Genomic DNA, 576,716 nt, shown 5'->3' with positions numbered 1-576,716 from the left:
AGGCCATGAGCTGTATTCCCTCTTAGATGGATTCAACAGATATAACCAAGTCCAAATCGCAGAAGAGGACCAATCCAAAACAACCTTCACCACAAAATGGGGGACCTATGCCTATAGAGTGATGCCATTTGGGCTCTGTAATGCTCCTGCCGCCTTCCAACGAGTAATGATGGCTGCGTTCTAGAATCATCTTCATGATTTCATTGAGGTATATCTTGATGACTTTTGTGTTTATAGTTTGATCAGTGAGCATTGGGGACACCTAGAGCAATGTTTTAACAAATGCCGAGAGTATGGGATTTCTCTCAACCCTGACAAATGTGTCTTTGGCATCTCATCAGGAATTCTTCTGGGCCATATTGTCTCTGCACAAGGGATTGCAACAAACCCAGCAAAGATTGAGAAGATTGCCGCCTTGATAATACCAACAAACCTCAAGCAATTGAGAGGATTTCTTGGCCATCTGGGCTACTACAGAAGATTTATTGCACATTTTGCAACCAAGGCAGCCCCTCTGCACAAGCTCCTAAGGAAAGATGCTGATTTTCTTTGGACTGATGACTATTAAGGAGCCTTTAATACCCTAAAATAGTGCCTTATCAAAGCACCTATCTTACAACCTCCTGATTGGATGAAGGAGTTTCATGTGCACACAGATGCATCAGTTGAAGGGCTAGGTGCTATCCTATGTCAAAAGGGCCCCTCTAAATTAGATCAACCAATATATTATGCAAGCTGGAAGGTCATTGATAGGGAACGGAACTATAGAGTGAGAGAGCTTGAGTGCTTGGCAATGGTGTTTGCACTAGAGAAGTTTCGACACTATTCATTGTCAACACATTTTGAGTTCTACGTGGATCATGAAGCCCTGTCCTTCCTGATGAACAAAGCAGATGTTAAAGGACGATTGATGAGATGGTTGCTCCTATTCCACGAGTTCGATTTTGAAGTGGTCACTAAGCCTAGCCATTCCCATCTCTTAGCCGGTGATCATCTGTCCAGATCCCTCAAACTGCAGAAGAGGAACAGAATGATCGAGACCTTCCTGATGCTTCCTTGTTTCTAGTTGAAACAATTACTCCCTGGTATGCAGACATAGCCAACTTCTTGGCAACTCAACAGTATCCTCCTAGCATCTCAAGCCGTGAGAAGAAGAAGCTTCTGTTAGAATCAGCCTCCTACACTTTGCTAGGCGGTGCACTGTACAAGAGAGGCAAGGATAAAGTGCTACAAAGATGTGTTGCAGGGGATGAAATCGGCATAGTATTGAAAGCATGCCATGACCAACCATGTGGTGGACACTTTGCAAGAGAAGCGACAGCCATGAAGGCTTTGTTGGCAGGATACTAGTGGCCGACCCTCCACAAGGATGCATATGACTACTGGAAGAGATGTGATGCTTATCAGTGAATGGGGAAACCCACCAAAACAAGTGCCATGCTACTACAACCCATTCTTCCCCTAAAGCCGTTCGAGAAGTGGGGAATTGATTTTGTGGGTCCCATTGATCCACCCACCAGACGGAAGCAGAACAGATACATCTTAGTATGTACGGACTGTGTTACAAAGTGGTGTGAAGCTAAAGCCCTGAAGCGGGATGATAGTAACAGTGTAGCCCTATTCATGTACGAGCATATTATCACATGTTTTGGTAGTCCCCTCGAGCTAGTAAGTGACAGAGGTACTCATTTCCTTAACAAAATCATGGAGGAGCTGATGCAACTATATAAGATTCGCCATTGCAAGTCTACTCCTTATTACCCCAGAGCCAATGGCCAAGTTGAAGTCACCAATCGCATCCTCTGCTCGATCCTGACAAGAATGATTGCCGCACATCATCGCGACTGGGATGATCGACTTACAGAGACCCTCTGGTCATACAGAACCTCCCATAAGGCAGTACAGGATAGACCCCTTTCCAACTAGTGTATGGTACAGAAGTCATCTTCCCTGTTGAACTGGAATTGCCCTCTTTGCAAGTGACAGTTAAAGAACGCTTGGGAGATAATGAGTCACTGCAATGCCGCCTCCTACACTTGGCATGCTTGGATGAGATACGGTGGATGGCCCTACAGTGTATGGAAACCACTCAAGTGCGACGCAAGGCCTATCATGACAGTTTCATCAAGCACAAGGAGTTCAAAGAAGGTGTTCTTGTCCTAGCCTATGATTCGAGATTTGGCAAGTTTCCTAGCAAGCTTCAACAACGATGGATGTGCCCATACAAGGTACTTGCTGTCAATCCTAATGGCTCTGTTCAGGTGTAGACCATTGATGCCTCTGATGATCCCTTCCTAATCAATAGCTATTGTTTGAAGAAGTACTTCCCTCCTTGGGGATTTTGACAATCACAGTCGACCTACCCTCCCCCTTTTGGGCGTCGCACTGTCCTTCTCGTCGTGCTTCTGATAGCCCTTATGATTCTCCTCATGAGGCGGTCTCGTTTTGCTAAGCCCTCACAGATACATCTCAACCCGACCTTGTTTTCTTCTCGTTTGATCCAACAACGGTGGCAAGGTTGGTCCTGACACATGGTATTTCTACCATTCTCTTTCTTAACAAAAAATGAAAAAAGAAAAAATAATAATAAAAGAAGAGAAAAAAGAAAAAGAAAAAAAAATAGACAAAACTGTTATGGGAGAAAATGAAGAAATTCCCTGTCATAACAGGCCTCGTTCCAAGAAAAGATGGAAACACCCTTGGGTGCTGACTGTGGAAAAGGTGGTAACGCCCAGTAGTTCAGGATAGCTGACTCACCAACAAAACCTTTTCAGCAAGTAATTTGAAGCCACCTCCCTTGTTGTGTTGTCTCTGCAATATCAATCCGTGTGTCCTTCTTAACAGATGACCTTTCTTACAAATCATTGAAATACGAGACTTGTTGACTACCTCCTTGGATATGCCTCGTCTTCAAGATCCTGATGACAACAACAACCGACACGATCTTCATCACCAACCCCTTGAGTGATGTGAGCTTTCATCCTAACATGATGGGGACGTGAGTATGAGCTGCCCTGTGTATCTTTCAACAGAGCGTCAGACAGAGGGTGGGGTGAGTGACCAATCTTTCCCTTCAAATCAAATGAGAGGTGAGATGTGAGAACAGAGTGTTGCACGCACGGGATGGGCCTCTCAATGCACAATGCACGATCGGTTCCCGTGCACTGCACCATAAGGCTCCCTGGCCTTCCTTCTTGCAATGTATGCTAGCACAGGGTGGGATGCACTATTGCACCATCCAATGCACACAAGGCATACAACCTCTGCACAAGTGACAGTGAGGATTACATCAATGGGTTTCAGGAATGGGCTGCCCTTTGTATCTTTCAATAGAGCATGAGACAGAGGGTGGGCTGAGTGAGACTGGTGTTTCTTCAAATCAATTATCGAGAAGTGAGGATTGAGGACGTTACGACCATTGGAGTCAGGTACATTTCTATTTTCCCATACACCCACAGGATGGGTCTCTGCCATCAGCACAAAGGGCATGTCACTCTGTTCTGTACATTGCACTGCAAGGCTCCCTGGCCTTTCTCCTTGCACCTATGCCAGACGGGTTGGACGCACTAATGCACCATCAATTGTGCACCCTGGCGTACTCTTTTGTACTATCCCCTTGTTGATTCCTAGACCGGGTGTGAGATCTGGGTTCCCATTAATATTAACTCGAGTGATGTTAGTAATGGGGCGAGTGACTATTCTTTCATTCCATTTGAGTGATCGTGAGTTGAGTGCAATATCCCTCGTCATCGACGAATTCCTGCGATTTCTTCAACCAGCTACCTCCCTGGGTGCTATCGCGTAGTTCCTGCCACGAAGGACGTGTGCTATGCACACACCTTGGTACCTCCTACAATTGACAACGATACAAGGCGCAACCTCGATAGTCGACATTACTCCTCGGCAATATGGGCCAAGTTTTTCTAACCCTACACCTTCTGTTTCTCAGTGGTGGTAGACGGTCATGTCTTAAGTGTGGAGATGTTCGTGGTTGGTCTGATGTGTGGTACTAGGTCCTTGTTGTTCAATTTACTCTTCCTGTTAAGGTTTTAAGTGTGGGGATGCGTCCCTGCGTGTCTATGTTGTATACCCCTATGCATATACCCTGCTATGATCATACATCTCCCAATGCAAATTTTTTTACTCCCCCCCACTCCCCCGCGGGACGGGGGTGCTCTCATTTTTCACACCCATACCAATTTTTTTATTTTTTAAAAAAGGAAAATAAGAAAAAGAAAAACAAACAAACCAACCCCCCTAATCATTAAAACCAAGACCAAAACTGAAAATTAAAATGACAAACAAAAAAAAGAGAAACAAAAAAACGAAAGAAAAAAGAAAAAAAAACAAACACTGGTTTTTTTTTTAAAACACAAACCAACGTACTTGTCCGTTCCTCCCGCGCACCTTCGCCACGACGTCGCCTTCTCCCTCCTCTCCCGCCTGGCACGCGATGCTGCTCCCCTTCTCCCTCCTCCTCCCCCTCCACGGCTGCTCCTGTCCTCCACGCGGCCCTCCTCCATGCGGCCTCCTTCCCCTCGCCCTCCTCCATATCGCCTACCTCCCGCTGCCTCCCTCTCCTCCACGCTGCCTCCCTCCCGCCGCCTCCCTCTTCTCCACGTCTCCTCCCTCCCGCCGCCTCCCTCCTCCACGAGCTCTCCCTCCCCTCGCTACCGCTCGCCACAACCCGCCTTCTGCCTCCTGCGCCTTCGACCCTCCGCCCCCTCTGCCGTGCCGGCGTCGCCCCGCCAGGTGCCCCTGCCCCACGCCTACTCCTCCCCTTGTTGCTGCCTCTACCCCACGCCTCTTCCTCCCCTCGTTGCCGCAATGCCACCGATGCCCTCCTCCTCCCTATCTCCTCGGGCGCCACCCTCCTCCCCCGCCTCTTCCGCCACCCGCCCCCTCCTTCCTTTCCTCCCTTCTTCCGCCGCCGAATGCCCACCCCCCTCCTCCTCCTGGTTAGTCCTAATTACATTCATTTACTTAATTTACTTTATTAATTTCCTTAATTTCTTTAATTTACTTAATCACCTTAACTAACCTAAGCACCTTAACTAAGCTAATAAACTTAATTACCCTAATCTGTCTAATTTACTTAATCACCTTAATTAACTTACCTAACCTAACTTAGATCCCTTCATTCACTAACCTCCACTAACCCTCGTTTCTCCCCGTGTTCACCCCCTTTCCTACCCCTTCTCCCCTCTCCCTCCACTCTTCGCACGCAGCGCGGGCACGCGTACGAGTGTGGCCAGCGGGCGTTCATGCACGAGGACGCGCATCCGACTTGTCCTTGCGGTGGTGTCTTGCAGTCAGTCGTTCACACGAAGTCATTCTCAGCTACTCACATGCAGCTCAGGTACCGACTTTTCATTTCAAAACCCGAAAAACCCCAAAAACACATAAAATCAAACATAAAACACCAAAAAACTTCAAAAATTCATTAAAATTCATTTAAAATCTAAATAAATTGCAAAAAAATCCTTAAAAATTTTTCAATATTTTTGAAATCATTTGCACTATTTTTTAAAGTGGGAATTCAAGAAAATAAATTGCAAAATATTCAAAACTTCAAAATTCTTTCAAAAATACATGCAAAATACGCAAAATTAATTAAAAATTTGTAAAAATTCATAACTACTTCCAAAAAAAATTGAAAAATTTTCACAAACCCCCTTGCCCATTTTTCCAATAATTTCTCAATTGAAAATACTTTCACAAATGGCCAAAGTATTATTTGAAACCAAAACTCTTATTTTACTACCTCACCTCATGAAAATTCATTTTAAATTCCAAAAATAAGCTGAAAAATCATGGATAAATTCAAACACATTGTTGACACTTGTTGGATTGCTGAAATTCCACCATTACACTTCATAACATATTCATATGTCCTATATCCCGTTTTAATCATTTTTATAAAAAAAAGAGAACAAGAACGAAGAAAAAAAACAAATAAAATACAAAATACAAACACACCTAAATTATAATTAAAAAACAAAAATAAAATAATAATTTCACCCAAACACTAATGAATATTGCCTAAACCACATGTAATCCCCTTAATATTGCTTTGGTATTTATTTAGTTGAAAAAAATAAAAAATAATAATAATAATAATAAAACAAAAATACTAAGGTGCTTTATTTTTTCCAGTCAGTGGTTTTTGCTTTTTTGACTGGATTCCTTGCATTTGGGACTACTTAGTGCGCCTTCAGTCTCTTGCATGCACACCCCTGCCAGGTATCTATTTTTTGTGCTTTATTTATTTTGGTCATCCCTTAACCACCATTAATTGTTAAAATGAACTTTATTCACCCACTTTTTCACGCGCGCTCGTGCTAAACACACATTTTTCTAATAACTTAAAATCAACCCGCCGTTTACTTTGCACGTGCTACGTGCGCTTCACAGGCACTTTAATTTTTAATAAAAAAACGAACCAGTCGTTTAAAAAAAAGCACGCGCTGGTAAAAAAAACACTCCACATCACCATTAAATTTTAATTAATGAATATGCATTTAGAGACCCCATCCTGGGTATCGCAGTTCGGGTTTCGTTTAAGCACCGTTTCACCTTAATAAATTGTAATTAAATTTTTAAGAAGGAACCATCGTTTTCTTATTAAGGTTTATAATCTAATAAAATTTCAAACATTGTTAATAATTTATTAAAATGAACCCTTCATTAAAATCATTCCCCTCACTGCACTTTTTTCCCCTTTTTAATAAACACGCTTTGTGGGGATGGGCATGTATAGTCCTCTAAGTTGAAATTGTTTATCAAAGTTATGGCTAGGTCCTGATTAGGTTTTTAAGGTATAATGGTTTGCTTGTATGATACGGTTGCGAGTGCGGTTTGTAGTTTCTCTTTTCTTTTTTTGCCTGATACGCGGTCTTGGGTGCCTGCTTGTTGTATTGCATGTTTAATTTTATGAGATACATATGTAATCCTTTTCTTAACCCTTTTATTATGCAAGATGATTTGGCTAGTTGAAAATTGGGTTTTCTTGCCTCACCTTTGGTCATCACTTTTTTCCCCTTTAGGTTTTGAAAATTCACCTAGCCTTTTCTGCACTAAATATGTGTATCATTGGGGATTAGGCAGTCCATACCCAATAGACATTCGTAGGTCCATAAATTAATGATCCTAAATCCCATTTTAGAGAGATTGCTTCCCAAGCTAAAAGTGAATTTGCAAGTTTGATGAGTAGACATGATTTCTTTTCCATTTGCAAGCTCCACAAGCAACCTAGATGTAGGTATTGTGCCTATACCTAGTTTCTTGGCACATTGTTGGTGACATGAATGAGTGTGTGCTTCCACAATCAATCATAATTTTAAAGGACATACCCTGATATTCTGTTGGTGTTTGAATCACCGAAAACTTGCGATTTGGGCCTTTCTTATGGAGGGTGGTGTGAACTGATACCCTCTCCATATCGGCTTCGATAGTTGGGTTTCCCTCTTCTTCAAGCTCTTTAAGAATTACAGCAAATGCTTTTCCTTTTGTAATTGAAGCTTGGTTATGACCTCTAAACTATCCTTGGCGAGGAATTCAGCTAAGCTTTGGGCACTATATTTTAAGGTAGTCTGGCTCATTACAGTGGAAACTCCTAGGTACTCCTAAATTACTTTCCGTAGAGCTATGAAGTTTCCAACTGCATTTTTTTTGTCCCTCTTTCCTTGACCAAGCGGATGTTGACCTTTGACTCGCTTAACATAGCACTGTGAAGTCCCTTTGTTTTGATTCTAGAACCTATTATTCCTTGGCTTTGATTGAATCTCCTGAACAAGAGGTGATGCGTGAATCAAAGCATCTTGTAGATCAGTTGGGCGCCTAGATTCAAGACGTGTGTTAAGAGGAGCATTCAATCCTTGACAAAACTTAGAGACCTATTCAGCAATAGTCATAGAATGCGCATATTTATGCAGTGAGATAAACTTTGAGTAATATGCATCGAGGCTTATTCCCAGCTGTCTGAAGTTAAAGATTTCATTCATTTTTAGTGTGCGATAAGCTAGTGGTAAATATCTACCATGCTTCTTTCAGCTTTTCCCAAGTAATAGCTGTCTCAGCAAGTTCCTGGTCTTTAAACCACTATTTTCACCACAAGTGTGCCTCACCAATCAATTTCAATTTGGCGATCATAGCATGATTAGCAAGGCTAGTTTCCTCGGCAATAAAGTATTCCTCCAAGGTCTCAATCCAAATATCTGCCTCAGCTTCAACTTCTTTGCCCTTGCCATCAAATTTCGGTGGCTTAACATGCTTAAGGAGATACTTGTTCTCCTAAATTTCAATCGGGGAGGACTAGTGATATCTGTATTACCCTAGGTTATCATAAGTTTCATGATTTTGTTTAGTGCGCTTAAACTTTCTAACTTTATTTTCACATTAACATATCTTACTAGTTTTGTAAAACAATGATGGGCCAAAGGGGCATAATATTTTTACAGAATCTAGCCGTTGTTATCTTTTATTATCAGTAGCCGTACGCTACAATTTTTACAAGTAAGGGATATTTACAAATGGTAGATGTTTACAAATAGAGATACATCAGCATCGATAGGATAGGCTGGATGCTATGTACAATTTCTAGAACATTATATCATTATATCTTTCTTTTTCAGTGATCATGGATATTAGTTACATTCATGTAGAAAAAAGTAGGCCAATTGCTATCCATGTCTAGAAACCTATACTGTGGAAATGGCAGATCTGGAAAATCATGAATACAGTCATCTCGATACTTGCGACGTCCTTGGATTATAATCCTACCGGTTGGGATTCCCTTCAGTACCTTGTCATAGACATAACCATCTAGACATATTTTTCAACCCCTAGTAATCATAAGTGGATTCCTTCTGGATGGACAAAAGATAAAGGCCTCAACTACTTTTAACTTTTCCATCCATTCAAGGCGTTTCAAATTAGTCTACATGTTGAAAAAATCGATCGTAACACTAATGCTCATCCTAGAACCATCTTCTTTCGTAATTCACAAGGGATGGATTGTATAGGCGATCAAGTATCCTCATCATTTCTCTTCTCCACTCGTCATCCATGGAGTTCATCGCAGATGTGTACATTTCTCAAAAAACAAGGAAGTAGTTCTAGGCTTCATTATTCTACCAAAGTTTATCCCTTAATATTTTGCAAGGTCATTATTCATTAGAATAGTTAGTCTTAAAAGCCATAGATATTTTTAATTTCAATTATGCTCTGATACCATATGTCACGTTCCTATCAACAATTGGCAGCACATTTTAGTGGTCCATCAGGGAAATATCCTAGACGGCTTCGCTCGTCACACACTCGCGAGAATGCACAGGGTCTATCGTCTAGGTTTTCTAGATTCCACCCTGTAACGGAAGGTACCAGCCGTCCCCACAAGGATGAACCTGCAAGCTCGTGGTCCTAATTTGACAACTGAGGTCTCGATGCATCAGCTAGCTCCATCGGAGGTGTTCCACAAGGGCTTCTCGTCCGATTGGAGTGATCGTAGTTACTCTTGGTTCATGGAGTACAACACTTTTTTCCATCAACTGGTTAGGATTCAACCTTAACACAGTTCTGGCACAGTCGTCGCACCTTTCCCCTAAGATAATTACTGATCAAGGTTTTTAGACATGACCCTAGGTAAGTCAATGCTCGGCTCTACCTAATTTTTCCTAATTAACATTTTGTTCAATCTCTTGAAAGAATCTCCCATCTTACCGGGACCACTCATTCCTAGGACGGATTTGTCAAGGATCTCGCCCACCCGCTTCCCACAAATGGTTTTCTTTAGTTTTCTAATTACCTATCACATTACCTTATGACATATGAAAGCAGCTTCGTTAATTAACCCATTATCACAGGTTCCTTCGCATAATTTTATGGCACAACACAAAGAGAAAACAATCTTTTAGAAAAACATATTTTGCAAAGTTATTTACAATGCTTTTCCCCTTCTACCTACGCAGAAGATAAACCACTGTTCACCGGAAAATCCCTTCTGTCTCTGTGTAGAAGAAAACAAACCCTCCAAGATTTCCGTCCCTTCACTAATACCGAGACTCCATGATCCCATCATGATTCGCGTGAAGGTCAGGCAATTCCTAAGAGCGATCGAGAGATTTGAGGCCAACATAGTCCCCGTGGTATTCCCACTCCTCGTGCTTAATAGATTCCTCACCGAGTGACCTCTTGTCATCGGGGCTGGTCCAAAGCTCCTCATGGCGGTACAAAACAATCCCCCTTGGAGCAGGGTTCTGAGTTTAGCCATGGGGGAGGCATAGCATGATCTTTCCTCTTATTATCCTAATTATATATTTGCAATCAGATCTAACTATTGCAAGCACAATCATTCTTTCATGTGCAACCATCAATGCATGGGTGAGTTGTTTTTCAAGTGGATTTTTTGCATTAATTCATCAGCCCCCTATCTTGGGCCTTCTTATGAAACTACTAATCACTTGGAAAGACGTAACGTATGGAAAGTGCCTAAGAATCGCATGTTATAGCTGAGAGAGAGAGAGAGAGAGAGAGAGAGAGAGAGAGAGAGAGAGAGAGAGAGAGAGAGAGAGAGAGAGAGAGAACCAAGTCTCACATAGTATTGACTTCCCACCCCCCACCTTTCCCCCCATTCATCCCCATCCCACACCCCTCCATAGCCCCCTCTCCCTCCCCAAAGTGCGGTTTTTAAACAATATTTGAATTAAAAAACCCCTAATGTAAATTTTAGATGAGGTATATTTATAAACCCTTTCTATTTTTGAAAAACTATAAATCAACATAATAAAAATACCCTTTCTTTTTAACTCACTTAGTATATTACATGTTCTGTAAGGTGACCCCTCCTCCCGAGAGTTATTCATGGTGACCATTGAGAAAATGTGTTCCTAGGAGCAAGAAATATCTATCACTAACTCATGGATATTGGTGTTAATCCCGATGCAAAGAAAGTGCAAAGAAAATTAAAAGGACGTTGGACAAAGCGGAAAAAGATGGCCCAACAGAAAAACTAGAGAAAAAGAGCCAAAAGTGCAAGAAGCAAACTCAAAAGTCCAAGGCAAGTACAAAAAGGGAAAGGCACAATTTAAATATAAAAGCACATCCTAAATCCTTGTAAAAGAGCGCCAAGCTCCCTCTTGTGCAATTTGTAAATGTAGGTGCACATGGGTGAAGAAACAATGTAAATAGGAAGGGAATAAGGAAAGAGAACCTAGGCTAAAATGATCGGTCATGTAAAAAAGGATGCACGCCCAAGGAAGGGATAATGACATGTATAAAAAGGCAAAAAGTGAATGAAGAAGATTATTCTTGTGTATGGCCAAAACTAGCTCTCTTCTTCTTCTTCTTCTTGCTCTTGCTTGTACTTGTGCTTGTCCTTGAGAGAGGGAGAATGAGGAAGTTAGGGAGTGAGTATGTGAGGGTGAGGGACCGTGGTGGAGAAGCTTGCCATCTTCTCCTCTCTTCTACTTCTCTTCTTTTCTCTTCTCTTGTCTTGCACGTGGCAATGGAGCTTGGAGCTTGGAGCTTGAGGATCGAGCTTGCACCTTGGATTATGGAAATGGAGCTTGGAGCTTGGAGCTTGAGGATCAAGCTTGCTTGAGTTTGCACCTTAGATCATGGAGCTACCGAGGAGAGATTGAGGGAGAAGGCAACGTGATCAGGCATGAAGGTAAGGTCACTATATGCATAGGTGTGAGAGCGCGTATGGCTATGTGAGAGGTAGCCATTGCAATTGGCTTGAAACACTTGAAATGATAAGCTGTCCGTGGGTCTTGGCGGTCGAGCGAGAAGCTCCCACATTTTGGCTCCATTTTTCCAAGACCAATTGATTCAAGCTTTGAGTGCTTGCGCACTCTGAATTGAGCATTGAAGTAGGGTTTGTCCCGAATTGTTGCTTGAGATAGGTAGGAAGAGAGTTGGAAGACAATTGATATATTTTGCAAGTAAGATTTTTGGTTTTTAAGGTTTAGGTGAGTAGGTTGGATTAGCTTAAGTGTTTGTTCGTGGTTTGGATGTATTTAGGTAAGGGAAAAATGAGGAAAAACAAAGAAACAAAAATAGGGTTACTACTGTAAACAAGGAAGAATAGGGAGAAAAAGGGGGTTCAATGTATTAAGAGAGAAAATAGAGAGAGAAGGGGAGTGGGACTAAAGGAGAAGGGTTTAAGAGATGACTGAGAGAGAAAAGGGGAGTTCATTTCTACCTTCAGAGTTTGAGAGAGAGAGAGCTGGACAGGTTGTTGTAGGGCAGGAAGGAGGTAAGGAGATATTTGATTCATGTGATCAGAAACATTCACGGGCTATAGGTGAGTTGATTTGATTACTAACGTCTTGTTGTTTGATTTTGGAGCTTACTTAGAGGCTAGGACGAGGCATCGTGGGCATAGATATGGATTTTCATCAACTCCGCATTCATGTTTTCCGCTACGATCAGACTGTCTCATTCCCAAAATCGGACCGTCCAAGTGTCCCAAAGTCATCCAATTTTGAAAATCAGACACAATTGGATCATCTGATCAGAAGGACATCTTGACTGTCCGATTTGGAGAATCAAACTTGAACAGTCTAGAATCGGATTGGACGTCCGATTCAAGGAATCAGACCAAAACCTACAAATCGGACAGGAAAACCAAACATCAAATTTTGACAAAATATGACCTTCCTAGACCTTGTAGGGGCCAAGCCCTAGCTATAAGACATCCCACTAGATCCCTAGGTGAGTGAAGCGAGCAATAGAGCCGATTGACTGGAGAGTTGAGACCTGATAGTCTAGGAGCAAATGTGGTCACTGACCATACCCCAACCGAACAGACAACCTAAACCCAGTACCCTTTAGACCACGCTTCAAACATATAGCAGGGACCTAAAGTGGATCACCATGAGTGGCTGCCACTTGCACAGAAGAGCTAACACTAGTAGTCAAAACTGATTAAAGGGAGTGTGATTTGTATTGATTGTGATTGTATTTACACACTTCATCACATAACCATTTGAAGTGCACAAGAAAAAAGATAGAAAGCCTGATTGGGCACAAGTCCACACAACCACTCATGCGTTCAATTCATATAATATTGCAAGCTAATTTGTATAACAAGGAACACACTAATGAGGTCTGAGTAAGGAATGAACCCACTAATAGGAGCAAACCTCTAAAAGCCGGATACACTCTGAGAATTAGGACGACATGAAGCAAGCAACTGCAAATTGTCAAGCGACAAAGAAGGGAGACAGAACCGACACAATTAGGGATGTAGTATTGCCCAATTTTATTGACACACTAGCTACTTAGAAAACCGCCAACATATCGGGAACTAGCACCAATCCTATAGATAACGAGCTCTACTTGGGAGAATTTCTAGTTGACATTCAACAAATGGTGAACCGATACAACTTCCAAACCAAAATGGTGCATCATGATAGACCACAGTCGAGGATATCATAGTTAATCTCAAGGAAGAGATAAGACTGGCAAGGAAAGCGCTGCAAATCATAGCCGCCTACAACTGATAGTAGTAAGCCCAGAAGTCGAGACAAGACATAGAAATGCAGCGCGTCTTAGCTCTCACCAATAGAACCAAGGTAGAACCAAATGCCATTGAGAGGGAAAGTGTATTAGAGGTTGATCTTACACCAAGTGAGCTTCTCATAAAGTGACTCTTACACAATACAGCTGCCTACGGAGTAGCCTTAGCAACCACGTTGCTAGCACAACTAGGAATCACACCAAACTCTAAGAGCTTGACCAAAATACATGCGGTCGATTGCTAAGTAACTCGAAAAGTATCAGTCTGGCAATGACTCGTATAGCTTTGTGGAGCAATTTGAGCAAGTATGTGAGGCGAATGACCTCATGGACCTTACTCAACGAGCACAAGATTTTGGACTTTGCCTAGGGGGACAAAGGACAGGACTCGATTTACTAGCCTAAACAATGCTAAACGAAATGATTTTAATAACCTTAAGAGTCTCTTCATCAAGAGGTTCTCTGAAGTAGGATACTTCAACAACCTCATCTTCAGGTTGATGAATGTCAACCAAAAGGACAAGGAGGACATCCAAGACTACATCATCCATATGTGGAGTCTCTTTAAGAGAATCCTAGTAGTGGAACAACCTTACAAATGGGCAGTCTCCACCATATTCATAAACAAAATCCAAAGTGAAAGCTCTACAAGGCCTTGGTGAGAAATTTGAACTTGTAAAGGGACCTACTAACTGGGGTCTTTGAAGAAGCCATACGCATGGATGACTTGCTCAAGGAGAGAAGCTCTAGAACCACAACTCGAGAAGGCACTACCTCTAGATCCTTAGAGAGATCTATGACCATTAGCAAGAGGTCTAGCCAAAACACACAAGACAAGGGAAAGGGTGTCACAGACCAAAGTAGACCAAAGTCAAGAGTTGGTGTATATGAAGTTGGAGTTGGCTAAGCTTCAAGAGATAATGAGAAGGCCCGCATTATCTCATATGCAATGCATGCATTGCGGAGGAAATCACCTCCCAATTGAGTGCTTGGATCCTAAGTCAAGACCATGCACTAATTGTGGTAGGTTTGGATATGAGGCGATGCATCGCAGATTGCCAAGACGATTTTTGTACCTACAACTATACAATCAACTCTATTACCTAGGGAATAGGCCACCTAACTTCGAAAGGGGAGATCCATTAGCTCTCCTAGTATCCAATGACTCAAAGCCAATCCTCCTTAGGATGGACATCAATCCTACAAGGATACCTAGACCACCTAGACCCATCCACTTAGCGACACTCTGATACATTACGTAGAGGAGCTGAATGAGGACAAAGCATACACAAACCCTTATGTCTCGTACAATGAAGACAGTAACTGTAATATTCCCGCCATAACACTTCATATCAAGAAACAAATTCAAGATTGTAATGTTTTTAAAAAATAAGTGATCGCAAGTAATTTTTTTAATATCGAGGCTTGCATTAAATCATTTCCGTGATCCGACATGAGAAGACGCCTCAATGATCTCAGCCAACAAGAAGCAAAGACGCCTGGTAAATAATATTACAACGGATTGATCATAATTTTTCCTGCATTACATTTGATTTAGTATTCCCGATTTCATTTAATGAGTTGAAGATGGCATTGATTTTGTAACCGCAAGACAAATCGCAAAAGCCTTAATTGGTAGACAAAGAAAGTGCAAGAATGAGCATGATATTGAGTAAGTTAAGTATCAAAGAGTATGGCATGACTTTATAAACTAGATAAGTCATAAGGTAACTTGGTCAAAAACCACTAGATGAAGTCATTTTGAAGAAAAAAATAAATTTTTCAAAAAATAGATAAAAATCATGACTTTTTTATGCCTGGAGGGAGAGAAAACATTTTAAAATCATTCCCATGCCACTATCCAACAAGTAGGCAATCAAAATACATTTTTTTAAAAGCTTACTTAGCTCTTGACAAGTAACCAAAAGAATGAGTCGACTACATGCTCTCCCTCATGGCTATAAATACACCCCCTCTTCTTCACAAAGAAAACAAGAAGGAAGTCCTCCTGGTGATGGAAAATTTTCCCTACTTCTCTTTTCCATTCTAGCTTGAGCCTTGAAGGAGGAAAATACCCCTCTTCTACCTCATTTCCTTTTTCTCTACCCCTTGTTACGCCTTCCTCCCATACATCCATATATGCTAAGCAAAATGCTGGCGAAATTTTTTTGGATAACCACCAACTCTCCTTGAACTAGCACGTCAATTTTGCCTATATCCATGCCTCCACGAGGTCGTTAAAATTCAAGAAGGCCATTTGAAGCAAGAGAAGTAAAGAACATGGCCAATGGAGAAAATGATGCAATAGGAATTGGCAAAACTCCCATTACAGCAAACTTGAGAGAGATAACATCTCGTGGGTTTGGAAAAAATTAATTTTTTATAAGCTTATTGCTATATTTGGATTTAAACAACTATAAACGCATTCTAAAGAAAATGCATATGAACTATCGCTTAGGAAAATAGTCCAAGTAATATAATTTTAATTAACTATTCACTGAAAAGACTCTTTCACTTAGAAAAGGATTATATATTTATCATTAAAAATATTGTAATTATGATTTATTTCATAATATTTATTGTTATTTCATTAATGATACATGTGCTTATAATAACAGAAAAAAGGTAGATAGTATTCAAAAAGGGAATATTTTATAATTTTTTCCTAAAAGTGACTATCTTTATTTCATTTTGCTAATGATAAATAGATGCATATGAGTTTTATAATTATTTATAGAAAATCATTTAGATAATATCATGAAATAATCAATGCATTAAATCAACATAAAATTGTATAAGAAAATATATACTAGACGCACATAAATTAGGTGTGTAGTAATATATTTCGATGTCTGAAAGATGGAAGAAAAATTATACTTATGATTTTTGCATTGCCTAGAATAAAGTTTTTGGAAAAATAATGAGCAATGCACTTAGGACATAACTAAATGAAAATTGATCTTTCTAGATAATATTGAAAGTTTGTGAAATGGTCGGACATCAACGATTAAACTATAGAGTATGAGTAGAATAAAATAAAAATTATTTTTCTTATTGAAAATACATGCAATGTTAATATTAATGACTATATTAGTGCGAGCGTCAATATCATGAGTTGATCCACGTATGAGTCAGCGAGAAAACCTTACCTAAAATATCAAGAATGTTGAAGCAAAAATAACTATGAAATACTTGCCAACCCTGAAACTATTAGTATCATGAAATTAAATAAATATTGGAAGTATGTAGGACTTGTTGGACATTGATAAGAATTTGTGAATACAAATTCTAAAGTCTAAATAGACTTGGAAAAGCATTTGAAATCCTGCAAGTGCAAGATAGGGTAGGACAATGCATGAATTGCATGCCATATATATATATATATATATATATATATAAAATCTTTAGGGAAAATTTACCAAATTTTCATAAGGATAAAATAGACTTCTGATTCGTGAAATAACTTGTGGATCCCAAATAATATTTGCAAGTAGGAAGCAAAACCCTAAGAATAAGATGGGACCTTAAAAGAGAAACCCTAGATTTGGGTGGGACTGCTTCATATGCTAAAAACACTTACTGTTGTTTTTTTTTTAATTTGTACATGCGTTGATGGTTTCAAAGGAAAGATTGATTGTGCTTGCAAGAGCTAGATCTGATTGTAAATATATAACTAGGATAATAAGAGGAAATATCATGTTATGCCTACCCCCACGGCTAGACATGGAACTCTGCTCCAAGAGGGATTGTTTTGTACTGCCGCAAGGAGCTCTAGACTAGCCCAAACGGCAAGAGGTTGCCCAGTGAGAAATCCGTTAGGTAGAAGGAGGAGGGAGTGCTAGGGGGGACTCTGGTCATAAATATCTCGATCACTCTTAGGAATTGCTTGATCCTCACACGAATTAGGATGGGATCCTAGAGTCCCCGGTATTAGTAAAGGGACAGAAATCTTGGAGGGTTTGTTTTCTTCTACACATGCAAAAGGGATTTTCCGGTGAACTAAGGTTTATCTTTTGCGTAGGAAAAAGAATACAATATTAGTGAGTTTGGGAATCTCCTAATTCCCATTTTTTGAATACTAAAAAGGTGGCACCCGGATAACATGCCCATAAGGTTCTCAAAACCATATAAATGTGACATATCATTGGAAAACACTTGAAAAATGGGATCTGTTGAGCTATAGAGTGCTCAATTTGGAGTTATAGTGTTCAAGTTATGACAAATCCAAAGATTTGACTATGTGTCCCAAACTTATGGAAAATTCCCATATTTCTCAATATGGTGTTAAAGGGGAAAAGCATTGTAAATTACTTTGTGAAATATGTTTTGCGAAAAGACTATTATATCTTTGTGTTGTGCTGTAAAATTGCGCAAAGGAACATGTGATAATGGGTTAATTAACGAAGCTGCTTTCATATGTCATAACTTAATGCGATAGATAATTAGAAAACTCAAGAAAACCATTTGTGGGAAGCGGGTGGGCAAGATCCGTGATGGATCCGTCCTACGAATGGGTGGTCCCAATAAGATGGGAGCTTCTCTCAAGAGATTGAATGAAACATTAATGAGGAAAAAATAGGTAGAGCTGAGTGTTGACTTACCTAGGGTCATGTCTTAAAACCTTGATCAGTAATTATCTTAGGGAAAAGGTGCGGCGGATGTGTCAAAACTCTGTTAAGGTTTCCTGAATCCTAACCAATTGCTAGAAAAAAGTGTTGCACTCCATGAACCAAGAGTAACTACAATCACTCCAGTCGGACAAGAAGCCCTTGTGGGACACCTTCGATGTAGCTAGATGATGCATCTAGACCTTAGTTGTCAAATTAGGACCCTGAGCTTGCAGGTTGATCCTTGTGGACCCTGAGATTGTAGGTTGATCCTCCTGGGGAGAGTCAGTACCTTACATTACGGGGTGGACTCTGGGAAACCTAGACGATAGACCCTCTGCATTCTCACAAGTGCTAGGTGAAGATGTCTAGGATAGTTCCCCAATGTACTAGTAAAACGTGCTGCCACTTGGTATCGGAGCATAATTAAAATTAAGAATATCTATGGTTTTTAAGACCAACTGTTCTAAGGAATAATGAGTTTGCTAATTGTTAAGGGATAAACTTTGGCAACATAATGAAGCCTGGAACAAGTTCCTTGTTTTTTTTAGCAATGTACACATCTGCGATGACGATTTAAGAAGAGAAATTATGAGGATACTCGATTTCCTATACGATCCATCCCTTGTGAATCGCGAAAGAAGATGGTTCTAGGATGAGTGTTATCATTACATCGAGGCCGATCAATTCTTCAACATGCAAACTAATCTAAAACGCCTTGAATGGATGGAAAATTTAAAAGTACTTGAGGCCTTTATCTTTTATCCAGAAGGAATCCACTTATGGTTACCAATGGTCAGCAGATAAGTCTAGACCATTATGTCTATGACAAGGTATTGAAGGTAATCCCAACGAACAGGATTATAATCCAAGGACATCACAAGTATCGAGATTATGGTATCCATGGTTTTCCAAATCTGCCATTTCCATAGTATAGGTTTTTGGACATCGACAACAATTGGCCTACTTTCTTCTACATGAATATAACTGATATCCATCCCTGAAAAAGAAAGATAGAATGATATTTTGTTTTGGAAATTGTACATAGCATCCAGCCTATCCTACTTGTAAACATCTACCATTTGTAAATATCCCTTACTTGTAAAAATTGTAGCATATGGCTATTGATAATAAAAGATAACAATGGCTAGATTTTGTAAAAAAATTGTGCTCTTTGGCCCATCATTGTTTTACAAAACTAGTAAGATATGTTAATGTAAAAATGAAGCTGAAAATTTTAAGTTCTAAACTAATTCATGAAACTTATGTGATAACCCAAGATAATATAAGAAAGGCTCAAATAACCAATTTTTGGTGATTCAAACACCAGCATAATATTAGGGTAAGTACTTTAAAATTTTGATTGACTATGGAAGCACACACTTATTCATGTCACCAAAGTGTGCCAAGAAATCAGGTATAGACACAATACCTACATCTAGGTTGCTTGTGGAACTTGCTAATGGAAAAAAAATCATGTCTACTCAGCAAACTTGCAAAGTGACATTTAGCCTAGGAAGTAATCTCTCTAAAATGAGATTTAGGATCATGAATTTAGGGGCCTACGAATGTCTATTGGGTATAGACTGGCTAATTCCCAATTATGCACATATTCAGTGCAGAAAAAACTAGGCAACTTTTCAAAACCTAAAGGGGAAAAAAGTGATGACCCAAGGTGAGCCAAGAAAATCCAAGGTTCAACTAGCCAAATCATCTCGCATAATAGAAGGGTTTAAAAAAGGATCACTTGTGTATCTCGTAAAATTAAATAAGGTTGAGCATTATAAACAAGACGCGGGAGAGCCATATGGGTTGAAGGAATATGATGACATCTTCCCACAAGAGTTGACTGAATTATCACCTCGAAGATAAGTGGATCCTGATATTAGGCTTGAACTAAAAGCCGCTCCAATCGCTAAGAGTCCATATAAAATGTCTATCCCTAAAGCAATTGAGTTGAAAGATTACTAGATCAAGGATACATCAGACCCACTAATTCACCATGGGGAGCTCCAACATTGTTTCAAAAGAAAAAGGACAAACTCTCCGCCTTTGCATTGATTACCGAGGTCTAAACCAAGTAACAATCAAGAATAAGTAACCAATCCCAAGAATAGATGATCTACTTGATAGGCTCCAAGGGGTGAAAATATTATTCAATATTGATATATGTTCTTGTTATTACCAAATAAGGATCAAGGAAGACGATATTCCCAAAACTGCCTTCAATACCAGGTTTGGTCATTTTGAATCTCTTGTAATGTATTTTGCTCTAACTAATGCCCCTGCTACATTTAATAGATTAATACATGACATTTTTCAACCTTATCTTGATGAGTTTGTCCTAGTCTTCTTTGATGACATCCTAACATACTACAAGAGAGACGAAGATCATAAGTTGCAATTGTGCATTGTGTTGGACACAATGAGGACGCACAAGCTCTATGCAAAAAGAAAGAAGTGTGCCTTTTTCAAAAGATAGATGGAATATCTCAAATTCATAGTATCTATTAAAGGAATCTCTGTAGATCCGAGATGTTCAAGAGTGGCAACCTCCAACGACAATTAAGGAAGTGAGAAGTTTCTTGGGGCTAACTGGATGGTATAGAATTTTCATAAAAATTACGCCCTAGTAGCTTCATCTCTCACTGATTTGCTGAAAAAGAAACTACCACTGTAGGGACACCCATTGAGCAAGCCAGTTTTGAGTAGCTCAAGAAAAGTTTGATAATAGCACCCATTTTAAAGTTACCTAACCTAAGTCAAGAGTTTGAGGTTGTAATAGATGCAAGTTCTCTTGCACTAGGTTGGCAGCAAGGTCATTTGATAGTCTATTCCTCAAGGAAACTGAAAATCCATGAGAGGAATTACGCTACCCATGATCTCGAGCTATTAGCTATGATCCATGCTCTCAAATTGAGGCGACACTATCTGCTTGGAAGCAAGTTTACTTTGTTCACTGACCAAAAAAGTCTCAAATGGATCTTTACTCAACCAAACCTCAACATGAGGTATCGTCGGTGGATTGAAGTCTTGTAAGAATTTGATTTGGAAATCAAGTTCATACCTATAAAAGAGAATGTGATTGCAGATGCATTAAGTCGTAAAGCAATTTTGAATGCACTTTTCATGGAAGAGCCATCTAAAGCAGAGACTTTAGCTACCATGATATCAATGCCTAGCAATCGAGTCATTGAGCTAGCCAAAGAAGAGGTAGACAAGGATCCTAAGTATCAACTAGTGCTTAGAGAAATCCTAGTTAAGGAGACTAATCCTAAGCTCAGAGTCAAATACTAAAATTTCATTGTGGATGATGGACTTGTCTATTTCAGGACAAGGCTCTACATTTCCCTTAGTCAAGTGCTGAAAAAGAAGATATCATGGGAAGCCCATGACTCCTCGTTCTCAGGACACCTTTGCTATGCAAAAACTCTTAATGCAGTCAGGAAAAATTACTACTGGGAAAGATTGAAGCATGATGTACTCAAATATGTTACCAAATGCCTAAGTTGCCAATGGTTGAAAGCTGACCGTGGCAAAATGCCATGCAAGCTCCAGCTAGTTGACATTGCACAAATGAAATGGGAGTTCATCAATATGGATTTCATAGTTGGCTTACCTTCTGTTCAAGAAGGATATAATTCAATCATGGTGATTGTGGATATGCTAACAAAGGTCACTCATCTTATCCCACTCAAGACCAACTACAAAGCTTTAGATATTGCACGACTGTTTGTGAAAGAAATCTTTAGGTTTCATGGATTGCCTAAACAGATTGTTAGTGACCGCGACTCTCTGTTTATGTCACATTTTTGGAGAAGCCTATTTGAAGCAATTGGAACCTAGCTTTGCTTTAGCACAGCTTACCATCCCCAAACCGATGCCAGTCAAAACAGAGTGGGTTAATCAAGTCATTGAAAATATACTGAGAGATTATTGTTCTAGAGAACCGACAAGGTGGATACAATATTTTCCTTCAATAGAATTTTTCACCAGAGTATTCAAATGACTCCATTTCAAACATTGTATGGGCAAGATTGTTTGACGCCACTAAATTTCTCTAACCCAACCACCCTAAAGGTTTACGCTTCTAAAAAAATGCTAGAAGATATGGATGATCAAGTCAAAACTATCGGACAAGACATCCAAGCTACCAAAGATTACCATAAAGCTTATGCTGATCTAGGACAACAAAAGTGTATCTTCCAAGAGGGAGACATGGTTTTTATCGATGTACGCCCAAAGAAGAGTTCACTGTCATTGGGAAAGTTCAAAAAATTGAGTCCAAGGTTCTTAAATGCCTAGGAGCTAATGCCTACAAACTGCAACTTCCTGATCATGTTAGTCTTCTAAAAGCTTATGTGGCCAATCAAGATCATATTCTTGATGACCTGCAAATTGTAATGCCTAGTCAAGGAGCCCTTGAACTCCAACCTAATAAGATCTTAGATGTAAAAGAGAAACCTCTGAGAAATAGAACCATTAGAGATTATCTTATCCAGTGGAAAGACTATCCTAAGGAGGATGCTACTTGGATAGAAGAGACAGCTCTAGAAAAATAGTTTTCCCAGTCCTTTTCGAGATGAGGACATCTCGATTCCTCTAAGGAGGAGAGGATGCAATATTCCCGCCATAACACTTCATATCAAGAAACAAATTTAAGCTTAATTTTTTTAAAAAAAATAAGTGACTATGTGTAAATTTTTTTAATATCTAGTCTTGCATTAAATCAATTCCCCAATCCGACACAAGAAGACACCTCAATGATCTTAGTCAACAAGAAGCAAAGACGCCTCGTAAATAATATTACGACAGCTTGATTATATTTTTTTCCGCATTATATTTGATTTAGTATTCTCGATTCCATTTAATGCATTAAATATTGCATTGATTTCGTAACTGTAAGACAAATCACAAAAGCCTTAATCAGTAGACAAAGAACGTGCAAGAATTTGCATGATATTGAGTAAGTTAAGTATCAATGAGTATGGCATGACTTTATAAACTAGATAAGTCATAAGGTAACTTGGCCAAAAACCACCAACAAATGAAGTCGTTTTAAAGAAAAAAAAAATATTTTTAAAAAAATAGGTAAAAAATCATGATATTTTTTACACCTGGAGGAGGGAGAGAAAGCATTTTAAACGACTATAAACACATTCTAAAGAAAACACATATGAACTACGTCTAAGTAATATAATAATTAACTATTCATTGAAAAGAATCGTTCACTTGGAAAATGATTATATACCTGTCATTAAGAAACTATCATAATTATGGTTTATTTCGTGATATTTATTGTTATTTAATCAATGGCACATGTGATTATACTAACAAAAAAAGGGTAGATGGTGTTAGAGAAGGAAATATTTTATAATTTTCTCCTTAAATTGAGTACCTCTATTTCATTTTGCTAATGATAAACAAATGCATATGAGTTTTATAATAATTTATAGAAAATTATTTAGATAATATCATGAAATAATCAATGCATTAAATCAACATAAAATTGTATAAGAAAATATATACTAGACGCACATAAATTAGGTGCGTAGTAATATATTTCGATGTCTAAAAGATGGAAGAAAATTTATACTTATGATTTTTGCATTGCCTAGAATAAAGTTTTTAGAAAAACAATGAGCATTGCACTTAGGACACAACTAAATGAAAATTGATCTTTCTAGATAACGTTGAAAGTTCATGAAATGGTCGGACATCATCGATTAAACCATAGAGTACAAGTAGAATTGGTGCACAGAATCGGATGTTGTATGTGTACGTAGCGAGCGCCGGAAGGTCCCCAAGAACAAAAGAACTCTACTTTTGCACAAAAAACAAGAGAGAAGACTTGCCCAACATGAAGTAAAAGACTAATTGGGTACAATCTTCCCCCATGCCTTGTGTGAGCACTGCACAAAGCATGTATTTAATATATTATTCATCTCCAAGCTCAAAAATAGCCCAAATTTATAATTACTACACTTTAGCTTTTGTATTTGCTTTTGTCCAACTAAAGAATAAAGCGGTTGGGCACCCAAAGAGTCGGGTTGTTCCAAAATACAATGTCCAATAACAAATATTTAAAACGTGCGCCCATGCGCATATAAAATAATAAATAAATATCAAGTGCTTCAATAAATAAGCACGTCAAAATAAATATTGGTGCCATGCCTAAGATGCGAGCCCATCAAAATTTATAATTTCTTCTAAATAACTTGAATACACGCTATCGCCTAATGCTTCCCAACACCACCGCTACCTACTCTACACATCAACTGAAGCATTCACAATTGTTAGAAAATAATAAAATTAAATCGATATAAGTGAATACCTAGCAATCTTCAGCTACAAAATAAATAAATTGGTTAGAACTCAATCCTAACCTTAATTTATTACGAGTGCGCACTCTAAACTCATAAACATCCATTAATTTAAATATGTATTTCGCGGAATCACCCGCTATGGAATCACCCACTTGCACATTAAATTAACGAGACGCCTGAAAAGGACAAGCGTCCCCATCGACTTTTCGCACAAGGAATCCACCTTGTGTATGAGCCCAGGAAATCAATATAATTTTACGAAATCCACCGCAAAACCTCACGGAATCCACCGTGGAATATGCCTTTTGGCATCATATCCCCGGGGTGGGATAGCAATTAACCTCAATTGCTATTAGCTCAATGTGGAGCCAACAGTGAGGGGTAAGCACTTAGGTCTCGAGCGTGCATCCATTGGACCTCTTCAACAGGATGATTTTTAAACTTAATCAAATATCTAGAATATTTACGGCCAGTTCTAGTGGTCATAAAGTCAGTATCTAGAATAGCTTCAAGTTCAAGGATTTCAGTTTCTTCTTCTAACAAATGAGGATTTTCATAGACAAGTTGTACATGTAATTGGCCTCTAAAAGGTTGTAATAAACTGATATGAAAAGTGTTGTGGATTTTCTAGTGTTGTGGTAATTCTAGTTTAAATGCATTGTCATTGATTTTGTGAATGATCTTGAAAGGTCCATAAAATCTAGGAGCTAACTTTACAACAGGGTGTTTGTCAACACTTTGAAATCTTCTCTTTTCAATGCGTAACCAAACATAATCATCAATTTTGAAACTCATAGCTTTTCTTTTCTTGTTAGCTTGTTTTGTATATGATTGCTGGGCTGATGTAACTGGTGTAGGCAATCTATATCCATAAATGATTTCAAATGGTGCTTTGTGTGTAGTTGTATGTAGTGTGTTATTGTATGCGAACTGAAGTAAATGTAAATGTGTATCCCATGTTTTTGGTTTTGAAATTGTGTATGCACACAAAAGATCTAAAATTGTACTGTTAGTAGCTTCTGTTTGCCCATTTGTTTCAAGATGAAATGCATATGAAAAATCAATCTTTGTTCCTAAATTAGCAAACAAAGTAATCCAAAAATTATTGCAATCTAGAATCACGGTAAAAAATAATAACTTTTGGCAAACCATGATTAGTGAAAATAGTTTTCAAAAACAATTGAGCAGCTTGAGATGCAGTTAACGTTTTCTTGCATGGAATGAAATATGCTTGTTTGCTAAACCTATCAACAATAGTCCAAATCATATCATGATTAGCTTTAGTGTTAGGCAAACCAATGATAAAATCCATTAAAATCTGTTCCCATGGTCATTCTGGAATCGGTAAATGCATTAATAAACCATATTGTTTATTATGGTGTTGTTTAACTCTTTGACAAATTAAACATTCAGATACAAAGTTAGATACATCAGATTCCATCTATGGCCAATAAAAATCTTCAATCAATGTACGCAAAGTAGAAATAATTCCTCTATGGCCTTGACATAGGGAACAATGAATTTCGTACAAGACAAATGATCAAAATGGAATAGTTACACATAATCTTTTTTCATAAAACATAAATCCATCAACGTAAGACAATGAATCAATTGGAATCCAGTTATTTGCAACTAATTTATTCCAATCAGTTTGAAAACTAGGGTCTTGGTCATAGATATCTTTCATAGGGAGAAGAGAATCAAAAGATATCACAGAGATATTATGAATAGTTGGTCTTCTACTTAAAGCATTGGCAACAACATTTTCTTTTCCGGGTTGATATTGTATGAGTGGATGAAAACTTTGAATAAAAGCGTCCCATTTAATGTATCGGTCAGATATTTGTGGTTGACTAAGGAGATGTTTAATAGTTTGTTGGTCAATTTTGATCATGAATTCAGATCCCATTAAATAGTGTTTCCATTGACGTAGCTTGTACTACAGCTAGCAATTCTTTATCATAGGTAGAATACTTAAGTTCAGAAGGTTTAAGTTTGAAGCTAGAGTAGGCTATGGGATGGGAATCTTGCATAAGGATTGCTCCTATTCCAGATCCACTAGCGTCAGTGACTACCAGGAAAAATGGTCTATTGAAGTCAGGTAATTGCAATACAGAAGTATGAGTTAAAGCATGTTTCAGTAAATCAAAGGACTTTTGTTGATTGTCGAACCAATGATACACAATGCCTTTCTTTAATAATTTTGTCAAAGGTAATGCAAGCAATGAAAAATTTCTCACAAATTTTCTGTAAAAGCTAGCAAGACCTAAGAAAGAACGTAATTCGTGCACATTTTTAGGTATCGCCCAATTCAAAATTGCTTCTATCTTTTTAGGGTCACTTTAATACTTTCAGATGAAACAATATGTCCTAAGCATTCAATTTGTGTTTGGAAAAATTTACTCTTTTTAGGATTAGCATATAATTGATTCTCTTTCAATAATTTGAAAACCAAAGATAAATGTTCATAATGCTCGTTCTCATTCTTACTGAAAACCAATATATCATCAAAGAAAACAATGACACAATGCTGATGCTTCAAAAATATGCGATTCATCATACGACTAAATGTGGCTAGTGCATTAGTTAAACCAAAAGGCATAACAAGGAATTCATAGTGTCCAAATTGTGTTCTACATGCAATTTTGAAAATATCAGATGTTTCCAATCGTACTTGATGGTGTCCATATTTAAGATCTATCTTATTAAATATTGTAGACCCTTGTAGTTTGTCCATAAGATCATTTATCCTAGGGATCGGATATCTATTCTTAATAGTGATCTTATTTAAGGCACGATAATCAATGCACATCCTATAGGTATTATTTTTCTTCTTCACTAATAGGATAGGTGCACCAAATGGAGAACTACTGGGCCTAATGAGTCCTCGGGTTAACAATTCTTCAACTTGGACTTGAATTTCTTTCTGTTCAATTTGGTTATGTCTTTATGGTGCTTTACATAGTGGTTGTGATCCAGGAATTAGGTCTATTTTGTGATCTTCGGGATGTATATATGGTAAGCCAGGTGGTAAGTCAACAACAAAACAATCTTGAAATTGTGAAAGAAATTGTGCGTGGCTAGGATGCATCTGATTTTCTTTAGCTTCAATCTCATTCACCCATACTAAGTAGGATTTGGTACCTTTTTACAATGCACGTTTAGCCTTTGTATGACTAAGCAATGGAAAATGATCAAAAGTGTGTATACCATGCAATGTAATTTGTTTCCCATTAGAATGAATCTTCATTGAATGCGTGGAATAATCTATATCGGGATTATACTTATGACGCCAAGGCATTCCTAAGATAATGTCACTAGATTGCAAAGGCACAACTAAGAAATTTCTACGTTCAACATAATCACCAATTTTAATTTCTATGTCATGCACTTCTTGTGTTCCATTGTATCTAGTGCCTAAAAATGTAGCCTTGATGCGATAATGAGTAGATATAGTACGTAATTTCAATTCTTTAACCAATTTTCCAGAAATAAAGTCATGTGTGCTCCCATCATCATGTAAAGCAGTCTTTTCTTTACCGTGCACAAGACATTTCATCGTTAATAAAGAATGGGGATGTGGCATACCTAGTAAAGTATCTAAAGTAGTACCATTATCGTCATTGTCTTGCATGAAATCTGGCATTTCTTCATGGTCTTCATCTTATGTCACTTCCAAATAGTTGATGTGGACAGTCGGCTCTTTGGATTGACAATTCACCGCTAGATGTCCAGGTTGATGACATTTGTAACAGACTATGGATTTGGCCTTAGACACATTATTAGTAATAGCGAGAAGTTTAGGAATGTTGGAATTTGGCTGGAAAGATGGCTTAGGATTTGGATTTGTATTTGATGGTAAAGCAGGGGGTCGTGTCCAAGATTTACGGAATGAAGATGGAAGGAAACGATTTTGATTGAATCTTTGAATATTTGAATTGAATTGTTTTGAACCAAAGTTACCATTAGTTGGGAATTGCTGTGGTCGCTTCTCTCATCCTCGAATTTTGTCTTCAGCATCATGGGCCAAGGAAATTGCATCTTCGAGAGTTGTTGGCTTGAACATGTTCACCTCCGCACAAAAATGTCCAAGTAAGCTAGACATAAACTTACATTTATGGGTTGCCTCAGGTACATCTTCGAGCATTCAAAGTTGCAATAAAGCATTCCAAAAACGCTCGGTATATTGTGAAATAGGCTCACAATCCCTCTGTTGCAAAAGATCCCACTGTTTGATTGCTTTTCTGTGGAATTGGGGTGGAAGGAATTCTGTAAAAATTTCTTTTGGAAAGTCTCCCAAGTAGTAGGACAATCAATGCGTTTGCGGACAATAGTCCACCATAGGGATGCTTTGTCCACTAAATAATTAGTGACACACTTAATTTTGTCTTTCTCAGCATACTGCTCTTCATGGAAATAATCGTCAAATTGACTGATAATAGCAAGTACAGTCTTTCCATCGCGTGACCCATTGAAAGTACAAAATTTGAAATTTCTTTTACTTATCTTTGTTTCTTTCCGAATAGATTGCGCTTCAAGTGTCGCATCGATCGTACGTCGTATAAGATCTTCAAATTGTGGTCCATCTTGGACGGTGATAGATCATTGTAGACTGGCCAATTGAGCTTGCAAAGTTTGACGTGCTCTTCGTTTCTCTTGAAGCTGCATCATAATTAGGTCCAATTTTTACTCCATCGTTGGTTCCAGTAAATCACCTTCGGCCATAAAATCTTCCATGGTTTAATCAGACATCCTGCAAAATTTCAAACAACCTCACACACTCGAAATCTTGTTAGCGGGATGAGTGTAGCTCAAAGTCAGGTTTACAAGGCTTATTTCTCTCTTTTTTTTAAATGGCTTTTGTAGTATTTCTTCTTTGCAGATGCTGAAGTTGATATCACGGTCTTCTTCCAAGCGTATACTTTGTCCGTGTAGATTGCGTATAGCAATCTACTTGCTAGAACTGAACTCTGTCAGACCGCAAGTGCGTATGGGGCTTAGATGGAAGTCAAAAACCCGTTCATCAGGACTAACTGTGTATGAACAGCCACTATGGGAGAGGTTGAATCTTGATAGTTGATAACCTTAGTAACTTTAGGAAATAGTAGCTTTAATAAAAAGCTTTAACTAACTTAATCGTTGACAACCAAGATAAGAGGATGTACTCGATGGATTCGGCGGTGATTAGAGGTGCTGCCGCCGCAGTTGGTGACTTTTAGAATTACAAGGCTTTCTTTAATCTTTTTCAACCTTAATGAAGTTTTTAACTTATAAAACTTCTTCTTTCTGTCTGAAATCTCAGAAAAAAAAACGTGTTGATAAGAGAGCTTCCCAGGTTGTCCTCCGCCTATAGAGGTTGGTTTTTCGCGATCTAAGTACGTAGCAAGGGGTTCTTCACCGCCAAGAACAACGTGCTGGTATTGACGGATTGCCGCGAGATTAACTATAGAGCTCGATTGTTCCAGGAGCTTTGCCTTTGCGCGAGATGGTAAGTGATTGGAAGTCCTCGATCTCAGCTTTGCTCTAATACCACATGTGCACAGATTGGATGTTGTATGCGTACCTGTACGTAGCGAGCGCTGGAAGGTCCCCAAGAACAAAAGAACTCTACTTTTGCACAAAAAACAAGAGAGAAGACTTGCACGACATGAAGCAAAAGACTAATTGGGTATAATCTCCCCCCATGCCTTGTGTGAGCGCTCCACAAAGCATGTATTTAATATATTATTCATCTCCAAGCTAAAAAATAGCCCAATTTTACAATCAGCATGCTTTAGCTTTTGTGTTTGCTTTTGTCCAACTAAAGAATAAAGCGGTTCGCCCAAAGAGTCGGGCTGTGCCCAAATACAATGTCCAATAACAAATATTTAAATCGGACGTCCATGTGTATACAAAATAATAAATAAATGTCAAGTGCTTCAATAAATAAGTGCATCAAAATAAATATTGGCTCCATGCCTAAAATGCGCACCCATCAAAAATGATAATTTCTTCTAAATAACTTGAATACACGATATTGCCCAGTGCTTTCCAACGCCACCGCTGCCTGCTCTATACATCAACTGAAGCATTCATAATTGTTAGAAAATAATAAAATTAAATCGACAAAAGTGAATACTTAGCAGTCTTCGGCTATAAAATAAATAAATTGGTTAGAACTCAATCCTAACCTTAATTTATTACGAGTACGCAATCTAAACTCATAAACGTCCATTAATTTAAATATGTATTTCGCGGAATCACCCACTTGCACATTAAATTAATAAGATGCCTAAAAAGGATAGGCGTCCCCATCGACTTTTTGCACAAGAAATCCACCTTGTGTATGAGCCCCGGCAATAAATATAATTTTACAAAATCCACCGCAAAACCTCACGGAATCCACCATGGAATATGCCTCCTCGCATCATTAGAATAAAATAAATTTTATTTTTCTTACAAAAAATACACGCAATGTTAACTGATTATATTAGCGAGAGCGTTAATATCATGAGTTGACCCACGTATGAGTAAGTGAGAAAACCTTACCTAAAATATCGAGAATGTTGAAGTAAAAACAATTATGAGATACTTGACAACCCTGAAACTATCAGTATCACGAAATTAAATAAATATTGGAAGTGTGTAGGACTTGTTAGACATTGATAAGAATTTGCTAATACAAATTCTAAAGTCTAAACGGACTTGGAAAAGCATTTGAAATCCTACTAGGTGCGAATTAGGATAGGAGAGTGCATGAATTGCCTGCCATAGGTATATACACCCATATTATCTTTAGGGTGAAAATACCAAATTTTCATAAGGATAAAATAGACTTTAGATTTGTGAAATAACTTGCGGATCCCGAAAATGAGTTGCAAGTAGGAAGTGAAATCCTAAGAATAAGGTGGTACCTTAAAAGAGAAACCCTAGATTTGGGTGGAGCTGCTTCATATGCTAAAAACACTTGCTGATGTTTCTTGTTTTATTTATACATGCATTGATGGTTGCACAGGAAAGATTGATTGTGCTTGCAACAAATAGATCTGATTGTAAATATATAATCAGGATAATAAGAGAAAAGATTGCGCTATGCCTCCCCCACTGCTAGACGTGGAACCTTGCTCCAAGGGGGATCGTTTTGTACTGCCGCAAGGAGCTCTAGACAAGCCCCGACGACAAGAGATCACTCGATGAGGAATCATTAGGTAGGAGGAGGTGGGAGTGCCAGGGGGCTCTGGTTGTAAATCTCTCGATCGCTCCTAGGAACTGCTTGATCCTCATGCGAATCAGGATGGGATCCTGGAGTACGCGGTATGAGTGAAGGGATGGAAATCTTGGAGGGTTTGTTTTCTTCTCTGCACAAACTGAAGGGATTTTCCAATGAACAGAGGTTTATCTTCTACGTAGGAAGAAGGGAAAAAGCATTGTAAATAACTTTGCAAAATATGTTTTGCCAAAAGATTGTTTTCTCTGTCTTTGTGTTGTGTCGTAAAATTAGGCAAAGGAACCTGTGATAACAGGTTAATTAACGAAGTTTCTTTCATATGTCAAAACTTAATGTGATAAGTAATTAGAAAACTAAAGAAAGCCATTGTGGGGAGATTTATAATGGATCCATCCTATGGATGGGTGGTCTCAGGAAGCTCGGGGCTTCTCTCAAGAGATTGAACGAAACGTTAATTAGGAAAAATTAGGTAGAGCTAAGTGTTGACTTACTTGGGATTAGGTCTTAAAACCTTGATCAGTAATTATCTTAGGGGAAAGGTGTGGAGGTTGTACCAAAACTCCGTTAAGGTTTCTTGAATCCTAATTAGTTGTTGGAAAAAAGCGTTGCACTTCATGAACCAAGGGTAACTACGATACAAAGGAAGAACCATACAAAGGATATGTGCTCTCTGAAGGAGATGCATGAAAGAAGGAAAAGAGATGAGAAAGCAAAATTCAACTTGTTGTAATCCAAGATGAAAACCCAAGATATCAGACCCAAGCCTAGAGATTTCAGTCATAATTTCAGCCCAAGGAAATTTCCCTCTCAAATTTACAAAGGCCGATAGTTTGGCGACAGCCAACAATCAGAAGTGGAGTGTTATAGATTATGTGAAGAAAAGTGACATATCTCACCAAATTTTCCAAACCCTAGAAGGTCCATGGATTACAAGTCCTTATGCAGTCGATGCAAAGGAGAAGGCCACACTACAAAAAGATTGTCCCAATCCAACTATTGTGAAAGCCAACACCACTGATAATCAACAGAAGACCCAAGAACTCGCCTCTAACTTGGTGGAATTAGAAGTTGTCGCAATAACGTAGGTTAAGAAAAGAAAACCTACAATTCCAAAAGAGAACGTTCCCTACCAAAACTGTGAAGTTCAATCTGCCAAAGGAGAAACATAATAGAACAGTGTAGTGCAGAGTAATTCAGTGTCTCAAAAAGATATAGAGACAATTACAAAAGCAAGATCAGAGGTCCAAGAGATAGAGGATACAGAAGTACCCCCACTAATAGAACAAGTGCAGATGTTTTTGTTTCTAAAAGAAAGAGGAAAGATAAAAGTGGGTATTTCCCCATTCCCTAGCCGACTAGAGAAGCTCATGGATCCCATAAAAAAGTATGACTTGGTCAAAGACCTAGACACCTTCAAACCAAACCTAGCATTCTGAAAATTGATGTTGATGTTGTTCTCCAACTGCCAAAATAAATTTAAAAGCATATTGATAAGAATTCATGGCCTAAGGATTGCCCCCACAACTGCCAATAAGTCCCATAAAGCCCCATAGCTTGTAAAAGAAGTGGATGTGGCTAATGCCTTCGTGGATCCTGGTACCACAGATATTGGCGTTTAGATTGAACGATGTTTTATAACAGATGCATTGATTGATAGAGACTCATTAGTGAACATAATAATAAATGTGACAATAAAGGATCTAGGCCTACAAGGCATGTAGCCTACATAATGGATTATTAGACTAGCATACCAAAGTAAAATTAAGCCTTTGGGAATTCTCCCATATGTGAAGACAACTCTCCCACAGGACAAGACTATTGATTGACCTATCTAGTAGTGAAACCAAATTCCTATGGAATCTCCTATCCTTTGCTATTGGGAAGACCATGGATTTTTGAAGCAAAAGCATGGATGGATTGATTCAAGGGAATCTTGACCCTCGGCAAAGGACCCAACAAGGTAGTAGTAAAGTTGTATGGCTCGCAAAAAGGTAATGGAGTTCACCTCTATCAAAGTCTTAACAAACTCCTCCAACAAAGCTATAAATGGTACATCAATAGATGAAGAAGCTGTCAAACAGATCTTCCCCAAGAAAACAAAGGCACAGTCCCTGACAATGGGCACTGTAAGCCAACTCCCAAAAGAAGTAAAGTCCTTATCGATGGGTGATGAACCAAGAATGACTTCCAAAATTACCTCTGATAGTGAGATATAGGCATGCATGTATTGTTCCCTATATTACATGGCCACAAAAGTAGATATAGAGATAGACATAGGGGCATATATAGAAGCAAAGCCAGAGCCAGAGCCAGAAGCAAAAGTAGAAGCAGAAGATATAACAAAAAGTCTATTTTTCTCCCAATGTTTGAAGAGGATGAAGATGAAAATAAAGATGAATACTATGAAAGCGACATGGAAGAAGCTATTCAGCTTCAAGAGGATACTAATGAGTAGGAACTCCCATAAGTATTTGAAGAACTAAAGCTCCCATGATGTGGGACAAAATGACTCTAGTACCGTTTGGATTAGTAAATGAATCACAGCATATACAAAACCTCCGTAAGGACCTAATGAAGCAGAATAATCCTTCTCTTAGTAGTGGCTCTTGTTGCTCTAATTTACCATCTCAAGAAAGGACAATGATAATGCATCTTACCAACAAACACCAGCCCTGCAGCCCAAGAAAAGCTCAGATGGTTCTTGTTATGTGACGTTCTTGGAGGCAGCCTCGAAAGACAAGTCCTCAAGTCAAGAGATAGTGAAATTTCCCATAAAATCCAAAATAGCCATGATACCATTTCAATATCCCAAAGAGCTAGCTGATTCCTAATGGAAAGAAGAAGTCACTTCCAATGGAGCATTAGACGAGGAGGCCACTCCCTTGAAGGAGTTGGGATCTATACCCAGAAGTAGTCCATGAGACCTTCATCTGAGAGGTGGAAGGTGAAAAGCAATTAACTTTTGTGGATACAAATGGCACTGAATGTCACCTAAAGGTGGGTATTAGTCTTCTAGAAGATGAGTTGTCAGTCCTACATGACCTACTGAAGGAGAACTTGGACATGTTTGCATGGTCGTATAAACATCTAAAGGAGATTGATCCCACGGTGTGTCATCATCACATCAATCTTGAGCCTGATGCTAAACCTGTGAGGCAAAGACAAAGGTGCATGAATCCAAATTACTCAACCTTGGTGAAATCAGAGTTGTTGAAGCTCCTTGAAGCTAAGTTTATCTATCCAGTGGCCAATAGTAAATTGCAATGGTACTAAAGAAGAATGGAAAGCTACAAATATGTGTCTATTGTACAAGAACATCATCACCCGTTTTGGCAGTCTTCTAGAGCTAGTAAGTGATAGAGGTACTCACTTCCTCAACAAGATTATGAAAGAATTGACAGAGTTGTACAAGATCCGCCATCATAAGTCCACACCTTACTACCCTAGAGCCAACGGCCAAGTCAAAGTTACCAATCGCATCCTCTGTTTGATCTTGGCACGGATGATTACTGCACATCGCCATGATTGGGATGATTGACTTATAGAGGCACTCTGGGCATACCCGACCTCCCATATAAGGTTGCTACAAGACAAACACATTTTCAGTTGGTGTATTTGTGTATTGTACAAAAGCCATTTTTCCTACTGAGTTAGGGCTACCCTCTTTGCGTGTGGCTATCAAAGAATGCCTCGGTGATAATGAGTCCATGCAACGATGTCTCTTACACTTGGAATGTTTGGACAAGACTCGCAGGATGGCCCTACAGTAGTGTATGGAAGCCACCCATGCTCAACAGAAGGTTTATCACAATAGACAGTTTCATCAAAGGCATAAGGAATTTAAGGTGACTTAGTCATCCTGGCACTTTTTTGAGTGATATCCATACACAAATGATTGCAGCTACAGTTTTGATGGATTCATAGAAAGCCACAATTAAGGAGCTAGAAGCTAAAGTTGCTACTTTAAAAAAAGAGAACATGTCCTTAACCATGAGAAAAATGCAACTCTTGAGGAAATGATAGAATTAGCTCGTAAGCTTGGTATATGTGAGGGCCAGTTGCAGCAATCCGAAGAAACTATAGAGTCGCAAAAGAAGCTTATTGAATATTAACCAGAAAGTTGCTACTCTTTATATTCTTCCTCCAGCCGTGGTGATGTCTTCCATGTTTTCTTCTAAGGAAGAGCTAGATCAGTTTTGCAATAGAAAGATGAATTGTGTGATGGGTTCCCTGCCAAGGTAGAGCGCCTTCAGCAGCATATGAATTGTGTTTAGGAAGATTTTGTCCACTATGCTAAATTGTTATCACCTCCATCATCTCTTTAACATATCCATCTAACTATATTAACCTTCCTCCACAACTAGTGATGGATACTCATGTTTTGTTTTGATTTCCTTCCATATGAGAGGATGGAGTGATGATTGATGGAGTTTACGATTTTTTGGAAGCTTACTGAATGATTTTTTATGGTCTTGATTGATTTTAGTTGAGCTGAATACTTTCTATTAAGCTTTTGTTGAAGCTTTTGTTGAGCTTCTGTGGAGCCTTCATCTTTGTTCTGTTTTTGTTATGTATGCCTCTTTAAGTGTTCTATTGGATGAATATATAGCTTGGGAAAGTTTTCTAATCTTGGGAAGAGATGAATAGAAGTTTAAAATAGCTCAAAGAAATAAAAGAAATAGATATTGAAGATGCAAGTAAAGACTAAAGTGACAATGACAATGTTGAGCTACGAAAGGACATTGTAGTAGCTCTAGTGACCCTTCATATCAGACATACCTCTTGGGAGGGGTATCCACGACCAAAGAGGGATTATGGATGATTATGCTTCATTATTTCAATTTACTATCGAGAGAGAGCATGTATGAGAGAGAGTGTGTGTGAGTGAGTGAGAGATAGCTAATTTTTCATGTAAAAGTATCTATGAGTGAGAGATCATGAGAGAGATTGTGAAGACTATGAAGCTATTGAAGATAAATACTATGTGATGATTTCCATTCAAAGTGGATTATTTATTTGCATTCTCTTGTTCTTTTGATGAAGAATATTTTGAAGTTTTGTTGCTTTGTTGATGTGATAAATCCGTGGGAGAATTATTATATGATGCTTCGTGAAGATTTGAGAAGATTGGTGTTGTTTTTTTTCTTGTGGTTGATTGAATTATGAAGAACATGCTTGTTGATGATATAAGATAGATTTTCTTGCAATAATTTCCCATTTTTCTTGGTGTTCCTCTTGGGGCTCCACCTCATTAAAAAATGAATATAACTGTTGAATATAGGCAGTAACTGATATCTTTATGGAGCTTTGAATATCCTTACATAAGAAAGGAATGGCGTCTCCTACTAGTAGGGGTGTAGAGAAGGAACCAATATCTCTATATTACCATGTTTGTGTGCCCAAACCAAATTTATAGATGTAAGGCATGCATGAAGAGCACTACATGATATAGTAAGGACTGACACTGGAGGAACTCGAACTAGAATAGTTTCAGCCACATGCTTTAAGCGCTTTCTTTGAATCACCAATGGAGGAGAAGACTCATTATCTTCAAGGATGGGTTTAGGATCTTCTATAGGAGGAGGAGAAACCATTGGAGGGTTTTTAGAAGATGGTCAAATTTCCTTGGCAAGGGTAGAGTATGTTAGAAAAGCATGCAAATATGACCTATAGGTGACTGATCCATTTTTGTACAAAGGTATGAACTCTAGTTAATGACTATGCCTTTGAGCACCATTCTGAAAGTAGTGAAAAAATCCTTGGACATATAATTGGATGGAGTCTTGGTAGGCATAAACTTTTCCTAAACAAATTGAAACAACAGCTTTCAAAATGGATCAGAGATTACAACTACCGAGATACCTATGGTAATAATAAATTTCTTAGGATCAAGGATGGTACAAGTTTCTTTTACACAATAGCTAAGAGTTGACGCACTACCGAGATACCTATGGTAATAATAAATTTCTTAGGATCAAGGATGGTACAGGTTTCTTTTACACAATAGCTAAGAGTTGACGTGCTACTGGAAAAACCTCTCAAAAATAACAAAGATACAAAGCTTTCCCAAGCCTTTGGGTATCATCATAACAATGGTATCTTGGACAAAACTAGCCCACTTTCTATAAAAGGATAAAAACTCATCACACAAAGTAGGATCATCTAGAATTAGTGGCAATGAAAGAGCACAAAATTGGAAAGGCCAACCTTAATAATAAGGTCTGCTTTCAATAGTGGAACATAGTCTCTATAGGCCAGAGGAACATATTGGATGGGTTGAGGTGCCATTTAGATGATAACAAAACATACACACCACACCCATAAAAAATTTTCTTGCAAAATAGCAAACAAAAAAAGTGATCGCTAAAATATCAACTTGTACATAGGATTACTGACCGCCCCAAACAAACGATATCCTTCAAAAATTTTGACATGGACTATCTACTCATGCAACCGAAAGCTTTGTAATATGCAATATATAGGCACCCTAAAAACATTGTATCAAGTAGTAGAAAAAACACAAAACATACATACCGTACCCCTGACTACAACATTGTGACCATCAGAATACAAAAAACCAAACAAACCATAACACATGGACACTACTAAACCATGAAGTGATTGTGTCGATAGTGATTGACTAGTAGACTGTGTCACCTACACTCCCATGTAGCCCGTTCATTGAATTAGTGAACAATGATAAGTAATTAGATTTAGCTTTACTTTTTGGTGGATTTTTTAAAAAATTATTATGAATGGGTGATTTTTTTTAATGAGGTGATAAACCTTATAAAAGAAACCAATGGTTCTTTTTCCTCTTTAAAATTAATTAAGCTTACAAGGTACATTAAACGTAGCCTGGACTTCAATCCTAACTCGCAGGGTCTCTAAATGAAAATTTATCCTTGAAAATTATTGTGTGGAGCACTTTTCGGCCAACTTGTGCATGAATGATGATTGGTTCCTTTAATTACAAATTTAAAATATGTATATATAGTGCACAAAGCACGTGCAATGTGACAGTGAGTTTATGTTATTTTATTTTAATGGTGTGTGTTGGACGCATATACGCATGAAAAATATAACCATTAACACAATATTAGTGAGTTTGGGAATCTTCCAATTCCCATTTTTTGAATACTAAAAAGGTGGCACCCGGATAACATGCCCATAAGTTTCTAAAAACCATATGATGTGACCTATCATTGAAAAGCGCTTGAAAAATGGAATCTATTGAGCTATAGAGCACTCGATTTGGAGTTATAGTATTCAAGTTATGACAAATTCAAAGATTTGACCATGTGTCCCAAACTTATGGAAAATTCCCATATTCCCCAATATGGTGTTCATTTTATTAATTAAATGTGATCTGTTGTGCATTTAAAAAATAGAAAATTCAATACCTATAGGGTGTGTGTATTCCATTCTAATTTGAATGCACACCATAAAAATCAATACCCTCACCTAAAGATTCAAAGCCTGCCACTTCTCTAAGGGTAGACATCAATCCAACACGAATCCCTAGACTTTCAGGACCTATGGTGACCCATCCACCAAGTGATGTTCTAGTGCACTTTGTGGAGGAACCACTGGAGGAAGATTCATACGTGTATCCTTATGTCTCTTATGATGGAGTGTAATCCCATATTGATGGACTATAGACTTATGTCAGTCGGGCAAAGGGAGAAGTAAAGGCCTAGGAGGAGCTCAAAACCATGAGCCCATAGCATGTTGGATGTGTGGCCATCCAGGGCATATCTCATCTTGCTGCCCTAAAAAGGAGCAAGAAAATAGAGAGAAAGCTGACTTGAGGTGTCCCGAATGAAGAGTCACACACCTATTTGCTGATTTCCCTAGGAAAAAACCCTCCACTAGCTTGCAATTGTACCATATGTGCTACTTGGGCTCTTTTATATCGAGTCACTTGACAATGAGACCATATCTATCCCCATAAATTTCATGACACGAGCTCAAACAAAGTAGGCCGGTATCTCATTACCTGGACTTAGCAACCTGGATGCATCCTCTATTGGGAAGAAGAACTGACCGAAGGAGGAAAAACAGGACCGAGGAAATAATAATGCTCAAGATAGAGAGTGAGACCATGCTAACAAAAGGGAAATAGGTCACTAATGCTGAAGCAGAAACATCTACTCCTAAGACAAGAGAGAAAGAAAGCACTAGGGTTGGAGTGTATTCTAACCCCAACCAACAGAGGGCTGTGGATAAGGTCAAGGAATGGATAGAGGAAGGACAAGCTCACTTGCGAGAAGCTAAACCTATCATTGAGGATGTGATCAATGAACTATCAACCACGATGCCACCAGTCTCTCCCACATATCTAAGAGCAAGAGAGGTAACACCATCACATAAAGAGCTGGATAGGTAGATTGAGGATGCCATGAATATGCAAATGGATCAAGAGCATTAGCAAGGAGACCATGAGACGAATTGTAAATTTCTAACCACACTAATAACAACTCTTGTGACATTGTCGTTGGGAGATTTGCTTAGGCAAAACTCCGCACTATGGCAAGAATTGAAGTGATGGGTAGAACAAAAAGCAATAAACATAAACCACAAGACTTCTCGGATCATGACACCATGGCACACATACCAAGCCTAATGATGAATCCAATTTCTAAGTTCCCACAAGTGAATGCCTTTTGGGAAGGCCTTGAGATGTATGTGATCTTACATGTTGTTGCCCTAGGAGATACTGCTACGCGAAAGGTGATAGTAGGCATAGGAGCAGGGGCTTAGTGTACTTAGTCACAGAGTCTTGCAAGCTTGGTGAAACCCACCGGTGGAAACCGCACGGTTCAATGTCACTCTAGCAAATAGGATGAAGGTTAGACCTTTTGAAGTCTTGCAGGATTGGCCTTGTACATAGTAGACAAACTAACCAAGTAGGAGGGGAATGATCTCATAAATCTATTAAGGAAATTTTTTTATGTGTTTGCATGGTCCTTAAACGTCCTTAGACGACCGAGCTGAAGGGAATATATCTGAGTATAGTGACTCACAATATTCCCATGACCCCCCAAGCAGTACTAGTCAAGCAACAACCATATGTGATGAATCCTAAGCATGTACACGTAGTAAAGGAAGAGATTGATTAGCTACTATTGAAGGCAAGATTCATTTATGAGATAGAGCACACATGTTGGATATCACCCATAGTCATTGTCATGAAAAATAATGGGAAGATTTGAGTGTTTGTAAACTATAAGAAGGTCAAAAAAGCTACAAAGAGAGACAACTACCTCTTACCATACACTTAGCACATACTAGAGAGAGTGATAGGAAAGGAAGCCTATAGTCTTCTTGAAGGCTTCTCACGCTAGAATTAAGTGCAAGTCCATTCAAATGATAGGCACAAGATGACAATTGCCACTAAATAGGGGGTGTTTGCCTACATAGTCATGCCATTTGGATTGACCAATGCTCCTGCTACCTTCCAACGCCTCATGTGTACCATCTTCAAGGATATGCTCAAAAAATGGTTGGAGTCTTTGTCGATGATCTGTACGTCCACACCAACTGGGAAGAGCACTTGGAAAAGCTGTCAATAGTCTTTGAACAGTGTTAGTAATACGGTCTCTCACTAAACCCCTTAAAGTGCAAGTCTCTACGGGCTATCTTGCGACGACGAACTGACAATACATGTGTGTTCTTGGCAGTGAAGAACCCCTATTGTACCCTCTGATCGTGAAGGACCTCTCCCAGGAAAAGCAGAGGACCACTCTGGAAGCTCCTTTGTCAATACATTTTTTCTCAGAGAAAAAGCAAGTGGTATTATGAAAATTGTTAAACTTAATACTTAAGCTTAGAGAGCTTAAGCTCTAATCTCTCAATCAGGTAACGCGGCATGTACTCACTAAAGTCATCACCGTCAAGAAGATAACATCATCATATCGTTGATCATACGAATTGGTTAAACTTTTTCTTTAAAAGCTTAAATTTCTAAAGCTTAAAATTCAATTACCAATCTCCTATCTAGTGGGTGTTTGCACTGTGGTACTCCCAAACCAGTTTCAAAGTTCCAGCAAGCCCCTATTCCCACCTACAACTTGGCAAAGTTGATTCACAGCAAGCAGGCTGTCACCCACAGTCTATGCGGGAGATTTTTTCACTTGGAAGAAGACCGTTATCAATTGTCATACTTGATTAAAAAAAGTAAGATTGTAAAAGCAAAAACCATATTTTTTTTAAAAAAACAAGCCTCATAAACCCAAATTTGAGCTGCGCTCATCTTTCTAACAAGATTTTGAGTGTGTGAGGTTGTTTGACATTTTTGTAGAATGTTTGATCATCACATGGATGATTTAATGGGCAAAGGTGATTTGCCAAAGCCAAGTATGGAGCAAAAATTGGATCTAATCATGATACAACTTCAAGAAGAGCAAAGAGCACGTCAAAATTTGGAAGTACAACTAGCTACACTTCAATAATCTACTATCGATCAAGACGGAGTGCAACCTAAAGATGTTATTCGATATACGATTGATGGGACACTCGATGCATATGCTCTTAGAAAAGAGGTCAAGATAAGTAAAAGAAATTTCAAATTCTGTACTTATGGTGGGAAATGTGATAGAAAAATTATTCTTGCTTTCATCAGTCAATTTGATGACTATTTTCATGAAGAGCAATATGCTGAAAAAAATAAACTTAAATGTATTACTAACCATCTAGCAGATAGAGCATCATTATGGTGGACTGTTGTCCGCAAGAGTGTTGATTGTTCCTCTACTTGGGAAGCATTTTAAAAGAAATTTTTGCAGAATTTCCTTCCACCTCAATTACATGAAAAATCTATCAATCAGTGAGATCTTCTGCAGTGCCTTACTTCAACTTCGAATGCTTGAAGATGTTCCTGAGGCGACCCACAAGCACAAGTATATGACCGGTTTGCTTGGTGGTCACTTCTATGTGGAAGTGGCCAAAGACTTTGGAGGATGCGATTTCTTTAGCGCATGATGTGAAGGATAAAATTCATGGATGAGAAAAGTGACCACAATAATTTTCGATTAACGGTAACTTTGGTACAAGGCATTTCAATTCTAACTTCTGAATATTCAATCAAAATCGCTTTGCTCCTTCTTCTTTCCATAAACCTTGGACTCTACCTCCTGCTTTACCATCAACTACTAGTTCAAACCCTAAGCCTTCTCTCCAACCAAATCCCAATATACCCAAACTTCCAGCCCTTACCAATACTGTCTCCAAAGCAAAACCTATGGTTTGCTACAAGTTTCATAAACCTAAACACTTAGCAATGAACTGTCGATTCAAGAAGTAAGCTGTTCAAATCAATCACTTGGGAGCAACTAATGACGAGGACCATGAAGATATGCCAAACTTCACTGAAGATGATGATGAGATTGGTGATGCTTCAGATACTTTACCAGGTATGCCAAATCCTCATTCATTATTAACAATGAAGTGTTTTGTGCATGGTCAAGAAAAGATTGTTTTGCATGATGATGAAAGCACGCATGATTTTATTTCTGTAAAATTGGTAAAAGAATTGAATTTACCTACTGTTCCAACTCATTATCACATAAAGGCTGCATTCTTAGACACTAGATACAATGGTACACAAGAAGTTCATGATTTAGAGATTAAAATTGGTGATTATGTTAAGCGAAGAAATTTCTTGGTTGTGCCTTTGCAAGCTAGTGATATTATTTTAGATGTCTTGGCATCACAAATATAATCCTGACATAAATTATTCCATATAATCCATGAAAATTCATTTTAAAGGGAACCAAATCACATTACATGGATTGTACACCTTTGATAATTTTCCACTGCTTAGTCACACACAGGCTAAACGTGCATTGAGAAAAGGTAGTAAATCATATTTAGTATGGGTGAATGAAATTAAAGCTAAGGAAAATCAGATGCATCCTAGGCATGCATAATTTCTTTCATAATTTAAAGATTGTTTTGTTGCTGATTTACCACCTGGTTTACCACCTACACGTCCTGAAGACCATAAAATAGATTTTATCCTAGGTTCTCAACCACCATGTAAAGCACCTTATAGACACAATCAGATTGAGCAAAAAGAAATCCAAGTACAAGTTGAAGAACTATTGAATTGAGGACTCATTAGGCCCAGTAGTTCTCCTTTTGGATCACCTGTCATGTTAGTTAAGAAGAAAAATAATACTTATCGGATGTGCATTAACTATCGCGCCCTAAACAAAATCATTGTTAAGAATAGATATATGATTCCTAGGGTAGATGACCTCATAGATAAACTACAAGGGGCCACTATTTTTAGCAAGGTAGATCTCAAATCTGGATATCATCAAGTACAATTGGATACACCTGACATTTTCAGGACTACATTTAGTACAATTGGTACATTCAGTCATATGATGAATCATATATTTTTTAAGTATCAAAATTGTATGATTGTTTTCTTTGATGATATATTGGTTTTCAATAAGAATGAGAATGAGCATTGTGAAAATCTATCTTTGGTTTTCAAATTGTTGAAAGAGAATCAATTGTATGCTAACCCTGATAAGAGTGAATTTTTCCAAACCTAGATTGAATATTTATGTCACATTGTTTCTTCTGACAGTATTCGTGTTGATCCTAAAAAGATAGAGGCAATTTTGAATTGGCCAATCCCTAAAAATGTGCACGAGTTACATTCTTTCTTAGTCCTTGCTAGCTTTTATAGAAAATTTATGAGAAATTTTTCATTGTTTGCATTGCCTTGACGAAATTGCTAAAGAAAGGTGTTGTGTATCATTGGCTTGACAACCAATAAAATTCTTTTGATTTGTTGAAACATGTTTTAACACATGCACCTGTCTTGCAATTACCTAATTTTAATCGACCATTCTTCCTAGTAGTCACTGATGCTAGCAAATCAGGAATAGAAGCTGTCTTCATGCAAGATTCACATCCCATAGCATATTCTAGTTGCAAACTTAAACATTATGAGTTGAATTATTCCACCTATGATAAAGAATTGTTAGATGTAGTTCAAGCCTTACGTCAATGGAAACACTATCTAATGGGATCCAAATTTATGATTAAAACTAACCCAGCAAAGTATCAAACATCTCCTTAGCTAGCCACAAATTTCTAAGCGTTATATTAAATGGGTTTCTTTCATTCAAAGTTTTCATCCACTTATCCAATATCAACCAGGAAGAGAGAATGTTGTTGATGATGCCTTGAGTAGAAGACCAGGTATCCATAATATTTCCATTCTATCCTTTGATTCCCTTACTCCTATTAAAGATACCTATGACCATGACACCAATTTTCAAGCTGATTGGAATAAATTAGTTGCTGATAACTGGATTCCAATTGATTCTTTGTCTTATTCTAATGGATTTATGTTTTATGAGAAAAGATTATGTGTCATTGTTCAATTTAAATAATTTGTGTTGAACGAAATTCATTATCCCCCATATCAAGGACATCGAGATATTATTTCCACTTTAAAAACATCGGTTGAGGATTTTTACTGGCCACAAATGGAATATAATGTTTCTAACTTTGTTTCTGAGTGTTTAATTTGCCAGGGAGTCAAGCAACACCATGGTAAGCAATATATATGGTTTGTTAATGCCTTTACCAATTCCTAATCGTCCATAGGAACATATTTTAATGGATTTTATAACTGGTTTTCCTAATACACAAGCTAATCATGATATGATTTGGACTATAATAGATCGATTTAGCAAACAAGCATATTTTCTACCATGCAAGAAAACATTAACTACATCTCAAGCTGCACAATTATTTTTGAAGACTGTTTTTACTAATCATGGTTTGCCAAAATTTATTATTTTTTATCGTGATTCTAGATTTTGCAATAATTTTTGGACTACTTTGTTTGCTAATTTGGATACTAATATTAATTTCTCATATACATTCCATCTTGAAACCAATGGGCAAACAGAAGCTACTAATAGTACAATTCTAGATCTTTTGTGTGCATACACAATTTCAAAACCACAAACATGGGATACACATTTACACTTACTTCAATTTACATACCATAATACACTACATACAGCTAGTTTTAAAAAAAACCTTTTGAAATCATTTATGGACATAGATTGCCTACACCTGTCACATCATTGCTTCTATTTTTTCTCAAGTTAAAGATATGATTGTGAAAGCCCAGCAATCATACACTAAACAAGTAATAAGAAAAGAAAAGCCCATGAGTTTCAATGTTAGTAATCATGTTTGGTTACGCATTGAAAAGAGAAGATTGCAAAGTGTTGAGAAACACCCTATTGTTAAATTAGTACCTAGGTTTTATGGACCTTTCAAAATAATTCACAAGATCAATGACAATGCATTTAAATTAGAACCACCCCAACATTGGAAGATACATAATACTTTTCATATCAGTTTGCTACGACCTTTTAGAGGCCAATTACCTATCCACCCTGTCTATGAAAATCCTCCTTTATTAGAAGAAGAAATTGAAATCCTTGAACCTGAAACTATTCTAGACACTGACTTTATGACCATTAGAACTAGCCGTAGATATTCTAGATATTTGGCTAAGTTTAAAAATCATCCTCCTGAAGAAGCCCAATGGATGCATGCACACAACCTAGGTGCTTACCCCTCACTGCTTGCTCCACATTAAGCTAATAGCAATTGAGGACAATTGCTATTCCATCCTGGGGATATGATGCTAAGAGGCATATTCCCCAGTGGACTTCATGAGGTTTTTCGATGGATTTCGTAAAACTAGAGGCATATTCCACAATGGATTCCATAAGATTTTTCGATGGATTTCATGAAACTATATTTATTTGCTGAGGCTCGTACACAAGGTGGATTCCTTGTGCGAGAAGTTGACGAGGACGCCTATCCTTTTCGGGCATCAAATAAATTCAATGTATATGTGGGTGATTCCACAACAGGTGATTCCGCAAAATACATATCAAATTCATGGACATTTATGAGTTTAGAGTGCGTACTCGAATTAAATTAAGGGTAGACAGAGTTCCAATCTATTTACTTATTTGTAGCTGAGGACTACTAGGTATTCACTTTTTTTGGGTTTTATCTTATTATTTTCTAATAATTGTGAATGCTTCAATTGATGTATAGAGCATGCGGCGATGGCATTGGGTAGTATTGGGCGGTGGCATGAATTCAAAATGCCTAGAAGATTTACTATTTTTGATGGACATGCATCTTATCACTTAAGGCATGGCACCAATATTTATTTAGGCGTGCTTATTTATTAAAGCATTTGATAAAATATTTATTATCTTATATGCGCATAGACGCTTGGTTAAATATTTCATTACATGATATTTGTATTTGGGCACAACCCGCCGACTGTTGGACGCCCAAACGCCTTACTCTTTATTTGGGCAAAAGCAAACACAAAAGCCAAATGCATGCTATTTGTAAAGTGGTCTATTATTGAGCTTGGAGATAAATAAATCTATAAATACATGCCTTATAAAGCACTCACACAAGGCATGGGGGGAGATTGCACCCAATTTGTCTTTTTGTCTCATGTCTTGCAAACTCTCTTTTTTTTGCTTTTATGAAGGTTTTGTAGAGTTCTTTGTTCTTGGGGACCTTCCAACGTTCACTACATGTGCATACAGCATCCGATCTGTGCACCATGGACCAAGGCCGCAGATCAAAAAGCGTTGGTCGTGCAAGGAGGGGATAAGGGCATGTATAAAAGTCAAAAAATGAATTAAAAAGCTCATAATTCTTGTGTGTGGCCAAACTTGTTCTCTTCTTGCTTCTTGCTCTTCTTCCTTTTTGTGCATGAGAGAGGGAGAGAGGGAGTCTGAGAGAGGGAGAGTGTGCATGTGTGTGAGAGTGAGGGACCATGGAAAAGATTTTCTTCTCCTCTCCTCATTTTCATCTTCTTTTTTTTCCCTTCTTGTGCACTAGACAGCTATGGAGGTTGAAGCTCGGAGCTTGGAGATGGAGCTTGCTTGAGGGCGCATCTAGAATCGTGGAGCTATCGGTAGATTCGTTGGAGAAGGTATTTAATTGGATTCGAAGGTAAGCTCACTACATTGGTGTGTGGAAGAGTGCACGCGACTATATGAGAGACTCAGAGGGGGGGTCACCTTATAGAAGCCCTCTATATAACATGCATTCAAAGGATACTTTAAAAACCCCTTTTTAAAAAAGTTCACCATTTTATATACCCCTTTTGTGAATTTTGAAGGCAATAGTTATATCCCCTTTGTAAATCTAAAATTTGAATCGAATGTGCATTTTCATGGCCCCTTTTGTACAATTCAAATTAAAACGTGATACTATAGTATTTTAGCCATGAATTTCTCACAATATCCAAACATGATGTTAATATTATGAAACTTTTACAATAGCACTGTAACATAGAGCTATATGCAAAAGACTCAAAGATCCACATGTCCAAAGCATGTCGTATACATTTGGATTGTGTAGTATGATAAAGGTTGTATTGTATAAAAAAGAATAATACATAAGTATGTTGACTTCATTGCTTCCATGACTAGCCATCTCCATGCATTATGCTGCTTGAGAATCCCAAAAGATCAAAATGCTACAAAATTGGTTTGAAATCAAAACAAAAACAAGTTCCCTTACGTCAAGCACTCACACATCAACACTGTGTGCAAAGTATGTAGCATAACTAAAATCAAAAGAAAAAGATTAGATATTACTTACAATATATGCACCATATTTCAACCATGATGCAACAGTGATACATCACCTTAATACTTTAGCTATAAGAATATACTTCTATCAATGTAGCACATTGCCATATGACATCTCAAAAGAACTCTTTGATTGCAATACTTCAGTTGCAAAAAGTATACCCCAGCCTTGCCAAGTTCTAGCTTGAATGCCCATTACCTAGAAGAAACAAGACACTACAATAAAGGTAATGACCTTATTTAGAAAGACAAACAAAGCTTATCATAGATTAAAATCACTTACTTTGAGCATGAAAATGATTACTCATCGCACTTGAGAAAGTCATTAAATATCTTATAATCATTCTCATCTAGTTGGTATTTGTCATTTGATACATTGTATATTAAATTTTCCAATGGGATGACTGAATCTATAGCAATCATATTCAAGTCAATTAATTCATATGTGAACATACATTTTCCTTTCACCCTTTTGGTACAAACCAAGCTAAACTTCTATCCCTTGAGGTCGATTTGTCAAATCAAAGCCCCCTTTATAATCCACATATCTACATCCTACTTTCTTCCTCATCTTTTGGGCTTGACCAAGATACCATGTGCCACGAGACTTATCCATTTTATTTAAGTTTGTGTCTTTTCCATCTCTCTTTGGATGCTTGCTACTACCTTGATCTTGCGTGTCACAGACACAATATACCACACAATCACAACCTATCCCAAAGCAATTCACATTGCTTGATGATTGTGATTTTGATTCGTGAATGAAATAGATACCTTGCCTCACTCTTGTCAATCAATATTTTGACAATGTCGAATTCCCATTAAATTGGCTAACCAATGTGGACTTGAAGATATACTTTCCATCAACTTCTATTGTTGGGTTGATCTTCTGTCTCTTTGCAATAGTGCCTGAGTCATGAACTTCATCCAAGAGCCCATCAATTTCATGTCAAATCTCACTATGAGCAATGACCTCATCATCCCCATCTGAAACCTCTTGTAATTGCTAGTCATCACCGCTTGGTTGTGCAAAGTCATCATACTCATCAGCCTCCCCCATCTCAGCATCTAGTTTTGACCATGTCAAATATGTATTCTCCCTAGGGTGTAACCACCAATTCAAGTTATCTACTTTGCTAGGTTTCAATCCCAATGACTGACACAACATTTGTGCTTGATGCAAGCCTTATTTCAAGGCATCCACTATTACATCATCTGAAGACACATTCATAGTTGCCTAAATCTACTTCTACAATTCCATCTTTTTTATTCAAGCATTTCCATATATGCTCCTATTTTTTATGAGCCCTTGAGAAAATCATCTCATCTAAACTACATTCATGCATGGCAATCTTATTCAAATTACCAACACTAAGCAACAAATCTCCAAAGTCAAAGGCTCTATCTTGTCCCACCACACCTCCAATTTTACTGAAATAAATTTTAGTTGCATCCGATCCAATGAGATGTTATAGACACTTGAGAGTGGGATAAAAGTCACCAAAAACCTTTACGGGAAGCACAACAAAATGGCATGAAATTTGAATATCTGTGTAGGCCTCTCTACTATGAAATTTATCTTCAAGTTGTACATTGCATGTTGATGTAACCACAACCTCCAAAGCTTGAAGAAGAAACTAACCTTAGCTGCCATCACCACACAATCCTTCAATTTTAGATACGGTGATAAGAAAACATCAATCTAATCAGCCACAATATGCAAATATGCCACGGTTCCTTGCACACTTCTCTCTTTCTTCTGTAATTATCCCATACAACATTGCACTTGTCTACTTGCAATCCTTTGGGAAATTGCCCAATTTTGACAGTCATTTCTTTGTACATCTCCATCCTGTAGCTTGTGTTCATCAATGGAAAAGTTATAGACCATTGCAACATGATTGAGTGTAATCCAAACTTTACCAATCGCAATTTGTCAAGTAGGGCTATCAAGTGGACTAACAAGATTTTTCCACAATGTACAAAATCTTGATCATGTAAACCTTACGCATGCCCTTCCACTATTCTCCCTTTTAATTTCCATCTACACCAATTTAAATTCATGCAAGCGTGGCCTGCCCCAAAGCTTAATGAGCTCAAAAATGGCCTTTGTGGACTCAATGAATCGTTGTTCTTGTTTTGTTTGTACTATATTATTTGCTACAACTTGAAAAAAGTCCCACAAAGCTTGTATGCCTCCAAATTTACCTTGTCAAGGGGCCTCAACTATGTTATTACAAAGGTGCCGCACATCCTTCCTATTAAAGCATTCAAAGTTTGCTTCTTTCAAGGACCTAATCCTCATAGAAAGCACGACAATTCTTGCTTCTAACCACCATAGATTTCTCTTGGCTTCTTTCAAGTCTAACTGTCACATTTTTCCACTCTTCACTGCTAAGATAATCTAATCACCTCCTCTTGTATTCCTAACCCCTCTCTTCTCAATAGCAGTACTCTCTGTGTATACTCTCATGCGAACATCATCATAAGTGGGTTTTTTTTACAATACTTACAAGTAAAACTTTCAAAGATATTATTTCCACCGCATGAAATATGAAGGAAATTTATGTACGTGTAGCATCCATCTACCTTAATTTCAAAAGATCCGTCATATAAGATAGCTTTTGTATATGGCTCTAGATACCATTCCTTTCCTATTTTAAGGTCATGTAGAATAGATTTTATGTTGATGTCACATGCTCTATAAGCCACGGTCTTTTGCCATAATCCCCAACATAGCAAATTTAAATCACAAAGAAGAAGGCATATATGGGTCACCTATACAAGTAGAAGGTCCTTCTGAATCTGTTGGTATGATACTTTCTTTGGTTGGCTAAAGAAAAGAGCTCAGAGACTTTTGTTGTGGATCCACATGAAAGAGCTTCTTTGGTCGCCCTCTAGCATTTGTCAAAACTACATGGTAGGTAGATGTTTTTTTGGATACAACCATGATGTGAGACTTTGACTTGATATGCTCTGTGAGAATCGTATGCAAGTCTGATCTTGAAGGGCACAAATGCAACCATTTCTGATCATACTTTCATACAACTCTTACTCTCCCTTTATCTTTGTAGTCATTCAATGTTGCCTCAATAAGCTCAAAATCAGATCTTGTATGATTTCAAGTCAAGACTCTCACAAATTAATCTCCAAAATGATTAGAAATTAGCCATAAGATACATATACAAAAGTGATTTTAAAACAAATCCAAACCTTACTAAAGCTCAACTCTTTCATAAACCAATAATTTTCGTATATCAAAATAACATTTTACTGGAGGTTTCAATGGTTAAAAATATGTAACTTGCCTTCATGAGTGCTATTAAAAATATCCATCTCCTCTACTGCAGCTAAAACCACAACCATATTATCTTCATTGCTTTCTTCTATGTCTTTTGAGCTAGATGTCTCTCCCACCTTCAACCCTTGATTTGTCAAATATCTTATTTGATGCTCTTGATCTTCCAATATATGGGTTCTCATTAAATTATAAAGACACGATGTAATATTTCCACACAATAAAAGTTAGCATTAAAATTTTGGGAGCACTAACAAAACGGCAAGAATGGACAAACTCGAGTCAGCTCCAAGAAGTCATCAGTTGGGGAGCTGTCAACAAAAGCATGCATGCACGATCAATTCAAAATACACAAGATTTCATACCTACTCTTACCAACAAGGTAGCACAATAGGCATGATGGATAGAGATTAAGAATGAGGTGGTGATTATCAATGTCAAGCACATCCAAGGGCTAAACTTGGGAGCACGAAAACGGTGGGTTTGATAATGGTTGCACTCAAGCATTAAAATTTTGGGAGCACTGATAAAACGGCAAGAATCGACAGACTCGGGAAGTCATCAGTTGGGGAGTTGTCGATGAAAGCATGCATGCACAATCAATTCAAAATACACAAGAGTTCATACCTACTCTTACCAAGCAACTATCACAAGTAGCATGATGGATAGAAATTAAGGATGAGGCGGGATGATCAACGTCAAGCATGCAAGGGCTAAACTTGGGAGCATGAAAATGGTGGGTTTGATAATGGTTGCATGCAAGCATTAAAATTTTGGGAGCGCTGACAAAACGGCAAGAATGGACCAACTCAGTCAACTCCAAGAAGTCATCAGTTGGGGAGCTGTCAATGAAAGCATGCATGAATGATCAATTCAAAATACACAATAGTTAATACCTACTCTTACCAAGCAATTAGCACAATTAGCATGATGGATAGAGATTAAGGATGAGGCGAGATGATCAATGTCGAGTGCATGCAAGGGCTAAACTTGGGAGTATGAAAATGGTGGGTTTGATAATGGTTGCACACAAGCATTAAAATTTTGGGAGCACTGATAAAACGGCAAGAATGGACCAACTCGGTCAACTCCCAGAAGTCATCAATTGGGGAGCTCTCAATAGAGCGGGAAGGAAGGCGAGAGAGAGAGAGAGAGAGAGAGAGAGAGAGAGAGAGAGAGAGAGAGAGAGAGAGAGAGAGAGAGAGAGAGAGAGAGAGACTGACGGGGGGAGAGATTCAAGGAGGCCATTAAATCACTATCATTATAGAGAGCAGCCATTAAATCACTATCATTATAGAGAGTGGGCAATTATGAGACAAAGAGAAGGTGGGCAATTATGACAAAAAACATGTTTCAAACAAAATTAAAGGAATGAAGCACCTAATATGCAAAGATGCTTACTTGGTGTAGCAACCATGAGCAAAGTTATTGGCAACATTCTCCTTGTCATTGATTAGTTGCTCAATGTGAAGTATGTTCATGTGCGCACTTCATCGATCATAGTGGCCTCTAGATCAACAAACACAACCCACGGTACATGCTTTATTTCCCAAAATATCGTTTAAAGAATCATTAAATAAGGTTAAGAAAGTATTAAACTTACAAGGTGCTTACAAGTCACTTGCTAGACTTGAAAGAAGTTTAGCGAGCCCCTCATTGTACGACCTTTACTCCAATCCTACACCTTTTCACTCTTCTTCTTTTCCACTTTTCATGAATTCCTCATAGACTCCTCATGCTACATGATAGTTGTTGTTTTACAAAACTTTTATATTCAACAACCAAGTCAACAACCCTACGGATCACATAGACTATATCCCACACTACATCCTGCACAAGATATTCATCAAACACTGAATCCCATGCTTTTGTAGATGTGCCACACTTTGCATACATATCCAGTACAACATTTCTAAGTACAAAATTTCCCTCCAACAACCCCAACCTAACAATCTCTTCATGAATTTCTCTGTCCTTGTCAATGCCTCTTATGTCAACACAGATGCTTTCAAGGCGCTCAAGAAGGTGACTACATTAGGAATGTGACCCTCCCATCATGGTGGCTTGTCAAAACATTTTAGAGCTTCCTTACATTGCCATGTTGTGCATTACCTACGATAAGTGAACTCCAAGAAACATCCCTAATAGGGAGCTACTCAGTCTGCTTTTGCAAATGCACTACACTTAGCATACATATATTCACCACAGAATCGCTATGCACACACTCTCTCTCCAACCACCCTAGTCTATTTATCTCATCATGAATTTCTTCGCCCTTTACTCACCCTTCAAATTTGTTTTTACATCTCCACATGCTTTCAAGGCACAAGTAAAGGAAACTGGAGTGGGGTAGTGCCCCTCATATCGCATCTTATTGAAACATTTCAATGCCTCCTTACCTTGCCCATGTTGTGCATACCCTACAATCACCCTACAATTCATGCACTCCAAGACACTACATAGTACACAAGAAGCTTGTCCAAGAGCTTGTGCACTTCTACAAGTGCACCACATTTGGCATACATGTCCACCAAAGATTTTCCAAGCACAACATTTTACCCCAACCACCCCCATGGGAGATTCACTAGTAGTAATAAGGAGACGTCACTTGCGTGCAAGAAATATATGAAAATACCCCTTATCTACCCCCTATTTATGGGACCTTACCTTATAAAATGTACCTTCCTTCCTTTAAATAACCCCCCTCCCTTACACTCACGTGGTACCATACAATAAACCCTAGTGGACCCCCCAAGACCACCCTAATCTAATGATCAAATCACAAAATTTATTCGCCCTTGTCAAGTGCTCCTACATTGACACATGCTTTTAAGGCACAAATAAAGGTGAATAGGGGAGTGTCCCTCATGTTGCATATTATTGAAACATTTCAATGCTTCCTTGCCTTGCCCATGTTGTGCATACCCTACAACTACTACATTCCAAGTGACTACATCTTGGACAAGAAGTTCATCCAACACTCCTTGTGTTTTGCCCAATGCACCACAAGTGGCACACATGTTCACCAAAGCATTACCAACAAGTACAACATATTTCTCTAACAACTTTGATCTAACAATCTCATCACAAATTCATTCACCCTTATCGAGTGCTTCTACACAAGTATAGGCTTTGAATGCATATGTAAAGGTGACTGAATATGGAAAGTGACCTTCATGCCCTCTCTCTCTTTGATTTCTTTCATGATATCAGAGCCCATATCAAGCATTCGATCAGCTTCATCCACCAAGGCCAAATAGCAAACTTAAGAGGGGGATACCCTGGCCCTCTCCAAAAGATCTGACAAATGTCGTGGAGTAGCCAGGAGGATGTCAACCCCTCTCTCCATCTGAGTGATTGGAGCACCCCCATACGCAATGACTGGACCCGAGATGACATACGCGACAAGCCCTGGAAAGAACGGTTTGCCTGCTAAATCCTCATAGTGCTTCTTAGCAAAGGACTTCTCAATTTGCAACATCTTTAGAGATTTCAAGGTTGCAACTGAGACCCAGCTACCCGGCCACCTTCTGCTACAGCTAATCTCACTGCGCCCCCAGCTCAAATATGACCGCAGTAGCACTCTGAGCTGAGCCGGAATCTTCAAACTCAATGAAGGCAAAGCATATGCCTTGCCGTTGATTTCGGAGATGTAGGAGCAAGACGCAGAACTTGAGAAGAGGATAAATCCTCGATCAGCCTGCACTGGGGAGACCTTCGGTGCTGCTGCAGTAGAAATGGGGACAGATGAGCCTAACAAAACAAAATTAGCTCCTATTCTCAATGCAAAATCCCAGGATCAGATTAAGAATGGCATCCTAGACCTTCCTCCCAAAAATAAAATTGTATTCTCTTGAATACATGACTTTAGATAGAAAACATTTTATCCTTATGGCTAAGAGCTATGCAAGAATTTTACATGCAAACTATAACATAGTGAGTGGATGTTTTGGTAGGAATGAATGAATCATAGCCATTTACCTTACAAGAAACCATTGAACCATAGAAATCAGTTGCTCATAAGTTGTGAAAAAAGTCAAAAGTCCTAAACCTATATTGCGCAAAATTGAGGCAGCATTCTTAAGGTTTGGACGATAACCATTCTCAGCCACCTGATTCACAATAATAGTGGCCATGTGACCAAAATCTCTTCTCAAAAGGGACCGCTTGACAGAATCCTTGGGCTTGTTAGCCTTCCTCGTCTTTGTTGTAGCAAGCTCTATAGAAAGGTCCCCAGCTCCTCTAATGGACACAGTCTTCTTGTTTCCAAGCCTTGAATACTTGAAGCTATTCAGATTGTAAGGGTTGTTTGGTTCACTAGTGAACTGCACAGAAGCATTGGAGTTTCCGTTCAGGAGGCACTTCCTCTGGCTTTGCAACCTCTTCTTCCTCTTCATTGTGCCCATACTTGTCTTCATAGATTGTAGCCTCCTCGACTCAAAAGTTTGGAAACTCCCTTTCTTCCTACTTGATAAATGCCTATCTGAGGTTCTACATTGCCTAGATCTAGCTCATCAGATACCACATTGGGGTCTGGATTTCCATTGGCCCAAGGAGTGATAGGCTATGGAGGTTGTGCCTCCCCATCTAGGTACCTGAACATGTCATTTAGAACAAAATACCCTTTCTCTTTTGGTGCAAGGAAGATTGCAAGCTATCTAAGTAGAAATTTACTGGTTTTTGTTGGAGCTATCTGAGCTCTTAATTGGACAAGTACAAGTGGTCAAATAAATGTATGTCTCATACACATACTTGGAAGCAAAGCACATGCATTGGCTAAGAATGCAATAGTGTTTATTGCTACAAATTTTTAGTAAAAATTAGTTGCAGTACAGGTCATTGAAGTGCATTGCCTCTGTTGGCATTTTGGGGTAATTGAATCTACACATCAAATCTTGTTTTGCAAAGCTAAAGACTTTAGAATCATGGTAAAAATAGGAGAGAATGATACTATCACCCAAATAGTAGGTGAGAAGCTGGACTACAACAACTTTGTTTTATGGAAGTTCAGGATGTCAAACTTCTTGATTGAAAGAGGCTATTGGGATCTAGTCACAGGTCTTGAAGATGAGCCTAAGCTATCGGAGGATAGATCTCTAACACAGGATCAATTGAAGACACATAAGACATGGTTGGAAAAGGCTAGCAAGGTCTTGCATTGGTTGTCCTTATGTGTGTCAAACACAAAAGCTATGCAAATTCCAAATTATACATCACCAAAATCCGTTTGGGACTTGTTGATGAAGAATTATGGCCATGTCACTCATGTAAGAAAGACACAATTGAAGCAAAAATTCAGCCACATATCCAGGAATGGAAGGTCTACTGAAGACTATGTGAGTGAGATTAAAACCATTGCAGACCAACTAGGCTCAAGTGGAGCTGAAGTTGAGGATGATTCGATGGCCACTACCCTCCATGGTCTTGGAGAGGAGTACAAGTAGTTTGACACTTCCATATCAGTGTGTCAGGGGAGCAGTCTGACTTTGATGAACTTGTGGCACTTCTTTTGCATGAAGAAGTGAAGCTTGGACTCAATACAGTTCCAATGGGTCTAAGAACAATAGGGACAATGTATTTTACTCAAATCAAAGGGGTAGAGGTGGAAGGGGAAGGTCAAACTTTAGAGGAAGAGGGGATGGAAATGCATATGTAGTCCATGGGTGGATAGCAAGGTAGTGGATAGCAAAATAGGCAATCTCAAGCAAATAGAGGTGCCTCTAATGCTCATGGAAGAGGGAATTACTCATCTAGAGGAAGAGATACTTGGCAGCACCCCCAAATGAGCCATGGATAGCAATCAAATGTAAATAAGGATTGTCATTATTGTGGCAAATATGGGTATGTAGCTAAAGGTTGCTACATGAAGCAGAATGATCAGAGAGCAAGAGGAAGGCAACATGGTAATTATGCTTCTTCTAGTGGTATGCAAGAGGGTGACAAGTTGTTTTCTATGCAACATGTGAAGAAGGGGTTGCCTACACAAGGCAAAGCAAATGATGTATGGTATATAGACTCAAGGGCATCTAACCACATGACTACTCATGGAGAATGGTTTGACACATTGGTAGAAGGTGCTCATGGATATGTTTGCACAGGGGATGATACACAGCATGACATTAAACATACAGGTACCTTTCCCTTAATGATGCACGGTGACAAAAAAAAGAGTCTATATGATGTGTTACATGTACCCTCCATTACCAAAAACTTGCTTTTTATGGGACGAATGGCTGAACAGAATCTACAAGTTAGATTCAATAGAGATGGATGCTACATTCAAGTCTATAGTCAAGGATGCAAACTCATTGCCAAAGGCAAAAGAAATGGCAGGATGTTTATATAGGATACAAAAATTCCAACCTTGAATGTTGATATGTATTCACATGACAATGTTGCAAAATAAGGGACATTGAGATATGGCATAAAAGGATTGGTCATGTAAATGTTCAAAAATTGAAAATTATACAGCATAAGCAAGTTGTACTTTGACTTCCTAAGTTCAAGCATGTAGAATTGGGACATGTATGTCAATCATGTCAATTTGGGAAGCAATCAAGGCTTCCATTTATGAGACATGTAAGCACCACTACTAAACCATCACAAATTGTACATTTTGATGTATGGGGACCCTTAAGAATGCATCTCTTGGGGGATCACACTACTATGTGTCATTCATAGATGACTATAGTACGTACACATGGTTGTATGTGTTAAAGCATAAGAGTGGTGTCATGGATACTTTTCAGGACTTCAAGAGACATGTGGAGAAAGAATTGGCTTGTTACATCTCATGCTTGAGATGTGATACTGGTGGAGAATATGTCTCTAAAGACTTTAATCACTTCTTGGCAGCCCATAGGATAAAGAGGCAATTGACATGCAGGTACACACCACAACAAAATGGTGTGGTAGAAAGGAAAAACAAGGTGATCATGAATCAGCTAGAGCCATGTTGAATGAGAAGAGCCTACCAAAATGCATATTGGGCAGAGGCTATAATGACTGTTGTGTGTGTCATGAATCATACACCAACAATAGGGATAAATGAGGTGACTCCTCATGAGAGGCTTTATGGGATAAAGCTTAACATTAGCCATCTTAAGGTCTTTGGATGTTTGGCATATGTACATGTTCTAGATGAGAAGAGGAATAAGCTTGATCCAAGGCAGAAAAGGCCATCTTTATTGGGTATGCACAAGATAGGAAGGCTTACAAATGCTACAATCCTTCTCCCCATGAGATATTGGTCTCAAGAGATGTAGTATTTGATAAGTTGAATTCATGGCATGACCATCTTGATGGATGATGATGTTTTTTGACAAGAGACTTATGTACATGCATGTACAAATGAGAGTGTAGAAATTTATGGGCCTTCATAAGATGCTACTACATCAATTAGTCCTTGGACATGTAGATTCAGGACTTCAACATCTTTATCCATTGACACAGATATGTCAATGAGGGAGAGAAATGTGGATAAAGGCAAAGGCAAACTTGATGATGTTACAAGGCCACTCACTTCTGGTTATGATTCACCTAGCATTGACTGCCTGGATAGTGAGTTTGGTATTCCATCAGTTGTGACTCCTGGTGTGAGACATAGATATGTACCACCTCATGAGAGAGGAGAGTCTCGTACTACACCTCAGTTGAGGAGATCAAAAAGAGTTAGAAAGCCTGTGGATAGGCTTACATACAGTGGCTACACAGTGAGGTACTATACATATATGGAAAAAGTCACTAGCTTCAAGGAACCTACAAAGTTTCCCGAAGCTATTTTGGATGATCATTGGTGTAAGGCAATGGATGAGGAATATTCAGCATTGGTTGAAAATGACAATTGGGATTTGTTTGATTTGCATGAAGCAAAAATGCCTATTGGTTGCAAATGGGTATACAAGGTGAAGTGCAAATCATATGGCGCATTGGAAAGATACAATGCAAGACTTGTGGCAAAAGGGTATGCACAACAATATGATCTTGATTATGAGGAGACATTCAACCCCGTTGCTAAAATGGTAGCCGTGAGAATAGTGATTATATTGGCAGCATCTAGAGGATGGAGTATGTATCAAAGATAGATGTGAAGAATGCTTTCCTCGATGGTGATTTGGTTGAGGAAGTATACATGGATCAGCTTGAGGGCTATGTACATCCTGATTTTCCTACACATGTGTGTATATTGAAGAAAGCATTGTATGGGTTTTGAAGCAAGCACCTAGAGCTTGGAATCCTAAGATAAGGACATGCTTACAGAAGCTTGGTTTTACTATGGGAAAGGCTGATCATAGCCTATTGACAAAGAAGACAAGGGATGGTTATGTGATATTAGTCATCTATGTGGATGAATTTATCATTACAAGTAATGATGCCATGGGAATGTTACATGCTGAATTTCGGATCAAAGATTTGGGTGAGCTAAAGTATTTCCTTGGGATGGAGGTTATTTCTACACCTCATGGTACTTGGTTGTTGCAAAAGCAATATGCACAAGACATGTTAACCAAGTATAGTATGTTGGATTGCAAGCCTTTGAGCACTCCATTGGAGCAAAATGTTAAGCTACTTGCAGATGTTGGGCATGAGATTGGGAATGTCACTATATATAGACAGATGGTGGGTAGCCTATTTTACCTTATCATTACTAGACTGGACCTTAGCTATTCGATTGAAATAATTAACTAATTTATGCAAAAGCCTAGGAAGCCTCACTTGGATGCAGTGAGGAGGATCTTGAGATATGTGAAGGCTACATCAGATTATGGTCTATTCTATGAGCATTATAAGCCTTTGGAGCTTACAAGATATACAGATGTTGATTGGGCAGAAAGTGACTATGATAGGAGATTTACCAGTCGGTATGCATTTTCCCTTGGTAGTAGTATGGTCAGCTAGAGCAGTAAGAAGCAACCAACAGTTGCACTCTCTAGTATTGAGGTAGAGTATAGGGGTGCTACACACACTTACTGCATGTGAGGCAGCATGGCTCATGAAGCTTCTTGATGATTTGGGCATGCAAGAAGTTAGGCTTGTCACACTCTATTTGTGACAACATGAGTAGTGTGCTCCTAGCTAGTAATCATGTCTATCATGCCAGGACTAAGCACATTGAGGTACATTATCACTTTATCATAGAAAAAGTGATTGCATGTGACATTGATTTGGTCCGTGTGAGGACAGAAGACGAAGTTGCAGATATCTTTACTAATTCATTGGGTAAATATAAGTTTGTGCATTTTAGAGAGCTACTTGGAGTGAAGTACCATACTTGAGCTTGAGGGAGAGTGTTGAGATTCAAGCTCATGTATCTTTGGTGTGGTTTGTTTACCTTAGCTAAATAGTTTTGGGTCACACACTGACTCAACCACAATTACATTTATGTTACCTTACATGTTTGGTTGAATGTACACACTATGTGAAAGTGTTGAAGATAATGGATGTTGGATAGAGAGCATGGCTGCTCTCCTTCTTGCCTGACCTTTGTCCCTCTCTCTCTCTCTTATTTCTTTCATTGTACTATTATTAATGGTGTCAAAAAAGAATCTCTAGGTTACAAAATTGGAAGCCATTTGACTAGCTAACTTAGCTCATTATTGCTAAAGTGATTCTCTTTACAAAGTCCCCTAAGATACCACCAAACTTTTGGCCATATTGTAGCCTAGACAACTTGCTCATCTCCTTCTCCTAAGAGGAGTTTAACGCATGCCTACCATATCTCATGTAGTGTAAATCACCTAGTTATGTTAATAGCAAAAGTTTGCGGGCTATGATATAAAATTTTGGGTTGTGAACAGTTAATCCCCATTGATTCAAGTTGGAAAGAACCTCCCTCCAAATCTAGGGGGCATGGAAACCATTCCAGAACAAGTGTGAGGGTCTTTCCACTCCTCCACAGGCACATAGGCCATCTAAAATACCTATGTTCTTTAATTTTTAACATTTAGAAAGAGACCACTATCCATGATAGTTTACAAGGTTGAGTGAGTTGAGTAACCTCTTGATTGCCCTCCTCTAACACTTCTAATCTACCTTGATATAGCCATGCCTAGTTTTAAGGACTCCTTTTTTTCCAAGATCCACAACTCTTAACTCATAAATTGGGCCACTTTACTCAAGATAGTGAACTACTTAACTTGAGTAAAGTGTGGGTAATTTTTTGGAGCCATGCACCACCCTCGCACCGCCTAGCCACACACCATTTTGTTAGCATATGCCAAAAGGGCAATGCTAATAAAATTGTAAGGAGAGGGAACAACTATGGATGCTTTGCCTCACCCAACAAAAGCACTTTTGTTGCCTATAATCCTCAAAATTGGAAGTTGTCTAGATTTTAATGTGAACACAAGGTAAATTCATATTGCTAAAAAGCTATGATAGAATCCACCCCCTCCCCCATGCTGGTTGTAAATATTTGCCTCATGAGAATATATATACCTTTAAGTATTGATTCCCCTCCCCACGTCTTCCCCCCACCCCACACACCCCCCCCCCCCTTCTGCCTCCCTAAAAAGTGTGATTCTGAAGTTTTTTGAATAAAGAGACCCCTAATGTGAATTTTACATGAGGTGCATTTATAAAGCCCTTCTGTTTTTTGAAAACTGTAATTCCCCTCCCCACATCTTCCCCCCACCCCACACACACACAACCCCTCCCCCCCCACCTCCCTAAAAAAGTGTGATTCTGAAGATTTTTTAATAAAAAGACCCCTAATGTGAATTTTACATGAGGTGCATTTATAAACCACTTTTGTTTTTGGAAAACTATAAGTCAACATTAAAAAAATACCCTTTCTTTTGAGCTCACGTGGTATATTACATGTTCTATAAGGTGAACCCCCCCCCCCCCTCCCGAGATTGTGTGCCTTAGTTACAAGCTATTTTGACAGTGTTTTGATCTTAATTGAGCATACAACCAATGCATCACAGGCTTGGAGCGTACTAAGAAGTCAATACAAAATGTGATATCAAACAAGGATTCAAAACTTGGAGAATCAACTAGCAATAGAGAAGTTTACTGAAGGAGAGACAATTGAAGTATTCATCATTTGGATCCATAATTTTCACAAGACCATATGGCCAGTATTGGGATACAAAAGACTAGTGTGAGAGGAGCTAGTTTGAAGGTGTCTTCAAATTCAACCACCAAAGTTTGATGGACTAGTAACCGCCCTAAATACTCATGTGAGATCCAAGCTTTAAGGTTTGAGAAACTTTGTGAACTCCTAATGGAGGAGGAATTGTGGCTTACAGCCGGAGAAGGTAGCAACAATGGAGATGCTACACTCTCTACCAATGCAAAAAAGCAAAGATGGTTCCTCTACCAACATTGAAAAAAAGAAAAAGGGTAGTAAGGAAAAGTTCAAGGATAGTGCTTTTACTACAAGAAGAAATGACATGCAATTGTAGATTGGCGTGTCAAGAAGGTAGATAAAAAGAATTGTACCATGAAGACTAAAGGAAAGGAGAAAACCAAGACAGCAGAAGTAGAGTTAGAGTAGCAACCATTGAGGAAGTGTATTCCTTTGTGCAAGAAGTATCTACCACTGACTCATGGGTATTCAATAGTGACACCTCCCATCACATGACCAACAAGAAATGTCTATATGGTTCTATGAAGCCTCTACAAGAATCCATCACTATGACAGTTGTGGAAATCATGCAAAATTTCATGCTAAGGGAACATGTACTATTTTCTTTGTTTTTAAAAATGGTGAACTAAAAATTCTTTCAAATGTGTCATATGTTCTAGAGATTAAGAGAAATTTGCTATCAATTACTTCTATAACTAATCTTGGCCATGAGGTGAGGTTCACTAAGATAGGCAAAGAAATCATTGATAGTGATGGAAAAGTTGTTAGCAAAGGAGACATAAGGAATAACCTATATGAGGTAAGTGCTCTTACAGCCACCATTGGTGTGGGAATAAGTAAATTGGCATGAAAGATCTAGTCACGTTGATTTTTCAATGTTGAAGGAGATACATAAGCAAGCTATCGTTGCTCGCCTATCTACAAAAATTCAAATGAAGGAACCATGTGAAGCTTGTATGATGGGCAAGCAACAGAGAAAGGCATTTCCACAAGAAAGTAAGAATAGGGCGGCAAAGGCTCCTCTAGAATTGGTACATGTTAACTTGTGCGGTGAAATTCCTACACAAGCCATGGAATACCATATTAGAGAATTTGGGAGTCTCCCAAGTTCCACTTTCAAATAAGGAGTAAATATTTGACCAAGTGGATAAATTTTAATCCCATATTTGAGAGTGGAACTAGGGAGATTGCTTGTATAGTATTTAGGAAAATTTTCACCTTCAAGTAAGGGGACAAGATTCGACCATGTGTCCAAATATTAATCACATGAGGAATTCTCAAACTTTATAAAATTTCACCTTCAAGTAAGGGGACAAGATTCAACCATGTGTCCAAATATTAATCACATGAGGAATTCTCAAACTTTATAAAAAATCCCAAACTCTTGAATATGTGGTTTTGGGAGGATCTTCTTATTTTATGTTGATTGTCTCGCAATGACTATAGTAGGAAGATGTGGGTGTACTGCCTTCATGATAAGGCTTAAGCGTTTGGTAAGTTTAAAGAATGGCTAAAGCTTATTGAGAATGAAACAATAGGGAAAAGTGTGAAGAAGTTTAGAAAATAGATGATGATGGTGAGTTAAACTCAAAGGATTTTGAAGACTTTTGCAAGAGTCGAGGGATTAAGTATCAATTGATAATGCCATATACACCTCAGCAAAATGTCATTGTTAAACACTGAAATTTTACCATTGTGGAAATGGAAAGATGTATGCTTTAAGGGCAAGGGATTGCCTAACTAGTTTTGGGTAAAATCTCTTAATACTGTGGTCTACATTCTCAATCAAAGTTACACAAAGGCTCTTAAGGGCAAAACTCCTCATGAGGCCTATTCTAATAAGAAACTATCTATCTCATATTTTAGAACTTTTGGATGTGAATTTTATGTACATGTGAAACAAGTTAAAACCAAAAAGAATAAAATATATCTTCTTAGGTTATAGTGATGAGAAAAAGGATTATAAATTATATGAGTAAGAGACAAAGAAGATCATAGAGAGCAGTGATGTGGTGTTCAAGGAGCATTCACATACAATGGAGGAGGAGAATATAAAGTCTTCCACTTTATCAACCAGCAAACAAAGTAGTCTGCTATGAGCCTATCCCAAGAGCTATCTCTATATTTAAGGAGGAGAGAAGATAATCTTTGGATGATGATAAAAAAGTTTAACAATCTACAATCATGCCACCATAAAATCCATTGTTGTGATGGGTGAAGGATCTCTATGATTGTAGTAATCCTATGCCTATCACTATTGTGGAAAAAGTAGATGGACGAAGGATATCTTTGAGAATAGAGGAGCCAAAAAAGGCTTTTTCTTACATAGTCAATATAGCCTTGATGGTTGAGATTATGAGAGAGGTAAAGGATCCAGCAAACTTGGAAGAAGCACTTGCAGATCCAACATGGAGAGCAGTTATGCAAGCTGAGTATAGTAGCATAATGAAGAATGATACTTCTAGTGGATCGGCTAGAAAAGGGAAAGATTATTGGCACCAACTGGGTCTCGAAGGTAAAGCACAAGACTTATGAAATCTTGGAAAAGTATAAAGCCAGATTAGTTGCACTGAAGATCGAAGATTTAGATTTGTAAGAATCATTTGTTCCAACTACTAGAAGGACCACTATTTGCACAGTACTAATAGTGGCCACTCATAAGAAGTGGCCAGTTTGCCAAATGGATTTTAAATCAACGTTCTTGAATGGAGACCTCAAGGAAGAGGTGTATGTGGCTTAACCACTAGGGTTTGAGGTTCCCCCTTTTGAAAACAAAGTTTGTAAGCTAAAAAAGGCATTGTATGGGTTGAAACAAGCCCCTAGAGCATGGTACCGGTGAATAGATAAATTAATTTTAGGCTTGAATTTCAAAAGATATGCCTCAGATGCTAACTTGTATATGTGGTTCAACCACTTGGGTTTGAGGCCTCCCATTCTCAAAACAAAGTTTGTAAGCTAGCCCCTAGAGCATGCGATCAATGGATAGATAAATTCTTTGTAGGCTTGAATTTTAAAAGATGTGCCTCAGATGCTAACTTATATGTTACAGGGATGGTGAAAATTCTGTAGTGATTGTCCTATATGTGGACAACCTTCTTACTATATGTGATTATGAAGATATGATCCATAAAACTCAAAAGGCTTTGAGCTCTAAGTTTGAAATGGTAGATTTGGGCTTGTTGCACTAATGTTTGGGGATTGAAGTCTAGTAGGTGAGAAGTATGCTTAGGAGATCTTAAAAGCATTTGGTATGACCAAGTGTAAGGAGATATATATACCTATGGGAGTCAATGTTAAGTTAAGTTATCCATTGAGGATAGATCTGCACTAGAAAACATAGGGAGGTATAGGAGGTTGGTTGGAATCCTTATCTACTTATGTAACACTAGGCTAGATATAAGTTTTGATGTTGGTGTTTTGACGAGATTTTCAAATAAACCATGAGAAATTCATGGAAAGATGAGATGCAGGTGCTCAAATACTTGAAGGGAACTCTTGCCTATGGTATCACATATAGTTCTTAAAGTTCTCTGGAAACTATGACTTAGATTAGGCAGGTGACAATGATTCTAGGAAATCACTTTTTGGATATTTTTTCTCTTTAGGTTCAGGAATCTTCTCTTGGATGAGTAAGAAGCAACCATATGTGGCATTGTGTTCTACCAAAGCAAGGTACAAGGTAGCTTGTTTTGTTGCATGTGAAGTAGTATGGTTAAGCAGGATCCTATGGCATAGATGAAAATCCAACAATGCTAAGATGTGACAATCAGAGTTGCATTGCCATTGTAAAAAATACAATTTTTCATACACACATCCAATATCACTATATGCATGACTTGATCAAGTATGGGATAGTAGAGCTTGTCTATTCTCTAATGGAGGAGAATGGAGAAGATATATTCACCAAAGCTCTTACGAAATCTGCTTCAAGTTCATCTTGAGAGACTCGAAGTTGGACTAAGGATGACTGAGGATGTAGTTCATCGGACATTGAGGGTGGGTGTTAGATATCTTCACCAAAGCTCCTATGAAGGATTTGCTTCAAGTTCATCTTCAAAGACTCGATGTTGGACTGAGGATGTAGTTCATCGAACATTGAGGGTGGGTGTTAGATATGCTTAATGTCCCACCTTCATAAGATGCCATCAATGATCCATGGTGCTCTAAGTTATAAAGCCCCCATTATGAGGAGAAGCCATGTGTGAGCTTGGTGGATCCTAACTTGTATGTCAAATGAGGTCTATGTGATCAGATTGCAAAAAGGTGACATTTATGGATCTAATCTATGGGTTAGATAGAGTAGTTATGCTGGTAGCAATTTGAGGCACAATGCATCGAGTAACGAGGTGTGGGAGTTATGAGGGACCACTAATTTGGGGTCTAGGAGCTGCAGAATTGGCCCACAAAGGATAAGGGGTCTTAGGGGGGCCGATGGACCCACTAGCGAGGGTCTGGGAACAACCTCCCTGATCCAGCAAGGGAATATTCCTTAGAATATTTCCAACCCGACTATGAAAAGGTTCATAATATGGTCAAACAAGCCGACTAGACTACCTTCACGCACTATAAAAGAAAGTCCCCTCCAAATCCATAATCAAACTATCTTTCACCCAGTCAGAGCTCTTCCAGCTAGCCTTAAGCTCTCCACTTGTCACTTGTATGGGGATCTCCATCTAAGCTTTATAGTTAAAGCGCATGGGTGGATAGAGCCATCTTTGTATGAGTTTGTTTGAAATTAAAGAAGTTTATATTCTTCTCATATTTGCTATATATTCTCTACTCCTTGCTTAGATTCTATCCACTGCACCATGTAATTTCTATAAGAGATGCCAAATTTTTCCAAACTTCAGCAGCGCTGTGATTACATCTTACGCGCATGAGCACAGAATCAACACAACTCAAAAAGAGAGAAGAGATGACTCTGCAATCCTATAATGCTATATCAAGTATCGGGTTACACCATCATAGGGATCCATGGTAGGTCATGGTATAGGGACACTAATAAAATCCCAAAGGTTGTATGTAACAAAGAGGCACTCCATTCAGCGTGACTGTAGAGGGTAGTTCTATTAGCAGTCATGTGTGTCCTGTATGGTCATCTCCTACCTATGTGCCTCAATCTGAGTTTGATGAGGAATTAGGAGCTTGCCTGACATTGTCTTTATCTGTCATTTTATGTGCTTTAGGAACTTTAGATACAGGGAATATTAGTGCATTTCTTTTTGGGCACTTTTAGCTATCTTGGATGCCCATATTTTGGACTTGGTCACTTTATCACTAGTTGTGGCTCAAGTTTGCCTATATATAGTCAACTTGCCCTCCCACTCTTATGATTCATCATTGATCCTTTGTGATCATCTACCCTTCCTCATTTTCTCATCCCTTTGCTATTGTTTGGCACCCACATTGACACGTAGAGTTGTGTATTAGGGCTAACTATTGCAGCTTTGTACCTTTAACCATTATAGTCACATAATTTCTTCTCTCATGCATTCTTTCTTTGTCTCCTTCTTCTCTCCATGTTCACTTTTCTCTTTCCATTGTTTACTCTTAGATGGTATCCGAGCCATACATAAAAGTTGGAGATCTTGAAGAGGAGCATGAAACACCATATTTGGGAATATGGGAATTTCCCATAAGTTTAGGACACATGGTCAAATATTTGGATTTGTAATAACTTGAACACCATAACTCCAAATTGAGTGCTCTATAGCTCAATAGATTCCATTTTTCAAGTGCTTTCCAATGATAGGTCAGATCATATGGTTTTGAGAAATCGGCATGTTATCCAGGTGCCACCTTTTTAGTATTCAAAAAATGGGAATTGTGGAAAATTCCCAAACTCACTAATATTGTGTTATGATGTCCATAACAAATCCAACTAAACGCCATCCACATATGCATTAGACCTTACATTTAGTACCAAACAGTACAGGGTTGCTTATTTTTAGCCCATACCAAACTACACTCTCTGTAGGGATACCCTTTTATCAGGGTGCTTTGTGCAGTCCTGCAATCTAATTACTATGTTTCAAGTCTGTTTGTGTCCATCTACTATGGGTGGCACATTTCCTACACAAAAACAAGCCCCTTCATTGCTTGCATTTTCATGGATGTCCTTATCCTACTGTGTCTTGTGTAGGAGAAACTGGCATCAACCTTTCATGTTGTACCAAAGATCTAGGTAGCCATCTTCTAGAAAAGGAAACCCTTATTTTGATCTAGGTGTCCATTATTTGTACGATGGTGGCCTTTATTTGGACTATGCAACTATCTTATAGGCTAGGTAGCCCATTTTTTGGCAGACAATTCTCTTGTGCAGTCAGACATATATTGAGGGATGTGAAGTCCACCTTGCATTATGGACCTTTCTATGAGACAGGTAAGGATGTGCAGGTCTTTAGGTACACAAATGGAGATTGGGATGGCAATAATTCTAATAGAAGATCTACCAAGGGATTCATGTTTTCCTTTGGTAGTGCAGCAGCTACTTGGAGTAGCAAAAAGTAACTAACAATTGCTTTATTAAATACAAAGGCTAAGTATAGAGATGCTGCTATGGTAACATGTGAGGTGGTATGGCTACAAAAACTATTGGGTGATTTGGATGTGCAAGATGATGGCCCATTTGTCCTTTACTATGACAACATGAGCAACATAGGGTTGGCTAAAAACCTAGTGTTCCATGCTAGGACAAAACATTTTGAGGTGCATTATCATTTTGTGAAAGAGAAGGTACTTGTAAGCCCGAGAGGTCCACTAGGGTTTATCGTATGGTACCACGTGAGTGTAAGGGAGGGGGTTATTTAAGGGAAGGAAGGTACATTTTATAAGGTAAGGTCCCATAAATAGGGGGTAGATAAGTGGTATTTTCATATATTTCTTGCACGCAGGTGACGTCTCCTTATTACTACTAGTGAATCCCCCGTGCTTGTAAGAGAGATTGACATGGTATACATCAACACACAGGATCAGATAGCTAACATTTTTTCAAAGGCATTGGGTGTAGAGAAGCTTTGAAAATTGCGATGCTTAATTGGAGTTGTAGAGATGAAATTAAGCTTGAGGGGAAGTGTTGAGACAGCAAGCTCAATACATGCAAATATTAATAATAACCACCTAGTTAGATGGATCCGTACATCTCCACTTTGCATGTTAATGGTCATTATGATCCTCACATAGCCACTAACTTACCACTTATTATATTTGGTTAGTTATACCTACTTGCAATTGGCATAGTTATAGCACTAGTCAAAAACTATAGTCAATTATGCATTGTTTGACTTAGTAGATCGCTTTTATTTATATTGTCACTTATGTACAGTTTGTATACATTGCATTGTAAGATGAAGAAAGAAGAAAAACCATCAATAAAATTTTTTGGTCTCCATCTCTCTTCTTGTGCTCTTGAGTGAGATTTCTCTTGGCCTTAGTGTCTTATGGCTTAAAAATACCCTTTAAGTCCTCAAGATTTAGATTAAGAAGTTAGCAAATGATTTGAGAGTGACTTAGTAAGAAATAATCATTGTATCTAAGTAAGATATGTGACTAAATTCCTTGCAATGAGCTTAAATGTTTATGATATGGCTTCAGTCATTGAAGTTGAAGACTTAGGCAACTTAGAAATTCAGTAAGAGAGATTTGAGAAACTAGCAAAGGAGATACAATTAATATGAAAATGATGCACCAAAGAAATAAAGGTTATGTTACTTGATACTTTTGGAGGGATAGATCAATTAGTTTATTTATCTAAGGATAATTTCATTAGTTTCCCAAGTTAAAAACTTCTTTGAGATGCCTTTAGAACAAGATGAGAATCATGAAATATAAGAGAGATAACCTCTAAAGCTCTACCATGAATAAAGAACAATTGAAGTATAGAGAAATTGATGTATTATGACTTGAAGAGGAGAGACATTCACCAATAGAGCCTTTAGTTTGCACTCTTGTCAAGTAGAACTCAAGTCAAACAAACCTTAGACACTAAGTCACTAGATGCTACCAACACTCCTTAATATCCCTTGACCATGTATGCTTGTGTGGGTATTTCCTAGTAGTCGAGCGTGTGTCAGTGTGTGAACAAGTACTAATGGGAGCTTATCTCCCTAAATACCAAAGAAAGAATCTTAGGATACCAACACATGGAGATGCACATATGGATTGGAGAAATGTCAAAAGGAGAGAATGTGAAGAAAGGGTGATTTGAGAGCACATTAGAGAAGGAGGTCTCCTCTATCTATATTTAGTGAAAGATTTCTTAAAGGGACAAATGGAAGGAGCTTTTACAAGCTGATAAAATGCATTAACATTGGAGATTATCAGTTTTAACATGCAATGCTTAACCGTGTATTTCCCTCTCTTCCCCACACAATGCACAAGCTCTACTATAAGAGACTGAAAATAATAATGTGGAAAAATACTAGTTACATTGACTAGTATATAAGGTGTAAGAGACTTTTATTTTTCACCATTTAGTTAATACAAACATCTCTTCATCTTACATCTCCTTTCTCTCAGTTTCCATGGCTTCCTTCTCTCTCTTTCTGTCTTTTTATCTCTATTTATAGTCTTTCCCTTTCCTTGTCTAGACTATCTCTCTCCTCTGCACTCTTCCTTTCCCTCTCTTACTATTATCTCTCTCCTCTTTCTCTCTCCTAGATTACTCTATTACAAGTGTTATCATAGCTTAGGCTCTTGCTCCATTTTATTTTTTCAATTTCCACATGCATTTTTCATATTTCCCACCATAAAATCTAAGTCAATAAGTACATAACCACATGGGAGGTACTTGCAAGCTATCTACATGAAGCAAGGACTATCTTGGACCTTTGGCAAGAGCTTTGGAGCAAGTTTGGCAACACCGTGGCTAAAATGCTAGGTCATGAACCAATTTTCAGCTATTTTGAAGAGAATTTTGGAGAAATATAGCTAACGAGGTTGGAGAAGCAATAAGTCATGGCTACTTTTAGAAGTGAGGGTTTTCTTCCCCCTTTTCAAGCTCTCCTATAGGTTTCATGGAGTATTTAGCAAAGATCTATTCCTCCCTTGCAAACCCTAGCTTGTTGCAGGCATTTCTCTAGAATTACTTTCTAACCTTCATTCTCTTCAAATTGATTACCAACATCACACCAAGCTGATTAGGAAAAGGCAACAAACAACCTAAAAAATTAGTGTAATTTTTGGGCTAATTCAGTTCTACATCTTATCTCTAATGGTTGGCCTCTTGATTATGGTGATTGTATTGGTCATTAGCAAGCAAAGCTCAAAGAAATCATAAATATTGGTGGCATTCTTCTTCTTCCCCAAGTTTTGCAAAACCTAGCCATGGGAGCCATGAAAGCTTGGATAAAAGCTTCAATTTCACTCAAATTACTTGAATTTTCTTTATCATTCTATCCCAGGACTCATCCTTCAAAATATTCTTGGAAGAAACTAAAGAGATTGAGTAAGATTCAACCAATTGAGCTTCCACGGAGTCAAGATTTGGGTCAAACAGGTTCAAATCTTCAGTCTCAAGTGACTAATGCTTCAAGATTAGTCCATAGCCTTCAAGGAGCAAGGATTAAAGATCAATTGAGCAACATTGATCAATAGAGAGCACATTCAAGCATTTGGAGCATTCAAGTCTTCTTCAAGTAAATACAAGTGATGTTTCCCATCAATTCTTTATCTCTCTCATCCATCCACTTGCTAAGCTTAATCCAATTGATTGAGAGATTAAAGGATTGAAGATTTCTATCAAATTTTGGCCCCATTCATAGATTGAATTACTCTCTTCATTAAATCAGAGAATTACAATCCTTTGCTTGGTATTGTGGCATTGCATTAAATCCCTATTATTTTAGAATCAATTTTTTATTGCATTCATTACTCTAATCTAGTATCTTGCTCATGATTTGTTGATTCATGGTAAAAATAAGTGAAAATCCATTGTAAAGGGTAAGTCAAGTAGTGATTCATTGCATGATAAACTCCTCTTCCTATCCATTTTATTGATTCCAATTCTATTCTACTATATTACATAGAATGAGCTAAATGATTACTTCAAGTAATGCATATCATGCTAGTTGATTAGAGTAGAATGCCATTGCCATATTGAGATATCATCAAGAAAAAAGGTGGATGCCATGGAAGATAGTGGGACAAAAGAGAGGTGATCCTAAAGCGTTGTAGCCAACAAGCCTAGGGAAAACTTTGCCCACCATCGGATGATTCAGAGCTCGTATAGGGATCTCGTCCCATCATTTTATTGATCACAAAGGTATCGTGCATGGAGGATTTAATATTTAAGTGGTTAAGAAGACTCAAGTCTCTTAAAGGTCAAATTAGGGTAAAACAAGGTATTTACAGGATATCACATGGTTTATACATGTCATTATAGGTACACCCTCCATCATTGGAGGTAAGGTATACATACTACAAGTTGCCCATAGGTCATATCTGTTAAAGATGCGGGATCTAGGACATGGTAGTGAGTTATGGTGGATGGAAGGAGAAGTGTGGACTCATGATGTAGAAGACAAAGACACTGTTTGTTACACAAGTGAATTAGGTTCCAAGATTGAGACTTGGACTCATAAACACAATCTTGTGTATGTGGACAATGACATTGACACTTCACTGAAAAGAAAAGAGTACTATCATTGCATTAAGAAAAGGAAGCAAGTACAATGCTTTATAGGAAAGTAGGAAACTGCAGTAGGCACCACTGTGCATATGGGATAGGTTAGCATGCATGTCCTTGGCCCTGAAGCTCCATACAAAGAGGCTGTCAATGAGTGTGATTGCTGAATCTCAACACCCCTCCTCAATCACAACTAGAAAGGCACAAAGTGTGTAGAGGCTGTAATGAGAACCACCTGCAAAGTGTGGGCACACCACAAACATGGTAGACACCAGAGGCTGTCGTAGAAAAGGCTAAGTGTGGGTACCAAAACATGATGAACATCCAGAGGCTGTAACAGGGCCCTCACAAAGTGTACAGGGACTGTAATGCCAAGTTACATAAGGAGTTTACAAAGCTTATGGCAGGAAGCATTAGGGCAAGGAAATACAAGGCTTTTAAAACAGTCTATCAGAGTAATGAGAGTAGAAGGACTGATGAGACTTGTCCTTCCGATCCTGGTGATCTTCATCTTCATCTTTTGGTCCATGGTCTTCTTCTTCTTTCACAGCAAGATAGGCCTTTTGGGACCTCTTCCTAGCATGACAAAACTTCTCAGTGTGTCCGGTCCTTTTACAGAAGTCACAGAAGAGCGGTTCCTTTTTGCCTTTGTATCTGTTGTTTACATATAACATTTGTTCATCCTTTGAAGTGCTAGGCTCTTCTTTGCTTTTAAGTTTCTTTTCTTCCTCTAGCAGAGAGGCTTTAATGTCAACAAGTTGAGGATCAGGCATATTGGTTAGAGTGGTTGATACATTATCATAAGCAGGAGGCAAACTTTTTAACAAGACACCAATACAAACATCTTCATCCATTTTTAGCTTTATTCCTGCAAGTTGAGTAAGCAGGCTTTCCATGTAGTTCAGATGGGATGCTAGGGATGTATGAGGCTTCATATCAAGTCGGAAAAATTCAATTAATAGACCATACTTAGACGACTTTGACTGTGCACCAAATAAGGTATCCAATTTATCCCAAGTGTCATGGGACGTGTCACAAGCATCCACATGATGGATGTAGCTGTCGTCCAATTCCAGTTTGATGATGGCTTGTGCCTTGTCATCATTCTTCTGCCAAGTAACTGCAAGGTCCACATCTCGAGGTTTCTTCTCTTTGCCATTTGTGATGGCCCAAAGACCCTTCTTCATCAGGATGAGCTTGATGCGGGTTTGCCAAGTGTGAAACCCAACTCCTTTGAATCGAGCATTTGGAGAGTCTTTTCCCATGTTGAGGTTGCAAGATTAGCAGCAAATCAACTCCAGAAATCTGAGATTTTTATCAGTGGAAGAGCAGATTACAATGTGTCAAGAGACACAGGTAATGACAGTGTGAAAACGCACTATGTTTGTGTTGATGTTGAGCTTGATTCTTCTTGTTCGAGATCGTTCGGTCGTTCTTCAATCTTCTCAGGTCCTTCCCCTCCTTGATTTGGTGCTGGGACAGTGGATTAGAGTGAGCTTTAGCTTGGTAAAGTGTCAGGAGTGAGAAAATGAGAGAAAAAAAGAGCTTGAGAGATTTTGGCTATGGTGGAATTAGGGTTTTTGAGACAAGGGCCTGGTTTTTTTCAGATTGCAGGACTTGTAGTTGATCATTTTCAAAAAAATTTATATGTCTAGGAAGCTTATGTCAAGGGCTATCAAACCCCCATGGAAATCATCCAGATCGCGGACAGCACGGCGCACGCAGAGGGCTTGAACAGGGACGGCGCAGATCAGGACAGCGATGGCGAATTTCCACAATGCTGGAGCTGTAGGTCACTAATGTTGGTGTTTAAAGTGACAAGAGGCAGCACCCTGAGCCAAGGAACATTTCTCCAGAAGAAATCGTGTTGAAATTTTGCCTGTGGAGGGAGATCAAGAAGCTCCAAGTGAGCTGGGTCCTGTTGGCTATGGAGGACACCCAAAGCAGAAGTTGAGAAGATTGACAATGCTGAACTCCAGGGTGTACAATGCTTGGGTGTGAGGTGCCAGGGAGGAGGATCTTGTGTTGGGGAAGATTCCCCCAGAAGGAATCGTGAAGAGATATGGTCTCTATGAGGAGATATAAGTGTTCAAAGCAGGGTATGTGCTGTGTAGCTATGGCTGCCAAGCAGGGCAGTGAGAAGAAAGAGTAGGAGATGAGGTCCTAGACTTGGCCTAAGCTGGTTGGCCTAAGCTGGACTGAGCTCAAAATGAGCTAGATGAGAGTGAACTGGAGTTGGAGGAGCAGTGCCATGCCCGTCCATGCTCTGATACCATGTTAAAGATGCGGGATCTAGGACATGGCAGTGAGTTATGGTGGATGGAAGGAGAAGTGTGGACTCATGATGTAGAAGACAAAGACACTGTTTGTTACACAAGTGAATTAGGTTCCAAGATTGAGACTTGGACTCATAAACACAATCTTGTGTATGTGGACAATGACATTGACACTTCACTGAAAAGAAAAGAGTACTATCATTGCATTAAGAAAAGGAAGCAAGTGCAATGCTTTATAGGAAAGTAGAAAACTGCAGTAGGCACTATTGTGCATATGGGATAGGTTAGCCTGCATGTCCTTGGCCCTGAAGCTCCATACAAAGAGACTGTCAATGAGTGTGATTACTGAATCTCAACAATATCTAGCTCTACATAGGGTTTAGTAGCCTCAAAGAGAAGTGATTATGGTCAAACAGATGGAAACATGGCACTTATAGGTTAAAACAAGGTGCAAGACTAGACATTTCAAACTCAAATATTGATTCTTGGGATAATCATCTTCAAGAGGGATTATAGGCTTTGAATTGAACCAAAAATTTTGGCAATTAAAGTTCTCTAGCTCAAGTTATAACCAATTTACTAATAGGGAGTCTTGTAGGATTGCACTACAATGACAAGTCATAAGGGTAAAAATAAGTCCCAATAGGAATATGCTCAATAAATTAGAGATTCCATGCTAGAAAATACACCCCAATAAATCTGTAATAACCTTAATTGCAAGGAGAACTTAGTGCTCTCAATCTTCTTCTATGTGTGAGCATGAGACTAGGTATGTTCATAGATGTGCAAAGTTACTTTTAGGGAATGAACAAATGGTTATACGGAGCCATAAAATGAAGTATAATATTGACAAATTGGTGGATTCAACTATTGAGATATCGAGCCCCACTCGTGATATGCCAGGGTGACCGTTGTGCATTTATGTCACCGACTTGTCAATTACAGATGCGGTTGGTACACCGCCCATGAATAATAGCTAGATGACAGCTATCCTTATCTACTCTAGTTCGTGGCTCAGTTAGTATGCCACCTTAGTTAGTTGAGTTTGGTTTGAGACCCATATATAGGGTTCTTCTATTTCTATGTATGAGAGTTCTTTTTGGCTTACACAACTAAGAAGAGGAAAACTGTTTTCAGCCTCCACCTGTGTGTGTATTCCCCCATTGTGCAAGCAAGAAAGCTACAAGTGAGACTCCTTCCTTCTCTCCCATAATCTTGACATGGTATCAGAGCCTTGTTCGTGGTAAGGAGCTCAAGAAAGCAAGCCAAGTTCGCGGTGTTCTGGTAAGAGGACCAGTGTTGCTTTCATTTTTCTGTTTTGGGAGCAAGTCTCTGCAGGTAGCACAGCCGGAAAGTGCAAGAGTGCATTGTCTCAGATTGAGATGCCCTTCGCGGTGTAACAAGAGGGCAGTATATGCTGCGGGAAAGGGCTTTTGCCCTTGGTTGCTCTGTTTTTTTTATTTGAGGCCATTTCGGGGCTTGTTTCGGAGGCGGAAGTTTTCTGCACGCACTCAGGAAAAGGCCCTGTTTTATGCTGTGCGATCACTGCTCTACAGGTCGGTGAAAAGTTACTGTAGAAATTGCATCGTATGCTTGTGCGCAGAGACATTGGGAGTTATAGAATCATCCTTGTTGCCTGTTGATGCAAAATCGTCACTAGGAAGTGACTGTGTAGTCAAATACCACTTTCGCCAGTTTTGCAGATTTGCCCTTGTGAGGCTGAAGCTGTGTTCTTTGCAGTGACAGAATTTTTTGCAGCATTCTGCAATGGCGTCTGATTCTCTTTCACAGATTGTCACTGAAAAGCTTGACAAGAACAACTTCCAAGCATGGAAGTTCAGAATGACGAATTTCCTTATGGGAAAAGGATATTGGGAATTCGTTGCAGGAAATGAAGAAGAACCAGTTCTTCCTGATGTTCCCAATCAACAGCAAATGCAGGCATTTAAATCATGGCATGAGAGAGCCAGAAAAGTTATGTATTGGCTGTCTATTAGCATTTCAGACTCTATGATTGTGCATATTCAGGATGCAAGTACGCCAAAGGAGGCATGGGATACTTTGTCAAAAATATATAGCACAAATACGCAAGCCAGGAAAATGCAGCTCAAGCAAGAGTTGCACAATGTGCAAAGAGAAAGTATGAGCATCAATGACTACCAGATGAAGGTGAAGAAGATTGCAGATGCACTTGCTTCCATTGGGTCGCCAGTGGAAGATGATGATTTAGTTTCTGTGACCTTGAATGGTCTAGGAAAGGATTATGCACAGTTCCGAACATCCATTTCCGTCCGTGAAAGATTTCCTGATTTTGAGGAGAAGAGCAATTGTGCAGATTGAAAAAATTCCTTTGACTATGCAAGATGGGAAAAAGAAATACATGTCCGATGTATTTCATGTCCCGAATATCACCAAGAATCTGGTTTCTGTTGGTCAAATGGTTGAGCAGGGCTTGCAGGTCAGATTTAATCCTCATAGATGCTTTGTTGAGGATATGAAAAATAAAGGTCGCTTGATAGCAAAAGGAAAGAAGAAGGACAGAATGTTTACGTTGGATGCAGACATGTCTGAATTGAGTGCAGCAATGTTTGCACATGGGACCGGTGTAGTTGCAGATATTGATATCTGGCAAAAATGCATTGGTCATGTTAATGTACAGCGACTTAAATCAATGCAAGCCCAAAATATTATTGCAGGATTGTCTAAATTCAAGGTTGCAGAAATGCATAATGTATGTGAAGCGTGTCAGTTTGGAAAATAGGCAAGGAAACCATTTCCTAGACATGTTCAAGAGAGTAAGAAGCCATTGGAATTAATCCACTCTGATGTGTGGACTACTAAAGCTGCATCTCTTGGAGGCTGTCATTATTTTGTCACTTTTATTTATGACTATAGCAGAAAAGTTTGGGTGTATTTTATGAAAAAGAAAGTGAAGTTTTTGGGCATTTCAAAACTCTTAAAGCTATGGTTGAAAAAGAAACAGGCCTGCAAATAAAATGCCTAAGGTTAGATGGAGGGGGAGAGTGCCTCTCAAATGAGTTTGCAAGGTTCCTATAGGAGCATGGCATAAAGCAGCAATATTCATGCAGTCATACCCCACAACAAAATGGAATTGCAGAAAGGAAAAACAGGCATATTGGAGAGGTATCTCGTGCCATGCTCAACGAAAAAGACTTGCCAAATTTTTACTGGGCTGAAGCAGTTGCTACAGTAGTCTACATAATGAACAGGACTCCCACTGCAGCAATACATGGGATAACTCCAGAGGAGAGGTATACTGGTAGGAAACCAAATATTTCTTATTTGAAGATTTTTGGTTGCATTGCCTATGTTCATGTGCCAGATGAGTTGAGATCCAAGTTGGATCCAAAAGCTGAGAAGTGCATATTTATTGGTTACTCTCTGCAAGCATAAAGGGTATAGATGCTATAACCCTTTTACTCGTAAGTTTACAGTGAGCAGAGATGTTTTTTATGAGATGAGTAGCTGGTATAAACCAGTAAATGTGATTGATGATGTAGATGCACAAAATGGTAATGCTGCACAGAATTCACAGCAGCAGACACAAAATATTAGTGGACATGGAGCGTCCTCTAGCAGTGGTTCACATTCTTCGCCATGGACAGGCAGATTGAGATCAAGAGAATCTTCTCAAAATAATGCAGATAGTGGTATGCAGGTTTCACGAAAAGGAAAAGAGAAGGTAGATCAGCCCATGTTTGATGTGAATGCAGGTCACTCTTATGTGGATGGTGAATCCAGTGGCTCAGAACAGAGCATTGATGATGAGTTGGGTATTCCTTCTATTGTTACACCTGGAGTAAGGAAGACCAGAGATGTTTTGAGAGCACCTGGGAGTGAACCTACTTTGCGTAGGTCTACCAGAGCTAGGTATCCTGTGGATAGGCTGAAATATGATGGATATACAGCCATTCACTATGCATATATGGTCAAAGTGATACAGGAACCAGAACCCACTTCTTTTGAGCAAGCCATGGGAAAAGAAAAATGGGAGAAAGCCATGGATGAAGAAATGGATGCCTTGGAAGCAAATGCTACATGGGAATTGGTACCTTTGCCTAAAGGTAAGAATGCAATTGGCTGTAAGTGGGTTTATAAGGTGAAGCACAATGCAGATGGTTCTGTGAACAGATACAATGCAAGATTAGTAGTCAAGGGGTATGCACAAACATATGGCATTGATTATGAAGAAACATTCAATCTGGTTGCAAGGATGGCAACCATAAGAGCAGTCATTGCTATGGCTGCATCAAAGGAATGGTCTTTACATCAGATGGATGTAAAGAATGCCTTCTTGCATGGTGATTTGAAAGAAGAGGTATATATGGAGCAGCCACCAGATTATGTGCATGCTGTTCATCCTGAGTTTGTTTGCAAGTTGAAGAAAGCATTGTATGGCTTGAAGCAAGCACCTAGAGCATGGTCTGACAAGATAGGACAGTATCTTGTCACTATTGGCTTTCAGATTTCCAAGGCAAATTTCTCACTTTATGTGAGAAAAACAGAGAAAGGTATTATGTTACTTGTCATTTATGTTGATGATTTGATTATGACAGGTGACAGTGATGAAGATATCCTTCATGTGAAAATGCTATTGAAGCAGAAGTTTGAGATGAAGGATTTGGGAGAGCTGCATTATTTCTTGGACATTGAGGTGATTAGATCACCAAGTGGGATACGGCTCTTGCAGAGGCAATATGGATTGGACATGCTGTCCAAATATGGGATGACATGTGTAAGCCTATTTCAGTTCCTTTGGAGCAGAATGTGAAGCTGAGCGCAGATGCAGGTGAGCTTCTGGAAGACCCTACTATGTACAGACGCATAGTAGGAAGTTTGATTTATATGACTATTACTAGGCCAGATTTGAGCTATGCTATTGGATTGGTAAGTCAGTTTATGCAGGCTCCAAGGAAACCACATTTGGATGCAGCTAGACGCATACTCAGGTATGTGAAGTCCACATTGCAGTATGGACTATTTTATGAGACTGGGGTTCAGATACAGTTGCATGGATACACTGATGTTGATTGGGCTAGTAGTATTTCTGATAGATGATCTACCAGTGGATATGTGTTCTCTTTTGGGAGTGCTGCAATCACTTGGAGGAGCAAGAAACAGCCTACAGTTTCCTTGTCGAGCACAGAGGCTAAGTACAGGGGTGCAGCAATGGCTGCATGTGAGGTAGCTTGGTTGCATAAGCTACTTTATGATATGCATCAGTCTACAGATGGGCCAGTTGTCATTTATTGTGACAACATGAGTAGTATACACTTGGAAAATAACCCAGTCTATCATGCTAGAACAAAGCACATTGAGGTGCATTATCACTATGTGCGGGAGAGGGTTTTACTAGGTCTTATTGATCTAGTTTATGTCAGCACAGAGGATCAAGTAGCTGACATATTTACGAAGGCATTGGGCGCAGAGAAGCTGCACAAGTTCAGAGACCTGCTTAGTGTGCAGGAATTGGGATTGAGCTCGAGGGGGAGTGTTGAGATATCGAGCTCCACTCGTGATATGCCAGGGTGACCGTTGTGCATTTATGTCACCGACTTGTCAGTTTTACAGATGTGGTTGGTACACCGCCCATGAATAATAGCTAGATGGCAGCTATCCTTATCTACTCTAGTTCGTGGCTCAGTTAGTATGCCACCTTAGTTAGTTGAGTTTGGTTTGAGACCCATATATAGGGTTCTTCTATTTCTATGTATGAGAGTTCTTTTTTGCTTACACAACTAAGAAGAGGAAAACTGTTTTCAGCCTCCACCTGTGTATGTATTCTCCCATTGTGCAAGCAAGAAAGCTACAAGTGAGACTCCTTCCTTCTCTCCCACAATCTTGACATCAACAATTCAAAAGAAGACTTAAATTGACAAGTTAGTGGAGTTAAATATGCAAATTATGGCTAAATTCATCCAATGGATGCAAATGCAAATGGGAAACAAGGATGCAAAGGAAAAAGTTCAACTAAATAGTAAACCTTCAACTCCACTTTAGCCACCCAATCCTAATTCTCAAAGCCAAGGCATTATTGGATACCGAGGTATATTCAATAGCCATTATGAATTGGAAGAGACTTCACAAAGGAATGATGACTATTTTGGGCAGCATTAATGGTGGTCATCCATAAGTTCATAGGTTGAATCCTCAAGTACCAAGGGGTCCTTTGCCTTCAGGAAGGTTTCAAACTAATTTTTAGCGACCCTATAGAATATTTGCATCAAATTTTGAAAGCCTAATAGGTACAAACCATGATCAGCCTATTTTGGGACAACAATCTTTCAATGAACAGGAGTTAAGAGATAGAATAGTGTTGGCAAAGTACAATGGGCAATCACATTCACCTTTCCACCTGGAGGAATGGATTTCAAAGTTGGATTCATACTTTGACATATTCCCTAGGAGTGTAGAGGGAGCTCACGCTCAACCGCCAAGACCCACGGACCGCTTATTATTTCAAGCGTTTCAAGCGAGCTCTAATGGCTATCTCTCACCTAGCCAGCGCGCGTCGATCCTACGAGTGCAGTGACCTTACCTTGATGCCGATATGAGTTGCCTCCTCTCTCGCACACAACACCGGTAGCTCCACGGTCCTAGATGCTAGCTCAAGCATCCTCAAGCCTCCTCCATCTCCAAGCTCCATCCACCATAGCCGTACGGGCGAGAAAAGAGAAGAGAAGAAAAGAAGAGAAGAGGAGATGGTGAAGAGCTTCACCCTCTTGATCCCTCACTCCCACACACTCACTCTCTCACACTCTCACACTTCCTCTCTCAAGAGCACACACAAGCAAGGAGAAGAGAAAAAGAGAAGAAAAAGAGAACTCTTGTTAGCACACACCAAAGAATGAGTTTCCACAGTAGTGATGTACAATAGTCCAAGAATAATGGGATAGGAAGAGGAATTCTACATGAAAAAGTGCTACTCATCCTAGACATCTCTAATAGTAATCTTGACATTCAAGCAAGCTGCATACAAATCCCCTAGAGAATTATTGGTAGACTTCATCCTCCATCCATATGACATTCTCATACAAGCTTTAGACATTTGGGCAAGTTGTATACAAATCCCCAAGAGAATTGTTGACAGACCTCATCCTCCATCCATGATCAACATTGACTGGCCATATGCCATTCTCATGCAAGCTCCATACCATGACATTGATTTCTAAACCATGATCAACGAGAGCAATACAAGAAGTTTCAATATCCCTAACCTTGAGAATTGTCTCAATAGTTACATGAGCCCAATTGCGTATATGATGACTCCTAGGTATCATACCTAAAGCCTCCTCATTATTGAGCTCATTACTGTAGTGCATCTATCACACTACCCTTTATGTATTGCTCTACAAATCACACATTTTTTAGCCATAACAACTGGTTTTCCATCATCAAAAATGACATTTTTAGCATCAATAATTTCTATTATAGCACTTGCATCATCATCTAGAACTGCTTGAATACCTTATACTCTAGGCTTTTCTTCACCCTACATCAACTCTCCAAAAACCTACCTCTTTCTCTTGATAATATCAATGATTTGTTTGTGGAAATCTCTCTTGGAAATGCCAATAACTTCTCCCAGAGTGAATTTTAGTTTGCTATTCAAGATACATTCCTCAAGAACCTTGTTTAGATCAATGGCCATTTTGATGTCAGACTGCAATGTATACCCCAATTGTTTTCCCTTTGGATTTGCATGCTCTTACTTTTTTCTTTTACAACATCCTCCATTGTATGCTCAAGTGTAGGCCCTAGCAAGAGGTGTGGGAGATTGATGATCTAAATTAGATCTACCACTCCATGATATGCCTTCTTAGATGTCCTAGGATTTCCATCATCCCTCTTTCTCTTTTCTTCCACAATAACATCTATATTCTGTGACCTAGCAAGATATGCATAGATAGAAAAAGAGTCCATTGGAGCATCCCAACTAGTAATCTCATAGATACTCTTACCTATAGCATTCAATTCAACTCTAGGGGTCTTTCCCTTTTCTACAGCATGCATAGCATGAGAGCACAAGCATTCTATATAGCCATATCATCCACTAACTTTTTCATTTCACCCTTTCCAAATTTTGGAGTGAGTGACAAGCTAGTCTCTCACTGGTGGATCTTGTTATCTTTAAAGAAAATAAAAATATTTTCCAATGCACCCTTGTAATTCTCATAGTTTTTGTGCTCATGTTTAGTGTTATCACACCAAATACATCATCATACAAGGACTTCCTGAATCAAGGCTCTTCAGGTAGTAGACTGACTGTTTTCATTAATCCTTGCAAACTTTAGTTGCAGGTAGTTCATGCCCTTAACTAGTTTATACATTACATCCTCTTTTACAAGAGCAACTGTGTAGAAATAGGCTCCTTTCTTGCATGCTCTATGACCGTGCTAGTGGCCAAAGGTATAGGCTCAACATGCATCCTTGCTTATCTTTGTTGTCTCTTGGCAAGCATAGAGACAACATTCTTGGCATCCTACCACTCAGTTTTTAAACCCTACTCAATACATTCATCTTCAAGAAGCTCTTCCAAGCTCAATTGCAAAGCATAATCTGCAACCAGTAGAAACAATTCTATCCTCTCAAATTCTAGAGCATGATGCTCTATAGTATCCAACTAGTCAAATCTTCACTCAAACTCATGCAAAAGCTTTGCAGCAATAGCAAGACCCCTATTGGGTTTTGTAACCCATTCCATGAAAGTCCTTCTGGTAACCAGACCTATATCTTCAATGAAAATCTCTTCCTTCAAAGTTTCTTGAATTCATCCCATTCTAAATCTTTTGTATAAGTTTCATATATACATGACTTCAACTCATGAACTGTAAGCCACACAAAGTATTGGCTCATCTAGTGTAGAGGAATCCCATAGAAATCCATCTTCTTTGCATAGATCTTCAAGTAGTGTAAAATTGATGCCAAGAGGCATATTCCACAGTGGATTCGGTGAGAACACGATGGATTCCATGAGGTTTTGCGATGGATTCCGTAAAACTATATTTATTTTCTGGGGCTCGTACACAAGGTGGATTTCTTGTTAAAGAAGTTGACGAGGATGCCTATCCTTTTCAGGAGTCAAATTAATTTAATGTGCACGTGGGTGATTCCACAGCAGGTGATTCTGCAAAATACATATTTAAATTAATGGATGTTTATGAGTTTAGAGTGCACTCATATTAAATTAAGGTTAGGATAGAGTTTCAATCTATTTATTTATTTTGTAGCTGAAGACTACTAGGTATTCACTTTTGTCGGTTTAATTTTATTATTTTCTAACAATTGTGAATGCTTCAGTTGACGTGTAGAGCAAGCAGCAGCGTTGGGAAGCACCGAGTGATGGTGTGCATTCATATTACTTAGAAGAAATTATCATTTTTGATGGGTGTGCGCCTTATCATTAAAGGCATGGTGCTAATATTTATTTAGGTGCATTTATTTATTAAAGCACTTGACAAATATTTATTATTTTGTATACGCATAGGCGCTTGGTTTAAATATTTCATTATTCAACATTGTATTTGGGCACACATCCGAATTATTGGGATGCCCAACATCTTTATTCTTTATTTGGACAAAAGCAAACACAAAAGCCAAAGCATGCTAATTGTAAATTGGACTATTTTTGAGCTTGGAGATTAATAAATTTATAAATACATGCTTTGTGGAGTACTCACAAAAGGCATGGGGGGAGATTGTACCCAATTTTTCTTTTTGTCTCATGTCGTGCAAACTTTTCTTCTTGCATTATGAGTTTTAGTAGAGTTCTTTGTTCTTGGGGACCTTCCGGTGTTTACTGCGCATGCATATAGCATCCGATTTGCGCACCAAAAATATTATGGCCATCAAACAATTTAATCTAGCTTTCCACAACCTACAATGCCTTGGTTGCAACAGGTTCATGTTTTGCAAAAGATTGCAACAACTTTTGTTGTTGCTGCTACCACAAATATGTAGTAAAAGTCTACAATAACTGCCATATGTCCTCCAGAGGACTTATAGCATCTCCCATCCTACAAAACTCTTCTATCAACCTTTCATGTTGAGTTCACAAAAGGCATTGCAAGATAAGTTGTATCTGGCTAAACCATTAGGGTTCTTGCAAGAAGAGATTATAGAAGAGAGACAAGAAATTCTATAGAAGATAAAGGCTAGAAACAACATAAACACAAAAAATAGAAGAATCCCAATTGTAGAGTGTATTTATCATGATAGAGCTTTGGCTCAACTCTTGTACATCATATACATCTACTCGTAGACAATAGTTTTGAGGCTATGGCCCAAAGAAAACCCAAATTAAATCAGCCCAAAAGTTTTAGTGATTGCCATATAATAGTTCAAGCACAAAATAATGCATATATGTCCCAAGATTAGGCCCCAAACATGTACTTGATCCAAAATAGCCTGTATACATCAAAATACCCTATATTGAAGCTTCAAAAAGATTCTTATCTTAGTCCAAAATTCTTGTTTTGATTCATTTATAGTAGAGCAATATGGAAACCTCAAATTTGTCTACAATATGCCTCTAATTGGGACAACCAATAGTAATAGATTGCACCCAAATCAACATAGAACTCAAATCAACCAACAGTAATAGATTGCACCCGAATCAACATAGAACTCCTTCTACAAGCATTGAATAGCCTATATAGTAGTCCAAAAATACCCAAATTAGTCCCTTTTGATTCATTCATCCACATCTATTAGTCTTGTCTAGTATTCACCCTATAGTACCCTAGCTTTTTCTTTGTGTCTTCAACATACAAAAGCTTGATTTTCCTGCTATCCAAGTCTGATCTCAAGGCCCCTATAAAATAGACAGAATCACGACATAAATTGCGTCGAGGTTTCCTTTGGGCTCTTCACATTGCTCAAAGCAAATGTCCCTTGTCAAGGATCATTAATTAACCATTTACATATCTGAAAACAAGTCTAGACACTTTCCATTCACACTGGGCATAAAATCCACTTCCAACTTCATGATAGATATTGACAGGTAGTATGAATTCAACATCAACAATGATAAATACATTCCATAGGCACACATATAAAATCCTCTCACTACCAAGATCCCGTAAGTTTTCAACATGCAGACACAAAACCATGTGACACCATTGGGATAGAGTTTCAAAATGAATCTAACCACATAAACCACAAAGACTGTCAAGCTACAATTAAGTCTTTGTAATATGAGTTAAAGACTCATATGTACAAAAAGATAACATGAAACTTACATAATCAACTACACAAAAATATGCAATTTGATAAAACCAATAGATATGTACTCTACGAGTAAAAATATGCATGCATTTGCACATATGGCTGGTAATTATATGTTTAAATGTTGTGTGTCTTAGGAATTTAGAAATGTGAATAACTAATGTGGACATAATAAAATGATAATAAGCATCATGGGGTTTAACTTATTGGCATGTGCATGCATGAGTGCGTATGCATGTTTCATGTATGGATGTAAAGAAGAAAAACTAAATTGGCAATTATGTTCTTTGTGGCATATTGTCTATTTTTATGTGTCTATCTATTCAAATCTTTTCTTATTATTAATAGAAAGGTTTTGGGGGGGGGGGGGCGGGGGGGGGGGGGGGGGGGGGGGGGGGGGGCATGTGGTGTCACAAACCTCCCACAACCCATGTCTACCTTGCTTGTACACATAGTGACCTCGAAAGAGTCCTCACAAAAGAATTATAAAATGAAGAGTAGGGATAGGTAGTATTCGAGATCTATCACGACCCTTTGTTGATGAACATTGCCCGCCCAGTGTGCAAAGCGTAGGGCCAGTTAAATTTTTTTAAAAATTTCAAATACCCTCACCAGCCACCCATGCAGTGATTTTTTAATTCAAAAGAAAATTATATACCCCCCACCCCCACCCTCGGCGGGTCCCCAATTGGCCCGCTTGCACAGTGCACCAAGCACATAATTTTAACTTTAAAAATATAAAACCCCCCAAGATTATTTATTTCTTTAAAAAAATAGCCCCCCTCGTGACTACATGATTTATTTAAAAATAGGGGGTTTTATTTTTAAGAAAAACCTTGGCTTGCTTTATCCTTAGTCATAAAAAAACATTAGCAAGGTCCATACATATAGAGAAAGAAGAAAATAGCTCCAATAGTTACAAGCATGTATAATAGTTGTATGGGTGGATATTAGTCATAAAATGCAAGTGAAAGGTTGATAAAAGTAACGGAACTAGAAGGGTAATCATCGTGACCATAAAGCAAGGTTGGCAACATTCAATTTCACAATAGGCATGTTGGTAAGGAAGACTATTACTTCATTGATTGATTGTGACATGACTTGTTTTGGTTGAATGACAAGTCTATCTTTATTTGAGCAAAATAATTTCACCAAATTCATGCAATGCAATGGTGTCCATTTAATCAGTTCATCATGGTGTTCAGTGTAAACATTAAAGGCATTTGGATCATGTTTATAATCCATTAAAAAATCCGTTTAACAACATCTTTAGGTTTGACATGTCATGCTTGGATCTATGTTACTAGATAGATATTTGCTTTCCAGCACATCCATTGCTTTGTAGTTGCTTTATATATTTTTTGACAAAAATATATATACAATGTGCTTGATATAAGTGTGTGTATGCAAGTCAAAGGGTTATTTTTATTACTTCTATAGTACCAGAAGGCTTTGCACATTTAATCACCTACTTTCAGAGGTCACCCCTTGTCCCCTACCATCCATAGCTTCCTCTCAACCTCTACTAGGAATCTTGATGTGGCAACCTTAGTATGCACATCAATCCACACATGGATATAGCTATCAACTTCTCAATCTGATGACACCACAATCTTCTACCTTAAACTTCTTGGCATGAATGAGGTGCATGAGTTCTAATAAAAGACTCAATGACATTGAAGACCTCCAATAAGCATAGTGTAGAAGGGATCACGATTTATACAAAGTGTTGATGATCATCAAGCCACTCTATCATCCTATGTCATCAAAACCTTTAGCCACTACCTTTGGTATAATACAAGTATTCCACAATAATTTTGGGGTCTCTCATGGTTTGTTTTTTAGGGACTCAACTGGCCACGAATCATATTGCCATGTATCAAGACGTGAAATGTGTTAACCGATAGTAAGAGTGTTGCTTCAAAGTTTGGTGCGAAGTGTCGGGAGGAAACTAGGAGCAGAGTGCCTAGTATGCATGTATGCTTAAGAGAAATAAGCCTTTTTATATATGATATTCAAAATGTGTACTTATATGCCTTTACTACGATAGACATGCTAGTAATAAGATTAATGCAAGTTGGCCTACTTTCATGGATATATATTTTGTCAAATGGTCAATTTAAAGTCAATTTGTTTAATAATCAACTACTTTGATATTATTTTATTAAAAAAGCATGAGTGCTATTTCATTTTGAAAAGGCCCACAAATATTAATAATCGGCACATGGACATTGGTCTTACACATTATATTTGAATTTTATTATCAATATTTAGAAATTTTCCATGTGTATAATGCACCCAAGAAATAAGATTACTTTTATAAGCTTATGAATATGTATGTGAATACTATACATATGATTGAAGAAAGCTTGAGAGATTCTCCGAGAGAGAGAGAGAGAGAGAGAGAGAGAGAGAGAGAGAGAGAGAGAGAGAGAGAGAGAGAGAGAGAGAGAGAGAGAGAGAGAGAGAGAGAGAGTGTGTGTGTGTGTGTGTGTGTGTGCATGTGTGCACACATAGAAACATGTGCATGTGTTGTGTTTAATTAAAAAAAGAAAATTGGGAGCTTATTAGTTTAATGAAAAATAACAATGGTTCCACATTTTAAATACACAAATGTAATATACTAATGAATGTAAAAAAAAGATTCTTTTACCAAAATGTTTTGGGAAAAGTAGCTAAATGAAGCCAAAATTTTGGCATTGTCACCCCTTTTAAGTTTTCATAGTGAGCAAGACAAATTGAGAAGCCATTAAACTTTAGATGTTACACTATGGCACTTGACTTCCACATGTTTGCCTTCAAAAACTTTATTGGTTTTGGCATGCCATATGAATTGGAGAGCAAACATGCATGGTGACTAATAGCCCCGAACAAGATTGGTGTAGGCACCTACCGATGTGGCTCAAATATGCATAGCCTTAGACCTCTTGCGTTTTCCTTCTTTTAGAAAGGGTTTTCTTTTTTTGTGTTCTAAAGAAGAAATAAAAAACTCCAGAGTCTACACTAGTACTAACTTTTAAGGCCTTGTGGAGAGGCAAATATACAAATACTTAATGAAGATGTACTAATTTTTGGGGGGGAAGTGTAATTGCCAAATCAAACTTTAAATAAGAGACACTAGTTATGCCTATATTTATGAAGAAGAGGAGGGTTTATGGCAAAATATTCAATTAGAAAAGAGATGTATACATGAGCCTTGGGGAGTTGGATCCCCGGAAAGGTGCATGGGATAAAGGCAAAATACATTATCATCAAGATCACAAACCACTTTAGGCTTGCCTACATACATAGATGTGCATGTGTGTGTGCGTGTGCGTTTATGGTCTCAAATAGTTCTATACAACTTGGCTAACATATTTTTGAACTAACACCTATATACATGAATAGCAAGTGTGTCTCTGCATGCAACACACACGCGCACACTTGTATGTGATCGTTGAAGATTTTATGAAAATAAGGATATAAAAATAAGAAGTGTTTGACTTCGCACAAAATCTACATATGGTATCTATGAATTCACACCACACCTTAAAGTAGCATTATGCATGGAGCATGCCGATTATTATGCGCGAATGGTGTTGTTTCTTTGACTTTTCTATGAGCCTACGCACGGTTGTTTCCCTTTGCTCATAGAGATGTGAAGCGAAGTTAACAAGCTTGCCTGACAAGGAAGCCCCGAACCTCCAAAGGGCTTCTCGAACTTACCCCCTTTTCCAAACCTTCCTTTTTCAATCAAAACCCCCTCCCCTCCTCTCTTTCTCAAGTGCAATATCTCATTTTCTCTTCCCCTTCCCTTTTTTCATTAAAGCCTTCCCCCCTCCCCCATCTCCCTTTTTAAAATTAAAACCCCTTCCCCTCTCTCTCTTATAATCTCTCTCTTTCTTATAATCTCTCTCTTTCTTTTTCCCATCCCCTTTTTAATTAAATTCTTCCCCCCTCCCCCCTCTCTCTCATGTGTAGGGCCTAGGTTCTCTCTCTCTCTCTCTCTCTCTCTCTCTCTTTTAATTAAACAAAACGTTTACATTAAAAAGTTTAATCTAAGAGTAAGAGAGAGAGAGAGAGAGAGAGAGAGAGAGAGAGAGAGAGAGCAAAAAAAAAGAAGAGGAGAGGGAGGGAGGGAGAGAAACGGGGAACAGAGAGAATGAGAATTATAGAGAGAGGAAATATAAAATTTAAGAGAGAGAGAGAGAGAGAGAGGAAAGGAAAAAAGGAAAAGAGAGGAGAGAATGGAAGAGAGATAGAGAGAAGAAAATGAGAAAGAAAATAAGAAGAATAAGAAAAAGAATTTGAATACAGTGAGAGAATTATAGAGAGAGGAAAGATATTATTTAAAAGAAAGAAAGAGAATTATAGAGAGAGAAAATATAAAATTAGAGAGAGAGAGAGAGAAAGAGAGAGAGAGAGAGAGAGAGAGAGAAGAAAAGAAAAAAGGAAAAGAGAGGAGTGAGGGGGGAGAGAGACAGAGAGAAGAAAATGAGAGAGAGAAAATAAGAAGAAGAATTATAAAGAGAGAATTATAGAGAAAGAATTTGAACATAGAGAGCATTATAGAGAAAGGAAAGATAAAATTTAAAAGAAAGAAAAAAAAGAAAAGCAAAAAAGAAAAACTTTCTTTTTAATTAAAATAGAGAGAGAGAGAGAGAGTAAAAAAGAAAGAAGAGGAGAAGGAGGGAGAAAGGGGGAACAGAGAGAAAGAGAATTATAGAGAGAGAAAATATGAAATTTAAGAGAAAGAGAGAGAGAGAAAAAGAAAAAAGGAAAAGAGAGGAGAGAGAGGGGACAAAGACAGAGAGAAGAAAATGAGAGAGAACATAAAAAGAAGAGAGAATTTGAACACAGAGAGAATTATAGAGAGAGGAAAGATAAAATTTAAAAGAAAGAGAAAAGAAAAAAATTTAAAGAGAGAAGAAAAAAAGAAAAAAAGAGGAGAGAGAAGGAAAGAGGGGGGAGAGAGAGAGAGAGAGAAGAATAATAAGAAGAAGAAAGAGGAAGAGAGATGGGAAAAAAGATATATATTTTTTAAAATTTAAATATTTTTTGAGAGAGAGAGAGAGAGAGAGAGAGAGAGAGAGAGAGAGAGAGAGAGAGAAGATAAAATTTAAAAGAGAAAGAATGAGAGAATAAAAAGATAAAATTTAAAAGGGAGAGAGGGAGAGAAGAAAAAAAGAAAAATTAGGAGAAGGGGAGAAGAAGAAAAGGGGGCGGAGAGAGAGAGAGAGAGAGAGAGAGAGAGAGAGAGAGAGAAGATAGAATTTAAAAGAGAAAGAATGAGAGAATAAAAAGATAAAATTTAAAAGGGAGAGAGGGAGAGAAGAAAAAAAGAAAAATTAGGAGAAGGGGAGAAGAAGAAAAGGGGGCGGAGAGAGAGAGAGAGAGAGAGAGAGGAGAATAAGAGAGAGAATATAAACATAAAAAGAGAATTATATATAGGGAAAATATAAAATTTACATACTTTAAGAGAGACAGAGAGGGGGGGAAAGAAAGTGAAATAAGAAAAAGAGAGAGAGAAAATATGTAAAGAGAATTATAGAGAGAGAAAAGATAACATTTAAAAAGAGAGAGAATAAAAAATAGAGGAGAGAGAGAGAGAGAAAGAGAGAGAGAAAAAAAGAGAATGAAGAGAGAGAGAGAGAAGAAGAAAAAAAGGAAAAAAGAGGAGAGGGAGAGAGAAGGAAAAGAGAGGAGAGAGGGGAGAGAATAAAAGGAAAGAGAGAGAGAGAGAGAGAGAGAGAGAGAGAGAGAGAAGAAAAACGGGGAGAGAAAAAAGAGAAAGAGAGAGAGAGAACCAGGAGAAAAGAAAAAATAAACAAAAATAAAAGGCAGAGAGAGAGAGAGAGAGAAAATTAGACATAGGGAATTTGGGGGAGAGAGAGAGAGAGGAAAAAGAGGAGAGAGAAAGATGAGAAATGGATTGTTGAGCGAAGTTGCCGTGCTATCGCACGGCAAGTAACTTTGCTTGCCGCTTTAGCGTTCTGTGCATGCGAAGCGCGTGCGGAACGCTAGTTCTCATCAACAGATCGGCTCTAGTGTATTCTCATCAAAAGATCGGCTCTAATTTATTCTAATCAAAAGATCGGCTAATACCATATTTTTTTCCTGGAAAGCCAATCTCATTTCAATATACTATTCTTTTTTTGCATTGGATGGGAAAAAAGGTTTTCTCAAAAACTACTGCTGCATACAGGCAAAATTTGCCTAATGTGGTAGGGATTTGAGGAAGGTCTCTCTCTTAACTTTGAAGTATGTACCATTGACAATCAGGAGAAGAGAAGGGAGTTGGGACGGGGCCCACAGCTGGCGTCATGACTCATAAGAAAAAGCACGTGGGACTAGCACTTTTGTCAACCTAAAGACTTTTTTGTTGACTAGCTTTTTTGTTCACGAATCACAATTATAATCCCACTCCACCCCATTGGAATACGATTCTTTTAGAATCAGTCGAGCGAACCTCATGCGTTTGGACTCTCTCTCTCTCTCTCCCTCCCTCCCGCGCCTCAGGAGACGAGAGAGAGAGAGAGCGCCTCGAGAATCGTCCCTTAGTGGGAACTGGGGGGGTCTCTTCTGCAGAGTCCAGACCCATTCACAAGCATACGTGATTGCATAATCTTGAGAGAGAGAGAGAGAGAGAGAGAGTGTGTGTGTGTGTGTGAGCAGCCCACCATCATGCCCATCGGAGCTCCTAACCTGTTTGGGCTGCACCAGTACGACAACCAAACCAGCTTCTTTGGGGGCCAAACCTTGTTCTCTCCAGTAAGTCTTCCTTCTAATCTGCTTTTACTCTTTGTCTAACTACTGCTGCAAGATTATCATCCCACATTGTCCCTCTTTTTGTGCGCTACTGATTGCTTTGGGTTTTGCTTTCCTGCCTCAAGAGGCTGCACGACTTTCTGACGTTGATGTGCGCGCGCACTCGCACTCACACACAACCACAACAAAGTTTAGACAAATTCTCACTATAATTCCCACATCATGAATTAGGACAACATCATGAGCTTCAGTGAGGGAGGAACCATATACATGACTAGGTGTGGGTTGGGGACAGGGGGCTGCCAGTCCTAGGGTGGGGACCAGGATCCCTCTGCCCCCAATTGCACCTAGCTAGGTATGCGATGCCTCTGAAGCAGAAGCTCATGATGTCGGATGCAATAGAGAAAAACAAGAAGCTCATGATGTCGGATGCAATAGAGAAAAACAAGGGAAAAGAGCCCCTGTTCCCACACAACTTCTTGTGAACATTGCTTCTATCCAAAGTCCACATGTTTATGTGCAAATTGATGACTCCAATATTTTAACAATTCCCGGAATGTAGTGTTTTCAAAAGTATTTTTAATGTGCAGTCTGTATACTTGACTATTGAACATCATTGTGCTTACTTGTAGAGCATGTTCATGTACCCATTGATGGCTACAATATTTCAATAATTCTGGACATGTAATGTTCCTAAAAGTATTCTAAACATGTGGGTTGCATATTAAACTAGAATTATGAGATTGAATGGATAGACTATAAACTGTCATGCCATCATTGTTGTGTTATTAACCACTTGTATGTGTTACTTTGCAGGGAGTGGGCTATGCTATTATTCTTGGCTACGGTTCCTTTTTTGCCGTACTAACAATATTAATATCCATTTTGGATGAAAGATATGGTGGTACAAAATCTGATTCTGAAGAATTCAACACTGCTGGAAGATCCATCAAAACAGGCCTTGTTGCCGTAGATGTTGTCAGCCATTGGACATGGTAACTATAAATAGTTTTGCACAATATTCCCGGTATTTAGATCGAAGACATGAAGATCAGTCTTCTATGATTGGGGCAAAGTGCAATTCTCAGTGTTCCCTCGAACTTTCTAAATTATGTGGAAGCTTCTATAGTGACTCTGAAGCTTCCCCTAGCGACCTGGATAAGTCCCATATGCTGTGCCTTCTTGCTCTTGTTCAGCATGTTTACTACCCAATTATGATGAGCATCACATACAAAGGATACTTGTTGACAAGTTTTTTGACTTTCAAGATTAGTGAGAACTTTTTTTTTCTTTAAGATAGCAATAGTACAGAATGTGAAGCTGCATTTCAGGACAAACAAAAGTGAAACTTTTGTGGTAAGGAAACAGAAGGCTCTGTTGAACACCTTTCATCACAGTTTCAACAAAGATCAACGCCTACAATTGACAAGCATGGCTATCCCTTACTGTTGAGGCTCCTGGTGGATCTATTATATGGACACTGTACAAGTTGTGGAATAGGCTGGTTGATGGACTAGTTTGTTCAATAAATTCATCTTGTAGGTTGTTTGAGTTAAGGTCGTAGACTGGGATTCCACTTTCTGCCACATGTCTTGAGCTCCCTGTCAAGTTCCAGTATAATGACATCACAGCTAAAAGAAATCTGTTGAAGCTTTGTGCCGGTTGCATAGCTGGGTCACAAGCCATGACCATGAATAGAAATTTAACTCCTCTGTTAAATGCTAAATTGCTAATGCTCAGTGATCTGGTTGTAGACTGGTCACTGTTAGGCAGCTATCTAATACTGCAAGTGAATTTTCATGCTTCCTTTTCTTCTTCAATGAGATTTTAGCCTCACTGCACCATTTGGACAGCAAGAAATCAACATGTTTACGACTTCCTGTGCATTCTCAAGTATCATGAAGGCAGTCCCATACTAGAACAAGCTCTAAACTTGTTTGGGACCCAATCAAAACCATATGATCCATTTTTTTGACTAGTTCAATATGGCTTGCTACATGCATGCATGCATGTGTGTATTTCAAGATATAGAAGCACTACAACTGCATATGCCTGTTAGCAGTATGGGCATTGGCTTGGGCAGGCATTTTTGGGAGCAGCATGTACACCAAGGCCAGTTGGGTAGGCAGGCATGATGGGCAGCAGGCCATACAGGCAGTGGGCAGACTCATTGGGCAGCAGGCAGGGGCAGTGTGGGCAGTCCAGTTGAACTGCCGCATGGCAGGGCAGTCCGACTTGCCCAGTCAGCCACATTCAATGCAGGTCGACTGCATATTTTTAAATCTTTTTTGACAGCCTACTTAGAGGTCAATTCTTGATTTCAGTTCTTGCTCCTTTTACTAGCAGCCATGAGGTTCTTGCTCGACACAGGCTAAGCTTCCCTTTAGTTTTCTTGTGTACCCTTTCTGCTTCATCCCTGTTTCGTGCAGACATCAGGAAGAGCCATTAGTCATCTTCAGCCACGAATTCTCTTCAGCCACGAATTGTGCTCTGTTTTCCCCTTGCAGCTTCTCATCCCAGTTTCCTGACCACACGAGGGATATTCAAGACTTTCGCCATACAGTCACAAGAGCGCCAATCTCATAATTTGATGAAGCTGCAGCTCTGGCGCTATATGAGACTTGTGCTTTCCACACCTTCCCGATTAGACCAGAGGACTCGCTGGGCAGATGCAAGGCCAGAAAGAGGTTGATGAAGGAAACGGTAGATCAACGGCATGTGTTCACGGAAGCATATGCTGACTATCTACTGGCACTGTGGACCACGGGGGCAGCTTTGAGACAGTTTGCGGAAGAGGAAAGGGGGGATGCCTGCCTGTGCAGGGTTGGAGCTAGGGCCTTTTGCAGGTCCTATTCCAGAGCCCCCCCCACGGCCACCCCTCCACATCGAGCCCAGCTGCTCTGCTACTCATGATTCTGTGTGTCCATGCTATATCGCATATGAGTCCTTCTTGCGCAGTCCAGATCCATGTGTGGGCCCAGCTGATCGTTCTTTGCATCTCCAAGGAGAGTGCAGTTCTATGAAGGCTTCTTGTACAAGGATGGAGAAGGAGCACTTCCTAGCCAGGTGTACGTCTGGTGTCATAATGAATGAAGCAGATGCTTATCCTATCAATGCTGCCCACACCAAGGATTACAGATGGAAAGGCATCACGAGGATTACAGATGGGATGGAATCAGTAAAAGCAGTGGTGAAATTTTTAATGCATCTTGCTTTTCGAGAATGTTTTGTTCAACAACCATCAAGTAAAGTCTAAAATTATCAAACGGAGTTGCTGCAACGTTAATTTTGCAGAGATGCCTTTTGACAACGGAAGCATTTTACGAGCAACAAAGCTTGCCAGTTTTTCCTCTCAGTTTTTCACATACACTAGTTCATTTGTGTGAGACTTTTTCCTTAGCTTTCACTTTTCTAGCCTGTTTCTTGGTTTTCAATAAGCACCCTCAACCAAGCCCCTTTCGGAGATGGATGTTTGTCGCAAAAATAGTCAAGTTCTTGTCTTTCTTTCCTTATGACGCAGCTGCCCCTATGATGTTCCTGGCTATGCCTAGAGTGGACATGGATCTCGAAAATAGCTCTCCAAGTCTGCACTCCATTTTCTAGATGATGCCGTCTGCAGTCCCTATATGGTCGCACTCTTTTGTCCAAGCCGACCTCAGTCCAAAGTTGAGTCTTAAGCCGTTGTATGACCACTCTCCCCCGATGAAGCGTCGGAGTTGGTCCCAGTCTATCAGTCCATTCTCCACCCAAACTTGTAAAAAGATGTTCATCTTTTTCTCCCTAAGGGGGGAGGTGTGGTGTGTGGTTGGTCATGCCCAGGTGTGAACCTGTTGGATGTATGCCAAGATCCTTAGTAGTTGGTTGTACTCTCATGGTTAGTCAATATAAGGAGGTGCCTCTCCAAGGAGTGGACACACTCAGTTTAGTCCCATCTTGTCTCTCACTTGGGCACACCACAATATCAAATCACAAAAGGTGTACAAAAGTCAAATGGCATCAAAGATACAAACACGGCAAAGAAGCAGAAGATATTGCCATATGCCAAGGAGCTAAATCCTCCCTAGGGAGAAGATCAGCATGTTGCACAACTCTCTCTCTCTCTCTCTCTCTCTCTCTCTCTCTCTCTCTCTCTCTCTCTTCCCACTTCCTTTTCGGCCCCCTAGTGTTAGAGTTTGGTCATACGCTTCCGTATCTCAGCTCTTTGACATGGTATTAGAGTAGCATTAAGAGGCTGATCAATTGTGGACAGACCTGAAGGGGAGATTTTGATGCAACGCCAAGGTGCATTTTTAGTGTTCAAGTGTGTATGGGATGGTTGCACGTTGACACAAGGCTGGAATGAGCAGAGAAGCATGTGAAAGAAGACTTGTTTGCTGTTTTTGTGTGCAGGAACAGCTGTCAAAGAGGAGAAAGGTTGTTTTTTGGTTTTTTTGTACTACAATATTTGATTTTTAATTGCCTTAAGTGGTTATGGCTGTTAGGGGATAGAAGAGGGAAGTGCTAGCAGGCTGCCTTTTTGGAGGTAGAAGGGGTTACCCAGTGCATGCCGAGCTATTTAGGCAATGTCTTTTGAAGCAAATTTGGAGATTCAAGCCATCATCGACCACAAAGTTCTTGTCCTACCACCTCTTCCACCGGATCAGATGCTTGATGGAGAGACTTGCACATTTGGTGTGTAATGATGGAGTTGTATGGTCTTGTGGAGCTTGTGATTGAAGCAATTGACAGTCCAAAGGCCAAAGACTTCTATACTTTCTCAGGAGGAGAAGAAGCAGTTGAAGAAGGTTCCCTCATTGGGACAAGTTGGATGCCCACTTTCGCTTAGTCCTATTTCTCTCATGCACATTGACAGTGATTGCTCACATGAAGCATTTGCAAGTGCTCCTAGTCAATCAATTTGAAGCAAATATTTTCTTAAATTGTACCCATATTAATAATGCTCTACCTTGCATCAAGAGCGTGGACTACCACTGCAATGCATTCCCCTTTTAGGAAGTGGCTACCTTTTGGATCTTAGAGGTTTCGATGAAATTGCCTTCTGAATAGGCTGCATTAAATTGTTGAATAAAAGTCAAATCTTTCGGCCTATCTTGTGCTTCGTTGAAGGTCTTAGACTTCACTTCTTTTGCACCCTTATCATAGTCCTTTGTTGCCCCTTTGGGAGTCAAGTTATCATACATTGGCTACTGCAAAAAGGGTGCATTTCTGGTATTTACATCATGACTAGTACCATAAGAAGCATTTGCACGATCGACACTCATTCCTTGAGCCCCATGAGTGCTAGGGGATGCAGATGCATTACCATACATGCCACTTTGTGTCCCACGCATCACGCCAATGCTATTGTACATGGGATTATGCATATCATGCATTGGTTACTGCATACCATAAAGAGTTGTGCCATAAGTCACTGTATGTGATCATTGACCCACCATATCATGAAAAATGGTGCCACCACCAAAGTATCCTGATTGCCCCATACTTGCATGCATGCTTGACTATCCAAAACCCATTGGATTGGCGCTACCAAGATAGCCTTGCATTTGCATATCCAATCCCACTCGTATCAATTGCTTTTGCTCATCACTTGTCTTTGGTGCATCTTTAGGTTGCGGCGGCTGTTCTTTGGGAGCTTCTTGCTATCCCAATGCCTTTGAAGATGACATTGCCCTTACTATCCTTTTTAGGAGAGTCCAAAATCCTTTCAAACTATGGATCTTTGGCCAATTGAGTAAAGATCCCACTTGCAGCTTTCAACCGAGCCTTCAACTAGTCATTATATTCTTCACCTCTTTGTTGGTCACCCACATCATGTGATCTAGAAAGATCCACTTCTTGGTTAACAACCACATTTTCTTCTCGTTGTCCATGTTGTAAGCTTGTTCCAAGATTAGACATTGCATTTTTCCTTTCATTATGTGCATTTTCAAAGTGAAATGCATCATCACTAGTTGATCCCATTGCATTGTAAGAAGACATTCTTGTTCTAATGCTCAGTGGAACACAATTTTAGCACTAGAGCAAAGCTTTTGACCTTCAATTAGGTGCCTCAGGCGGCCCACCAAGTCAAGGGAATTGATGGTATCTTAGCAATGGAACCATGAAACCAGCCTTCCTTCTCGAAGAGGGTGGTAATAACTTGATTAATCAATAATTACAGCAAACAATTAAAGCACATAAATTGAAATGCAGAATTCACCACTTAATCTTGGACAATGGACACCTTGTTGGGCCCAAAAATTGGCGCCCCTCGCAATATTTCTTTATCTTTTATTACAAATGGATGGAGTACATTGAGATTCTTCAATCACCTCCATTGATCCAAGTGCCTCTTGCTATAATTAATGACGAGTGAGTCTTTAAACCAATTTTCTTCTTGGTTTGCTCGGGATTGGCCTTCAATTGTTTTCCTTGGGTGGCAAATTCAGCCCCAAATGCTTGCTAGTTGAATGGCTACTTGAATCTCTTGAAATTGCCCCAACTTTAGTGAGCTGAAATTCAAGTATCTTGGGCTTTAATTTGCGCTTCTCGAGGTGGATGTCAAACCCTAATTTTTTTTGTGAATTAGGGTTTACAATAGAGATTCATCAAAATTTCCATCTCCAATGGTTGAATCTGTTGGTATTGGCTGAGGAAATCTAGGATTGTGTTGGGGACGAGAGAAAATGTTGAGGAGAGAGAATTCTGAGTTTTATCACGAGAATTGAGTAGATATTAGTTGCTGCCCTGCTATACCAGCTCAAACAATTGCGAGGAACCCTCTAGATGCTTTTGCCCATAGTCCTATTGTTGCCTGGCTGCTGGAGCCCTCTGCTTGTAGTTGCCCAGTTTCTGAAAGGTCATGATGGTTGGTACCTTCTGCTGCTACAACATCCTTCCAACTTGCTCCAACTCAGAATGCCCCCCTCCCAAAGCTCCAAACAATCTTTCCTCACTATCCAATTGTATTAAATTAATTTTTAAAATTAATTTAATAATTACTTATGACTGAGATAAATAATTAGACTGGCCAATAATTAAATTGGCTAGGCTAGTTTATGACCCAAGTGATCCTAAGAACTCATTAGCTTGGGAAATGGCATTAATTAATTAATTAATGCCACTTCCCTACTGTCACCACTGATATTTATGGCTAATTAAATGCTCTAGGCCAAATTCTAACACTAGGTACCACCTATTACCTTGTAGATATTACTTGTTACAACTTTTGTCTTTGGCACCAATTGATATCTTGGGGTCCTAGGTCCCACATTGTGAAATAATTAACTTGCATCTCACATGTACAAGTTACATTTCCACATTTGATTAACTCTTTCATCAAGTGCTAAGCAAAGCATCAAAATTTCATATCCTTGTGCCATTGATTGTACTTGTTGCAAAAGGAGGAAAATATACACAATACCAACTTGTCCTATGTAGCGTAGTACAAAGTAGATTGTAAGAGCCTTTACTTGTAGAATTGACTGTTGTAAACATTCTGTACAAAAGGACAAAATAGTGTGCATAAAAGGACAAAATAGTGCAAACAGAAGCTGAAACGAACCTGTCTAAAAAATCTGACGATGCCAAGTCCTACGAAGCAAAATTTGTTTTACTAGCTTTTTGAAGACAACGCTTCGGCTATTTTAGGAGGTGCTTTATTTGATGGATGAACTTTGGACAATCAGTTTGCCAAGGCTGTCCTTTGAGTTCTTTACTGGTGGTGGCTACTCATCCTGTTTATATATTTGGATTCTTTGATTGCTGTTGGGCATTTGCATAGACTTGAATTCTCAAATGATTCTCACTTCGTAACACAAGCATATATTGAGGATTTCTTTTTCATGGCCAAAAGCGAAGAAAGGGATTTTGTCACCTTGATGAAAGCTTCATAAACTTTTGGTTTGGCTGTTGGTTTTAATCTTAATTTTTGCAATCTATGTCTAAGCACCGATGGCATTGTCTGGTGAGATTCCCCTTTGTGATCACATTTGGGATACTCTTTCAGACGGAATATCACTTAAAAGCAAATGAGTGGTTGGGTTATGCAAAAGCTTGTGTCAAATGTCATTATTGGAAGTGATCCACATGGCCTCTACATGCTCATTTTGGAACTGTGCAATCAATATAATGACCTACATATACAATTTTTCTTGCCACTTACAATATTGGAAAAGTTATATCTTTCAGGTTTTATATCTTTGGCGGTTGAGATCTTCTTCAAATGCAAGAAAAAAAGTACCTTGTTGTTAGTTGACAAGTTGGGCTCTTGCAAGCTTCATGGTGGTCTTAATATATTGAATCACCATTATCACATGCTGGCTAGGAAAGCTTCTTTATTGCTTGAATTTGTGTAGCAAATTCAGTCTTGGACTTAAATGGTCACAGCCTTGTTAAAACATGAACATTGCTGCCTTTGGAAGTTGCTTCGTCACTCATCGGCAAGGTGCTTTTGGTTTCTTTGAAGTGTTTGCTATTTGAAGTGGACACGTAGGCAAACACAACCTGCTAAATCCATGCATCTTGAAATTATTCATTGGAATAGGATGCTTGATTTGGCTCTTGCTTTGCAAGCACCAATAAGAGCTTATTTTCTATCAAAAAAATTCATACACGAGGTGGTGGATAGGCACATGTTCTTTTTTATTTTTGGCTGTCTCTACTATTATCATTCAAGCATGTACTACAAGCCTATTTGTCATTTGGAGAAAAATCAAAGACTTTTGGGAATGTCTAGTGGGTGTATTGCCTTCTGATGTTCGGACGTTCTTCTTGCAAAAAGAGGCATTACTACTTCAGCTTGTCGAAGATGTATCGTACCTTTGGAAACCATCCCTCACATACTATGGTTCTGCCCTACAGCTCTAGTTTTCTGGATGGATTATCTGCATAACTTGAGAGCGAGATTCCCTTCTACGTTTGCTAAACATTTTGGGTTGTTTGGGATTACACCTACAGCTCTTATAGATTTCTCTCACTTTATGGCTTGGGACAGATTTTGGGCGCTTTGAACCATCTGGAAGACAAAGAAAATTTATACTGTTTGGTGACATTTTAGCTGATCCATTTACTTTTTTCAGAAGATCTCATCAACAATGATTGTATGATTGCTTTTTAAGACTTTATGATATTGATCCTGATCAATACTTTCTTTTTGCACGTGCTTTTGATAGTATTTGTGTTCCTCCTAGACATATTCCCTTTGTACATTGTGTGTCATCCCAATGTTTCTGATAAATTCTTCTTGATGCTCGCCTTCTTGGTAGCATTGCATATTGTATGTCAACTTAATCGTGTGTGTGTGTGTGTGTGGAGTGTGCATGCATGGTAAGGGAACTATTCTGATATAGATAGAGCCACAATGCTAGCTCTTGTATGTGTGTGTGTGTTTATGGAGTGTGCATGCACATGGTTAGGAGGCGTCTCAGAGGCCGTCTCCTGGAGCCAAGTAGCATCCATCGCAAGATTATCTGAGGATCCATGCTATCATCTCTCAAAACAGTCAGACATAGTCGAGAAGATTCAGTTCATCAGATTCATCATAAGAGGCATTGATATCCCTCCAGCATAACCATGTGATGAATCTTGTAGATAACAGAGATCAAGGAGCTCGTGTACGCATTAATGGCATCATCATCTTTGTTTCTGTATCAGTTCTAATATTCCTTTTTTGGTCACGCAGTTCATTTAAATGATTGTCCGTGTGTGTAGCATTCTTGCACTATAAATGACAAATCTTTATGCAAGAAAAACATTAAATAGTTAAATGAATGTATAGCTCAAGAACTGAAGTTGATGAGTTGCTATAAAGTAGAGGACAAGTCTTTCCTTCTCAACAATTTTAGTAACAATTGGGTGCAGGGTTTCAACTATATTACAGTCAGCGAATGAGACTTTTACATATGGAATAAGTGGATCTTTTTGGTAAGGAATGAAGATTTTTTAATGGTAAGAAATTATAGAAAGCAAAGAATTTATGGTAGCTTACTTGTAGGTATGCCACTAGCTCAGCCGTACAAATACTTCTCTTTGGTATCATTGCAATGGAAATCAAGCGAAGGGCACCAAAGGCTCACACTGTTTTGGAACTTGTTCGACGTCGCTGGGGTCATGCTGCTAGCCTTGTAATCTTTCAAAAATCTCGATTCAGGTTTCTTTTACTCAGAATTGTGTTGCTCTGCAGATGTTTATGATTGTGATACACCTTGAAAATATGCAAACTTGTAAATGTTGTAGTTAGACTAGAACTATCATTTGATTTCAAGGATGCTCAGGGTCACTTTTCTGACAAACTGCAAGTTTTCTCAAGCTCCATCTATGTCAACTTGTACTTTATTTTGAAATCTAAACTGCCATACAAGAAAGTACCCCAAGATTAAGAATTTAATAAATGTTTATTATTTTAAGTCCAATGTCGAGTTTGGAAGTATCAGGGGAAACAAGATAAAGGATGGCTATGATCTCAGTCTTGACACTCTTTTTTTGAGCTCCTTATAAAATGCTGGAGTTGACTCTCCACTTCTGAGCTCCTTATAACACATGGATCTGGCTTCCTTTTTGTTAAAGGGAAGTTGGATCACCTTGCATGGTTTGCCATTGTAGGTCACTTGATTGGTTATTCTCTGAGCCCTTGTATTAGCTATTCTCCCATGGGAGCAGCCAGCCGGCAGATGCCTACTTCACTACTTGGCCTCTTTTTTTCCTCTTTTTTTGGGGGGGTGGGGGGTGATGTACTGCTAGATGTTTTAATGGAATTTACTGTCCTTGGCATAGAAACTACTTCACTACTTGGCTTCCTTTTTTTTTCCCCGGGGAGGGGGGGGATGTTTACTGCTAGGTGTTTTAATGGAATTTACTGTTCTTGACATAGAAATGATCGTCTCCAGCTGCCAATGCTGTGATCTTGACTTCCCTTTAAACACTCAAAATACGAACAGAATGAAATGCCAAAAAAGAGTTTAGGAGATGCCTAGGTGTTAAAGAGATGGGCATATAAGGAATGAACTACTGTAAGTACAACTTAACTCTGGGAATCAATATCGTATCATTAAATTAGTGAGGCCGATGCCAAATCTCAAGTTTAGGTATGCACATGATAAGATCATATTGAGATATTGAGGACTCCAAGATTACTTCAGCTGTTACTAGCATCTGAGTCAATCTCCTATCTGATGAGTATATCATCATCTTGTATTGAGAAGGGTGTCCACTTGAGTAGCCATAATTGCTAGAAACATGTCTCCTATTTGTGAACAAATGCTTCGAATTGAGTGTACCGATTGGGAGTTTCTTCAATCATCCTCAAACAATGATATGATGCCCAGTCTTACGGCTACTTAAAACAAATGCAAGCTGACCTCAGAGCTGCACAAGAAAACTTGAAGGGCATGATGTATCCTTTTGTTTTACTTGAAGTCTTTGGGTGAAAACTCCTTTTTCGTATAATTTTGTATATTTCAAATCCATACCTAGTAGCATTTTCTTTTAATGGCAACCCCCTAATGAAGACCATTTTCTCAGGTACTTGCATATGTTCCTCAAAAGGGTTTCTCACTTTGGTCAGTTTTTGCTTGGTTAAAATGGTGCTAAGAGAAAGTTTAGAAAGTTGTGTAGAGGATGACTGCATGGCGCTAGCTTGTGCATGCCCTCAACATACCATGCTACATATGTCTATGCACTTCTGAGAAGCCAAATGTTATTAATCTGATTTTTCCCGTTGCTATTTCAAGATATTGTTATTGACTTGCATTCAATTATGTGATACTGAATTGTGATCTTTGCTTTCTTTTTGCAGGTATTTTTGTACCTTTGCTATCTAAATAACCTTTTCGTGTGTGCTATTTTATTTATTGGATCTGGGAATGCATTAGTGGCTGCTACAGGTTTGCCTCTAACATGCTGATATTGCGTTCTCTAATGGAACCAAAAAGACTAGCATTGTTTTGTGATTCAAGGCTTTTATGCAGGCTTGAAAGCTAAGAAGCCTTTGTAGCATATGGGAGTGACTTAGCTGCCATTAAATTTATGTTTGCTTTCAAAAAAGGTGTGCACTGAGACTTGCAGTATATATTGCAGGCATGAACATATATGCAGCTTTAATGTTGGTCCCAATCAGCGTTGTGACATACACAGTTATGGGAGGACTGAAAGCGACCTTTGTATCATCTTATTTGCACACAGTCATAATTTTTGTTACCCTGATTCTTTTCATTTTTAAGGTATTTTCGATGTTGTTATAATACAAAGTAAACAGGATTGTTATTATTGGCAGTTTTTCTCTAAAATAGTGGCTTCTCTTTTCAGGTCTATTCATCAGATGTCTATCCATTGGGAAGCATTGGCAATGTCTGGAGAAACCTCAAAACATATGCCCATTCTGTACCAGTTTCAGGCAAGTGTACTGAATTTAAACAGTTTTTCCAGGGTCTCTGAATTGATACTGAGGGCTTCTACAAAGAGATGCTGACTCTAACTTTGACTATGATATGTGTAGGAAATAAAGATGGCAGTTATTTGACAATATTGAGCAAAGGGGGTCTAGAATTTGCAGTCCTGAATTTTATTGCATCATTTGGGAATGTATGGGCAGATCAAGCATATTGGCAGGTGACCCATTCTCTCTCTCTCTCTCTCTCTCTCTCTCTCTCTTTTCGTGAAGATGATTGAATTAAGTAGTAAATATTTACATCAGACCATCAGGACATTGAAAATGACAGACATAAAGGAAAGTCTACACAGACTCTAACACAGAAATGTCACACTGAAAGAATAGCTGGTGTGGAGCGAACAGTATCCAGCCAGGGAGCAGCAATACCAGGAAGAACCAGATCAGCATACATCTCTCTCTCTCTCTCGTACTAAGTAGTTATATTATATCAAGTCATAGGATGAGTGCAAAATCAGATGATGGAAGACATACAAAATCACGGCAATGGAGTAGAAGAGATTGCCATATGCCAAGGAACTAAATCCTCCCTAGGGAAAATATCAGCATGCTGGATAAGGTCTAACTACCAGTGTATAAGACCCTTGATTCTGGCAATATGTCCTTGGATACTCGTAGTAGAATTGAAGATGAAAGCATTCTGGGTGACCCAATTATGCCAACAACCATAAAATCTGAGAAAATGAAACATAATCTTCATATGTGGCTACATTGGGGTGGGATATTTTGGCTTGGCAAAAACCCAATCAAAGGGGTGCAGCAGCGGACCAGCCACAACTATGCAAATATCTGACAAAAGAGTCCAGATTTTCTTGGCTGAAGGGCAGGAAAACAATCTATGATGTGAGGACTCCAAATTGGTCATGCAAAAGAAGCAGTTACCATTTGATATTTGGCACTTCGAAAGTGCCAAAGCAAGGGGCAGTCCACTGATGATCACCCATCAAAGAAAGGCCTTGCATTTAAAAGGTGTCTTGTTCAGCTATTCCTCCATCACAATCATCTTCCGCTAGGCCTTAGATATATGCATACCCCAAATCGTATCGGGTTTGGTGGCCAACCAATGATGATCCTTAATCATGAGATGGTACACATGGTTGGTTGAAGCCTTTTGAAGGTTAAGATGGTCAGAGTCCTGCCAAGGACAGCTAGGAATAGGTGGAGGCATGGGTTGCACAGGCTGTAGTATATTGTCAAGCTGACCCCATAACTCTCGATATCCATGAGGAATTTGAAAAAGTCTCATGGTTGTGAAGAAGAACATGAGCACCTTGTGGCTTGCCAAAGTGGCATCAACAAATAGAAGACAGACCCAGGTGTGCTATATAGTTAAATTTGGGGCAATCCTTCTATTTTCCATCCTAGGAGAGCAGCCATGGCATAGCCAATAGATCCAATTGAAAAGAATTGGCCACCAAATGATCCTCTGTGGGATACCAATGCACCTTTTGAAGAGTGAGATGCCAAGAACAAACCAAATGATTCACTAAAGATGAGGACAATGCTGAAAAGTGGGCACTAGAGTTAAGAATGTGCCACCATGAAGCTCGTATGCTAGTATTACCATGAATGAGGCTCCAGTCTTCCAAGAAAAAGCGAACAATGAAGACCGGGGGTGATGGTCCATGTAGATGGCCCAAAAGAGCGACCAACGAAGGGCCACCATATGAATCTTTGCATTGAGAATAGCTCCACCACCCATGTTTTAGGGGTATAGGCATGACTCCAAGGGATCCAAGAAATTCCTGCATGCAAAGGGTCCTTCCACAACATGAAGCGGACATGTTTTGTAAGGGCATTAAAAGTGGCAGTAGTCCAAGGTAGAGGTGGTAAGAAGTAAGTGAGCATTGGTAGCATGATGGCTTGTGCAACTTTGAGACGTACATGGAAGGGCCAAGCTTGGGATTTCCAATAGACTAAATTTGCCAATCTACTCTAGCAAAAGTTTTGGCAGAACACATCAAAGAGCCTTGACATAATAATCCCTTTCATTCCCATCTCAAAAGAGTTTTTAATACAGCCCCAAACCGCATAAGAGTCTTCATTCAAATTGCCTACGTCACTCAATGACACCTATTTCCAAGTAACTTTATGATGTAAACCCGTATTTTCAAAGGCTTTACTAAGGCTTCTCTAGAAAGCTTTTAGCTCCAAACAATCAGAGCAGGTACCATGGTAAAGACGAAGGGATTGATAACTATCGCTAGAGACTGGGTGAAGCCTTTTGTCTCTTGTGGAGATGTCCGAAAGAGTTGAAAAGCGATTTCGTGAGATTGTTGTGCGGATGAAGTCTATGTGTTGGTCATGAAGATTAATGTGGCTTTATCTTTTGCCGAGGGTGAAGCTTTGGAAAGGTTGAAGATGGGGAAGAAAGTCGAAGATTGGCGTGGTTGACGTGACAACTTTATCTTTTGCCAAGGGTGAAGTTGTGGAACGACCAAATATGGGGAAGAAGGCTGAAGATGGGAAAGGTGGTGAGTGAAGGGCAACGTGCGTTTGCAAGAGATTTGTCACAGTGAAGGGCCTTCCAAGGAAAATTGCTGTGGTGAAGCAATAGCCATGCAATTTAGCCAAGTGGAGGAAACATGCCTTGGCGGTTGTGATTTGCCATAGCCAAGCCGCAAGAGAGAATGTGGGATGTGGAGGAGTGGAGAGTAAGTTTAGGGTGGAGATGAAAGGTTCTACATGTGGCGATCCATGGCAACACTGTGGCTATGCCATGGCTAAGGCTAGAAACATACATAGGCTGGTCTAACATCTAGGAGTGGCACCTATGGATATGGGAGAGTTGGCCTCTAGATGAGTTGGAGTGGGATTTAGGAGAGTGGCTTTGGCTAGCCTCAACAATTGCCTAGAAACTCCTGCGTTTCTTGGCTTGCACAATCTAGATTTGCAGATATGTTAATGCAGGCTGACATGGACTAGGCACCCTCACATAGTAGACATTGGGTAGAGCAGAGCATCATCATTGCTCTCCACCAGACCTTTTGGCAATGCCTTTGGGATAATTGGTGTTTGAGGAGAGTGTCCTACTTTTTATAGCTTTATATGGCTTTATAAAGTGGGAGTGTCCTACTTGATATGGCTTCTAGCACATGGGAGTGCAGTGGTTGGGAGTTGGTTGGCTTGGATGTAGCAGGATGGAGTTTGTAAGTGTTGCCCGTAGAAGTACTTGGAAATCCCAAAGCATTGCCTTTGGTCATGGGGAGAGGAGTTTGCCAACTACTCCATCAAGTTGTGTCAAGTCTGGGGTGCATCTTTGGGGGGGGCCTTCTGTTGGTAGTCAATTAGCTAGGGCCGTCATCTATTATATAAGGTAGAGGTGCATGATACGATCTTCATAATGGAGGCATGCTTTGGTTTGGATGCCTTGACTAGCCACTAGGTATTGGAGCCTATGGCATCATGACTAGAGATTTGGGAGATTATTGGAAGTTGCATAGGGTGGCACATTTGGAAGGCATATTGCCAAATGATTTTTAGTGGCAAGAGCTTCTCTATATACATGACCCTGGTAGAGCTTTGGACATCCATCATCCACTCACTCTGCAGCTCATGGGATCAGTTTTGCAGGGCGACCCTTGGTACCAACAAGGGCTTTGGCATTAGTTGATTCTCACTTGGGATGGCCATGGCTTATTTTTTATGATGTAGGCAGGTGCAGACAGCCTCAGCTAGACTGTTGAATATGTGTGCTTCTTTGTAAAATTATTTTGAGTAATATAATTACCCACACCTTTTCTCACCTAGAAAAAAAAACATGAGTTGGAGACATGGTTTGTTGTTGTACATTGATTTGTCCCATAGTTTGATTTTTGCCTCTACTAGATGCTCTCTCTCTCTCTCTCTCTCTCTCTCTCTCTCTATTTTTGTTAAGGTTGCTGATAGTAAGAACAATCAGATTTACAAGAGGCCATCCAGCATGTGAAAGCCATATTCACCATTGGAAAAGTTGAAATCTCTCTCTCTCATGCGAAAGGATGAAATTTTTCTACCAAAACAAAGTGCGATAAAAAGAAAAAATAGCCAAGGTGACAAGCCGAATAGGGATGTCAAGTCAAAACACAATGTGACATGAAAAGGGCATGCTCAGATAAAAAAATATAAAAAATGCATACACAAAAGGAATCGAAAAGTAATTTGATGGAGTCGGTGAGTTAGATTAGAGTGCAATGAAAAGAAAAAATGTTGGGGTAGAAGTGCTTGAGAGGGTTGTTAGGCCAAAATGCAGTATTGGTAGTCAAGGGGAATGATCACATGGAAAAACAATAAAAACATGTAAGAAAACACAATCAAAAAGTAATAACAAGAAATTTATGTGCCAAAGAATGGGAGGCAAGAAATAGAAAAAAGGTCTGGGTTGATGGGTTGCAAGAGGGGTTATCAAATAAGAACACAGTTACGAGGAGAAAAGAGGATATTCAGAAGAAAAAGAGCAAAACTACGTAAGAAAAATTCTCGTAAATAGGCAAAAAGTAATAACAATCAATCGGTGCATCAAATTGACGGGCTATCAAATCAAAAAATGTCCAAGGGGTAATGTCCCCATTACTTAGTTTATTTTAATAAACAATGTGCGTATACATTCCAAAGAAAATTGATTTATGTTGCACATTTTAAAAAAATTATAAAACTCTCTCTCGTGCGCGCGCGCACACACACACATCCTGTTTTATCAACAAACCACATGCAGGAAAATTACCTTGTATGATCTTGAATAAGAAGGGAGAATGCATTCTTGACATTTGAGATATATTCTATGTTATTTCTAGCATATCTAATTTCTAATGTTTTTTTGGACATTTGACTTTCCTATTGTTCAGAGTGCCATTGCAGCAAAGCCCAAGGCTGCATTTCAAGCATATATTCTAGGTGGTTTGATGTGGATACCCATACCATTTGCTTTGGCAACATCTCTAGGCCTTGCAGTATTAGCAGCAGATCTTCCTCTTACAACTGCTGAAGGCAATCAAGGCCTTGTCCCTGTTGCTGCAGCTCAGTTTGTATTAGGAAAAGGTACAATGCAAGTCATGCAGGATATCCTGCTCTTCTGTGGATTATAAATTTCACTGGTTTAGACAATTAAAACTGCCTTTAACTTTTGTTGGGGTGACAACTCTTCTTATACTCACTATAGGGAATAACATATTTTCTTTTCCTAATATTTCAACATGATGTTTGCCTTCTGTATTGGAGCACTCATATACACGTATGCACATGCTTGCATGCACACACATGGTGGCAAGCAACACACATTGCCTTTTTAGTTTGTGTGTGTGTGTGTGTGAGACTTTCTTTTTTTAAACATTTGCACATGATGGTCTTTCATATTGAATCGGTCACACACACACGCGTGCATGCAACAGACAGACTTATGGTGAGTAATGGACTGGTCTAGTTTTGTGTGTGCATGCGCTTGTGTTTTTCTTTTCCTAAAATTTCCATGTCATGATCTTCCATACACTCACATGCACGTGCACCAAGCACACACTTTTCTTGAGTCACGGGTTGGTCCTCTGCGTGGTCTTCCTGATGCTCACCTTCTTGAAAGCATCACATCTTGTACATTAACTCAATCAGAACATTGGTTTCACAAAAAAAGGGGGTTTGTGTGTGTGTATGTGTGTACATGCATGTATTCATGTTAATGTCTATTAGAGGCTGAATTGGACTATGAGAGAAATCACTAAAAAATAAATCCATGTCTTGCATATCATGTAAAGATTAAAAAGAAACTAAAACAAGCCAAATGCATCCCCTGTTGAGTCTCTTTGTAGCATGTCGTAAGAGGACGATCATGCTGGGCAATGAGTAATCTACGCCGCAAGTAATGAATATCTTCCTTGATCTTATAGTATACTGAACATCAATTAATGCTCCTCTGACTCTATCTCTCAGTGAAACAAAGCCTACATACCTTGTCCTCCTTGGCCACCCATGCTACTCTACTTGCCTCAATCTCAAGGTTGCGTGATGATACTCTGTCTCTTTAGTGTTGCACATTGGTGGTAATCAAGTGACTTCAGTATCCATGTCAACAGATCCTCTCTTAAGGCTCTGTTCCTCTCGTGTTGGGAGAGTCTAAAGCATGGAAGAAGATACAACTACCGATGCTCAAGGAGCAGACCTGTCCAACAATCTTTGACTCTTGTGATAGCAGTTCGAGGGAGACTATTGGAGAGTGTTGTCCTCTGTGCACAAATCCGGAGTGTAGAAAAACCACCAAGATTGATGTTGATGCAGTACACTGGAGGTAAGGGTGATGAAACGCAGTAGCCGAGGACCAGTTGATGAAGAAGAATGTTGAATAAAATGTTGTGGACGCAATAGCTGGAACGATGTAGCTATGTAGATGGTGTCCACTTCCAGCAGTTGGAAACAGCTCCACCTAATGAAAACGCATCAGGCTGAGTGCCACATCTCAGGCTAGAAGATTGGTTGTAGGGTGGAGAAGAAAAATGACCCACCTGTGTGATCACTGCAGCTGTCACAGACCAGCTCTCTTTTTGGTGGTGATTCCCTGTGTGCATAGCTCTTCAATGGACCAGATTTGCTCGAATTTTTGTGTCTTGAGTTGCTCACACCAACCTCGACCAACGAGCTTTGAATTTGTCTCAATTACACACTCAAACCAGTGTGTCTTCAAGCATATAGAGCTGCAATCACTCCAACGTTGACCAACATGACATTGAGAAATGCATCCATGATCTCTCGCTGCTGTGACACTGCAATCCATGAGGAATTCGCATGAATCTTTGTCCCAGATCAATCTGGTTCATCGAATGAGACCTCAGCCCTTGTCCAACATTGAGTCAAGACCAAGAATAATATTATAAAAGGCAGCAGGAGCATACTCGTGACACAAAACTAACTGAATCAAGAGTAGAAGAAGGAGAGAAACTCTACTTAGATACAAAAGGAGATTGTTAATCAAAAGCAGAATGAGAGAGGGAGATAGAGAGAGAGTGTGTGAATAATGCTCAATTATATAAGAAACTCGTACAAATTGTTACAATTGAGTTTACTACAGCAAAACCTTAGCAAACTGCAAGCTATACAATGATGCTCTATACTCCATGCCATAGGCATTCCTGCTAAGAGGGACTGGTTGGGTGGGCCAAGTCCTGCTGGAAGATAGCTGTCTAGGAGTAACCAGTTTTGTAGCCCTAGCAGCCACCTGAGAGTAACCTCTCTGGCTGCAAGCAATTTTGGTCATTGCTAGAGCTAACTGCTAAAGTACTGTGGGCCTCCTCTTGAAAGCAAAAGGCACGTCTGGAGTTTATATTTTCTCATAGCCTTTCCAACTATTCGTTTTCATGGCCTGATGTTTTTATGTGACATCATTGGAGCTACACTGAAATGAACCTCTGGCTGCCTATAGGTCACCCGCCACTAAATAACTATCCTGGTGAGTATTACCTAAATTAGTACCATTGCTGAAGAAGAAAATCACAACTATCACACTTTTTCTTTTTAGGGCTGGGAGATGGTATGGACATTGTAGCTATGCCTTAGATGCACTATCATGCATGAAAGCTAGGCCATAGACATAGATGTAGGGTGTCAAGGTGATTATTGCCATTAGAAACTACTGAAATATTGGTGGAAATGATTAGAGAGGGATGCAAAATGCCCTAGTCACAAGTGTTGCAAAATGGGATGGGGACGAGGAGGAATTGCCATCACTTGTGACTATGTAGTCACATGGAATGGGACGTGGGATGGAAAGAAGCTACTATCCTTGCAATCCTCAAGTCCAAAAATGATCATCACTTGTGACTATGCAAAATGCCCTCAACATGAGCTAGAGTGGGGTGAAATGCACCAATGCATGCTGATGGTGAGCCACAAGTGAGCCATAGTGGAGAGAATGCAAAATGCCCTTAGCTTGAGCTTGAGTTGTAACTGGTCTATGACTCACATAAAGCAGTAGTTCCTTCAATTAACACCTGGTCTTTTCACACACACACAAACAGAGACCTCACTCCCTCGCTCAACGCTAGATTGGCTCTGAAGACTGGCGCCCCTCTCGGTATTTCTTTATCAATTAAAAGATGGAAAGTTACAAAAGTGAAATGTTCCAAAATACATAACCTGTGAACAATTGGTTTTCATCTTTTCTGAGTAAATCCCAGCTGCATAAGGACAATATAGCATGACCAGAACAACATCCCTTTTAAGAAAGCATTTTCTGTGACCATAACTGAATAATTCATGTGCAGAATTGCAGTCTCTGCAGAACTTTGTATTCACTATTCTTACTGTTCAACATATCCAGAACAACATCCCCTTTAGGAAAGCATTTTCTGTGACCATAACTCAATGATTCATGTGCAGAATTGCAGTCTACAGAACTCTATATTTACTGTTTTTATTGTCCAGCATATCCAAAACAACATCCCTTTTACGAAAGCATTTTCTGTGACCATAACTCAATGATTCATGTGCAGAATTGCAGTCTGCAGAACTTTGTATTCAGTGTTCTTATTGCCTAGCATATCGAAAACAACATCCCTTTTACCTTGGCATCATTCCGGCAGTAAAACAGTCCCACAAACAGCACTAAATCAGAGCTGAAAAACCCTATTCATGTGTGGCATGGTCATCACTTTCTTTAGTTCCTGCATTGGAGAAGCCAACAACTGCTCCTGAACTTGGACAGTGAGGCTCTTGCCTCAGCAAAAGTGCAAAGAAAACACAGAACTGTACCTTTGATGGAATCAGGCCATCGTGTAGAGCATTTTCTCTGAGAATAGAGAGAGAGTTGACCAGAGGGAGCAAGCTCTATCTCCGTACATGAGTCAGAGATGAAGAAGTACTCTCCATAGCTGATGAACTTGCAGCAATCCACCCTCAGCTCAAAACTTTTTTCTCAGATCTGCCTCTCATGCCTATTATGTTTTTTTTAATGCTCTCTCTCTCTCTTTTGGGAATTTGTGCCACATGGCATACATGTAACAATTTTCCTGTTTAAACCTTCTAGTCTAAAATTCTCCATGATCGGTGTAAAATTCGACCTCGACACAAACCAGAGAATTAATCCTCGTTCAAAAACGAAGATAATGACCCGAATAGATTCTAGGGTCCAAAAATAGTAACTCCCTAAATTTTAGGGATGGTGACCCCTGCATTCCTCAAGTTATTCTGAGCAACTTTTATCATTGCAACCACATCAAAAAGTGTAATGTGGCTCAGTTACGGTGACTTTTATTCCATGAGCATTCTTACATGTGCATTTTCTATCTTGGCTAGGCTCATTGTCGTGGACTATCTCCAGTGGCTAAGCACACAGTCCTAAACCATTGGCATTCTATTCCTTAGTGCCCATTCAATATGGAACCGGTCCTAAGGCTCAGATAAACCATTAGTCCAATTTGTCCCAATGGTTGCCTCTTCTGGCCATGCAAAGATCCCGGCTTAATCCAAGAGAACTCTTGGGGTAAAAAGCAATAGCAACTAAAGAAAAGAAAAATAAAATATTTGTATAAGGAAGTAAGGAAAGCAACTACAGAAAGTATCACCACCTGGTGACACGAGAAGTAGAGTGAAGTGCACCAATACTCCTGTGTGGTTGTTTCCATGTTTTCTCGCAGTCTTTCCAAGTACTTGTTTCCATGGCTACCACTAGGGCTACACTACGGGGAACCTTTGGCTGTCTACACTCAAAACAAGCCTAAGTGGATTCCAAATTGAGAATGACCATTGTAGCGCAGTCACATAATCACTCTTATCATGAAAGGCATGTAAGTTACAACCATATGCACATGTGCTTGAGCCGAACCCCTCACCTCAATGGCAAGAATGGAGTGAGAAATCTTTGCCAAACATTCAACAACCACGATCAACCTGAGTTATGGGGTTCCATGGGACCTAGGGCTTGTGCATGCCGACAGTAGTATTGAATGCCCCAATTTGTGGCTACTCTTTACATATAGGTCTATTTGTAGTTTGAGCATGTATGTGAATAGATATAGAGTTCCATGAGATCCTTGCTTATGTGTGTAGGTTGCCTTCTAGGGGGGATTCTTGCATCAAGAACTAAGGTGAAGCCCTTTCGGTGTGACGGTAGCTATTCCCGTGGTAACTCATTCAAGAAGAGTGAGACAAACTCTAGCAGCAACTATATGCTTGCCTTGTTCAATTCTCCTTGCTAAGAGTGGGAAGAAGAGTCCTTATGCTTGTCAAAAAATGTGATGATGCCGAGAGATAGTAGGGTTTGCAAGGAGAAACACAAAGTGTGTACGGCAAACACTGAGAGAGAAGAGAAACTCAGAAACACAAGAAGAACATGATGATGATGCACTGAATCATGCTATGAGAAGAAAAGCTGATACAATAGAGCCAGATCTCAGAAGATGACTGCATTGTCCTTTTTGAAATAGATGCTAGCACATGTGGGGAATCTACACAGTGAAGGGAGCAAAACATAGTCCTTTGGGTAGTGGGATATCAAAGTAATGACTAGAAGGTGAAGGACAGCTATCGAGGTAGCGAACCCTAGTCCTCTGATGCTGTTTGAGATGAGAAAGATGATCACTAGTTGTTGAGGGAGCGAATCCTAGTCCTCGGATGCTAGGGAGATGGCTTGGATGGAAAATGCAAATGCTAGAGATATGTGAGTTGCCAAATGTAGATGTTGACTGCCCAAATGCTAATGTCAAGAGTGTGGATGCTGACGCTAGATGAAAGGAGTAATGGCAGCTTGCAAACGCAAACCTAGTAGTCTGTGTGATGACACTAGTGGCTGAGAATCCCCGAATTTGCCAAACGCAGTAGCCAAGATGATGCCAGGAGTGGTAGGGGTGACGCCTAATGGTGGAGATTCTCCAGGAGTGCAAATGCAAGACTTCATAGCTAAAGGCTGATGATGACGCTAGTAGGGTGGAGCCTCTAAACATAAGACTTCATGATGGAAACAGGGTGTGTGAAGGAGAAGAGAAAGAGTGATCATGAACTGTGATGTCCTCCAATAGGGGTATGGGCAACAGTTGGAGTGGAGAGAGAAGAGTATCGGATTGACGAAGGAAGAGGGGTGAAGAATGAGTGAAGTGGGATGAGAATGAATGAAATGATGGCCTATTTATAGGCTTAAGCTATCTAGAGTGCCACACCATTGAGTGGGCGCCCACTAAGAAAGTGACCAGAATGAGAACACCAACCCTTTTGGGATTGTTAGTGCGCTGGTATCCAACAATCATTGTCTCTTGAAGAAGCGGATTGCGGAACCGTGGGTTGTTGAGGTGGCATTCTTGAAATCCTAAAAGAAGTAGAAGCAACCTTCGTAGCGTGTTGCAACGGTCGCAAGGAGGCCGTGGTGCCTGACGATCAACCTGTAAAAGGGAGGGTGGGAGGGAGAGGAAGAGAAGGGTATCTCTGTCTCCTGGTGGATGCAGCGGAAGGGAAGAAACTAATCGATGATGCCGAGCCCGCAACCTGTCTTTACCTTCTATGATGAATAGGGTCTTTAGCTCTCTATGCTCCTACGCTCTGATACCATGTCAAAACATGCGACAATGCAGAGACACAACTGGGTTTGCAGGGAGAAATACAAAGTGTGTATAGTAAACACTAAGAGAGAAAAGAAACTTAGAAACACAACAAGAATACGATGATGATCCATGGAATCATACTATGAGAAGAAAAGCTGATATAGTGGAACCGAAGCTTAGAAGATGATTGCATTGTCATGTCTGAATCAGGTGACAGCACTTGTGGGGAATTTGCACAGTGAAGGGAGCGAAACACAATTCTTCGAGTATTGGGCTATCGAAGTAATCATTGGAAGGTGAAGGATAGGTGTCGTGGGAGGAAACCGTAATCCTTTGATGCCGTTCGAGATGAGGAAGATAATCACTAGCTATCAAGGGAGTGAACCGTAGTCCTCAGATGTCGAGGAGATGGCGTGGATGCAAAACGCAAATGCTAGAGATGTGTGAGCTGCCAAGCGCAGATGCTGATAGCCTAGATGTTGACACTAGGAGTGTGGATGTTGATGCTAGATGAAAGGAGTGATGGTAGGCTGCAAACGCAAATACCAGTAGTTTGTGTGATGACATCAGTGACTGGAGAACCCCCGAATCTCCCACATGCAGCAGCCAAGATGATACCATGAGTGGGAGGGATGATGCTTGATGGTGGAGATCCTCCAGGAGTGCAAATGCAAGCCTGTAGCCTGATGCCAGGGTGTGGATGCTGTTGCTAGGTAGAGAAGCAAAGTTGTCAGCAGTTTGATAATGATGTCGGTAGGGTGGAGCTTCCAAATGCAAGACCTGATGATGGAAATAGGGCGCTTGAAGGAGAAGAGGAAGGGTGATCACTAACTGCGATGTTTTCCGATAGGGGTATGGGCAGCAATGGAGTGGAGAGGGAAGGGTGTCATAGTTATGAAGGAAGAGGGGTGAAGAATGAGTGAAGTGGGATGAGAATGAATGAAGTGACGACCTATTTATAGGCCTAAGCTGTCTAGGGTGGTGCACTACTGAGTGGGTGAAGAATGAGTGAAGTGGGATGAGAATGAATGAAGTGACGGCCTATTTATAGGCCTAAGCTGTCTAGGGTGGTGCACCACTGAGTGGGTGCCCATTGAAAAAGTGTCCAAAATGAGGGGGTTGTTAGTGCGAAACCTAACTGAAGTGTGTAAACTGAAGAAGTGGTTTCTTAACAATGTTGTCACACTAGCTCTTTTAGATTACATCCTTCTTCTAGAGGTATTTCTAAGCTTCCAAAGGTGTAGCAATTGTACATAAAGTTCCCACCACCCGCCACACCTCATTGCAATGATGAGCATGGAGTGTGGATGATGATCCGCCAAGCCCATGTGGTCATAAAGACGACTCTACCCAAGGTTCACGCAAACATTAAAAAAGTGTTCCACCTTCAATAAATTTCTGACCTCAAAAACCTTGATTTGAACTTGTCTTAGTATGTTCAGCACCATCTATCTACTTTCATGTCTATTCCGATATGCAGTTTGAAAAGTCTACTTTTAAGATAATCTTTTGTTATCCACTTTGTAGTGTGTGAAGGTGCACAATACCTTTGGAGTGTTGAGCTAAAACACTCTTTACAGCTGACTAGCATTTTTAAATAGCCTCAAAACATGCTTGATTAATGAAAAACACAAATTTGGTGTGCATTTCGAGAGAGTTTTAGTGGTCCCCCAAAATCCTAATTTTTTGGGGCACCCTCCAATATCTATAAATAGATAGGTTGCCCAGCATTCAACCTCATTCTTTCAGTGTAGATTTCAGCCATTAGCCTTCACCCACGTAGTGGTCTACCCTTCGTGATTGCTACCACTCCTCCATTAGCCCTTGCACTACCTGGCGTCTTCTTCTATAATTGTCGCCCACAGTTTGGCCCCTTTCCTCCTACTATGTTCGGTCCCATTAGCCATCGTCAGCAATCACAATGCCTCCTCTAGCTTGCATTTAACCCTCAATAGCCAGGCGATAGTTGACAATTACATTCCACAGCATGAAACAAACTTTTGTACCCTGCATTTGGCGCTTCTACCTGTAGGCGACAGTTAGTTGTGCTCTTTCTCCTACAGGCGGCCCTTTTACTACCATGTTTGCAGCTTTTTGCCGCCCCCCTTATTAATAGGCATCATCCTCTGTAGTCACCTCTGTTTCTTGACACTCTGGTGATCAGCGTTCAGTGTTTCTTGCACTCCACACTTCGATTGGTGGTCACAGTACTTGGGATCCGTCTCCAGTGGACGTCACTCTCAGGCACTGCATTCCTCTACCCTTGGGCATTCCGTATACTCTTTCATTCATTTACAACATTCATTCACTTTAGAGTTTTTTCTCTATGTGTTTGAGTTTTGAGTTTCTTGCTTTCAGGGTTTGAGTTTTGCTTGTCTCTGTCTGAGTCTTTGTGTTTCAGTCTTGGTTGTACATGCTATATTTCCTCAGTGCAAGCCCTAGTGTATCTTCACATGGTATTAGAGCCGGTGCTTTTCTAAAGAGTATTCTGTGGTGATTGTGGAGGCTAGTCTTTGTGTATGCGAGATTCACATGCAACTCGATTCTGATTCATAATGTTCTCAGGCACCTTCTTCTAGGGATCATACGATGCCCTATCAGGGTTCTCCATCATTGGAGGCTCTTAGAAGGCATGTTAGTCTCAAGGAGGAGGTAGACACACCTTCACCTTTGCCATCTTCTTCTTCTTCTCATTTTGGTCATCTTATAGATGAAGAGTTTGAGGAGTATTTGCACATCACGTACAGTTCGGTTTACACTCCTCCAACGAGTGCTGCTACTTCGTTTGTACCGATTGGTGAGATTGGCCATCTCCTTGATCTTGGAGAGACGGCGATGTTTGGCGCGTTTGGTGATCCATCTCCTTTATCTTAGCTAGGCCTTGTGTCAGGTTTGTATAATGTCATGAGGACATGAAAATTTGATGCTTTGCTTATATTTAATTGACATTTGATTAAAGGATTAATCAAATGTGCAATTAAAAGATGCACATGTGTTGCACATGTGAGGTGCAAGCTACTTCTTTTACAGTTGAAGGCCCAAGGACCTTGTGAAAAAGATGGGTGTTAAAGGCAAAAGTTGTAACAAGTTACACTTGTTAGATTCTAGGTGAATTTTGGTGTCAGTTTGCCCCTAGGACCATTAATTGGCCATTAAGTGTCAGTGGTGACACTAGGGACTAGGCATTAATTAATGGATTAATGCTTGTTCAAGGGTCAATTAATGCATGGGACCACTTTGAGTTGCAAATGGCCTAGCCAATTAATTTTTGGATGGGCAAGGTCAATTTTCTGGACATGGATTAAGGGCTGAATTAATTTTCAGAATTAATTAATTTTGAAAATTAATTAAATGGCTGGAAATTGCTGAAAATGGATTAAGAAAGCTGCCACTTGGCAAAACTTTCCCATGCAAGTGGGGGAAAGGCTAAATAGGGCTAAAGGGAGAGGGAAATCTCGTTTTTTCATTTTGAAGCTGTTGGAAAGAGATGTTGGATTGTTGCTGCCAGCTTTTGGGGCCAATTCCCAACCATTGGAGACCATTTTGGTGATGGAGATTGCATATTCTTGACCTTGGGAAGTTGGCAATTGCTGCTGATGTACTTTCTCTTGAAGATCACAGTCTCTGATGCTCCTATTGTTGTTGGTGCATCCGTTTGGGGTTGATACAGCAGGGCAGCAGCTGATTTTGATCAGTTATTCACGACAAATCTCAAAATTTTCTCTCTTTACAGCATTCTCTTATCTCTTTCAACCTACGCTCAGCCATTCTCAGCAATTCTCAGCCATTTGGAGGAGATTTCAGCCATTTTTGGTGGGCTGATCTGTAATTTCTGCAGTAAGCCCTAATTTACAGCAGAAATTAGGGTTTAGCAGCCACCTTAGGATCCGTGCCAGATATTGACGGCTCAAGGGACTGAAATCAGCAGTGGATAATTGAAGATTGTCAAGGGATTTCAGGAGCCAGCCCATTCCAAATTGATTTGGGGCAGCATTTGGCCAGCCAAGGGTCAAATTGGAGAAGAAGTCCTGGGTGAATCAAGGGGCAAATGACCCAAAAGGCTTGCTGGTCATTTATGACAGCAAGAGCAATTGGTTAGCAGGAGGAGATTGAAGAATCTCAAGTTGTACTCCTTCCAATTGAATGAAAGCTAAAGAAATACCACAAGGGGCGCCAATTTTGGGGCCAACAGGGTGTCTACTGTCCAAGAATGTTATGGTAAAGTGTGTATTTCATTTTATGTGCATTTATTTATTGCTGTAATTAACTCTTAAATCAGGTTATCACCACCCATTCCAAGAAGGAAGGCTGGTTTCATATAACCCTTTTGAGTCTTATGAGCCAAAACCTTTCCTGTTTCTTCTTTTGTTGTACAGGATCTAGATGATTTTCAGTATGTTAACTTTAATAGAGGAGGCTCTCAAAGCAAGTACCCTTCATCAGATATATCTCTATCATCTGTTTCATTTGAGTAGGTAAACTACACTTCTCAACTCCCTCCTATCTCACTTGTGCAAGTCACATTAGCACATTTGATTAACTTTTAATCAAATGCTAAGCAAAGCAATAAAATTTCACGTCCTCGTGGCAGAAGTCACTATGTTTGATTAAGATGCCCTTCATAGTAGGAAAGAGAGTCATAACAGAGTGAAATAAGCAGCTTGCTCCCTTTCTAGCATTAATCTGGCCATTTGAGGTTATTTCCGGTCTTGTTTTGGCCCTACAAGGTTTTGACCGGTAATTTTTGAAGAGGAAGTCATTTGGCTTTATAAAGAGTGAGCTCTTGACGAAGGACCATGACAAAGAACCCCTTGTAATATGAGCTCTTTGCAAGGCTACCATGACAAAGAACCCCTTGTACTACTGCTTTGGGAAGAAGGTGAAAACTTTGGAGTCCATTGATATGCTAAGTGTAGATGTATAGATCCATCTAATTAAGCATCCATCATCGATATTTGCATATATTGAACTTGCCATCTCAACACTCCCCCTCAAGCTCAACTGCATCTCTATAACTCCAAGTAAGCTTTGAAATCCTTGAAGCTTCTTTGCACCCAAAGTATTTGTGAAAATGTCAATTGCTTGATCTTGTGTGCTAATATATACCAAGTTTATCTCACTTGCAAGTACCTTCTCTCTCATAAAATGATATTGCACCTCATGAAGTTTGGGTGGGTGTGGGTAATGATTGCATGCTTTAGTCATTAGTCCAAAATATGTTCCCTTACATGCAATTTTTGGATACTTGCTTTACCATTGCCTGTTCATCTTTGGCTCTTTGCTCTCTTGTCCAGTCCCTCCTTAGTCCAAAATGTGCGACCTTACACACAACTTTTCGATACTTCATTTATGATTTATCATCCCTATTGATCTTTCCATCTTCTTTACCCAGTGGACTGTTGGCTTTAGTACCGATAGTAAGACACTAGTCTCCAAAGATGGGCACAACTCAAAAGGAATAAGGGAATCCAATGGTGATCATCACCCTCCCAGATGTACACATTGGGAAAGGCTGTCCAATTGTGTTTCTATACTACACAATCAGTCCATCCTACACACCATTGTACTCCCTATACATGGTATACACCCGCTGTCCTCTCAAGGATACACCTCCATGCTGCCTCTAGCAGTCTTAAATTGAAGTCATGAACCATGATTTCAAGACCGTCCACCATCACTAGCATTGTGGATGCCCACTGAGGAAGACAAGGAGAGGAACTGATGGCACTGAAGAAGAGAAAGGGTTAATTTAAATACGTGGCTGGACCAGTTCGGTCAGTTCATCCTTCCAAGTAGTGTGGTCTCCTGCCATCTGAAGAACCTGACATGTTCAACTAGTTTGCCATCCAACTACTGCAACCCACCCATTAAGAGGTGTCTGCCTTGCCTTGGACTTGGACCTGCCCAAGAGGTAACCTGTTTGATATGGGCACACCTAGGTTTATTACAATTAGGGCCATATGATGAAACCTATGGTCTAAATCATTCAATCACCTGTAAGCATATAACATATGAAAAAGACTATGTAGAGCCATGTGAAAGTCTTGCATTCTGTTTTTCCCATCAGGGTTCACCACTACAAATCTATTGATTGTGTGGGATGTTTGGATATAAAACAGTTTGGCGCTTGTGGTTTATCAGCCCGTCTTGCTGTATTTCAGTAACCAATTCCTGCATGCATGAATAAACTTGGAGGCATAGAAAAAAAATCAAGCACCCTATTCGAGCACCCACTGGATACTTACAGAGTTTCATTATCTTGGCAGGGGGAGTGATTTTGATATTGTCTATTGTATTCATGGCAGTAACTTCTGCAGGATCTGCAGAATTTATTGCAATGAGTTCTCTTTTTACATACGATGTTTATAAAGTAAGTAACTTTCAAAAACAAGCTGTAAATTAATTCTCCAATTCTCGTGTCTGAAAGTTGAATATGATATTTTTATCCTAACATTCGACCTGTAATTCTGACAGGCACATATTAGGCCTAAAGCTGAAGGCAAAGAATTGCTTTATGTTTCTCGAACTGCAGTTCTCATAATTGGGACCGCCATGGGAGGATTTTCATGCCTCATTTACACGGTTAGCGTAAATAGAGAGAGCCTCTAAAAGCTGGAAGGACGTAAATAATGCTAAGGTCTTGAATGTGCAAGGGCATGTTGAAAGGGTTCTAATGTGATTTGCTTCATTATGTGGTTGTCATTGTTGTATGAAGAGACTATGCTTGCCAGGTTGTTCCCAATCGCTTGTTTCTCTCCCTGTCTGTTTCTCTTCCTGCCCTTTCCACTTCCATTCTTATTTGCTCTCCCCCCTTCCCATCACTCTTTCTTTCTTGTCAGCTTCTCTTCACTTCCTCCTCTCCTTTTGCCTTCCTACCCACATCCTTATTCCCACAACTTTACCCACACTTCCACACCCCTCGTGCCCATCTCATGCACCGTATTCTTTCTCATTCTTTCGTTGTCCTTTCTCATTCTTTTGTTGACACACAATGGAGTGCATCTTAATTACAACAGTTGCACATTTACAGCATCTGTATTATTCAATATACAACTGGAAAACCGAGCCAATATAGAGGGGGAAATTGGCATAGAGGGCTTGTGGCAACACTACACTAGTTGCCACTAACCAATATTTCTGTCCTTAGCAATATCTTAAAGGATGAGAATCTCCAAGTATTGAAATATTATGTCTTAGGAATGGCCAAAGAACTCTCCTTCATTTATAGCAGATTTTGGTAGATCCACAGGCACACTACAGTTTTCTAGGAGAGACAGGGCAGTAGTAACTAGGACTTTCTCCAGGATTGTCAGGTTCTATGTGGATGACTAGGTTTGTGACAAAGGAAATCTTGTTGGCATCATTCCTAGCACAACTCTTACAGACCATTCACTGCTTCAGCTAGTTCTCTTTGAGAGAGTTATAGGATGTGAGAGTGTACAATAGAAGAAGAACACGAACATGGAGAGAGAAGGGAAGAGAGACTAAAACAAAAGCAAAGAATGGAAGAAGAAATCTGCACTGAACTCAAAAGAATGCTGAATACAAAGCGGACTGATCAGTTCCTAGGGCACCAGATCAGGCCGATGATGGAGAAAGCATCGGATGACAGAGGAAAATCACTGGATGATGGAGAGTGCTGAAAACCTGCAAAATAGGATGACTATGACTGTGGGAAGGGGACTGCTATAAATAGGGGAGCAGCCCCCAAACTGGATGATAGCTACAAAAGGATGCCACAACGCTCTAGCTGACTCTATCAAGCGCTGTGAAGAGATGCTAGGGTTTGCACAGTAGAAACATAGAAAGTACGGCCACGACTAAAACACAAAGACTCAAATAGTGACGTGCAAAACTCAAACCCTAAACGCAAAAAGGAAAATGCAAAACTCAAAATGCAAAAACACAAACACAAATAAAGAAGAAAGAGAACTCTGAAGTGAATGAATCAATGCTGTAAATGAATGAGAGAATGTACAAGATGCTCAATGGTAGAGTTGTCTAACAGCCAGTGACCCTTGTGGGAGCAGGTTGAGGGAGGTGTCGATGTTTGACATGTCGTCCATTGGAGACGGATCTGGAGTGTAGTAAACATTGGTCGGAGTAGAGAATGATGAAGAAAAGTGCTGAAAACACAAAAACAACTTGATGTAGATGATGGAAGCCAATCATCGGTAGCAATGGGAGGCTAGACGACAACTGTAGACTACGTAGTATTTGCTGGGGGTTGGATAGCTAGTGGAAGAGGGTTGATGGCTAAAACTTGCAAGACAAGGATTGGGCTGAATGGTGGGTAGCGTGTCTATATATAGACGTGGAAGGATCCCCCCAAATTAGGGTTTTGCATGTGGGACATAGAAACTATGTAGAATTTCTTCCTGTTTAATAAAATTACTATTTTGGGACAGTTTTAAAGAGCTAATTAGTGGGTAATGAATTTTTTAGCTCAACATCCCGTCTTAGGCCCAAAACGGGAACCAAGAAGGAACTGGAAGAAAAGCTAAAGCCCATTTTTACCCCAAGGCGTCCCACCCCAAAGTAGTTAGGCCCTAGGGCATCGGATAAAGGGTCCACGTTGGCTGCCCAATGGCCTACCAAGACTATAGAGGCGATGGCTATCTTATGAAGCGGGTCTAAGTAGTCACTCTAGAGAGGATAGGGCATCAGACAAAGGATGCTCGTTGGTTGCCCAATGGCCTACCAAGTCCTGCAAAGACGAATGCCACCACATTGGACCCTTTTTCTCTTGTGGGTGAGAATAGATATGGTTTGCGGCCTTTCAAGTAATTGTGCTATGTGGAGAGAATGAAAAGGGATGGTTAGATCCAATATATCACAAAACAAACAAGTTAACCCAACCACTCGAGTGTGTTGATGACTAGGAAAAGGGTGATGAAGGACTAAGGTGGTGGTAAGGTGGTGAAGAACTGTTGGTGGAGAGAGCTCAGGATTCACCCAGGTGTGCTTTGCACAATGAGATATATAGTAGTATGTTGCATGATGAGAATGCATATGTAGTAGGTGCCACTTGGAGAGCGTCCCTTATGGGAAAATTGTTCACTTGTCCGAGTGCCCCTTTACAAAGATGATGAAACCATGCAATAAAAAGGAGAAGGTAGAACAGGGAAGGGAGGTCAATGTTTAAGACAAGTGCCGAATCCTATAGAATACCATGAAAGAACCCCCTCTTAACCCTGAATGTCAATGTTAAAGGAGGAAGAGGAGCCTAATGTCGGTCTTCCTATGGTGCTGAGAACCATGTTGATAGATGAAGATGAGGATGAAGCACCTTGACCAGAAGAGCAAGGTATAAGTCACTGCCATGATAGCATCAAGAGAGATACTGCACGATCCAGCTTGGGAGGGAAAGCCTCCATGTTGGTGGAAGATAAATCTTTTGGGAAGATAAATCCCTTGACCTCCCTCTCGTTGATTGTTGTCAGCATCCAGTGAGCCGCTGCCACCTGTGACAGACGTCCCCTCCTTTCTTCCATTTCGACGTTTGCTACCTCTTCTGCTCCGCCACCAGTGCCTATAAATAGTGCCAGCCAAAGTAATCGATCCCCCCCCGCCCCCCTTGCTGCTCCCTCTATCTGCAGCAACATTCCCCCTTGGTAGCATAGTAGCTAGCTTGGTAGGTCCTCAGTAGCAGGGACGTGCAATGGAAACCTCTTGTCAGACGCCGCTATTCTGCGAGTGCCCCCCCAGTCAAACACCTTGCGCGTCATCCTTTCTGAGGAACAACTCTTAGAGTTGGAACTGAAAGAAACAATAATCTTTGGTCAGGTCGTAGGACACTCTCCATCTAGGGCCCAGCTTCGAGATTGGCTTCACTCCACACTACACATTGGCATAGCGCAAATCGTGGAGCCAGCTCTCATGGGTCAAGGGATCTTCATGATTCGACTCACCTTCGCGAATGGAGCCGGTGAGCTAGTGGATAGCTCACCTTATGTCTCCACAAAAGGGGTCATCTACATGGTTCCTTGGTATAGTGGCTTCATAGTGGAGGAATTCGCACTCCACAATAGGTTTCTTAGACACCTGGTCACCCTTCTATTCCCCAGACTGGCGGTAGAGTATCGTTAGTTAGTGGAGAACTTTGGACGGCTCTTCGACATAGTTCTTCCTGCCTCCTTCATGGATGCAGTGACAGCCACAAGAGTCTTGAAGGTACGGATGGCTGTGAAAGATACAAAGAAAAGTTTCTGGAGATTGAGGCAAGGAGACACTTTTTAGGCAGCAGGTTATTATGACAGGGCAGCTTGGTCAGTGCCTGCGATGCCATGACTTTGGGCATTAGGCAGCGGATTGCACGCGGTTCGGAGCCAAGGCGGCTCAGTTGGTAGACCCACAGGTGGATGCTGACGGTTTTACACAGGTCTAGTGACCATAGAGAGGGAGATGGAAGGGGGGCCTCCAGTCAGCCCCTCAGACACAACCATGACAACAGAGAGCAAGAGGGCGGGCGATGCCCCCCAGGAAGAGAACCTCGCAACGCCCCCCCGCTCGTCCCACCCAGCAGGATCACAAGCCTCCACCCCCACCACCCACTGAGGCGTCACAGGCTACCCCACCCGAGATCCCTTAGCTCCCATACCCACCCCCTCCTCATGAATCGCCCCTCAACCCTATCCCATAGCCCTCCCCTTCTAGGCCCACCAGCCCCCCCTCACACCCACCTCATGCTTTCGATCACCCCACCATCCCCCAATCTTCCTTTTCCCCACCATCTCCCCCGTCGATCAGCCCCCCTGATCCTCACCCAATACATGTGACTCCCTCCCCACCCATCCCCCCCCTTCCCACAGGGGGTGACGAGCCTCACACGCCCATATCCTCTCCTCACCAACAGCTAGCCCCCCCACCCCCCCTACATATCCACTAGCTCATTTGGTCTAGCCGCCCGTCACACTTTCCCTCGACAGGCGTAATTGCTCCCACAGGAGTCTTTCTGCAGTGGTCCGTGGTCCTATTTGAGAGTCCAGGAGCGGAGAGAGTTTCCACTACCGCTGGAGGTAGGCATCTTTGTGGTCTGCAAGTCAAGGAGCAGCAAGGTCCATTTACTAGCACCATCGGATGGACCAAACTATGCTTTCTTCTTTCAAACCTCTCATTTGGGAGACTGGATGATGACACAGATAGAGGAGGAAGTGAGGAGTTAGGCCGACCACATCTCCCAGTGGATGGGTGGAGGGCTAGCACTATTCTCCCAGTAATGGCTAGGATGTATGATGGACATTCACTGGTGGGCTGGAGCTGAGGTCCCTCATCTGAGCATCATTTTTTGAGCCCCTACCCAATGGAGCTCACCAATGGATGTGATCGAGTGGCCCCTCGCATAGGCTGCCTGCTTCTACCAATGCATAGTCACGCCTCTTAGCTTGGTTGATAGACGCCCTGGTGGTACCACTTGGAGCATCTATTACTCCCATGGTCTGCCCGAGAGCCATCATGGGGGAATGAAGTTCACCCTCCAGGCCTGCGGCAAAGCGCATTTGCATGCCCCATAGCTCTTCTTCTTCATTAGCAGCCAAACAGATGTCTGTTTTGTCAGTCATAGGCTTCCCCATGAGTTTACACCTAGCATCTTGGAATGTGAACAGCCTCCACTACAATGGGGCACATGGTTTCAAGAAATTGATTATTCGGCAAGAGCTCTAGCCTGCCCTTGCCGCGGACACGGATCAACATATTACTTCTTCGAGAGCACACGCTCACCCCTGCCTAGGCCCATCGGGTAGGAAAGGTACTTCCAAGCAGCTCACATACCTATTGGGAGTACTCCAGTGGTGCCCATGGTAGGAGTGGAGGCGTATGCACCTCTATAGGCCTGAGCCTTACCGCCTGTGTGCGAGACCATGAGACTATTGTGGCAAGGAGGATCCTATGGATCAGACTAGACTTAGGGGACTTATGCCTTGGATTCCTCAATGTATATGCTCCTACGGAGGTTAGGGCACGCAATAAGTTTTGGATGGAGATTGTAGCAGGACTTCCAGAGGTGGACTCTTAGATTGTTGGAGGAGACTTCAACCTAGAAGCCTTACAGGACTAGCAGGGTAGAGGCAGAGATTATCAAGGTATGGCTGGGGAGGAGTACGAGGCATGGGAAGTGTTCCTCCTCACAGTAGGAGCACATGATACTTGGCGGGACCCAACTTTTCACAGGAGGGAGAGGTCGTTGGACTTCTCTTGGGGATACAGGCGGCTGGGCGGAGCTCTGTTGGGACGATTGGACCGGTTCTATGTGGGAGAGTGGGGGTGCTCTCGAGGAGGCCAGTTAGGTCAGTTGGTTGGTACCACCCTGTCTGATCTGCCTGGTTCTCCTCACACTTGATGCTCTCGTTTCAGCCCTTGGCATGCGATCCTGTCGGATCCCTGACTCGATCTATAGGAGGGAGGAGGTGAGGAGACAGATTAAGCAGCTCTGGACTAGGGAGTGGGACATGAGGGACTGGATCGTAGAGGAGGTTGCAGAAGTCTTAGCCGAGTCGAGTAGGATCTACTAGGAGGTAGCTCTATAGGAGGCCAGACAATAGAGCTGGGAGGAGGAGAGAGCACTCCGGTGAGACCTAGCAGCTACTCAGAGACTACTCTAGGAGGCACCAGGGGATCCTACTCTCCACATGCAGGAGTTGCGTACACGGGCAGCCCTCACTGGTGTTGAGGACACGCGCTCGGAGTTTTCCTTCCGTACCTCAACAGCCTTTTGGGCGCGGAAGGGGGACACGATGTGTAGGGAGTTTTTTTAGGTGCATCAGCCTTGCACCTCAGGAGATCAGATTCACAGCCTCTGTGATCAGTACGTGAGGATTTGCTCTAGCCCAGACAAGGTGATGGAGATTGCCTCAGATTACTATAGATAGCTTTTTCAATAGGTGGCAGTCTCAGCCAGAGTACAACGTGGTAGACAGCAGGTCTGGGATTGCATTCCGTCCTCGTCACAGAGGAGATGGGATGCTCCCTCCTAGACTCCTTCACAGAGAAGAATTAGTAGAGGCCTTCCATGCACAGAATGGGCAGAAATGCCTGGGTGAGGATGGTTTTTCTAAGGCCTTCTTCACTAACTACTAGGAGGTGGTGAAGGACCCCCTACTTCTAGCCGTTCAAGAGATTTTCAGGTCAGGACAGATGCCAGGGAGTCTATCAGCAGGTCTTGTCAGTCTCCTCCCCAAAGGGGCAGACCTGTTGGAGCTGTCCTAGTTGAGATCGATCGCCTTGTTGTCAGTGGCCTGTAAGGCACTAGCCAAGATGATCGGTAGTCGATTCCACTCCTTGCTTCCAGACATCATTCATGACACACAAACAGGTTTTGTCCAGGATAGGAGTGTTAAAAATCGTGGATCTAGAGCATGGCAGATGTTATGGCGGGTGGAAGATGAGGACCAAACTCATGATGACATAGACAAGTAGAGACAAACTGTTACACAAGTGAATTGGGTTCCAAGATAGCAGCTTGGACTCATTAACACAATCTTGTGTAGGACTGACAAAGTCAAGACACTTAACTAAAAGTACAAAGCATCATGACATTGTATTCATTCCATATGAAAGTCATAGTCAAGTACAATGCTTTATGAAAGTTGGGGTGTTCCACTCTCCTCACTGTGCATATGGAATTCAGTACAACTCTTCTTGGAGCATACATCATTTGTCTATTTCTCAACACCCCCCTTAAATGATGAGTCCCTACACTTGCTGGCTTTTGCCCCCCCTATATGATAACATGGCCCGGGAGACTAGCTCATAGGCTAGTAGCGGAAGTATCTTCTTCTTCTTTTTCATTCATGAATTGACCTTAGTGGTGGTCATTCTACATTTGCTGCGCTCTTTTCTTGTGAAAACATTCACTGGCAATATGGCCAGTCTTACCACAATAATGACATGTCATTTGACTTCTGTTGTTGGTGTTGAATCCTCGACCTCTTCCCTTGGGTCCAGTAGCTCCTTTGGTGTATAAGAGATTTTCCCTTCTTGAGCTGGTCTCTTTTACATCTTTGCTTTTAAATTTGCTTTCTCCATCAAGCAGTGAGTGCTCAATATATTTGAGCAAGAGACTGGAAACATTACTTAGTGTTGAAACAAGGTTCTCATATGGTTCATGATTAACATTGGCAAGTAGCATTGCTATTGCCTCATCCTCATCAATGTTCTTTTTAAGAGTTGCTACCTGAGTTTTAAGGCTCTTAAACTTATTGATGTGTATAGTCATAGATGAATTGTCTTTTACATCCAACTTATAAAACTGCATAAGTAATTTTACCTTTGAGTTCTTTGCTTGTGTACCAAAGATTTTGTCAAGTTCTTCCCATGCCTTCTTTGCATCCCTAATGTCGAAGATGTGATGTAATACACCATCTGATAGACCCCATGCAATAATACCTAGAGCTTTGTTGTTCATCTTCTTCCATGCCTTTGTTTTAGGCTGGTCTTCTGCTGTATCTTCTTTCTTGTCATCTGCATCTTCTTCCTCATCTTCAAACAAGTCCCACAAGTCTTTCCGTATAAGGTGGTACATGGTCTTCTCCTTCTAGGCACGAAAGCCTTCATCATTAAACTTTGCTATCTGTTCCACTTCAGTCATCTTAGTAGGAGGTCTTACTACGAGAACTCTCGAGCAGTGTCTATCCTTTTACAAGAAGATTGAGATTTACACGGGATTTTATCAATGTGGCTTTAAATCATCACATAGACTGAGAATAATCTTTGAAGCATGAATTAGAAGGTGAATTACTTCTTGAATGCACTAACAAGCACAAGTGATAGGGTAGTGTCAAATCCCACTATGTAGTATCAAAAGATACTATGGTTTTGAAGATGATGATTCTTGTTGCTTGATGGTTGATGTTACCCCTTCAACTTTGATTTCTCCAAATCTTCCAAAAGCTTGATGATTGGTTGATGAAGTATTTGCTAAACACCGAGTGATTACTCAGTTCAGAGTGATAGGAGCTTGAGTGTGCCAAGCGGAGCGAGAAAATGAAGAAAATTGAAGCTTTAAGTAATCTTGGCTATGGCTTCCTGGATTAGGGTTTTGACCCAGGCCTGGTTTTTCACTGATTCCAGGAGCTACAGTGGATCATTTTCAAAATTTTTACATGGAAATGAAGCTCTCTTTATGCTCTATAAAAGCCCTATGATCAATGCCTAGATCGCTGCAAAATCGTCACTCGTAGAGCACATAAACGCAGGCATGCGCAATTTCGGACAGAACTGACAATTTTTGGTAATGTTGCGTTGAATGATGAGCAATGTCAGGCTTTGAGTCTATGGGAGGGAGCGCCTTGATGTTAGAAGGATATTCTTAGAAGGAAACTTGTAAAGATATTGCCTCTAGTGAGAGATCCAAGTCCTCCATGAAGGGTATGTCCCGCAGGCCACAGATTGAGTTTATGGCAGCAACTGACAGAAGTGACAATGCTGAGCTCTAGATAGGGCAATGTCAAGCTCTTATGTGATGCAGAGAAGCCTTGGGAGTCAATGAATAAATCTTTAGAAGGGAGCTTGGAGAGATATGCCCTGTAGAGAAAGTTATAAAAGCTTGAAAGAAGATAGGTGCAGACCTGGCTATGGCTGCCAAGGTGGAGCAAGTGGAGATGAGTTGAGAAATAAGCTCGTTGAGCTGACTTGAGGTTTAAGAGGGACTGAGAGAGCAGAGAAGGGAGTCATGCCATGCTCGATTGGGCTCTGATACCATGTTAAAAATCGTGGATCTAGAGCATGGCAGATGCTATGGCGGGTGGAAGATAAGGACCAAACTCATGATGACATAGACAAGTAGAGACAAACTGTTACACAAGTGAATTAGGTTCCAAGATGGCAGCTTGGACTCATAAACACAATCTTGTGTAGAACTAACAAAGTCAAGACACTTAACTGAAAGTACAAAGCATCATGACATTGTATTCATTCCATATGAAAGTGATAGTCAAGTACAATGCTTTATAGAAGTTGGGTTGTTTCACTCTCCTCACTGTGCATATGGAATTCCGTACAGCTCTTCCTAGAGCATAAATCATTTGTCTATTTCTCAACAAGGAGCATCCTAGACAACGCCTTTACTTTCTTTGAGGTAACCAAGTGGGATCAACACTGTGGTTAGGGATTGGCTGTGCTCCTGGATTTCGAGAAGGCCTACTACAAGGTTGACTGGGACTTCTTAGAGGGCACTTTGGCGAGGTTGGGCTTTCCCTAGGCCTGGATGTGTGGGGTTTCTGCTCTTTACAGATTGACCATTAGCAGGGTTCTCATAGGTGGCAAGAGGGGGGAGGAGTTTCGGTTGGAGAGATTTGTCCGGTAGGGCTGTCCTCTTGCCCCGTATTTGTTCTTAATCTTTGCAGAGGTGATGTCCTACTTCCTCTGCTCATGTGTGAACGGTCTATGTGGCCTTCGACTTTCGGTGAGGGAGGAGACAGAGCTGCTAGACTCAGAGTATGCAGATGATACCGCTCTTTATGTAGAGAATGATGAGCTGATGCTGGAGAGAGTGAGACTAGCTCTGGAGGTATTTGCACTGTAGTTGGAGTGAAAATCAACTGGCAAAAGTCGGTTGGTTTTCTTATAGACTCAGACTCTAGCACGGAGTGGGGCATCCACTTGGGGTTCAAATGGGTGTGCAGGGGACAGACTGTCAAGTATCTAGGGTTCTAGGTGGGACTCGATATCATCCTGGCCCAGCAAATTCTTCTAGTTCTTGACTCGATTAGGTGGAAGCTGACCTACTGGAGCATTGTCCGCCTTTCCTTAGCGAGCCGAGCCCTTGTGGTCAACCAAGTCCTCCTATTGATGGCTTGGTACATAGTCTCTTGTTGGTGCTTCTTGTCCTATGTGGCTCAGCTTTGCCGCCTAGTCCGGAATTTTCTCTGGACGGTTCCAGGGATTCCCGAGCCAAGGTGGTGCGGGCAACCATCATCCGGCATTGGTCTAAGGGTGGGCTTGGGATCATTGACCCAAAGTTCCAAAGCTTGGCCCTTTTGGGCAAGTTAGTGGTCCATGGTCTCACACCAGGAGGGTAGACCTGAAAGGTCCTTTTGTAGGAGGGTCTCCAGGAGTGCAAACTGAGGCTTGGTGGTGGTTGGAGGCATTCGCCTGTGGCAGAGCCTTCGCAAGGCCCTAGTTCAGAGGCCCCTAGGATGCCAAGAGGAGATAAACGGCCAGCCGATGGGCTGGAACCCCCAGGTTAGAGATCGAGATGGGATACAAATTTGTGAGTGTCCCCATATCCAGTGGGCTGGATGGGAGGCTGGCCATGCTTATACTATTAGGATGTGGTGGGAGGTGTACAAGATGGCGGATTAGGAGGTTTTGTAGCGGGCATCAGGTTGTCAGCGAGGAGCTGAGGTGAGGAGGAGGGAGATTAACTTAGCGATCCCTCAAGAGTTGCTTGACCCCCAATCCAAGAGCCGATGGAGTCTGGTGAGGTGTGGGCTGCTAGATTCTCACCAACAGGTATCACCTTACAGGTGATAGGTAGAGTGGGCAATGCCCCCTACGGGATTTTCTTCACCATGCAGGATGGGGGGGCGTTTGGTTCTTGATAGAGGGCAGCAGGATGAGGAGATTGTTGTCCTCCCTTGGAGGAGGATTCGTGTGGTTGGTCTCCAGGGGAAGACCTGGCGTCTGGACCCTTATGTGCCCTGGGAGGAGTTCAGGGAGTGGCTCCTTTGGATATGGGAGAGCAGGCCACTTGATGAGCTAGAGTGGGACCTTGGAGAGTGGCTATGGCCGGCCATTGTGGTTGCCAAGAAGCCATTGAGGTTCTTGGAGTACACAGCAAGGATTGGTAGACATGTACTTGTGTAGGAGGACATGGATTGGTGCCTTTGCGTAGCAAATACTGGGCGGAGCACAGTATTACGGATGCCTTCCATCGGACGTTTTGGCGCCGCCTAGTGGGACAGCTGGCGGCGGAGGAGGGTGTCGTATTTCCTTGGCTTTTGGCACATGGGGGTCTAGCGGTTGGCTGGCCCAGATGCAACAGGATGGAGGTTGTAAGCGTTGCCCACAGCAGCACTCGGAAACCCTAAAGCACTACCTCTAGTCCTGCGAGGCGGCATAGCTCATGTGGAGAGTCACCTGCCGTATTCTCCGCCGTGTGGCACCTAGCCTTGGATGTATCTGGTGGGGGGATTTTTGCTGGCAGGCAGTCAGCTAAGGCCGTCACCTTTTGTATGAGGCCGGGATGCAGGGGACAATTTTTATCATTGAGGTTGGCCTCTCAGTACAGGCGACTTTGGCAGAGCTTTGGACTTCCATCATCCACTCCCTCCACAACCGGTGGGACCAGGTGCAAGAGTCTCGAGCTCGTTAGGAGCTCCGTCTTCACTTTCTGCGCACTTGGGGCGGCCATGACCTATTTTTCATAATGCAGGCAGGCAGCCCCAGATGGCGACACACCCCCCCTCCATGGCTTCTTTCCCCCATCCTCCCTAGACCACCTTGAGAGGCTTGTATACATGATGGATTTGTGATTTGCATCAGCTCCAGCTAGTCTGTTGAGCATGAGCACTCCGTTGTAATCAACCTTTTGAATAATATAATTAGGTACATTTTACTTGCAAAAAAAAAAAAAGAAAGGAACGGTGTGCATCCCATGTCTCCAGCCCAGTAAGGACTGATGCAAACTTGCCTGTAAGAGAGATCAAAATCTGCAAGATAGAGGTCATCAGTGAGATGCTCCAAAGGAAAATAAAAGAGAAAAGTAAAGCTAAATTAAGAAACAATGCAATGTGTGTATATGTATGAGTGAATGCAACTGAAGATTGAAGAAGTAAAAACTAAAGATAGAGCCACCATCATGTACATCCACAGGTTCCTTCGCAGATTTTATGTGTAAGATCCTTTTTTATAGAAGGGAGCATCGGTGGAATCACTGCATTGATCGGATCAATGATTGGTCAATTACTTCTATTTTCAGCCATACTTTACTCCCCTTTGTATCTAGTGATATTGAAGCCGGGATAACAACATAACAAGGAAACTTGATTTTTGGCCACCGTAACCTAAAAGTGATATTGATTAGCTTATGATCTTGTTAGCAGACAATGCTTGATGAATAGCAAAAATAACAAAATATTTTACAAGCACATTTTTTTTACAAACCATCATAAATATCACAAACATCGCTTGGAATAAAAGACCAAACAAGAATAAGGGAAAGCAAAATTGTCTTAAGACATTTTATCATGTAACAATTAAACTTTGGTCACAAGTTTGCAGATAGTTAGTGTATGGATTCGTTTTATATACCGTTTCATTAAGGTGGTACATAAGTCTAAACCATTACTATATCCATCAGTAGGTCTTTGCCTATGAAACACCTGACGAGGTGGAGAAGTGGTTCTACATGAAGGTGCAAAGGATGACCTAGTAATGGATTTAAAAAGTGCAATGGGTGGGGAGCTAGTAGATCAATCAGCTAATCCTTCGGGAGTATTGAAAGAGAGAGGCTGCTGAGGTTGTCCGCATGCCACATGTCTAGTAGCTGTTGGGGCAGATCGAGCAGATGGGGCAGCAATGAGAGGCATAGCTCAACTGAATTGTCTTGTAGGAGTGGAGGTAGTCGCAATGGTTTGTTGGGGTTTCTTAGGAGGAAGACCTTGGGCCTTAGTATGACACTCCTCGTCCACATGGCCCGATCCTTGGTAGTGTGTGCAAAACCTATTTTTCTTAGGGAGTTGTTGCTAGTTGGGTTTTGTTTCTTTGCTTCCGTCAGAGGAAGGGATTTCACCCTTGTTTTGGCTTGCCTTAACATCTAGTGAGTTCTTGCTATCGCCGGTTTTCCTATGTGAAGAAGAGACGTGTATCATTTTTTGCACCCGATGTTAAAGACGAGCACTCGGAGGGTCTTGATTGTATCATTTGGAGACTTGATTGGATGTTGAAGGGCTCCAGCGTGAAAAGCCCTGAATTTCATTGGGCAGATGGCAAGAAATTTCCATTAAAAATCGAAATTCCCAAAGTCATGTGAAGAGCCCCTAAACTATGAGAGAGTTTTAAAATTTTGATTAAATAAGGTTTGAAGTCTTAATTAGACCTTATCTCTGGGGTTGTAGATGTCGAAGGCTGATGTGACGTGGTAGTTTGGACAATTCCTGGCAGAAGCGATGGGAACAGGCGAAACACGTGTTTACAGGTGGCAAGCTGGGCGCTGTGCAGCTTGCCGGTCAATGTGGCAGACAGATACGTGTAGGTCCACTGGTGTGACGGGTCAAAGCGATAGGTTGGAGATGTGGTCGTAACGGGTGCTGGGTACCATGTCAGGTCAGGTCGGCAAGTCGATGGGCAGTATGGCGTGTAGCAAGGCAGCCGAGGGATCTTCCTCCTTTGGCATGAGGGCTGCACTCAGAATAGGCAAAACCACTACTTCTACCTCTTCTTCAGCTTATTCTTCTTCTTCTTTAGCTGAAGATGGTCCTGCTGGGAAGGATTCTGCACACAGGCTAGAGTACGTAGGTACGCAGTGACAATGTGGCAGAGGATTGGGCAAAGTTAGTGAGGCAGCATGGATGTCTGCTAGTGAAGGCAACAACCACAGTTATTTTCGTGCTCTGATACCACTCTTGGGTATGGAGCTTGCGTATGACCAGCAAGCTATGGCGGATGGAACTCCATGGGGGAAGTTTTCAGATCTTGTGCAGCTGCGTATAAAGATTGTGTTTCACTTCCTACGCTTGTGGGGTTGTTGGCGTGACTGGACTACCTGGAATGCCTTCATTTTTTATTCCCATTCTGGTGTGCAAAGTCGTATTGCTCATTTGAGAGGTCTCCTTCACTGGCAGTTTGATATGGTATAGCCTGCAGGCATTGTCCGTAGGGGCGATTTGGTCTCATGGCATACAGCTGTTTAGTCCATTTGTGGCTCTTGTACTCTTCCAGTAAATAGATACTATTACCCTTTACAAAAGAAGAGTGAGTGAGTGTACAACCTCATCAGTACTACATCGTAAAACATTCAACCAATAAAATTTTGAAACTGTTCTCATTTCAAAACACCATGCACTTTAAGAGAATTTGGGAATTCTTAAGAATGAATGCAGTGGCCTCACCTTTGGCATGCCGATACATGTAATTCAAGCCATGAGCCCCTACCTAAGCACATTAGGTTGATTTTCATGTTCTTGTCATCTTATGGTGTATTTCTGTCTTGCAAATCTAGCTGACTCTCCAAGGTATGCATCCTTTTTCTAGCCAAGCTTCACTCTACTCAGCACAAGGTATGACTACACATACATTCTGATGTGCAGGATCTACCTTCAAACACACTACATGATGGTTTCATGGCATGTTGGTCTACTAGTAGCCCAGCAAACAGAAACAAGGTCATTGCATTTGTCTAAGGATGCATACACGTTTTTGTTTCTCTTTTTAGTCGACTTCTGGGGCAGCCTGGCCATCAGAGTCACTGAACATTCAATAACTCTTACCACCACTGCATGCCTCCTTCTAGGTAATGAGGGAAAAACAAGACACCTTTGTCACCTTCAGGAGCCAGAATCAATTTAAAAAGTCGATGTACAAATGTCGATTGTACAGACACTGTTGCTTTGGTGTGGCCTTCCAAGGAAGTCATCTACCCCTGGAGCCTTTTCTGATGAATAGAAGAGTTCTTTTTGTTGGGAAGAGATTTTAGAAATGCAAAGATTTTCTACGTGCATTTCAAACTTTGTCCAAAAAGTTTGCTTATCCAGTGGTAATGTTGTCTTTCAGGTAAAAATCGACGTGAACTTCCTCTTTCTGGTTATGGGATTGATGGTTTCATCAACAGTTCCTCCGCTCTCATTTATGCTAATATGGCCTGCTGTTTCTAAAGGAGCTGCAATAAGTGGTGCCATTGGGGGGCAGATTTGTGCAATAATTGCTTGGCTTCTTTATGCAAAGGTGAAGTGCACTGGGTTTTCTTTCTTTTTTTCATGCATTCCTGATTGACAAAGAGAATGGAAACTGAGCTTGATGTGAAGTCAAATGTTGGATTGAGGCAGGTTGCATACAATGAGTTGAATGTTGGTGACACACTCCAGAGGCTGGAACCAACTGTGACAGGCAGTGTAGTGTCAATTGTGGCTTCGGCCATTATATGCACTGGTTGGACTCTGATATCCCCTGACAAGACACAGAGTTATGAAAGGTTTGGATGCACAATTCTCTTTGCATGATCAAAAAGCCCACTAACTGCATTAAACTGACTCAAAAGACCTCTTAAATCCAGGTTCCAAGATATTCAGGTGTTGGATGATGTTGTAGTTGAAATTTCAGCTTCTGACAAAGCAGACATGGATAAATCTTTCCGTATGTCAGCGCTTGTCGCTCTGATCTTGACAGTCTTTCTGGTGGTGATATGGCCGTTATTGACATTGCCTGCAGGTGTATTTTCAGAGGTAATCTTTTGTAGCCACAACTAAAAGTAGCTTTGCTTCTATATCTATGCAACCTATCACATTTTTGAACCTTTTTTTCATCCCTGACCTATTCTTTCAGAGGTAATCTTTTGTAACCACAACTAAAAGTAGCTCTGCTTCTATAACTATGCAACCTATCACATTTTTGAACTTATTTTTCATCCCTGACCTGTTCTTTTCCACTTGAAAAGAATGCTATTATCTAACAGATGCTATGTGGGTATGACTCATGAATTGCAGGGTTACTTTGGACTGTGGGTGGTGGTCTCTATCATCTGGGCACTAATTGCCACAGCTGTGTGCACTTTCCTACCCTTGATAGAGTCCAGGCAGATCATAGGTCACGTTTTGAAGCTTCTTCTCTGCCAAAGAAGAACCCGTCTGCAAAAGGGTTCAGAGGTTTCAAAGACACTGAATTAGTCATAGCCCTTGTTGGGGAAATGAAAAAAATCTTTACTGTCATGGAAGCCAACATCCTTCTAAAGAAAATTATTAACCCACAGCTCAGTGTCTTTGAAATGTAAAAATTTATGTATAAAGGAAATTAGTGGGCAGCACAGTGTGCATTGTCGTCACTAGCCCTATAAGGCAAGACAAGGCTATAGCTGTCTATTTCTTTGGCTTAGCAAGGGTGATTATTTCCTTTATTCCTCTTAAAGGAACATTTTTAAAGTAAAAGTGATGTTTGTAGCACCTTGCCCTGGCCCTATGATTACATCACCTTGTTTATTTGAAGGGTATCAAAGTCGAATTTAGGATTTATGCTGTCAATGCAAACCATTGCTTTAAATCCAACAAATGGAGGGTGTGATATTGACTTCTTTAGCAACATTGGCGTGCTGGAGGTACATCCAAATATGGTTAAAACCACTACAATATTGATACATGATAGTGAAGTAGTAGGGAACCTCCAAGATGAGCAGAGTGTTCACCCATGCATTTTGCTAAAACATATCAGGCACATTCATCATGGGCACGCTAAAACATATGCATATCTATGCATCGACAGACATGCTACCACATCTATATGGATTGGACATGTACATATTTATATGGATTGATGGACACAGTAGGAACACATTTATCATGGGCATGCCAATACATTGGTATGGATTGATGAACCCAAACACAACATGATGCAAGTCTAATGAAGCACATATAAGCTAAAACTAAACATCCTTACTAACTTGTTTGACAATTATAGCATGTATGCCTTTGCCTTTCCTTTGAACTTAACAAAGTTAATGTGAAGACCTTGGCATGTGGCCATAACTAGTGTATGATTGTTCAATCCAACGGGGTTCATATCTAATTCTTGTAGATGTGAAATGTTAAGATGAAACCGCTAGTCATGTAGGTCATATTTTAAAAATTCTCTCTCCCTTGTGTGATTGGATATCTCTACCAAAATGCAAGTGTTGGAACCAAGTAACTAGAAAGAAAATCAAGACATTTGCCATGTGGTGGTTGAGTTTCATTTTGGATCATAACAAGCTACATGAATCTTTAGAAAGGCAATATTCCAATTGAATGTGGTAGTTTGCCTTACTATCATTCCTTTACTTGAACATTCTAATTGAAAAGGATAGTTTGCTTCATCGACATTATTTCAATTGCTTCAACATTCTAATTGAATTGGATAGTTTGCTTGACTAGTGTTTTGTTATTGTTCATGAGCTCCTATAAACATTGTAATTAAAGAGATTTTGTCCAAGGGAAAGGGAATGTATAATATAGAATATTGAGGTAATGAAGCCATAATTAGAGGGAGCAGTATCCAAATTGCCATATCCAGTTTTAACATCACTTCATTTCAAAGGTTGATTCATGTGGAATCATGTAAGAAAACAATAATCTCACAAGCATCATTCTCTTTTCCTACACATATTAATATCAACTATGGATTGAAGACAATGGCTTAACACAATAGGTACTTGTAGAAATGGAAATATTGAAGATAGTGGTGAGTCATGATTCAAGAGTTTGTGGATTGAAGAAAAGAGGTAATGAAGCCATAATTAGAGGGAGCAGTATCCAAATTGCCATATCCAGTTTTAACATCACTTCATTTCAAAGGGCGATTCATGTGGAATCATGTAAGAAAACAATAATCTCACAAGCATCATTCTCTTTTTCTACACATATTAACATTAACTATGGACTGAAGACAATAGCTTAACACAATAGGTACTTATAGAAATGGAAATATTGAAGATAGTGGTGAGTCATGATTCAAGAGTTTGTGGATTGAAGAAAGTAGCTTAACACAATAGGTACTTGTAGAAATGGAAATATTGAAGATAGTGGAGTCATGATTCAAGAGTTTGTGGATATTAATGCCCAATGAGGATTATGCTACAAATTAGGAGATTGAAGGTAGGCTCAATGTGAAATGTTTGAATCAAAATATTATATGCAAGGTACACATGCACACGCGTGCACGCACGCATGCGTGTCTACGTACGTGTACATGTACATGTGTTTGTGCAAGATGTTTGGTAAAGAACAATAAGGGTTTTTCAATGTACTCTAGCAAAAGCTTCTACATGTAAGACTCAAATGACTCATGAATATGGTTAAAAATAATGGAGTCGCATGACTTCTTGATTATTGGTAAGTAGTTTGTTGATAAAGGGCTAAGAGTATTGAAAATATAGCATGAATTGTTGGTAGAAACACTTCATTTGAGGTGTTTTGGGGTGGGTTTTGAAATCAAAATCAATGTTGATTGTTGTTAGAAACCCTTGATTCCAAGTGTTTCAAGGGGGGTTTAAGTTGAAATCTCTAACTTTCGAATATCTTGGGTTTTAAAGACCAAATAACTAGCCAACTTGCTAGAAAAACCTCGCAAAACAATGATTAGCTATAAATTCACCCCAAATTTTTGGCTTGATTAGAAACTATTGCTTTTTCACAATCGATGCGACATTGAAGTATGTCTCTAGCAAATAGGAGTTTAGTAGTTGTTACATAGCTTGGCTATGGTAGAGACCTTATTTCTTGTGCTAGATGTGGGGAGCATGAGGAGACCTCTCTAGGATCTGGATAGAGATTGTGCGTACTCTTTGTGGGAGATGGTAGAGAATACAAGGTAGCTTGGAGACTATGAGGAAGAGGAAATATGCTTTCCTCAGGACTTGGGATTTTGGCATCTTTTTCCTCTTCTCCTGACCCACATGGTTTGGCATTATAGACCTCTCAATTAGCTATCCACTCAAGCTTCACAATACATTCCCTTGTTTATAAAACTTCAATTTCATCTTGCCTTGATGCTTAGCAACATTCTAACGAGTAAGATAGAGAAGTGGAGACCAACATTATGCAAATGTATACCAAATTTCTTCCAGAGGGGTCTTACTATTATATACTTCTAAAATGTGTGTTGGTTTTTCTTTTTCCTTGCAAAAAAATTCATAGATAGGAGGGACCCAACAAATTTTCCAATGTAATTTTTTGTCAATAATTTGACATTCTTCATAGAAGCGCTTATGAGAGGGGGTAGCCCTACACACCTTCCTAATTTTTTTCTTGCAACTAATAGTGGAACTTTGGCTTGAGAAACTTGAACCCTAGTGCCTCATAATTAAAATGATGTGCAACCAACTAGTCCAATCATAGGCCTTAGCAACATCCATGTTAATTTTTACATGACTTCTTACCAATATGTAATCAATGATTAGGTGGAGATTCATAACAAAAGTGTGAATGCTGGAATAATAATCTTAGATATGATTTTATTGGAGATAATTAACACTGTGAGGGGCTTCCATTTTCTTGAAACCTTGGAATTAATTTAGGACTTCATTGATCATAGGAGAGAGACAATGCAGTTGGTTGAATTATTTTACAAACATGCAATATCATCAACACGTCTCATTTTCTTGGAAATATCTAGGTTTGCATGATGATCCCATCTTTATACTCTTTAGATAGGCTCACCTAAGAGGAGTCCCACAACATTGGTGTCTTTTCCTACATCACTTGCAATAAGAACTTTGTTGTGCCTTGATAATAACAGAATTTAAATATGTGTTAGTGCATTTTACTACATTCATAATAGTAAAAGAACTACAACAATAACAATAATGATTATATAATCTTAGAATGATTTTGTAGAGGAAAACTATGGTTTTTTTGACATTAGCCTTGTAGAAGGTCAAGGGTCAATACATTTGACAAGGCTTGAGGAATGCTAAGATTAAAGAACTAACCATGGAATTATAATTCATATGTGGATAGACGGGAGATGCTTAATGGCACATGGTCAAGGGACTTTCTTGGTATTGGGATCAACCTTATGTGAAGAATCCTCCACCTTGACATGAGCTTATGCAATGTAGAAGAGAAGCCACTGAGAAATTAATTTTTTGAATACAGTCATCATTCCAACCTCTTGCATACTTTGTCTATTTGTAATGTGGTTGTAGAAATTTTTTGCCCTTCATTATCTTTCAATGCAAAATCCAAGACTTTTTAATATCTTGCAATAAAATGTGTAGGGCTCTGATTCAAAACTAAAAATATACGAAGCATTTTGTTGCATACTTGTGCCAAAGTCTTGATCTCATTGTATTTCGATCTATTTTCCTCAAATATACTTTATGAAATCCCACCAAATTACCCTCAAAATCACATTCGAAGATAATTGGCTTCCTTGATTTTGAAGCAAAGATTTGCTTTAAGACAACATACATCTTCCTCTAAGGTTTTAGGGTTGTTAACGAGCTATGAGTACTATTTTGGGCTATGCATCCAGTAACCAATGTGCTTGGAAACTTGTTCAAAGGTTGTGAAATGCATAAGACTGTGAAGACATGACCAACAATTTCCATGAAGAGGAGGATGGTGGTATTAGCGCACTAGTGATAATGATTAGAAAAAATGTGCTAGAGGTTTAGAGGAAGCATGAGCTTAGAACATACCTAAGGACATGTGTTTTGATATTGGATGATGGGTTGAAGGCTCATGGTAGGTCCCACCATGGAATGATGGAATCTAGAGGTACCTAAGATTAAGAATAACAAATCATTGATGAGTACACAATTGGTGCATTAGCTTTTTGTGAGATAAACAACAAAATATATTCTACGGAGGTTTATTATGAAGTTCAATGCCATGTAAAACATTAGGCCAAAAAATGCTTCAAAAACGGCACTTGTAAGAAAATGATTAAGTTGCTAATTAGTTGAGATTTTAGAAGAATGAAATACCAAATTTGGTTGCTTAGATGTGGTTAATGAGAGAATATTGAATTCATTGAAGAGCTCATCCATTAATTGTCCCTCATCATTAATTTATGTTAGGGTCACCTTTTCGGCTGTTTTTGTCTTGGAACTTGGGAGAATTTGTAATTTCAAGAAATGTCAACCTATATTGCATTTGTCTACTCCTGCGTCTTCTTTTCACACACTCTTTCTCCATTCTCTTTCGCCATTCTCTTCTTTGTGCTCACTTTCTTATCACTGTGAGATTCATTTGTCTCGTTGATTTGCTAAAATGTTTAGCAATACCTTTGCAAAAGTAATATAGATGCAAATATATGCAAGTGCAAACTTACCATCCAACTAGATCCAATTTATTCATATTGGAGAAGTATACATCGTCGAGTGCTAACAGATGAGATGGAGGCCAATAAATTGCGAATTCAAGGAAAGAAACATATAGATTTGTGGGTGGATGGAAACATTTATCCCAAGGATCCTTCAGCAAGTAAGCCTCCTAAATTTTTTAATATTCATGACTATGTGAGATATGTAGGGGAAGGTTATAATGGGATGCTTGGCCATTGTAAAAGGTTATACTCTACATCTTATACATACATGGGTCAAATGAATGAAATGAGAAAAGCACAAACAAGCATTTTTGAGCTTACAAATAAGATTGACGTTCTAGAAAATGCTAATAAGTCATTACAAGGCAAGCTAGTATACTTAAAGAAAACTCCAATAGGATTCAGAGAGAGAAAGAGACCATTAAAAAATATAACTAGCTTGTGTGAGAGAGTAAAGAAAAGAAGATTGAATCTTGCAAAGAAACATGACTCTAACATGTCAAGCATTAATATTCGAGAGAGTAAGGAGAGAATCGGTCATTTAAAAGAGACCATGAATAAGAATGATATTTTGAGGATTTTTTAAGTCACCTCAGAATATGGATTTGAGAGGCCCAACTCTCAAAGAATTGGTCAAGGACTTAAAGGACACAGTAAAACCAAACGGAATTATAGAGACATGTGATATTATGGGCATTAATTGAAAAGGTTATCGTGCTATCTTAAGATTATGGTTTAAAAATCTAAAATGCAATAGAATAACTGCATTTGGGTTGCCTCGAGCCCTTATAGTATCGATTGCAAGGACTGCCATAAATTGTAAGATTCCACAAGTTTTTGGGGAATACATTCATATTGAAGCGGCTATGCCATATGAAAAGACCAAAAGAAAATCTAGTTTTGAATCTAACAATATATGGGTTGATCTAAGAAGAGTGTAGATTGCAACGGTTCACATGTATAGACTCAGATTAGAGGAATGTCACGGTGTTTTGAAGTTTTCTTTGAAGTTAGATGAAGCACATATTCAAAAGGGACAAAAGATGGAAAGAGTCACCATTTGCATCATAAACAGGGTATTGGAATACATCAATGGTGGGGGTCAAGCACCAGTGCATAAGTTCCAGTCTCAGATGGAGATTTGGTGGCATGGTGTAGGCTTAGGTACCAATTGAGAATCATCAAACACTGAAATGGTTATTCACTCATACAGGTATTCCAAACATTATTAAGTCTCAAAGTGAAGGAGAAATGTTGGTTGTTGAATGGTTGTTGATGGGGTTGGTAATTTTAATGTGGAATGGCACATGAGCGCTGACTTGAAAAATATCAAATGTATGCTTGGAATATGTAATGGGGCAAATGTAAAATATCCGTGTATTTATTGCATGAAAAGTGTTGGGTCTAAATATTGGAGCAACTTGCACCCTGCAAGAAGAGCCCCAACTAGAGACTCTATAGATCTGAGTAAAAATAAAAACAAGGAAGATATAGGGGATCCATTTCTTTCAATTCCTCTTAAAAATGTTCATATATGTACTTTGCATGCAACGATTAGAATTATTGATAAACTTCTCAGGTTACATCTCGACTATGCATACTCAATTAAGCCTTTGTCTTTATTGGATGAGTGCATTGACAAATGTGAGGCATTACTCTCCAAAATGGGTTTTCATGGAGGTCAAGTTCACTTAAAAAAAGATCCAACACTTTAAGAAAAAACAAGAGGTGTCTTGGCTGATGTCTCAATGGGAGGCTCAAAAGCTAGACGTTTTTTAGGAAACCATATAGAAAAACAAGTGAGCATTACTTGGGAGCATTGGAGAGAGCTGTGTGGGATAATGACAAATGTTGCAAGCACACCACGACTTGCATTTCTAAGGATGGAGGTTTGGAGACACCTCAATGTCTTCTTAAAGCTCCTCAAGCAACAAACGAAAACCTACACGTATCTAGAAGAGTTTAAATATTCGATTACAAATCTTGTTCAAGAAATAAAGGAGGCATGGGGATAAAAGGATATCACATTTTATTTGGTAAGAGAGAATATTTAATCAAAGCTTTCTTCGATAAAATTTCCAATGGCATAGAATGATCGTTACCCTTTTGAATTTGGAGCATATCCTTCATATCCATGGGCCTTACTTTGTAGAGGAGCAAGGTCCCCTAGTAACTTATAGCGGCCAAGGCATGGAAAAATCTCACAATCAAGCACGTACAAGTTTTTTTCAAAGCACAAGACATGGAGGAGGAGTTGCAAAAAGCAATGCTCTTGAGGAGCTATTCAATTGGTTTTTTTATGACAGCTTCAAAGAATGAATACTAAAGATGACAATAAAACTTGCGATTCATAATATTTTTCAAGAGTACAAAGCTAGCTCTCAAGAGCCTTTACATCATCCTCCCCCTCCATGATATTTCCTCTATAATACATAAATTTTCTTCTCCTGTAGCCAACTATTGATTTTATATTAGTTTGGTTTGCTGCCCAAAGCATAAGATGAGAGGGCTAGAAAGCATCTTGCTCTAGAAGCAGAGAAACCACGACCATAACAAAAAATCCTAATTGCTGCAATCTTCTCTAAAAACATCACCTTGTGTGCATTGTATTGTAACCCCCCAATTCATACACATGGTGGATAAGAGAGAGATATATTGAGTTGATTTTGGATAGTGAAATCATGCCAGTCGACCCTTGACTCCCCTCCACTAAAATCCTCAACTAAGAGTAAAGGTAAGGTGAAGGGCAATCCATCTGGAAAGACAAGTAAGGTAAACTCTAAAAAGAAAGAAATGCCAATACTTTCTCATTCATCTCCTCATCATCTTGAAGAGAAGAGGCCCCTTGTGTCCAAGTCAAATTCTTTGAGCAACCAAAGATAAAAGACATTGTAAGGAGATTAGATATCTTTGCAGAAAGCAATGAAAAAGTTATAAAGCTAAAAGAAGACAAATAGATGCAAACGAAGCAAGATCCTTGTATATTTACACTTCAATTTTGTAACTCTTGATTCAATGAAAAGATTTTTGTCAAATGTAAATGTCATCAATGTTTTCATATTTATGGCTCAAAGCTTACAATTGTGGGATGCAAGCAATTCATACAAGAGAAAGAGCATTTAGCTTTTTTCCCAACTGTTTTACCATTTACTTTAAACTTATATTTAGGGGATGTACAGTCTAGCATCTCCAAGGTATCCCTTACGTATTTAAGACTCCAATTGGAAGCGATATTTACCTCATTTTCTATAACTTGTACCTTAAGTTTGAAAAGGGAATCTAGATTCCTAGTTTAAGTTTGTAACTCCTATAATCAAAGTCCAAAGCAAGAGTTTGTTGTGCTATATTATAACACAAAGACAAGGAGTTTGTTGTGCATACAATACACCTCATGGTGTCACCCTTATGGTCAACCTCTCTAGATTTCCAAAGCCTTCCTATAATGTTATCTAGTTTTGCTTCTGCAAAATTTCTACTTAGCCAAGATACTTTTGTTCTTTGTAAGTTTGCTATTTTGAAGCAGCCCACAAACATATGCAAGGGGATAAACTATGATAGGCATATTCTTCTTGAGATCCTTCCAACTGTCATGAAATTTTGAATATCTTGACATATTTTGAATTTAAAACTATGTATCGTTGCCTTATCAAGAACCTCCCAAATTAGAAATGAGAGACTTGGCAATGGCAAATCCTCGATATGTCCATATGTACCCTCTCTAGACGAAACCATATACTGTGCATAATATATTAAAATTCTTCTCTCACTAAAAGAACCGACAGTCTCATCAGCATAGATAATGTTTGCAAATGCCTTATGAATCGCATTGAAAGTTCCACTCAAACTCTCTAGAGGTTGCCATTCAATACTTGTTGACGGAAATATATTTATAACTAATAACTTGATACTAATACTTGCTTAAATTAAAAAAAATCACACATGTTATTAACTTAAGACTTATAATGTGTCTGTTGGCAAACACATTCGTTAGGAGACAAGTGCATATCATTGGCCCGCCATGTAAGCATGTTGCACATTGACCAACCACCCTTCATGTGTAATTTTGAAAGCAATGATGCGCCCCTTCTAGTGATGTTTTATATCATCTCTTTTTCTTCTTTTCACCTTGTGAGAGCCTTTGCAAGAGGGAAATATGGTAACCCAATCGTTTATGCAAAAGGTTTTGGGCTCCCAATTTTCATCTACTCCTTGGCTATAAACAGTGCACGAGTTTTTTAAACGAGAAGGGCACCTTTTGGATACCATACTTGGATTGAATTCGCAGAGAAAAACGCTCATTGAGAAAGGAAAATGAGCAAAGAAAGAAGCCTATTGAGAAAGGAAAATGAACTTAAAAGGAATATTAAGAAGACTAATGAAAATATATTGGGGGCACCAAAAGCTCTCGACTTTCAAAAAAGTCATTATTAACTTCACAACATCTTTATCATGTTCTTTGTCAAATTTTATAAGTAAATAAGGACTTTGGGACTACCAAAACATGTCAGACTTTGGAGATTTTTGCTAAAAGAGAGGAGAGAATCACGAAGTGGACTCTATTATCTCCGAAAAAGGAGGAGATAAGAATGCCATAGTCTTGCACACGTGGCAAACTCTCTTTGGCCCTTTCCTTAATCTCGTGATGAACAAAAGTGCATTTTTTGAAGTGTTTTTGGTCTTGATGATAAAATGGTGGGTATTCTACATGCTAGCCAAATGGAGGCTAAGTGATCAACTTCTTGCAAAATGACTTGTTTACAGTTGCATTATACCTAGTGTTAACCATTAGATGAACAAGGTGGAAAATCTGGAAAAGTTAAAGCAGAAGACAAAGGCCAAGGAAAAGTGAAACGGAAGACAAAGGCGCACCAAGAAAAATCTAGAAACACAAGAAGCACAGAAAAGTCCTAAATAAGGGAAAAAGGCACACAAGGAAAAGCGCAAGTCAATACTTTTGTAAAAGAGCGCAAGCGCATCATGATTTAATTTAAGGAGCCTCGGGCTCTCACCCGTGCAATTTGTAAATGAAGACAGGCGGTGGAAAGGAAGCTAGGAAGATAGAAGGACAATGGGAAAAAGGGCCTAGTAAAAAAGGGGATAAGGGGATGACCACCCAAAAGGGATTTAGGGTTTTGTATATAAAGTTGAAAAGTGAACGAGAAGCTCATTCTTGTGTGTGGCCAAAAGTGGCTCTCCTCCTCTTCTTCTTCTTCTTCTTCTTCTTCTTCTTGTTCTTGCTTGCTTGAGCTTGTGCTTGAGAGAGGGAGTGTGAGAGTGTAAGGGAGTGAGTGTGTGAGGGCGAGGGACCGGGGAGGAGAAGCTCTCTATCTTCTCCTCTCTTCTTCTCTTCTCTTCTCTTGTCTTGCTCGCGGCTATGGATCTTGGAGCGTGGAGCTTGAGGATGGAGCTTGCTTGAAGCTTGCACTTGGATCGTGGAGCTATCGGAGTTCGCGGGAGAGAGGTAACTCGATCGGCATGGAGGTAAGCTCACTACACGTAGATATGGATGGCACGTCGGCTATGTGAGAGGTAGCCATTAGTGCTCGCTTGGAACGCTTGAAACAATAAGCGGTTTGTGGGTCTTGGTGATTGAGCGAAAGCTCCCACATTTTGGTTCCATTGCCGGGACCAATGGATTCAAGCCTTGAGCGTTTGCGTGCTTCGAATTGAGCATCAAAGTAAGGGTTTTCCCCGAACCAGTGCTTGAGGTAGATAGGTAAGAAGAGAGGGAGTTTGAAGAGGTATTTGATCTCCTTAGCAAGTAGGTTTTTGGTTTTTTAGATTTGGAAAAGCATATTGGAGTAGGATAGTTATTTGCTTTGTGATTTGGGTGCATTAGGGTAGGAAAAAACAAAGAAAAAGAAGAAAAACAAGCATCAGGGTTTCTGTTGTCATAATAGGGCATGAGGGTTTGATTTGGTTGCCGATTTTCATATTGGAGTTTATTGACTATTCCAGGTATATATAACTCTTCCCCTCCATCCATAGCTTTGATCTAGAGGTGTGTGTGATAGGCCATGACCTGAGTCGTGTGATTCGAGTGATTTATCATTGCACCGGCAAAATTCGTGTCGTGCTCGGCCCATCCGAGTGACGATGGTTCTGGGCCGAGTCCCAGAATCGGCCCTCAAGCCCACTACCGCTCGGACCACCTGACTTGGACCACTCGACTCGGACGCATTTAGATTCGGCCCTCGGCCCACTCAACTCGGACACCCACTGCTCGGCCCGTCTGAATCGACCATTCGGACTAACTTTGAAATTCGGCCCTCGGCCCTATTGACTCAGCCCAACCCCACTCGGACAAGTTAACATTTGGCCTGATCGAATTCACCATTCGGTCCTTGGCCCACCTGACTCGGCCCTTAGCCCACTCGGCCACTCGACCCTTGGACAACCACACTCGGACTGGCCGAATTTGATATTCGGGCCAGTTACATTCGGTCCTTTCTCACTCGGCCCTCGGTCCTCGGACGGGCCAAATCGAGCACTTGGCCCCTGCAATTCGGACCTATTGGATCGAATTTAGATTTTTTTAAAATTTTAACCTGTAGACAGTGAAACTGACCGAGAGACCATACAGAGCCGAAATCATATCATAGATCGATCATTGGGCTGAAACTTAGAGCAAGTAGTTCAAAATTTGGCTATAAACGGTCATTCAAATTACATATGGCATTTACCGTAACAGCCCTGTGGGCCAAGGGGGGACCCCACCCCCGTAGAGGGGGCTCTGCCCCCTCCGCACCTCCCCCAAGTAGGTTGGAGAGAAAATGCACGTCGTGTGACAGGTCCTCCAAATTGGACCCTAGTGCAGTAATGGCTCTACACGAGCATGGATTCTCACTTGCAAAAGAGCAACCAAAAGCCCATACCTGAACAGAGACAAACAGAGACCCTAGAACCTCAATGGGCCAATCTAGCCAACAAGGGAAAAAAGGCCACATTGCAAAAACATGTACGTGTTGCGTTTGGACTGCATCTAGTCAAAACGGAAAGCAACAACATCAAGCTACAATGATGAGAATGACTAGATATGACAGTCCTAACGATAGATGCTCCTTGAATAGCATTGCACAGACGATCCAAGACATTAGTGGAGAATCCACATCTGGTCGTGCAGTTGGGGACTCAAGGGCATTTGTGAGAAGGCTTAAATTTACAAGCCAAGACCCGGAAGATGAAGACATAGTACCACCTGCTTATCTTAGGGTCGAACTCACCACGAAAAGAGAGCATACTATCGATGCTCCGATTGTTGATGAAGGAGCATATTTTAATATCTTGAATCATGGACCCTATTAGGCCAACCAAAGCTCACACCGACTAATCCAACTCTTAGCCCTTACGGGGGACACCCACAAGCACTCATAGGGAAGTGCAAAATCCTTGCGACAATTGAAACTGAAAGCTTGCCTATCCTATTTCATGTTCCTCCAAATAGTGCTAATTATAGGAAGGAAACCCTCCTAGAAAGACCCTTCAAAAGGGCGACCAAGTGTGAGGCCGACTATGTAGCACACATGATACACTTAACACTACCGTGTGTGAGGATAGTCACAACCTTTAGCAAGGGTGACCTCATCGAACCTCGAGGGAAAGGCAAGGAAGGTGCTGACATAACAGTCAAGCCTACTAATGAGAGCAAGGACTTGTTGGAAGAGTTGATACAAGCATAGGTCGAACAATGAGAACCAGTGAATGAGGCTATGCCTTAAACAAGAAGGTCAAGAAACAATGCCAAGGATGGGCTTTGGACTTACAAATATCGTAGAAGACCCCAAAAGAAGCCCAAGACTTATAGACGAAGGCATCGATGGAGGGTCAGTACAACGCCGCGATGGATATCCAAAGCGTTGCTACGTGCTCAAGGGTATTACGCAGGTAACCGATGGATTTGGGTGCCAAAACCCCCTGCTAAACCTCCTTTGTCGACTAAAGACCATATCGTATCAAGAGCAAAGAAGCGTAGGAGGAGATCTAAACAAAAAACCAAGTATCGAGTCAAAAACATTGGAGCGATCGAGCCCCTCGCGATCGAAATCAAGAAACCAAATGGGACTAATCGGAGGGTAGATCCTCAGCTTAGCACGCTTGACAAGAAGATATCAGATGTAATTGTTGAGGATACGCAAAAGCCACTAGTGTCCAAGGAGCCTTTGATTCCCCACCAAGATGATAACAGGCATCATAGGCACAACATATAGTAGCCAGTCCACTGAACTAGCTACTACTACTTCCAATCAGGGATCACAGCAGTCACAGCCCTTGGCCATGACAATGCCCCTTGCAGAACGTGTCCTTAGTAGTTCACATGTGGAGGAGGTGTCGCAACCAACTTCCTTGACAACTCTAGCACTTCCAAAGTGCCTAAAGCCTAGGATGGAGGAGTTAAATAGAAGGTTGGTTGAAGAGCTAGACTCTCCAAAAGGAGAGGCAGTTGTACCCTCACAAACTAGCAAGGCTATTTAGTAGGCCGCGGCTATGTCCCATGACGACACACTAGAGAAAGTGAATGCTGAGGCCTAATCAAGCACATCAACGGGCTGACCTAGTTCAGGGTCGTGAGTCATTAAGTTATGCACCTTCACTGACCAAGAAAAAGAGGAGAAAACAGCGAAAACAATAGTAGTTTTACAAGTGGTTGTGGACCCCAAGAACATTGAGACCAAGAGCGCTAGAGAGCTGAGGCATAAAGCATCGAGTCCATCTACCAATGAACCCATTGATGTCTCTCCCAATAGCGGTGAAACCTCAAACACATCTGTGTGCTCTGAAAAATCAAAGCAGCTGTTACCATCAACGGTTGCTTGCAACACTCAATCCACCGACAACAGAACTCGTATTGACCAATCAAGAGTGGATACAACACTGTCACAACAGGGTGACAAATTTATACCAGTCACATCCAAGGAGAACCATGACGAAATAACAAAGCCTCAAGAGAAACATGGAAACCCCGAGAGTATAAGCAATCCTAGCGTTGACCAATCTTGCTCATCTAGGCCTAAGCCCCCAGCTATGCTAAAGCCTAGGCAAACTCCTAGAACCTTGCATGAGATAGCAACCGAGCAAGCCCTCGTTGAACATAGAAGTGTTGCATAATGCTTAACTGAGTTGGATGCTAAACTTAAAGTATTCGCACGTGTCTACGTCCTTGTAGACATGGGTGCATTCCCCAAGAAGCAGCTTAGGGAATACTTGCCATTTCCCCTATCCTGGGAAGAGCAAGAACATCTTGACGAGCACTATGACAGGCTCTTGCATGAATGCATGAGACTCATCTCTGACGAGGAAGCCAACGAACTACGCTTAACTGTGTCATTCAATGATGTGCTCTGCCAACTAAATCTCTTGGAGAAAGAGCAACTAAAGCGACAATTAGAGAGTCCAAATCACTTTGAAAATGTTGGTTTGAAAATCGTGTTGCAATGGCCGAACTAGGAGCCCAAAGTATGACAGTCTCAGAGGAGCGATTGGCCAAATGGCGGTTTCAAAGAGACCCAACCTATGTGGCACCAACTTCCTTTCAAGTGCTAACTGCCATTCGGGATACGAACTTAGCTAAAACTAGCCAAGAGAATTCTCTGTCTGATAAGGTTCTCATTGAGGAGGAGTTACATGTTGCCAATAGACTCGGATAGGGTTCCATGCTACTCGATGTTGCAAAATATCTATTGTTATTGAGTAAGCTGCTAGGAGTACTAGATGTGTGTGCCACACTCCAGTACAATCAGGAGTTCTAAAATTGGCTTTTATCCTCGTGAAGTGACATGAATTCGTAAATATGTATATAAATAAACAATGAATTTTGTGACCCTGTATAGACAATATCAACACACACAAGCAATGATAGTTAAGCGCAGGGAGAAGAGTTGGGTTTGACATGCTAAGCTCCTCAGGTCCTCCTCTCACCACACATTTAGAAGTCGTGTGACCATTCCTGCCTTCCAGATGGAGGGCATGTAACCCTCATTACCGCCATAGGAAGCCCTGACCAACATCTTTGATGGTGTAGACAGGGTACCGTCCCTTTCTATACACCTTTCCCTCTTTTTGGTCTATTCTTCTGAGGATGAGCCCTGCCCCACTCCATGACAACCAATTTACGCAACTTAGCATAAGCCAAGATCAGCTAATGGCTGGAGGCAAAATGAACATCATCATGGGGGCCATCCCTCTACAACAAACACTGCATGCCTCACCTCTCCCCTCGTCGTCATATGCGCTTGATAACCCACTATATAATCCCTTCCATGCGAATAGTTTTATCCTGTCTCAGGGCCTAATCCTCGGTTCACATTTTGCAGGTCCCCTACGGTAGTAGTCATGGACCACATAGTGCAGCTGGCATGCAAGGAAGCTCTCCGCCGTTAGAAAGAGCATCAGGCACTAGCACCCCCACCAGAACGCTATGTGCCTACTCTAAAGAGGTACGCGCTAAAAAGAGGCCCCAAACGACACCGCCCAGGACGCAGGTCGAGAACCCCCCAAGCCAAGAGGACAAGGGCTCAAGGGAGCACACGGGGTGCGGCAACACCAGCCGTGTAGGGTTCCACCAGACGCATCATAGGATTTTGATAAAGTAATATCTTGACATGATTGCATCTGTTTGTTGTACTTGATGCATGCGACTTGCATATACTCTCATGAAGTGAGAAGTGGATGCAGGATGATGCACGTCTTTGTACAAACGTGTTCAATGCCCAAGTCACTGCATGACCACCAACCTCACAAAGAGCTGCGACAAAGCCACACTGCCGAAAGTGAAAATCACCCTTGCGAGTGCCCATGTCGTATGACCCAAAGCATGATCTTAACCACTTTCTCTTTCTGGGTTACATTCTATGCCGGGCACTCACGGCAGCTATTACCCCAATTGTACCAACATCGCACGTTCCAAAGAGGGTTGCAATATCTCAAGTGTATCTCCCCATCTCAACGACTACTTCTCTAACAACGAGGCTAGGGCACAATCATCACTGTAATATCCATTTCCTAAGCCTTCGAAGCTTGACATTTTCCAACCCATTGAAAGGCTGATAGCCTCAACATATTGCAATGATTGTACTCAGGCAAGTCCAAAAAAAAGAAAGAAAGAAACAAAGAAAAAAGAACAAGAAAAAGAAACGAAAAAAAAACGAAAAAGAAAAAAAGAAAAGAAAAGAATAGAAAAGAACGAAAAGATACGAAGCACCCACGATCATAGCACAACACCTAGGGGTCCTCAAATTAGGTACGTCAGTGACCTTGGTCAGCTGGCTCTGTCCCTAGCCCTGTAGCCCTTTAGCATCACCCACAATTGTTCAGGGCACATCAAGGGCAGGACATACCTAGGGAGCTTGTCTCGCCTATGGTTAGACCTGTCACCCAGACCCATTCGCACGATTCCCTCTTACACTCTGCCTTAATACCATTGCAATCAATTGTGGTAAGCACCGTACGAATGGCCATGAAAAGTACACCGTCCTCATCAAGCAAGTCCAATAGCTCCCAGCTACAGAAAGTGCGGTATCCCTGTGTTCAATTATGCTACGTCGTGCAGTCACAATGCAAAGGATGTCTCATACACCTTCACGTGTACTTCTTCTCAATATGGACAACTTTGCTTCATCCACACATTGTTATGAGAAGCCAACCCGTAGTCTTCTAACTACGTAATATCTAAGTATGCACGAGCACTCACATAATATCTGCACCGAAATATACACACAGTTTGGGTCCTCAAGTACAAGACAATACTCTCAGCTTGCTTAGAGTTCGACCTGTATCCCAAACTAATTGAACTATGTCTTGTGCATGATAGAGAAGACTAGCACTACCCCTAGGGAGAGACCACCTATGAGAGGTTTTCAATTGTAGGTATTGAAGACTCCAAATAACGAAAGTGTCATTCACTCTTCATCGACACCCAACTCTGAATTCTTATCCTTTATCGTTCTGCAAGCCTGCCAAGAATCGTCATGTGCAGAATCCCCAATAGATCAACACTTGTACTGGCTATTAGTGCAATCCCCAATAAAGAAAAGCCCTACCACCAACTCCAACAACCCTACCATCAGCCACCTAGGCCACCAACGTGCCCCCCAATGACCTTTCTCCAAACCACCACCAACACTCCCCCATGGCAACGACCAATGTCCCTTTCACCCACGTCTTGCATGCCAAAGCCTGCTACCTACGACGGTGAGTGCCATGGGACTGGCACTCGTCTAGGAGGGGGTAATGTTAACCGTCAGACGAACAAGGTGGAAAATCTGGAAAAGCTAAAGCAGAAGACAAAGGCCAAGGCAAAGTGAAACGGAAGACGAAGGCGCGCCAAGAAAAATCTAGAAACATAAGAAGCACAAAAAAGTCCTAAATAAGGAAAAAATGTGCACAAGGAAAAGCGTAAGTCAATACTTTTTTAAAAGAGTGCAAGCACATCATGATTTAATATAAGGAGCGCCGGGCTCTCACCCGTGCAATTTGTAAATGAAGACGGGCAGTGGAAAGGAAGCTAGAAAGATAGAAGGACAATGGGAAAAAGGGCCTACGCCATGGCCGACCATGTAAAAAAGGGGATAACGGGATTTAGGGTTTTGTATATAAAGTTGAAAAGTGAATGAGAAGCTCATTCTTGTGTGTGACTGAAAGTGGCTCTCTTCTTCTTCTTCTTCTTTTTCTTCTTCTTGTTTTTTCTTGCTTGAGCTTGTGCTTCAGAGAGGGAGTGTGAGAGTGTGAGGGAGTGAGTGCGAGGGACCGGGGAGGAGAAGCTCTCCATCTTCTCCTCTCTTCTTCTCTTCTCTTCTCTTGCTTGCGGATATGGAGCTTGGAGCATGGAGCTTGAGGATGGAGCTTGCTTGAAGCTTGCACTTGGATCGTGGAGCTACCGGAGTGCGCGGGAGAGGAAGCTTGAGAGCACATAACTCATGAGAGGTATCAATGTAGTAGATCTACATGACTAAGTTTTGAATGGACATGTATACAAAGCCGAGGGAAAAGGACTCCTATAGAAATCATTCTAAACTTTTCTTACTATGCAACCTAACATGATACATCCACTCTTACTTTTGTAGGCCCTTGTGATATACATCACCTTATTTTATATGGTCCTATGCCATGCTCTTCACATCTTATAGTGATCTCATATTGTTCTTGCATGGGCAACTATTTGTTAGCCTTACCCATTAGGGCATATGCAATTACAATGACACGATGGCATGATTTTTCTTTGAAAATTTACCACTAGTTACTTAAGTGGCCCAATTTTAGTAAATAGTAATGCTCTTGCACAAGGTCATATACCCTTGTTTCTTTATGAAATGGTTCAAGCTTTGTGCATGATGTGTATGGTAGTTTTCAAGATAAACTAATTTAGGGTTCTATTCAAGCTCGTTCTCTTTTTCTATTTCTATAGTATTTTGCAACTATTTTTATCATATTTGGTTACACTTATGGTCATTTAAAATATAATCATCTAAACATACCCTTTTGTAAGTGCTTATTGGATTTATGGTTGCAAGAATGCAAACTTATGCTTGGAGAAGAAGTTTGAGACTATACAAGACAAAGTCTATAGGGAAGTATCAACGTAGAAGATTTAGAAGACCAAGTTTACCCTAGAGTGAATTGGTATATACATAAATCCCAAGGAAAAAGTCAAAGTGAGAAAAATAAGTGCCTTAGCAATCCTAATTTATTTACACACTATAGAAGTAGCTCACGCTCAACCGCCAAGACCCACAGACCGCTTATTGTTTCAAGTGTTTCAAGCGATCTCTAATGGCTATCTCTCACCTAGCCGATGCGCCTTCGAACCTATGAGTGTAGTGAGCTTACCTCGATGCCGAAGTGAGTTACCTCCTCCCTCACATACACTGGTAGCTCCACGATCCTAGATGCTAGCTCAAGCATCCTTAAGTCTTTTTCATCGAGCTTCATCCACCATAGCCGCGCGTGCGAGAAAAGAAAAGAGAAGAGAAAAAGAGAAGAGGAGATGGTGAAGAGCTTCACCCTCTTGATTCCACTCCCACACACTCACTCCCTCAGGATGGGCTCTGGGAAAAAGTGGCTAGTGGGGTGATGATAAGGCCACATGTGGACTCTGTTTATTGGGAAGCTTTGGTGATGATTTGGATGGAGAACCCAAGGTGTGTCGAGTGGATGAGATGGGGGCCTCCAAAGTTGGTGGTTTGCAGCATCTTGTTGTACCTAAAAGGAGGAAGTGCTCTACCTAAGGGGAATGTCTACCTCACTGTGTAGTGCTCTGTGCTTGTGCTAGTGGAACAGGGAGCTGGGTCTAACCACAGGCAATCTTGGGTGATGTCCCACACTTGAGGACCCCATTCGTGTGAAGGGAGGTGCAGTGTGTGTAGCTTAGGGTAACAAGTCTAACCATAGGCAAGTGTTATCTCCCTACGTATGTCTTGCCCTTGAGGTGCCCTAAGCATGAAGTGGGGAGTCGAAAAGGGCTAGGGGGTTAGGAATGGAGCCAGTCGACCGAGGCCACCGGACGTGCCTAACTTAAGGACCCCTAGGTATAGTGACTATGAGCTATGTGCTGCGACTTGTGTTTAGATGTGTCGTGTGCTCCTTTCATTGCTATTTGTTTGCTGTCTTTGTGTTTGGCTTTCTCTTTTCTTTTCTCTTTTTTTTTTTTGCTTACTGAGTTACATGATTCGAGCAGCAGAGAATTGCTAGTTATCATCATCAAAATGTGGTGGGGAAGGGGATTTAATAAAAAATTTCCAGCTATGCTATAACCCTTAAGGTTGAAGCGGACATGGAGAGAGATGGTGGAGAGGAATGGGTTGTCACAGTGGGTGATTTGGCTATCACTCATATCCTCGAGAATAGCGAGGTAGAAGAAGGTAGAAGGCTAGCTCGCATCATTAGGTGGGTCATTGCACAGCTATCTATGGCGTTAGGATAAAAAAAGAGTGGGGGGAGACCACATTCTGCCGGGGTGGGATCCTGCTTAAGTAAGATTTTTAATAGCCTAAGGTAGTTGCATGTGGTAATGAAGGCGGGGTCGAGACAGGAGGAGAAGTCAACAATGAAGCAAGTTATGGTAGCATCTATGTTGTCCGAGGTGAAAGTGAGGGCTTGTGCTAAGGTAGTAGTACGAGGGTTATATATGATGGGGAAGTCATAGCGACCATGGATGTTTGTATCAAAATCTATGTGTACCCTAAGAGGATATGCCATGAAGGTGGGTTTGTTTCTCTTAGAGGGGAGGGTATTACAAAAAGCCATCCAAGAGAACACATTGTCGTCACAAAGGCATCTCCGCTGCCACAGTGGCTGGCACTCGTATCCGGGACAGACCGAGGCACTTCATAAACCTTATTTTGCAACTACTCCGCATCCTCAGTGCCCTAGAGAGTGGGATTCTTCTTTCTTTCTTCCAGCCATTGTTAGCCTAGGTAGCTTCCAACATTGATCACCTCTTCCACTACTTTAAGGGGAAGGACTCTTCGCACGCCATTGGGGAGGAGGAAGATGAAGTTAAAGGGCTACTTCTCTTTTTCTTGTCTCTCCTAGACTATGAGTTTTGCATAAAAGATGGTTGACAGGTCACCTGGGCATGGTGGAAGAGGTGCGGACGGCTATGCCATAGGCTTGGCTCTCAATCTCTTTCTGGATTCTTCCACCATTTTCTTTCTCTTTTCCCTTAGGGCAGTTTTTCTTTCCATGGATGTGTCTGTTAACTGCTACTGTTCTTCAGAGTTGGTGAAGGGGGTTGTGGGATCACTTCTTCTTCGAAATTGCCCATATCAAATTGTAGTTCAGCTTCACCCCTTTGGCGATCTTCTTCCTGTACCTCCTCTACAAACCTCAGTGCATCAATTTCTTGGGGGGTTAGGCTGGCCAACAACAAGTGCTTGTGTTGTTCATCAAGGCTCATCCCAACTACGATGGGTTGTGGTGGCATGTGTAGCACTGCTTGCAGAGGCTGCGTGCTATGCTCAGCTTCTTCTTTACCACCTCAAGGGACTCCTCTTCCTCCGTGGTGTGAGTGGCATCCATCAGAGTATTCAGGACAGCTTGTTGTTGAGTATTGAAGCCCACTTGGGCTGCCTCTACTTTGCTTTATGCTAGGACTTTCTCTTTTTCCACGAGAGCTAAGTGACGCACCAAGGTCTTCACTCTTCGTTCATTTTGACCTACCCACTCTTCGACTCTCTTTTGCATCTCCTCCATACTTTCTCCTTGTCTTTGTACCAAGGCCATGAGTCTCTGCTCTTGGTCTTCCAATTCCTTGCTCATTCTCTCCTGCACTTTTCTTTCAAGGCTCAACTTTTCAGCCATGGTTTCCATCTCTCTGCGGTGTTGCTCCTCTTCTTGCTTCCTTTCTTCTTCCCTTGCGACAAACTATTCCATGCCTCATATGATCTGATCTATTTTTGTTGCCAAATCCTCATATTGCATGATTAAAAGTTTATATTCTCTCTGCATTTTCACTAGCTCTTGATTTTCATCTTTGAGCCATTGCTGCTAGCTTTCCTCGTCATCTTTGGCCTTTAGTTCATGTTTTAGATTAAATATATTCTTTTATTGCATGGCTATTTTCCTCATCTTTTCAAGCTGAAGGTTTCCGCCGACTCCTTTTCCGCTTCCAACTCGGCCACCACTATCTTTCTTTCCTCCTTTGCCTTCTCTAGCTGAGAGAGCAGTTCACCAACACATTCATCATGGTTTGCCAATGGTATCATAGTAGTAGGGATTTGAGTGGTCAAAGCTTCCACCTTTTGGCGTTTTGGATCCTGCCTAGATTCGGCATCTGTGGCTGGTCTTTTCTGCCCAGCGACCGTAGTCTCCACACTCTTTCCTTAGGTCGGTTCCTTATTAATGAAGTACTGCATCCAGGCCACAAAATTGTTTACATCGGTGCTGGAAGGGATTCTTGGAGTGAGAGTGGTTGCCTCGCTGGTGGCCTCTAAGAGGGACGGGACGGGATAGATGGGAGCCTTGCCCTTGCGTCTGATGACCATAGGCAGTATGACTTCGGGTACATTAGTGCTTGAGCCATGTCTCATATCCCTAGGTGGAATTAAAGCCCCTAGGTCATCGAGTCGGCTTTTCTGTTCTATGGACTGACGAATTGCTTTGGCCATGTCTTCCTCCTCCTTTCTCCTCAACTCAGCCTCCTTTTTCGCAGCTCTTCTCTCTCTCTTCCTCTGTTTTCCTTGATTCTTTAGCTAGCTTTTCAGCTTCTTCCTTCTCTTTCTTGTTCCTCTCTTTAGCCTCTTTTTCTGACTCCTTCTTGGCTTTTCTAGCTTCGTCTTTCAACTCCTCTTTCAGCTTCTTCCTTCTCTTTCTTGTTCCTCTCTTTAGCCTCTTTTTCCGACTCCTTGGCTTTTCTGGCTTCCTCTTTCAATTCCTCTGTCTCTCCTTTTTCTTCTTCTCCGTCTCTTCAGCCTCTCTTAGGGATTTCCTTTTGGCTCTCTCTAGATCTTCTTTTTTCTTCTTCCTGCCCTCATCCTGTTTTTTCTTCTGAGCTATCTTTTTAGTTGGCTTCTTTACTTTTTTCCTTCTGGATAGAGCCTCCTAATCCTCCTTCTCTGTCATCTCAATTTCTGTCCTGTTGCTCGATAGCTCTTTCTCTTGGATCTATCTAGAGTCTCATCTGCTCCTTCTTCTCCTTGCTGAGCTTCTTTTATAGCCTCCTAGTGGATGATGGCTGTCAGCACACTTCCATATCCGATGAGAGAGGCTTTCGAGGAAGGTCTCTTCCTCTCGGTACTTTTAGAGGCTGGGGACTCTCCGCCTCTGCCTGTCTATTGCCCAGGGTTAGTGCTTTGGTTGCTTGGTCTATAGTCTTGTGCACATAGCCATTCCAGTATTCCTTATCCAAGGTGCATGCTGCCACATTCTCTAGCACAAGCACAGTGATTTGGTGCATGAGGGAGTTATAGTGCTGGTTGGAGAAGAGTGAGTGCACCAATTTTGCCTGCATGTGGGCCTTAGCATTGAGGATATCCTATATGTTGATGCCGTCGTTTGTCAAAACATCCTCCCTTTTCATCTTTAGCATAGCATACACCTCTCTCTTATGTTTCTTCTCTACCTTAGGTTCCAACCCCAGTGCCTTCTCCACCAAGGCTTGGTTCAATGGCACCTGTACCTGTTTAGCATTCTCCCCTCTTCCCACAGTCACTGTTCTGCATTCTTGATTGGGGTTGTACATTCTCAGAAATTCCACACACTTTGTGTGATTAGGCTCCTGCACAAACTTCTCTAGGTACTTCGAGAGGTTACACTGTTCCACCACTCTCCTTGTAGCCTCCTCCTTGGCTACCACCTTCTTGAGGTTGTGGATATTGCGGAATTTCAACTGATTATAAGCACGGTTTTCTAAGCTGATGCCGTATTGCATCCTCCCCTCTTCCATGAAAGGGAGTTAGTGAGCACGATCTTGCTGCAACATCTTTCATTCTTGTCATGAACCATCATTCCCATTAGTGCTTCCAAAATAGTTATTTGCTGAAAAGAAAGACTTCATGTTTGTTGAATGAAAACATTTAAGCTCCAATGTAAACTTTCCTTTCAAACTTTTTACCCTTTATTTCAAAAATTTTGTGACATTTTTCCTCAATCGCAAGTTAACATGTTTCTTTCCTTTCTGCATTTAAGTGTAGACTGAGGTTTTCACAGCGGTGTGTTTTTTCTTATGTGTTTGCTTGATTTTGATTGGTTTTGATTTGACTCACCTTACCCCCTCCCCTTCTGGATTTGAGAAGAATCTTTCCTAGGATTGAAGGCTAGCGGGCCACAGGCATTCAGCATACGGGTCGAGTGTTTACTTTCGCATAAGCCAAGCATAGAAGTCTAGATTGTAGTCCAACTGAGCTTCGCGGGCCAGATCGAAGGGTCGGTTGCCTACATGTGTGATGTAAGTAAGGACATCCGTTAGGAAGTCATCGGAATCGACATGGCTAGCAATATGTAGCTCTTCCTTGGTCAGGAGGTGATCAAGGTAAGGGTGTTCTTTGATGTGCTCTTCCATGGGTTGGCCACAAATAGTTGTTAACACCCGATACGAGGTTGGAGCGACATAAGTTGGGTTTGATGTCTTGATTGCACGTCACTGCTCAGCGTTGGTCATTATTCAACACCTTTCAAGTTCCCATTGCAATCGAAGAGCGTACCAATTCCGTAAGAATGGGGATTTGGTTTCAGCAAGTTGTTTCAACTCCTCGATTTCTTGGTTAGTGATAGTAGAAGTAGCTCGCTTATCGTATGACGTAATGAGACACTGTTTGATGGCTTGCACTCAAGATATCTCAGTGTTAAGCAACTTTTTATCTAAGTGGGGTGCTTTGATGAATGCAAATTCAAATGTGTCCCATGAACAAGACATCGTATGAACCTTGGTTGCTAAGGGCTCTTGCAATAGGTCCAAGTCCAAGCAGTCATAATTGAGAGCCAACGACATGAATGTGGCATCTAAGCATCTAAGGCAAGCAATCATGTCATTCCCTGTGTCTTTGGCTAGATTTGTGGCCAGTGTCAAGAATGATTTCCGCTCATAGGAGGGTCTAAGGCTTGCGGGTGGTTGGGGTTTGACAGAACTAGAGAGCTTGGCAGCAGATGGTTGGGGTTTCGATTGTTCTTGAGATTGTGGTTGGGTCCCTCGCACAACGGACTGGGACTGGACTACTAATCGGGCACTGCTACTAGTAGATGCGGTTTCTTGAGTCTTGGTAGAGTTACATGGTACTGGTTTGGGAGTAGCAGGCTGAGATTTGGGCCAATAGACTTGATCGGTCTTCATGGGCATAATCAGTTGTGAGTCTATGGGCTTGGTGTCTCGAGGCTTGTGCGGCTTTGGCCTTGACACGTTGTATGGTTAGGTATGGTTAAGCGTGAGGGTAGCATTTGGTTAGTGCCATTGGCTATTTTAGCCTTATGGATCCATATCTAGGCATTGCCCTCATAATAACCTTGTACTTGCAATAGGGTCTTAGGAACCCATCGTGGCTTCACCATACGTCGTTGTCTGTAGCTTTGTGTTGGCCTCTTAGGTTTTGAGGTTGCGTTCTTAGCCTTGTGAAGGTGTGGCCGATCGCTCCTCGGTGGCACGCTCTAATGTTTAGGTACCCATCTGAACTGGGGTTCATAGGCATTGGCTTTGGCTGTAGCGGGTTGCTGGCATAGAGGCTTGACTGTAGGTGTTTCTATCGGTGGCCTTGTGGATCTCGTAGGAGTTGTGCAACCCTTGCTAAAAGCTGCGACTATGCAGACATTGCTGATGGCTAGGTGGATACACTGCAACTCATAATTGACATTGCAGTGAGCTTGCTTTTTAAAGGTTGGACCTAGCAGCGACTTCGTGCCTACATCTTTAGTGTTCGGCAACACGTAAAAGATCAATGGTATGCTCTCAGGCTCGATAGAAACTACGGCCATGCACTTCCCTAGGAGTGCGTATGATCGGCCCCCATATGGGCTTAGTTTGGCGATAGTGGGCAGTAATTGTGGTTTGCCAATGTGGGTCCTGATTATGGGTTAAGGCATTGAAGTCTGCTCCCTCATCAATTAAGGAGTTGAAAGTGCATGTCTACTTGGCAATGACTGTGATGCAGAGGTAAGCAGGTTCTGCAGTTTCCTCATCTTCATTGTCAATCTCCATGATTGTGGCTACTTGTACCTTGACAGGGGGTTCTAACATTGGTGGTTCATGCAGAGGATGTATGGGAGGGTAGTACTTCTTGATGCGACTGCCGTTTTGAAGAAGCCTATACCCTCGCCTTCCAGAGTCTCGAGTTCAACATTACCAGTTCGGGTGATGGCACGAACCTTGAAAGGCCCTAGATCTTTAAACTTCATTTTTTGTTTATGCCCCTTAACGGAGTATAAGAGCACTAAGTCTCCCTATTCAAAGTCGCGCTGTGTGACATGCTTGTCAAACCAGCTTTTGCGTCGTGCTTTCTCACATATGAGCACATGGCTAGCTAGAAGTCGAGTTTCTAAGAGGCATTCAAGTTCATCTAGATGTTTCATCCATGCCTCCTTCCCTTCCTATCATTCGTGAAGTGCAATTCTCAGGCTAAGAATGAAGAACTCTACAGGTAGAATTGCTTTAGTTCCATAGGTCAACCTAAAAGGCGTATGGCCTACAACCGTTTTATAGGCTATGCGGTAAGCCCACAAGGCTGCCATCAACTTGTTATCATGGTCGCTATGCAAAGCAGAGACTACCTTGGTCAGGACGTTTACTAGAATTTTATTTGTGGATTCCACCTAGCCATTTTCCTAAGGGTAGTATGGCGAGGATTTTCGGTGGATAATTAGAAAGGTGGATAGAAGATGCACAATCACTTCATAAATGAAGTGTGTGTCCTGGTTGCTAACCAGTTCGATGGGGCAGCTGAATCGTGAGATTACCTGCTCCCATAGGAACTTGGCAATCATTCTAGCATCATTCTTTCTTGTAGCTCTTGCTTCTGCCCATTTTGTTAGATAGTCAGTGGCTACAATGATGTACTTGGCTCATGAGTATTGTGCCACAGGACTAATCGGCCCTATGAAGTCAATTTTCCATTTTTCGAAGGGTTGTCATGCATATATCAGGGTTAGCGTCATTTGATCCTTGCGAATCGGGACTTTTGTCCGTTGATACTCGTCATAGGGCTTAACGAATCATGCCACAAGGCAAAAAGCATGGGCCACCACAGTTAAGACTGCAGCACCTTGCAGGCTGTCATATCTCCGCTAAAGTGTCCTCCAGCAATTCCGATGTGCACCTCTGAGAGCGCATCGTGCATCTCATGCTCACATATGCATCTACGCAATAATCCGTCTTGCCCTAGCCTATATAGCTGGCCTGCTATCAACTAACAGGGTTGGATCTTGAGGATAAGTCGCCCAAGTTGGGATTTCTCTATCGATCATTTAGGTAGTCCATGCTCAAGTACTTGGACTATCTCGTCTACCCAATATGGTGTCAAGTCGGCTCGAAATAAATCTCTCTCACTGGATGGGCTAAACAGGTGCGTGTCTGGCAGTTGAAAGATGGCTGGAGCATTAGTCAACTCGAAGAGCATGACTATGTAGGCAAAGACCCCCCAGTTGGTGGCAAATGCAATCTTATGCCGATCGTCAAGATGCACCTGCACCTGATTGTATCCAGAGAAGCCACCTAGAAAACTATAGGCCTCTTTGCCCACCACTCTCTCGAGCATGTGCTCAGTGTACAACAATGGGTAGTTGTCCCTCTTAGTGGCAGCGTTCACCTTCTTGTAATTAACACACACTCTAATCTTTTCGTTTTTCTTGATTACAATGACTATGGGTGACATCCAATCTGTGTGCTCAATTTCGTAGATGAATCCCGCTCTCATAAGCTTGTCAATCTCTTCCTTGACCGCATGAGCGTGTTTTGGATTCATAGGGTATGGTCGCTGCTTGACCGGCATTGTGTCTGGCATCATGGGTACGTTATGAGTCACTTATTTCGGATCTACCCCCTTAAGCTCTTCTAAGGACCAAGCAAATACGTCTATATACTCTTGCAAGAGAGCGATAAGACTTGTCTCCTCTTCCTTCGTCAAGTCATCGGCAATAAAGACAGGTTAGGGTGTCTCCCCTTCTTGGGCTAGGTTCACATCCTTAACTTTGGTAGGTCACTCGATGGGTTCACTTGCTTGCCCTTGACGTTTGGCACCCAGCAGGATCACTACCCTATCACCATTCTTAAACTTCGTAAATCTCTTAGGGAGGTCTTGTGGTTTTCGTTGTTTGTCTGCTCATGCATCCTTAGGCTCTTTTGCCCTTTTTTCCTTTAACCGTCTATGCCTCAGGTTGACGAGTAGGCCCCCCTTGGTGCGTCTAGTCTTGGGAGGCCTAGGTATTTCTGGGTCGCTCTCCGAACTCACTTCCGACTCAGAATCAAACTCCTTGTCTTCACTAGAAGAGGTAGTCTCTCCTGGTGATCGCAACTCAGAGGGTGACTTTGTTGTAAGTACTGGTGTGGTACCTAGTTGGGTTAGGCCTGCTTATTCAAAGTCTATGGCTCCTATATGTTTCAACCAAGTGCAGTCACAATCCATGACAATGACCCCTCACTCTATCCTGAAGGTGTTCTTTCTTTGTGGTTTGGAGTCCGCTCGTATCTGTTCTATCTCTTGTCCTTCAATGTCGTATTCTATGGTATCTATCTCACCCTCACTCTTGTTACTGAAGGAGCGGCAATCTTCGTATTCGTCATCGGAAGCATTTTTGTCAGACCGCTCGTCGTCTCCTAGGTCTTATTATGTCTCGTGTCTTTGATTGGGGACTAGGGCCCAATTGTACATGAGGTTTAGGTCATGCATCCTAGTCCATTGCCACCTTGGTTCATCTAAGAGATCCTCGAGTGGCTTGAAATTTGCTGCCGGATTGCTAGCTAGCTTGCCGATCAAATACTCTAAAATCTCTTGGAGTTCCCTCTTGTTGTTTAGCAGTTTGAAAGTGATAGGGTTGAGTCTTTTGTGAAGATTTCCTGCCATCATGCAAATTGGCATCGAGGGTATATCCTTGGGCTTGCTGATCATTTTAATAGCATGTTCGTACTCCTCATTGTCCGAGAACAGCATGTCGATGGTAGCAAGGACATGCATCCAATCTTGCTCATCTTCAGGACATGGGATATACTTAGTCAGGGGCCCGTAGGATTTCGTGATCTGAGCATCACCCTTAAGCATTGTGAAAATGACATAGAGGTCGACTGGTGTGGTCTTCTAGGAGTCCATTTCTACCCTTACGGTTTCTGTTCTATTGCCTATGAAGATGAGACAATTCCCCTAATCTTTGATCACTTTGGCATTATGCATCTAGGGTTGGCCCAATAAGATATCGTAGTCCACTCCCTTCATAACTATAAAGTCAACTGAGAATTGGACTCCTGTGATTTTCACTGCCCAGTTTTTTAGCACCCCGAATGGATTCACTTTCATTTCGTTAGTTAATGTGACATTGAACCTAGCAGTCTCGACTGGTGGGTTGTCCCAAGTCTGGAGCACTGTGTGGCTCAGTACATTAACTCCCGCCCTTGTGTCTACAATCCCTTTCCTTGTTGTGTCGCCTAGGGCTAAGACTAGTAAGACCACATGTATCTCAGTGCCTTCCCAAAAAGTAGTAATGTGCAAGGACTTAGGCACGGAGTGCAATGTCAAACTCGGTATTTGCGTCTTTGCATCATATTTTTGTAGGTCTGCAACAACTTTCTCTCGTGATCCTTCAACCCACTGCTTCAAGTCTTGCTATAGGGTCGAATGCTGCCTAAGTAGATCTCCCAGGCTTAGCGTCATAGGGGTGGTCACTAGAGTGGTGAGGAGGTTGTTGACTACTCGTCTTTCTCCTATTCCGGATTGTCCTAGCCAATGGCCATGACTGATTTGCTGGCCCGTAGTGTTAAGGCTTTGCCTAAGTGGTATTGCTTGTGGCGCAGTCGCATCTCTCGATTTTGGTCGAGGGGGTGAGACTGACATGCTTATGATGGAGATATCCTCGATCTCATCCTCTAAGATGGGCTCAACATCTTTTAGGTGTTCTTGGGTCTCCTTTACCCACTCCTTCACCTTCTCGATGGCCTCTAGGCGCTTCGAGCTGGGGTACTCCCCAACCTTAGCACTTCCCTTTTCAGTAGTCTTTGGGGCTGATGTCTCTGCCTCACTGTCAATGGCTTTCTTTCCAATAGGTAGCGTTGTGGCACTCTCATGTTTGAGCGTGACTTTAGCTTCGGGCCTCTTCTTACTTCGCTTATGGCTCTTCTTTCCTATCGAGGCTTCGTCAAGATTGCTAGGATCTGGCAGTGATATGCCGGCTTGCTTCATTTGTGCATGGGTTACAACACAATGGGATAGGTGTAGCTTCCCCATTGTGATTCTCGACACTGAATAGCCCCAATGGGATGGATGGCATGTTAGCCGAACTCGAGGATGGTTTTCGCTTTGGACAGTTAATGAAGAGATGAGTGATTCTGTACTAAGGGCACGTTAGGTCAGTCTTGTCTCTATTTTGTTGCTTCCTTTTAGGACAACGTGATGAGACGTGTCCTAGGTGACCGCAAGTCCAACACATGATTGGTTCTTGGGTCTGCCCTCCTAGGCCTTTACCTCGTCTCCTAGCTAACACCATCACCGGTACTAGTCGATAGTTCATAAGGACTTTGTTTCCCTCATCGTCATGTGAGATGTAAGGGTATATTTAAGTCTCTTCCTCAGTTGGCTCTTCCACGTTGTGGATTGGAGCGTCACTCGGTGGATGGGTCACATAGGGACTAGGTGGTCTAGGTATTCCAGTAGAATTTCTGTCCATTCTAGGAACAGCCGGCTTAATGTGATTTGGCGTGGGAAGGGCCAATGGAGCTCCCCTTTTGAAGAATTGTTGCGGCCTATTCACTAGGTAAGGTTGACTGTATGGTTGTGAGTATGGAAGTCTTCTAGGTAATCTACAATGCGCAACATTGTGACCAAACCTATTGCAATTAGCACAAGGTCGTGACCTGGGGTCTTGACACTCGGTTGGTAAATGGTTTATGCCACAGTACACGCATTGAACGTGTGAGTACGTTGGTCATCTTAGCATCTCCTGCATCTTGGCTATTTCCATTTTCATGTCAGCCAATTCCTAGTTGGTGTCCGTGGCCTTTCCTTTATCTTGGGTACGCGTGCCTGATCGCTCTCGCTGGATGCTGAAGCTCTCTCTGAACTTCTAGAGTTGGTCTCTTCTTGGTTCGAGTTCCTGGAGCTCCTCTCCTTTAGCTGGTCATCTACTCGAATGGCTTTTTTGAACACCCTAGCCAGCGCATCTCGTTGCAAGCTCGAGTTGCCTACCAAGGCTTTATAAAGCTCCTCATTTCGTATTTCACTGATGAATACAGTTGACAATGCTCTTTTGGTTGGTCATTCGCCCATTGGGATTCTCTTGAAGAGACTCCTTACGTGGGTCACATAGTCGCGGATGCCCTCTTTTTCTTTCTGTTTGACATTCATGAGTCATAGTAGCAGGTTGTCAAAGTATCCGGGCTCGAAAAATCTCTTAATGAAGAGGTTTTTGAGGCCATTGAAGTTCACTTGCTCTGCGGCATCTAAATTCGTATACCAAGTTAACCCTTGTCGCCTAAGCAAAGCCTGAATGCTTGAGAGCATTGAGTTAAGTCGGTGAGACCATTGGACTCGCAGACCTGCTCAAACTGCTCTATGAAGCTGTATGGATCGTCATGGGGCTGGTACTTATCAAGCTACCTAGCGACAATTGGTATCTTAGGGTGGCTCTTAGAGCCTTGGTTTACCCCTAACCCTGCTAGTAGTGATGCTGCTAATGTTGTAGCGCTGTGCTCTGCTGTTGTGTTGTTTAGCAATCGCTTCATGAGAAGCTCACTCAACATCGTCTCCTTCTAACGCTCTCTCATGGTTAGTTCGATTCGTGCCTACTAGGTTCAGCACCTCGCTATATCTCTTGCATCTCTGTGTTCTGCCTCAGGCTCCTACTTTGTTGGTCTCGGTTGTATTCCACTATGCCTTTGCAGTGCTTTGTGGGCTAGCTTCCTTTCCTCCTCTAGGTCAGCTATGATGGCTTTTGCCGTTCTACCGCGGTGCTTGTACCGAGCATGAGAATCATAGCTGTTCACCAACTGTAGGATGGCTTCTAGGAAAACTCCTAAGTTGAGTTCCTCGTTTTGCCTGCGGTTTGAGCTCTCTTCTGACACGGTTGCATTCTCGTGCTCCACCAAGTTGTCGATAAGGTTAAGCAGGTCGGGTAGATCCACATCTCTGTTGTTGTTCACTTGGTCCTATGCTGGGCTTCTCCGATTGCCTGTCTATATCTTGGGATCTTCTCCTATTGGTGGGTTCCTTCAAGTTCTTTTATCTGAGTGAGTTTTTTAATTATTGCATATAATCCTCAATTTACCTCCACTCAGCATTTGTGCGTGTGTGTTCTTTTCCATGCACTTGTGCTCAATCAGGCTTTCGACTATTCTTGGGTGTACTTCAAGTGCTGGAAATCAAGATGAGTGCGAAGAACAAGTGTCTAAGCGGCTTACGCACTCTTGTTTCATCTTAGGTATGATAGACTTGTTCGATCAATTTCTTCAATATCTGGGCATCTTGATAGGTTTTAAGGTTCCTTGCTACGTCATCTTACTTGTTTTAGGTTTGTTTCGGGGTCTGTGACTCCACTGGCTACCGTTAAGGCGCTGACTCTCTCAATAACCTACTCAAGTTGCTAAGCGGCTGCGTCTTGCGAATTCGCCTGTTCCTTGCACCAGAATTGAGTTCTGGGCCGTCGAGATGGCTCACAAAGGTTTGTGTGGTTAAGATCTGGCTAGGTCTACTGCAACTTTTCAAAAAAATTGTAAAAATTTGACTCGGCCCAACTCGTCCGAATTGTAGGGGCTAAGTGGTAGATTCGGACGGGTTGAGGGCCGAATAGAAACGATGGCTGAATTTGCAGCTTGGACGGCCAAATGGACATGGTTGAGGGCCGAGTCAAGTTAGTGGGCCGAGTTGATCATTTTTGGATGGGCGGAGTCAAAAAGGGCCACGTGAAAATGGCTGAGTTGGTTTGGCCTGAATCAAGTTGGTCGAAGGCCGAATCCAAACATGGCCGAATTGGCCAAATGCAAGAGGGTCGAGGGCCGATTTTGGGACTTGGCTCAGAACCAAGCCACTCGAATGGGCCAAGTCACGCGCGATGACGGTAGTGTCGAGGATGATTTCGTTAAATCTAGTGATCCAAGCAATCACAAGCCACACAAACTTCCAGATCACAACAAGGATATAGGAGGAAGGGTTTGATATACCTGACGCATGCGAAGAACTCCCCGATGGCAAGATCGAATCGAATCAACAATGGAAGCTCTCTTTCTCTCTCTCAATGCTCGGGTGAAAAATGAGCTCTTCTACGGTCTCCTAGCCCTTAAACCCCTTCTCGAGCAAGGTCTTGCTATCCCCAATCACTCACTTGTTGATATTAATAATTTCAAAACTCTTTTTTCCCCGTTTACCATGATTTGTGCCATGTTTTGCCCTGTTTTACAGTAGTAAACCCTACGCCTTTCCAATCAGATTTCTTACTCCTATCCTACGCTAAATGCAACAAGAATCAAAAGCAAATAGCTAAAATGATTTCCCCTTCTTTTCTAATCATCAAATAACCAAAATAACCAAAATACTTGTATCAAAGATACAAGTGATATGAGGCGCACAAGTGCTCAAGCTTGAATCCATTGGTCTCGGCAATGGAACCAAAATGTAGAGGGAGTTTATGCTCAACCGCCAAGATCCACGGACTGCTTATTGTTTCAAGCGAGCTCTAATGGCTATCTCTCACCTAGCTGACGCGCCTTCAAACCTACAAGTGTAGTGATCTTATCTCGATACTGAAGTGAGTTGCCTCCTCCCTCGCACACACCGGGTAGCTCCACGATCCTAGACACTAGCTTAAGCATCCTCAAGTCTCCTTCTTCGAGGTCCATCCACTATAGCCGTACACACGTGAAAAGAAAAGAGAAGAGAAGAAGAGAAGAGGAGATGGTGAAGAGCTTCACCCTCTTGATCCCTCACTCCCTCTCTCAAGAGCACATGCACAAGCAAGGTGAAGAGAAGAAGAGAAGAAGAGAGGACTCTTGTCAGCCACACAAAAAAAAGAGAGCTTCCATTCACTTTTTGAACTTTATATATAAGCCCTAAAATCCCATGGACACCCATCCCTTTTTACATGACCGGCAATTGTGGCAAGGTCATTTCTTCTATTTCCCTCTTCTTGCCTCATGCCTTAAGCCTACACCAGTCTATTATTTTACAAATGGCACAGGATGGAGCTTGGCACTCTTTTACAAGAGTTTTTAGAGTCTTTTGAGCTGCCTTCCATTTAAAATTCTATTTTTGTCCTCAGCTTAGCTTTAGGGGCCACCTCTGTGCCTTTGCTATTTTTTTGTCATTTTTCTGCTCTTTGCTTCATATTTCCGCCATCTCGATTTGAGGTTAACATACACATTGTCCACTAAGAGAGTGATGCAATGAACAAGAACTGGCACACTGTCGTGCTGATACGCGGACATAGTATGAAAAACTTTAGAGTGCATCGTCATTCGGCTTTCTTATTGATCTAGAGAGTCAATGCCATATTAGTCATTAGTGTTAGTGTCCATAGTATGGATGGTTCAAAAATACTAGATTTTTAGACAAGTATAGCATTTTTTTGATATTTTGGATATTATTTCTTGTAAATATCCTAAAAAGCTATGGAAACGTCTAGAATAAGGTGACATGCAAAAAAGCAAGTGTCTTTTTCAACAAGTTTTGGAGATTTCATGTGAAAAGGACTGGCAAAATCGTGCGCCGTGCGATCGCAGTTTACAGGCATCAAACAACACTCTGAACTGGGATAAGAAGAATATGTGATCTAGAAGAATTCTGAGTAGGTGTCATGTGATTTTACCCCCCTTTCGGAGCTAAGAGAACCATCAGATTTTCGGTCTGAGCAACAAAGAAGAAGCTACTGTTTTGATGCACGTTTTTTGTCTACAAGGGAGCTCCACGAGATCTAATGCTTGGAGATTGCTTCTGAGTTGTTTCAGACAAGGAATTTTTGGTTCTATCAATACATAGTGCTTTGACTCATTGTGCTTTATCTTTATCGCGTGTACCTCTTGTCTATTCTTTTCTTCTATTCTATCTCTTATTCTCTACTTTCTTCTCTCTCTGATCCCAGGTGGATATGACCTTTCGACTAAAACCCCTTCGACATTGGTGAATCCGATGTGAAAGATCGTCAGAAGGAAAGAAAAGATGGGAGAACCTTCAAGCACAATTTCTAGTGATATTTTGCAGCAGTTAGTGTAGAATATGAATATGCTTATGCAGGTACAACGACAACAAAAGGTGATGCGGGCTTTTGCTCAAACATAAACTATTGTGATAAATGCTCTACTGGCAATAGAGCGTGAGATGAAGTTGTTTAATGGCAGGGATGTATTTGCATATTTGCATACATATGCTCAAAATATGGAGTTCTTTGGGGTGGCTCAACTTGCATGGAGCCAATATTTTGTACGGATCACTGTATATGAATTAAAAGCATGAGTTATTGAATTATACGTGCATGATGTTGATTGGGTAGCTTTCAAGAAGACACTCAGGGAAGAATTTTACATTAAAGTCACTAGTTTGATTATTCGTAAGGCTTTCCATGAGTGGGTTCTACAACCTAATAAGGGTCTTGTGGCTACATAGTTATTAAGAGAATTTGAAAGTCGGTTTGAGCAGTTAGATTGGTATGCCCAAATGTAGTACAAGCTAATCCCAATAATACTAGATATAAACACATCACCCCAATGCCAAGCGATAAACATGCTTGCAATGACCTTGCAAGAACATGTAAGTAAAGATTGAAACCCATAGAGGTAATTGCAAGCAGACTTTTGGTGAAACACTTACTAGTAGCAGAACAACAAGCTCTTGCATATAAAAAAATTGAATTGTTTCTACAAGCTGTAAATCCTGAGCTTCAAGATAAGCTTGATGATTTGTTAGAGGATCAGACTACAGAGACATGGCTTAAAACAAAGTGGAGGCATGTTAAGGAAGCTGTTATTGCACTAGTGAAAAAGCATAGAAGAAGAGAAAGATTGCATGTATCTAGCTTGCCCACAGTTACGGGCAAAATAGTTGATATATCTAGTAAGCCATCCGCTTATGTGGCTAATCCTATGGCTGCACCTACTGTTCCTAATGTTAGGGAGAAAGATGTATTAGATGAATTGGTCAAAGGCATGTGGGATCTTCAATTGAAGGTTGCAAAATTGGATGAGAAAGAAAAAGAGGAAAGGGGATGGGTAGCATCCCCTAAACCAAGGAAAATATGTATGTGGTGTGATCGTTTGCAGAATGAAAGGAAGGATTGTGCTGCTTATCAAGAGGCCTTGGTGGCACGATTTGGAAAGATGTTAAGATCCATGTACAAGAAACGAGATTTCCTCTTGCTTTGAATTTTGGAAAGGCAGATATGCAGAAGTTGTTGGAAGACTTGGTTGTTCGAAATGCTTATGCGGTTGTACATGCTTCTACTTTTGGTCTACAGTTGGATAGAATACATGACCAAGTGATGGTTGGTTCAAAGACTGCAATATGGACACATGCTTTGCATACAATTGAAAAGAGGAAAGTTACTGATAGTGAAATGTCTCATGCATGGCAAGACATTCATGACATAACTGGATGGGAATCACTGGTAGATGCATATTCAGTGGATGCATATTTAGCAAAAGTGCAAAACAAAAATGTACTTGTGGAAGAGAAACAGAAGAGAGATGTGTATGATGTGCACCCAATGCCTTTTGACCCTAGAGGGGGTACTAGGTATGTCTCAAGAGTTGTACAAATGTTGAATATTTTGATCTACGATCCAGGGGGATGCCTTCTTATATGCATGATAAGCGACAAATTGACGCTATGGGTGTTTGACCTAGGTGGTGCATTGGTGGCACGTATTGGAGTATGTGCAGATTAAGAGGGGGTGGATGTCGTGCTGCTACACGGATAGAGTGCATCATCATTCAGCTTTCTTATTGATCTAGAGAGTCAAAGCCATATCAGTCATTAGTGTCACTATCCATAGTATGGATGGTTCAAAAATACTAGATTTTTGGATAAATTTAGAATTTTTAAATATTTTACATATTATTTCTTGTAAATATCCTAAAAACCTATGGAAACTTCTAGAATAGGGTGACATTCAAAAAATAAAGTGACTTTTTTAACTAGTTTTGGAGATTTCATGTAAAAAGGACTGATAAAATCACGCGGTGTGTGATCGCTATTTACAGGTGTCAAACAACACTCCAAAGAACTGGGAGAAGAAGAAGAAGTGACCTGGAAGAATTTTGAGCAAGTGTCTTGCAGTTTTACTCCCCTTTCGGAGCCAATGAAACCATCAGATTTGTGATCTGAGCAACAGAGAAGAAGCTACTATTTTGATGCACGTTTTTGGTCTACAACAAGGGAGCTCCAAGAGATCTAATGCTTGGAGATTGCTTCTGAGTAGTGCCAGACAAGGAATTTCACATTCTATCAATACATTGTGCTTTGATTCATTATGCTTTATCTTTATTGTGTGTACCTCTTATCTATTCTTTTTCTTCTCTTCTATCTCCTATTCTCTACTTTTTTCTCTCTCTCTCATCCCCGGTGGATACGACCTTTCGATTAAAACCCCTTCGACAATGCTTATGTATAGGGAAGTGCCAAGACTAGTGGACTATGATCAATCCACAAGGGGAGCAAGCCCAAAGCTTTACAAGAAGCTCCAAACTTCTCACGAGGCAACACCTTTGTGAAAATATTTACAAGGTTGTCCTATGTTGGGATGCATACCATACGGATCTCTCCTATGTAGAGAGTCTCTCCCTAGCATGATGATAATTCATCTTAATTTGCTTAGTGTCAAAATGAAATAGTGGCTTTTATGCAACTGATAACGTGGTTTGATATTGTGAAGATGGTGGTGGTAGAGGTGGTTGTCAAACACCCAAATCAACTAAATAATGTAGGAGACAAACACATAAAGTTGTGAAAGTTACCCTTTGTTTTTAGCTTCAAAACTAGAAATAGTGATAGTAGGTCAACAATGATATGCATGAGTTGCTAAGCATGAAGCAAAAACCACTTGTGGATATGCAAGTATCATAAAAACTAGTCCAATCAAAATCTAAAAAGGCATGTAAATTTGGCTAGAATGACCTACCCTTGGGATAAAGTATCCCAAGGGTCCCATTTCCACTTAAATAGTAAAAAACTTGTTTCATTTCTTGCCAATACTTAGTAGCTTGGCTATGCATAAACTTGATCATAGATGAAAACTATAAACTGAATGTCAAGCCTAATAATATATACATTAATTGAGCATCCAATAGTCTAGTGATATAGAAATACATCAAATTAGTGTTCATTATCATGAAGGCTCAACTTTAAACTTGTCTCCATGGAACTAGCAATAGGCTTGCAATCCTTAAGACCAAATCTTTGCACCAATCTCTCAACATACTTTATTTGCCACAAACCAATGCATCCAAATTGAATTTCCAAATACGAATGCAATAAAGCCAATAATTGATATATCAAAAGCCAAATTCAAATTAGACTTAAAATCAATAATATTTGTCTCATCAAAAGCATATCATTAGCATAAATCATGATGATTAGAGGTACATTGTCCTCATATTCTACATAAAATGTGCTCCCAGTTGGGCTATCCTAAAAACCATGTGCTATCAAGTATGTTTCTATTTTCTCATCCCAAGCTTGAGGTTCTTGCTTCACACCATACAATGCTTTTTTCAATATACACACCTTGCTTTCTTGTCCATTTTGAACAAAACCATAAGACTAAAATACTACTTGCAAATTGCCATTCAAAATGTGATGTGATGTCTAATTGATGTACATAATAATCATTTATCAATTGCTAATACACAAATTCTACGAATTTTCATCATACGACAAGTGGAACCAAAGTTACCAATGGCCTTTTGTTAGGATATAAGTCACACAAGAAGGGCCATTCTTGATAACATCACAATCAAATTGCATAGCAATCATCCATTGCTTTGAATTTTGGACCTCTTTAAAAGAAACATGCTCATCATTAGCACACCTATTGGAAACATCTAGTACATTACAATCTAATGCATAAAATGCACTATTAAAGCAAAAAAAGAGTATGAATAGACAAAGGTGCATCCAATTCACTATCATGTAATGTATGTACTAGCCATTTTGACATAGTCCTAGACTCTTCGAAAGGCTAATCTATCATCTCTTTAGAAACTTGGAAAGATTCAAAATTTGACTTACTTGGTGGTATACTTGATTGTCCACTACTAAAAAGAGGCAATAAAGTGTCATATATAACCTTTGAGTGTACATTTATCTCCTTAGTCCAAGAGAGCAAAGGCTATATAACATCTTACATAAATACAATATCATGAATTACTAGAGATATGCTTAGTTTGTGCATGATAAAACTTCTAACCTTTGCTTTTACAATTGTAATCGACAAAGGTGTATCTTGACATCCAATTTCTTACGATGTTACATAGATACTAATATCTTAGCCAAGCAACCAGAAACATCTAATTGAGTGGATGCTTTTTCACCATGCCAGGCCTGATATGAGTGACAAATTGCAATGCTTCGTAACTAGTTTAGAATAGTTCTTAATGACATGATATCTATCCTTACCAAATGTCCAAAATCTTCTTTCCTCGATTTTTCCCCATCCTTATCAGTCTTCTTTGTTTGAATAGAGCTAACCAATTTTTGCTTACTAGTAGAAAATGTAGGTTTTCCTTAATTTTTTTGTCTACCCAGTAAAGCTTGATTTGTAATATCCATAATGGATATATTTTGTAAAATTACAAAGCATTGGGATTGTCTTTCATCATTAAATGAAGAGTATATGCAAAACTTTAATAAGAATTAAGACGACCATAGAGAATAGTGTGCATGAGTGAATTGTCTTTCAAAATCTCATCGAAAACAACAACTGATCCTTCAAATTTGTCTTTTGGCCAAAAAATTCAATATGCCCATCCATATGTTTGCTCAGTTGACTGCTTATGCAAGTAAGTAACATGGACCTCATTTCTTTGTTGATATAGATGTGCCCAAAGATCTTTAGCAATCTTACATGAGTGAATTTGTAAGATCATGGCAAGTTTAATGCTACACTACACAATCAAGGCATGAACCTTCTTGTGCGTGCCATCCTAGTGAATTTTCTAAGTAGTAGGTATTGCAAGTGTTAAGTATAGTAGAAATGGAGCCTAATCTTCAATAGCACATGTTTAAGTATAGTAGAATTGGAACCTAATCCTAAATAGCATATGTTTTTGTTGCACTTGTAGATTCCATAGCCACAATAAGACACATCGATTTCCTACACAATGTTTACAATCCTTTTTCAACCAATACATAACGCATCATGTAAGTCCATGGTGGATAATTTCTTTTATTCAACTTATCCACAACCACCAACATATAGAATACATCATTATTGCTAGGCATGATGATTGACCACACTTGATACAAAAGCTAGTTGTATTGAGAAAATTACACAAATCAACATGTGCTATATAGCACAACATAAAGTATTCTACAAAAGACATTCCTTTTTTGAACGAACTAAGACAAAGTAACCACCCTAGAACTAAGACAAAGAGTTGAGACAACATATAAGTTTGCATAGCCATTCAAAAGAACCTTTAGTTAACTAGAGCAAAAAAAAGAACATTGCAAATAGAGTAGATCTCAAATTTAGTATTGTTATCCCCATAGTAAAAGAAATAAAGTATATAATTTAGGAAAATCAATTGGTATGTAGCTAGGAACCACATAGATAATGAAAGTTATGTAGCTCAAAGTAAGAATGATTACAAAAAGCATAAGCCATCTCTAACTACTAATATTAAAATACAAGAAGGGGGGTTTAACATTAGCCATGTACATGTATCCCTAAAAAAGATTCGATTTGTTGCATCTATGCTTACCACTACTTTGTTGAATCATAAACAAACATTCATTGCATTTAAGTCTTAGAAGCAACTTATTTTAAGCTTCTCAACATTTATTACAAAAAATTGCCTACAAAATAGAGCAAGATACATGGCCTTAAAGAACATATTCTAAGTAAGCTCCTTTTCTGTTTTAGTTCTTAGAAATTTCTTTTTCAAAATCCTTCCTACTCAATTTTTACTACAAATGATGCAAAACCTTTATTTTGAACTCTTAATGACATTGGTTTTCACAACTTTCGAGGTTTCCCACCATTCATACAAAGTGTCACTAAAAACTTTGCATGCCTCTACATGAGAATGTTACAAGAGTGCATGTATGTGGGCACATGTTGCCTAAACAATGCTTTCATGTGTACGAGTTAAAGACAAAGTATATTGTGTAAGCTTAAAATTAAGCAAGAAATCATATTTAAAATTTTACGATAACCATTACCATTCATATAATTTTTTTTGTGGCATCAAGGAACTTCACAAAGATGATTGATACAAAATTAAAAAGTCCTCACCCTTTGATTCTCTATGAATCTTTACTATAAACATGGTGTATACGAGAAAAAGTCACGCTAGATTAGCTAGATTTTTAATTATGTAAAGGATGTTGCACAAAGTAGGTTCTAATAGCAAAAGTGTGAAGAAAATCAAGCTCCCATAATTCTATTTAGATACAAACTCAACATAACACTAGTTATTCAAAGCAAAAGTTTGCAAATACAAGTTTCAAGCCCATTATTTAAATTAAAAATGGCAAAGACTTCTTGTAAACACAAGCAACCAATATGAACAACATACAAAACTGGCAAAACTGTAACATATACTTTAGATCCCTAAATAAGTAGATAATAGCACGTTCTCTCTAATCTTTAAGCAAATGTGAAAATTGACCAATCACTAGAAACATATATGCACTTGATCTCCCTTTACATTCCAAGTGTTACCGTGGATTGAACATGAGTTTGTGAGAGCCTTTACAATTGACAAACTTATTAGAGGTCAAATCTAGCATTGCAATCAATGACAAGAGAAACAATACTTAGTCCTTTACATGTAGTCTATAATTATATTCTTCTCTTAAGGCAAGCCAAATGATGTGTTGGAATGGATAATAAGTGGGATTCTCCAATGTATGAGAACATTTTGGCAACTAAGAGATCAAATTTGTGCTTATGGGGTAAAAGAACAGCCATGAGAAACTTTTGCTCCAAATTGGATTGCAAGTTTGTTGTTTTCTAAGAAACCATAAGCTTTATAACCTCATATCTAGCACTGGACAGCATCATCTTTCACATGTGTTTAAAACAGTTTTCAGGAAGTTAGCCACTTAACATGATATGGTAGCGTCTAATACATATCATCTCCACCTTCCGAGTGCTCTTTTGAGTTCTCATTTTGCTTAGCTTAGTTCTGAATCTTCATTCCTGTGACCTACAATGAATATTCTATGCCTGCTCTTCATCCTTATGAGCCCATATACGTATTCTAAAACATCTAATTCACATCCTTACTTCAATCTTTATTGAGCTGTATGAACAACTGACAACGGCCTACTGGAAATTTGAGTGTACATCTGAATCACTTCATGAATATTACTCCTTTGATTTCTTGTTTGCTGTTGCTTAGGCAAGATGGGCTGCGGTCTGAAAGATAATCTAACGTGGGAGAACAGAATTAGAGAACAGGGAACAGGAGCAAAAAACTCATTTCACATGATGGCAATAACATTCTGTGAAATTTTCCTATGGCTATCAAACACATTTCTGTTTGAAACTATTCTTCTTGTGCTTCCATGAGTAAAGCACACTTTCACTAGTCTGCTGAGTATGACCAATAGTTTTACAACAATGTTGTTAGTAGGTAGCACAGTGCATACTATTTTTCACCTGTTGTGAACACTCGTTGATCGATTGGACAGGTGAACACTCATTGATCGGCTCTTACCAATTGAGACATTATTTTTCACCTGTCTCTGGACACTCACTATTTGGCTTCACCAATTTGAAATTCTGTATGAGAGCAGTTTGACCTTTCTCTATACGTACATATGTAAGCATGCTGCATGGGCTTGCAAGGAAGCTTAGAAAAAGCTTTTAGCATCAAAATATTTGCATATGGGTTCTGAAATTTGGTCTTGAACCAAGAGATGACATTTCAAGTTTGCCCAAAATTGGCACCTGCAAACACAAGCCTGAAATCAATGCATTCAGTACATACATACAGACATTACACCATGGGCAGATATGAAGAATGATGCCTGATTTTTAACCTCGCTACAATGCCAAAGTTCGAGGCATAATACAAGGAGACAAGTTCCACATCTAGTAGTTTCTAGGTTGTTCTGATAGGGCATCAAAACAATAATGTGATGTAGTAGCACAGCATTTGTCATTTATGACGATAGCTGTCTTTTGTATTCTTTACCAGAGTCATTGGTCCTCAAAAGTGACAATGAAATGAGAACCTCCCATTTTCAATTGATCAAGGAAGTCACTGCTTCATAAAATTCTTGCATTAACTTGCTAGTACTCCAGCTAGCACTTCACTATTTCCACGGAAATACACTGTATATGCAAGGCGGATGGCATCTAGCCAGCTATCAACTTCCTCCCAGTTGTCTGCTAGCTGTTTTGTTCAATTGAGAGAAAGGATCAATAGAGAAGTATTTTAGTGTTTTTGGTTTCTTATTCACAATACATGGCACTTTGATCTACATTCATCTGGTATGTGAAAAATGGGATATACATCTTGACAAAAATGTGAAATAAAATCTTGTTGACCAAGTTTTATATCCTTTCAAAAACAGATGAAGCATGTAATCTAGATTGACATGGCACAAGTTCGTTCCATCTTGTTTTACTTAAATGGAAAACAAAGTACATGGAAATCCTCCAACAAAACAAGAGGGTATCCGTGTAATGGTGGCTATGGCAAATAAAATCTGAATCTGAAATATAATAGCCCTACAACATACATGAGTACCTGACAACATTCAGGAGCTCTACAACATTGGACGCTCTAGAATATACAGGAGTACCTGACAAATGGTCATTTCAGCACTCTAGCATAGATGTTGCTTTGGGATGGGATGATATTTATGACTCTAGTAGAAGCATATGCAATGATGAAGACTACTTGCTTTGCTAAGACCCATACTTTGCCTTCCCACAGATGAAAGCTATTAACCAACCTAGATACTGGCATATTTGTACAGCCAGCTATGGAGGAATTAGAGACTATCAGCACTTGGACAAAAAGTAACATATCTAGGCAAAAGGGCAAGGAAAAACTCATTTCTTCTATTCAAACCTGTCATTTTAGCAAGGAAAATCTTATCCACACCTTTATGAACACTAGGGCACATTAGAGCATACAGCTCATTGTCATCAAGCCTTTCTAGGCCCATTTCTTACAAAACAATCAGCAGACAAGTGTACACTAGGGTTTGCAAAGAAAACATAGTGTATGAACATGACTAACACAATCAACCTGTCCAAGAGCCACTATCTCTCATGGGAGCAGGTCACGGGGGAGTGTCATCCTCCTTGAACAGATCCAAAGTGCAGCAAACTGCAAATCTTGATGCAGAAATCTTATGTAGACCACTGTGACAAGCCAAAGAGGACTGCCCCATGCAGTAGATCGAGATAGGATGAATGATGACAGAGGGTGACTGAGGGATGACGACAGCAGAGGCGCAGCAAATGCAGCCGAGTCTGGATATGCTCAGATGACAAAACACAACAGGCTGCAACTTGGCGGCAGCCTGTAGAAGAGAGAGAAGCAGCTGGTAATCAAAATGCAGCCTTGGGCAGGATCTCAGAGTGAAAATAGTCCAGAAAATGCAGGCTGAGAGGTAGGCAACAGCTCTTGGAGATGGATGGCAGCCGGGCAGCAGACTGATGATCACAATGATAAAGAGGGAACAATGCTGGCAACAGGTATTGAACTGACTGGCAGAGAGACAGATTGGAGAGCTGATGCGCAAAGTGGAGACAAGGATGAAAGTGGCAGTGCACAATGAGTCCCTTTGATAGATCTTTCTGAGCCAATTATCCAACTAGATATTCTGGGTTATTGTATCAATTGATTTCATTCTTTTTGGGACTGTTTTAAGAGCTAGAAGAAATATATATGATTAATTGAGTTACATTGTCCTGGTGGCTTAACAACCCTTCACAGACCCAAGAAGTAAGAGGGTAAAAGAGAAGGCTCTCAGTCCTGACCCAAAATGTCCCACCCCAAAGAGACCAAGGCATTGAGCCAAGGTGTGAAGAAATGGTATGGTAAACATAGAGAAACGGAAAATGTACTATAACACAATCTGTAGAATGCTCAATAAGAATGAGTGAATGAGAATATGAATGATACAATAAGGGTGCCTCAAACATTTATGTCTCAAGGACAGACAGAGGTAAATCATGTCAAAGTGTGTCATGCTTGCGATGGATCCCAAAATGAAGCAGCAATAGGCACCAATGATGATGATGTCATGGGCACCATTGGAGGGAGCAAAATGCAATCCTCTAAGCAACATGATGTTGTAGTAGACTTTGAGCAGCAAAAACATAGGTATGCTGGCTGAGATGACAAATGACAGCTGATGATAATGGGGTGATTATGAACAGCAGGTGTGCCTCTAGAATGATGAAACGCAGGCCAGGACTGCAAAACACAGCTGCTGCAACAATTGTGACAAGGGTACTTGATGTCATAAGGCTGGTTGGCATGCACAAGGGCTAGCAGAGCAGGCTGAGGCTGGGCAACAGTAGGGTAGTTGGGTGATGCATTAGGAGGGCTGGGTGACAGTAGAGAATGGCTGTCACAAGTGGAAACTTCAAAAATACAACGGGCACCTCTGAGATGATGGCATGTGCACTTCACAAGGGTCCGGGCAGTGAACTGAGAAGGCTAGCTGAACAATAATCAAGGATGTGGGATGATGATGGATGCCCACAACATCTTTCATAGAGGATTTTAGGGCATTTTCCCTGCTGTTTAAATTAAGCCTTCTATTTTTAAACATGCTTTCAATTACTTTTTGGGGCTGTTTTAAGGGGTCTAAATTAGACATTAATGCATGTATATTTGAGATTAACGCAAACCTTAACTTTAGTGGCTCAATACCCCCTCTCAGGACAAAAAGGGTCCTAAGATGGAGAGAGAATCATTACTCCACCCTCTGTTTACCCAAAAGGTCCCATCCCAAAGAAATTGAGGCATTGGACCCTTGTCAAACAATTATTCTTTATGGGGACAATCTTATTCAAATATTGCTGCAAGAAAAGAAGATAAATGTAAGGTCCATTAAATTGGGCTAGTGACAATAAGATATCCATCACCTCTCTTATCATGATAGGCCCTTAAGCAGTCCATGGAGGCACCCTTCAATTGTTGCATGTGCAGTGGATCCAAGTCAGCCACTCTTTGATGAGGAAGGAAGGACAGAGAGAAAATACAAGTGTCAGGAAACTTGTCACACAAGCTTCCAAGTTTCCCACCACTAGTCGCACCTCATGATGTGGCTAGATACTTGTCTTGTGCTACTTCACTTTCCCTCTTTACACTAAGTCTCCTTTTCCCCTATAAAAAGAGCTCATCTCCTCTCATTCTACATCAATTTTGTTTGCTGTAAATTCATATACAGTAGTTGAAGATAGCTCAAATTTGGTCCCAACCATCTTCATCATCCTCCTGCTCTTCTCCATCATCAAATTCATCAATTTTACCCCCTTCTACACTATTGTTTGACAGCATCTCCTTCTCGAGCTCTCTTCCATTCTAAGATCAAGAGACAAGTCACAACAATGAATAGTTGATCCACAAAGAAGAAAGGATGATTTCCTCTCTCTTTAAAGTTTCTACTCCTAGTTTGTAAAAGATTTACTTGCTTTGTTGCATAGTAATTTACTTACTTTTTTGCATAATAATTGATGCATGTATGCAAAACATCTTTTACATGATCTTGTGAGAAAGAGAAATACTTCTCTATTCTTAGGTTGACTATAATTAGCTCTTCCCTAAGGGACTTTCATTGAGCTGAAATATACTCCTTCAAGGGGATTGCTCATCTTCAACCCTCAATTGTCTCCATTCTTTTTATGTTTCCATGGCTGTAATCTTATGAATAATTGTAATATTCAGGTTTAAGTGTTTGTTTTTCTCCATTTTCTTCAAACATTAAGTCTCGAAAATAAGCTGACATTACAATGGTCAAGCATTCTAAGTTGTTTGGGCCACTTATTGTGGTATCAAGGAGAAACACTGAACTTGACCTTCTTTTCAAGTCAAGATAGTGACTTGGTCTTTTTCTTCTTATGCCTTCATCCATGCCCGGATCTTGAAGTTGAAGATGATGGTTGATGGGGATGAAGATGGAGATGAGAGTGAAGAAGAATGCCGACGCCTATGTTGACGACAAGGTCTTCCAAGAGAAAGGTATGACTCTTCCTCAATGAGGGATAAACTAGACTACTAGAAAAGGAGGGAATAGCACCTAGAGAAGAAGATGAAAGAGTAGGATCTAAACCTAAATTGCTAAAAGTATGACAAAGAAATCCTAAGCCCTAAAATGCAAATTTGATGAGGAAGGGATAGGTAGGATTTGAACATCAATAACACCAAAATGATGCTCATATGAAACAAAAGTAAAGTTGCAAGGTACATGTTTGTGTTCTTCTATGTTTGCAACCTCCTCATTTGGTATTTACATGCTGGAAGGGAATAGGCAGGATTTGAACATCAATAGCACCAAGGCGATGCTCTTATGAAACAAAAGCAAAGTTGCAAGGTACATGTTTTTCTTCTTCTATGTCGCAACAAAAAGGGGTTCTTGCTCACACAATTCAAACAAGTTATGCAAACCTATCATGAGGCCCAGTTGAGATGAAGGCATTGGATCCATCCCAAAAGCGGATTGTCTTCCCTAGCTGAGAGAGGTGGCCACCCTCAAGCTAGATGCCACGATTGATATGCACCCTCCAGTGTGCCTTAGTGTAGGTCCATGGTAGCTTGAGCTGAAGTAGATGGAGGAACATCATACATAGAGTTGGGGCACCTTCTTGTATATAGTCATCTAGCTTCTACAACATCATCTATGGTCTACCCAAACTTTAGATAACTTGGAGTATGGGAAGAGAAACCGAAGAGGAAGCATTGTCCTCCTTGTCCAGGGAATAGTGCCCCCAAAAGCCTTTGGAGGAGAGGCAATGTGGGTAGGAAGCTCCCAGATGATGGTAACTGAAACATCAAATGTTGGTATGCATTGCTCATGCAAAACTAGCTCTCACAATAGCCATGTAGAATACTGCATAGATAAGCATTGGCTCTGATCTATGAGAGGATACGGTAAGGTATGCATAGAAAACACAAAGAGTATACGAACATGACTAACACAATGAACACAAATGAAGAAGAGGATGAATGAAGAATGAATGCTAGACATAATGCTCATGGATGAGGTAGAGATACAACCATAAGATCGAGGACCATCTTTCCATAAATGGAGAGTGTGTTGGAGAGTGCCGCCCTCCATGAATGTATCCTGAGAGCACCAAACCACCAATCTGGATGCAGAAATCTGATGTAGACCACTCTGGAAGCAGCATAAATGAAGAGGATTATCCTATGCAGCAGGTCCAGAGAAGATAAATGATGACAGAGGGTGCTAGAGGGCAGTAAAAAAGCAGGCTGGGATGTCAAATGCAGATGAATATAGATGCTGAGAGGACCAAATGCAGCAACCTGGCGACAACCTGTAGAAGAGAGAAGCAGCTGGTGATCAACATGGAGGCTTGGGTAGGGGCTGAGAGTGAAAAAAGTGGAATAAATGAAGGCTAAACGGCAGGGTGACGGCTTTTAGGGATGGATGACAGCAGAATGGCAGCCTGTATAACAGCAAGACATGGCGATGATGAGGGATGAGAGAAAATGGTGAAATGTATTGAGGCAGTAGAGGGAGGTTGGAGAGATGGTGAAGCAAAGTTGAGACGGGCTGAAAGTGGCAGACTGCAGTGCACAATAAGTCCCTTTTATACAATTTTCTGAGCCAGTTGTCCTACCAAATGTCTTTCTGTATTAATTGATATAATTCTTTTTGGGACTATTTTAAGAGCCAGAAAAATCAATTAATTAAATGGAAATTTCTTGGGGGCTTAACATTGTCCTTCTTGTCGGTGGTCATTTTCCACCACCCACACTTCACTATCATGGGAGTATTATCAGTCAACCTGCAATATGGCCAGCCAGGGTGGTGCCTAATTGTGTTACTTTACTTCCTTTTGTAACGGTAATCAGTTTTGTATTCAAAGTCAAAAAACAGAAAAAAGAGAGAGGGGGGAAAAGAAGAGAGAAGCACAATACATTTTCCACAAATAAATCACTCCTCACAACAAGAAACTACCACCATCTCATAAACTCATAATCATTGGGTATCTGAAATCATCATGCCTACATTTATACTTCTGTGTCTCCCAATGAAACAAGAAATCATGAAAGAATTAAAGCCTGGAGTTTCAGCTGTTTCAAGCACACATAATTCAACTGCAATAAAACGAAGTAGTTTCTATAATATCTGAGCATATCTAGTTCATTATCTTCAGAAAATGCATCATAAAAAGCATGAATATTCCTAAAAGTTGAGCATGTGCACATTCATTTCATTTAGATGGATGAGGTTGGCTCATTCTGTATGTGTGCATACATATTAAGCAGTGAGGACCAGGATTACATACCAGATACTTTTCACCAGATGTTGTATCAATACAGAATGCTTTGCCCGATGGTAGAGTCAAATCTGCCGATGGCAAAAGATTGACGATCTCATTCAACTCAATCCTTAGAGTAATAGGTGCATTTCCTCTGGTATCCATGAGTGGAAGCAAATTTTTACTATATCCTCCAGGCACAGTCTCGTTAGGTGTAGCAGCGGTTGTTTCTATCTGTTCAGTCTTGAGAGCATGAGAGGCACAACTACTTTCAAAACTCACAGCGATACCTAAGTCAAGAAAATGCAGTATCACCAACGACTTGAACCATTCATACCTCATAAAATGCCTCATGGTCAAGTACGAATAAGATTCGCTTCCAATCACCATGAGGAATCAAGGAATTGCCACCTGGAGCTACTGTTAGATAGCCTGTCTTCATGTATGGCAATGGAAGCTGGTAGTTCATAAGACAAAGAAGCATAATTACTGCATAACCACGACACGGTCTTCCCCAATAGACTAATCAGTGACTCAGCAGTCCTAATTACATCCCACATATTTTACATAATCAGTGACTTAGCAGTCCTAATTGCATCTCACATATTTTACATAACCTTTGAGTAACATGATTGATCATCATGATCTTCCGACCAGTCAAAAAACTGTTTTTCTGAACTTTGGGACTATAATTGCAATCACAACTCTTTGCTCCTCTCAATGTACTGACATCATCCTCCCCTCCCTCCCCTCCCGCCCCTTCCCCTTCCCTTTTTATTTTCCCATAGTGGGTAATTTTATATTAATTACGAAAAAAAGTACAACAGATCAGTAAACACAACAAGACGAGAGTGCAAAAGGCACCTCTAGACTGAATAGACACACAAGATCAAGTGTTCCTCGGTAATAGTAGGGGTTCTAGTGGTAGGTGCCTCTGAGGATTTGTCTCTGCAACAGGAATAAGTGTGGAGGGGCTCCTGCGAAGAAGAAGGGACAGCAGGTGTGGGAAGGACAGGAGTCTCCTTTGCCTTTCCTTTATTGTGTTGGGCTTCTGTCCACCACACCTGGTTTTCCAAGTCCAAAAGAGGAGCATGTTGCTTTTGCCTTTGGACTGACTGGGCTGAGCAATCTGCTGTTCAGCAGAGTGAGAAGGCATGTTTTGGTCCTTGTCCATGGGCTGATCTGCCAAGGCACTCTTACGATTTGGGCATTCGCCCATGAAATGACCTAGTTGACCATAGGAGAAACAATGGCCAGCAAAAGTACCCCACTTCAGCCGGAACCAAAGAGGCTGCACGCCCGTACAATTGAGGTGCAACCAACTAGGTTGCTTCTTGAAAGTGTCCCATAGCATGCACAATCTATTCTTGTTGGCTGCCTTCAGGCTAGGGGGGGACCAACACATGGCCTTTTGCAGCCATTGCATCCTTGAGAAGGGTTCAATAAACTGTTGGGCAATTCTCAACTTCCACCCAAACTGGACATTGTTGCTTTAGCAAAAATTGGAACAGATGCCATGAGACAATATGCACCAGTTGTTTGTCAAAGAAAAGGGGCTGCTTTGGGAGGAGGAGATCGCGGCCGAAGCAGAAAGAAGGCCAACCTCATAAAACTGACGCAGACTAGCAAAGATCTCCATGCCATCGATCTGAAGAATAGAGGTCAGCCATTAACAGATCTTGGCAAGCATGGTAATCTGACCCGTAGAAGCGAGTGACACCTTGCTCATGAAAGGCGAAAAAGGAGTGAAGCACCTGGTGAGTTGACACTTTTGTGTCCAGAACCTCCTCCACACAGGCAAGGATGGCTCGATGATTATGCTCAACATATTCTTCCAGGAGGGAATTCCCAAACTCAAGCAATTGCTCCCAATTCAGTTCCGACAAATCCTGTGAAGCGGAAGCCTCCTGAGCATATGAGCAAGGTGGAGAATCACCCATGCTAGGGGCTTTAGGAGCAGCAGTAAACTTATCATGAAGATGCTTGCTTTGTTTGATAGACGGCTGAACATCAAGACAGGCGATGCCATCTCCTCAATGCAAGTGATCAGGTTGTGTTCTTCAGCTGCATCTTCTTCCATTTCCATAGTTGGACCCAGACCTTCAAGTGATGGGTCCATGGCAGCCTGATCTAGGCCTTCCATGAATGGGCAGGCCTATTAGGACATTCTTCCTGCTTTTCCACAGGCTAGCTTGCCCCAACACACTGAGGCCAGGAAGAGCAACAGGCTGTGCAAGAGGGAAAACACCCAGCCATAGGCAGGGCGTCCTACACAGAGGACATGACAGCAGGGCAGCCTGCTCAGAAAGCAGGACAGCAGGACAACAAGCAGAGATGCAGGGCAGGTCCTTGCACACGTCGCAAACAGGGCATAGAACAGTCCGCAGCAGCTCCCAGATGGCTAATGATGCTGGAGCAGAAGTCGTAGGGCAGAAGTCACAAGTGCACAAGTGAAACCCTAGGCAGGAGCAAAAATTGCAAGTGCACAGGTGCAAAACCCTAGGCAGGAGCTGAAATCTCAGGTGCACAAGTGAAACCCTAGGCGGCAGCCTCCATGGCTGATGGCTCTCTGTTCTCACTTTTTTTTTTTTGGTGAAGATAATTGAATTATTTACATCAGACCATCAGGTCAACATTCTCTCTATATCTCTTACACTCTATTACATCAGACCATCAGGTCAGCATACTGTCTCTCTCACTCTCTCTCTGTATAATATTTACATGAGGCCTGCAGGCTCTTAGAACAACTAGAGCAACCTATTACATGACCTGTTCTAATAAATCACGCAGAAGGAACAGCTAAGAGTAGAGCGAACAATCGCCAGCCAGGGAGCAGCAATATCCAGAAGAACCAGGTCAGCTGACATCATAGAAGAGATTTGCCATAACACCAATCCACACACGCAGGCCACATGCCCATGGATGCCCGATGCTGAATCAAAAATAAAGGCATTGCGAGTACGCCATATATGCCACAAGGCTGTCCATCTAAGGAAATGGAATAGGTAGGAACAATTTGAACGCAAAGAGGGCATAGAGGACATATATCCCATAATCCGCAAACGAACTGGAATGCAGTGCTGAGTCACCGAGAATGACACGCGGGAAATGAAATTCCAGATCTCTCGTGCAACAGGGCAAGAGACAAAGAGGTGAAGCAATGTCTCATCACATGCAAAAAACACAACGACCTGCAGAGATCTTTCGAGCACGAAGCACTTCTCCCGTTGGAAGACCCCCAATGAGCAGCCTCCGCATGAACACTTTACCCTGATACGGAATCTTAGACTTCCAAAGCTGAATAAATCTTTCCTGCCACTTCTTTTTGCTATACCTGAGATGCCAGAACTTATTAACTTTCCCCGTGACTCATCTCTTAGCTTCCACCATCTGATGATATATTTGATTAGCTGACCTTTTCTCAAAGTCATCAGGAAGCACAAACATCCAGTCACCCCATGGATCCAATGGCTGTAATGTAGGCAAAGGAGAGAACCTCTGAAGACAGTCCTGTATGGACGACCAAATGTCCCTGTATCCACGAGGCACCCTAAAGTACTGACAAATACGCCTAAAAGAATAAAGGCATGGCTGCCCAAGAATAACACCATCACGGACTGTCTTCAAGCCTAACCTAGCCATCCGATTAAACTTGTCTCGCTGCAAATCTTTTTGTGGCCAATCCAACAACCTTGAGGAAGCTAGTATTTCTCCTTGCAACGAATTTTCCTCCTTACGAATATTCGGAGCAGGAGAGATTAACTTGGTATATGTCAGCACACACGATCAAGTACCTTCACTTTCACAAAGCGGTAGTGCACCTCAATGTGTTTTGTCCTAGCATGGAACACTGGATTCCTAGCTAGCTGTATGCTACTCATGTTGTCACAATGAATGACAACTGGACAATCTCCCTGCACCTCCAAATCACCTAATAACTTTTGCAACCATACCACCTCACATGCTGCCATAGCAGCACCTCTATACTCAACCTCTGTACTCGATAAAGCAACTGTAGGTTGATTTTTTCTGCTCCATGTAATTGCTGCACTACCAAGGGAAAACATGAATCCACTTGTAGATCTTATGCCCGACATGCTACTAGCCCAATCTGCATTTGTGTATCCAAAGACCTGTACATCCTTACCTGCCTCATAAAAAATTCCATAATGTAAAGTGGACTTCACGTACTTCAATATACGTCTAACTGCATCCAAATGAGGCTTTCTAGGCATCTGCATAAACTGATTGACAAGACCAACAGCATAGCCCAAGTTTGAGGATGCCAAATTGCAAGACAAAGCATCTCCTGCCAGGAAGCAATCAAATGAGAAAGAAGAAAAGAATGGGAGACCTTTATAGGCCTCGTAGAATTAAGCGCATGCCACCAAGAAGCATGAATAACGGTGCTACCATGAGACTCTTCCAAATCTGAAGGCATCATACCAAAGTTCCACACCTACTCATACAAGTGAGTTAATGGGTCCTTAAGCAGTTGCACATGGGCTGAAAATAGCTCATTAGGAAGCCCATCCCAGCCTGGACTTTTCCTTCGAGGCAAGTGAGACAACACTTCTTCCACTTCATCTTCAAAAATATTGGCCTCCATTAAAATCGCCCATTCTGGTTTGACCTCATTACTAATGAGGTCACAAATATATGTTCGAGCAAAGAGAACAGCATCAGAAAGAATCTCTTGTGGACCCAACAAGGCCCTATAAAAGTCAACAGTCATTTGAATAATGGAGGCAGGATCAGTCACTATATCACCTTGCCCATCCTTTAAGCGGACAATATTTTCCCGGGCATATTTCTAATGTAGATGAGCAAAAAATTGATGAGTTTGACAGTTGTTATCATGTAAAGCTTCGGCTCTGGCTAATAGTTTGTATTGTATTTGGATGCTGAAAAGAACGATAAGTATATCCGGCTTGAGATAGATACATCTAGGATCACATGTCCTGTTTCAAAGAGACCGTTGCAAGAGTATCCCAAGCCTATTGCTCAGACATCCATAACCGAATGTGGAGAGGTCGCTTGATCTACAAAAACACAGACATTAAAATCACCCATAACAGAGCCTTGACGAGCCAGGGCAAGGCAGTGTAGGTCATCCCGAAGCTGACGACGTTCCCTTGCATTAGAAGGAGCATACACGCCTACAATCCACAAAACCTCCCCCTCATATCATATTTCCAAGATCAGAAATCGGTCACGGGTATCTTGAGAAACCAATGCTGGTTGTAGGGAGGATTTGACAGTCAATATAACTCCCGATTTATGTGGAGCGCAACCACTAAAAAAGACCGCATAATCCTTATACACATAAGAAGATCTAGCCAAAGAATGTTGTTTGTGCTCCACAGCACAAAAAGCATCCCCATTTCCAACAAGCAAAACTTTCCACAACCGATACTGCTTGCTGCCCGAAGAAATACCTTTCACATTTCACAAAGCAAATTTCATGATCAATCACAAATAAGAAAAACTACTAAACCATTGCTTTCCCTTTTCCTTTTACATCAATAGCCTTGGTAGCTTGGAATCTCTCCATTTCACTTCGAATAACATCTACAAGATCTGCCCTTTGTAGACCTGCAATCGAAGCTCGGGAAGGAAATTGCAATTGATGGGAGCGGAAAACATCCGGAGGAGGCACAAGCCTTCCACGAGCATCGAATCGCAAAGTTGAATTAGAAGTCCTTTTATCTTCCACTGCCGGAGCATGCAGATCTTGCCTAGCATTACAACGAACCACAATGACCCAAGAATCCTCCCGATGAGACAAATTCCACCCAACTGCAATCAAAGGATGCTCACTATCCACGTGAGGAACATCCTTCTTGCCTTCCTCACGACCTTGTTGGGGAAGCTGCTCTGGATCAAGTACTGGCTGCTGAATCATCTGCTTAAGGTGGTGGACTTGCATTTCCATATCTTGATCCATAGGGCCCCGCACTACCTCTGTATTTTTGTCACATTCCGAAATGAAATGGCCCAACTGGCCACATCTGAAACAGTGTCCTACAAAAGTACCCCATTTCAACACATACACCAACGTTTGTAACCATGGAACTTCAAAACGAATTTTTGTCAGGCAAGGTTTGCTTGTATCCCACAGCATACATGCCCTATTCCTATTGCGGGAAGCCAACCGAGGTTCCACTAAGACCTCACCAAAGGTTCTCAGTACCAGAGGGAGGAGTCTCCAAAGATGTGCAGGGAAATCCACCACCTCTACCCAAATTGGGCATGCCTGTCTCAGCACCTCTTGAAACTCAGCCATGGGCCTCCAAGGGACCACATGAACTAGCTGTCCATCCATAAACAAAGGAATGCATTGCATAACAAGAGCCCATACTTCCGTAGAACAAAAAAGAACCTCAAAGAACCCCTTTGGGCCATCATAAATCTCTTCAACCAGGGGAACATGCATACGACCTGTCTGGGCACTGTTCAAAACTGACAAGCATAGACTACAGCCAAGCACGAATTCTAGTGATCAAAGGAGTCCTTCTAGTAAAATAAAATATGGCTGCCCTCTCATGAAAAGGAGCTATCTGTTGTAAGACCGGGTCGGTTCCCATGACTGCAACTACTTGATCCCCATCTGGTAATGCGTTAGCTTTATCCTCATTACAATGGACATAATCCGACATAAGATGATTGGCAGTGGCCAGCATGGACTGTAAAGACCCATCAGGTTGTGGACAAGAAACATGAACCTTAGGCTGAGGCAAATTCGGGCCTAAGGCTAGTTCTTCAGCCGACATCCTACGACGTTTGCCCATCTCTTCACTATCCAACAACGGCCCGGGTTCATCAGCCAATGAATCACCATCCGAGTCAGCCAAGTCTTTGTCATTCCCTTGCCCAATCTATTGATCGAGAAAGGCCATATCGATACCATTAGATTCCTACAGATTTGCCATAACAAAACCAAATTCCGATCCTCTCTCTCTCTCTCTCTCTCTCTCTCTCTCTCTCTCTCTCTTTTCATGAACATAATTGAATTAAGTAGAAAATATTTTACATCAGACCATCAAGTCGGCTTAGAACAAACGGAAAAAAAACAGTCATGAAGGAAAGTCTACACAGACTCCTAACACAGAACTATCACACTGAAAGCATAGCTGGTGTGGAGCGAAGTGTCCAGCCAGAGAGTAGCAATATCAGGAAAAACCAGGTCAGTAGACACCATAGAGGTGATTTGCCATAGCACTAAACCGCGGATTCAGGCCACATGACCATGAATCCTAGATACAGAATCAAAAATGAAGGCATTTTGAGTTCGCCAAATATGCCACAAGGCTGTCCATCTAAGGAAATTCTCTCTCTCTCTCTCTCACTCTGTGCAAAACCCTCAGGATGTGCTTCAGGCTCTTTGCACAAGTCTTGAAATATCGAATTGTCAGTTCTCCTATTAAGCAAGCTGTCTGTACTGGCCTTATCGCTCTCTCTCTCTCTCTCTCTCTCTCTCTCTTTTCGTAAAAGGCAATTGTATTAATTACGAAAAAAAGGTACAAGTTTACATGATTACCAGATACACGATGGCTCTAAGCCATCATGTGTAAAATCTCTCTCTCTCTCTGAAGTAGTAAACGACAAAAGGGTTACAAAAAGTCATGGCAAAGACACAGAGGAAATTGCCATATGCCAGGGAAGTAAGTCCTCCCGAGGGAATAAGTCAGAGTGCCGAATGAGATCTATCTGCCAATGCAAAAGGCCTTTAAGCCTAGCAATATGTCCCTGAACATTACTGGCTGAATCAAAAAGAAAAGCATTCTGAATGGTCCAATTGTGCCAACAGCCCCAGTATCTAAGAAAGTGAAACAAGATCTTCATATGCAACTGAGCCGGTGTGGGGTATTTGGGTCGTGCAAAAACCCAATCAGAAGGGGTTAAGGAGATGCCAACCATTGCTCTCCAAACTACCGACAAGAGTGACCAGATTTTCTTAGCAAGAGGGCAAGAAATAAATCAATGATGGGCCGATTCCACAGTGGTGGTGCAAAAGAAACAATTGCCGTTGGAGATTCGACGCTTGGAAAGGGCTGAAGCAAGAGGAAGACCACCAATCATCACCCTCCAAAGAAAGACCTTGCATTTGAAAGGTGACTTGTTCAACCAGCCCTCCATCATAGTTACCTTCCACCATGACCAAGGTTTACGCAAACCCCATACAATATTAGCTTTAGTAAGCAGCCATTGATGATCTTTAATCAGAAGATGATACACTTGGTTAGCTGAGGCCTTTTCCAAATTCAGCTGGCCTGCAAGGGCCCAGTCCTGCCAAGGTCGATCCAAAGCAAGGGCAGGAAAGGGTTGTCTGCTTTGGAGCACCATCAAAAGCTGACCCCATAAATCACGGTATCCACGAGGGATCCTGAAAAGCCTCCTGCCTGTACAAAACGATATCAACACATTGCGGCTGGCTAGGGTGGCATCTGCAAAACTGAAATCAAGCCCAAACGTGCCATGCGGTTAAATTTTGGTCTGAGCTCATGTTTACCTTCCCAAGATAGTAATCGCGAGGCTGCAAACAATTCCAGTTGGAAAGAGTTAGTAGTTGAGCTGGATGCCACTGAGCCTTTTGGAGAACCAATTTCTAGGAGCATACCAAATGAGCAAGCAGGGATGATGGACTAGAAAACCGCGAGTCTGCATTAAGAACATGCCACCAGGAGCTCCGAATTTGGGTATTACCATGCACAAGTCCGTGATCCTCAAGAAAATAACGAGCTATAAAGACCCACAGGTGATGATCCAAGCACATGGCACGAAAAAGAGACCAACGGAGTGCCAACATATGAGTTTCGGCTTCCAAAATAGCCCCACCACCCATGCGTTTAGGGGTACGTGCATGCGACCAAGAAATCCAAGAAATGCCTGCATGCAAGGAGTCCTTCTTCAATAACATGAAACGAATGTACTGAGTCAGAGCATTCAATGTAGTAGTAGTCCAAGGCAGCAGTGGCAAGAAATATGTGAGCATTGGCAACATAATTGTCTGAGCCACTTTGAGGCGAACATGGAAGGGCCAAGCATGCGATTTCCAGTACAGAAACTTAGCTGCGAGTTTCTGTGAAATCCACTGAAGTTGTTGCTTCGGCCGAACATCAACACCCAACGGGTACCCAAGGTGCCTGACAATGGAACCACAGGGAACAACCATTCCCTGCCAGTCTAGTGACTATAAATCTGACTCAGTGCAACTGAGTATGGCTGATTTCAAAGCATTGATACAAAGGCCATAAGCATGACCAAAAAGAGTCCAAACATCCAATGCTTTGCGAAGATTATCCTTGTCCGCACGCAAAATCATAAAGCTATCATCAGCCAAGGATTGACTAATGAAGTGCTGTCCAAAAGGAAGAGACAATCCCGCCAACTGAGTAGAAGCTGCCATATGAGATAACATCGAAAGAACCAGATGAGTCGCAAGAGCAAAAAAGAGAGGACTCAAAGGGCAACCCTGTCTCACAGAGCGTGCAAGGACTAATGGCTCGGTAACACCACCATTCAGCATAACTCGCGAAGAAGCCTCAACACTAAATGGTGTAGATCAAACGAGACATCCGAGTACCAAAGTGCATAGTAGACATAAGTTCTGTAATGAAAGACCAGTTTAAATAATCAAAAGCCTTTTCCAGGTCCAATTGAATCAATACCACCTCTTGATTGGAGTGCCTTGCATAGTCAATAGCCATTTGCACATTTAAGACATTATGCAGAATGTTTCGGCCCTTAATGAAACCATATTGAAGAGGATGCACAATGGCAGGAAGATACTTATGGAGCCGATTCACCATTACTTTGGAAAAGATTTTATACATAGAACCCATCAAAGAAATTGGTCGCCAATGTTTCAGCATAGACGGCGACGGAACTTTTGGAAGTAGTTTGATAAGTTCTTTTCATGAGGAAGGGATAAACCCCGTTTCCCAAACCTGCTGAAACATAGCCGTCAATGGTTTCGCCAATTGGGTAGCAAAAGCCTCAAAGAATTCATTGGTAAGACCATCCCAACCAGGACTTTTATCCTTGGGCAAGTGTAACAAAACATCCATAACCTTCGCCTCACAAATATCTGTCTCCAAAGTAGTTTGCATGTCATGTGGAACCTGATTGCGGACCAAATCATAGAAAACTGAGCGGGCATGAGTAATTTGGTCCGAAGGTGAAGGAGTAGAACCAAGAAGGTCCAGAAAATAATTCTTGCACATATTCACAATAGGCTGAGGATCAATGACCATTTGACATTCTGCATCCTGGAGTCTAGTTATATTCTCTCGCGCAGGAGATGCATGGAGAGCTCAAAAGAACTTATGAGTTTGACAATCATTGTCTTGCAAATTCGCAGTCAAATTTCGCAATTTGGCTTGCTGATAAGATTTCAACTGAAACTCTTTAATAAGATCAGCCAAACGCATAGCCAATGGCAGTAGAAATACATCATCTGGAGTCTCCACCAATAGAGAGCGAACCAAAGCCAATAATTCCTCTGCTGCTTGTCGACGCCGCTGACAAAGGGAGGCATGATGGATCCCATACTGCCGAGCAACCCGTTGCACATTAGAGAGTAATCGTTCAAAAGAAGCATTGCCCTCAAAGGAGAAGTCCAATAAAAATCTATCAATCAATTGCTGCATGTAGCCCCAAAAGATTGAATGCTTCAAATAAGACAAATTGAAACGCAAAGGGAGTCTATCCAGAAATTGCTTAAAAGGTGCAATGGGTTGTGCAAGCATCTCAAGCTGTAGAGGAAAATGGTCCGACAAGGCATATTGCTGCAACACTTTCATTTCCAGCATCTCAGGAAGAAAATCATCATCCTGCATGATGTACATGCAGTCCAACCGCGACCATGTAGTTGTATACTGCGCAGAATGGAAAGTAAAGCCTGTAGAAGAAGGGTGTAGCCATGACCCGAGATCTTGCTTAAGTACGGCAAGAGCAAACGCATTCCACACACGGCTTTCCAGAGCATCCATCACCGAATGCTCTGATGTGGACTGTGAAGAATCAACACACATATTAAAATCCCCCATCAAAAAACCCCGTCTGCCAAGTGACAAAGAGGGGTCTGCAAAGTATTCCAAAGATACCGACGGGATAAAAGATCATTTGGAGCATATAGGCCAAGTAACCATAAGATCTCTCCTTCAAATAAAACTTCAATCACCACAAAACGACCATGTACATCATTTTTTATAAGAACAGGCTGATATTTCTCATGTACAATCATAAGCACACTAGAATAGTGCCTGGTATGCGTCCCTGCATAAAACAAGCGAAACCCATGGCAATCCACCACTTTTCTTGCTTCACCGTGACTCTTGTGCTCAACAACACACAAGACATTCCACTGATTCTCATGCAATACAGTCCACATGGCATGTTGCTTATTGCGAGAACAAATGCCTCGCACATTCCACGTGGCTATCTTCATGTGTATTCAAAAAAGAAAATCAGGAACGAAGCAAAGCTTGCCTCGATTTAACCTTTCTGCTAGAATGTCAAGAACTCCCTCATCCAAAAAATCAGCCAACACGGCAAAAGAGTTCTGACGGCCAGATTTAGAGGTAGACGGTATATCCACTGTCTTGGGGATGGAACGGGGATAACAACGATCCCATGGGGTAATCACGTTACCTCTAGCATCAAAAGCCAACTTAGCAGATGGGCCCTTAGGACCGTCCGTATGTACTTTCCTAGTAGGCTGATTCTGAGGAGCAGAAGAAACCATAGCATGAGCAGTGTGCTCTGAAGACAACATTTCTTTCCTGCACATATAAGTACACAAGGAATCTTGTGAAGCATTAGGCACAGTATCCGCCATGCCAGCATCAAACCTTTTACCTTTTTTTGCACGTACATCTACCCAGTCATTGCCACGGGAATCCAAACCCGAAACATGTTGTTTACCTTTATCCAAAACTTTGGGTGACTGGGTTGCATCCTGCGACGGAGTATCAAGCACCATATCTTCCATGGGCAGCAAAACATACTCAGCATCTGAAGTCGGTTGCTTTACTGGGCATTCGGCCATAAAATGCCCCAATTTTCCACATGAGAAACAATGCCTTGCAAAGTTACCCCATTTCAAACGAAAGTGCATTGGCATGCCAGAGCAATTAAGACGTAACCAAGCAGGCCTTTTCCGAGCAGTGTCCCATAACATACACAAACGGTTACGATTCATGGCCCTTAGGCTCGGGGGGACCAGAACAGTGCCCACAACGGCCATGGCATCCTTTAACAGTGGCCAATAGACAGCTAGACAGTTTTCCACTTCAACCCACACCGGGCATTCACGTTGAAGCAAGCGTTGAAAATCAACCATTGGGCGCCATGGCACAACATGAACCAAACGGCGAGCAGATCAGCACGAATCTTCTCATATTTCAACAGCACCTCATAAAAGCCTCGGGGCCCAACAAAAATCTCTTCAACACACTCCCCTTGTAGTAGACCTTGCAGCCATTGGCGAATATGGGAAAGCACTGAGATCCTACCAGTGAAGAAGAGTATAACAACACATTCATAAAATACTGAGAATGAGCGCAACATTTTTTGGGTCCATAGTGGCTTCCAGAACATCTTCAGTTCCAGAGTCAGAAAACGCTTCATGATTATGTTGAACATAATCGCCAATGAAAAGAAAATCTTTTTATTTCAATTTTTTTTTTGCAGAGTGTTGGTTAACTCCAACAAATGCTCCCAGTCAACATCCTGAGAATCCACAGAATCTGAAGCAACTTGAGCATAAGAACGTTTCTTGATGATCCATTGTCTCTTCTGAAGTATGCTTGGTGCGTTTGCCCGCAGGCTGGAAGTCAGGACCAGGGGGCATCTCCTTTGTACAAGGAACCATATCCTTTGGATCCTCTGTATTAGAATCCGGACCAAGGGCTGCCACCGTTTGGTCGATAAAGGCCATATCCAGACCAGCCATATTGTATGACCACTTGTGCACGTCCGATGCAGAGCCAGGAGCTCACAGAAGGCACAAACAGCACAGGCCTCTCTTTTTTTTTCGTAAAAAGTAATTGTATTAATTACGAAAAAGTACATGTTTACATGATTACAAGATACAGGATGGCTCTACCCCATGGTGTGTAAAGAACACACTGTCTCTCTACAATAACCAAATGACCTAAGAGATACAAAGTCATGGCACAGGCCTCTCTTTCTCTCTCTTTCCCCCTCCCTCGCTCTCTCTCGCTCTCTCTCTCTCTCTCTCGCTCTCTCTCTATACAGCGGCAGGGCTGCTCTATCTCAGTGTGCAGGGCTAGATTGCACGTGCAAGAAGAGAATGTCCTGTCGGCAACCTCTGATGTCAGCAGTGACAAAGTCGTGCTGTCATTACCTCTGGTCTGCCTAGCAGCACGAGCACAAGAAGGCGGGGCGCAGGACAAGTTGGTGAATACCAAGCGCGAACGCAGGTAGCAGAGCCAGGGGCACAGGCTCAAACGCTAGATGCTGGCTCTCGCTGAGGCGAAGGAGAAATCAGTTGGCCCTGTTCTGTTCCACGCGATCTGTTTCCTGTGGCGAGCTGACAGGCGACGGCGCCCAGGACTGATGGCGATGGTAGGGACCCCGACACACAGGGTGGACGGGCGACGACGGCGACCAGGACCCACAGGTCAGACGGCCGACGGCAGGGCGAAGCGCTCAGGCGATGATATCGCGATCAGATTCTCTCTCTCTCTCTCTCTCAACCTTACATACACACACACTCTCTTTTTTTTTCCGTAAAAGGTAATTGTATTAATTACGAAAAAAGGTACAAGTTTACATGATTACATGATTAAAAAAGACACGAGGGCCCTAGGCCAACGTGTGGAAAATCCCAGTACTAATCCACGAAAAAGGTTACACCAATCATGGCAAAGACCTAGAGGCAATTGCCATATGCCAGGGAAGCAAGGCCTCCCGGGGGAGCAAGTCCGAGTGCCGAATGAGATCTATCTGCCAATGCAAGAGACCTTTAAGCCGGGCAATGTGTCTCGGTACATTAGAGGCCGAATCAAAGAGAAAGGCATTCCGTGTGGTCCAAATGTGCCAGCATCCCCAGTATCTGAAAAAGTGGAATAAGATCTTCATATGTAATTGTGGCGGTGTGGGGTACTTTGGGTGCACAAAAACCCAATCGAAAGGAGTTAGTGAGGACCCCACCATTGCGCGCCAGACTTGTGACAAGAGTGACCAGATATTCTTGGCGAGCGGGCAAGAAAGAAATCGATGTCGGGCAGATTCCACAGTAGTGGTACAGAAGAAACAATTGCCATTCGAGATTCTATGCTTGGAAAGGGCCGAGGCAAGAGGAAGACCACCAATCATTGCCCGCCAAAGAAAGACCTTGCATTTGAAAGGTGTCTTATTCAACCAGCCCTCCATCACAGTTGCCTTCCACCATGACTGCGATTTCCGCAATCCCCATACAGGATTAGCTTTCACACCCAGCCATTGATGATCTTGAAAGAGAAGATGATACACCTGATTAGCAGAGACCTTTTCCAGACTCAACCGGCCTGCAAGGTCCCAGTCCTGCCAAGGACGATCCATAGCCAGGGCAGGAAAGGGTTGCCTACCCTGAAGCACCGACAAAAGCTGTTCCCATAAATCACGGTATCCGCGCGGGATCCTGAAAAGTCTCCTAGCAGTACGAAACGATGCAAGGACATTGCGAGTGGCAAGGATAGCATCCGCAACCGAAGTCACACCCAAACGGGCCATGCGGTTAAATCTCGGTTTGAGCTGATGTTTGTCTTCCCATGAAAGTAATCTCGAGACTGCCAACAATTCCAGTTGAAAGGAGTTAGTATGCAAGCGGTCCCCCACTGGATGCCAACGGGCCTTTTGGAGCACCACTTTCCAAGAGCCGACCAAGTGCAGTAACAGAGAGGAAGAGGGACTGGAAAATCGAGAGTCTGCATTAAGGACATGCCACCAGGAGGCCCGAAGTCGTGTATTACCATGGCGTAGCCCGCTGTCCTCAAGAAAGTAACGGGCTATAATGGTCCACGGGTGATGATCCACACACATGGCGCGAAAAAGAGACCAATGAAGAGCCAGTATATGAGTTTCAGCATCCAAAATAGCTCCACCACCCATGCGTTTAGGGGTACATGTATGTGACCATGAAATCCACGAAATACCTGCTTTTGCAATGAATCCTTCTTCCATAACATGAAACGAATGGGGCGAGTGAGAGCCTTCAAAGTAGGAGTCTACGGCAGCAATGGCAAGAAATATGTTAGCATTGGCAGCATAATTGTCTGAGCCACTTTGAGGCGGACATGGTATGGCCATGCTTGCGACTTCCAATACATAAACTTTGCTGCCAATTTTTGTGAAATCCACTCCAGTAGTTCCTTTGGCGGAACATCCACCCCCAATGGATATCCAAGATGCCTTACAATGGAGCCACGGGATACAACCTGGCCCTGCCAGCCTAATGATTGTAAATCAGGCTCCGTGCAACTGAGTATGGCTGATTTAAAGGCATTTATGCGAAGACCAGAAGCATGACCAAAGAGCGTCCAAACATCTAATGCCTTTCGAATGTTGTCCCTGTCCGCCCGCAAAATCATAAAGGTATCATCAGCCAGAGATTGGCTAATGAAGTGCTGTCCCAAAGGAAGAGACAATCCGGCCAGCTGAGCAGAAGCCGCCATTGAGGATAACATTGAAAGGACCGGGTGAGTCGCCAGGGCAAAGAAGAGAGGACTCAAAGGGAAACCTTGTCTGACCGAGGGTGCAAGGACAAATGGCTCTGTAACCCCACCATTGAGCATAACTCTTGAAGAAGCCGCAGCACTAATGGTGTAGATCAATCGGGACATCCGAGTACCAAAACCCATAGCAGACATGAGTTCTGCAATGAAAGACCAGTCTAAATAGTCAAAAGCCTTTTCCAAATCCAATTGAATCAATACCACTTCTTGACTGGAGTGCCTCGCATAGTAAATAGCCATTTGCACATTTAAGATATTATGCAGAATGTTGTGGCCCTTAATGAAACCATATTGGAGAGGATGCACAATAGCTGGAAGGTGCTTGTGAAGCCGATTCGCCAGCACTTTGGAGAAGATTTTATACATCGAACCCATCAAAGAAATTGGTCTCCAGTGTTGTAGCATTGACGGCGAAGGGACCTTTGGAAGCAGTTTGATAAGGCCTTCTTTCCATGAGGAAGGCATGACCCCTGTTTCCCAAACCTGCTGAAACATAGCCGCCAATGGCTTCACCAACTGGGTGGCCGAGTTCTCAAAGAATTCATTGGTGAGACCATTCCAACCAGGACTTTTATCCTTAGGCAGGTGTAACAAAACATCCATAACCTCCTCGCAAATATCTGCCTCCAAAGTAGCTTGCATATCAAGTGGAACCTGTTGGCGGACCAGATCATAGAAGACCGAGCGTGCATACGTAACTTGGCTAGAAGGCGACAGAGAAGAACCAAGAAGATCCATAAAATAATTTCTGCATATATTGACAATGGTCTGCGGATCAGTGACCATGCGACCTTCCAAATCTTGGAGTATAGTCATATTTTCGCGAGCAGGAGAAGCATACAAGGTGCGAAAGAACTTATGAGACTGACAGGCACTATCTTGCAATGTGTCAGTCAAGTTATGCAGCTTGGCCTGCTGATAAGATTTCAACTGAAACACTTGAATAAGATGAGCCAAACGCATCTCCAGTGACAGCATAAATTCATCATCTGGGGTGTCCACCAGCAGCGAACGGACCAAAGCCAGTAAGTCCTCCGCTGCATGTCGACGTCGCTAACAAAGAGAGGCATGATGGATCCCATCCTGCCGAGCAACCCGCTGCACGTTAGAGAGCAGCCGTGCAAAGGAAGCCAAGCCCTCAGAGGCGAAGTCCAATAAGAACCTCTCAATCAATTGCTGCATATAGCCTTGAAAGATTGGATGCTTCAAATAAGACGAGTTGAAACGTAAAGGGAGTCTGTCTAGCAACTGCATAAAAGGTGCAATAGGTTGTGTAAGCATCTCAAGGTGGAGGGGGAAATGGTCCGACAATGCATATTGCTGCAAGACTTTCATTTCCTGCATCTCGGGAAGAAAATCATCCCCCTGCATGATATACATTCAGTCCAACCGCGACCAAGTAGTTGCATATTGTGCGGAATGAAAAGTAAACCCTGAAAAAGAAGGGTGGAGCCAAGACCAAAGATCTTGCTTAAGTACGTGAAAAGCAAAGGCATTCCACACCCGGCTTTCCGGAGCATCCATTACCGAATGCCCTGAAGTGGACTGAGAAGAGTCAACACACATATTGAAATCTCCCATCAAAAAACCCCTTCGGCCAAGTGACATCGAGCTCTGCAAAGTCGACCGAAGATCCCGTCGGGATGCGGGATCATTCGGAGCATAGAGGCCCAGCAACCATAAAATCTCTCCTTCAAATAAGACTTCGATTACCAGAAAGCGGCCTTGTACATCATTTTTAATAAGAACAGGCTGGTATTTCTCATTGACAATCATCAGCATGCCCGAATAGTGCATAGCATGTGTCCCCGCATAAAACAGGCGGAATCCATGACAATCCACAACTTTTCCTGCTTCACCGTGACTCTTGTGCTCAACCGCACACAAGACATCCCACTGGTTCTCATGCAAGACAGTCCACATGGCATGTTGCTTATGACAAGAGCAAATGCCTCACACATTCCACGTGGCTATCTTCATATATCTTCAAAAAAGAGAATCAGGAATGAGGCACTTGTTGCCTCGATTTCACCTTTTCCGCGAGAGCGTCCAGGACACCCTCATCCAGAAAATCAGCCAACACTGCAAAAGAATTCTGGCGGCCCGCTTTAGAGGTAGATGGAATATCCACTGCCTTGGGAGTGGGGCGAGGATAACGCCGATCCCAGGGTGTAATCACATTACCTCTATTATCAAACGCCAGCTTAGCAGGTGGGCCCTTGGGACCGTTTGTATAGACTTTCCTTGTAGATTGATTACGGGGGGCAGAAGGGGCCATAGTACGCGCAGCATGCTGTGAAGAGAACATTTCTTTCCTGTGCATATACGTGCGTATGGAATCCTGTGAAGCATTAGGCCCAGAATCTGCCAGGCTTGCATCCAACTTTTTACCTTTTTTTGGACGTGCCTCGATCCAATCAGTGCTACGGGAATCCAAACCCAGGACCTGTTGTTTACCTTTATCCACAACATTAGGTGGCTGGAGGACCTCCTGTGCTGGGGCATCAAGCACCATGTCATCCTTAGGCAGCACAACATGCGCATCATTGGAAGACGGGTGTCTTTCTGGGCATTCGACCATAAAATGCCCCAATTTACCACATGAAAAGCAGTGTCCTGCAAAGTTGCCCCATTTCAAGCGAAAGTGCAAAGGATGCATGCCAGAGCAATTGAGGCGAAGCCACGCAGGCCTTTTCCTGGCCGTGTCCCATAACATGCATAAACGGTTTCGATTCATAGCCCTTAGGCTTGGGGGAACCAGCACCGTTCCCACAACTGTCATCGCATCCTTTAACAATGGCCAATAGACCGCCGGACAATTTTCCACTTCCATCCACACCGGGCATTCTTGTTGAAGCAGGCGCTGGAAGTCTGCCATAGGGTGCCATGGCACAGCATGGACTAAGCGGCGATCAAAGAATAATGGCAACTTGGACAGGAGCTCAGCCCGATGTGTCTCTGATTTCAACAGCACCTCATAAAAGCCGCGGGGTCCAAGGAAGATCTCCTCAACACACTCCCCTTGCAATAAATGGTGCAGCCACTGGCGAATATGGGAAAGCACTGGGATCCTGCCAGTGAAGAAAAGTATAACGGCACGGTCATAAAACACCGAAAAAGACCGCAAGACTGATTTCGGGTCCACCGTGGCTTCCAGTATGTCATCAGTTCCCGAGTTAGAAAAAGTTTCATGATTATGCTGGACATAATCGCCAAGCAGAGTATTGGCAAAGTCCAATAAATGCTCCCAGTCAATCTCCTGCGAATCCACAGGATCAGAGGCAACCTGCATATAGGAACATTCCTGAGGGCCCATTGTCTCATCAGAAGTATGCTTGGAGCGTTTGCCCGCAGGCAGCAGTTCAGAACCCGAAGGCATCTCCTCCGTGCACGGCACCATATCCTCCGGCTCCTCTGTATCAGAATCAGGGCCAAGGGCTGCCACCGTCCAGTCTAGAAAATCCATATCCATCCCAGCCATACTGCTGTCGTCTCTCTCTGTCAGGGCGCGCAGCCAAGGGCAATGTCGTAGGGCAGGTCAGCCGACGTCACAGGTCAGCCGACGTCTCGGGACCGCAGGGCAGGTTCGCCGACCTCACAGGTTCAGCAGGGCGGGTTCAGCAGGGCGGGTCAAACGAGGGGCCAGGCGGGCGCACCGACACAGGGAATCGTAGGGCAGGTGTTCGTGCAGACGCAGGGACCGGTGGACAAGGAAATCGGCACAGTCGTGCGCGCGGGGTCTTGCAGACGGGCCGATCAACGTCAGGCAGGGGTCAGACAGAGCACGAACTAGGGTGAGCGTGGGCGAACGGGCGCAAGCAGGCGCGAGCAAGCGCGAACTGGGTCGGACGAAGGCGGGCAAAAACGGCGCGAACCAGGGCGGCCTGGTCCGAACGGGCGCAGACGGGTTAGGCAGGAAAGCGTGCCCGCAAACAGCGCACCAGGGCGAATGGGCGCAGAGGGCACGACGGGACGGGACGGGACGGGAAGGGACAGCCGCGAACCAGGGTGCACGGGCACGAACAGGCGCGGAGCAGGGCGAACAGGCGCAGAGCCTGCAGACGACAGCAGGGCGAGTCAGGCGACGGAGGCGAGCCCGACGACGGGGGACAGGTCGCGTCGCATCCCGACGGTTCCCGCCATCGCGTTCTTCTCAGTACTCTCTCTCTCTCTCTCTCTCTCTCTCTCTCTCCAGAAACCTTCACACACACACACACACAAAGACAGAGAGAGAGATTTACTTATCACTCTCTCTCTCTCTCTCTCTCTCTCTCTCTCTCTCTCTCAGTTGCAGGGCAGGGCAACACAGGAAAGAAGGATGCACATCAGGTTGCAGAGCAGATTAATGGCTGTTCGCAGTACAGAGCGACAGCTGTTCGCAGGCAGTGCAGGGCTCGAGCAGAGCAGAATGTACCAGACGGGTGCACAGAAACAGGGACCTGCGGTGCCTTGATCCGTCAGTGCGCGGGAAGAATCGGAGTGCAAAGGCGGGGCAGGAGAAGGCGAGACGTGTTAGGTTGCCATCGAGCGTCACGCAATCCTTATGCAGACTGTGCATAGGTGGAATAGAACAGGGCGCGATAAGGCAGTGCAGAAGGCCAATCGTGACAGGTTGCCATTGCTTCTCTCTGCAATGCTTGCTCTCTCTCTCTCAAGTTCCGCTTTGCCAATCTCCCCAAAATCCCTCTGTTCTCACACACACACACTCTCTCTCTCAAGTTCCACTTTGTCAATCTCCCCAAAAACTCCGTTCTCACTCTCTCTCTCTCGGACCTGACGTGACGTACCTGGCGTGATGTCAGACCTGTCGTGGTGTCAAACCTGTCGGGAGGGACCTGTCGTGAGGTAGTATCCCTCTGACGTGAGGCAGGCCTGTCGTGAGGCAAACACCTCTCTAGCATGAGGCAGACCTGTCGTGAGCAGGAATGTATTTGGCGTGAGGCAGACCTGTCGTTAGCATTTTAGTGATACAAAGATGTACTGAATGCATTGACGTAGGCGTACTGTATGCAGTAATGTACTGACATCGACCCAGATGCCAATGTATTGAGATTGTAGATGTAATCAGATTGATATGACACAAATGTACTCAGAATGATATGAATGCAGACCTGGGTGAATGTATTGATACACTGGCTTGTGGACTAGGCAATGATGCATTGACTTTGATTCTGATCATGTCCTAGAGTATGCAGTAATGCACTGACTGGGGCTGCAATTTGTATTTCTGCAGTGACTGTAAACAGTGTGAAGGCATTTGGGCTCATAAAAGATTATTGGGCTTGCAAAAATTTAGTGAGGGGTTAGGGAAACACTGGAAATTTGCAGGAATCACAGAATTTGCTCTGATTTGACAGTACAAAGTATAAGCTGAGTGACTTTGCACACAGTGTGTGAGAGTTGGATAATGTAGACAAATGCAAGCATCAAACCGTGGAAAATGAATATCTGGGAGACGAATCTGATCAAGAACTAACACAACCGTCCACAGAAGCAATGTTCAACACCCCTTCTAAGAACACACGGTACAAGACGTATGGCCGTAGGGTCCGTGATTGGACCGTCTTCCCAGCATCTAACAGGCATGGAAAGACCTCACGCACCATGAATGAAAAGAAATACAAAGAAATTCATCTCATGATTCGCTCTAAACTACGAATTATGAGACAAGAATTGGAGAAAGAAATACGAGAGCAGGTCAAAGCCGAACTGATAGTAAATTAGAGGGCAGAAATGCAAGACATGCAGATAAAGATTAAGAATGACTTACAGGCACAAATGCTGTCTGAAATGCACACACCGAAAACTGAAATGCTGAAAGTGGTAGATGCCTACAAATCTGAAATCTTAGAACTGGGGAAAGAATTGAATACATTTAAGAAAAAAGAAATGAGCGTGCAAGAAGAACTACAAAAAGAGAAAGAGGTTTTGAAGGCATGTGAAAGGGAGGTTCACTCATGGGTAGAAGAAGCTAGCCCATGGATTGAGGTAGTAAAAAAGAATAAGGGAACATCAGTGAACAAGACTGAAGTAATGAATGCCACCTTGGAAGAAGAGGCTAGGAGACGGGCTAGGGTTTTACATGTACGGGTAGTAGGATGGGAGGAGAAGAGCAGCCCACAAGAAGATGCTAAGACACTTGCTGACAAAATTGGGGCTTCAGACATACCTATTGTCAGTGCTTGGAGAGTGGGGAAAGAAGACTCTAAGTCCAAGACTCTAATTCTTCGCTTTGGGGACATAGAAAAAAAAAGGCTTTCCTCTCCAAGAGGAGATCCCTCAAGGTGAGGAGATTTATTTGGATGAGGACCTTATCCCAGCACAAATAGCGCATTGCAGAGAACACATGCCCAAGGTATTGGAGGATCACAAAGAGGGAAAGTGGGTTGTTTATAGGGATGGACGAGTCATCATCACTGACAAAAAGACTTCATGCCGGTACGAGACCTATGAGACACTTCGGATGTCAATATGGGATTGTAATAGAGCCCTACGCTTTGATGCTAGTTACTTTGAAGATAGCTTCGGAAACATAGATATAGCAATGTACACAGAAACACACCAATTTAACACTGGGGTACTTTTTACTCTCGGTAGGAGAGGTTTCTTATCCCCAGACTTATGGTATTATTTCGTATGTGCTTATGACAGACACTTACGGACTTACTGTGTTTGGGTATGAACACCCTCCTACAACCCTAAGGTTTAAGGGTTGTACCTTGTACTTTTAGTTTACACTCTTTCAGTTGGATGTCTTATTAACTTATGCAACACTAGGCCAGACATACAGTTTGTAGTTTCAGCCCTGAGCAGATATATGCATCAGCCACTCATGTCACATTGGCAAGCTGTTAAGTGTGTCTTCCGTTATTTGCTGGGTACTAGATCTCTTGGATTGCTTTATGCCAAGGGGGGACCACTGCAGTTACATGCTTACAGTGATTCTGATTGGGCAGTGATTATGATTCACGTCACTCCACTAGTGACGATTGTTTCTTTCTTGGCTCGTCTTGTATATCTTGGCTTAGCAAGAAACAGTCCATTGTTGCCACATCGTCATGTGAAGCTAAATACAAGGCAGCTTTCACTACCACAGTTGAATGCGTATGGATTAGACGCTTGCTTGCTGATCTGAATGTATCTGTTACGGAGCGTAGTCCTTTGTTCACTGACAGTCAGAGTGCCATTGCAGTGGCACAGAACCCAGTGTTTCATGCATGCATGAAACACATTGAGATACATTATCACTTTGTCAGAGAGAGGCTACATGTAGGTGATATCAGCCTTGTCTATTGTCCTACCACCAGTAATGTGGCAGACATCTTCACCAAAGCTCTTCCTCGTGACAAATTTGAAGCATTTCGCCATGCTTTGAATTTGATCTCCTTTGGTGGCGGATGATCCTTGTACTCTTGATCACTCTTTACTCTAGGGGGGTTTGTTGAGTATTTCACTCACGCCTCACTTATGCCTACGCTCACATTGGAGTGTCGGTAATTAGTAGGACACTAGAGCACTTTTTACTCTCGGTAGGAGAGGTTTTTTTCCCCCACACTTATGGTATTATTTCGTATGTGCTTATGACACATAGTTACGGGCACTTACTGTGTTCGGGTGTGAACACCCCCCTATAACGCTAAGGTTTAAGGGTTGTACCTTGTACTTTCAGTTTACACTCTTTCAGTCTATTGCATTGGGTGTCGTGCTTCACTCTCTACTGTCTACTGTTTTCTGTGCTGAGCTTGGATCCTACCATCCTCTCTCACATACATTTCGTTCAGCAGCTAGAAAACCAGGAAGCACTAGGGGTTCTGGAGGTGTGGCCATACTATACCGGGAAGACCTCAAAGGGATAGTGCAAGTAATGAAAGAGATGATGATGCACGATATTTATGGATTAGGATACATGGAGGAAGACCACGGGATATATTCATCGCAATATGCTACTTTTCTCCTGCAAATTCTACCTATGCCACACGAGATGGATCTCCCTTTGATGTACTTTATGAGGATATCATGAGATATGCTAGCATTGGGGACATATTATTAGTAGGAGATTTCAATGCATGCACTAGAGATAGACAAAGTGACTTTTATATGCATGATAATGCCATGTTTAAAGAGATCGACATAGACAAAATAGGCCTACGCAGTAAAGCCCAGGATAAAGAAGTGATTACCTATGGGACATACCTATTGACTTTGGGAAGTGCACATAGACTAGCCATCTTTAATGGTCTGCCACAATGGCCAAGATCTGGCAATTTGACATGGTGGAATCACAAAGGAGGGGCAAGTACTGTGGACTACTTGATAGGCTCATCAGCATTGATACCAGACACCCAAAACTTTAAGATATCTAAGAGACCAATTGGCATAGCAGCAGATCATGCTATTTTGACATTCATGCTCTCTTGTGTACACATGAAACATGAAACACCATGCATCCCTAAACATCCCAAATACTACTTTACAGAAGACACCTCACACATCTACAGTGGCTCTCTGCAGACCAGTTTACATGCATTGGACTTGAGTAGATCATTGGAAGCATGCACAAGGGATTTAGCAGAGGCCATACATGGATCAGCCATATATGCATTCCCACACACCTTGCCCTGATGTACACCCACACGATCTACTACTCCCCAAAATAGCTGGTGTGATGATGAGTGTAGAGTCACCGCGCTCGCTTACAGAGAGAAGTGGAGCTAGGCACTCAGACACATCGCCAAGCAAAGGCGTTCTTCAAACGCCTTGTGCGGAAGAAGACACGAGACTACTTAGCAAAAGTAGAAGCAAAGATATATTAGCTATTTTTGGGGCGGGATAGCAAGAGCACATGGAAGATGTTTCATAAAAGACAGCCCCCCATATAGATTACATCACCAGATGCTTGGCTTGACTATCAGAGACAGTTGTATGACGTGCCAGGACAGCCACCTATGCAGCCCCCACAAGCTTGTAGGCCAACACAATGGTCTTTCTTTACATGGAAAATGGTTAGGGATGCAATTTATAGATTACAAAATGGGAGGGCACAGATGAGGATGGACTAGTAGCACAACATTTCTCACATGCTTGTGACATATTAGCACCCATATTAGCACATATGTTCAATAGAGCGGTATGTGAAGGTTTCCCTATGAGTTGGTTAGACAATACTATAATTCCGCTATTTAAAAGTGGTGATCCTCTGATTCCTAGCAACTACAAGACTCATGATCGGTCATACTTTGGCCAAGATATATGGATCTATATTGGAGCATGAACTCAGTGAGTGGGCTGAAATGCAAGGCAAGAGAGCACAAGGACAGGCAGATGAGGATATACCATGCTGGACCATATTCTCACACTTAGAGCCATTATTGAGGAGGGTTGAGCCCGAGAAAAGAGAATCTATTGTTGCTTTCTAAACTTTCGCAAAGCTTTTGATACAACACCTCGTACATGCATCATGCAGAGATTGTAGGGCATTGGAGTATCAAAGGGTATACGATGGGGTGTCTATGCATTATATGAGGTAGTGACAGGTCATGTATGAGCACCTAGGGAGCTATCAGAGAGGATTGACAGTACCATCTAGAGTGAAACAAGGATATCCACTTTCACCCACATTGTTTGGTTTATACATAGATGAAGTGTCTTATTACATAGATTGAGGAGGAGGAGCTGGAGCCAGGCTGGCAAGTGTGCTGATACCGATATTACTGTATGCAGATATTGTTTTCATTTCAGATTCACCGGAGAGATGCACTACCATCTAGATGCTTTGCATATCTTCTGTAGAGATAAAGACCTCACAGTGAACCTTGGGAAGATCAAAACCATGGTTTTCAATACTTCAGCAGCATCGGTGACTAGATCTATGTACAAGTTCACATTTGGGGGAGACATACTGGAATATGTGAGGGAATATGTCTATTTGGGAGTCACCTTTTTTGGCCCACATTTTTCATTGAGAGGGGCATCAGAGGCACGTCTGGCACATGGATATGCAACACTAGGGGCACTCGAGAGTCAATGTGCTCACATACAGTTCCAAGAGCCCCGCACCAAACTCTGGTTGTTTGATACCCTAGTCACACCTACATTACTATATGGAGCAGAGGTATGGGGTTGCAGCTTGTACCACAGGTATCTTAGCCCACTCACTGATCAGATTGGAGTAGAGAGGGATTATTATGATGGTTGGGATAGCAAGGAAAGGTCATTGATCATGATGATAGCATGCATGATTAGAAGTAAGCCCTCCACCCCACATTCCATTATCATAGCAGAGCTAGGGGCAACGCCTATAGTTACAGAGGCACTCTTCAGAGTAGTGACCTTTTGGCACAGACTATGGGAACTTCCATACCATAGATACCCTAGATTGGCACTAACCTCATCTAGACAACTAGTAGCAGGAGGCAAGAACTGTTGGTTTTCATAGATGGCATTTTGGATGAGCCTACATGGTTTGGATATTGATCGCTATCTTCCACCTTTGGATTATAGCCTTGACTGCCCTATACTTTCTCTCAGCTCATCAGAGCTAAACCAGGTGATCAGAGCTGATATCTTGAGGATTGAGGCAGCAAGGATATGGATCCATCCACCACTCCCTCTAGAATCGAGGATGGAGTTCTATTGGAGTCATTTCTTGTGTCTATCTGATGATGGTTTCACTATTCGGCCAGCATATATGGATACCCATCTCTCCCATAGCGTACGGGTTGCTATCGGACAGATTCTCACCTCCTCACATAGGCTTCACATGGAGACAGGCAGATGGAAAAATACCCTAGCAAAGGATAGGACTTGCCAGCTTTGTGGTCGAGAGCCTGAGACGGAGGAGCACTACATATGCAGATGCACAATATACTATGGCATACGAGGACGGTAACACTGTCTCTTTCGTGATGGATTTAGACCCCTTCATTGCGTCATGGAGTACCAGGACCATAGATGCCTAGGTCTTTTTCTCTTGGAGCTCGAGAGGCGCCGAACTGCACTACTGCGAGATAGGAGGCTAGCTCATCTAAAGGGACACACACAAAGAGCAGTGACAGACTTCTTCTACAGAGCCGACTCTACTGACACTACCAGCCTAGCAAAGACAAAGCCACCCCGCCAAACACCTTACAGGCCATGCCGTGGAGTCACACTGGATAGAGTCATTTCCCTTCATCGAGGACGACGACCCCGTCTACCAAGACCACGTCCGAGGAGGCCACACCATAGTCGGATTAGAGCCATTATCACAGGACACCGAAGACTCACCACCAGGCATATCAGTGAAGCAGCTAGGGACCGCATCATAGCTGAGATCATGTGCAGATCTTGAGATCAACTACAGCCCATAGTCTCCATCACACTTTTGTATATGGTTCTATCAGATCCGGTTCTCCTTTCCTTTCCTTTTCTTTTCTATCGATGGAACAACACTACACATGGTTCAACCCTAGTATAGTCCCATTGTATAGTTATTTTTAGTATTGTTTCATAGGCCACCCACTTATTTGTAATGTTATCTTTACCTTATTAATGAGATGGCATTAGACATGGATGTACTCTGGATTTTGTCTCATAGGCCACATTGGCCTTATGTAAACGTTCTTTCTTTCTTTCTTTCTTTTCTTTTTTCTTTTTTTTCGTAAGAGGTAATTGTATTAATTACGAAAAAGGGTACAAGTTCACATGATTACAAGATACATGATGGCTCTAAGCCATCTTGTGTAAAATCTCAGTACGAAACCACAAAAGAGTTACAAAAGTCATGGCAAAGACGCCGAGGAAATTGCCATATGCCAAGGAAGTAAGTCCTCCCGAGGGAGCAAGTCAGAGTGCCGAATGAGATCTATCTGCGAATGCAAGAGACCTTTAAGCCTCGCAATATGTCCCGGAACATTAGAGGTCGAATAAAAAAGAAAGGCATTCCGAGTGGTCCAATTGTGCCAGCATCCCCAGTATCTAAGAAAGTGGAACAAGATCTTCATATGTAACTGTGCTGGTGTGGGGTATTTTGGCCGTACAAAAACCCAATCAAAAGGGCTTAGCGAGAAACCGACCACAGCTCGCCAAACCGCTGACAAGAGCAACCAGATATTCTTCGCGAGAGGACAAGAAATAAACCGATGACGGGCCGATTCCACAGTAGTGGTGCAAAAGAAACAATTGCCGTTAGAGATTCGACGCTTGGAAAGGGCCAAGGCAAGAGGGAGACCACCAATCATCACCCTCCAAAGAAATACCTTGCATTTGAAAGGTGTCTTGTTCAACCAGCCCTCCATCACAGTTGCCTTCCACCATGACTGAGATTTCCGCAATCCCCATACAGTATTAGCTTTAGTAACTAGCCATTGATGGTCTTTAATCAGAAGATGATACACCTGGTTAGTTGAGGCCTTTTCCAAATTCAAACGACTTGCAAGGTCCCAGTCCTGCCAAGGACGGTGGTCCAAAGAAAGAGTAGGAAATGGTTGCCTACTTTGGAGCACTAATCCAAGCTGTTCCCATAAATCACGATATCCACGAGGGATTCTAAAAAGCCTCCTGGCTGTGCGAAACGATATCAAGACATTACGACTGGCAAGGGTGGCATCTGCTGAAGTCAAGCCCAAACGTGCCATACGGTTGAATTTTGGTCTGAGCTCATGTTTGCCTTCCCACAAAAGTAATCGCGACGCTGCCAACAATTCCAGTTGAAAAGAGTTAGTATGCAAGCGGTTCTCCGCTGGATGCCAATGCACCTTCTGGAGAACCAATTTCCAGGAGCAAACCAAATGAACAAGCAGGTATGAGGAGGGACTAGAAAACCGTGACTTCCAATATAGAAACTTAGCTGCCACTTTCTGTGAAATCCACTCTAGTAGTTGCTTTGGCCGAACATCAACACCCAAAGGGTACCCAAGATGCCTGACAATGGAACCACGGGGAACAACCTGTCCCTGCCAGCCCAATGAGTGTAAATCGGACTCCGTGCAGCTGAGAATGGCTGATTTGAAAGCATTGATACGAAGACCAGACGCACGACCAATGAGCGTCCAAACATCTAATGCTTTGCGAAGATTGTCCTTGTCCGCACACAAAATCATGAAGCTGTCATCAGTCAAAGATTGACTAATGAAGTGCTGTCCAAACAGAAGAGACAATCCAGCTAGCTGAGTAGAAGTTGCCATAGAAGATCACGTCGAAAGAACTGGATGAGTCGCAAGGGCAAAGAAGAGAGGACTCAAAGGGCAACCCTGTCTCAAAGAGCGTGCCAAGACAAATGGCTCTGTAACACCACCATTTAACATTACTTGCGACGAAGCCGCAGCACTAATGATGCAGATCAAGCGAGACATCCGAGCACCAAAGCCCATAGTAGACATAAGTTTTGCAATGAAAGACCAGTCTAAATAATCAAACGCCTTTTCCAAATCCAATTGAATCAATACCAGTTCCTGGTTAGAATGCCTTGCATAGTCAATAGCCATTTGCACATTTAAGATATTATGCAGAATGTTTCTGCCCTTAATGAAACCATATTGAAGAGGATGCACAATGGCCGGAAGATGCTTGTGGAGCCGATTCGCCATCACTTTGGAAAAGATTTTATGCATCGAACCCATCAAAGAAATTGGTCTCCAATGTTGCAACATTGACGGTGAAGGAACTTTTGGAAGCAGTTTGATAAGACCTTCTTTCCATGAAGAAGGCATGAACCCCGTTTCCCAAACCTGCTGAAACATGGTCGTCAATGGTTTCACCAGTTGGGTAGCAGAACTTTCAAAGAATTCATTGGTGAGACCATCCCAACCGGGACTTTTATCCTTGGGCAGACGTAACAAAACATCCATAACCTCCTCCTGACAAATATCTGTCTCCAAAGTAGTTTGCATATCATGTGGAACCTGATGGCGGACCAGATCATAGAAGGCTGCGCGTGCATGCGTAACCTGGTCAGAAGGTGAAGGAGAAGAACCAAGAAGATCTAGAAAATAATTCCTACACATATTGACAATAGTCTGAGGATCAGTGACCATTCGGCCTTGTGAATCCTGGAGTCTAGTCATATTTTCTTGTGCGGGAGATGCATGTAGAGCGCGAAAGAACTTATGAGTCTGACAAGCATTATCTTGCAAATTCTCAGTCAAATATTGCAATTTGGCCTGCTGATAGGATTTCAACTCAAACTCTTTAATAAGATCAACCAAACGCATCGCCACTGACAGCAAAAATACATCATCTAGAGTGTCCACCAGCAGAGAATGAACCAAAGCGAGTAAGTCCTCCACTGCTTGTCGACGCCGCCGACAAAGAGAGGCATGATGGATCCCATACTGCCGAGCAACCTGTTGCACATTAGAGAGCAATCTTTCAAATGAAGCATTGCCCTCAGAGGCGAAGTCCAATAGAAATCTATCAATCAATTGCTGCATATAGCCCTGAAAGATTGAATCCTTAAAATAAGATGAGTTGAAACGCAAAGGGAGTCTGTCTTAAAAGGTGCAATGGGTTGTGCAAGTATCTCAAGCTGTAGAGGGAAATGGTCCGACAAGGCATATTGCTGCAACACTTTCATTTCCAACATCTCAGGAAGAAAATCATCATCCTGCATGATGTACATGCGGTCCAACCTCGACCATGTAGTTACATACTGCACCGAATGGAAAGTAAACCCTGTAGAAGAAGGGTGTAGCCAAGACCAGAGATCTTGCTTAAGAACCGCAAAAGCAAACGCATTCCACACATGACTTTCCGGAGCGTCCATCACAAATGCTCTGATGTGGACTGTGAAGAATCAACACACATATTGAAATCCCCCATCAAAAAACCCCGTCTGCCAACTGACAAGGAGGTCTGCAAAGTATTCCAAAGATCCTGGCGGGATAAAGGGTCATTCGGAGCATAGAGACCCAGCAACCATAAGATCTCTCCTTCAAATAAAACTTCAATCACCACAAAACGACCATGTACATCATTTTTAATAAGAACAGGCTGATATTTCTCATGTACAATCATAAGCACCCCAGAATAATGCATGGCATGTGTCCCTACATAAAACAAGCGAAACCCATGGCAATCCACAACTTTTATTGCTTCACCGTGACTCTTGTGCTCAACAACACACAAGACCTCCCACTGATTCTCATGCAATACAGTCCACATGGCATGTTGCTTATGGCGAGAACAAATGCCTCGCACATTCCACGTGGCTATCTTCATGTGTATTCAAAAAGAAAATCAGGAACGAGGCATAGCTTGCCTCGATTTAACCTTTTCTGCGAGAATGTCAAGGACACCCTCATCCAAAAAATCAGCCAACAGGGCAAAAGAGTTATGATGGCCAACTTTAGAGGTAGACGGAATATCCACTGTCTTGGGGATGGAATGGGGATAACGACGATCCCATGGGGTAATCACATTACCTCTAGTATCAAACACCAACTTAGCATGTGGGCCCTTTGGACTGTCCGTATAAACTTTCCTAGTAGACTGTTTATGGGGAGCAGACGAAACCATAGTATGAGCAGTGGGCTCTGAAGACAACATTTCTTTCCTGCGCATATACGTGCGCGTGGAATCTTGTGAAGCAGTAGGCACAGTATCCGCCAGGCCAGCATCAAACCTTTCACCTTTTTTGGGACGTACATCGACCCAGTCATTTCCATGGGAGTCCAAACCCGAAACATGTTGTTTATCTTTATCCAGCACTTTAGGTGGTTGGGTTGCATCCTGTGACGGAGCATCAAGCACCATATCTTCCATGGGCCGCCCAACATGCTCAGCATCTGAAGACGGTTTCTTCTCTGGGCATTCGGCCATAAAATGCCCCAATTTTCCACATGAAAAGCAATGCCCTGCAAAGTTGCCCCATTTCAAACGAAAGTGCAAAGGATGCATGCCAGAGGAATTAATACATAGCCACGCAGGCCTTTTCCTAACAGTGTTCCATAACATACATAAACGGTTACGATTCATGGCCCTTAGGCTCGGAGGGACCAGAACAGTTCCCACAACGGCCATGGCATCCTTTAACAGTGGCCAATAAACAGCTGGGAAATTTTCCACCTCAACCCACACCGGGCATTCACGTTGAAGCAGGCACTGAAAGTCGGCCATAGGGCACCATGGCACAACATGGACCAAATGGCGATCAAAGAACAACGGCAGTTTAGACAGGAGATCAGCACGATGCTTCTCAGATTTCAACAGCACCTCATAGAAGCCTCGGGGTCCAACGAAAATCTCCTCAACACACTCCCCTTGTAGTAGATTGTGCAACCACTGTTGAATATGCGAAAGCACTGGAATCCTGCTAGTGAAGAAGAGTATAACAGCACGGTCATAAAACACCGAAAATGAGCGCAAGACATTTTTCGGGTCCACCGTGGCTTCCAGGACATCTTCAGTTCCGAAGTCAGAAAAAACTTCATGATTATGTTGGACATAATCACCAAGCAGAGTGTTGGCAAACTCCAACAAATGCTCCCAGTCCACATCCTAAGAATCCACAGAATCACAGGCAACTTGAGCATAAGAACGTTCCTGATGACCCACTGTCTCTTTTGAAGTATGCTTGGAGCGTTTGCCTGCAAGCTAGAAGTCAGAACCAGAAGGCATCTCCTTTGTGCAAGGAACCATATCCTCTGGTTCCTCGGTATCAGAATCCGGACCAAGGGCTGCCACCGTTTGCTCAATAAACGCCATATCCACACCAGCCATGCTTTTCTCTTCCTCTCGCTCTCTCGCTCTCTCACTCTTTCTCTCGCTCGCTGTACAGGGGCAGGTCAGCTCTGTGATCTGTGCCGCGTCCCAGTCGCATGCTCCCCGATTATGTCTCTCTCTCTCTGTCTCTCGGCACAAGAATATGCACTTTGCAGGCACCCACAAGCCACAAACACAGCACGGATGGCTGGCGGGGCAGCAGCTGGGGTGTACGGGTTACCTGGACAGCTAGCGGAGCATGCCGAAGTGGCAAGGCATGCAGCGAGGAAGAGACTGCCTGACGAAAGCAGCTAGGCACAGTAGCAGTCATCGACGGGGGTGCTGCGAAGAGGCGAACAGGCAACGGGGCGAACCGGGGCGAACAGCCGACTGGGCGATCAGGCGAGCAAGCGAGCAGGCGACGGGACGAACAGACAAACCGGCGAACAAGCGAACAGGCGACGAGGCGAACAGGCAAACGGACGGCGGGGCGACCAAAACTAAAAATCAAAGGCAGAGCTCGACGTGGACTTGAGGTGCAGGACAAACCCTACGCAGGTCTTAAGACGATCGCCCGTAGCGCGCAGGGCAGGAATCCCGTCGCCAGGTCAAGGGGGAGCAAGGTCTACCATCGCTCCCGCTCTAACTCCTCTCTCTCTCTCTCTCCAGTTCGTCTCTCTCTCTCTCTCTCTCTCTCTCTCCTTTCTTTCTTTCTCTCTCTCTTTTTTTTTTCGTAAAAGGTAATTGTATTAATTATGAAAAAAAAGTACAAGTTTACTTGATTACAAGATACATGATGACACTAAGCCATCATGTGAAAAGCTTCCAGTACTAAGAGTTACAAAGTCATGGCAAAGACGGCAGAGGAAATCGCCATATGCCAGGGACGTAAGTCCTCCCTAGAGAGCATGTCAAAATGCTGGAGAAGGTCTAGTTGCCAATACAAGAGACCCTTAAGCCTAGCAATATGCCGCTGAACATTATAGGCAGAATCAAAAAGAAAAGCATTCCGAATGGTCCAGTTATGCCAACAGCCCCAATATCGAAGAAAGTGAAATAGAAGCTTCATATGTGGCTGTGTTGGAGTGGGGTATTTGGGCTGCACAAAAACCCCAATCAAAGGGGCATAGCGAGAAACCAACCACTGCTCGCCAAACGGCTGACAAGAATGACCAGATTTTCTTAGCGATGGGGCAAGAAACAAATCGGTGACGGGCGGATTCCAGACTAGTGGTGCAAAAGAAACAGTTGCCGTTGGAGATTCGTCGCTTGGAAAGAGCTGAAGCAAGCGGAAGACCACCAATCATCACCCTCCAAAGAAAGACCTTATATTTGAAGGGTGTCTTGTTCAACCAGCCCTCCATCACAGTTGCCCTCCACCATGACCGGGATTTACGCAATCCCCATAGAGTATTCGCTTTTGTAACCAGCCATTGATGATCTTTATTCAAAGATGATACACCTGGTTAGCAGAAGCTTTGCCTAAATTCAGGCGGCCTTCAAAGTCCCAATCCTGCCAGGGATGATCCGAAGCAAGGGCAAGAAAGGGTTGTTTGCTCTGAAGCACCATCAGAAGCTGTTCCCATAAATGCCTATATCCACGAGGGATCCTGAAAAGCCTCCTAGCTGTACGAAACGATATTAGCACATTGCGACTGGCAAGGGTGGCATCCGCGACTGAAGTTAAGCCCAAACGTGCCATCCGGTTGAATTGTGGTCGAAGCTCGTGTTTACCTTCCCATAAAAGTAACCGCGAGACTGCCAGCAATTCCAATTGAAAAGAATTAGTAGCTAAGCGATCCTCCGCTGGATGCCACTGAGCCTTCTGGAGGACCAGTTTCCAGGAACATACCAAATGGGTAAGCAGCGATGAAGAAGAACTGGAGAACCGCGAGTCAGCATTAAGAACATGCCACCGAGAACTCCGGATTTGGGTATTGCCATGCAGAAGCCCATGATCCTCAAGGAAATAACGGGCTATAACGACCCACGGATGATGATCCGAGCACATGGCGCGGAAAAGAGACCAACGGAGTGCCAGCATGTGAGTCTGGGCATCTAAAATAGCCCCTCCACCCATGCGTTTGGGGGGTGCAGGCATGCATCCAAGAAATCCAGGAAATACCTGCATGCAAGGAATCCTTCTTCCATAGCATGAAACGAATAGACTGAGTAAGAGCATTCAGAGTCGTAGTAGTCCAGGGCAGCAATGGCAAGAAATATGTGAGCATTGGCAACATAATTGTCTGGGCTACTTTGAGGCGAACATGGAAGGGCCACGCCTGAGACTTCCAATACAGAAACTTAGCCGCCGGTTTCTGAGAAATCCACTACAGAAGTTGCTTTGGGGGACATCAACACCCAAAGGGTACCCAAGATGCCTGACAATGGAGCCACGAGGAACAACCATACCCTGCCAGTCCAATGACTACAAATCTGACTCCGTGCAGCTGAGAATGGCTGATTTCAACGCATTGATGCGAAGGCCGGACGCCTGACCAAAGAGAGCCCAAACATCCAATGCTTTGCGAAGGTTATCCTTGTCCGCAGGCAAAATCATAAAGCTATCATCAGCCAAGGATTGACTAATGAAGTGCTGTCCAGAAGGAAGCGACAATCCAGCCAACTGAGTAGAAGCTGCCATATGAGATAACATTGAAAGAACTGGATGAGTCATAAGGGCAAAGAAGAGAGGGCTCAAAGGGCACCCCTGTCTGACAGAGCGGGCAAGGACAAATGGCTCGGTAACGCCTCCATTCAGCATAACTCGCGAAGACGCCGCAACACTGATGGTGTAGATCAGACGAGACATCCGAGCACCAAAGCCCATATAAACATAAGTTCAGCACAATGAAAGACCAGTCCAGATAGTCAAAAGCCTTTTCCAGGTCCAATTGAATCAGTACAACCTCCTGATTAGAATGCCTTGCATAATCAATTGCCAGTTGCGCATTTAATACATTGTGCAGAATGTTTCGGCCCTTAATGAAACCATATTGGAGAGGGTGCACAATGGCAGGGAGATGCTTATGGAGTCGATTCGCCATTACTTTGGAAAAGATTTTATACATAGAACCCATCAAAGAAATTGGGCGCCAATGTTTCAACGTAGACGGCGAAGGAACCTTTGGAAGCAATTTGATAAGTCCTTTCCATGAGGAAGGCATGATCCCCGTTTCCCACACCTGCTAAAACAAAGCCTTCAATGGTTTCACCAGTTGGGTAGCAAAAGCCTCAAAGAACTCATTGGTGAGACCATCCCAAGCAGGGCTTTTATCCTTGGGCAAGTGTAACAAAACGTCCATAACCTCCGCCTCACAAATATCTGACTCCATAGTAGCTTGCATGTCCTGCGAAACTTGATTGCGAACCAGGTCATAAAAAACTGAACAGGCCTGAGTAGTTTGGGCTGAAGGTGGAGAAGTGGAACCAAGAAGGTCGAGGAAATAATTCCTACACACATGCACAATAGTCTGCGGATCAAGGACCAGGTGGCCTTCTGCATCCTGGAGTCTGGCCATATTCTCTCGAGCAGGAGAGGCATGGAGAGCTCGAAAAAACTTATGAGTCTGACACGCACTACCTTGCAAAGTCTCCGTCAGATGTTGCAATTTGGCCTGCTGATACGATTTCAACTGAAACTCTTTAATAAGATCAGCCACCCACATTGCCAGTGCTAGCAGAAATGCATCATCTGGAGTGTCCACCAGCAGAGAATGAACCAAAACCAGCAGGTCCTCCGCTGCTTGTCGACGCCGCCGACAAAGAGAGGCATGATGGATCCCATACTGCCGAGCAACCCGCTGCACATTAGAGAGCAATCGTTCAAACGAAGCAGTGCCCTGAGAGGAGAAGCCCAATAAGAATCTATCAATCAATTGCTGCATATAGCCCTGAAAGATTGCATGCTTCAAATAAGACGAGTTGAAACGCAAAGGGAGTCTCCAGAAATTGCTTAAAAGGTGCAATGGGTTGTGCAAGCAGCTCAAGCTGCAGAGGGAAATGGTCCGAGAAGGCATATTGCTGCAACACTTTCATTTCGAGCATCTCAGGAAGGAAATCATCATTCTGCATGATGTATATGCGGTCCAACCGCGACCATGTTGTTGCATACTGGGCAGAATGGAAAGTAAACCCTGTAGAATACGGGTGTAGCCAGGACTAGAGTTCTTGCTTAAGAACAGCAAGAGCCAACTCATGCCACATACGACTTTTCGGCGCGTCCATTACCGAATGCTCCGATGTGGACTGGGAAGAATCAACACACATATTGAAATCCCCCATCAAGAATCCCCGTCTGCCAACTGACAAGGAAGTCTGCAAAGTATGCCAAAGCTCCCGGCGAGATAAAGGATCATTCGGAGCATAGAGGCCAAGTAACCATAAGATCTCCCCTTCGAATAAAATTTCAATCACCAGAAAGCGGCCATGTACATCATTTTTAATAAGAACAGGCTGATATTTTTCATGTACAATCATGAGCACACCCGAATAATGCATGGCCTGTGTCCCTGCATAGAACAAACGAAAGCCATGGCAATCCACAACTTTTCCGGCTTCTCCGTGACTCTTGTGCTCAACAGCACACAAGACATCCCACTGATTCTCATGCAATACAGTCCACACAGCATGTTGCTTGTGGCGAGAACAAATTCCTCGCACATTCCACGTGGCTATTTTCATGTGTATTCAAAACAAAATCAGGTAGAAGGCACAGCTTGCCTCGATTTGACTTTTTCTGCGAGAATGTCCAGGACTCCCTCATCCAAGAAATCCGCCAACACGGCAAAAGAGTTCTAAGGACCAGATTTGGAGGTAGACGGCATATCTGCTGGCTTGGGGATGGAACGGGGATAACGACAATCCCTCGGGGTAATGACGTTGCCTCTGGTATCAAAAGCCAGCTTAGCATGTGGACCCTTTGGACGATCCGAATACACTCTCCTGGTGGGCTGAGGACGGGGGGCAGAGGAAACCTTTGCAGGAGCAGAGTGCTCTGAAGACAACATTTCTTTCCTGCACATATAGGTACGCATGGAATCTTGTGAGGCAATAGGCACAGTATTCTCCATGCCAGCAACAACCCTGTTGCCTTTTTTTGCGCATACTTCAACCCAGTCAGTGCCACGAGAATCCAAACCCGAAACCTGTTGTTTACCTTTATCCAAAATTTTAGGTGGGTGGATAGCATCGTGCGACGGAGCATCACACACCATATCTTCCATGGGCGGCGCAACATGCCCAGCATCTGAAGTGTGTTGCTGCTCTGTATCCAAAATTTTAGGTGGGTGGATAGCATCCTGCGACGGAGCATCACACACCATATCTTCCATGGGCGGCGCAACATGCCCAGCATCTGAAGTGTGTTGCTGCTCTGGGCATTCGGCTATAAAATGCCCCAATTGTCCACAGGAGAAGCAATGTCCTGCAAAATTGCCCCATTTCAAATGAAAGTGTAAAGGATGCATGCCAGAGCAATTGAGACGTAACCAAGCAGGCCTTTTCCTTGCAGTGTCCCATAACATACACAACCGGTTGCGATTCACGGCCCTTAGACTTGGAGGGACCAGAACAGTGCCCACAGCGGCCATAGCGTCCTTCAACAGTGGCCAATAGATAGCCGGACAATTTTCCACTTCAACCCACACAGGGCATTCACGTTGCAGCAGACGTTGAAAATCTGCCATTGGGCGCCATGGTACAACATGGACCAAACGACGATAAAAAAACAAAGGCAGTTTAGACAGGAGAGTAGCACGGTGCGTCTCAGATTTCAACAGCACCTCAAAAAAACCTCGAGGCCCAACAAAAATCTCTTCAATACATTCCCCTTGTAGCAGACTGTGCAGCCACTGGCAAATACGGGAAAGCAGTGGGATTCTACCAGTGAAGAAGAGTATCACAGCGCGATCATAAAACACTGAAAAGGAGCGCAAGACAGTTTTCGGGTCCACAGTGGCTTTCAGAATATCTTCAGGTGCAGAGTTAGAAAAGACTTCCTGATTATGTTGAACATAATCGCCAAGTAAAGTGTTGGCAAATTCCAGCAAATGCTCCCAGTCAACTTCCTGAGAGTCCACAGAATCCGAAGCAACCTGAGCATAGGAATGATCCTGATGATCCATTGTCTCTTCGGAAGTATGCTTGGTCCGTTTGCCTACAGGCTGGAGGTCAGGACCAAGTTGCATCTCTTCAATGCACGGAACCATATCCTCGGGTTCCTCGGTATCAGAATCCGGACCAAGCGATGCCACCGTTTGGTCTATAAAATCCAGATCCAGACCAGCCATATTGTATCACTGCGTATACCGGACAGAGGCCGAGTGAAGATCTCACGGGAGGCAGAAACGCGCAGGCCGCTCTCCCTCTTTCTCACTCTCGCTCGCTCTCTCTCTCTCGCTCGCTGTACCGGGACAGGTCAGTTCTGTTCTCTGTGTCGAGACTCCGTCGTGTGCTCCCTGATTATGTCTCTCTCTCCCACACGCGTCACCACAAGATGGTCTTTACAGGCTCCCACCAGCAACAGACCGAGAACGGAGGGCACACGTGACAACAGTGAGAGCGTACCATGTTTCAGGATAGGTGGCGCCGCCTGACGAATCAACTTGTTGTGCAGCAGGCAAGCAGAGGCAACAGGACTGCCTAACGGGCTCAGTCGTGGCCAGAGCCAGGCGCCAACAGTGCGCAGCAGACGGACGAGGAAGCGGGGTGCAGGTCGCGACCTGGCGTGCAACAGACGACGGCGGCGCAGTACCAGGCGTCAGCGGAGAGTGGGGCGCAGGCCAGGAGTCAACGGGGCGATGGTTTGCGAGCAGACGACGGCAGGAGTCAACAAGCGTGGTCAACGGTAGGGTTCGGCAGGCCCGGTTAGGTCACGGGGGCGCTAGGGTCCGACATCGCGACCTCTCTCTCTCTCTCTTTTTTTTTTCCGTAAAAGGTAATTGTATTAATTACGAAAAAAATACAAGATTACTGGATTACAAGATACATGACGACAATCTAAGCCATCATCTGAAGAGGTTCTAAGTACTACAAGTTACAATGTCATGGCAAAGACGCGGAGGAAATTGCCATATGCCAGGGACGTAAGTCCTCCCTAGAGAGCAAATCAGAATGGTGGAGAAGAGCTAACTGCCAATACAAGAGGCCCTTAAGCCTCGCAATATGCCGCTGAACATTATAGGCGGAGTCAAAAAGAAAAGCATTCCGAATGGTCCAGTTATGCCAACAGCCCCAATATCGAAGAAAGTGATACATGAGCTTCATATGTGGCTGTGCCGGAGTGGGGTATTTGGGCTGGCCAAAAACCCAATCAAAGGGGCGCAGGGTGAAACCAACCACCCCTTGCCAAACAGCCGACAAAAATAACCAGACTTTCTTAGCGATGGGGCAAGAAATAAATCGGTGGCGGGCGGATTTCACAGTAGTGGTGCAAAAGAAACAGGTGCCATTGGAGATTCGTCGCTTGGAAAGAGCTGAAGCAAGAGGAAGACCACCAATCATCACTCTCCAAAGAAAGACTCTATATTTAAAGGGTGTCTTGTTCAACCAGCCCTCCATCACAGTTGCCCTCCACCATGACCGGGATTTACGCAATCCCCATAAAGCATTCGCTTTAGTAACTAGCCATTGATGATCTTTAATCAGAAGATGATACACTTGGTTAGCAGAAGCTTTGCTTAAATTCAGCCGGCCTTGTAGGTCCCAATCCTGCCAGGGATGATCCGAAGCAAGGGCAGGAAAGGGTTGTCTGGTCTGGAGTACCCTCAAAAGTTGTTCCCATAAAGGCCTATATCCACAAGGGATCCTGAAAAGCCTCCTAGCTGTACGAAACGATATAAGCACACTGCGACTGGCAAGGGTGGCATCCGCAACCGAATACAAGCCCAAACGTGCCATCCGGTTGAATTGTGGTCTAAGCTCATGTTTACCTTTCCACGAAAGTAAACGCGAGACTGCCAGTAATTCCAATTGAAAAGAGTTAGTAGCTAAGTGATCCTCCGTTGGATGCCACTGAGCCTTCTGGAGGACGTGTTTCTAGGAACATACCAAATGAGTAAGCAGCGATGAAGAAGAACTGGAGAACCGCGAATCAGCATTAAGAACATGCCACCAAGAACTCCGGATTTGGGTATTGCCATGCAGAAGCCCATGGCCCTCAAGGAAATAACGGGCTATATCGACCCACGGATGATGATCTGAGCACATGGCGCGGAAAAGAGACCAACGCAGTGCCTGCATGTGAGTTTGGGCATCTAAAATAGCTCCGCCACCCATGCTTTTGGGGGTGCACGTATGCGACCAAGAGATCCAGGAAATACCTGCATGCAATGAGTCCTTCTTCCATAGCATGAAGCGAATAGACTGAGTAAGAGCATTCAGAGTCGTAGTAGTCCAGGGCAACAATGGCAAGAAATATGTGAGCATTGACAACATAATTGTCTGGGCTACTTTGAGGCGAACATGGAAGGGCCAGGCCTGAGACTTCCAATACAGAAACTTAGCCACCATTTTCTGAGAAATCCAATGCAGAAGCTGCTTTGGGGGAACATCAACACCCAAAGGGTACCCAAGATGCCTGACAATGGAGCCACGAGGAACAACTAGACCCTGCCAGTCCAAGGACTGCAAATCCGACTCCGTGCAGCTTAGAATGGCTGATTTGAGCGCATTGATATGAAGGCCAGACGCCTGACCAAAGAGACCCCAAACATCCAATGCTTTTCGAAGGTTATCCTTGTCCGCACGCAAAATCATAAAGGTATCATCTGCCAGGGATTGGCTGATGAAGTGCTGTCCTGTAGGAAGCGACAGTCCGGCCAACTGAGAAGAGGCTGCCATATGAGATAACATGGAAAGAACTGGATGTGTCGCAAGGGCAAAGAATAGAGGACTCAAAGGGCACCCCTGTCTGACAGAGCGGGCAAGGACAAATGGCTCAGTAACACCTCCGTTCAGCATGACTCGCGAAGACGCCGCAGCGCTAATGGTGTAGATTAGACGAGACATCCGAGCACCAAAGCCCATAGCAGACATAAGTTCAGCAACGAAAGACCAGTCCAGATGGTCAAAAGCCTTTTCCAGGTCCAGTTGAATCAGTACTACCTCCTAATTAGAATGCCTTGCATAATCAATTGCCAGTTGAGCATTCAATACATTGTGCAGAATATTTCGGCCCTTAATGAAACCATACTGGAGAGGGTGCACAAGGGCAGGGAGATGCTTATGGAGCCGATTCGCCATTACTTTGGAAAAGATTTTGTACATTGAACCCATCAAAGAAATTGAGCGCCACTGTGTCAACTTAGATGGCGAAGGAACTTTTGGAAGCAATTTAATAAGTCCTTCTTTCCATGAGAAGGCATGATCCCCGTTTCCCACACCTGCTGGAACAAAGTCTGCAATGGTTTCGCCAGTTCGGTAGCAAAAGCTTCAAAGAACTCATTGGTGAGACCATCCCAACCCGGACTTTTATCCTTGGGCAAGTGTAACAAGACGTCCATAACCTCTGCCTCACAAATATCTGACTCCATAGTAGCTTGCATGTCCTGCGGAAGCTGATTGCGGACCAGGTCATAAAAAACCGAATGGGCCTGAGTAATTTGGGCTGAAGGTGGAAAAGTGGAACCGAGAAGGTCGCGGAGATAATTCCTGCACATATGCACAATAGTCTGTGGATCCAGGATAAGGTGGCCTTCTGCATCCTCGAGTCTGGATTTGGCCTGCTGATATGATTTCAACTGGAATTCTTTAATAAGATCAGCCACCCGCATGGCCAGTGCGAGCAGAAATGCATCATCCGGAGTGTCCACCAGCAGAGAACGAACCAAAACCAGCAGGTCCTCCGCTGCTTGTCGACGCCGCCGACAAAGAGAGGCATGATAGATCCCATACTGCTGAGCAACCCGCTGCACATTAGAGAGCAATCTTTCAAATGACGCCGTGTCCTGAGAGGAGAAGTCCAAGAAGAATCTGCCAATCAATTGCTGCATATAGCCCTGAAAGATTGCATGCTTCAAGTAAGACGAGTTGAAACGCAAAGGGAGTCTCTCCAGAAATTGCTTGAAAGGTGCAATGGGTTGTGCAAGCAACTCGAGCTGCAGAGGGAAATGGTCCGACAAGGCATATTGCTGCAACACTTTTATTTCGAGCATCTCAGGAAGAAAATCATCATTCTGCATGATATATATACGGTCCAACTGCGACCATGTTGTTGCATACTGGGCAAAATGGAAAGTAAACCCTGTAGAAGATGGGTGTAGCCAGGACCAGAGATCTTGCTTAAGAACAGCAAGAGCCAACTCATGCCACATACGACTTTCCGGCGCATCCATTACCGAATGCTCCGATGTGGACTGGGAAGAATCAACACACATATTGAAATCCCCCATCAAGAATCCCCGTCTGCCACGTGACAAGGAGGTCTGCAAAGTTTGCCAAAGCTCCCGGCGAGATAACGAATCATTCGGAGCATAGAGGCCAAGTAACCATAAGATTTCCCCTTCGAATAAGATTTCAATCACCAAAAAGCAGCCATGAACATCATTTTTAATAAGAACAGGCTGATATTTGTCATGTACAATCAGGAGCACACCTGAATAATGCATGGCCTGTGTCCCTGCATAGAACAAACGAAAGCCATGGCAATCCACAACTTTTCCGGCTTCACCGTGACTCTTGTGCTCAACAGCGCACAGGACATCCCACTGATTCTCATACAATGCAGTCCACATGGCATGTTGCTTGTGTCGAGAACAAATTCCTCGCACATTCCATGTGGCTATTTTCATGTGTATTCAAAACAAAATCAGGTACGAGGCACAGCTTGCCTCGATTTGACTTTGTCGGCGAGAATGTCCATGACTCCCTCGTCCAAGAAATCCGCCAACACCGCAAAAGAGTTCTGAGGACCAGATTTGGAAGTAAACGGCATATCTGCTGGCTTGGGGTTGGAACGGGGATAACGACGGTCCCACGGGGTAATGACGTTGCCTCTGGTATCAAAAGCCAGCTTAGCAGGTGGACCCTTTGGACGATCCGAATACATTTTCCTGGCGGGCTGAGGACGGGGGGCAGAGGAAACCATAGCAGGAGCAGAGCGCTCGAAAGACAACATTTCCTTCCTGCGCATTTATGTACGCATGGAATCTTGTGAGGTAGTAGGCACAGTATTCTCCGTGCCAGCAACAACCCTGTTGCCTTTTTTTGCACGTACTTCAACCCAATCAGTGGCACGGGAATCCAGACCCGAAACCTGTTGTTTACCTTTGGCCAGAACTTGGGGCGGGTGGATAGTATCCAGCGACGGAGCATCACACACCATATCTTCCATGGGCGGCGCAACATGGCCAACATCTGAAGTGTGTTGCTGCTCCGGGCATTCGGCCATAAAATGCCCCAACTGTCCACAGGAAAAGCAATGTCCTGCAAAATTGCCCCATTTCAAACGAAAGAGTAACGGATGCATGCCAGAGCAATTGAGGCGTAACCAAGCAGGCCTTTTCCTTGCAGTGTCCCATAACATAGACATGCGGTTGCGATTCACAGCCCTGAGACTGGGAGGGACCAGAACCGTGCCCACAGCGGCCATAGCATCCTTTAATAGTGGCCAATAAACAGCCGGACAATTTTCCACTTCTACCCACACAGGGCATTCACGTTGTAGCAGGCGCTGAAAATCTGCCATTGGGCGCCATGGAACCACATGAACCAACCGGCGATCAAAAAACAAAGGCAGTTTAGACAGGAGAGCAGCACGGTGCGTCTCAGATTTCAACAGGACCTCAAAAAAACCTCGGGACCCAACAAAAATCTCTTCAACACATTCCCCTTGTAGCAGACTCTGCAGCCATTGGCGAATACGGAAAAGCAGCGGGATTCGACCAGTGAAGAAGAGTATCACAGCGCGATCATAAAACACCGAAAAGGAGCGTAGGACAGTTTTTGGGTCCACGGTGGCTTCCAGAACATCGTCAGGTGCAGAGTCAGAAAAGACTTCCTGATTATGTTGAACATAATCGCCAAGCAGAGTGTTGGCAAATTCCAGCAAATGCTCCCAGTCAACATCCTGAGAGTCCACAGAATCCGAAGCAACCTGCGCATAGGAACGATCCTGATGAACACCTATCTCCTCCGAAGTATGCTTGGTACGTTTACCCGCAGGCTGGATGTCAGGACCCGGGGGCATCTCTTCGATGCACGGAACCATATCCTTAGGTTCCTCAGCCTCTCTCTCTTTTTTTTTTTTTCGTAAAAGGTAATTGTCAGCCTCTCTCTCTCTCTCTCTCTCTCGTGAAGGGTAATTGTAAAAAAGTCAAAAGTACAGTATGACTATGAGAGTATAAATGAATGGAACATGCCTACTGGGGTCAAATGGAAAGACATCTGCTACATCGTAATCATGTAGTAATTTTTGGCTTTGGTATTCTCGTAAGTACATTTGGATGCATGGTCAGCTGTGTACTTTTCACTGCACTTGAAACATAGACCCTTATTCCCTCTGTCTGCATTTGCCTAGTTTAGTTTTTGCGAGGATACCTTTCTCTGATGCAATAAGATGGACATTCTCTCTATTCCACCAACTTGCATATTGCTGTTGTTTGCAGCTGCTTATTTTATTTTGTTTGGTGATAAGTAATATCTAGGATTTGTCCATCCACCCACAAGCTGCCCATAAGGTTTTGCTTAAACTGTCTAGAATTGTCACCTTCCCTGTTCACAACTTCATTTGTCTACACATACAGATTTGGAGCAACTGATTATGCTGCCAGTACATCAACCTGTTGTCAAAGCATCTTGAGTGACCCTGCCAGTATATCAACCTGTTCGGATAAGTCATTTCTTGTTGTGATTGCAATTTTTATTCTATAAGAAAAGAATCTTGATTTAGAAACAAACACAAGTGATTAATGCAGTTTAATGCCTAGCATCACATTCCATAACAGTTGTGCATCAAATTGCAGTTCAGGCAAACTGATGCTGCTCAGCTTACCATTGAATGAACAAGACGCAGCGCACTTCTATAAACCTGCAGCACCAAACTCTTGGTTTAGAAATCTCAAAGAAAGTGCTTGCTGCAAGTCCAGATCCAAATTACAATAATATTATGTCACATACAATACAAATACAAAGTTCTGGGCCTATTATTTGTTCAATTTGGGTTGAACCAATACTATTTATGTTTGCCAAAATGATCAATATGCTATACTTGAAGAAACTCGAAAAAATAGAATTACAATTAGGTTAAAGCTGTAACAGATTTTAAATGGATGTTTTAGTCTAATTCAATCACCATCAAACAGGTGGTGAAGGCACAACATATAGAAATTAGTCTACATGAGTGAGGATCAATGTACATGAATCAAGAGTATGTCCCATAGGGCCATCTAATTCTACCATGGTTTTCAATCTAGCCTAGTTCTTAATAGAACTTTCTTGTCTTAGGAGAAAAAAGTTCTGTCCCATACTCTTGGGTTGCTCTAAGAAGGGCTGTTGTACAGAGCAATCGGAAGTAGTAAACAAATCTTCAACTTCATTTCTTGCATGGGGGATGGTGGCAGATTGTAGGCTTATCAGAGGTGGCTCTTTGAGATTGGATTGCGATTGGTAAGAGCAGCTTTGGCAAGATCCATTCCTGGATTCACCCTTCAAAAGATCCTTTTTGGTTGAACCACCAAATAAGGGGGAGGATACAGATGGGAGGGTTCATTCCAGTCCAGCAGCTGCTCCCAACTCATCATAGGGAGAGAGATTCACTCACTTCTTGCAGATTTCTTAAGGAGATTGGATGGCAGTTTTAGGCCTTGTAATTCTTCTGGCTTCTTGCATGGCTGGCTTTAACAGCATGGTGGGCACATGGCTAGCATTTGCGAGGATCCATATGCATTGCTTGAGACACAAAGCCGCAAAAGAGACACAGACATTATTTATGGGACTTCTCTCTTCCCAATTCAAGGCCTGAAGATTTAATTCTGTACAACTGACAAGAGCAGACTTGAGATCCTAATACAGAGCCCTGAAGCAAGTGTAAGCAATCCCCACATTTCCATTGCTTTGTGACTATGATCCTTGTGAACCTTCAGAAACATAAAGGAGTCATCAACTAAATCTTGACCAACTAATTGTTCTTCTGAAGGAAGGGAGAGGCCAACTACATAACCATTTGCAGCCAAGCATGACAAACATTGTCAAAATGGGACGAGTGGCCAAAGCGAAGAACAAAGACCTCAAAGGCCAGCCTTGTCTATAGAATAGTGAAGAGCAAAAGGTTTTGTAACACCACCGTTAAGCAAAACTCTCGAAGAAGAGTCTAGGGCCCAAGTTGATAGTACAAATCAAGCAAGACATTCTAGGGCCAAATCCCATCATTTGCCTAAGCTAGGCCAAAAATGACCATTCCAAGTAGTTGAATGCCTTTTCCGAATCCAATTCAATCATCACCACATCTTGATGGATGTGGTGTGCATAGTCTATCCCCATTTGGACATTCAATATGTTATGCAAAAAAATTTCCCCTCGGATAAAGCCATATTGAGCATGATGCACAACGTCAAGAAGGCACCCCTACAATCTATTTGAAACTAGCCTTCCTTCTTGGTAAGGGTGGTAATGACTTGATTATTCACTAGTTACAATAAGCAATAAAATTCAAATAAATTGAAATCCAATGGTTCCCACGTAATCTTGGACAATGGACACCTTGTTGGCCCCAAAACTAGTGCCCCTTGTAGTATTTCTTTAACTTGTATTTTTAAAGGTTGAAATACATTGAGATCCAACCCTACCTCCTTCAATCTTCATTACATCTTACAGCCCAAAGCAACTAGCAAGCCTTCAAACCAATTTTCCCCTTGGTTTGCTTGGGGATTAACCTTCAACACTACAAACCCAAGAACTTCAAGACTAGATCATTCTCCATTTCCTCGCAAGGATCCAATAGTAATTGTACTACTTCACTAAGATTTAAGAAAAAAATTGTGAACTTGGAGGATTGCAACTCAATAATGAAAAAGTAGTTGTTTGATTGATAGTGTAGAGTCCTACATGATAGTCGCATAGGCACATGGATATTTTCTTGATATTTGGAACCCCCAACTCAAAAACTATTATCCATATTACCTTGCCCATATATTTGAGAATGTAATATTTTCTAGGAAATTCCTACCCTCCTTGTAAGCTTTTTTGTATCATCCCCATGATACCTTTATTAAGGTTCATACCACTTTTAATTTCCAGCAATATAACAAGGTCTTTAATGCTTGTAATTAATTGCCAATGATATAACGATATCTTTTACTTTCTAAAATTCTGGTGTTGGTACCATTCAATTGGACATCATTTAGGACCCCATGCTATGCTCTTTGATTCCTAAATGATTGAATCATATTCTAGTGAAGTCCTTCAATCTAAAAGATGCAAAATCTACACTAATGGATGCTTCATACCCTTCATGAACCTATTTAACTTGGATTGTCAATACTTCAATAGATAGTTAACATAGCTCACAAAGTTTTTGTCAATATTTTTGATAACATCTTCAACACATTACAAGTTAATCCCTCACCGGAAGGCGGAGCAACGGACTAAAGCCCTACACGGAAAAAGAGAGGAGGAGCGAAGGAGAAAAGAGAAGGAAGAGCTCGAATGGGCCCAAAGGGAGTCGGTAAAGAAAGAGGAGGAAAAAAGAAAGAGAGCTGAGGAGGAGCTGAGAAGGAGGGAAGAAGAAGATTTGGAGCTGGCGACCCGTTGCTCCATCGAGGAACAGCGAAGAAGAGACGTGGAAGGAGCAGGGGGTCCATACCAACCTGAAGCACCCGGTCCCAGCATTGGTGTGCCGGAAACTGTGCACCTGCCTCCTGTAGAAGGAAAAGGAAAAGACCCAATCAGGCCAGTCTCCCCTCTCCTCGTGCCACCCATGCAAGCCACCCCCATCATGGTGACACCCCCTACCACCGCCACCCAGGGGCACACCCCAAAAATCGATGAAAGCAACTTGGTCACCTGGTTGTAGTTTTTGGTGGAATACTCCTTGGATAGCAAATTGTGTCTAGAAATCTTCTAAAATTCCTAAATTTCAACTTATGATTTCCAAGTACTAGACCTTGAATTCTAAGCACAAATCTCGAGATGTTTGTCAAACCATAATTTCTACTCTAAATTAGGGTTTGTAATAGTGAATCTCTGAATTCTTCACATCCAATGACTGAGATAACTTGAGAAATGACTGGAAAATGAGAGAAAATGTTGAGCAAAGAGAAAATTCAGACCTCGAACTACCCCGTTGGGCGTAAAGGCCCTTACGCTCTCTCCTATGTATATTACTTTACACATGTGAACACACCCTTGGGGGGTGTAAGTGTATCGTATTCTAAGTATAAATACATTCTTTTATTCCTTGTGTGTACCACACTGATACACACCTATCCGTCAACTCTCACTCTCACTCACTATTCACTCAATTGTTGTTGTTGCATCTTGATTGACGCGCATATTTTGAATGCTTCCTCTCATACTCTTCAAACTAGTATCAAAGCACGAGAACCGGTGCAGGTAGTCGTAATCAACAGTCATTGGTAAATGTGACATTTTACACTAGTGACAGGCAAGCATGACAGACAAACGGGACAATTTCTGTCGCGCATTTAGCAGGTGACAAGCACAAGAACTGGCAACAATTGGCGGAACTGACGGGCAGGGCCAACAAACAACTCGTGAAGATCTTGCGACTCTCAAGGCTGGTCAATGTCACAATAAGCACTCGTTTTTACTCTTTTTTATTATTTTACACTTTTTATTCTATTTCCTTTACGGGGTGTTTGCGGGCGCAAGCATAGGGTTTAGATCTATGCGGATTTACATCTGAAAATTTGGGGCTTTTCCCAAATTTGGTGCTGGACACATATAACCATGACATTTGACCCAGAAATTGCAGACATTGAGTGCACATGCCTTGAAAATTTTGGAGCTTTTCATGAATAAGTGAAAATTTGCTCAATTAAGCCAATTTTGTTGTAGTTTATGCACATTTAGACCTTGAAATTTAAGGGTTTTGCAAAATTCGTGAAATTTCTACAACATTTGCCCGTATTTGATGCTTGGGAGAATGTATTAATGCGATTGGGACAAATTCACTACAAAAATTTTGGGGGGCTTTTTGCATTGGTGATGCATTTTGAGCCAAATTGATCTTCGATACTGAAATTTACAGCAGATTCATTGCTAAGTGGCAGAAATTTGATCTTGGGATGTTTCGAATGTTGTAAGAATTCTCTTCGTATATGTATTGTTGAATACTTATTATATAGTGAAGCAGTGGTATATACAGCACTTGGGTTATTGCATTTGGGCATTATGGTGTATGTATTACTGAAGTGGGATGTTATTGCAAAGCGAAGGAAGCGGAAAATGAGGCATCAAGAGGAAAAGCGCAAGGCGGAAAAAGGAAAAGGCGCCCTATAAGAGAGTGGGCCCACCAGGAGTACAAGATGCAACCATGGAAGCCGCAAGAAGCCAAAAGCAAGAAGGCACACCTTTAAATATAAAGGCGCAGCCAAAACCTCCGTAAAAGAGCGCCAGGCTCCCTCCTGTGCAATTTGTAACGATGAACGGGCACTAGTACTAAGCTAGAAAGAAAGGAGGACAATGGGAAAAAGGGTCTAGGCCATGGCCGGGCTATGTAAGAAAAAGGGGATAAGGGGATGACCGCCCAAAAGGGATTTAGGGTTTTGTATATAAATTTCAAAAAGTGAATGAAAGCTCATTCTTTGGTGTGTGGCAAAGTGGACTCTTCTTCTCTTCTTCTCTTCTCTTGCTTGCTTGTAAGTGCTTGAGAGAGGGAGTGAGTGAAGGAATGAGTGTGTGAGGGTGAGGGATCTTGGAAGAGAAGCCCTCCTCCTCTCTTCTCTTCTTCTCTTCTCTTCTCTCGTCTCGCGCGTGGCAATGGAGGATGGAGCTTCAAGGAAGAGGCTTAAGGATGCTTGAGCTTGCATCACGAATCATGGAGCTATCGGAGTGCTTGAGAGAGGAATCAACTCAATCGGACATTAAGGTAAGGTCACTACACTCATAGAGAGGGATAGCACGTCGGCTATGTGAGAGGTAGCTATTAGTGCTCGTTTGAAATGCTTGAATAACAAGCGGTCAGTGGGTCTTGGCGTTCAGCTTGAGTTGCCTCTACATTTTGATTCCGTTTCCGGGACCAACGGATTCAAGCTTGAGCGCTTGCGCGCTTCAAATCGAGCATCGAAGTAAGGGTTTCATCCTCAAACCGGAGCTTGAGATAGATAGGAGGTTTTGGGCTTTAATCTGTGCTACAAGTATTTGTGGTTTTTGATGATTACTTGAGTAGAAGAAATCAATTTAGTACTTTACTTTTGATTTTTGTCGCATTTAGAGTAGAATAGAAAGGAAAAATCAAAGTGGGAAGCTTACAGTTCACTGCTGTAAAACAGACTTGCACAGGGCAATAACATGGAAAAATGGGAAAAAGAGAGGGCTCAGATGTCTCGGAGTTGCAGGTGGAGTGATTGGGAAGGCTAAGATGCTGGTCAGCAAGGGTTTAAAGTCCTAGGTGACAAAGGAAATTCTCATTTGCAATCCTAGCTTTGAGAGAGAGAGAGAGAGAGAGAGAGAGAGAGAGAGAGAGAGAGAGAGAGCTTGCAAGGCACAAGACTACATCGAATCGATCGGAGTGTGTTGGAGCTTTCAGTGAGATTCAGGTATAGGATGCCCTTGGCCTACACTCCTTGATTCCTAGAAGTCCTAGTAGGTGCTAGCAACATTTAAGTGAAGATTTTTCGCAAAAACGTGATCGACAAAGCCAAATCGAAAGCTTTCCACAATGTCCGATTCCCAAAATCGGACTCGGACAAGCCCGTTTCGTCCGATCGGACGTACCTGTCTGATTTTGAAAATTGGATTAGCTCCAAATCGGACCAGCTCCAAATTGGACCAATTCTAAAATCGAACACACAACCCCGTCCGATCGGATGCTCGACCCGTTCAATCGTGACAATTGGACACACCACTTCCGTCCAATTCCGAGAATCGGACCCCAACTCGACCTTGAACGAGCCGAAGGAGATAGCGCAACAAACAAACCCGAGAAGCCGGCGAGAACAGCTAGGAACCGAACACACAACCCTATCAAGCCAACCCATAGACAAGAGTGCCGGAGCTGCACACACTTTGTTTCTCACTCACTTTGGTTTCCATCACTCGAAGCATACTTGAAAAGAGCTAAAAGCCTGATTTCGCACAGTGCACGGAAAAGAACACACACACTCACAGAGTGAGGTAAGTTGAGAACTGGTTGCGATTAACAAGGAACTCCCTCAAACATAAAACTTTGAAGGAACCCACCAGTAAGAGAATACCCAAAGACATAGAAGGGTGATCGAATCCCCAAAGGTAGGCCCAAGCAGAGAACACAACCAAAAAGCCGGATGCAACAAGGACAGGCACTATCGTGAAAGTGGATCTACTTGGCCTTATCAGCTTGATCGACAACTTGGTAGAGCAGGAAGCTTTGGACATGAAAGAAGGCAGCTCATGCCGTAGAAGCAACGAAGAGCTAGACCTAGGCGATTTTCCGGAGGCCATCCAATAGTTAGTGCACAAGTACGATGTTCAAATCTGGCTAGAACACAGTGGTAGACCTATAGAGGACATCATAGCAAACCTTGAGAAAGAGAGGAAGCTGGCTCGCAAGGCCTAGCTGTGTACAACTAGGACCAACAAACTAGGAGCTTGCGCCAGAGTTTGGAAATGCGAGAGATCCAGAGTGTGCTAGCCCTAGCAGGCAAAAATCGATCGAATAGCGAGAGAGCGCTAGAGGGAGACCTCACACTGAGCAAGCTTCCGACGAAGCGACTGCTAGATAGCACGCCATCAGAGCAAAGCACTGCAGCATTAGCAACATCATTGCTAGTAAGATTAGGGGTTAACCAAGGCTCTAATAGCCAATCGAAAATCCCTATGGCGGCGAAGCAGCTCGACAAATACCAAGCAAACGACGATCCATATAGCTTTGTGAAACAGTTCGAGCAGGTCTGCGAGGCCAATGGCCTTACCGATTCTGCTCAACGCTTCCAAGCTTTTGGACTGTGCTTAGGTGACAAGGGCCAAACATGGTACACGAGTTTGGATATGGCATAGCGTGCCGATTTCAATGGCTTGAAAAATCTGTTTATCAAGAGATTTTTTAAACCTAGGTACTCTGACAACCTGCTAGTGCGACTCATGAACATCAAGCAGAAAGAGAAAAAGGATATTCGAGATTACGTGAACCAGGTGAGGAGCCTCTTCAAGAGAATCCCAATGGGCGAGAGACCAACCGAAAGAGTGGTATCAACGGTATTCATCAGCGGAATACAAAGTGAAGAGCTCTACAAAGCCTTGGCCGGCAACTTGAGCTTGCAGTGAGATGCACTGGCAAGGGTCTTTGAGAAAGCTATTAGAGTGGATGAGCAACTCAAGGAAAGAAGCTCTAGGTGCTCGAATTAAGAAGAGTCTAGTACCAGGAGTTCCGAGAGGGCCTCAAAGCCGAGTGAGAGAGTAGGCCTAAGCGCGTAGGACAAAGGGAAGGGCACTAACTCGGAACAAGAGCTAGAAAAGATTAGGATGGACATAACCAAACTACAGGAGATGATGAGACAACCAACGCGCCCACATGTCCGATGCGTGCATCGTAAAGAGAACTACTTGCCAGCTGAGTGCCAGGACCCTAGGTCACCACCTTGCACTAATTGTGGTAGGTTCGGCCATGACGCCATGCGTTGTAGACTACCTCGGAGACTCCCATACCTGCAGCCTTACGATCAACCCTACCTTGAGAAGAGGCCACTGAACTTCCTTGGAAGGGGAGCCCCACTGGCTCTCCCGGCACCTAATGATGCTAAGCCGCCCATTCCTAGGATGAAAATAAATCCTACATGTATCCCTAGACCACCTAGACCCCACATGATCCACCCATCGAGTGATGCTCCAGTCCACTATGTGGACGAGCCTAGCAGCGACGAGCCTTACGTAAACCCATACGTGTCGTACGATGAGGAAGGCAACACAATCCTTATGGACTATCGACCAATACCACTGATGGCATTAGGTAGGGGGAAAGGCAGAGGCCTAAGGACACAAACCCAAGAGCTAATAGTGTGTTGGACTTACGGTCACCCAAGACACATCTCTTCGCGCTGCCCCGAGAGGGAGCAAGCAAATAGAGATAAGGCTGATCTGAGATGTGCTGAGTGTGGAATCACTCATCTCTTTGTTGATTGCCCTAGGAGGAGGCCATCCTCTAGTTTGACAAACAAGCCATCAGTTCCATTGGGATTGTTCAGTGTCGAGACACTCGATGGGAAGGCCACACCTATCCCATTGCATGTTATGACCCACGAGTAGACAAAGCAAACCGGCATATCATTGCCAGGGCCCAACAACCTTGATGCAACCTCAATTGGAAAGAAGAGCCGCAGATGAAGGAAGAAAAGACCAGACCCTAAGGTCACCCTCAAAACCGAAAGCGCCACAATACTGCCGGTTGGAGGGAAAGTCATTGACACAGAGAAAGAAACGTCGGCCCCACGAACGGTTGAAAAGGAAAGTGCTAAGGTTGGGGAGTACCCTAACTCGAAGCGCCAACTCGAAGCCATCAAGAAGGTAAAAGAGTGGGTGAAGGAGGCCTAGAAGGTAAAAGAGTGGGTGAAGGAGGCCTAGAAGTACCTAAACGAGCCCATACTCGAAGACGAGAAGCATAAGCACGTCAATCTCTCTTCCACGACCAAGATCAGGGGAGGCGATGGCACCACAAGCTGGGCTACCTAGACAAAGGCTTAATGCTTCGGACCAGCAAAATAGTCAAGGCCATTGGCTTAGAACCGCAGACTTAGGAGAGAGGCAAGTGACTAGCAACCTCCTTAATACATTGGTGACCACCCCTGTAACTCTAAGCTTGGGTGACCTGCTTAGGCAGCATCCAACACTATGGCTAGAGCTGAAGCAGTGGGTTGAAGAACCAAATGAGCCAATTACCACAGACTTGCATGAGCACGATGCAGAAACTCAAATACCGAGTTTGACGCTGCACTCCATGCCTAAATCCTTGCACGTCAATGCTTTTTGGGAAGGGACGGAAATGCATGCAGTCCTACTAGTCCTAGCTCAGGGGCATGTCACAAGAAAGAGAATTACAGACACAGAGGTAGAAGTGAGTGTGCTAAGCCATGCAGTACTCCAAACTTGGGGTAACCCACCGGTCAAGACTGCTAGATTCAACGTCACTCTGGCTAACAGAATGAAGGTGAAATCATGTGGAGTGTTGAAAAATTGGCCAATGAAGATTGCAGAAATCCAATTCTCGATTGACTTTATAGTCATGAAGGGAGTGGACTACGACATCCTAGCTAGGCCGACCCTAGATGCACAACGCGAGAGTTGTAGAAGACTGGGGCAACGGTCTTATCTTCTTGGGCAATCGAACGAAGACAACAAGAGTAGAGATGGACACTTGGAAGACTACGTCAGTCGACCTAGATGCCATCGCCACCATGTTGAAGGACGACGGACAGACTAGGGGATCCTATGGGGCCCTTACCAAGTATATCCCGTGCCTTGAGAACAAGCGAGACTGGATGTATGCTCTTGCTATCATCGACCTACCCTTCTCAGACACTGAGGAGTACGAACAAGCCATCAAGACAACTGGCAAGCTCAAGGACACGCCTTCAATGCCAGTCTGCATGATGACTGGAAGTCTATATGGAAGACCCAACCCTGTTGCATTTCAAGTCCCAAACAATAGACGAGAGCTCTTGGAGATCCTAGGGTACTTGACCGACAAGTTGGCTCGCAATCTAGCAACAAATCTTAAGGCACTCCAAGATCTCTTAGACGAGCCTGAATAGCGATGGTCCAAGGTACACGATTTAAACTTAAGGTACAATTGGGCCTTAATCCTTGACCAACAAGAAGAGATGTATCAAAACCTAGAAAATGATGAGCAACCGGACAAAAACAAATCTGACGATGAGTATGAGGACTGTTGTTCCTTCAGTTATGAGAGCAACAAGGAAATCAATACCCTGGAATACGACACTAGGGGACGTATGATCGAGCAGATACGAGTAGACCCCAGACCACGCAAGCAGAGTGCCCTTAGAGTAGCGAAAGGAGTTCGACATAAGGACTGCGATCGAACTTGATTGGAGCACACAGGTGCAATCGACTACGCGTAGGCAGGTCTAGCCCAGCCAAGTGACGCACCACTGTTGTGAACAGACTCACCTTCTGAGCTACGACCACTAAGAGAGAGCCCCTCTTCTAGTGAAGATGGAGAGTTCGATTCTAAATCGGAAGTCAGTTCAGATGGTGATCTTGAAATGCCTCGACCTCCCAAGACTAGACGCACCAAGGGGGACCTACCTATCCACCTAAGACGCCGACGGTTAAAGGAGAAACGATGAAAGCTACCTAAAGAAACACAGACAGAAGAACAGCAAAAACCACAAGATTTTTCGAAAAACGATTCACAAAGTTCAAAAAGGGAGATAGGGTGGTGATCTTGCTAGGAGCCAAATGACAAGGCCAAGCAAGCGAACCAATCGAAGGACTCCAGAGCAAGATTAAGCAAGTCTTGTTACTCTCTTGCGGGAGTATATAGACGTCTTTGCTTGGTCTCTAGAAGAGCTCAAAGGGGTAGACCTGAGTGTGGTGACTCACAACATACCCATGACACCTCACGCAATGCCGATCCAGCAGTGACCATGTCCCATGAATCCAAAGCACGCCCATGCTGTCAAGGAAGAAATCGACAAGCTAATGAGAGCAGGATTCATCTACGAAATTGAGCACACGGACTGGGTTTCCCCCATAGTCATTGTATTAAAGAAAAATGGAACGATTAGAGTGTGTGTCAATTACAAGAAGGTAAACGCAGCTATAAAGAGAGAAAACTGCCCACTATCGTACACTGAGCATATGCTTGAGAGAGTGGCTGGCAAAAAGACGTACAGTTTCCTGGACAGCTTCTTTGGATACAATCAGGTGCAAGTACATCCTAACGATAGGCATAAAACCGCATTCATCACGGAATGGGATATCATTGCCTACATAGTCATGCCTTTTGGGTTGACTAACGCACCAGCCACCTTCCAACGACTGATGCGTATAATATTCAAAGACGTGCTGAGGAAGGAGTTAGAGGTCTTTGTAGACGACTTGTGTGTTCACTCTACTTGGCGAGAACACTTAAGACAAACTCCAAGTGGTGTTTGAACGATGTCGACTATACCGTCTCTCCTTGAACCCTTTGAAGTGCCAGTTTTGGGTGAAACATGGATGTATCCCAGGACACATGGTGTCAAAGAATGGCATCGCCACAGATTTCTCAAAGGTCAAGGTCATTGTCGATCTTCCATCCCCAACTGATTTCAAGGATATTCAGTGCTTCTTGGGGCATATAGGATATTATCGACGGTTCAAGTTGAACTATGCATTGATTGCTAGACCTCTATACAAGCTGTTGATCATATTCAAATGGACCAAGGAATGCCAACGCGCATATGAGGAGCTAAAAAAGGATCTGACCACAACACCGATTCTACGAGCCCAAGATTGGACACTCACGTTTCATGTGTATATTGAAACTTCGAAATTCGCTGTAGGAGCTGTGTTGTGCCAACCTGGTGAACATAACCTGGATTACCCAGTGAGCTTTGCTAGCAGACAACTCATTGAGACTGAAATGAATTACTCGACAATGGAGAGAGCGGGCTTGGCCATGGTGTTTGCCATAAAGAAATTTTGACATTATCTTTTGGCTACGCCTTTTACTTTCTTTGTTGACATCAAGCCTTATTGTATCTTGTTAACAAACCATGTGCTATAAGACGCATTGCTAGATGGCTTCTTCTGCTTTTGGAGTTTGACTTCTTTGTGGTGGTGCGTAAAGGAAAGTAGCATTACATGGCTGACCATCTGTCTTGTATCCCCACGGGAGAAGCGGCTAGATAAGGCATTGGGGATAAACTGTCAGACGTGCATCTATTCCACTTATCCAACGAAAAGGATTTGTTTAGAGCTGACATGATGCCGTATTGGGCAGATGACATAGTTCAAGTGCTTGAACACGGACTACCAAAATGAGTGATAGAAAAAGCCCAACTCAGGTGGCTCATTTTGAAGATCCAACCCTATCAGTTGATAGTCGGCCAACTTTACAGGTTGGGGCAAGACAAGTTATTACTGCACAGATGCGTGTGTGAGCACGATATGCATGACGTGCTAACAAAGGCACACAGCGGAATCGCAAGAGGACATTTCAGCGAAGACACGACAACTCGCAAAGTGCTGCAGTCCCAGCTGTGGTGGCCTACCCTCTTCTGAGATGTGATGCGATTTGTGAAGCATTGTGATGAGTGCCAACAAACTAAAGTCCCTATCCATAAAGATCACATGGAGCTAACCCCAATTATCGCATGACAACCTTTCGAGAAATAGGGAATTGACTTCATCCAACCCATTAATCCCGCAGCACAGTATTCACGAGCCAAATACATCATTGTGGCCACCGACTATCTCACAAAATGGACAGAAACACACCCTACGAGAAAAAACGACGCTAGAACCACTGCCAAGTTTCTATGGGTGCAGGTGATCTCATGGTTTGGCTGCCCCATCGAACTAGTTAGCATCCAAGGTACTCACTTCATCAACGAAGTGATAGCTCACCTCCTGTCCTCCTTCCTAATTATCCATCGGAAATCCTCGCCTTATTACCCTCAGACAAATGGTCGAGCCGAATCCACAAATAAAATCTTAGCAAACGTCCTGACCAAAGTCATCTCTCCTTCACGCAGTGATTGGGATAACAAGCTGATAGCGGCCTTATGGCCCAACCGCACGGCTTACAAGATGGCTGTAAGACAGATCCCCATTAGATTGACATATGGTACAAAGGCAATCATTCCCTTGGAATTCTTCGTACCAAGCCTCAGGATGGCCCTTCAAGAAAGATGGGATGGAAAGAAGGCAAGGACGGAACGCTTGATTGAACTCGAATGCTTATCGAAAACCCGGCTTCTAGCCATCCATGCGCTAATATGCAAGAAGGCAAGACGCAAAAGCTGGTTTGACAAGCATATCAAGCAGCACAGGTTCGAATAGGGTGACTTAGTAGTGCTATACTCAGTCAAAGGACATAAGCAAAAACTGAAATTTCGGGGGCTAGGACTTTTTAAGGTTCAAACCATCAACCGAACTGGCAACGTAAAACTCGAAACCCTAGAGGGCACCCATTGCATGAGCCCCCAATGCCAACACCCCCTATCCATGTACAAGTAGCCATTATCACTGAGTTGGACGGTAAGGATGAGGAAGCAGTACCACCAACTTACCTACGCATGACGGTCATTGCTAAACACACATATACCATCAACGCATTGATTGATGAGGGAGCTGATTTCAATATCTTAGCCCATGACCATTGGATCCAAATGGACAAACCGCAGTTGCATCCCACTAATGCTAATCTCACCCCTTATGGAGACCAACCCTATACACTTTTGGGAAAGTGCAAGGTTGCAGTTTCTATGGAGTCTGAAAGCGTGCCAATAATCTTCTCTGTGTTGCCCAACACTAAGAATGCACGGAATCGCTCTTAGGACGAACTTTTAAGAAACAAGCTCATTGCAATGTCAACTATGAGTCGCAGCATATCCACCTAGCCATGGGCAATGTTTGCATTGTTACAACCTTTAGCAAGGGCGGCGCAACTCTTTCCAATTCCGCAAAGCCACCGGTAGAGAAACCCACCGTCAAGTCTAAGGAGAGAAGTCGTGACTCATCACAACCTACCAAGCCTTGATGTCAGCAACCCACTAGAACCAATGTTGAAGCCCATGAACCCTAGTTTAAATGGGTACCTAAACAGAGAGCGCCACCTAGGAATAGAAACCCACGGCCTTGCAAGGCTAATGATCCGCACCCAAAACCAAGGAAGCTAAGACAAAACTCTAAACATCGACGTACAGTCAAGCCGCGATGGGTCCCCAAGGCCTTATTGCAAGCACAAGGCTACTATGCGGGAAACACCTAGATTTGGCTACCTAAAGCCAAAACAACCAAAGACCCTACTCAAACGCCACCCTTAAGCTTGACCACACGAAACATCATGCCAGAGACACTCAAACCAGAAGAAAATCAAGCCGCTAAGTCCATAGAACATCCAAAGCCTAGCTCAGCAATGCCTCAACCAAGCTATCGCCCAAAACCGCAGCCTGCTCTACTGACAAACCGCCTAAATCTAGCCCTGGCGGTCCCCCTCAAATCTCCAACGCATCTACTAGCACGATACCCGCAACTACAACCAAACCCATCGAGATTAAGGCTCAAGTACAACCTAAGGAGCAAACCAAGCTGCGATCAGTAGTTGCTGAGCTCTCTAGTTCTGTCAAACCTCAACCACTTGCCAGGCTTGGACCCTCTTATGAGCATCGATCAATTCTAACCCTGGCCGCCGACTTAGCTAAAAATACTGGGGACGACTTGGTTGCTTGCCTCCGACGCTTGGACGCTACTTTTATGACATTGGCTAAAAGCTACGATCGACTAGACTTAGGCCGCTTCGAAGAACCTATAGCAACTGAAGTACGAACACTCCCTTGCTCTTGGGAGGAGTCGGAATTCGTATTCGTTAAATTTTTCGAAGCAGTTGAGGAGCTAATTGCAACCGAGATATTCAAGGAACAAGCAATCAAACAACATCTCATTACGTCGTATAGCAAGAACACGATCATGGCCACAAACCAAGAAATCGAGAAGTTGCAACAGCTTGCTCACCACAACTTCTCCTTGTTACGGAAATGGCACGCTCTACGATTGCAATGGGAGCTAGAGGGAGACCAAATAATGACCAATGATGAATAGCGACGCACAATCAAGGCATCTGAATATGATCCAAACCTATGTCACTCCAACTTCCTATAGGGTGTTGACTACCCTCCATAATCGACCCCTCGAAGAACACATTAAGGGACATCCTTATGTAGATCGCATCCTCACTAAGGAGGAGTTGCATGTTGCTAGCCGAGTGGACTTCGGTGACTCCTTGCATGATATCCTCACTTACATTACGCATGTAGGTATCCACCCTTTCGATATGGATAGCTATGCTAAGTTAGAATATAATCCAAATTTCTACGCCTAGCTCATGCGAAAGTAAAAACACTAAGATTGTGCGCTAAAGGCCCTTCATCCTCTAACTCTTTAATCCTAGGAAGGATTCTTCTTATTTCAGAAGGGGGAGGGGGTAAGGTGAATCAAACCAAACACATAAAGAAAACAATAAAATAAAAGCACACATTGCAAGGGTAGAATGCAACAACTTATGATTGAGAAAAAGGTCAATAAAATTTGAAATCAATAGACTACTTGGAGGAAAAAGTCTACGCCTGCACTCAAGCATTTCAATTCAACAAGTATGTAGTCGTTTCCTATAGCTTGTAATTATTCTGAAAAACACTAATGGTGAATATGGCTTCATGACAGCCACCCATAATGGCAGGCTAAGAAAAGGCTGGCAAATTGCCTTTTTTAGAGCAAGAACAAGTAAAATATGGACTTTCGGTGGAAACACGAGCCTTCAACCAGTTCAAGTTCCGGCATATCTTCAACCTAGAAGATGTGGCCATTGAAGAATAGGTAGTGAGACAAATCATCGAGCAATGCAATCTACAGAAATACGTGGAAGCAGTAGGCCAGGGTGTAGACTAACCCCGGAGTTGGTGGAAAGGGCATTGGGCCTAGTGAACAAAGTAGAGAGGAAGCCAAAAAGAGATGTATATACATTACTAGGAATGAACAAGATAAAGGTCCACACCAATGACGACATCAGCTTGGCGGATATTCCTGACCCCGAAATCAAACTCCCAGCCAAGATGGTACACGCATTGTTTTCTAGCCAGAGAGCATCGCAGCAACGTCGCTGGATGAGGTGAATCTCAACGTTTTTGTCAAGAAGACCATTGAGACCTCAGCAAAGGCTTTGGCAATAGGAGGACAGCCTGCCGGAGGAGAATCTCCTGTCACCAAGGCTAAAAGGAAAGCCTCATCTTCAAAGGTTGCAACCATCGCATTTGGTGGGGTCCTCACCGCAATCATCAAGGAAGCATTGGGACAAGGGCAGGAAGAAGGAGGAGGAGGAGTAGATGAAATGCCAAGCAAATCGCCACCTCACCAAGAACAGGAGGTGCAGTCCAGTGAAAGGACACTAAGTGAGGAAGAAAAAGATAGGGAACAACAAGAGCAAACTAGCCAAGGAAAGGCTAAGAAGACGAAGAAGAAAATTACACAAGAGCAACAGGAAGAGGAGGAAACAAAAAAAGGTAGACTTGCAAAAGACACACAGAGAGTCCAAGAAGGCTGAGGAGAAAAGAAGGAGAAAGCAACAGTCTAGGCACGACGAGCCGGAACCCGCGAGCCCAATCAGAAACGAAAGGCCGAGCTCAAGCGCCCAAGTGCTAGAATTCGTGCCACCTGCAGTGCAAGAAGGCAAGGGCAAGGCCCCAATCACCCCCATTCCCACTTTCTTCACGCCCGCCACCACCACTGCCATGTCCACACCCAACTCTACGACCCATGTGGACGCCAGCAACTTAATGGCATGGCTCCAATACTTTGTGAATAAAGAAATTGTGAGATGGAAGGATCGAGGTGCAGCTGGGATTCAGTAGACAATGTGAGAGTGAGAGACAGAGTTGAAGCACGACACCCAAGAGAATAGACTGAATGAGTGTAACCAAAAAGTACAAAGTACAACCCTTAAACCTTAGGGTTGTAGGGGGTCTTCACACCCGACACACACTAAGTGCCTAAATGTATGTAACATAAGCACATAAGTACATACGACAATAAGACCATAAGTCTAGGGGAAAAAACCTCTCCTACCGAGAGTAAAAAGTGCCCCAGTGTCCTACTGATCACCGACACTCCCATATGAGCGTAGGCGCAAGTGAGGTGTGCGTGAGTCAAATACCCAACAAACCCCCCTGGAGTGAAGAGTGATCAAGAGTACAAGGATCATCCGCCACCAAAGAATATCAAATTTAAAGCATCGCGAAATGCTTCAAATTTGTCACGAGGAAGAGCTTTGGTGAAGATGTCTGCCACATTACTGATGGTAGGACAATAGACAAGGCTGATATCACCTGCATGTAGCCTCTCTCTGACAAAGTGATAATGGATCTCAATGTGTTTCGTGCGAGCATGAAACACTGGGTTCCGTGCCACTACAATGGCACTCTAACTGTCAGTGAACAAAGGAGTAGGCTCCGTAACAGATACATCCAAATCAGCTAGCAAGCGTCTAAGCCATACGCATTCAACTGTGGTAGTGAAAGCTGCCTTGTATTCAGCTTCACATGACGATGTGGCAACAGTGGATTGTTTCTTGCTAAGCCAAGAAATGCAGGAAGAGCCAAGAAAGAAACAATTGCCACTAGTGGAGTGATGTGTATCATAATCACCAACCCAATCAGAATCACTGTAAGCATGTAACTGCAGTGGTCCCCCCTTGGCATAAAGCAACCCAAGAGAACGAGTACCCTGCAAGTAGCGAAAAACACGCTTGACAGCTTGCCAATGTGACATACGTGGCTGATGCATATACCTGCTCAAAGCTGAAACTGCAAACTGTATGTCCGGCCTAGTATTGCAAAGATAGATAAGACATCCAACTGTAGGAGCATATGTATGTATATCAAACAAATCACTGTCATCATGTAATGACAGTTTCAGTCCAAGTTCCATGGGAGTACAAACTGGCTTGCAATCCTGTAAGCCAAACTTCTCAAGAAGCTGCTCAATATACCTTAACTGTGATAGCCCAATACCTCGAGCATTATGTATGAACTGGATGCCCAAGTAGTAATGCAAAACTCCAAAGTCAGACATGTCAAAAGTTTGCTGCAAATTTTGTTTGAATGCTGAAATCTGATCAGCATGTGTTCCAGTGAGCAAAAGGTCATCAACATAAAGACATATAATCAGCATAGATCCCCCTTCTTTACATACGTAAAGGGTAGACTCAGATGAGCTGTTTAGAAACCCCTGACCAAGCAAGAAAGCATCTATTTTTGCATACCAAGCTCTAGGAGCTTGTTTCAAACCATATAGTGCCTTTTTGAGCTTGCATACCAAATGTTCTGAGCCTTCAACTGCAAAACCAATGGGCTGCTGTACATAAACTTCCTCCTGAAGTTCCCCATGTAAAAATGCAGTCTTGATATCTAGCTGATGCACTGTCCAACCATAATGTGCAGCCAAAGCAATCATAGACCTGATGGTCGTCATACGGGAAGTAGGAGCAAATGTCTCCTCATAATCAATGCCCTTTTTCTGTGCGTAGCCTTTAGCTACAAGCCGTGCCTTGTATTTATCAATGGATCCATCTGCTTTTCTTTTCAGTTTGTAGACCCATTTCGTTCCAATGGCTTTCTTCCCAAATGGCAAGGACACCAAATCCCAAGTTTGATTCTTAGTAATAGAATCTAATTCAGCTTGCATAGCTGCCATCCAATGCACACTGTGTTGTGCATCCTCATAACATTCAGGCTCTTCATTATCAAAAGTACTTGCTGCCATAATAAACTCCATGGTATGTGCTGAATCATGCAAACGAGTTTGCCTTCTAGTATGACCAGCCATGGGTGCATCCAAAGGACTATCTTGCATAGTCTGCAAATACCATCTAGGTAACTGTCTAGCATCCTGACTGTGTGCAAGCTCTTGCTGAATTTCAGTTTCAGCATGATGCTGAATATTCCGATCAGCCAATGGCTGAATTTCTGCACTTTCCATAGGAGCAGCTGGCTGAACATTAGGTTCATTTTCTGAAGCTCTAGCTGAATCACCAAAAGTAATGGGCAGCAGCCCTTCAAAAACATCACGGGCAGCCTGATATATGTCCAAACCAGCCAAGGATAATTCTGATTTTTCATCAAAAACAACATCCCTGCTGACAAAAACCTTCTTTGTAACGGGATCATAGAGTCTGTAGCCTTTGCTCTCATTGCTATATCCCATAAAAATGCACTTAACAGCCTTGTTGTCCAATTTTTTTCTAAGCACCTGTGGAATATGGGCATAGGCAAGACACCCAAAGGTATGAAAGTGACCAACAGAAGGTTTACGGCTGTTCCAAGCCTCAAAAGGTGCGATGGTCTTCAAGGCTTTGGTAGGGCATCTGTTCAAAATATGGCAAGCACACATGACTGCTTCCATCCAAAAACTATGAGGCAAGCTTTTTGCCTTTAGCATACATCTGGCCATCTCCATGAGTGACCGATTCTTCCTCTCTGCTACCCCATTCTGCTGTGGAGTATAGGCTGTAGTATACTGATGGACTATGCCCTTCTGCTGTAAAAAAGAATTCAGCATAGAGGACATGTATTCCCCCCCTCGGTCCGAACGGAGAGACTTAATCTTGCATCCAGATTGATTTTCAACAAGTGCACTGAAAGCCAAAAATGCATCATACACTTCTGACTTCTTTTTCAAACAGTAGACCCAGCAAAAACGTGTAAAGTCATCAATGAATGTCACAAAATAATAACAACTGCCCAATGACATGGTTTGCATAGGCCCACAAACATCTGAATGCACCAACTGCAATCTGGTTGTTGCTCTGAAAGCAACATCACGAGGAAATGAGAAACGATGCATTTTCCCTAAAATGCATCCCTCGCATAAGTGCTCAGGAGGTCTCTCCAAGAGAGGTAAGCCATCCAGCATCTGAGTACACTGCAAAAGCATCAAGCTGCCAAAGTTTACATGCCCTAAACGAGCATGCCATAACTCCGCCTATATCATAGCAGGAGTAAGGGTGGATGTCAAGTATGCCGACTGATCTACTGAAAGAGCATCCAACTCATATAAACCATGACACAAAGATCCTGTCAAGACCAAAGTCATGCGTTCTTTATCTCTAACCATGCAACGGTCATCATCAAATGTGACCTGCAAACCACAACGTGCCAAAGAAGAAATAGAAAGCAAATTCTTCTTGATTCCAGGCACAAACAAAGCATCCTACAGGCGGAGAATAGAGCCATCAATGGCTGTGAGCTGAATCTCCCCAATACCACGAACAGGGTATGATGCATTATTGGCACACTGTACCGATTTCCCAACGGGAGGTGCACTAACTGAAGCAAACAAATCTCTGCGAGATGTAATATGTCTAGAAGCACCACTGTCAAAGAACCAAGTGTCAGCATCCTCTGTAGAGCTAAGTGCTCTATCGGCCCAAGAGATGTCATAACTGCAAGTGTAAAAACAATAGTCCCTGCACAACAAAGGACGCGAACTCACTAGCAGTGGAAGGAGTAGTAGAAACAGACATTCCTGACTCCTCTTTGGCAATGCGCTTCCTGCACTCAGTGATATAGTGGCCGGGCTTCTTACAATAGTGACATTTGCCTTTTTTAGCTTGCGTCCCCCCTTGGGTCTGATTCTGCGATGTGCCCGAAGTGCCAGAACTCTGTGGAGCATTTTTCACCTTGCTGTTTTTGCCTTTGTCTTGCCACAAAAGCCTGCTCAGAGACTATAGCATCCACACCACTATTTTTCCGTGTTTGCTCCTCCTCTAGAAGCAAACTAACTAGCTGAATAAAAGTGAGTGGGTACTCAGCAATCCTCATGGTGAGGTTCAATGCAGTATGAAAAGACAAGTACGAAGGAGGTAAGGAATTCAAGGTGGTGGATATCAACTGTGCATCCGAAAAATACTCATCTACATTCATGATCTTGCATAGAATCACCCTCATGCATCTTCAGAGCTTCCAACTCTTTCTTCAAGAAAGAGATCCGAGTCTCATTCTTTCCTGCAAACATATGCTCCAAAGTCAACCATGCATCTCGTGAAGAAGATGCCGAACGGATATGAGGTATAATGGACCGCTGAACTGCCAGAGCAATCAGCGACGACAAGGCCTGTGCATCACGTGTATCCCAAGCTTTTGGAGCTGCAGTTCTTGGAGGAAGTGGTAGGTGGAGCAGGCTGAGGTCCCCGTTGTCCACGTGCGCCATGGGGAGGAGGAGTAACGGGAGCTACAACTCCCGGTCGAGTTTCCTCTCCACTGTCATAATCCCATAAATTCTTGGCCACTAATACATTCTTCATCATGAATGACCAAAGCGAATAGTTGTTTCAGTCCAATCTGTCTTCTTTGGATACATACGTAAAGACAACACCTCCCTGATTTGCCATGATGACAAATTTCCAAAGACAAAATGAGCAATGTCAAAGCAGTATAGACTGGAAATCTGCAAATTTCCAGAAATTGCAGCAAACACGCTTCTGCAATTAATGTGCAAGGGCGTACTCTGTCAAAAAACTGTCTTTTAATGCACGCTTCCCAAGGTGCAAACAGTGCACTGAAACACTGTTATATCAAAATCCCCAAAATTTTTTGCCAAAATTTCTGTCAAAACAGTCTTTCTGTGACTGTACCAGCAGTTCATATGCAACTGTCCTCAAAATACACAAAAGGCCCAAAATTTCTGATGATCCTGTCCAGAAATTTGCATCAAATGTATCCCACACTTGTGCTGTGCCTGCCGCGTATGAACCTCTGCTTCCAGAGCTTTGTTCTGGGCTAAAATTAAAATTTATTTATTTTTATTTTTTTTAAACAGACCTGACGTGGTCAGGGCGGACGCTGGTCAAACGATGATTGCTGACGAGCAGAGTGGCAGGTCGCTGGTCAGACGGGCGGGCGGGCGGGCTGGATAGTCGAGCAGAGTGGCAGGTCGCTGGTCGTCGGGCGTGCTGAAAAGTCGAGCAGACGTTTACGGCTGACGTGGACTGGCCAGGCGGGCGGCCGTTTGGGCAGATGTAATGGCGCTGGCGAACAGGACGACAGGCGGCGTCTGACGCTGCGCGCTGGCGAACGAGCAGGCTGATGCGAGCTGCTGGCGGGTGGCTCGCTGTGCAGAGGAGACGGCGCCTCCAGCTGACAGGTGGCGCACTGGGACAGGCAGGTGGAGCTGTGCGCTGGCGGCTGGAGCTGACGGCCTGGAGCAGAACTAGCGTGGGCTGCAGACTGCAGACTGAAGACTGCTCTGATACCAAATGTGAGATGGAAGGATCAAGGTGCAGCTGGGATTCAGTAGACAATGTGAGAGTGAGAGACAGAGTTGAAGCACGACACCCAAGAGAATAGACTGAATGAGTGTAACCAGAAAGTACAAAGTACAACCCTTAAACCTTAGGGTTGTAGGGGGTCTTCACACCCGACACACACTAAGTGCCCAAATGTGTGTAACATAAGCACATAAGTACATATGACAATAAGACCATAAGTCTGGGGGAAAAAACCTCTCCTACCGAGAGTAAAAAGTGCCCCAGTGTCCTACTGATCACCGACACTCCCATATGAGCGTAGGCGCAAGTGAGGCGTGCGTGAGTCAAATACCCAACAGAAATGGGCCAAGGAGCAGGAGAAGGAGCCCCCTGGTAGGAACCAAAAGGCTCACTGCAGCAGATGTCGAGTCGAGGCAAGACCGAAAGAGGCAGAAGGTGGCAAGCTCCATGACCTCTGTCCCCGCAACAAAGAGGCCGCCTGAAGACTACGACGAGTATGTCAAGGAGCTCCTCTCTCAATTAGAGAAAGCCAAGGAGGAGAAGAGAATCTTAGCGGCAGAAGTAGAAGCCGAAAAAGAGGCCATGGCTGTATCCCAGTTGGAGAAAACACGCGAAATAGCCATGGCCCAAAGGGAATTTCACGAGCTGAAGGAGCAGCTACAAGCTAAGGAAGAGATAGAAGCAGAATGGCAGGCGCGAGCAAATGAAGAAACCAAAGCCATACGATGCCTACAACGGCACAATGGAGACAAGCTAAGGAAGAGATAGAAGCGGAATGGCAGGCACGAGTAAATGAAGAAACCAAAGCCATACGATGTCTACAACGGCACAATGGAGAGATTGCGGCATGCTACGAATATCTACAAGCTGAAATGCAGAAAATCACTAAAGCCACGGAAGAGCTGAAGGAGCTGAGGGAGGAGAGAGCTCGCAGGTACGAAAGATAAGTGGAGAAACTGACCTGAGAGGTTGCTTCAGCACAGGAAGAGAAGCAAAAGCTAAGGGCACAAATGGAAGATCAAGAACGAAGGCTGACAGTGCTAGCCCAGAGGCAAGGGGAAAGCCTCGAAGATATGAACAAGAGGACAGAAGAATGGGCTAATTAGAACGAAAAAAGAGTCAAAGCCTTGGCACACCGTCTCGCTCAAGTCGAAAAGGAAAAGATACTTGCTGAAAGCAGAGCCGAAGCCGCCAAGTGAGCTTCCACACCCAACAGCACGCCTTCCTAGATACCCTATCAGACGTTACCCAGGCAGAGGAGAGAGAGTCCATAGAGGCAATGAAAAAGAAACTGGGAATGGCTCGTAGGGCACTGAAGGCAGGACTGCAGATGCCGCAACAACCTGGTGGAGTTGGCCCAAGCCTTAAAGAGCAATGCCATTATCTCCTATTGGCAGGCCTAACCTCGTAGGAAGTGGACGCACTCGAGTTCGTCGAAGAGGAGCAGCAAGAGCCAAAGCTAGGAGAGAGAGGTGGATGTGAACTTTGTGAAGTGGGATCACACGAAGAAGAGCTTGTCCCACCGCCTCCTTCCCCGCGGACTGAAGAGCAACAACACGCAAACACCTCCGCAGAAAGAAAGACGGCGCTGAGGGAAAGAAGAAAACAAATGGAGGACAAGAGGAGAAAATGGAATGCCAAGGGAATGAGGGCACCCGGGCACCTATTCCACCATGCGAGCAAGATGCCCCAGTGAGCTTCTACGCCGATCTAATAATCTGGGAAAGACAAGAAATGCCCAGGAGCCCCTTCGATTTTAACTTCTAGTTCCCCACCACCTTGCGTAGGGTCTTCCCCGTCAAGGTGGTGGAGGAGGTAATTAATATTGGAAGCACGCTTGGACAGAAATGGCTGGAGGAGAGAGAGAAGAGTCCCACCTTATGAACCACTAAAGATGCCGAGTTTGGCAGGATAAGATTTTTGAAGTGCCAAGATCTGTGGCCGGCTACGAATGTCAACCTAAATGGAGGAGAAGGGTCTGCGACTCCAACCTGGACACTTGGATGGCCTTTTGCAACACTCAACCCTTCGAGCAGAATGACCCAACCTGTCCACGGCCGCTACGACTTCCCTATAATCTATAATCCTCATTTTACTACATATGAAGAGGCCCTCAACTTCACATTAGAAAACTTGTATGATACTCTGATCCAATTCACTAATGAGTTCTCTTCATGCCCTGACCCCGCCTTCATCACTACTTGTAATTACCTTAGACTGCTTAGGATACTCATTAGTAGGCAAGACCCCACCCCCACAAGCGTAGCCTCCCAGTACTCCATTTTGATTCTAACACTATAGATAGTTGTGCGATAGCCCGACAAATGATGCGAGCTGCTTTATTACCTTCATTTTGCTTAGCCCTTCTAGAGGACATGAATGATAGCTGCTTCACCCGTTGCAATCATCCATTCCTCTCCACCACCACCCTTCAGATCCGTCTAAACCTCAAGGGATATCTCCAAAGCCGTCAGTTTCCTAACAAATCTATTAAGCCCCCTTCTCCACCTCACTCTAATGACGAGGATTAAACTTCTCACAACTATGTAACTTTATAATTTTTATCATTTTTTTAAGAGAAAAAAAAAGAAAGAAAAAGAAAAAGATATCACACGTACCCACCACAAGTTGCACATCAATCATAGTCACTGCACCTATGGGTCCTTAACTTAGGTGTGTTCGGTGGCTTCGGTCGGCCGGCTCCATCCCAAACTCCCTAGTCTCATTTTAATTCCCCACTTCACACCTACGGCATATCAAGGACAAGACACACCTAGGAAGATAACACTCGTCTATGGTTAGACATGTCACCCTAAGCTACACGCACCGCACCTCCCTTATGCACAAACTAAGTCCTCTAGTGAGGGACAACGCCCAGGCTTGCTTTCAGTCCCACTAGCATAAGCACAATGCACCATACAATAACGGAGCATACCCTGATGTAGTGTACCTTCTTTTCTTTTCAGGTACAAACATAGACCCCAACCACCAGTTCCGGAGACCCCATCATCCATGCAATGCACTCCCCATCTTATTCGACAATGTCACCATGCAGGCGAAACAAAGCAAGGGCAAACTGAGGCAGCCCCAATCAAAAAGTGAATGAAGAAGCTCATTTGGAACAGCGCAAGAAAAGGCAACTGCAGAGGGCTAGGAGACCGCGGATCCATCTAACACCATATTCAATTTTAAAGATGGATCCACCCATCAGCCTCTCTTTACACAAGGATTCGTTCAACTTTATCTTCAAATTTAGGTCCATAAATCCCTGGACCCTTCAACACCAAGGCTCATTCCAAACTCAAGGTCCTTTTAGTTCCATAAATCCCTCCAACACCAGGGATCATATCCAACGCAAGGGCCTTTCAGTTCCATAAATCCCTCCAACAGGTCCATAAATCCCTTCAACACCAGGGATCATATCCAACGCAAGGGCCTTCCAGATCCATAAATCCCTTCAACACACCTTCCAACTCGGCTTGTATACACACTCAAGAACCACTTGGCTACCCCCGCAATACCGTCCAACTCACCACCCAGCAGTGCCATGGGACTCGCACTCAACTAGGAGGGGGGTAATGTTTACTGCAAAGTGAAGGAAGCGGAAAACAAGGCACCAAGAGGAAAAGTGCAAGGCGGAAAAAAGGAAAAGGCGCCCTATAAGAGAGTGGGCCCACCAAGAGTACAAGATGCAACCATGGAAGCCGCAACAAGCCAAAAGCAAGAAGGCATACCTTTAAATATAAAGGCGCAGCCAAAACCTCCATAAAAGAGTGCCAGGCTCTCTCCTGTGCAATTTGTAACGATGAACGGGCGCTAGTACTAAGCTAGAAAGAAAGGAGGACAATGGGAAAAAGGGCCTAGGCCATGGCCGGGCCATGTAAGAAAAAGGGGATAAGGGGATGACCGCCCAAAAGGGATTTAGAGTTTTATATATAAATTTCAAAAAGTGAATGAAAGATCATTCTTTGGTGTGTGGAAAAGTGGACTCTTCTTCTTCTCTTCTTCTCTTCTCTTGCTTGCTTGTGAGTGCTTGAGGAAGGAAGTGTGAGTGAGTAAGGGAGTGAGTGTGTAAGGGTGAGGGATCTTGGAGGAGAAACCCTCCTCCTTCTCCTCTCTTCTCTTCTTCTCTTCTCTTCTCTCGTCTCGCGCGTATAGCTATGGAGGATGGAGCTTCAAGGAAGAGGCTTAAGGATGCTTGAGCTTGCATCACGATTTGTGGAGCTATCGGAGTGCTTCAGAGAGGAAGCAACTCAATCGAGCATCAAGGTAAGCTCACTATACTCAAAGAGGGGGATAGCACGTCAGCTATGTGAGAAGTAGCCATTAGTGCTCGCTTAAAACGCTTGAACAATAAGCGGTCCGTGGGTCTTGGTGGTTGAGCTTGAGCTCGCCTCTACATGGGAGCTGTCATTAATGCAAATGTATCAAATTTGATTTATGTATATGCTGTAATCAGTACTTGAGACTGAAATTGTAGCAAAACATCTAGTTCTTGGACACCTCGGAAATACAAGTGTGCAAACTTGCTGTTACATTCAGCAATCTTGCTAATTGACCGAAACTATTGAGCATTTTATTGCAGTCTTTTATTGCTGAAAATGGCAAGCAATGCATCTACATCTAACACAAAGAACCTCTTTGAGATTCGTAAATTTGATGGCGATGGCTTTGATCTTTGGAAAGAATGTATGCAGGGTATACTCTTTTTGAAGGATTGTGACGATGCTTTGGCAGAACGTAAGCCTGTTGCTTTATCAGATGAAAATTGGGCTAAAATGAATAAAAAGGCTATCACTTACATTAAAATGGCTGTCACAGATGATATATTGATTGATATGAAGGGACTTGCCACCGCCTATGTAGTTTGGGAGAAAAGGCTACATCCCTTGATATCACATAGGCAGTAGCAAGTCTCTTGATGAGTCCCTTGATAGTGTCAACTTGAAGCTTGATGAGTCTAAGCCTACCTTAGAGCATTTGAATGCTTTCACTCGTATTTTGAGTTTGTTATAGGATGCAAGCTTGCTAGCTTTTGATCCTAAATTGAGGGCTATCTTTTTGCTCATGAGTTTGTCTGATTCATGGGAAGCATTGGTTGTGTCATTGAGCAACAACCCCAACTTGACATTTGATGGTGTGCGTGGTTCTATTCTCAATGAAGAGATTTGATGCAAGGCAAGTGGGGAAAATAGTGGATCGGCCTACAATGTAAGAGGAAGAATTGAAAAAATGTCAAATGCTCCAAATAAGAACAAAAATCGCAGCAAAAGCAAGGAAAAACAGCAAGATGTCCCTTGTTATCATTGTGAATGCAAAGGGCATAAAAAGCTTGATTGCAAGTACTTTAAAAAGGAGCAAGAATGCAAGAAGAAGGCTAATGCAAAAGGCAAAAAGAATGAAAAGGATGGCAGCTCTACCCCTAAAGAAACAGAAAAAGAAAATGCGGTATCTAATGTTGTTATTGAGGAGATAGAAGAAGATAAAGATGTTGATTTACTGGTTGCATCTTCAAATCCATATGCTATGACAAGGGAGGATATGTATATCACTAAAAGGGATGCGATAGATGCTTTGTTGTCAGCTCATAATGGTTCATCACAATCGTGAATTGTTTATAGCGGTGCTTCATTTTATGTAACTCCATCTTTGGAGTGTTTTTCTTCTTATGCAGAAGGAAAACTTGGGAAAGTCTATCTAGGCAACAACCATGCATGTGATATTGAAGAAATGGGCACCATACATCTGGCTCTTGAAAATGGTCAGGAATTGATCCTTCATGATGTTAGGTATGTACCTAGCATTAAGAAGAGTTTGCTTTCTATTGGTAGCTATACAGGGGTTACTTCACTACTTTTGGTGTTAGAATGTGGAAGATACAGAAAGGGTCTATGCTAGTCACTAGAGGTGGTAAAAAGAGAACCCTATATTATCTCTACTGCAAGGCACTTCTTAGAAAGTTTGTTGCAGTTGCTGAAGTGCAATCACACATGGAGTTGAGCCACATAAAAATGGGTTGCAAAAGGATGCCGAAAACCAACATGGGCAACAAAATCAGCATGCTGAAAATGAATTACAACAGCCTGAAAATATATTACAGCAACCTAAACATGTAGTTCAGCAGCCAAATAATGAGGTCATTGACATTCCTTTGGATGTGGATCCATTGCCTGATGACATAGATCATTGCCTAAGAAAATCTACTCGTGTTCGGAGACCTATACAAAGGTTTGATCCCTCCTTGGACTGCATTTTACTCACAGACGAAGGTGAGCCTCTTACATATAAAGAAGCATTATCATGTAAGTTTTGAAGGGAGGTGAGCCCTGAAATGGAAGCATAAGCGGAAGCAAGAGCTATGGTGGAAGGAGAAAGAGTAAGAGAGAGAGACACACACACACAATGTGCAAACTCCAACAATCACAATGTGTGACCCGCCTTCCCTTTATTCAAATGCCACTGAAAGAATAAAGAATGAAGTAACATTGATGGGAGCCCGCCACCTGCAGTGTGCAGGCATGGGTACTATCAGTGTAGTAATACACAGGTGGCTAGACAGAGGCGCCTTTACCCCCAACAACCTCCCACTTAAAGGCAAATCTAGCTCAATAAGAAGTGAAAAGAAAAAAGAAAAGACAGTATAATATATATATAGGTACAACAGGATGAGGAAAGATGTCATCTCATCCAATGCCCATCAACCTCCTAAGGAAGGCAAAGCGCTCTGTAGAGAGGCTTTTTGTAAGCAAGTCTGCAGGATTCTAGTCAGTTGAGATCTTAACAAGGTCAATAGACCTGTCCTCAATGACCTCATAAATGAAGTGATACCTCATCTCAATGTGTTTCGTCTTCGCATGGAAGACCCGATTTGTGGCTAACTAGATAGCACTCATAGAATTCGAATACAGTGTAGGGGTAGCATCTGCAATACCAAGGTCAGCAACCAAATGGCCTCCTTGCAAGCCTCACTAGTTGCAACATATTCAGTCTTTGTAGTAGAAAGGACCGTGCATTTCTACACCCTAGACATCCATGAAACAACACCTTCAACAAAAGTGAACACATAGCCAGAAGTGGATTTTCTACTATCTGCATGTCCTACATAGTCAGAGTCAGCGCCACTTGTTGTGCTAAGAATTGCTCTTAGCCACTTAAGCAGTCCCAAAACATACTTATTTTAGACTTATTTTAGCCAAAACCCTAAAACGGGGAGCGGATCGAGAGAGTTAAGTGGGAGAGGATCTAGAACCCTAATTTTCTATAAATTGGAAGCCAGCCCTCCACTCTCCCTTCAATCTCGTTTTTGCGGGTTTCAGGTGTTATCAGCTTGCTGCCCACACCTTGTTCGTGGAGGACATCTCAGTACTTGCTGTCCATCATTGTTCCCTACAGTCTGGCACCTGTTTCCAACCCTCCACACGATGATTGCTGCTGTTTCTACCAGGCAACTGACTGCTGATCATCTACACTGCTGTCGTACAGCTTGTCACATCAGCAAACTGCTGTGTTTGCAAGCTCCAGCTGCTGCCCTGACAGTTTTCTCTCTCCTGCTACAGTTGTTGCAGTTTTTCTCTCTCCTACAGGCTGTCTTGCCTGCGTTTTTAGTCTTTCTCTCACCTACTGCCTGCGTTTTTAGTCTTTCTCTCTCCTCACTGCTGTCCACATTAGATCCAGCTTCTCACTGCTGCATTTGCTAGTGTTGAACATCCGGAGGCTGCCTTGCTGCGATTGGGGATCCGTTCGGAGTACGACACACTCTCCTGCTCATTACCCTTGTCCTGATTCTTGAGATACAGGAGTTCGAGATACAGTATTCATTCACTACATAGTCTGTGTGCTGCATGAGCATCGCATTATTAGTAGTCATATCATTTCATTTATTAACTGTATTCATTGTCTTTGAGTTACCCTAACCCTAACCCTAACTGTGTTCTTTTATCAGTCTGTGCTTTGTTGTACGGTTTCTGTTTATGCTTCTATGTTAGGGTATTTTCTTTACACATCCCACGACTCCTATATTGGCTACCATAACATATGCACATATCAACAGTGCCCTTCAGGTACCTCATGATACCCTTCACAACATCCCAATGCCGCTTGCCTAGTGTAGCCATATAATGTGCCACAATACCAAGTGCAAATGCAATACCTAGATGGGTGGCTATCATGGCATACATAAGGCTGCCCACTACGGATGCATAGGGAATCTTGGCCATCTCGGCCCTCTGCTCATTTTTCTGCAGAAAATCGGCCTGTGATACCTTCATATGAGAAGGCAATGGACAGTCAATATGCTTCACATCCTATATACGAAAGTGCTCAAGGACTTTATGGATATACTCCTTCTGTGACAGATAGAGTAGTCCCTGAGACCTATCACGCTTAATGCGCATATCAAGTATATCAGAGGCCTGTACCAGATCTTTCATCTCAAAGCTTTTCTTGAGCTGAGCCTCAAGAGCATGTAGCTCGTCATGAGATTTCCCTCCTAAAAGCATGTCATCCACAAAGTACCAAAATAAATAATGAACCATTACGGGCTTTCTTCGTGCACAAACACAGATCCATAGCACTACAGCTATAGCCTTGTGACTACATGAATGCATCAAATTTGTGGTACCATTCCCTAAGTGCCTGCTTCAAGCCATAAAGACTCTTCCTCAATCAACACACTTGTGTTCCTTGCCAGGCTTTGCAAAGCCCTTAGGTTGCTCCATATATATCTCATCATGCAAGTCCCCATGTAAGAAAGTCGTCTTGACATCCAACTGATACAAGTTCAAGTCAAGCTATGCAGCTAAAGCCAAGACTAAGCGTAGGGTGGTCATCTTAACCACAAGAGAGAAGACCTCATCAAAGTCAACACCATGCTCCTACTTAAAATCCTTTGCTACCAATCTAGCCTTGTATGCCGCGGCCTGGGGTGTCCAAGGATACTTTTCAACTTATACACCCACTTGCAAGGCAAAGGCTGCTTGCCATGACTGTCACCCCTGTGCATAACCTCATCATAGGTGAGAGCTCTCCTGCATTTGTAACCAAGACATAATTTGTGGAGGGCTCATAATGGTCAGGAGGTCGTCTATCTCTAGTAGAATGCCTCAATGGAGGCTGTGCTATCTGTCCAACATCTTGTCTAGCATCCTGTCCAACATTCTGTCTAACATCCGGGCTATGAGGATCGGATGGTGCATGCTGTCTAGCTGGATGTGCGGGAGCAGGGGCTCCTCCTGAAAGATAACCCTGCATATCTCAACTACTTTCCCAGGCTGCATATGCATTTTTTCTTCATGGAACACAACATCATGGCTATGGATCACTTTTCGTGCTTGCGGATCGCAAAGACGATATCCCATCTCACTGCATCTCCATAGCCAAGGAAAATGCATTTCATACTTATAGGATCCAACTTATTACATTTGTCTTTAGGCATATGGCAAAAGGCCTCACATCCAAAGACACGCAAATGAGCATATAAGAGAGGCTTTCCTGTTCATACTTTTTCTGTAATCTGAAAGTCAATACCACTGCAAGGTCACCTGTTAATGAGATGCACGACAGTAGAGACTGCCTCAGCCCAAAAATGTTGTGGTAAGCCTGCTTGGCTAAGCATACTGCGGACCCTCTCCTGGATAGTCCTATTCATACGCTCAACCATAACATTATAGGGAGGGGTGTAAGGGGCGATCAACTGACGCTTAATACCTTGCTCGTCACAAAACTACTCAAAGGCATGTGAGACGTCACAAAACATGCTAGGGCACTATACTTGCTTCATCACAAGAGCAGATACCTTATCCATCAAACTCTAGGCTAACAAAGTGTGGTTTCTTTACAGAAAAGATGGCGAGATATGCCATTTGGAGGTTGAAGAATGGGAGAGCACATGATCAAGATGGCCTTGTGGCAGAGCATTTTCAACATGCATGTTATGCGTTGGCCCCTATCTTGGCGAATCTCTTTAATAGAGCCGTGTGTGAGAGGTTTTCAGTAAGTTGGTGTGACCACACAATAGTGCCGATTTTTAAGAGTGGAGATCCATTGGTCACTAACAACTACCGCACTATTATGATTGGCCATATGCTAGCAAAGATATATGCCTCTATTGTGGAGCATGAGTTGAGTTGGTGGGCTGAAACAAAGAAAATATGATCTGCATGACAAGCTGGTTTCCGCCACGGATACAATACGCTAGACCATATATTTACACTAAGGGCCTTGATCGAGGAGGGACGATCATGGAGACAAAAAATCTATTGCTGCTTTGTGGACCTCCACAAAGCCTTTCATACTGTGCCACGTGCAAGACTCATGCAAAGGTTAGGAGCCATTGGGATCCTAGAGGATATGCAATGGTGTATTTATGCATTGTGAAACTATGACAGGGAGAGTACAAGTGCCTGGAGACACAACAGACTCAGTGTCTAGCATGATTGGGGTAAAGCAAGGTTGTCCCCTCTCTACTTTGCTGTTTGGACTGTACATTGACAGAGATTTCTAATTACATATAGAGATAGGGTGGTATGGGAGCCAGCTTTGTTGGGGTACTGATACCAATTTTGTTATATGCAGACAATATGGTGCTTATCTCAAATTCACCTGAGGGACTACAATGACATCTGGATGCATAAAGGTCAGCTTGTGGAAATGGTTAGACAATATGTATACCTCGAGGTCACTTTCAAAGGGCCACAGTTTTCATGGAAGGAGACTTCAGAGGCTAGGCTCGCATGGGCATATGCAACTTTGGGTACTCTAGAGCGGCAGTGTGCACACATACAGTTTCAAGAGCCTCGTACCAAATTGTGGCTTTTTGACACTTAAGTTATACACACACTACTCTATGGGGCATCCATTTGGGGCCCAAGCCTTTATCATACTAGACGAATGCCACTTATGGACTATGATGGACCGGAAGCACAACATTATGATGGCTAGGAACACATGGAAAGATCGCTGGTCATGATGATAGCACATATGATAAGGGCAAAAGCCTTAGTACCATAGGAATCATCTCGGCAGAATTGGGTGCTGCACCCATGGTAGTTGAGGCATTATACCAAGCCATTACTTTCTTCCAGAGGATATGGCAGCTCCGTAAAGACCGATATCCTAGACTAGCGCTGGAGTCTTCAAGACAACTTGCAGCAGAGGGAGATAGACACTGTTGCTATGCACATATGAGCATGTGGCTGAACTTACACGGCATGAGTATAGATAGAATGCCACCATTTGATTACAGCCTCGATTGCCCTACTTTGAGCCTTAACTGTGCAGAACTGAATAGTGTGATCAGAGCTGACATCACTAAAGTGGAGATAGAAAGGACTTGGTCCAAGCCCCCTTTCCCATTAGTAGGCACGAAAATGGCACAATACCAATGTCACTTCTTGCAACTTTGTCATAACAGTTTCAAAGTGAGGTCGAGATACATGGAGGCTCAACTTTCCCACGGACTTGGAGTTGCTATTGGTCATATTCACACCTCATTGCATCAGCTGATGATTGAGACAAGTCGATGGAACCATATTGCAGCCAATGAGAGGATATGCCAGCTTTGTGAATGGGAGCCAGAAACAGAGGAGCACTACATTTGTAAATATACTATATACTATGATATCAAAGTGTAAGATATCCGCCCATTGGCTAGCTAGGCACGCTTTTAGCATTCTATCGAGAAACGAATCTAAGCATCGCTGCCCAGCACTCCCAAGGAATGTTCCAAGTTTTGTCGCCTAGGGTTTCCCGAAACCGCCTCGCAAAAGAACGTTCACGGCCGAACCCACTAGGATCGACCTCAAATCTGGGCTCCTAGTGACCAAGGCCTCCTAACATCATTCTAGCGTCAGATCCTGGACATCCTACTTTACGGAGGGATACCCAAGCCGAAAAAGACCCATGCCGCACTTGGTTCAAAGAGAATGAGAAACGAGAGGGATGCGCCGCTCAACCTCTCTGCCCGTAGGGCATAGTCCCATTCCGGTCCCCTAAAACGGTATGAATCGGGTTCTAATCTAACAATACCTTAAGGTCGAACGAAAGTAAAATCTTGTGCGAAGCCTCCGAGTTCTCTGGGACCACCCTGCCGTAGGACGGACCCATCGCGGATTCCATCCACACGCTTCTCTTAATAGCTTTAGTTTTCTAATTAAGTCCTACCACATTTATGTGTGACACTTGAAGTCAGCTTCATTAATTAAGCCTTTTAGGGAACATGGTTCATTCGCATAACTTATAGCATAGACACAAAAACAGAGCAAAGCAATCTATTGACAAACAAGTTCCTTAACTTATCTTCAAGTTAATCTTTGTCTCCCGCCCATACAGGAGAATTATGTATCCCTTCTGTCCAACAGAAGTATCCCTTTTGCCCTGCAAAAGTAATTGGTCAAAATCTCATGGCACAATAAACTCAATCCTTTATCTAGAATAGGACCCCTCCCAACATACCCACACATTGGGAGCCATGGAGGTCTTCAACTCCAATCTAGACCTAGCAAGGGGTGTCTAGAGCTCCAACTGACCCGCAACCTGTCTAGGAGTGAAACATCATTCCCGTGGTTAGCCTTCTCACCAGTCGACCTTCGGCCCATGAATCGAGCAGTGCCCTCTTTGGGTTAATCCGCAGTGCGATCATGGAGGTCATCCACCCGTGCAAAATAACATTTCTTAATTAAATCCTTTAAGAATCAAGCACAAACAAGGCATTCGGCCTTAATATCATTTTCTAGACAAACATTCCTTTATCCCCATGGCAACTTGTCATCACAGACCCTTGCCATACATTTACCATAAATCACAAGCACTTGGAACAATCATCCAAACAACAAACTAACAACCAGTTGAATGTAAAAACATTTAGAATGTTGTTAGATCATCCAACAAAAAAACCAATTATATTTTTCACAATCAATGGAAGAATAGTTGCGATAATATTTCCATCGCTTATTTGCTCTTCCCCTTGGGATCAAAGAGCGATTCTATGTAAAATTTATTTAACACTTGTATGCATAATTTTTAATGTCATGATTATACCATTCATAACCCTTGACCGATTCCTCCTTGTAATTGCTCTATCAACGACTAAGTTATATGCAACTAGGTGATATTAACTTTCCTTAATACATGCACTTTGCAAGCTCGATCTTTTGAATACGTGAGATAAAATTTATCACTTCCAATGACCTATACTCGTGCATTATAGTATGGGGCCGAACGTATCTCATACGAGAATCAAAACAAGCATCTATCAATTTGAAAATACATTTACGATACGAACCGCAGTTGGATTGACAGTGATGCCTTTGCCCGAAGCTTCGTTGCTGGTTGTGGGATTGCTATCCGCACGTGACATTCTTTGCTTGGGGGCCATCGTCCACAAGTAGACTCAAGAGATTAAGAAGGCGGGATAGATTCGAGATGGGAGAGTGTAAGAGAAGATGGTTAAGTCGAGGATCAAGATAGAGGAAATTGAGCTAACTTTCTCCCTTGCAGCCTCTCGGGGTGACCCCTCTCTCTCTCTCTCTCTCTCTCTCTCTCTCTCTCTCTCTCTCTCTCTCTCGTAATGGATGTTATATTTATAAAGTACTAAACGACAAAAGAGTTACAAAAGTCATGGCAAAGATGCAGAGGAAATTGCCATATGCCAGGGAAGTAAGTCCTCCCGAGGGAGTAAGTCAGAGTGCTGAATGAGATCTATCTGCCAATGCAAGAGACCTTTAAGCCTAGCAATATGTCCCTGAACATTAGAGAGTGAATAAAAAAGAAAAGCATTCCGAATGGTCCAATTGTGCCAACAGCCCCAGTATCTAAGAAAGTGAAACAAGATCTTCATATGCGATTGTGCCGGAGTGGGGTATTTGGGCCGCACAAAAACCCAATCAAAAGGGCTTAGCAAGACACCAAACACTGCCCGCCAAACCGCTGACAAGAGTGACCAGATTTTCTTAGCGAGAGGGCAAGAAATAAATCGATGACGCTCTCTCTCTCTCTCTTTTTTTTTCGTAAGGATGTTATATTTATAAAGTACTAATCAACAAAAGAGTTGCAAAAAGTCATGGCAAAGACGCAGAGGAAATTGCCATATGCCAAGGAAGCAAGTCCTCCCGAGGGAGTAAGTCAGAATGCCGAATGAGATCTATATGCCAATGCAAGAGACATTTAAGCCTAGCAATATACCCCTGAACATTAGAGGCTGAACCAAAAAGAAAAGCATTCCGAATGGTCCAATTGTGCCAATAGCCCCAGTATCTAAGAAAGTGAAACAAGATCTTTATATGCGACTACGCCGGTGTGGCGTATCTGGGCCGCGCAAAAACCCAATCAAAAGGGCTTAGCGAGAAACCAACCACTGCTCACCAAACCGCTGACAAGAGTGACCAGATTTTCTAAGCGAGAGGGCAAGAAATAAATCGATAACGGGCCGATTCCACATTGGTGGTGCAAAAGAAACAAGTGCCATTGGAGATTCGACGCTTGGGTAACACCACCATTCAGCATAACTCGCGAAGAAGCCGCAGCACTAATGGTGTAGATCAAACGAGACATCCGAGTACCAAAGCCCATAGTAGACATAAGTTCTGCAATGAAAGACCAGTCTAGATAATCAAAAGCCTTTTCCAAGTCCAACTAAATCAATACCACCTCCTGATTAGAGTGCCTTGCATAGTCAATAGCCATTTGCACATTTAAGACATTATGCAAAATGTTTCGGCCCTTAATGAAACCATATTGAAGAGGATGCACAATGACAGGAAGATGCTTATGGAGCCGATTTGCCATCACTTTGAAAAAAAATTTATACATTGAACCCATCAAAGAAATTGGTCGCCAATGTTTTAACATAGACGGCGAAGGAACTTTTGGAAGTAGTTTGATAAGACCTTCTTTCCATGAGAAAGGCATGAACCCCGTTTCCCAAACCTGCTGAAACATAGCTATCAATGGTTTCACCAACTGGGTAGCAAAAACCTCAAAGATTTCATTGGTGAGACCATCCCAACCGGGACTTTTATCATTGGGCAAGTGTAACAAACATCCATAATCTCCGCCTTACAAATATCTGTCTCCAAAGTAGTTTGTATGTTATGTGAAACCTGATCGCGGACCAAATCATAGAAAACTGAGCGGGCATGAGTAATTTGGTCAGAAGGTGAAGGAGTAGAACCAAAAAGGTCTAGAAAATAATTCCTACACATATTCACAATAGTCTGAGGATCAATCACCATTTGACCTTCTACATCCTGGAGTCTAGTCATATTCTCTCCAGCAGGAGAGGCATGGAGAGCTTGAAAGAACTTATGAGTTTGACAAGCACTATCTTGCAAATTCTCATTCAAATTTTGCAATTTGGCCTGCTGATAAGATTTCAACTGAAACTCTCTAATAAGATCAGCCAAACGCATAGCCAATGGCAAAATAAAAACATCATCTGAAGTCTCCACGAGTACACAACGAACCAAAGCCAGTAATTCCTCCGCTGCTTGTCGACGTCGCCGACGAAGAGAGGCATGATGGATCCCATACTGCCGAACAACCCGCTGCGCATTAGAGAGTCTCTTTCTCTCCCTCTCTCTCTCTCTCTCTCTCTCTCTCTCTCTCTTTATTCGTAAAAGGTAATTGTATTAATTACGAAAAAAATGTACAAGTTTACATGATTACAAGATACACGAGGGCTCTACGCCAACGAGTGTAAAATCCCAGTACGAAGCCACGAAAAAGTTACACAAGTCATGGCAAAGACCCAAAGGAAATTGCCATATGCCAGGGAAGTAAGTCCTCCCGAGGGAGCAAGTCCGAGTGCCGAATGAGATCTATCTACCAATGCAAGAGACCTTTAAGCCTGGCAATGTGGCTCGGTACATTAGAGGCCGAATCAAAAAGAAAGGCATTCCGAGTGGTCCAATTCTGCCAGCATCCCCAGTATCTAAATAAGTGAAATAAGATCTTCATATGCAACTGTGGCGGTGTGGGGTATTTTGGGCGCACAAAAACCCAATCGAAAGGGTTTAGTGAGGACCCCACCACCACGCGCCAAACCTGTGACAAGAGTGACCAAATATTCTTAGCGAGCGGGCAAGAAATAAATCGATGTCGGGCCGATTCCACAGTAGTGGTGCAAAAGAAACAATTGCCGTTCGAGATTCGACGCTTGGAAAGGGCCGAGGCAAGAGGAAGACCACCAATCATCACCCGCCAAAGAAAGACCTTACATTTGAAAGGTGTCTTATTCAACCATCCCTCCATCACAGTTGCCTTCCACCATGACTGAGATTTCCGCAATCCCCAAACAGTATTAGCTTTAACACCCAGCCATTGATGATATTTAATCAGAAGATGATACACTTGATTAGCAGAGGCCTTTTCCAGACTCAACCGGCCTGCAAGGTCCCAGTCCTGCCAAGGACGATCCACAGCAAGGGCAAGAAAGGGTTGCCTGCTCTGAAGCACTAACAGAAGCTGTTCCCATAAATCACGGTATCCACGCGGGATTCTGAAAAGTCTCCTGGTTGGCAGTACGAAACGATGCAAAGACATTACGACTGGCAAGGGTGGCATCTGCAACTGAAGTCACACCCAAACGGGCCATGCGGTTAAATTTTGGTCTGAGCTCATGTTTGTCTTCCCATGAAAGTAATCTCGAGACTGCCAACAATTCCAGTTGAAAGGAGTTAGTATGCAAGCGGTCCTCCACTGGATGCCAACGCGCCTTTTGGAGCACCACTTTCCAAGAGCCGACCAAATGCAGTAAAACAGAGAGGAGGACCGACTGGAAAACCGAGAGTCTGCATTAAGGACATGCCACCAGGAGCTCCGAAGTTGTGTATTACCATGCCGAAGCCCGCTGTCCTCAAGAAAATAACGAGCTATAATGGCCCACGGGTGATGATCCACACACATAGCGCGAAAAAGAGACCAACGAAGTGCCAGCATATGAGTTTCGGTATCCAAAAAAGCTCCACCACCCAGGCGCTTGGGGGTACATGTATGTGACCACGAAATCCACGAAATACCTGGGTGCAATGAATCCTTCTTCCATAACATGAAACGAATGGAGCGAGTGAGAGCCTTCAAAGTAGTAGGAGTCCACGGCAGCAATGGTAACAAATATGTGAGCATTGGCAGCATAATTGTCTGAGCCACTTTGAGGCGGACATGGAAGGGCCACGCTTGCAACTTCCAATACATAAACTTAGCTGCCAGTTTCTGTGAAATCCGCTCCATTAGTTACTTTGGCCGAACATCAACACCCAAAGGGTACCCAAAATGCTTGACAATGGAGCCACGGGGAACAACCTGACCCTGCCAACCCAATGACTGTAAATCAGACTCCGTGCAACTGAGAATGGCTGATTTGAAGCCATTGATGCGAAGACCAGAAGCATGACCAAAGCGCGTCCAAACATCTAATGCCTTGCGAATATTGTCCTTGTCCGCACGCAAAATCATAAAGCTATCATCAGCCAAAGATTGACTAATGAAGTGCTGTCCCAAAGGAAGAGACAATCCGGCCAGCTGAGTAGAAGCTGCCATTGAAGATAACATTGAAAGAACCGGGTGGGTCGCCAGGGCAAAGAAGAGAGGACTCAAAGGGCAACCCTATCTCACCGAGCGTGCAAGGAGAAATGGCTTTGTAACCCCACCATTGAGCATAACGCGCGAAGAAGCCGCAGCACTAATGGTGTAGATCAATCGAGACATCCGAGTACCAAAACCCATAGCAGACATAAGTTCTGCAATGAAAGACCAGTCTAAATAGTCAAAAGCCTTTTCCAGATCCAATTGAATCAATACCACTTCCTGACTAGAGTGCCTTGCATAGTCAATAGCCATTTGCACATTTAAGATATTATGCAGAATGTTGCGGCCCTTAATGAAACCATATTGAAGAGGATGCACAATAGCTGGAAGGTGCTTGTGGAGCCGATTCGCCAGCACTTTGGAAAAGATTTTATACATCGAACGCAACATTGACGACGAAGGAACCTTTAGAAGCAGTTTGATAAGGCCTTCTTTCCATGAGGAAGGCATGACCCCTGTTTCCCAAGGCTCTATCGGCACTCGTATCGGGGGAGCAAGCCACTCCGGAGGTATTGCTGCATCTATCTCCCTTCGCCTCAACTCCACTCCTCTCTGGCAGCCTGAAACTCGCTGCAGCACCTCCTCGTCCGCCATCCTGTACACATCCCACCATGTCCTGATGGTACGAGCCAGGCCAGCCTCCCAACCAGCCCACTAGATGTGGGGGCGCTCGCCAATCTGTGCCCCTTCCCGATCTTTCACCTGGGGGTTCCAGATGACGGTCTATCTCCTCCTGGCAGCTTGGGGGGCTCTGGATTAGGGCCTTGCAGAGGCCCTACCACACGCGGAGTAAGCTACATAGGAAAGGTGATCTGGGCCCAGTGAATATCCATCTCAGGGACGGCCTCCACTCACCGCCAAGCCTCGGTCTACAATCCTGAAGACCCTCCTGCAATAGGGCCTTCCAGGTTTGCCCTCCCGTTGTGAGGTCGCGGACAACTTACTTGCCCAAGAGGGCCTTACTCTAAAACTCTGGGTCTATGATCCCAAGCCCTCCCTCTGATCGATGCCGTATGATGTTTGGCCCGGGAATCCTTGGAGCCATCTGACCCGGACCAAAGGAAGTTCCGCACTAGGCGGCGAAGCTGCACTATGCAGGATGAGGAAAAGCACCAACACGAGACGATGTACCAGGCCATCGCTAGGAGGACCTGGTTAACCACCAGGGCTCGGCCGGCTAGTGAGAGGCGAGCCGTGCTCCAGTAAGTCAGCTTCCTCCGAATAGAGGACTGGACGAAACTGTTGGGCGGGAGTGATGTCGAGTCCCACCTTGAACCCTAGGTACAAGACGGTCTGCCCTCTACTCACCCATCTAAATCCTAGGTGGACGTCCCACTCCGTGCTAGAGTCCGGGTGGTCTGTGAGGAAACCAACCGACTTTCGCCAGTTGATTTTCGCTCCCGCTGCGTAACAAAACACCTCAAGAGCCAGCCTCACTCTCTCCAACATCAACTCATCGTCCTCTATGTAGAGTGATGTGGAAAAACTCCTGTGGCAATAGCTGTGCCTGACTTGGGAAGGTGTAATGGGCCACTGCGGAAAAACTCCTGTGCAACAGCTGTGCCTGTCTTGGGAAGGTGTAACGGGCAACAGGGGCAGATGAGCTAGTGGCTATGTGGGAGGGGGAAGACTGCTGGTGTGAGAAGGATGTAGGCATGTGTGACTCATCCCCTCCTGTGGGATAAGCGGGAGTGGTTCTAGGGGTGACCACCTGCAACGAGTGCGGATCGGGGGGGAAGGGGGGGGGGGGGGGTGCTCGGCAGGGGAGATGGTGGGAAGGAAGAGGGTCGAGAGATGGTGGGATGGTAGAAAGTATGTGGCGGGTGTTGGGGGGGAGGGGGGGCTGGTGGCCCTGGAAGGGGGGGGCTGTGGGCCAAGGTCAATGGGGGGAGCCTGGGAGATGGTGGAGGGTGGGTGTGGGGGCTGTGGGATCTCAGTTGGGGTAGTCTGTGGCGCGAGTGGTGGCTATGGGGAACTGCGATTCTGTGGAGTGGGACGAGCAGGGGGGGTGCAGAGTGCTCTACCAAGGGGGCGTCGCTCACCCTCCTGCGCCTTGCTGTCGAGGCTGCGACTGAGGCGCTGGCTGCGGCCCCCCTTGCCGTCTCCCTCTCTGTCGTCTTTGGACCCGTGTGAAGCCGTCGGCGTCCACCTGTGGGCGCGTCGCCGGAGCCGCCTTGGCCTCGAAACGTATACAGTCTACTGCGTGATCTCCAAAGTCATGGCAGGCACTGCCCTGGTTGCCCAGTCACAATGACCTGCTGCCTAAAGGAGTAACCTCCAGCCTCAATCTCCAGGAACTTTGGTATACTTTTTGTGTCTGTCACGGCCACTCGTACCTTTGGGACTCCTACAGTTGTCACTACATCCGCGAAGGAAGCATGGAGAACTGTGCCAAAAAGCCGACCAAAGTCCTCCACTAACTGGCGGTATTCTACCACCGGTCCAGGAAACAATAGGGTGATTGGATGTCTAAGAAAACTGTTGTCAAGCGCAAATGACTCCCCTGTGAAGCCGCTTTCCCAAGGAACCATGTAGATAACCCCCTTCGTAGAGGCATAGGGCGAGCTCTCCACCAACTCACGACCTGCGTCCACAGAGGTGAGTCGAAGCATGAAGATCCCTCAGCCCATTAGCACTGCCTCCAAGATCTGCATTGTGCCAATGCGCAGCATGGAGTGGAGCCAGTCCCGCAGCTGGGCTCTCGATGGAGAGTGTCCAACGACCTGACCAAAGATCGCTGTCTCTTTCAGCTCCAACTCTGTGGCCCGGACGGCCAAGAGCTATTCCTCAAAGAGGATGATGCGCAAGGTGTTTGACTTGGGAGCACTCGTAGAATGCGTCGGCGTCTGATCAGAGGTTTCCATTGCGCGTCCCAACTACACGATGAGGAAAGTGTTGGACCCTGCTGTAATCCAGCTCGTATCGAGGCGGGAGGGTGGTGAAATAGATCCTCAGGCGGAAGGGCACATTGCGGGTTCAGGTGGGTGGACAGGTTTTCATATGGGGCAGCAGAATCGTGTCTGCAACGGGGGAGGTGAGGCGTGCAGGGGGGGGGGGGGGGGGGGGGGAAGGGGAGAAAGGGGGGCCAAACGGCTTGGTGTCAGGCAAGGACTGCCGATGCGCGCTGAGAGAAGGATGGAGAGGGGGTTGCACTACGCAATGGGGGGAAGACGGGGGATCACGCTGGAGTGGAGATGGGGGGGCAAGCAGCGCACAAGGCGGTGGGGTGGGGGTGCAAGCAGCGCACAAGGCGGTGGGAGGGGGCAGATGGCAGAGAGCACGCGGCGCACGTCACGGGTTAGCAAGGGGGCTCACTGTCGATGTCGGGGGAGATGGAGCAACGGCGCGATGGTAGGAGCATCGAGTAGGCCTCTGAGTTATTGTTAGTTAGTTTTTACCATAGTTAGTCTTTAGTTAGTAATCTTACTAACTTATTATTTGACTAACTAACTTTCGAACTAACCAACTAACTTTTATTTCGTGGAAATATTACATCCTCCTCCCCTTAGAGAAATTGAGATGTCCTCATCTCGAGAGAACCCGGGGGTATCATTTTGAAACCTGTGGGTTATGGGTCCACCATGCTTTCACTGTGATACTCTGATCACTCACAGGCATACAGTCTTTTGAAACAACAACCTATCGTATTTGATATATCCGAGTCTTGATTACAAGAGAAAATTTATTGTAGTTACATCTCATGGATATCTTCTAGGTTTTTCCTAAGCACCTGGTATATTCTGCATCACTGGAGCTTGTAAAACTTAATTTCTTGTAAGCTCAAGTTCTCTTCGAGTTCTGTTGGGACAATTAACTTTGCTTGTAATACTAAAGAATAATTCCAAGTTTTTACATTCTGGTAAGACCCAATCTATATTAGTTGAGAAGGAATGACTAAATAAAAATTCATTCCAATTTATAACTGTCATTCCTTACCAGTGTATCTCTAATCATTTGCAAGTTCTAGGCTCAAAGTAGATGCAACTCATATTACTCAGGTTAACTGTAGTTACAAGAGTAAAGTTTATTCCAATATAAGTTGTATTTCATGTCGATAAAATTTCTAGGATTTCTAGTCATCCTTAAGAGGTGTTGTCGATTCTAGGTCTTCGTCTTCACGCTCCAAGAAAACGAAGCTACACAGGTGCAGTCTATGGATATATAGAGGAATCAGATAAAAATTCATTGCAATTTATAACTGTCATTCCTTGCCAGTATATCTCTAATCATTTGCAAGTTCTAGGCTCAAAGTAGATGCAACTCATATTACTCAAGTTAACTCTAGTTACAAGAGTAATGTTTATTCCAATACAAGTTGTATTTCATGTCGGTAAAATTTCTAGGATTTCTAGTCATCCTGAAGAGGTATTGTCGGTTCTAGGTCTTCGTCTTCATCTGATTCCTCTATATATCCATAGACTGCACCTGTGTGGCTTCGTTTTCTTGGAGGCTGAATGTCTTCTGGACTTAGATCAGGGCAGTCTGCTTGGATGTGTTCTAGCTCATTACAATGGAAGCATTGACGGTAGAGACATCTGCTACGGATGTGCCCTATCTCTCCACATGTATGGCATCTCTTACCCAAATCTCGAGAGTCATCTTTGCTACAATTGCCCGATTTAAGTTCTTGGACGATTGGATTCGCTCGAAGTAATGCATCTTACAAGTCCGTTGGATGCATTGCTTCAAGACCGTGGTTCAGAGGAGTATTTAGGCCATGGCAAAACTTGGATACTTGCTGCGCAATATCCATAGGTGGTGCGTATTTTAGTAGGGTTACAAACTTTGAGTAGTAAGCTTCCAAGGTTAATTCTAGCTACTTTACCTTGAAGAATTCATTCATCTTCAAAGTCTGGTAGGTTGGCGGAAGGTATCGTCCGTGTACAGCATCTTTCAACTGAGCCCAAGTGATAGCAGCTTCAAAAATACCTTGATCCTTGCACCATTGCTTCCACCATAACTGAGCCTGGCCAACTAGCTTAAGTTTGGCTATCATTGCTTGATCACTATAGAAGCAGTTCCCGAAGCAGAGAAATAATCATCCATCGACTCAATCCATATCTCTGCCTCTGCTTCGACAACTATTCCTTCTCCATCGAACTCGGGTGCCTTAATTTGCCTGAGAAGAAATTTCTTCTCTTGCATATCAGCATTTGTGGGTGCAGGAGGTGCCTAACAATCAAGCCATACCACTTAGATTATTTTTTTTAGGATATGCCTATAAACCATATATTAATCAATCACGCATCATTACAAAGTTTAGCTCTGATACCAACTGTAAGGTGTCCGTCCATTGGCTAGCCAGGCACGCTTTTAGCGTTCTCTCGAGAAATGAATATAAGCGTCGCTACCCGGCACACCCAGGGAATGTTCCAAGTTTTGTTGCCTAGGGTTTCCCGAATCCGCCTCGCAACGGAACATTCACAACCAAACCCACTAGGATCGACCTGAAATCTGGGCTACTAGTGACCAAGGCCTCCTAACAGCATTCTAGCGTCAGATCCTGGACATCCTACTTTACGCAAAGATACCCAAGCCGAAGCAGACCCATGCCGCACTTGGTTCAAAGAGAATAGGACACGAGAGGAATGTGCTGCTCAACCTCTCTGCCCGTAGGGCATAGTCTCATTCTGGTCCCCTAAAACGGCATGAATCGGGTTCTAACATAACAATACCTAAAGGTCGAACAACGGTAAAATCTTGTGAGAAGCCTTCCAGTTCTCTGGGACCACCCTACCCTAGGACGGACCCGTCAGGGATTCCATCCACTCGCTTCCCTTAATAGCTATGGTTTCTAATTAGGTCCAACCACATTTATGTGTGACACTTAAAGTCAGCTTCATTAATTAAGCATTTTAGGGAACATGGTTCGTTCGCATAACTTTTAGCACAGACACGAAAACAAAGCAAAGCAATCTATTGACAAACAAGTTTAAACGAGTTCCTTAACTTATCTTCAAGTTAATCTTTGTCTCCCGCCCATACAAAAGAATTATGTATCTCTTCGGTCCAATAGAAGTATCCCTTCTGCCTTGCAGAAGTAATTGGTCCAAATCTCATGACACCACAAACTCAATCCTTTATCTAGAATAGGATCTCCCAACATACCCAGACGTGGGGACCACGGAGGTCTTCAACTCCATTCTAAACCTAGCAAGGGGTGTCCAAAGCTTCAACTGACCCGCAAGCTGTCTAGGAGCGAAACATCATTCACGTGGTTGGCCTTTTCACCACTCAACCTTCAGGCCATGAATCGAACAGTGCCCTCTTTGGGTTAATCCGTGGTGCAATCATGGAGGTGATCCACCCGTGCAAAATAACCTTCCTTAATTAAATCCTTTAAAAATCAAGCACAAACAAGGCATTCGGCCCTAATATCATTTTCTAGAAAAACATTCCTTTATCCCCATCTCAACTTGTCATCACAGACCCTTGCCATGCATTTACCATAAATCACAAGCACTTAAAACAATCATACAAACAACAAACTAACACCCAGTTGAATGTAAAAGCATTTAGAATATTGTTAGATCATCCAACAAAAAAACCAATTGTATTAGAATTGTTGCGATAATATTTCCATCACATATCTGCTCTTTCCCTTGGGATCAAAGAGCCATCCCATGTAAAATTTACTTAGCACTTGTATGCATAATTTTTAATGTCATGATTATGCCATTCATAACTCTTGACCGATTCCTCCTTGTAATTGCTCTATCAACGACTAAGTCATATGCAACTTGGCGCAATTAACTTTCCTTAATACACGCACTTTGCAAGCTCGATCTTTTGAATACGTGAGATAAAATTGATCAGTTCCGATGACCTATACTCGTGCATCATAGTATGGGGCCTAATGTATCTCATAAGAGAATCAAAACAAGCATCTATCAATTTGAAAATACATTACTTACGACCGGAACCGGAGTTGGATTGACAATGATGCCTTGGCCCGAAGCTTCGTTGCTGGTTGTGGGATTGCCATCTGCATGTGACATTCTTTGCTTGGGGGCCATCGTCCGCAAGTAGACTCAAGAGATTAGAAGGCGGAATAGATTCGAGATGGGAGAGTGTAAGAGAAGATGGCTAAGTCGAGGATCGAGATAGAGGGAATTGAGCTAACTCTCTCCCTTGCAATCTCTCTCTCTCTCTCTTTTTTTTCGTAAAAGGTAATTGTATTAATTACGGAAAAAAGGTACAAGATTACATGATTACATGATTACAAGAGACACGAGGGCCCTAGGCCAACGTGTGGGAAATCCCCATACTAATGCACTAAAAAGGTTACACCAATCATGGCAATGACCCAGAGGCAATTGCCATATGCCAGGGATGCAAATCCTCCCGAGGGAGCAAGTCAGAGTGTCGGATGAGATCTAGCTGCCAATGCAAGAGCCCTTTAAGCCTGGCAATATGTCTCGGTACATTAGAGGCCGAATCAAAGAGAAAAGCATTGCGCGTGGTCCAAATGTGCCAGCATCCCCAGTATCTGAAAAAGTGAAATAAGATCTTCATATGTAAGTGTGGCGGTGTGGGGTACGTTGGGCGCACAAAAACCCAATCGAAAGGAGTTAGTGAGGACCCCACCACTGCGTGCCGGATTTGCGACAAGAGTGACCAGATATTCTTGGCGAGCAGGCAAGAAAGAAAACGATGTCGGGCCAATTCCGCAGTAGTGGTACAGAAGAAACAATTGCCATTGGAGATTCGACGCTTGGAAAGGGCCGAGGCAAGAGGAAGACCACCAATCATTACCCGCCAAAGAAAGACCTTGCATTTGAAAGGTGCCTTATTCAGCCAGCCCTCCATCAGCATTGCCTGCCACCATGACAGCGATTTCCGCAGTCCCCAAACAGTATTAGCTTTCACACCCAGCCATTGGTGATCTTGAATGAGAAGATGATACACCTGATTAGTAAAGGCCTTTTCCAGGCTCAACCGGCCTGCAAGGTCCCAATCCTGCCAAGGACGATCCACAGCCAGGGCAGGAAAGGGTTGCCTACCCTGAAGCTCCGACAAAAGCTTTCCCCATAAACCATAGTATCCGCGCGGGATCCTGAAAAGTCTCCTAGCAGTCCAAAACGATGCGAGGACATTGCGAGTGGCAAGGGTAGCATCCGCAATCGAAGTCACACCTAAACGGGCCATGCGGTTAAATCTCGGTCTGAGCTGATGTTTGTCTTCCCATGAAAGTAATCGCGATACTGCCAACAATTCCAGCTGAAAGGAGTTAGTCTGCAAGCGGTCCCCCACTGGATGCCAACGGGCCTTTTGGAGCACCACTTTCCAAGAGCCGACCAAGTGCAGTAACAAAGAGGAAGGGGGACTGAAAAATCGAGAGTCAGCATTAAGGACATGCCACCAAGAGGCCCGAAGTCGTGTGTTACCATGGCGTAGCCCGCTGTCCTCAAGAAAATAACGGGCTATGATGGTCCACGGGTGATGATCCACACACATGGCACGAAAAAGAGACCAACGAAGAGCCAGCATATGAGTTTCTGCATCCAAAATAGCTCCACCACCCATGCGTTTAGGGGTACATGTATGTGACCATGAAATCCACGAAATGCATGCCTGCAGTGAATCCTTCTTCCATAGCATGAAACGAATGGGATGAGTGAGAGCCTTCAAAGTAGTAGGCGTCCACGGCAGCAATGGCAGGAAATACGTTAGCATTGGTAGCATAATTGTCTGAGCCACTTTGAGGCGGACATGGAATGGCCACGCTTGCGACTTCCAATACATAAACTTCGCCGCCAGTTTTTGTGAAATCCACTCCAGTAGGTCCTTTGGCCGTACATCCACCCCCAATGGGTATCCAAGATGCCTGACAATGGAGCCACGGGAAACCACCTGGCCCTGCCAGCCTAATGACTGTAAATCAGGCTCCGTGCAACTGAGAATGGCTGAATTAAAGGCATTGATGCGAAGACCAGAGGCCTGACCAAAGAGCGTCCAAACATCTAATGCCTTGCGAATGTTGTCCGCCCGCAAAATCATAAAGGTGTCATCAGCCAAAGATTGGCTAATGAAGTGCTGCCCAAAAGGAAGAGACAATCCTGCCAGCTGAGCAGAAGCCGCCATTGAGGATAACATTGAAAGGACCGGGTGAGTCGCCAGGGCAAAGAAGAGAGGACTCAAAGGGCAACCCTGTCTGACCGAGCGTGCAAGGACAAATGGCTCTGTAACCCCACCATTAAGCATAACTCTTGAAGAAGCCGCAGCACTAATGGTGTAGATCAATCGGGACATCCGAGAACCAAAGCCCATAGCAGACATGAGATCTGCAATGAAGGACCAGTCCACATAGTCAAACGCCTTTTCCAAGTCCAATTGAATCAATACCACTTCCTGACTGGAGTGCCGCGCATAGTCAATAGCCATTTGCACATTTAAGATATTATACACAATGTTGCGGCCCTTAATGAAACCATATTGGAGAGGATGCACAATAGCTGGAAGGTGCTTGTGAAGCCGATTCGCCAGCACTTTCGAGAAGATTTTATACATCGAGCCCATCAAAAAAATTGGTCTCCAGTGTTGCAGCATTGACGGCGAAGGGACCTTTGGAATCAGTTTGATAAGGCCTTCTTTCCATGAGGAAGGCATGACCCTTGTTTCCCAAACCTGCTGAAACATGACCACCAATGGCTTCACCAACTGCGTGGCCGAGTTCTCAAAGAATTCATTAGTGAGACCATCCCAACCAGGACTTTTATCCTTAGGCAGGTGCAACAAAACATCCATAACCTCCTCCTCGCAAATATCCGCCTCCAAAGTGGCTTGCATATCAAGTGGAACCTGCTAGCGGACCAGATGATAGAAGACCGAGCGGGCATGCATAACCTGGCTAGAAGGCGAGGGAGAAGAACCAAGAAGTTCCATAAAATAATTTCTACACATATTGACAATGGTCTGCGGATCAGTGACCATGCGACCTTCCGAATCCTGGAGTCTAGTCATATTTTCGCGAGCCGGAGAAGCATGCAAGGCACGAAAGAACTTATGAGACTGGCAGGCACTATCTTGCAATGTGTCAGTCAAGTTATGCAGCTTGGCCTGCTGATAAGATTTCAACTGAAACACTTGAATAAGATGGGCCAAACGCCTCTCCAGTGACAGCAGAAAATCATCATCTGGGGAATCCACGAGCAAGGAACGGACCAAAGCCAGTAAGTCCTCTGCTGCATGTCGACGTCGCCGACAAAGAGAGGCATGATGAATCCCATACTGCCGAGCAACCCGCTGCACATTAGAAAGCAGCCGTGCAAATGAAGCCAAGCCCTCAGAGGCGAAGTCCAGTAAGAACTTCTCAATCAATTGCTGCATATAGCCCTGAAAAATTGGATGCTTCAAATAAGAGGAGTTGAAACGTAAAGGGAGCCTATCCAACAACTGCATAAAAGGTGCAATAGGTTGTGCCCGCATCTCAAGCTGGAGGGGGAAATGGTCCGACAACGCATATTGCTGCAAGACCTTCATTTCCAGCATCTCGGGAAGAAAATCATCCCCCTGCATGATATACATTCGGTCCAACCGCGACCAAGTAGTTGCATATTGTGCGGAATGAAAAGTAAACCCTGAAAAAGAAGGGTGAAGCCACGACCAAAGATCTTGCTTAAGTACGCGCAAAGCAAAGGAATTCCACACCCGGCTTTCCGGCGTATCCATTACCGAATGCCCTGAAGTGGACTGAGAAGAGTCAACACACAAATTGAAATCTCCCATCAAAAACCCCCTTCGGCCAAGTGACATGGAGCCCTGCAAAGTCGACCAAAGATCCCGTCGGGATGTGGGATCATTCTGAGCATAGAGGCCCAGCAACCATAAAATCTCTCCTTCAAATAAGACTTCGATTACCAGAAAGCGGCCCTGCACATCATTTTTAACAAGAACAGGCTGGTATTTCTCATGGACAATCATCAACACGCCCGAATAGTGCGTAGCATGTGTCCCTGCATAAAACAGACGGAATCCATGACAATCCGCAACTTTTCCTGCTTCACCGTGACTTTTGTGCTCAACTGCACACAATACATCCCACTGGTTCTCATGCAAGACAGTCCACATGGCATGTTGCTTATGGCGAGAGCAAATGCCTCGCACATTCCACATGGCTATCTTCATATATCTTCAAAAAAAGGAAGTCAGGAACGAGGCGCCTGTTGCCTCGATTTCACCTTTTCCGCGAGAGCATCCAAGACACCCTCATCCAGAAAATCAGCCAATACTGCAAACGAATTCTGGAGACCTGCTTTAGAGGTAGAAGGAAAATCCACTGCCTTGGGAGTGGGGCGGGGATAACGCCGATCCCAGGGTGTAATCACATTACCTTTTGTATCAAACGCCAGCTTAGCAGGTGGGCCCTTGGGACCGTCTGTATAGACTTTCCTTGTAGACTGATTACGGGGGGCAGACGAGGCCATAGTACGCGTAGCCTGCTGTGAAGTGAACATTTCTTTCCTGCGCATATACGTGCGCACGGAATTCTGTGAAGCATTAGGCCCAGGATCCGCCAGGCCTGCATCCAACTTTTTACCTTTTTTTTGACGTGCCTCAATCCAATCAGTGCTACGGGAATCCAAACCCAGGACCTGTTGTTTGCCTTTATCCACGACATTAGGTAGCTGAAGGGCCTCTTGTGCCGGGGCATCAAGCACCATGTCATCCTTAGGCAGCACAACCTGCGCATCCTCGGAAGACGGTTGCCTTTCAGGGCATTCGGCCATAAAATGCCCCAATTTACCACATGAAAAGCAGTGTCCTGCAAAGTTGCCCCATTTCAAGCGAAAATGGAAAGGATGCATGCCAGAACAATTGAGGCGAAGCCACGCAAGCCTTTTCCTGGCCGTGTCCCATAACATGCATAAACGGTTTCGATTCATAGCCCTGAGGCTTGGGGGACCCAGCACTGTTCCCACAACTGCCATCGCATCCTTCAACAATGGCCAATAGACCGCCGGACAATTTTCCACTTCCACCCACATCGGGCATTCTCGTTGAAGCAAACGCTGGAAGTCGCCCATAGGGCACCATGGTACAACATGGACCAAGCGGCGATCAAAGAATAATGGCAACTTGGACAAGAGCTCAGCTCGATGTGTTTCCGATTTCAACAGCACCTCATAAAAGCCGCGAGGTCCAAGGAAGATCTCCTCAACACACTCCCCTTGCAATAAATGGTGCATCCACTGGCAAATATGTGAAAGCACTGGGATCTTGCCAGTGAAGAAAAGTATAACGGCACGGTCATAAAACACCGAGAAGGACCGCAAGACTGATTTCGGGTCCACCGTGGCTTCCAGCACATCATCAGTTCCCGAGTCAGAAAAAGTTTCATTATTATGCTAGACATAATCGCCAAGCAAAGTATTGGCAAAGTCCAGCAAATGCTCCCAGTCAATCTCCTGCGAATCCACAGGATCAGAGGCAACCTGCGCATAGGAACGTTCCTGAGGACCCATTGGCTCGTCAGAAGTATGCTTGGAGCACTTGCCCGCAGGCGGCAGTTCAGAACTCGGAGGCATCTCCTCCGTGCACGGCACCATATCCTCCGGCTCCTCTGTATCGGAATCAGGGCCAAGGGCTGCCACTGTCCGGTCTAGAAAATCCATATCCAGAGCCATACTGCTGTCTTCTCTCTGAAGAAGTCGTCAGGCGGCAGTCGTCAGATGGGTCTCCAGGCGGCGCGCAGGTCTAGGCGATCCTCTCTCTCTCACTCTCGGCTGCCTTAGCTCTGCACGCAGATGTAAAGCAGGGGACCACGAGCGAATAGGCGTGCACTCGTTCAGGCGTCTCTCTCTCTCTCTGTCTCTCTCTCTCGCTCGCTCTGCAGGTCCCGCAGGCCTACAAAATCAGGAGACCGCCCAACTGCAGCAATAGGACTGCAATGGGGCTCCTGTGCTGAACCGGCCGGACGCGAGCAAGTGAACCCCTGACCAACAGGGCGTGTGAACGCAGGCGAGTAGCTGAGGGCACAGATCCAGGCGACTGTGCAGCGTCCGAGGGGAGACGTCAGGCAAGACTCCGCGCAATAGGGCAGAGTCACACCGTAGAGGGAGACCAGGTCGCGACCTGATGGCCACAGCAGATGACGCGACGGCAGCAAAGAAAAGAGGGACGACGCAGACCTGGCAGGCACGGACGTCGACGGCGAATTCTGAGCCTCCACAGGTAGGCGCCCACATGCAGGATGATGGTCGCAAGCAGAAAACGACGGCACGGTGCAAGGACAGGACACCATCGTCGATCTTCACGCTCGCCATTTCTCCTCTCTCTCTCTCTCCTCTCTCTCTCTCTCTCTCTCTCTCTCGCTCTCTCTCTCTCTCTCTCTCTCTCTCTTTCAAGCACTCCCTCACAATCTCTTGGAGGGGTATCCTTCTCTCTACTTCTCTCTTGTAGCCTCTCGGGGTCTCCTTTTGCTCTATTGTGCCTCCCCATGCCTCATATTTATAGTGAATTAGAGAAGAGGGCTTGTGGCTAAGAAGTGGAGCTCTTTGTGGAGGGGGATCTTGGAAAGATCAATGATCTGATGCTCACATCATAAATCTGATGGTTCCATTGGCTCCGGAAGGGGGGTAAAAATCCCAAGACGCTTGGTTAGAAAGCTCTTAGTTCACTTCTTCTTCTTTTCTCTGTGCGCTCACAAGAAGAGATGCCTAGGAATCTCACATGCTGACGGGCGTGCTGACGGGTGTGCTGACGGGCGTCTGACGGGCGAATGCTGACGGGCGTGTGACAGGTGTGGACGAATGCTGACAGCGAGCGTCTGACGGGCGTCTGACGGGCGGGACTGTCGTGAGTGCCGCCACTAGGAAGCTGCTCTGCAAGGTCACGTCTCTGCACAGGGAGACAGCCACTGTCCTGCAGGACACGAATGTACTTAGAATGACATGAATGCTGGTTTGTCTGATGTGTCCTGGGTGAATGTACTGTGGCAGCAGTGACGAATGCAGACACTCTCAGATTGCACTTACTCTCTCAGACTGACATAAATGCAGGCACTGTGAATGTACTGTGGCAGCAGTGACGAATGCAGACACTCTCTCAGATTGCAGACACTCTCTCAGACTGACATGAATGCAAACTGACATGAATGCAGACACTGTGAATGTATCGTGGCAGCAGTGACGTATGCATACACTCTCCCAGATTGCAGACACTCTCTTAGACTGATATGAATGCAGACGCTGTGAATGCACTGAGATTGCAGATATACTCAGACTGATGTGAACCTTGCATGCTGTGTGGACTGGAAACCTACGTGATCTCAGACTGACGCACATTAACATTTCATGTTACAGTCATATCTTATGATGCAGTCACATTGACAGTCTATGATATACTGTCTCTAGTTCATGCTAGAGTGATAGTTTATGTCACTGGTTTACTACTCTACCCAGACTGTAAACAGTTTTATGCTATAGCGCATACTATAATTACGATGGAAGAAACTGACAATGAAGGAATCACAAAACCAGCCATGGAGACAATGTTTCATACACCGCCAAAGAACACGAGATACAAAACCTATGGGCGTAAAACCCGAGATTGGAATGTCTCTCCAGGGTCGAGTAGATATGGGAAGACATCCCGCAAAATTAATGAAACACTATATGAGGAGATGTTGACCATACTCCGTGCTGAAATACGTACCATGAGGAAGGAAATGGAAAAGGACATACAAGAGCAGGTTCGAGCTGAAATGATGGAAGAACTAAAAAAGGAGATGCAACAAACTTTGGATGCACGCATGGCAGAGAAAGACTCATTGATCTCTAATCTACAAGAAGAACTAGACGAATGCAAAAAGAAACTGGACACACAAAAGGAACCACAAACCACACCGGAACTACAAAAAGAAATGGATGTTTTAAAAAAGGACATGCACACCTATGCAAGTGTGGTGGGAGGCACCCAAAAGAAAATGGAGAATGTTGAGAATACCGTCAAAGAAAATGCAGAATGGATAGATGTGGCAAAAAAGAACAAAGGAATGCATGGCAACAAAGTGGAAGTCATGAATGCCACCTTGGAAGAAAAGGCAAAAAGGCGGGTACGCGCACTCCACGTAAGAGTGGTTGGACTAGACGAGAAAAGCTCCCCAATTGAAGATGCTACAGCTCTTGCCACCAAAATTGGAGCTACAAATGTACCCATCATTGGGGCTTGGCGAGTCGGGAAGGCTGACACAAAAACAAAAGTCCTCATCTTGAAGTTTGGAGACCTGGAAAAGAAGAGAGCCTTCCTCTCTAAGAGGATCACTCTCAAAGGAGAAAAGATCTACCTAGATGAAGACCTCACCCCAGCCCAGTTAGCCCACAGGAGGGAAAATATGCCGCGTGTTCTAGAGGCACGGAAAGCAGGTAAATGGGCTGTATACAGAGATGGAAGAGTCATCATCACAGAGAAAAGGACGGCATGACGGTGCGCGGCCTATGAGACCCTGAAGTTCACACTGTGGAATTGCAATGGCTCCCTTAAGACAGATGTAGGTTATTTTGAGGATACTTTCAAAGGTATAGACATTGCTATGTATACTGAGACACATCAATGTAAAGACAGCCGTTTACCTGATGTATATGGATATAGATGGGAAAGTGTATATCGCCCTCAGCCTAGACGGCCTGGAGGGACGAGGGGATCAGGAGGTGTGGCAATTCTATTTAGAGAAGAGCTCCGAGATACAGTCCAAGTGGTACATAGAGATGTAGAGGCAAGATACATGTGGATCAGGTTACGTACAAGCAGAACTCGCGACATGTATATTGCCATATGCTATTTTCCCCCTGCATACTCTAAGTTTGCCCCTAAAGAGGCATCCCCGTATACACCACTATATGAGGACATAATGGGATACATGAGAATTGGGGATGTTCTACTAGCAGGAGACTTTAATGCACGCACAGGAAACAACCAATCTGGTTTCTTTGACACTAGTGATGAGATGTTCAGAGATATTGCATTAGATGAAGTGGGATTAGTTAGATCAGCCCAAGATAGAGAGATAACAGAATATGGAACACACCTACTGGCACTAGGAAGTGCACATGGTTTGGCCATCCTTAACGGGCTACCACAGTGGCCAAGATCTAATGGCTTCACATGTTGGAATAACAAGAAGGGGTCAAGCACAGTGGACTATTTGATTGGATCACCCAACTTGCTACCTGACATAAAAAGTTTTGAAATCTCGGACAGACCAATTGGATTAGTAGCAGACCATGCTATTCTAGCTTTCACAATGCAATATGGGCATATACATGAAGCACAGTCACATATACCAAAATTACCACGCTATGATTTTGTGGAAGCGACCTCACACATATACAGCATTACTGTGCGAGATGCATTGAGGGAGCTAGACACACAGGCCTCTCTGGATGAGTTTACAGGACAGTTGGCCGAGATAATACACACTTCAGCAGCATACGCTTTCCCACACACTACACCGTCAGATAAACCTCCACGAGGTAATGCTCCACAGAATGGCTGGTATGATGATGAGTGCAGAGAGACAGAGCACGTTTTCAGCAAGAGCTGGCACTTGGTATATGCACCCATAAGCATGCTCGAACACTCTTCAGACGGTTGGTACGCAAAAAGAAGCAGGAATACCTGAGCAGACTAGAAACAGAAATGTATTCCATGTTCTTGGGGCAGGACAGCAAGAGAGCATGGAAAAAGATCCATGAGAGCCAGCCACCCCTACAAATTACTAGACCGGATGATTGGTATGGATATGCTTGCACACTCTATGATATCCCTGGCCAAGAGCCTATGCCACTCCCCTCAACCTCAAGACCAGCAAATTGCAGATTTTTCACAGAAAAAAAAGTGAGGAATGCCATATGGAAGCTGAAAAATGGAAGAGCCCAAGACCATGAGGGTTTAGTGGCTGAACACTTCACGCATGCCTGTGATATTCTGGCACCAACGCTGGCTCACATCTTTAATAGGGCAGTTTGTGAGGGATTTCCAACCTGTTGGTCAGACCATATTATTGTGCCGCTCTTTAAGAGTGGAGACCCCGCGCTACCTAGTAACTACCGAACTATCATGATTGGACACATGCTGGCCAAGATATATGGCTCTATTGTGGAACAAGCGTTGAGTGAATGGGCCGAGATGCATGGCCTGAGGTCAAAAGGCCAGGCTGGCTTCAGGAGGGGATATACAACTCTAGACCATATCTTTACGTTGAGGGCAATCATTGAAGAAGGCAAGGCATTCAAGAAAAAGATCTATTGCTGTTTTGTGGACTTTCGCAAGGCCTTTGACACAGTGCCACGTGCTAGACTCATGAAAAGAATGCAAAACATTGATGTGCCCGTAGAGATACAGTGGAGTATCTATGCCCTATATGAGACAGTGACAGGCAGAGTACGAACACCTGAGGGCATCTCAGATACAGTCAATAGCACCATTGGGGTGAAACAAGGCTGTCCACTTTCACCGACACTTTTTGGGCTGTATATAGATGAAATTTCAGAATATGTGGATAGGACAGGTGGGGCCGGAGCCAGCCTAGCTGGAGTGTTGATACCATTACTGCTTTATGCCGATGATATTGTACTTATATCTGACTCACCTGAGGGACTAAATAGACACTTGGATGCATTATCAGCTTTTTGCAGAGATAGAGATCTTAAGGTGAACCTTGGGAAAACTAAAGTTATGGTATTTAACACTTCAGCTGCTTGGGTGACAAGAGCTGAGCACCAGTTTACTTTTGACGGAGAGCCAGTGGAGATGGTTAGGCAGTATGTTTATTTGGGGGTCACATTGAAGGGACCGCAGTTCTCTTGGAGAGAGACATCAGAGGCTCGTTTGGCAAAAGCATATGCAGCCTTAGGGGCATTGGAGAGGCAATGTGCTCACATACAATTTCATGAGCCGCGCACCAAACTGTGGCTTTTTGACACCTTGGTTACACCCACACTCCTATATGGGGCAGCTATTTGGGGTCCGAGTCTGTTTCACACGAGGAGACAGCCTTTGGGAGACCAGGATGGACCAGAGAAGGAATACTATGATGGATGGGAGCATATGGAAAGACCACTGGTCATGATGATCTCACGCATGATACGAGCGAAGAGCTCGACCCCACATGAGATTATCAGAGCTGAGTTGGGGGCATCACCCATGGTGGCTGAGGCCTTGGTTCAGGCAGTGACTTTCATACATAGACTATGGGAGCTCCCCCAAGATAGATACCCACGGCTAGCCCTGGCCTCTTCTAGACAACTAGCAGCAGACGGTGACAGACACTGTTGGTATGCTCAGATGAGTACATGGATGCGTCTACATGGTCTGCAGATTGACAGACTACCCCCCTTTGACTATAGCCTGGATTGCCCTACACTTGACCTAAGCCGATCAGAGCTAAACCATGTGATCAGAGCAGACATACTGAAGTTAGATACGGAGAAGACCTGGATCCGACCCCCCTCGCCCCATGGCACGAGGATGGCACACTACCAGACCCACTTCCTCCAGGTATCTGAGGATGGTTTCATCACCCGACCCAATTACATGGACACACAGCTGCCTCATGGACTACGCACAGCTATTGGTCAGATCCGCACCTCATCCCACCACCTGAGGATTGAGACAGGCAGATGGGAGGGTATACAGACAGAAGAACGCATATGCCCACTATGCGACAGAGAGCCAGAGACAGAGGAACACTACATCTGCCGATGCACTGTATATTACGACATACGAGGTAGATACCACTGTCTGTTTCGAGAGGGTTTTGGACCCCTGAGACGGATCATGCAGTATGAGGATCAGAGATGCTTGGGATTTTTCCTCTTGGAGCTCCAGAGGCGCAGAGCAACAATTCTACGGAGTAGGAGGCCCCCACAGCTCGGCTCACATAGACAGAGAGCAGTCACTGACTTTTTCATGGATACACGACAGAGTATGGCAGATACCACTACTACTGCCACACAGCCTACAGGAGTACATCATCATTGGACCTCATCTTCTGTAGGTGTCCCTTTGGATAGAGCAGTGGCACTTAGCCGGTCTAGGCGCCCACATCCACCCGGACGAAGGCCTAGACATCCACACCACAGACAAATTAAAGCCATCATTGAGCGCCACAGGAGACAGATGCCAAGACGCCTTAGCTATGCAGAGATACACTTCCCTAGAGAACAGACATATCATTGATGGAGAGTTTTCCTTTCTCTACTCTCACTTTCAGATCACTGACATGTTTCCCTTTTATGGGACACTATTTCATTTCATTTCCTTTTCAGTCTTATACGCATGTTTTTCATCTTTTTTCTCGTTCTAGATGAGAAACACACCATCATTGTATGTACTGCTTTGGTCTCATAGGCCACATTGGCCTTTTAGAGACGTTAATATACTCTCTCTCTCTCTGTTCGAAGTGTTGTTTTCTGTCTGTAGACTGCGATCGCGGCACGGGCAATTTCGCAAATCCCTCTCTTTATTTTTATTTTTTTATAAAATCCCCAAAACTAACTAAAACATTACTCGTCTTTTCTTTTAAATGACATCCAGTTCTAGAAATCTCCATATCTTTTTTTTTAATAATATCTAAAATATACCAGCTTTGCCCAAAATCTAATATTTTTGGACCATCCAAACTATACACATTAGTAATAGTGATTAATATAGCTCATAAGTCTCGTTCACATTGTAACTTACGTAAAGAGTGGCTACGGTCCTTATCAATCCGAGAAAAATATCAGATTTACGACTCTCGATTTTTCTAAATAAAATATTTTTAATTAAATAAAAATTATTAGTTATTAATGTTAGTTAGTTTTTACCTTAGTTAGTCTTTAGTTAGTAATCTTACTAACTTATTATTTTACTAACTAACTTTCGAACTAACCAACTAACTTTTATTGCGTGGAAATATTACACCGAGGCCATTATCATTGCCTCTTTAAGGAGAGCTTTGGACAACTAAGATGGGTGATGGACTATGAGGACCAAAGATGTTTGGGCCTTTTCTTATTGGAGCTCCAACGACGCAAAGCATTATTGTTACGGGATAGGAGGTGACCCCAACGTCATCCACCCCTCCAGAGAGCAGTTAAAGACTATTTCAGCGTAGCTGAACCCCCAACCGCTACCACCCTAGACACTACATCTCCTACTGAAAGGCATTGTCGAGATATAGCATCATGTGGCATCACAATTGACAAAGCTACAACGTTGTCAAAGTGCAGCAATGCAGAAGTGTAGGACAAAGACTGAGAGAGAGTGAACACATAGAGAGAGAGAGAGAGAGAGGAGACAGTGTAAACGCAGAAAACCTACGGTGTAGTATGATGTATAAGAGTGCAGAAATACACAAGGGGACAAAGGAAATATCTGCGTATGTCTCCGACTTAATGACCTCGATCTCCATCAGCCCGAGCACAGTCTGTCTCAGCCAACAGATCTCAAGATCAGAATCAGAATAATGAATACTGAAGTGTGCCACAAAACCGGCTATAAATAGCCGAAAAATAGGAAATAATTGCAGTAGGTCGACTACATCAAATGCAGCCAACTGCAGTAAATACTATCCGATTGCAGGTGGTGCTGACATGGCCCTGATGTCCACTCTGTCCAGGAAATGACTGGCTAACACCCCCTCTCAGATCCTGGATGGGTGAAAAGACTGGGGGATCTGGAATGTTGCCGAAGAAGAGCCTGGGGAAGCGCCTTCGTGAACAAATCTGCAAGATTATCCTCGGTCTTGCAGTACTCCACATCAATGGTCCCATCTAGAAGCTTCTCCCGAATGAAGTGATACCGGATCTCATTGTGCTTCGTCCGAGCATGGAATACAAGATTCTGTACCAAGGCAATGCAACTCTCATTGTCGCACTGCAGAAGAGTAGGACGAGTCTGCAGGCAGCCAAGCTCCTCCAACAATCTCCAAAGCCACACTACCTCACATGTAGTGGAAGACACAGCCCGATACTCCACCTCGGTAGAAGAAAGGGCTACCGTGGGCTGCTTTTTGCTACTCCAAGAGATAACACCTGTACCCAAGATAAAACAGTAGCTTGTAGTAGACCGTCGGTGGTCCACATCGCCAGCCCAATCTGAGTCACTCCAACTTGCAAGAACCAGATCTAAAGCATCTGTACCTGCGGGATAAGAAATCCCTAAGTCAGAGGTCCCCCTCAAATACCGAAGAATCCGCAGGGCAACCTGCCAATGCACCTGTTTGCATTCCGTCATGAACCCTGCCAAAAGACCCACAGCAAAACAAAGATCAACACGAGTGTTAAGAAGCCAAATCAAGGATCCAATCAACTGATGGTAGCGTGAAGCATCCATCACGGGAGAACCTGAGTGTGAAGTGGCCTTCCAATTCGGATCCATAGTAGTAATGGGCCGACAAGTCTCCATCTCAAAAGTTACCAAGAGCTCCTGAATGTACCTCTGCTAAGAGATGAAAATCCCCCTCTGAGACTGATAAATCTCATGACCCAAGAAGAAATGAAGAAGCCCCAAATCCGTCATCTCGAATGCCTGATGTAAGCTGTCTTGGTCTCTTGGACCTTCTGTGCATGATCCCCTATCAAAATCAAATCATCAACATATAACACAAACAACACACGACCAACCTCGGAAGTGTGCACATAAAGCTGCGAATCGGCCTTGGAGCGCCGATATCCCAAGTTCGACTAAAGAAACGAGTCAATCTTCTCGTTCCATGCACGCGGAGCCTACTTGAGGCCATACAAGGCCGCTTTCAACCTATAAACTTTCCCATCCGAGGATCCAAAGCCAGGAGGTTGCTCAACATAGATCTCCTCCTGCAAGTCACCATTCAAAAAGGCCGACTTCACATCCAACTCATAAACAAGCCATCTCCTATGGCCAACCAAGGCAAGAACAGCTCGAATAGTCGCCATACAAGCAGTGGGGGTAAAAGTATCATGGAAATCAATGCCTAGGCGCTGAGCAAAACCTTTAGCAACAAGGCAAGCCTTGTGCTTGTCGAAAGAACCATTGCTAAGGTACTTGGTCTTGAAGACCCGCTTGACACCAATCCCCTTTTTGTGAAAGGGACGAGGCACAAGAGACCAAGTGTCATTCCTCTCAATAGCCTCCAACTCGGCTTCCATGGCCTTCCACCAATGATCAGACTGCAAAGCCTCCTTCACTGAAGTGGGCTCTTGATCCTGCATAACACGGGTCAGTAAACAATAGTTGGAGCAGACGAGCTCCGAAGAATGCGCCTGATTCCTCCGTGACCTCCGCGATCCATCCTGCGGTTCCCACTCCTCAAGGACCCCCTCGATCCCAGAATCTCGAAGGGTATCACGGGCCCAACGAGAAGGAGGTCGAGCCTCTCCCCATCGCTCTCCATCTGCTGAAGACTTAGGGACAACCACCGGCGAAAGCTCCTCAGGGGTGGCCGGTGGAAGAGAGGACTCTGAATCCGAAGAAGAATCTCCATCAAGAGGGTGGCTCCAAAGAAACTGTCTCGTGAGCCCAACTCTCCCCTGGATCTCCAAGGGCGGGGTGCTCCTCACCCCCCTCTGTGGCCGGTACTTCCACAAACCGCACATCTCGGCTCGTGTAGACATCCCGCTTAACGGGATCAAACAAACGATAACCTTGGGATTGGGAGCTATAGCCAACAAAAGCCTGTCGTCGAGAAGCCGCCTTGAACTTATCACGCTGCGTCTTCGGAATGTACACATAAGCGTTACACCCAAAGATCCTGAAATAAAAGACATCACGCTTAGTCCCAAAGTAAGCCTCAAAAGGTGTCATCCTGTCAACGGCCGAAGTGGGAGATCGATTAAGGATGTGAACTGCGGTAGCCATTGCCTCAGCCCACAAAAACTGAGGTGTCTGTTGGTGCTCCATCATGGTGCGTGCCATCTCCATCACACTTCAGTTCTTCCGCTCCAAAATGCCATCCTCTTGGGGAGTGTTGGTGTTAGCAAACTCCTGGTGAATGCCCCTATCTACACAAAAACGAGCAAACTCATTAGACATAAATTCACCTCCCTTGTTTGAACGCAAGGTCTTCAGTCGCCGGCCAGAATGGTTCTCCTTAAAAAAGAAGCCAATCCTTGAAATGAGAGAAAGCCTCCGACTTCCAAGTCAAGAAATAGGCCCAAGTAATCCTACTGCAGTCATCTACGATCAACATGAAGTACAAGCTCCCCTTCAGGGACTCGGTCCTCATCGGGCCACAAAGATCCGTAGATACAAGCTCCATGGGTGAAGTAGACCGCCTAGAAGCTTTGTTGGGAATCGCATCCCGATGCAGTTTCCCATGAATGCAAGAGACACATGGCCAATGGCTCACCACTATGTCCAGCAAGCCTCGGACAAACGACCCTCGCGACGCCTTCCGAAGGTACTCGTAGTTCAAGTGGCCAAATCGAACATGCCATAGCTCGGACTATGTCTAAGAAGTAAGAAGAAGAGAAGTAAGAGCTAAAGAAGACTTCAATTTGTAGACTCCATTCTCCTCATACCCTGCAAAGAGAACCTTCCTCAATCCACGATCAAGGACTTGAACAGTATCACTGTCAAACTCCACCAAAAGGCCAACAGCACAAATTTTATGAACTGAAAGTAAATGATATCCTAATCCTGGCACATGCAACACCTCAGAGATGTGGGTACCACCACGTCCATCTGGAATAAGCTGCATCTCACCCCGCGCAGCAATAGACACAGAAGAGTTGTCTCCAATAAGAATCTGCCCATGCGAAGGTCGCAAATGGGCAACACCAACGGAAGAAGAAGTCATGTGCCGTGAGGCACCACTGTCCACAATCCACTCTCGAGCCTGGGGAGCTGTCATCGCAGCATCAGAAGTTGTCAGTGTAGAGTCCTCAATGACTGCTAAGTGAAGAAAAGCAACTGATAAGGGTACATCCACCACTCCAGAGTTCTTCGTGTCTTTCTTCTTAGTATCTTTCTTGTCTTTGTCGGAGCAATCCTTCTTCCAGTGACCGGTCTTTCCACAAATATGGCAAGTTGATTCCTTCTCCTTGTCGTTCTTGGATTTGTTGTCCTCCTTCTTCTTTTGGTCCTTCCTCTTCTTCTGAGAGACGTGACCAACCAATGCCTCCGATTTGGAAGCATTCTGTTCCTTCAATTGTTCCTCCTTGTCCAAGACCATAGGAACCAACTCTTCCCACCGAAGAGTCGACTCCCGCCCTGAAGCAATAAGAGCGGAATAAAAAGTACCGAATCATGGTGGCAACTGGGATAGTAAAGTGATTGTCATGTCTTCGGAGGAAATAGGACAATCATGTCTTCGGAGGAAATAGCCTTTCCCGCATTTTGAACCTGCATCTGAAGCTGCCGAAGCTTGTTGATGTGTTCCCGAAGCGAAGAAAACTTATGCACGAACAAAGTCCACATCTGCACCTCCAAAGAAACCCTCTTCATCAGGGTCATCTGGTTGTACATCTGGTCGAGCTCCAGCCCTATCTCACGAGCCACCGTCAAGTACTCGATGTGAGCTATCACGGCTGTGGTGCAAGACAGAAACAGAAAAGATCGAATCCTGGCATTCAATTTGTCCCAATGAGACTAGGCCTTGGTCAACTCTGCACGAGCATTGGAAGAGAGTTTGGACTCATCCCTCACCGAGGGCCTGTTCATCTCCTCCATCACCAATTCCGTCAAATCATAAGACTCTAAAATGGCCAACATCATCACCCGCCAAACGCGGTAATTGTCACCATCAAGCTTTTAATCCGTTGGAAGAGCCGGTAGGACAGTCCATGATCGCCTAGAACTCCAAATCAGTCTCTGTAGACATGTTAACCTGCAATACCTACACAAACGCAAAAGCAGCCCCCTCTGACTGTGAAAACGCAGCCTTCTAGGACTGATTCCTCTGCTGCCCAAACCGCCTTCACCCATCGGAGGCAATGAAAAGGTAAAATCTGCAATGGAAGGCCTTAAACGCACCCTTCCTCCCCTTCGAACAGCAATAACCTACAGCAAATTCACCAATTAGACTCCTTTCTCGCACACCCACGCTCGCTTCAGCCTTGATCCGATGCGCAGCACTCTCACTCGCCCTCGAAACCTGGAAACGCAGCCTTGTGTCGCGCTGAAATCTCCTCTTCAGATAGGTTCAGCCCTCAGTCAGTCCATCTTCACCGCTCTGATACCATGTCAGAGTGCAGCAATGCGGAAGCATAGGACAACGACTGAGAGAGAGTGAGCACAGAAAGAAGAGAGAGAGAAAGAGAGAAAAGGAGATAGTGGCGACGAGAGAGATGGCCACCTCCTGTATCCTCTAGGATTTAGATCGTCGGTGTCTCAGCGGCTGCTGTGAATTCTGCTATCGGGTGCCTGTATGACGCGGAGCCTCTGTTTCGTGATTGCAGAGTCGCCTTTCGTCATACGCTATGCTGTCCATGGCGCACTGTATACCTGCGGGCCTGTGAGGTGCATTTGACATACAGCGTAGAGAGGAGCTGTGCTCTGTCCTATCGCGAGCTCTAGAAGGAGATGGCACAGAGCTGAGAAGACTGCTCACTTCGAGGGGACAGAGAGACAGACCCAGGGCAATAGAGGGAGTCGTGGGTGATGTTCCTGTGCTGGCCCCTGGCGCCTGCTATCGCGACCTACACTCTGTTGACCTGGCCCGCCCCATTTTTCGTGCCCTGCATACTGCCTGCCGCTAATCGTGCTGTGCTGCAGCGTGGACGCCCTAACCAGTGTAACGCAGAATTGCCAGGTTTCATCGGGTGTGCCTGCAGAATACGTCCCTGGACAGCGCCTCTATACAGAAGAGAGAGAGAGGGTGAGAGAGAGAGAGAGAGGCCTGCGTCGTTTCTGCCTCCCATGAGCTCCTGGCTTTGCATCTAACTTGCATAAGTAATGATACAACATGGCTGGTCTGGATATGGCTTTTATCGACCAAACGGTGGCAGCCCTTGGTCCGGATTCTGATACAGAAGAACCAGAGGATATGATTCCTTGCCCAAAGGAGATGCCTCCTGGTCCTGACTTCCAGCCTGCGAGCAAACGCACCAAGCATACTTCGGAAGAGACAATGGATCATCAGGAACGTTCCTATGCTCAGGTTTCCTCTGATTCTGTGGATTCTCAGGATGTTGACTGGGAGCATTTGTTGGAGTTTGCCAACACTCTGCTTGGCGATTATGTCCAACATAATCATGAAGCTTTTTCTGACTCGGGAACTGAAGATGTTTTGGAAGCCACTGTGGACCCGAAAAATGTATTGCGCTCATTTTCGGTGTTTTATGACCGTGCTGTTATACTCTTCTTCGCTGGCAGGATCCCAGTGCTTTCCCATATTCGCCAGTGGCTGCAAAATCTACTACAAGGGGAGTGTGTTGAGGAGATTTTTGTTGGGCCCCGAGGCTTCTATGAGGTGCTGTTGAAATCTGAGAAGCATCGTGTTGATCTCCTGTCTAAACTGCCATTGTTCTTTGATCGCCGTTTGGTCCATGTTGTGCCATGGCGCCCAATGGCAGATTTTCAGCGCCTGCTTCAACGTGAATGCCCGGTGTGGGTTGAAGTGGAAAATTTTCCGGCTGTTTATTGGCCACTGTTAAAGGATGCAATGGCCGTTGTGGGCACTATTTTGGTCCCCCCGAGCCTAAGGGCCATGAATCGTAACCATTTGTGTATGTTATGGGACACTGCTAGGAAAAGGCCTGCTTGGTTACGTCTTAATTGCTCTGGCATGCATCCTTTGCACTTTCGTTTGAAATGGGGCAACTTTGCAGGGCATTGCTTTTCGTGTGGAAAATTGGGGCATTTTATGGTCGAATGCCCAAAGAAGCAACTGACTTCAGATACTGAGCATGTTGTGCTGCCCATGGAAGATATGGTGCTTGATTATCATCGCACGATGCAACCCAGCCACCTAAAGTTTTGGGTAAAGGTAAACAACATGTTTCGGGTTTGGACTCCCGTGGAAATGACTGGGTAGATGTATGTGCCAAAAAAGATAAAAGGTTTGATGCTGGCCTGGCGGATACTAGGCCTCATGCTTCATAAGATTCCATGCGCACTTATATGCGCAGGAAAGAAATGTTTTCTTCAGACCACACTGCTCATACTATGGTTTCTTCTGCTCCCCGTAATCAGTCTACTAGGAAAGTATATACAGACAGTCCAAAGGGCCCGCCTACTAAGTTGACTTTTGATAGTAGAGGTAATGTGATTACCCCATGGGATCGTCGTTATCTCCGTTCCATCCCCAAGACAGTGGATATACCGTCTACCTCTAAAGCTGGCCGTCAGAACTCTCTTGCTGTGTTAGCTGATTTTTTGGATGAAGGAGTCCTTGGCATTCTAGCAGAAAAGGTTAAATCGAGGCAAGCTGTGCCTCGTTCCTGATTTTCTTTTTTGAATACACATGAAGATAGCCACGTGGAATGTGTGAGGCATTTGTTCTCGCCATACCCCATGGGATCGTCGTTATCTCCGTTCCATCCCCAAGACAGTGGATATACCGTCTACCTCTAAAGCTGGCCGTCAGAACTCTTTTGCCGTGTTAGCTGATTTTTTGGATGAGGGAGTCCTTGGCATTCTAGCAGAAAAGGTTAAATCGAGGCAAGCTGTGCCTCGTTCCTGATTTTCTTTTTTGAATACACATGAAGATAGCCACGTGGAATGTGCGAGGCATTTGTTCTCGCCATAAGCAACATGCCATGTGGATTGTATTGCATGAGAATCAATGGGATGTCTTGTGTGCTGTCGAGCACAAGAGTCATGGTGAAGCAAGAAAAGTTGTGGATTGCCATGGGTTTCACTTGTTTTATGCTGCAGGGACACATGCCATGCATTATTCTGGTGTGCTTATGATTGTACATGAGAAATATCAGTCTGTTCTTATTAAAAATGATGTACATGGCCGTTTTGTGGTGATTGAAGTTTTATTTGAAGGAGAGATATTATGGTTGCTGGGTCTCTATGCTCCGAATGACCCTTTATCCCGCCGGGATCTTTGGAATACTTTACAGACCTCCTTGTCACGTGACAGACGGGGTTTTTTAATGGGGGATTTTAAAATGTGTGTTGATTCTTCACAGTCCACATCAGAGCATTCGGTGATGGACGCTCCGGAAAGTCGTGTGTGGAATGCGTTTGCTCTTGCTGTACTTAAGCAAGATCTCTGGTCTTGGCTACACCCTTCTTCTACAGGGTTTACTTTCCATTCTGCGCAGTATGCAACTACATGGTCACGGTTGGACCGCATGTACATCATGCAAGGTGATGATTTTTTTCCTGAGATGCTGGAAATGAAAGTGTTGCAGTAATATGCCTTGTCGGACCATTTCCCTCTACAGTTTGAGATGCTTGCACAACCCATTGCACCGTTTAAGTAATTTCTGGATAGACTCCCTTTGCGTTTCAACTCGTCTTATTTGAAACATTCAATCTTTTAGGCCTATATGCAGCAATTGATTGATAAATTTTTATTGGACTTCCCCTCTGAGGGCAATGCTTCTTTTGAACGATTACTCTCTAATGTGTAGCGGGTTATTCGGAAGTATGGGATCTATCATGCCTCTCTTTGTCGGCGGCGTCGACAAGCAGCGGAGGACTTACTGGCTTTGGTTCATTCTCTGCTAGTGGACACTCCAAATGATGTATTTCTGCTGCCACTGGTGATGTGTTTGGTTGATCTTATTAAAGAGTTTCAGTTGAAATCCTATCAGCACGCCAAATAGCAAAATTTGACTGAGAATTTGCAAGATAGTGCTTGTCAGACTCATAAGTTCTTTCGAGCTCTACATGCATCTCCTACTTGAGAAAATATGGCTAGATTCCAGGATCTAGCAGGTCGAATGGTCATTGATCCTCAGACTATTGTGAATATGTGCAGGAATTATTTTCTAGACCTTCTTGGTTTTTCTCCTTCACCTTCTGACCAAGCTACTCATGCACGCTCAGTTTTCTATGATCTGATCCGCAATCAAGTTTCACTTGATATGCAAACTACTTTGGAGACAGATATTTGTGAGGCGGAGGTTATGGATGTTTTGTTACACCTGCCTAAGGATAAAAGTCCCGATTGGGATGGTCTTACCAATGAATTCTTTGAGGTTTTTGCTACTCAACTGGTGAAACCATTGACGACTATGTTTCAGCACGTTTGGGAAACGGGGTTCATGTCTTCCTCATGGAAAGGTCTTATCAAACTGCTTCCAAAAGTTCTTTCGCCGTCAATGTTGAAACATTGGAGACCAATTTCTTTGATGGGTTCGATGTATAAAATCTTTTCCAAAGTGATGGCGAATCGGCTCCACAAGCATCTTCCGGCCATTGTGCATCTTCTTCAATATGGTTTCATTAAGGGCCGAAACATTCTGCATAATATCTTAAATGTGCAAATGGCTATTAACTATGCAAGGCACTCTAATCAGGAAGTGGTATTGATTCAATTGGATCTGAAAAAGGCTTTTGATTATTTAGACTGGTCTTTCATTGTAGAACTTATGTCTACTATGGGCTTTGGTACTCGGATGTCCCGCTTGATCTACACCATTAGTGTTGCGGCTTCTTCGCGAGTTATGCTAAATAGTGGTGTTACCGAGCCATTTGTCCTTGCACGCTCTATGCGACAGGGTTATCCTTTGAGTCCTCTTCTTTGCCCTTGCGACTCATCCGGTTCTTTCGATGTTATCTTATATGGCAGCTTCTTCTCAGTTGGCTGGATTGTCTCTTCCTTTGGGACAACACTTCATTAGTCAATCTTTGGCTGATGACAGCTTTATGATTTTGCGTGCGGACAAGGAAAATCTTCGCAAAGCATTAGATGTTTGGACGCTTTTTGGTCATGCTTCTGGTCTTCATATCAATGCTTTCAAATCAGCCATTCTCAGTTGCACGGAGTCAGATTTACAGTCATTGGGCTGGCAGGGACAGGTTGTTCCCCGTGGTTCCATTGTTAGGCACCTTGGGTACCCTTCGGGTGTTGATGTTCGGCCAAAGCAACTACTAGAGTAGATTTCACAAAAACTGGCAGCTAAGTTTCTGTATTGAAAGTCACAGGCTTGGCCCTTCCATATTCGCCTCAAAGTGGCTCAGACAATCATGTTGCCGATGCTCACATATTTCTTGCCATTGCTGCCTTGGACTACTACTACTTTGAATGCTCTTACTCAGCACATTCGTTTCATGTTATGGAAGAAGGATTCCTTGCATGCAGGCATTTCATGGATTTCTTGGTCGCATACATGTACCACGAAACACATGGGTGGTGGAGCTATTTTGGATGTCAAAACTCATATGCTGGCACTTCGTTGGTCTCTTTTTCATGCCATGTGCGTGGATCATCACCCGCGGGTCGTTATAGCCCGTTATCTTCTTGAGGATCACGGGCTTGTGCACGGTAATACACAAATTCGGAGTTCTTGGTGGCATGTTCTTAATGCAGACTCACGGTTTTCTAGTCCTTCCTCATCCTTGCTTGCTCATTTGGTATGCTCCTGGAAATTGGTTCTCCAGAAGGCGCGTTGGCATCCAGCGGAGGACCGCTTACATACTAACTCTTTTCAACTAGAATTGTTGGCAGCCTCGCGATTACTTTCTTGGGAAGGCAAACATGAGCTTAGACCAAAATTTAACCGCATGGCACGTTTGGGCTTGATTTCAGTTGCAGATGCCACCCTTGCCAGTCGCAATGTACTAATATCGTTTCGTACAGCCAGGAGGCTTTTCAGAATCCCTCGTGGATACCGTGATTTATGGGAACAGCTTTTGTTAGTGCTCCAGAGCAGGCAACCCTTTCCTGCCCTTGCTTTGGATCCTCCTTGGCAGGACTGGGACCTTGCAGGCCGGTTGAATTTGGAAAATGCCTCAGCTAACCAGGTGTATCATCTTCTGATTAAAGATCATCAATGGCTGGTTGCTAAAGCTAATACTGTATGGGAATTGCGGAAATCTCAGTCATGGTGGAAGGCAACTGTCATGGCTGGTTGAATAAGATACCTTTCAAATGCAAGATCTTTCTTTGGAGGGTGATGATTGGTGGTCTTCCTCTTGCTTCAGCCCTTTCCAAGCGTCGAATCTCTAACAGCAACTGTTTCTTTTGCACCACTACTGTGGAATCGGCCCGTCATTGATTTATTTCTTGCCCTCTCGCTAAGAATATCTGGTCACTCTTGTCAACGGTTTCGTGAGCAGTGGTTGGTTTCTCGCTAAGCCCTTTTGATTGGGTTTTTGTACGGCCCAAATACCCCACACCGGCACAGTCGCATATGAAGATCTTGTCTCACTTTCTTAGATACTGGGGCTGCTGGCACAATTGGGCCACTCGGAATGCCTTTCTTTTTTACTCGGCCTCTAATGTTCCGGGACATATTGCGAGGCTTAAAGGTCTCTTGCATTGGCAGATAGATCTCATTCGCCACTCTGACTTACTCCCTCGGGAGGACTTACTTCCCTAGCATATGGCAATTTCCTCTGCGTCTTTGCCATGACTTTTGTAACTCTTTTGCTGTTTCGTACTGAGACTTTACACACGATGGCTTAGAGCCATCGTGTATCTAAAATTTTTTTATTTTTTTTTTAAAGGAGATAGTGTAAACGCAGAAAATCTGTGGTGTAGTATGCTGTATAAGAGTGGAGAAATACACAAGGGGGCAGAGGAAATATCTGTGTATGTCTCCGACTTAATGACCTCGATCTCCGTCAGTCCAAGCACAGTCTGTCTCAGCCAACAGATCTCAAGATCAGAATCTGAATAATGAATACTGAGGTGTGCCACAAAACCGGCTATAAATAGCCGAAAAATAGGAAATAGTTGCAGCAGGTTGGCTGCATTAAATGCAGCCAACTGCAGTAAATACTGTCCGACTGCAGCAACCTGTCTGACTGCAGGTGCTGACGTGGTACCTGCTGACATGGCACTGATGTCCACTCTGTCCAGGAAATGACTGGCTAACAAACGTTATGTAGAGCACGATGCCCTAGAGTACCTACTCTGTAACTTAGGCGTGCCCATATGCGCCACATTCGCATCACAATTGCTCGTTACAGGGGCAGATTGGCGCGGTGACTCAGTCGGAGGTAGTTTGCAAAGTCTTGGTGGATTCCATAGACTGAGGGGGAGATACTCTATATTGATCTTTTTAAACTTATTTTTTTCCAACTTTTTTAGTTTCCATACTTGTCATTCCAATCTACCATGTAGACCTACACATAAATTTTATCCCTTCTTATTTCATGAGGGATGATGATACCAGTTGTATTGGTTATGGTCTCATAGGCCACTCTGGCCTTTTAGAGATGTTAATAGATCTTTCTTCTTTCTTTCTCTCTCTCTCTCTCAAATGGTCTTTAAAGTGGTCCTTTGTATATGTATTAAGTGTTCCCATTCCCATTTCCCACTCCCTGTTCTCTGTTCTTTATAGCTATGCCTCTCATACATGAGATCTTAGGAGAGCTTTGATATTGATTTTCAGTGACACCAGAGCAGAGATGATAGTAACACTTGGGATACCATCACCTGGCTCATAGGGAGAAGACCTGCTTGTCGCTACAGGTATGTAGAGAGGACCTTTTCTTCTACCTTACAAATGTGGAGATGAAGGTGATTGGCATACCTGATTTCCTGAGTCAGTGCAAGCAATTGCTACAGATAGCAGATGATAGCCACTATTACCGCTTCATTCATTTGAGCAGTTGGATGCAAACGGGCCACAGATGTTGGCCACAGACCAGCAGTCTTCAGACCACCCCAGACTTGGAGACTTTGCCTCATACTGGACAGAATCATTCATACTCTCAGAGGTAGATGAGAGAGATTACAAGGGAGACCCGAATCTTTCAGAAAGAAGAGGGGCTTTCCTACTATCTGTAATAGAGGCACCTTCTTCCAATGAAGGCCTCAATCGAGCCTGCATCATTGCCTTCAAGTTTGGCTATTTTATTCAGCCCATTTCAAGAGACAGCCTCCCTTGAGAGTGGTCAACTTGGAAGAATGTTTATTCTCTTCTTTGTATGATCCACTATTCACCTTACTTGTTCAGATAAGGTGTAATCAGTGGTTCTTTTCATTGGAAAATTTGAAGAGGTGCATATAGGATCCCTTGCCAAAAGTGGAGGCAAAGTCTAGGTTGTATCACTTGCAAGTGACACTGAGCTCAGAGGACACGGCCTTCTCTATGAGACTGGAGACGCGTGCACCATGTTCATCAGTAAGGGCAGTTTTTTCAGAGGCACCAAGTTCTGGAGCCCATTGTTTCTTGATTAGAGGTTTGGAAGATCACTGGGATGCTCATATGGTGACACACTTGAAAGGCCCAATTTTTATAGTATCAACCAGGATTAGGATTCCGTGTCCACTGCCTTAGTTCAGCTCAGGAAGTTCATCATCACACCCTTAGAGGACATTGGAGGTACTTACGGGGCCACTTGCACATCTCAGACTTTCTCTTCCTCCACACTTGGGGAGAGCATTGCCTGTTCTTCATACTGTGGGATGGTGCCTCCTTGTAGATTTTACACCCCAACTTGGGTTCTTTGGCACAATATGGTCAGCCACTTTTTTACTGCAAAATGGAAAGAGAAAGCCTTTGCAGATCACCTCTGCTACTTCTTGATTTCTGAAAAGGAATAATGAAATAGGCTTGAACAACTGAGACCAAGCAGCTCATATATTTGGCCCCATGTATGGCCTATTGCACTCAGAGATACAAATATGTAAGGAGATGAAATCGCTATTGCATTCAAAAGAGGGTGGTATAGACCTCCTCCTCAAACTAGGCTACAAAAAGTCCAACAAACCGAGGAAAGTACATCCTTAGCTGACGTGGGAAGCCCTTGTTAAATCACTACTTGAAAGTATGAATTTGGATATTTCCTAAAATGCAATTAGACCAAACAGAGTAATAAGAAAGGAGAACAGAGAATGGGAAAGTAGATGAAGAGGATGGCAAATGACAAAAGGCCCTGTGTGCTGTGATCACAATAAGGAAATGAGTAATCATGATACAGATAAGCAGATATCTCCTCATTTGTGCAGCATATTCTTACATGGAAAAATGCACTCTGAGGTTTGTAATCCATGTTGCACAATGATTATTGGGTATATTTTGGACTACACACATGCCACATGCCCACACATGAACAAATACTAAAACTGTATGTATGTTCCCACCTTATCAAGGCATATATATGTCCTTCAACATATGAGAACAAGTACTCTTATGAGTATGAAATCAGATCTACATTTGCATATGAAATGTGAATCATGAAATAATATCTGACAAGAATAAAATGTTATTCATGAGATAATATCCGATATACAGACAAGAATAAAATGTTAAAACTTGCATTCAAAGACTCCTTTCAGCTTTTTTATATCTCTTAACATATCCTTACTAAAAATTTCACTACTTACTGTCAAGTTCTTACAAAAAGAGGCATATGTTGTTTTACAGAAGAGCAAGGTTAATTTGTTTGAATGTAAGAGAAACAAACCGGATAGTCAGACTTTAATGCATGTGCAGCTGCAATGTAGATGGCTGAATGACTATATAGATCAGGTTGTGTTTCATTGTCAACAGCATTACTTCGTGGAAGTCTATGTATGTCTTCTGCTAAGCCATACTATTACAACCAACAAAAGAAAAATGACAGTTCAACTTCTGGCTGCAACTATAATCATTAGTCAGGGGACATCATTGAAGGAAAACAGATGGCATCATCAACTAATTCTTACCAAAACAGTTCCAAGGTTGTATATGGCACGATGAAAATCAAATTGCAGTTGAATTGCTCGACGAAACTAACCATGTGCTCATCAAATATGCAAAAGAAAAGCCATCTCTAAAGAGCAGAATTAGGAAAATTGTTGAATGTAAAGCAATTGTCCAATTTAAAAGTTACCTTTTTAATTGCTGCTTTAACAATTGACTGCTTGTCCTTTGTTGGAACAATACCACTAAGCTCCTGAACAAACTCCCAAAAAGTTTCTTAAGGAAAGATACTTTGGTATACAAAAGACATTACAATGCCCTACAACAACTTCCATAAGGACCATTCTGCCAGGATGGTTAATATTATAATTTCCCTAGCCTCCAGAATCCTGACTGAGGCAGGTTTCTTTTAACTAAGAGGAGCATCTTGTCTTGAGGGGCAAAAGAGATTATGATTCGATTCCACTAAAGCCATATACTTTTATCCTCTGCCACAGAATGTTCTAGACCATCTTTCCCTGAGGTGAACACGACACAGTTGTGGGATGCTTGCCCAGACTCTAATTTCTGACATAGAGGCAAATATGAAGCATATCTGGTTGTAATAAGGTGGGATTCAGAGGATCTCATCACATCAGCTCTGTCAATCATTGTGTGTTTAAAAACAGCAATTAAAGTTACAGGAATTTGCATGTGCATTTCCATTCCAGATCTCTGTATTAAAGACAACTTCAAGATTATACCAGCCTATTCTGTGAACGAGCTTCAATAACATAAAAACTGACCTTAAAAATATTAGCTTCTTATTGTATTAATGTTAACAACAAAAATGCAAGCTCAAGTACTCTTGAAGAAAAACCTGAAGTGCAAGCCCCCAATTGTTCAAGGCCTGATAAAAAAGCAGACAAGCAAACAAAGCATTCATCAGATTTAGTTGCAATTATCAACATCCAAAAACATTGCCTGAATGCAAAACATGAAAAGAGAATCACAACAGGTTTTTGCAGATTGAACTTGATGATGTTATATCAGGCTAGAATCAATGACCCTCATTATGTGGTTGGGGGGGGGGGGGGGGGGGGGGCGTGCTGGGAAACAGAGAACACCTTTTGAATGCTGGACAATCAAACGAAGAAAATTACCCTACTTGTGGATTATTCCAATTCAGCTGCACTGATCTCTCATAACGTGTGCATGCCTGCAAAAAATTTAATGTTATAAGTATTAAGTCGATACAACAAAAGAAGCTAATGTTTTAAATGGTTAAACAAAAGAGCACGGCTAAAAAGACTCTAGCCAAAAGATGTCTAAGTCTCTACTAATATCCATTGTGCCCAACAAGTGCAGTGGCCCATCTCTCTTAGAAAATCAGTTGAATTGGGCCTCTTGATTTTCACTCCGGCTGTGATAGAGAAGACCTCAAGAACTAATCAAAGCCGCTCAAATATCACAACGTACTAATGTTTCTGCATTTGCATACTACAAATCCATGAGCTTTGTTGCACTTCAAAATCAAAAGCAGCAGGCTGATTTTTCCAGCCTTGTTCTTCATCAATCTTCAGCAAATATTCAGCACTGATGCTTCTAAATGGTCTTTGGCATTGATTACTTCAACTCTCTGATGTGTAGACTCCAAAATGGGGATATATTCTTCATCCTTTCTCTCTCTTGAAACCCTACATGAACAGTCCATGGGCAGCCATGAAAGCTTCAGCTCAAGCTTTCATTTCTCAACAATTTCTTGAATATTCTTCATCTTTTCAGCCCGTGGGATCATTTCAGTAAGGATTCTTCAACAAATTACAAGGATTAAGCACCAATGGTCAAAGATTGAAGCTCAAGAGCTTCCATGGAGCCAAAATTTGGGGGAAACGTGTTTAATGCTTCAATATCAAGCATCTAAAGCTTTAAGATTATTCTTAAGCATTAAATACACAAGTCTTGAAGATTATTTTGGCAACATTGGACCATCGGTCAAGCATATGAAGATTGATCAAAGCATCATCAACCATGTCCAAGGTACTCTTCTTTATCTGAAACCAGCCTTCCTTCTTAGATAACGTGGTAATTCTTGATCAAGTACTTATTTACAGCAATCAGTAAATAAACATAAACTAAAAATGCACAATTTACCTTAAAATTGTTTGGACAATAGACACCCTGTTGGCCCGAAAACTGGCACCCCTTTCAGTATTTCTTTAACTTTATTGACTAATGGATTGGGTACCAGCTGAGACTCCACAGTCTCCTTGATTCATGCAAAAGCCCCTTGCTGTAGACACAATCAGCACAAAAATTGGAAAAACTGCCCCTTGAATTTCATCCACGACTTGCTCTAATTGGACCCCAAAAGCCCAAATGCTGCCCCAAATTCATAATGGATGGGCTAGCATCTGAATTCCTTGATAATTTCACAAATTTCAGGTGCTCAATTCAGTGCACAATGCCTTCTACTGATGGCACAAGTCCCGAGGTGGCTGCTAAACCCTAAATTTTGCAAAATTTTAGGGTTTACAGCAAAATTCCCTCTACTGTCCACCAAACTCCAAAGGGCTGAGATAAGCTCAGATTTCCTAAGAATTAACAGGAGGTGAGAGAATGCCAGAGAGAGAAATTTCAGAGATTTCTCATGGAGAAACCCTCCAATCTGCATGCTGCTTATTTCTACCAGCAAGGAATGCGGTCGTCTGAAGCCTGGGAGCACCGGAATGTTGTCGCCAGTCAGCAGATGACATTGCCAATCCCTGATGGGCCTTCTCAAGCTGTGGTAGACTACCTATTGATGGTTCTAGATGGCTGTCACCTGCTGGTAATCTGTTGTTTTCTACTCAAAAAACGGACCAGCACCCTTCTCTCTGTCCTCCTCCAGCTGAAAACTGATCTGAATGGTTGAGACCAAGCCCCAAAAACGTTTTCTTAGTTTGCATGGGTATTTTTTCCAATTGGCAACTTTCTAAACCCAATTTTCAGTATTATCCAACCATAAAATAAATTTTCAAATTTGAATAATTCTGATAATTAATTTCAGCCCTTTTGACCTTGCCCAAAACTAAATGTGTCCATCCATAGTTCAATTGGCTAGGCCATCTGCAGCCTAGAGTAGTCCCCAGCCTCTACTGACCCTTTGACTTAATGCTAGTCCCTAGTGTCACCGCTGACACTTATTAGTCAAACAACTGTGACCACCAAAGCCCAGTTAGCATCACTTGACACAACTTTTGGCTTTTGATATGCACTGCATTCTCGGGGTCCTTGGCCTGTTACCATAAAATAAGTGACATGTGCATCACATGTGTTAAACAACCTTGCATATTTGATTAGTAACTCGATGAAATGTTATCAACAAGATTAAAGTATCTTAAAATTTCACATCCCTGTGACCCTCCCCCTTGAAAAGCCTACAATCATCCTCGATTGCACTCCATAGTGCCAAACAAAGCATACTGCACTGGAATTTCCATAAGGCATCATAATCACAACATTGTCTATTGTTGTCTAACCATGTCATATGCTTTGAACCTATTGAAAACATACTGTATTGGAATTCCCATAAGGTATTACAATCACAACATTAGCCGCTGTTTTCTAACCATGCCATATGCTCCAAACCTGATGAAAATTTTCAGCCAGCATAAACACTAGATTAAACTGAGAAACGGTCTAGAACCCTTGCTAGAAACCAATTGGATGGATCCATAACTCATGTTTCTCAATTGTTCTAACTATGAAACCAAAAACTGGGCATAAACTGATCACTTGTTGTTGATCTGAGAACTGATCACAAACTGTTGCAAATATGACCCCAAACTGATTGTAAAACTAATCAGCAACCAATGCAAAAACTGATGCAAAACTTATCCCAAAAGTAACCATGAACTATCCTCAAAACTTATCAAAAACTCCGTTGAAAATAATCACAATTTTGAAAACAGAGGGAAAAACTCACGCCAAACTAATCATAAACTAATGCAAAAGTATAGTTTCGGTGCCCGGGTCTAACTCATACTCATCTGTGTACATCTCACAGTGACTAGTACACTGAAGTAGTGACCTAATGAAAGACATAACGTCTACAACTAGCCACTTCACTAGATCGATTAGTGAAGTGAAAGTCCTACCTCCCCCTTGAGCATGAGGGGATGCTCCGAACCTCAACTCTACTTAACCTAACTAAACCCGAACCAAACTCGGCTCTAATTGAAAGGCATCTAGGTAAAGCTATAACAATTGAGGATAGTCTGTCAAGCCATCCTCTTCCATTCACTTAGCATCCATTGGTGAATAGTTCTGAAACTTTATCAAATACCTTCTCGAAACTTTAACTCTAACCTTTTTTACCTTACATGCCAAAATCTACTTAGGTACCAAGATCACTTCCAACTTCTCAACCTTAGGATGAATTTTTGTAGACAGATACTCTGGCATGTCACCACCAAAACGCCTCAACAAATTGACATGAAAGGCATTGCATATCCGCCAATGTGGTGGTAATTTCAGCCGATGTGCCACATCGCTGATCTTTTCCATCACTTGGAAGGACCCATAGTATCTCATACTTAACGTCAAGTACAATCTCTCTTCCTTTCATCTTTTTTAGCCTTACATTTTCAAAATGCAGCAATACATAATTCCCCTGTGTAAATGCAAAGCACATCTATGGCAATCAGCTACCTTCTTTTTCTTTTCTTGTGATCTCTTAAGTGCATACTTTATCTTTGCATAGGCTGCATTCAAGTTTTTCACATAACGATCAGCCTCAAAGATATTATCCTTAGTCTGCAAGATAGGTGGTACCTTCTTGCCACCCTCAACCACCTCAAATGGAGTTTTGCGACCGAGTAGAACTATGTGCCGTATCGTTGTATGCAATTGAACACAATGTCCAAATGCTTTCTATGCTCTGTCTCATTCTTTGAGTGGACAACCATGTCATCAAAGAAAGCACCCACAAATGCCCTATGTGGCCTGAAGATGCGATCCATCATTTGATTAAGAGATGGTGGATTTAATGCGAAAATCCCTAATTCCTTTAGACATCCCACAAACATATTTGTATGCTTGCTCATGAAGGGATACATGGCGATAAGAAGTGATGAGCAACAATGCATCCCAAAACTTCTTATTATATTACTCCAAATTCTTACATTCCTTAGTATCCAGCTTATTCCAAGATGTCATCATGTCCACCTCAAATGTTCTTGTCAACAAATTTTATGCAAACATTTGCTTGAATTGTATCCATGTTGGCGGTGCTCTACCTTGTATCAAAAGCATGAACCACCACTACAATGCATTCCCCTTCAAGAAAGTGGCTACCTTTTGAATCTTTGAGGATTCACTAAAGTTTCCCCCTGAATAGGCTGCACAAACTATTGAATGAATGCCAAAGCTTTCAACCTATCTTGTGCACCACTAAAGGACTCAAACTTCACTGCTTTTCCACCCTTATCGTAGTCTTTTGTTGCCCCTTTGGTTGTTAAGTTGTTATACACTGGCTACTACAAAAAGGGTGCATTTGTGCAGAATTTGCATCAAAACTAACACCAAACAAAGCATTTGTATGACCAGCAATCATTCCTTGAGCCCCATAAACATTTGTGGAACAAATGCATTACCAAACATGCTACTTTGTGCCGGAGGCATCAAGTCATTGCTGCCATATATAGGGTCTTGCACATTTCCAACCATATCTAAATACATTAGACCTTGCACAACATGCATTGGCCGTTGTATACCATAGGGATTTGTGCATACATTCCCATATGCGGTCCCTATCCAACCATAGCATGAAAAAGCATGCTACAACCAAAGTATCCTAGCTGCCCCATCATAGCATTTATGCCCGGCTATCCAAAATCCATTGTCTTGGCACTTCCATGTTGACCTTGCATTTGCATTCCTTGCCCTATAGGCACCAACTATTTTTCTTCATTGGCCTCTTTGGGAGCTTCAAGTGAAAGCTTTGGCACTATCTTCGGTCCACCTTGCTGTCCCAAAGGTGTAGAATATGACTTCTTCTTCTTGCCCTCACTATCCTTTGGAGCATTCCAAAATCGGGTGAACTGATGATCACTTGCCCGTTCAGCACAGAGATTTGTTGTTGTCCTCATCCGATTCTTGGTCATAAATTTCCTCTTCACTTTGCCAATCATCAAACTCATTATACCTTGAAGGCCTTGCATCTTGCCCCACAACAATATTTTCAACTTGCTATCCATGGTCTAAGCCTTGTCCTAGATCAGACATTGCATTTTCTTCACTCCCATGTGAGGGAATGTCCATACTAAGAGGCATCATCACTGCTTGATTCCATCTCACTGTTATATGAAGACATCTTGCTGTAATTTCTCAACTGAGTACAAAATCAGCACTACCACAAAGCTTTGGCTTGCAATCAGTGCCTCAGGCCCACCAAATCAAAGGATTGAGTGGTATCCTAGCAATGGAACCATGAAACCAGTCTTCCTTCTCGGATAGCATGGTAATTCCTGATCAAGCACTTAATTACAGCAATCAGTAAATAAACATAAACCGAGAATGCACAATTTACCTTAAAATTCTTTGGAGAGAAAACACCCTATCGGCCACAAACTGACACCCTTTTTGGTATTTCTTTAACTTTATTGACTAATGGATTGGATACAAGCTGAGACTCCACAATCTCCATGGCAAAAATCCCTAGCTGTAGATGCGATCAGCACACGAATTGGGCAAATTGCCCCTTGAATTTCATCTATGACTTGCTCTAATTAGAACCCTAAAGGCCAAATGTTGCCCCAAATTCACAATGGATAGGCTAGCATATGAATTCCTTGATAATTCCACAAAATTTCAAGTGTTGAATTCGGTGTACAATGCCTTCTACTGATGACACAGGTCCCAAGGTGGTGGCTACTAAACCCTAATTTTTGCAAAAATTTAGGGTTTACAACAAAATTCCCTCTGTTGTTGATGAGCCCTTAAACTGGTACAACTTTTGGCATTCTAACATGCTATGTACTTTCAAATGCGGAGCAGTTTGTAAAGTCTTTTGGACATGTAACATTCTTATGTACTTGGCTTACCATATAAAGGCTATGGACCTTAGTCAAAGAGAAACATTGTATTTTCTCATTTATAAAATAAAATAAAGAAATAAGAGGTTGGAAAGGTCGTGTGGCTAGATGGTTGGAAGACGTGGTTTTCTCCTCTCTCCTTTATCTTCCAATGCCACAAGTCTTTTCTCTCTCTCTCTCTCGCTTCTACATAACTCTTTTTCCCTTCTCATATGTTTCATGTTTAATCTCATGAGAGAGGAAGTGAGGATGGAATTTCTTGTGAGATCTATTGTATGCAATGGTTCATGGCTTTGTGTGTCAGAAGAGAGCTTTTAAATGCTTCTTTGCTGGTTTCTGGAATCTGTGAGAGTACTCACAACCTCTCTTGCCTAGGTTTTTGTGGAGCTTGAAAGGCATTTCTGTCCTGTGCATTCGCCGAGAGGGAGGTGGTCCTTCACATAGCAGCTAAGAAACGGGTTTCTTTGAGTTTGAAACTTATGAAATGTTTCTTAAAGTATGAAACGTTTCTGAGAGTAAAAAACATGGGTTTTTTTTTTTTTTTTTTTTTTGTGAGCTGGAACTCAAAACATGGTTTTTTTGACAAAAACTATTAGGCAATGTTAAACATGATGATGATGATCTGTAATGACTCGTGAGGCCTCAAGATTTTGGACGAGAGACTAATTTTTTTGTGATTTTGTTTAGTTATTGGACTTTGTCAATCTAGTATCTATTCTTGTCTTGAGATTTGAATATTATACAGCTTTAGTCTCATTTATGAGTTATTTATGATATATTACGATTCATTCTCGATTTTGACATTTTGTCAGTTTGTTTTGAATTGAGAATCGTGATGTTGCAACTTGACTCAGTCCATATTATAGATAGGCTATTTACATGTTAATTTTAATTTTCTTTGTATGATATGTATGAGAGTACAAGGACAGGTAGGTTTCAGACGAGGATATACCACGCTGGACCATATTCTCACACTTGAGCCATTATTGAGGAGAGTCGAACCCGAGACAAGAGGATTTATTGTTGCTTTGTAGACTTTCGCAAAGCTTTTAATACAGTGCCTCGTACACGCATCATGCAGAGATTGCAGGACATTGAAGTACCAGAGGGTATACGATGGGGTGTCTATGCATTGTATGAGGCAATGACAGGTCACGTACGAGCACCTGGGGGGCTATCAGAGAGGATTGACAGTACCATAGGAGTGAAACAAGGATGTCCACTTTCACCCACGTTGTTTAGTCTATACATGGATGAAGTGTCTGATTACATAGACCAAGGAGGAGGAGCTGGAGCCAACCTGGCAGGGGTGTTGATACCGATATTACTTTATGCAGATGATATTGTTCTCATTTCAGATTCACCAGAGGGATTGCAATGCCATCTAGATGCTTTGCACATCTTCTGTAGAGATAAAGACCTCACAGTGAACCTTGGGAAGACCAAAACCATGTTTTTCAATACTTCAACAGCATCGGTGACTAGATCTATGTACCAGTTCACATTTGAGGGAGACGTACTAGAGCATGTGAGGGAATATGTCTATTTGGGAGTCACCTTCTTTGCCCCACGTTTTTTGTTGAGAGGGGCATCAGAGGCACGTCTGGTACGTGGATATGCAACACTAGGGGCACTCTAGAGTCAATGTGCTCACATACAGTTCTAGGAGCTCCGCACCAAACTCTGGTTGATTCACACCCTAGTCACACCTACATTACTATATGGAGCAGAGGTATGGGGTTGCAGCTTATACCACAGGCGTCTTAGCCCACTCAGTGATCAGATTGGAATAGAGAGGGAATATTATGATGGTTGGAATAGCTTGGAAAGGCCATTGATCATGATGATAGCATGCATGATTAGGAGTAAGCCCTCCACCCCACATCCCATTGTCAGAGCAGAGCTAGGGGCAACACCTATAGTTACAGAGGCACTCTTTAGGGCAGTGACCTTTTGGCACAAACTATGGGAACTTCCACGCCATAGATACTCTAGATTGGCACTAACCTCATCTAGACAACTAGCAGGTGGAGGCGAGAAGAACTGTTGGTTCTCACAGATGACTATTTGGATGAGCCTACATGGTTTGGATATTGACTATCTTCCACCTTTGGATTATAGCCCTAACTGCCCTACACTTTCTCTCAGCCGATCAAAGTTGAACCAGGTGATCAGAGCTGATATCTTGAGGATTGAGACAGCAAGGACATGGATCCATCCACCACTCCCTCTAGGATCGAGGATGGAGTTCTACAGGAGTCATTTCTTGTCTCTCTCCGATGATGGTTTCACTATTCGGCCAGCATATATGGACACCCATCTCTCCCATAGTGTACGGGTTGCTATCGGGCAAATTCGCACCTCCTCACATAGGCTTCAGATGGAGACAAGCAGATGGACAAATACCCTAGCAAAGGATAGGACTTGCCAGCTCTGTGGTCAAGAGCCTGAGCAGAGGAGCACTACATATGCAAATGCACAGTATACTATGACATACGAGGACGGTGCCACTGCCTCTTCCATGATGGATTTGGACCCCTTCGTCACATCATGGAGTACGAGGACTAGAGACACCTAGGTCTTTTCCTCCTGGAGCTCGAGAGGCGCCAAACTGCACTACTGCGAGACAGGAGGCCAGCTCACCCAGAGGGACACACACAGAGAGCAGTGACAGACTTTTTCTACAGAGCCGACCCTACTGACACTACCAACCTAACAAAGACAGAGCCACCTCGCCAGACACCTTACAGACCACACCGTGGTGTCACATTGGATAGAGCCACTTCCCTTCGTCGAGCACGATGACCCCGTCTACCAGGACCACGTCCGAGGAGGCCGCACCACAGTCGGATTAGAGCCATTATCACGAGACACCGCTGCAGACTCACCACCAGGCATATTAGTGAAGCAGCTAGGGACCACATCATAGCTGAGATCATGGGCAGATCTGAGATCAGCTATAGCCCATAGTCTCCACCACACTTTTGTACATGGTTCTATCAAATCTGGTTCTCCTTCCTTTCCTTTTCTTTTCTATCGATGGAATAACACTACACATGGTTCAACCCTAGTATAGTCCCATCATATAGTTATTTTCAGTATTGTTTCATAGGCCACCCACTTATTTGTAATGTTATCTTTACCTTACTGATGAGATGACATTACACATGGATGTACTCTGGATTTTGTCTCGAAGGCCACATTGGCCTTATGTAGACGTTAATATATCTTTCTTTCTTTTCTTTTTCTTTCTAATGTTGAGTTCTAAACCATAGTATAGCTTGTTGTCCAAAGACTAACTTTGACATAAGTGACAAGTCAATATTGGATCATGGATATGTAACCTATAATGTATTATTCTCAATTGACTCCATTATCACTCAAGGTCAATTAGCCATTCTTTGTTTAAGAGAGAATTCCATAAAGGTTAAGAACCTCTTTCCCTAATCAAAACTATTGAAAATCCCTATATAAAAAACTTGCGTTTCTTATTTTACTCCCTCTTGAAAGAAACTTAGGAAACACATTTCTAACGTTTCGTCCCTAAACGTTTCTAACATTTCTGGCTGCTATGATCCTTGATACCATGCAAAGAAGCTAAGATTAGGGGCATTGTGTGCTTTTCCATTTTTTTGCTCTTCAAAATTCAGAGGTCATGCTCTCATAAAGAACGACTATTTTCGTTGGATCAGAGAAAGACTATGTTTCTGGTGTTCCACTACTATTGATAAGAAGAAATCGACTGAGAAGATCAAAGATTTGAAATTGATGCAATAGTGCCATTAGGGTAGCAGTAGTGAACAATTCACCAAAAAAAAAGTGGAAACAAGAGTATAAATGTTTGTCTAAATAGCAGTGCATGAATTTGGATTTGTGCAAAGGGTGGAGAAGACAAGAGACTTAGGAACAGCATCACGTGAGGGTCCGACATCAACATCAACGATTATTCTCTGCGGCATCAAATCAGGAAATTTGACTCTAAAATTCATGCACCCAATCCACCTTACTTAAGCATTACCTCTCTGCAGATCGCCATTAGCATCACCCAAATGGTCGCTGAAACAAAACGACGATTTGCAGCAACAATTAGCGACAGATTCTGCTCTCTATTCTTCTACACCTAATAAATTAAGAAACCCTACCCAAGTCAAGTTCACAATGACTTGTGGAGCTCTTTTCTATCACACAAACTACTCATGATAATGGTCAAGGCAAAACTGCAATCAATGTTGTGTCCAAGGATTAAAGGCCATGGGTGGAGAACTATATCGCCACAATCACAAGGGTCTGCTACATTGCAAAATTTTTATATAGGGTCTTTCCAGCACGGAGCTTTATGGTGGTGCTTGCCATATTGTGAGAGTTGTTCTTTTGTGGACCGAATGAGGTGGGAGATCCTTGCGTTCTAGTGGTAGCTTGAAGAATACATGTGGGAGCATGTCAAGGTCAAAGAGGCCTTTCGATAGAGTGAAGTGATGAAGAAATTTAAAGGGTCTTCACCAAGCTTGGTTCGCAGGAGCTCACCTTTCCCAATGTGGAAGAATGATGAGCCCTTAAATTGGTGCAACTTTTGTCATTCTAAGATGCTATGTACTTTCAAATGTAGAGCGATTTGTAAAGTCTTTTGGACATGTAACATTCTTATGTACTTGGCTTAACGTATAAAGGATATGGACCTTAGTCAAAGAGCAACATTGTATTTTCTCATTTATAAAATAGAATAAATAAAAAAGAGGGTGGAAGAGTCCTTTGGTTGGGTTGTTGGAAGAGGTGGCTTTCTCCTCTCTCTCTCCTTTATCTTGCAATGCCATGAGTCTTTCCTCTCTCTCTCGGTTGTGCACAACTCTCTTTCCCTTCTCCTATGTTTCATGTTTACATAGTTACTTGGAGTTTTGGAAACGGCGAAACGGAAACGGTGGGGAAACAGTAGAAACAGAGTTTCGTCTCCATGAAGAAATGGGGAAACGGGGAAACGGGGATACAAGGAAATATGTAACCCCGATTTAATATATAATATAGATAATAGATGACAATAAGCCACACTTGTCACTTGATCGAGAAATACTTGACATACATGATTAACATACAATTGATTATTGACATTGAAATTTGATACTATCATACTAGGTCACATGTCCTAAATCCTAACTTCTATAACCTGTTACCTATAACTCATGATAATGGTCAAGGCAAAACTGCAATCAATGTTGTGTCCAAGGATTAAAGGCCATGGGTGGAGAACTATATCGCCACAATCACAAGGGTCTGCTACATTGCAAAATTTTTATATAGGGTCTTTCCAGCACGGAGCTTTATGGTGGTGCTTGCCATATTGTGAGAGTTGTTCTTTTGTGGACCGAATGAGGTGGGAGATCCTTGCGTTCTAGTGGTAGCTTGAAGAATACATGTGGGAGCATGTCAAGGTCAAAGAGGCCTTTCGATAGAGTGAAGTGATGAAGAAATTTAAAGGGTCTTCACCAAGCTTGGTTCGCAGGAGCTCACCTTTCCCAATGTGGAAGAATGATGAGCCCTTAAATTGGTGCAACTTTTGTCATTCTAAGATGCTATGTACTTTCAAATGTAGAGCGATTTGTAAAGTCTTTTGGACATGTAACATTCTTATGTACTTGGCTTAACGTATAAAGGATATGGACCTTAGTCAAAGAGCAACATTGTATTTTCTCATTTATAAAATAGAATAAATAAAAAAGAGGGTGGAAGAGTCCTTTGGTTGGGTTGTTGGAAGAGGTGGCTTTCTCCTCTCTCTCTCCTTTATCTTGCAATGCCATGAGTCTTTCCTCTCTCTCTCGGTTGTGCACAACTCTCTTTCCCTTCTCCTATGTTTCATGTTTACATAGTTACTTGGAGTTTTGGAAACGGCGAAACGGAAACGGTGGGGAAACAGTAGAAACAGAGTTTCGTCTCCATGAAGAAATGGGGAAACGGGGAAACGGGGATACAAGGAAATATGTAACCCCGATTTAATATATAATATAGATAATAGATGACAATAAGCCACACTTGTCACTTGATCGAGAAATACTTGACATACATGATTAACATACAATTGATTATTGACATTGAAATTTGATACTATCATACTAGGTCACATGTCCTAAATCCTAACTTCTATAACCTGTTACCTATAACTCATGATAATGGTCAAGGCAAAACTGCAATCAATGTTGTGTCCAAGGATTAAAGGCCATGGGTGGAGAACTATATCGCCACAATCACAAGGGTCTGCTACATTGCAAAATTTTTATATAGGGTCTTTCCAGCACGGAGCTTTATGGTGGTGCTTGCCATATTGTGAGAGTTGTTCTTTTGTGGACCGAATGAGGTGGGAGATCCTTGCGTTCTAGTGGTAGCTTGAAGAATACATGTGGGAGCATGTCAAGGTCAAAGAGGCCTTTCGATAGAGTGAAGTGATGAAGAAATTTAAAGGGTCTTCACCAAGCTTGGTTCGCAGGAGCTCACCTTTCCCAATGTGGAAGAATGATGAGCCCTTAAATTGGTGCAACTTTTGTCATTCTAAGATGCTATGTACTTTCAAATGTAGAGCGATTTGTAAAGTCTTTTGGACATGTAACATTCTTATGTACTTGGCTTAACGTATAAAGGATATGGACCTTAGTCAAAGAGCAACATTGTATTTTCTCATTTATAAAATAGAATAAATAAAAAAGAGGGTGGAAGAGTCCTTTGGTTGGGTTGTTGGAAGAGGTGGCTTTCTCCTCTCTCTCTCCTTTATCTTGCAATGCCATGAGTCTTTCCTCTCTCTCTCGGTTGTGCACAACTCTCTTTCCCTTCTCCTATGTTTCATGTTTACATAGTTACTTGGAGTTTTGGAAACGGCGAAACGGAAACGGTGGGGAAACAGTAGAAACAGAGTTTCGTCTCCATGAAGAAATGGGGAAACGGGGAAACGGGGATACAAGGAAATATGTAACCCCGATTTAATATATAATATAGATAATAGATGACAATAAGCCACACTTGTCACTTGATCGAGAAATACTTGACATACATGATTAACATACAATTGATTATTGACATTGAAATTTGATACTATCATACTAGGTCACATGTCCTAAATCCTAACTTCTATAACCTGTTACCTATAACTCATGATAATGGTCAAGGCAAAACTGCAATCAATGTTGTGTCCAAGGATTAAAGGCCATGGGTGGAGAACTATATCGCCACAATCACAAGGGTCTGCTACATTGCAAAATTTTTATATAGGGTCTTTCCAGCACGGAGCTTTATGGTGGTGCTTGCCATATTGTGAGAGTTGTTCTTTTGTGGACCGAATGAGGTGGGAGATCCTTGCGTTCTAGTGGTAGCTTGAAGAATACATGTGGGAGCATGTCAAGGTCAAAGAGGCCTTTCGATAGAGTGAAGTGATGAAGAAATTTAAAGGGTCTTCACCAAGCTTGGTTCGCAGGAGCTCACCTTTCCCAATGTGGAAGAATGATGAGCCCTTAAATTGGTGCAACTTTTGTCATTCTAAGATGCTATGTACTTTCAAATGTAGAGCGATTTGTAAAGTCTTTTGGACATGTAACATTCTTATGTACTTGGCTTAACGTATAAAGGATATGGACCTTAGTCAAAGAGCAACATTGTATTTTCTCATTTATAAAATAGAATAAATAAAAAAGAGGGTGGAAGAGTCCTTTGGTTGGGTTGTTGGAAGAGGTGGCTTTCTCCTCTCTCTCTCCTTTATCTTGCAATGCCATGAGTCTTTCCTCTCTCTCTCGGTTGTGCACAACTCTCTTTCCCTTCTCCTATGTTTCATGTTTACATAGTTACTTGGAGTTTTGGAAACGGCGAAACGGAAACGGTAGGGAAACAGTAGAAACAGAGTTTCGTCTCCATGAAGAAATGGGGAAACGGGGAAACGGGGATACAAGGAAATATGTAACCCCGATTTAATATATAATATAGATAATAGATGACAATAAGCCACACTTGTCACTTGATCGAGAAATACTTGACATACATGATTAACATACAATTGATTATTGACATTGAAATTTGATACTATCATACTAGGTCACATGTCCTAAATCCTAACTTCTATAACCTGTTACCTATAGCCTACATCAATTTCCAAAATCGAAAGATACATCAGGATTCATACAGTATACTTAAACTTTGAATTGGCAAGTGCCAAGCACACTCTAAATATATTCATAGATCACACTTTAAAGATTAGATCATTACAATTTACATGTAACATGATAATAGATATACATGAATCACAAAAACACCTGGAGGCTGGATCGTATTCATGAATTATGAAAAAAAGATACAAGAGCATAAAAGATAAGTTGATAACTAATGATCCATAAAACACCACGGTCCACTGAGTCCTCAGTCAATGACCATAAACATAAATGATAAGACACAGTCACACAAGAGAGCATATGTCTAAACTTTGAAGAGTCAAGACTCAAGCAGCTTGGAGGAGTCCTGTGCGCCCCAGCCCCTCCCACTGAAGCTGCATCTGACTCCAATGTAGCTCTACTCCTCTTGATGGCCCTGTTGCTGCAGAAGCTACATCGTCTACTCCCCTCTCCCCTATAACTGATGCACTTTGATTGCCTAACCGACTGAGCTTCCACGCTTGAAGAGAAGCCTTCACATCTGCGGGTACATTTAGGCACGGGCCTGTCTTTATTTGCCACATGTGCAAGATGATCTTTGATCCTTGTGGCTGCCCCTCCTCTTTCAATGCCACAATAATTACATCTCCATCGCTTGGAGCCACCACCACCTCTATACTCGGTGAGAATCGTCACATGATCCCATGCAACATCCTTCACCATGATGAGTGCACGGCCCAGGCTGCAGCGTGAGATGGTCACAGCTTCACGAATCAGAATCACGATTCACAGGCTACAACCTACAACCACAGAAATTTGAGATAGAAGATTCGAGATGAGAGAGAGAGAGAGAGAGAGAGAGAGAGAGAGAGAGTGAGTGTGTGTGTGTGTGAGTGGCTCTGGAATCCTCAGTCGACAAAGGAGTAGGCCTGACAGAGTGGAGAGAAAAAACGTAGGCAGGTGAAAAGTCGACTGCAATGTGGGAGTCTAGGGGCGCTCACATTCGGGCCAAAGTTTTGCCCCAAATCGTAGTCTGCAGAAACGCCATTTCTTGGGCTTTTTCGTTTCTAGAAACAATGTAGCATTTCTAAAACGCCAAAAACGGCATTTCGTGTAACTATGCTTGTTTAATCTCATGAAAGAGGGAGTGAGGATGGAATTTCTTGTGAGATTATTGTGTGTAGCGGTTCATGGCTTTCTATGTAAAATGAGAGCTTTCAAATGCTTCTTTGCTAGTTTTTGGGATCTGTGAGAGTCCTCACAGCCTGTCTTGCCTGAGTTTTTGTGGTGCTTGGAAGGCATATCTAGCTATCCACCAAATTTGGCTGAGATCTGCTCCAAATGGCTGAGATAAGCTCAAATCTCCTGAGAATTGACGGGAGGTGAGAGAATGCCAAAGAGACAGAAAATTCAGAGATTTCTCGCACAGAAGCCCTCAAATCTGCCTATTGCTTGTTTCAACCAGCAAGAAATGCAGTTGTCTGCAGCCTGGAGGCACCAAAATGCTGTTGCCAGTCCCTAATGGGCCTTCTCCTACTGTTGCCTGCCTGTTGATGGCTCCAGATGGCTGCCACCTGCTGTAATCTGCTATTTTCTGCTCAGAAAATGGACCAGCAGCCTTCTCTCACCCCTCCTCCAGCTGAAAACTGATCTAAATGGCTGAGACCAAGCCCCAAAAACGTTTTCTCAATTTGCATGAGTATTTTTGCCAACTCACAACCTTCTAAACCCAATTTTCAGCATTATCTAGCCATTAAATTAATTTTCAGAATTAAAAAATTCTGAAAGTTGAATGGAGGTCGTTGATAGGGAGGAGAAAGTGAAGGGGGATGGGAGTTGTGGGGAGAAAGTTGTGTGTTTGGTGATCCGCTACTTTGTCCTTGTGGTCCACTTGCATATTGTAATGATTTGTCATGTTGAATCTTTAACATCTAGAAAAAATGCTACGAAGAGATGTTTTGTTGGCCATTGAAGTAGCCTCCGTGCAGAGATCATGAACAGGCCTATACAAGAGAGAGGGAAAACGTAGCAGCAAAAACAGAAAATGCAGCAAGAGAGAAGGTTGTGGAGCAAGCAGCCCCCCTGCTTCAAGCAAGCCCCTTGCCTAATAATCAACAAGTCAATGTCCAAAAATATGAAACACGTGCACCTAGAGTGCTGACATAAGTGACACCTGCTTGCTCCACCTGACGAATCCAGTGCCTTCCTCTTCCACCACCTTTTCTAGCGCTTGACCTTCACACTCCCATCACAACCTGTCACTCCCCTATATCCTACCACTCGCCCCCCACAGCCCACATCCAACTCACCATAGCCATAGTGCCCTCCACTTGCAACCACCAGCCAACCCACCACCAGCCACCATCTTCCCTCCTTCACACATGGCATCCTCTGCTTCTTCTTCCACCCTTGCAGCCTTCGTCCCAACAGCCTTTGTCCTGTTCCTCGCTCAAGCCGCACCCATCACCCCTACTTCGGCACAAACCCCCTCTTTAGACGCCAAAATCACTAGAGCAATGCTTGGCACCACTCATCCAATTAGAGTCAGTGCCACAGTCACATGGAGCTAGCGCATTGCACAAGATTGCAGTCGGTCCCCTACCACCACCAGGGGGCTCCAATGTAGTCCCCCCCACACACACTCAGCCGATACCTCCCCACTAATTCGCTTCACTTTTCGAACACAGAGATGGCACTTAGGGACAAAGTGACGACCCTTAAGGCATCTTCTCTAGCATGCAGGTTGGTTGGAGATCGCCCGCCCATTCGCATTCTCAAGGACTCCATCTAGTCAGCTCTTACTGGCACTCCTACTAGGGTCACACAAGCGGTACCCTCGGAAAAGGGTACTTCAAGTTTCAATTCGGTTCACTCGAGCAAATGAAGGCAGTGCTTGCTACCAGCATGCTTGATGTTAGATTATCAGTGCATACTTAGATAGATGGATCGAGGGTCAAGACTACTCATCACTCGGAGATGGCACTCCCATCACCATCTCTTTTCCTGGCCTTGATGAACACTTCACACCATACCTCTCCGAGATTGGTAGTGCTTTTGGCCATGTCATATAGAGAAAGAGCACCTTTGCCGACGCAATATTGGAAGGCCCACACAGATACCCATCGGTTCAAGTTATTATTTTCATAGAGTCCTTACATTCCCTTCCTCAGACCATGAGGATCCCCTCTATCTATGGGGGTTTTCTCACCTAGCTTGTCATATATACAAGACTTCTCGGCCAGTGCTTCGCATGTAGGATAATCGGACATCTTGCAATAGAGTTTCCCAAGACTCACCAACACTAGACCTCCTTTAGAGATGAGGGAGGTAGTAGGCGCAAGACATGGAGGAGGAGTGACACAAAGCACCAGAGATGGCACAATGCTAGACACATGAGGAGACTGCCAGCGACAGCAAGAGCACACACACAAGAGACAAGGGTAGGAGCAAAGAGACCTAGAGTTGAGACATGCAAAGGGATGGTGGAGAGTGGTCAGGGACCTTAGACCACTGGCCCATATGGTGCCACCTCAGCCTCCTATGGCTTCCACAGCCAATCCCCTGGTTATCTAGGAGCTAGAGATGCTGCAACACATTACAACAGCACCACAGATAAATGCAATGGAGCCCACAGAGGCAATGACACCAGCAGTGACTCGGGAGATGGAGCACGCTGCAGACGCACCACCATCTCCTAGACTCCTACCTCGCCAAGAGGCGATTCCAGAGCTTATCCCATCTCAAGTACCTAACATTGAGTAGGATAGGAGGGTGAGGAGACACAAAGTGAGGAGATAGAGGACTCGGACACATACCCTGAGGACTTCCCACCAGTCCACCCTGCAGCAGTAAAGATAGTAGAGAGGACACATGAGAGGGTCTATGCTAGGTGGCAACAGAGACAAGTGTGGGCGGCAACGGTCTGAGAGACTGAGACATAGTTCATGAGGATAGTCTCATGGAACATACAAGGCTTTGGACGACAACACTTCAGGCAAGGCCAGAACTCCATGAGACAAGATTTGCATAGAGCATTAGATGGAGGAGTAGTTGATTTTCTCATGTTGCAGGAGCACCATCTCTTGGTAGAGAGGATATCTGGTTGCTATGGGGAGCTATTGCCAGGCCGCCAAAGTTACACTTATTGGGTAGCAGCTATGGGAGGTGCAAAGATACGGGCTGGAGTTTGCATATGTGTTGGGGAGCAGTGGACCCACTCTGACAGGATTGGGGTATTGTGATTCCAAGGAGAGCTATGTGGGTCTCAGTGAGAGTGGAGGAGACACTTATTGGTCTGTTGGTCATTTATGCCTTGAATGGCCAGCGAGTTAGGAGCTAGTTCTAGACTACCTAGTCCCTACCACAAGTGGATCATTGGATAGTAGGGGGTGACTTTAACATGGTGGCGGCTCTCAAGGATAGGAAAGGAAGATACATGGAAATTATTAGAGAAAGAGAGCAAGCTGCCTAGGAGGAGTTATTATTTCAGATCAAAGGCCAAGACCCATGGTTCTTAGCAGAGTTTGGCAAGTCCAAAGGCTCGCTCCAATTCTCCAAGAGAGATGTTGAGAATAAAGGGTCATCGTGCCTTTTATTGTGTTCGAGTGTGAATGCACCCTTACACTTTGTACTTTATATATATTCAAAAACTTAAAATGTGGTACATTCATCATTATACCAAATACCCATTGTGTCGTGCTCACTCTCACTCTACTGCTCTCAATTCTCTTCACTCTCAACTCAACACGCGACCATACCTTCACAACAAACTGGTATTAGAGCTCACAGGCTCTGCACGCTTACCGAAGCCAATGAAGCAGTCGGCAAGCCGCATGATAGGTGAGCAGGAGCTTCAAGCACCAGTCGTCAGTGTTCGGCAGGTGCAAGAGAGGCAGTTGACAGGCGATGGGCTTACACACAACCTGTGCAAACATAACTAGGTTCACGTGCAGACGTACTCCTCAACCAGACTGCAGACGGCGCGCTACAGGCTCAATGTGACGCGACCAAGTCCAAGCGACATGCAACTAGATCAGCGGGCAGACACGACGATAGGGCTGCGACCAGATGACAGGCTTCAGTGGGCGCTCCAAAGGGACTGTCCGATAGGTCACCCGTGAGAGCCGTGACCAAGCAGGTCGTCACGAACCATACTTGGCAGTCAACGCTCTCATTTTGTTTTAAATTTCATTTCAACTTTATCCCTTTCCACAACTCAGTGTTTGCGCACAAATACAGTGTGCAAGCCTAACCGAAAAAAATTGGGGCTTTTCTCAGACTTGGGGACTTTAATGCAAAATTGTACAATCTGACTCAGAAATTGCAAAATCTGTGCACATTTGCCCGTGGAATTTTGGGGTTTTTTCACATTTCAGTGAAATTTCTTCAATTTCAATAAAATTTGTGCACACCGGACCTGAGAAATTTGGGGCTTTTTAGAATTTCATCAATTTGTGCAAGACTTGCTTGGTATATGCACGCGGGTACTTGAATTGATGCAATTTTCGAACAGATTATCCTCAAAAACTTTGGGGTTTTCGACCCAAATTGTCAACGCGAATGCTTTTGGAGCAGAAATTGCAGTGAAATTTTGGGGATTTCACATGTAACTTTTGGCTTGGTCTCTAATTGTGTCAGAAATTGCTTGGGGAGTGCAGCAAACGACATTTTTTAATTCTGAAAATTCATTTGCAGATCTGAAAATTTCTGCAATCTTGGGATTGTCATTGCTGGTTGGTACTCTTGTGCATTGTGGTCACTTGTGTCATATTTGGGCTTGCCTTTGGTGACTAGTTAGTCAATTTGGGACTGCAAATTATGGCTGGAAACAGTGACAGCAGTAATCTTTTGCACATTAAGAAGCTTGAGGGTGCCCATAATTTTGCAATCTCGCGGAAACAATGCTATAATGTCTTGGTGCAAAAGAAACATGTAAAGCCCATCAAAACAAAGGGAATCAAACCAGCAAACATGGAACAAGATGAGTGGGATGACTTGGACAAACTTGCTCGCTCTACCATTGAGCTCTCAATGTCTGACAACTTGCTCTTCAACATTGAAAAGCTGAATTCAGCATATGCAATGTGGCAAAGTCTTGAAGAATTTTATGCTCAGAAAAGTGCAGCCAGCAAGGTTTATTGGCTAAAAAAACTGATGGACTTTCGCATGAAAGAGGGTATAGCCATGTCTGTACATTTGAATGAGTTTAACTCAATTTTCAGTCAACTGATTGCTTTGGATTTTCATATTGATGAAGAGTTCAAAGCTACCTTCTTATTATGCACTCTACCTGAAAGTTGGGATACTTTCAGGACAGCTTTAAGTAATTCGAATGCTCAACTGGTATACTCTGATGTGAAGACTTCTTTGCTGATGGAAGAACTCAACAGGCAGAATAACTTAGCAAACAAGTATTCAAATGCATTACATACTAGAGGCAGATTTCAGCATAAGAGCAGTTTTGAAAAACAGAGCACGCAGCAAATCTCGTGGAAAGAATGTGGAGTGCCATCATTGTAGCAAAAAGGGGCACTACAAAAGGGATTGTTTTTAGCTGAAGAAAGAGAAAAGCAAAAACAAAAACAACGAAGCCAACAAGGCTGAAAACAAGGACAGCCAACATGCTAAAAAGAGCAATGTGAAAATAGAAGAGGTTAATGTAGTCACTCATGATAATGACAGTGACGGTGATGTACTTCTAGCTTCTTTTATGAATCCATATGCATTGATTGCAAATTCTGAGGATGATATTCACACTTGGATACTTGATTTAGGTGCGTCTTTCCATGTCACACCACATCATGAGTGGTTCTCTGACTACAATGGTGCAGTACGTGGTGTTGTTCACTTGGGGGATAACTATGCATGTAAAATTGCAAGCATTGGCAGTGTGAAACTAGAATTTCAACATGGCTCCGTGTTTGTTTTGCATAATGTGAGACATGTACCTCAGCTCAAGAAGAGCTTGATAAGCACAGGGCAACTAGGTGATGAAGGCTATCACACCACCTTTGGGAATAGCAAATGGAAAATATGTAAGGGCTCCCGCATTGTTGCCAAGGGATCCAAAAGTGATACTCTATATCCTTTGCATGTATCTAGTGTGCATGACCTGTTGTGCTAAGAAATGCACTTAGCCACTTAAACAGCCCCAAAACATGCTTATTTTAGGCTTATTTTAGCCAAAACCCTAAAGTGGAGAGCGGATCGAGAAAGTTAAGTGGGAGAGGATCTAGAACCCTAATTTTCTATAAATTGGCAACCAGCCCTCCACTCTTTCACAATCTCATTTTTGTAGGTTTCAGGTGTTACCAGCTTGCTGCCCACACCCCGGTCACGGAGGACATCTCAGCCCTTGCTGTCCATCACTGTTCCCTACAGTCTAGCGCCTATTTCCAGCCCTCCACATGCTAATTGCTGCTCTTTCTGCCTAGCGACTAACTGATGTTCATCTGCACTGCTGTCGTACAGCCTGCCATGCCAGCAAACTGCTGCGTTTGCAGGCTCCAGCTACTGCCCTGACAGTTTTCTCGCTCCTGTCTGCAGTCGCTGCACTCTTTCTCTCCTGCACGCTGTCCTGCCTGCGTTTTTAGTCTTTCTCTCTCCTGCAGGCTGTCCTGCCTACGTTTTCAGTCTTTCCCTCTCCTGTAGGCTCTGTTTTTAATCTTTCTCTCTCTTGCAGGCTGTCCTGGCTGCGTTTTTAGTATTTCTCTCTCCTACAGGCTCCTTTTTTAGTCTTTCTCTCTCCTCATTGCTGTCTGCATCAGATCCAGCTTCTCACTGCTGCCTTGCTACGATTCGGATCCGTTCAGAGTACTCTCCAGCTCATTATCCTTGCCTTGATCCTAGAGATACAGGAGTTCGAGGATCGGTATTCATTCACTGCATAGTGTGTTTGTTGCATGAGCATCGTATGTAGTCTTATCATTTCATTTATTCACTGTGTTCATTGTCTCTAAGTTACTCTAACCCTAACCCTAACTGTGTTCTTTTTATCAGTCTGTGCTTTGTCGTACGGTTTCTGTTTATGTTTCTCTGTTAGGGTATTTTTCTTTGCATGACCATGTTATCGCCATAACTGAGCAGCCAAGTGTTTCTTTGTGGCATAGACGGTTGGGACACATGAGTCAATCTAAAATGAAAGTACTCTCTCGTTTGGGTTATTTACTGTGTTTGAGGTATGCTGATTTTGAACAGTGTGATCATTGCATGCTCAAACCTCACACAAAAAATCTCTTTCTCTAAAGTTTTCACCCTTAGAGTTAGTACATTCAGATGTATGTCAAATGCCAGGGTTATCTTTAGAGGGAAATAAGTATTTTATTATCTTTGTTGATGATATCATACGTAAAGTTTGGGTTTATCCAATCAGTCGCAAAGATGAGGCCTCTGATAAATTTAAAAAATTCCTGGCACTAATTGAAAATCAGACCAACAAGACATTAAAATGCCTTCGCTCTAATAATGGTGGGAAATATGTGTCCAAAGCCTTTCAAGACTTTTGTGATAGCAAAGGAATTAAGAGGGAGCTTACTACTCCTCATAATCCACCCCAAAATGGTGTTGCAGAGCGTATGAATCCGACCATTCAAGACAAGGTCCATACAATATTGTCACATGCTGCTTTACCCCATGGTTTTTGGGCAGAGGCTGTTATGATAGCCATATACTTAATTAATCGGTCACCAAACAAGGGGGAGCGGGGGGAGGGGTTTTCCCTAAGAAGTGTGGTCGGGCAAGCTATCTTCGTATGCACACTTGAAAGTGTCTGATTGCGGGGCATTTGTGCACATACACAAGGAAGAACACAGCAAACTTGAGGCAAAGTCCTGTAAATGTATTTTCCTAGGATATGGTGATGAAGGTCAAATGGGGTATAGATTATGGGATCCTGAGAAAAGAAAAGTAGTACGCAGCAATGATGTCATCTTCCAGGAAGATCACATGCACAAACAGCCCGAAAGAACAAAGGAGGTCCAAAGGGTTGTATTCCGGGAGGATGTACCAATAGGACAGCAAAGAATGTATGTTAGACAGCAGTAAATACCTGCTGAAAATGTCCCTGAAAATGCAGGGAATGATATTGTAAATGATCAACAAGATCTTGCCCATGATGTCCCACAAATTCAGCAAGAACATGTGCACCTAGAACAACTTGAACCAGTTATACAAGAAGCTGTTAATGCAGATTTCCAAGCTGAACAACCAACAAATATTGACCACTGGGTGGGTCTGTAGGTCGACCAGAGTGCAAAAACAGCCAAATAGATTTGTTCCTAGAGTAAACTATGTGGCTGATTATGTCATGTTAACAGATTGTGGTGAACCGTCATGCTTCTAGGAAGCAATGGACAGACAAGATAGTAAGAAATGGCAAAAAGCAATGCTATCAGAGATTGAATCTTTCACGAAGAATGGCATTTGGGATTTGGTACTGACGAAGGAAATTCGGTATGGCAAACTCTGTACTATACCAAACTCCCTTCTGCCACAAAGTGAATGAGGTAAGGGCACCACCTAGTCATGGAAGAGCAGACTAGAACGCAGAGAGAGAGAGAACTACAAAAAATAGATGAATCAATAAAACTTAAGAGGGCACAAGAGATGGAGAACCCTCAAGACATAACCAATATAGACAATATGGACACCAATAGCATGGGCTTATTACACTGTAGAGCATGCATAAGCTATAGTAAGGGAATGAACTGCATAAGCTCATGAGAGAGAATGGGGAAGGCTCAATAGGGCTCAAGAAGGCCTCTTGGCTCTCTCTTGCAAATTACAAAGGAGAATACCTCTTTATATAGGCCTTGAGGGTGTTTAGGGAGGAGGTTAAGATAGAATAGGAATTAACACCACCAAAGCTGCATTAAGGCGGTTCCACCAATGTGGAAGCTCCATCTAGATGTTTTGTTGACCAATTTTGCACTTAATCAAGTTCCATCATAGGTGAGTTGTATCCATTCTCCCTCTCATAGCTCGAGTCCAAGAGCTCTCCTATAAAAAAATATAGAGAATCTTCATAAAATAAGATCATATCTAGCAATAACGGAGAGAGAGTAGTGAGATTTCATACATTACTACTAGAATTAAGAATGATTTGAGGGTGATTTAGGAGGGGAATTCTAATGGTTTATTAGCTTAAGAGAGAGGAGAAGAGAGGGGAAAGGGTTGGGAGTCTAATGAATGATGTTTTATGGAAGTGTTAAGTGTGGGGAAGAAAGTCTGGGTGTATATAAAATTGGGAGATGGTCTCCACCACAGTTGGAAAAAGTTGGCGTCCACCATTTTCGTCATATCTCCCGACTCGTAAGTTCAAAAAATTATAAAAAAATACCAGCCGAAACTTCAGCTTACGCGCTACAACTTTCATGTTGAAAAGTTTTTTTGGATCGGAGTGAAAGTATTTTTAAAAAATCTTACAAAATCATGTGCCTGATTTTTCTTCCACTAATGCTTCCAAGAAGAGTCCCATTTGTTTGAATTATCATAAGGCTCCAAAGCCATGACATTATGAGTCTCACATGCCCTTTGGATGGCTCCAAATCTATTGTCTTTTCTTTTCACATTACACATTTTCCCTTCACCTTCCTCCATTGATCTTTACTGTTCACCTCCCCTTGGTAAACCGGTCCATGAAATATTTCCATCCAGTGATTTCTTGGATTTCCCAAGAGGTTGTTCCCACCCGCTTTTTTATTTCAAACCTCTAAATGTACAAAAAAATCAACAAAGTGTTAGACAAATATTTTCTTGTGATTTTCTTGAATCAGTACTTTTACCAAAAGGACAAAAAGTGCTACCCTGCAAATGGGTTTACAAAATGAAAGTCATTTTTGGTTCTTTGTCCAAGTACAAAGGCACGCTTGGTTGCTAAAGGGTACAAGCAAGAACATGGAATTGCTTTTGATGAAATCTTTTCTCCTGTAGTCAAAATGACTACTTTGCGAACCATCTTGGGCTTGGTTGCATCTGAAGACATGGAACTCATACTGATGGATGTAAAAACCGCCTTCTTACATGGTGATCTGCATGAGGAAATCTATATGCACCAACTTGACGGTTTTGTTGCAAAAGGAAAAGAGCACATGGTATGTAAACTCAACAAAAGTCTATATGGGCTAAAGCAAACACCACGCGAATGGTATCACAAATTTGATACATTCATGCAATCTCAGGGATTTTATCTTTCTCAGGTTAATCACTGCTTATATACTAACAAGGCAGCAGATGGCATCCTTATTCTCCTGGTTTTTTATGTAGATGACATGCTAATTGCAAGCAAGGATGTTCATGCCTTGGACTCCTTAAAATAGAGCCTACACAATAGCTTTGATATAAAAGATCTTGGTGAGGCAAATCACATTCTTGACATGCGTATACTCAAAGACGGATCAAAGGGTCTTCTTTATCTATCATAGCAGAAGTATATTACGAAAGTTCTGCAACGCTTCAATATGGAGGGGGGGAAAGCTATTAGTGTACCATTGCCTCATATGTGAAACTTAGTGCAGACGACAGTCCTACTTCAGATGATAGTAAGACTGAAATGGCCAAGATACCTTACCATCAGATGATGGTAAGGCTGAAATGGCCAAGATACCTTATGCTTCAACTATTGGTAGCTTGATGTATGCTATGGTTGCTACATGTTCTGACATTGCATTTGCGGTGGGAGTAGTTAGCAAATACATGGCATATCCTCGCAAAAAGCATTGGGAAGCAGTGAAGGATATCATGAGATATCTTAAGGGTACAAAGGTTTTGTATATCTGCTTTGGTAAGTGGAAGTCATCAGTTATAGATTTCATGGATGCAAACTATGCTGGCCATCCTGACTGCAGGAAGTCTACTTCAAGATATGTGTTTATGTTCACAGGAGGAGCAATATCTTGGATATCTAAGCTGCAAAAGTGTGTTTCACTGTCTACTACAGAGGCAGAATATATGGCTACCACAAAGGCATGCAAAGAGGCTTTATGGCTTTCACGTCTCGTAAGAGAGCTTGGGATTATAGAGGTTCCTATCCTCCACTGTGACAGTCAAAGTGCTATCATGCTAGAACGAAATCCCGTCTTTCATGCAAAGACAAAGCACATACAGGTGAAGTATCACTTCATCAAGGATGTACTTGACAGCAAAGGCATTGAGCTTGTCAAGGTACATACAGTTGATAATCCCACAGACCTCACGAAAGGTGTCCCAATCGAGCAGTTTGCTCATTGCCACCAAATGACGAGGGTTGGATAGTATATGTGCCTTTTAGCTTTGTACATATATACACTTAGCTGATTCTTTCCTCTACCTTCAAGCACATTGCCTTTAGGTGGGAGATTGTTGAGAATAAAGGATCATTGTGCCTTTTATTGTGATTGCCACGTTTTACTACCGCGTTTTACTACCGTGCATTGGGAGATATAATTTTTCTCCCTCTCACCCTCCTTTATCCAATTCGCCACACCGGTACCATGGCGTCTCCAGCGACAGATTGCCAGTCTACTAGGTGTTCCTATTGCGGCATGAACGGTCATCCCATCGAAGACTGTCGACATCGACCTTTGCTTCCTACCCCTCCGAAGTATATGTGTCTTCACCAAACACTCCTTATGCCACCTCTCCTTTCTGGGCCACAGAGATCATTCTGCATCGGCTATCAGAGTATTATGCTCAAGGCAATAAGCCACATTTGACACGCACTAAGTCCTTTCGAGCACACAGAGGCTCTAAGACCTTACGAGGCCATAACCCCTCCTGGAGACCACCCCACTGCGCGGAGGTTTCCCCCACCCACTTCTGGGTACAATGGCTTCCACAGCTCACATCTCCTCCACGGTCCACTCTCCTCAAAGCCTGCGACTGTTCCCCACCCTTGGCTCATCCTGAGCCTCCTCCTTCCCCACCCTCTTCCACTCAAGTTCGAGAGGCCACTCTTGGGTACTTTCTAGCCTCTTCTCTTCAATACCCTCTTAAGATTAGACTCCGGCCACACTCTTGAACAGAGGACATACTTATCATGGGGCAGATTCTCTTCACATGTTGTATCAGTGGGAAAGTGCTTTGCATTCGAGGAGCTACCACACGAGGCTCAAAGACAGAGACTATAGGGGCTCAGGGTAGCCAAAGTTATGATTAAGGCCGTAACATAGGGAGTTCCACCAAATTGGCAAACAGCAATAGACACCTCTTAGACTTAGATTAGTCTCTTCTCTAGAGGGGACATTATTCTAGCAATATTTGCGACTAGCAGAGATAGGACATTTACTTTTATGGTTGAGGAGGATGGCCGTCTCCAACAAGAGGACCTCGACTAGGCAGCATTCATTGGATGCTCTAGATAGAGAATCCGAGAAGTGGCTAACTTCGAGAGGAAGTGGCACATTGACCCAGACCCAACCACCTGTCTTGTCGATGGATAGAGATATTGTGCTTACCAAAGGAGACCTCTACAAAGATTACCGTGGGAGACCTTGGGATGTGGCACTCTTTGGCTACACTATCAAGTTGGGGAAGAGAATACAAATGACCAAGACCAAAGCACAGCCAACAGCCTCCTCCCATTGGCATAGAGAGCGAATCACAAAGGAGTTCCTAGGTGACTTTCGGAGAAGGCTACATAATAGCTTCAAGCCTAGGAAGATCTCTCTCTTCCTATGGGTTATAGCTCACAGGAGCTTAGCAATTGCCACATGGCTTGAATATGGTAGGGACCCATTAGCATGCTCAAGATGCAACGATCCAATGGAGACACAAAGGCATTGCCTATAAGACTTTCCTAGAGCCCATAAGATTTGGAGGAGAGCCCTGAGGATGGTAGTGCATAGCACAATAGAGACCATGGTGGTTACTTGGGGGGCTGTAGCGTGGATCACAAATAGAGGCCCAACATGTGGCTATGAGGATGTTTAGGGGAGCTACTCTTTTCTCATAATTGGACAGCATTTGAGCAACATTCCCACTCTAGATGTCACAAGCATGCCATGATCAAGTGTACGGATTAATTCTTGCTCATGCCATATGAATCCACACCCCATGCGAACGCATCCTTAACAAGACATCCTCGAGCCAACCATGCCAACTCACCCTTGCCATGTCATCATAGAACCTTCTAGAAGATATGCCATGTCATCGCTCGCATCATCAATGCTGTCATCATGGAACATTCTAGAATATCTTTAGCCACCCTCCAACACCTATAAAAGGAAAAGCTCGCTATAGAGCTCCTTAGTCTTGCCAATGCCAGTCTTGGGACCTCAAGGAGCGAGACCACCAAGTAATTAACTTGGAGTTCTAGTTTTAGTTCTTGTCTAGTCATGGTATCTAGTCTTGTCTTGTCTTCCATTATACTCATGTTGTCTTGTCACCTAGTAATGTCGTAGTACGAGATCTTGTCTAGTACTGTCTTGTATCTTATTCATCCCCCTTGAGTGAGATATTGTAATCCTAGTATCTTGTATCCATATCTACAGTCCCGAATTGTGGCATCCTTCATATCCTATTGAGTCCTGTTGTCTATACCTACAGTCCCGGGTTGTGGGATTTTCTGTATCTTGTTAAGTTATCATTGTACCTTGTGCCCCTACCTAGGATTATCTTGTAATCAGAATTCTTCTAAAAAATATTGCATTTGATCTAGTCTCTAGATGAGCACAATCTAGTGCTCCCATAACAATTTGGCAAGACTACTTTTTAGCCCTACTAGGCACCATGGAGGCGACCCTTGAAAGAATCCTGGCCTCCATTCAAAACCTCCAACAACAAATTCAAGACTTGAATGAACGACAAGTGCAACTTCAAAAAGAACATCCTATGCATCTAGGCCCTGCTCTTCAAGAGATGTAAGACCAGATCCGAGACTTGCACAACAATAGAGGAAGTGATTAGATGATTCTGCGTGTTTATCAACCCCCAACAAGCGAATTTGAGATCAGCATGCCAGAGAAGTTCAATGGTGACCGTTTGAAGTTTAGGGGATTCTTGCAACAAGTAAAGCTCTATATCCGCATGCAACCAGATAGTTATCCAGATTAGGCTTCCAAGGTGGGATTCATTGGGACTTCGCTTTGTGGTCAAGCTTTATCATGGTTCACCCCAATCTTGGAAAAGAATATACTAGTACTTCATAACTATGAAGCATTTCTTTGCGAGCTCACTTTCACATTTGGAGATGCAAACACTGGTTGAGTAGCACAAACAAAACTTCGGAAGCTATGACAAGGTAATTGCTTTGCCTTTGCTTGTGTATCTGAATTTAGGCAATTAATCTATGACCTCACTTGGCATGAGGAGTATTTTATCAACCAATTCAGATGGGGTCTTCAAAATGACATCATGCTCACTATGTCTAAGGCAAAAACACTCAACGATTATATCATGCAAGCCATCCAGTGTGATAATCAATTGTTTGAGAGGAAGCAAGAAAAGCGAGAAGAATTAAGGGCTCGCCAATGGAACCTAGCCCCAATCAGAGAAGAAACCAAGCCCAAACTGATGGAAAGAGATAATACCAAATTCCAACCCTTGACCCCACAAGAAAAGCAAAGGCAAAGAGAGAATCATCTATGCTCCTATTGTTATGGAGTTTACTATGGCACTACACACTTGATAATGAGAAGCCTGAATGTTTTGAGGATGCACAACAAAGTGTGCATTGGAAGGAAGCAATGCAAGCTGAACTTGATTCTATCATTAAGAATCAAGCATGGAATTTAGTGACATTGCCTGTTGGAAAGAAAGCCATTGGTACAAAGTGGATCTATAAGCTGAAAAGAAACACGGATGGATCCATGGATAAGTATAAAGCCAAGCTTGTGGCCAAAGGCTACACACAAAAGAAGGACATTGACTATGAGGAGACATTTGCTCCTACATCCCGTATGACTACCATTCGATCTATGGATGCTTTAGCTGCCCATCATGGTTGGGAACTGTGCATCAACTTTGATATTAAGACTGCATTTTTACATGGGGAACTTCAAGAAGAAGAATATGTACGACAGCCCATTGATTTTGCAGTTGAGGGATCTGAACACTTTGTATATAAGCTGAAAAAGGCCTTGCATCATTTAAAGCAAGCTCCCCGAGCTTGGTATGCAAAAATTGATGCCTTCTTACTCAGCCAAGGTTTCATTAACAGCTCATCAAAGTCTACTTTTTACGTATGTAGTGTGCCTTATGCTAGAGACATTTGATTGCACATGTGTCTTATGCTCACATTGTAGAATTTGCTTCATCAGATTGACCATCTATCTGCAGATGAAAGGATGATGAGAATTTCACTGTGATATCCATGTACTCAAACAACCCCTTCCAAAATAAATTGATCATTTGAGGATCTTGATCACTAATGATTAACTCTGGAATATCATGGTACTTAAATATATGCTACAAAAATAAGCATGCCATATGATCAACATTTGTCTTCTTCCTCACTGGAATGAAGCAAGCCTATTTGCTGAACTTGCAAATGTAGTCCATATCCTATCATTCCTTGTTGATGTCCTAGGAAGCTCAAAGATAAATTCCATAGCAATGCTTTGTTAAGGCCTATATGGAATAGACAAGGGCTGCAACACATCCAACATCTTTTGTGTATCATGCTTTGTGAGGAATAGAGGATCGAAGCTCAACTGAGAGTACACAGTTGACAGTGAAGAGACTGTGAGACTGAAGACACAACATGATTCCCAATACAATTACCAAGAGTGTCATGAAAGTACAAAGTACAACACTTAAACCTTAGGGTTGTTAATATGCATTCATACCTAAAAGTTGTAAAACAAGATAAGTGCCTGAACCTTATAACATAAGCATGCAAAATAAAAGATAATATAACTGGGGGGAAAAAACCTCTCATAAGGAGAGTAAAAAGTGCCCGAGTGTCCTACCATGGATCACCAATACTCCTCTATAAGCGTAGGGGTGTGTTAAACACAACAAACCCCTCTGGAGTGAAAAGTGATGAGTATACAAGGATCATTCACCAAAGGAGATCAAATTTAAAGCATTGCGAAATGCTTCAAATTTTTCACGAGGAAAAGCTTTGGTAAAGATGTTTTGCCACATTACTGGTGAGAGGATAGTAGACAAGGCTGATATCTCCTGCATGTAGCCTCTCTCTAACAAAGTGATAGGGAATCTCTATGTGTTTCAGGCGTGCATGAAACACTTGGTTCCATACCACTACAATTGCACTTTGATTGTCGGTAAACAAAGGAGTAGGCTCTGTGATAGATACATCAAAATCAGCCAACAAATGTCTCAACCATACACATTCAATTGTGGTAGTGAAAACTGCCTTGTATTGAGCTTCACAAGATGATGTGGCAACAGTGGATTGTTTCTTGCTAAGCCAGGAGATGCAAGATGAGCCAAGAAATAAACAGTTTCCACTCGTAGAGTGACGTGAATCAAAATCACCAACCCAATCTAAATCACTATAAGCATGTAGTTGCAATGGTCCCCCCTTGGCATAAAGCACTCCAAGAGTCCTAGTACCCTGCAAGTAACGAAAAACATACTTCATAACTTGCCAATGTGACGTGTTTGGGTTGTGCATATATCTGCTCAAGGCTACCCTCTTATGCTTTTCCTAAGATCTCTAAAGTGTATACTTTATCTTTAAATAGGCTGCATCCAAGCTTTCCACGTAGATATGGGCCCCAGAGATTTTATCCTTTATGTGCAAGATAGATGGTATCTTCTTGCCATCCTTGACAACCTCAAATGGAGCTTTGCCAATGGAACTATGCACCGTATTGTTGTATGCAAACTCTATCAAAGGTAAGTACTGCTCCCATTGTGTCTTATGGGGATGTGTTTGGCGAGACGGGACGCTGGCGTGACGGGATGCTAGCATGATGGACTTGTCTAGCGTGAGTGACGGGACTTGACGTGACTGTTATGTCCACCCTACTAGAGGCGGTAGTATGGCAGGACGACGGCAGTGGCAGCAGTCTAGCGTGAGTACTGACGCAAAGGAGCTGCTCTGCAAGGTCACGTCTCTGCACATGGAGACAGCCACTGTCCTACAAGGTCACGACTCTGCACAAGGAGACAGATATTGTCCTGGAAGTTACAGAGGTATTGGCAATCGCCAACAGCTGCTCCGGGTCCTAATTCCATATGAATCATAAGAAGAGGATAAAATCAAGAAAGCTTTATCAATATTTTCATGCATGGTATATGCGCTGAAGAGAGGAGTCTTAGGACTATTATGAAGTGTTTTCAAGCAATCAATAGCATACCATGAGGGATATAGCTATTCTCCTTCAATCTTCATAGGGAATTTCTTGCTTTATCACTAAGGAATAAGGCGAAATGTTGTCTATCCTTTAGGGATGAGTTTTGGCTATCACAAGAGGAAAATAAAGCTTCGTTGGATTGCAAATACGTGGGGTTGTGCAAGGTACAAATGCAAGCCCACTGAGTGGCTATCTTAGACTACGTGATGGCAGAGACTACTGACAAAGAAACCACTGGACATGAGACCGAACTTGACACACAACCAATTAGGCTAACCACAAGAGGCACTGCATCAGAAGGGCGGTACAAGACCCCCACTAAGGACGAAAAGTTCTACTACACACAAAACAAAAGGAGAGCTTGTGAAAATGCCACTCCCACAAGTGCCAAGAGATAGACAAAGACACAAAGGCGGATAGCAACAGGTTTGGATGACATGAAAGCCCTCATAAGAGCTGAGATTACAGCAATATGTAGGCCAATGATTGACAAGGTATCAAGTGACATGAATGCAATGCATGAAACATAGGGAAAGGAATTGAATGCTAAAATGGATGCAAACCAAAAAGCGTGCATGAGGGTGTATGGCAACATGCAACAAAAAGTCATGAATGACATGGATACAAAGAAAAAAGATATGTATGAAAAATTGCAGGAGAGATTCAGGAAAGAACTAAGTGCTATTGTAGAAGCAAATAGGAAATCATGCTCTAATAGCTAGGATGATGCAAAATATAAAGAAATCAAGGCTAACTTGCAAATGGATATGATAGATAACTTGAATAAGGTAAGGGACGCTTGGAAAGCAAATATGGATGCATTGAAATCTGATACAAATGCATGCATAGCACCCAAGGACATGGAGATTCCTGAACTCAAAAGGCAGTTAGAGTCATGTAAGAATGAATTAGTGACATACAAGTCAATGATGGATGCACAAATAGCAATACCACAAGCACCAGAATTAAAGAAAGAGGTGGAAAGTTTAAAAAAATACATACACACATGGGTAATGTGGTAGAGGGAGTTCAAAAGAAAGTAGAAAATGTTCAGCAAACAGTGAACGAAAATGCACAATAGATTGAGGTAGTCAAAAGAAACAAAGGGATGCCTCAAAACAAAGTAGAAATGATGAATGCAACACTAGAGGAGAAATTAAAGAGGAAACTCCGTGCATTGCGCGTACGTGTGGTGAGGTGGGCTAAAAAAGGAAACCCCCAAGAGGATGTAAAAACACTTTGTGCTAAGATGGGTGCAGACGAGATACGCATTATGTATGCTTGGAGGATAGGTGATCCAAATGACAAAAGAGGTCTGATCCTCATACTGAAATTTGAGGACATGGATAGCAAAAGGGCCTTCTTATCAAAAAGGAAGGCTTTGAAGGGTGAAAAGATTTACCTCGATGAGGATCTCACACCGGCAGAGTTAGAGCACAGAAGGGCTAGCATGCCAAAAGTGTTGGAGGCAGGTAAAGAAGGCAAGTATGCTGTGTATAGAGATGGCAGAGTAGTCATAGCAGAACGGAGGTCACAATGACGGTACAAGGACTACAGGACGTTTAAAATGTCCCTTTGGAATTTTAATGGTTCAATGAGACTTGATGCAGGGTATTTTGAGGATACTTTTCGTGGGATAGACATGGTTATGTATACAGAGACACATCAATGTATAAATTCTAGATTACCGAATGTTGTGGGATACAAATGGGAGAGCGCCTATAGACCTCAACCTCGTAGACCAAGAGGAACCATGGGGTCAAGTGGGGTGGCTATTCTTTATTGTGAGAGCCTCCAATACATGATTCACGTGGTGTCACGAGATGTGCATGCTAGATATAAGTGGGTAAGGCTAAGGATAGGGCACCTGAGGGATCTATATGTTGTAGTATGCTACTTCCCACCTGCCTCTTCAACATTTACTCCTGGGGAGGGAGCACCATTCGAAGTACTACATGAGGATATTATGAGATATGCAAGCATGGGAGACATACTACTAGTGGAAGACTTTAATGCTCGAACAGGAAGTGAGCAGTCCACCTTTTATGATATTGAACATGAAATGTTTAAGGAATTAGCATTGGATGAACTAGGGCTTGTCAAGACATCTCAAGATAAGGAGGTGACAGCATATATGGATCCCATCTACTAGCTTTAGGAAGTGCTCACGAGTTGGCTATATTCAATGGCCTATTAAGATGGGCAGGGGTGGATGCTTTCACTTGTTGGAATAGCAAAAAAGGGGCCAATGTTGTGGACTATGTAATGGGCTCGCTAGTGTTAGTTTCAAAAGTTGAGCATTTTGAGATATGTGACGAGTCGATTGGTATAGCAGCTGACCATGAGATCCTAAAATTTACTCTAGCATGTGGTCAGAAGACAAGAAACATGCACACATTTACACACATTCCCGCATTATGGATTTCTAGAGCAAATGTCGCGTATCTATAGTGATGCAGTACGAGATGGCTTAAGCTAGCTAGACCAACATGAACCACTGGAAGATGTCACTAGATCTCTAGCGAAGATTTTGCATGCTGCAGCTTCAAAGGCATTCCCATGTAAGATGGGCTCTACCGCAATGCGCAGATGTATTGCCCCTCAAAATGCTTGGTATGATGATGAGTGCAAACAGCCTATAGAAGGATATTACACTAGGGACACGCACACACAAGCAGGCACGGAATGTCTTTCGTCGTCTTGTGCACAAAAGAAGAGAGATTATTTAGCCAAACTAGAGTCAGAGATGTATCACCTGTTTCTGAGCAAAGACAACAAGAAGGAATGGAGGAAATTTCATGGGAGACAACCCCCAATTTAGTTGACATCACCTATGGTATGGCACAAACATGCTAGAGAATTGTATGATGTTCCATCACAAGAGCAGATACCTTGTCCATCAAACTCTCGGCCAACAAAATGTGGTTTCTTTACGGAAAAGATAGTGAGATATGCCATTTGGAGGTTGAAGACTGGGAGAGCACATGATCAAGATGGCCTTGTGGCAAAGCATTTTGCACATACATGTTATGCACTAGCCCCTATCTTGGTGAATCTCTTCAATAGAGCCATATGTGAGGGGTTTCTAGTAAGTTGGTGTGACCACACAATAGTGCCGATTTTTAATAGTGGAGATCCATTGGTCGCTAACAACTACTGCACTATTATGATTGGCCATATGCTAGCGGAGCATGAGTTGAGTTGGTGGGCTGAAACAAAGAAAATACGGTCTACATGACAAGCTAGTTTCTGCCACGGATACAATACGCTAGACCATATATTTACGCCAAGGGCCTTGATTGAGGAGGGACAATCACGCAAGCAAAAAATCTATTGTTGCTTTGTGGACCTCTGCAAAGCCTTTCATACTGTGCCACGTGCAAGACTCATACAAAGGTCGCAAGCCATTGGGGTCCCAGAGGATGTGCAATGGTGTATTTATGCATTGTATGAAACTGTGATAGGGAGAGTACAAGTGCCTAGAGGCACAACAAACTCTGTGTCTAGCACGGTTGGGGTAAAGCAAGGTTGTCCCCTCTCTTGTTTGCTGTTTGGACTGTACATTGACGAGATTTCTAATTACATATAGAGATGGGGTGGTATGGGAGCCAGCTTTGTTGGGGTACTAATACCAATTTTGTTATATCCAGACGATATGGTGCTTATCTCAAATTCACCTGAGGGACTACAACGACATTTGGATGTATTGCATGTGTTCTGTGAAGATAAAGGTCTCCAGGTTAATCTTGGAAAGACTAAAATTATGGTCTTTAACACCTTGGTAGCTTGGGTAACATGCTCAGAGCATCACTTTATGTATGACAGTCAGCCTGTGGAAATGGTTAGACAATATGCATACCTAGGGGTCACTTTCAAAGGGCCACAATTTTCATGGAAGGAAACTTCAGAGGCTAGGCTTGCACGGGCATATGAAGCTATGGGTACTCTAGAGTGGCAGTGTGCACACATACAGTTTCAAGACCCTCGTACCAAATTGTGGCTTTTTGACACTTTAGTTATGCCCACACTACTCTATGGGGCAGCCATCTAGGGCCCAAGCCTTTATCATACTAGACCGATGCCACTTATGGGTTGTGATGGACCGGAAGCACGACATTATGATAGTTGGGAACATATGGAAAAACCGCTGGGCATGATGATAGCACATATGATAAGGGCAAAAGCCTCAGTACCACAAGAGATCATCCGTGCAGAATTGGACGCTGCACCCATGGTAGTTGAGGCATTATTCCAAGCAATTACTTTCCTCCAAAGGATATGTCAGCTCCCTAAAGACCGATATCCTAGACTAGCTCTGGAGTCTTCAAGACAGCTTGCAGCAGAGGGAGATAGACACTGTTGGTATGTATATATGAGTACGTGGCTGAACTTACATGGCACGAGTACAGATAGACTGCCACCATTCAATTACAGCCTTGACTGCCCTACTTTGAGTCTCAGTCGTGCAGAGCTGAATAGTGAGATCAGACCAAACATCACTAAAGTGGAGACAAAAAGGACTTGGTCCAAGCCCCCTTTCCCATTAGGCATGAAAATGGCACAATACCAATGTCACTTCTTACAGCTTTCTCATGATGGTTTCATAGTGAGGCCGAGATACATGGATGCTCAACTCTCACGAACTCCGAGTTGCTATTGGTTAGATTCGCACCTCATCGCATCAGTTGATGATTGAGACAGGTCAATGGAACCATATTGCAGCAAATGAGAGGATGTGCCAGCTTTAGGGAAAAAGAAAACCCTGACATTTTTGCTTGTGTGTTGTGTGAGATGGGGGACCTCATGAAAATATAGTATTGTTCACACGTTGTTGTGGGAAGTTCATGTGTTAGAATATAAAAGCAATCTGAAAAGGCTTCCTGACAGAATAGGCTGTTGCCGCACTCTGAACTCTCAACCATGAGTCTAGTGACTGTATAGACCATTCCAATAAAGATGAGTAAAATGCAAAACCTCTCAGAAGAATAAACAAAAGCAGCAAATTTCCTTCTTTTTGAATTTGAAAGATACCTGTTTCCACAGCTCTTCTGCCTCTCTAGTTCTACCCCTATTCTTAGCTCTATCAGAAATGGCAATTGCCCAATTATAGAAGGCCTGCAACAAAAACACAAAATCATGATAATGCTGAAGAATAATCTGTTAAACTTGCAAATCCTACAAAATAGAGTAAAATGTTCATAACATATGAAACCTCACACATTAAAGTGCCCAACTGAACATCATTCCAGCCAATGTCAACTATCTCAAATTTGTTAGCCTCTCTAGATCCTGGGTAGAACCCTAATCCTTGGTCATCTGGCCTCTTGCTCCAGTGACTCCTATTATACTGGTCATGGAACTGACGGGATTTCTAAGTGGACAGTGAGCTGGGATGTTCCGCTCAAGTAGTCTATCAAGTGCCAATGCACTGGTCCTCCAATGGCTAATCCAATCCACTTCTCCTAAGTAATGTCTCTCTATGCCTACAAATCTTGTGTAGGAAAATGCCCAAGCCTCTCTGGTCCCTGTAATCCATCGCCTACAAAACCCTCATGAAAAGGTGAAATCTTCCCCCATGTCACAGTACAGTCAATAATGGCATACATAGTTTTCATCCATCTCATGCACCAATATGGCATCAGGAGCATTTGTGCTGCTATGCCAGAAATCTCTATGGGTCATATTTCCTTGTCTCAATCCTCAACTAGTGGAAAGAGGTGCAGATTGTCCAATGGCACACTTGCTGAGGTCCAGCCTAATGACCCTATTGACCTCTCTGTGCTCTAGAATCAATGACAAGGCATCCAAAGTGCACTAGAAAGGGGCAGTGAGGCCATTAGAAACCTTCAATCCATAACAATATAGATAAAGATACACAGCAGCATGGCAGGATTGCTATCAGGTAGTCATTTGGAGGAATCCTAGGGCCGATTTAGAAAACTTGTGACTTGAGAGATCCAGGACCATTAGGACATGCAGAAATGACTATGTGGGGAGTAAGAAAGAAGAAGATGGAAAGAAAGTCATACTAGCATCTGCTAGAGGCCAAAATTATGTATGAGCACAAAGTGGCGAGTATAACTGATCAATGGTACGCCTTGTCATGGAGAAACAGAGAAAATAAAAGTAAAACAAAGGCCCCCTGACACCTGTATGATAGACTCTGATGAAGTGAATCTCCTCTAGAATGTCCAATGGTTGTGAGAGATAATAACCTGGATCCTCAGATAACCTGCAGGGTGTTGCTTTGCTTGGGGGCAAGATCACCTAGCTTTGTATAACTCTGTAGCTCCATTATAGTCACCCCAAATAGTCCTCCCGTGAGAACCAGAGCTCCTGGTCAAGTCTTTGATGGTGGTGATGTTCCCTAAACCATTCTACCAATGTCTATTGTCTCATGTCTTGCATACCTGCAGTTGTTGCTGCTTGAGGCTGAGTCGGTCAATCTCAGTGTATGTGAATCTCCAAAAGAGTTCTGGCCATATTTAGTGAGGGAGCGCCATAACCTGACGTATGGGGCCAAATCCCTCCTTGAAAATGGATGGTACTAGCCTCTTAGTTGATATTAAGTATGTTAACTGCTCTCAACTAACTAAAGGGTGTGTTGAAAAACTAGTGATTTAAATAGGAATCGAGGTGTGTCAATGGTGCACAAGTGTGTACAATAGTGAGGTGCCTAGGGCGAAAAGCACATAATGGCACCTCGGGCAAAAAGCACATAATGCCCAAAATGGAATTAAATACCATCCAACACCCCTCTCAGTGACATTTTGGGAACAATAATTAAAATGGAGAAAGCTAGAGCAATATATCTAAAAGTAGAAAAGTAAATGAACACTAAAACAAGTAGTCCCCCTCACAAGACAAAAACCACTAATGATCCATCATAAAGTGCTCCAGAAAATGAAGCATGGGATGAAAGAGGGTAGGCACCCTCCTCTCAAAAGCTATGGCAGATGTGTGCTACAGCCAACTCGGTATTGAAGAAAATGGGTTCTGATTCAAGGACTTAAAAATTGGAACTTCGGCTCAATCGAATTTTGAAACAGAACTCTCTTTGAATCATTGACAACTCCTTAGGACAGATGAAGTTGGGATACCCAATTATCTTTAGGACGTCAACCTTGACTAGGTCTAGGGCCTGCAAAAAGATAGTCAAAAAATAATAATAATCCTCTAGAACTGTGGTAGCCACATGTGCGGAAGAAAGAAAAACACCCACATTGAAACTTTAAATGTGGATCTTGGAAAATAGCACTAAAAGAAAAAATAAAAGTGAGCTCTTAAGACTAAACCATGAGAAACACAAAATTACAAGCAAGTCTTATACTTACCTAATTGTATGTTAAATCCATGAGAACTATAGATAACTCAAAAGCATTTGGGGACAAGCTACAGCGAAAAATAATGAGCAACTCAAGATGAAGAGACTAAATAAAAGATTCTAACTTCCAAGAGCAGATTCTACTAGAAGTCGTACATAGTAGAAGGCACAAGTGTCAAGTATGAAGGACCAAGGACCAAGGTCTGAGGGTCAAAAGAAAGGGTAAAGCCTGTTGCTTAAACCATAATCCACATAGCATAATGATAAAGATAGCTGACAAAAAAATAGGCCAGTACAAGTTGCAAACTGTGTGGCTACAAATGCCAAGGCCCAAATCATAATTGCCAAGATCACTCAAGTCCCATCTCGAGTCGGAGACATCCCCCTGTGAGACGCAGTGTTCTCCTTCAAAAAACCCTAGTCGTACATTTCCCATATCACCTTAAACATTATAATCACAATAAAAGATATAGCATCATGCATGTAGCTAGAAAACTCCTCGATAACATCATCCAACCAAATAAAAGAATACTTTAGCATGTGACTAGAACAAGTGACCTTCACCAATGAGCCAAACCCTAAATCATCACATCAACTAACTTAGGACCAGCATGTACAATCTCGGGCTCTTCCTAAATAACATCTCTCCCCAAAATGGTGAATAGAAAAAGACATCGCAACAAAAGTGACCCTTGCTAAACTGGAATCAACCTTCCTAGAATGAAGTTAACCCCTCATACAGATCAGTGGTTCCCATGCTGACAGGCTCATTAAAGAGTCTCTACATGGGCTAATATTGTAGTGACAGAGCGCGAAGATCGAGACAATCAGTGTTCGTTAGCAGCAGCGAGACAGAGAGTGAGAGAGAGCAAAGTAGAGTGTGCATGATTTGTGGGTACAATGACGAGTATACCACTTTAGGTTTTTAGATAGATATATATGTGTAAGTACAAGTGCTAAGGGTGTGTTCACACCCGAGCACATTAAAAGACACGAGGATCTTTATTCCCAACAACCTCCCACCTAATGTGCCTTAAGAGGAGAAAAGAATCAGCTAAGTCTAGGTATGTACAAAGCTGAAATACATATATCTATCCAACTCCCATCATCTATCGGCAATGAGCAAACCGCTCTGCTGGAACACCCTTCGTGAGAAGGTCTACAGGATTATCATCTCTATGCACTTTGGCAAGCTCAATGCTCTTGTTGTCAAAAGCATCTCTAATGAGGTGGTACTTCACCTATATGTGCTTCGTCTTCGCACGAAAGATGGGATTCCGTGCTAGCATGATAGCACTCTGACTGTTACAATGGAGAACAGGTAACTCTGTAATGCCAAGCTCTCCCACCAGACGTGAAAGCCATAAAGCCTCCTTGCATGCCTCAGTGGCAGCCACATACTCTGCCTCTGTAGTAGACAATGCAACACACTTTTGTAGCCTAGAGATCCAAGAGGCTGCTCCTCCTGTGAAAGTAAACACATACCCAGAAGTGGACTTTTTGCAATCTGCATGACCATCATAGTTTGCATCCGTAAAGCCACACACAGATGCCTTCTACTTTCCAAAGTAGATGCACAACTCCTTTGTGCCTTTGAGGTATCTCATAATACCTTTCACTGCTTCCCAATGCTTTTTGCCAGGGTTTGCCATGTATCTCCTAACCACTCCCACTGCAAAGGCAATGTCAAGTCCTGTAGCAACCATAGCATACATCAAACTGCCAACAGCTGAAGCATATGGTATCTTGGCCATTTCAGCCTTCTCATCATCAAATGTAGGGCTGTCCTCTACACTGGCGATAGATTTTTTTTTGCAAGTAAAATGTGGCTGATTATATTACTCAAAAAAGCTGATTACAACGGAATGTTCATGCTCAACAGACAAGCTGGAGCTGATACAAAGTCACAAATACATCATGTATACAAGCCTCTTAGGGCGGTCTGGGGGGGATAGGGGCAAGAAGCCATTTGGGGGGTTGGGGGGGGGGGGGGGGGGGGGGGTATCACCAATTGGGGCTGCCTGCCTGCATCACGAAAGCCTGCTAAGGTCGCCTATACCGATAATCTCTCTCCGTCGAAAGCCTCCTGACACCGCGCCTTCCAGATATGCCATCCAGTAAGGCTCCCTATGATCTCCCATACCTCCGAGCGGTCTGTTGTGGGCTCCAGTATCTGTCGGATGGGTAGAGCCTCCAAACCGACCACTGCGCACGACCTTGCCTCGATAATGAATATCGTGTCTTGCATCCCGGCCTCATACAAAAGGTGACAGCCCTGACTGACTACCTAACAACAGAAGGCTCCCCATGAGATACATCGAAGGCTGGATGCTTTACGGCGAAGGATGCGGCAAGCTCCTCTCCACACAAGCAACGCCTCCTCACATGACCAAAGGCAATGCTTTGGGGTTTCAAGAGGCTGCTGTGTGCAGCGCTTATAACCTCCCTCCTTTTGCATCTGGGCAAGCCAACTTCCCACCGCCAAGCCTCCATGTGCCACCAGCCATAAGAAATACGACACCCTCCTCAGTCTCTAACTATCCCATAGCTGGCGCCAGAAGGACCGTCGGAAAGGCTCCATGATGCTATGCTACGTGACGGCGCCCATTCCATATCCTCCTGCATCAGCACGTGTCTGCCAATCCTAGCAGTGTACTCAAAGAACCTGGATGGCTTTTTGGCAACCGCTGTAGCCGGCCATAGCCACTCTCCTGGATCCCACTCCAGCTCATCAAGTGGTCTACCCTTCCAGATCCAAAGGCGTAACTCCCTGAGCTCCTCCCAGAAGACATAGGGGTCCAATCGCCATGTCTTTTCCTGAAGGCCCACCACCCGAATCCTTCTCCACAAGAGGGCGGCTATCCCCTCATCCTACTGCCCTCTATCAAGGGCCAAACGTCCCCCCTCATGCACTGCGAAGAAAGTCCTGTGTGGGGCGTCGCCCATTCTTCCTGCCACCTGTAGGAGGATGCCTGCTAGTGAGAACCTAGCTGCCCATACCTCCCCAGGCTCTATCGGCTCTCGTATTGGGAGAGCAAGCCACTCCAGAGGTATTGCTACATCTATCTCCCTTCTCCTCAACTCCACTCCCCTCTGACAGCCTAATGCTCTCTGCACCACCTCCTCTTCCGCCATCCTGTAAACCTTCCACCATGTCTCCCAACCAGCCCACTGCATGTGGGTACGCTCATCGATCTATGCTCCTTCTCGATCTTTGACGTGGGGGTTCCAGATCACCGGCTGACAATCTATCACCTCCTAGCAGCCTGGGGGGCTCTGTGTTAGAGCCTTGTGGAGGCCCTGCCACAAGCGGAGCAGGCTGCATAGGAAAGGTGATCTGGGCTGACGTGAAAATCCATCTCAAGGACGGCCTCCACTCACCGCCAAGCCTCCGTCTACAGCCCTGAAAGCCCTCTTGCAATAAAACCTTTCAGGTCTGCCCGCGTAGTGTGAGGCTGTGGACAACTAGCTTGCCCAAGAGGGCCATACTCTGATATTCTAGGTCTATGATCCCGAGCCCTCCCTCTAACCGATGCCGTATGATGGTCGCCCACGCCACCTTGGCCCTAGAGTCCCATGAACCATTTGACCCTGACCAGAGGAAATTTCACACTAGGCGGCGGAGCTGCACTACGCAAGATGAGGAGAAGCACCAACACGAGGCGATGTACCAGGCCGTCGCTAGAAGTACCTGGTTGATCACCAGGGCTCAACCGGCTAGTGAGAGGCAAGCCATGCTCCAGTAGGTCAGTTTCCTCCGAATAGAATCAAGGACAGGAAGAAACTGCTGGGCAGGGGTGATGTCAAGTCTCACTTGGAACCCAAGATACCGGACAGTCTACCCTCTGCTCACCCATCTAAATCCCAGGTGGACGCCCCACTCCGTGCTAGAGTCCTGGTCTGTGAAGAAACCAACCGACTCTCACAAGTTGATTTTCGCTCCCGCTACTGAACAGAACGCTTCAAGAGCCAGTCTCACTCTCTCCAGCATCAACTCATCATCTTCTATGTAGAGTGTTGCGTCATCTGCATACTCTGAGTCTAACAACTCAGGCTCCTCTCTCACTCGAAGTCAAAGGCCGTGTAGTCCGCTCACACGTGACCTGAGTAAGTGAGACATTGCCTCTGCAAAGAGTAGAAACAGGTATGGGGCCAGGGGGCAGCCTATCAAACCAATCTCTCCAACCAAAACTCCTCCCCTCGCCTTCCACCTATGAGAACCCTGCTGGTGGCCGATCTATAAAGAGCGGAGACCCCGCGATTCCAAACCTGAGGGAATCCTAACCTCACCATGGTGCCCTCTAGGAAATCCCAGTCCACCCTGTCATAAGCTTTCTCGAAATCCAGGAGTAGTACGGCCAGTCTCTACCCACTGTGCTGAGCCCACTCAGTCGCCTCAAAGAAGGTAAATACATTGTCTAGAATGCTCCTATCCTAGACAAAGCCTGTCTGTGTGTCGTGAATGATGTTTGGAACCACGAGGCGTAGTCACCTGCCAATCATCTTTGCCAGTGCCTTATAGGCCACTAACAACAAGGTGATCAGTCTCCACTGGGAAAGCTCCAGCCGGTCTCCCTCTTGGGGAAGAAGGCTAATAAGGCCTACCGAGAGACTCTCAGGCATCTATCCTGAAGTGAAAATCTCCTGGAGAGCCAACAATAGGGGGTCCTTCACCACTTCCCAGTAGGTAGTGAAAAAGGCCTTAGATAGGCCATCCTCCCCCGGGCATTTCTGCCCATCCTGTGTGTGGAAAGCCTCCTCTAGTTCCTTCTCTGTGAAGAAGGCTAGGAGGGAGCGTCCCATCTCCTCTGTGACGAGGGACGGAATGTGATCCCAGACCTGCTGTCTACACCTCTGCCCTCTAGCTGAGGCTATTTCTTGCTAGAAGAGGCGCGTCTAGTAGTCGTTGGAAATCTCCATCACCTCGTCTGGGCTAGAACGAGTCCTCCCATACTGATCCCAAAGGCTGCGTATCTGCTCTCCTGCAGTGCGAGACTAGTGTACCTAGAAAAACTCCCTGCACATCGTGTCCCCCTTCCGCGCCCAGAAAGCTGCTGAGGTTCGGAAAGAGAACTCTAAGCGCCTGTTCTCTAGGCCGACAATGGTTGCTCGCACGCACACCTCTTGCGCGTGGAGGGTGGGATCCCCTGGTGCCTCTTGTAACAGTCTTTGCTTGGCTGCAAGGTCCCGCTGGAGTGCTCTCTCCTCCTCCTAGCTCTGCTGCTTGGCCTGTATAGATGTCTCTTGGCAGATTCTGCTCGACTTGGCTAGGACCTCTGCAATCTCCTCTGCTATCCGGTCCCTCCCACCCCACTCTGTGGTCCAAATCTGCTCTATCTATCTCGTCACCTCCTCCCTCCTATAGATCGAGTTAGAGATCCGACAGGAGCATGCGTCTAAGGCGGATGCTGGGAGATTAAGTGTCAGGAGAACCGGGCAATGATCGGACAACGTGGTGCCTGCCAACTGCTCAATTTGGCCTCCACGAGAGCCTCCCCACTCTCCCACATAGAACCTATCCAACCGCTCCAGCAAGACTCCTCCAAACCGCCTGTATCCCCAAGAGAAATCCAACGACCTCTCCCTCCTATGAAAAGCAGGGTCTCTCCAAGCGTCACATGCTCCTACTGCCAGCAGAAAGACTTCCCATGCCTCTTGCTCCTCCTTAGCCATGCCCTGGTAGTTTTTGCCTCTGTTGTGCTGGTCCTCCAAAGCCTCCAGGCTGTTGAAGTCTCCTCCAACAATCCAGAAGTCCACCTCTAGGAGTCCATTTGCAATCTCTACCCAGAACCCGCTGCGTGCCCTAACCTCCGTAGGGGCATAGACATTGAGGACTCCAAGGCATGAGTCCCCAATATCTAGTCTGATCCAAAGAACCCTCCCTGCCACTATCGTCCCATAGTCTCATACATAGGCAGTGAGACTCGGGCCAATAGAGGTGCATACGCCTCCACTCCTATCGTGGGCAACTATAGCGTGCTCCCAGTAAGTGTGTGAGCTGCCCAGAAGTACCTTCCCTACCCACTGGGCCTGGGTGGGGGTGAGCTTGTGCTCCTGTAGAAGTAAGATGTCGATCCGTCCGGCAAGGGCATGCTACAGCTCCTGCTGAACAATCAACTTCCTGGAACCACGTGCCCCACTGTAGTGGAGACTATTCGCATTCCAAGATGCAAGGTGTAGGCTCATGGGGAAACTTGTGACTGACCGAACAGGCATCTATTCGATGTGGAGGCAGCTGATGAGGAGAAGAAACTATGAGGCATGCAAGTACGCTTTGCCGCCGGTCTGGACGGTGAGCTCCAATTCCCCATGGTGGCCCTCGGCCGAACCATAGGGGTGATGGATGCTCGAGGTGCTACTATCAATGCATCTATCAGCCATGCTAAGAGTCGTGACTCTGTACACTGGTAGAATCGGGCCGTCTGTGCCAAGGGCCACTCGATCACATCCTTCCGAGCTCTCCACTGAAGAGGGGCTCAAAAGATAGTGAGGGACCTCGGCGCCAACCCACTAGTTAATGTCCATCATGCAGCTAGGCCACTGCTGTGCAAACAGTGCTAGTCCTTCTTCTCCCATCCACTGGGAGATGTGGTCCGCCACTTGACTCTTTAACTCCTCTTCTACCTGTGTAGTCGTCCACTCCCCTGAGTGAGAGGATTGAAGAAAAAAGGCATAGTTTGGTCCATCCGGTGGTGCTAGTAGATGGACCTTGCCCCTCCTTGACTTACGAACCACGAAGATCCCCACCTCTAGCAGCAGTGGGAACTCTCCGCGCTCTGCAACTCTCAAGTAGGACCATGGGCCACTGCGGAAGAACTCCTGTGGCAGCGACTGTGCCTGTCTCGGGAAAGTGTGATGGGCAGTAAGGGTGGATGAGCTGGTAACTGTATGGGAGGGGGAAGACTGCTGGTGCGAGGAGGATGTAGGCGTGTGTGGCTCATCACCACCTATGGGAGGATGGGGAGTGGGTCTAGGGGAGGTCACCTGAACCGGGTGCGGGTCAGGGGAAGTGCTCGGTAGGGGAGATGGTGGGGGGAAGGAAGATCGAGTGATGGTGGGATGGACGGCGGTGCATGGCGGGTGTGTGGGGGGGCTGGTGGCCCTGAAAAGGGGGGGCAGGGGTTGGCTTTTGCAATTCAATGAGTCCACCACATGGTGAACTGCCATGGCATCAGCCTTCAGGTTTGTCCTCATGCTGAAAATCGAATGTTATATCTACTTATCCCCAGCTCTAGCATTCAAATCTCCCACCAGCAGGTTGTCCTACCCTCTAGAGATAGGGAAGCTTCTTTCTGATTGGCAGCCTATGCAACGTCTGAGGTCTCAGTTCAAACTACCTTGCAGCCAGTATTTGCAGTTGTCATCTGTAGTTTTCTCCACAAGAATACACGTTTCCAGTTATTTTGTGAAGCTAGTCATGTGTGAAAGAAACTATGAAAATCCAAACCCTATGTTTGTTACAGGGCCTTCACCTTGTCAGCTCATATGTGCATACTGCTTCCCATGTGTGAAAGAAACTAAGTAAAAAGAAACCCTATGTTTGCTACAGGGCCTTCACCTTGTCAGCTCATTTGGGCATACTGCTTCCCATGCTGCTGTGCCCATGGAGGTCAAAGGAACCTATGTTTTAGTTCATATCATTGTGCTCGAGAACTTTGCTTTGGTTTCCTAGCTCCTAGCATGTTATTTTCTTTCCTTTCCACTAAGAAGTACAACATTCTTCCTTTCTTTTCCATAGGCATGCACAACCTTCTTTCTTTCTTTCTTCTGGGGTCCAGTCATGGGCACAACTTACCAGCTGATTCTTTTCAACTGAAAAGTTGTGAGCATGAAAGTTTTCTGTTACCAGTTTGTTAGCAGCTACTAGCATCATGCAGAAGTTGGTATGCTGCTCAACAGCAACAGCTTATTGGTTCAATATTGAGAACAAGACCTTAGTGAGCATTCACTCTACTTAGTGCCAGCTTGGAGAGAAAAAAAAACAAATGGACTTCACTAAGACAAGACGAAAAGGAAAATAAGTAACGTTTTTGAAGCTACAACTGTGTCAACCAATCAAGTCAAAGTTTTTCCCAAAGGCACAGCTGAACTTATACAGTGTTATGGAACTGGCAGTCCCTCAAACTGCTGACTTTTATTGCATTCAGGCACATACTTCATGAAGAGTGGGACAAAGTCTAGTCGCTTCCTCATATTTGTTGCATGCTTCTTCCAGGATTTGATCCTTAACAGAAGGACTTGATTCCTGGTCGATGTTGTCAGCACTTTCCTGAGAACACCAGTTAAACACATTAAATTAAAATATCTTATTGTCAACCACACAGCACCAGCAAGCCAAAAATATGTTATTTTCAAAAAGCCAATCCATAAGTTAACATGACATCTGCATAGTCACTCACATAATGTTTAACAAACATATGAGACACACAAGACTGTATCACAAAAAATCAAAATCCACCAAACAGTATAACCAATTTCAATGACATATAGATTCTTCAAATTTACTATAGTCAGCTTAATTGTTACCTTGGAGAGATGTCGGATAATAGTTGCCCAGGCCACCTTGGCCCGAGAGTCGCTGGACCCATCCAAGCCAGCCTAAAGAAAATTGCGCACGAGTCAGCAACACTGCACCATATAGGATAATAGTCGCCCATGCCACCTTGGCCCGAGAGTCCCTTGACCCATCCAAGCAAGCCCAAAGAAAATTCCGCACAAGGCAGCAAAGCTGCACCATACAAGATGAAGAGAACACTAGTAGGAAGTAATGTACCAAGCTGTCGCTAAGAGAACCTAGTTGACAACTAGTGCCCTGCCCACCAAGGAGAGGCAATTTGTGCTCCAGTAGGTCAGCTTCCTTCTGATGGAATCAAGTACTGGGAGAAACTGCTGGGCTGGTGGGGTAATGTCAAGGCCCACCTCAAAACCAAGGTAATAAAGAGTTGTCCCCTGCTCACCCATCTGAACCAGTGGATGCCCCACTCTGTGCTAGACTCTAGATCTGTCAGAAACCCAACTGAGTTCACCAATTGATCCTCGCCCTCGGAGCTGTGGAGAAAACCTCCAATACCAGTCTCAACCTCTCTAGCATCACCTCATCATCCTCCACATAGAGGGCTGAGTCATCTGCATACTCAGAGTCCACCAGCTCTGTCTTCTCTCTCACTAGAGGCCTGAGGCCACACAAGCCCATCACCCTAGAGCAGAGAAAGTAGGGCATTGCCTCTACAAAGAGTAGGAAGAGACAGGGGGCTAGAAAGCAGCCCTACCGGACCTACCTCTCCAAATAGAACTCCTCCCCCCTCCTGCCTCCTATGAGTACCCTACCGGTGGCTGACCTGTACAGGGCAAAAACCCCTCTAATCCACTCCTGGGGGAATCCCAATCATGCCATGGTACCTTCCAAGAAGTCCCAGTCGAGCATTCTCGAAGTCCAATAGAAGCAATGCCACCCTCTGGCTGCTATGTTTCACCCACTCAATGGCCTTAAAAAAGATAAAAACATTGTCCAGGATGCTCCTATCTTGGATGGAACCTGTTGGTGTGTCATGGATGATGATTGGGAGAATGGGGTGAAGCCTGCTGCCACTCATCTTGGTCAAGGCCTTATAGGCTACTAACAACAAGGTAATTGGCTGCCATTGGGACAGCTCAGAGCAGTCTCCCCCTTTGGGGAGGAGACTAACTAATCCTACTAATAGGCTACCCGGCATCCGGCCTCTATATAAAAATCTCCTAAAAAGCTTGCCGCAGTGGTGAAGAAGGCTCTAGGCAGCCCATCCTCTCCAACACATTTTTGCCCATCCTATGTGTTGAACACCTCAGCCAATTCCTTCTCCATGAATGGCTCATTTGTCCTATCACCTCAATAACAAGGGGCATGACACACTCCCATACCAACTATCTACATTAGAGCCACCTCTCTGATGCTGCCTTCTGCTGAAAAAGCTATATGTAGAAAATCGTAGTGATCTCCATCACCTCCTCCGAGCAAGAGCAAACCCTCCCATGCTAGTCGTGGAGACTCCAAATCTGGTCTCACAAGATGCAAGGAGGGTAAGCCTGGAGGGCCGCCCACGCTCTAAGCTCCTACATGTACAAGGTGGGATCTTGAGGTGCCTCTTGGAGCAATCTCTAAATGGCTGCAAGGTCTCTCCGAAGTGCACTCTCCTCCTCCCAGCATTGTTGTTGAGTCTAACAAGCTTCCTCCTAGCAAAACCTACTCGGCTCCCCTAGAGCCTTTGCTACCTTCTCTGTGATTTGGTTGCCCCTCTCTGGTCTATAGTTGCTCAATCTGCCTCCTCACCTCCTGTCCAGAGGTTGAATCTGAGATGCGGCAGGAGTGAGTATCCAATGCTAAAGCAAGGACCTTCAATGTGAGTAGCACCAAACACTGATCCGAGAGGGTGGTCACAGCCACCGCCCAACCTGCCCTCCTCTAGAGCACCCTGACACCCCAACATAAAACTTGTCCAACCACACTAAAGGATGCCACCCAACCATCTATAAGCCCTAGAGAACTCCAATGTACCATCTCGCCTGTGGAAGACGCGGTCGCTCCAAGCATCTTGTCACTAAATTGATTGCTTATTACACATTCTCTATTTTATAAAAAAATTATGTCAATAAATTAAAGACTCACTTTTCTTTAAGTATTGATAATGATCTAGCATGGCCGTGAGACCATTTAGAGACCAATATTCCTAGTGCATCACTTACTGGGGTGATCAGAGCATTATGACGGGAATATCTAGTATAGGTAGTACAAGTTATGAAGGGAGAAAGAAGTGTCTGCCAAGTGTAAGAGTGTACACAAAAACCGAGGAGTTACACATAAATTAAGATGGATTAAGTTCTAAGAATAGGAAGTGCATTAGCATTGTGTATATGTATTTATGTGTGCATCCGCGGACGCCTGGGAACGTTTACTTATGTGTAATGAGCATTGCATTCATTTGGGGTCATCCTCTCCCTTACAAGTCAAGGTTTAAGGTCTTTTATTTCATTAAGAAAGACAAGAGAGGTAATTCTCTCACTAAGAAAAACAAGAGATGTGATCCTCTGAAAGTGAGGAGAGAAGTGATTTTCTCTTTCTAAGGTCTAAAAAGACACAAGCTTTTGTGTGGAAGTCAATCTTAAGGTTGAGGCCCAAGGCAATTTAATGAACTCTCCTTAAGGTGGTTGCATGGACCACAAGTTAAGAGTACAGTTTGAGAAGCTGTTCTTTTTAAAAAAGACATGGTGAATCCATTTTTAAAATATCTCAAGATAAAAAGGCGATCTCTAAAAACGGGCCGCGTGGGTTATCGGAAACAACAAGATCTACAACTTTTGTGCGGGACGTTTTTTTCATCCAAGCAACACACAGAGAGATATCTCGAAATTGGTGCTACATAGTAGATCCTGAAACACAACCACATCTTGTATGAAGATCAACTCAAGTCTCTCTCCAAGAAAAGAAGCACTTGAAAGCCTATAAAAGAGGAGGCTCTCCTTGGGTGTGAGGAAGGTGAAGGAAGCATCACTTTGCATGCATCCAAGAGGAGAAGAGAAGGTGCAAGTGCTACAAAAGCTTTGCTGAAATCAAGTTCCAAGAGGAGAAGAGAAGGTGCAAGTGTTGCGGAAGCTCTACTGAAATCAAGCGCCAAGAGAAAAGCCCTACACATATTATGTAGGAGAGAAGGAGACTCAAGAAGGATCAAAAGGTGCCAACTTCCAAGTTGTGCAAGTGTTAGCCAATTGTATACCGTGCAAGGAACTGTGATCTTGTTTCCAAGATCTATAAGTAAGAACTGGTTTATGTGTAACAGAGGAGCTTGCCCTTGTCAAAAATATAACTCCACAAGGGGGGGGGCGGAGATGGGGCTGGCCCATCTTCCAATGCCTAGTGTGATGTCAATCTCTCTCTCTCTCTCTCTCTCTCTCTCTCTCTCTCTCTCTCTCTCTCTCTACAACTTTCTTTTCTCTCATCTGTTCTCTCTCTGCGCCAACATAATATTCACCATATATATTTCAAGTATATAAGAAAGTCGAGCATGTATCTCGAACCTTGTAACACATCTTGTGTGCCCATTACAAGAAGGAAGACCTCCCAAGCCTTGTGCTCCTCCCATGCCTTATGCTCCTCCACCATGCCTTGGAATTCCCTACCACCGCCCTACTAATCCTCTAGGGTCTCTAGGTTTTTAAAGTCACCTCCAACAATCCAAGAGTCAACCATGGGCAGCCCTGCTACAACCTCCATCCCAAGGGTGGTGTGTGCGCAAACCTCCATACTCCATGGAATTTATGGGGAAGCTGCCAACAAGCTCCAAAGCTGCCTCTACCGAAGTGAGACGTACCATAAAGATACCCTAACCTATCAGTATCACTTCTGCGACCTGCACATAACAATGGGCAAGGTAGAAAGGAGCCAATCATAGAGTTGCACCCTAGATGGAGTGCCCAACAACCTTACCAAAGATCGTGGTCTTCTCTAGATCCCTTTTTATCATGCAAACAGACAAGAGCAGCTCCTCCGTGAGGTGACGTGAAAGGTGTGTAACTAGGGGACACTCATAGAGTGCTCTAGTATCAGACGAGGGGTTTCTATTGTGGGTCTTCACATCATAGGGGACCGTCCGAGAAAGCTATTGTTTACCTGAGGAGGAAGGCTACCTCAAGGGAAGGAGGCAGCAACAAGTAATTCAGATTTGCTGACCTGTGATTTTTTCTTTGGGTTGGGGGGGGGGGAGAGGGGGGGTTGTGTATGTGGGGACACAGTGTGGTGGCAATGTGAAGAAAAAAAGGGGATGGCACAGGGCAGCCAAATGGCCTAGTGGCCTACTTGAGGAGCAGGAACTTGTGGAGGGGGGCAGGTGAGCACACAGAAGGGGGAGGCAATGGCTGCCAGAGTAGTGTGAGAGAGGGGTGATCATGAATGCCAAGCCAGAGAGCTTTGGGGGGAGGGTGGCATGGCAGGGGGAGCAAGTAACCTGGTGATTGCAAGGAAGTAGCAGCAAACTCAAAGGGGAGCAACGTGTTTCACCCATAGCTCACACGATAGAGCTAATCCCCTTTGAGAAAACATCCCAAAAGCCAGAAGAATTTGCCAAATGCTTGAGCTAGAAATTGGGCATGCCATACACACATACTCATTCCTTTGAGGTGGGACACCTTGGGGTAACCATGGGCTTGAGCTTTTCTTCCAATCCCTTCTTGGTTTCAGTTTTGGACCTGAGAAGGGGTGTTGAGCTAAAAATGCATTATCAATTGATTAGCTCTTTAAAACAAACCCAAAACATATAAATTACCGAAAGTTTCATTAAACGGTTCAGTGTCCCAAAGAGTTTATGTGTCCTATAAGCAAAACCCTAATTTGGGAGAATCCTTCAACATCTATAAATAGACAAGCTGCCCACCATTCAGTCTATCCTTCTGTTCAAGCTTCTCACTCCTCTATACAGAGTTCAGCCATCAGCCACCACCAACAAGCTATCTAGCCCTGGGCGACTACAGCCCTTCCTCCTCCTATACCTGACGACCTGCCTACAACTGCCACCCTACCACATGGAGTCTTCAGCCTGTTGTGTTTGCTGTCTACTTGCAGCCGCCAACAATCCACATCGTCTTCTCAGCTATCTGCCCTACATTTACATGCCCTAGAGCCAATCAACACGTTGTTCTGTAATCAGCCTTCCTCCTCAGATAGGATGATAAATAACCTGATTAAGCACTATTTACAACAATTAACAAATTCACAAAATTGAAATGCACACTTTACCATATAATCTTAGACATTAGACACCCTATTGGCCCCAACATTGGAGCCCCTTTCGGTATTTTTTTAACTTAATTGAAGAAGAAGTAGATGTACAATGGGATTCTCCCAATCTCTTTCCGTATTCCAACTTCCCTTGCTATCCAAAATGACTAACAAGTCTTCAATCTGATTCGTCCCTTGATTCGGGCAATCAACTAGCCTTCACCCACTTTGATAGAGATGGAAAATGCCCCAAATTCATTAATTTGTTGGTCCCTCCACTTGAATTTGACTAAAAAACAACTTCAACTCTCTTGAATCCAAGTCTTGGAGATTCCAATTTCTAGCACACTTCCCAAGGCTGTTGCTAAACCCTAATTTTTGTTGCAAATTAGGGTTTATAGCAGAGAAATCTGAAATTTCTCAGCCTCTGGTAATCTCAATGCTATAATCTTTGAAGCGAAGCTGTAGAAAGGCTAGGAGATGAGAGAGAATGTTGAGAAGAGAGAAAATTCAAACTCTCTTCACAAAGAACTAAAGAAAATCTGCCATTTACTACTGCTACACTATCTCAACAGCTTGTAGATGCAAAGAACCGAAAAAAATCGATCATTTACTACTGATGCCCTGTCTCAACAGCTTGTAGATGCTGTCATCTGCTGTTGATTGGTCTTCTCCTACCCCTGGCTGCCTCAGAAGGTCCTCCAATGGCTGCAAATCAAATCAACAACATTTCCCTCTCTCTTGCACGCTAAATACGCTAAAATGCCTCTCTCCAGCCTCTAAAGACGTTTTTTTAGCTTTGCATGGGCATTTTTGACAAATGGCAGCCTTCCCAAACAGTTTTTCCAACATTATCCATAATTAAATGTTATTTTCAATCTTTAAACACTGAAAATTAATCTAATAATTATTTCAGTGTCCTGAAAAATAATCTGACTGACTAATAATTAAATTGGCTAGGCAACTTCCATTCCCGCGTGTCTCTGCGCCATCTTTGACCATTAGATTGGCATTAGAAATCATTAAACGCCATTTCTCTAGTATCACCAACAACTAACACTTATAGCTACATGAATGACCTAGGCCAACAACCAGCATCAAATACCACGAAGTATCTGTGCGGCATAACTTGTAGCAACTTTTACCTTTGACATCCTGTGATTTCCTTGGGTCGTCCGGGGCTCGTAAATTTACTCTAACCCTAGTTATACCTCACATGTGTAACATTTACTTAACCATGTGGTTAAAAATTAATCCACATGTTAAGTGAGATTTAAAATATACATGTCCTCATAATAGCCCTCCCCCTTAAAATCCTTACAATCATCCTCAATTGCACTGCCAGATGCATCAAAAGCAAAATAGTGAACTGGAATTTCCACAAGGCATCATAGTTAACACAACATTGCGCACTATTGCTCAACCATTCCATATGCCCAACACATACTGAAAATTACCAACCAATCATAACATAACATAAGACTTACAAAGATTGACGCAAAACTGATCCCAAAAGTAACCATAAATGGTTCTCAAGCTGATCAAAAACTGAGCTGGAACTAATCAGAATTTTGTCTTAAAATTGAGATAAAATTAATGTCAATTTGATCATAAGCTGATACAAAAGTATAGTTCTAGTGCCCAGGTGAAACTCAGACTCATCTGCCTACATCTCACAATGACTAGTACACTAAGTAGTGACTTCATGGCAAACATACTGCCAGCACAGTACCTTGGATGCATGCTGAATACATCCGAGATCCACTACATAATACGAGAGCTGTCCATTACTGGAGGAGTCAAAGTGCTACCTCCCCCTTGAGCATCAAGCAATACTTTGGACTCTGCTCTATAGAACCTGACGAAGCCCAAACTAAAGTCGACTCTAACTGAAAGGCATCTAGGTACAGTTACAACAACTGAGGATGGTTTGCCAAGTCATCCTCTTCCATCCATTTGGCATCCATTGGTGAATAATTCTAAAATTTCACCAAGTATCTCCTAGAAATTTTACCTTTGACTTTTCTTTCCTTATGTATCAAAATCTGCTCAAGTACCAAAATCTCATTCAGCTCCTCAATCTCAGACTGAATTTCAGCACACATTCTCTAGCACATCACCATAAAAAGGCCTCCACATACTGACATGAAAGGCATTGTGTATCTACCAATGTGGAGGCAATTTCAGCCAATATGCCACATCGTTGATATTCTCTAACACGTGGAAGGGCCCATAGTATCTCATACTCAACTTCGGATGCAATCTTTCTCTTTCTTTCATCTTTTTTAGCCTTGCCTTTTCAAAACATAGCAATACATAATCACCCCCTACAAACTGCAAAGCACGTCTGTGGTGATCAACTGCCCTCTTTTGCTTTTCTTGCGAAATTTGAAGTGCATATTTTATCTTTGCATAGGCTACATCCAAGTTTTCCACATAACAATCAGCCTCAAAGATCTTATCCTTAGTTTGCTAAATAGGTGATACCTTCTTGCCAATCTCAATCACCTCAAATGGAGCTTTGCCCATAGAACTATGCACTGTGTTGCAAGCAAACTCAACCAAGGGCAAATACTGCTCCCATTGTGTCTCGTGTTCTAAAACATAGCATCTCAAAATATCTAATACTGTGGAATTTTCTTCCTCAAAGATGATGAGAATTTCAGCATGGTACCCATATTCTCAAACAACCCCTTCCAAATTAAACTGGTCATCTAGGGGTCTCCATCACTAATGATCAACTCTAGCATACCATGATACTTAAAGGTGTGCTGCAAAAACAATCGTGCCATATGATTAGTCTTTATTTTCTTCCTCACCGGAATGAAATGGGTTTGTTTGCTAAACTTGCAAATGATAGTCCATATCCCATCATTCCATGTAGGTGTCTTAGGAAGCTCAAAAATAAAGTCCATTGCAATGCTCTGCCAAGGCCTATCTAGAATAGGCAAGGGCTGCAAAAACCCAACATATTTTGCCTATCATGCTTTACCTTCTGGCGTACGATGCATCTCTTAACAAACTATTCTACATTGTGTCTCAAAGCTGGCCAATAAAAGAAATGTTCCACTACCTTGACCATGGCATCAATACCTCTATGTCCTACATACGGAGGAGCATGAGTTTTAGTGATAACTCTAGGCCTTAATTGCTTTGTGACACGCAGTCATCTATGCATCATCAGAAATCCATCTATTAGCACACAAAGTGTTCATGCTTTTAGCCATTGCAAAGCCGATCATAAACATTAGCAAAGTCCAAATAAGTAACATATTTCTCTTTCATGGCATCCAACTCAGCGTGATAAACCATGTTGATGGCTAAAATTTGTGGCTTATGTGACAATGCATCAGCCACAACATTCTTTATCAATATGTACAATCTAAAAATGAAACATAGAGAGAAAATTTGCCCATCTCATGTGCTTCTCTAACAACTTTGTCTACGTTAGAAAATACCTCAAATTTTGTTGATCTCTTTGCACTGTAAAATCAGTCCCCCAACAAATAATGTTTCCACGTAGGCAGTGCATGAATTGCAGCCAAGAGTTGTTTCTCATAGACCTGCAAATTCTTTTCTACATCGTGGAGAATTCGGCTTTCATAACCCGCAACTCGGCCATCCTGCATAAGAATAGCCCCAATGCCATTACCACATGCATCATATTGAACTATGAATAACTTTCTTAGAAACGGCAACACAAACACAAGATCTGAAGTCATCTTTTCCTTCAACTTTTCAAATGCTGAAATTTCCACTATTATCCATCTAAATGGCACATCCTTCTTCTACAAGGCATGCAATGGAGATGCAATTTTAGCAAACCCGCATACATACTTCTTGTAGTAGAAACATAAACCCAAGAAGCAGCGGATCTCATGCACATTCCCTTTCAAGAAAGTGACTGCCTTTCAAATTTTCGAGGACTCGATGTAGTTCCCCCTTCAATAGGCTGCATCAAACTACATCGGGCCTTGCACACCATGCATTGATTGCTGAATACCATAGGGATTTGTACCATACATTCCTGTATGCAGTCCTTGTCCAACCATAGCATGAAAAATCGTGCTTCCACCAAAATATCCTACCTGCCCCATCATAGCATGCATGCCCGGTTGTCCAAAATCCATTGTATTGGCACTTCCGTGATGGCCTTGCATTTGCATTCCTTGCCCTATAGGTACCAACTATTTCATTAGCATCTTTGGGAGCTTCAAATGAAGAGTTTGGCATCATCTTCAGTGCATCTTGCTGTCCCGAAGGTGTAAAAGACGTCTTCTTCTTCTTGCCTTTGATGTCCTTCTTTGGAGCATTCAAACATCACGAAAATTGAGGATCCTTTGTCAATTCAACAAAGAGATTTGATGTTGTCCTCATCCGATTCTTAAATTGGTCATCAAATTCCTTTTCACTTTGCTGCTCGTCAACCTCCTTATGCCCTAAAGGCCATGCATCTTGCCCAACAGCAACATTTTCAGCTTGTTGTCCATGGTCTAAGCCTTGTCCAAGGTCAAACATTGCATTTCCTTCATTCCCATGTGAATGTTCATACTAAGAGGCATCATCACTGCTTCAATCCATCTCACTATATGAAGACATATTACTGTAATTTCTCAGCTGAGAGTAAAAATCAGCACTAGCACAAAGCTTTGGCTTGCAATCAGATACCTCGAGCCCACCAAATCAAGGGATTAAGTGGTAATCCCAACAATGGAACCATGAAACCAGCCTTCCTCCTTAAATAGGATGGTAAATAACCTAATTAAGCACTATTTACAACAATTAACAAATTCACAATACTGAAATGCACACTTTACCATATAATCTTGGACATTGGACACCTTGTTGGCCCCAACACTAGCGCCCCTTTCGGTATTTATTTAACTTAATTGAAGAAGAAGTAGATATACAATGCAATTCTCCCAATCCCTTTCCATATTCCAACTTTCCTTACTGTCCAAAATGGCCAACAAGTCTTCAATCTGATTTGTCCCTTGGTTCAGGCAGTCAATTAGCCTTCACCCGCTTTGATGGAGATGGAAAATGCCCCAAATTCATTGATTGTTGGTCCCTCCACTTGAATTTGACTAAAAAAATAGCTTCAGCCCTCTTGAATGCAAGTCTTGGGGATTCCAATTTTTGACACACTTCCCGAGGCTATTGCTAAACCCTAATTTTTTGCTGCAAATTAAGGTTTACAGCAGAGAAATCTGAAATTTCTCAACCTCTAGTAATCTCAATGCTGTAATCTTTCAAGGAAGGTTATAGAAAGGCTAGGAGATAAGAGAAAATGCTGAGGAGGGAGAAAATTCAGACTTTCTTTGCAAAAAATTAAAGAAAATTTGCCATTTACTGCTGCTGCACTGTCTCAACAACTTGTAGATGCAAAGAGCTGAAGAAAATTAGTCATTTACTGCTGATGCCTTGTCTCAACAGCCTGTAGATGCTGTCATCTACTATTGATTGGATTTCTCCTACCCTTGGCTGCCTCAAAAGGTCCTCCAATGGCTGCAAATCAGACCAGTACCATCTCCTCCCTCTCTCTTGTAGGCTAAATACACTAAAATGCCTCTCTCTAGAATTTAAAGACGTTTTTTTAGTCTTGCATGGGCATTTTGACAAGTGATAGCCTTCCCAAATGGTTTTTCCAACATTATCTATAATTAAATATTATTTTCAATCTTTAAATACTGAAAATTAATCTAATAATTAATTCAGTGCCATGAAAAATAATCTGACTAGGTAATAATTAAATTGGCTAGGCAACTTCCATTCCCGAGTGTCTCTGCACCATCTTTAACCATTAGATTGGCGTTAGAAACCATTAAACGCTACTTCTCTAGTGTCACCAACAAACACTTATGGCCACATGAATGACCTAGGTCAACAACTAGTACCAAATACCACCAAGTACCTGTGCGGCATAACTTATAATAACCTTTGCATTTAACATCCCGTGATTTCATCGGATCCCAAGCTCATAAATTTACTCCAACCCCAGTTATACCTCACATGTGCAACATTTATTAACCATGTGGTTAAAAATTAATCCACATGTTAAGTGAGGTTTCAAAAATACATGTCCTCATGAGAGTTGCCCCTTCTGGCATCCATTGCAGACTCTTTTGCTGTCCAACCGACTGCCCTACAGCAATACACTCCATTCCAGTCATCCTCTAATTGTCCTCAACCTCGAGTGATCAATTCTCAGCTCTAATGGGCAATTATAGCACTCGGGATCAGTCTCCAATGGATGTCACTCTCTGACACGATTCAGCTCTACCCTTGAGCATTTCGTGCATTCTTACGTTCATTTATTGCATTGATATATTTTTTTCAGAATTTCTCTTCTCTTTGTTTGTATTTGTGTTTTTTGCATTTTGAGTTTTGTGTTTATTGCGTTGTTGTCTGAGTTATTGTGTTTTACTCATGGTCATATATCCTATGTTTATCTCTATGCAAACCCTCGCATATCTTCACACTTTCCACAATGCTAGGAGGCTTTTTTGGATCCCTCGAGAATATCGCAATTTGTGGGATCTACTTTTGATGGTATTGCAGCCTAGAGGGCCCTTCCCTACTCTCAATTCTAATCGTCTATAGTAAGATTAGGATCTTGCAGCATGACTCCATCTTGAAAAGGCTTCGGATAACCAAGTGTATCACCTTATGACTAAGGACCACCAATGGCTGATTACTACGGCTAATACTGTTTGGGGCTTATATAAATCTCAAGTTTGGTGGAAAATGACTAACATGGAGGATTGGCTCAACAAGACTCCATATAAACGTAAAGTTTTTCTCTCGCATGTGATGGTTGGTAGCTTTCCCTTGCCTCGACACTTTCAAAACGCCAAATCTCCAATGGCAATGGCTTTTTCTGTCTCATCAATGTGAAATCATCTCGCCATCAATTTCTTTTATGCCCTTTGGCCCGAAAAATCTTGACCCTTTTGTCTGATATTTGGAGGATTGTGGTTGGCACGTCACTGCACCCTTTTGATTGGGTCTTAGCCATGCCCAAATACCCCACTCCAACACAACCATATATGAATATTTTGTTTCCTTTTCTCTAAGTTTGGGACTGTTGGCATGATTGGTCACTTGAAATGCTTTTGTTTTTGTTCAAAGACATGTTGCTAGACTAAAGGGTCTCCCACATTGGTAGCTAGAACTTATTCAACACACTGATTTTCTTTCTATGAGGACTTGGTTCCTTGGCATATAGCAATTTCTGTTGCTTTCCGTGACTTTTGTACTCTTTTAGTCATGTGACTTTTGTACTCTTTTAGACATTTGATATAATATAATTACTCATTACGAGAAAAGAGAGAGAGGGAAAGAGTGTGTGTGTTACACCCTTGGACATCCAGATGGGTGATAGTAGCATTGGTCATAGTGGTCATAAAGTGTAGAGTTTGAGAGAGAGACTCTCTATGTGTGTTACATCCTTGGATATCTAGCTAAGCACTAGTAGCATTGGTCATAGTGTTCACTTTATGACCACTGGGACCAATGCTATCAATGCCCATCTAGGTGTCTATGACCTCTATGACCAATGCTACAAGCACCCATCTAGATGTCCAAGGATATGGCACACAAATTAATTTCTATTGAGATCAAAAACAGCCTATTAGACATAACCTTGTTTAATTATAATTGTCACTAGATGTCAAAGTATGACCCGCGATATGATCATCACTCATATACAATGCAAAGCAAAAGAATATAAAGTGGTGACTATAGAGACACAACCAAAAGATGGGATGGGTGTATGGAATTGTACATGGCTAGCTAGGTGACTGAATAATGCTACACAATTGTGACAAGGTCACAATCGGTGGGTATAGCATGTACACCCCTGACGAGATAGTGTGGGGATATGGACCAATCCCTCAACTCTGTAAGATACTACTCTTATCGCCCATAGATCCTCGCATCTGCATCACCTTTAGGTAAAGGACAAGTCAACTAAAAGAAAGGAAAGAAGTCCAAGAAATCGAACTCATCTTCAAACTTTGATAATAGATATAGATTCATAGGGGAAACACAAAGGATATACCAACTATCCAAACCTCATACCTTGAGAAAAAGTGCTAGAAGAAATACCCTTACCTTCCTCTAAGAGGTAAGGATGAAATCACATCATCGGAGCCTCCCTCTACCTATACTTCTCAATCTAGACCTATTGTTTCTCATGACTCAATATAGCTTCACATCCATGAGATAAAGGAGACTTACTTCGTTGTATCGTCCTATAGGAAGCCTTGGCTCATCAATACATGTTGCCACTAGACTCGGACAAGGTTCCATGCTACTCGATGTTGCAAAATATCTATTGGTATTGAGTAAGTTGCCATGAGTACTAGATGCGTGTGCCATGCTCCAATACAATCCAGAGTTCTACAATTGGCTTGAGGAGACTAGCTCTAGGATCTGTTGGGTTTGACTCACGCCTACGCTCACAGAGGAGTGCTGGTGATCTTCAGTAGAACACTGGGGCACTTTTTACTCTTCGTACGAGAGGTTTTTTTCCCCAGATTTATTCTCTTTATCTTATGTGCCTATGTTACACAATTTTGGGCACTTTTTGTGTTCAAGGTAAATCTTTTTACCCTTCAAATTCTTTTTTATAAGAAGGCCCTTTTGCTATCCATGTCCTCAAATTTCAACATGAGGATCATCAAGGTAAATCTTTTTACCCTTCAAATTCTTTTTTATAAGAAGGCCCTTTTGCTATCCATGTCCTCAAATTTCAACATGAGGATCCGACCTCTTTTGTCACTTGGATCACCCACCCTCCAAGCATCCATAATGCGTGCCTCATTCGCACATCTTAGCGCAAAGTGTTTTAGCATCCTCTAGGGGGGTTCCTTTTTTAACCCACCCCACCACACGAACACATAAATCACAAAGTTTCCTTTTTGCTTCCTCTTCTAGGGTTGCGTTCATCATTTCTACTTTGTTTTAAGGCATCCCTTTGTTTCTTTTGACTACCTCAATCCATTGTGCATTTTCTTTCATGTATGCTCGACATTTTCTACTTTTTTCTAAGCTCCCTCTACCACATGCACCCATGTGTGCATGTCCTTTTTTAAACTTTCCACTCTTTCTTTAATTCCGGTGCAACTAGCAATGTTGTTTGTGCATCCATCATTGACTTGTGTGTCGCTAATTCTTTCCTACATGCCTCTAACTACCCTTTCAGCTCAGCAATCTCCATATCCTTGGCTACTATGCGCACATTTGTATCAGATTTCAATGCATCCATATCTACTTTCCAGGCATCACTTACTTTGTTCAAGTTATCTATCATATCAACCTACAGGTCAGCCTTGATTTCCTTGTATTTTGCATCATCCCAACCATTAATGCATGATTTCCTATTTGCATCTATGGTAGCACTTAGTTCCCGTTTGAATGTCTCTTGCAATTTGTTATATATGTCTTTTTTTCCCCAGTTTCATGCATTGCATTCATGTCACTTACCTTGTCAATCATTGGCGTACATATTGCTACAATCTCATCTCTTATGAGGGCTTTCACGTCATCCAAACCGTGTGTTGCAATCTGCCTTTGCATCTTTGTCCATTGCTTAGCATCTGTGGGAGTGTTTAGCTGGAGTCTTGTACCGCCCCTCTGATGCAGTGCCTCCTGCTGTCAGCCCAATTGGTTGTGTCAAGTTCAGTCTCATGTCCACCGGTTTCTCTTTCAGTAGTCTCTACCATCTAGCAATCTAAGACATCCACTCGATGCCAAGCAAGCAAGCCCCCTGCTTGTTTGATCGATGAGCAACCCCTTGCTGGGAACAGACTCACTGCCGGTCAGTCAGCACATTGCTCATGACAGGTATTTGTGTCAATACATCCCAATCAGTCAATCCATCACTGAACTGTCATTGTAGCACAACATGTGAATGTGTCTGCAACATAAAATGTGGCTATAGCATAAACTATCATTGTGACATAAGCAATCACTGCAGCATTCAAAGTATCATGGCAGTATTCTTGCCTTTCACACTGCAGACATTCCCGTCAATCACTGCAGGTACATCCCATTGTCACTAGAGACAAAAATGTAAGGTCCGCTACTATTCATTGCAGGTACATCATAACTGTCGCATTATTCCAGCAGAGCTTGCTGTCGCAGAGCATTACAGCATTGCTATCGTAGAGCATTACAACATTACAGGTTACTGTTGCATGCATTACTGCCGCATAGCATTCGTTCAAACCAACGAGCTCATTCATCAGCTCATTCGTTTAGACCAGCGAGCTCATACATTCATACCAGAGACACACACGCGCGCACACACACACACACAGAGGACGTAAACTTGTACCTTTTTTTCGTAATTAATACAATTACCTTTTACGAGAAAGAAAAAGAGAGAGAGAGAGAGGACCCATTAACTCGATTGTGTCAGCAAGTGTGGAACTCGGGTATGATGCCTTCAGATTGGAAGATTGCAGTCATCAGGTTGTTGCCCAAAGTTCCCTCTCCGTCCTCTTTGAAACAATGGAGACCCATTTCAGTTATGGGATCATTATATCAAATCTTCTCCAAGATCATTGCCAACAGATTGCAGAAAGCATTTCCGCATCTCATTCATCCACATCAATACAGTTTCATTAAAGGTCGGAATATAATGCACAACATTTTGAATGTCCAGTTGGGAATCGATTATGCCAAAGCTTCTAGCCAGCACGTTGTTATGCTTCAGTTGGATATTGAGAAGGCATTTGATCATGCCTGTTGGTCATTTTTGCGGTAATTAATGTCTACAATGGGTTTTGGCCCCCGTATGATTTCTCTAGTTGATACCATCAGTCACGGTGTTGTGGCCCATATTGCTCTTAATGGAGGGATTACGGAGGAAATCGCCTTATCTCGGTCTCTTCGGCAAGGCTGTCCACTCAGCCCCTTGTTGTTTGCTTTGGTAACTCACCCGATGCTCTCATTATTGGATAAGTTGGCAGGTCAAGGTGAGATAGTTGGCTTATCTCTTCCTGGCGGTGATCAGTTGGTGGGCCAATCTTTGGCAGATGATTCTTTTATGTTCCTCAAGGAGGATCCTATTAATGTCAATCGGGCAATGGTGGCCCGGAATCTTTTTGCTTTGGCATCAAGTCTTCACATTAATACTCAGAAATCCACCCTTCTCTCCTGTGCAGAGAATGATCTGCAGGCCTTGGGATGGAATGGAATTGTGATCCCGAGGGGCAATATTACTAGACACCTGGGATATTCTATTGGTGTGGAGGTTGCTCCCCATGCTTTGTTGGATTGGATGGCATCCCGAATCCATGACAGGGCCATGTACTGGAAATCTCGGAGTTGGCCTCTTCATGTTAGGCTAAAAGTGGCTCAATGCATCATGATGAGTATGATTTCATTCTTTCTACCATTGTTGCCTTGGACTAAGAAGTCCCTTTTGAAATTGGTCCAACCTATCAGAGTTATGTTGTGGAAAAAGAAAGGAAATCGTTTCGGGCAGGTATGGATCTCCTCGCAGCATGTGACCACTCCGAAAAGAATAGGGGGTGCAGCTTTGTTGGATGTTAATTTGCATATGGCCACTTTGAGGCTGTCCCTTTTGCAGAGTCTATGTATTCAATGTCATCCTTCGTCAAATATTGCCAAATTCTTCATAGAAAAAACTGGCATCTCTCATGGAAGCATGGTTATTCATGCTTCCTCCTGGCATGCGCTTAATTCTACAAGGCCCATAAAGGTCTCCTAGTCTTTTCTCCTTTCTCATTTAATTGCTTACTGGTAAGAGATGCTTCGTTTTGCTATCTGGCGTTCTCTGGATATTCGTAAGGAGAAAAATTCACTGCAAGGAGAAATACTCGCTTCCTCAAGGTTGTTGGATTGGCCACACAAAGATTTGCAACAAGATAAGTTTAATTAGATGGCTAGGTTAGGGTTGAAGATAGTTTGTGATGGGGTTATTCCTGGGCAACCCCGCCTTTATTCTTTTAGGCGTGTTCGTCAATACTTTAGGGCGCCTCGTAGATACAGGGACATTTGATCATCAATACAAGACTGTCTTCAGAGGTTCTCTCCTTTGCCTACATTACAACCATTGCATCCATGGCGTGACTGGAAGTTTGTGCTTCCTAATGACTTTCAGAAAAGCTCAGCGAATCAGATATGTCATCTGATGGTGGAAGCTAAAAGATGGGTCACGGGGAAGGTTAATAAGGTCTCGCATCTCAGGGATAGCAAAAAGAAGTGGCAGGACAGATTTATCCACCTTTGGAAGTCTAAGGTTCCGTATCAGGGTAAAGTGTTCATGTGGAGGCTGCTCATTGGGGGTCTTCCAACGGGAGAAGTGCTCCGTGCCCGAAATATCTCTGCAGGCCGCTGTGTTTTCTATACTACATGCGATGAGACATTGCTTCACCACTTTGTTTCTTGCCCTGTTACGAGACAGATCTGGAATTTCATTTCCCATGTGTGGTTCTCGGTGATCTAGCACTACATACTAGTTCGTTTGTGGATTATGGAAAATATGTCCGCTATGCCCTCTTTGTCTTCAGATTGTTCCTGCCTATTCCATTTTCTTAGATGGACAGCCCTGTGGCACATATGGCGTACTCGCAATGCCTTTACTTTTGATTCGGCATCGGGCATCCATGGGCATGTGGCCCGTGTACATGGATTGGTCTTATGGCAAATCACTTCTATGATGTCAGCAGACCTGGTCCTTTCGGACATTGTTGTTCCCTGGCTGGCGATTGTTCGCTCTACTCCAACTGTTCTTTCTGTCTGATTTATTAGAATTGCTTATGTAATAGGTTGTTTTGAGAGCCTGCTCACATCTTGTAAATTTCTACAGTGACAGTGTGAGAGAGATTGAGCATGTTGACCTGATGGTCTGATGTAATAGCATGTAAGAGATACAATGAGAATGTTGACCTGATGGTCTCATGTAAATATTTACTACTTAATTCAATTATCTTCACGAAAAAAAAGAGAGAGACAGAGAGAGAGAGAGAAAGAAAGAAAGATATATTAACGTCTACATAAGGCCAATGTGACCTATGAGAGAGGGAGGGGAGGGAGGGAGGGAGGGAGAGGAAGAGAATTGAGTGATGGGCTGAGAGAGAGAAAGCAGCTTAGCCATCAGGGACAACAAAGAGACCTCATCTACAACGCTTTCTAGGGCTAGAATATTAGGTTATTGTTGTGCAAGCATTTCTCTCAGGAGAAAGTCAAAGAAGTTCCTCTAATTTACTTCTGCTCATCTATTCTCCCTCATCAGATTTGAATTTTCTTAGCCCTAATTTGTTGGTACAGCTCTGAATTTTTGCAACAATTAGGGTTTCTCAGCAATCTCAAGAACCGTGCCATCAAATCCCTACCAAGCAACAAGGGGATTCACTAGAAATCTGAGCAATTATAGTAATTTTAGAAGAACTTCTCATCTACAGCCAAAATGATTCATGTGCAAGTATAGAAGACCCAATTCATACCCATATGTGCTTTAAATCAAGGAGCAAATTTGGGGATTTGGATGCTGGTGATTGTTCTAGGGCTAGAAATGCAGAATTTTCTCTCTTGCTTCTTCTCTCTCATCTAGACTTAATGCATGTCCCATCTAGTGAAGAAAATTGGAGATTTGAGCCACAGATTTAAACATGATTGTGTTGTGGTTGCTGATTTGCTAATCTCAATTTGTAACCAGCAAGAATAAGCATTTGCATGGGAGCGTTGGAATGTATGCATGTGTGCCTCAATGGTTGAAGAAGGTTGCTAATGTAAATTCAGCTAGTGGAAAGCAAAACAAATGAGATTCTAGATCTATAGGTGGGCTGATTTGCATGCAAATCAAAAGGGGCAATTTGGGGTTTGATGTTGCCCATCAATGGAGTCCTACACATGAGTGTTCTTTACCAAATTTGTGCATTTTCCCTTGATTACTGGACAGATACTAGGCGGTGCTTGGTGTCAGTTTTGGCCTAGGGCATTTATTTGACAAATAAGTATCAACGGTGACACTAGGAACTATGCATTTAATTAATAAAGTAATGCCAGTTCAAGGGTCAATTCATGCATAGGACCACTTTGGATTCAAAATGGCCTAGCCAATTTAATTGTGGATAGGCACTGCTAATTTTCTAGGCAAGGACAAAGGGCTAAATTAATTTTGAGAATTATTCATTCTAAAAAATAAAATGCATTTAGAAGGCTGCCACTTGGCAAAACTTGGCCATGCAAGTGAGGGAAAGGCTATTAGAGGTTGATGGAACCGCATTTCAACATTGTGGAGGCTGGGAGAGGAGAAGAGGGAGCTATTGCTGCAATTTTCCATTCATTGGTAATCAGCCCAACCATTGGAGACTATTAGAGAGCTACAATTAGTTTATCAATAGACCAATGGAGGTAGGTGATAAACCTGGTAGGCTATCTATAGGTAGGTGACAACAAGTTTGGGGCCCACAGGGGGGCAAGCAACTGCATGTGAAGCTCCTATTGATGGTAGGTTGCAGTCATTTAGCCGTTTCCAGCAAAGCAGCAACAAATTTAAGCACTTACTCACGATACAAATTGAATATTTCTTTTCCCTAAGCTTTCTCTCTACTCTACCAGTAATCTGTCAATAGATTTCAGCCACTTTTAGACATAGCAGATTTCATGCATTTCAAACCCTAGTGTACAACAGTTGTATTTTTTCTATCGTAAACCCTAATCCACAGAGCAGAAATTAGGGTTTATCAGCCACGTAGGGTCCCATGCCAAGAAATTGAAGCCTTAGTACTTAAAATCAGCAGGTGCAATTCAAGGAATTACAACAAATTTCAAGAAGCCAGTCATCCCAATTAGATTTGGGGTTCATTTTGACTAGACAAGGATCAATAGGGGCCAATCCTGTTTTAAATCAAGGGAAATTTTCTAATAGCAAGAGACATTGGATAGTGAAGGAGATTGGAGCCGAATTTCAATGTACTTCATCCAATAGTAATAGAATCTAAACAAATACAAAAAGGGGCACCAATTTTGGGGCCAATCAAGAGTCTACTATCCAAGATTATTTGGTAACATTTACGTTCAATTTATGTGAATTTTATGCTTGCTAGTCATTTTTAACAGCAAGAGACATTGGATAGGAAGGAGGTTAGAGCCAAATCTCAGTGTACTTCATCCAATATTAATAGAAGCTAAAGAAATACCGCAAGGGGCGCCAACTTTGGGGCCCACCGGGAGTCTATTGTCAAGGATTGTTTGGTAACATTTGCTTTTAGTTTATGTGAATTTTATGCTTGCTGTAATTAGTGCTTGATTAGCTTATTTACCACCATTTTAGAGAAGGTTGGTTCCAAGAAATTTGAAGTTTGATATAGCTAGTTGTTTGAGACCTACATGTAAGTGTTCTTGACCTAGTTTGTGACCAAATGCACATTTGATCAAGGGGCAAATTGAACTTGGTGATTGTTGGTTACAAAGGACGGATGATTATTCCAAATGTTGTTCTTAGGTGTACAACAAGTGTTTGGAATTAATGTAAAAAATAATACTCCAAGGAGGAGTACCAACATTTTGGGGCCAATCGAGTATCAACTCATCTAAATTTTCTTGAGGGCAATCTAGCCCAAAGTAGTAAAGTATTGAATTTTCATTTTATCGTATTTTTTATGAATGTATTACTAGTGTTAAATTTTTTATTTAGCATTTATTTTATGAATTTATTGCTTGTTGTAAATTGCTATAAGTCGATGCATTTTAGGATTCCCCCACCATTCTGTAGAAAGGAAGGTTAGTTTCATGGTCCCATTGCCAGGATAAATCAACTCTTTTAAGTGGATGGGCCCAAGATACCTAAATGCAACCCAATGCATTTGCAATTTGTTGAATCTGTGATCAGTTGAGTGCAAATCAGCAAGCATGGCATCATCATACTCTAGTGGTGAGGGTTCAAGAAATGGTGATGCATCACAATCTAAAGGATCATAGAGCATTGTAAAAAATGCAATGCTTGATCTTGGTATGGACATGCAACATGGGCAGTTGTCATAAGAACATGTATTTTTTAAACCTCACTTAACATGTGGATTACTTTTTAATTGCATGGTTAAGTAAATGTTGCACATGTGAGGTGTAACTGGGGTTAGAGTAAATTTATGAGCTCGAGACCCAAGAAAATCACAAGATGTCAAAGGAAAAAGTTGCTATAAGTTATACCGCACAGGTACTTGATGGTACCTGGTGCCAGTTGTTGGCCTAGGTCATTCATTTGGCCATAAGTGTCAGTTGGTGACACTAGAGAAGTAACATTTAATGATACCTAACATCAATCTAATGGTCAAAGATGGTGCAAAGACACTCGGGAATGGAAGTTGCCTAACCAATTTAATTATTGGCCAGACAGATTATTTTTTAGGGCATCGAAATAATTATTAGATTAATTTTCAGTATTTAAAGACTAAAAATTAATATTTAATTATGGTTAATGCTGGAAAAACCATTTGGGAAAGCTGCCACTTGTCAAAAATGCCCATGCAAGACTAAAAAACCATCTTTAGAGGCTCGAAAGAGGCATTTTTAGTGTATTCAGCCTGAAAAAGAAAGGAAGGAGATGCTACTAGTCTGATTTGCAGCCATTGCAAGACCTTCTCAGGCAGCCAAGGGCAAGAGAAGACCAATCAACAGCAGGTGACAGCATCTACAGGTTGTTGAGACAGGGTAGCAACAGTAAATGACTGATTTTCTTCAAATATTTGCATCTACAAGCTATTGAGATAGGGCAGAAACAATAAATGACACATTTTCTTCGGTTCTTCGCGAAGAAAGTCCAAATTTTCTCTCTCCTCAGCATTCTCTCTCATCTCCCAGTCTTTCTACAGCCTTGCTCCAAATATTGCAGCATTGAGATCACTAGAGGCTGAGAAATTTCAGATTTCACTATTGTAAACCCTAATCTGCACAGAAATTAGGGTTTACAAATAGCCTTGGGAAGCATGCCAAAAAATTGGAAGCTCCAAGACTTAGATTCAACAGGGTTGAAGCTATTTTTAGCCTATTCAAGTGGAGGAACCAGCAAATAATTGAATTTGGGGCATTTTCCATCTCCATCAAAACAGGTGAAGGCCAATTGATTATACGAATCAAGGGGAAAATCAGATTAAAGACTTGCTGGTCATTTTGAACAGCAAGGGGAGTTGAAATACCAAAAGGGATTAGGAGAATCCCATCGTACATCAACTTCTTCTTCAATTAAGTTATATAAATACTGAAAGGGGTGCCAATGTTGGGACCAAGAGGGTGTCCAATGTCCAAGATTATATGGTAAAGTGTGCATTTCAGTTTTGTGAATTTGTTAATTGCTGTAAATAGTGCTTAATCAGGTTATTTACCACCCTATCCGAGGAGGAAAGCTGGTTACAGCAGCATGTTGAGAATATTGGATTTGAACAAGATGCGGGTCCTTTGAGACGTCCACATGCTGAAAATCACCGAGAATAAGAGGATTTAGATGATGGAAATCTTGGTAATGTAAACACTATGCCTTTTGGACAACAAGGTATGCATCCAAATATGAGACATCCAAGATACTTTCATGGAAGATATGTCTTTCATGCTATGGTTGGTCATGGTCCTACTTCATTCGATATGTATGATACAAATGTTTTTGGTATGCAACAGGGTCGCATGGAATATATGGGCAAAATGTATCTTGGACTGGCTAGTGGAATGCCAAATCTCATGTGTAGTCCCATTGAAATGGTCCCCAATATGCAAACAAACACATTTGTCAATGCATTTGGTGCTCGTAGTATGTTTCATATAGATTGGAGCTGCTCAATTGGATGCAATGTTTCATCATGGTTAAGCTAGAATCATAGCAAATGTACCATTTTGGGAAGCAATGTGAAAGTTCCGAGGATCTATGTGGTCCAAATGGAAAAAGGCCTAGAATCTATGGTGGATTTTGGCGAAAGTGAAGTTAAAGGTAAAATTTCCATGTGCTACTTGATGAAATCTCAAGTTGGTTTCACCTATGGATGGATGCAAATGGATTTAGAAGGATAAGTGATTGGACAAGATGAAGGGACATTTTTTTGGGAAATCAAAGTCTTCTGCCATCACTACTTAAGGATTTTGATGAGCATCCCTGTTGGATTCAATGAAGAAGGTGGGATAGAGCCTTTGATTCATCCTCTGAATATGCTGAATTTTGATTATCATAGTTACGAATAAATGAGTTGCCGCTGATGGCCAGATGCATGGCAAGAGGGTCCAAAGTATTGCATGATGATCAAGGGGGAGGTTGCACCTCCACTCCCCTAGTGATGGATAGTTCATGTACATAGTGGATCTCGGATGTACTTGGTTTGCATCCAAGGTACTATATGCTAATATTGGGATCACTATTCAATATACTAGTTACTATGAGTTGGTATGCAAATATATATGCCTTGTAACTAGACTCTAAAGCTAACCATTTGCATGACATGTATTGACTAAATGGAATGTACACTTGGATGTGTTGTTCATATGCTAAACATGTATGGGCTTGCGGCCACATGGATAGTATACAATGCACATTTGTAGGTGACACAAGAGAAGTACATTTGCACGAGTTATACGTGGTTTGCAGCTGATGTAGTTTATGCATTAAATAGCCTTGGTGATTAAAATAGTCTTAGGTTTAGGCATGTGGATGCAACCCTTATGGTTCTCACAGTGGTTATGATTCATGTGTGCTGATCATAACTCATTCTAGTAATTGCAATCTTAGACATGCAGAGAGCATAAGCAATGGGTGCACACGTCACTTGCCTATGATAAAAGTATATTTTCCAGTGATAACCAATGCCTTTATACCATTGTAATGCAATCAAGGATGATTGCAAGGTTTTTAAGGGGGAGATTTGTCACATGATGACATGAATCTTTAGCTTAATGCTCTTTGGATGCTTAAGTTGTAACACTAAGTTGTATACATGTGAGGTGCACATGTGTGAGTAAGTTAAATGTGTGTCATGATGATAGACAATCCTAGCTTTGACAATGGGCAATAATGGCAAAAGTAAGGACATTGAATTGCCCCTTGGAAATGAGTTTGGGTGAATTGGGGCTTAGAGATTTAAATGATTTAATACCCTAGACTAAGATTTGTGAAAAGTTTCAAAAGTTTCATGTTCAAAGAGATTAGGAATTCAAAATTGCCCCAACCGTTTAATGTTCTTTTAAATGAGGACACATCAAAGGACTATGCAACTCATTTTGCACGTGGAGGCCCCAATAAACATGGAAATTTTCCAAATGTCAAATTTTCCTCAATTTTGGGCTGCTTTCAACTTCCAAGTATATCTTCCATGTTGGGCTGTTTTTCTCTCATCCTAGGCTGTTTGGGGCAAGTATGAGGGCTGGAGAATTGAGTGGTGGGCTGAAAGAGAGCAATAAACCATTAGGGACAGCAAAGAGGCATGAGGGTAAATCTGAGGGGTGGAGAATTGAGTGGTGGGCTGAGAGAGAGCAATACACCATTAGGGACAGAAAAGAGGCCTGATGTGACCTGTTTCACCTGCGCACAGCCAGCATAAGTCCTGTGCTCGTGCTTACCTGCCTGCCTGCAGACAAGCTGTCTCTGACCCACGCCTCTGTTCAACTGTTTCGCACGCCGCGTCAGTCCTAGCTCACATTGCACAGGCTCCCATCTGCCTTGTTCGACAACTCCACTCCTGCCCTTGCCATCCTGAGGTTCGTCTTCTGCCCAGCTCGCGCTCTGTCCCAGTTCGCATGTGCACACAGTCGACCTGATCTGTCCTGACTTTCCTGTGGCGCCCTGCTGCATCGGACTGCAAGGGTCTGTCTGTGATGACCTGCTTTCATCCCAGGTAAGACTGAGTGAGTGTGATTGTTAAAGGTCTGTACAAACAGTATAGCAGAGCATAGATTTGCCCAGAGCACCTGAGGTACAACGGCCTGCAGAAGGAGACAGGTTCAATTCTGTTCTGTAACAACCACTCAGGGCTGGAATAAACTGTGTAAAGCGCAAGCCTCGGATATGGAGAATTTGCAGGAATCTAATGGTATTGATATGGCCTTTCTAGACCAGCATATTGGAAATGGGGATGATAAAGATTTGACAGAATCAGATGGTGATTCGTCAACTGACGATTCTGGGCAGTTAATCAAAGGGGATGAGATGGGTAAGCGTCGTAAAATGTCAGTAGAAGAACCAGATTTGTGTGCCCTGAATTTGCCTCAGCAAAATGTTCATGCTTCATGTTCACAGTCTAATGAGTCTTTTCAGTTTATGCTGGCCACTGCCAATCATCTTATGTCGGAATATGCTCAAGCCAACGAGGGTAAAGCGAGTTCTTTACCGGAAGGTGAACATGTGGTTGCTGTTATGGGTGCTGATCTGATTCTTCAGCAGATAGCTGCCTTTCATGAGAGGGCAGCCACCTTTGATTTTACGGGAAGGACTCCTTTGATCACTAAAATCCGTGCTTGGTTGCAATCTATGCCTACTATGCTTGTCAATGTGGAGGTGCATCCGGATGATGCTTCAGGGCAAGGGCAGGCCTCCCTTGTGGAAGAGATTCATGATGGACCCAGGGGGTTTTTTGAGGTTCTTTTCCGCTCTCAGGAAGTGTGTGCTCATATTATGCAACGTATCCCGTTGTTCATGGATGGTCAGTTAGTTCATATGGTTCCATGGAGGCCTATGGCGGAGTTTCATGAGGTACTTAGGCAGGCATGTCCAATTTGGGTTGAGGTGGTTGATTTTCCTGCACATCTTTGGCAACTTCTTCCCTTGGTTCTGAGATCTCTTGATGAGGTTTTGGTGGAGCCCCGGTTGGCCTCTCGCAATAGGAATAAGGCCTATATGCTTTGGGATACAGGGAAACCTCGTCCAACTCAATTTCAGGTTTCGAGGTTACAAACTTTGGTCTATGAGCTGAAATGGGGCACATTTGCTAGCCAGTGTCTCAGATGTGGACAACTTGAACATTTTATTTCAGAATGTGATAGAAGCCAAGAGATATTGCAATGGTCTATGGATCCTGATTTGGATATACATAACTATCTTCCCCAACAGATGGTTCAACAGCGTGAAGCTGTTCTTGAGCCGCTTGTCCAGCAGGGACAAGCAGATGGAAAGAAGGTTGCTTCTCAAGTTGTTATTGAGCGTGTATCGCTTTTGGTGGGTCAAAACGTGTCTCCTCAAGATAATTCTTGGGTTACAGTGGTTTGTCGTAATGCTAGACAGAAGCCTCGGTCAACTCCTGTTCACCCAGCTCCGTAGACACTCACCCAAACTTTTCAACACAGAGGTAGGGGATTCTATATGAAACCACAACCTACAATTGGTGCGAATGAAAGCAGGGTTTCTAATACTGCTCTGCGTTTTGACTCGAGAGGGAAGCTGGTGCCTCCTCGGGATGTTTTCCGTCCCCAACAACAGCAGTTTCCTCGTACTTCGATTGTTGCTGGTCGAGGAAACTTTGATTGCTGGTTTGCAAAGGGCAAATCCGGTAGATGTGATTCGAACCGAGATGGAAAGATTTTAGGCAGCCAAAGCAATTGATGTAAAAGGGAAAGGGAAAGTGGGGGTTCGGTAGTTTTCCTTTTCTGTGATCCATCATGAGAATTTCCTTATGGAATGTTAAGAGTATTTCTTCGGGCCATAAGCAGTATTGGCTGTGGAAAGTTTTGTTAGGTGCCAATTGGGATGTTTTTTGTGCTATGGAGCATAAACATCATGCTTTGGCAAGTTTATCCTATGCATATAAGGATTATTCAATCTTTTTTAGCGGTCATAATCCACATAAATCTGGAGTAATGTTGGTCATCAAATCTTCATTGCAACCATCTTTGATTTCTCTAGACTATCGCGGCAGATTTATGATTTTGAAAATCCTATATGAGGGAGAGGTTTTATGGCTAGTGGGTGTGTATGCTCCTTCTACTGCTCGTGAACGTCATTAGCTTTGGGATGACTTGCATTTCCTTGCCATTGCCCGTCAAGGCTTTGTAATGGGTGATTTTAACACCTGTACATCATTGGATCAGACGACTTCATAGCACTCGGTTATGGATGGTCCTGAGCGACAGGCTTGGGATGCTCTAGCAGCTGTGTCTTTGAAACAAGACATGTGGCCTTGGCTGCATCCCTCTCAGCCAAGACATACTTATCGTTCTCTTCAGCATCCAAACACATGGGCTAGACTGGACAAGATCTATATTTGTCAGAGTGATTCTTTTCTCCCTGCAATCATTGATATGTGGGTTGATGAGCGACAGCATGTCTTGTCTGATCATTATCCTTTGAATTTGGATTTGACACACCGACCTGTTCATGCCTATAAGGCTCTCCTGGCTCGTTTGCCTATTCGTTTCAATCAATCCTTTTTGCTGCAAATTCAGTTTCTGGAATGTATTCAGCGATTAATATATTCTTTATGTTCTAGGGTCCTATCAGAAGGGATGGAAGCATGGGCTGTTTTTAGGCATAATGCGGGTTCATTATCCCGACAGTATGGTGTTCAGCATGCTTCCATTTTACATGCTGAATTGAAGCATGCGCAATCTTTATTGGCCCATTTGTTGTCTCTGTGTCACTTGGGGGATACCACTGATGACTTACTCACATGCATTGAATGGTTGAAAGGCCAAGTTCAATCGCTACAAGAAGAGGAATATGCTAAATACAAATTGCTGTCCAAATCGGAAGCTTTGCACGATAATAACTATAAATCTCATCAATTCTTTGCTCGATTACATCATAAATATGCCCGGGAAAATATTGTCCATTTGAAGAATGAGCAAGGTGTTATGGTGACAGATCCTGCATCCATCATTCAGTCGTGTGTAGATTTTTATAAATCACTATTGGCCCCTCAAGAGACTCTCTTTGATGCTGTACACTCAGCTCGCAGATACATTTGTGACCTAGTTAGTAATCACATTCAACCAAAATGGGTAGCCCTAATCGAGGCTGATATTTCGGAGGATGAACTGGAAGAGGTGTTGTCCCATATTCCTAGAAGGAAAAGCCCTGGTTGGGATGGCCTTCCTAATGAGTTGTTTTCAGCCAATGTTGAACAGTTTAAGGATCCGTTGACTCACCTGTGTCAACAAGTTTGGAATTCTAGTGTTATGCCTTCGGATTGGAAGATTGCAGTCATTCGGTTATTGCCTAGGGTTCCCTCTCCTACCTCTTTGAAACAATGGAGATCCATTTCTGTTATGGGCTCCTTATACAAAATCTTCTCAAAAATCATTGCCAACAGACTGTAGCCACATTTGATCCATCCACGTCAATACGGTTGCATTGAGGGTCGGAATATAATGCACAACATCTTGAATGTTCAGCTCGGGATTAACTTTGCAAAAGCTTCAAGCCAATAGATTGTTATGCTTCAAGTTGATATTGAAAAGGCATTTGATCATGTAACCTCGTCTTTTTTGAAGCAGCTAATGTCCACCATGGGGTTTGGGCCACGTATGGTTTCTCTTGTGGATACTATTATTCAGGGGGCAGTGGCCCATAGTATTGCACTTAACAGAGGGATCACCGATGAAATTGTCTTATCTCAGTCCCTTCGGCAAGGCTGCCCTCTCAGCCCTTTGTTGTTTGCATTGGTCACTCACCCCATGCTTTCTTTGTTGGATGAGTTGGCTAATCAAGGTGAAATCATTGATTTGTCTCTTCCCAATGGGACCCAACTTCTAGGTCAATCTTTGGCAAATGATTCCTTTATGTTTCTTAAGGCAGATCGCTCGAATGTTGATCGGGCAATGGTAGCATGAAAACTTTTTGCTATGGCATCGAGACTTCATATTAATGCTCAGAAATCCACTCTGCCCTCTTGTACGGAAAATGATTTGTAGGCTTTGGGCTGGAAAGGTATTGTGATCCCTAAGGAAAATATAACCAGACATTTGGATTATCCTATTGGTGTGGTGGTAGCTCCTTGTGCCTTGTTGGATTGGATGGCATCCCGTATTCATGATAGGTTTATGTACTGGAAGTCTCAAGACTGGCCTTTCCATGTGAGACTTAAAGTTACTCAATGCATTATGATCAGCATCATTTCGTTTTTCTTGCCGTTGCTTCCTTGGACCAAGAAGTCCCTACTGGAATTGGTTCAGCCTATCCGATTCATGTTATGGACAAAGAAAGGAAATCATTTGGACCAAGTGTGGATTTCATGACAGCATGCAACTACTCCTGGGTTGCAGACAGTCCTAGATGGTGCCATTCCTGGGCAGTCCCGTCTTTATTCTTTTCAGCATATTTGTCAACACTTTTAGGTGCCTAGAGCATATCATGATATTTGGTCGGCCATCCAAGACAGACTTTTGAGATACTATCCTTTGCATGTGCTACAACTATTGTCTCCCTAGCGTGACTGGAAGTTTGTCATTCCTGATGATTTCGAGAAAAGGTCAACTAACCAGATATATCATCAAATGGTGGAGGCCAAAAGATGGGTCACGGATAAGGCTAATAAAGTATAGCATCTTCAGGATAGCAAAAAGAAGTGGCAGGATAGATTCATGCACCTTTGGAAATCTAAGATTCCGTATCAGGGAAAAGTTTTTATATGGAGGCTACTTATTAGGGCTCTTCCTACTGGAAATGTGTTGCGTGCTCGTAAGATCTCTACTGGTCGATGTGTATTTTATACTACATGTGATGAGACAGTGCTTCATCTTTTTCTCCTGCCCTATTGCGAGACAGATTTGGAGCTTTGTTTCCCATGTGAGGTTCTCCTTGACTCAGCACCGGATATCAGCCCATTCGTGGATTATGGAAAAGATGTCCTCCATGACCTCCTTGAGTTCACATTATTCCTGCCTTTTCCATTTCCTTAGATGGAGAGCCTTGTGGCATACTTGGCGTACTCAGAATGCTTTCATTTTTTATTCAGTTTCTGGCATTCATGGTCATGTGGCCTGAATTCGTGGTTTAGTGTTGTGGCAAATCTCCTCTATGGTGTCTACTGATCTAGTTCTTCCTGACATTGCTGCTCCCTGGCTGGATATTGTTCACTCCACACCAACTATTCTTTCGGTGTGACATTCCTGTGTTAGAGTCTGTGTAGACTTTCCTTTATGTCTGCCATTTTCAATGTTGACCTAATGGTTTGATGTAAATATTTACTTTTTAATTCAATTATCTTCACGAAAAAGAAAAAGAAAAAAAAGAGGCCTGATGTACAGCACTTTCCAAGGTTGGAACAGCAAGGCAAGTATTGTGCAAGCATTGCTCTCCCAAGAAAGACAAAGAGTTTTTTCTAATTTGATACTCACCTCTTCTCCCTCGGCAAATCTGAATTTTCTCAGCCCAATTGGCTAGTACAGCTCTCAATTTCCATAGAAATTATCGTTTCTCATTTGTCTAGAGAAGTGTGCCATCAAATTGCAGCCAAGCAACAAGGGAATTTGTTGAAAATATGAGAAATTACGACAAATTTGAGCTATTATTCCGAATGTTGTCGGAGAATTGGCTCGGTAAATTCTTAGTTGTACAATAGGTGTTTGGAATTAATGTAAAAAGAAATATTGCAACGGGCCCCAAAACTTTGGGGCCAATCAGGTGTCGGCTTGTCTCAATTTTCTTCAAGGCAATCTAGCCCAAAGTGGTAAAAGTGCTCAATTTTCAATATATCATTTATTTTATGAATATATTGCTTGCTGTAAATTGCTATAAATTAGTACATTTTAGAAAGGAAAGTTGGTTTCAATCATTGTAGGTGATGTTTCTTTTGTGCCTATTTGTGGTGTTGGCACCTTCACTTTATTGCTTGATTGTCCATCTTAGAGCTTTGTTTCGAAGGTCCTATGTGTTCCGGACTTGGGCTTCCATCTTCTCTCAATTCATGGCTCTACGAGCCTCAATACCCAAGTATTATTCACCCAACAAGCCGTTTTTGTTGAGGATTCCACTTCAAGAGCCATTCTAGCCACAGGTTGGCAAGAGAGGGGACTCTACAAGCTCCATTCCTGTTCCATTGTGAAGGGCCCTTTGAGACACATTTCTATTGCCACACCCATTCCCAATTGTGCACCACCCATCCCACAAGCTCTACCCCATCGCCCTATTGAGCTAAAAATGCATTCTTAACTTAATTAGCATTAATAACAGCCCCAAAACTCAAAATTAGCAAACTTTTATTAAAAAGAAATATGATCCTAGAGAGTGTTTGTGTTCCATAAGACAAACCCTAATTTGGGAGGACCCATCCAATAGGTAGGTTATCCACCACTCAATCCAATCTCATTTTGGAAGTTTGCATGCTATCCACTGTTGTCCATCAATGGTGCCTGCTATCCAGCCTTCTCCATCAGCTAGTGACTCTTTTCAGCCTGATTTCTACTGCTGATCTGCTGCATTTACTGCTCCACACTGCTGTCCAGCATGCATCTTGCATAGATCTACTGTCACTTGCCAAAATCATCAGCTGAAGACCTGCATTTGACTACCCCAGCTATCACCCAATCTGCCACATCATATCTGAAGCTGCGTTTTGCAGTCTGCAGTCTGTCGCCTGCTAGCACATCTTCGACAAGTGAACTGCCTTTTGCTGATTCTACACTATGTCTCCCCGTTCATACATTGATCAACCACACCTAATCTACATTTGCTGCTACTAGACATTTACGGAGGCTGTTTGGTCCATTTCACGATCCATTAGAGTAGAACACACTCTCCAAATCATACTCACTACCCCGTTCTTAAAAAACACCAGATTTCAAGGGTTAGTATTTCACCTTTGCATAGTGTGTTTGCTACATTGAGCATCGTGCATATATTCAGCATTCATTATTCATTCATTATCTTCTTCAATGTTCATAGGCTTTGAGTTACCCTTATCCTAACTGTGTTCTTTATTAATTTATGCTTTGTCATACGATTGCGTTTATTATCTGTAGAGAAGTATTTTTTTACATGGAGATGACTTCGAACACTTCTACAATGCTTCAATCTCGAAAACCCTCCATGCAGAGATCCAACTCACCCAAGCAAGAGTGAGCTTCGTAGCTTGCTCCACAAAAATCCAACATGAGAGGAGAGACATGGGACTACCATTGAGTCCATAAACTGTAGGAGATAACACAAGCCAAGTACAATCTCATCCTAATGCATCAGGCTCAACAATTGCTAGAAGGTAAACCTTTGTTATCCTCTATAGATTCAATGCACAAATCTACTAATTTTACAGGAAAGATGGATACTCCACATGGGATAGGCCATTCCACTAGAGAAACCAACACGAAATATAAGCCTCTATTCTCTACCCCTCCATTCACTCCCATGCAAGGTATGCCTACTTATACTTCATGATTTTGGTGATCTTCAAGAGGATGAGGGAATAGGACAATCAATCCACAACGGTGTAAGTCCCACAGAGGATCATTATCTTCAATATATAAACACAAGAAGAGATGCTTATAAGAAAAGATATGTAAACCCTTCTAAGTTTTCCTTCTCCTACTTTTCCTTCGAGTTTTGCTTATCAAGGTCAATTTGAAGTAGGTGAATCATCTCATTCTCCGTTTCTATCTTCATCCACATTTCATTTTCAAAAGCTAAATTTGAAAATTCAATAATCCACTCACACTTTTTCACCTCAAGTAGATTTCCCACCCACTTCTTCCACTACATTAACATTCACACTATTCACCTTTTCTATGTATACACCACCATTGACATCTCACATCACACTGCGGTGGTTCATAAACATAGACACATCCTTTAGAACCTTTTCTTCTCCAAGTGGTGCAAATGCACCTATGAAAGAGGCTCGACCTCTATCTTATACGCTTTCGCACTTTACACATGGGATTATGGATACCCTCCCAAACTTTCCCAAGTATGGATCAGTTGGTACCATAGTTTGCCCAAATGGCTTTACCTAGTGGACCAACTAGTTATGTTCCTATGCCTCAACCTACACTTGGGCAAGGCTATCCACTCCCCATGCCTTCTCAGGCAACATCTTTTGGACCATCACAGCCTATTCCTACCTACCCATCTCCTTCTCGTTACTACCCACCTTACCCCTCTTATCCGACACCTCATAGTTCTCCATCCTTGTTAGACAAGCATGCATTCACTGACAAGACTGGTTTTAATGGGTCGAATTACACTACTTGGTCAAACCTAATGAGGCATGTTTTAGACTCATAGAGCCTATGGGATATTGTACACGGGCTGGAACCCCAACCAGACCCTCACCTTGTTCCATATGAAGTCTTCCATTCGATTGGCGCCTGCTGTCCAAACTTCTCCATCAGCTGGCATTGTTTTCAGCCTGATTTCTATTGGTGATCTATTGTGTTTATTGCTCCACATTGCTGTCCAGCCTGCGTTTTACACAGATCTACTATCACCTACCCAAATCATCAACTAAAGACCTGCATCTGAATACTCCAACAGCCTGCCACGTGTCATCTGAAGCTGCATTTTGCAATCTACAGTGTGTCGCCTACTGCCACATCAAAACTAATCAGCATTTTGCTGATTCTGCACTCTGTCTATCCATCTATCACACTGATTTGGCCACACTTGCTGCCAATACGTTGTGGGATCCGTCAGAGTACAACACACTCTCTAACTCATACTTGTGCCCCAATCCTAGAGACATGGGAGTTCAGGGATCAGTATTTCACCTTTGCATAATATGTTTGTTGCATTGAGCATCATATATATATTCAGCATTCATTTGGATCCACCATACACAATTCTCGAATGCCTGGTGGGTGCTATGGGGCCCATTCCCAAGTATACTCCTTTCCACCACAATCCCACCATATCAACCTTATCTGAGCACTACCACTCCTATGGCCTCGGTCAAGAACATCTTCATGAATAAGACTCATTTCAACAAGTCGAATTTCACTACTTGGTCAAACTATATGCAACAAGTGCTCGAGTCTCAAGGTCTTTGGGACCTTGTTGTTGGTCTTGAGCCTATGCATAACCCTAACCTAGCCCACCCTGATTACATCCATCTATACCTATGCTTTATTGTACGATTGCATTTGTATTTTGTGTTTGAGTATTTCTTTACAAACTCCATCTAAGTATCTTAAATACATAAAATGACGAATAAACAGAATGTCATAGCTCCTATTATCCTCATTTGACTTAGATTGAGGTTCATAGATAGGAGGTGATTGTGACAACACGATTGCTAACACCCCCTCTTAGATCTTGGATGTGGTGCAAGGCCAGAGGATCCGATGGTGGCAGGAGTACCGCTATTGATAAAGTCCATCAATGAAGGATGCCAGCCAAGGAGTAATACCCCCTCTTCAAATAAAATATTAATACAACAGGAGGCCATCATAGGCCAATGGAAATGGAGAGGCCTCAAATGGATCACTCTAGAAAACTCTAGTAGAGAATGGGTGAGCCAACTCTATGATCCAACTGAGAGATGATAGTGAGGAGCTTTTGAGAGAACCATTACTTGTCAAGAAAGAACAACAAGGAGCAAGGGCCATGGGATGGCTATGCAAGGGGTAGGGAATGGTGGTGTGAAGAAGAGTGTGGTGGCACTGCTAGGGTTTGCACTGAGGAAATAGAGTGTACGACCATGACAGAAGCACAACGAGACAAACACGGACACAAAGCAAAACTCAAAACTCAAACACAAACAGAATAAAGGATAGAAAGAACACAACTATGCAGTGAATGAATGTCTTAAATGAATGTAAGAGTATATAGTGTGCCCAAGGGCAGAGTAGTGTGTCGGAGAGTAACATCTACCAGAGATGGATCTCAAGTGTTGCGACAACCAATTGGAGTGACAGAGTGAGAGAAACACCAAACACTGATTACTAGAGTGTGAGGAAACTGAGGTGATTGCAGAGGATGATGTGTGATGATGTGGGTGAAGCAGCAAAACGTAGTAGTAGAACGCATAGTAAAATGCAATAGTAGAACGTTGCAGTAAAATGTGGCAGTAAAACACCACAGTAAAGGAGCAAACGAGATGATGGCAGCAACTGCGAAGGTTGGACTGCCACGTGGTCGGAGACTGATAGCTGAGATCTACACATAAGGGTGAGAAATCTACACGGGGGAGATGAGATTGAACGGGGCAGCTTGTGTCTATTTATAGATGAGGATGGATCCTTCCAAATTAGAGTTTTACTGAACTCTCTCGAACCACTCCTGTTTTTAGGGTTTTCATTAAATTAAGCTTATTTTGGGGGTGTTTAAGTGGCTAATCAGCATGGAATGCATTTCCTAGCTCAACACCCCCTCTCAAACCCAAAATAGGGTGAGAGGAAGGCGTTTTGCCCAAGGCATTCCACCCCAAAGCAACCAAGGCATTGGATAAAGGGTGCACGGTGGCTACCGAGTGGTGGCCTACCAAGACTATAGAGGCGATGGTTATCTTACTAGGGGAGTCCAAGTAGTCACCCCAGAGAGGACAATGCATCGGAAAAAGGATGCTTGCTAGTGGCCTACCAAGCCCTACAAAGGCAGATGGAACTACAATGAACCTTTTCTTCTTTTTTTTGGTTTAAGTAAGAGATGGTTTGCTGTTGATTGAGGAGAAGACGGTAGAATGTGAAGGGATAGTTAGGTCCAATGCATCACAAAACATGCAAGCTATCCATCCACTTGAGGATGTCGATGACGAGGGAATGGTGATGAAGTAATGGTGATGTGGTGGACAAGCCGTTGGTGGAAACAACTTAGGATCCATCTAGTGGTGCTCTGTACAATGAGGATGCTACATGCTGTGAATTGCTTGTACAGCAGGTGCCACTTAGAGAGTGTCCCTTGTGGGAAAATTGTTCACTTATCCAAGTGTCCTAGTACAAAGACGATGAAATCATGCAATGCAAAGGGTGAATGTACAACGGAGGGGAAGAGGGGGGGCGGGGGGGGGGGAAGGCCAATGTCAAAGATAGGTGCCGAAACTTGTAGAATACCAAGAAGGGTAGGAATCCTCTCTCAACCTAGAATGGTGACGCCAAAGGAGGAAGAGGAACCAAATATCGGTCTTCATGTGGTGTCGAGAACCAGAGAAGAAGCATCCTGACTGGAAGAGCGAAGTAGAAGTCCCCGCAGGAGGGGAAGTCTTCATGCTGGTAGAAGAGCAAAACTCCTCGGAAGATGAAGTTATGAATGGAATGGTGCACATGCCATGTCTCTAGCCCAGGTAGGACTAGAAAAATTTGTATATTAGCCTTGCATTGAAAACAAAGTCTGCAAAAGAGAGTAAGATCTGCAAACATAGAGGTTAGTGGTGAGATGCTCTAAAAAGAAAAAAAAAATTGAAATAAAAAAGGAACTGAATGAACAAGTGCAATAATGCAAATGTATATGTATGTATAAATGCAGTGGAAGACTTGAAAAGGAAAGGCTAAGTGTGTGACCACCATTGCATACGGCGAGGTGGGGAAGAAGGCCTAGGAGGTGTAGTGGAGTTTCTAGGAATACATGCATAAAGTGCAATAGGACCGGTGTGAGCAGACCAATCAGTCAACCCTTGAGGAGTGGAGTAGGATGGTGCTGAGACTGTCTGTGTGCCACATGTTTAGTAGCCGTGGGGATTGAAGAAGCAAATGGGGCAGCAACGGGAGGCGTGGCCCCACTAGATTGTGTAGTCGTAGTAGTTTGTTGTGGTTTTCTAGGAGGAAGACCTTGGGCCTTGGTATGACACTCCTCGTCCACATGGCCCGATCTCGGAATGTGGTTTCCATCGAAGGAAGAGGTGTCACCCTTGTTTTGGCTTGCCTTCACATCTTGCGAGTTCTTGCCATTGTTGGTTTTCCCTCTCAAAGAAGAGGCAACCAACCCTCGCCCCTCTGAATAGATGTGAGGGGAGGACTTCTTGTGGACTTGATCATGCAGCCTTGTGTAACACAAGAATTGACACTCAAAACTCTTAGAAGGTCGCCAATCTAGGTATTGAGATAATGTGTTGGATAAAATGGAAGTATTTATTGGGCAACTTATTCAAGAAGAACGTGACCTGATTGTTGTCTGACTTCAGAGAGCCAGTAGTAGCAAACTCTGTTAGTAACCACCAATATTTGGCCAACTTGACTTTCAGATCATTCCCTTCCTTAATGGAAAACTCCTGAAGCTCAAAATCGATGTTTATACGTAGAGTACGAGCTCGAGCCACATAGCGGTTGATGAGATGACTCCAACCTTCCAGTGCAAGGGGAAAGTGTTGTAACTGAAAGTGAAACTCAGGAAGCAAACCTTGCATCAGCTTGACATTGGTTATGGCATTGCAAGCTCTCCATAAAAGAATTCGGTAGGATTAGGGTAACTTAGAGAAAATGAGCATTGAAGATGAATGAAGAATAATGAATGAATAGATACAATGCTCAATGGAGTGAATACACTATGCAAGGCAAATACTAAACCCTGAACTCTCATGTCCCTGAAGGACAGAGGCAGAGGGTATGAGTTAGAGAGAGTGTCCTACTCTATACAAATCCTGAAACACAGTAGACAACCTCCAACTCTGTACAGCAACAGCAAATACAAATCTAGAGAGTCTTAATCAGTGCCAAAAAAGACTGAACAGCTCAAAACAGTAGGCAGCAGGCTGGAAACTGTCAAAAGGATGCAAATGACTGCTGTAAACAGCAAATGCAGCAGTAATGATGACATGGCAGGCTGGCGACAGCTACTAGATTGAAAATGCAGGCTGCAAATGCCTGATCTAGTAGTAAATACAACAATCTAGTGACTCTGAGGCAGTGGATGATGGTTGGAAACTATCATCTGATGGCTGTAGATTAGTTGCAAGCTATAAACGCAGGCCAAAACAACTCCCAACTATTGAGCTAAAACTCATTATAACTTAATTAGCTATTTATAAGAGCCCCAAAACTCAAATTTACCAAACTTTCATTAAAAAGAAATGTGTCCTAGAAAGTGTTCGTGTCCCATAAGCAAAACCCTAATTTGGGAGGACCCATCCATTTATAAATAGACAGGGTACCAACCACTCGACCCTAATCTCGTTCTTGCAGCTTGAACATGCTTTATCTCTGTTGTCCACACCTTGCTTGTGGAGGATATCTCAGTTTGAGCTGTTGCCTACTGCTGTCCATCATCAGGCACCTACTATCCAACCCCCTACTGCCATTGTCAACTATTTCCAGCCTGTTGTCATCACTAGAACAGCTATGTTTGTTAGCAGACCTTGCATTTGCTGTAGCAGCAGTGTCACGACTCAGGCAGATCTGCATTTTGCTGTTCTAGCCTGTCACCCAGCTGCCACATCATCATTTGATCAGTATTTTGCTGATTCTACCCCTGATTACCTAGTCAAACACTAATCCAGCCTATTCTGAGCTACATTTGCTGCTGGTTGACATCTCCGGAGGTTGTCCTACTGCCTTTCAAGATCCATCACAGTACAACACACTCTCCTACTCATACTCTCTATCTTGGTCCTTCAGACACGAGAATTCAAGGGTTAGCATTTCACCTTTGCATTGTGTGTTTGCTCCATTGAGCATCGTACATATATTCATTCATTATCTTTTTCAGTGTTCATTGTCTCTGAGTTACCCTAACCCTAACTGTGTTTTTTATTAGTCTGTGTATTGTCATACAATTGTGTTTGTTATCTATAGATGAGTATTCCTTTACACCAACTAACTAATGAAGGGCTAGATGCAAGCCCTAACTGAAGGACAACAAGCTTCAATTGAGATATCCACCAAAAGGGGTGTGGACAGCAAAGAATGCGCACCAATAATCTACAAAACACAGTTAGGGCTTGGTGGTAGACAGCCTATCTATTTATAGATGAGTGGACCCTCCCAAACTAGGTTTTGGCTTATGGGCTATAATAAAAAGCTAATTAGTAGGTAATGCATTTTTCAGCTCAATAGAGTTGGCCGTAGCACATTTCATTTTTTGCACAATGACCAGTTTTATAGTTCAGTTGGGCAAGCTAACCTAGGCATCCACATTTTGTGCTTGGCCAATTTGTATACCAATTTTATTTATAGGCAGCCTGCCATCTCACTCCATCATTCCATCTGATCATCTTCTCACCCAACCTCTATCATCATCATCATCTCCTCTTGCCTCTGTCTAGCACCCACACTCACACCTAGAGCTGTGTGTTGGGACTGACAGATATCAGCCATTGTACCATTCAGCCTCAATCAAGCTATTCCTTCATTCTGTGTTCCTTCTATCTCTCTCTACCTCTATGTTTTCCTTTCCATTGCACGCTCTCATAGATTTAGAGGTGGTCATGGCCCATTACGACCATCCATAGGCAAACATTCGAGCACCAGGGCAAAGAGCCTTGGCCTTAGTCCACTCTTTTCAGCACCCATTCATAGGATCTACATGTTTTGCCTAGGCCAGAGCTTTGGATTTTCAGCCATGCCCTAGTGGTTGCACCTTCACATATCGTCCAACATGGAGACAAGGATAGTGACATCTCTCCCAAGGCCCAAGATCAGGCAGGCAAAATTCAGCCATGCCTTGCTGGTGGCGCCTTCACATCTTGTCCAACATGGAGATGGGAATGACCTGCCCTCGCATTTTATCAACATGGAAATAGAGCTAGTGCCTTCTTTCCTAACGTCAAGTTTCGAACATCTTCAACTATCAGCCTCTCAAGTTTCCAGCTATGGTACATGTGCATCTTCCATTCTTCCTTTCAAACACCTTCAACTATCACCTTCAAAATTCTTCAGTTATCACCTTCCCTACTGTTATCCTCTCAAGTTTCCAGCTATGATATATGTGCATCTTTCATTCTCCCTTTCTCGATCTTTGCTATATAAGTGCATCTATAGGGGATCCTACTATTTATTTCTCACCTTTATTTTCCTTTCTTCTTTTTAAGAGGGCAGAGCATGCCCTTGGAATCCATCTAGTGTTTTTGAGTACTCTCTAATCCCTACACTCTTTCATTTTTAGTTTTGTTGTTCTAAAAGTCTGCTTGGGAACAAAGTAATTAGGTTCATTCGAGAGACCCAAACAGCCCATCAAGCTTTTGCATGGAACATCAAGCCAAACATGCAAAGGAAACTACCACCTTTTACATGATGTACATGTATTTCGATTACTATCATTGATAACAACCATGCATGCAATAGGAGTTGAGTAAAATCTCAAAGAGCTAGTAACAATTCCCAAGTCTTAAGCAAATCTTCTAACCAAAGAGAAATTTCAATGATCACAACTAAGGCACAGAACCCAACTCCTACTAATCAAAATAGACAAGGCCGACTCTTTTAGTTACCTGTAATACCAAAGCCCAATTATACAAAGCATCGTAATCTTCAGAATTCCTTTCAACCGCACTTGCATATCTATGGAAAGGTAGAACTTTTAGCCAATGGAAGTGCCAAAAAGTACTCATTCAAAAGCTGTTACACAAGTAATTTCACTAAGCATATTCCAGAATGCACACTTGAAAACCAAAATCCATGTTCTTTACATCTATCACCAATCACGTTTCAACAAATGTAAAGTAACTCCAAAAACATAGAAACAAAACATCTTTACAATCACCTTTTCGCAGCAAACGCAAGAACTCGCTGCCGTGATTGCCCTTCATCATCAGTGCTAGCAATGTTGTAAAGCACCGATGTGCTCACATTTATTGTATTTGGATTACGATGCTTTGACACCTCAACCCTTGATCGTGACAAGCAGTAAGAGTTTAGTTAGACATATTATTGTGAAATGTGGACAAATAGTAATGTATAAAATGTGATCAATAGTAGGCATGGTGTGCATAATCACTAACTATTTGACAAGTTCTTATCTCAAGTTACATCAAGAAAACTCTCTATGACTCCTTGACACTTCCCAAATCCCAAATACATGACAGATTGCCTCCTTAACACTCCACATAACATGATATCCACCACCACAAACTAATATAACTCAAAGAATATCCTATTGACATGCACCAGCTTACCCATGGTTGTATGTGTAATGCTTCAAAACCAATGGCCATAGCAGTAAAATTGTCTCAATCAAAGACATAAACAACTGCTGACATAAGACTTCTTTAACCTCTCCAAGCTTCATCAATATTATAAAACTTGTCCGATCAAAAACTTAGCTCCACATCTTCAACCAATGGTCCATTTGAGCCACATCCCCAAGCCCGCCGTTTCTTCAAGCCTTCCCTCGCCTTCTTGTCATCTTCCCCCTCCCTTGCATCCTACCCTGCCTACTTCCTACATAGGCAGTTGCCTCAAATTCTTTGCATGCAAGTGCATGTAACCTGTCTAAAAGCATGTCCTGTTTACTTTCATAAAGGCCAAATTTGCACATATATATGCAATACATGTGGTAGAATATCAAAGTTAAAACGTATCATTGTCAAAATTATTTCTGCCAGTCCATGCTAGCATCCGTTCCAACATACCACCAATTCCAACTTGATTTAAGCTGTCAAACAGGTTTCCATGATCCCAAAAGATGTTGCCAGCAAAATTATTTGCAGCCACCATGTTATGATAAATCAGTGAGATTAATATCCCTGGCAGCTTTGGTTCAGGATGATTTCTGCTGCATGCACTATTATTTGCAGGTTGGGGATGTAAGCAGCATGTCCAAGTGATTAGGACCATCATTTTTCAAAAGTCAAGTTCAGCCTCATTTGTCACTCCTGCAAGTATGTCTTCTGTCATTGCTGTGCCATCTAAGACCAAGCCTATATATGGAGGCCAGCACCGGTGTGCTTTGAACAGGTTTACAGCCCCACAGCCCTTGCTTCAAAGTAGACAATATTCAGCAAGAAAGTGCTTTCCCTCAGCAGCTGCAGGTTAGCATAAACTACCACACCATGTATGCAAAAAAATGAGTTGCATTATCTCAGCTTAAAAGCATCTATAGTGCTCCTCAGTTCAGGATAGTGACACCAAGCAACAGCATATATTTAGCCTCATAGCAGCCACTAGGAGCCTTGCTTAAATCCATGCCATCTCCCCAGCCACAAAAAATGCCCAAGTTTGCATGCCTTCTGCAAAAAATGAAGTTCTCTCACCACCATCCACTTGCCCAAATGCTAGAAATTATCCTTGGATCAATTGAAACTAGACATCCATCATAGGTCCCCATCATCATCATATCGTAACTCTTTGAAAGGGAAGATTGAGAAGAATAAAGGAATCATCTCACCAACATTATCCCATATACTCTTGGACATGCATCTAAAGCACGTGCTATAGATAAATTACTATGCTATACATCCATGCCACCTTGCAAGCATCTAGGTGTATACTAGCCCATGAACTAATTAAGCTATATATCAAGTACAACACACTTAACTAGTGCAAGAAAATCCCTCTATGCATCTTATCATTGTGGAACTTGAGGGTAGGGATAGTACTTTTAAAGCCTGGTATATGATCTTTCCAAAAACTTTTCGGAACGCATCAAAAGGTTAAGGGATAATATTGAGACATTTTGCCTAGCTCCATTTTGGACATGTTCATTCTGCTATCCTAGCTGATCTTTGGAGCTCCATCATCCTCTCTCAAAGGATGATAGAATCAATTGCAGGGAATTCACATCATTAGCAAGAGCTTGGACAACTCCATTCAAAACTTTGGAGAAGCATAGCATGTTCTTTGCATCATAAAATGATGATGTTAGTTTAGAACATATCATGGGCTTTAGGCATTGTGTTTACCCTTCAGTTGGGTGCCAGACAGAGACAACTGAGTGGCCCATTTTAGGGTCTCTTCAGTTGTCTCGTGTCTTGTCCCAAGGCTTTTAGGGTTTCTTCCACTTGTCTTGTGTCTCATCCCAAGGCTTATATGTTTCACTCCCCTCTCGCTGGTTGAATCACATCATCTTGCATCCTTGGAGAGAAAAAGACTGGAGGCACTGTTGCTAGTCATCATTGTGCCAATGCCCTAGCAGTATGTACTGGACATCTCATGCTTCATCTTATGGATTTCATTATCCATTCCTTTCTAGTTTCTTGTGTTCATGTATTCTTTTTTTCTGTCATTGTTCATGCTTTCTCTTTCAGCTTCTGATATTCTATGCATTATCACATGGTATCACATGACCTTGTTGCTGGTTTGCTGGTTTTGTGTGCTGTTAGTAACAATTTCAGGTCTAAAACCTCTGCTTTTTTCTGCTGTTGGAGACTTCATACCTTGTGTTTCTGCTACCTAACCATTCCTCTCGAGGTGATGACTTATTCCCAACCATTAGCAACTTCATAGATGCTGCAGGCGACCTGTTTTCTACCACCAGAACTAGCTGCACTTTGCATTTGTGCTGTTGTGACCTCATTTCAGGCTATGACCACTTCCACAAGGACCATGCATCTATCACCTAGTGAGCTGCATACTCCAAGATTTTGCACTTGTAGGGCGACTTCTCCTAATGGTTGGTAAAACCTACGCTTTTGGTGATCTGCACCCTACACGTTTGTGTTTCTGCATTTTCAGTCTTAGAGAGGGCCTTGAGTGTTGGTGGTTGTGATTCTTCACTACAAGCACTTCACTATTGCTCCACTCTCTATCTACTGTTGCCATGCTTGTGTATGAACTGTTGAAATCTTGCTTGATTGGGTTGATTTTGGCCACAAGGTGCTCTAGGTATCTCTCACTAACTCCTATTTTCATTCACTTTCATGGCAACTCCATATTGTTTTACCGATGATAGACTCAAAGGGCCTAACTACTCTAGTTGGAGTGTTGTTGTGAAGGTTGGTTTGTGCAATTACAAGGGAGGATGTTGTCTCAAGTTCATACTCTGCATGTTCGAGCTTTTGCAGTGCAGAGAAAAGTAGCAAGAAAAAGAAGGTGGCATGCTTCTTCTATGGTGAGAAGAGGCATCTCCCGAAGGATTGCAAGAAGCTAGCGGCTTTTCAAAAGAAGAAGGGAGGAAGGGCAAGGGCAACTCAGGCTTTTCATACTCAAACTCGGACTTGATTCCGGTCACACAGCCAAGGTTGTGGTGATCGAGGAATCCATTTACTAGTGATGCTATCAGCAAAATGAGAAATGAACTTAATGATTTAATAAAACTTCACAAAGAAGGTGATGTGCTTCTTCTATGGTAAGAAGAGGCATCTCCAGAAGGATCACAAGAAGCTAGCAGCTTTCCAAAAGAAGAAGGAAAGAATGGCAAGGGCAACTCAAGCTTTTCATCCTCCTCAAACTCAAACTCAATTCTAGTCACACAACCAAGGTTGAAGTGATCAAGGAATCTATTTACTAGTGATCCTATCAACAAAATGAGAAATGAACTTAATGATTTGATTAAACTTCACGAAGATTTTTAATTAAAGTGAACTTTAATTCTGGTACCCCTAGCACTTGGCATGGTGACCATTGCACAAGTAGTGAAGGATTTGACATTGGGCATGCAATGGACAAGTATATGGGCTATGTGGTACAATAGCAAGGCAAAAGCCATAAGGTGCAATGTAAAACTTACATTAAATTGAAAGTTTGCACCTTAGAATTAAGTTACATTGAAACTTTCGCCTAGTAAGCAACTCACCTAGGACATATAAGTTATTAAGCAAGCCCTAAGCTAAAGTTTCGTCTTGTGAGCAACTCACTTATGATTAATGATCAAATCATTAATCAGTCCTAAATTTAAAACGTGATTTAATTAAGGGGCAGTCAATTCTTCATTTGGAAAATTGATCTTATCTATTTGGGGCTCTCTCTCTCTTCTTCTCTCTCAATTTTAAAGCAGTCCAATTTTGAAGAGTTGTAGCAACAAAAGGAGATGCATGTTTTTTTACCGATTTTTCACGATGAATAGAAAGAGGAGAATATTTTGCAACCATCCTTGTTGAGCTAAGAAATGCATTGAATGCCAATTAGCCTCTTGAATAGCCCCAAAACATGCTTATTTAATGAAAAATGCAAAAATGATGCACAATTCAAGAGTTTCTATGAAACCCTAATTTGGGAGGGTCCATCCACATTTACTAACAAACAGCCTGCCCCCATTCCGTCTTCATTCTTTTGTGCAAGTTTCTCACTCTAACATGCAAATTTCAGCCATTAGCCACCTACCATCTACTGTCTAGCTATCACCGACTGCAATCCATCACTACTTAGCCCTAGGTGGCCTGTTTCCAGCCATCGCCCTACTATTTGGAGATCTCCTATCTACTACATCATCATAACAAATGATCAGCCTACGTTTTCAACATCTAGTGCCAAACAACAGACTGCTACCTTCTCTCCCACCAGACAACTGCTACAGTACCTACGTTTTCCCTATTCAGTAGGCCGCCTACAGCAACAAACACCTCTCCTGTTGTCTCATGCAACTCTCTACCTCGAGTAATCAATTTTCAGTCTTCTCGAGTGGTACACTGCTGTGTCTACCAAATTTGAGCCTCCGACTACTGTGTTTTTTGTGACCAGCCTTTTACTCTTTTAGTTGCCTTTATTCTTACTCTTCCACTTAAACCAATACTTCTTGATGTGATCCTTCTTGTTGCAATCAAAGCATTCCACATCTTTCTTTGTGTGAGACTTGCTTCTTAAATTCCCTATATCACCGGATTTCTCCCTTGCATTTGACCTCTCTCTCACTGGAGCCCTCAAAATGGCATTATCCTTTATGTTTACCTCTCTTCTAAGCAAGCTGCTTTTGTTAAGCTAAAATATGCATTACTTGCTGCTAATTAGCCTCTTAAACAGCCCCAAAACACACTAAAAATGCTCTTTTAGAGTAAAACCCTAAAACGGGGAGCGGCTCGAGAGAGTTTAGTGGAAACCCTATTTTTTGGGGCACCCTTCCACATCTATAAATAGACAGGCTGCCCCCATTCAGACATCATCCTTGTTTGCAGGTTACACCAGCCCACACACCCTCTGCTGCTGTTGGCGCCCAGTTTCCAACCTGCAGCCCACCTCCATCTGCTGTCCAGCCATCATCGACTGCAGCCACATTATCTTCAGCCTATCCATTGCTGTAGGCGACAGCTCTCAGCTGCTGGCAACTGCTCCAGACTATCCCAAACTGCTGTTCAGTCTGCTGTCCATCATCTCTAGGGTCAGCCAGCCTATGTTTTCAGCATTGCAGGCCCTGACACTCTCAGACACTATTTCAGCCTGCTGTTTACAACAGACTGTGCACAATTTCCAGCCTCCGATCGGTGGTACATTGCTGCGTTTACCAGTTTCCAGCCTCTAAACTATTGCGTTTTGGTGACTAGCCTGCTGCCATTCACTATTCAGCACTCCTATACTTCGACTGGTGGTCACAGACTAGGATCCGTCTTCAGTGGACGTCACACTCCAACATTGCTCTGCTCTTGAGCACACTGTACACTCTTACATTCATTTACAGCATTCATTCACTTCAAAGTTGTGTTCTCTCTCTCCCTTTTTTGTTTGTGTTTGAGTTTTGAGTTTTGCGTTTAGGGTTTGAGTTTTTGAGTTTTGCGTTTAGGGTTTGAGTTTTGCCCTCTGTGTCTATGTCTATCTCTTTGTGTTTCTGTCGTGGTTGTACACTCTGTGTGTCCTCAGTGCAAACCCTAGCAATTTCCTTCACATGGTATCAAAGCCGGTGCTCTTGTAAAGAGTATCCTGTGGATATTGTGGAGAGCTAGTCTTTGTGCGAGGCACACAATACGACTCATAACCGAATCACAATGTCCCAGACACCTCCACTTCCTATGATGTCTTATCAAGCTTCTCCATCATTGGAGGCCCTGAGACAGCATTATGGACTCGGTGAGAAGGACGACACTTCACCTTCACCAAATTTCACTAACATGACAAAGGAGGACTTTGAGGAGTACTATCGCAACAAGTATGGTGGTGTTTACACCCCTCCTACCAGTTTTGCTACCACATCTGGACCGGTTGGTGAGGTTGGCCACCTCTCCGATCATGGAGGACATACGGCATTAGAAACGTCTGGCGATCCATCTTCATCATCTCAGCTAGGTCCAATGTCAGGTTTGTACAATTCTTTTGCGTTGCATGAATCAAAACCCTCACATGTTTCTTCTTCTGAGGTATAGGATCCGGATGGCTTTGCGTATATGAACTTCAATAGAGGGAGCTCACGAAGCAGACGAAATTCAGGTGCATCTACAACTTTTGTTTCATTTGAGCATATCACACACACTTCTCACTTCCCTCCCATCCCACCCTCTTCTATATCACACCTCTCATCATCTTTCCAAAACCTTGGATTACACTCCACATCTGCATCACACACCCTAGGGGTTGAATCTTCCATCTCCGCTCCTAGCACCTTTTCCTTCTCCACCCCATTCTCTACCTCTTTGCATCATGGTACTTCGTTAGGGGGAATGCCACCCTTTAACACAGTGTCTCTCACCTTTCAGCACATGAGCACACCCATAACTCCTAGGACGACTGTGATGGGGATCCCCCTCACTATCCCCAACTTCACATCTCCCATGACCACTCATACGCAGGGGTTTCCATCCTCAGCTTATGGTGCGTCTTCACACTCTCCTTGGGTTACACCTACGTAAGGATTCCCATCTTCTGCTCACCGTGTTCCCGTCCCACCTCTTTGGGTTTCTCATGTGGCTACCATGCCCATGCCTAGTCAACCCATCCCTACCTATGGATCCACCTTGCACACTACACACATGCAAGTGTACTCCACTCCCCCATCCTACCCACACTACACTTTTTCACACTATCCATCACCGAGCACTACCACTCCTGTTGCAATTGCCAAGAATGCCTTCACGGATAAGGCACGTTTTAACGGGTCAAATTTCACCACTTGGTCTAATTTCATGCAACAAGTGCTTGAGTCTCAGGGTTTTTGGGACCTCATCATTCGTCTAGAGCCTATGCCGGACCCTCGACTAGCTCACCCTGATTACATCCGTCAATGGAGAGCCCGCAATGCCACAGCCAATGTTGAGCTGATGCAGGGATTGCTTCCTGAGTTTCACTCTCAGTTGCAGCACTTCCCGCTCACGTCAGAGCGTTGGAGTCACCTTCTCGGCCGCTATGCAGCTCGTGATTGTACTCGGCGCATCAATCTCGACTTTGAGCTTCAAGAGTTCTCTATTAAGGAAAGGGATGATCTAAAAGTCAAGCTGGCTGAATATAGGCGGTTACTTACCGAGTTCGCCACTACTAGCTCTCCAAAGTCAGACAACGATCAAGTTACATTCTTCTTGAATAAGTTGCCCGACAAGTACTTCAATTTCATTCAACACATCATCTCCCAACCTAGATTGCCAACCTTCTACGAGTTTGAGTGCCAGTTCTTGTGTTACGCGAGGCTATATGATCAAGTCCACAAAAAATCCTCATCACAACCTTATCCAGAGCAAAGGGGGTTGGTTGCCTCTTCTTTGGGAAGGACAACCACTAGTGGCAAGAATCCGCTAGATGCGAAGACAAGCCAATCAAAGGGTGCCTCCTCTTCCTCAGATGGAACCAAAGAATCTAGACCTATCTGGCAGCAACTCCCTGAGAAAAACCAATTTTGCACACATTGCCAGAGAGCAGGCCATGTGGACGAGGAGTGTCGCTCCAAGGCCCAAGGTCTTCCACCTAAAAAGCCTCAGTAGACCGCTGCGATTGCACAGTCCAGTGGGACTACGCCCTCCGCTCTTGCTTCATCTGCTCCTTCAACACCCGTTGTTGCTGCTGTTGGATATGTGGCTCGAGTACAGCCTCAACGGCCTATCTCTTTCACTACCCCTGCGGGATTGGCTGATTGGTCGACAGGTTCCGATCCCATTGCACTTCATGCATCTATCTCACCTTCCTCCCCACCTCGTCAGGCATTCCTTCGCAGATCCCTGCTATTGGACGTACACGATGGTGGTGTTAGCAGATTAGTCAGCTCATGGTTGAGTATGGAACTTGTGGTTCAGTAGGCTGGGCACAAAGACATTTTAGGCATTTTATGTGCCATTGTTTATTGTGGATTGGCATTATTTGCAGCCAGTCAGCCAGCATTTAATGCTGGCCAACCTGTCATATTTTAGGCATTTATTTTGGCCTATTTATTGTCAGTCTCCCTCCTCCACATTCATTCATCACTGGACAGTTCTTGGAGAGAGGGAGCAAGAGCCAGTGCCTCCACAGCCCGTGACTCACATTGTATCTGTACTGTCTCATGTCTTGGTATATGGATTCCATTTCCCGAGCATACGTCTGAGTTCTCATCTGTATTGTGTTATTGCTTTCTTTTCTTTAGTCTTGTGTTCACCAGTTTATTTCAGCACATGTTTGTGCTTCCATTGCTGCACCACTTCTGACATGGTATCAGATTTCAGGATTTGTGTTTCTGTTGTGTTTTCTTGCTGATTCCAGAATTGTTTTCCCTCTTGCTGATCAAGTGGCTGCTGCTCCCACCAAGCCCCCTGTTTTGCTTGCGTTTTTTGCTGATGTCAGCATCCATACAGCCTGCGCATCTGTTTCACCTGTGTTTTGATGTTTCAGCATCTCCTCTTGGCTGGGTGCTTACATTATCAGGCCGTTTTTTTGCTGTTTTTGACAGTTTTTGATTGATTTCTTGACTTTTTATAGTTGTTTCTGTCTTACTTTGATCAAATTTTGGGCTATACTGTATGTGAACTCTTGTTTTTTGCAATCTATGCTCGTGGTTTGGCTGTGTTCCCTTTCCAATTACCTTCTTTTCTCTATTTCTTTTCTAAATCCTCTACAGATGGCTGCTCCATGCACATCCACTGATGATACATTACATAGAGATTCCTGTGAGGCTCTTGCAACTTCAGAGAGGGGTTCAGAGCCGAAGAAGTCAAAGGCCCAGTGTTACCACTGTGGCAAGAAAGGTCATTCAAGGAAGGATTGCAAAGAGTTAGCAGCTTCCAGGAAGAAAAAGGAGCAGAAAACGAAGCACAATGCGGACTCCTCCGACGTGTCATCATCTGCCTCAGATTCCGATTCCGATCCTCCGGCCCAAGCGAAGTCCAAGGCGCGGAAGGGATCCTCTTCTTCGGATCGTGAGAAGGGCTTCGTGGCCCCTCCCTCAGCTGCTTTATAGCGGTGGTGATGCAGTCAACTGCTTTCTAGCGGTGGTGATGCAGTCATCCCTCACGACTCTCCAATGCCAGAGAGGGAGTGTGAGAGGGTGGTGAGATGAGGCAGCCACCCTCATCTATATTTCTATACAGATGCACATGATCCAAAGAGGGACATCCCTGACACATCGACCGAAGTCTAGCAGGTACAAATCCTGGAGCTAGGATTGACATCCAAGTTCATGATGGGCTGGTTTCTTGACAGAAAGCGGGTGGCTTTCGTCTAGAGCTCATATGAGGGGACACTTTGGCAGTCTGGCCAAAGGAGAGGAATCCATGGTCATTTCTGCCTTACGGCATTGGTGACAGTATGGTCACGTATGCTACATCAGAGGCATTGTTGACAGACATTGAGAGCTGCTATGATCTTCTCTATCTTCAGGAGCTGGTACGATCGACATCAACATTAGATTCTCTCTGAGGCACCTTGGTGGTGGCTTGCACACCCACTACTTGGGTATCTATGGTTCTACTATGATGGACATTGTTGTGTGTACTATGATGTGACCTTATCAGTGTATATTGTATTGTATCAGATCACCCATGATCTGATAGAGGGTGTTAGCAGATTAGTCAGCTCATGGTTGAGTCTGGACTTGTGGTTCAGCAGGCTAGGCACAGAGACATTTTAGGCATTTTATTTACCATTGTTTATTGTGGATTGGCATTATTTACAGCCAGTCGGCCAGCATTTAATGCTGGCCAACTTGTCATATTTTAGGCATTTATTTTGGCCTATTTATTGTCAGTCTCCCTCCTCCACATTCATTCATCACTGGACAGTTCTTGGAGAGAGGAAGCAAGAGCCAGTGCCTCCAAAGCCGGTGACTCACATTGTATCTCTACTGTCTCATGTCTTGGTATATGGATTCCATTTCCCAAGCATACGTCTGAGTTCTCATCTGTATTGTCAGTCTACTCACATTGTATCTCTACTGTCTTATGTCTTGGTATATGGATTCCATTTCCCAAGCATACGTCTGAGTTCTCATCTGTATTGTGTTATCTCTTTCTTTTCTTTAGTCTTGTGTTCACCAGTTTATTTTAGCACAAGTTTCTGCTTCCATTGTTGCACCACTTCTGACAGGTGGCTACCTTCTTAGCCTAGCATGTCTCTAGGTCATTTCGGATAACCTCGGTCTGTCTAGCATTCATTTTTCGCACTCTTAGAGTCGGGCCCATAGGATTCATTATTCTTAGTTTTTTCCATTTTTTTGTCTTCCGCTACATTTATTCTCACACATACACATTCATTGCATTTATTTTGAGTTAGATTTTCTTTCTGTTCTGTTTTTCTTTGGAGCATCTCACCACTAACCTCTGTGTTTGTAGATTCTCATCTCTTTTGCAGGGTTTTGTCTTTCAGTGTAGGGCTAACTTGCAGATTGCTTTGGTCCTACCTGGGCTAGAGACGTGAGGATGCACACCGTTCCTTTCATGGTTTCATCATCCTAGGAGTACTTGCTCTTCTTTCAGCATGGCAGTTTCCCCTCCTGAGGCGGATCATGCAGCATCTCTCTCGATTCTATCATGGCGGTGACTTCTACCTTGCTCTTCTAGCGGGGTGCTTCATCCATTTCATCCACTTCATCTTCTTTCATTCCTTATGGTTCTCAGCACCATATGAAGACCAACATCAGGCTCCCCTTCCTTCTTCGGCATCTACATCCAAGTTGAGAGGGAGTTCCTACCCTTCTTGGTATTCTACAAGCTTCAGCACTTTGTCTTCGACATCGGCTTCTTTCCCCTGTTGTACCTTACCCTTTGCATTGCATGATTACATCATCCTTGTACTAGGGCACTTGGGCAAGTGAACAATTTTCCCACGAGGGACACTGTCCAAGTGACACTTGCTGCATGAGCATTCTTTAGCATGTAGCATACTTTGCATCTCGTTGTGCAGAGCACCACTTGCGCGGATCCTAAGCTATTTCCACCGACGGCTATTGTTACCATACCAGCATCCTTCTTCATCACATGGATACCTCATCCCTTATTTTTCCTCGTCCTCAATACCCTGAGTGGATGGGTTAGCTTATACTGTTTTGTGATGTGTTGGGTGTACCCTCCCTACTTCCGTCTTCTGGGTCACTTTTACTCAATCGACCGCATCCCATAAAATTTACTTCACTTATCCAAACAAAAAAAACAAAAAAAAAAACATTCCATGTAGTTCCATCCGCCTTTATAGGGCTTGGTAGGCCACTAGACAGTCGACGTGCACCCTTTGTCCGATGCCCTCTCCTCTCGAGGGTGACTACTTGGATTCCCTTTGTAAGATAACCATCGCCTCTATAGTCTTGATAGGCCACTGAGCAGCCGACTTGCACCCTTTGTCCGATACCTTGGCTGCTTTGGGATGGGACGCCTTGGGGTACATAAACATCACAATGGCTGGCCTAACCTTTCAGCTCAGTTTTGGGCTTGAGAGGGGATGTTGAGCTAAAATATGCATTACTTACTGATTAGCCTCTTAAACAGCCCCAAAACACACTAAAAATGCTCTTTTAAAGTAAAACCCTAAAACAGAAAGTGGTTCGAGAGTTCAGTGGAAGCCCTAAAACGTGGAGCGGTTCGAGAGAGATAGTGGAAACCCTAATTTTTGGGGCGCCCTTCCACATCTATAAATAGACAGGCTGCCCCCATTCAACCATCATCCTTGTTTGCAGGTTACACCAGCCCACACACCCTCTGCTACTGTTGGCGCCCAGTTTCCAGCCTGCAGCCCGCCTCCATCTGTTGTCCAGCCATCATCGACTGCAGCCATATTATCTTCAGCCTGTCCATTGCTGTAGGCGACAACTCTTAGCTGCTGGAGACTGCTCCAGATTGTCCCACACTGATGTTCAGCCTGCTGTCCATCATCTCCAGGGTCAGCCAGCCTATGTTTTCAGCATTGCAGGCCCTAACACTCTCAGACACTATTTCAGCCTGCTGTTTACAGCAGACTGTGCACAGTTTCCAGCCTCCGATTGGTGGTAAACTACCGTGTTTACTAGTTTCCAGCCTCCAGACTGCTGCGTTTTGGTGACCAGCCTGCTGCCATTCACTACTCAGCACTTCTACACTCCGACTGGTGGTCACAGACTTGGGATCCATCTTCGGTGGACGTCACACTCCAACATTGCTCTGCCCTTGAGCACACTGTACACTTACATTCATTTACAGCATTCATTCACTTCAGAGTTGTGTTCTCTCTCTCCCTTCTTCTGTTTGTGTTTGAGTTTTAAGTTGACCGTTTAGGGTTTGAGTTTTGCCCTCTGTGTCTATGTCTGTCTCTTTGTGTTTCTGTCGTGGTCATACACTCTGTATGTCCTCAGTGCAAACCCTAGCAATTTCCTTCACACTTTCCACATTAGCACTAGTCAATCCACCAATCGGTGCTAAGTTGTTGATTGCAATCCTAAAAGGATCCTAACTTTCAAGCAAAGTTATAAGCAAAAAGATTGCCTCGACAATGCTTAGAGGTAATATTTTGTTCAAAAAGCTGGCTAAAGATATTGCTGAACTCATTTAAATGGTTAGATATGGATGTGCCCTCTTCCATACAAAGATCACTAAGTTTCTTTAACCAGCAAACTTGTGATACTCCACTTTGCTTCTCATGGAGATCGCATAACTTCTTCCAAACTCCAAATGCATCACTATCTCTAATCTTTACATTAAATTAAATTAAATTTGAGAGAGTCAACACAATGGTAGAGTGTATGAGCTCATCCATCTCATCCCATACATCTCTTTCCATGTCTTCAAGCTTTGCCCCTTTCAATTGAATCAGCTTATCTTACTTCTTTTGTACCAAGGTCCAAAACATTGTAGATTTGTTCTTTCCAATGTGAAAATTTTGTCTCATCCAACTTCTCAATATTAAACAATGCATTTTTTCGAAGTAGAAGATGAAGCCATAACCACTTGTGCAAACCAACCAGCAGCCAAGATGGTAAGAAGTGCGCAACCAAGAAGACAAATATAGCTGCAACTCCAATGCCATGCAATGGCCAAACAATGCACAACCAAGAAGACAAATATAGCTGCCTCCAATGCCATGTAATAGCCAAACAATGGCAAAAGCAATGCCAAAATAGCCTAATATCAATGACAAAATGGTGTCCAAACACTCCTCAATGCATGTTAATATTGTGTGATTTTTTTTGCAATTTTCCTAGCATGAAACAGCCCCCAAAAATTTGCATTAAAGGCAACCTCGTTTTATAATAGTTCAAAATTTCCATACATGAAAAAGCATTTTTTGGACTAGGTTCTGAACAAGGCTTTGAAATCCCCACTCAAACTAGAGTGGACTGACAGTGGCTCCAAGCAACTGGACTCACCTAGCCAAGGAGAACCACAAGTAGGAGTTATGCAGCAAACATGTCTAAAATAGCAGTTGTTATGCAGTTTTAATCACCCAAGTAACAATTTAACTTTGGCCTAAGTGCCAAGAGGTGCAGATAACACCATGTCATCACTTCCAATTCCATCTGCTCCTGCACCTTGGCCCATTGCCTCTCTCTTGTGTGCTGCTGCATGTCCATGCTCAGGGCTGGAACTGGCCTGAATGCTGGTGACAGTATTTTTCTTCAACCATGATTCCAACCATCTAAATGCTCCAATTGTGGCCATCTAGCCCTCAGCCCTGGTTCTGGTGGCTTCATTGGTGCTAAGACAGTCCACATTGCACTTGCTGAATCATTTGAGTTCCACTAACAATGTGAATTCAGAGTTCAACTGAATGGCGGAATGACACCAAATGCATTGTAACTGCTTAGTTGAACTGATTCACCTGCAACTGTTAAGCTTGCAGTTGTGGAACTGACAATTGTGGCAAAGCTGAGAAAACTGAGGAGAGCTCCTCATCAGAGTAACTCCCTCAACATATGCATCCAGAGAGCACTAACTAATGGAGCTGCTGAATGGTTGAAAGCTCCCTTCGCTTATCCCAATTTAGAAACAAAACTGGTCTCACTCTTCCTCAGCAAATCCATTTGCAGCATCAGTGTCTGACCATCAGTCTAATCAAACTGATTACACAAGGCATAAAACTTCATGAAACGGACTTTATAATTTCCCCTTTGGCAGATCTGAACACTGCCCTACAGGACTCTCTTGTATAAACACTAAGTACAAGAATAGATTGTGAGAAATATTACATCGACATGTGCTGATTCATCTCTTGCAGAAAGAGTAACACGGTTTATTGACCTCTTGGCAAATTTGGCCAAGAACTTATAAATAAAATTGATCCTTGAATCAAGAAGATGGCAATAGCAGTTGGGTTGGTCAGTTGCACTACCCTTCATCATTTAAAAACCCAGAAAATGGACCAATTAAAATCACACCAACTGACAAGAGAACTGTGTCTAAAAAGTTTCCTCTCTATGTCCCAAATCATAGGCACACATGGAGTTAGCCCTGTATTGCTTCTAATTACATAAATCTATTCATTATGAACACTTATCTGCGACCATTCTACAATAATCATCGTGCACTGCGGTGGCACCCATATTCATACATGGCGTACTAATATTCCTCCACCAAAGCATAGATCTGCAATGCATTACATTCAGCAAAATCTAGAAGGTGAAGGCGAAAGCAAATGAGTGACACCAGGACATGGATAAAAGCTTCCACTAATAGGTTGAACGCATTATTTACAGAATTGCGAGGAGTATGATGTGAAACGTGTGGTGGATGCTCCAGTGAGGAGAAACTAAATAATGAGAAGCCTTCGTCTGTGATCTTGCAGCTATTTGAAATTGACTTGAAATGTGAATTGAATTGGTGCCTTTGCGAGATCCGTAGGTTCAAAATCCGGCATCCAATTATTCATCCTGAATGTCTTCAATTGTTCATCCATGAACCGAAGACTTTTGATGAAACGAGAGCGCCAATCTTCCATTTCTCTGCATATCTTCCATCTAATAAGATGGAAAGCACCAAATTTTTACTAAAATGTTGCTTTGCTTCGAGCAAGGACTCACTGTTGTGGTGATTGTTGATAATGCTGATGAGGATGAAGTCCATTGCTCTCAGGAGCTCGCTGATCCTGCATTGGCATCTGCTTGGGTGGGGCCTCTCTCTCTCTCTCTTTTTTTTTTCGTAAATCTCTCTCTCTCTCTCTCTCTCTCTCTCTCTCTCTCTCTCTCTCTCTCTCTCTCCTGGTTGATCAGATCTTGCCCTTCCCGGTCAATGGAGGAGCATCCTCTTCAGTATGATCTCTCTTGAGAATCATGAGAATTGTTGCTATTCCTCTCGAACCATACACAAAACGATGCACAAGTTACAACCAAACTTCCACATTCAAAGACTTTTAACAACACCGCAAGGCCACCGCAAGGCCTTCCTCACAATAAGTTTTTAGACACACTCCCACTATAATTCCCACACTATGGATTAGGACGCCATAATGAGCGCCTAGGAGGGAGGGATCTCATACCTAGCTAGGTGTGGTTTCGGGTAAAGGGCTGCTGACTAGCTAGGTGCGGCTAAGGGTAAGAGGCTATTAGCCCTCGAGGTAGTAGCTATGTGCCCCCAACTGCACCTAACTAAGAGCTCATGATCTTGAATACTATAGAACTGCTTTTGCTACCTATGGTTGGTTAAGAGTTTAGCTTGTGTAGTGGATCTCTTCAATTAATAATAAGATTTAAAATATCTATTTATAAGATCTTATTGAAAGGGCAAATTGCACACTTGAATGTTGGTGTATTGCTTGCTTTTAGTGAAAGGATGGAGAAACTCTTTTGTCATGCTATATGAACCCAAGAAGACCATGGATCAAGCCTTGGAGATGAAGTTTTCAGTGAAAGGATGGAGAGACTCTCCTACCATGGAGGAACTCTCAAGCCATGCTATATGAACCTAAGAAGACTATGGGTCAAGCCTTAGAGATGAAGTTTTCATGAAGAAAAAGTGGACAAGTAAGTATATTGGTAATTGACATTGGAAGAAGATGCCAAGTAGGGGCTCTTACACACCTAATTTTTGCACCTGTTAGGAGCACCATGCAAGGAACTTATCAATTTAACATTGGGAGGTCTGTAGAGGTTAATGTGAAAGATTTCTAGATAGTTTAGTACGCATATACTACCTATCATGAGGTGGACACACACACACACACACACACACACAACGTGTGTGTGTGTGTGTGGGAGTGCACAATGTGCAAAGCTCAACCCCCATAGTAGATATTTCTCATTCCTTATCCGTAACTACATATATTTTCACTTCCCATCTAGCCTAAGAGACAAAAATCATAACAAATCAAACACTTAACACCTTCAAAATTAAGATTTACTCAATCTAATAGACATGAATTTACTAGAAAGTTGAGGATTATACGTCAAAGTTCATCTATTTGGATTCCAACCAAACCCATAAATATAAATGATAATAACAACAAGAAACAAAAAGATTAAGAAATCAATTATAACCACATAGATAGAAACCTCAACAAATCCATCCATTTATGGTACATCTCCTTAAGCATAAGGCTACCATGAGGGTGTGATATTGTTTTGGCACAATGCCAAAACCTCAATATTGGAAAAAATCGAACAAACATAAAATCCTCAACCATCAACAAGATCCAAACTTATTAGTTCTTAGTGCATCTCCTTTTAGGATGAGTGTATCATGAGATAAGATGTGTATATGGTTTCTCAAATTCCTTTCTCATTAAGAGTTTAAATCCCATCCCATGTTAGGTCATCGTCAAGAGATATGGCGAAGACCAAAAGTTAACCAAATATAGGTTTAAAAGATTGTAAGGCACATAAACACATAAGAATGCTCTAAAATAAACGAGCCAATTCCATTATCACACAACTCAAAAAAAAACATCAATACAAACAATGGAATGCAAGTGTGATGACATGATATTCTTAATAACAAAATTAACTTCAAGCTTGTCAACATCATTGCAAGTCCATACTAAAATGTGTCAAAAACCTATCAAATTCACTTCACTCTAGTAACAATGGAAGCATGTTTGTTCCTTCCACTAAAAATTTCCACAGTAATCAAGTTGAAGAAGACATGAATCTCTTTGCCCAACAAGTAGTAGCCATTAAGTCATGCTCCTTCATATATCAAATAGGATAATTGCTACATAATCTCAACAAAAGTCATGTACACACTTGAGCTGAATGAACATCTATACTATATTACTAGCTAGTCTAGTCGATGTTGTTGGCCACACACCCACTAACTATGCATTGCATGATTGTAGGCATGCAAAGCTTACGATGCTACGCCTTGCTCACTTCGCATTTTTGGTGAGCAAAGGGAAGTAGTAATGATGCACTTCAAACACCATGATATTGCATGTTGTGCAGCACATGTTTCATGTTTACATGCCATATTAAATAATCATTTCCATCTAGAGGACCTTGTTTAGCTCTCTTGCACTCTCTAGCACGCACACACACACACACAGTTAGATATGATCAATGCCCCACCCTCATTAAGTGCTACCAATGATCCATGGTGCTCAAAGTTGTAAGGCCCCCATTATGAGGAGAAGCCAAATGTGAGCCCGGACATTGGTTGAGTCCTGACTTGTATATCATATGAGGTCTATGTGACCGGATGGCAAAAAGGTGACTATTGTGGGTCTAATCTTTGGGTTAGACGGAGTGGTTAAGTTGGTAACAACTCGAGGCGCCCGATGGTAAAGGGAATATTCCCTGGAATATTCCCTGGCCGACTAGTGGAGGCTCATATGGTAGGTCGGCGACCTAACGACCTTCGCGGGCTATAAAAGCTAAACCCCTTCGCAGCCATCTCTCACTCATCTTTCACCTAGTCAGAGTTGTTGTTCCAGCTAGCCTTAAGCTCTTCACCTATCTTCTGTCTAGATCGCCATCTAAGCTTCACATAGTGGAAGCGCACGGGTGGACAGAGCCATCTTTGTATCAGTTGTTTGGAGTTAAAGAATTTACTGATTCTCCTCTTATCTGTTGTGTACTCTCTATCTCTTTCTCAGATTCTGTTCGCTGCACCGTGTAATATTTTACACACACACACACACACACACACATCCTCATGATAGGTAGTATATGTGTGTCTATGTCTAAGTGGACACGCACATGCAAACAACACACACAAACACACACTTTATGTTTGCATATGACAAAAAAGAACCGATCATTTGGTTAAGATACCCATTACATGCTATAATCATCCTTATGAGTACTTATTGGGCATGGATATGCCAAATACTTATAAGATGCCCATGTTGTGCTATTTCCATCTTTGTGAGTACTTTTTGGGCATGGATATGTCAGATAATTAACTATTTTAATCCAAACCCATAGATATGTCAAATACTTATGTAAGATGCCCATCTTGTGCTATTACCTTCCTTGCCAATCCTTACTTATATTTTCTACTTCCATTCCCTTATAGATGGAACAAAACATTGCCATCATATATGCTCAAAGGATTTTACAATTCTAAGCCATTCTTATGTTGTGTTTATATTAGATTTTTGTCACTTATTCATATGCTTCCATTGATAGTCTTGTAATGTTAAACACATTTGCTATCACAGCCTTTCATATAAACAAAAGTGAGATACACAATTCCATGTGGCTTATGATTCAAAGGTCTCTATGGTCACATCTAAGTAAAGTTTAGGGCTAAATTTGCACCATAACAATTTGTACCCAATTCAACATGTAGGTAATGCACACTATGATATCCATATCATCAATGGCCTTAATTTCCCTTTGATTGGCATAGTATCATTGAACATTGTATGTGAGAGTTTTTAACTAAGGGGGGAAAGAGAGAGGGGGGAGGGAGGGAGATTATATTTATAACTACATGAATATACAAAAATAACCATAAAATAGTGGTATCAAGGTAGTGACAGGATATGGTGCATATTTCCCTTGCCAATGTTGGGAAAGAAGTTGTGCTCATCTAAGCATATTCACTTCACATGCTTAAACATTGAGTAATGGCTTAGGGTGGAGGGGTTGAGGAGGTTTAGAGAAGTTATGAAGTATACATCTCTTGTCTTTCACATCCTCATTTCAATAAACAAAAGAGATATAACACCTTGAGATTTAACTATTATTGTTTGATATCCTTATCCCAATCAGAGCCACATCTTTAGTAATCTACGCACAAAAATGGACTCAAACATTCACAAACATGTGTGTGCACATACACACTCCCTTCCTCTCTCCCTCTCCCTCCCCTTCCCTCTCTCTCCGTGGTAAAAAGTATGTGATTGATCATATTTCTCAGCAAAGACAATATTACAAAAGGATCTTAAGCAATCTTGGATCCAAAACTCAATGGGCCTAAGATCTAAGAAATGCCTCTGAGTTGCAATTGCATACCCTAAAAGGGTGTCATGATTTTCCTTAGCCTAAGTTGGAAAAGATCTAGCTCTAGTACATGCAACTGCCAATTTGCAAGATCTTGCCCTTCCTAAGAGCAATAATCCAATGTGGATCCTTCCATGGACTCAAGTTCTATGTTGAATCCTTGGTGACCACATGTATAAACATCTCAAAGACTTTGCACACATCAACTTATTCTTTCTTCTTAACCATGCATCAATGCAAAGCAGCATACAATAACACACATATAATAAGACATCCTTTATCTTGTCCATATGCCAATTAGGCATCTAAGAACATATACTAAGATTGTCTTGGGGGATACGGCTATAGAAATAGCTATGGTGCCCTGGAAATTGGTGTCTTATCCATCACCATTCTGTGTACTATTTGACAATTTATGCATAATTTGGTGCATAATATTGTCGTCTAAATGCTTTGAGGTATATTGTGATAAATGCACTATCTTGAAGTCGTCATAGAATGGTGGGACATGCTGACTCCTATATCACTGCAAAGCATAACAACCACATCATTGTGCAACGAAATCATGCTTGCTCTAGAGTGTGTCTACATGAAGACAAGTGGATGTGTAGACTCATATATCGCTACAAAGCATAACTACCACACCATGGAGCAATGAGTGCATCTACATGAAGATAAGTAGACATTTGGCATTTTGATTGTTGGTTCAAAAATGTGTAGGCATGTATGCATGCAATATGTGTACATATGATGAGAGAGCAAAGAGAGTTGTATCTAGTTTTGGTTTTATAGATTCAAAAATTGCTTGTGTGTGTGCATACATATGAAAGGGAAAAAGAGAGTGTATAAACATACTTTGATGTTTGTTTAGGTGTTTATGTGGGTGTACAAACTTTGGTGTTTATTTAGGTGTTTATGTGGGTATCTATGCATGCTTTGGATTGTGAATTTTGGAATATACATGTCTATTATTTGTAGTTAGATTTGTGACTTTCTACATGTGTGTACCCAACTTTTTTTTGGGGGAGATTTCGATCAAGTGTTTGTGTGCACTATAATGGTGTGCCTATGTAAGGGGGTGGATTCAAGTTTGTGGATGTATTTGTAAACTTGTGGCCTAATTATACACAAATAAGCCAAAGGTTCCCCCCATGTTCTCCAAGATCGTACTGAGGCAATGTTACACGAGAGAGAGAGAGAGAGAGAGAGAGAGAGAGAGAGAGAGAGAGAGAGAGAGAGAGAGAGAGAGAGAGAGAGAGAGAGAGAGAGAGAGAGAGTGTGTGTGTGTGTGTGTGTGTGTGTGTGTGTGTGTGTGTGTGTGTGACTTCCTGCTCCTATGCCACCAATTCTCTCACCCAAGTTGCTTGCCAGTCTACTTCTACTGCTTGTCTGCTTCCACAATCTAGCAATGCTACTTGCACAAATGGCCCTTTGCTTCATTGGCATGGCCACACACACACACACACACACACACATAACGTTACTGGTGAGAGACCTACATGGCATTGTATATGAGAGAGAGGAACTCAAAAAAAGAGAAGAAAAAGACAACGGGTAGTGCGTGAGTGAGAGAAAGAGAAACACTCAAAAATAGAAATATAAGATGTTTAAAAATATTAAAAATAAAAACGCATACAGATCAAGTGTAAATGACAACTCTTTGTGTGTGTGTGTGTGTGTGTGTGTGTGTGTGTGTGTGTGTGTGTGTGTGTGTGTGTGTGTGTGGTGTGTGTGTGTGTGTGTGTGTGTGTGCGCGTGCGTGCGTGCGTGCGTGCGTGCGTGTGTGTGTGTGTGTGGGTGTGTGTGTGCATGCGTGCGTGCGTGCGTGCGTGCGTGTGTGTGTGTAGCGAGCAATTGGCAGGCAACATCAACCAAGTCAGTAGGGAGGAGGATCTTCATTTGGAGAGGCAAGATGAGTGCATAGAGAGGGCATCTATTTCTAACTCTCAATAACACCTCTCTCTCTCTCTCTCCCTCTCTCTCTCTCCCCATGTATCAAGCATGCAATTGAAGGGAAGCACTACCCCAATTGGTAGGTGGATACTGCGAATGGGCAAAGTAGGCTCAAGGGGTGGAGCATGTGGATTGGAGAACAAACTGATGGACCTCTCTCCCTCTCTCTATGCCTCCCATTTGATTGTTCTCTTTCTCATAGGGGGATGGAGGGCTAGGCTAGTGGAGCGAGGTGATTAAAATGGTGTTGGAGTTGCTATCTACCATGACTGAGAAGATGTATGTATTGGTGACGGAGCAAGAGAGGAGAGGACAAAGAAATGTTGTGAGAGAGAGATTGATGGGAGAGAAAAAGTTGAGAGATATCTAAGAGTAAAAAGGTGTAGAGAGGACATGAGAGAGAGAGAGATGGTGCAGACCACTTTATGAGTTGGTAGAAAGGGACATTAAGGATAATATTAACCTCCCTACACCAGTAAAGGTGGAAATGGAAGAGGTTGGAGACCCTATGGAAGATCCTCTAAGAAAGGATCGGAATGACATGCTAAGAGCTATAGGTCTCCCTAGACCACTTTATGAGTTGGTAGAAAGGGACATTAAGGATAATATTAACCTCCCTACACCAGTAAAGGTGGAAATGGAAGAGGTTGGAGACCCTAAGACACTAGGGTAGTTGTTCTTGTCGAGCTTCTGAATAATGGGATTTCCACTATTATTTGCCATTATCACAAACAAGGATACAACACAACAAGCTAGTCTTCTGCAATCTTTCACAACACGTACATAGCAATACACCAAGCAACCTTTTTCACTGATTGCTCAATAGTACATATAATCTGCAACCTCTTTGTAGATAAACCTTATGTTTGCTTCCTGCAAACACCTCAAAAATTACAGATTCGCAATCTGTAACCTGCGCATCCACTTTCGGTCAATACAGCCAAAATCACAGTGTACCTTGAAACTGTTGTTCGCAACCTTGCGGCTCTAAAACGGGGCCTAAAACGGCCTCAGACGCCCAAAATAATTGCACAAAACCCCTATAGGGCTTTTATGCAAAATATACAGTGATCTACTTGCACACCAAATCTCATAGCAATCTGAGATTTTTGCTCGACCCTGCTTTCGGTGCCTCCACAGGCACTATCCAAGAGAGAGAGTGGAAGAATGGGAGAGCTTCTTACCCGTTGCTTGCTTGCTCAAACCTTGCTTCTTCTCCTTCACTTTAGCCTTCGAAATCAGTCTCTCTCAATGGCGCGGCTCTGATACCATGTCAAGAATCGCATGGTGGGGGGACTTGCTTGAGGTGCTGCACCAAACACACACTGTATACACAAGAGGAAGCTCACTCAAGAACACAAGAAGAGAGATGGAGGCCAAAAAATTTTCTTGTTGGTTTTTTCTTCTTCTTTCACACACTATATAATGTACACAAAGTATAGATAAGATACAACATAAAGGAAAGTGGTCTTCTAAGTCAAACAATACATAACTGACTACACTAATCGACTGGTGTTATATCTTTGCTAGCTGTAGGTAGGTGTAACAAACTAAATATAATAAGTGATAATTCAGTGGCCATGTGAGTATCATAATGACCACCAATGTGCTAAGTGTAGATGTGCAGACCCATCTAGCCAGGCGGTCCATCATCAATGTCCGCACGTGTTGAGTTTGCCATCTCAACACTAACTTATTCTACGAAGGAAGAAGATTATGAACCACGTCTTTGCATTGTCCTAGAGACAATGAGAACACATAAGCTATATGCCAAGAAGAAGAAGTGTGCCTTCTTCAAAAGGAAAATTGAATACTTGGGATTCAGTGTCTGTTGAAGATATATCAGTAGATCCTGCCAAGGTCAAATATGTTCAAGATTGGCCACTCCCAACCACTATCAAGGAAGTGAGAAGTTTTCTAGGTCTAACAAGATGGTATAGGATATTCATCAGAAACTATGTCCAAATTGCAGTACCTCATACTACACACCTACTCAAAAAGCAAGTTGCCATTATCTAGAGGTCAATTGAACACTCTAGCTTTGAGCAACTAAAGCATATTTTGGTAACTGCTCCTATTTTAAGACTACCTGACTTAAGCAAGGAATTTGAAGCTGTCTGGTATGCATACTAATGCAAGAAGGTCATCCTGTAGTTTACTCTTCATGAAAATTGAAAGCCCATGAAAAGAGATATGCTACTCATGACCTGGAGTTGTTGGTTGTGATTCACGCTCTCAAATTATGGAGACATTACTTGCTTGGAAATAAGTTTTCCTTAGTCACGGATCATAAAAGTCTTAAGTGGATTTTTACTTAGCCCGATCTTAATATGAAGCAATGACGGTGGATTGAAATTCTGTAGGAGTATGACTTTGAAATTAAGTTCAGACCTGGTAAAAAAAATGTAGTCGCAGATGCCCTTAGTCGTAAAGCCTTCCTTAGTGCTCTTATCACTAAAGAGTCATCTACGACAGAAACTTTGGCTACAATGGTATTGATGTCAAGTAATCCTATCATCGAGTTGACTAAGAATGAAGCGAATAAGGACCCAAACTATTAACAATTGTTTTGGGAAGTTCGGAATACAGAACAAGATCCCAAACTCAAGACTAAGTATCAATAATTCTCTACAGATGAAGACAAAGGACTTGTTTATTTCAAAATGAGACTATGCATTCCTTCAAGTCAAACTCTCAAGAGAAGAATACTTTGGGAAGCACATGACTCTCCCTTTTCAAGACACACGGGGTATGCAAAAACTCTTAATGGTGTCAGGAAAAGCCATTATTAGTAAAGACTCAAGGGCGATGTACTTAAGTATATTACTAAATGTCTAAATTGCCAAAGGGTAAAATCTGAACGTGTCAAGTTTGTTAGAATATCAAGCTCCCGTTACTCTTCAGTCAATCTATCTTTATGTGTGTGACCAATATTAGTTAGATACAGCTGTACATGTGTGTGACATTCAATGAGTCGGTGTAGTCAATGACTTAACCACAGTTAGTCTTGGTTAGTCATACGTATGTGTGTAAGTCTCTTTCAGTGAGTATGATGGAAGTATAATGGAAGAACAACAACAATGAGCTAAGGCTCATCTTCTGCTCCACTCTATCTCTCTCCCTCTCTTCCAACGTGGTATCAGAGCCTGAATGCCTAAAGCCTGAAGGCTTGGTAGTGGCCATTTGACATCAAGACATCAGATCTGAAGAAAACGTCATCAAAGGAGACTATGCATGCAGCTCGTTTTTTTGCAGAAGTTATATCTTGCTACATAAATTGTTTTTGGAGAAACAGCATGCTATTCCTGAACATTTCGATGTGGTCTACAACTTTGCAGAAGAAAGTTTTTTTCAAATTCCTCACAGATTTTGAGATATTCAGCACAGACCTGTGTAGATTGGCTATTTACTACAGTAAACGGCAGGTGATTCTAGGGCACTGGTGGCTTTCATCCTAACAATGTATATGCCTTTATTATCATGAATTTGAGCATGATATTGGAGTGTTAAATGATCATTTTTGGAGCTTATTTACAGGCTAGAAACAGTGAACTACTTGCTATCCTGAATTTGGAAATAACATACCTATAGGGTTGAAGTATATGTGATGCTTATTTGCTATTGACAAAGGCTTGGATTATACCACTTGAGTGGTAGATGTTTTTTGGGATATTGTAAGTGCTGAAAGTTCAAAGTTTAGACTGATTTGTTGCTAGTTATACCAAGGTATTGACTGGTTATTATATGCAGGAAGGATACTGATCCGAGAAAATCACAAAAAAAATATTTGTCTAATACTTTGTTGATTTTTTGTACATTTGGAGGTTTGAAATAAAGAAGAGGGTGGGAACAACCTCTTGGGAAATCCAAGAAATCACTAGATGGAAATATTTCATGGACCGGTTTACCAAGGGGGGGGGGGAAGAGTAAAGATCAATGGATGAAGGTGAAGGAAAAATGTGTAATGTGAAAAGAAAAGACATGAAATGGATTTGGAGCCATCCAAAGGGCATGTGAGGCTCATAATGTCATGGATTTGGAGCCTTATGATAATTCAAACAAATGGGACTCTTCTTGGAAGCATTAGTGGAAGAAAAATCAGGCACATGATTTTGTAAGATTTTTTAAAAATACTTCCACTCCGATATAAAAAACTTTTCAACATGAAAGATGTAGCACGTGAGTTGAAGTTTTTGCTGATATATTTTAATAATTTTTTGGAGCTACGGGTCAGGAGATATGGCTAAAATGGTGGACGCCAACTTTTTCCAACCGCAGTGGAGACCACCTCCCAATTTTATACACACCCGCACTTTCTTCCCCACACTTAACACTTCCATAAAACATCATTCATTAGACTCTCAACCCTTTCCCCTCTCTTCTCCTTTCTCTCAAGCTAATAAACTATTAGAATTCCTCTCCTAAATCACCCTCAAATCATCCTTAATTGTAGTAGTAATGTATGAATTCTCACTACTCTCTCTCCATTATTGCTAGATATGATCGTATTTTATGAAGATTCTCTATATATTTTTTACAGGAGAGCTCTTGGACTCAAGCTATGGGGGGGAGAATGGAGACAACTCACCTATGATGGAACTTGATTAAGTACAAAATTGGTCAACAAAACATCTAGATGGAGCCAAGAGGCCTTCTTCAGCCCTATTGAGCCTTCCCCATTCTCTCTCATGAGCTCATGAAGTTCATTCCCTTACTATAGCTTATACATGCTCTACAGTGTAATAAGCCCATGCTATTGGTGTCCATATTGTGTATATTGGTTATGTCTTGAGGGTTCTCCATCTCTTGTTCTCTCTTAAGTTTTATTGATTCATCTATTTTTTGTAGTTCTCTCTCTCTCTCTCTCTCTCTCTCTCTCTCTCTCTCTCTCTCTCTCTCTCAGTTTTCCTCTCTTCTCCCTCACAAGCTCCTCTCCCTCTTACATAGCATCCTAGTCCGCTCTTCCATGACTAGGTGGTGCCCTTACCTCATTCCCTTTGTGGCAGAAGGGAGTTTGGCATAGTATAGAGGCTGCCATACCGAATTTCCTTCGTCATAAATTGGTGCCCCCGCTGAGGACATTCTAATTCACAATTCTCTACCTCCTTATGCGGGACCATACAACACATAGTGATGCATCCTCTACAACAAGTGCTCCTCTTCTCCAACACCTTCACCAACTCTTTTTGAAGCTAGTTCAAAGTCCATGACTCCCACAGTGGTCTCGCAAGGAAGCCCAAGAAAGGAAGTATGCCTATCGGATGATGGCACGTATGCGGGTAAAAGGTGTTCACCTTAGAAATTCCATTCTCTCACAACGGAAAAAATCATGTTGCCATCAATTGCTAGGTTCTCATAATTGTGGTGAGTGTTTTGCAAACAAAGTGAAGGCCCTTCCGGGAGGTCCTTGTCTCCAAATCATCAAATCCCTCTCTCCCTCTGGCCTAATCCACATCAAAGGAGGACAACTATGCATGAACGGTGTGGAGTTTTGTAGAGGTGCAAAGTATGGAGACTACCTTCAACTATTGCTAGCTCGAAGGTTGGGTGTGGTTGAAAAGGTGGCCATCACACCTTATGAAATATATGTTGCTGAGGATGGACACACTAAGCCAAGAACAATCACTGGTGAGCAAATTCTCTATATAGCAAAGTTGGTGGGTTCCAGAAAGAAACACTCTGGGAAAAATCCTTTATAATTCAAGAAAGTGCATTCCCTCTACTCCCTTAAGTAGTCTCCACTTATGAATAATAATAATGGCCCGAATTTCTACACCTTCCACTCTGTACAAAACATCCGAGTTAATGTATGCATCAGTAGAAAGATTTTTTTCCAGCAGCAGCGTCTTGTCATGTACTTTGGGGCTGAAAGATTAAGGGATATTCTTGTATCACCAGAACCTATAATCTTTCCAATGCTAGACTACAATGCATCCTTCAATGTACATGTCTTTATTTTATTATAATAGTTTCTCATGAATCACTGCGAGTTGTATGGACCAATCCAACCTCTTGCTATGCAAACTGTGCATATTGTAGCCAGCACAAATCTTTGATTCCAAGGCATTATTAGAAGCATACTGGGGCCTAGACATCTTGCTGAAATCAATACATCTGTGAACCCATTCATCCTTCCCCTCATAAAATACAACTTAAGTCTAGACGTGTTCATCTTTGTACTCTACTAAGGCAACATGGCATTTCCAAGCTTCTTTGGACGCAATGGGAAAAATACAATGGATTTTTTGGACAACCTTGAGATGGCCTTCCTTGTCTCTGGGAGGGATGATGAAGCATTAAAGTTGAGGGATTTTCCTTTGGTGCTCAAGGAAGAAGCTAGAATGTGGTTTCAAACTCTAAATCCAGCCCAAAGAGTTGAATGGGAGGGATTGAAGGCAACTTTCTTACAGAGATTTCACCAAACTAGCTCTGCTGAAGAGTTATGGCAACAGCTTTTGGCCCTCCATCAAAGTGATCCTTATGGTTATACAACTTATGAGGAACGGTTTTTGAAGCTTTGGGGGTAATGGTCAAACTCACTGAATCCTGGTGAGAGAGCTCCAAACTGCCTTCAAAAGGATCAATTTATTTCAGGTTTGTATCCCTTGCTCAGGGAGAAGGTAAATGTGAAATTTCCAAATGCTTTTGAAGATGGTTTGAGAATCACTAGGGAAAAGAATCGAAAGATTCTCTACCAAGCCCAAGCTAGCCAAGCAGTTTTGGGAAACAACATCACAACTATGGAGGCCTCTCAAGTTCCCCCAAATGTATCTAATGTACCATGCCTTGTTAGAGGTCAAGAAGACATGATCCAACAAATAAAAAATCTCACTAATCAACTAGAGGGTTTGAGAGTGAATCTTGTGCAAGAAGCAAGAAGACCTATCGAGGGGAATGGTGGGAATCGACCATAAATGCGGCGACAAGCAAGGGAGATGTTGTGTTACAAGTGTGGAGAAAATGGACATGGCATGTACAATTGTCCTCACCCTAGAAGATATGATCACCCTGCCAGAGGTCCTCGATAATAAGTAAGCCCTCCTCGTGCTAGGACTCAAGAGCAAGAGTAGTCACGACCTACAATTTTACAACCATCTTATGTTCAATATGAAACCCTTGCTGTTCAACCAAATGTTAATGTCATAAAAATAGAGGAGGTGATTAGGGATAGAAGGCTCCAAGAAGAAATAGCAAGAGATAAGGTGAAGGTAGATGTAGTAGAGACCATGCCTATCAAGCGGGTACATGTCCAAACTGAGGCAAGTAAGGAAGCAATCAATGAGGCAAGTACATCACGAGCACCTAGAGATGAAGGGAAGAAGAGAAAGACTCGAACTAGGTCTAAAATTGATATTTCTGACTTCTCTTTGGGTTCTCGGACAAAACCTTATGATCTGATAGCAGATGTGAGCTCTCAAGAGCCAAAAAAATTACTTGGCCACAACTACTTCATGCCTCTCCAAAGCTACGACAACAATGGTAAAAAATGGTAAGCACAAGGAAAAGACAAGGTAAAATGGTTGGTGCAATCAAGGCATATGGCCTCAAAGATATAGTGCCTTTAGTGGATGCTCAAATCAAAGGTCAACGGATTCGAAAAACATACATCGATAGTGGAGCAGAGGTTTGTGTCATGACGGAAAAGCTTATGCATCAATTAGGCTTAGAAGTAATGGAATCCTCAACCTTTAGGGCAAAGATGGCCAACAATGATGTGGTAACATGTGTAGGTGTAGTGAAAGCTTTGAGAGTTTCTGTTTTTGGAATCACTGTAACAGTGGATGTTTATGTGATGCCAGTAAACGGAGAAGGATATCCCCTCATCCTAGGGAGACCTTGGCTTATGGGCATCGGAGCTAGGCAAGATTGGGCAATAGGGGATCTGGAGTTGAGGCCACGTAAGGTGGGTGGCCACGATCAAAAGGTGGTTTATAACTTGAAGAGTGGGCGTCAAGAGAACCTTGAACTAGAAACGTCTACCGATGAGTGGAGCTCAAGTGGATGTTTCTCATCAGTAGAAGAGGAAGAGAGTTCAAGTGGAGAGAGTGATAGCACTCTCGAAGTTATGGGTGCCACCTTAAAAGAACCTACCTCATCAGAAGACAACCCAAGAATCCAAGGAGAAGATGTGTGGGATGCTAGCCTAGAGAAGATGATATCCAAGGATATAAATGATGAAGAAAGGGAGGGTTATGTGAATGTTCTCAAGAAGCATGCATCATTGTTTATTTCTAATTATACTCACATTACAAGTGTCACTACAGTGAAGCATCACATCTTATTCAAAGAAGGAAGCAAACTTGTAGTACAAAGATTGAGAAGACTGGGAGTTGTGCAACAGGATGCACTGTTGATGGAGGTGAAGAGACTCTTGAATGCAGGATTCATATACCTAGTGGGAGATTCAGAATGGGTCTCCCCAGTAGTAGTGAGGCCAAAGAAAAATGATAAGTGGCGAGTATGCATAGATTACAAGCCACTAAATGCTGCAACAAAGAGGGACCACTTCCCTCTCCCATTGCAGGATGAAATCTTGAATGAAGTAGCGGGACATGAGTAGTATACAGTGTGTGATGGCTACTCTGGCTACTTCCAGATTCGCATTGCAGAGGAGGATCAAAAGAATACCACTTTCATCACACCATGGGGCTGTTTTGCCTTTTGGGTCATGCCCTTTGGTCTCACAAATGCCCCAGCAACCTTTCAATGATTCATGAATATGGTCTTCCAACCTTACTTTGGTAAGTCCATAAGGATTTTCATAGATGACTTTTGTATTTACAGCTCAAGAAACATACATCTACATAAGGTTGATGAAGGATTTACTCACTTAGCTAGGTTGGGTGGACAACTAAATAAGGATAAATGTCACATTGGGGAAAGCAATGTTACACTACTAGGGCATGTAGTGTCAATTGAAGGAATTGAGGTAGATCCAAAAAATGTAGAAACATTGCTAGCTCTACCTTCTCCAACCTCCATCAAACAATTAGTCTCCTTCTTATGAAAGCTAAGATATTTGGGTAGATTTATACACTTACTCTCTCAGGCCATATATCCCAACTGACACACCAAGAAACACTTGTATGGAGTGAACAAAGTGAATGAAATTTTAAGGAGATAAAGAGAATGTTGGGGTCACTTCCTATAATCCTCCAGCCTTGTTGGGAAGAAACATTCTTTGTAAACCCTAGCATGGGAGAAGAGGCCATTGGTGCTGCTCTCCTACAAAAAGATCCAAAAACATCCTTCATGAGGCTTGTGTATTTTGCAAGCCACCTCATGAAAGCCTTAGAGAAGGCTTACACCTCCATGGAACAACTAGTGTTGGCCCTCATGTTTGCAGTAACCAAATTTCGGCCATATTTGCTTCCAAAGAGGTTTGTGATCATCACTGTGGAGGATATGTTTCCCTATGCACTACAACATATGGAAATCTCTGACAAAATAGCAAAGTGGGTGGTCCGACTTCAAGAGCTTGATTATATAGTACAGGTTGAAAAAACAACTCGAGCATGCTAGGCTAATATTTTGACAAACAGGTGCTATGAGAAAAATCTCAGGGTAAAAAGAAAGAACCTTCCACCACCCCCATCCATAAAGACTCTTTTAGATGCTTATAGCCTCTACTTGGATAGTGCATACAAGAGAACTAAGGATAAGGCAGCCGCATGCATTGTTGTTTTCTCTCCTTTAGGAGAGAAAATCTATGGTGAAGGAATCATCTTGGAAGGTGTCCACTCTAACAATGAGGCAGAATATCAAGCTTTAATTCATGGTCTTTGTTGGTGTCTTAGTAATTCAATCGAGAGGTTGAATGATTTTGGAGACTCCATGCTATTGGTAAGGCAGATGCAAGGTACATGGGCATGCAAAAATACAAACCTCTCTAGTAAAATGAGAGAGGCCAAATCTCTTATGAGAAGATTTAGGGAGGCACAAGTACCTCATGTGCCAAGAGACCAGAACAAGGATGCCTACCATCTAGCATCATCAAAGCTGAATGAGTAAATGGTGGGAGTAGTGGCTATCAAACCCCCACTTCAGCAAGGCAAGGAAGACTTAGAAGATATTCTACACCTCTTAGAGCAAGGAGAAGCTCTCAAACACCTGACTAAGGGAGAAAGATAGTGGCTAGCTCGGAAATCTACAAGATATCGCATGGTAAATGATAGTTTGTATTGTCTTGGTAAGGATAGTGTGCTTAGGAAAGTGCCTTCAAAGTGGAAAATTGAAGAAATCTTAAAAGCTTGCCATGATAATGTGTGTGGAGGCCACTTTACACATGACATCACAAGTAGAAAGGTTCTACAAGCCAGCTTTACTTGGCCTAGTCTACACCGAGATGTCAAATATTGGTGTCAAACATGTGAAGAATGTCAGAAATCAGGACCATGACGGCTCATAGCAGAACTCCAAACCCCAATCAAGGTCTATGGACCCTTTGAGAAGTGGGAAATTGATGCCATAGGGCCTCTACCATGCACTCCATCAGGAAAACAGTATATTATCATGGAGGTAGATTACATGACTAGATGGGCCGAGGCTATGCCAACTAGAAGAATCACTGCTAAGAAAGTGAGTAAATTCATCTTTGACCACATTTTTTATAGGTTTGGTACCCCTCTTGAAATACTATCAGATAGAGGACCAGGGTTTAGAGCTAATGTGGTGGGTGAACTCATGCAAAATCTAAATATTCAACGACGACACTCTACCCCTTACTACCCTCAATGCAATGGATTGGTGGAGAAGCTAAATGGAATGATTTGTAAAATCATCAGCAAACAGGTATATTGAAGGCCCCGGGATTGGGACAAGCACCTTAGTGGAGCTCTATGGGCTTATAGAACCTCCTTCAAAACCATGTTAAGGTTCACACCTTTTCATCTAGTTTATGGACAAGGGGCTCTTTTGCCTATTGAGGTGAAATTAGCTGGCCTTCGGGTATTAGGTGGCACAGTAGGCTCTCAAAAGAAGAAGTTACATCAAAGATTACTGGACCTAGAGAGGCTACAATTGGATCGTGAAGAAGCCATCAACCACTACTCCCAGGAAGCTGAGAAGCGTAGAGAAAAGTTCAACAAGAAGCTAAGAGATAAAAACATCAAGGAGGGATCTTTAGTGCTTCGATATGACAATCTCTTTGATAAAAGAAAGGATGGCAAGTTTCTCTACTGATGGGAGGGACCGTTTTGGGTCACAAAAAAATTCAACAATGGCTCCTACAAACTTCATGACATTGAGGGAAAAGTGCACAAGACTAGGGTAAATGGATGGTGCTTAAAACCCTATCACATCAGGGTGGGGTCAGCTCAAGATACCAAAGAGTGTCTAGAGGCATAAATACCTCTAGCTAGGTTGGGGGGGCCTATGTGATTCGAGAAAATCACAAAAAAATATTTGTCTAACACTTTGTTGATTTTTTGTACATTTGGAGGTTTGAAATAAAGAAGAGGGTGGGAACAACCTCTTGGGAAATCCAAGAAATCACTAGATGGAAATATTTCATGGACCGGTTTACCAAGGGGGGGGAAAGAGTAAAGATCAATGGATGAAGGTGAAGGAAAAATGTGTAATGTGAAAAGAAAAGACATGAAATGGATTTGGAGCCATCCAAAGGGCATGTGAGGCTCATAATGTCATGGATTTGGAGCCTTATGATAATTCAAACAAATGGGACTCTTCTTGGAAGCATTAGTGGAAGAAAAATCAGGCACATGATTTTGTAAGATTTTTTAAAAATACTTCTACTCCGATATAAAAAACTTTTCAACATGAAAGATGTAGCACGTGAGTTGAAGTTTTTGCTGATATATTTTAATAATTTTTTGGAGCTACGGGTCAGGAGATATGGCTAAAATGGTGGACGCCAACTTTTTCCAACCGCAGTGGAGACCACCTCCCAATTTTATACACACCCGCACTTTCTTCCCCACACTTAACACTTCCATAAAACATCATTCATTAGACACTCAACCCTTTCCCCTCTCTTCTCCTCTCTCTCAAGCTAATAAACTATTAGAATTCCCCTCCTAAATCACCCTCAAATCATCCTTAATTGTAGTAGTAACGTATGAATTCTCACTACTCTCTCTCCATTATTGCTAGATATGATCGTATTTTATGAAGATTCTCTATATATTTTTTACAGGAGAGCTCTTGGACTCAAGCTATGGGGGGGAGAATGGAGACAACTCACCTATGATGGAACTTGATTAAGTACAAAATTGGTCAACAAAACATCTAGATGGAGCTTCCATATTGATGGAACCGCCTTAATGCAGCTTTGGTGGTGTTAATTCCTATTCTATCTTAACCTCCTCCCTAAACACCCTCAAGGCCTATATAAATAGGCCTTCTCCTTTGTAATTTGCAAAAGAGAGAGCCAAGAGGCCTTCTTCAGCCCTATTGAGCCTTCCCCATTCTCTCTCATGAGCTCATGCAGTTCATTCCCTTACTATAGCTTATGCATGCTGTACAGTGTAATAAGCCCATGCTATTGGTGTCCATATTGTGTATATTGTTTATGTCTTGAGGGTTCTCCATCTCTTGTGCTCTCTTAAGTTTTATTGATTCATCTATTTTTTGTAGTTCTCTCTCTCTCTCTCTCTCTCTCTCTCTCTCTCTCTCTCTCTCTCTCTCTCTCTCTCTCAGTTTTCTTCTCTTCTCCCTCACAAGCTCCTCTCCCTCTTGCATAGCATCCTAGTCCTCTCTTCCATGACTAGGTGGTGCCCTTACCTCATTCCCTTTGTGGCAGAAGGGAGTTTGGCATAGTATAGAGGCTGCCATACCGAATTTCCTTCGTCAGATACCTATCATCTTCACTTGACATACATGCAATATATTCTAATTGGTTGGACATGTATTAACTCCTACATAGAGTGGCAACTAAATGAGATATTTTGGGGCTATTTTGAGATCTGAATACTCTTGTTTTAACAGAGAAAATACTGTTGGTTATACTAGTGGACTAGCTGTATTTGGTACTGCTACTTGCATACAATACAAACATTGATACTTGTATCGACATAGTTGGTTGCTAGGATGTTTTGCCACTATCATAGAATGTTTTGAACTGATTTGAGCTTGGTTTATGCTCAGTTGACTGTGTTTTTTCATTGTCAAAATATAGTTTATAGCAACCAGGTTGTCAAGAAAACTGTCTTGAACTGCAAGAAACTGTCCTGAATAGCAGGAAACCGGTCCTGAACTGTAGGAAAAGGAGTCATATACTTACATGTTGTATACATCACTGAATACCTAAGCTGCAACTATGGAAAATGCTCAAGCCATTGACAATATCACTCAAATTGTGGGAGAAAAGCTGGACAACAAAAATTTTGCTTTATGGAAGTTCCGTATGAAGAATTTTTTGGTTGGTAGAGGTTATTGGGACTTATGTACAGGTGATGAGACTGAACTTGAAATACATGAAAGGAATCCGAAAAATGATTAGAAAAGGGCACATAAACTATGGATTGAGAGAGCATGCAAGGTGTTACATTGGTTTTCCTTATGTATATCAAATGCTATGGTTATACAGATTACTAGATGCAGTTCTCCAAAGGATGCATGGGACATACTCATGAAGAATTATGAAAATGTAACACATGAAAGAAAGATTCAACTAAAGCAATAGTTCAATAGCATGTCTAGGAATGGCAGAAGCATTTAGGCCTACACTACTACAGAGATCAAGAACATAGCGGATCAGATTGCCACCATTAGATCTTTAGTGTCTAAGAATGATATGATTGCAGTGACATTGAATGGACTTGGCAAAGAGTATAAAGCATTTGATATGTCTATTTCTGTGAGAGCTGAATCCCCTGATTAGGATGAGTTGATTCCTTTGCTACTACATGAGGAAGTTAAGCTTGGGTTGAATACAAGTTTTAGTATGTCTCAAAGGAGAGACAATGTTCTTTACTCTAGCCAACATGGTAGGGGCAGCAGAGGCCGTGGCTCTTTTCAAGGTCGAGGAGACACTTGAAACACTTATGGTCAGCATCAACAAAATGCCTGGCATGGCACAAATACACAGGGCCAGCTGGCGGCTTTAGAGGCAGGGGGAATCACCCCATGGTAGAGGTGGTGGATCTAGTTCATGGCAGTCAAATGGTTAGTCAAACAGAGATAAGGACTGTCATTACTGTGGCAGATATGGGCATATTGCAAAGGATTGTTACAAGAAGCAGGAAGATATGAAGGCAAAGGGCAAACAGCATGGGCACTATGCATCTTCTAGCGGTGCTCATGATGAGCAGGTTGATAGATTGTTTGCCATGCAACATGTGTCTTAGAATGCATCTAGGTAGAACAGAGATGAGAGATGGTACATTGATTCAGGGGCTTCAAATCATATGACACCCCATGGAGAATGGTTTGATGAGATGGCTGCAAGTTCACATAGTTATGTGTGTACTGGAAAATGACACCCAGCATGACATTCATCACACAAGAATTGTTCCGTTGTTGATGCTTGATGGCAAGAAAAAGAGCTTGCATGATGTACTACATGTACCTAAAATAACCAAGAATCTTTTCTCAGTTGGATAGATGGTAGAACAGAATCTACAAGTGAGATTTAATAGAGATGGATGCTTTGTTGAAGAATATGGTAATGGCTGCAAATTGATTTTGCTAGAGGCCGAAGAGATGGCAGAATGTTTACTCTTGATGGGTCAATTCCAGAATTGAAAGTAGCCATGTTTGCATATGGTGATGGTGCTATACAAGATGTTGAGATATGGCATAAGTGGATTGGCCATGTGAATGTACAAAAGATGAAATCTATGCAATAGAAGGACATTGTGCTTAGACTGCCCAAGTTCAAGTATCATGACTTTGGACATGTATGTGATGCATGTCACTTTGGAAAGCAAGCAAGGTTTCCATTTATGAGGCATGCACAGAATAGCTCACGACCCTTGCAGTTGGTACATTCAGATATATGGGGTCCATCTCATAATGCTTCGTTTGGTGGTGCTCATTACTATGTATCCTTCATTGATGATTTCAGCAGGTATACTTGGCTTTACATACTAAAACATAAGGATGATGTGTTTGATGCATTCAAGGACTTCAAGAAGCATGCTGAAAATAAGTTGAGCTATACAATTTCATATCTTAGATCAGATGGAGGTGGAGAATATGTCTCTAATTACTTTGACAGGTACCTTGCTAAACATGGGATTAGAAGACAGTTAACTTGTAGCTATACACCACAACAAAATGGTGTAGTAGAAAGGAAAAATAGAGTACTGATGGAATCGGAAAGAGCTATGTTGAATGAGAAGAGTTTGCCAAATGGTTATTGGGCTGAAGCAGTAGTGACTGTTGTCTATGTGTTGAATAGAACCCCTACAGCAAGGATTCATGATGTAACTCCATATGAGAGGTTATATGGTCATAAGCCTAACATTTCACACTTGAAGGTATTTGGAAGTATTGCATATGTGCATGTTCTTGATGAAAAGAGGAAGAAATTGGAGGTGTCAAGAGTGTGTTCCTTAGTTATGCACAAGACTGGAAAGCTTACAAGTGTTATGTACCATCTACACATGAGACATTGATTAGTAGAGATGTTGTTTTTGATGAGCTGGCATCATGGTATGGTAATCATGTTGCAGTGGTTACTGATGGATCAGCCAACACTAGTAATGGTGAAAATACACCTACATTGAGTACATCTATGAGTGGTCCTACAGGTGATGGGTCACCTACAGTAAGTCCTTGGTCTCAGGACACTTGCAGAGTCATACTCCGTCCATTGACACGAATATGTCAGAGGAGGAGATTGGATAAGGGAAAAGAAAAGATTCTTGAGGATGTGACAAGTCCAATTACAACAGGTTATGAGTCATCTAACAATGACAGTTTGGATAGTGAGTTGGGCGTTCTGTCTATTATGATGCCTGGAGCAAGGCAGAGTTGTTATGTACCATTATGTACCGCCTCATGAGAGGAAAGCTTAGAGTGAGCCACAGTTACGGAGATTTGAGAGAGTCAAAAAACCAATTGACATGTTTACATACACTGGTTATTCAGCTTGCCATTATGCATATATGGCTAGTATGACAGGTTACAAAGAACCAACAAAGTTTGATGATGTAGTTACAAATGATAACTAGTGTGCTGCCATGGATGAGGAGTATGCAACCTTGGCTGAAAATGAGACATGGGAATTGGTCGAGTTGCTCGAAGACAAAGTCCCCATTGGCTGCAAATGGGTATACAAGGTTGAGTGCAAGTCAGATGGTTCGTTAGAATGCTATAAGGCCAGGCTAGTTGCAAAAGGGTATGCACAGCAGTATGGCCTTGACTATGAGGAGACTTTCAATCCGGTGGCTAAAATGGCAATAGTCAGAACTGTCATTGCTTTGGCAACATGCAAAGGCTAGAAATTATGGCAAATGGACATCAATAATGCTTTCTTGAATATTGATTTGGTTGAGAAAGTATATATGGAGCAGCCTGAAGGTTATGTTCATCCAGACTTTCCTACACATGTATGTAAGCTGAAAAAGGCTTTATATGGGCTAAAACAAGCACCTAGAGCATGGAATGCTCGAATTAGCAGTTATTTACAGCAACATGGATTTAGATTGGGTGATGCATATCACAGTCTGTTCATGAAGAAGACAGATCATGGATATGTGTTTCTAGTGGTTTATGTAGATGATCTTATCATCACTGGAGATGATGAAGAGGGCATTGCTGAAATTAAATCATGTTTACAGGCTAAATTCAAAGTCAAAGACCTTGGTGAACTAAAGTATTTTCTTGGGATTGAGGTAGTCTCTACGTCTCAAGGTATATGGCTGCTAAGTGGGATTCTTTTCTCTCTCTTCTAGCCATTGCTGGCCTAATCGACTTCCAATCGCAATCATTTCCTCCACTACTTTAAGTGGCATGACTCTCCTCAGGCTATTGGGCAGAAGGAAGCTAAAGGAGAAGGGTTTTTTGTCCCTTTCATGTCGCTTCCAAACTATTAATTCAACGTGGAAACCTGCTGGGAGGTCATTTGGGCATGGTGGTAGGGGTGTGGATGGTTGCACGACCGGCTTGGCTCTCATTTGTTTCCTGGTTTCTTCCACCAGTTTCTTTCTCCTTTCCCTGAGGGTGGCTTGTCTTTCCGCAAATGTGTCAATTGATGGCTGCTCTTGGAAATGTGGCGAGGGGGAATGTGGAATCACCTCTTCTTTAAATCTGCCCATATCATATTGGAGTTCAACTTCATTCCTTTGTCGGTTTGCTTGCTGTGTTTCCTCTTCAAATCCTAGTGCATCAACCTCCTAGGGGGTTAGGCCGGCCATCAATAAGTAATTCCATTGATCATCAAGGCTTAGCCCCAAGGCATCGGGTTGGGGTGGCATGTGCAGTCCTACTTGTAGGGCCCTGCGAGCTATGCTTAGTTTCTTCTTTGCCACCTCGAGGGACTCCCCTTCCTCTGAGTGGGTGATATCCATTAGTGTATTCAAGAAGGCTTTCTGTTGAGTGTTGAAATCCACTTGGGCGGCCTCTACTCTGCTCTTTGCAAGGATTTTCTCTTTTTCCATGAGAGCCAAGAGACATGCCAAGGTCTTTATCCTGCGTTCATTCTGTCCCACTCATTCTTTGGCTCTCTTCTTCATTTCCTCCATGCCTTCTCCCTGCCTTTGCACCAAAGCTATGAGTCTTTGCTCCTGGTCTTTCAATTCTTTGCTCATTCTCTCCTGCTCTTTTCTTTCTAAGTTCAGCTTCTCAGTCATGGTCTCCATCTCCTTGTGATGTTGTTCTTCCTCTTGCTTCCTTTCTTCTTCTTTGGCGGCAAACTCCTCCATGCCTCGTTCGATCTGATTAGTCTTTGCGGTTAGCTCTTCATGTTGCATGATCAAGAGTTTATACTCCCTCTGCATTTTTACCAACTCCTGATTCTCATCTTCCAGCCATTACCTCCAACTTTCCTCCCTGTCGTCCTTAGCCTTCATCTCCTGTTTGAGATCAAAGATCTCCTTTTGTTGTATGGTTATCTGTCGGGTCTTTTCAAGCCGAAAAGCAGCTTCTATCGACTCTTTTTTCATAGCTAACTTGGCCACAACTATCTTCCTCTCCTCTTTAGCTTTCTCTAGTTAAGAGAGCATTCAGCAACGTATTTGTCATGGTTAGCTGGTGGCGTCATTGTCGTGTGGATCGGAGTGGTTGAGGCCTCCGCTTTTTGGTGTTTTGGATCTTGTCTAGATTCGGCGTCTGTGGCCGGCCTCTTTTGCCTTGTGGCTGTGGTTTCCATGCTCTTCCCTTGGGATAATTCTTTATTGATGAAATATTGCATCCAGGCCACAAAGTTTGAGATGTCGGCATTAGTGGGGATGCTTGGGGTGAGGGTGGCTGCTTCGGTGGTAGGCACTAGGAGGGTTGGGATGGGATGGATGGGGGCTTTACCCTTGCCTTCAATGATGACGACTGGTGAGCACTGAGTCCTTTAGCCTGGCCCCTCCTCCCTGGGCGGGCTCAGAGCTCCTAGGTCATCCACCCTACTTTGTTGCTCTAGAGACCGACGTGTGGCTTCGGCCATGTCTTCCTCCTCCTTCCTTCTCAGCTCCTCCTCTTCCTCAGCAACCCTTCTCTCCCTCTCTTCTTCTACTTTCCTAGATTCTTCGTCCAATTTATCTGCTTCTTCTTTTTCTTTCTTCTTCCTCTCTTTGGCCTCCTATTTTGACACCTTGGCTTTCTTGGCTTCTTCCTTTGACTTTTCAGCTTCCTGTTTCTTCTTCTTCTCCCTCTCTTCTGCCTCTTTGAGGGATTCCCTTTTTGCTCTCTCTAAGTCCTCCTTCTCCTTTTTGTGGCCTTCGACCTGCTTCTTCTTTTGTGTCGTCCTCTTCTTAGGTTTCTTTGCTTGCTTTTTGCTTGATTGTTCCTTCTGTTCTCCCCCTTCTTTGTCACTTTCGGTCCTGTCACTAGACAACTCTTTGTCCTGGTGAGGGGACAATGTGTCAGGTGTTTCTCCTTCTCCTTCCTCTGCATCCTGTGCCTCTTTTACTGCCTCTTGGATGAGGGAAATCAAAACACTTCCATAGACGATGAAAGAGACTTTCTTCCTCTTAGTGCTTTTGGAGGTTGGGGACTCCCCGCCTGCTGGCTTGCTTCCCAAGGCTAGTGCTTTTGCTGCCTGGTCTATGGTCTTGTGCACATAGCCATTCCAGTCAACCTCACCCATGGTGCGAGCTGCCACGTTCTCCAGCACAAGCACGCTAATCTGGTACATGAGGGAATTGTAGCGATGTGGCTGGAGAATAGTGAGTGCACCAGTTTTGCCTGCATGCGGGCTTCAGCATCAAGGATATCTTGGATGCTGATGCCGTCGTTGGTCTCAGCACCTCTTCCCTCTTCATCTTAATCATGGCATAGATGTCTCTTTTCTGCTTCTTCTCCACCTTAGGCTCTAACCCCAGTGCCTTCTCCACCAAGGTTGGGTTCAAGGGTACCTGTACCTATTTGGCCTTCTCCCCCCCTTCCCACTGTTACAGTTCCACATTCTTGATCTGGGTTGTAAGTTCTGAGGAATTCCACACACTTTGTGTGGTTAGGCTCTTGTGCGAACTTCTCAAGGTACTTAGCGAGGTTGCACTGCTCTACAACCCTCTTGGCTGCTTCCTCCTTGCTCACTACTTCCTCGATCTTATGGATGGTTCAAAATTTTAGTTGGTTGTAGGCATGGCTTGCCAAGGAGATGCCGTACTAGGTCCTCTCCTCTTCCATGAAGGGGAGTCGGTGGGCACGGTCTTGTTGCGATATCTTTCGTTCTTGTCATGAACCCTAATTCCCATTAGTGCTTTTAAAAATAATAATTTGCTGAAAAGAAAGACTTTATGTTTGTTGAATGAAAGCATTAAGATCCAACATAGATTCTTTCCTTCGGACTTTTTGCCTTTTATTTCAAAGCTTTGTGACATTCCTCCTACATCACTAGTTTCTTATGTGTTTATGTTTATGTGTTTGCTTGATCTTGATTGGTTTTAATCTGATTTACCTTACCCCCTCCCCTCCCAGATTGAGAAGAATCCTTCCTAGGATTGAAGGTTAGGAGGTCAAGGGCATTCAACATTCAGATATAAGGGTTACTTGCACATGAGCCAAGTATAGAATTTTGGGTTATACTCCAACTAAGCCTTGCGATCTAGATCGAAGGGTCGGGTACTTACATGTGTGATGTACGTGAGGACATCCGTTAGGAAATCGTTGGAATCGACACGGCTAGCGATGTGTAGCTCTTCTTCAGTCAGGAGACGATCAAGATATGGGTGTCCTTTGATGTGCTCTTCCATGGGTTGGCCACAAAGAGTGGTTAACACTCTATATGAGGTGGGTGTGACATAGGTTGGGTCATAATCCGATGTCTTGATTGCGCAGCACTGCTCAGCATTGGTCATGATTTGACATCCTTCAAGTGCTCTTCCATGGGTTGGCCACAAAGAGTGGTTAACACTCTATATGAGGTGGGTGCGACATAGGTTGGGTCATACTCCGATGTCTTGATTGCGCAGCGCTGCTCAGCGTTGGTCATGATTTGACATCCTTCAAGTTCCCACTGCAATTGTAGAGTGTATCAGTTTCATAAAAATGGGGATTCGATGTTAGCCAACGCTTTGAACTCCTCGACTTCTTTGTCAGTGATGGAAGAAGTCACACGCTTATCGTAGGATACAATGAGGCACTGTTTGATGGCTTTTTCTCTTGATATCTCAGTGTGTAGCAACTTGGCAGCTGAGTGGGGTGTTTTGACAAATGCGAATTCAAATGTTTCCCAGGAGCAAGGCATCGTGCAAACTTCAGTTGCTAAAGGCTCTTGCAACAGGCCTAAGTCTAAGCGGTCATAACTTAGAGCCAGTGACATGAAAGTGGCATCTAAGCATCTAAGGTAAGAAATAACGTCATTCTTGTGTCTTCAACTACGTCTGCGGCCAGAGTTAAGAATGATTTCCACTCGTAGGAGGGTTTAAGGCCTGCAAGTTGGGATTTGATGGGGCTAGAAGGCTTGGCTGTAGATGGTGGCAATTGCCCATGAAGCGATGGTTGAGCCTCGTGGATGAGTGTCGGAGTAGTAGCTGCTACAGATGGGCTACTACATTCGGATTAGGTTAGGCAAGTCTTATTGGCACTAGCAAGGGTTGAAGTGTGTAAAGGCGTTTGTGGTTTGGGCCAATAGGCTTGCTCAACTCTTCTAGGCTTATGCATGGGTGAGCTTGTAGGAGGTGAGTCCTGGAAGCGCTGCAGGTTTTGGTTCTAAGGTTCTATGGGGCTCAGGGTGATCAAGCTTGAGGGCGGCGTGTGAGTAGTGCCTTGGGCCATTTGGGCCTTAGGGATCCATATCCAGGCATTTCCCTCATAGTAGCCTTGCACGTGTAAGAGGGCTTTAGGAACCCATCTTGGCTTTATCATGCTTCGATTTCTATAACATCGTCTCGACCTCCTAGGTTTAGAGTTTCTTGTGTTACGAGGACGTGAGCGTCTACTCCTAGGCGGCGATTGTGGTTGTTTAGGCCTCCATTGAAACTTAGGCTATTGGGCCTTAGCTTTTGCTGTTGTGAGCGACGGCTCATGAGATTTGGTGGATAGTGGCCGAGAACTACCCCCTCCGTGGATGGTGGTGAGTATTTCTAATGGTGGCCTTACAAACTTTGATGAGGTCGAGTAGCCCTTGCTGAAGGCTGTAAAAATGCGGACATTGCCTATGGCGAGGTGGATGCGATGCGACTCATAATCGACATTATAGTGAGTTGCTTCTTGAAGGTTCGCCCTAGCAACGACTCCGTGCCTGCATCTTTAGTGTTTGGCAACACATAAAAGATCAGTGATAAGTCTTAGACTCGATAGCAACAACGGCCCTACACTTGCCGAGAAGTGCGTCTGAGCGGCCCCCATATGGGCTTAATTTGGCATTAGTGGGCTGTAGTGGTGGTTTACCAAGTTGGGTCCAATGATCGTGAGTTAAGACATTGAAGTCTGCTCCCTCGTCGATCAAGGCATTGAAAGCGCATGTTTGCTTGGCAGTGACCGTGATGTGAAGGTATGCGGGTTCTAGGGCTTCCTCATTCTCATCATTAATTTCTGTGATTGTGGCGACTCATACTTTGACAAGGGATTCTAACATTGGTGGATCATGCAGTGGACGCATGGGAGGGTAGTACTTATTAATGTGATTGCTATTGAAGAAGCCTATCCCCTCGTCGTCTAGAGTCTCAAGCTCAATGTTGCCAGTTCGGCTGATTGCAGGAACTTTGAAAGGCCCAAGACCTCTAAACTTCATTTTCTACTTGTGTCCTTTAACTCAGTATAGGAGCACTAAGTCTCCCTGTTCAAAGTCGCGCTGCTTAACATGCTTGTCAAACTAGCTCTTGCGTCGTGCCTTCTCGCATATGAGCGCATGAGTGGCTAGAAGGCGAGTTTTTGAGAGGCGTTCAAGTTTAACCAGGCGTTGCATCCATGCCTCCTTCCCTTCCCATCGTTTTTGAAGCACTATTCTCAGGCTAGGAACGAAGAACTCTACTGGTAGAATTGCATTAGTCCCATAGGTCAACCTAAAGGGAGTTTGACTGCCAGTCATTTTATAAGTTGTACGGTAAGCCCATAAGGCTACCATCAGCTTGTTATCCCAGTTGCTGCACGAAGCAGAGACTACTTTGGTGAGGATGTTTACAAGGATCTTATTTGTGGATTCTGCCTGCTAACGTGACATTAAACCGAGCGGTCTCAACAGGTGGGTTTCCCCATGTCTGTAGTACTGTGTGGCTCAGCACACTAACCCCGGCTCCCGTGTCTACAATCCCCTTTCTCGTTGTGTTGCCTAAGGCTAGGACTGGTAACACTGCATGCATCTCGGTGCCTTCCCAGAAAGCATTAACGTGCAAGGATTTTGGCACAGAGTGCAGTGTTAGACTCGGTATTTGTGTTTCTGCATCATGATCGTGCAGATCTGCAGCTTGTTCTTGTGCCCCCTCAACCCAATGCTTGAGATCTTGCCATAGGATGAAATGCTGCTTAAGCAGGTCTCCCAGGCTTAACATCACAAGGATGGTCACTAGCGTGGTAAGGAGGCTGTCGACAGCTCGTCTCTCCCCTAAACCGGATTGTTCTGGCTAACGGTCGTCACTAGTTTGCGGGCCTGCAGCATCAAGGCTTGGCCTAAGCAGTGCTGCCTATGGTGCGGTTGCATCTCTTGACTTTGGTCGAGGGGGTGAGACCATCGTGCTTATGCTGGGGAGATCATCGATCTCGTCCTCTAGGATGGGCTCAGCATTCCTTAAGTGCTCTTGGGCCTCTTTCACCCAGTCATTCACTTTCTCTATGGCCTCGAGTTGGCGCTTCGGATGCGGGTATTTCCCTACCTTGGCACTTCCCTTTTCGACCGTCTTGGGGGCTGAAGTTTCTGCCTCTGCGTCCTGATCTTCTTTCCAACAGGTAGAGTCATAGCACTCTCAGTTTTTAGTGCGATCTTAGCTTCTGACCTCTTCTTCCTTCGCTTGCGGCTCTTATTCCCTATCGAGGCTGCATCGAGGTTGCTGGGTCCTAGTAGTGATATGCCGGCCTGCTTCGTCTGGGCACGGATCATGACCCGCAACGGGATAGGTGTGGCCTCCCCATCGAGGTTCTTGACTCCAAACAGCCCCAATGGAACATATGGTATGTGGGCACCTTAGGTCAGCTTTGTCTTTGTTCTGCTACTCCCTCTTGGGGCAACATGATGAGACATGACCTGGGTGACCATAAGTCCAACAGATGATTGGATCCTGCGTCTGCCCTCCTAGGCCTCTACCTCGTCCTCTCCCCAATGCCATCACTGGTATTGATCGATAATCCATAAGAATTGCATTGCCCTCATCATCGTGAGAGACATAAGGGTATAAGTAAGTATCTTCCTCATTTGGCTCTTCCACGTACTGAACTGGAGTGTCACTCGGTGGATGGGTCACATAGGGGCCAGGCAGTCTAGGTATGCCTGTAGGGTTTATGTCCACCCCTAGGGACAGCCGGCTTAATGTCGTTAGGCGCAGGAAGGGCCAATGGAGCTCCCCTTCCGAAGAGTGGCTATGGCCTGTTCGCTAGGTACGGCTGGCCGTATGGTTGGGAGTATGGAAGTCTTCTGGGCAATCTACAATGCACAATGTCATGACCGAACCTGCCGCAGTTAGCACAAGGTCTCGACCGAGGGTCTTGACACTTGGCTGGCAAATGGTTTCCACCACAGTACACACATTGGACGTGTGGGCACGTTGGTCATCTCCACATGTCTTGCAACTTGGTTATCACCATCTTGACATCAGCCAAGTCTTGGTTCATCTCGGTGGCCTTCCCCTTATCTTGGGATGATGGGGCTGGTCGTTCACTAGAGGCTGACGCTCTCTCTGAACTTCACGAGTTGGTTTATTCTGAGTCAGAGCTCCTGAAACTCCGCTCTTTCAGCTAATCATCAACTCTGATGGCTTCCTCAAAAACTAGCGCATCTCTCTACAAGCTTGAGTTGGCTGCCAAAGCCTTATATAGTTCCTCGTTTTGAATTCCGTTGATGAACACAGTTGAAACTGCTCTTTCAGTCGATTGTTCACCCGTAGGGATTCTCTTGAAGAGACTCCTCATGTGGGTTACGTAATCGTGAATGTCCTCCTTCTCTTTCTGCTTGACATTCATCAGTCGTACTAGCAGGTTGTCGGAGTATACAAGCTCGGAAAATCTCTTGATGAAGAGAGTCTTGAGGCTATTGAAATTTGCTCACTCTCTGCGGCATCTAAGCTTGTATACCAAGTCTTGCCCTTGTCACCTAAGCAAAGCCCAAATGCATGAGAGCGCTGAGTCAGATCGCTGAGCCCGTTGGCATCGCAGAATTTCTCAAACTGCTCTACAAAGCTGTATAGATCATCGTGGGGTTGGTACTTGTTGAGCTGCTTTGCGACTATTGGGATTTTAGACTGGCTCTTAAAGCCTTGGGTTGCTCCTAATCCTACCAACACTAAGGTCGCCAATGCTGCAGCAGTTTGCTCTGCTGCTTGCGGTGTTGTCTAGCAATCGCTTCATAAGAAGCTCACTCAGCGTTAAGTCTCCTTCTAGGGCTCTCTCGTGATCCATTCGATTCTTGCCGACCACCTCATCAACTCTGTGCTTTGCCTTTGACTCCTGGCCTGCTGGTCTCTATTATATGCGACTATGCTTTGCAATGCTTTGTGGGCTAGCTTTCTCTCTTCTTCTAAGTCTATGATGTATAGCATCTACTGCCTGGCCACGATGCTCATACCAGGCGTGTGCATTGTAACTGCTAACTAGCTATTGAATAGCCTCTAGGAAGATGCCTAAGTCGAGTTCCTCGGTCGTTAGACTTGCGGTCTGAATTTTCTTCTACCATAGTCGAGTTCTCCTACTCCACCAAGCTATCGATCAGGTTGAGTAGGTTTGTCAAATCCACTTCATTTGCGCCGCTTGCTTGGTCCTACTTCGTGTGTTGATGGTTTGTCTCCGTCTGTGGGTTCTCTCCTATTCGTGGGTTCCTTGAGTGGTTTATCAGAGTGAGTTCCTTGACTTATTAAATACAGTCCTAAATTTATCTCCACTCAGTGCGTGTGTTCTTTCTAGTACACTTGTGCTCAATCAGGATTTCAATTTTTCTTAAGTGCACTTAAAGTGCGGAAATTCAAGGTGAGTGTGGCAAACAGCCTCTAAGCGTCTTATGCACCCTCGCTTCGTTTTGGGCTTTATCGATCAATTCTCTGGCCGTCTTGATGGGATTTAGGGCTTTTGGTTACATTGCCTTGCCCATTTTTGGGTCCAATCAGGATTTTATGGCTCAGCAGGTTGCCTCTAGGTCTCTACGTTTCTAGGTCTCGTGACAACCCATTCAAACTGCTAAGCAATTGCGCCTTAAGATTTTGTCTATTCCACGTGCCAGAATCAAGTTCTGAGCGTCAGGAGGGCTTGCGACATTTTGTGCTGCTGAGCTCAGCTGGGTCATGTCAAATTTCTGAAAAGTTGAGGCAAATACACACTCGGCCCAACTGGTCTGAATTGCAGGGGCCGAGTCGGTGACTCGGACATGCCAAATCACATTTTCATGGGGCAAGGTCCAAGTGCCGTCACTCAGACAAGCCGAGTTAGGTGTTGGACCGAGGGCCGAGTTGGGTCTTGGTTGGGCCGAGGGCCAAACTGGTAAATGGGGCCGAGTGGACTACAGGCCGAGTGTCGATTTGGTCAAAGGGGCCAAGTGCCATCACTCGAACGGGCCGAGTGGACTATGGGCCGAGGGCCAATTAGGGTTTTCGAGTTGAGCCGGTCAAATGGCAGGGTCCGAGGGCCGAGTTTGGGACTCACCCTATCAATGGTTGCTCAGACGGGCTGAACGCGGCACGACAAATGCCCCGCGATGACGATTTCAATCAAATCTCACACTTTAGGCAATCACTCCAAGCACAAATTTCCAGATCCCAACTAAGGCACCAAGAGAGGTGATTGGTATACCTGAGGTGAGCGGTAGGCTCTCCGATGATGAGATCGAATCAAATCTTTGTGGGGGCTCTATCTCTCTCTCTCTCTCTCTACAGTGGTTGCAAATCAGCTCTCCCTTGGCCTCTTGGCTCTTAAACCCCTTCCCGGGTAAGGCTTTGATGCTCCCAATCACTCACTTGCCAACATTAAGCATTCCAAGCAAGCTTTTTGCCATTTTTTGCATGATTCATGCCCTATTTTGCAACAGTAAACCCTACCCCTTCCTGATTCGATTTCCTAATCCTATCCTACACTAAATGCAACAACAATCGAAAGCAACAAACTAAAATGATTTCTCCACGTCTTCCAATCATCAAACTAACTAACTAACCCAAAATACTTACTTGTTTTGAAGATCAAAACACCCAACCTTCCTACCTATCTCAAGCTCCATTTTGGGGATGAATCCCTTACTTCAATGCTCGATATGAGGCGCGCAAGTGGTCAAGCTTGAATCCGTTGGTCCCGGCAATGGAACCAAAATGTGGGAGCTTTCGCTCTACCGCCAAGACCCACGGACCGCTTATTGTTTCAAGCGTTCCAAGAGAGCTCTAATGGCTATCTCTCACCTAGCTGACGCGTCGTCAATCCTACGAGTGTAGCGAGCTTACCTTGATGCCGATATGAGTTGCCTTCTCTCTCACACACACTGGTAGCTCCATGATCCTAGATGCTAGCTCAAGCATCCTCAAGCCTCCTCCATCTCCAAGCTCCATCCACCATAGCCGTGCGCGCAAGAGAAGAGAAGAGAAGAAGAGAAAAAGAGAAGAGGAGATGGTGAAGAGCTTCACCCTTTTGATCCCTCACTCTCACACACTCACTCCCTCTCACTCTCACACTCCCTCTCTCAAGAGCACACACAAGCAAGGAGAGGAGAATAAGAGAAGAAGAGAAGAGCTCTTGTTAGCCACACACCAAAGAATGAGCTTCCATTCACTTTTTGAACTTTAAATACAAAACCCTAAATTCCCATGGATGCCCATCCTTTTCTTTTACATGATCAGCCATTGTGGCAAGATCCTTTGTCTATTTTCCCCTTCTAGCCTTATGCCTCTAGCCTAAACCCATTTAATACTTTACGATTGGCACAGGAAGGAGCTTGGCGCTCTTTTACACGAACTTTTGGAGTTTTTTGAGGCGCCTTTCATTTAAAATTACGCTTTTGGCCCTAGCTTAGCTTTAGAGGCCATCTGCGTGTCTTTGCTCTTTTTTCATCTTCTTCCTACTTTTTCATTTATTCTTCCGTCTTCTTAACGGCCAAAGTGACCAAGAATAGATGCATTCATTCCTTCTTTTAGAGGCCGTCTCCGTGGTGATAGTATCTATTCTTGGTCGCTTTGGCCATTAAGATTCGACATCTACATCAGTCGATCTTTTCACTCCTATCATTGGCATTCCCGCACTGGAGGTGGGCATTGGGGTATGTGCCTTGTCGGCCAAGAATTGCACCCATGCCATGAGGTTGCTGGAGTCCACTGTGGTTGGGGTGCCTGGTATTGCTGTGATGGTCGGGGTATTGGGCAAGAGCATAGACGGGGTCGAGTGGAGTGCAGCTTTGCCCTTTTCTTCACGGACGGGTGGAGGTAAGTCTTCTAACGCTTGGGCATTGGTTCCTAACCTGTCCTGCCAAGGCAGACTCATTGCTCCTAGTTCCTCTTGCCTGCACTGCTATTCTATGGACATGCGCATAACTTGTGCCAAATCCTCCTCTTCTTTCCTTCTCAACTCCTCCTCTTGTTCAACATCTTTTCTCCTCCTCTCTTTCTCAGCTCTTTTTGACTCAACCTTGGCTTTAAGTAGGTCGGCTTCCTCTTTTTTCTTGTTCTCTTCCTCTTGCTTCTTCTTTGTCTTCTTCTTTTTAGCCATCTTCTCCTTCCTCTTGTTGGATTGATCTTCTTGCTCACCCTCTTTTTCACTAACCTTCCTCTCACTTGATGGTTCTTTGTCGTGACGAGGAGGTGACCTCTCAGGCATTTCATCTGATCCCTCTTCTTCGTCTTGTGTCTCTTTTATTGCCTCTCGAACAAGGGCGGTCAAGACTCCTCCATACCCTATGAATGAGGCCTTGGTCGAGGGCTTCTTCTTGTCAGTTCCCTTTGATGTTGGGGATTCTCCACCCACCGGTCTGCTTCCAAGGTCGAGTGACTTGGGGATGATTGGTCTATGGTTTTCCTGACAAGGCCATTCCGATCCACTTCATGCAACGAATGAGCCACCATGCTCTCCAGCATGGGCACACTAATCATATGCACAAGTGAATTGTATCTTAGGTTGGAAAAGAGGGCATGGATCACCTTTGCTTGCAATCTAACCTCCGCATCGGGAATGTCCTAGATACTTATGCCATCATTTGTTAAGACACTTTCCTTCTTCATTCTCAGCATGGCATAGACATCTCTTTTATGCCTCTTCTCCACCTTTGGTTCCAACCTCAATGCCTTCTCCACTAAGGCCTTGTTGAGTGGGATATGCACCTACTTGATTCCTTCCCTGCTTGCCAAGGACACTGTCCCACTCTCCTTATCGAAGTCATACATCCTCATGAATTCCACACACTCTAGTGTGGTCTGCAGGCTCTTGTCCAAACTTTTCGATATACGCGGTGAGGTTGCACTGATCCACGATCCTCTTGACGGCTTCCTCACTGGTCACCACCCCTTCAATGTTGTGGATGCTCTTAAACCTGAGCTAGTTGTTTGCCTACTTTTCAAGGGATAGGTTGCTTTTCACTCTTTCCTCTTCCATGAAGGGTAGGCAATGGGCTCGGTCTTGCTGCGACATCTTCAGCTCTTGTCATAAGCCATGGTTTGCCATTAGTGCTTTTCCAAATAGTTACTCACTTGAAAGAAAAGACTTCATATTTGGCAAATTAACTTATTTTTAGTGCAAAATTAGAGTCTAAGTCTATTGCTTTCAAATTTTATTGTCAATTCCTCAGTCACAAGTTGCTTCGTCCTACCATTGAGGTCCCTCATGTGCGATTCCCTTTATGGTTTTTCTTATGTGTTTGATTTGTTTCACCTCCTTTATAGTTTTTCTTATGTGTTTGGTTTGTTTCACCTTACCTTCCCCACTTTGAATTGAGAAGAATCCTTCCTAGTATTAAAGGGTTAGAGGATGAAGGGCATTCAACACATAATCTTAGTGCTTTACCTTTGCATGAGCCAGGCATAGAAATTCGGATTATACTCAAAATTACCATGGCTATCCATGTCGAAAGAGTGGATGCCTACGTGTGTAATGTAAGTGAGGACATCAAGCAAGAAGTCATCGGAGTCCACTTGACTAGTGACAGGCAACTCCTCCTCAGTGAGGATGCGATCTAAATAAGGATGTCCCTCAATGTGTTCTTCCAAGGGTCAGTTACGAATAGAAGTCAACACCCTATAGGAAGTTGGAGCAACATAGGTTGGGTCATATTCAGATGCCTTGATTGCACATCGATGTTCAGCACTGGTCACTATTTGGCATCCCTCTAGCTTCCATTGTAGGCATAAAGCGCACCATTTCTGCAAGAAGGAGTCGTGGTCGGTAAGTTGTTTCAACTTCTCGATTTCTTGGTTTGTGGCCATGATTGTATTCTTACTATACAACAAAATGAGACGCTGCTTGATTGCCTGCTCCTAAGATATCTCAATTTCAATTAACTCTTGAGCTGATTCGGAAGGCTTAACGTATACAAATTCTAACTCCTCCCAAGAGCAAGGGAGTGTTTGTACTTCCATTGCTATAGGTTCTTCCAAGAGGCCTAAGTCTAGTCGATCGTAGCTTTTGGCCAAGGTCATGAAAGTAGTGTCCAAGCATCGGATGCAAGCAACCAAATCGTCCCCCGTATTTTTAGTTAAGTCCATGGCCAAGTTTAGAATTGATCATCACTCATAAGAGGATCGAAGGCCAGTGGGTGGTTGAGGCTTAACAAGACTAGAGAGTTCAGCAGCAGCTAATAGTCAAAGTTTGGGTTGCTCTTTAGGTTGGAACTTGGCCTCACATTTGATGGGTTTGGTGGTAGCTGCAGTTGTCATGCTACTAGATGCATTTGAGATCTGAGGGGTATCATTGGTGCTAGAGTTGGGCATTTTGCTACGATTTTGGATGATGGATTGGTTCAGGCCTTGCTAAGCTAGACTTTGGGGGTTCTATGGACTTAGCGCCCTGATTCTCTTGTGTTGTGAGTGTCTCTAGCATAATGTTTCATGTGGTCAAGCTTGAGGGTGGTATTTGAGTAGGGCCTTTGGTTGTTTTGGATTTAGGAGGAAGCCAAATCTAGGTGTTACCTGCATAGTAGCCTTGCGTGTGCAATAAGGCCTTTGGGACCCATCATGGCTTGACCGTATGTTGATGTTTATAGTTTCACATTGGCTTCCTAGGTTTTGAGTGTGGATCCTTAACCTAGCGAGGCCGTGCGTTTCTATTCCTAGGTTGCGCTCTCTATTTAGGTACCCATTTGAACTGGGGTTCATGGGCATCAGTGTTGGTTACATGGGTTGCTGGCATCGAGGCTTGGTAGGTTGTGACAAGTCACAACCTCCCTCCTTAGTCTTGACACTGAGTTCCTCTACCGGTGGCTTCGCGGTCTTGGAAAGAGTCACGCTGCCCTTGCTGAAAGCTGTAATAATGCGAACGTTTCCCATGGCTAGGTGGATACACTACAACTGATAATCGACATTGCAATGAGTTTGCTTCTTGAAAGTTCATCCTAACAATGATTTCATGCCTGCATTCTTAGTGTTGGGCAACACATAGAAGATTATTGGCACGCTTTCAAACTCGATAGAAACTGCAACCTTGCACTTTCCTAATAGTGTGTAGGGTTGGCCTCCATAAGGGGTGAGATTAGCATTAAAGGGCTGCAACTGCAGTTTGCTGATTTGGGTCCAATGGTCATGAATCAAGATATTAAAATCAGCTCCCTCATCGACCAATGCATTGATGGTGCATGTGTGTTTAGCAATGACCGTCATGCGTAGGTAAGCTAGTGGTACTGCTTCCTCATCCTCACTATCCACCTCAGTGATAGTGGCTACTCATAAGTGGACAAGGGTACTATCATTGGGGGCTCATGCCATGGGTGTGTGGGAGGGAAATACTTCTTTACATGGCTACCATTAAAGAAGCCTATGCCCTCACCCTCTAGGGTTTCTAGTTTGACATTGCCAGTTTGACTAATGGTTCGAACCTTAAAAGGTCCTAACCCCTAAAACTTCAACTTTTGCTTATGTCCTTTGACTGAGGATAAAGGTACTAAGTCACCTTGTTCGAAGCTGCACTACTTGACATGCTTGTCAAACTAGCTTTTGCGTCTTGTCTTCTCGCATATGAGCACATGGGTGGCTAGAAGTCGGTAACTGTTCAAGTTCAATCAAGTGTTCCGTCCATGCCACCTTTCCATCCCATCTTTCTTGAAGGGTGATCCTGAGGCTTGGTACAAAGAATTCCAAGGGAAGGATTGCCTCTGTATCATATGTCAATCTAAAGGGGACTGTCCTACAACCATGCGGTAGGCCCACAAGGCTGCCATCAATTTGTTATCCCAATCACCGCGTAAAGCAGAGACGACCTTAGTCAGGATGTTTACTAGGATTTTATTTGTTGATTCAGCTTAACCATTTGCATGTGGCTAATAAGGTGAGGATTTCCAATGGATGATTAGGAAGGAGGACAAGAGATTAGCTATTACTTTGTTGATGAAGTGTGTGCCCTGGTCGTTGACTAGTTCGATGGGGCAGCCGAATCATGAGATCACTTGCTCCCATAGGAACTTAGCAGTGGTCCTAGCTTCATTATTTCTAGTAGCTCATGCTTCTATCCATTTGGTTAGATAGTCGGTGTCCACAATGATGTATTTAGCTTGTTATGCCATGGGACTAATGGGTCCGATGAAGTCAATCCCCTATTTCTCGAAAGGTTGTCATGCAATAATTAGGGCTAGCTCCATGCAATCTTTATGAATAGGGACTTTAGTTCATTGGCCCTCATCACAATGCTTCACGAATCATGTTGCATCTAGGAAGAGGGTAGGCCACTATAGCTGGGACTGCAGCACTTTGTGAGCTGTCGCGTATTCGTTGAAATGTCCTCCTGCAATTTCTCCTTGTGCCTCTATCAGTATGTCATGCATCTCATGCTCACACACACATCTGCGTAGTAACCCATCTTGTCCTAGCTTGTAAAGTTGGCCAACTATCAACTAATAGGGTTGTATTTTCAGGATAAGCCACCTAAGTCGGGCCTTTTCTATCAATCATTCCAGTAGTCCATGTTCAAGCACTTGAACTATGTCATCTTCCCAATATGGTGTCATGTCAACTCTAAAAAAATCTTTCTTGTTGGATAAGCGAAATAGATGCACGTCTGGCAGTTTGTCCACAATGCCTTTTCCAGTTGCTTCTGCCATGGGGCTTTGAGATAGATGGTCAACCATGTAATGTTGTTTCCCCTTATGCACCATCACGGAGAAATCAAACTCCAAAAGCAAAAGAAGCCATCTAGCAATGCGTCCTGTAGTGCATGGCTTATTAACCAGGTATAACAAGGCCTGATGGTCAACAAAGAAAGTAAAAGGCATAGCCAGAAGATAATATTGAAATTTCTTCACAGCAAACACCATGGCCAAACCCTCTCGCTCTATTTTCTAGTAATTCATTTAGGTCTCAGTGAGTTATCTGCTAGCAAAGCTCATCGGGTAGTCCAGATTTTGTTCACCGGATTGACACAACATAGCTCCTACTGCGAAATTTGAAGCATCGATGTGCATGTAAAATGTGAGTGTCCAATCTGGGGCTCATAGTATTGGTGCTGTGGTTAGATCCTTTTTTAGTTTCTCATACGCGCATTGGCATTCCTCAGTCCATTTGAATATAATCAACAGCTTGTATAGAGGTCTAGTAATCAATGCATAGTTTAACACAAACCGTCGATGATACCATGTATGTCCTAAAAAGCACTGAACACCCTTGTAATCAGTTGGGGGTGGAAGACAACAATGACCTTGATCTTTGAGGAATCTATGGAAATTCCATTCTTTGACACCATTGTCCTAGGATACATCCATGCTTCACCCAGAACTAGCACTTCAAGGGGTTCAATGAGAGGCGGTATAGCCGACATCATTCAAAGACCATTTAGAGCCTGTCTAAGTGTTCTCACCAAGTAGAGCGAACGCACAAGTTGTCCCTGAAGACCTCTAACTCCTTTCTTAGCATGTCCTTGAATATTGTACACATCAGTCATTGGAAAGTGGCTGGCATGTTAGTCAATCTAAAAGGCATGACTATGTAGGCAAAGACTCCCCATTCAGTGGCGAATGCAGTCTTATGCCTATCGTTAGGATGCACTTGCACCTAATTATATCCAGAGAAACCATCCAAAAAACTATAGGCCTTTTTGCCTGCTACTCTCTCGAGCATGTGCTTGGTGTACGGCAGTGGGTAGTTATCCCTCTTCGTAGCTGCGTTTACCGTCTTGTAATTGACACACACTCTAATCTTTCCATTCTTCTTTAGAAAAATGACTATGGGCGAGACCTAGTCCATGTGTTCAATTTCATAGATGAATCTCACTCTCATCAATTTGTCAATTTCTTCCTTAACAACGTGAGCAAGCTTTGGATTCATGGGATATAGTCGTTGCTTGGCAGGCATTGTGTTAGGTGTCATGGGTATGTTGTGAGTCACTACACTCGGATCTACCCCTTTAAGTTCCTCTAGGGACCAAGCAAAGACATCTATATACTCCTGCAGAAGAGTAACGAGACTTGCTTCATCTCTTGCTCAGCCAAGTCATGGTTCACTTGCTTGCCCCTGTCATTTGGCTTTCAGCAAGATCACCACCCTATCTCCCTTTTTGAACTTTGTGAATCATTTTGGCAAGTCTTGTGGTTTTCTTTGTTCGTATATCCGCGTTTCTTTGCTCAATGTTTCTCGTTCCTCCTTTAACCATCGGCATCGTAGGTGGATGGGTAGGTCCCCCTTAATGTGTCTAGTCTTGGGAGGCCGAGGTATTTCCGGGTCATTATCTGAGCTGACTTCCGATTCGGAATTGAACTCTCCATCTTCGCTAGAAGAGGGGCTCTTTCCTGGTGGTCGTAGCTCAGAAGGTGAGTCCATTTGCAGCAATGGTGCATCATTTGGTTGGGCTAGGCCTACCTACTCATACTCTATTGCTCTTGTGTGCTCCAACCAAGATTGATCATAGTCCTTGTGTCTGACTCCTTTGTCTACTCTAAGTGCACTCCGCTTGTGTAGTCTGGGATCTACTCATATTTGTTCGATTACACGCCCCACAGTGTCATACTCTAGGTTATCGATTTCTCTTTTGCTCTCATCACTAAAGAAACAGCAGTCCTCATATTCATCGTCAGTCCGGTTGCTCCTCATTCTCCTAGTTTTGACAATTCTCTTCTTGCTGGTCGAGGATTAAGGCCCAATTATACTTCAAGTTTAAATCATGTACCTCGGACCATCGCCATTCAAGCTCATCCAAGAGATCTTGGAGTGGCTTAAGATTCATTACTGGATTACCAAACAACTTGCTGGTTAAGTACCCTAGGATCTCCAGGACCTCTTGTCTATTGTTCAGGACTTAGAATGCAATATGATTGGGTCTTCCACGTAGGCTCCCGAGACTGGCACTGAAGATATGTCCTTGAGCTTGCCAATTGCCTTGATGGCTTGTTCATACTCCTCATTATCTAAGAACGGTAGGTCAATGGTAGCAAGAACATGCATCCACTCTCACTCATCCTCAAAGCAAAGGATATACTTGGTAAGGGCCCCATAGGATCCAACTAGTCTGTCTGTCGCCATTCAGCATAGTGGACATGACATCTAGGTCGACTTGCGTAGTCTTCCAAGTGTCCATCTCTACTCTTACAGCTTCTGTTTGATTACCTAAGAAGATAAGACCATTGCCCCAGTCTTCTATGACTCTCATGTTGTGCATCGAGGGTCGGCCTAGTCGGATGTCGTAGTCCACTCCCTTCATGACTATGAAGTCAATAGAGAATTGGATTCTTGCAATCTTTATTGGCCAATTTTTCAACACTCCGAATGGTTTCACCTTCATTCCATTTTCTAGTGTGATGTTAAACCTAGCAGTCTTGACCGGTGGGTTATCCCAAGTTTGGGGCACTGCATGGCTTAGCACACTCACTCCTGCCCCTATGTCCAGGACCCCCTTTCTGGTCACGTCCCCCAGTGCTAAGACTAGTAGGACTGCATGCATTTTCGTGCCTTCCCAAAAGACATTGATGTGCAAGGATTTAGACATGGGGTGCAGCGTTAGACTAGGTATTTGGGTTTCTACATCGTGCTCAAGCAAGTCTGTGGTAATTGGCTCATTCGGTTTTTCAACCCATTCCTTTAGCTCCACCCAAAGCATTGGGTGATGCCTAAGCAAGTTGCCTAAGCTCAGAGTTACCAGGGTGGTCACCAGTGTATTGAGGAGGTTGCTAGTCACTTACCTCTCTCCTAGGTCTACGGTTCTTGGCTAATGCCCTTGATTGTCTTGCTGGCCCAAAGCATCTAGGCTTTGTCTAGGCAACCTAGCTTATGGTGCCATCACCTCCCTTGATCTTGGTCGTGGGAGAGAGATTGGCACGCTTATGCTTGAGAGATCATTGATCTCGTCTTCCAATATGGGCTCAGTGTCCTTCAAGTGCTCCTAGGCCTCCTTCACCCATTCTTTCACCTTCTTGATGGCTACGAGTTGGGGTACTTCCCGACATTAGCACTTCCCTTTTCAGTCGTCCGAGGAGCCAACATTTCTTCTACTGCATCAATGACTTTCCCTCCAACCGATAGTGTCATGGCACTTTCAGTTTTGAGAGTGACCTTAGCATCATCTGGTCTCTTCTTCATTTGTCTACAACTCTTCTTTCCAACTGAGGTTACATCAAGGTTGCTAGGTCCTGGCAATGATATGTTGGCCTGCTTCGTCTGCACATGGGTCATGATATGCAATGGGATAGATGTGGCCTCCCCGTCGAGTGTCTCGACATCAAACAACCCCAATGGAATCAATGACTCGTATGCCAAACTAGAGGATGGCCTCCACCTAGGGCAATTGATAAAGAGATGAGTGATTTCACACTCAGCACATCTCAAGTCCACCTTATCTCTAATTGCTTGCTCCCTCTCGGGGCAACATGAAGAAATATGTCTGCGGTGTGACTGCAAGTCTGACACATGACTAGTTCTTGGGTTTGCCCTCCTAGGCCTTTGCCTCTCCCTCTGCCTTACACACTCACCGGTACTAGTCAATAGTCCATGAGGATAGTGTTGCCTTTCTCATTGTATGACATGTATGGGTTTACATAAGGCTCGTTGTTGCTCAGCTCGTCCACATAGTGGACTGGAGTATCACTAGGTGGATGGGTCATTAGGGTCCATGCGGTCTAGGAATACTTGTAGGATTTATTTCCGTCCTAGGGATGGTTAGTCTAGCATCATTAGGTGTCGGGAGAGCGAATGGGGCTCCCCTTTCAAAGAATTTTGGTGGCTTGTTCACAAGGTCGGGTTGTTGACCGTAAGGCTGCGGGTATGGGAGCCTCCGAGGTAATCGACAATGCATAGTGTCATGGCCGCGAACCTACCACAATTAGCGAGAAGAGGAGAGGAGAGAAGAAGAAGAGAGGAGATGATAGAGAGCTTCACCTCCTTGATCCCTCACCCTCACACACTCACTCCCTCACACTCTCAGGAGAAGAGAAGAGAAGAGGAGAGAAGAAGAAGAGAGGAGATGATAGAGAGCTTCATCTCCTTGATCCCTCACCCTCACACACTCACTCCCTCACACTCTCACACTCCCTCCCTCAAGCACACACCAACAAGCAAAGAGAAGAGAAGAAGAGAAGAAGGTGAATCTCTTGTTGCCACACACCAAAAGAACGAGCTCTCATTCATCTTTTGAGCTTTATATACAAAGCCCTAAATCCCCTTGGGCGGTCATCCCCTTTTTACATGGCCGGCCATAGCCTAGGCTCTTTTTTCTATTGTTCTTCTATCTTCCTAGCTTGCTTCCTACCGCCCATCTACATTTACAATTTTCTCCATTAACATTATCCTCTATCTATAACACTTGAGGCTCATGACCTTCATGAATCACAATAACATTCATAATTGTATTGTGACATGTGTCTTGATCAAACACAACCATTCACCCTTGTGAGCATCATCTACATATGACACTTGAATACATAAAGTCTATCATGTAATAAAGTACCTATAATTGGAAAAAAATGATAGCTAATAAATCTAAAATGAGAATATACTTAATTTAGAGTATAAAATTTTACCTAAAAGATACATCAATTTTCTTATTCTCAATATACTATATAGACTTATTGTTTGCAATGTTTCGTTGAACATTTGATGTGGTCGTGACATGTATTTGTTTCTGTATGAATACATCTTACACTAGTGCTTATATCATGAGGTAACAATCAACCTTTCTTTTTTTGAGCGCTAAAATGCTACTCTTTTGATGCTACATCTTCAATTTTACATGCTTTCACCTTGAGAGATCCCTTCATCCTTGAATGCATGTGCATCTAATATGAATAATGATAAGTATCATAGATCCATTTCCCTTAACATGTCTTCAATTTCAAATGCTTTCACCTTGAGAGCTATCTTCATCCTTGGATCATTTATTTTTCTATTTTTTAAGTTCATTCCTCTTCCAAGCAGTCCCCAAGATGATTTTAATAATAGCTATAATTTATATTCCAACTCATTCGATCTTTAATGTAGGAACGTGACAACAATGTAGGAACGTGACAAGTGTCGCACCTTATCTCAATCATTTTTTGACAAACTAAGATAGGAGGGATATGGTAAAAGGTTGTGATTGTTTTGTCACTAGGATCTCACCCACCTGTGAAGGAGGATTTGTTGGGTTTTTTTGGCTTTCATCTATGAACACACGTTAAGGTAGTGTGTTAAGAATGTGTATGTGGGTGTGAGCATCCCCTACACCTACCTACATTAAATAAGGTTATCAAGTCTTGCTATTTAAGAAATTTGGTTGCTATATATCAAATTAAATCATGCTAGGAATAATTAGCAACTAAAGACATTCCTAAAGGGAAGAAGATGGCTAGATCCTCGATGGGTCTTACCAAGGTATAGTGGTCTCAATTCACCAAGAGGCTCCATCACAATTCGAGTGTTACATTAGGCAAGTTTAGGAAGCATTGACTATCCTAGCATGTCATCATTAGAACCCAACCAATGAGGTTTTAGGGGGCCAAAGTTGAGACTTTACCCTATGGGTAGAGGGGTTGATGCACATCACTCCCCCTCATTTCTCACTCTCTTTGAAGCTTATTAATGGACTACAAAATTACATGCTATCGATGGCATTTAGGTAGGTACGTTACACCTAGTATCAAATCCAAAAGGTTAAGTATTGTTTGCAAGTTATAAAGGTTAGAGAAGAATCAAGTTAGGAAGAAAAATCTTCATGATTTAACCTACCACTAATATCTAATGAAATTTTTTCTAGAATGATGAAGCCTAGAACCATTTTCTAATGTTTCGATCTATGCTTGCACTCCTCTGACTTTGGATGGAGAGATTGACTCGTGCATATTCTAGACTAATTTTATAATCCTTCTTCATTGTATTAGGAAAGATGATGGACTCATAATGGAGTGTACTACTTCATTGACACTGATTGACTTCCATATATCTGAACCAACCTCAAATGACTACAATGGATGGAAAATTATAAAGTCATTAAAAATATGAGGTTTAATCCATCTCTTTTGACAGGAGGACCCAAGTCTATGAGGAAGTGGTCAAAGTAATCCCGATCGATAGAGTTGATGTTTTAGGCTACTCTTGCCAAAATAATTATTGTAAAAAAGGTTATCCCAATCTTTCCTCCAAGTACAAAATTCTAGATGTATTTGGCAAATCCCCATCTTATAGTGCCATTCATGTATCTAACTTCCATGAGTGAATCCTACAGTAGAACTCTATCTATGATGTAATACCTCTAGCTATTGATAAATGTATTGAATAAAAGATGTTTCATTTCTCTTCAAGATGTGCAAAAATTATAGTTTTAAAAGAAAATATTAAGTTGGCATATAGAAAAAATTTACACACACGTATTAAACGAGTTCTTCTGCATTTTCAATCCACGGACATTCCACCTATCATTGATCCTATCAAGCTATAAGAGAAGAAATCCCTTCTGAAATATATCAAACCCTCGGAATTCAATGGGAAAGGAAAAGATCTGGAAACTGATGAAAAATTATGGATAGAGGCTATCGAAGACTGTTTTCAAGCTGCAGAGATGAGTGCCCCTAATCATGCCATGTCGGCCTAGCTAAAGCTAATAGGAAAAGCACATCTTTGGTAGAAACAATGGTACAAAGACCTAGACTTGGAATATGCTGCCATATGGAAACTCATAAAAGAAGATATGCATGTGATGTATCTTTCACTTTCCTATCACACCTCCAAGATGAATGAGTTCTTTTAGCTTCTTTAGCTAGGGTTGAGCGTGAAAGCATATTACTCCCAATTTGTGACTCTTCAAAAGTACGCTCTAGCTATGGATATCACCCAACAAGTGGCCAAGTTTTGTCGAGGCCTCAACCCTCCTTTGGATACTCAACTCAAAGCCATGTGCCCCATAGATCTGTAAGATGTCTTGATAAGAGCAAAGTCGCTTAGCCTTTAAGCGTAATTAAGAAACACCACATATTGGGATCGAGGTTTGCCCAATAGGAAACTTCATGCTGTAATGTCCCCATTACTTAGTTTATTTTAATAAACAATGTGTGTATACATTCCAAAAATTGATTTATGTTGAAAACAAAATGGTAAAGATTGCACATTTATAAACCTACCTCTAACTATGAAGATAATTATTATTATTAATGAAGTATTATATGCCAGTTCATGGAAGGAAGGCTTGGGAAACCCTCCCAAGATGAGCTTATTAAAACTATGTTTGCAGTATAGAACAATAAAAAGAACTAGCTTAGTGGATAGTCACTTGGCAGTTAAGTGCACTTGGGTGACGACACTACCGGGGGGGACCTCCCGGGAAGCTTTTCCTATAAGCTAGTGGGGGCTTCTCGTGCACAACCAACGGCACCAATGAAGCCTTCATAGCCAAGTATGTCAAGGCCAAGATGCCAAGGTCTATGCCTTGGTTGCCACCTTGGTCGTGAGCCTTGGAGTGATAATCGCCTGACAATGCAACATGTGGTGCTTGCCATATATTTGTAAATTCTTTACCTCCACGCTATGTTCCAAAAATGAAGTTCCTCTCTGACATCATTGATGATTTTATCAAAAACACTAAAATCAAGTGTTCTCTCTTTTACCCCCTCCCATTACTATATAAGTAGGGATAGAGCATCACGTCATAACAATGACCCATGCAAAAGTCTCTCTATTGTTGACACGAGAAGCTCTGCTACAATCAGTTAAGCCTCTCTCTCTCCACACTTATGTGGAAGTGCTGCTCAAATCCATCAAGCTTCTTCCATGGCTCCCAAGAGACGTTAAGATGCTGAGGGAGGTCATGCTTGGAGAGCTTCCCAATGCGAGAAAGTAGTCACTGCTAAAGCACAAGCGAAAGTTACCCTCAAATCCATTCAACCCAAAGGACCGGTTATTCCACAACAAACCGAGGTTGCGATCATACCCCGTAATCACGATGGATGGCGGAATGAAGATAATCAGGTTTTAGTCAGCGGTCCATGGGTCTTGGCGGTTGAGCAAAAGCTCCCACATTTTGGTTCCGTTGCCGGGACCAACGGATTCAAGCCTCCCCTGTAACACTTAGCCTGGGAGATTTGCTTAGGCAGCATCCCACCCTATGGCAAGATCTTAAGTAGTGGGTTGAAGGGTCACGAGAGCAGGTCACGGCAGACCTTCATGACCATGATGCAGAGACGCAAATACTGAGTTTGACGCTGCACTCTATGCCTAAATCCTTACACATCAATGCCTTCTGGGAAGGTTCCGAGATGCATGCGGTCTTACCGGTTCTAGCCGCTCTTAAGCTATTAACTCTACAACTTCCTAATTTTTCTATGTTATGTTATTGATTTTTTGCATCTTACGATAAAATGAGGGATAAGTTAGAAATGTTAGAAATGCCCAAATGATAAATATGTTACATAGATTACGATTAGTTAGAATGTACTTAAACTTACAAAAGCATATTAGATATCAATTGCTTTTTAGGAAAGAATATGGGAATTGATGAGGGGGATAGATTCTATGCATCGCATACATTGACAAGTGTGTTAAAAATGTTTTATGGTTATGTTTGCTTTTGGATTTGTGAATGATGAATTATGTCTCTTATGATTCTATGCTTGTAACACCCAGATGAGTTGTGGATTGTGGTGGTTTGCAACGTTGGGGTCCCCAACTAATGCTCCCTAAACACTCTGCAAAGTGTGTAAAAACTCACCTACAAGTGGGGGTTCTATGCTCCCGAGGGAGGTAGGTGTTTTGGTTTTTGATCACGCAAGCACCTAAGAGGGCAAAGGGCCGAGTGATAAGTGACCCTGCTATGTAGGATAACTCCTAAGGCTCAGGAAAGCTTAGAGGGGCTCTAAGCTAGTAAATTCCATGTTGAGCACAAATGAGTGCGATCATATACAACCCAATCCTATGAGATTAGAAGGTCCTATCCTAGGTTGGACAATGTCTTTTTGCAGAAAGACAGCTTTGTACCACTTTGTGGAGTGATGGTTTTGCTTGTTATTATGAAATAAAGTATTTGATTTTCGATTTGTTTGTTATGTGCTAAACATTGAGTTTAATGAACCTAGTTTAACTAAGTAATAAAAGGAAGATGTTTTTTTATATGTTCAAACATCGTGGTAGTATGCTTTGCTAATTAGAAAACTAAAGCAAACCCAATCGAGGAAAGTGGAAGGCTTCGATCCTGACGATCGAACGCCTATGGCTGGGTGGACCCGATAAGTCGGGTAACTTTCAGGGTAACTTTCCAACACTAGATAGAGTTGATTGAATCGTTACCCTCCCAATATCGGTAGGATTAGTTACCATGTTTAACACCATTTTAGGGGGTTGGAGGTCGGATTTTATCTTATGGGTAGAGGGATCGAGTTACACTCTCCCCCGTCTCTCACTCTCTTTGAACCAAGTGTGGTGTTATCCTCACTCCTACCTTTGATTGATTTTACAAAGTGGTCTTTCTTAGGTGGGCATTAGATTGTTGTTAGGGGTGACTTGTCCACACTTTCCCTATGAAGTAGAACTGAGATTCCCATATTCAACTAAGTCCTAGGTTTCCCATGGGGAGACTGGATGGTGATGTGCATGGATATGAATTTCGGTCAACTATTAAGAGGACTCCTCTAGGTCTATTGGAGGAGGCACCTCACACATGCATTTATAAAGAGGATGTAGGGGCAACCATAGTTTAGTGCAAAGAAGGTGGCACAAAGTCAATACAAATGGTACCTTCATTTCCATAAATCAAACAAAGATACCCAAAGGTGTTTTCATTGCATGAAATGGGCCACTACAAAATAAAGTTCCCTAAACTAAACCTTGTTCCCATAAATCAAAACAATGATGGCCAAATGTATTTTCATTGCAAAATATAGTAACAAAGTGGGCCACTACAAAAGACAATGCCCTAAACTAGACCATCCAACTTGACAAGGATAGTTCCATGGTCAAAACAAAGGGTAAAGACGAAGGAGAAGAGGCACCATAGTAACTACTATAGGAGGGGAAAAGGAAGAGCTCTCAATGGAGATTGAAATGGAAAGAGGAATGATTCATGCTACTCTTGACAAGAAGGGACCCAATCATCTATTTTTGGTGATTCAAACACCAGTGAACTATCAAGGTAAACCCTTCTAAGTTTTGATACATTGCGAAATTAGTGATTCTTTTATTTCTCCAAAGTGTGCATAGAAATTAAACATAGAAACTACTCAAGTACCTAAACTCCTAGTAGAACTAGCTAATGGGAAACAAATTATATCATCATACCAAACTAGAAATGTAGAGATCAATCTAGGCGATGAACCTATAAACATAAGGTTCCATGGCATGAATCTTAATGTAGATGAGTGCCTTGTCGAAATGGAAGGATGCCCATATTCATTCCGGGAAAGGCCAAGTCACATTCTAAAATGCAAAAGAAATTCGAGTAACTACGCAAGGCCAAGCCAAAAAATCTAAGATCCAATTGGCAAAAGTGATGTGCATTGTCCAAGGTTTAGAAAAATGTTTATCAGTCTACTTGATTAAGATTAATGAGGTTGATCAGGATGGAGTAGGGGCTGTAGTGGTTGATGCCTCTAGCTTCTGTCGTTTTAGATCTTGCTTAGACTCGGCATCTGTGGGCAACAGCCTTCCTAGATAAAGGAATACACCAATGTCTTCCCAGTTGAATTGATAGAGCTTCCTCCTAAAAGAAAAGTTGACCATGAGATTGAGCTTGTCCCAAGAGCTAGATGGACCTATGGCAAAGCAACCTTATTGAATATCAATTCTCAAAGCCATCAAACTAAAGGAACAACTCAAGTAGATGGTAGACCACCAAGTATACATTAGACCAAGCAACTCACCATGGGGAGCTCCAGTTCTATCTCAAAAAAAGAATTATGAAACCCTTCATTTTTGCATAGACTACTATAGCCTAAACCAATTAGTGATGGTAAAAAATAAATGCCCAATTCCCAAGATCGATAATCTTCTTGAAGATTCAAGGAGCAAATATCTTCTCAAAAATTGGCCTAAGGTCAAGCTACAATCAAATTAGGATCAAAGAGGAAGACAACCCAAAGATTGCCTTTAATACAAGATATGAACATTATGAATTCATTGTAATGTCTTTTGGGCTTCAATACAAGGTTTGGACATTATGAATTCACTGTAATGTATTTTGGGCTAACTAATACCCCAACAATTTTTAACAAGTTGACACAATATATTTTCAAACCCTACCTCGATGAGTTTGATTTAGTCTTCTTCAATTTAACTTACTCTCTAAAGAAGAAAAAGACCACAAGGCTCAACTCAAAATTGTGTTAGATACCTTAAGAATGCACAAGCTCTATGCCAAAAAGAGCAAGTACACATTCTTTAAAAGGCAAATAAAGTACCTTGGATTTATGGTATTCAAGAAGAGGATCGCAATGGATCTGGCCAAAGTCAAGGATATGTAGAAGTGACTGCCTCCAAATTTAGTTAAGGAAGTACAAAGCTTCCTAGGCTTAACTAGATGGTACAAGGTGTTTATCAAGAACTATGCCTCAATAGCTATATCTCTTACTAATCTACTCAAGAAGCAAGTTTTATTGTATGGACTCCAATTGAGTAGTCTAGTTTTGAGAAAACTCAAGCAAAGCCTTGTAACAACTCCTATCTTGAAGCTTCTAGACTTATAGCAACAGTTTGAGGTCATGGCTAATGCAAGTTTTCTCACATTAGGTTGTATACTTATGCAAGAGGGTCATCTCGGCACCTACTCCTCAAGGAACCTAAAAAGTCATGAAAGTTGCTAGCCATCATCCATACTCTTAAAAGCTATGGAGACATTATCTACTTGGCAAACAATTTACCCTAGTAAAAAGTTTAAAATGAATCTTTACCCAAATCTTTACCAGTAGGATATAGATTGAAGTCTTATACGAATATGACTTTGAAATAAAATTTAGGCCATGCAAGCAGAATATAGTTGCAAATGCCTTAAGTCGCAAGGCATTTCTTAATACTCTCATTACATAAGAACCTTCAAGAGCAAAGTCATTAGCTACTATAGTATCAATGCCGAGTAAACCCATCATTCAAATGACAAAGGAAAAGGCCGAAAGGAACCACAAGTATCAGCATGTAAGGAAGGAAGTGCAAATGAAGGATCAAAATCCTAAAACACAACTTAAGTACCAAGATTTCTCTATTGAGGAAGAACTTGTGTACTTCAAAAAAAGATTATGTGTACTCTCGAAGATGCATGATTCTCCTTTTTGGGACATCTTGTGGCTACATTAAAGTCTCAAGACAGTAACAAAGATGTCAAGAATCGCGTGGTGGAGGGGGTTGCTCAAGATGCTGCGCCGAACACACACAGAATGCACAAGGAGAAGCTCACTCAAGAGACAAGAAGAGAGATGGAGGCCAAAACGTTTTCTTGCTGATTTCTTCTTCTTCTTCCACACACTTTACAATGTACACAAAGTATAGATAAGATACAACATAAAAGGAAAGTGGCCTACTAAGTCAAACAATGCATAACCGACTACACTAGTCGACTGGCGCTATAACTATGCCAGCTATAAATAGGTGTAACAACCTGAATATAATAAGTAATGAGTCCGTGGCCATGTGAGAGTCATAATGACCACCGACGTGCTAAGTGTAGATGTGTGGACCCATCTAACCAGGCGGTCCATCATCCATGTCTGCATGTGTTGAGCTTGTCATCTCAACACTCCCCCTCAAGCTCAACTGCATCTCTGCAACTCCAAGTAAGCTTCGAAACTTTTGAAGCTTCTCTGTACCCAATACCTTCGTGAAGATGTCAGCTATCTGATCCTGTGTGCTGACATACACCAAGTCAATCTCACCTGCTAGTACCTTCTCTCTCTCACAAAGTGGTAGTGTACCTCAATATGTTTTGTCCTGGCATGGAACACAGGGTTCCTAGCCAACTGTATATTGCTCATGTTGTCACAATAAATGACAACTGGACCTTCCATCTGCACATCCAAATCAGCCAATAGCTTTTGCAGCCATACTACCTCACATGCTGCAACAGCAGCACCTCTATACTCAGCCTCTGTACTCGACAAAGCAACTGTAGATTGATTTTTGCTGCTCTATGCAACTGCTGCGCTACCAAGAGAGAACATGTATCCTCTGGTAGATCTTCTATCAGACATACTACCAGCCCAATTTGCATCTGTGTATCCAAATACCTGTACATCTGTACCTGCCTCATAGAAAAGTCCATAATGTAATGTGGACTTCACATATCTCAATATGCGTCTGACTGCATCCAAATGTGGCTTTCTAGGTACTTGCATAAACTGACTCACAAGACCAACAGCGTAGCTCAAGTCTGGCCTTGTAATGGTCATGTAGATCAAACTCCCCACTATCCTCCTGAACATAGTAGGGTCTTCTATCTCATCCCCAACATCAGCACTCAGCTTTACATTCTGCTCCAACGGGACTGAAAGTGGTTTGCATGCAGTCATACCATACTTGGACAACATATCCAAGCCATACTGTCTTTGGGACAGCCATATACCATCATCACATCTGATCACCTCAATGCCAAGGAAGTACCTTAGCTCACCTAAATCCTTCATCTCAAACTTCATCTTCAAACAGCCCTTGACTTCAGCAATCCCACTATCACTATCACCTGTAATAATCAAGTCATCCACATAGATGACTATGATGACCAAACCTGCTTCTCCCTTTCTCACATAAAGTGAGTGATCAGCATCAGAAACATAAAAGCCAATATTGACAAGATACTCTCTAATCTTGTCAGACCATGCTCTAGGTGCTTGCTTGAGCCCATAGAGTGCCTTCTTCAACCTGCACACATACGTGGGATGCTCTAAATCTTCATAACTTGCTGGTTGATCCATATACACTTCTTCTTGCAAATCACCATGCAAGAAGGCATTCTTTACATCCATTTGCTGCAACCTCCAACCTTTGGCTACTGCCAAAGCAATCACACATCTGACAGTTGCCATCCTAGCAATTGGACTGAAGGTTTCATCATAATCTATGCCATATGTCTGGGCATAGCCTTTTGCAACCAGCCTAGCTTTGTACGTGCTAATAGAACCATCTGCATTGTGCTTAATCTTATAAACCCACTTACATCCAATAGCTTTCTTTCCCTTCGGCAATGATACTAGATCCCAAGTCTTATTGGCCTCTAATGCAGCTATCTCCTCATCCATTGCTGCATCCCAATGAGCATGACCAACAGCCTCCTCAAAACATGTGGGCTCAACATCCTCAACTAGTTTCACCATATAAGCATAATGGTGAGCTGCATAACCTTCAAAACCAAATCTTTTAACAGGGTATCTCACCCTGCTAGACCTGCGTACCACTGGATCACTCAATGGAGTCTTTGCATTAACGCGTGCTCTCTGCACACCTGGAGTCCTCACTGAAGGAATGCCAAGCTCATCATCCAAGCTCTCTGAGCCACTGGAGTCTCCATCAAGAACTGCATCAATGCCTTCTGACACTTTATTCTTTCCTTTGTCTTTACCTGTAGTGCTACTAGATGCACTCGAAGATGTAGAGGTACTCCTTAGTCTCCCAGACCAAGGACTACCAGATGATGTCTCTGGTCCACTAAGAGTTCGTGATTCTTGCTTTTTAGCCTGCACATGAGTGTCATGATCATCATCATCATCCAATGCATCACCACTAGATGCATACCAACTGCTCATTTCATCAAAGATGACATCCCTGCTCACTCTGAACTTACATGTGACAGGGTTGTAACAGCGATACCCTTTCTGCTCTAAAGAGTATCCAATAAAGACACACTTTTCAGCCTTTGGATCCAGTTTCTTCCGCAACTCATCTGGCACATGAACATACGCAATGCAGCCAAATACTTTCAAGTGTGAAACATCAGGCTTCTTACCTGTAAAACATTCTTCGGGGGTCATACCATGAACTGCAGCTATGGGAGTTCTGTTCATAATATAAACAACAGTATGAACAGCCTCAGACCAAAAATGCTTAGGCATATTCTTTTCAGCCATCAAGGTGCGTGCAACTTCTGCAATATGCCTGTTTTTCCTTTCTGCAACCCCATTTTGCTGTGGGGTATACCTGCATGTGAACTGTCTCTTTATCCCATGAGACCTCAGAAAATCACTGAACTCATTGGAGAGGTACTCTCCCCCTCCATCTGACCTCAAGCACTTTACTTTCAAGCCTGTTTCTCTTTCAACTGTAGCCTTGAAAGTTCTAAAGTGCTCAAAAGCTTCACTCTTTTCCTTCATAAAATATACCCATAGCTTTCTAGAACAATCATCAATGAATGTGACGAAGTATGAACTACCTCCAAGAGATACATTTTGTGTAGGCCCCCAAATGTCTGTATGCACAACATCAAGGATATTTCTACTTACATCTCTGTCATGTGAAAAGGGTTGTCTTGCCTGCTTACCAAACTGACATGCTTCACATACCTTCTGAAATTCTGCAACTTTAAATGTAGGCAAACCTGTAACCAACCCTTTGGACTGCATTAATTTCAGCCTTTGTACATTTGCATGTCCAATGCGTTTGTGCCAAATTTCAATGTCTGCAACAACATCTTTTCCTTTGGCATACATAGCAGCATTCATAGTAGGAATTCTAGCATCTAGAGTGAACATACGTCCAACTCTACTTCCCTTTGCTACCAATCTGCACTTGTCATTGAAGTCTTCTACAAAGCAGCCCTTTGCATTAAATCTGACTTGCAGCCCTTGCTCTACCATTTGACCGACTGACACCAAGTTCTTTGTAATAGATGGCACATGTAATACATCTGAAAGACTCTTTGTCTTACCATCATGCAAGGACAAGGGAACTTTTCCAATGTGTGAAATTGGGTGGCATGAGTCATCACCCGTCTGCACATAACCTGCATTCTGCAAATCCTGCATCTCTCCAAACTATTCTGCATGGCTGGTCATATGATTGGATGCACCTGAATCAACATACCAAACATCTTCATGTGTTCCCTTTCCGGTAACAGCATTCAGCATATGCTGCATAACGAACAAACGTTCATTTTTGTCTTCATTCTGTCGTGAAGACGATGCATAGTTTCCTTGCTGCAACTTACCACTGCGGATATCATCTCTCTTAGCATAATATTGGGCTGCAATATGACCTGTTTTGCCACAGTAGTGGCACACAATACCAGAGTTATTAGAACCTCTGTTCTGCCATCTACCTCTTCCTCTAAAGCTCCCCCTGCCTCTAAAATTACCACGACCTCCTGAAACCTGCATATCGCCAAATTGCTGATTCAATCTATTTTGCTGGTTATCACTACCATGTCCTGTACCACGGCCTCTTGAAGAGAACCTACCACGTCCCCTTCCTGAACTGGAGTAGAAAGCCTGGACCTGTTCACCACTTCTTTCAGATGTCTCACTCTGCATGTTGATTTCTTCAGTGATCATTAGAGAGACCAACTTATCGAAATCTGGAAATGGCTTTCTGACATATACGGAAGTTACAAAAGACTTCCAAGCCTTTTCATTATTAAGTCCACCCAAGGTAGACGACACCAAATCATCATCATTGGGCATTGCATCAATCGCTGCCAATGCATCTGCAATGCTTCTTACCTTCGGTGCATACTCATTGATAGACATCTTCCCTTTCTTTAATGTATTCATCTCTTGCTTGAGTTGAATCTTTCGTGCCTTTGTATTTACAGAAAAATACTTTCAAGTATGGTCCAAGCTGCATATGAATTCTCTGCATTTCTAATGTGTCCCAGCATATTATTGTCAATTACTGCAGACAACCAATACATGACCTTTTTATCCTTTGCATTCCATTCTTTCCGTGCCTTTGTCTCTTCTGCAGTTGGAGGATCACTCATCTCCGGCTCCTTTTCTTCACCTGAAACGAACTCGTAGAGGCCTTTTCCAATAAGGAAGTTCGTGACACGGAACTTCCATGAAGGGTAGTTTTTGTTGTCGAGCTTCTCAATGATGGGGCTTCCACTATTCTCTGCCATTATCACAAAATTAATACCAACAGCAAGCAAATCTTCTGCAACCCTGGACCTGTAGTACACAGCAATACACCAGACAGCCTTTTTCACTGTCTGCTCAACAATACATGCAATCTGCAACCTGTTTGCAGATCAACCTTGTGTTTACTCACTGGTAAACATCTTTGAACTTACAGATCTGAAATCTGTAACCTGCGCACCCAGTTTCGGTCAATACAGTCGAAGTCACAGCGTACCCTGAAACTGTTGTCCGCAACCTTGCGGCTCTAAAACGGGCCCCGAAACGGCCTTAGATGCCCAAAATAACTGCGGGAAAGCCCTAAAGGGCCTATCTACAGAATACACAGCGCTCTTTGCGCACACCAAATCTCACTGCAATCTGAGATTTTTGCTCTGCCCTGCTTCCGGTGCCTCCACAGGCACTATCCAAGAGAAAGAGTTGAAGGATGGGAGAGCTTCTTACCCGTGGCTTGCTTGCTCGAACCTTGCTTCTTCTCCTTTGCTTCAACCTTCGAAATCAGCCTCTCTCAATGGCGCGGCTCTGATACCATGTCAAGAATCGCGTGGTGGAGGGGGTTGCTCAAGATGCTGCGCCGAACACACACAGAATGCACAAGGAGAAGCTCACTCAAGAGACAAGAAGAGAGATGGAGGCCAAAACGTTTTCTTGCTGATTTCTTCTTCTTCTTCCACACACTTTACAATGTACACAAAGTATAGATAAGATACAACATAAAAGGAAAGTGGCCTACTAAGTCAAACAATGCATAACCGACTACACTAGTCGACTAGCGCTATAACTATGCCAGCTATAAATAGGTGTAACAACCTGAATATAATAAGTAATGAGTCCGTGGCCATGTGAGAGTCATAATGACCACCGACGTGCTAAGTGTAGACGTGTGGACCCATCTAACCAGGCGGTCCATCATCCATGTCTGCATGTGTTGAGCTTGTCATCTCAACAAAAGAGCTATCCCTATGAGAAATTAAGAGGTGATGTACTAAATATGTCACTAAATACCTAAGCTGCCAAAGAGTGAAACCTGAGCATGTTAAAATGCCGGACCAACTTCAACCTCTTGATACCCCTCAAATGAAGTGGAAATTCATTGGCATGGATTTTGTAGTGGGGTTGCCTTTAGTTCAAGGAGGGTACAAGTCTATCATGGTAATTGTAGGCATGCTGACAAAGGTTGCCCACCTTATTCCAATCAAGACAAACTACAAAGCTTTCGACATCACAAGGTTTTTTGTCAAAGAAGCCTCTAGACTTCATGCTCTACCAGAAAGAATTGTCAATGATCGAGATTCTCCATTTACTTCTCGGTTCTAAACAAGCTTGTTTGAAGCTATTGGCACATAGCTACATTTTGGTGCAATATATCACCCACAAATAGATGGCCGGATAGAGCAAGTCAATCAGGTCATAAAGGATATTGTAAGGGCATGTTATTGTAGGGAACCTAAGTGGCAGATGCAATATCTACCCTTGGTGGAATTTTCCCACAATGTCTCTTACCATCAAATCATTAAGATGCCTCCATTCCAAGCCTTCTATGGACATGATTGTCTTAATTTGCTTAACTTCTCTTATCCAACACTAAGGATAGAAGCCTCTAAGAAAAATTTGGAGGAAATGGACAAGCAAGTTAAATCCATAAGATGGGATATCCGAGCTACCAGGGATTGTCAAAAATCCTACGCTGACCTTGGAAGACGAGCAAATCTTCAAAAAAAAGGCACGGTGTTTCTCTATGTCAAAAGAGATTTCTATCATTGGGAGAATTCAAGAAGCCAAGCTCGAGACACTATGGACCCTACAAGATTCTCAAGTGTCTAGGCACCAAAGCCTACAAGTTACAACTTCTCGAGCACTTAAAGATCCATAATGTTTTCCATGTTAGTCTACTAAAGCTTATGTACCTAACCCCAATCATGTATTAGATAATCAACAAATTTTAATGCCAAGCCAAGGAGCCTGCAAGCTTCAACCTAAGAGAATTCTTGATATAAAGGAGTAAATCCTTAGGATCAAATCTTTAAGGGAGCACCTTGTCCAATGGAAAGACTATCCTAAAGAGGATACCACTTGGATTGACGAGAAAGTCCTCACTAAACAATATCCCTAGTTTCTTTTGAGATCAGGACATCTTGCTTTCTCTAAGGGGGAGAGAATGTAACGACTGTATGATAAATTTTCAAAGAAAAAAAAGAGCAAAGTGCCAGTCACCACCATTGACATAATCAACAACACGTCAGTTTGTGCAACATCAAACATCTCACAAGCTGAGGCAAACCACAAAGGTGGCACAATTGCAAAGCATGAAAAGCTCCATGATATTGCTTGATTGTTGACGATCATCAAGAGAAAATCTTAAACGTAGTCACACAAAGGCCGATGGACATGAAGATAGCTGAAGGCTATTTAAGGCTTAGAGACATCAACTTGTGGGACCATTACTATCCTCATTGCATAACTGCACTATCAAGTTTGTGGGGGGGAGACAGAGGGCAGGAGAACAAGAAGAAGAGCAAGGAGAGAAGATAGCAGGAGAGAGAGAGAGAGAGAGAGAGAGAGAGAGAGAGAGAGAGAGAGAGAGAGAGAGAGAAGAAGAAGAAGAAGAGAAGGATAGTAAGAAGATAGTGGGAGAGAGATAATGTGTGTGTGTGTGTGTGTATTAAAGAAGTAGTAGTAGCAGTAGCAGTAGCAATAGCAATAGCAATAGCAATAGCAATAGCAATAGCAATAGCAATAGCAATAGCAATAGCAATAGCAATAGCAATAGCAATAGCAATAGCAATAGCAATAGCAATAGCAGTAGCAGTAGCAGTAGCAATAGCAGTAGCAGTAGCAATAGCAGTAGCATTAGCAATAATAGTAGTAGCAGTAGTAGTAGTAGCAGTAGAGGGAGAGAGTAGTAGTAGAAGAGGGAGAGAAGATAGTGGGAGAGAGAGAAGAAGGAGAGAGGGAGGAGAGAAGGATAGTGAAAGAGAGTGAGAGAGAAAAGGCAACTAAGAGAAGGAGAGAGTGTGATAGAGAAGGGAGATAGAAGAGGAGGTAGTGAGAGAGAGGAGAGAGAGAGAGAGAAATGTATGACAAAGTGAGATAGAGGTAGAGGATAGCTAGGGATCTATGTAAGTCAAGGGTACTATTTCTACTCTAGGGGTTGCATCTTCTCACACCCACATTCACAGTGCAAAGATTATTTCCCAGCATCCCACCAAACTACTTGGCATTCTCTTCACCCTATTCGCCTAGTCCGAATAATACCCCTATACCTCTACCACCTCCTCCCACTCCACATCATTACCACCTTGCCCTTATCCCATTCCATATCCATGGAATTGCATCTCAAACCCTTCAACTTCATGTAAGCAATGCAAGGAAGGATAAGAGTAAGTAACCAGAATCAATCATCTTGTCAAGGACCCATTATAAATTTATTGTATTTTAAGGCACAGAGCCCCCATCTTTATTACACCATGCCATATGCTGGTGGACTTAGGTGTTTAAGATTTATTGCACTAGGCAAATCTCTATGTAGCATGTCTAGAATACAAGTAACTAAGTGATATGTGTAAAGGATAAAAGTTTTATTTTTAGACCATGGGCAAGGAATCCCATGACACCACTTTTATTACGTGACAAGTAACACTTTAATAGTCGCCCAAAGTTTACCTTCCAGCTGTCGCCATCCATATTCTAACTATAATGATCGGATTTTGTGGCTAGTTAACCCTAGGTCTACCCCACAGGGGAAGCGTGTTGTTGTTACCCACGGAGAACTGACCTTGAAGGTTCCTAATTGACTTAATAGTCACCTATCACCAACTAACTCACATCTGGAGGTGTCCTTCAAGAGGCTTCTTGTCCTCCAGAAGGAGCGACTGCCATTACCCTTGGTTCATGGAGTACAACACATTTTTTCCAATAGCAGAATAAGGATTTATGAAATCCCTAGCAGTGCTCTGGGCATAACAACCGTACCTTTCCCCTAAGATAATTTACAGTTCGGTTCTACATTAGGGCCAAAAAACGTTAAAATGACACTTTTGTTAATTCGTGGATTAAGGAAAGGGCCAAAGAGATTTTGCCACATTGACAAAAATATGGTATTCTTGTCCCCTCTGCTTTTGAGATGGTAGAGTTCATTTTGTGGTTCTCCCCTCCTATTTAGCCAAAATATTCAAACCCTGACAAGTTTTGGTAGTCCCAACGGCCCCTATTAACTAATAAAAGCTAACAAAACCTTTGATAAATACATGACAAAGTTAAGTTAATCAAGATCATTTTGAGAATCAAGAGAATTTTCAAAGTTTTTGGCGCTCGTAGTATTTTTAATTTGTCTCCTTGACCTCTCTCTTTAGGTTTCTTTCTCTCCACATTGTCTGCATACTCATTGTCTTTTACATGGCATCCACAAGAGGTCCTTCTTGGGAGAATTTTCAAAGTTCTTGGTGCTCGTAGTATTTTTAATCTGTCTCCTTGACCTCTCTCTTTAAGTTTCTTTCTCTGCACATTGTCTACATACTCATCGTCTTTTACATGGTGTCCACAAGATCTTTCATGGGTATCAGTACATTTTGGGTCAGAATATTGCACTACAGATGTATATACAAGGGGAATGTTACTTCAATACAAATAGACAAATTGATAATTATAAGGCTATTCTTTAGCTTCTCCATCCTTAAGACTTTCTCCTTCATCCATCATCAATAGTTTCCTCTTAGGTGCTTTCTTTTGTTACTCGAAGAACTTAATTACCTCAGGCACTCTTTTCTTCTTAGGCTTTAGAGGAGATGGACTGAATTTCAATGGGGAAAGCTCAGGCATGCCCTTCATTTTGTGCCCCTTTTGTTTGGACCTTGGAGACTTCTTTTTCCTGGTGGTTGCCATTTTCTTTCCTTTGCCCTTCGTTGTTGCATGTCCTTTGGAATTTTTAGCTGCTGGGAGAGGGGAATTTGGGTCCACTGGTGTAATTGCCCTATCCAAAACTAGTTCAATACACCTCTCCCGTATCCACCACATGTATGCCTCAGGGTAGTCTCTGCACTGTAACAAAGCACACAAGTTATTTGAAGTAGCAAGAGACTTTCACTATATAAAGGATAAAGCACAGGAGACTTACATTCACCCCCTCTACATTTAGTAACTTTGAATCTATTATCCTCAAAGCATTTGAAACAACTCTCCAGCCACAACTATGTACGTCATTTTGCAATGGCACCTCTTGAAGTAGAAACTTGAAAGGTCTCTAAGGATCAACAATGCTTTCAAAGCTAGTATCCAAGTGGGTAGTAACAAGTCTAGCAGCACTACACATATTAACTTATTAGCAAATATTATAAACTTCATCCAATAAAGATAAAATAAAGAGTGCTTATTGACAATACATCTTTGATTGGCCATGGATTCCTGAAAAAGAATTCATAAAAATGACCTCTCTTGCAGGAATATCGATATAGATTAGGTTCCAGTGACCTCTACAAACCAGAACACAAGTGAGAAATAATAACCCTAAAGACAAATCATCAAGAGATAGAATGTTTAAGTAAGTACCTTTCAATATATGAAAAAAAATAATGATGGTTTGTGACACTATTGAAGTCCTTAAAAAACCTTGCAATATTTGAAACAGATTTTGAAAACAAATCCACTGAGAGAAGTGGATCAATAACAAATATACTCTTAGCAATATTAATGCTAAGAGAAGCAACATATGCCCTGTATACAAAGTAAAGACTAAATAAGAAAATGAGTACAATATAAGGACCCTTGGAAAATTTCATTATAAATAAAGAGAAGCAAAAGACCTTACCTCAAACAGCAATAAACTATTGAATCTGTAAGTTGAGTATCCTTTTTCTCAAATAGGATCTTATCCTCTAGAGAAATGTTGAGGTAGTCTTCTTTCTCAGGACTAAACAGAAACATTCACGACCATTTGGTCGTACACTTTCCCCATCCTCTCGTAGTTCACTGGGCCAAGAGTCAAAATCTTTCTTTGGCAGATCAAATCCTCATTTCCTATTGCCTCTTTTCTTTTCTCCTCCATGGCAAATTCCTACTCACTTGAAACCCTTGTTTGTAGGATACAAATGTGTAACAAACCTATATCTAAGTCTGCTAACCATACTAAAGTTTTTATTCATGAATGTAATTATATGTGCATGGGCAGCTACAATATAAGCATCATTCATAAAATCAATCAAAAAATCCTCTGCTGCCTCTTACAAGCATAGGAGGGCAGACAACTGCCATCTCTTGTTGAGGCCATCCACAGAAGCAATAAGGGACAACCTATCAGATATCTCCTTGACCAGTCTAAAAAATGCAGTCTTAGGAATGAGGTGCCTAGTTGACTTTTGAGCTTTTCTAATCTCTGCAAAACACCTCTGCATGTGAAACCATCTTGACTTTCTCTTTTTCCTGATAGGAGCTTCCTTGGCAGGCTAAGATTGAGGAGAAGCTGAGGGCTCAAACTCACCAAATGACTTGTTCTCTAAGGGAAATTCACCTGAACTACCAGCTGGTGTAACAGGGACAACAATTTCTTCAACTATCTCCTCAACAGTTAGCTCAGCACCTTCTTCAGATGATTTCTTCACCAATACCTTCCTTGCAGTTTGTTTTATCCATGCCATTGAAACCAACAAGCACAATCAGGAAGCTGAAAACAAAGGCAACTTGCTCCTCTCGTGTGAAATGAAAGCCAAAATAATGCTTGGCCCAATACAATGCGATAGCGCTGATCTGAGGTTTACACTTTGACCTTATCACTTCGTATCGGAGCTGCAACGATGATGTCCCTTGAACCCTTTATCCTTGCTTCTTATTTCCAATATAACGCGATACAGAAAATCCGGCACCCTGCATTGACGTTATTGCTTCGTATTAGCCCTTGGACCTATCTTCCTTCGCTCGCAAAAAATGCCCAATACAACACAATTTGGCGAATTTGATTTCCTCCTTTCCTCTAATCGCTTCGTATTGGGGGATTACAACAAAGTGGGAGTGAATGAGCAGCACGAACATATAGCAGTACTGTCGATCGTACTGCAGTCGTGACGTAAGGTTTTGTCATACGAACGGCAGTGGTGACATAAGTTTTGAATTCGCGCTCCCGCCAAATGAGAAGTGCTTATATACTTGGGTTGCTTATGTCCACATGTCACGTTCTCATTTGCCTCGATATTAGGGTTTTTCTGAAAATTTCCTTCCTTCCCCTCGCACCTATTTAAGCCCACTCAAAAAAATTTGCGCCTTTTTCCTCCCCATTTCCTCCTGCGTCAAATTTCTTCCTCTCTCCTCGGCTCCTTTCCTTTCCTTATCACAATCGCTCGTCTCCATCTCCCTCCCCTTATGGCTTAATCATAGATGCCCGTCCATCCATAATTCCATTCCCCCAACGTCACCAACTACGTCGCCCCCACATTCTGTACTCTGTCCAAACATTACATCCAATATCATTCCCAACCTACCGTAGAACCTTCCATGCATGCCTGAGCAGATTCCCAAAGTCCATCCCCAAGTTTTTATCTTTATGTTCTCATATTCACGTCTCCATGTGTATTCACATCTCCACTTGCAAGGTTTTTTTCTCCACTCGCAAGGTTTTTTTCACATGCGAGTATTATCACATGTGAGGCTTATCCCATGTTAGGTTTTTTCTCTTCACTCGCAATGTTTTTTTATCTCTACTCGCATCATCCACGACCAAAAAAACACGATAGATATTAAAGCAAGCTTTCATTTCTCACCCACTCGCGTCATATTGGAAAGACCCTTTACCACATTGTTATCACGTCTCCACTCGCGTCGACCTCCACCGAAACAATCACTCCTGTCGTCCTCCACTCGCGTCAACCTCCACCAAAACAACGCAATAGAGTTAATAGGAGGGCTTTTATTTCTCTCCACTCGCGTCGTATTGGAAAGACTTCACTTAAGGTTCAAGGAAGGCTTCAAAGAAGGGAAAGGCTTCAAAGTCTCCTATGAGGGTCCCATGGCTTTCTCAAATTATAGATGTTACAGCCTTTGAGAAGCTCTTGGATTTTCTCATAGAAAATAATATTGACCTTACATTCTATCCAATAGCTAGGGAGATTTTCAATCCAGAGTGAGATCTTGATCAAGTTCTTAATTTCTCAAAGGACTTTTGCAATGAAGATTTTTCAAAGTTTGAAGAGTTGGCATATCCTGTTGTTCAGTTGGATTCCAAGGAGTATGTTCACACCCCTGTTGGAAGGTCAGGCACTGAGAATTCCTTGTTTACTAAGAAATGTGGTTATCATTCTCTTGATAGATTTTATGCAACTGAGTTATGCTCTTTACACCCAAAAAAATGAAGGCTTATGCTTAAGTCTACTGCATTCATTGTATTTGCCCTTGTAAAATACCCTCTTAAATTTGATGAAAAGCATAAAGAAACCTCAAAATTATCTAGTTGTTGCCTTCTTAAAGAGATAGTTGATGAAGTTGATGTTGAGGAGAAACTAGACATCCAGATGGAAGCACTAGTTTCAAAGGACCTGGATGTTGCTGAATTTAAAGCAGAGACGGTAATTGAAGAAACCACTATAGAGGTTGATGAGCCATCTGACAGTCCTTCAAACCTTATTGTTCCATCTTTGCCTACTTTCCCAATTAAAGGTAAGGAATACATATTATTGTCTGATCTCCAAACTCTTTTCAATTTGAGAGAAGATTATTGCTTGGCAGTTATTGTAGAGGTATCTGTAGATACAAAAGGCATAGTGTATGTTGAAAATGAGTCCAAGGAGGACTTACTTAAATTAGATACTCAAATGTTCAATGATATGTTTATAGATGCATCAAATGCTTTATCCTTATGTTTAAGCAAGGTTAAAGATGTAGAGAGAGAGTTACTAGTTGCTGACAAAGAGTTTGACCAATTTCAAGAGAAGCTTGGAATCTCCAATATTGGAAGGGAGGAGTCAAAATATGTAAAGGAGCTCAAGGATATCAAGGAGACATCAATCAGCTTATGGAATCCAAGCAAACTTGAGAGTGATGAAAATCAAATGATAATGCATTCTTTTGTTTTTGTGGAATCACATACATATTTTTGTTTTTTTCATTCTGACTGTTGCTTTTACAGTTGGAGATTGAAAATGAGGATAATTTCTTGGGAAGAGCCAAAGGATCAAGAGTTGATGGTATTTCCCTAAAGGATGTTGCACTTGGGCATTACATATTGAGGATTGATCCCAATATTCTATTGGTTTTGCATAGCACTTTCTCAGAGGAGGCCGCATGGCCAATTGTCTGTGTTAAAGCACTTACAAGGCTTCTTTGATACTCAGGTTTGCAATACAATGTGCACAAAGTTATGTTTTTGAAAAAGGCAATAGCCATCCAAATATTTGGTTATGGTCCCGGCTTCTCTGCCTCCAGGGTTGGATACTTCCTTGCATACTCATCTTATGTTTTAGCAGCAAACAAAATAGATATCAAATCCATAGCTAGATACAAGAGAAGAAAGTTTTTACATTATAGAGGACAAATGCCCAAGGAGGAAGAGGATGTAAAAGCTCTTAAAAGCTAGCCATGTATATAACATTTTGAAAATAGTATCGGTATTTTAGATTCCACCATATTTATTGTGTTCTTTGAAGTTGTCTTCAAAAAAACCAATTGAATAACTCTTGAAGGGCATTGGTTTTTGTTGCTCCTCCTCCATGTCAAGTGCTTCGAAAGAAACACATGCGTGCTTGGTAGTGAGATTTCTCCATACCTTGGCTACTATAAGTTGCTAGGGGTCCTTGCTCTTCCATAAAAAAAGGCCCATGAATAATAAGAATATGCTGTGACAACCCAACAAGCAATAATCAGTTTAAATCATTAAACCTTGTTTTCAAAACAGAAAGGTTCAAATTTATGTCCATCTTACCAAGTAGAAAGTAATATCCTTTTCTCCCCAAGCTTCCTTGAATTCTTGAACAAGACTCACAACTGAATATTTGTACTCTTCCGAATAGTTAGATGTTATCTTTTGTTACTTGAGCATTTTTTAAAATATGTCAAGGTGTCTCCAAATCTCCATTCCTAGGAATGCAATTTGTGGTGTGCTAGCCACATTTGTTGTGATTGCACACAACTCTCTCCAACACTCCCACAATGCGTTCATTTGTTTACCACTATGATTTCTTAGAAATCGTCTAGCTTTTGCACCCCCATATAGATATCTGCTAATACCTATCTTGTTTTCCCTGAGGCTTTTGGATCCTTTCTCAGGTGAACTTGACCTCTATGAAAACCCATTTTGGATAGTAAAGTCTCACATTTATCAATACAGTCATTTGACAAAGATACTAGTTTTATTGAACATGCATAGTCAAGATGCAATCTAAGCAACTTATCAATTATTCTAATCTTTGCATGTAATGTAAAAATATGAATGTTCCTTAGAGAGATTGAGAGAATAGGATCCCATAAGCCATCCACATTTTTGAACTTACTCAAATCTATAGAGTTTCGAGTCGGGGCTCTTCTTGTTGGCCGCAAAGTACTCCATTCTTTGGATCCCAAACTCTCCGTGTAATAAATACAAGGATATTTTGCATTCGCCCTATTACTTACTCCCAGCATACATTTGATAGTTTTTAAGTCAGGACTCATAAATCTGGACACTTTTAAGATCAATCCAAATATTATTGAATGTGTTGTATTCAAAAAAGGCCTTTGTTTTATGTTTTTCATAGGGCATGGATCCTTTTATATGAATATACTCCCCAAAAACATCTGGAATCCTACGATTCATAGCTGTCCTAGCAATTGAAACTGCAAGAGTACGAGGCAAACCAAATGCACTTATTCTATGACATTTAAGATTTGTAAACCACAATTTAGAGAGAGCACAATAACCTCTACCACTGATACCCATACTGTCACATGTCTCCACTATTTCATTTGGTTTAACTGTTCCTTTTAAATCTTTCACTAACTCTTCTAGAGTTTGGCGTCTCAAGTATACATTTTCAAGTGATTTAAGAATCCTTATAATGTCCTTCTTTGTCATGGTTTCTTTAATCAGCTTAATCCTCTCATCGTTCTCTAGAATATTAATACCTCAAATATTAGAGACACATCTCTTTGCAAAATTTAGTCTCCTTTTCTTCACCCGACTACACAAGTCCATTATATTTTTAAGTGGTATTTTTCTCTGTCTAAACCCTATTGGAGTTTCTTTCAAGCGCAGTAATTTTTCTTGCAATGACTGATTAGAGTTTTCTAGATTATCAACCTTGTTTGTTAGCTCAGAAATAGTTTTTTGTGTCAATGTTAATGCATCCTTCATTTTGTGCATTTGTTCTATAAATGTAAAAGATGCAGAATATAACCTCATGCAATAGCCAAGCATCCCATCACAACCATCTCCAACATACCTTATGAAGTTGTGAATATTGTAAAAAGGAGGATGCTTACATGTAGAAGGGTCCAGAGGATAAATATTTCCATCCATCCATAAGTCTACATGCTTCTTTTCTTGTAATCGCAACTTGTTAGCTTCATCCTTGTCCAACAATGCTCGATGGTGTATACTCCTCCAAGATGAATAGACAGGATCTAACTGAATAGTAAGTTTATACTTGCATGGTGGGGCTGTGCTTGTATTGCTAGAAGAGGTAATGGTAAACATTTTGGTAGGGAACCCTAAATGGGACAACAATATCACAGAGAAGGAAAAAAAAAACATAGGAAAGAGAGGTGCAGAAAATGAACGTCGAGGAACAAAACGAGCGATGTCTTTTGGTGTGAAAATTCAAAAATACAAGATTTTGCAATTTTCAAGAGAATAAGACTGAAAAGGTGACACTTAACGTCCATTAAAGATTGAAGATATTTAATACTTGACCTCTTAAATGAATCATATATTCTCTCAGTAATCACGTCCATGCAGCCAAATTTGGAGGGTTTTTCTTTTCTAAACCTCTTCTAATTAGCAACTTAATCATTTTCTTACGAGTGCCATTTTGAAACGTTTTTGGCCCTAATGAAGAACAAACCCTAGGTAAGTTGGTGAATCGGCCCTTCCTAGAGTTTCTTCCTAGCATTTGTTTTTGGGGAAACCTCTCGACTAATCGAGACCACCCTACTATAGGACTGGATTCTTCGAGAATCCATCCACCCGCTTTGAAGGTTCTTAGTTATCAAATTACCTACCACATTACATGAAACATATAAAAATAGCTTCATTAATTAAAAATCCCTTTATGCACAATTGTTTGTTTGCATAATTTACTTACAGATATACAATCACAGACTAAAAAATTTTCATTGATTATATTCCATAATGTGTGTTCTCCTATCCATATAAGAGAAAAATTACAGTTTTACATGCTACCTCATCTGGTGCATCTGCATGTCATCAAGATCAAATCCACCTATAGCTAGTGTTCTTACCAACCATAAAGGGGACCAAATGGTTCCTAGGTGTGTAAAGGATTTATTGACCAAAGCCCCCTAGCACCCTAACACCTCCTACTTAATATGATCCCTGTTGGGAGACCTCTCGCCATCGGAGTCAGTCTATGCTTCCGCGACGGTAAAAACATCCCCTCTTGGTATGGGGATTCAACACCTCTCCTTGGGGGAGGTATAGGGCTTCTCAATTTATATATGTTCCAATACTTAATTCAATCAGGATCTAATCTAGAAAATCAGAAACAAGATTGATGCCTTCTAGTAATTATGACTTCGAACAATCATGCAACTTTCAAGTGATGATTAATCTTATAGCAATCGACCTTTGAATTTCACGCAGTGAGCTCTTCCCCTTGGAATTTAACTAGGATATCTAGATTTTGGGGTCTCTAACTTCTTAGTTTAAGGTTTATGATGGCATTCTTATAATCCAAGTTTCTTGACCGTAAGTCAATTTCTTCAACTTAGAGATATTTTCAATCTTTAAAATCTTCTATCAAAACTTAATTTCTTCAGGGTTTCATTCTTAATAAATTCTTCTTAGAAAATTCCTCATGATTTCTCTTGAGTTCTAGGTTTTCGTAGTTTTCCTAACAGTTTTTAGCCTATAAGATGTTCAAAATAATTTACCAAATGAATACTCTAAGATTGTAGTATCTCTTAAGAGACTTATCTTATTCTATTGAATTCGGATAGAAATTTTTAGAAAAACCTGTGGTATCGTGATTGATAAAGGGTTGTTATCTACGCTCGTGACTCTGTTAATGACACCCATGCTTGTAACTCCAACCGTTTCTTCCACATTAGTAGGTTCACTCGCGATTCTCTCTTTGGAATTCTTTTTCTTCGGGGCCATGACAGAAATATGATTCGTAGTAGACAGAGAGGAACACAGCAGTAATACACCGGCTAGCAAGGGTGTAAGGCTCTTGATGATGATGATGATGGTTATTGCAAGATTTGATGATGAAAGCCTCGCGAATGGTTCTTCTCATTTCATGGAGAGAAATACTTCTCTCTCTCCTAGGAAAGTAAAGGTAAGAACAAGAGTGACTCTTTCTCTAGTATAGAGCAAGAGCGAGAGAATAGGTATGATCTCTTTCTATCTAGTAGATGGAGTAGGGACAAGAGTAGAGGTATGACTTCTAACTAGATTGATAGAATAGGATAGAGTTCTTCAATGTCTCCTCTTCTCGGATTAGAGTAGAAGAGGATGAGAGACCTTCAGCATATCCCCTCCTTGGGTTGAATGGAATAATGTCTCCTTGTCTCATAAGTAGAGCCTCCTCCTCTCGAATTGATGGAGTGGAGTCTCCTCGTCTTGGAATCATGGAATAGAATCTCCTCCTTCTCGATCGGGGCCTTGTCCTCATCAAGATTGCTCTTATTGATCTCCCTAGTTATCCCCATACCCTCAATTTATAGTTTTTGCAGAGGGTCGTTGATCAAAAACACGTTAATTTTTACGTGTTTTTTTTTTGGAGGGGGGGCTATTATCCTGCAATGCAATGATGCTGACATTCGAATGATCAGGATGCTGATGCCTATGATGATGAGGTTGATGTCATCCGCGATGATGGGATTGCTAGCATTCATGAGGAGGTTTACGTTCTTGTTGTTGATTACATCAACTGCCATTTTTTTCTTTTTTTCTTTTTTGACGAAAAAGCTTACTAAAAACATTACAAGGATAAGACAATAGTCAATATGGTGCATCAAAAGAATTTGGCAAAACCCTTGGGTGCGGGGGAATATTCTATGCACTATTCTTCAAAAGATGATAGTAGTAGTGATATAGCTAATTTGTTGACCACCTTTGATAGTGGTTTATCTAATCTGTTTGGCAGTTTCTGTGGATGAGGAAAATGTTGAAGAGACGAATGGGGGATTACTAGTTTAGATGCTAGAAGCTTAGTGAGGGAGAGCCCAAGGTTAAATGTCAGTGGAATACAAAAGCACGATCATTTTCAGGATTTCTTCTTTGAGTTCAATTCTTGAGTCAGTACGCATGAAGAACAATCAGAGGATGGAATAGAGGAGATGAGTGATGAACCAGACATTGAAGAATTTACACCAATGTTGGAGGTTAATGAAAGGTAAACAAAGAACCTAACTATTACATTTTCTTCTCTAGGGATGGATAAGATTCCATTTGGGTTTGACCAATTACCTTTGTCTATTCAACAATTTTACTTCCATTATTGGAGAAAAAGGATACAAGAATCTCATGGTAATGGGAGTTGTAGGTCTTTCTAGTCTCTATCTTGTAAAGAAGAAGATGATGATTCTCATGGTAATGGGAGTTGTAGGTCTTTCCTGTCTCTATCTTGTAAAGAAGATGATGATGATTCTCTCGATGGTGGAGTTGTCTCATGTTATGTTACCATGGTAGATTGGGAAGATGAGTGCAGGGATGAGCTCAGTTATCACAGTAAAACTATGGAGATGCCTCAAGGGAATGTGTTTTACTCAGTGGATGCATTGGATGAGAAATTTTTATGTAATAAAGATGAGATAGTAGATGATAGTGATCCCATTCAATCTTTGCTATTTCAATTGATGAAACAATTAACTATGAGGCATGCAACAATCAGTGTTTTGCAAGCAGAGGCAAGCTCGACATTTGCAACAACTTGTCTTCAGAGAGAAAAAGTGAAAGCGTCCTAGTGTCTCCTAGGGGCCATGGGGCTACAAATGTCCCTTAGCTCTATCATCAACTACGTTGAATAGATCATCCAAAAGGGGGAGTGCCTTTGAGATCTAGGATGGAAATTTTATTTTCACGTATAAGTGACGAGTGTGGCAAGAGAAATATTTTACCACATCACGTTGAAAAGATTATGGATTTTACAATTTATGGTGATAGGATTGAACCACACCTCTCATGGCATGAACCAGTGGCTCCAACAAATTTTACAGAGCTAAAGAGAATTATTCACTATTTAGGCTATCGCATATAAGGAGAAGAGAATGAGAATCTTCACTTGTTGATACTTAAGCTGAAACATAAGAGATGGAAGTGGATTTTTCAGGATCAACAATGTCTTGAGTCTCATAATCAGATTTTGTGACGTTATCGCCAAGGTTTACATGATCAAAGTAAGAATAAAAACAAAAGTACGGGGTATTATTCAAAGGACTTGCAAGCGTTAATGGGGAAGCAAGATGTGTTGGATCATTATATGGTTGTGATCACTGAGTTTTGTCCAAAAGAGGAACCTTCTAGTGCATTAGTTGTGTATCAAACATCTTGCAAATCACCATCTCATGATCCACAATCTGAAGTTAATGATGGGAAAAATGTGGGAGTGGGTAATTGGCTATGTCATGTACCCATTATGAGCTGTACCAATTATTAAACCTAATAGGGTTCAAGCAGCTTATGTGCACAATTCAGAAATTGAAACAACACGTTTTGAAGTGGCACCTAATAAATTTTTATTATTGGGCAATCAGTTGCAAGGTGTTGCTTTGGAGAAGTTACAAAATGTTCTAAAGAAATGTCCTCATGTGTTTGCTTGGAGCTATGCAGATTTGAAAGGTATGAAACCTCAATTGTGCCAACATTATATTGATATTGAAGCAAGTGTTAGATCTATATGCTAGCATCAATGGCATACAAATCCTAACTATGCAGATAACGTACATGCTGAAATTACTAAATAATTAGATGTGGGTTTTATCTATCCTGTTGTGTACAGTGATTGGGTTTCACCTATAGTCATTGTTCCTAAGAAGAATTCCAATAAAATTCGCATCTATGTGGATTATTGCACACTAAATAAGCACACTCGTAAGGATCATTTTCCTTTGCCTTTCTCTGATCAATTATTAGATTGTGTGGCAGGACATCAACTATATCCTTTTATGGATGGTTTTAGCGCCTATAATCAAATTTTGATTAACCCTAAAGATCAGCCTAAAACTACTTTCACTTTACAAAGTGGGGGACCTTTGCCTATAAAGTATTGCCATTTGGTTTGTTAATGCACCAGCTACTCTTCAAAGAGCAATGATGGCAATCTTTCAAGATTTTTTTATTAAATGGATGGAAGTATTCTTAGATGACTTTTGTATTCCAACATTGTGAGAGTACATGTGTTTCTTTGAACCCTGAGAAGTGTGTTTTTGGAGTACCACATGGAATATTATTAGGCCATGTAGTTTTAGGTGATGGTATTGCAATGGATATGGCAAAAGTACAAAAAATTGTTGATTTACCTTCACCATAAAATTTGAAGCAATTATGAGGGTTTCTTGGCCATCTAAATTTTTATTGACCCTTTATAGAGTCATTTGCAGTGGTAGCTTCGCCTCTAACTACTTTACTTAAGAAGAATCAACCTTATGGGATTCAGTATGCCAAGCTGCATTTGAGAAATTGAATGCTAAGTTGGTTGAAGATCCAATTTTGGTTTCACCTGATTGGACTAAAGAGTTTCATATTCATGCTAATGCTTCCATGGATACAGTGGGAGTTGTTATGTGTTAGGCCAATGATAAGAATATAGATCATTTGATTTATTATGCTACTCAGAATTTAAGTGATACTCAGAAAAATTATACAACAACTAAGAAGGAGTGTTTATCGATGGTGTTTGCTATTACTAAGTTTAGACATTATTTGTTGGGCAACAAGTTTATTTTTTATGTGGATCATGAAGCATTAAAATATTTATTAAATGAACCCAAACTTACTAGCCGAGTTACTAGATGGATGTTGCTTTTTCAAGAATTTGATTTTGAAGTAACTACTCATGTGGGCCAATCACATGTTCTTGCGGACCATATGTCTCGATTAATTACTAATGATATAGAGAAAGGTGTAGATAATGACCTACCTGATGCTCACTTGTTTGAAGTTTCTATCACAATACCATGGTATGATGATATTGCTAATTTTCTTAGCACGGCTAAATATCCACCAACTGCACCAAAGCATGAACGTCGTCGTATTTTATTACAGTCACGGTCCTATGTTTTGATGCCATACTATTTATAGAAGTATTTTCCTCATGAGAAAATTTATCAAAGGTGTGTTCGAGAAGATGAGATACCAGAATCTTAACTACATTACATGATGAACCTTGTGGTGGTCATTTTGCATGAGATTTGACAGTGAAGAAAGTATTGTTTGCTGGTTATTGGTGGCCCACTTTGCAAGGATGCATATGAACATTGTAGAAAGTGTGATAAATGTAAACGTACTGGCAGACCAACTAAGCACTCTACAATGCCATTAACTCATATATTGGCATTGGCACCTTTTGAGAAATGGGGTATAGGTTTTGTTGGTCCAATTGATCCAACTAAATAGTATCGTTCTAATAGATATATTTTAGTGTGTACTGATTATGTAACTAAATGGGTAGAGGCTCAAGCGCTTAAAACTGATCGAGGCATGGATGTCGCTCTATTCCTTTATGAGAATATTATTACTCACTTTGGCTGTCCCCTAGAGTTGGTTAGCGATCGTGGATCTCATTTCTTGAATAATTTAATTTTGAAATTGATGGATCTTTATAAAATTAAACATCAGAAGTCTACTCCTTATTATCCACCACGAGCCAACAGTGCTATAGAAGTTACTAATCATATTGTGATGGCAATTTTGACCAAACAATAGCTGAGAATAGACTCGATTGGGATGAGCATTTGTCAGAGGCACCCTCGGCATATCGGACCACCTACAAGGTGACGACTAATAATACACCTTTTAGTTTGGTTTATGGGACTGAGGCTGTATTTCCTATTGAGTTGGAAGTTCCTACTTTGTATGTTGCGTTGTCTTATCGCCTTGGAGAGCAAAAATCTCTTAGCAATCGCTTGTGTAAGCTAGTTAAGCTTGATGAAGATCATATATTTGCTTTATAGTGTATTGAAGCCCATTATAATCGACGCAAAGCTTGGCATGATAAACGTTGGAAGCTTAAGGATTTTCAAAAGAATGATTTAGTTATGTTGTATGATAGCCATTATTATAAATTTCCAAGGAAACTTCGTATTCAATGGTTGGGTCCATTTCAAGTTAAAGAGGTTTATGATAATGGTTTTGTGGAAATTCAAGACTTAGAGGTAGTGCATGAATCTTTTCGAGTCAATGGTCTTCGCTTGAAATATTTTGTGAATTAATTGAGAAGTTTGAGTGGATGATGTGGATATACTAGTTAGAATTTTTCTTTTTCTTTGTTTATTTTGGTGTTTTATTTTGTTCTATTGGGGGACAATTTTTCATGGGATGCAGATATGGAGATTCTCTGGATGGATGCTCTTACCCCTTGTCCTGATGCTACTAATAGTCGTGATCTTGCTCATGCTTGGACCTTATAGTAATCCATGATTTCAAACGCATAACAGATTTTGATATGCTCCGCGGGGTGAGACATGTTGTAATAACTACTTATTTTGTACCATTTTTACACTATTTTTTGGTAAAATTGAAGGGTTTTGGCTTTGTATTATGCATTATTTTTCATAAAATTTAACTAAAAATAAGATTGTAAAGCCATATTTGGGATGTGCTGAGGTGAAATTAGAAGTTGAGAGTCTGAATATTTTTAGATGAAGAATTTAGAGAGTGAAAAAATAATAAGTGATAGAAGGTGAATGCGAGAAAATTTTTAGTGAAAAGCGTAGATATTTTGGAGATGGGTAGAAATACGGGTATAATTTAGCATGCATACATGGAGTTTGGATCAAGAAGCTGTGGGCATGGACAATTTAGGTCCAGATATGTGAAAAGATGTCACTGGTTCAGGTGGGAAAACTGTCATTTTTTAAAAGAGGTTATTCAAGAAGTTGGGGGGGGGGGGGGGGGGGGAGGGGGGGGGGGGGGTGGGGAGATGTTGTCATGTGAAGAAGGGAGTTGAAGAGAGAGAGAAAGAACACAAGAAAAAATGGGCACCATCATTTTAGGAGTTCTTTTTGCTAATTTTTCTACAGATGTCGCCTTATTTCCGGCATGGATTGGCTGTATTTGATCCTTTCTTACATTTCCTTCAGCCTCATACCATTCATGATCATGATTCTTGAGTGTATAGAGAGAAATTTTTAGCAAGATTAAGGAGAGATTAGTGCGTATTAGTGGGAGAAGTGAAAGATTAAGGATTTTGAAGATTGCTAGAAGTGAAGGGAGAGGAGGATCAAGCACAACACTCTCAAACACGGTGGATCATCCTTAATTATCTTCTTAATCATGTATGAATGTTTTCATTGAGATGAATAAGAAATGGCTAGAATGTATGATCTACGGTTGTATGCATTCATTTTATGATCTCTGAAGGTAAAATGGAAGAGAAGAATTGAAGTTCTTGCATTAGTTGCATTGAAATGGTAGAGAAATGACTGAAATTAGGATAAAAACTGTATTTTTAGGCCATAATTAGAGAAAATTAAGAGTTTTGTGTAATTTTGATTAAAAACAATTAAAACAGAGTTAGAATGCATTGAAAGGAACCTAAAATTGAAGTTTTATATGCTCAAAATGAATCTACTAGAAGATATATGTATTTTAATATAAAAAATGGTAGTTTTTTACTGTAATTAGTGATAATTAAGAGTATTAGTAAAATATTAAGGATGAGGATCCAAAAGAAAGTTAAAGTAGGTCATGATGGATTTATCCATTAAATATTAGTTTAAATGGACTTTTGAAATTAAAGTTATTGAATTTTAATGGTGAAAATAGCAGTTTTTGGGTGTTTTTAGATAGTAATTAGTAAATATTAAGAGTAAATGGAAAATTTTATGGATTGAAATGGGTACTCAAACTACATTCAATATAAGGAATGTATGGTAAACAAGGTTTGATGTATTATGATTAGATGTTATTATTATAAATATTTTTATTTTTCTGAGTAATAGTAATGAAAAATCAATAACTTTTGATAATGAGTGAGTTAGAAGAAAGATTGAAAAGAGACTATAGTTTCTTCGTTGCCTCCTTTGTTTTGAGTATGAGTTCCTAGGCTTGTGAGGTCGTGGTTGTATGCTCCTAGGTGGTAGTCCTTGATATTTAGGCACCAAATTGAATTGTGGTTCAGGGGCCTTAGCTTTGATCTCAGTGGTTTGGTGGTAGTGTGATGTGGCGGGTTCTCACAAGTCTCGACCCCCCTCCTTAGACTCTGTGGTGGGTTTCTCTACTGGTGGCCTCACGAGCTTTGATGGAGCCGTGCTACCCTTGTTGAAAGCTGTGACTATTTGTACATTGCCAATAGCAAGGTGAATACGCCATGACTCGTAGTTGACATTACAATGTGCTTGCTTTTTAAATGAGCATCCTAACCAGTGATTCCTTAGTGGCATCTTTTGTGTTCGTCAATGCATAAAAGATTATGGGTATGCTTTCAGACTCGATAGAGGCTATGACTTTGCACTTTCCTAAAAGGGTATGCGATTGGTCCCCAAATGGGCTAAGTTTGGCATTGGTGGGCTGTAGTTGTGGTTGGCCAATTTGACTCTAATGATCGTGAGTTAAGATATTAAAACCTGACCGTTATGGGCACGTAGGTAGGTGCTATTGCCTCTTCCTCTTCCTCATCAATTTCCATTATTGTGGCAACTTGGACCTTCAAAGGGGACTCTAGCATGGGAGGCTTGTGCAATCGATGTGTGAGAGGGTGGTACTTCTTTATGTGGCTACCATTGAAGAAGCCTATGCCCTCTCCATGTTGGGTCTCGATCTCTATGTTGTCGGTTCATCTGATAGTGCAGACTCAGAAAGGCCCTAATCCCCTAAATCTCATCTTCTGTTTATGGCCTTTTATTGAGTATAACAACACTAAGTCACCTTGCTCGAATTCTTGCTGCTTGACATGGTTGTCAAACCCACTCTTGCATCTTGCCTTTTTGCAAATCAGTGCATGGGTGGCTAGAAGTTGAGTCTCTGAGATAAGCATTCTAGCTTGATTAGGCACTCCGTCCATGCCTCCTTTCCATCCCATCTCTCTTGGATGGCTACTCTTATGCTCAGAACAAAGAACTCTATAGGTAAAATGGTTTCAGTCCTGTAGGTTAACTTGAAGGCAATTTGTCATCCTACCATTGTTTTATAGACTGTTCGATAGGCCCATAAGGCTGCCATTAGTTTGTTGTCCTAGTTGCTGCGTGAGGTAGAGACTACTTTGGTCAGTTGTTCACTAAGATCTTATTAGTATACTCAGCCTAGCCATTTGCTTGAGGGTAGTAGGGTGAGGATTTTTGATGGATGATCTAAAAGGTTGACAAGAGGTGAGTGATCACTTCATTAATGAAGTGTGTGCCTTGATCACTAACTAGTTCAATGGGACAGCTAAATCGTGAGTTCACGTGCTCCCAAAGGAACTTAGCAGTGGTTCTAGCATCGTTTTTTCCTCGTGACTTATGCTTTTGTCCACTTTGTGAGATAGTCTATAAGCAATGATGATATACTTGGCCAGTGAATACTGTGCCGCAACGCTAATCAACCCAATGAAGTCAATTTTCCATTTCTTGAATGGTTGTCTTGCAATGATTGGACTTAGCTCCATTTTGTCCTTGCAAACAGGTACCTTAGTCACTTTTGGCACTCGTCACAGTGCTTTACAAATCATGCTACATCTCAAAAGAGAGTAGGCCACCACAGTTGAGACTGTAGCACCTTGCGGTTCATTGTGTCTCCGCTGATGTGCCCTCCTCCAATTTTTCCGTGTGCTTCTACAAGTATGTCATACATCTCATGTTCGCACATGCATCTATGCAACAAGCCGTCTTGCCCTAACCTATAGAGTTTTCATGCTATCAATTGATATGGCTGTGGAAGGTTATGGTCCAGTCTTTGGGGCTCTTAGGATTGGTGCTGTGGTGAGAGCCTTCTTCAACTTTTTGTATGCCCATTGGCATTCCTTGGTCCATTCAAATATTATCAGCAATTTGTATAGAGGTCTAACAATTAATGCATAGTTCAATACAAATTGTCAATAGTACCCTATATGGCCTAGGAAGCACTGAACTTCCTTGTAATCGGTTGGTGGTGGAAGATCGACGATAACCCTAACTTTCGAGAAGTCAGTGGCAATGCCATTCTTTGATACCACGTGCCCTATGATGCATCAGGGCTTTACCTAGAACTGGCACTTCAAGGGGTTCAATGAGAGACAATACAGTCTACATCTTTCAAAGATTTCTTGGAGCTTGCCTAGGTGTTCCTTCCAATCAGAGTAAACACATAAATTGTCAATGAATACTTCTAACTCTTGCCTAAGCATGTCTTTGAAAATGGCACACATGAGCCTTTGGAATGTGGGTGGTGTGTTTATCAACCCGACGGGCATGACTATGTAGGCGAAGATGCCCCACTTGGTAGCGAATGCGGTATTGTGCCTATCATCGGGATGCACTTACACTTGATTGTCTCCGGAGAAGCCATCTAGGAAAATTTAGATCTCTTTACTAGCTATCCTCTTGAGCATATGCTCAGTGTACAACATCGGATAATTGTCTCTCTTTGTAGTAGCATTGACTTGGTAATTGACGCACACTATGATCTTTTCATTCTTCTTCATTGAAATCATGATGGGCATTGGATACAGTCATTGCTTGACTAGCGTTGCACCGACGTGTGTCATCAAGATGTTATGAGTCACTACACTTAGATCTACCCCTTTCAACTCATCGAGAGACCAAGTGAATATATTTATGTACTCTCATAAGAGAGCAATAAGATTTGCCTCCTCTTCCTTGGTGAAGTCGTCGGCCATGAAAATAGATCGGGGCATCTCCCCTTCCTTAGCTAGATTGACCTCCTTGACTTTGGGTGGGTCCTTCTATAGGCTCACTTGCTTGCCCTTGTCTTTTGGCTCCTAGCAATATCACTACCCTATCACCTTTCTTAAATCTCCTGAATCATTTTGGTAGGTCTTATGTCTTCTTCTGCTCCTTAGCTTGCAAATCCCTAGGCTGTTTCCTTCTTTCCTCCTTCAACCTTCGGTGCCTTAGGTGGACTGGTAGGTCTCCTTTGGTGCGTTTGGTCTTTGGTGGTCAGGGTATCTTAGGATCACTGTTTGAGCTTACTTCTGACTTGGAATCAAACTCTCCATCTTCATTAGAAGATGGAGTCTCTCCTGGAGGCCATAGCTCAGACGGTGATTCCGTTTTGCAAGACCTACTCGTTCATAATCAATTGCTCCTATGTGCTCCAACTAGGTGTGATCGTAATCCATTCGCATGACTCCCTTCTCAATTTTGAAGATGTTCTTCTGCGGTTTGGAGTCTACCCATATTTTTTCAATCACATGTCCCTCAGTATCATACTTATCGTGTCGATCTCTTCTTTGCTCCTGTCACACTAAAGGAACAAGAGTCTTCGTACTCATAATCTAAACTATCCTCATCTGATTGCTTGTCATCTCCTAGGTCTTGATACTACATTTCCTTATCATCGGTGACTAAGGCCTAATTGTACATCAAGTTTAGATCGTGCACCTTGGTCCAACGCCACTTGGGTTCATCGAAGAGATCCTTGAGTGGTTTAAGATTTGCGGTTGGGTTACTAGCTAACTCGCTTGTTAGGTGCTCTAAGATCTCATGGAGGTTTCGTTTGTTGTTTGGAACGTGGAATGTGATAGAGGTGGTGACCTCCTCCTCCCACAAAATCTTAAGCTCATCTACTAATGGACGAAGATACACGCCCATATTTTTGACTTTGTAGCAACTGGGAATGAGCAAGCTAAGGATGAGATGTCATTTCTTCATAGAAAGCCATGGAGGGATATTGTAGTTGACAAGGACTGTATGCCACACAGTATAAGAAGTTGAGCGCAGACCGAATGGGTTCACGCCATCTGTAGCAAGACCGAGCCGAAGATTCCTTGGCTCTTGGGCAAAGCTTAGGAAGGTAGAGTCAATGTGGCTCCATGTGCGTGAATCCACTGATATTCATTGAACTCCATCTGTGGACTTATTCTGCACATGCCACGTTGTCAAACTCACCATGCAAGACGTACGAAACATGTGGTTTATGCGGGGGATAAGCAGAAAGTGTCTAAGAACTTTTTGAGGGATGGTTTGCCCTTGCAAGTCCTGTCGATATCTGTGAGCACCACACTTTGGTAGTCTCATATTCTCCTCGAAACAGTATGCAATCGTTGATACATGCATGGATGCTGTTGTAGTCCATGCCAAGCTTTCGTAAAACATGTCGCACATCATCATGAGACTCAGGCATAGTATTTGCAAGTGGTAATATATAATACTTCAGTAACCTGAAAAAAAATCATAAAACACCTTGAAAAAACATAAATGTTTTTAATGATAGTGTCAAAAAGAAATCAATGAAGCATACGTACAAGGTACCTTAACAGCTCGGTCACACTCGCATTGCTCCACCCATATTTTGCTTGCACACTTAGGAGTGCAAGCAGTGTCTTGAGGTGAGATACTCAGCACCCATCATATAATGGTATGGATGCTTCCTCTCTAAGTGGATCAGAAGTCTCGACATCCATGGGCATCAATGCATCGAATTGCCTCCATCTCAGGCTCCAAGATTGTAGGTAATATTGGAATGCTGCCTGTCTCCTCTAGTATTGACGGTATAGATTGGGTAGTACCTTCCAAGTGGTGGATTGGCTCAGGCACTCCAACCATCGCACGCCCATGAACTCTTCTAATTGGCCGCAAAGGGTGCACTCCTCCTTGGGACGAGACATCACCTCCCTGGATAGAAAATTTGCCAGTCACATCCAATGTTTTAGTATATGGTATTCAATTAGCTTGCGAATACAATGCATGATTGATATACACTTTTCTTACCATTTGCTCAAAATCTGAGATCGCCTGATCAATGATCTCAGATTGAAACTCACCGAAGCGTCGTACGTGTTCTATAGACAATCAACATTTTCGTCTAATTGCCAGCTTACATTGAGAGCAAGGACATTGGACATGCTGATTAAGATACGCCTCGCGATCTTGAACATCACGACCTTCATCATTTTCCATTTGGTCTACATTACGACAAACAATTTGTTTTTTTTATCATTCTTCTTTTCTTTCTTAAATTGTTTGAGAAGGGATTTCTTCTCTTGTAACTCAGCAAAATTAATGTATGCAAAGTCTCCACCCACCCACAAATTAGCGTATGTCGAAGTGTTTTCCGTCTCGTGGTATTGCATCGGATCTCACCAGACCTTGCCACCACTCTCTCTTTGTTTTTTATCCATTCATTCTCTTTTCTCCTTCCATCTCTCTCTCTTTTTCTCTTTCTTTATTATGTTGTATGTTTATTCCCTCTCTCTCGTTCCTTCTTCCTTTTTCTCTTCCTCTCTCTCTCTCTCATTTCGTGTAACAAAACATCTCTCTCTCTCTCTCTCTCTACTACCAATTTTCTTTAACAAAACATCTCTCTCTCTACTACTACTACTACTACCACTACCACTACAATAAACAAGAAAAGAAGAATAAACAACAACAACAACTACTACTACTACAACAAACAAGAAAAGAAGAAAAAACTACTACTACTACCACTCCAAGAACAACAACAAACAAGAAAACTAAACAACAATAAACAAGAAAAAAAAAGAAAAAAAAAACAACAAACAAGAAAACCACCACCACCACCACCACTACCACTACTACTACTACTACCACTACTACTACTACCACCACTACGACTAAGACTACCACAACAACAAACCACTACCACTACCAGTACCACTACCACTACAATAAACAAGAAAAGAAGAAAAAACAACAACAACAACAACAACTTCTACTACTACTACAACAACAAACAAGAAAAGAAGAAAAAACTACTACTACAATAACAACAACAACAACAACAACAACAACAACAACAACAAACAAGAAAACTAAACAACAATAAAAAAGAAAAGAAAAAAAACTACAACTACTACAACAACAACAAACAAGAAAACTACTATTACTACTACTACAATCACTACGACCACAACTACGACTACCACAACAACAACAAACAAGAAAAGAAGAAATTAAACAACAATAACAACTACTATTACTACCACTACCACTACTACTATTACGACTACCACAACAACAACAAACAAGAAAATAAGAAATTAAACAACAACAAGTTCCACCACCGCTACCGCTACTGCTACAACAACAAACAAGAAAAAAAGAAAAGAAGAAATAAAACAACAATAACAATAACAACAACCTCTCCCTCCCTCCCTCTCTCTCCCTCTCTTTCTCTATTTCCCTATTATGTTTAATGTTTTCTCCCTCTCTCTCTCGTTCCTTCTTTCCTTTTCTCTCTTCCTCTACCTCTCTCATTTCCTCTCTTTCTCTCTCAATACACATGATTTTTAACAAAAACAAGTAAAAGAAAAGGAGAAAAAAAAAAACAAAGCAAGAGGGAACAATGCACTCACCGCAAAGGCCCGAGGATGGATTCAACGGCTCCTCTTCGCGACGTCGCTCCTCTTCGCCCTCCGTATACTTCCTCCTCTTCTTTGCAAATGGTGGCGGTAGCGGTGAGAAGCTTTCCTTCTCCCTCTTTCTCTCTTTCTCTCCCTCTCCCTCTCAAATGCAAGATGGAGTTCACTCTCCCTTTTGCTCTCTCTTTCGTTCGTTCGCGCAAAATAACGCGCTCGGGTTTTAGCCCATGTTTTTTCGTTTGAGCACTGTCACTATTCGCATTGCTATTTGCGACGCAAATAGCGATGCCGCTATTTTGCGTCGAAAAACGTCGTCGCTATGCCTTTGTATCCTTGTAGTGAATGAGGCAACATCTGCAGCAAAATTAGCAAAAAAACTCCCAAAATGATGGCGCCTATTTCTTCTTGTGTTCTTTCTCTCTCTCTTTAACTCCCTTCTTCACATGATAGTCCCCCTCCACACCCCCTAGAAAGCCCTCAGATATGTAGGAAAAATGGCTATGTGTAAAGTCATTGTATTAATTAAGGTTTAAGGTGGATATTTATATATTCTTCATCTTTAAAAGTCATATTATCCTCTTTATTAGTAGTCCAACTACAACCTATAATATATAAATTCCATTATCTTCAAGATTTCTACTAGAGAAAATAATTACTTAAAAACTCTTAATCCATACTTCATTTATGCTACTATCTTAATACTATCACTAATATTTACCGATTACTATTTCAGCCTTGAACTATATTTAACCAAGGAAGTACATACAAATGAAGTCTATTCTTAACAAATTTTACGAGAAGATTTTAAACAATAAATATCTGCAACAAGGATGAAGAGATCGACAGGAGCAGCACAGCAAATTTGAGTTGAGGCAAGATCCTAAAAGATAGAGATTTGAAACATCCACAACTACTACCCCCACTACATTGCTATCATCCACAAACTACAACGACTATGTTAAGGAACTCATGTCACAACTTGAGAGAGAAAATAAAATAAGAAAAGAAAATAGTTGTCGCTAAGTTAGAGGCTAAAAAGGAGACTATGGTAGCCTTTCAACTAGAAAAGACCCACCAACTGGCCATGTGTCAAAGAGAAACAAATGAGCTAAAGGAGGAGCTCGAGGCCAAGGAAGGAGAAGAAGAAAGGTGGCAAGCAAAGCTCGTTGAAGAGACACAGACTCTCATGAGCATGCAACGACTAAATGAAGAGCTAGTAGTGCTATATGAAGAGCTGCAAGGGGAGATGAAGAACATTTAGGATGCGACAAAAATGTTAGAAGTAGCAAGAGAAGAGAGGGCCCAAGGGTATTGAGAAGACATAGAAAATTTGAAGAAGAAGGTAGCCTTAGATCCAGAAGAGCAGAAGAGATTAGAAAGGGAGATTGAGGAACAAGACCAAAGGCTAATGATCCTAGCTCAAAGGCAAGGAGAAAGCTCCGAAGAAATGGAAAAGAAGGCAGAAGAATGGACAACCAGAAGTGAAAGAAGAGTAAAAGACTTAGCACGTCGTCTAGTTGGTGTAGAAGGGGACAAGGTGCTCGCAGCAGAGAGCAAGGGGCAGAGGTAACACAAGTAAACTTAGAGACCCAACAACACACCTTCCTCAACACTATCATGGATGTCACCCAAATGGAAGAAGGGGAGGCCGTTGATTCATTGAAATGAAAGCTGGGGACATGGCCTTGAGACAGGGGTTGCATATACCACCAGAAGCAGCAAGAATCAGCCTAAGCCTACAAAACCAGAGGAACTATTTGCTAAGGGCAGGCTTGACAATGCAAGAATTGAATGCCCTGGGATTCACCAAAGGAATACCACATGAACACAAGGAGGAGGAAGAGGCAAAACACCTTGAAATGGGATAACAAGAGGAGAAGCTAGTTCCACAACCTCCTTCCCATGACCTAAAGTGTTGCAGGAGAGGTGGACACCTCAACTGAAAGGAAAGCCACGCTCAAAAAGAAGAGAAAGAATATGCTAGAGCAAGCACAAAGAAGGTTGAATGCTCAACCATCAATGGTGCCAGCAGCGCCTATCCTGTCGAGGGAAGACAGTTTTCCCGATAAACTATAATGCTGAACTCGTATTCTGGGAGCAAAGAGATAATAATTGTGAACCATTCAACTTTTATTTTTGATTTCCCACTGCATTGAGCAGAGTATTATCAACCAAGGTGGTGGAAGAGGTGATCAATGTCGGAAGGAGGTTGGGAGACAAATGGACCTCTAAGAGAGAGACGAAACCTACCCAATGGGGAACAAAGGCTCTAGACTACTGGGAGAGCAAAGTCTATGAAGTGCCCAAAACAGTGAAGGGCTATAAGTGCCAACTGAAGTAGAGGAGACACATTTGGGAAGGCAACACGGACATGTGGATATCTTTTTATAACACCCTACCCTTCGAAAGAAATAGCCTTACTTTCATGCCATATCCAAGAAGGCTAGCAGTGGATATCTTTTTATAACACCCTACCCTTCGAAAGAAATAGCCTTACTTTCATCCCATATCCAAGAAGGCTAGGAGTGGATTACAATCCTGACATCCACAGTCATTTTATGACTTCCCAAGAATATACAATGTCAATGCCACCAAGCCTAAGGAAGCTCTCATTTTCACGTTGCAAGACCTATACGACTCAATAGTCCACTTCCTTAATGAATTCACTTCATGCCCAAACCCAGCCTTCTTAACTACATGTAATTATCTTAGATTACTTAGAGTACTATTAAAGCAAGAGCCTACATCGCAAGAGTACCGTACCACCACTCTTTTTTTATCCAAATGGCATTGACAGCTATGTTATGACTAGGCTAATGATGCAAGCTACCCTCCTTCCCTCTTTTTTCTTAGCTCTCTTAGAAGATATGAATGATAGCCACTTCACTTGCTCTAATCGTCCATTTCTTTCCACTACTCCTCTCTAGGCACGAATGAACCTCAAAGGATATATGTAAAACAAGAAATTCCTTAACAAATCTCTTAAGCCCCAAACTTCTCCCTCTCATGACTCTCATGATGACAAAGATTAGATTTTTGTCTCTTCAAAAAAAAAAGAGGAAAAAGAAAAAGAAAGAAACAAACAAACAAAATGAAATGAAGAGAAAAGACAAAGAAAAGAGAAAAGAAACGAAAAGAATAAGAGATCACGAAAAGAAAATCATAGGAGAAAGCAAACAAATCATCTCACTACATGTAGGCCACAGTCCTTGCACCTAGGGGTCCTCAAGTTAGGTGCGTATGGTGGCTTGGATCGACCGGCTCCATCCCTAATCCCCCAGCTCATTTTGATTCCCCACATCATGCTTAGGGCACATCAAGTGTAGGACATACCTATGGAGGTCACCCTCACCTATGGTTAGACCTGTCTCCCTAAGCCACACTCATCGTGCCACCCTTAGGCAAGAAGTGGATCCTCAAGTGTGGGAAAACACCCAAGCTTTTTGACCCAACTCTCAATTCCACTAGCACGAGCACAATGCACCACACGATAAGGTAGACACACCCCCCAGGTAGTGCACCTTCTTTTCTATACTTACACGTAAATACAAATGCTACAAACCACAAACTTCGGAAGCCCCCCAATCCACTCTCGGCCTCCACCACCTTAATCATGTGATCACCTTCTCGCTAGAACCAATCCACACGACACCCCATCATCATTGACTCACACGACTACCCTTCAAATCATCAAACCGTCATCAGCATAGACCTACAAGTGCCATGGGATTGGCACTCATCTAGGAGGGGGGTAATCCCCAATGCAAGACAAGAAATAGAAAATTCAAAAAATATAGAATAATGCAGAAAAAGGCAGCCAAACAAAGGAATAAGAGAAGAAAGGCGAAAAGCACAAGGGTGACCTCAAAGGCCAAGTTGAAGACAAAGGCGCCTCTTAAAATGCAAAGGCACCACTAAAATTTTGTAAAAGAACACCAGGCTCCCTCTTGTGCAAATTTTAAAGTCTAAATGGGCATAGGTGAAAGGATAAGGCAACTAGAAGGGAATAGGGAAAGATAACCTTGGCAAGATACCCAGTCATGTAAAAAAGGGGATGGGTGGCCAAGGGATTTAGGGCTTGTATATAAACTCAAAAAGTGAATGAGAAGCTCATTCTTTGGTGTGTGGGAAAAGTGATCTCTTCTTTCTCTCTTCTTCTCTCCTTCTTGATTGCTTTTGTGTGCTTGAGAGAGGGCGTGAGAGTGTGAGGGAGTGAGTGTGTGAGGGCAAGGGATCTTGGAGAGAAAGCTCTCCATCATCTCCTCTATTCTTCTTCTCTGCTCTTCTCTTCTCTTCTCTTCTCTTCTCTTCTCTTCTCTTCTCTTCTCTCGCGCATGGCTATGGAGGATGGAGCTTGGAGGTGGAGGCTTGAGGTTTCTTGAGCTCGCATCTTGAATCATGGAGCTACCGATTTGCTGAGGGAGGAGGCTACTCATTCAAGCATCACAGTAAGCTCACTACACCCCCATAGGATCGAAGGTGTGTCGGCTAGGTGAGAGATAGCCATTTGTGCTTACTTGAAATGCTTGAAGCAATAAGCGATCCATAGGTCTTGGCAGATGAGCGTGAGCTCTCACTATAGTAGTAGCTTGTCTATGTTGCTAGTGTTATTCCAACAAAAGGAACCAATGCTTTGACAACCAAGGACAACACACTTCAATATTTAGTGCACCCACTCAAAGAGTGTCCACCTTCTTCTACTAAATCTATGACTAAGGAAGTCAAATGCCAAAATAAGAGCAGTGTAGCTTAATTACAATAGAACCTAAACAAGCCTTTGGAGGTTAAGAACCAATAGCACCATCAAGTGAGTCCCTCAAAACCCAAACCTTGAGCCAAAATAAAGCTTGATTATATTAAGACAACCTTATATAGACTGATTGTGAAACTAGTGGTGAAACACTTCTCCAACTTAATACGACCTTTGCTATTTAGGCAGGGCATATGAAATGACATACATCGATATTGCAAATGATGATATAGTAGAGGTCATGTCCCTTGCTTTAATACCTAGGAAGACCATGAACATATCTATCTTAGGTGAATTTTGATACAATAAGAATTTTTAAAGATAGTGATAAAGAAAGAAGCAAGAGCCCTTTATCTGATTCCATGTCATACTCTAGCCAATCATGAGAATCATGAATGAGAAAGACATTGGAAAGCTCAAATCGAGTCGACAAATTTTTTCTTAAGAAAGTAATACAAACATAGGGTAAAATTCATGTGTGTAGTTATTTGTCTCATAACGAGTGGAAAACCATTAACACATAATAATACGACCTTAGCTTTTGTCCCACCCACCTCTCTTAGATTTATAATCCTTGCTCAAAGCCTCAATTCACACCAAAACTTCAACACCATTCTCTATTGAATAAGGTTCTTCTTAGAGGAAGAATTGAACATGGGAAGTCATTATGGCATGCCTAACCTAGTATCAAATATTTTTATCTACTTATGCATGTTGGCATGCAGAACATATGACTTGAATCCATTAGTAGACTGCTAGTATAAATCAAGCTTCTATGGATGGTGGATGCCTAAGGCCTGGGATAATTCTTCTTTCCACATGAATGAAACGTCCATTTCTATTGTAGATAATTTGTAAATAAAACATAAATCCACATAGATGTCATAGGAAATACCAATATCCATCCATTGAGCATGCACAATGCCCTTGCAGTGCTAGGAAGAATTGCACATTTGTTGTGGGGAGGTTAAGGTACAAGGAAAGTGTGGTAAGAAGGTAAATGTGGCCAAATGTTTTTGAAAATTTGCCAATAATTCCATCAAAAGTTGGCCAATTTTTATTTTTCTTATTTTCTCTTTTACAATAAGATTTCTTCAAGTATATCTTTTGTGTTTTTTTGTAGATGGTAGGACATGGACCGATGATGCCCATCGAAGGCTACAAGAATGAGGACATAATTGTCTTCACAATGGGACTAAAAACATGGTATAATACAAAGCTGCAAGTATGGCTCTCTAGGAGATTAAGTGTAGGGAGCAAAAAACTTGAATGTGGTGATAGCTAACAACGACAAGGTATAGAGAACAATGGAACAATGTAGTTTGAATATCTATGCGAAGGTTCTTGAAGGGCTAGTTAATGGAGAAATGTAGCTTGAATATATATGTGAAGGCTCTTGAAGGATTGGCTAATGATTTATCAAGTGATCAATTCATATTTACAAAGATAAGGTCTAATGCTTATGCTAGTGGAATTCCAAGGTAACTTATGGAAGACCAAGGAACTGGAGAAATAGTAAAAATCTAAGCTTGAATTATATATGGATTGAGATGGTCCACAAGACCTTTTTGAAGGTCAAAATGACAATGACAAAAGATCCACATGTTGAGAGCTGAAAAGATGAGTGGGTTGCCTCTTACCCACCCAACCTCCAATCCTCACTAAGAGAGCTAAAGAAGGGCACCACCTAGCCAAAGGGAGGATGGGCTAGGACATCCCTTTCCTAAGTGAATGGAAAGAACCAAAACACAACTTCACAAGAGATAATTTGTAGCCCATCTTAAAGGAAAAGAAAATAATGGAAGGTTAAGAGAGGTGATGGCTCCTAATTTCTCCCATGAACATATATATAACATGAGAAAATAAGGATTCCCCAACAATAGAGCATATGGCAAGTCTTACTTAATAAGTTCAAGTATGAATGTAGAGGGAGAATTAGAAGAGAGTACATATGATCTGGGCACCATATGATCTAGACGTCATATTAGAATATGAGAGAGAGGGAGAGAGACGAGAAAAGAGGGAGACGAGGAGAAGAGGTAGAGGAAGCTTGCCATTATGTATTCATGGAATGCTATATAAAAAAAGAGACTCGCTCATAGCTTACCTCAAAGAGATGGACTAGCATGAGGGTGTTGCATAATGTGCTCTTAGTGGCTCCCCTTTGGGCTTGGTGATCTAGAGTGCTCTCATGTGCTTGTGATTGTGTCTCTTTACATCTCTATGGGCACCTTATATAGCCTCCATGAGGGATTAGATTAAGCTAATCCTTTTTGTTAGCATAATCCTAGATGATGTATGGCATCTTTGATAATATGGAGAATAGTAGATGGGACAAGTGTCCACCTTGGTCATCATGCAAGAAGCCAAGGGTGGTGGTAGACAAGCTAGAGAAAGAGAGCTGGATTACAAGAGGTAGGTGCCCAAAGCACATTATTATAATGTATTTATAAGAAGGATAAAATGGGAAGTTGGTGTGATAAGGGTGAAAGAGAGAAGAAAATTGCCTGTAGCCAGCAGTCTGCACCTTTGTAACTTCGAATCGGTGAAGAATTTGAAAAAAGTTTCTTCTGCAACTTTGTAGACTAGGTCAAAACCGGTCAGGCATTGTGAAAATTTTCTTGAAATTCAATTTTTCCTATGATTTATTAAAATTATTATAAAATAATTCTAAAAACTACTTTGACTTTAATTTCTTTTATATATATATATATAAGCATGTGACAGAGGGGATCCATGCTTGTAAGCTTTTGTGTAAGATCCAAATGACACCATGATGTGGACATTGACTTGTGTACAAGGGTGAGGTGTCCTCTAATGATGGTGATAGATCCCAAATCTTGGTGATGTAGGTGGAACCCAAGTGTAGTTGGAGGTTAGTCCTTTGAAAAAAATCTATGCACTCACTGAACCCCTAGGTGTGATCCATTTCCATCATCACTAAGATAACGCATCCCTTTTACCCTTTACATTGACGTCCCTTCTAAGAACTTATTTTCCCACTTGCTAGAGTTATCATAACCGAGAAGCAATGTAGCATACCTAGTGCTTGAACAGTAAACCCAAAGTGATAAGATGTAGGGTTTAAGCTATAGGTAAGGCTCTTGATAGGGATTTTGGACAAATTTTGTGGTAGAAATCTGGTTTGTAAAAAACCCGGATCAATATTAAACATATAATATCAAGGGGGTTGTGTTTAATTGTAGTAGGGCTCTATCTAAGGTCATGAAATAATTTGGATGGACCAAATGCACCATCACCTATCAGAACACATCCAAAAGACAATCTATCCAAATAAGCCTCCAAACATCATCACCCATGAAAATGCCTCCAAACGGTCCATCTATCCAAACTATACCAAATAGGAACCCTAACCCACCAAGGGAGTGCTCTTCAACTAAAGACTGTGGCTCTAGTGAAAGTACCCAAGTGCCTCGAAAGGTGAACACACCTCGAAAACACTAAGATTATCTTATGAAGAGGACATGAGGAGACCAAGAGTGTCTCTAGAATGACCAATGCAAGAGAAATTTTCCAAGGCACAAGAAGTAGAAGGATCAAGCAAAGGCAAAGAAAAGTTGTGGGAAATTTTCCAATACCCCCACTGGCTACACCCACAAAGTCTTTGCAACCAGTTGCAACGTGGCAAGAGTTGAAGCTAGCCCAACTTAGGAGGAAGAAAATTGAAGAAACTGCTAGAACATCCCTTGCCAAATGGATTGCTACATTAGCCGATGATAGGCTAGCCTACCAACATGAGCCACACCCCTAGAAGTGTAGCCTTTGGAAAGACTTTGTAATAAGCTTAAAGAGGATAAAGCCTAGGAAATAAAGGAGCATTAAGATCTTTGATTCTAGCTTGATGATGAGAAGACTCTACATCAAGAGTATTTCCAATCCTAACTCCAAGAACTCTTAATAGTGCAAACAAAATTTGAAACACTCAATGGCACTATAGAAGAAATGAGAAGGCACACGTCATGAAGAAGATAAGATAGAGTGATTGAGCTCACAATGCTCTTAGAATAAGAGAATGATATAGTTGAACTTGTTAAGCAAGTAGATAAATGACATCCACCAAGCACATTAGAAACTAAATGTAGCTTTCACTAGCCCTACAAACAACCATTGACACTTCATATGTGGATGCAACTAAAGGTGTAGAAGAGAAAATTGCAAGGTCAAGAAGGCAAGATGGATCTTACTATTGAATGGCTTAAGATCTTATAGTAACCTTGCTAGAGAAGATCCATCTTAGTAAGCATTCTCTATAACCATATTATAGCCATGCAACAAGACCTTGACAGGAAATCCATCATCAACACTATTGATCCATCTATAGTTGATGTGAAAGACCTAAAGAACAAATCTCTCACCATCTCATGCCTTCTACATGACTTTTTCCAGAGGTGCTTTGATCCTATATTTCATCTTTATACAAGATTAAAATGTCAAGTTCACAAGTACATGATGATGTCTCCTTGTTGGCACTTAAAAACTTTGAACCAATCGATCACACACTTTGTGCTTTCAAGAAGCTTTATGGAATGAGGAAAAACAATGAATCGATGTAGTTGCATTTTAGGACTTCCAAATGTAAATGATCCTTCAATCAAGGAAAGAAGAGAATAGGGGATGAAGTTGAGGCATGGGGGGAAACCCACCACATGAACCTCTAACCTATTGGATGTGCAATCACCCATGACATATATCATCTAGATGCCCAAAAAGAGAACAAGAAAAATAAAGCAAAGCTAACTTTAGATGCCCAAAATGTGGAGTATCACACCTGTACAATGATTTCCCTAGGTGGAAATCTTCCAACAACTTGTCAATCATGCCACCAATGTTGCTTGAACTCTTTAGCATTGAAACGCCTAATGATGAGGCCACGCCAATTTCCTTAATATCATGATGAGAGCCCTAGAGAAACATGCCAATGTTTTAGTGCCTAGACCTAATATCTTGGATGCCTCATCCATAGGTAGAAAGAACCAAAAGAAAAGAAAAAAAAAAGGGCTTAAGCAAAGCCGACACTCAAAATTGATAGTACCAAAACATTAACAAAAGGAAAGAAAGTTCCCAACATTGAAGTAGAAACTTCCACTCCAAAAATACCAGAAGGGGAGCACCAAGGTTCTATCCCAAGCAACAATTGGATATAATTGATAAGGTAAGAAGTTGGTTGAAGGAGGCTTAGGTGCATTTTTAGGATGTTGAATCCGTAGTGGAAGAAAAGCTACACAACTTGTCAATAGTGAGTCCACTTGCTTCTCCTACCTATATGGAGCCAAAAAAAACCACATGATTGACATTTCCTCTAGATGCAAGTGGTACTATAGTTGAGCATCAACAATCGCATGACCCCACCACTAAAAATTGAATATTGAGGGGTACAAGCAAGAGAAACCAAGTGTTGGCTTGCTAGCTACTTTGACCTCAATGTCGATCTTCATGATGCTCGGATAGTTATTGAAGTAGAGCCCTTCACTCTAGAAGGCATTGAAAAAGTGGATTGAAGGACCAATGCATCTAGAAATACCAATCCCACAAGACCACAATGTTGACACACACATACCCAATCTAACCCTAAATCCCACATGACTCGAAACATACATGTAAATGCCTTCTGGGACAAAACAGAGATGTAGATAGTCATTTATATCATTACATTAGGGGATTTCACTAGAAAAGGTATCATAGACATAGGACCAAGGGTTAGTGTCCTCAACCACATAATCTTGCAAGCTTAGGGCAATCCACATATGGAAATTGCACTATTTAATGTCATGTTGGACAATGGAACAAAGTCATACCATTTGGCATATTGAAGGATTGGTTTATTAAAATCACAAATATCATGTTCTCAATGAACTTCATTGTCATGAAGGGAATCGACTATGACATCCTACTTGGGAAACCTTGGATGAGAAGTGCACAAACAATGTTAGGATTGAAATGGACACCTAGAAAACCTCACCAATCAACCTGGATACCATCTCTACCTTGCTAAAGGGCAACACCAATATCATACCAAACTATGGTCCTCTCACAAAATAAATCCCATGTCCAAACGATAAGAAATATTTGATGCATTTCCTTGCTACCATTGACTTGCCCTTCTTAAATGAGGAGGAGGATTATAAGTGAGTGACCATCATAGTCAGCCATATTGAAGAGCAAAGAAAAAAATGAATGCCATAGACTAATACCTACCATCAACTTTGATATGTATGATGGTGTGAAGTATCAAAACAACTCCTAGCATGACCTATGATGTGCCTAAAAACAAACTGGAGCTAATTAATAACCTAGAATTTTTGAAAAATAAATTGCATATAAACCCTAATGCAAATCTAAAACTGCTTGAAGAGCTCTTGGAATCTCAATGATGGAATTGCACCAAGATACACGATCTAAATCTATTGTACAATTGGGTCCTTCTCGAGAAGAACACCGAGTTGAAAGAAGAAGCAATAATGGATGATGAGTTTTCTAATGTTGAAGATATGGGGAGTACATACATTGACTATGAATTAGGGGAAGATACCCCAATAATAGGACTCAAAACAATTGATTATGATACTAATAGGCACTCAATTGAACAAATCATCGTTGACTCCAAACGTAAGGAAACACATGTGTTGCTTATCGATGGAGTAAACGGGATGGATTGTGGCACGACTTGGCCAGAGTATTTGGAAGTGCTAGATTATCAACAAGAGGGACTCGATCAAGCAAAGTTAATATTATTATATGAAATTGGGATAGCTTCTTATTCACAAGAACCCACCATATATAGCATCCAACCCACATCTTAAAAAAGAGTTTCTCATAAAATCTTTGGAGCCACCTAAAGTGGCATCAACTCAATCAATTTTCTCACGACCAATGGTAAGGAAAATTATCCATCAAAGGGCCAAAGGAGGAGTCACAAGCCCACAACAAAAAAGAACCACAATTAACACTAGGAAGAGATTGAGAATTTTGTGTATACTCAACAATGGTACAAGAAATTGATCAAGATTATATAGGCTCAAACATAGAAGGTGCTAGAACCCCCACTATCAATTGACCTATCTATACCAAGGGAACAAAGAGAAGACTTTCAATAGTCCCATGCAATAGTTTCAAGGAAAGTATACATGAGACACAATCATAGTGTTTGACTTTAATGTCTTGCACTAACCAAGACTCAAGAAGATCATCCTAGTATGTATATGCACCATAAATTCACTCATGAAGAGGGCCTCAAATAGCCAAAAAGTGGTTGGACTAGTAAGACAAAAATGCACTCATTAAAATATGTAAGGATTGAAGGGACCAAAAAGTCAACCTTAGTATGAAGCCTAAAGATGTATGGAAATTGCAATAAGAGTGCAATACACTATCCTTGAGGTAGATATGCAAGCTTGGTTTACCTTTTGCTACATTTTTGTGTAGCAAAAGACTGAGGAAGACTTCTATCCATACTTGTGATGGCACCTTAATATGATCGAGAGGAGCACAAAAGATACAATTTGCATAAGATCCCCAATATGGATGTAAGAGAGCCTAAAATATCTATTTATACCAACTAGGTGATTTGAAGGAGGCTTTCACTACATTCATTAGAAATTTAGTGACTATTCTAACCCAACCTTCATCACCACCTAAAATTACTTAAGGCTCTTAATCAAGCCAGTCAATCAACAACCTACACTCTATGAGGATAGGTGACTAGTATTGTTCTTTGATATCAATACCGGAATTGACCATGTCACTATGGCACAATTCCATCTTCAAGGATTACTTCTCCCACATTTTGGATGGTAGGCTTAAGCAATATTTACATCCATCTTCAAGGATTAGTTCTCCCATCATACTACCTAAAGCTATTAGAAGACATTTTGGATGGTAGGCTTACACAATATTTAGATCCATTGTCCCCCCAGTCATCAATTCCTTTGGGGAGTCTCTCAAGGAGTACATCTTCAATAAGAGCTACTTATCACAAACATTACAACCCCTTCCTAAGATGTAACATATTTTTTATGAAAGGATTAGGGGAAAGGAGAAGAAAAAGTAAAAAGGAAAAAATGAAAAAATGAAAAAACACAAAAGGAGAGAATAAAAGAGAGCAAAAGTTATGTTACTAGAGTAGTTTCACTTATTTCACTACACCTAAGGGTCCTCAAGTGAAAAACACATGATAACTTACTAGTTGGCTTCATCTATAACCCATAGCCTTTCCCCCACTACTACACAAATTTAGGGCACATCGCGAGTAGGATATCCTAAACTTTCTTTATAAACATGTCACCCTCAATTCCATGAAACCCACTCATCCCTTTCACACCTAATCTCAGGGCATTAGACCCATCTCCTAGTTGCATTTGCTCAATCAACACCACTGCACAATTAGATAGGCACATTCCCAAGAAGAGCATATTTTTGAATTTATAGGTATATAGAAAAAATTCTTAAAGCCATCAACAATGACAATCCATATATCCTCATTAGCAACTACCACTCCAAATCTTACATTTCCATCCATCCAGTTCCACAAACCCCTAGGATCTCCATCCTATAGAGCATCCCATGGAATTGGCACTTAACTAGCAACGGAGTAAATGTTAACCCTTAGGGGAAATCAAATACAAAAGATCATTCAAATCCTAGGGATAATATGTGAAAAAGGCCAAAAAGTGTATCTGTATTTTTTCCATCTATTACTTGTGGATATGAACCTCTTCTATTTTTGAAAATTTCTATATGTGAGTTAAGCTCACTCCCATGTAAGTTGTAAAAGCACCCAAAAATCATATTTAAAAACTTGCCGTTATTGCAAAGGTTTGTGGGGAAGTTTGTGTATACCATGTTTATGAAGCCTGAAGTGGATTATAAAGAAAGAGGATTAATCGTAAGATGAAAAGGGATAGAGGGTGCCCAACCTAAATGAACACTAAAATATATAATATGAATAAATGAATAGAGAGATCATTCTTGTGCATGCATACTTTGAGTCTCCATCTTGTCTATAAGCCTCTATAGCTTGAGAGTGAGGGGTGGTGAGCTTAAGAGTGTGAGCTAGAGTGAGGGACTGAGGATGAAGGTCCCTCTTCATTCCTTGCTTCCAATATCTTATTTTCCTCTTGTTTCCATAGCTTGAAAGGGTAAGAGGTTGGGTGAGAGTGTCTGAGGGAGAAAATGTGAGAGTGAGAGACCAATTGGGGAAAAGCTCTTCTCCATCTTCTTCCTCCCCTTCTTCTCCTCTATCTTCTTCTCTTGGCTTGATGAGTCTACTATAACCACTTAGATTGTGAGGCTATTGATGACTTCTCTTTGATTTGGACTACAACAGTGAAGGTAGTCTCAATGATTCTACTACAACCTCGTAAGCTTTATTTGATTCTTGCTTATATGGGAATGACAGAAGAGGTATAGATGGTTCCAAGCTAGAGTATGAGCTAGCTATGTAAAGAGATATCTTGAGCTATATGCAAGTTTGGACCTCTTGAAAGAATAAGAGTCTATTGATGTCCCATTATCAAGCATAATAGATACAAGGTCAAGGTAGAGGAAGAGGCACAAGGAGAGATGGCATGTTGGAGTCATGATCAACTTGATCACGTCTTTTCTAGATGTCATGAGAAGCTAAACCTAAATAGAGAGAACAAGGTAGAATAAGGATACCCCAAATATGGCATCACGCATCTACATGTCAATTGCCCAAAGTGGGAGCATCAAGTAGCAAGACAATGACCACATCTATGCCCTTAAATAGACCAACCAATGGAAGAGCCTAGCCTCATGGCTAGAGCAATGAATATCATAGCAAGTGATGCCAAAAAGGAGCTAACAATACCTCTTGCATATAATAGGGTCCATCTAACTATCAAAGGGAGATGTCACTCGTGATGTTCTTATCAATAGTGGGTCCAATGAGTATTCTAATTTATGATGCTTTGAAAGAGATCAAATAGTTAGACCTTGTCCCACCAAATGCAAAACTCAAGTCATGTGATAGTTAGCCACCTTCTCATAAGTCCAAGATTATGTGTAAGGTGTGGAGATTGAAGGCATTCCCATGTTTTATGCTTTACCTATCCATGAGGATGTTGGGAAGGAAATTTTGTCTAATAGGAATTTCAAATTTCAAGTGATTGTGACATGGAAAAAGTCAAGAAAAGGATGCACATAAGCCTACTAAACTTTGAGGTTAATTTTACTTTCAACTAAGAAAACTTTTGAGGTTAATTTTACTTTCAACTAAGAAAACTTTTGAGGTTAATTTCACTTTCAACCAAGAAAACCTCGCAATCCTCCATGGAAGCTTCAGTCAAAAGCTTGAAAGAAAGAGAAAAGAGAAAGCTTGATCTGAAAAGTAATTGAACTATTAACCTAGACTAAGTTTGTTTTCCCTTTCTTTTATCGTTTTACCCTCTAAAATGGCATGTTTCTTGTCCACAAGCTACCATTTTGTCCAAGATGCCTCCAAATTTGCCTTCGTATACTTCATTTAGCTCTAACTAGGTTATCCTTGGTCTTAGTCTATATGCATGTTCATTTCCAAGCTGACACCTTGTCCTTGAGCAACCAAAATGTAAATAATCTGAGAAGGAAATCTAGAGAAAAATTGAACCAAATGAGTCAAAGACCAATAGAAAAAAGTAAAATAGTAGTATCAACTCTCAAGCCCACAACCTAAGCTAGCAACAAGGTGCATACTTGGTTGGCAACCTATTGGATACAAAAAAGAAGCTCGAACCCATCAACCATTTTTTACCTCCAACAAAGCCTACAAACAACACAAAGTGGATACCCAAAGATACTATAAAAAGTGACATCTACATTCAAGAAACCACAAGTGCTGACAACAAAGAAAACCACTTAGAAGAAAAAGATTCTCCAAGAGGTGGAGTACAACATTAAGGTGGGTGCAAAAGACCATACCTCGTATCAAGGTGCTACTGAGACAACAAACACTATGATGTATGTGTATATGTACATGTATGTGAGTTATGTACATGTTCATTATTCTTTTGTACCATGTTGTATACATGTTCATTGTTCTTTTGTAACAAAGAATAATGAAGGGAAAGGTGCTATGCAAAATGTTTCAAAGACAAAACCCAAGCCCACAAAATTTGATTTTGAAGTTTGGACACACATTAGCAAAGGACATTTTGAATGTTTATTGCAAATCCTTCAAAGTTAATTTCCATTTTGTGATAGATTGATGGTTGGTTGTAGCAAAGTTACATTATGTTTTTGATGAGCCAAAAAACATTGAAGTAAAAAGTGCTATCCCAAATGTTCTATTCTCAATATCAATCTTCTTATCAAAAGAGTGCAAGCTCTGCACAAGTGAATCAAAGGAATGAAAGTTGCACCTATACTAGAGGATGTTACTATAGCATTTTCATTTCATTCAATGCATCAAGCGACTATGCATGTTCTTATTTCAATAGGCATGATGTATATGTACCAGATGTTGCTTCGAATTTGATACGATGTTTAGATTGTCTTTTTAGTATTACCTAGTATTACATATAGAGACTTACAATTGGAGTGCTCTCATTACTAACAAATCCTTTACAACTCTAGATGCAAAAAGAAAGTATAACATTAATAAAAATAATAAGTATTGCATATACAAAGTAAGTTAGTGCTTGAGCCACCTAGCCAAGTTGCCTAACTCAGAATGACTTAAGTAATCGGCATTGCAAAGTTGACTGAGATACCAAAAACCTTTGGATTCCAAGCTTGCCCAAGAGCATACGACAAATTCTCCTTCAAAAACATAGTGCACCCTTGCTACCAAATTTCTTGGAGAACAAGGAGACTTGACATATTAAATGCAAAATGTTGAGCACCCTTAAGAATTCCAAGGATGAAAAAAATACACATCTTAAGAATATGAATGCAATAAGTGCTAAATTTGATCTAGACATGTGTTTCTCCTAGATAGAATAGGTAAAACACCCATCCCAAAAGGTGTGTTTGAGTGATTCCACCTTACCACATCCGCAACAACCTTGCAAGATACCACGCTTCCTTAGGTTATCACCAATAAATTAAGCCCCCATCAAGACTTTCCAGGTGTGTTTGAGTGATTCCACCTTACCACATCTGCAACAACCTTGCAAGATACCACGCTTCCTTAGGTTATAACCAATAAATTAAGCCCCCATCAAGACTTTCGAGTCGACATTTACAACAACCTTGCAAGATGTCACACTTCCTCAAGTTATCACTAGTAAATAAAGCCCCCATTAGGACTTTTCAGTCAAAAATTTTGTCATTGAAAAGAATGCTTGCTCTACTAAATTAAACTAACACTTAGTTCCTAGAAAACACAAAATGAAACAAGAAATGTAACATGAAATTGAAGATCTTCCATTATCAAGATGCTCCATGAATCCATGGCTACTACAAGGTAAAAGGAAAGTACAAAGAAGTAACAACTAATGCTAACTAGGAGTTCTTGGATTTCTAAAATATGAGCAAAAAGTATTTACATTGGCACGAAAGCCCCATTTTAACTCCTAAAATAATACCCCCTATTTACACTATTTTCTCCAATTGTTATCTTCTTTCCAAATTAATAATGGACTCCTTCATCCTCTATTGTCCTTCATTACAAACCTTTCCCTCCTTAAATAGCTTTGTCTTCAAAGCTTGAATGTTGGAAATGATGGAATCAAAGAAATTCCATAAAGAACTGAAGTCTCATATATGGAAGCATAACATGATGATGTCCCATGAGGAAGAAGGTTCACAACTATTGGAAAACTATAAAATTCCAAGTGTTGCTTTGTCCTCAAAGCTTGAATGATGAAAATTATGGAATCAAAGGAATTCCATAAAGAACTAAAGTCTCCTACATGGAAGCATAAGATGATGAAGTATCTCCCATGAGAAAGAAGGTTCACAAATATGGCAAATTTGTAAAAATCCAAGTGTTATCCAAAGTAGGGATGCAAGAGAAAAATAGCCATAACTTTTGATGGAGATGTCCAACTGCAACTTATGAGGTACATAAATAATGTAGACATTGTAGCATATCCATTCATGTCATAAAAGTTAGACTCTGATGAAGACATGCCAATTATTTTTATAACAAAAAAATATTGCAGCAAGTTGTACCTTGTTCTATGACATCATGAACCATCCAAAAGATCCACTTAGATCAAAAGGAATCCCATCATAAAAATCATCACGCATCCTACAATTATCATCCTCATTGAAATTGAAAGGTATCCCAACATAATGGATGTCCAAGTTAGGAAAACTATCACTAGTCATATACTCACAGCCATTTAGATCAAACGGGTATAATGAATGATCCCCACAATCCACAAGATCAATATTATAAACATCCAAGTCAAATGAGAATTCATGATCATTTGCATCAAGTGTAGCATGAAACTCTTCTCTAGGTACATGTATACCTCCATTAAGGATGGGTTGATGTGCATTGTCATTAAGCTTTTCATTAGTCCTTTAATCTCTTCCTTTGCTTCCTCCTCATCATCTACCTCTTCTTCATCTTGAAACTCTATAACAAGTACCAATTTAGCATTTCTTTTCTTGCATATGTTTTAGTGATCAATGGACATTGGTCCAGCACATATGTAATATGAACCTTGAGCGTACAACTCTCTTATTGTATCACTGATTATCTCCTTTGAATAACCTTGGCTGAATATTCTCCCCTACAGTCACTCAACTTGCTGTCATTGTTTGCTTCAATAATAGACCTCCAATTTCCATAGAAATTAGATAACTCATTTAATATAGTATATGTATGTGGCCTCACATAATGATGCTACCCAAATGCATATGGATACTGCCCATCATTCAATTGTGAATCAAAATAAGAAGACTGTATGTGTGTAATATATACATCATGAACATATGCGTCATGCTACCCAAAAGAATATTGATCATACATATCATGTTGCCTCAAATAATTATGCTGATGCTGCTGCCCATGAATGAAATGGTTGATGATCCCCATAATATTGACCGTGGGATGAGACTGACCATCATAGAAATATTAATCAACATGTTGTCCATATTCACCAGCATAATGCTGCCCATGTCCATGACCTTGAGCATATACATGTTGCTATTCATACCAATGCTCATTGCACCCATAATCATAGTGATGCTATCCATAATGCCCATGCCTTCCAAGATTAACGTGTGTTGCTTTTGGTTGCTCATATCTAGGCTCTCAATCCATCTCTCTAGATATTTCACTGCTAAAATGAGTCGACTAACCTTGCTTGAGTAATGCAAGAATGTCAGTGTACATATGACAGGACAACTATCCTCCAATTATGTTTGCTTGGCAGAAAATTCAGAATTTCTCCTTGCAGTAACCTGCAAGTGTAGGAATGAGAGAAAAGAACTTAATCAGTTCTCAAGTAACTATGCCATCAAGTAACAATGCCATCTTCTATAGCATCTCAAGCAAAATTGTGATGATTGCTTGTGTTAGCCCATATTTCTAATGTGGATGAGACTTTGAACACACTGAAGTATCTTGATTGTGTTCAAAACTGTCAGAACAAACCACAAGTAAACCGTGATCTTATTTCTGTAGAGTTAGAAAGAACAAGGCCTATACAGAAGCTCTTAGATTTGCCCCATCTACACTATTCATAGTTGGGGCCAAATTCATAATATGCTGCTGTTAGAACTACTTTATTGCTATAGCCATGTTGATGTTGAAGTTGCTGAAGTTGATCTTTGCCAGTAAAGGAGAGCAATTCACTGTAGAACCATTCCAACCAAAGTCTGATCTCTGAACATCAAAAAACTTCATATAAAACCGTGACTTAGGCACCGAAAGCTTTGTTTCTAGTATCTCTGCAATGGCAGCACTGATCATCTTATTAGCTGTCCCCCCAATTCCACCTATAGATATTAGCTTTGCATATGCCACTGGTATAGAAGGTAACATGCCTACCTTCTTTGAAATAGTAGCAGCCCAACAATGCCAACTTAAGAATAGCTCTACTTTACCCTTTGGGGACTTTTGCCCAAAGGAGACCTCTTCTTCATAAAGTACCGGATTATAGTGATGACACCTTTGGACTTCTCATGTTTGTGGTTAAAGCCCATAGCCTATGTACAAATTATGCATCCTTTGCAAAGTCCCTGTATGGCTTATGAAAAAGACCAGTCGGCATAAAGATACCGGTTAATGATGAAGCTGTGGATAGGGCTTCTCTAACAAGGTGACGACGAATACTTTCACTATTGTATTTGGTTGACCTTCCTTATCTCAAATCCAAGATTTAGGGTTTGTATGATGCTCAAAGAGAAAGTATGCTTCAAGCTGCATCATGAGGAAGGGGAGATATAGACCAAATGGACGATGATTTGTTTAGCAGGGAATCACAAACAACTGAGGCCATTGCTTCTGAACAGGATAGTTATTTGCATCAGATTTTGATACGAAAGATGAAATCTGCTCTTATTCGACTCTATCCATGGATTCATACAGCTCATGAAGGTCTATCACTTGCATATCAACTGTTGTACCTGTCGGACACCGCAAGCTTCTATACACCAGCATTGCAGATCACGGGTTTACAAGTGTGTCGTGCTTTGTGGTCCTCAGTTAGCACAGGCTCTTCAGAGGGCGGCACTCAAGATGATCTACAATACTTTGGATTTTCCACAGATTGGTCTGGTAACTTGTGTCCGTTTGTTCAAGATGATGGAGTGGTGGTGTCAGTCTGCAGAAGAAGGAGTGACTTCTCCTACTATGTATCCAATGGTTTTGGCCACGATTTTTAGCTGCAATCCTTTAGGATATCAGAGGTGCAAACTCCATCCAGCAGAATGTTGGTGCCTATGTCCAACGTCGGCATGGCATATCTTGCTCAAGTAAACATTTATAGCCTTCATTCTGGTTAACAAAAGCTTGATACATCCATTACAGAACCTTAGAAGCCATTCTTAGCAGCAAACATGAAGAATAACGTAGACATGGACCTATTGAAGCCCCCAATGAGCAACGCAAGCTTTGCCTGCTGTCCACGTGAACTTGATGATTGAAAGGCAGACAATGTAGTGCCCTCTCTGCTCCTGGAGAATCAAGATGCAACGGATCAAGCTTTGTAAGTTACGAAGAAGGATCAAGCCACAGAGAGAAGATCTAAGACAAGAAACTCCATGAAAGCTTCAGCAGTTCGAAGAAAGGTAAAGTGAGCAACGAAAGAAAAGAGACTATTAGTTGTCTCCAACTCCAATTCCTTTCTCTTTTGGCAAGAAAGACTCCAAAATAGCCTCAGTTTGATGACAACCTATGAAAATGGCAAGAAGATTGCCATTTTTTGCCAAGATCCTCTACAATGTCTTCAACTATAGCCACAGTTAATTGTAGAAGTCTGTCCCAATGTCACTTGACACTCCAACCAAGATTTGTAACCACAGTTACTCGTTCCAACTACAAACAATGTGCTACTTTAAAGTAGCCTTTTTTTACCAAATTTTGTTCCCTCCTCCCCAACAACTCAACCATAGGAGTAGAAGCATGCCAAGTCCAAAGCACATTGTCATTTGGATTTATCTCCTTGCAATCTAGGTCCTTGATAGCTTTGGCTAGTAAGTTCCTCCATGACTTAATGAGATCCCTCGTCAACCCCAAGCTTTTGATGCAAAATATTATTCTAGAGATCACGATCTCTTGCGGTTGGATTCCTCCAAAAGCTATAACTCATAGTTTTTTATGTGAATTAGATCTTCCAGCACCACTACCCATGGAATTGAACCTTTCAATACCCTTTTTAAGAGCTTGGCTCTCATGACCACCACCTAAGTCTTTAGATCCAACAAATTTAGGCCCCCAACATCCTGTTAGCAATCATGTGTGTCTTGTGTGGTCATCTCCTACCTATGAGCCTTAGTTTAAGTCAGACGAGGACATTAGGAGCTGTGACATTGTCTTTGTCTATCAACTTATGTGTTTTAGACACATTAGGTGGAGGGCACATAAGTGCATTTCTTCTTGTGCACTTTTGGCCATTAGTGGTTTGACCACATTGAGGATTTTTCCTCTTTTTTAACCTATATATAGGCAGCCTACCCTCTGAGTTTCATTATCCATCATTGATCCTTCGTGATCAGACAACCTTCCTCATTCTCTCATCCCCCTATTACCGTCTAGCACCCACACCGACATGTAGAGCTACGTGTTGGGACTGACTATTGCAGTCTTGTACCTTCACCCATTACAGTCACATTGTTCCTTCTCTCTCCTACATTCTCTTTGTCTCCTTCTTCTCTTCATGTTCACTTTCATCTTTCCATTGCACACTCTCACATGGTATCAAAGCCATGCATAGGAGCTATAGATCTTGAAGAGGAGCACTTTGTTTGAGGCAGCCCTAGTATCCAACACTCATCTTAGGTGTAGGTGGCTCATTCTCAAGCAACAAACAGATACATGTCAACTCCTACGTTTGACAGTTGGATGTTCTTCTCTATCTTGGGCAGCATTCCAACATCCTAGGTGGCATGTTTTTCAAGCATTAGTACCAACAACCCTGCGTTTTCTAGTTGGGAGGCACATTGCAACATGGGAAACAGTTTATTACTATTGGGCAACTCTATCTACAAGTTCTAGCTTGTGTTTTGCTATAAGTTACCAACCTTAACTTTGTGTTTCTGGCTTATGGGTAGTCTATTGCTTTGGGCAACCTATTACAGATCCAGGTGGCCTTATCTACAACACTCAGGCAAGCCTTTTTACGTAGTGAAAGTCCCTTTCTTAGCTGGGCGCAACCTATTGGTGAAGCAATCAAAGTCTACATTTTAAGTCATAGGATTGCCTTCTCCCACTTGCCAAGACCTCCAAACACTGGTGGACAGTTGAACTGGCTCATTTTTTCTGATGTAATTCTTACTAGGCACTCTCTCTTTGCTAGGTGGCCTCTCTCTTAGCTAGGCAATAGTTTTTTTAAACTTGATTTGACTACATTTATTTTGCATCCATAGCATCCATATCTTATCTGTGTTTTGCAAATCTTCCCCTTTAGCTCGGCATCAAATCGTCACTCCTACCTCGAATACTCCCCATCTCCATTAGTCTTTTTCTGATTTATCGATTGACAAAACCCATACAAGTGGAGGACATTCCCATTGCAACTTCTTCTTTGTTTTCTTATTGTAGGTATTTCTTAAAGGACGATATGGCCAACATGTATGCTATGGGGGATCGTGTGGTTTGGGATCATTCAAATCAACCACCATCTTATTACTCTTTCCCATTATATTCTTCCAGGGCTTCTAGTCCCCAATTGGCATTGATGGCATCTCCTCAGTAAGTGTTGTCCTACCCTCTCTCTCCACATCCGACAAGCTAGATGGGACAAACTACCCTCTATGGTTGGTGTTACATGGAGTGTCTCCTCAATGATTGTGACCGGAGGAGATTCGGGATGAGCTTTCATTCCTTGATAAGTACAAACATTTCTTCGGAGGACCTAGCTGTGACACTTCTCTCACATCTTCCATCACTGATATATGATGTGTTCTACACAAGACTTCTCACTTCTCGTAGCTAGGAGATTCTCATTTGGGAGGAGCTTGTTCGTTGAGCAAGATGTGCATCACCATGAGATAGATTCTTATAGAGCCCATGCACATGGTTGTGTTTACGCGGCTTTATCTACAAGTACTAGACAAGCCAAGAAGAAGAAATGGAAGTGGAACGAGTTGGAATCATCTTTCGACTCTAATATAGATTTTGTGGGGAAGTATAGAGGATATCCCTTGTGTCCTCAATGTGGGAAGACCCCCCACCTCAAGGAAAAGTGCTAAAGGGTATTCACCTTCATCTGGGAGAGAAGGGTGGATCTACATTGGAGCCTTTGTCTACCTCTCCTTTGTCACCCGCTATTACCACTAAGTCAATGTTTCTACACATTTCTCAGGTGGAGGAGCCTTCTCTTCAACTGTCTCACGTTCTCAGCATCCTTGGCTCATTGCCAATGGTTCCTTGAGTCATATGACTCCTCGAGGTGATTTGTTATAGGATCTCTGTCCGTTAGAGGATATCATTACTTCTTGTGACATTTCTTTGGTGCCTGTTAGTGGTGTTCGTACCTTGCCTCTATTGTCTGCCCATCCATCGAGCTTTGTTCTTAAGGCCCTACATGTTCATGACTTCGGCTTTCCTCTCCTCTCCGTTTCTAGCCTTCCTAAACTCCAGACCTACATTGTCTTCACCAAGCCACCGGACATCTTTGTTGAGGATTCTTCTATAGGAGCCACTTTTGTGATAGGTTTGCCGGAGCATAGGCTATCTATGCCCCATTCCCCTTCCATTGTGTAGGGCACTCCAAGGTAGATTTCCCTTACTACCCTCATTCTCTATTGTGTGCCATCTATTCCATAGGTTCCATCCCATCCCTCACCACCTCTTCTAGTGGTTCCCTCGTACGTCCCATCGCTTTCAAAGGGGAATGATATTGGAAATGTGGCTGTGGATTTCCTAGCCCTTTGTGTTTCAACAAGGGCTTCCCAAGATCGTGAGGAGTTTCTTCAAGGTTTCCAATGTCCATTGGGCCTTTCTTTTGTGCCGGCCATCCCTTTTCTTCATCATCGAGCCACCATTCCATGCCGCTTGGCCCTTGGTCCCTATTGTTTTTGTGCATCTTATGGCATGTTTGATAGTTACTATCATCTCCTAGTTGGGTTAAAGGCTTGGCTCACCCATTCTCGATTGGAGTTTTCTAGCTTGATCTATTCAGGGCCTCTCCATTTCCATTGCCCTTTTGTGGCCTTCCATTTGATCAAATTTTTATATGGAGAGGGGGTCTTGCTCAGCTTGCTTTCTTCATCGAGACTGACTTCATTGGCATTGGCACTCTTCCTGCCACCCTCAGATCAGCATCCCCTTTGGCCTTCTGCCACATCCAAGATTTGAGAGGGTGTGTTAGCAATCATGTGTACCTTGTGTGGTCATCTCTTGCCTATGCGCCTTAGTCCGAGTCAGACAAGGACGTTAGGGGCTCTAACATTGTCTTTGTTGGTCAATTTATGTGTTTTAGGCACTTTAGGTGGAGGGCACATTAGTGCATTTCCTTTTGTGCACTTTTGGCCATTATTTTAGTAGTTTGACTACATTTAGGGTTTTTTTCACTTTTTCACCTATATATATATAGGCATCCTACTCTCTCGCTTTCATTATCCATCATTGATCCTTCGTGATCAGACAACCCTCCTTATTCTCTCATCCCCTTGTTTTACCATCTAGCGCCCACACTGACACGTAGAGCTACATGTTGGGGTTGACTGTTGGAGTCTTGTACCTTCAGCTATTGCAATCATATTGTTCCTTCTCTCTCCTATGTTCTCTCTGTGTTCACTCTCTTCTTTCCATTGTGCACTCTGTTAACCCTCAAACGAACGAAGGTGAAAAATCCGGAAAAGCTAAAGCAGAAGACAAAGACAAAGGCCAAGGCAAAGAGAAACGAACAAAGGTGGAAAATCCGAAAAAGCTAAAGCAGAAGACAAAGACAAAGGCCAAGGCAAAGAGAAACGGAAGACAAAGACGCACAAGGAGAAGAGTCCTAAATAAGGGAGAAAGGCGTACAAGGAAAGGCGCAAGTCAAAACTTTTGTAAAAGAGCACAAGCGCATCATGGTTTAATTCAAGGAGCGCCGGGCTCTCACCCGTGCAATTTGTAAATGTAGATGGGCGGTGGAAAGGTAGCTAGGAAGATAGAAGGACAATGGGAAAAAGGGGCCTAGGCTATAGCCGGCCATGTAAAAAAGGGAAAAAGGGGATGACCGCCCAAAAGGGATTTAGGGTTTTGTATATAAAGTTGAAAAGTGAATGAGAATCTCATTCTTGTGTGTGGCCAAAAGTAGCTCTCCTCTTCTTCTTCTTCTTCTTGTTCTTGCTTGCTTGAGCTTGTGCTTGAGAGAGGGAGTATGAGAGTGTGAGGGAGTGAGTGTGTGAGGGTGTGAGGGTGAGGGACCGAGGAGGAGAAGCTCTCCATCTTCTCCTCTCTTCTTCTCTTCTCTTCTCTTGCTCACGGCAATGGAGCTCGGAGCGTGGAGCTTGAGGATGGAGCTTGCTTGAAACTTGCACTTGGATCGTGGAGCTACCGGAGTGCACGGGAGAGGAGGTAACTCGAACGGCATGGAGGTAAGCTCACTACACCCGTAGATATAGATGGCGCGTCGACTATGTGAGAGGTAGCCATTAGTGCTCGGTTGGAACGCTTGAACAATAAGCGGTCCGTGGATCTTGGCGGTTGAGCGAAAGCTCCCACACACTCTCACATATCCACACCAATCTTGAGCCTTTCCAAACCAATTGGAGCAACATATTTTAGATTTCCAAGTTTTCCCTATAAGCATGTCAATATGAGAATCTATATTGTTCATGCAAGCATCACTTAGACATATCAAAGGCAAGTAAAACCTAAGCACGGGAAAGATGAAAAAACTGAGAATTTTCAATCTTATATGAAAAGGCCATGCAATAAGATTTCTGGCATTAAATTTTCCCTTGAATTTATTAAGTTCCCAATCGATCATGTCCATCTCATAGACATCAATGCCCATAGGAAATCCCAAGTATCTAAAAATGTTCACTCTTATGATGACCTAACCTATCCATCTCAAATTGAAAAGAGTGTCTTCAATCTCACACGTATTAAATCTAATTTCTACAAATTTAACTTTTAGACCCACCACCTGCTTGAAAACTTCTAATACTTGTAGAGCTTTTTCCACGTTCTCCTTATTGGCTTAAGCTCTCCTATATCTCAAAATAAAGGATGGGTGGCCAAAGCAAAGAGGGTAGGACTCAAAGGACATCCCTGCCTAACCGTACTTTTTATAGTAATTGGATCAAGTGAAGTACCATTCAAAAAGCTAGGTAGATTAATTATCTTCTCATGGAACCCCATCGCATTGACTTCTTGATAAAACTCTAAAGCACTTTGTCAAATGCCTTTTCAATATCAACCTATAGCAAGACCACTTTCTACAACAATAGCATGATCAATGGCAATCATGATATTCAAAACATTGTCCAACTCCCTTTTACAAACTACAGTAGAATTGTGGGTTCTAATACTTCCTAATCAATGGAACCAGCTTAATTGCAAGTTCTTTTGCCAAAATTTTATAAGTTGCTTTAAGTAGTGATATTGGTCACCAATGTTGCAATGAGCTGCACACCTACCTAAGCATTAATGCAATAATACTACTACTCTAGGACTGTGTCATCTTCCCACTACTCCAAATTTCATTGACCATATCAATGAGAGCACCTTCGATTTGTGGCCACACATGTAATAGCAACTCTATAGTAATGGCATCAGAACCTAGGGACTTGCCTCTCACCAAACATTTTAGGTTTTTATGCAATTCTTCCATATTGAATCAACTAATTAGATGCATGTTTTTCCTCTTCAAAATCACAAGATGAACACACTTAAGTATCACTTCCCATGCATTAGGGTTGCTACCACCTACATGAGATAAGTGAGACTGAAATGTCTTCCAGATTTAACAATATCTTCAAGGTTGTCCATCTTTACATTGTCTTCTACTTGAATCATAGAAAGATTTTCCCTGGCACGCCTCTTGACCAAGCAATCTTTGGAAATGCATTGGATATCTGCAATAAACCTCTTATTAAAAAGGATGCTTAACTTCTTCATCTCACTCTCTACTACTGCAAGATGTAGCCCTCATCGACTCTTAATTTCTAGCTATAAAACACCTAAATTTGATACCATATGTGAAAGTTATGTCTAAAATATGATAGTTTGTCAAGCTACTATAGGTATCCATGACTTCTACAACATGCTTTGTATCCACTCGAAATAAATAAAATGAGTGCTTCTTAGCTCAATAAGCACTCAACAAGGCTCAGTTAAGCTTCGGGAAGCTCTCAACAAGTGAGGAGTAAGCTAGAACAAGTCAAGAGAAGAGAAGACTCAATGCATACCTCGAGAGAAAGAAACAATGGTTGCCATGAAACCTTGAGTTGAAGATTTGAATTCGGGCTAAAGCAAAGGATGAAGAAGCTTCTAGAATGGTTGATTGTGATACCAGTTGAAAGGTAGAGCTTGAGTGGAAGCACACAAGTAGAAGTAAAAGCTATGGTAGATGGAGTAAGAGAGCAAGAAAGAGAGACACCGTATGTGGAAACTCCAAGAGTAAGAGAGCAAGAAAGAGAGACACCGTATTTGATTCCACACAGTTTCCTATTCTCTATTTCACGTAGAACAAAATAGTTCTACTTTGGACAGCGAATAGTAAATTCCATCATGCATGTTTGATGCTTCGAGGATGCTATTATTTTGGTGCCTGGATAGTATAGTTATACTTTTGGGACTAATTTAAGCTTGAAATAGCTCAGATTTCACTGCCATTTCAATGTTGTAGTAACATGGTAGCAAGGATTTATCGATGAAAAGCTTATGTGTAATGCTCATTGATGCTTTATTACAATGTTTCATGAGTGGTGTTCAGAGACAAGCATCTCACACAACCCGAAAACAAGACAACAAGGAGTGCCAATGAAGTAATTGACTTTGTCTAAATACTACATTAAATAAGAAATTTTGATAATTTACAACCAAAACACTAGCAAAATTGATACAAAATATACAACAACTATGCCTCTTATAGCCCTAACACATTGTAAACACACAATGTAGAGTATCAAAGTAAAGAATGTGAGCTCGAAAAAGGTAACTACACAAAATCTTCTACCTCATTCGGGTTGTGGTTATACAGCCTGAAGCATTAGGCTTGCTGAAGTTTGACAAACTAAACTTCCTGAAAGCCCTTCATTCCACACTCAGCTTGCCACTTTAAGCACACTACTTGTCTTCCTTTCGTTGCTTCGGAGCATGAGAACATGAGTAAGGTGTTCCATTTGATAAAGATAAAGATCCATTCCAACACTATGGTAATTACAAGAAGGCACCACTAAGTATAAAGCTAGCTTCGGAACTATATTGTCCCTTTGAAGACAACACAAATAATCCTACCAAGTCCTCCGAAATCAAATCGGTCCGTGTGCTTGACATGATGTTGTGTGTAGCCATCAAGTCTAGCACCTTCCAAACTTCAAGAAGCTAATGCCATCTCAACTCCCATTATATACATAGCAAGAGCATGAATACTAGAGACTTCCTCCCCACAATAGAATGCTTCCTTCCCCTTAACAATTTGATCATTCCACCCAAAGTATCTCGATAATGAGAAAAACCACCATGCTGAGAATTTCGGTAGCTAGATACTGCCTATTTCCCAACCTGATTGATTTTTACTTTCACCCTAGCCTTCATAAGTCATGCACTTGGTACAAAACTTGCCAATTTCTTGGCCTGCTATTGGTTGGCACCCATCTCAATATACTTTTGCAAACACACCATATTATTGGCATACTCCAAGGGGATGGACACTCCTCACCTCGACAATGGCTGATCCATCCAATCGTTGTTCACACCTCCGATCAGCCCTCTATATACTCTTACAAGAAAAACCCACCATAATATCCTATATAACTTCATAACTTAAAAGTCCTTTCAAAAGTTTTAAGAACTTTGCAACATGCTCTCTCTCCTCTTCTACTTTAATCCCTATTTTCTCAAATGTACTTACTTTGATACCATGTCACGTTTCCTAGCATTAATATGCTTTCAAAAATAAACTCCACACTCAATCATACATGACTTCAAGAAGAAATGTGAAATTGGATCCATGGTATGCAATCATACAAGCAATGCTTCACACGAAAAGCTGTATGCACCAAAAAAATAGTGCCTAGACTATCTAAATATACTTGTGTGTCATGCAAAATGCAAACATGATTCCTTGTTTACATTATGATTCTTAACCTCACCTTTCAACACTCAATGGATGGTAAAAAATGTTTCACTCCACTCCACCCTCCCAAAATCTCACGATCACACAAGAAACAATTGTCCTTAAGATGTTGACCAGGTAAAACAACCCATCTCACAACTATAGGCATCCTTCACAACCCTCAAACTCGTCCAACCATCTTTCCCACTCCTCCTAAGGTTTCTATTTTGATGATGAATATCCCAACTCTCATGCGTGCAATAAACTATGCATGCACAATGAAGGTGCTCTCTCAAGTGTGTGTGTGTGTATCTGAGATTTATTGCATATAGCTACAGCGGGCATCATGCCATGCTAGTGCTCAATGATTGTGCAAAACGTACATCAACCCAACCCTTGGCCAAGAAGTTATTGATAAAATTGGAAGTCGACCCCTGAGTGCAATGTATCTAACAAGTGCAACGTAAAGTGCTCGTAAACCCATAATCCCCGTTTAGTGCAAGGATATCGACAAGAAAATGTACCTGTTTCAATATGTTCAGTGGCTACCATCTAAGTATTGCTCCAATCTATCCAAGAAAACACCAATCTCAACCAAGGCTATCAAGTTTTCAAACTCAAAAAATCCAAAATAAGATGACAAAAACAATTCTTGATCTAGACAAACACAAAAAATCCAGCTACAAAACAACAAAGCAAACAATCACACCAACAGCTAAGCTAACAAAAATTCTACCTATCGAATGTTTTTCTTGAGGTTTTCAATTTACTCGAAAGCCCTCCCCCTAGTCTGCAAGCATTCATGCACAACATTTGCTTTCATAAAATGACAAAACATATCATCAAACTCAAAATCCAAGAAAATTAATGTCATATTTCTCTCAAGCAATTCCTCGGTGAACACACAAAAAATATCCATAAAATTCTCTTCAAAATCAACTAAAGTTGCCAATCCAAATCCCTCAAAACAACCCACACACTGCCATCATTCACAACAAGCAACATATCCCTCCCATCCGCCCTAAGAGAAAGCATGAACAAGATTTCAACCCTTTCTGTATTGCCAAATTCATTTCCATCCACAAAGACATCCAGACAATCTGCAAAATCATTAGAAAATGTTAGAAAAAATCTCCCATTACTACAAAATACTCAAATATACTATCATTCACATCAAAATGAGTCCCCTCCTGACTCTCAACACTACAAGAACAAAAGACATTAAGACATGGAGTCTCTCTAAGATAGCCATTCAAACTAAAACATGACTCCAACTCTTCTACTCCACAAAAACAATGGTCAACCCCTTCTATAACATCCCCACAAACATTCTCTCTAGAATCTTCACAGAAAGCTTCAATACCAAGCAACAAATTAGGTCCATAGACCTCTTCGAAATTTCCAACTCTCCAGTCCTCTCTTCAACTTCCACCTTACAATCTCTTTCAAACTCTTTTTCCTTAGTTTTAGATCTCTATTCCCTTAATGTTTCAATTCTTTTCAAAGCCTTTTTCAAATTTCCTTTTATATTTTCATATGTGTCAATCTCAAGATCCTAAAAATCCCAATCATAATCATCACAATCATATCAAAAACACTAGAAGAACTTACAAAAACTACAAGACCATCAGATGAAGTTTTTTCTTTATCATTGTTGCCTAAATCAACTATACAATCATCCACACAAATATTAAGAAGCATGAGGTCAGATCTACTCAAGGCAACATCAACAACTTCAAAAATGGAAGCCTCTCCAGGGCTACTCAAACCATCATTAACCAACCCACAAGACTCACCAGACTCATAAACAACAACACCATAACAATTTGAGTTAGAATCCATAACCTCCACAATTTCTTTATCAGCCCCAATAACTAGAACCTCACTATTACACTCAACCACATCAATCTCTTTCGGTAACAAACCTGAATCCTTAACTTCATCATTAAATCTTTCAATTTCTAAGCCCTCCCTCTCATGATATTCTAGAAAACTCAAAAAATCCTCCTCAATGCTCTCTTCATGTCTCAAATAATCACATCTACCATCAAGAAATTCTTAACGCTCTTGTGTCTCTCCATTCCTCTCAAGATTTACTAACTCTACTACAATAGATGACACTTCTTGATCAAAATGACTTTCTAAACTTTCATCCTCGCTATCATCTTCCTTAGAACTATCACTCTCCTCCTCCTCTTCTTCACTCTCATCCTTATTCACTAGTTCTTTTCTTGAAGCCATATCAAATTTTTTTCTACTCCTCTACAATCATCAATCGTTATGATTCCTCTCCCCCAATCCTGTATTGCACCCACTTTCCTAAGCCACAGTCTACCAAGGATTAGTGGAAAAGCTGCCAACCCTGGTGGCATAACATGATAATCGATTTTCATAGACACACCATAAACCTTGACCTCTAAATTCTAAATTATGCCTAAGCACCTCACTTTAGCTTGATTAGCAAGCCTAATTCAAAACTTGATCCCTCAACAATTTGAAGTCCAAACTACTCTATATAAGGTTGATTGACCACACTAACTTGTGCTCCTCCATCAATATATCCCTCTCCTATGTTCTGATTCTTATACCAAGCATCAACAATAAAGAAAATATTAGGTAACTCCTCTATGCTCAAAACTCTCATTGTTCCTCTCTTTCTTTCCTTGGATTTCAAATTCACTAATTTTTTCCATTGTCCTCTCATTTTAGAGCACAACTCCATTAATAGAGCAAAAGTTATATCGGCCTTCTTATCCATCATATCTCTTTTCGGGTCATAATCACATTCCCCTTCTCCCAATGGAATGTTGAAAGCATGATAGTGTTTCCTGGGTGCTCTCGGTTTTTTCCTTCTGTCTTCTCAAAAGGCCATTAAATATAAAAATCATGACTAGCACTTCCCTAACTTTAAGAAGCTAATGCCACCTTATCTACCATTTGCACACAGCAAGAGCATATAAACCAACAACTCCTCCCCACAATAGAATGTTTCCTTCTCCTTGACAAATTCATCATTCCATCCAAAGTATCTTGCTAACAAGAAAAACCACCATGCTAAGATTTTCGGTACCTAGACACGATCTACTTCCCAACTTGATTGATTTTTACTTTCACCCTAGCCTTCATAAGTCATGCACTTAGTAGAAACTTGCCAATTTCTTGACCTACTATTGGTTGGCACTCATCTCAATATAATTATGCAAACACACCATCTTATTCCATAGAGAGGCTTTTGGTGAGCAGATCTACAGGATTTTGGTCAGTCGAGATCTTGACAAGGTCAATGGACTTGTCCTCAACGACCCCACTAATGAAGTGATACCTCACCTCAATGTGTTTTTTCTTCGTATGGAAGACCAGGGATTCTTGGCTAACTGAATAGCACTCATAGAATCTGAATGCAGTGTAGAGATAACATCAATACCAAGGTCATGAACCAATCGGCCTAACCATATGGCCTCCTTGCAAGCCTCAATGGCTACAACATACTCGGCCTCAGTGGTGGAAAGAGCCATACACTTTTGCACCCTAGACATGCAAGCGGCAGCACCTCCATCATAGGTGAACACATAGCTAGAAATGGACTTCCTACTATCTACATGTCCTACATAATCATAGTCAGTGTACCCCACAACTCCTATATCATGGCTACCGTAGCATATGTACATATATGCAGTATCTCATGATACCCTTCACCGCTTCCCAATGCTTCTTGCCAGGTGTAGCCATATAGTGTGCCACAACACCAACTGCAAAGGCAATATCTGGACGAGTGGCTATCATGGCATACATAAGACTGCCCACACTACGGATGCATAGGGAAACTTGGCCATCTCGGCCATGTGCTCATCTGTCTACGGACAATCGGCCTGTGATATCTTCACATAAAAAGGCAATGGATAACCAGTAGGCTTCAAGTCTTGCATGCGAAAGCGCTCAAGGACTTTATGAATGTACTTCCTCTGTGACAAGTAGAGAAGTCCCTGATGCATGTCGCGTCTAATGCGCATACCAAGTATGTGAGAGGTCTATCCTAGATTCTTCATCTCAAAGCTCTTCTTGAGTTGAGCCTTAAGATCATCTAGCTCATCATGAGCTTTTCCTGCTAACAGTATATCATCCACATAGAGTACCAAAATAAGCAAAGATCCATCACGGGCTTTCTTTGTGTACAAGCACAGATCCATAGCACTATGATTGTAGCCATGTGTGACTACATAAAAGCATCAAACTTATGGTACCATTCCCTAGGTCCCTGCTTTAATCCATAAAGACTTTTCTTCAACCTACACACTAGGTACTCCCTACTAAGCTCTACAAAGCCCTTAGGCTACTCCATGTAAATCTCATCATGCAAGCCCCCGTGTAAGAAAGCTGTCTTGACATCCATCTAGTACAAGTCCAAGTCAAGCTATGCAACCAAAGCCAAGACTAAGCGCAGGGTGGTCATCTTAACCACAGGAGAGAAGACCTCATCAAAGTCAACACCATGCTCCTGCTTAAAACCCTTTGCTACCAATCTAGCCATGTATGCCGACTTGGGGTGTCCAAGGGTATTTTTCATCTTGTACACCCACTTGCATGGTAGAGCCTTCTTGCTAGTAGGCAAGGAAACCAAATCCCAAGTAATATTTTTATGCAAGGAGTCTATCTCAGATTGCATAGCCCTCTCTCAGGAGTTACTGTCACCCCTGCACATAGCCTCATCATAGGTGAGAGGCTCTCCTGCATCTGTAACCAAGATAGTGCATGGAGGGCTCAAATATGTCAAGTGGACATCTATCTCTAGTAGAATGCTGCACTATAGGCTCTGCTACCTACCCAACGTTCTGTCCAACACCTTGGCCCTGAGCATCTGCTGCTACTGTAGGCTGTCCAGCTAGCTGTAAGGGAGCTCATGGCTCCTTCTAAAATATAACCCTGTGTATCTCCACTATCTTCTCAAGCTACCTATGCATCTTGTCTTCATGGAAGACTACATCATGGTTGTGGATGACTTTATGCGCCTATGCATCCCATAGATAGTAACCCATCTCTCCTACATCTCCATAACCATGGAATATGCATTTAACACTCTTAGGATCCATCTTGTTGCATTTGTCCTTGGGCACATGGCAGTATGTCTCACATCCAAAGACACGTAAATATGCATAAGAGGGAGGCTTTCGTATCCATGCCTCCTCTGTAACCTGAAAATCAATGCCATTACAGGGTGAACTATTAATGATATGCATAGCAGTCATAACTACCTCAACCCAAAAGTGTTGGGTAGGCCTACATGGCTAATCATACTACGAACCCTCCCTGGATGGCCCTATTCATCCGCTCAGCCATACCATTCTAGGAAGGGGTGTAAGGGGCGGTTAACTGACGCTTAATACCCCTCTCATCACATAATTGCTCAAAAGCATGTGATGCATATTCACCCCCATTATCTGTCCTAAGGCATTTCAGCATATGCCAAGACTGGTTTTCTACCAAAGCAAGCCATCTCTGAAAAACTGCCAAGACATCAAACTTCTGCTTTATGGGATAAGCCCATACTTTATGTGAAAAATCATCTATGAAAGTAACAAAATACTTCACACCACCCATAGACTGACATGGCATAGGCCCACAGACATCAGAATGAACCAAGACTAAGGGCTCACTCATGCATGACCAGACTTCTTATGCATAGACCTAGTCTACCTGCCATAAAGACAATGATCACAAGAATCAAAATGAGATTAGTCAAGGGGCAGTAAATACTACAAACCAAAAAGAATTTTCATTCCTTTAACAGATATATGCCCCAAACAAGCATGCCAAAGAGATACATGAGCTAAAGTCCCCACAGATAAAACATGATCAACTGTAGATCTAAAAACAACTAAGGGGTAGAGGCTGCCAACCTTGGCATCTTTCGCAAGCACAAGCCTGCCACGAGTAATCTTCCATGCAGAGTCTCCAAAAGATACATGATATCCTGCATCATCAGGCTATCCAATGGACATGAGACTGCGTGTTAATGCAAGTACATGACGTACATCGTGCATAACAAAACTGCTACCAAAAGAAAACTACAGCCTAACATCACCAATGCTAACAATCTCAAGAGATCTGTCATTACCCAAGTACACGAAACCTGAAACCGAATTACAGTAGCTTATTTATCTTGGATTGTGCTTTCATCGCTTGCATTATGGGTAATGGATTGAATAACAATGCTATGTTTAACATTTATAAGTTGGATGGTACAAATCACAATTATTGGAAGGCACAAATGTTTTAGTGCAAAAATTGCACATAAAGCCATTAAGACATAAGGGTATAAGGCCCAAACGCTTTGATGCACAGGATTGGCATGAGATGGATGAGTTATGTAAATCTATGATCATTCTGTCACTCCTTAAGTAGGTCTATTATAATGTTGTCTCTGATGGGTAGACCACCTAGCAGTTATGCAACAAGATTCGTAATGTCTATGATAAGTAGAGATGTGCCTCTCAAATGTATTGGCTGAAGCAACTCATGGACTTTCGTATAAAGAAGAGGACCTCCATGTACACCCACTTAAATGAGTTTCATTCTATTTTCAGCCACTTGTCTTCATAGGGACTTGAATTCAAGGATAATCTTTCTCCCTTATTCTTGCTAGTTACATTGCTTGAGTCATGGGACACATTTCGCGTTACTATGTGTGCAAATATGCCTCTTTCTCCCTTATTTTTGTTGGTTACATTGCCTGAGTCATTGGATACGTTCTGCACTGCTATATGTGTAAATATGCCAGTTGATGGGTTGAAATTGTAGAATATAGAGGGTGAGCTTTTGAATGAAGAGGTTAATAGAAAGAATATAGATGCTTCTCACACCTCTTACACTTTGACAATCAGAGGCAATAAAGTGAAGAGCAATAATGACCATCGTAGAAGAGACTCTCGAAACTCTCATCCTCAGTCACATGGATAGTCTTGCAGTAAGTCCCGTGGTCATAAGTCCAAATTAACTTATCGCTATTGTGGGAAGCAAGATTATATTCGACCACAGTGTCATAAAATGTGTGATCGCAAGCGTAAAGATTAAAGAGATTAATGTCATGTAGACTAATTCTAATTATGACTACATACTTGTAGCTACTCAATATGGACTACTTGATTAAGGGGCTTCATTTCATGTCACCCTCATCAAGAGTGGTCCCACTCCTACCGCAGGATGATAGGGTTCGTCAAATTGGTTGGCATTGGATATTATTGGTATTGGAGATGTCCAATTGCAGTTTTCTTAGGTAGTATGTTTACTTTGCATTATGTGCACCATCTTCTAGCTTTGACTAAAATCCCACTTTCACCTAAACAATTGGATGATGTAAGTTATGTTCTCTTTTGGTGATTTCTCATGGAAGCTTACATTTGGAAATTGTGTCTTGGCATTGGAAATTGTGTCTTGGAATGCAATGCCAAGTCTGGCACTCTTTACCCCTTGTATTTGGGTCTATCAACCATGTTTTGGTAGTGGCTGCAATACCACATGTATCATTATGGCATCATCGCCTTAGGTACATTTCATTAAAGGGAATGAAAATGCTTACATTTGTAGTATCTTCTATCTCTCTTGACTAAGTGTTTTGATTCTTGTGATTATTGTCTTTATGGCTGGCAAACTCCTAACTCACATAATAAGTCTAGCATTGCATGCATGGGTGAGCCTCTGGTTCTTGTTCATTCTAATGTTTATGGATCTATGCCCTATGAGTCTTTAGGTGACATGACATATTTCATTACTTTCATTGATAATTACTCGTATAAGATTTGGGTATATCTAATAAAGCAAAAATCGAAAGTATTGGCCACATTTCAGTATTGGCTTGCTGTTGTTGAGAATCGATCTTGGTATAGACTGAAATGCCTACAATCTAACAATGGGGGTGAGTATGTATCTAAAGCCTTTGAGCAATTTTGTGATAAGAGAGGTATTAAGTGTCAATCGACCACTTTGTATATCCCATCCCAAAATGGTATAGCTGAGTGCATAAATAAGACAATTCAAGAGCGAGTTTGTAGTATGCTTAATCAAGCAAGCTTACCACCACTTTTGGGTTGAGACTATTACTACAGCCATACATTTGATTGATTAATCCCCATATACTGCTCTTGACTTTCAAGTTGCAAAGAAGATATAATCTGAAAACCTCCATTTTATGATTATTTGTGTATTTTTGGTTGTGAGGCTTTCTGCCATATTCCCAAGAACAAGTGCAATAAGTTAGATCCTAAGTCCATGAAATGTATCTTTCTTGGTTATGGGAATATAGGTGAGATGGGCTATTGCTTATGGGATACATAGGCTTGGAAAGTCATCCGCAGCCATGATGTTGCTTTCCATAGGAAAAAATGCATAAGCAACTTGAGCAAATAGTTGAAATACATAGAGTGATGATTCAAGAGAAGCCTCTTGTTACTATATAGCTAGCTAGACAACCTAGAGCAGTTGATGCTCCAATGGGCCAAGACCATGCTGTTAGACAAGAGCTACATACCCCACAGCCTATTTTGTGATGGTCTACTAGAGATAGATGTCAGTCTGATCGGCTTGCACCCTATATGGATTATGTTATGGTAACAGATATTAGTGAGCCTCTTACCTATAATGAGGCCATGTTACAGAGGTGAAAGTCACTCTTGGGAGAGAGCCATGTAGTCGAAGTATGAGTCACTGCAAAAAAATCAAACAAAAAATTTGATTCTTTTGCTAAATGAAAAACGTGTTTTGCCATGCAAGTGGGTGTACAAGTTAAAGAGTAACCCTTGATGTCCCAAGCCAACTTATAAGGCCAAATTAATTGCTAAGGGTTTCAAGTCGGAGCATGGTATTGCCTTCGATGAAGTGTTCTCTCCTTTGTCAAGACGACTACCCTATGCTTGATTCTAGCTTTGGTTATGCAACTAGAGGTCCCTTTGGTTATGCAGCTTGATTTGGACCTCTATCAAATGGATGTCAAGACGACTTTGTTACATGGGGACTTACATGATGAGATTTATATATAATAGCCCAAGGGCTTTGAAAAAAAAGCAAGGAGCACCTAGAGTGCAAGTTGAGAAAGAGTTTTTATGGCCTTAAGCAAGCACCTAAGGAATGGTACCACAAGTTCGATACCTTCATGCACTCACAGGGATATACTCGCAATGATATGGATCCGTGTCTATACATGAAGAAGGCCCATGATGATAGCCTTATGATTTTGGTACTCTGTCAATAATATGTTGATTAATGGGAGTACTCATGATGAGTTAGATGCCTTGAAATGTCAACTCAAGAAGAGCTTTGAGATGGACGTGGGACAAGCCTCGCATGTTCTTAGGATGTGCATTATGCGCAATCGCTCTAAGGGACTCCTTTACTTGTCACAGAAAGAGTACATCCAAAAGGTTCTTGAGCATTTTCATATACAAAATGTTAAGCCCATTGATTATTCTTTACTTTCTCATATGAAGGTTAGTTTAGCTGATTGTTCGTAGTCTGATAAGCAAAAGACTGAGATGGCCAAGATCCCTTATACATCCGCAGTGGGCAGTTTGATGTATGTCGTGATAGCCACTCATCCTAACATAGCATTTATAGTAAAAGCTATGCAACACTATATAGCTACAGTTGGTAGGCAACATTGGAATTCCGTGAAGGGTATCATGAGGCACCTTAAGGACACTACAAATATGTGCATATGTTATGGTAGCCAAGATACAAGAGTCATAGGGTACATTGACTCTAACTACGCAAGACAAGCAAACAATAGAAAGTCCACCTCTAGCTATATCTTCATCTTTGCTAGAGGTGTTGTTTCTTAGATGTCCATGGTGCAAACATACACAATCCTTTCCACTACAAAGGTAGAGTATATTGCAACCACTAAGACTTGCAAGGAGTCTCTCTGGTTAGGCCATCTAATAGCAAACCTTGGTATTACTCATGTGGCCACTACCTTGCATTTGGACTGTACGAGTACCATTCAATTGGCCAAGAATCCAATCTTCCATGCAAAGATAAAGCACATTGAGATACATTACTACTTTATCAAAGAGATCGTTAAAGACAAGTCCATTGAGCTCATATAAATTTCAACTAACCAAAATATTACAAGTCTGCTCACTAAAAGTCTTTCAATAGAGCATTTTGCTTTCCTTAGGAAGTTGATGGGCATTGGATGAGATGACGTCTTTCCTCATCCTATTATACCTTATAGGGATAGACAATTGTGCAATGACCTGCCTAATGTTAAGGACCACTCTCTTGCCAACTTTTTGCATGAGCCTTTTGGAATATATAAGTGACACCAAGTTCTCAAAATGTAATCATCCTTTCCTCTCTACTTCTTTTCTCAATGTAAGAATTAACCAAAAGGGCTACATGCAAAGCTATGTATTCCTTAAGAAATTCCTTACGCCCCCTCGAAATGTAACTACTTAAGAGCATCAAGATGAGGTATAGTGTACTCCCTTCCATTGTATCTTTTTTTTTTTAATAGAGAAAACGAAGAAAATACCCACGTGAAGCAAAAGGAAAAGAACAAAGAGATTTCTCATCTAATATCAAAGTGCCACAAATACTGCACCTAGGGGTTCTAAAGTTAAATGCGTCGTGATCTCGATCAACCGGCTCTATGTCTAACTCCCTAGCCCTCCCCACTTCAGACTTAGGGCACATCAAGAGTATAGCACACCTAGGGAATTTGCACTCACCTATGGTTAAAACCATCTCCCTAAGTCACACCCACAACACCTCCCCTTGTACACAAACTAGGTCCACAAGTATGGGACAACACCATAGGCTTCCGTGACGTTCGACCGAACTTCCAATTTCATCAACACGGATACCATGCATTGCATGGTGAGATAAAGACATCCCCATGTCATGTATTTCCTTTTCTTTTTTAGATACCCTCAAAAACTGCAATCAATCATCGACATCAAAGACCGTGATTACCCACTCAGTCTATCCTTGGCCTCCATAACCTCTCATTTATTTTGTCATGCATCTTTTCCAAAACCAATCTCCCCAACATTTACACTCACTTTTTTTTAATTCTCTCCACACTAGGAAGACATTCACCTTTAAGTGGAAGGTGGTTGGGAATAAAGGCGTATGTGCCTAACTACCCATATATTCATTACACTAACAGTACCCACATATCTATGGTGAGCACCCATCAATGCCACTTCATTCTTTCTTGAAGAATTGAAGGATGGTGAAATTCAATACGTTTTGTAGAATCCAATTGCACAATAAGTAACACTTAACACTACCATTGATATCCTTGGCATTGTTCAACATTGTTATTTTTAGAGTTGCTCTCATATTCTTATCCCCCTTTCCCATGCATTCATTCTCCTTAAACCATGGCGGAGTGGCCATTTTTTAATTAACAACTACACTTGTATGCATTGTAAACTATTCCAATAGGTTTGTGTTTTGATGTAGATGAGAGCGTGCAACAAGGGCCATGCATTTTACATTGATCCTTGGATATTCACTATCCAAATGCTCCAATGACGACTCTACTAAGATTGGCAAATGAACTTGTCCTACTTTGACTAGCTTTAGACCAAATCAGCTTTGCCTTGCCTTGACTAGCTTTAGACCAAAAAAAATTGATGGGAGGTGGTTTCGAGGTGGTTAATGATCGACGGACCTCCACCTCCTTCAAACACCGTTTGCATTGACTCAGCATATGCTTGCACGCGGGTAAACTCCAATGAGCATCTCTCTGTCAAGACTCTTATTACTGATCTTCTTCCCTTTTTGTGCCAAACGTCAGAAATCTTACTACACCATTGAGGTTCGCCAGCAGGTGCAATCTTACAGAATACCGTCCTAATTAAAGAACTCCATTAGGCGACTGCTATTTCCATTAGTAACATACATTGGAGGACCCAGGCATCATTTAAGAAAAGAGACCTCCATCAGGAGCCACTATTTCCATGGGTATTATGTATATTGCAGGGTCCGGGTGTTACTTGAGCAAGAGAGCGACCTCCATCGGGAGCTCACTATTCCATTATGCTATACACTTCCTTTGGTCCTCCATATGAACAACTCAAGCCACTATTTACATTGGTCTATAAATATACTCCGTTCATCCTACAGCTAACTGGCTCAATGAAGGATGAAAGTAATCGCGAGATGTGATTCTTTAGGAGTGTATGGCAAAGCATAGCCTTATGAGTCACAAGCTGTAATTCTCTGTTAGTGTGTGCCACATTATAGCCCTCACCGACATAGGGCAATCATGCCTGCATAGGAGTTGCACTTCCAAGAACAGTGAGGTCTTGGAACACAGGGAGCCTTCGGCGGTTAAACGTGGCCATGTTGCTGCTTATGGGAGGAGGCAAGCTTCCTGACCTGAATTCGTGCTGAGAGAGCGACAAGGTTATTTGATCAGTCGTCGAATACAGGCTTCCAATATTAATGTCTGGTCTCAGATGCTGAGGATCAGAAACTGTTATAGAGAGATGATGCTCGACAGTCATGCCAGGATCAAGACTGACACCCAATCTGTGTTGCTGTTGAGATGAGGAAGATGACAGTCTGATGGAGGAACGATGATCGTTCATGCTTGCGTACAGGCTTCCTGCATTGCCGGATATCCTTGTTGCAAGGTTCTCTTTTTCTGACTCTGTGCTGCTACCACAGGATGCAAGCATCGATGCAGCTGCAGCTGCCATCTCACCTATCTGTTCTTCCTGGCCTGCATGCACTTCGTGCCTAACACTGGGATTGGACGTGGCACAGGGCGCCGTTGCAGCAGGTGTGGTGCTAGGTTGAAGCCTAATGGCTGAAGATGAAACTGGGGGTGGCTGCCAAACTTTCCAGCACGACCAAGTTTCCCATGATGGCGATGGTGATTGCAATGGCAAAGATGATGGCGATGGCGATGGTGATGGTGATGTGCATCTTCTCTGCATAATCAGATGTAGCTCAAGGAGGAGCTGTTTAGCCCTCTCATAAGATTTCATGTAGGAGTCAGCGCAGTTGTTGATGCCTGGCTTTGGAAGCTGGCTCTGTTGATGTTGCAGAACTGGTTTGACACTCATGAGAACTGCCCTTGCATCCTCGAGCTTGCCCTGTTTCATGAGGCATACCCCCAAGTTGCACACCTTGTTGTTGTCAGCCTCCATAGCTAAGGCACGTCTGTACACTGCTTCTGCAGCAATGAAGTTATTCTGCTGCATGTATGCCCAACCCAAATTTCCCTGCACGCAAAACCACCCACAAAAAAATCCCTCAGAATGTCTTTTAACAAAGCCTCCCAATCTGGAGAATGTTGAGAGCGTAAGACATTAATCACTCGAGTTAAGTAAGCTCGTAGAGTTTTACAATGATTTTTAGCATGCCCAATCCCAGTTATTCCTGCATTTCAAAAATGTCCACAGATAGTCTTTTGATGAAGTGCCCCAATCAATGGTCTTTTGATAAAGTGCCCCAAACAGTCTGGATGGTGTTGAGGGCATATGGCTTAGCCACTCTGCGTCTGACTTACGTTCACTCAGTAGACTTCCACGATGGCATTAATGACAGTATAAAAGCTCATAGATTTTCACGATGTTATTTCACGTTCGTGAGCTGAGTAACAGCACAATGAAGTTTTTCTCCTCGATGTTACTTATTCAAAAAACCGTTTCAATAACAATAGACTACTTGGGTGCTGGAGAGTAAGGTGAAAATCATTATGTTCTTCATTTTTATCCCTTGATCCCTGATGCTGTTCAAAATTTATTGATGAAAATGCTAGCGCTACTGTACCAGGAGCCTGGCCGCTTCTTGCTCCAGCGAGACCTGGAACTTTTTGCCTTGAGAGCGAGCAGTCTTGGTCTTCCTCCCGTTGAAAGCTTGGCCCTTGTGAAATCGGTCCAGCTTTTGGATTAGCAAGGCGATCTGGGCGTCCACTTTGCCACAACTCTACGCCCAACGAATCACAGCAACAAACCATTTTAACACACTTCTTTTCGTCAAGCAGACATCAAGCAGACAATCGACTTGGCACAATCAACTTCAGTTTAACAGTCCTAAACAGGACGATTTGTAATCAAAACAGAAGCCTATAATTGTAGGTGCTAAACCAAAAAAGAGTGACCATTTACGGCAGCCAATCAGCTACAATTACCATTATCTGTGAACAGGACAATTCGCAATCATGAAAAAATCCTGTCCTTGAAGGTGCTAGGCCTGAAACACTGGACATTCACTTGGTAATCAAAAACAAAAACCTGTAATGTAGGTGGTAGACCAAAAGCACCGGACATTCACATGATAGTCAAAACAAAAACCTGTAATTGTAGGTGCTAGACCAAAAAATTTGGGCATCTGTGAAGCATTCTATGTTCTGACAGCGTCTCTCCTAAAACAACAACGGCGGGATTCCTCATTGTAAACGCTGGAAGCTGATGCGGATACCTTGTACAGATCCAAGAGGACGTTGTCCAGGGACTCCTGCGCTTGCTCGGAGCAGCGAGAGCGGAGGGAGAGGATGGCATGGATGGCCTCCTCGCTGCGTCCTTGCTGCTTCATCACGATCGCCATATCCTTCAGCGCGCTGTCCACCCGATCGCCAGCTTCTACGGCAGCCCGGAACAGAGAAATCGCCTTGTCTGGATTCTTCTCCACCAACTGAATTAAGGATTTCCTATTCGTTATTGATGTGTCTCAAACGAAGAATCAAATAAATTCGCCATGGAAGTAAAAGCTCGAGAAGGCCTCACCTGGATGTGTTTGGCCCTCACGTAAGGCCCGTCCCCCACAGGCACCTTGTGGAAGACATGGAAAGGCTCTGCATCGTACGCGGAGGCGGATTGCATGCTGGAATTCTGAAGAGAACCGTGCTGGTTTCTGATGAGAAGGTGCTTCCACGGAGCTCCTCAATTTCTCTGGCGGAGGCCTATAAATGCAGCATCAACTGTGAAGTCGCACGCATATAGAGAGCACGCACACCGACAGACAGAGACAGACACGGAGACAGAGGAGAGAGACAGAGAGAGTGTAGCAGAAGCGGCAATCGAACAAACGAAGCATATTTCGTCTTCCTAGCTTTTGTCTCAGGAAGGGGATGCATTCGGTCGCTTTTACGTCCAGGTTCATCCTCCTAATTGTCTCTTCCTTTTTATTTTCCCTCCTTAATCGTCGTCTTGATTTATACACGCGAAAATGAATTTTGTATTGTATTAAATAGTAAAGGAATATCCTGGCAGTTTTACAAATTTGCCAAAAGAAATTCTGAGTGAGGCTGGTTACTCACACACCACCAGGAGTGGCAGTCTGCGCCCGGTCGGTGGGCACAAGAAAAGTCGACATGGCCACACATCGCTACTCCCTGCCCACTCTGTGCCTAGTTGGTGGACACAAGAAAAGTTGACTTGAGCAGTGTCCGCCACATGCTTACACACAAGATAAGTTGGCTTGGGCAAGCACACCATGTGCTTACACACACTAACTATAAGCGGTGGGCACAGGAAAAGTTGACTTGGTCACCTGCTTACACACCGGGCGGTGGTTGGTGGGCACATGAAAAGTTGACTTAGCCACTTGCTTACACACTGGGCAATGGACACTTTTTCTAGCGAGTAAGTGTTTCATCCATCTGTCATCCATCCGCAAGTATTTATACACCACCCACCACCCGTACGTCGGACACTTCCAGAATTAGACAGTCAAATCACATGTCAATGAATTAACACTATGGATGTACATAAGCTAATCTCATATTAGCGATATAATGTTAATCACTATTTGCATAATAATGAATATTGCAATACATAATACATGGAATTGGAAAAACTAGCACAATTAATTACAAACATTGACATATTGCATTGACTAATGAATTACAATTGAGGCAATAACTTTACTGAGCAATAATTAAAGAGTAGAGGAGTTAAACCCCTTCACCATGCAACTGAGGTATAGATCTACCCAACTCTCTGTGTGAAGGTGGAAAGAGGGAAATTTTATTAATACACTATCCCTCTTTCCACCTTCCCACTTGCAATGTAGATGCTATAGAATTTTAGTCATTGTTATATTTGTCATCAATCTCCTCCAAAGAGTTAAAATCTCCAAATACAGTTCTCACATTTGCATTCTCTCTCTCTCTCTCTCTCTCTCTCTCTCTCTCTCTCTCTCTCTCTCTCTCTCTCTCTCTCTCTCTCTCTCTCTCTCAAAACATGGTTCAAGCAACATGTTCCTTCAAGCTACTCCTCCTAGTTGATTAGATCCCAATGCCAACTCTACTGGTTGAGATCTTTGAACTGCTTGCATGGTACCTATGATAGTTACTATAGCAACCTTTGCTGATCCATTTCTCAAATTATTTTATTGGTCCATGTCCTAACAAGGTGAATTACTTTCTCTCTCAAGTTTCGTTGTTATATGCATCATCAAAATTATATCTGTGCACAATGCATATATTGTGGAGAACAAGGCATGTTGCCACTTGGGACATCTTGTAGAAGCATATCACATCTCTTCAATAATATGCGAGATTGTGCTTTGAGGATGCCAAATACTCTTTCAACTAGCATATAATTGCTTGATTGTAGATAGTTCCAATAGTAACATTGCGAAGATAGTCCATCCTTGCTACCCTTGAAAGGAGGTAGCATCCAAAAGCATGTAGGATAAGCATAATCCCCTAGTAGACAATATTGACATAAAGCTTTGTTTACACATCATTTTCCTAAATCTGAACATTGAAAAACATTCCAATCATGCATAGATTATGCCTAACCAATATCTTAGTCCCAAACAATACAATTGGCTACCATAGTGATATGCAAAATCATTAAGTGGAAACCCTTCCTATTAAATTAATCTTCATAGTTTTCTTGGGGCAATGATGGTATACGACTTGTACTATTGGCCACTTTATGTGCATACCGTGTAATCTAGATGAGACCAATGCATCGCAAAAGTCCTGAATAGCCAATTGTGTAAAGGATGTTGAGACCCCATACAAATCTACTGCTATAAGTTCCAAATTTGATATGCTCATAAGACAATGTAGGGGCACACAAACCTGCTTCTCAATAGCTATTGATCTTCAATAATTCATGTTCTTCCATTGCATTTGTGGTGCTAACTTCACAACAAGATATCTAAGTGTGCTAACCTGCTTTTAAACATTCAATTTGAACAACTCCCCAAAAGCCCCTACTCCATAAAAGTTTGTGTTGTGGGATAAGCCTAGCATGATCAATGATCATGTCTTCAGTGAGTTGTCCTAGCTTGATGAGCAACGTAACCTTGGACCATGCACTCCATCAAAACACACAATTGCATATTGTCATCATCATCATCCAGATCACTTAATAGCAGGCTGAAACATTGTCATGACAGTAACTACAACACTAATGACACAAATTATCAATAGATGTTCGTCATCCATTCACCTATCAAAAGATGCGATAAATATTTTTAAGATGATTGAAGAGAGATGTATAATTAGACTTAAAAACATATTTTAAAGACTCAAGATTCTTAAAGTATTATTCCTTTAGTTCGGACTCTTGATTGCATCTAACAAACCAGATACAGAGGAGAAAAGTATATCCATGATAACGAGCCTACACCCCTCAAATGCTTTCTTTTCCTCTGAGTTTGCTTTCTAGTTGGCTAATTTTGAGACTCCTCTATCTTTCTATCCTTCTTTTCGCATGCTCCTTGGGTGATCGCATGATCTAGCCCAATCTTTGGAGGCAATGTCTTCTTGAGTACTTGCACCTAGATCATTGGAGACAATTGTAGTATTGTCTTTAGATGTGACCTACCATTGGCAAAGTGATCTTGCGATCATTGCCTAATATAGGATTATGGGCCTTGTCCTTTCTATACAACTCATAGACACATCCCTAGTGTTCCTGTATACCTCACCATCCTTGTCAAACTCCTGAAATAATGATGCTAACTATGTGGCCATCTTGAACCAAATGTCCACCCCTTGCCTTAGTGGTTTGAAGAACTTTGCACTCATTGGTCCTAATGTGAATGAGCAATAATACACATGCATTATTCCATTGAGAAATTTGTTTTTTTGAAGTTGTTACTTAATATTGTGCTTGGGGTGGGATTTCTTGATTCTTTCCTTTACGCACCCTCTTTTTTTAAAAAGGTTTTAGTGCATCAAACTTTGAAGAAGTTTTTTATGGATGCTACTTGTTAGCATTTTCAAATTGTGACACCATTGATACTTGGGTTTGAATCATATCAACCTCATCACATGTGTTGTGGATTAATGCATCACAATAGCTTATTTCTTGCAATCCTTGTGGATGTGATGCTGAGGGGCCATGTTGAGGACTATGCGATATTGGGCATAGTATCGCATTATTATGTGTGATTATAGTTTCCTCTACACATAGCTGCCTTGGTCATTGGAACAGTTCAAATTGAGGAGGATGAGGAGTGATCAAAGGAAGGCAACTCGAAAATGCATTTATTGGAATATTCCTTCCCACATTTTGGCTTGGAATACCCACTTTGGCTCGAGAAATACATAAAGTCATTATTGTACATTGCATCCTGGCTCATTTTAGACTGTTGAAACTCCTCCATGAGATTGCTTTCTTGTGAATCCATTCAACTCCACCTTATGCATGACAATTACCAAATGTTTTATTAGCTGCTTGAGATGTGAGAAGTTAAGTTGAAACTTATGATTAAAAAATGAGTTATAGTACTTGGAACTAGGTTCCGTGCATTCAATTGTCATTGATGAGTGTGTTAATTATAATATGTGGATGGACTAACTTTATTATTAAAAATGAGTTTCACTAACAATTCATACGTCCAATCTATTAGCCATCACAAGGCTCGAAAGAGATATATTTTAGCATGCAAAAAACAACATGGATCAAATTTCAACTTAACAAATTTTCCACATAAGTTAGTAACTTAATAAACTTAAAACAAAGTGACATGAGATGTATGTGGACATATCTAATCACTTGCATATTTCTATAATGCAAAGCACATATTTTAATAGGTATATACTACTATGGCATATATATACTTTGACATCGAGATAGGTATGTACTATCATATGATAGGTATATGCATAATCTACATATTATTGGATATGTCAATCTAGAAAGAAAATTTATATATGAATCCACAAATCACTTTATGCATTATCTATACAAAAAAGCATCAATCTCTATATTAGTCCAATGGATGAAATTAACTTAAAATGTAAACAAGAGAATTGACACACATGATTTTCAAAATCTCTTTTGCATTTGTTCAATGAAAAGTGCATATGCATTATTGTAGTACGTGTGTGTGTGTGTGTGTGTGTGTGTGTGTGTGTGTGTGTGTGTGTGTGTGTGTGTGTGTGTGTGTGTGTGCGTGCGTGCGTGCGTGCGTGCGTGCGTGCGTGCGTGCGTGCGTGCGCGCGCGCGTGCGCGCGCGTGTGCGTGTGCGTGTGCGTGTGCGTGTGCGTGCGTGCGCGCGTGCACGCGCATGCTAGCTATATGCATCTATATATATGTTTGTACTATCATATACTATGTATGTAGATAGATATATACTACCTCATACGTATACGTATAATGCATTATGGAGCATATATATGGTATGTATACCACCAAATATATATAGGTATGGCATTATGCATAATGAACACATCAATTTATGCATCGTTGTAGACAATATCTATACATCAATTCACACATCATTCTATGTATCAAACCCAAACATCATTTTATGCATAATCTATAAATCAATTTATGCATTTTAATATTTACATCAATTTATACATGATGGATTTATATATAATCAATTCGTGCATAGTCAGTTTACGTATAATCACTTAATACATAATTAGTTTATACATAATCGAAGTATGCATAAGGGACCCATAACGTGTAGAGATGATTGGTGGAGGAGACAACTAATTGAAGAGGTCAGGGGAGCTCCCTCGCCATATGGAAGGCTAATACAAGGTGGGGGGAGCACTCTATCCCTCCCCCCCCCCCCCTCCTTTTGGCCCAGCCACGCAATGGCTATGTGTGCATGTGTGGGCAGGTGGGTGGGTGCAGGTGAGGGGGTTCTTTTTTTAAAAAGGGACATTTCCATTGGTTCAAAGCTACACACTTGGGTGTTTGACACTGTGTGTGTAATGGCCTTGAGCTGTTTATACCAAATAGCGGACACCCTACCCAAAGTGTGGGCCTGAAATTTTTGAACATGGGCGTAGATATGGGCAAAAACACCAACAATGCACATTTTGCAAAAAATAAAAAAAAAATATGTTTATTATTTTTTTGATTGCCTAGTAGCCACTATGACTAAGAGAATTGAAGGTGAATTTTGGGTTGCCAATGTAAAGATAAGCAACCATGTCTGCGAGCCCTAATTTGTCGTATTTTCCCAAGCTTCCAATTTACTTCCAAATAGTGGAATTGAGGATGAAGAAATATCCATACTTTTACTACCATATTAAAATCCCCTTCCACCATTGCACTGAATTTGGGTACATTGGAGAGTTGTTGCCATTGCACCATTCTCGTTCCCTTGTCAAATCCCATATATGTTGATAATAGCAATTCTTTCCCCTCCCCATTTCATGGATGTCAAAACCATTCCTCAATCTTCTTATTTGAATTCACATATCGGCTCATTGCCTAATTTAACAATGGTTAGCCATGTAGAGATATGATTCTTATTAATGCCATCGAAGAAGCGAGTGTAAAGAGTCTTCTTTTAGCTTTCCCCTTGATGCCCTTAGCATTGAGTGTTGCCATTTTGATTTCATCCTACTCCATTGTCATCACATCCTAATTTTGGAAGGATAGACTTTGCTCAAACCCTTTTCTCATTGTATTCCAAAGCCATGAGGTCTTCAATCCAATTTCTCTTGCCAACATCTTCATTTTTTCCCTAATCTTTGATTCTGCATTGAAGTGCAAATCAATTGAATATATTACTACTATATCGGACTGCATTTTAGTTGCATTTGAGCCACATTTGTTCTAAAAATCCCTAATTTATGATTGGCTTCCAAGAGTGTTCTCCAGAACCACAACCTCATTTTGAGTAGTCCCTTGCTTTTCCTTCTTATTTCTAACAGTTTGCTAGCCTTGATTTTTCTTGTTCTTCAATCATCACTTCAATCCATGATGATTTTGGCTTGTTCTACCCATGTATCACCTTCTATGTTTGATTGATGGCATCTTCTTCTTCCACCAATTTGGGAAACTCCTAAAAGTAATGGCCCCATGTTCCATAATAAAAGCATGCACCTGCAAATTTACTCCAAACAAGCCTGAGTCTAGGTTCCCCAACATTAGGAGTGAGCAAGTCCATGAACTCTTTTTTATGCTCCTTAGTATTTCATAGCAAATAAATCATGCTGTGAAAAGGACTATCTAGAGAAGTGATGTAGAGTGGCTTGCTCATTCCCTTTGCCACATTTGGTAGCATATATCCACAAATAAGTTGGAAGCTCTAGGATTTCCACCTATATAGGACACTCTTTCCTAACTAAATCCTTCTCTAATTCGACTAGCTACCAAGGCATGACATAAACCAAGTTGATCCCCCCAAAAATACACCCTTTATCAAGAACTCTCTACATTGCTTCTCTGTTAATGAACACCACTTTGTAGAAGCCACCGCCTCCATAGTAGATCTATTCCACTTGGCCATCTTTTTTTAGTATAGTATTGAATCAAGCAATGACTTTCATCACTTTGGGAGGTTTGCTTGTGAAGAAAGATAAGGTAGCTTTGGTATTGAAGGATAGAACATTGTTACATACTTTCACAGAATCCAGTGTTCTCTTTTTGCATGAACCCTCCTTCCTATTGTCCATGTTCTTCCTAAAGATGTCTACCAATAGCTTTCAGACACAATCTACATATTGGCTTGCATTCAAAGTTTATAGTCTTCTTGAGAGCTAATAGTGATCGTTTTCTTCGATGAGACATGTTCATTTGCGGCCTCATCCTACTAATTGACCAAGCTTATATCAAGCTCTAAATCACTCCTCTTGCATTTATGCAATGTCTAGCTTGCTTTCATCCTCATCATGAGTTCATTATCTTCCACATTGCTCTCCTCCATTACCTCATCTTGCATTTCAATCTGGCTTTGAATCTTCCAAGCCAAACCCCATGCATCCACTTACATACAAGGTTGGAGAGGGGCATGGTATGATTATTAATGACACTTAGTGGAGTTAAATACAATATTCAATCAGAATAATAAAGACACTTAAAATGTCATAGTAGAACTTGTTCTATCATGAACCCACCACATGTCATGTTCCCTCCTATCATTCTAATTCATTTGTGACACATGCAGTTGAGTTAAACCTACTCGTCTTGATTTTGTAAACCCATCTTATTTCATAAATACAAATGTAGGCTATTGGTTTGCATGGTAATGTAGTCAGAGCCATGTCACATGTAGATAAAATCCACCTAAGTATGTTGATATGATCAGGTATTGTGGTGTTTGACATATGCAACCTTTTGGTGCTTCTCCACATGACAAATCCATGGCAAGAGGAGAAAGGAATAGCAAAGGCTAGATGCTAAGAGAGCTGAGAGAGCTGAGAGAGAGAGAGAGAGAGAGAGAGAGAGAGAGAGACATTTACACAGATCAAACTTATGCTAGCATAAAGAGCAGCACCATCCCAAGTCCCACCATTGTGCTTGTGAGATGCAAAATTTTGGTTTCGTTGTTGGGACTAGATGAAATCAACCTCTGAGGTCCTGATTCTCTTGCCATACGATGGAATAGGACCTTGCATTCTAAAATTGTGCATAATTAGATTAGGAAGAACATATCAATAGGGTAAATTTGATTTGTTCATTCGTTTGTTGTTTGGTTGTTGGTTAGGATACGGTAAGAGTGAAGAGAAAGAAAAACCCAAAAGAATTAAAAATACTAAAATATTAAAAGAATTTAGTGAACAGAACTTGGTTCACTCTAGTAAATATTATTGTGAGAAACAAGGGGTTGTATGTTGCAGCCAGTTTGGGTCGGGATATTGAGTTTTCAAGAGAAGCATAATTGCTTGTTGTGTTGCTGTTATGGAAGGCGCGATTGCAGGAGAGAGGGTGTAGGGAAGAGAGGATTGTTGCATGTAAAGAAGAGGAGGTGCTGCGAAACAAGCACGCCTATAGAGACACAAGATAGAGACACTACACAAGCAAGAAAGGACATGTCGATTGTTGCAGCCAAGGGCTATTTATATATACAAAAAGGGGGGCTATTGGCATGTTAGTTACAATGCATAACAGATTATCTAGGGAAAGTCATGAGACATCGTTTGATTATTAGATTATTATTTCCCAACCCACCTAAGCTAATACTCCTCATAACAGTGGTTTTAAGCTGAGTTGTTGGCAGCTCTCAAGATGCTTTGCCTTTGGAACTGACTTGGTGAGAAAGTCAGCTCACTGTTGGTTTGTCCGAACATGGGAGAACTCAATGTTGCCATCATGTATGAGTTTTCTGATGAATTGAAGTTTCATTGCTATGTGTTTAGTTTTTAATGAGTGTTCGAGATTTCTTGCAAGCAATATGGCTGACATATTGTCACAATGAAGAAGAAGAGGCCAGTTCGTGAAGAGCGTAGTTTCCATTAAGAAGTGTTTCAACCAAATGCCTTCTTTCAAGGCAAGTGTCATGGCAATATATTCACCTTTCGTTGGAAGACAAAGTGACTTTGACTTGCTTCTTGCTTTGCCAAGAAATAGCACCGTGAGCTAGAAGAAAAACATATCCTGATGTAGATTGAAGAGTATGCTTGTCATCCCCCCAATCCGAATCAGAATAACCATCAAGAAAGGGTGTTGGCAGGGCCTGAATAGAATAGTAGCTTATGCCAAAAGACTTTGTGTGCTTCAAGTATTGAATGTGCTTCAAGTATTGAATGTGTTGGCAGATGCTTCAAGTATTGAATGTGTACTAACTCAAGAGAGCCGACATGAAACAAGACAAGAGATTAGCTGCAAAAATTTGAGAGAGTATCAGATTGAGACAACTTTAGAGATGTTGGAAGAGGAGTCTCCACACCTTTACATGCAGACATATTGTATTTCTTGAGTAAGGATTGGATATAAGAGTGTTGGCTAATTCGTATGAGGCCCTGCGTAGGATCTTGAAGCACTTGAACCCCAAGGCAATAATGAAGCGGCCCCATATTACTCATAGAAAAGGAGGCTTGGAGTTCCTATTTTGTTGTACCAAGGGCAGACTCGGTATTTGAAAGCAGGAGGATGTCATCCACATAAATGGTGAGGAACAATAACACACCACAACCATGACGGCTGTACACGTTTGCATCAGATTGAAAGCATGTATAGCCAAGGCCAATCATGCATTGATGGAAGCACCGGTAACATTGCTGAGGGGATTGTTTCAGTCCATAGAGGGCTTTAAGTAGCCTGCAAACATAATCAGGGTGTTATGCTGAAGTATAACCCCCATCAGGCTGCATCACATAAATTTCCTCCTGTAAATCACCATTAAAAAAAAGCTGTACGCACATCCATTTGGTAGAGTATGAAGCTAAATAATGTAGTAAGAGCAATGAGAACTCAAAAAGATGTAATGTGAAGTATTGAGAAAATGTTTCAAAATAATCCATGCATGGGACTTGAGTGAATCCATGTGCCACAAGTCGAGCTTTGTAATGGGAGATGGTTCCTTCAACATGAAACTTCTCACCTAGCAAACCATTTGTAGGTCACCAATTCTTGTTAGGTGGAGCAAGGACCAGCTCACATGTACCATTATCAATGAGAGATTGTACTCAGAGTCCATGGCTTGGAACCAAGATGAGGTGTCATGGCCAGATAGAACCTCATCCAAGGAGATCTCATCAATGGATTCAGCAAAGAAAAGAAGTCCCCCCAATATCATCATCTGATTGAAACTGGAGCACCTGCAGATAAAGGGCTTCAGTTTCATTCACCATGATAGGGTTTGTTCCACCTCTGAAATCGCTAATGTTTGAAGGTTGCTAAGCTGATGAATCTAGATGTAATGTGAAGTTTGTCGTCTCATAGATTTCCTTGAGAGAGCAAACCTTCATAGACTTGGGAGGATGGGAGGGAGGAGATGGTCCCAACAAAGATGGCTGGTGAACAGATTCCATTGGGATAGAGGGGTTGGAGGGAGTAGTGAAGCTTGCAGGATTTGATATTGATGGCAAGGAATGAGGGGATGCAGGTGGATCACGTACATGAGGGTGTTCAAGAGTGGGTATAACCCTCTCATGAGAAGAAACCTGAGGGTTTAAAGGTGTGTTGATTAGCTTTCGTCAAGTGATAGGGAGTGTTTTAGAACTAGTGCCAAGAAATAGATGGTTTGGGCATTGAGGGAATAGAAAGGAATTGGTTTTGCTCCTAAGAGACCAAGGAGGTGCATTTTGAAGAAGAGAAGTGGCAACGGGATTTGGAGAAGATGGAATTTGGGGTAAAGGAGGGACATGGAGTTGTAGTGGTATAGGTAAAAGATTCCAAAAATGTTCTTCCTCCCACTTACTTTGAGGAGTATTTGAACTTGAAGGGGCTAATGAGTGATGTTTAGATGAGAGGGAAAGCAAGGGAGAAGATATATCACCCAATTGGGGACTAAGCAATGAAGATTCATCAAAATACACAGAGTGGGAAAAGTGGAATTTCTTCTATGGAGGGTCATATAACCTATAGGATTTCACCCCAAAATGATCATTGTAGCCAATGAACACCATCCTTGTGCTTGCAGGATCAAACTTTTGTTGAAGAGGTAGTGACTTCACTAGGTAGGTAGGACATCCAAAGACTTGAAGATGTTGTAAATTGGGTGCCTTACCAAATAAGTGAAAATATGGAGTGTTCTTAGTATCAAAAGCATGTGGGATGTGATTCTGAAGGTAAACAGCAGTAGCAACTACTTCCTCCCAACATGCTTTTGATAGGCTTGCCATGAGTAGCATTGCACGATCAACAATAACAAGGGTTTGATTCTTTCTTTCTGAGACTCCATTTTGCTAAGGACTGTAGGGAACTATATATTGTTGCTGGATGCCCTCATCAAGGCAAAGATTTTGGAATGCCCTGGAAACATATTCCCCTCCATTGTCTGATCAAAGCACTTGTACAGGTAGATCATGCTGGCGCACAACAAGGCTGCAATACTCCTTGAAACATGTGAAAACTTGGGACTTCTGGTTCAAGAAATAGATGGTGGTGTACTACCTGAAATCATCAATAAATAAGAGGAAATACATTTCCTTATAATGACCAATTGCTACTTTCTTGTGGTGGCTGCCCCCAGATCATCAATAAAGACTTTGAAACAATGATACTAGGAAAATAATGAACTTTCTTTCGAAGCAAGTGATTTCCAAATTTGGTTGCCCCATTGAAATTGTGAGTCGCCAAGGTACGTACTTCATCAATGAAGTAATATCACATTGTTGTCCACCTTCCTGGTCATTCATTGAAAATCATACTCTCATACTTAGCTTGCATAACTGCCCTCCATGTTGGATTGGCAAGTATTTCATCCAAGTTTGCAAGCTCCTTTCCTTATCTCATAATCTTAACCATGAAGGCTATATTGACTATGTGAAAAGAAGCCTTTCTTTTCTCTATTATCGAAGACCTTCTTGGCCCAACTCTCTTTTCCTTGACTGTGGTAGGCATAGGATTACTAAGATCATAGAGATACTTCGCCCATCATGGAAATGGAGTTTCTAGTGGTAGGATTGTAGGTTGATAAACTTTTTCTTCATCATCAAAATATGATGCTTCCTCCTCCTTTGATGGTAGGGATAACTCTTGGGAGAACCTCTAAGAGAGGTTGACTCCATGGGTCCACACAAATCAAAATGAACCAATTGGTTTAGGTGAGTAGTTCGAGTCTGAGAATGGAAAGGATTTATGACTCGCTTTACCTATAAGACAGCCTTCACAAAGATCAATTTGAGATAGGTTCAGTGGTAGCCCAGAGCATAAGTCATTCTTGGTCATGCGATGGAGTGCGGGACCATTAATATGTCCAAGCCTATAATGCCAGAGTAGTGTAGCTATTGCTTTGGTTAGATGAAGGGAGATAGGTGAATTGGAGGCCATTGTAGCATCGTAGCCAGATTGGTTAATTGGAACAGGGTACATGTGGTTCTTTTGAGGAAGCTTGAGAATTTCATACTTGCCATTGGGTAGCTTGAAGTGAATCACACACGAGTCATAAAAGAACTCAATGGAGGAGCATGTAGATGTGGCTGCAGTAAGTAACAAGATGTTCAAGCTGAGACCTGGGATGTGATAAATATCTCGCAAGAGGATATTAGCCCCACTAGGCAAGGTGACATGGAGATGGTTGAGTCCCACTGTAGTAAGGCTGTGATTATCCTCAAGATAAACTTGAATAGGTAGAGAAAGTTTCTTGTATTCCCTAAGCCAAGAAGCATTTGGTGTCATATGATGTGTTGCGCCAGTATCGAGTAGTCATTCTGATGTGGATGATGAAGGAAAGACCTGAAAAATTGTGGGGTTGATCAAGGAATGAAATAGTTGCAAGGATTCCATACCATACTGGCTGGGTCCAGATATGTCAAGATGTTGAAGTTGAGCCTTGGGCAGCGGTTATTTCGCTGTTAATCTCATCGTTTGGTTTGACACTCAGGCTCAAGATGGCCATGGCATTTGCAATAGTTGCAAATTCACGCAAAAATGAGATTATTTGTAGGATTCCTTGCATTGTTACAGTGATGAGAAGCCTGCCTCCTAAATGTTGATTGTCATTGAACATATTGCATGGAGGGCATAGCAGTGGCAACTGTGTTTGTGTTGCCTTGCATGGCATCTTCTTGAAGTATTCGAGAGATGAGTTGCTCAATAGTAAGGCCAACTACTGAGGCTTGTGTAGTAATGAAGGGACTCCAAGAAGAAGGTAGGGCAGCAAGAAGGAGCATGGCTTGGAGGCTTTCATCCAATTGAAGACCTGACTGCAGGACATTGTCCAATTGTGTATGTCATTCATCAAGAACTAGGCTAGAAACTTGTTTGGTGACCTTACAAGTCAATTAGGAACCTTTGTTGTGGGACAATCTTGTGGAAATGGGATGGATCTTACCTTACGAGGGTAGACTTAAGTAGGCCTAAGCTACAAAGTTCAAACATTCCAAGGGAGTTTCAAATAGAGTCACCTAGGTATATCTCTTGATGGACTATTGAAATTGTGCCATCAAGGATTTGTTAGATAGGTATGTCATAGCCTTGCCAAATTAAAATAACTTACAAAGACCTAGCTTTTAGCCAACAATGCCTTAATGATTGAAAAATCCCATAGAAAATCATGGTTCAACAAAAGTATGCAACGTAAGTGGACTTAGTTCTCCTTCATTCGCTTAAGGGGCATAAGCAAAAGCTTAAATTTAGAGGACCAAGACCTTAATGAGTTTGTACTATTAGCCAAGCTGGGAATGTACAATCACAAATCCTTAAGGCTGAGGGGATCCCTCACTTCAATGGGAGTAGCATCAAGAAATACTACCCCCCAAGGCATTTGAGGCACAAGAAATCTCTAAAACCTACCAAACCATTAACCAACCATACATAGCAAAGTGCCTTGCAACAAGACCACAATGACCTATTTCAAGCTACAAAATTTCAAGGTGAGGGTTCTTATAAGTAGCAACCTAGACAATGGAGAGGAAATGGGTGTACCACTAGCCTACTTGAGGATTAACTAATGGCTTCCAAGGAAGACTTGGTTGATGCCCTCATTAACAAAGGCTCAAACTGCAACACCTTACCCTATCACTTTTAGGATCCAATAGGCCAGTTCCCCATCGGTGCCAACTGATGGAAAAACTTCATCCATAGAGACCAAGCCTACTCATTAACCTATGCTAAGCATGCAAACTAAAACCATCCCAAAACTATTTTGTGTTCTCCCAAACAAAGAAGGCTTAGGCTACAAAATTCTATTAGGAAAACTCCTTAAGTGTTAAGTTGATTGCCATGTTGGCTATATGGAAAAGCATATCTATCTTATACTCACCTCATCCAAGGTGATCTCCACCTTTAGAACTAGGAAGGAGAAACAACTACTAGCAATGAAATGGACCAAGTAGCTCGAGCCTAGTAAACAAATAGGTACCCTATTGTAGGGCTAGCTAGTGGCCCAATATAAACAATTGGAACCAATCAACAACCAAATGATTAATCTCATCAATGTCAACAAACATATGTCAACCATCAGTGACGTCCAAAGAAGTAGTAGAAACCCACAAAAAGCACATAGCTAGGCCATGCATGCAATGTAGAAGAAAAGAGCCACACACAAAGATGTTGTAAAGAAGTGAGCCAAGAGAGATAAAAGAAGAGAGAGATGATTTCAAAACAGAGAAAAGAAGAGTGCAGAGGAGAGAAAAAGATAGGAAGTGAGAGATGGAAGCCATAGAAGTTGAGAGAAAGCTTGAAGATGAAGAGACTTTGTATTATTACTGAATGGTGCAAAAATAAAGTCCCTTACATCTTATATACTAGCCAATGTACCTAGTATTTTTCCACATTATCAATCCCAGTTTCTTACATTCTATCCCCACCCAAATATTTTTGTCCCCAAAAACAAAAATTAGAACTAATTATAGAGTATGGGATAGAGCAAATAGGGTACTACTGTGTTTCAGCCATTATAAGGGATAACTCAATGAATTTTCCAAGAATATGGAAAGAAGGGAGGAGGTACAATCAAGTATATCATGTGTACATTAATGGGGAAGGATAATATCCATTACTTAATCATAAGTCGATGACCAAATGAAGACTACAGACATGGAACAACATGTTGTCTACTAGTACCTTGTTGTAGTAAATTTGCTATAACATTTAGTAGAGAACTCTGATTGGCATGTGCTAGGAATCAAGACAAAGATATTCATGAAAGATTTTAGACCATGTAAGTTATGTTTTGCTATCCATAAAATAGAGTAAAATATAGTTTAAGACAAAGAGCTATCTAGATGCTAACTGTGCTAGAATAGGGCCATAATTGATGAATCTTTAGCCACAATTACTTCTTTGAGACAAGGGAATTCCTCCATCGTTGAAGCCAGTCTCCAATAAGTTTCTTCCAAGGGTAATCCTCTCCATTTAATCAAATATTCTTTGATTGTTCTTATCCTAACCTTCTTATCCCACTGGCCAATAACCTCCTCAAGCACATACTAAATGTTGCCATCCTCATCCGTAGGTAGAAGCTCCTCAACATAATCCATAGTAGATCCAATGAAAGGCTCACATAGAAGACATTGTGAATTGATGATGGAAGTGCCAATCGATATCCCAATTCACCCATTTTTCCTCACGATTCTGTAAGATCCATAGAATTTATGAGTTAGTTTTGTACTAAACCTATCTTTGAGAGTTGTGATTTTTCCTTTCTTTCTTTGTATAGGTCCATAGGAATAGACTTTGGATAACCTTTGGTTGAAGTATTTCTAGGCTTGTTGTCCCCTTGCTTATATCCATTCTTTGATTGTTTGTTGGCCTAAAACTACCTTACTGCCTTGAAGCATTAAAAGGTGGATAAATAGACACTTTAGGGATGCTAAATGACACATTGCTTCTACTATAACTTGTCCTTGATGAACCTTGTCTCAAGGTATTGCTTTGTTGCCCAAAAGATGACTACAATGTAGCCTCTCTTTTATACTTCCTAGAATATCATTCAGTCAACTCAATAGCCTTGAACAAACTTGTAGCGGATTGTGCCATTACATCAATTGAAAGACTAGGATCTAAACCATACATATATTTGTGAAGCTTAGCATCATCATTGATGGACTCCACATATGTAGTAAGGTTAAAAAATGATTAGTATATTCTCTCACAGTAAGACCCCTTTGCTCTAAACCATACCAATGTAACTTTCTTTTTTTCCACTGGGAAAAAAAGACCTACACCATGAGAGCTTTGAAATCTTCCCAAGTGTCTATCTGACGGTTTTCCCTCTTCATATATCACCAACAAGTGTGTGCAAAACCCTTAAGGTGTATATTAGCAAAGTGGATCTTATGGTCATTAGTTCTAGGGAATATATCAAAATAATCCTCCAATTTAGAAAGCCACTCCTCAAGGCTTGATGGAGAAGAAGATAGACCATTATATTTAGACAATATAATCTTATCTCTCAACTCTTTGTCACCATGATTTGGCTATCCAACACCATGAGGTTGATCATTATTGGTACCACCATAACTACAATTATTAGAGTAATTCCTAGCAAAAGAGGGCTGGCATCAAACACTTGGAATGGGTACTTTTTTAGCAAAGAAACTACTTCCACCTACATAACCACCCTCACTTGCATTACTTGAATGATCATTGCTTTTATGTGAAACCTCACCAATCTCAAAGGTAGATTAAGGAATCTTCCCTAAAATACCCAAATTATTAGGATTTGCATTGGCCAATAACCTTGGCACTTTATCAAAAACAATTTGTGGCTCCTTTTCCTTTTCCTTCATTTGTGATTCCATCCGTTTAGTGATTCGGGTAGTAAGTTTGGTAATAGAGGACTGATGTTGCTCTTTCTACTGTTTCTCCTTTTCCTTTTCTTATTTCACTTGTTCCTTCTCTAACATCTGAAATCCCATCCATTTTGAAATTTGGTCAACAAGCTTATCCATGGATGATAAGTTCCCAAACTTGTTCATAGCATCTAATGACTCACAGTGTCTATCTAAATATTGAGTTTCATGCTAGCACAAAGTATTATTCAATGTACTATAAGCATCCATGTCATAAGAATCCTCTTCATGATCATGTTCATGGATATCTCTAGCTTTAGGATCCTTGGAGTCTTTGATTTGTTGGTGTATATCCTCATTACCTTTGTTTTTACCCATGTTCCCTGCCATCTCATAGTGTAGCACTATAAATCTACTATAACTTTGGCTAGAAATCTCTAATTGACAAATTTTTTTATTCAAATCAAAGCTTAATTTGCCCTCTTTGAAGAAATAACTTAATAGTAAATTTTTAAGCAGAATTGAAAAAGTTAGAGTAGCTAAAAGTTGACTATCTAAAAGTTAGAGTACTTCAAAGTTGACTATCTAAAACTATCCAGAACCTCTCACTATTTAAGTGAACTTGTAGGAGAATTGTAGGCCCAAATTTAGCCTTATAAGACCTAAAGCTCACTATATGGATTGAGAAAACCTTGTAGGACACTAAGGTATAAGCATATGACCTATGGGAAGCAATAAATACCATGTACCATGTGTACTTGGTCTTGAAGTACCCTAGAACAACCCCCAAAGCATTGTTTGACTAAAGCAACCTATAATAAACTTGTAGGAACCTTGGAATGACTTGTAGCGCCTGAGAATGACTAAAAATTGAGCCAAACATATGCTCAAGTGCCCTATTATCCCTATCAATACTTGTACCCTGCTTTTATAAGCTGAATAGATGTGTAATCAACTTGTAGACTCTTTGAACTTATTAAGAAATGCCTTGAGATCTTCAAAGCTTCAATAGCTCCACTTACAATAGCTATATGAGGGAGAAAATGGTGTGATAGGCTCCCTACATGGGCTTCAAATCATTGCAAGGTGGGCAACTTTTTCCCCAAGTCGGTTGGTTGCACCCCTTCAGGATCTTTAAGAGTGGGGGAGGGTCACCTCTCTATTGTCCAACTATCTCCATCTTTTTTCTTAGAGGGAATCTCAACATGGTAGAGATATATTATTCTAATTAAGCATTGTGATATGCATAACTAGAAATATCAATTCATCTCACTCCATGTGATGCAATAGAATGGAATTGGAATTGACAAAATGAGTAGGGAGAGGATCTTTCCACGCAATGACTCATTGCTTGACTTACCCTTTAAAATGGATTTTTTATAGAAATTTCCCATAAATCAATCAAACATTAGCAAGACATTGGATTACAGTATGAATCCAACCAACAATTCACTCTTAAATAAGATGTTTAATGCAATGGCCTAATGCTAAACTAGGCTTCAAATTCTCTGTTTTGATTCAAGAGAGCGATACAATCAATGGATGGGCTAATTTGATCATTGAAGGACTAAAGTCAACGAAATTTCTCAATTATTTAATCTCTCAATCAAGTGGATGAAGTTTAGCAAATGGGTAGGTGACAAAGATCAATAATTGGTTGAGACTACCTCTTGGATACCTTAATAAAACCTTGAATACTCCCATGATGATTGAATAAACTCCCAGTTGGATACCTTAATAAAACCTTGAATACTCCCACGATGATTGGATAAGCTTCCAGTTGCTCAATGTTGATGAAATAATCTTCAATCCTTGCTCTATGAATACTTGAGAATAGGCTTGAAGTCTCAGTAGCTTGAGATTGACAGCTTGAACCCGTTTTCCCTAAATCTTAACTCCATAGAAGCTCTTGATTATCTTCCTCAATCCTTGTAATTTCTTCAAAGAATCTTTACAATGATGAATCCCAAGGCTGAAATTAATGAAGAATCTTCAAGAAATTTGAAATAAATTGAAGCTGTCAACTAAGCTTTCATGGCTTCTATGGCTAAGGTTTTTAGAAGTTGGAGAAGAGGAGAATACCATCAATCTTCATGATTTCCTGGACCTTTTGCTTGCTAATCACCAGCATCAGCACCTCAACCAAGATGATGATCAATAAGAGCAAGATTTAGGCTACCATAGGACTTAAAAATGCATTGCATTTTTTGAGCATGTTCTATGCACCATGGCTAAGCTTGGACACTTCATGTTGGTTGTATTTCGATTGGCAATGAACTTATGATGCTTGGTGAAGTGTTATCTTGTCAAGAGGAGCTAGGGTTTGAGAGATACAAGAAGATATTGGTTGGAAACTCCATGAAACCTATAGAGAAGCTTGTAGAAAGGAGAAATAGAACCCTCTCTTTGAAAAGTAACCAAGACTTACTACTCCTCTAGCCCCAGTTAGCCATAGTTCTCCCAATGTTCTTTGAAATAGGCAAAAATTGGTCCACAACAACCTACTATTTTAGCCACAACTTGACTAAATCTCTCTAAAGTCTTTGTCAAGGCCCCAAGATTAGCCTCTACTCCAAGAATGCCTGCAAGTATCTACCATGTGGCTACTATACTTGTTATCCAAGATTTAATGGTGGAAAATAGAGAAAATATGTTTGAAAATAGGGAAAATCAAATGGATCAAGAGCCTATGCTCTAATACTACTTGTAAAGAAGTGAGCTAGGAGAGAGAAAAGAAGAGAGAGATGAGTAAAAAAGAGAGAGAAGAAGAGTGTAGAGGAGACAAAGAATAGTCAAGGAGAGTGAAAGATTGAAAGTAGAGAGAGAAAGATAGGAAGTGAGAGATAAAAGCCATAGAAGTTGAGAGAAGCTTGAAGATAAAGAGACTTTGTATTATTATTCAATGGTATAAAAATAAGTCCCTTACATATTATATACCAGCCAGTGTAGCTAGTATTTTCCCACATTATTAATCCCAGTTTCTTACAGATGTAACACCTCAAAGTAGGTGCCTAGGGCCCTCCTAGTGGCACAAAGATGCTAGGAGGGCAATTATTACATATGGATATCCAAGCATCTCTATCAAGCCAATGAAGCCCCTGGATCAATGCCTTATAAACCAACTTATGTAAGCACCCCACTTCTGTCCACCAACCACCTAGGCTTTGATGGAGAAACCCCAACCCAAGCAATCCATCTAGGTGTATAGACCCAAGTCAACCCGATCCTATCCAATATAGAGCTAAGCTTTTGTTAAGTTTGGAGCATTTCAAAAATTGGGGGATCCACCCAAAGCCTTGACTCTCAATTCATACTCTCAGAATTCCCATGAAGTTGGCCTACAAGGCTACAAATTTATGAATAACAACCCATCCCTGACTAGCCTAACCAAGCTATAACTACCAGACTACACCATCCAACAATCTATCTATCATATGATAAGCACCCTAGCTAAGCAAACTAACCTTTTGATAGTCAACTATTTCATCCAATTACACAAAATATTCAAAATGCTTGTCCAAGCCTATGAGATGATTGGTTTAAGAATTGTTGAGGCCAGATTGCCAAGATAGTCTCATGATGGAAAACTATGTGGGAAGAGCATGAGCACACTTTGAAAGAATAGCTGCCTAGCAAGACATCCTAAAAGCACTAAGAAGAGTGTGAGAGCAATGCGACTCATTCCCTATTGGGCCACAATCATTAAACCTCGTGACCTAGTCAAAATAATTAAGCTTGAGCTAAATTGTGCCTCTCAAGTCCCACTTTTTAAGAACTAGGATAGTCATTGTCTCAATATTGCCCACCACAGTGATAGTAAGTTTATAATTAGTGCAAAGTAGTGATGTACTGTAAAAACCATGCAATATGATCCCACCCATTGTAGTGACATCTCCCTTAGGGCAATTCTAATTGCTGATGACAATCTTTAAAACTAGAGCAACACTCTCTCTTAGATAAGATCCTACTTTAAGAATAACTACATGTCACGAGGTACCTTGAGGGTCCATCTCTATTGATTGATATCGTCACCTATCTCTACAAGTTACATTGTTAGCCCTTTGACCTCTCCCCTAGCTAAGCTTCAATATAATTCAAAGTTCTATAATTGCTAGCTCCCTTCGGATGTCATGCCACCAATCTATTACATATGAAGGAACACCACACACCCTATATTCCAAATAGGAAGCTTCCCATTACCACTAAGAAGATGATAAGAGCAAAATTCATTTAATTACACAGATGCATGAGGAAACACTAGAAGCAAGAGTGAGAATTGTAGGAAACATTCAAGGCCCGCTAGACTGAACATTTTTAGTTTTTTAGAATGCTAATTGTGATTTGTTCTTCAAAATTTATCAATTGGTCAAAAGTTATTCATTAAGCACTCTCTTCATGTGTGTGCAAATGACAGTGTTGTCCACTCATGGAAAACTAAAGGGTAAGAAGAGAGTAGAGAACTCATCCAAACTAGGCATGGAGGTCACAAAAGAAACTAAGAATTACAAAAGAATTGTGTTCACAACAAAACAACAATGGGTGTTCAAACTACAACCCACACTATACAACATGGGTGAGTTGAAGTATTGCCTAATAAGCGATTTGGATAAGGCCATCACTAGTAGCCCAAGATCCCAACAATGGATAATCAAGTTTTGGATAGAGAAGTATGTTAGGGCCATGACATTTAAGGCATATCTATGAGGCCACACAACATTCATTGGAGAATATTGACTTGACACTAAGAGTTTCATGGTGTGCATCACTAACCAAGAACAACAAATGTTTGCAGAGGTTAGACTTACTCATGCATTCATTGAATGGGCCATGGGATTAAGAAGATAGGTTGAAAGGCATGACAAGTCAACGAAGGCCACCATGGTGACAACCACTTGGGGGGATAGCAAAGATCTCAATAATGATAGCCTCCCCTTCTTTACCATTGGTAATGAAGATCTAAGAGTGACCATTCAAATCTTCCACATCATCTTTACATGGATCCACCCCAACACCTTAGGTAGTAGGATCTCCAAGAGCCTTATAGAGGATTTAATGATTGGGTCCATTACAAATCAAAACCTACATAACCTATGGTTGGAGACTATTGTGGAATTAGTTACCAAGGTGTGGGTTGTGTGGAAGTGCTAATCAAGGAAGCATACTAGTGTAGATAACAAGGTTGGAATAATAGTGTATGCCAACACCCTTACTAAGCTCATCATGACTAGACTTGAAGACCCAAAAAGTGCCATAATCAACCCCATTAGTACAACCATGAGTAGATCCCAAAAAATAGGTGGTGGAGACCCATAAGACTAGGCCAAGAATAGACAAGGAGACCACAAGTACTAGCAATAGGATTGAAAAGATGAAGAATAGGACTAAGAGAATTCAAATAAGGCCACCTAGAATGAGGGTGATGAGCAAGGAGACAAAAGGAAGAGGGATGAAGAAAGAGATAAGAAGAAGCAACCTTGAAGGCATGGAGGAAGGGGGCGGGGGGGGGGGGGGGGGGGGAGAAAGGGCAAAGCCACAAGCAAAGAAAGCCAATATATGAGGAAGACTTGAATAGGGCCCTCTGAGGGTCCCTCAAGGAGATGAAAAAAGAGGATGAAGAGCATAGGAAAGACTAAGAAAACCTACCATAAGGACTAAGAGAAACACTCTTAAAAGACATAAGAAGGAGGGAAGAAGAGATAATGAGCAAGATAGGGTTGAAATTGAGTAGAAGTGTAGAAAATTCAAGCAAGGGCAAGGAGAAGGTGGATGAGGGATCTAGCATTATGAATGTAGCAACCACCTTGTAAGCACTCCAAGCTAACACCCATGAGTTGCCAACAACAAAAAAGGGTCCCTTAAGGGGAGGTCACCAATAGGCCTATTGATCTATCAACTAGAAGAGCAACAAAGACAACACATAATGATGGAAGATAGCCAAGTCACCTTGGAAAACCCATGTGAGGAGCTACAAAGAGAAAAAGCCCAAGCCATTAGAGCATATAATGAATCACAAGGATGATAGGATAGGACTAGAAAACTTTTAAAAGGCTCATCCAGTGAAACCAATGCCAGTAAGAGCTCCAAGGGAAATTTGAAGAGAAAGAGGAGGAGTTGGAAATCAAAGGCAAGGATTGGGAAGGCAACAAGAAGGACATCGAGAAGAGGGACAAGCTACCCAAAAGATAGAATCAAAGAATTAGAAGAGAGAAGTAGAGAGACTCAAGAAAAAGATAAAGAGCTAGAGGAAATGATTAGACAATAAGAAAGATATTCAATTTTGATTTCATGTAATCAAAATGCATTGTGAGTAAAAGATAAAGATAAATAATGTTTGGCTTCAAGGAACATTGAGCAAAGATAAAGATCATGGCGAAAAAGAAGTCCAAGGTTGCTAAGGAAACTAAGAAAACCAAAAAGATCAATATGAAGTGCATTAAAGAAAGCTAAAAGTCAAAAATGGACCCAAACCTGGAGCCAAAAGTTTGAGATCAACAAAACAAGAAGGCATAGAAGACCAAGAATTCAAATATCAACAAGCAAAAATGAACCAAACATAGTCACCGACAAAACCTAAAATGCTCCTACTATTAACCCTCAAATGAACGAAGGTGGAAAATCCGAAAAAGCTAAAGCAGAAGACAAAGACAAAGGCCAAGGCAAAGAGAAACAGAAGACAAAGACGCACAAGGAGAAGAGTCCTAAATAAGGGAGAAAGGCGCACAAGGAAAATCACAAGTCAAAACTTTTGTAAAAGAGCGCAAGTGCATCATGGTTTAATTCAAGAAGCGCCGCGGGCTCTCACCCATGCAATTTGTAAATGTAGATGGGCAGTGGAAAGAAAGCTAGGAAGATAGAAGGACAATGGGAAAAAGGGCCTAGGCTACGGCCAGCCATGTAAAAAAGGGGAAAAGGGGATGACCGCCCAAAAGGGATTTAGGGTTTTGTATATAAAGTTGAAAAGTGAATGAGAAGCTCATTCTTGTGTGTGGCCAAAAGTAGCTCTCCTCTTCTTCTTCTTCTTATTCTTCTTCTTGCTTGCTTGAGCTTGTGCTTGAGAGAGGGAGTGTGAGAGTGTGAGGGAGTGAGTGTGTGAGGGTGAGGGACCGGGGAGGAGAAGCTCTCCATCTTCTCCTCTCTTCTTCTCTTCTCTTCTCTTCTCTTCTCTTGCTCGCGGCAATGGAGATTGGAGCGTGGAGCTTGGGGATGGAGCTTGCTTGAAGCTTGCACTTGGATCATGGAGCTACCGGAGTGCGCGAGAGAGGAGGTAACTCAATCGGCATGGAGGTAAGCTCACTACACCCGTAGATATGGATGGCGCATTGGCTATGTGAGAGGTAGCCATTAGTGCTTGGCTTGGAATGCTTGAACAATAAGCTGTCCGTGGCGTGGGTCTTGGCGGTTGAGCGAAAGCTCCCACATTTTGGTTCCGTTGCCAGGATCAACAGATTCAAGCCTTAAGCGCTTGCTCGCTTCGAATCGAGCATTGGAGTAGGGTTTTCCCTGAACCAGTGCTTGAGGTAGATAGGTAGGAAGCGAGGGAGTTTGAAGAGGTATTCGATCTCCTTGGCAAGTAGGTTTTTGGTTTTTTGGATTTGGAAAAGCATGTTGGAGTAGTGTAGGTGATTGCTTTGTGATTTGTATGCATTTAGGATAGGAAAAAACAAAGAAAAAGAAGCAAACAGTAGGGTTTTCTGTTGCTGTATAACATGCTAAAACAGGGAAATAGGGGCACAGATCCTTGGAGTGCCGTTTGATTCGAGTACCATAGTGATTCCAGGCATGTTTGGCATTTCCTTGTAGTGTTTTGTACCTATTTGGAAGGCACTGGATGATTCGGTGGAGTAGATGTTGACCTAGAGGCATTGCGCACAACTTGCAGGCCGTCGTCCGTGCCGTCGGACCAAGCCGTCCGAATCCCAGAATCGGACTAGTCCAGAATTGAACCAGTCCAGAATTGGACCGGTCCAGAATCCAACCAGTCCATAATCGGACGCTCGAACAACCGTCCGATCGGACCATCCTGTTCGATCGGACCACTCGGACCAACCCGTCCGATTTTGGAAATCGGACCACTCGGACACTCGGACTCGGACCACTCGGACCATCCTGTCTGATCGGACGCTCGTTCGATCGAAGCAATCGGACCACCCTATCCGATCCGATTTCCAGAATCAGACGTGACCAAAATCGGACCACTGCGCCGATTGGACCACCCAGAATCGGACATCCGATTCTGATAATCGGACTCCTGAAAATCGGACATCTAAGAATCGGACAGAAAACTGTCAAAATTAGAGAGGTATCTAGAACACAGATTTTAACACATCTAAACCCCGAGATTGACCCCAAAGGCTACACAGAGCTAAAGGCACATCATAGATCCATCACTGGGCTAAAATTTAGAGCACGTAGTTCAAAATTTGGCTATAAACGGTCCTCCAAATTGTGCATGGCTTTTACCGTAACGGCCCTGCGGGCCGGGGGGGACCGCCCCCCCGGACCCCCACAGAGGGGGCTCTGCCCCCTCTGCCCCCTTCGCACCTCCCCCAAGTAGGTTGGAAGGAAAATGCGCATCATGATAGGTCCTCCAAATTAGATCCTAGTGTAGTAATGGCTCTACACGAGCATGGATCCTCACTTGTAAAAGAGCAACCAAAAGCCCATACCCGAACAGAGAGAAACAGAGACCCTAGAACCTCAACGGGCCAATCTAGCCATCCAAGGCAAAAAGGCCACACCACAAGAACACATGTACATTGTGTTCAAACTGCGTCTAGTCGAAGCAGAATGCAACATCATCAAGCTATCAATGCGAGGATGACTAGACATGACAGTCCTAACGATAGATGTACCTTGAGCAGTGCTGCACAAACGACCCAAGACCTCAGTAGAGAATCCACGTCTGACTGTGTAGCTAGGGACTCAAAGGCATCTGTCAGAAGGCTTAAATTTACAAGCCAAGTCCCGAAAGATGAAGACATAGTACCACCTGCTTATCTTAGGGTCAAACTCACCGCGAAAAGAGAGCATACTATCGATGCTCTAATTGATAAAGGAGCAGATTTTAACATCTTGACCTATGAATCATGGACCCTACTAGGCCAACCAGAGCTCACATCGACTAGTGCAACTCTTAGCCCTTATAGGGGACACCCACAAGCACTCATAGGGAAGTGCAAAATCCTTGCGACAATTGAAACGGAAAGCTTGCCTATCCTATTTCATGTTCCTCCAAATAGTGCTAGCTGCGGGAAAGAAACCCTCCTAGGAAGACCTTTCAAAAGGGCGACCAAATGTGAGGCTGACTATGTAGCACAGAGGATACACCTAACACTACCAGGTGTGAGGATAGTCACGACCTTTAGCAAGGGTGACCTCATCGAACCTCGAAGGAAAGGCAAGCAAGGTGCTGACATAAGAGTCAAGCCTGCGGACGAGAGCAAGGACTTGTTGGAAGAGTTAATACAAGCACAGGTCGAACAACGAGAACCAGTGAGTGAGGCTATGCCGGAAATAAGAAGGTCAGGAGACAATGCCAAGGACCGTCTTTGGACTTACAAATATCATAGAAGACCCCAAAAGAAGCCCAAGCCTTATAGATGAAGGCATCGATGGAGAGTGATATCCAAAGCGTTGCTACGTGCTCAAGGGTATTATGTAGGCAACCGATGGATTTGGGTACCAAAACCACCTGCTAAACTGCCTCCATCAGCTGAAGGCTAGAGTGCATCAAAAGCAATGAAGCACAGGAGGAAATCTAAGAGAAACTCTAGGTCTCGAGGCAACAAACCAGAAATGATTGTTCGAAAGAAAGAGCCTCAGCCTAGCATGCTAAATAGACAGATGTCATATGTAGCCATTGAGCATGCACAAAAATCATTAATGCCCAAAGAGCCTTTGATTTGCCAAGGGGAGAACAAGCATCATAGGCACAACATTGCTCATGGCAAGGCTGCTCGCTCAACAAAGCAAATGACACAATCATCTAATAGCCTTGAGCAAATCATTCAGTTAGTGCCACGCCCACCTATGAGTCCTAGATCTCCTACGCCCTCTTTTCCAAACAGACATAGGAAGCACTACAGCAGTTGTCAAGGGCGATTGCTCAATTCCAATCTCTATCTCCATCTAAGCTTCCAAATTTCCAAGAGGAGGGACATGACGCCATCTATAGCTCTCGACCCAAGGATATGCCTGAGCAACCTAATGTGACTAGATCAACTCATGCTCGCTACACAGATGAGTGCTCAAAGGGCAACAAAAGACACGACCACTTCCGATCGCCCCAGGGACTTGACACCGCAATCCACCAAGGGTAGCCAGCCCACTAAACTCGCTGCTACTACTTCCAATCAGGGATCACAGCAGTCACAGCCCTTGGCCGTGACAATGCCCCTTGCAGAACGTGTCCTTAGCAGTTTACCTATGGAGGAGGTGTCGCAACCAACTTCATTGACAACTCCAACACTTCCAAAGCGCCTAAAGCCTAGGCTAGAGGATTTAAATAGAAGGGAAGAGCTAGACTCTCCAAAAAGGGAGTGCAGGTTACTAAGTCATCCCCAGAAGTCACGGCGAGGTATTTAGCCAAGGAAAGGAAAGGTCGTACCACGTAGGAAGGTTTAAGACCTGCTGGTGGGAATGGTGCAAATGGACTGGATAGTGGTGACTCCATCATTGGTGTCACAGGTGTGGCTTTGCACTCTGAAGCACTTTGAGGTGCTGTAGGAAGCTCTGGGGGCATGGGGGTTGTGCTGGGTTCTGAGTGAGCAGTCATGGGGGTATTTAAGTTCTCTGGATTAGGTAAGTCTAATGCTTGTGGTGTTTGCTTTGGTCGATAGATGAGTTGGGGCTTACTAGCCACAGCGGGCAATGGTTTGCTGACTATGCCCTGGGCACCATGTGTGCAAGCCTCCCTCATCGGGGTGAGATTGCTTGTAGATGAGCTTTTAAACTTGCCATTTTTAGGCACCCAAATCCAGGGGTTGCCCTTGTAGTATCCTTGTGCTCGCAAGAGATCTTTGGGGATCCATCGCGGCGTGGTTGTGTGTCTACGTCGATAGCGTCTAGACTGCCTCTTAGGCCATGATGGTGGCTGATTATTTTGGCGTTTAGAATCACGTTTGGGTGGTCTACCCGGATGTGGTCTTTGCCATTTTGGCACCCATATAAGCCTGGACTCCTTGGCCTTGTGAGCACTCTTGGTGGGTTTGGGCCTAGGGTCGAGAGCCTGGCATGAGGCCTTAGTTTTCTTCTGTTTAGACTTGGGCTAAAGTGTGGTCGTAGGGGTTTCTACCGGTGGCTTCGTAATGGTGGAGGAGTCAGGACAGCCCTTGATGAAAGTCGTCACTATACGCACATTGCCTACAACAAGATGAATGCGGTTTAGGTTGTAATCCACATTACAATTTGTTTGCTTCTTGAAAGTACGACCTAATAGTGATATATTACCGGCTCTTTAGTGTTAGGCAACACATGGAAGAAAGCTCGTAAACTTTCAGACTCGATAGAAACGACTACCTTGCACTTCCCTAGGAGTGAATAAGCATTACCCCCAAACGGGGTGAGTTTGGCATTAGTGGGCTATAGTTTCGGTTGACCAATGCGTGTCCAATGGTCATGCGTCAAGATGTTATAGTCGGCACCTTCATCAATCAAGGCATCGAAAGAATACGTCGCTCCTGCTGTGACTGTGATTCCTAGATACGCCGATGCCACTGCTTCTTCGTCCTGATCTGTAAGGTCGGTTATAGTAGCCATGCAGACGTTCATTGGGGGTTCTAGCATGGGTGGCTCATGTAATGGATGGGAAGGAGGATAGTACTTCTTTATGCGGCTGCCATTAAAAATTCCTATTCCTTTGCCTTCAAGTGTCTCTAACTCAACATTCCCTATTCTACCAATCATGCGTACTCTGAAAGGCCCTAGCCCCCGAAACTTCATCTTTTGTTTATATCCTTTTACAGAGTATAGCAGAACAAGGTCCCCTTGTTCAAAGTCTCGTTGTTTGACATGCTTGTCAAACCACATCTTTTGTCGAGCCTTCTCACAAATCAGAGAGTGAGTGGTGAGGAGTCGGGTCTCCGTTAGGCGCTCTAACTCCACTAAAGCGATTGGTCCAAGCCTCTCTTCCCTCCCAACGCTCCTGGACTGCTATCCTTAAGCTAGGGATGAAGAATTCTAAGGGTAAAATGGCTTCAGTTCCGTACATTAGCCTAAAAGGCGTCTGTCCTACAGCCGTTTTATAAGCTGTGAGATAGGCCCACAAGGCCGCCATTGGCTTGTTGTCCCAGTCACTTCTTGAAGTAGACACTACCTTTGTAAGCACGTTGACTAAGATTTTATTCGTGGATTCATCTTGGCCATTAGCCTAATGGTATTAGGGAGAGGACTTCCAATGAATTATTAGGAAGGTAGAGAGCAGGTGGGAAATCACCTCATTAATGAAGTGCGTGCCTTGGTCGCTTACAAGTTCGATTGGATAGCCAAACCATGAAATGACCTGCTCCCACAAGAACTTTGTAGTGGTTCTAGCATCATTCTTCCTCGTGGCTTGTGCCTCTGCCCACTTCCTTAGATAATCGATTGCCACTATGATGTAGCGAGCTTGGGAATATTGTGTTGTAGGACTGATAGGTCCAATAAAATTGATGCCCCATTTTTCAAAGGGTTGTCGGGCTATGACAGGGGTCAACTCCATCTTGTCTTTCCACACAGGCACTTTGGTCCTTTGGCACTCATCGTAGTGCTTTACGAATTTAGTTGCATCGCGGAAAAGGGTGGGCCACCATAGTTGGGATTGTAGCACCTTTCGGGCTATTGTGTCCCCGCTAAAGTGTCCTCCAGCGAGTCTGCCATGTGCTTCTTTCAATGCATCGTGCATCTCGTGCTCACATACGCATCTGCACAATAAACCGTCTTGTCCCAACCTGTAGAGTTGGCCGGCTATTAGTTGGTATGGCTGAATTTTTAGGATAAGTCTTCTCAGCCTAGCCTTCTCAATAGGTCTCTCAGGTAGTCCGCTCTCTAGCACTTGCACTATGTCATCGGCCCAATACGGTGTCAGATCAGCTTTAAACAATTCTCTCTCGCTAGACAGGTTAAAGAGATGAGCATCCGGTAAATTGTCAGGTATGCCTTGTCCAGCGGCTTCTCCTGTGGGTATGCGGGACATGTGGTCAGCCATGTAATGCTGCTTTCCTTTGCGTACAACCACAGAGAAGTCAAACTCCAGTAGAAGGAGTAACCATCTAGCTATGCATCCCATAGCGCAAGGCTTGTTCACAAGATATAGGAAGGCTTGATGGTCAACAAAGAAGACAAAGGGAGTGGCCAACAGGTAATGCCTAAATTTCTTTACCGCAAATACCATGGCCAACCCCTCCCTTTCTGTCGTGGAATAGTTCATCTCAGTCTCCGTGAGCTGCTTGCTGGCAAAACTCACTGGGAAATCTAAGTTATGTTCACCAGGCTGGCATAGCACGGCTCCAATAGCGAACTTAGAGGCATCTATGTGTACATGAAATGTTATGTTCCAGTCTGGGGCTCGTAAGATTAGTACAGTAGTAAGAGCCTTTTTCAACCCCTCATATGCGTGCTGGCATTCCTCAGTCCACTTGAACACTATCAACAGCTTGTACAATGCTCTAGCAATTAGTGCGTAATTTAGTATAAAGCGTCGATAATATCCAGTGTGTCCTAAGAAGCATTGAACTCCCTTGTAGTTATTGGGTGGCGGTAAGTCAACAATGACTCTGAGTTTAGAAAAGTCAGTGGCAATGCCGTTCCTTGACACTACATGCCCTAAGATGCATCCATGTTTCACCCAGAACTGGCACTTTAAGGGGTTCAACGAGAGGTGGGACAACTTACACCTTTCAAAGACAGCTCTCAATTTCTCTAAGTGTTCGGCCCAACTAGATTATACGCATAAGTCGTCTACAAACACTTCCAGTTTGCGTCTAAGCATGTCCTTAAAGATAGTGCACATTAGGCATTGAAAAGTCGCAGGTGCATTCATCAGCCCAAAAGGTATGACAATGTAGGCGAATACACCCCATTCCGTGGCAAAGGCAGTCTTGTATCTATCGTCGGGGTGCACTTGCACTTGATTATAGCCCGAGAAACCATCCAAAAAACTGTAGGCTTCTTTACTTGCTACCCTCTCAAGCATGTGCTCGGTGTAAGGTAAAGGATAGTTATCCCTCTTTGTAGCGGCATTCACTTTCTTGTAGTTCACGCACACTCGGATTTTTCCATTTTTCTTCATGGCAATCACGATAGGTGATACCCAGTCCGTGTGCTTGATCTCATATATGAATCCTGCTCTCATGAGTTTATCAATCTCCTCTTTCACTGCATGGGCATGTTTGCGATTCATGGGGTAAGGTCGTTGTTTCGTTGGCACTGCATCAGGGACCATTGGGATATTATGAGTCATAACCCTAGGGTCAACTCCCTTAAGTTCATCCAATGTCCAGGCAAATACGTCAATGTACTCTTGCAAGAGTGCAATAAGTTTGGTCTCCTCATCCTCCGTCAAGATCATCTGTAATGAATATAGGTCTTGGCTTTTCACCTTCCCCAGCCAAGTTAACTTCCTTGACTTTGGCGGGTCCCTCGATCGGTTCACTAGTTTGGCCTTGTCTTTTCGCACCTAGCAAAATCACCACTTTGTCACCCTTTTTAAATTTTGTAAACCGTTTGGGTAGATCCTGCGGTTTCTTTTGCCTTTCTGCTTCTGAGTCCTTTGCTTGCTTCCTGGCCTCCTCCTTTAGCCTCCTGCGCCTTAGGTGGACTAGCAAGTCTCCCTTGGTGCGTTTGACTTTAGAAGGTTGTGGTATGTTGGGATCACTCTCAGTGCTGACTTCCGACTCTGAGTTAAACTCGCATCCCTCACTTGAGGAAGGTGTTTCCCCAGGGGGTCGTAGTTCAGTAGGTGCATCCGTCTTGAGCACTGGGATTACCCATGGTCGTGCCACTCCTGCTTGCTCGTAATCCACGGCTCCTATGTGTTCTAGCCAGGATCTGTCACACTCCATTCGCATGACTCCTTTTTCGTTCTGACTGGTCCTTCCTCTCCTAGGCCTCGAGTCTACCCTGATTTGTTATATCGCTTTTCCTTCCGTGTCGTACTCTATTGTATCTATCTCTTCTTCACTCTCCTCTCCCGTAGAGTGACAGTCCTCATACTCCTCGTCATCAGAGTCCTGTTCTTCTGACTGCTCATCATCACCTAAGCTTTCCTCTCCAGTCTCCTTGTCATCAGTAACTAAAGCCCAGTTATATAACAAATTCAGGTCGTGGACCTTGGTCCATTTCCATTTTGGCTTAGCTAATAGATCACGTAGAGGTTTTAAGTTAGCAGCCAAGTTGCCTTCCAGTTTATTGGTCAGATACTCTACGATTTCCTGAAGCTCTAGTTTGTTGTTGGGGATATGGAACGAGGCTGGTTTGCGTGGGTTGAGTGAGGTTCTTGCCATCATGCAGAGTGGCACAATTGGCTCCTCAATTGGCATGGTTGTGGCTTTAGCAGCCTGCTGATATAGTTCTTCCCCATCTGAGAATGGTAGGTCAATGGTTGCCAAAATGTGCATCCAATCCCTCTCATCCTCAAGGCAAGGAATATATTTAGTGAGTGATCCATAGGGTTTGATTGTTTGAGTATCGCCTTTCAGCATAGTTGAGATGGCATCTAGGTCAACAGGGGTCGTCTTCCAAGTGTCCATCTCTACCCTTACTGCACTAGTTATGTTCCCTAGGAAAATCAAACCATTGCCCCAGTCCTCAATGACACGCGCATTCCTCATCCAAGGTCGGCCTAATAGTATGTCGTAATCCACTCCCTTCATGACAATGAAGTTTACGAAAAATTGCACACCGACAATCTTTACTGGCCAATTCTTTAAGACCCTGAATGGTCTTACCTTCATTCCATTTGCTAACATGACGTTAAACCTGGCAGTCTCTACAGGAGGGTTTCCCCATCCCTCTAAGACTTCATGGTTTAGTACACTAACACCTGCGCCTGTGTCTACAATTCATTTTCGCGTCATATCTCCTAAGGCTAGGATAGGTAAAATTGCATGCATTTCAGTGCCTTCCCAAAAAGCATTGATGTGCAAAGACTTAGGAGTTGAGTGTAGAGTTAGACTTGGGATTTGTGTAACCGCATCATGATCTTGTGGATCAGCACCCGCAAGTCCTGTGTGTCCCTCCATTAAGTCTTTTAACTCCTGCCACAAGGAATGATTTTGCCTAAGCAGGTCTTCCAAGCTTAGAGTTACTAGAGTAGACAACAAGGTTGTGAGGAGGCTACTGGGCTCTGGTCTTCCCCTGAGGCTAGCATTTCTAGGCCATGCGTTCTGTCTGCCCTGGCAAGTTTCCCCTTGGCCTTACTGCTGAGTTTCCCCCAGTGGTGCAAGTATGCTCGCAGCTTGTGGTTTTGAAGGTGAGACTGGTGTGCTCACGCTGGAGAAATCATCAATAGGATCTTCTAATATGGGTTCAGCATCCTTGAGGTGCTTTTGGGCGTCCTTGACCCACTCCTTGACCTTAGCTATAGCCTCGAGCAGCCGTTTGGGATGGGGATATTCCCCTACCTTGGCACTCCCTAGCTCAGCTGTCTTAGGAGCTGAGGTCTCTGCCTCTGCGTCTGTGATCCTCTTTCTCGTTACTAACGTAGTTGCTTCCTCGGTTTTAAGAGTTATCTTTGCATCGGTTCTCTTTTTCCGTCTCCTCCGGCTTTTCTTTCCTATTGAGGTTGCGTCAAGGTTACTTGGCCCTGGCAAAGAGATGCCTGCGTGTTTTGTTTGAGCTCGCGTCATAACATGTAGTGGGATGGGTGTATCCTCACTGTCAAAGGTTTCCACTCCAAAAAGCCCCAAAGGCACCAATGGCATGTTGGCAGAGCTGGTTGATGGCTTCCACTTGGGACAAACAGATGTGTGATTCCACACTCTGTGCATCGGAGATCCGCTTTGTCCTTGTTAGCTTGTTCTCGTTTTGGGCAGCGTGATGAAATGTGGCCTGGGTGGCCGCAAGTCCAGCATGTGACTGGATCTTGGCTTGGCCCTCCAAAGCCTCTACCTCTTCCTCTTCCTAAAGCCATCACCGACACTGGCCGATAGTCCATTAGGACTGGGTTGCCCTCCTCGTCATAGGATATATACGGGTTGACATATGTTTCTTCCTCATTAGGCTCCTCCACAAAGTGAACAGGAGCATCGCTA

At 42.2% G+C, this 576,716-nt stretch overlaps 4 protein-coding genes and 1 pseudogene across 7 annotated transcripts; 3 read left to right on the top strand and 2 right to left on the bottom strand.

Annotated features, from left to right (window-relative positions):
* The first annotated feature begins 93,312 nt into the window (after nt 1–93,312).
* On the top strand, nt 93,313–141,105 carry LOC148020724 (urea-proton symporter DUR3-like). Its single transcript, XM_087698548.1, has 15 exons — nt 93,313–93,630; nt 94,444–94,622; nt 103,468–103,530; nt 103,601–103,730; nt 105,401–105,488; nt 105,682–105,824; nt 105,910–105,997; nt 106,100–106,212; nt 110,875–111,067; nt 123,807–123,910; nt 124,015–124,122; nt 139,252–139,422; nt 139,524–139,669; nt 139,751–139,919; nt 140,181–141,105. Exons 1-15 carry the CDS (start codon nt 93,544–93,546, stop codon nt 140,358–140,360), a joined length of 1,962 nt encoding a protein of 653 aa, XP_087554674.1. The 5' UTR covers nt 93,313–93,543; the 3' UTR covers nt 140,361–141,105.
* On the top strand, nt 134,560–139,256 carry LOC148020725 (uncharacterized). Its single transcript, XM_087698549.1, has 3 exons — nt 134,560–138,332; nt 138,789–138,863; nt 138,992–139,256. The coding sequence occupies exons 1-3, from the start codon at nt 138,051–138,053 to the stop codon at nt 139,172–139,174; spliced, it is 540 nt and encodes a 179-aa protein (XP_087554675.1). The 5' UTR covers nt 134,560–138,050; the 3' UTR covers nt 139,175–139,256.
* Nucleotides 141,106–182,611: 41,506 nt separating the features above from the next.
* Nucleotides 182,612–415,305, bottom strand: LOC148020723 (Tetratricopeptide repeat (TPR)-like superfamily protein). Of its 3 annotated transcripts, none has more exons than XM_087698546.1 (15): nt 415,138–415,305; nt 414,978–415,085; nt 399,507–399,632; nt 399,235–399,304; nt 358,418–358,531; nt 347,970–348,053; nt 310,678–310,728; nt 310,390–310,419; nt 309,721–309,783; nt 309,554–309,619; nt 309,313–309,441; nt 235,144–235,179; nt 190,070–190,189; nt 189,760–189,975; nt 182,612–183,652 (listed from the first exon to the last, which is right to left on the bottom strand). In XM_087698546.1, exons 2-15 carry the CDS (start codon nt 415,052–415,054, stop codon nt 183,542–183,544), a joined length of 1,293 nt encoding a protein of 430 aa, XP_087554672.1. In that variant the 5' UTR covers nt 415,055–415,085; nt 415,138–415,305; the 3' UTR covers nt 182,612–183,541. The 3 variants fall into 3 exon arrangements, with proteins under 3 accessions (XP_087554672.1, XP_087554671.1, XP_087554673.1); XM_087698545.1 differs by having other exon boundaries at nt 415,142–415,305; XM_087698547.1 differs by having other exon boundaries at nt 182,622–183,652; nt 189,760–189,966; nt 415,140–415,302.
* Nucleotides 415,306–518,003: 102,698 nt separating this feature from the next.
* LOC148020722 (peroxisome biogenesis protein 12-like) lies at nt 518,004–519,028 on the top strand (annotated as a pseudogene).
* Nucleotides 519,029–539,372: 20,344 nt separating this feature from the next.
* LOC148020721 (protein POLLENLESS 3-LIKE 2-like) lies at nt 539,373–542,869 on the bottom strand. 2 transcript variants are annotated; one of them, XM_087698542.1, is made up of 4 exons: nt 542,415–542,627; nt 542,125–542,194; nt 541,764–541,919; nt 539,373–541,213 (listed from the first exon to the last, which is right to left on the bottom strand). In XM_087698542.1, exons 1-4 carry the CDS (start codon nt 542,492–542,494, stop codon nt 540,248–540,250), a joined length of 1,272 nt encoding a protein of 423 aa, XP_087554668.1. In that variant the 5' UTR covers nt 542,495–542,627; the 3' UTR covers nt 539,373–540,247. The 2 variants fall into 2 exon arrangements, with proteins under 2 accessions (XP_087554668.1, XP_087554670.1); XM_087698544.1 differs by lacking the exon at nt 542,125–542,194 and adding an exon at nt 542,720–542,869 and having other exon boundaries at nt 539,382–541,213.
* Nucleotides 542,870–576,716: the final 33,847 nt, after the last annotated feature.

The sequence above is a fragment of the Lygodium microphyllum genome, chromosome 18 (assembly GCF_053477565.2).
Source record: "Lygodium microphyllum isolate KBCC chromosome 18, Lygodium_microphyllum_v1.1.10, whole genome shotgun sequence".
In the NCBI taxonomy this organism is placed as follows: domain Eukaryota; kingdom Viridiplantae; phylum Streptophyta; class Polypodiopsida; order Schizaeales; family Lygodiaceae; genus Lygodium; species Lygodium microphyllum.
The sequence above is the reverse complement of the archived record's forward strand: the minus strand, read 5'-3'. Positions and strand labels throughout refer to the sequence as shown.

Coding starts and splice junctions, on each gene's coding strand:
- LOC148020724 (XM_087698548.1), top strand. CDS start 93,544: ATGCCCATCGGAGCTCCTAACCTGTTTGGGCTGCACCAGTACGACAAC. Junction 103,731..105,400: donor GGGGTCATGCTGCTAGCCTT/GTAATCTTTCAA, acceptor TTCTTTTTGCAG/GTATTTTTGTACCTTTGCTA. Junction 139,920..140,180: donor CTGCAGGTGTATTTTCAGAG/GTAATCTTTTGT, acceptor CATGAATTGCAG/GGTTACTTTGGACTGTGGGT.
- LOC148020725 (XM_087698549.1), top strand. CDS start 138,051: ATGTCTGCTAGTGAAGGCAACAACCACAGTTATTTTCGTGCTCTGATA. Junction 138,333..138,788: donor TTCACTGGCAGTTTGATATG/GTATAGCCTGCA, acceptor TCTGATGTGCAG/GATCTACCTTCAAACACACT. Junction 138,864..138,991: donor GCCCAGCAAACAGAAACAAG/GTCATTGCATTT, acceptor GCCTCCTTCTAG/GTAATGAGGGAAAAACAAGA.
- LOC148020723 (XM_087698546.1), bottom strand. CDS start 415,054: ATGCCAATGCAGGATCAGCGAGCTCCTGAGAGCAATGGACTTCATCCT. Junction 310,729..347,969: donor CAGAAGAGCTGTGGAAACAG/GTATCTTTCAAA, acceptor AATTTTTTGCAG/GCATGCACACGTTATGAGAG. Junction 235,180..309,312: donor CATTAAAGTCTGACTATCCG/GTTTGTTTCTCT, acceptor TTGGTGCTGCAG/GTTTATAGAAGTGCGCTGCG.
- LOC148020721 (XM_087698544.1), bottom strand. CDS start 542,815: ATGCAATCCGCCTCCGCGTACGATGCAGAGCCTTTCCATGTCTTCCAC. Junction 541,920..542,414: donor TCCTCTTGGATCTGTACAAG/GTATCCGCATCA, acceptor CGTTGGGCGTAG/AGTTGTGGCAAAGTGGACGC. Junction 541,214..541,763: donor AAGAAGCGGCCAGGCTCCTG/GTACAGTAGCGC, acceptor TTTTGCGTGCAG/GGAAATTTGGGTTGGGCATA.